Source organism: Bombyx mandarina, chromosome 07 (genome assembly GCF_030267445.1).
Source record: "Bombyx mandarina strain Sakado chromosome 07, ASM3026744v2".
In the NCBI taxonomy this organism is placed as follows: Eukaryota; Metazoa; Arthropoda; class Insecta; order Lepidoptera; family Bombycidae; genus Bombyx; species Bombyx mandarina.
In genome coordinates, this window is record NC_143214.1 from 8,132,928 (window position 1) to 8,709,643 (window position 576,716).

Consider the following 576,716-nt stretch of genomic DNA (forward strand, 5'->3'; position numbering starts at 1 on the left):
CTCTCTCCTACTTGAGTGAGCGATGCATCCGCGTGGACAGCTGCTATACAATAATACATTTACATGTTTTCGTCAAGTACGAAGTTCAGTGAAAAGTGAATGGTGGTATCAATTGTTTATAGCAACGATAATTGCGATAATTGAAAAATGAAACCATTCCATCAGTATTTTCTTATGCCGTTGTCACATTCAACTATCGTCAGTAAACCGACTTTACAGACAACCGATTTTTTTTCTATTCACTGGCCTAGGGGGCTATTCCAGCTACGTGCGGTTGGGTAAGTTCGCGGAGCTCACAGGCTCAGCGTGAAGGAATTTATTAACACTGGTTCTAGCAAGAGCAGTGCTCCGCAGAATCTAACTTCGGATCGGAAACACGACTGAGAAGGTTCGGCGAGAAACTCAATGGGCTGTGTCTGCGGGAAGATCACCGCTCGACAGAAATTCGTAGACGGATATTTCCATGAATATTCTAGAATAAAATTACGAAGTCTTTATAATAGAGACAATCACTTTTTAAATTCTCAAGCCAGGAATGTAATTCCGTTGTTGTTCCTAAATAAAGTTGGAAGTAATTTACTTACCTAAACCCGAAGTTCTGCGTGACTACCAAAACTGTAGTGTCCGAAACGTCGGTATCAATAAGATAACAATATAAAAAATTGGTTGTCTGTAAAGTCGGTTTACTAACGATAGTTGAACGTGACAACGTCATAAGAAAATAATGATTGAATGGTTTCATTTTTCAAAAGAAAATTTTAATTTTATTTGTTTGATAGATATTTTGTATGGACAATTGACACCACATTCACTTTTCACTGAACTTCATGCTTGACGAAAACATGTAAATGTATTATTGTATAGCAGCTGTCCACGCGGATGCATCGCTCACTCAAGTAGGAGAGAGACAGATGTCGAACGCTGCCGAACGCGGAGGCCGATTGTGCCCCTTTGTCGCTCGTTGCGCGCTCTCGCTTGCACTTCAAGCCTTAAATGGAACGCCTCAATGAGTCATCTTTTTTCGTGCGTGCAGCCGGCTCCATCGAATTATAAAACGTCACGTAAAAAATGTAATATACACCATTGAAGCATTTTTAATTATTACCGGAATAAATAAATAAAATATCATTTGCCTACGTAAGAGATCGTGTAAATGGAAACGAAAGTCATTTGACCACTGCGAATAGGCCGCACATGGTTGGCATTTCTCCAAGCAAATACGGATTGTAGGCAATGTGTGACAGTTGGCACTTCATGACCACCACCGCCATTCTGGTATTACAACGCGTACTAGCCGTTGAAATTTGTGTCCTATGTTAACTTAAAACCTTTCAATTATTTATAATTTCCGCTAATTTAGTACAGATAGCCCTTCTATACACAGCACAGTATTTTACAACACGGTTCCACTCTAACACGACAAGAAAAATATCAAAAAGCCTTCTTATAACACACTATTTCTACAACACGATAACGAGATTTTTGTTTAAAATTATTTAAAAAATTACCGTATATGCACTATGAACACACAATTTAAGGGAATAACCAAAATTTAACTGTTTATTTTTTGTATATGTCGGCGCAAATATGACTATTCACCTACTGATCATCAACTAATTACTCTGTGATAAGAAATTGATGTTAAACAGTTCCTTTTATTGTAATTTCAATACTTTAAAACGTGTTTGAAAAACGTGTAAACCCGCTCACGTGTTTGAAAAACGTGTAAACACGCTCACGTGTTTAAAACGTGTCAACACGCTCACGGGTACGAAGCCCCATAAATACGGCCGTGCTGTCTAGCACTGACTGATTCGTGTCCGAGCCGTTGTACTGTACGGATATCTCTGTAACGTTGTTATGCTTCTCGTGCAATATACGAAGTTCTCGTGAAGTTTTGTTTCGGAAACCCAAACATGAGTCATTCGTCAAGAAAGTGATGACCGTGACGTCAGCGGTGCTGACGTCACACTTTTTACAAACATTACGGACGTCCCTACTCCGTCATCAGAAGCGGGATCACACGCCGCCTCCGCTCAGCAACAACCTGGTGACCAGATAACCGTATCGGCGGATAATGACTACCCTCCAGCATCAGCCGATAAGCCTGTACCGTCTGCTTCACAAATCGGCATGGTCGAGCGACGGAATCACCAATCAACTGATCAATGAATACAAAAGATAAGTTTTTATTTTTGATTACTAAAATTTCACCACAAAATTCATCTGAAGACCATGATATCCTTACACAACGAACAACACCTTACACATTCTTATCCCACCTTCAATAAATCTACGAGAACCTCCGAGAAATCTACGAGAACCTCCGAGAAATCTACGAAAACCTCCGAGAACCCTACAATAAAATCGCATTAATAGTCTCAAACTTACATAGTTACAAGTAACGCAAGTATAACAGATGCGCTACTCAGAGAAACTTTTTATTCCTGCAGATCAATGGGAATCAAAGAAAACCTACGAGAATCAACGAGGCTGGTGCACAGCGCGCACCGCCCAAGTGGGATCACATGCCGCCTCCGCTGAGCAACAACCTGGAGACCAGATAACCGTATCGGCGGAAGAAGACTACCCACCAGCATCAGCCGATGAACCTGTACCATCTGCTTCACAAACCAGGATGGTCGAACAACAAAATCAACAATCGGCATAAGGATAAGTTTTTATTTTTGATTAATAAAATTACGCCACCACATGAGTACCACAGTGTACGCCACCACATGAGTACCACAGTGTACGCCCACTACATAAGTACCACAGTGTACGCCCACTACATAAGTACCACAGTGTACGCCCACTGCATAAGTACCACAGTGTACGTCCACTACATAAGTACCACAGTGTACGTCCACTACATAAGTACCACAGTGTACGTCCACTATATAAGTACCACAGTGTACGTCCACTATATAAGTACCACAGTGTACGTCCACTACATAAGTACCACAGTGTGCGTCCACTACATAAGTACCACAGTGTACGTCCACTACATAGTACCACAGTGTACGTCCACTACATAGTACCACAGTGTACGTTCACTACATAAGTACCACAGTGTACGTCACAATATAAAACTACACAAAATAAGTTACTTTCAAAGTAACATAAAAAGGTACACAGATACCAATCTCAGAAACAGACATTTCATTGTTTCAGATGGACTCCAAGAACTCTCTGGTGATACACCATACATGGGCGGCTGGTGCAGAGCGCGCACCGCCTGTCAGTATGGCCGTGTCGGCGCAAATATGACTATTCACCTACTGATCATCAACTAATTACTCTGTGATAAGAAATTGATGTTAAACAGTTCCTTTTATTGTAATTTCAATACTTTAAAACGTGTTTGAAAAACGTGTAAACCCGCTCACGTGTTTGAAAAACGTGTAAACACGCTCACGTGTTTAAAACGTGTCAACACGCTCACGGGTACGAAGCCCCATAAATACGGCCGTGCTGTCTAGCACTGACTGATTCGTGTCCGAGCCGTTGTACTGTACGGATATCTCTGTAACGTTGTTATGCTTCTCGTGCAATATACGAAGTTCTCGTGAAGTTTTGTTTCGGAAACCCAAACATGAGTCATTCGTCAAGAAAGTGATGACCGTGACGTCAGCGGTGCTGACGTCACACTTTTTACAAACATTACGGACGTCCCTACTCCGTCATATATAATAAGCAAAAAATACATACAGGAATAATAGAGATGTTTGATACAGAAAAAAAATATTCTCGGTTTTGTACTGACTAGTCTCTTTTAACACGGTTTCGCACAACGCGAGACTTTGTAGGAAGGTGTCTACCGTGTTATAGGAAGGTAAGATGTATTTGTATAAACAACAATTAAACATTTTACCAGACAGTAGCTAGCTCAGCTAAGCTTATAAGTAGTCACCTTTTGGGTTGGTATTCAATAACACTGAAAGGTAATCTATGTCCGAGCTGAAAACTTACTTACGGTATCGTCTTTTTTTTTTCTAAAATATAAATGCGCCACCCACCTTGAGATATAAGTTCTAAGGTCTCAAGTATAGTTACTATAATAATAATAATATGATATATTTTCGCAAAGTACAATGTAGTGAAACTGAGCTCTCTAGAGTTGTCCTTCATTGTTCACGAACACTACACATAAATCCGTATTTTTTTTGTATTTATTTATTTACTTATTTGTATTTATTGAGGATACGTTAGTGACGACGTATGTATGGAGATCAAAAGGAGGATTACAAATACGTCCACTTTCCGCGAAATTCTTAAGATAGTTTCGGATGTAATATCAGTTTGTTTGTTGCTCCCATACCTGGTTCTAGGAAAAGACTTGAGCGATCATATCTGCCCAATATGTTGTTATATTTCATAGTAAATACTCTTATTGTTACAGTTTGTACTGTCATCTACATTATTTACTTACTAGTTTGTCTAGTATTTAATTAGTACGAGAAGATAAATTTCCGAGCCCAGGTCTCTTTATGTTCCTACTACTTAATTATTTATTTGGAAATGCCTTAATTTATAATCCTGCAACTCGCATTTTTTGCTTTATTTTTGAATACTGACTAAATCTTCAAACAAATAGCCACGCTGAGGTACCACGCGTAGTTACCAATTATAGGACTCAAAGGGATAAACCAACTTCTTTGCACTTTTGTCGTAGCGTAGACATAGATCTTCTCACAGACTTCCCGAACTCGACGAATCGTCCTCTTCTAACACTCGCTATGGGAGAGATCAATGAGAGACACCGGAATACAGACACATTTGTTTAGTACGTATTTCATTACAAAAATTGAGAGCCTGAGATTCGAACACCGGTGCATCGCTCAACACGAGGGCACCGGACATCTTATCCAAATCAAATCAATTCAAATCTCTGACACATCTGACAATATGCGGCCAGATTGAAATATTTGCAATACATGACGAAATATCAAAGCTGTCCTAAGTCATCGTGGCTGTTTACGTTTTATAAGCCGCAGTTTGATTTCCCCCGAACCTTTCGAGCCTTCAGATTTAGCTCATTTAAAACAAAAAAAATCTTAATAAATAGTATTTTATTGGTGAATTCGGTAAAGTATTGTACCGAAACGCATTACTGCTTCACGGCAGAAATAGGCAGGTGGGGGTACCTACCCGTGCGGACTCATAAGAGGTCCTACCACCAGTAACATGATGCTAGTAAAAACTTTGGTTGAATTTTAGAGAGCGCCTTAGGCATTAATTCCGCCACTGTACTCTTGTGTAGAGGGCTATATAAATAAACTAGCTATACTCGCCCGCTTCGCTGCGCATTTAAAATTAACATTATTATTTATTGTCATTATTATTAGGGAGTACAACACTCATATAAATATTAGCCTATCCATTAAGTACATGTACTTTCTACATGGATACCAAGTTGACTTGAGTCAATCGGATGCATGGTTGAGTAGTTATAACGGAACATCCGTAAAAACCACTGTAGATTTATATATTAGTATAGATAAATAAGGTTTTTTTATGTCAGCATAGACACGGCAAAGCATCCGATCTTTAAGACGGGTCAGCTTGGTGGTGTATCCGAACTAGTGGCAGTGTGGGGCGGAAGCGGAAATATCTCCCCTCTCGTGGTGCTCGCCAAAAAGATGATACAGTTGTATAATATATCGTCTGTAATTTAATATTTTTAAAATAGTCTAACAATTAATAAACCAATATCTGTGTGAGTAAAATTTGGGTTTTAATTAACCACTACTCCGCAGGTATACATGAAAATATCAATTAGTTTTATAATTACAATTCATTAATACCTACATACTGTTCTACGGGTTATAATGTTCTAAGGTTCGTCTATAAACGAAGATTCCTTCTATTAGAACGTTTTCTTTATGTTTATAAAGTATAAACTTAGTATACGGGGTTGGGGGGTTCTTAAATCGTAAAGTTCACGGTGTTGCCACATCTCTCACTAGGGTGACCATGTTCACAAGCAGAATCTAAATTACGAATATTTATAATTCCCAAAACGAACTTCAACTAGCAATCAAGCGGGGCTTTCTCGTTCAATTTTTAAAATATTTGAAATTAAATCTTAATTAGTTTAATAAATGAAAATTAAAATACAGAAATAATTTTGCTTTTTCGTATGTAGACGCGTCAGCAACAACAAGCGTGTATTACATTGAATTATTGTTGAATGCAGCGGGAGAGAGTGAGAAAGAGCTAAAAGTCTCTCTTATCGACCGTAAAAAATACAAGAATTGCTACAATTTAACTTCATAATGTACTCATTATCGAATGCTATGCGTAATGTGACCATCAGAAGAAGGGATAACCTTAAAAACATATAGTCTCTACCTAATGTAGCTATTTGCAGCAAATTGTACATTTTATTATTGCATTAACATATGAATCCGTCTGGTCTCACAAGTAGTGTTTTACATAACGATCTTCCTAATTCTTAACTTAAGGGGCGGTGGAATCATATTATGCTTTTTTCGGTAGAATAGTAAGATGACCTAACCCACGCATCAGCCCGCTGAGTTTCTCGCCGGATCTTCTCAGTGGGTCGCGATTCCGATCCGGTAGTAGATTCATTCGTGAAGCAATTGCTCTTGAGTTGTTGGGTCTCCTTCGGAGGCGCTCGGGCAGTTGTTAGCAAATCCCACCCCTCTTGTCTGAGCCTTTGCTCGCCCACCTGTCCTAGTAAAACTGGAAAGGCCTCCGGGCCACCAGTAATCTTTCAATCATAAAAAAAAAGATTAGTAAGAACTTCGGATGTAAATGACAAAGTGATGACTTTGACAATTTTGTCTATTAGTTATATTAACTCAACTGATCATTTTCGCTTTGGGGCCATCCATAAAGTACGTCACACGTTAATGGGGAGGGAGGGTATCACCGAAGTGTGACATCGTGTGACAAGGGGCATGGGGGGGTCAATACTTTTGTGACGTCACATGTTAAAATTTAACAAGTTCCATACGATAGTTATTGCCCTAGTGTCGAGTCATACATATTTAAAAGATCGTGTAGCGTATGTGGTTTATATTTTTCCTCATATAAAGCCGCTAATCAACACAAACAATCGCATAAATGATGAAATGATAAATGAATGATGATTTTATTAGATTATTATTTAATAAAAATAAGTAAAAAATGAAAATAGCTGTTTTCTCTCGATTATTTTTAAATACATACATAAATTTAAAAAATGTGTGACGTCACATCAGGAGGGGGGGGGGGTTATAAAAATGTGACAACCTGTGACAAGGAGGGGGGAGGGGTTCAAAAGTCCTAAAATTCGTGTGACGTACTTTATGGATGGCCCCTTTGGACAAAATCAAATAACGCCAGTGACGCACGGATATAAATATACTTACATAGAAAGAAAAAAAAAACATAACAAAAATACATCCATACACTTTGACTTCCCAGAAGACACGCTTCAATAAATATCCGATTCCGTGAAAAGTTTCGAGCGTTGCCACATTTATGAAGTCACATGTAACCACGTTTCCGGGCATCCCTCCCGGGAGTCGGGGAGGTACGGCGAGAGGAGTGCAGCGTGGTCCCAGCACTCGTCTTGAACACTACATCCTGTAGCTTGACGAAGATTGCACATCGATACACAAGTTTATAAGCTGAACCCGTGAGCGCCAATTTAAAATAGAAAAGGTTTGATGCTACACTGTAAGTTTAATTTGATAAAGTTTATATTTTAAGTTATATTTAAGGTTTATATAAATAAGTAGTATTTAATATATTAACAAATTTTGGAAAATAGAGATTTTCTTTATAATTACTAGAGTTATAACCTCTCCCGGCCGGTCTTGGCCCCGGAAAACACCTAAAACGAGCTCTAATACTAATACTGTAATAGTAATAAGAAGACGAATGGATTAATCTTCCTACGGATTTAATGTTTAACCAATAATATTAGGACATACTTGAAATTGCCTGATCTAATCTAATTTTGCTACGAATTAATCATGTTGAAGGTTACAATTGTAAGATTTGTTGTAAAATAACTATATTATAAAGTTTTACATGTTGAAATTAAGATATTATTCGGATTGCCATGTGGCAACATTGTTCGTAGGAGTAATGGCGGTAGTGGGGTCAAGGCGTATTAAAAATGGCGGACAACGAAGTAAAGCGGGTAGTCTAGAAAAAAAACGTACAAGGCTGTGTACTTTGTAGTGAGCACGAATCTAAATTTTTGTAAAAGTGAATTGCAAATAAATCAGTGTATTTAGTGAGAGTTTTTTTAACGTTCTCGATAGCGTAAAAGTTAACTCAAAGTTGTATACGTTTGCCGCTAGGGGCGCTGTTCCAACTGCATACAAATTTGAGTTAACTTTTACGTTATCGAGAACGTTAAGAAAACTCGCACTAAGCACACAGTACGGAATTAAGTAAAGTACTGCGGTCTGTGTATTATATTATTGCCTGTCTAGTGGAAGCGTAGTTTACCTAATAGTAATACTTTCATTTGAATCAACACTTCGAAAGTTTCAAAGTTGGCGACACCGCGGCGTTCATACGGCGATGTCTATGTGTAACCTGTTTCCACCAAGCAGATCGTAAGCTTGTCTAGCCAAATTTTTTTTTTATTGCCTTGTAGCCAGACGTGCATACGGCCCACCTGATGGTGAGTGGTTACCGGTTACCGGTAAATCGGACCAGTAGTTCCTGAGATTAGCGCGTTCAAACAAACAAACTCTTCAGCTTTATAATATTAGTATAGATTCATAGTATCGAAAGTTCTGGTTATTGTATCCCCTATCGTACGTAGTGCAGAGACGACACTGATTTGGCATCGCTCCGATAAAACTGAATTTACGCTACTTCCATAAACATAATGATGTTGCTCGCGTATTCCGTGAATCGAAACATACGTGCTCCAGATCTACTGCTGATTCCTTGGAACCAAAACTATCTTGTTTATATCCATGTTTTAAGTAAGTTTTTTTTTTGTATAAAATCGAATCTACAACTAAAGTTGTATACAGACAACTCACTAGCAGTTATTTTTGTAAAACAATTACCTCGTGTTACGTGTGTGTTTTTTTTCAGCTCACGGATGTCCACTGCTGGACATAGACCTCTTTCATGGTTCGCCATAATAACAGGACTTGTGTGGTCTTAAATTATCTATTAATTTATTTGCAGGAAATTTAATTTTTTTATACGCTCTGGTAACGCCATTTAGTTTTAAATCTACAAAAGGCTACCAACCAATGAACTCTTTGCGACAGCTGCATTATAACATATTATATAATCTATGGCATTAATGAAATTACCACCAAAATAGACTTTTTGGTGGGAACGCGAGCAGTGAAGTTGTGTGATTTGTTTTATTTTGTCTATTTAGTGTTTCTTCAGGTTTAAATGTGTAATAACGGTGGTTTATTAACTGTTTAATATCTGTGAAAGTGCACAAATGTGGGAAAATGAAACAAAGCTGCTGGACGTAACTTCTCGGGTTCCTCCAAAAAGTCCATTGAAAAAATCTCAGTAAATGACCACCATTTTACTGCGATTATATTTCATCCCATATCATCTCATTTCATTAAATTTCATCCCAGTTGATTAATGGCTCAAATTAATCATCTTCATTTCATTTCACTCCATATTATCATTTTTCATAAAATTAAGAATATAAAGTAAAAGAAGACATGACTTAAAGGTCTTAGTTACCAGGTCATAAAATCTCTTAAAAAAAAAAAAAAGAAACCGCCAAAATAGTGAAAAAAGTATGGTTATATAAACCGCTGTAAAATAAACTAAATTAATCCGCAAAATTTGTAACCTCGCCATCTTTGAAAGCGAGCTATTTAATCGATATCAGCAACAGTGGTTACCATAATAAAATTAATAAACAGTATGAATGCATTCCGAGAAATGAGTTCTAATTCTCAATTACAATTAATAATAACAGTCCCACTCTTGAAACCCCAAATACTGTATACCATTTTTGACGTGACAACGTCTTATAATTCGATGGAACCGGCTGCACGCACGAAAAAACATGACTAATACGGCGTTACCTCGCTCTGAGGCGTACACGTTTTCGTCAAGTATGAAGTTCAGTGAAAAGTAAATGTGGTGTCAATTGTTTATAGCCACGATAATTGCGATAATTGAAAAATGAAACTATTCCATCAGTATTTTCTTATGACGTTCTCACGTTCAACTATCGTCAGTAAGCCGACTTTACAGACAACCGATTTTTTTTAAATGTTTTCTTAACGTATACGAGTAGTTAGAGATGGCGTTCACAAAAATGTATGCACGTATATTCTGAAAGTCTTCTCGCAGTTGCACTTCTCAAGTTTCGAAGTTAGTATGTGCAGTGCGGAGCACGGTCTTCGTACCGGGAAATATTGATTTTATTACAAAGTTAAGGAGTCTTGAACAGCTTTCCACTTATGAAATTGCTTTTAGTTTTGCAGTTTCATGAGGTCAGTTCCTTTTTGTGGATTACATTATAAATTAAAGGGAAAACTTTCCGATCGCGAGCTCAGTACGTTCCAAGACAATGTACACATGTATGTTTTGTTTGATTTCAAGGTTATACTTTTTTTTTTATTGTTTAGGTGGGTGGACGAGCTCACAGCCCACCTGGTGTTAAGTGGTTACTGGAGCCCATAGATATCTACAACGTAAATGCACCACCCACCTTTATATGAGTTCTAAGATCTCAGTATAGTTACAACGGCTGCCCTACCCTTCAGACCGAAACGCATTACTGCTTCACGGCAGAAATAGGCAGGGCGGTAGTACCTACCCGTGCGGACTTACATGAGGTCCTATGATTGTTATTAAGCAATGTTATTCCTTCACCGTGGAAGCCGGTCGTGAATATTTGTTAAGTACATGTTTCATTAGAAAAATTTGTACCCCAATGTACATTTGTATGTTTTGTTTGGTTTCAAGGTTTATTTAAGGCGAAGTTTTTACTAAAATATTTTAATATATCTACAAGCCACATTGAAATCAATTTAGTAAATCGTTCTTTTGTAATAATGGAAATTTAAATGCAATCAAATGGGATGTTATTAACGTTTTGCTTATGAATATTCTATTTGTTTAATTACAACATTTTAAATGTTCGTAAATGTTTGTTCTGTGTCGCTCGCAATGGAATTTTGGTATTTGCGTTATCAACTATGATGTCGAAAGTATGATATATGATTTGAAAATACATTTCATTGAAATGATATTTAATTCAGATGTTGTTTCTGCAAATAGCCTTTTTTTTGTAACAACAGTCACGGCAAAGACTGATCGAAGTTTAATACTTACAAATGAAGAAATAAAAATAATAAAATTATTACGGGTGAAAATATGAAACTACCGTTTTATTTTCTAATAGGTATGTATTTCGAATTGACATAGAACCTTCATGGTTTGTGATTTTTGAGTGTTTATTTGGTACCTACCAATGGTACCTATGAGGTTCTTCTTTTAAAAGCGTTAAAGAGCGTAATAAAGAAAAACACGTCCTTACGGATCCATCAGATCCAATAACCTTTGCATTAGACGCCTTCAGCTCTAATACTAGGAGCAGGCTTAGGGACCCCAGTAACCGTACTCGTCGAACTCGACAAAGAGGTCGACGTGCAACCTAGCCCATGCATCAGCCCGCTGAGTTTCTCGCCGGATCTTCTCAGCGGGTCGCGATTCCGATCCGGTAATAGATTCATTCGCGAAGCAATTGCTCTTGAGTTGTTAGGTCTCCTTCGGAGGCGCTCGGGCAGCTGTTAGCAAACCCCACCCCTCCTGGCTGAGCCTTTGCTCGCCCACCTGTCCTGGTGAAACTGGAAAGGCCTTCGGGCCACCAGTAATCTCTCAATCATAAAAAAAAAAAAAAATATATATATATAAAACCTTTGTGTTATCAGACAAACCATAGTTTTAATTGAAAACTCTTTGCCGTGCATTTCGCTAATCATTGAAAACGCCTGTGCTTTAGCTCGCCCGAATAAAGAAAACATAAACACACAAGGGATGCACAAAAACAATGAATTTGCATCACAAAACCCGCGCTCAGTGCGCATCCTAACGAACATTAATTGTTTAAATCCACAAGAAAGAGAGGCGAGCTCAGAATACGCAAGAACCTACAAATAACTAATTACTTTAAGTACATTATATGACTCGTTTTATTCGCCTCGAGGAAGATTTCATTGTGTCTTTCATGTGAATAAGCAACGTGTTTTTTTCTTGTTGTTGTTAATGTATGTAATCGCATTGTTTCAGCGCAACGCGGAGAGTATAATTTTCGTGTGAATGAATTGTTCTTCGGCGTAATGCAGTCTCAGTGAATGTGATATGAATGGAAATACTTTTGTGTGAAATAATAAATTTTCTAAAAATTAGTATATATATTTTATTAGTCCATAAACATTATAACGCGTTGTATCTTTCAATTACGAAATGCGTCAGGAAGAAACTGGTCGATGATAATATATTATTATCTATTTAAAATTAATCTAATAATATCTATTAATGTCTATTTGCGGTAGGCAGTTTTTTGGCTCTGCCCCTGGCATTGCTGAAACCCATGGGCGACGGTAACCACTCACCATCAGGCGGGCCGTATGCTCGTCTGCCTACAAGGGCAATAAAAAAAACAATATTTCAAGTCACTTGGATGAATCTAATTGAAAATTAGGCTTATAATTTAAACGGGTTATTGTATGGGAATCCTAAGCAAAAATTAAGAAATACTTCTACATACACGACGAATATTGAAATATCCATAGTGACTTCTGAAAAAAAACAAACATTTAAAAATTGTTTCAAACTTTCAACGGCCTTAAGTTAACTTATGTAGTGAATGAAAAATATAGATATGTTTCGTAATTATTCAAGGAGTTTTCGCTTGCACGAAATTTAATTATTGAATAGATTTGATTTACTTTCATATTCACTATATCACTATGTTCTTCACTATACTTTATTTTTATTTATTTTATATATTTATTTACTTTCATAATCACTATATCATATACTTTCTCTTACTATTACTACTACTACCACTATTTCATATGGTATATATAGTAATTACCATCATCCTGTCTATTTCTGCCGTGAAGCCGTAATGCGATTCGTTTTGAAGGATGGGGTAGCTGTTGTACTATAAAACCGATACTTAGAACTCATGTCTCAAGGTGGGTGGCGGTATTGCTGATGTCCGTGGGCCCCAGTAACCAGTGGACCGTGAGTTCATTCACCCATGTAACAAAAACAAAAATAAAATAGGAGAGTGTAATCTCTGGTCATACCTTGTTGGTAATGGAACAGAGAGACACAAGTAAATCTTTAACCGGGAAAATGCAACTTATTTCATTATTTCCGAATCACAAATATAATACGAACGATACCTACGTATAATTAATTATACTCTAAAGACCCAAATTAAATGACCCGTTTCCGTTTTATTCCTTTACAGCGAGATTCTCGTGAAACAAAACCAGCGGTTACAATGAATTTAAAAGTAATACTTTGCTACCCAGATATTTTCGAAATACGCTTCCAGTGAGCTTCGAACAAAGAAACTCAATTACGAATTCTAACAGTTCGGTTCTTGAATTAAAACTCGTTAACGAGAGTCGCATTGAGTTAGTGGAGATTGCCACCAGCTAAACAGGTATCCGCCGCCACAGATGCACTAAAGAATTCTAAGGTTTTAATGAAATTAAATTTTCTAAAATTGCCAACAAAGCTTATAATTATACATGCAGTAAACGATTTAAAGAAGAATGTTGGTTAGACCAAAAAGCTGGTAACCGAAGAACTTAAAACGCTAATGCCTCATGCTGTTTCTTATCAGGCCGAAGATCGCAGTAAGGGTAGGAGTTAGCTACAGCGTTTCCGTCGAAGCCACGATACTCATTAACTGAAGAACGACTTGGAAGGAAACGACTTAAAACATTAGAATAGACTTAAATGATGCCCGAATGCTATTCAAATATTTCTTATTCGAAATTAATGAAATTACTACCTACATCTTGTAATAATTGAAGATTATAGAGTAAGTTTTAAAAAGATTCAAAGCCTCAAAAGTGGGAAAAACTAAGTGTAATTACTGATAAATGAACATCGAGTTTAGTGATTTTTTTTATTGCGTAGATGTTTGAACGAGTTCACGGCACTCAATGGAAGTTAATCGTGAGCATTTGTTAAGTGCATATTACATCAGACAAATTGGTTCGCGCTTACGCTCCATCGAGGCACTGTCAGAACTCGACTCGGACCACCGACCTGTCGTTATGCAGCTTGGTCGCCCCCACAACTCAGACCCGGTCACGAGAACCATGGTGGACTGGAAGCACGTGCTTAGCCGATGCCGCTCCACCAATCCTTCCCTGTGGCCCGGATTCAAACATGTCCGAGAACACCGTTGAATCCATAAACGTCCTGACCGAACACGTATCTTGCGCGATCATAAGATCTAAACAAGTCGATGCGGAGGACTGCTTCCACCGTATAGGACTCTCTCCCGAGCTTAGGAATCTCTTAAGAGTTAGGAACGCGGTAATCCGGGCTTACAATCGATATCCCACGGAATCAAATCGGATTCGGATGCGTCGTCTATAGCGGGAAGTCAAATCCTGCCTAAACGACGCCCGCAATGAAAAATAGGATAGTTACTTAGAAGAACTGGCGCCCACTCACCAAGCATACTGGCGACTAGCTAGAAGCTTCAAGTCCGAAACTATCGTCACTACGCCTTCCCTCGTACGCCCTTCAGGCCAACCACCAGCTTACGATGACGATGCAGAGCTGCTGGCCGATGCACTTCAAGAGCAGTGCACCACCAGCACTCAATTCGCGGACCCCGAACACACCGAGTTAGGCGACAGGGAGGTCGAGCGCAGAGCTTCCCTGCCGCCCTCGGACGCGTTACCCCTCATCACCACTTCCGAGGTCAAGGAGGCGATCGAGAACCTACGGCCACGGAAAACTTCCGGCTTTTTTTTTTGTTGCTTAGATCGGTGGTCGAGCTCACAGCCCACCTGGAGTTAAGTGGTTACCGGAGCCCATAGACATCTACAACGTAAACGCGCCACCCACCTCGAGATATAAGTTCTAAGTCTCAGTATAGTTACAACGGCTACCTCACCCTTCGAACCGAACGACGGCATCCGCAATCGCGCTTTAAAAATGTTACCAGCCCAACTAATAGCAATGTTGTCCACCATCTTAAATGCTGCTATGACGAACTGCCATTTTCCATGAGCTACGTTGGAGTTGACGCAGTGAGCTGTGTCAGTAACGTTTACTCGTTTTCTGGATAAAATTTAACTTACTCTACAGACTTGTGTTGCACCGGAAATTTGAGAACGCTGTGGCGTATTCATGGCGTGGTCATAGAATATTGAATGATAGACTCGAAAAAAAAAGCTGGTCTTCTTCCAGGGTGGAAGGGTTTCGGAATTCTACTGTTTGTTAGTTTTTATATATGAAACTACTAAGAAATATCACTTGATTAAATGTAAACAAACGTAAAAGTATAATTCCACTGATGATTCTTGATTGATTTGCCACGTACCATCCGGCTATGGAATGAGCTCCCCTCCACGGTGTTTCCCGAGCGCTTTGACATGTCCTTCTTCAAACGAGGCTTGTGGAGATTATTAAGCGGTAGGCAGCGGCTTGGCTCTGCCCCTGGCATTACTGAAGTCCATGGGCGACGGTAACCACTCACCATCAGGTGGGCCGTATGCTCGTCTGCCTACAAGGGCAATAAAAAAAAATATCACTGAGGTCAAATGATAACTATTTGTTGAACTTCTCTGTATCTTTGTGTAGTGTTTTTGTCATTAATATTGTATTGGCAGATTGAACTGACGGCGCTGAATACAAGAGCATGGCTATGTCATGTCTGTTTTATCAATTCTATGCCCTGTTTTCGTTAAATAAGGAAATTCCGCAGTACACGTGACTTCGACTGAACTCGGGGAAAATCATTTTTATTCTGCCCTCAACATTCACCTGCTATTAAAATTTATATTTCAGCGCCCCTAGCGGCAAACGTAGGCAAACGTTCCAACTTCATACAAATTTGAGTTAACTTTTACGCTATCGCAAACGTTAAAAAACTAGCACTAAGCAGCACGTTTTTTAAGAATGACAAAATGTAATGACAAGAAGGATAAAATATGCCTTTATTGCACTGGATTGGTTTAGAACGAAATTTTTGTAGATTAATAGGCTATTCTTAAGACTGATCTAATTTTTTGGTTGTCTTATTGCACAAAATGGATCAATTGTAGCTGGTAACCTTCTATCAGAAAATAAGAATAGCAAAAAGTAAGTTTTCAGCTCTACCACGTATCTCAATTTTAAGGAGCTGTTCCAATACGGGGTGTGTAGACATTGACAGCTCGGTTGGCATCGGCTTGGCTGTGGTCTTGGCATTATTGATGTCCATGAGTGACAATGACCATTTCTTACTCAGCCGATTTAACGAGCTCACGGCCTCACAACTCACCCTAAGACTTGAGGTCTATGTCTCAATTATCTAGTAATTACGGTTATATGTTATCACTTCATTGTGGAAGCTATTCGTGAAAGCTAAGTACGTAATTATTATAATATTATAGGTATAAAGATTGGTACCTGCGTGCAGGATTTGAAAACCAGTGTACTCCCATGTTTACAGTAGTAGTACAGTAGAGAATAGTAACAATTGTATTAAAGCAAAATATATGTTATACACATATATACTACAGATGTGTAGGATTGGTAAGAACGGAACGTATGAAAAGAGTGTGAACCGGAGCGTTGAGATGTGAGTGAGAGAAAACGGAAAGAAAGGGAGAAGAGAATGACAGTCAGAATGACAGAGTATTGGAAGATGACGAAGACGGTTGAAAAATGAGCAAGACGTAATAAGTGTTAATTATTAATTATTATTATAAAAGAAGATTTTGGAATAGTGGAAGTTTTATTTTATGCGCTGCGATCCCCTTTTCTACAGATGTATAATATGTTTGTCTCTTTTTAGTGTTGCTCTTCGAGTGTCATTTCCGTTTCATGGAATTTAAAAATCCAATTTTTTTTTTAACGATAAGCAAAAGTACATAAATAGCAAATGCACGCTTTGTTCGAAAGCAAGCCTGACGCTGACGTAAGTAATAATAGGTACGTACAGTTACTTAAGATTTAAAAAGGAAAAAGGGAGTTACATTATCACCTAAGGTAGCGGAAAAACATACTGACTCCCGAAAAAAGGTTCAAAACTGTTGCTCTCGTGTCGCCGTAAAAACCACTTCCAACGAAATTATCATCGTTTAGCCTAAAGAGCTGCAATAAACCAAGCAGGGTTGCCGCGCACTCCAACTTTACGCGGAAAAAGAGAGAAAAATCCGTTTCCCGCTCAAAATTGGGTAATGCGCGCCCAGTAGACGCTTTATTATTTTTAATATCCTTTCCCTCGGAACGAACACCCGTCAACCTTGCATTAGTTTGATCGTAGCAATTCTTGTAGGCATTAACTGGATTGTTACAGTGATTGGTAAATAAAAGGTTTCAGGGGTAAAATGAAATGCGATCTTGAATGTAATATGATTTATTTACGCGAAATATTTCCAGAAATTTCTCTGAACGTTCTTAAGTGAATGAAGTTTGATAAGGTTTGGTTTTTCACGTTTTTTTTTGTGATCATAAACAGAGATTTATCTTTTCAATCTCTGTTTAAAATTCGTCACTTGGTTTAATTAATTGAAGTTCTGTCTGGTAGTAAGTAAGTGATATATATACGAAGTCTATTGAGATTAAGATATTGTTGTTGTAATTCTGAACTCTGGAAAATCTAGCAAGTTCGATGGTGATATTTCGAAACAAAAGTATTTTTTGTTATATAGGTACATGTCGCGGAATGTAGGAAACGACCTTTTTGTGTTGTAACGCTGCGTCCTGCATTTCTGGGCGAGTTGAAACGTGAGCTGTTATTGGTTACGGAGGTCGCGCGATTTAAGGAATTCGCGACAAGGCGTGTGACTGGCCTCCTCGCGAGCCGCTTTATTTCCGCGTTAATACTTCTGCCCAAGTACCGACAACAGAATACAAAGCGCGTGCAACTTCCGCTTAAAAAAACTTAAAAAAGCGATAGGCATTGGTTCCACGCATCACTATTTTTTTTAACGCTGGGGCATCTGTTTATGGATACGGTCGAGGAGGGTAACAGACCGGGTCATGTCGGACTCCGGCGCCTCCAGAGAATAAGAGGGAGAAGAGGAGGACCAAAGTCCTCTTCTTCCAATTCCTGCCGGGAGACTAGGCCTTGAAAAAGGCGCGTGAGGCGTTCCGCGGTATTAGCCACGTAAGACCCGTCCCGGAAAACCGACTACCGACTAAATCCCATCGAGCTCCACCACTCCGACTCCACGAAGCCCACGGTACCGCATAGTGAGCGCCGAAAGATGCGATAAACTATTTGTGAACATTATATTCAAAGTCAAAGCATACGTTATCAGTGATGCTAACTCTGCAAAATGGCAACAATCAACGCCCGCGAAGGAGCCCATCATACGAGGTAGTAATCTCTAAGGACCGTGAGTCCCACAGCAACACGAGGTTGTTACTCTTGGAGTATACGGTAGGTCCTCGTATATGTACTGGTACTGAAACTGGCAAGACCCTAAGTACTTGCTCATGTCATTAACTACGTACCTCGATTACTAACACTCTTTCAATACATCATTGTGGGTGGAGGCATCTATATTAAAATGTGCTTTGGCCAACGCTTGTCAATTGGAAGACCGTGACCTCATTTGATCTCATAGTCTATTGGCTACCGCAGTATGCTGGCTTAGCCGTCAGAGACTGTTGCTTCTCCTTCTAGAGCGAAACCCTCGGTCGCCGTTTTCGGTAATCCCAGTCAACCACACAATCAACATCTTTATCTATAATAATATACATTACATACATCAAAGATTAGAATTAAAGATTATGCCGCGCGTGTTTTTTTTTTACGAACGAAAGATTACTAGCCCGATGGCCTTCCCAGTTTCTCCAGGACAGGCGGCGAGCAAATGCTCAGTCAAGAGGGGTGGGATTTGCTAACAGCTGCCCGAGCGCCTCCAAAGGAGACCTAACAGCTCAAGGGCAGCTGCTTCGCGAATGCATCTATTACTGTATCAGAATCGCGAGCCGCCGAATAGATCCAGCAAGAAAATCAGCAGGGCTCAACAGCGCGAGCTACATTAGAGTGATTACATCATGAGATTATGTATGTATTTAAAAATTAATATAATTATAAAATTCGTTGTTTGTATTGATGACATCAATGGCGGCTGTAACGCCACTCCCTATCGCTAACTTCTCCACTAATAGGCCTGTCAATCAATCATGGATATATTTATAGTAGACAGTAAAATGTACTAAAACTGTATTATACATTGTAGTACCTATAATACATACAGACTGTATACAGACTCGCTTGTCTGATTGATTTTTTTTTCTACATTCAAGACACTTGTGATTATAGTCCATATGATTGGTGATAAGTGGCTCTCTGATTGTCAGAAATAAAGGTATTTTGAATTTGAATTTAATGTGGTTTTCGTCGCTCATTGTGATCAGCAATGTAAATGCTATTTATTGTTAAGATAGCAAGGGCTCACTCCATTGATATGCCAATAATAATAACTAGAAACGTGCTGCAAGATAAAATCTATTTCGGGGGCACATGAAAGAAAATCTAGCATATGGTGACGAGCATACGGTCCACCTGATGGTGAGAGGTTATCGTTGCTCATTCTTATTTTTTTATTGCTTAGATAGGTGGACAAGCTCACAGCCCACCTGGTGTTAAGTGGTTACTGGAGCCCATAGACATCTACAACTAAATGCGCCACCCACCTTGAGATATAAGTTCTAAGGTCTCAGTATAGTTACAATGGTTGCCCCACCCTTCAACTCGAAACTCATTACTGCTTCACGGCAGAAATAGGCAGAGGTTATTATGATGAGAGATTATCGTTGCTCATGGACGTCAGCAATGCTAGGAATACAGACAAGTCGCTGTCTACAGCTGAGTACTCTACGCAAGCCTTGTCTGATGAAGCATATATCATAGCGCTCGGGAAACACTTTGAAGGGAAGTTCATTGCAGAGTTCATTGCATTGTACACGGCAAAAAAGATCTCTGAAAACCCACTTTTTATAAACGCAGTTCTTCCTGATAATATGGATTTATTCTTTTCCGGTGTCGGAAGATGGGAGTGATGTGACGGGTAGACATACAACATAAGATATTTGATAGATGTCTGAATCTCGCTTACGACAATTTCAAGATAGGCTTAACTATATACAAGTTCCGAACAACAACAATCGGACCGTCGGTCTACCGAGCTATGTCACAAACTTGGTGGAAGATCTTCCCTTCGTCGTTATTTCCACACTGGTGATCTACGACAGAACAATTGCAGCCTTCACACATCAGCGTATCAAGAACTTCGACTTCCACAGTTCCCACACTCTCGAAGTTAAAAACAAGTAATCAACAGTCGCCCCACAGCAAGCCAGCGTCGCAGCCTCAACAAGTCCATAGCAGCCCACGACCGGATCATCAACGCTTGGGTTCACACATTTCCGGCGTGGCAGCTCTGCATACATGGAATACTCACGGGACTCACGTAACATTCAAGCTCAGTTTCAACTCGCCGCAGACTTCAAGCAGCACTGGCGGCACTCACGCAGCATTCAAGTTCAGTCTCGACTCACCGCAGATTTCCAGCAAAACTGGCACTTAAAAGCTAATGTCAGCACGGACAACGCTAACTTAATGACACGACCTCCGGTCTCGGATGGCGAGTAGACATCATACAACATAAGATATTTGACATGTGCCTGAATCTCGCTTATGACATTTTCAAGCTAAGCTTGCTTATATACAAGTTCCGAACAACAACATTCGGATCATCGGTCTACCGAGCAATTTCACCCGCTCGGTGGAAGATCTTCCCTTTGTCGTATGTCTCCAGGAATGATAAAAAGTAGATTGAGAATTGAGGGGTCACCGTGAACTCCTCAGAGCAGTATTATGTCTGGCGAGTTTCCACATGCGACTGATATTACACGCATCCTCACATTTTATTTTACTATCAAATAATAATGTTTTATTTCCTAATATCCCGTGTACCCACAAATACTCGTAAAACGTTAATGACCGCATTAAGCGTAATTACAAACAGTATTTGGGTCACGTTGTAAATCATGGCGGCTGTTTCGCGTGTCATCGTCCCGCGCGGCATGTCAAGATTATCTGCGTGACGTCACATCAGACGTGACACGACGTGACAAGGCCCATCGAGACGATAGCTTGTGTGTATGATATGTTAAATGTGTGAAGGTTTATTCAGATATATTTTTTTCATATACGATATTGGGAAGAATTGTCTATAAGTGTATTTTTTTGATAGCCAACAGATGTCCACTACTGCTAAACCTCCCCTAAGGTTCGTCACAATATCCAGTCCTGTGCAGTCAGCATTGACCAGATTCTAAAGACCTCTATTAGGTCCGTCGGTCTACCTCGTAGGAGGCCTACCTAAGCTGCGTTTTCCGATGCGCAGTCGCCACTCAAGAACTTATAGGCCCCAGCGCCCGCAAGCAGCGAGCAATGTAACCTGGCTGCTGCCACTTCTTGCAATCCTTCGGGCTATATCAGCTAACCTGGTTACTGATTAGATTTTTCAGGGAAGCTCCTCTAGCCGATCCAGTAACGGTGATTTTAGGTACCTCAAGCACCAGTCATCGTCCTCGTCGAACCCGGCACTTGCGACGAAGCGCTCGGCGAGTAAATTAACCTACAGTACAGACACAGCCCACTTAGTTTCTCGCTGGATCTTCTCAGTGGGTCGCGTTGCCGATCCGGTGGTAGATTCTGCGAAGCACTGCTCTTGCTAGAGTTAGTATTAGCAACGTCGTCAGGTTTGAACCCCGTGAGCTCACCTATTAGTTAACGTTACGCTGATATAGCCTCTCAAGAGCTTAGGTACGGAAAAAAAGAAAAGAAGAGAAACTCTGAACATGGCTCTTTCCGTTGTTCTTTGAGTGACTTTGAGCCTTCTGATAAGGCCTATTATAAGTTAAATATTTACAAATCGATGTTTGAATACACATTTATACTGTGTTTTTATATGAATTGAAGTAGTTTAGAAATTATTAGAATATAGGTATCTTATACATGGTACATAGGTATGTATCAATATTATTCTTACCCTTTTAATTGATCCAGTGTACTGTAAATAAATATATTGATACTTGATTTCGGGTATAGTCACTCAACTACACTCAACAGCTACCTTATTATTCAAATGTGACGAATGACTAGTCGTCCGTGAGCATGAAAGATTTTAAATATATAATCGAACGAAACCTCCTTAGAAATAATTAAATAAAAAATTTAAACGTTGTGTTAATGCTATGTGATGCATTTTCATTTCTTTCCAGCAGAATCTTCTTCGTAAGCCAGGCACATTGTGATGTTTGTAAACCTCAGTAATAATAGAACCCTGGACTTGGGCTAATCTACTCATTATGCTAAAAAATGTCTCAGTCTACAAAGTCAATCTCAAATACAGACGTACTTAAAGCTCGACAATTATTCAAAGCTATTATTCAAAGCTCCTCTTTAGCGTCTCTTATAATAATTTAATGTACTTTTTTTCGTCAATATAAAGTACTCTACAAAGGCACGAATAGATTCCCCAGATTTTCTGTGTATCAAGAACGAATTCCAACTTAATTAGATAACAATTAGATTTTTAACGAAGCCAAAGAAGTCGTTTTTTACATCGCCAATTATGGGATCCGAAAGCTGTCAAGCACTACAAAAGCTTCTTTTGACATTTTTTTTTCTTGGCGGAACAAGATATCTTGAGACTAAATATAAATGATTGTGTTCGGTGCTCGCGTTTCAGTCAATTAAAACTATGTTTACAGCTTAATTACGCTTTTTAATACGCTTTTATTAGCTTCAGACGTATGTATGTTAGTATGTAACGGAATCTTTGAACATGATTTTGACCCCCTTCAAAACGTCGGATCAACTCGAAATTTGGCATACTTATTAAGGACCGATGACAATTCAATATTAAAATAAATAATAATTGAAAAAAGTGAAATTCAACTAAAAAATGAAAAATAAACAATAGTTTAAAAAAAACTAACAAAATACGCTTTTATAGAATATCCAACTAAAAAAAAAACAATATACAATATAATAATAAACAACAATAAAATCATTTTTTCTTACATTATTTTTGATTCAAATTTATTAAAATTTATTTTCTATTTTTTAATTGGATTTTCTATAAAAGCGTATTTTTTTTCGTTTTTTTTTATACTATTATTTATTTTTATTTATTCTCATTATATTATTTCGGATGCTTTATAGTTTTCGTGGTCACGACTATAAAATTATTCGAAACATTCCTTCTTTTTTCTCAGTATCTAGCAAACCTGTTTCTAGATTCTACCTCTGGTTCTGTTTACAAAGACATCTTTTGAACCGCATTCTATGAAAATTCTATAACATAGCAGTTGTTTATATTTCCCTTTAATTTGTATACATCAACATTCCAAGTCAATCTTTTAATAATTTTACGAAGGCTGATTTTGTTGACCAATGTCACTTCAGACTATCTATGACCATATAACTTAGAATTACAATTACAAATAAATAATAAAGTAGACGGGAAGAAATAATTTTTGTGACATAATGGCGAAAGCATTGCGAATATAGCTCTGAAATTTTCCCAAAACCATTTTATAATCTTACTAATACATATTATAAACGCGAAAGTTTGTAAGAATGTATGGATGTATGTTTGTTACACTTTCATGCAAAAACTACTGGATGGATTTTGATGAAACTTTACAATAATATAGCTTACACATCAGAATAAAACAAGCTATAATTTATAAATATATAGTGTGAATTACGTAGAAATATAACGATACGTGTCAAGCAAGTAGGGAAAAATTGCCATCTACAAGCTATTTTGGAGTGCGTCCGAAAAACCGTTCGAGTTACACTTATATAATGTATAACGAAAATGTTTATCATAAATAGTCCTACAAAAAAGCCCGGGAGAGCACATATCTGTCTTTTATGTGTAAGCTATATAGCCAAGGTAGTGAACTATAAATACAATAAAAATTTATAATTTATTTCTAACGCACATTTGGTAGTAACAAATTGATCATTATATCGAAATGAATAGTTTTATTGCATCTGGTATTTAAATTAGATAAATTTTGTCTTCTACACTACGTCACCTAGACAAACGACTGACAGAGCCAAAGCGATTGCTCGGAAAAAGTGGAAGTAGGCCGGGCACATATGCCGTCGCACTGACAGTCGGTGGGGCACAAAAATACTGGAGTGGAGACCTCGTGCTGGACGTCGTAACGTGGGCAGACAGCCAACGAGGTGGACCGATGACCCGGTCAAAGTGGTTGGTAGAGACTGGATGAGAAAGGCAGGAGACCGAAGAGAACGGCGTGTATTCGAAGTGACGTCGTCTGAAGTCGTCGTGGCCTAAAGGATAAGACGTCCGGTGCATTCGTGTTGAGCGATGCACCGGTGTTCGAATCTCAGGCGGATACGATTTTTTCTAATGAAATACGTACTCAACAAATGTTCACGATTGATTTCCACGGTGAAGGAATAGCATCGTGTAATAAAAATGAAACCCGCAAAATTATAATTTGCGTAATTACTGGTGGTAGGACCTCTTGTGAGTCCGCGCGGGTGGATACCACCACCCTGCCTATTTCTGCCGTGAAGCAGTAATGCGTTTCGGTTTGAAGGGTGGGATGGCCGTTGTAACTATACTGAGACCTTAGAACTGATATCTCAAGGTGTGTGGCGCATTTACGTTGTAGATGTCTATGGGTTCCAGTAACCACTTAATACCAGGTGGGCTGTGAGCTCGTCCACACATCTAGGCAATAAATATAAAAAAAAACCTACACTCAGCATTGTTGTTGACGAAGTTGAAGAAGAGACCTAGAGAAAAATTTGAACAGTTATGACTATAAACAAGCGTGTGCGCGATACTATGAAAGATGAAGATAGGAAATTCAATAAAATCATTAATAAATTACGGTTTCCGAAGCGAAGCGAGAGCGGGTCGCTAGCATTATATAAATAATTATTATTACTAGAGGTCCCGCGGTAGTCGAAATTCGACTATAATTAATTGGAATTGTAAGTTTGTACACTATTATGATTGTATTTTATACTTCTACTAGCTGACCCGGCAAAAGTTGTGTTGCCTTAAATAAGATTTCTAGGGAAATTCTACTGTAGAAATAAAAACCTCATTTAACCACATAATACCTCATTATAAACAAAAAAATATATCCAAAAAATTAAAATAAAAAATAAATGTTTGGGGTGGACAACCCTTTTCACTTAGGGGTATGAAAAATAGATAGTAGCCGATTCTCAGACCTACTGAACATACTATTGATATACAAATAAAACCAACAAAACATGGCTGAAAAATGTATAGTATTATATAGCTCTCAAATATATTAAGTGTATAATCTATGATGTATAGTGAGTAAGTAAGACAGGAGACCGGCTTCGTCCCCATCCCTACTACGTGATGTTTGCTGGATCAGTGGTGACACCTGGTGGGGATAGCTAATCGATTGATAGTTGATCAGTAGTCGACCGGCGAGCGCGGGAGATCAAATTCAATTTAAAAAAAATCATAATTAAAGGAACTTGAAATTATAAACTCTGAATAAGAATTTATCGTACTACAATAAAATTATAATATTTGATTGCCATCTTGCAACCTTATTGCGGATGGAAAAATAGGGGTTGATCGTATAAGAGTGAAAATTGAGAGTAATATGATTTTTTTTATTTTAATTCATGACAAAATAAAAATAAAAATGAAAATCTTGCCAAAAAAATTAAAGTTTATAATTAACAAATAAAAAATAAGGGTTGATCGTAGAAGGGTGAAAATTGAGGATTGTATGTATTTTTGTATGTTGTATCATAAAAAAATAGAAATTAAAAAATTTGTCTAAAAAATAAAAAATAAATTTAGGGGTGGACTACCCCTAACATTTAGGGGGATGAAAAATAGATGTTGGCCGATTCTCATAGATACCGGATAAGCACAAAAAAATTCATCAAAATCGGTCAAGCCGTTTCGGAGGAGTATGGCAACGAAAACTGTGACACGAGAATTTTATATATTAGATAATCACAAATTTCGCCAAGACTATAAAAAATATTAATAAAGACAAACAATATTTAATCTATTCTCAATTTGACAACAGACGTCAAGAACAAAAGTTTGACAATAAATAGTATGCATGCGTGTGTGCGTCAAATACATGTTAGTGTGTGTAATGTTTTCTTTATTGATGTAATGTATCTTTTAAGCATTATTTAAAAAAAAATTAGCATTGTGCACTTCTTCTCTATTTTCTCTATAAGTGTGGAAAATTTCATACTCCTCCGTCCGCGCAATTTTCGTAAAAAGGGATACAAAGTTTTTGCTTCACGTATTAATATATAGATAAAATTTTAAAAACTTTAGTAGGCTATTCATCGTTGCTCTTATAAAACTTGAAATTTAACTTCATCACTAGGTGGTTATAATCACTTTGTGAAGTTTAAGAGCTACAGTAACTATTTAATGTCATATGAGCTGAGAGCTTGTGCATTCGTCTATTCAATATAAATAAAATAAAAACATAATGAACTAATCAAAGTATTTCAAGGGTGCACGTATAACATTACACGGTTGTGAAAACACTCAGCTATATTAGCATTGTGAGTACCAGATGAGCGGTCTTTGTGCCCGAGACAGGCTCACGCTAAAACGAAATAACGGCGCAGAAACCATTGTCCGCGGTTTTGTAAAAAACCTCTCAGAAATATTCGATAAGACTTGTCTTGGAGGGACGTACTTGGGACCTGTAAAGTATGTCTCTTTTATTTTAACGGTACGCAGCGGCTTAGCTATACCTCTGGCATTGCTGACGTCCATGGGTGACGGTAACCACTCACCATTAGATGGGCCATATCCAGGCCTGTCCATCAGTGCAATAAGAAAACTTATAAGTGAGCTAAGTAACTTAATTTGACAATCTAATTTTGATTTTTTTCTGAAAGTGCGTACACTTTCAGAAAAAAATTTCGCGGCATGAAAAACACTTTTAAGTTTAAATAATAAGAGTGGAATATGCGAGTGCCCACAACTTTCACGTTGCCGATATATTTGGTTATCTTTATCTCTTATATCTGTATCTCTAATATCTATCCATCTAGCATTGGGAACTTTATATCGTGTGTCTTACATGCTCTATGGAAATGTCCATCAAGGAATATTTTTATCAAATAATAGTACAGCTAAACAGGGTTTTTTCTAAGGACAATGAACAAGCTCGTCGTCCATTTGATGTTAGGTGGATAACGGAATCCATAGATATCGACAACGTGAATGGCATTATCTACCTTGAGACATAAGTTCTAAGTCTCAGTTTTATGGTAACCCGTTTGGCTGCTGCACTCTTCAAACCGAAACGCATTACTGCTTTAAGGCACGGTACCTAAACGTGCGAACTCAAAATACGCCCTACCAACAATCAAAAGTATTCGAAAAAAAAAAAATTAAGTTTTCATAGCTATCGACCAATGGATGACACAGTTAAACATATTGACAACGCATAAATGATGCTGTCAATGTTTCTGCAAATAAATGGTATGGTAATCTAGAGTTTTTTATTTTACATTATTTTTATTGTATAGATAGGTGGTCGAGCTCACAGCCCACCTGGTGTTAAGTGGTTACCGGAGCCCATAGACATCTACAACGTAAATGCGCCACCCACCCTGAGAAAAGTTCTAAGGTCTCAAAGTATAGTTACAACGGCTGCCCCACCCTTCAAATCGAAACGCATTACTGCTTCACGGCAAAATTAGGCAGGGTGATGATCCTACCCGTGCGAACAGTGAAGGCCCCAATAAAAAGTCCTAGAATCGGTCATAAACAATGTCGAATACGCCAAAGATACACACCTCACTAAAAATGCTAAATTGGTTAGATTTTCAGTACATACCTGTAACACACACAATAAAGTAGAAGGACGACCTTTAGCTGTTTTAGTACAAAAGATCCCGGTCCGGGTAGGGCTCAATATCAGTATTTTGAGCCACTAGACTCGCATGGCATTGATCGATCGTGTGGGTGTCCACGTGGAAATGTCATTCACGAAAATTGTAATTGAATCGTATTGGGAACGAGACGGTTCTTATTTTTAAACACATTTAAATCGGTTTTAGGACTATTTTGAAATTATATTAGTGTTTTAATGATGGTTTTAATCGTGCTCAATGGCGTGCAACTGAAGAGGCCTGTGTCCAACAGTGGACTGCTATAGGCTGATGATGATGATGATTCAATGAGAAATTAGAAGATCATTCTTTTCTTATCACCTCTGTCTGAAACTCTGAGAAAGCTGTTGACCTTTCCGCATTAAGCCCCTTAGTCTCTTTTTACGACCCACGGAAGGATTCCGTTTTCAGCTTAATTTTTAGTTCACAGAGCTTAGCTCACATGCAGACTTGGTGAACGACGAGGTAAACGCAAGAAGACCACGTGTGTTTGTGTTCCATATACGGGTATCAGTAGTTTGGCTTCGGATTCGTAGAAAGAATTGCACTAAATGCCTCACCTTCGTTGCCTTAATTGAGTTTGGTGGCTGTCAGAAACAAATCAACGCTATGCGAATGCTAAGTAAAGAAATCAAGATTTAAAAATGAATCAGAAATACAGCACCTAGATTGAAACTAATCGAAATTAGTTGTAAATCACATTGAACTTAATATATTGTGGTTGTAGATTCACAAGGTAGACCGATGACTTATTAATTGTCGCGGGAAAGCGCTGGATACAAACAGCGCAGAGCTGGTTGTTGTGGCGAGTCCTGGGTAGGTCTATGCCCAGTAATGGATTTCATTGAGCTGAATCGTAAATTTTTTGAAGGCGCTTTAACGCTTTTCTTTCCCTAACTTATGATATCGATTGGATAAATGAAAATCAAATACATAATTCATTTAGCTGTTTCTAAAATGACACATTAATGTATTCAAAACATCACGCCAAAGCGAAGTTATCGCAATTGAGAATGCAACTGAACTGGACCAAAATAATACGGTCGGATCCCGCAGCAAGTGAAAACCGGGTTATATTCCGTAATAAATAACAACTAGTATTGCAGTGAAGAGCCACGGGAATAGAACGGCAAATTAGAACGAACTGGATGGACTACACATCTGTGGATCGTGCATAATTAGCTGCTTGTCGAAACATTTGGACATTATGTATTTGTTTTGTTATTGAATGTCGATTGTTTATTTTGGCTCTCCTAGTTAATTAAATTTTTCCGAACCTCAAGTCGGATTTCATTGACTTATTGCAACTGCTTACTAATCGTCTATCTATCTTTTTTTATGTTTGAAAGATTACTGGTAGCCCGGAGGCCTTTCCATTTCACCAGGACAGGTGGGCGAGCAAAGGCTCAGCCAGGAGGGGTGGGATTTGCTAACAACTGCCCGAGTGCCTCTGAAGGAGACCTAACAACTCATGAGCAATTGGTTCGCGAATGAATCTACTACCGGATCGGAATCGCGACCCGCTGAGAAGATCCGGCGAGAAACAGCGGTTAGGTTGGGTTGCACGTCGACGTCTTTGTCGAGTTCGACGAGTACGGTTACCGGGGTCCCTAAGCCCGCTCCTAGTGTTAGACCTGAAGACGCCAGAGAGCTCGCGGCGTGATCGGCCTTAAAGGCCAAAAACTCGGAACTATCTATCTATTCATGTACCGTCTCCTGCAAATTAACGCGCGGTGGTCGCGGCGGTCCTTGGACAACACGAACGTCGCTATTCCCATTGAGGTATAATGTGGAAGTGTAAATTGTATGGCATTACTGCAATGCCCTTTCAAAATTTGCGGCCTAAATAGGTAGGTTTATAGTCGTAACCGGGCAGACTTATATTATGTCTTATCTATATTAATAATATAAGACTGAACCGATTCTGGTCTAAGCTAATATTCAGAACTGCGGTACTAATCTGTAAAGGATCAATAATTACGCAAAAAGACATATTTTCATGACACTATCTACTATTATTACTTACTACATATTTATTTATTTATAACTTCATATACTAGAAAGTATAAAGGCGGACTTAATGCCATAGGCACTCTAACAGTCTACCTTAGGGGTGTGCAGAGATGAACCTTGCTTGGTGTAGTGTGGTGATATTACTTAAACATATGTGTATATATAACATACATAATATTTATAGATACAAATACTCGTACTTAAATATATATAATACTTATTTACTATGTATGCATGCGTTTAAAAATACATCTATTCAGAAATCAGTCGATCAAGATTACTTCCGGTTATATAACTTGCCAATACAAAAATTACCACACCTGTAACTGCATAATGGATTCTCTGAGAAACTTATCCTATTCGAAGATGGTTAAAAAACGATAAATAACTTATACAACAATCAAGTTTGTATCGAATAAGCTTTTGTAACAAAAAACCCGTATGGAACTTACCCGATACTAATAAAAGTTTTCGAACAAGCTTTACGGAGGGTTCCGCTGTTTACATAGAACCGCCAGTTTGCTGTAATCTTCTGTACATCATAGTCGATATACAGTGGGTGTAAAGAGATAGGTCCCGAAACCAAAGCGGTGCTAAATTACTTTTGTTTATGTACTAGCTATTACTTTCGGCTTCGCCCGCGTCGTCAAACAAATATGTCAATGTAGTTTCTCGTGGGAATTAGACGTTTTGTCGGGATAAAAGGTAGCATTATATACCTCTTTGTTCATTTTCTACATATAATGTGATTTTGATTGTGGAAACATATTTGGTTATTGTTTTAGCTAATTTTTTTTAAATATTATATGTTTGTATTGTACTGTTTGTTTCGCACACATAAAAAATAATCGATTTAAATTTTTTTAATAATATTTTTTGGAATTCCGTTGAAACTTTTAGGTACGATCGCATTCCCTATGACGCTTCTAAACATTGCGTCAAAACGTCCATCAGGCGATCGGCCACGAGAGTTATGTTAACTGCGTCCGCCATAATTGTATTGAATGCATTCGAACGCGTTCAATTTGCTGCCTCCATCATTTGCATCGCATCGGTAATCATAATTGATGAGATGATTCTCAAATGGCATTATATCCGTGGTATGTGACTTTGTACTGGATTAATAGTGCACAACACAAATGTGTGTCAAGTCGTCTACGACATCGTATCGATATCGTACGACATCGTATCGGATTCATACGACATCGTATCGAAATCGTATGACATCGTATCGAAATCGTACGATATCGTATCGAAATCGTACGACATTGTATCGATATCGTACGACATCGTCTACATTCTAATGTAAAGGGGTTTTATCCGCAATCGAACATCTGCGAACTGCGCATTTTTGCGTGTCTTCATTATTGTCTAAATAAATTAGTACCTACTATGTGCATATGAAATCTATCGGATCAGATAACGTCGGATCGGATACAAAATAAATATCAAAATATGAAAAGTTAAGAGTCCTGAAATTATTATCTAGTTTAGTTTATATCAAGCCTTACAAAAGGAATAATAGATAATGTTAAAAAAATCATAAAAATACGCCTTTAGAGCTAGCTGAACTAAAATGTAGACACATAATTTGCAAACTTATTTCATAGTATTTGGAATCGTTTCTTAATAAGTATACCGAAATTCAATTTAATACAACGTCCTGAAGTAATGAAAATTACGTTACAAATTTTACACATTTGTGACACAACAAAGGTAATAAAAGTGTTTTTATAATAATAAATGCTAAAAAAACTGCAATAAACAATTAACCGAACTAACATTTCTTTCCTCCTTTTTTGTAACTTGTTGATACTGGACAGTATATTTTCAATCCATTCAAACATTTTGTGATATAATAAAGATAATAAATGCGTGTTATTAATAAAAGCGTATTGAAAAGAATATGAATGTCTGATTTAATGAAAACGAACTTATCGAGGTAGCTGTTCAAGATTCAAGATCTTTACTAAACGATTTTCACCTACAAAGCTGTATGAAATACTGCTTACATCAGGTTAGTTTTAAGCGTCAGAATTGAAGCATTTTCCTTTCGCTTCAAGAGACTAATATAACTAGATCATGACCGAGCTTTGTTCGTTATTTCTTTCTTTTGTTTTGATAACGCCATCTTGTTGTGTCTTTAAAGCAGTTAGTTGCTCTGAATTAAGAAAAATAGTATTATTATTCGCCAATAGATGTCGGGAAGAATCATAAAGTTGATTATGGATAAAGTTGATTATTGAAAACACGAATAAAACAACATTTTCTGAAAATAAATCGTAGCTAGATTTATCGCCCCCGAAATCCGTCCTGTATACTAAATTTTATGAAAATCGTTGGAGCCATTTCCGATATTCAGATTATACCTATATATATGAGTCGTCTATTATCAAAGGCGGCAATCTGTGCATTTGGACAAAAAAAAAAAAAAAATTATTGATATGTCAATACAGATTGATTTGAATATAATCGTCTCCTTCAAAAAATACGGTTCAAAACCTGCATTAAATAAAGGTTAATAGTTAACCTGTTATTTATCTAAGATGTCGTTCCTAAGAGTTTTGTGACTGCCAATGGAATACAAAGTCAATAATTCGTTTTTCTGATTTACCAATCATTGTCCAAAAGTCAAATTGCCGGCTTTGATAATAGTCGACTCATATACAAGAATTGCTCGATTAAAGGTATAAGATAAATTCGTTGAATGTGATAATAATATGTCTTCATACGATCGATTCTAAAATTACAATCTTGATCAAACAAGGAAACGTTCTTGTTAAAAAGTTTTTGGTTAAAGGATGTCGCATTCGTTTTTGGTAATGACCTTTCGTGAACTATTAGCAAAGCAAATTTAAGAATGAACAATGCAAATTGTTTTAATGTTCTTTCACGTCGTGAGAGATACATTGCTGTTATTAATTCAGTCTCGGCCGCAATGTACCCGGGGGAATCTACGGTTTCGCTGTCAAGACACTTTGGGAATTCACGGAAATTAATGCAGAGTAAAAAGTGAACAGCAATAATGAAAATATAAGAACTGCTTGTGTCTTTTTTAATAAAAGGTCAATATATTAATTTACATGCAATCCGATTATAAACGATTACGGGAATTTATATTCATATACTAGCTGACCCGGCAGACTTCGTAGTGCCTCAGTCGATAAATGAAAGGCCTAAACTTTTGTATAAAATAAACCTAAAACAAACAAAAGGAATCGGTCCGACGGGGGACACATCAAAGGAAAAACAAAATTGTTATTTTTATTTAATTCCGAGGATTTTCATATTTATTTAACCTTTTAAACCTTCTCTGAACTTCCACAAATCATTCAAGACCAAAATTAGTCAAATCGGTCCAGCCGTTCTCGAGTTTTAGCGAGACTAACGAACAGCAATTTATTTTTATATATATTAGGTATAGATAGATCAGGGGGATATATGAGCAATAAACAAGGGAACAGTCAAGTCAAGCCCCACATTTGAGGAGGTTTTACATATTTTGTTTTAAGATGAACATGGCATAGCGGTGGGGAAGTACCAACCAGAGTTTCAGTTAAGTGGTTATTGGAGTTGATAGGTATCTAAATGGTAATGTTCATTGTCCACCCACCTTTACGTAGTCCAAATTTAAATTGGTATTTAAAAGTACAGTCCCCACCTACCTTCAAAACTGGAGTACATGATCGTTGTAAACAAGAAATACGAGGGCCTGCGATAGTCATTTGAACAATGGCATGACTCATCACGATAATTTATTTTTTTATCAATGCCCTACTTCACCAAATTACTTGCCCATAGGTCGATTTTTATTTTATTTTATTATATTGCTTCGATTGGTGGACGAATTCACGGCCCACTTGAGGACATTTACAACGTAAATGCCGCCACTTGCCATGAGATATGAGTTCTAAGGTCTCGTTTTTTAAAGTACAACGGCTTTTTTTTTTTTTTTTTTTTTTTTTTTTTTCGGGTAGAGGGCCGAACCTCCTACGAGGTCCCCGCGCCTAGGGGGCGCGCGGGGTATGTGAGACTCAACGATCTGCAGGTGTTGAGAGCAGATCGCGGGCCCAAGGATTTTAGGGCCCACCCACTAAACGACTCCCCTGCACTCGAACACCCGACGTCCGATCTCCGTCCGGGGTCAGAACCCGTTCAGAGTAGGGGGGTTCCCGCGGTCAACACTACAACCAGACACGCGGCGCCACCCCGAGGACGCCCGACCGACGGGTCGTCGAGGCGATAGTCGACGACCGACGACGTCAGTCTCCGCGGTACGGCGGCCCTACCAGGCCGCCCGGGCGGTGCCGCTGGTGTTCCGGGATACCCCGCTGGGCCAGAACCAGCCTGGAGGGTCGGAATGCGATACACCGGGTTGCTCTTCAACAGTATGTTCGGCGACGACAGCGACGACGAAAATGCGGACCGCATCGCAGTCCGCAGCCGCCGACGCGCCATCCCGTCCTCCTGGTGCCAGCGCGCTAGAGCGACGGTAGCGTGCGGCGCAGCCTCAACCCCCTTAGGTCACCCCGTGACCATCACCGGGAGGAGGCTCATAGGGGCTGGAGCTGGACAAACGCCCTCGTCCGACCCCCGGCTCGACGGCGGCGGCACGGCGCCGAGAGGGAAGAAGAGCTCTCCCACTCCCGTTCCGCCGCCTCCTTCTGCGAGATGGTGGACTCGCAGAAGTCGAGCATCGCCTGCCAGGAAAGTACAACGGCTGCCCCATCCTTCACACCGAAACGCATTACTGCTTCACAGCAGAAATAGGCAGGGTGGTGGTACCTACCCCTGCGGACTCACAAGAGGTCCTACCACCACTAAATCTTTATGTATAAAAATAAATTGCTGTTCATTAGTCTCGCTAAAACTCGAGAACGGCTGGACCGATTTGGCTAATTTTGGTCTTGAATTATTTATGGAAGTCCAGAGAAGGTTTAAAAGGTAAAAAGTAAAAAAAATGTTTTTCCTTTGATATGTCCTCCGTCAGACGGATTCCTTTTGTTTGATTTATGTTTATTTTATACAAACGTTTAGGTCTTTTATTTATCGATTGAGGCACTACGAAGTCTGCCGGGCCAGCTAGTACGCTAATAAATTCCTCATGTTGTTCAGACACGAATGCAATAACCAGTCAATAGTCTAGATATCTCAAGGCGTACGTTTATTCTGTACATCAATATGTATGGTATCGATAAGCTCCATTATGGTCTCGTGCATTAAACGTCAAGACCACTTAAAGCTTGTTCAGCCAGCCGTTGCAGTCGAGACCCGGTGTCGGAGCCGGCGGGGCGATAAGTCGAGGAAGACATTTTCTAAAGTCTACATTAGCTAAGGATATCTTATCTGATCTATATGTTTCTATTTTTTTTAAAGGACCTAGGGATTTTTAGTGTTTGTCTTCATCATGTGAAACGCTTTTAAAAACCTTTATCAGATTTCTTCACGGATTTATTTTTTTATAGCGTATGTGTTGAAATTAGCTCTCGGTGCCTATCATGTAAGTAGTTACCGGAACCCATTGGCGACATAGACATGAGTTAGAAATCACAATTATATTGTACACATAACGGTTGCACTACTTCTGATAACGTCTAAGTATTTTCTTAATTCCATATTGGTTTCTGGGCGTAATAATATACTTAGGCGCATCTTCGGAATAGTCATGGAAGGAGAAGGATGACAAACGCCTTACAATCCTGAGCTAAACCAAATGTACGATGAGCCGAATGTCATGAAGACCACAAAGATTAGATGCCTGCGATGGGAAGGCGTGCTCTGCGCGAATTGACGAGGCTAGAGTACTCAAACGCCTCCTGGAAGGCTGGCTGGAGAGCCGCAGTAGGAATGCTTGTTTTTTCCTACCTAAGCTGAGAGTCTTGAGAAGCTATATCAGCGTAACTTTAACTAGTAGGTGAGCTCACGGGGCTCAAACCTGACGACGTTGCTAACACGAACGTCGCAAGCAACGGGTTCGACGAGAACGATGACCGGTGCTTGAGGTACCTAAAAGCACCGTTAGTGAATCGGGAGGATCCGAAATGAATAGGAAGGCAGGCCCAAGCTCAGATGGTTATATGGCGTCGATCAGGACACAAATAACTTAGGGGTGATAATTTAGAGAAGGAAAATCACGAATAAATCGCAATGGAGAACTTTACTGGACCAAGCTAAGGCCTACCCGCGGCTGTAAGAAATTTACAAAAAGAAAAGTCCTTACTAATTATCCATTCTCAAACGCCCGCAGGAAAACCGAGCCTTGAACAAGCTGTGATTTGAAGCATACGTCCTGTATCTTGCATCTGGTACTTATTTTCGTAGGCAGCTTCTGTATCTGACGTTTCAAACGTTGAAGTATCATTGCGGTTTGCACGTTGAGAATTGCTGTTTTGTGTTAAGCTAAATAAAATAAAAGGAATCGTTTCAAAGTGAATGATTTACGGAAAATCATACACGACATTATTCAATTACACCTTACTGGTGGTAGGACCTCTTGTGAGTCCGCGCGGGTAGGTACCACCACCCTGCCTATTTCTGCCGTGAAGCAGTAATGCGTTTCGGTCTGAAGGGTAGGGCAGCCATTGTAACTATACTATGGCGCTTTTACGTTGTAGATGTCGATGGGCTCCAGTGACCACTTAACACTAGGTGGGCTGTGAGCTAGTCCACCCATCTAAGCAATAAAAAAAAATTGGCATCTATTTATTTGTCAAACGCAGATACTTCAACTTACGATAAAAACTGTTCTCACACCTACAAGAATACGTTTTTTATTCGGTTGGCTTTGTTATCTACGTCTAAAGGCTACATCATTTGGATTACACTAATTGGATTCCTCACCTTGAAATGCGTTCGACATCTCATTTACATTGTAATATCTATATCACTCTTGAATCCGGCACATGACTCGTTCTGTATAAAAATAATCTGGGACTTCTGCGTGACTCAAACACGTCATAAGCTATCTAAATTATGGAGGTCCGATGTTGTTATTCCTTATGAAATCATCACTCAGATAAAGAAACACAACTGGTGGTGGGACCTTTTGTGGGTCCGCACGGGTAGGTACCACCGCCCTGTCTATTTCTGCCGTGAAGCAGTAATGCGTTTCGGTTTGAAGGGCGGGGCAGCCCTTGAAACTAGACATTAGAACTTATATCGCAGGGTGGGTGGTGCATTTACGTTGTAGATGTTTATGGACTCTAGTAATCACTTAACTGGTGGTGGAACAGGTGGATTGTGAGCTCGTCCACCCATCTAAGCAATAAAATAAAAAAAGACTAGATTAACCTAGGGAACTTTCTAAAAATATATTAATTTAATACTAACAGTACTCAAAACAAACTCACAGCTTATGTACTACGGCCTTGTTATTATTTTGTTGTCGTCGAAGATCTCCGTGAGGGATATTTATGAATTTACTAACAAAATATCTCCCCATGGATTAGAATAATGCATCTCCAGCTCTACCAGGACGAGCACGGGCTTATCCAGGTAGCCTTGTAGATTTGCTAACATCCAGTTCGGAATAATAATTCTGTCTGAACTGGTCGTGAGTCTGATTCACGTATTTATTATTATAGTGTATTAAACACTGCCACGCCTGGGAAGACGGCAGGACACACTCCGGCGAGGTGGGCAACAATCGTTCGGAGCGTTAGGGACTATTGGGAGAGAAACCGGCGAACTATACGGGCATTGTCGAGCAAGACTGCTTTTTGCATTTGGGCCACCACCGACTTTTTGTTGAGACCAAGCCTCTCGAGATGTTTTGAGAGGCTTTTAGGGGCCAAACCATTCACCGACACAACTACCGGGATTATTTCTGTAGATACCACCCTCCACATGTCGGTCACCTCGTGCGCCAGGTTATTATTATTATTATTATTATATTATTAAAACGGCCGATGTTCTGCAATTGAGTGTGCTACTATACCATCATTCTAGCGCTTCTAGCTCTAATGCTGAGTTTAGGCACAATACAGGTACCGTACTCGTCAAGCTCGTCGAAGAGTGACGTGCAACATACCCCATATTGACAGCCCGCTGAGTTTCTCACCGGATATTGTCAGCGGGTCGCAAATACGATACGGTAGTAGATGCATTCGCGAAGCAGCCTTCCTTGGACTATCAGATTTCCTTCGGCAGCTATTAATAAACCTCAATCCTGGTTGGGACCACGTTCGCTCAACTGTCCCGGTAGAACTGGGAAGGTGTCTGAGGCACGTGAAATTCCTCCACTAACAAAAAACAATCGCAATTATAATTGAAATAAATCTTGATATCATGTAAAACCCTTTTAACATACATTGTAAGAATTGCTCTATACCCGGTATAATTCAATTCTTCAAATAAGAATTTCAATATGTTTTTGACAGTTCATGTAATCATAATAAGATAATAATTTCGTAGCTTCGCAAGTGATGTCTGAAGCGAAAACCATAGTACAAACTAAATTTTAATTTCGCAAACAAATGTGATTACAATTTCGATATTGTTTGATTGTAGGCTCTATTAATTTCCACGAATAATAAATATTTGTTAAGTAAACAATCGAAGTAATTAAATTTCAAAGTGCGTGGGTATATTACACAAACAATGTTTAGACAAATCTACGCGAAAACATATTGTTGTTTAAAATTATTACTTTTTGCAGTACGCGCGTCGCTGTGTTCACCAGGTCTGCTGGTGATGTCGAAGTCTAAGTTGCATTGTATGACACATTCCAGCCGTTAAGCCGAGGACTGCTTTATAATAGAAATATCCGACATGTTGTTACACACCTGTGCTGACTAATACCACCAGCTACTTAAATTACGGGTTTGATTTTATGATACAATATCGCGAAAGTCATACGGATACATATGAATACATATTATCTTAGTAAAATTTGTTGCCTTTTTTTCGGTCAGGAGGAAATCGCAGGGCTCCCACCCTCCACTGGGCCGGTTAGAGTGTGTTATTCTACGGAAAACCCCGCTGCGTCAGAACCAGCGTGGGTCGAGGACAGCCGGCCTTCCATCACCCGGATACTCTTGCGTAAAACGCGTGCAGAGCAGCTTGCTCGTCGTCTTCTTAGACCCCCTTCGCCGGTCCCCAGACCGACATATGAGAGGGACTAGAAACACTCGACGGTGGCGGGCTTGTGCGTGTCTCGCGCGCCCCGCCGCCTCCTTCTGCGAGATGGTGCACTCGCAGAAGTCGAGCATCGCCTTTCACGACTCGTCGCCGCCGAGCATCGATGCCACAACACTCGGCAACGACAATTCGTTAAAATTTGTTGCCTGAGAGATTTTGATCGAGGCTTAGTCGTGTCGCTCGATACGAGAAACCTTTCGTGTTTTTTTATCACGATGACTTATAAACACTATAATTTTTTTGCAGTATACAATAATTTTTCGTAATAAGACAATCAGGCTGTATCGAAACATAAACATAAACTTTAAATTTCGATGCCAAGCACTAACGAACATGTTAAATCGTGCATTGTTTTTATTACACTATCTTCTTACGAATTACACCAAGCGAATTACCACGTTTACGTTTATACATTTAATATAAATATAAATATTTACTAACAATCACGCCACGTTAACTGGTCCCGTGCTAAGTTCGTAAAGAACTTGTGTTACAAGTACCAGATAACGGAAATAAATATAATATTTTTATTATAAACATACATATATTTAATATACACCCATAACCCTGGAAAGACATTTATATTTATCATACAAATATCTTCCCTTGGCGGGATTCGAACCCGTTTAAAAGAACAGAAGATTGTCCGTGTTCTAGAATACGTAATTAATTTATTTTATTCGCTGCCGTAGCTCCAGAGCAGCCGGGAAACGTAGTTTTTGTCTGCGCAGATCAAAACGCTCTTCCTTAAGTTAAAGCAAGTCAGTGAAACCGAATTGTTATTTCTTTAAAGTCGGATCTATATTTTTAAAGACTGTCATCCTTTGCGATGGTAAACAGCTAATAAATAAATTTGTGGTCGTCGTGGCCTAACGGATAAGACGTCCGGTGCTTTCGTGTTGAAGCGATGCACCGGTGTTCGAATCCCGCAGGCGGGTACCAATTTTTCTAATGAAATACGTACTCAACAAATGTTCACGATTGACTTCCACGGTGAAGGAATAACATCGTGTAAATGAAACCCGCAAAATTATAATTTGCGTAATTACTGGTGGTAGGACCTCTTGTGAGTCCGCACGGGTAGGTACCACCGCCCCGCCTATTTCTGCCGTGAAGCAGTAATGCGTTTCGGTTTGAAGGGTGGGGTAGCCGTTGTGACTATACTGAGACCTTAGAACTATATCTCAAGGTGTGTGGCGCATTTACGTTGTAGATGTCTATGGGCTCCAGTAACCACTTAACATCAGGTGGGCTGTGAGCTCGTCCACACAGCTAAGCAATAAAAAAAAAAAAAAAAAAAAAAAAATTTGTTACTTTTATCAGCGTGTTTTATTCAAGCGAATTTGGAATATAATAATTTGGAATTTGTTCACGGAACGTAATGATTAAATGAGTACTTAGAAAATTGTAACTAACTGATTGTGGTTTTGATGTTGGTCTTTAAACATAGTTTTTATGCGAGAATAACTATGTAGCAGCCTCCAGTTGCACTGAAGCGTCCACATTTCTTGCAAGGCAGGTGTATTTGTTTATTGATTGCTAAGAGAGATGTCGAACTCACGGCTCATCTGTTCAATGGTGGTCGAAGCTACTGCGGGTTTACCACCACTCATCTCGAGATATGAGAGCGAACCATCAATTATATAACAAAAGTTTCCACCCTTCAAGCCGAAACGCATCGCTTAGTTATAGTTACGATCAGCTAACTTTACGTATCAGCACCATTTAGTTAGACGATAGCCAATTTTGAACGGTTAGCAACTTCAAGGACTTCTTTAGGGATTGACTCTTGACTGTATTTTTTGGGTACCTCAGATTTTTTTTTTGTAAGTGAACCGATCTCTATGATTCCCTTTGTATTTGAAATCTGGTGTCATCTAAATTATTACAAGGTCTAGTAATTGAGTTGTCCTTAATAATGCATATTTAATTTACTTCGACTGCATTGGTGATGGATGGACATTTTATTTCGTCGAAGTAGGCTATCTTTTTTGCTACTCTGTTACCTTGCTTTTTTTTTTTTTTTTTTTTCCTACCTATGCTGATAGCCTTGAGAGGCTATTTCAGCTTACCCTAGCTTGTGTAGGTGAGCTCCCGGGGCTCAAACCGGAGAATTGCTAACACCGCCCTAGCAAGAGCAGTGCTTCGCAGAATCTACCACCGGATCGGAAGCGCGACCCACTGAGAAGATCCGGCGAGAAACTCAGTGGGCTGTGTCTGTGGGTTAATTCGCTCGTCGAGCCCTTCGTCGCAAGCGACGGGTTCGACGAGGACGGTGACCGGTGCTTGTATTGCCTAAAAGCACCGTTAATGGATCAGGAGGATCCGTGATGACGTGCTTTGGGCGACCTCGACGGTTTACCAATCGGTCTACAGGATCGGGTATGTAGTTTCCGGCGGCCACGACAAGAGGGTTCTCATGTCGTGCCGTCTTCTCAAAGTTGCGCAGCGATGCCGACTGTAGATACTTACTGACGGGGTCGAGCTCCAGGTCATCGTGGAGGTCCACGTTCCTCTGGAACCATGGTGCTCCGACGGCTATCCTGCAGAATCGGGATTGTATAACCTGAAGGGGTTTCAAGTTGGTGCGGGCCGCGTGAGCGAACACTACGCTTGCATACGTCATGATGGGGCGTATGCAAGTTTTGTAGAGGGTTACCTTGTTACGGAGGGACAGTTTGCTTCGTCTACAAAGCATTGGGTAGAGTCGTCCTAGTATAAACGCGGCGCGATCGCGTACCGTTTTTACGTGGGGACGGAATGTCATCCCTCTGTCGAGGGTGACGCCTAGGTATTTGACCTTCGAGGCCCACGGTATGGGCTGGTCAAAGAGAGTGATGGGGCTAACGGCGGAGGTGTTTACGCGCCTATTGGGGAGTGGGGTGCTCGAAGTGGTATTCGGAGGGCGACCCCTTTTGAATAGCACCGCTGTGCTTTTCGTGGGGTTGATGTCTATTCGCCACTTCCGGAACCACTGTCCCATGGTGGTTACTGCGATCTGGAGTCGCCGATGAAGCAACGACATCTTCCTTGCGGGACTCCGGCAGTCAGATGACGGGGACGAGAACGAGTTCCCTGTACTCGATATCGAAGCGAACGGTTCGACAAGAAGTCTCGTATGATGAGCATACTACTCGTGTAGGAAGATGTCGTTGCTTCATCGGCGACTCCAGATCGCAGTAACCACCATGGGACAGTGGTTCCGGAAGTGGCGAATAGACATCAACGCCACGAAAAGCACAGCGGTGTTATTCAAAAGGGGTCGCCCTCCGAATACCACTTCGAGCACCCCACTCCCCAATAGGCGCGCAAACACCTCCGCCGTTAGCCCCATCACTCTCTTTGACCAGCCCATACCGTGGGCCTCGAAGGTCAAATACCTAGGCGTCACCCTCGACAGAGGGATGACATTCCGTCCCCACGTAAAAACGGTACGCGATCGCGCTGCGTTTATACTAGGACGACTCTACCCAATGCTTTGTAGACGAAGCAAACTGTCCCTCCGTAACAAGGTAACCCTCTACAAAACTTGCATACGCCCCGTCATGACGTATGCAAGCGTAGTATTCGCTCACGCGGCCCGCACCAACCTGAGACTCCTTCAGGTTATACAATCCCGATTCTGCAGGATAGCCGTCGGAGCACCATGGTTTCAGAGGAACGTGGACCTCCACGATGACCTGGAGCTCGACCCCGTCAGTAAGTATCTACAGTCGGCATCGCTGCGCCACTTTGAGAAGACGGCACGACATGAGAACCCTCTTGTCGTGGCCGCCGGAAACTACATACCCGATCCTGTAGACCGATTGGTAAACCGTCGACGTCGCCCAAAACACGTCATCACGGATCCTCCTGATCCATTAACGGTGCTTTTAGGCAATACAAGCACCGGTCACCGTCCTCGTCGAACCCGTCGCTTGCGACGAAGGGCCCGACGAGCGAATTAACCCACAGACACAGCCCACTGAGTTTCTCGCCGGATCTTCTCAGTGGGTCGCGCTTCCGACCCGGTGGTAGATTCTGCGAAGCACTGCTCTTGCTAGGGCGGTGTTAGCAATTCTCCGGTTTGAGCCCCGTGAGGTCACCTACACAAGCTAGGGTAAGCTGAAGTAGCCTCTCAAGGCTATCAGCACAGGTAGGAAAAAAAAAAAAATGCTGAGGGCTTATGAAAGTTTAAAGTTTCAACATTTATCGTACAGTAGTAAATAAAAAGCTATCGGAACATACAAGCTTATAGCACCTTTCCATTATTTCATTCGCGTGATGCAAATCAACGCAAACTTTAATTGGGGCTTTTGGAAGCCTGTGACAGATCTGGGGTTCAGTTTTATAAGTTCATAACGTTCAATTATTATTACACGCGATGTTAATGGCTCCTACTGGATTTTCAAATTAACTTCAAAAGTAAGGGTACTTAAATAAACAAAAAAAAACGTTTGCAATTCACATGGGATGGAAATGAAATCTACAGATTTGTTGTATCTCATTCTATGACAAGCCTACATGTCTTTTTCAGCGTCGTTTTCATTTCATTATAATTTTAAATGACAACGGCATTTAAGAAGTTTTCACTTCAAAAATATAACATTGAAGAAAAGTACTAACTGTTTTATCATGAAAGTCACATACACTTTTGTGATTCAAGTTGAACCGTATTATCCCGTCGAAGACAGTCCAGTAGATAAGCAAAATTATTGATTTTCATAATTTTGTGTGTAAATCCTGTTTTAGCTTTCATGTCTTGTTAGCATTCGGTGGCCAGAAAAGCTCGGTTAAGCGATTACCGTAGTGCAATATCAGCAGGAATATTAGGGGAATCTAAGCATTAGTCTGTTGAGGCACAGCACTAGCTGCGTGTCTCCGCACTAGTAATGTTGACTGGTTACTATGGTTACATAAATAAATAACAGAAGCTGCTTATTCTTCCACATAAAATCTTAAAATAACCTAACGGCATTAGAAAGAAACGAATTGGGAGCTGGCGCTACAGATGAGCTTGCAGTAGCTAAAAAACCGAGTCTCATACATGTGCTCGTTCATATATGGACAGAAATTATCATTATAATTCTCAGACCTAACGTTCTTAAATTTTTTGCAATCGGTGCAGTTTTTAAGCTTGTGAAAAATCCTTAAAATGTTACTTTCAATTTTATACAAGCTACTAGGAATAATTCGGAGCCACTCTGAATACGTCCTTGGATAGACACAATTCATCGTCGTCACAAATTTTTAAAAAACACGAAACGTTAACGCTTTCACAAAGTCAACGTGTTTTCGAAGCACGACCGGAACACTCTTTGTGCAATTAAAATTATTTCGACCGTAATATTTGTTACGTACCTTTGAAATATATTGCAATTTATTTAAAAACATATGGTTTTTTACGCGCATAGAATATCTGTGTTGATCTTGCCGGTTACTGCACTGAGTTTTTCGCCGGATTTTCCCAGTGGGTTTCCGATCCGATGGTAGATTCTGCGAAGCAATGCTTTTGCTAGGGCCAGTGCTAGCAACACTTCCTGATTTGAGCCCGAAGAGCTCACCTACAAGCTAGGGTAACGCTGATATAGCCTCTCAATGCTATCAGAATAAGTAGGGGAAAAAAAACTTGTCGGCTACTGGTCACTATTTTTTTTTTTTTTACCACAGGAGAAAATCGCCGGATCCCCACCTGCACGGATGATGGGGTATGTGGGAGTCGAACCTCACTAAAAACTCCTGCCGCTCACGGCCAGCGCCCTACCCCGGACCGGGCGGAAACTCAGTCGGAGCTATTGAGACGGCGGGACAGGGTTTACGCGAAGCACATTACATCCATCCCGCCGTCCCCCAGACGCCGGACCGGCGGCCGCCAGCAACATGACCGCCGGTTCCCTCGGTCGACGGGCCAAGAGCCCGATTGATAGTGCCGCGTTACACCTTCCCCCAGAGCGGTCGGGGGAACGCGACCTACCACACCGCCCCACGCCTAGGCTCCTCCCCGCACAAAGCGGGTGGAGCCCGAAGCTCTTAGGGGGCCGGGTTACGGACGGGACCCCGGTCCCGACCCCCTGCTCGGTGGCGGCGGGTTTCTGCATAGTGAGGAGAGCTTTGCCCCATTCGCCCCGCCGCCTCCTTCTGCGAGATGGTGCACTCGCAGAAGTCAAGTATAGCCTTCCAAGACTCGTCGCCGCCAAGCATCGACGCCACGACACTAGGCAGCGACAAGTCTGGTCCTATCTTTGCAACAAGGACACGGCGCTGCACCTCCCAAGCGGAGCAGACAGCGAGCGTATGCTCCGCCGTGTCCAGGTCGTGTCCACAATGGTGGCACCTCGTCGTCGGCTCAGCTCCTATCCGATACTGGTACTTCCCGAAGCATCCGTGCCCAGTCAGCACCTGCAACAGACGGAAGGTGAGGCGTCCTCGGCCACGATTCACCCAGTCATAAAAGACTGGGTAAACCGCCTCGACAGTCCGTAGACCCCACGTGGGGTTGGCTAACCGCCTCGACCACGATTCGAGCACGGACCGCCGAGAATGGACCTTCCTGCGGAACACCACGCACGACCGGAAAACGGTGAATGGTCCCACCGTACCCGGTACATTCGACTGACTTGGCCTCCAAATAGGAGCCAACTAGCCGGCGGAGGTAAAGGGGCACCCCATGCCTCTCCAGTGCCCCCCCCTATCACGGATCAGGGCAGGGTGTTAAATGCGTTGGCGATGTCAAGAGACACCGCCAGCGCCACCCGACCCCGTGAGACAGCCTCGTCCGAGAGGGCCCGCACGCGAAGTATTGCATCCACGGTCGAACGGCCCTCCCGGAAGCCGAACTGCTCCGCCGACAGGTCAGGTCCAACCCCGACCAGGTGCTGAACGATGCGGGCAGCCAGAATACGCTCCAGCAATTTTTCCGCCTCGTCCAGCAGTACGATAGGACGATACCCGGCGGCTGTATCCACCGGGCGCCCCTCCTTTTTCAACAACACAAGTCTGCCCGTCCGCCAGAGCAACGGAAACCGTCCCGACTCCAGGCAACCATTAAATAGCTCCAGGAGCCCCCAGGGCATCGAGGGCCAAGGCCAGCACCCGACCATGGACTCCGTCCGGGCCGGGGGCCGTGTCCTTTGCAGTCATCCTGACAACGGCCACACGGAGCTCTGCCCCAGTAATATGGGGCACCTCAGCAGGGGCTTCGCCGTCGATGGCGTCCGACGGCTTACCCATAGCGGGGGGAACAAAACCCTCCCGCTCCTGCGGGAACAACGCCGAAACGATGTCCCGCAGCTGTTGAGGCTGAAGTAGCTCAGTCAAAGGGGGGGCCCACGGGCGCAGTTTGCCGCGCACCAGCCTGTACGGGCTCCCCCATGGATCCGCTTCGAGCGCCTCCAAGAGTCTCTCCACGTTCTGCTCCTTGGCCCGCCTGATGGCCAGCCGCAGGGCGTCCTTCGCAGCGCGATATTCACCGTGCAGCCGGGTCTCCTCCTCTGCGAACGCGACGGGGTCGTCGCGCCGCAGGTGACGGCGACGGCGGTGTCTAGCACACTGGCGGCTCGCCCGAATGGAGACTGCACGCAGTCTCGCAATTTCAGGCGACCACCAGGGCGACCGCCGTCCGCAATGCCGAGGTCCGACCCGGGGCATCGAGGCATCGCATATGCGGTGCATCGCGCCGCGGAACCATTCGGCCTCAGCCTCCACATCGAAAGGGTGTGGGCGCATGGGCGTCCACGCCGCCACCATAGAGGCCTCCACCAGGAGCTTCAATGCCCACCTAGGGAATGATCGGGACGCACTCCGCGGGGGGTAGGCTACTGGTTACTAAGGTTGATTAGGAATAATTTGACGTGGTTTGAACAAATCGGGTTGGTGCAACATCAACATGTCGTATCTATCGTAACTTTTCCGCTTTTCTCAGATTTATTCTCGATGTGTCTAGTTTTTTTTTGTATTTGGCAACCCCATCTGCGTAGCGTGTTCTTTGAGAACGTCGGATTCCCAAATTATAGGTACCTACCTAATTAATTTGTGGAGATGCCACTCGGAAAGGCAAAGGGCTGTATTGCGTTGCTACGAATCGGTAGGCCTAATTACGAGTGTCGACTTCTGTCGGTACCAGGCACAAAAGCCGCGTAAATTACTCTTTGAACTTAAATACACATACGGAAATGTATTTATATGGTATTGTTTCTCAAGAATCACGAGTATATTGAGATGTCTCTTTTCTATGTGAATTTGTAATATTTTGATCGTCTAATTTTGTTTGAATTTAAATTGACTTTTAGTCGTGGTGTTTAAACTACGTAGCGAATTTAATTTTTTTTACTAGCGTAAGTATTTATTGGCAACGAGCTGTCGGCCTGTGCGGTGTTAAGAGGTATTCCGAATTGAGCATGAATCTCTAATTAAGTCTTTAATCTCACTGTACGGGGCAGATATTCCACCACTATTGTATTAACTGTATTAACTGGTTATTCATATTTTCAAACTAAATACCTATACCCACAGTCTTACTACCCGCAAACAAAACAAAACTGAAAATTAAATTTTACTCTGTTACAACGGTGTTACCAGAAAACAATTTCAAAAAAACCAGTATTACTCTCACCGCCCTAACTTAGTTAACTCATAGTGCTTTCCCGTTACATGTAGTTGCAAAAGAAAGTGCAAAAACAACAAACTTGCTCTTGCAACACAGTGTAATTGCGACTAAATTGAACGAAATGATAAAAAGTGGGAAGTTCTCAACGCGAGCTGGGAGCGAACATTAAATTAAATTCCCCGACTTTTTCTTTGCGGCAAAACTTGTGTTTTGTTATTATTGTTTATTATTGATAACAAATTATATCGTATTTCGTTGCATTTTTACCTTTTTAGTAGTAAAATTTTAAAATGTATCGAATTTCTTCATTAAATTCACTCGTCTTGACAGTACGAAAAATAAATAAAAATCAAATACCTAATTTGAAATTGGAATTAACTTCTTTAAAATTTAAACTTTTAATAATACCAAAACCAGCCAGATACAAATAGTATAGCCAAAGAGATTTTATTACAAGTTCATACGTACTATAATAGGAAAAGACTTTTTCGCCAACCTATTACCAGCGCTATCTCGTGAGCTTACTTTTTATTTTATTTTTATTGCTTAGTTGTGCGTACGAGCTCACAGCCCACCTTATGTTAATTGGTTACCGGAGCCCATAGAAATCTACAACGTAAATGCCGCCACCCACCTTGAGACATGAGTTCTAAGGTCTCACTTTTAACTACGGCTGCCTGGCCCATGAGACCGAAACGCATTACTGCTTCACGGCAGAAATAGGCAGCGTCGTGGTACCTACCCGTGCGGACTCGCAAGACGTCCCACCATCAGTAAAAACTGTCACTGTGATTAAAGCGCACTGAGTTTCTCACGGGATCTCCTCAGTGGGCCGCGATTCCGATCCGGTAGTAGATTCAGCGAAGCACCCTTGCCGTTCGCTCGTCTGCTTACAAGGGCACTAAAAAAAAAAAGACTGAAACCGACTGATACTGAAATTCAATTGAAACTCCCACCTCACCTCTCAGTTAGAGATTCACGTTGGAATGTCCATGGACTTGCGTTATACCCAATTGGCCACGTGATTACTCATTCATAAATAAAAAAGTAAGCTTAATATTTGATCTGTAATGCTCAGAAAAATAGTAAAAGTAAATGCTTAATTTCCTCCACCGGTAATCTCATTCGGCGAGCACTTAAATGCATTTGTACCTGTTTTATGTTTAGTTCCACAGTAACGGGTTCCTTTAGAAAACTTTATAGTTTCCAGTCTTAAAGAAAACGCAGCTATCAAGATCGGGGAAAATAAAATTCTCAAAACGTTCGAGAATTTCATTACGAGCTTGCAACGTAACAATCGGCACTCAAATGAGCTTAACAACGCATGTGTAACATAACAATAAACATGGCCATATTGTTATACCACAATCACCTTAAATTTCACTATGGGCGTTTAATGCTGATGTTTCTTTAAATAGAATAAAAACTTTTATTGCTTAAATACGTGGAGGAGCGGATACGGCTCACCTGGCATTAATATTACCGGAGCCCATGATATCATGACGTGGAGACAGTAGTAAAACAGCTGCTCCACCTTTCAAATCGAAAGGCATTGCTGCTTCACGGCCGAAATAGGCAGAGTGGTGGTACCTACCAGGGCAGACTCACGAGACTTTCTACCACCAGTAAATGGTGGTTATAATAATTTCATGGTTTAATCTCGCTCTCATTATGCACGACTAAAGCGTTCGGTTTTAATTTGAAGATTGTGTTAACTGCCGTCTATCGTGAAAATAGGTTTAATTTTTTTCGACGACACGAAGATTGATATGCTAGACAGATTTAAAGGTTGTTTTTTAATTACAATCTCAATACAATTACAGTCTCCAAAGCTTGGATAGTAATCGACAATCGTGATAGTTGACTCCGGTCACCGTCCTCGTCGAACCCGTAGCTTGCGACGAAGGGCTTGACGAGCGAATTAATCCATAGGCACAGCCCACTGAGTTTCTCGCTGGATCTTCTCAGTGGATCGCGTTTCAGATCCGGTGGTAGATTTTGCGAAGCACTGCTCTTGCTGGGGTCAGTGTTAGCATCACTCCGGTTTGAGCCCCGTGAGCTCACCTACTAGTTAAGGTTACGCTGAAATAGCCTCTCAAGGCTATCAGCTTAGGTAGGAAAAAAAAATTGTTGTCTCAAACGTAACTAATCAGTTTCCGCACGACTAGGAGCTTGCTACCAAACGCGGTCGTGAATAAAACATACAATCTTAGTACTTTTAGAACGTTTTACGATAACAGTAAAGCAGGAGGGAGATACCGCAGTTTTCACGCACTTGTTTACGTCGCTGTAAAATTTGACGAAACCATCCGAAATAAAGGCGTTACATAAAATTTTGGGTTGCCAGTTCTGCGACATGGCATTTATTTTTTAAGAATTTTACAAAATATACTACGATTCCCGCCCATAAATGTTACACATCGACCATTCGAAAGAGACAATAGGCTAATTTCGACTTCGTAGAGCGTTATCTCTGTCGCACAAGACTATCGCATTTCAACAGCTGCGGATAAACATCACATGGATAGTGTGCGATAGAGACAACATTATACGAAGCCGAGGTTAGCCGATTGATTCTTTCTAAAGGCCGATGTGCAATATTAATCGTTAGGTACTGTACGTTAAATACATAATTTTACCTTGTAATATTATTTTTAAATTAATGTAAATATTTATTGATCAATTTATTTAGGTTTAAGTTGACAAACGAGCTAGACAAGCGACTTCGCCTGGGTGTATTCTTATATCATCAAATGTGAATTACCATAATCAAAGATTTCGACAATATATGTTCACGATATATTTATATTATATTATCGTTACAAGAACTTATTGATTCTTTACTTTTCTTTACGTTTCATTAGTTGACAACACAGATGTAAAACTTACGCAGTGATAACAATACAGTACCGATAAAATATTTTGACGGCACTGTAAAAGTTTTATTCGTACCTGATCTTGTGTCACTAAATGTTTATCGTGTTTGAAAATAATAAAATATGTCACTAAAATATGTTGTCTTACTTCTGCTCTGAAGCGGTAATGCGTTTTAGTTTGAATTTCCTTCCCTAATCGCTGGTAGCTTAAAGGGGCTATTTTAGATATTCACGTGATCACAGACTGGTAAGTGAGTTAACGGACTCAACCTGAGAGAGCTTTCTGACACTGGCTTTGATGAAGTGTCTCCTGACAACACTCACGTTGTGAAATCTATGGAATTCTCTAACTACTCAGCTTAAAATGGGCCGTGAATTCATCGGCCCATTTAGTGTGATGATTTTTTTTATTGCTTAACCTGGTGTTAAGTGGTTACTGGAGCCCATAGACATCTACGACGTAAATGCGCCACCCACCTTGAGATATAAGTTCTAAGGTCTCAAGTATAGTTACAACGGCTGCCCCACCTTTCAAACCGAAACGCATTACTGCTTCACGGCAGAAATAGGCGGGATGGTGGTACCTACTCGCGCAGACTTACAATAGGTCCTACCACTAGTAAAACAGAAAAAATAAATAAATTTTGAAAAGTACCAAAAACCGCTATAGACAAGCAGAATTACACATTGAAATGATTTTTTCTGATGTTCCTGGTTGGAATATTAGTTATGTAGTAAAATTATTGTTTTGTTATTGACTCATGATCATTTTTTTTTCTATCTTGCAACTTGCAATCTGTTTCTTCAAAAACAATAATGTAAATTGATGTCAGATTTTCATCAGGAAAAGTTGAGTTAGCTGAGTTGTGTCCCCAGTGGTACCATTCTCATCTCCTATCTGCTAATCTTTTTGCTTTGATATACATTAACGTTTTTAAGTCAATTAAAAGTCCTGAGTTTGGTGAAATATATGTTGAAACGTGTAATGTATAGATAAAGCTAGAAGCTAATAAAGGCTTACATTATAAACTGTTAAGTTTTAAGGAATTTGTTTGCCATTTGTCTGGGCCTCTAGAACAGTAAAAAGAGAAAAAATCGTAGTTCTAAGTGGTAAGCAACTTCCAAATCCATGTCATAAGCTTCGTCTGCATTAAATAGCCAATAAAAATGTGCAGTATTTTCTGAAACTTAAGAGCTGAAGTTTAAATTAATATCAGGCAACGTTAACTGTGTTACACGCTGTAACTTCATGCTATACTAGACGACTAATCGGCCAATTTATCAACACACACACACACTACGTCCAACAATCAGAATGACATGTTTGTTTGTATCGCGCTGGGTGTATGCAATTCTCTCCTATTTAATTAATCATGTGCGAACGTTATGCATACGCTTCTCTCGGTATAATTTTTTTTTGTCACGAGGAAATCGTCGGACTTCCGCTCTTTTTTTTGGCCTTGCGGGCAGATGGGCTTACGACCCACCCGATAGTGGGTGGTTACCGTCGCCCATGGACTTCAGCAATGCCAGGGGCAGAACCAAGCCGCTGCCTACCGTTAAACTCCACTGGGGATGGCGGGCGGGGCATGTCGGAGTCGAACCGACTAAAAACTTCCTGTCGCTCAACAAGCCACATCCGAACCTCGCATGACACAGAACTCATGAAAAGGTAAAGGGGTGAAAGTGAAGCGCTTAGTGCGGAGCACACCTCTCCCATCACCCTTCCCCTCGGGACACTGGACTGGCGGTCGTCGGCGTCACGATCACCAGCCCTCTCGGTCGGCAGACTATCCAAAGCCCGCCTAGATGGCGCCGGCTAGAATGGATTATCCCACGGACTACCCCGCTAGATCAGAAACAGCGTGGGTCGAGGATAGCCGGCCTGCCATCACCCGGATGCTCTTGCGTAAAACGCATGCAGAGCAGCTTGCACGTCGTCTTCTTAGGCCCCCCTCGCCGGTCTCCAGACCGACATGTGAGGTAACGTGTAGTTTTTTCGGATAACTCAATTCAATTTTGCATTTAGATCAAAATGATTATAGCCTAAAATATAGCTTAACCTATTATGCCACGTACATGCTTTTTTTTAAATCTGCTTGAACTGTAAAATGTCTATTGTACATTTCAGTTTTTTTTAGAGAAAGTTACCGACTGCCGAATTACCGAAGCGATTGTCGGAGTCGAAAAACGGATAGTGATTTCTGCTATCTATCTTAAAATATTCGGTTGAAGTCTCAATAGCATTGGGAAAGGGTTGGCCTTTAATATAGGTAATGCTAACATGCGTTCTTCCCGATACTAGCAAAATTGCAGATTTATCCGGCCAATTATCTAGAAGACTGATTCTAACCGGTGGCAATTGAGACAGGCCTCATGACTCAAGGTGAGTAATATCTACGTAGCCGTGAGCTCGTTCACGTATCTAAGCGACATATTTATCAGTCTATATTACAAAGCAATACATCGCTTGATATCATATCCTACATTGAAAAATATATTCACTTTGTACGTCGTACGTGTAAGCAATACCGCCCCTTGCGTTTACAATATTGCCGTTTGTGACCCTGCACTGCGGTCGTGTCCCCGCAGACAACTGACCGCACGCCTCCCGCGCTGTGTGCCCATTGTAGCCAACTTGTCACGGATGTTACAAATTATTGGCAATAACACACGTATACTCCACAAGCTGTCCGTCTAGTTAATAGTTGTTTGTTCTTGTGCTTCGATTGAGGCCGGTTCGCGTTCGACATCGTTTCTTGTATTATTTTCTTTTTGCTATTTAAATGTTGGATGGAATTGGATTAGTTCGTTTCCTTAGTTTTTTTTTTTTGTCTTATTAGTTATTTAGAAAATACGCTTTGGTGTTGATACGACTAAATGTATTCCTCCCCTCTTGGTTTAGCCTTTGCTCGCCCACCTGTCCCGATGCCTCTAAGACGCCGGTAATACTTGAAACATAAAAAAAGTAATCAAGTAATCAAGTAAGTATATCAAGTAATCTTTTTAGAGCACGCGCACCAAGCTTGGCGTGACATGAGCGGGTGATGTTGCTCGAAGATCAAGTTCGGATTGTGTATTAAATAATAATATAATCGCTTTTTTACAATAAAATCCTTTTTTCTTACACTATTATTAATTCAAATTTATTAAAATTTGTTTTCTATTTTTTAGTTGGATTTGCTATAAAATCGTATTTTGTTAGTTTTTTTAAACTATTATTTAATTTTAATTTTTTCGTTCAATTTAATTTTTTTTTTGTTTATTTTTCATATTTTTTTTAATAATGTATTCTCATCGGTCCTTAATAAGTATACCAAATTTCGAGTTAATCCGACGTTTTGAAGGGGGTCAAAATCATGTTTAAATATTTCGTTACAAACATACATACGTCTGAAGCTAATAATCTCACGGATCGTCTGGAACCTCTGGGTCTGCGGAGGGACTTCGGTTCCCTCTTGTACCATATGTTCCATGTGAAGTGCTCTGAGGAATTGTTCGAGATGATACCGGCATCTCGTTTTTACCATCGCACCGCCCGCCACCGGAGTAGAGTTCATCCATACTACCTGGAGCCACTGCGGTCATCCACAGTGCGTTTCCAGAGGTCTTTTAGTCACGTACCATCCGGCTATGGAATGAGCTCCCCTCCACGGTGTTTCCCGAGCGCTATGACATGTCCTTCTTCAAACGAGGCTTGTGGAGAGTATTAAGCGGTAGGCAGCGGCTTGGCTCTGCCCCTAGCATTGCTGAAGTCCATGGGCGACGGTAACCACTCACCATCAGGTGGGCCGTATGCTCGTCTGCCGACAAGGGCAATAAAAAAAGCGGATTAAAATGAATAGTAAGCATCGACACAAGAGAGGAAAATAAATATCATTGATGCCCACTTAATTGCCTCTGTCAAGATTTAAAAATGATACTTCTTTTGCAGATAACTTCGTAATAATCTAAAAAAAATTTCACCAAAAACGAACTTATTGACTAAAGCGAAGGGACGTATTTAGAAAAATGTAACATAAAGATTCGATTTTCCTTATTATATTTGTCCGGTAACTCATAAAACTTGACTTAGAGTAGTCAGCCTCTCAGACATATTGCCTCAGTGGATATTGAAAAGCTCAATTGAATGCAACCCTGTATTTGTGGATCACTCCATAGCGTGCGCGGAACCGAAATTGGAAGGTGCTGCAAGGGAAGATTTCAACTGTACGAGTGTTTGTTTGTGTAAGGAATATTGTTTGCCTTTTCATTTTAGATGAAATTCGTGTCATCGTGTGTTTCATAAACCGCCAAATAATCTCTCTCACACGCTCAAACTCTAAACTCCTTGGAGCAGCGGAGAGGTTCATATGGCGCTAAGCGTTTACGTTATAATACTCATTGTAAAAATGAACATTTAAAAAAAAATCTAATAATTTAAAAAAATAAGCTAATATTTAAAAAAAAAGACATACCCGCTGAGTTTCTTGCCGATTCTTCTCAGGACGGAGGCTAGTTTTTGTGAATTGACGGTAGTTCTTTTGACGTTCAACAAGTATGTACTTACATTTATGTTGAATAACAAAAAAAAATGATTTTGATTTGATTTGAAAACCTTTAGCCATAAGGTACTAACTACAGTGCGAATTTTACGTGCATTATGAAGAAAAGAAGCTAGTTACCAGTCTTTGTTTTGAGCTTTTCCTTAGACCGTATTTTAATATTTCTGGTTTATTTCGCTATTATGTTTTTCTATTGATGACAATAAATACGGTCTTATTTCTAATTATTTATCGTTACTAATTTTTTATTTACCTACTTGTGCAAGTCGTCGTAGCCTAATAGATAAGATGTCCGATGTAGTAACCAAATAATGGTGGTTAGATAAATGAATAACATTCATTCGGGTTTGTGCTAGATAAAACTAAGATTAGGCAATATCATTAAATAACTCTCAAAACGATATCGAGGGGTGTAAACACTATTTGTTTTAGCGACATTTATCTTTGTAATTAAAAGTCCGTTTTATTTGGTATCAGCATCAACAGTTCGATCTTTTTAATTGAACTTCAATTAAGTTTACTCCAAATCAGTTAAGTTTACTCAAATAGCTGAAGAAGTTATTTTAATTATGATATTTTTTTTCCAAATTTTAAACTAAAAATGGCTCTCCTGTAAAATTGCAAAAATGTCACTTGAACCAGCCTTTCATCCCAAAATATCTATCTATCATCAAAATATCTAATTTTAGTCTTAAAAATCCATAAACACCACTCTCTGCAAGTGGATCGCTAGCTTTTTGGATGGGCGGAGCATCACGGTCGTTGTAGACGGTGACTGTTCTGATACCATGACCATTAACGCTGGCGTTCCACAAGGTTCGGTGCTCTCCCCCACGCTTTTCATCCTGTATATCAATGACATGTTGTCTATTTATGGCATGCATTGCTATGCGAATGACAGCACGGGGGATGCGCGATATATCGGCCATCAGAGTCTCTCTCGGAGCGTGGTGCAAGAGAGACGGTCAAAACTTGTGTCTGAAGTGGAGAACTGTCTGGGGCGAGTCTCCAAATATCGTGTTTTTTTTTTTACTAACAATCACGCCACGTTAACTGGTCCCGTGATAAGTTCGTATAGAACTTGTGTTACAAGTACCAGATAACGGATATAAATGTAAGATTTTTATTATACACATACATATATTTAATATACATCCATAACCCTGGAAAAGACATTTATATTTATCATACAAATATCTTCCCTTAGCGGGATTCCAACCCGCGACCTCCTTGTGTAGTGACCATGTCACTTACCACTACACCAGACGGCCGTTTTATTGAACTTGGTTCAATTCAACCCGTTAATGACACATGTTTGCGCGTTCACTGCGAAGAAGGACCCCTTTGTCATGGCGCCGCAATTCCAAGGAGTATCCCTGCAACCTTCCGAGAGTATCGGGATACTTGGGGTCGACATTTCGAGCGATGTCCAGTTTCGGAGTCATTTGGAAGGCAAAGCCAAGTTGGCGTCCAAAATGCTGGGAGTCCTCAATATAGCGAAGCGGTACTTCACGCCTGGACAAAGGCTTTTGCTTTATAAAGCACAAGTCCGGCCTCGCGTGGAGTACTGCTCCCATCTCTGGGCCGGGGCTCCCAAATACCAGCTTCTTCCATTTGACTCCATACAGAGGAGGGCCGTTCGGATTGTCGATAATCCCATTCTCACGGATCGTTTGGAACCTCTGGGTCTGCGGAGGGACTTCGGTTCCCTCTGTATTTTGTACCGTATGTTCCATGGGAGTGATCTGAGGAATTGTTCGAGATTATACTGGCATCTCGTTTTTACCATCGCACCGCCCGCCACCGGAGTAGAGTTCATTCATACTACCTGGAGCCACTGCGGTCATCCACAGTGCGTTTCCAGAGATCTTTTTTGCCACGTACCATCCGGCTATGGAATGAGCTCCCCTCCACGGTGTTTCTCGAGCGCTATGACATGTCTTTCTTCAAACGAGGCTTGTGGAGAGTATTAAGCGGTAGGCAGCGGCTTGGCTCTGCCCCTGGCATTGCTGAAGTCCATGGGCGACGGTAACCACTAACCATCAGGTGGGCCGTATGCTCGTCTGCCTACAAGGGCAATAAAAAAAAAAGAGTGGATTCTTCGAGCTATTATCTCTCTATGCTCTGCATTTAACAACAAAATAAAATTATCGCATCGATGTTTATTAACTATTTATACTATTGTGTGGCGCGGTAAACAAACAAAAATACACCGTCAGATCCCAGTCCACGATACGTAACTCACAAAAATCAAATTCATGAATATTTGAGGCATAACTTGCACTTCTATTTCCTGGTAATCACGTTATTTTTGATTACGTCCCCGTAAATCGTACACGAAAAGGTAATCAGGAAGCTTGAAATGAACGAATACAAATTTCCAATTTTTGTTAAATTATGCATAATATCTATTTATTTGTTTTTATTTCGCACATAATGTTGTTATGTCGTGCCGTTTGGGTATAACATGATGAAAATCGTATTTTTCGTATTAATACTGTCAATATTACCCAATATTGACAACTTTCACTGGTGGTAGGACCTCTTGGGAGTCCGCACGGGTAGGTACCGCCACCCCGCCTATTTCCGCCGTGAAGCAGTAATGCGTTTCGGTTCGAAGGGTGGGGTAGCCGTTGTAACTATACTGAGACCTTACAACTTATATCTCGAGGTGGGTGGCGTATTTACGTTGTAGATGTCTATGGGCTCCAGTAACCACTTAACACCAGGTGGGCTGTGAGCTCGTCCATCCATCAAAGCAATAAAAAAAAAAAAAACTTATTTGAACTAGTGTTCCCCCGGTAGTCGAAATTCGACTATAATTAATTGAAATTGTAAGTTTGTACACTATTATGATCCTATTTTCAAACACTATTAATACTTCTAATATCTATACTATACTTCTGTAGTATATCTAATACTTTTATTCTATTCTATTATATTCTATATCTAATACTTCTAGAATCACAAATTTCGCCAAGACTACACTATAGAACAATATTAATAAAGACAAACAATATTTAATCTATTCTCAATTTGACAACAGACGTCAAGAACAAAAGCTTGACAATAAATAAATAGTATGCATGCGTGCGTCAAATACATGGTAGTGTGTGTAATGTTTTTTTTTATTGATTTAATGTATTTTTTATGCATAATTAAAACAAATATTAGCATTATGCACTCCTTCTCTATATTTTCTATAAGTATGGGAAATTTTATACTTCTCCGTCCGCGCAATTTTCGTAAAAAGGGATACAAAGCTTTTCCTTCAGGTATTAATATATAGGTATAGATTCTAACGTCTCAATAGTTTACCAAACATGTTTTACTTCGTCTTGCAAGTTGAAAATACGCTTCATTCTCATTAAAACTCACTCAAGCGTTCTTCGACTTAATTAAAAACTGTTGCAAGCTCCGAAGCGTCATATAATATCGTACGTGTTAAATTTATAACAACACTTCGCGCGGCTGATGTTTATTTCAGTTCAGACAACGTAAACAATGTGTTTAATTCGTTTTGGAAACTGTTTGGATGTTAAATGTTTTCCAGTGAATATAATATGTACAAAACTATAGTTAAGTTCCTTGGTCGTACTAAATTTTTGAATAGTCGCTAGTGTCTGTTGGAAACGGTTCAGAGAATGAGTTTTAGGAAATAAAAATAAGAAATTATAATTATTTCATTGTCCTTCACCTCAACATTACATTAAAATTACATACCTAGGTAATTAATTAGACAGTAACATCCAGTTACAAAATCTCGCTTGATATATTTCAGAAACTCCAAATAACTCTTTAGTTTTATTCTGCATTCTCTTCTCAATCTTTCGAATGATAATGCTCGATTTAGGCCTTAGGGTTGAAAGGTCAAAAATTGAACGAAATACCAAACGAATAAATGTGTTGTCTTGTACAAAAGCTAATTTAATAATTTTAAGTCGTCGTGGCCTAACGGATAGGACGACGATGTTCGAATCTCAGGCGGGTACCAATTTTTCTAATGAAATACGTACTCAACAAATGTTCACGATTGATTTCCACGGTGAAGGAATAAATAACATCGTGTAATAAAAATGAAACCCGCAAAATTATAATTTGCGTAATTACTGATGGTAGGACCTCTTGTGAGTCCGCGCGGGTGGGTACCACCACTCTGCCTATTTCTGCCGTGAAGCAGTAATGCGTTTCGGTTTGAAGGGTGGGGCAGCCGTTGTAACTATACGTGAGACCTCAGAACTTATATCTCATGGTGGGTGGCGCATTTACGTTGTGGATGTCTATGGGCTCCAGTAACCACTTAACACCAGGTGGGGTGTGAGCTCGTCCACCCACCCAAGCAATAAAAAAAAAATATATTTCCTTGAAATGAGAGCTGAGCTTATACGAGGGATATATTGAGATCGCTTCTGAAAACTGAGCCTTATATGATAAGAACAAAATGCCAAAATGTCAAATTCTAAAAGTTATTTTGACTAATGCTGTTTGTTTTGCACGTCATGTAATGCAAACAGAAATCAAATGACGCACGGGGTCAACAGCGTGGAGGGAACGCGAGCGACATCTACCTTGCTACTTTACATTACATTGATGGTTCATTAATTATGAAGGATGAAGGTACTAACATCACACGCTTTTTGTTTCCTGTTTAAATAAGGGTATCAGTTTACTGTTGTTTCAGTTTTTTTTATTACCCTTGTCGGCAGACGAGCATATAGCCTACCTGATGGTGAGTGGTTACGGTCGCCCATGGACTTCAGCAATGCCAGGGGCAGAATCAAGCCGCCGCCTGTCTGTCAGCTTCGAGAGTAATTTGTTTACGTCTTGTATTGATTACCTACCTGAAGTAAAAATATACTAAAATATACACTAAATATTAATATATTTTGGTTTCTTTCCACCCTCTAGAGAACATGTTTACATGAACCGTTTTGTTGTCGCGTATAGAAAAGCTCGGTGCGTCTTCAAACTCGTTCAATCAAAATTTAAGTTGGTATTGGAAAAGTTTTCCGTTCAAGATTGACGCGTGGAGCGCATTGACGTAATATAAATAACGGAACACCGTATACATGTGACTGTTTAAAGGTTAATCGGATCGATTGTTGGAATGGACTCTTATGATAACAGTCCATCTGCAGATGTTGAGTTGCGGGAGAACATAGAAATTAGCAAGTTAAAATCGTCATATCGTACTGCGTTCACAGTTTATTCTTACGTCCCATATTTTCTCGAATTCGTTACATTTTATATTAGCTTAAGTTTTATACGGTTTAAAAATTTGATACTGATGTTTACGTTTCTTCTGATATAGAAAGACCTAATAGTATTACAAAATCTGCACAAATCATAAAAATAAAAATATTTAGAGAGTGACCCGGGGGGTGAGAGCTCTAGCACGATGTATGACAGCGGTTCTATGGGACTACAGTTGTGGAAGTGCCATAGCAGTACCACCTAGGACCGCCTGATCAACTCCCATACCGTGACGGTTGACGTAAAGTCGATGACTGCGCAGGACTTCGCCGACCGGGGGTCCTTGAGGTGAGCTCCGCCTCTGGTTGCAATGTTCATCGTGGTATCGCCCCCATATTGCCTAGGTTCTGTCTCGGACGAGAATCGGACGTCGGGTGAAATTTCAAGGGAATCGCTTAGTGGGTAGTAGCGAAGAGACTTAGAGGGAAAAGTGTCTCCTACCATAGACAGATCTGCACTACCTTCAACATCAACATCGCCGACGCGATACATACTGAGAAACGGAACTGATGAAGAAAGATCATATGGAAGAAACTGTAGCCCTCACTGATCACGATCCGCACAGTGGGGAATCGTCGAGAGCAGGAAGGCTTTTTTTTAAATCTTGTAACGTAAAATATAAAAACTTATCAGAAGTCTCCAACCGCCCGTGGGAGAGGCTACACGTGATGCTAAGGCTGGCTGGTACTTTGCACAGAGAGTGAGTATGGCTGTCCAACGAGGTATCCAGTATCTTGAGAACTGTGCCTCTTTCAGGCGCATTGGAAGATTTATTCTACTGTATGAATTGATTTATGTTAAATTATTGGAATATATTACTTGTTTGTTCAAATATAAAAACTGCAATGAATCTCAAAATATCTAAACAATTTAGATAAACAGATACTGATATCAAAGCAAGTCCCCAATATTAAATGTAAAATCCATACAAGATTGTTTTAGAAACGACTTACTTGTAAGAAATTGTCCAAGATAAGCGTCCGGGCGCTTTGAGACTGCCTAACTTTATTTGAAGAGGACTGGATTCGTTTTCAGTGTGTTTTCTGGAAAACTTAAATCGCACGCAGAATTTGGCGGCTGATCAATATGACAATAAAGTTCTAATACATTGTGTTAAGAAATATTTAATCCAATTCAATCTTTGGTAAATGGATTTTGTGGCAGTAACACCACAATTCTGCCAATGTCAACTTGACATGTGACATCGTGTATCGGAACGCGCTATAACTTGACATCTGTCAAAAGCCCCGCATTTTTGGTCTCTTCCGGTTGCGTCATTACATTCGTCTGTCGTGTACACAATTAATTTTGCAATAAGGGAGTTTTGTGTGGATTATTTAGTTTGATTCACTATCACATTTGCCTGTTTAATATATCAACTTTTGTGTTCAAGATAAGCAAACGAGCTCACGATCCATTTGATAGTCCATTAGAATGGTTATCGGAACCCATGGACTTCGCCGTTTAATATCAATTTTCGTTCCGTGTTTTTTAAAATATTGTTAGTAATTAAAAAAAGTTTCATTGAATAATTTATAGTCAATGTTATTAATTGGGGTTAAATATATGATAATACAAAAATGCCGTTTATTTGAAAAATGATCAATATTCATCACCAGCCTTACACTGTTGAAGATAGGCCTCCCTCAGGGCTCGCCTTGATGATTTATCCTACGCAGCCTTACTTATCAATATCTAGTCTAGCATCGGCTGGATTGTTAGATTTGCTAATCAGATCTGCTATCCAAAATGGTAATAACCAATCTCATTTTTGAATGAATACTCTCATTTGTCACATAATAGCATTTAAATATGTATTGCACGTAAAAGAATAATTAATTGTTTTATCGCGAATGTATGTATGTATGTAATGTATGATCGCGAATTCACAATTGAAACGGATTAACCAATTCATATTGAACGAATATGTAATTTCCTGTGTATACTATTTGAGAATAGCACAGAGTAGCAAAGATGAGTCAGCCAGTAGCTAGTGTTTCCAAACAACAAAAGCACTGTTTCCAATTGATCTTTTGCAGCTACTGGGCTTATAAATACTAATTATCAATACCGCAAGCCAAATGTCGCTGTCAGTCTTGAGAAACGTACCTGAATTCAACGACGATCGAATCAAAAGTCCCCGATCGCCAAAAAAAAAGTAAGAAATACCAACTTATGCGTATTCACAACTCAGCCTTACCGCTCCCTTTTCTGCCAACCCCATATTAGGGATTAACAGAGCTTACATACAACAACACTGTAATAATTCCGTTCTCAAGGCGACCTCAACACCCCTACCTCATTTTCGTCCTTTAATAAGACAAGTTTTTTGACACTTCTCGGAATGACTACAAAGACACTCACAATCACAAAAGAAATCACCCAATACTGAGCATAAGACCTTTCGTGTATGCCACTTATCTAACATAGATTCTGAGCCAATCGTATTCAGTTGTAGCCCGCGATCGCACAAATTCCTTGACCCATCGAGCTGACGTCCTATATTTAATGGGACAGTTCATAATTATTACCCTTAACTAATACTTATATTCTTCTTATTTGGGGTCGGCGTAACATGTCCTCTTATCACGCTGCATACAGATTTGGCACCAGTTTTACGTATGGCCTGACATCAATAATCCCTGACTTATATCTCCATATTCCATGCAACATGGAATAAGGTTTAGGTAACTTTTATGTTTTTTTCTGATTATTTGATTTGCATTTAATTTCTAAAATTATTTACACAAAAATTTGGATTTACAAATATATTCGAATCTGTGAATTTAACAAAATACAGAAATTCAATTCACGCACTATAAAATATTGTATTGGTGAATGTTCCAAAATTTACGGTCAAACGACTCCGGTAGCGCAGCAAAGCAAACTCGACAGCCCTGGAACTGAATGAACTACAAAAGTTGCACGCCCATTAACGTTTATTTCACAACGAAGGTCGGCGGATTCGTGAAAAAACATTATGAATTGAGTTTCAACGTTCGAATATGCAGCTCAAAATCAACTGGTCTACCGTGCTGAATGGCGAGTCGAACATATTTTCACAAGCGTCAGCGATTTTCTCGGTGTGCGTTTGTTATTTTTAAAAGTCCGTTCCGTAAAATGCCTGATTCCGAACAGGGCATGTAGCACCACATTGGATGAGTGGCGTCATCCTGTCTATATCTACTGCGAATCATCACTACGTGCAGTATCATCCTGTCGCACAGTCTACAGATTCTAGTAACTGTTTGTATATAGAGTAGACAATGACTTTGCAATGACTTTCCGGTCACCGTCCTCGCCGAACCCGTCGCTTGCGACGAAGGGCTCGACGAGTCAATTAAACCATAGACGCAGCCCACTGAGTTTCTCGAGGGATCTTCTCAGTGGGTAGCGTTTACGATCCGGTGGTAGATCCTGCGTAGCAGTGCCTTGCTAGGGCCAGTGTTAGCAACACTCCCGGTTGTTCGTTCCAACAGTCTTCGACGCGTAAAGCTTTCATGGGAAGTTCATACAAGTTCACGGAAGCTTGTGCAAGTTCATGGGAATGACTTGCATCAGATCAAACAAAACTCTTAAGAATTTAGCAATGCGCTAATATTTTCAACATTTAAGCCATAGAATTTCAATGGGCTAACACCATAATCACTGGTGTTTGGTGGTTAATGAAATATGTATACATGAGGTTAATGGGCCGTGCATTTTACTTCATAAAATTCATTTTGTCTAGTATATTTGAGGATTATCAAAGTTGAACAATATTTTTCCGGTACCATATAATTGCAGCGCTCATCCAAATAATTCAGAAGCAAATAAAGAATAACGTGAAATAAACTAATCGGAGTGCTAAAATAGTAGAGGCCTGTTAGACATGATAAGACACATCAGAATAAGGAATTCATGACGTGTATAAGTTAGTGAGGGAATATTTGATCCTCTTGCTCCACTTGGTGTTAAGTGGTTACTGGAACCCATAGACATCTACAACCAAATGCGCCACCCACCTTGAGATATAAGTTCTAAGGTCTCAGTATATATTAGTTACAACGGCTGCCCCGCATTACTGCTTCACGGCAGAAATAGACAGGGTGGTGGTACCTACCCTTGCGATCTCACAGCGGGTCCTACCATCAGTAAAATGATGGAATATATTTACTGGTGGTATGGTGGTACGTCACATCACGAGGGAGGGGGTTCTAAAAAATGTGACAACCTGTGACAACGACACAAGGGTGGGTTAGAAAGTTCTAAAGTTCGTGTGACGAAATTTATAGACGAACGTCATCTCAAATTGTTTTGCATTGATATGAATATACAGTAAATTAAAAAATTAAAAACAACTATAATATTTTTTTGGAAGGGCATCGGAAAAATTCAAATTTTGCCAAATAATAATCTTAATGAAATTTACGTAAAAACGTTATCATGACCTCAGAGAAGAAAACGAAGTGCTCTAAGATGAAAAGGAACCTTTTGGCAAATTTTCCGGTTGCTAACAAAGATGAAATAATTCATTAAATTATTTATAACTCATTCATTGGTTAATAAAGAGGCCAAATGTTTACAAAGCACCCGTCAGTGCCCCATATTTTACATTAAGCTATTAATTAATAAAATACTAACTTCTCGAAAAACAGCTAACTTTCTTATTTTCCATCACGGGCCAATGGAACGTTTAATTAAGACGGTCTGTAGGCCATTTTCGCACCGAGCTTTTTATTTTATCTTTTGTAACAATAATTACAGGTTTCAACCTCTTTGATCTAATTTTTCGTTCTTAGCAAGGGTAATTAATCGTTATTAAAGATAAAAACGTAGTAACTTCAGTTTAAAGGTTTACTCCAAGTTTGATATATTAAGACAATTTGGACGTATACTTTGATAATTATTTATTTGGTAAATATTATCTATTTGTTGCTATAAATTCCACTAACTAAATTTGTTTGTTGTTTCAAGTTTCGTTGGGGTTGTTCAATTTTAAACTCAACTATTGAAGTCGCGTATTGAAATGGACGTGATCGATATACTAAATCCATAGATAATACACATAAATTAGTTAACTAAATACACATTTAAAAAAAAAATAAGCATGTGTGTGAATGTTGTAAGATGACATTGATTTTATGGCTTTTATGGATTATCTCTATCTCTATAGATGGCGTTGAACCATTGAAATCCGATTTTAAAATTAAAACAAAGCATCACCGTAAGACCGCAGTGTTGTAAGACATGCTAAATTCTAATTCCAAAGACGAATGTCACTTATTCTGGACCAAGCATTTGCTTGAGTTAATTTAACAGAGCTTCGACTTTTAGCGATTGGCAATAAACCTAATGGTGACAATTGACAGCTGACGTCGTTGTCAATCTTACAAAACTCCCGGCCCTAGTGAGTACTACGCGCTCGAGACGAATCTGACTGTACCGCACTTGTATGTAATGACGTCGGTGAAGTCTCAGAGAGACATTAATAAGTGAATTAAGAAGTGAATTTATTTCGAGAAATAAATCAGTTAACTGTTCAGTCGTATTATTTCATAGTAAACTCTCCTTGTGCGCGTACTCATAATTATTTACAACAATAAATATTGAAGAATCAACCCAGATGATAGTGTTCTACTTAGCTTCTAGTAGCATAAATATTCATGTAATATTATAATTTAAGTAATTATTTACGTAGCTCCAATTCGTCTGTGATATTTAAGCTATGTTGAAGATCAAATTAGCTAATTAAGCAGTCGACCACCATCATCTATTGTTTGCAAAAAGAGTTTAAGCTTTCAATAACTTGTCTTTGTTCGTAACGAAATTACTAACGTTTTAAATACCGAACCTTAAATGTCAGAACAATTGACGCAAAAGTACAAAACTCCCGACAATGGTTAAATTAAGTTTTATCGAAAACGAACCATTTTTGTTCGAGGAAAACAATTTTGGCGTATTATTATATTTTTTTGCCTTTCTCGTACAAAAGACATTCTGATCGGCTCCGTCATTTGTCCGCTGCGGAAGTTACTTTCCTTTAAAATTTTGATGGAGAATTCTTGTGTTTGAATGTTACTTAAAACGATCAGTCGCGCGGAAAAAGTTCAGTCGAAAACGTTTTCGAAGTTATTTTTGAGGAGTTTCAATTGTTTTTAATCGATCCCTTTGTGGATTTAATTTGGAATTCTATTGAGAGGCCGTAATGAATTCTTTATTTTATCCAGCACTGTTCATGAAAGAATCATGTACCAAATACCGTCCATCGTGATTCTCATTTCCATTGTTATTTAGATATTTAATTATTTCGATTCCACAGGCCAGGACCATTCTTTCAGGTAATATTTACTTAAAACATGTTCACAAACGATTTTAATGATTCAGGAATAGCGTCATTGGTTTTCTTTGAAGAACTATTGACAGTAGGAGGCATTATGAGTCCAATCGAGTAGGTAACACCACTGTGCGGGCTTCCGCTGTGGATCAGTCAAGCATTCCATTTTCACGGGCGTGATAGCCCCTATACAATACAATAAGATTTCGATCTCAGAGTCCGAAGATAAATGATCGAATTCACGTTGCGATGTCTATGGACTCCATTAAGCATTACATTACGAGCCACGTGCTCATCATCATTATCCTGCCCTTCTCCCAGTTACCTGGGGTCGGCGCAACATGTTTTCTCCTTCCATACTCTTCTATCATATACTATTTCTTCGCTCACTCCCCTCGTACCCGTATCGTCTTTCACGCAATCCATCCATTTCTTCTTAGGTTTACCTCTTCCTCTATATCCTTCCACATTCATAGTTAACATTTTGAAGTCGTCATGGCCTAAAGGATAAGACGTCCGGTGCATTCGGATCTAGCAATGCACCGATGTTCGAATCCCGCAGGCGGGTACCAATTTTTCTACTGAAATACGTACTTAACAATTGTTCACGATTGACTTCCTCGGTGAAGGAATAACATCGTGTAATAAAAATTAAACCCGCGAAATTATAATTTGCGTAATTACTGGTGGTAGGACCTCTTGTGACTACGCACGGGTAGGTACCACCGCCCCGCCTATTTCTGCCGTGAAGCAGTAATGCGTTTCGGTTTGAAGGGTGGGGCAGCCGTTGTAACTATACTGAGACCTTAGAACTTATATCTCAAGGTGGGTGACGCATTTACGTTGTAGATGTCTATGGGCTCCAGTAACCACTTAATATCAGGTGGGCTGTGAGCTCGTCCACCCATCTAAGCAATAAAAAAAAAACATTTTCTTACAAACTCGTTTACGTAAATAAAATCCGTATTAGAAAAACAAATGGTTCTTTATCGTGTACCCAGCTCCTCTGCCCTGTTAACGAAGTTACCCGGCCACAGTGGAACTGCGTAATTATTGGTAACACGAGTCTAGAGAGTGCAAATTGGCTTTGACCCGCTCCTTCAAAGGGTACACCGGACAGCGGTGTAGCGACAATACATTGTTTACTATGCTAATTCGACTCGTAGCGTTAAATTTGCAGCTATTTATTGTAATATAATAATATAACTCTTTATTTAACGCCACATGTACAGAGTAAGCAAATAAAACAAATAATAGACGGTGACATAAATTGGCGGCTTTATCGCTAAAAGCGATCTCTTCCACGCAACCTTGCAGGGAGAGGAATAAATAAACTGGACGGTGCTATATCTTAATAATGTTACATAAAAATATATACATATATACACATGTGAAAAATAAATACAATATAAGATAGACTTACATACGATTAAATACAAATAAATACTAAAAACATGCAAGTAAATACAAAATAAGTAGCAACTTGTACAGTTATAATATGCAGGGTAGTGCGATTTTAATCTGAACTTGAAAATTTTCGGCGAGGACGATTGTTTGATGCTTAAGGGTAGTAGTGCATTCCGAAAAACGGACTGCTTCAACCGTAAAGGAATGGTCATAAAATGACGTCCCGTGAGCCGGAAACTTCAGCATTAAATTCATATTATTAAATTAATATTTTATTTATTTCGATGAAAATCATTGAGGGTTAGCGAGAATACAACTTTAAATGCGATTTCTTGTATGTATGTACTTAAATGTAGAATTGGGATAGTGGCATATAAAAATAAAATTATTCCACTGTTGCACCTTTACTGTTCTTTTCCAAAATCTTTTATTATTATAATAATTAAAATTAATTGACAATTTTTATGCCTTGCTCATTTCAATCGTCTTTGCCATCTTTCTTTTTCTCTCATTGTATCTGTCATCTTTTCCCTTTCTTACTCACACTCTTCTTCACACTTTCTCTTACTCACATTTCAACGCTCCGTTCCACACTCTTTTCATACGTTCCGTTCTTACCCATCCTACATATGTGTATATCTCTCTAATGGGAATGATTTCGGCTTAAAATCGTAGAAATTCCTGCGTGGAACATGAATATGGCCACACTTTTTTTTTATTGCTTGATGGGTGGACGAGCTCACAGCCCACCTGGTGTTAAGTGGGCATGAGGTTGAAGTCTCAATGCTACTGAACTAGGCTTGTCCCACCCTTCAGCCCTTACGCGGGCCTACTTGGTAGCCAAAATAGACAGAATAGTGGTACCTACCTCTGCGAGCTTACAATTCGCCTTACGAATCCAGACACACACAAATAACAACACACAATACCAATACAATACGCTCGCAATAGAACGCTGCTACCAGTTTCCCGGTAAATCCCTTAGTGGCCTTTTACGACACGAAGAGATGGGGTGTTTCTGTTCTAGGCCAAAAGCATTTTGTAATTGAGATTTTTTTAGCAAGAATAACACAAGGACCCCATACCCTAGATCCCTTTGAGATTTTTTCCACTCCTTTTGTTTTCCCGCCTCATTAGTCGGAGAAACAATCTTCTCGCTAATTGTACAATAATTACAAAGCGCAAAAAGTCGAGTAGTGTTGGGAAAGTGTGGAGCGAATGAAATGGATTCAGGGAATATTAATACTGCAAATATGTATTTTTAGATAAAAATTACATAATATCTTTTTTCAGTTATTGTTTGTATTGAAAATAGGTCATATTATGTGACTGCGAGTTTTGACGGCCTGAAGAAGCTTACGGATTTTTTCATTGATTAAACACCTTCATAAATAGATTTGACGAATAATTTGAAATATCCAAAATTAGAAAGCCCGAACTAAAGAAGGCCTAGTGTCTAGTAAGATAAGATTAACTGAGCAACAGCGATCTTACAATAGCGTGTAAGGCAGATTACTCTAGTTTCGATTACAATAAAACTGTCATTTTCATTGTCACAGAAGACGACAAACAAATTATTAATGGCAACAGATAAGACCTTGTCTATGACATTACTAATATCCATGAATGACGTAGCTTTTTGGTTTGGTCATGTGCACGCCAATCTTCGAAGGCATCAATTAGACTTTGCTTAAGTTTTAAATCAAGTGATGTTAAAGTTCTATGATATTTTTATGCAGATTTTTTCACCTCTATTTCGAATGATCACTAAAGGTGCAACACTAGTGCCTCTTGTTCCCTGTAATCAGTGTCGTGTGTCCTGTAGGAAGCTAATTTGTACTTAACTGACACTTTTTTGTTTCAACGTCGGCTTCGATTCTGTTAGCTTCTAGCTGAATCGACAGAGACTCGGTGGAGAGTTGTTCGAGGCGTTTTTGTGGATATTCTATTTTTGGTTTGTTAATCTTTGGCTTTTATTCATTTTGCTAAGCATTCCACATCGAACGGCCTTGTGCCAGGATTTTATTGATTGCTATGGGTATTGGATACGAAACTCCGAACATCCATATGACTTACGGCTACCCCACCCTTCGAACCGAAACGCATTACTGCTTCACGGCGGTAATAGGTGTAGTGGTACCTACCCGTGCGGACTCCCAAGAGGTCCTACCACCAGTGATTACGCAAATTATAATTTTGCGGGTTTGATTTTTATTACACGATGTTATTCCTTCACCGTGGAAGTCAATCTTGAAGATTTGTTGAGTACGTATTTCATTAGAAAAATTGGTACCCGCCTGCGGGATTCGAACACCGGTGCATCGCTACATACGAATGCACCGGACGTCTTATCCTTTAGGCCACAACGACTCAAATGATTAAAAAAACTTAAAAAAAAAAACAAATTGGCACTGATAGGTGCTTTCAAATCGCCACGCCTTATGTTATGGATACTCTATTGAAATCAGTATCTGTCTCGTATGTATGAAATAAATTGATATCAGACATACAAAATTCTATCTTGGCGCTATATTTTGCGATGTGAAATAGATATTCATTTGTTTATTCTTATGCTTATTTTCATATTTCATTCTTTTTTTTTTTATTGCTCAGATGGCTGGACGAGCTTACAGTCCAACTGGAGTTAATTGGTTACTGGAGCCCATAGATATCTACGACGTAAATTCACCACTCACTTTGAGATATCAGTTCTCAGGACTCAGTATAGTTACAACGGCTGCCCCGCCCTTCAAGCCGAAGCGCATTACTGCTTCACGGCAGAAATAGGCAGGGTGGTGGTACCCGCGCGGAAACTCCAGAGGACCTACCACCAGTAATAATTCTTCATAAAGTCTACGCTATGTGGCGGTTGTTGACTTTCAAATTCGATTCCTAGAAATGTAATCAGTTAGTAATTACCACGTATGTTCATTAGACCTATCATGGTTTGATATCACAGCCCTCGGGAACGGAGACCCTTTAATTAACAATATCCACACTAGAATAACTATACGGGACTATAGTAAATATCTCAGACTCGTTATGTTTATGTAAGATCCTGAAATGGATACGATGTGTTTGGACTTGGACAGTGTAGAGCTTGGGCAAGGAAGTGCGTATGTAGCAACATATTTGTATCACGACTTTGCTTATATTTGATTATATTTACCTTCCTAGTTGATGGGTAGGACATTGACAGGTATATTGGGATTGAAACCTCAGAACTCAAGTTGGGTGGTTGTATTCAGGTATAGTAACGTCTATGGGCTAACCTATTATTCAGCAAAGCCGGTCGCCGTGACTAAAATCGTCAATCATTATAATAACAACAAAAAAATTTGACAGTTGACCTTAAAATTATGAGTCCAGATTTGAGTGTGAAGGTATTTTAAAAACAAAACCACAATTGACCAAAAATTTTTGCTTAAAAAATTATCGTTTGCGCTATCCCAAAGTAACGCAGCCTAGTTAAGTGCCTAGATCTATTGTCAAGCTAGGTTCATATGTCAAGTGGGTATGTATCCTCACTGACTGACTGCATAAACATAGGATATTAACATATTAAACAGTACGTAAATTTATAATTGAAACCACTTTTACGGTTATAGAATAATGCACGGTAGTTAAGAAAACGAATTTTTAATAGAAATATCTGATGGTAGGTTTTTTTTAGTCAGGAGGAATTTCGGTAGGCAGCGGCTTGACTCTGCCCCTGGCATTGCTGAAGTCCATGTGCGACGGTAACCACTCACCATCAGGTGGGCCGTATGCTCGTCTGCCTACAAGGGCAATAAAAAAAAAATCGCCGGATTTCCGCCCTTCACTCGGGATGGCGGGCGGGGTATGTCAGAGTCGAACTGACGACGACCACCAGCCCTCTCGGTCGGCAGGCTGTCCGAAGCCCGCCTAGATGGCGCTGGTTAGAGTGAGCTATCCTACGGAATACCCCGCTGGGCCAGAACCAGCGTGGGTCGAGGATAGCCGGCCTTCCATCACCCGGGTGCTCTTGCGTAAAACGCGTGCAGAGCAGCTTGCACGTCGTCTTCTTAGGCCCCCCTCGCCTGTCCCTAAACCGACATGTGAGGGGACCCGAAACACTTAGAGGGCCAGGGCTTTCGCGCGATCCGCCTCCATGGCCAAATATTAAAATCTCGACAAAAAAACACCTAAGTCATCCGTGAGCACGAATATTGTAAATTATTCGAATTATATTAAACCGTAAAACTAGCTTTAATTACGTCTGCGATTCACGAAAACCGAAGAAAACACTTTAATTAAGATTCCCATTGAATTAAAAAACTTTAAAATAAGACAGATTGTTTACTAACTTGTGCTATTTATTACCAAGGATAAAAAACAATGATTATTCTAATTCAACTACAATTCAATGACAATCACAATATTTAGTATTATCTTTAATATGATTTTCACGAGTCGTTGACATAAATTAACAATACTTTCACAGTCTATAATTGAGATCTTAGAACTTATATCTCAAGGTGGATGGCGCATTTACGTTGTAGATGCCTATGTGCTCCAGTAACCACTTAACACCAGGCGGGCTGTGATCTCGTCCACCCATCTAAGCAATAAAAAAAGTCTTCCGTGACCAGGAAAAAAAGGTGTATAAGCCGTGAAAGCAATTTTGAATGACACTAGGTACAATATTTATTTTAGAGTTGAGGTGGAGACGAAAGACCTCATGTACGTTATTGTACCTACGTTATGTCACCGGTATCGGAAAGCTAATTGCTCTTAATGGACGGCTGCCCTTGAGGCTATTTGATACCGTAACATATAGGCTAATACTGTTAAATGAACACTGATGATCGATAGTATTCGACTCTGGTCCGACAGATAAGACTTCTTTAATAATATAATGGCTGATTTTTTTTTAATGCTTAGATGGGTGGACGAGCTCACAGCCCACCTGTTGTTAAGTGGTTACTGGAGTCCATAGACAACTACAACGTAAATGCGCCACCCACCTTGAGATATAAGTTCTAAGGTCTCTCTAGGTTCTAGGTTCTAAGGAACTCTTGTGAGTTACTAGTGGTAGGATCTCTTGTGAGTCCACACGGGTAGGTACCACCGCCCTGCCTATTTCTGCCGTGAGGCAGTAATGCGTTTCGGGTTGAAGCGTGCGGCAGCCCTTGTAACTATACTTGAGACCTTAGAACTTATATCTCAAAGTGGGTGGCGGCATTTACGTTGTAGTTGTCTATGGGCTCCGGTAACCACTTCACACCAGGTGGTCCGTGAGCTCGTCCATCCGTCTAAGCAATAAAAAAGATACTGCTTATTACTGCACTTTTGCTTAATTTGTATGTAGGCATTATCGATTAGTACCTACTGAAAAAAATTTGAAGTCCTCACACACATGTACCGAGTGTAATGTTACCACTACGTAAAATCAATTTCGCTCAATGCTTATATTCTTTAATAAATCTACGATTTCACGGTTCCAGAAGTCTACGAGTCCACTGTTAGCGTGGTATGGACATGTGATGCGTAGATCGATGATGCATGTGACTAGAAGATATATGGAAATGGTAGTGCAAGGTAGAGGGGAAGAGGTCGACCGAAAAAGACATGGATGGATTGTGTAAGTGACGATATGAGAGAGAGAGGAGTGAGTGTTGAGATGACGGCTAATAGAAGAGAATGGAAGAGAAAAAATAGCTGTGCCGACCCCACCTAGTGGGATAAGGTGGAGAAAAAGAAGAAGTCGACGAAAAACCTTCTGTGTAGCGATGTCGTTTGTAAATTTGCACATTTTAAACAACAATCAAAAACTTATAATTAAAACCAACTCCGTTGTATCGAACTCGCAAACTTAAAGCCAAATTAAACAATCAGGAGGACTAATTTTAAAAATGATTTTCCTTTGCACAATACGGAATTCCCCTGGGAGATTCGGTCGACATATTTTAATATTAATATCTCATTCACGGCGCCCCTTTGTGGATTTGTAAAGCTTAATATTGACACGGTCTCCGGTTTTGCAACAATAAGCCGGTTATTCCAACTATTCGACCCGGTTGAATGCTACGAAACGAATTCTTGTTTCATCTTTATGAAGTTTTAAGAAATTCTGCAGCTATGAGTTACGCTGTTGCTTGGAGTTTGTTGTTTAAAAACTGCCGGTTGAGGTTATATTGTTTTATTTACCCGGAAACCCGGTCGCTGTAACTGAATCTAACTGAAAAGTTCGTATTTGCTGAAAACTGTTAGGTATACGATTTTTTAAAACATTGTAAACTACAACCGACAAATGAATAAAGTCTCGAGTGAATCAGTTAGGAATGCGTGATTAACATATTCGTGACAAACCAACACGCCATTCTAGGGCCCACCTGTGTCAGTGAAGTTGGTACTGTCTCCAGACCAGCACCCCCTAACCCAAAAAAATAAATTCAATGTTGTTAGTTAACAATGTTAAGTCTATTTATTGGTTGTTGACGACAGAAAACCACGGCACGCTTAAATTACTTTTTTCTTATCCTACCTATGCTGATAGCTTTGAGAAGCTATTTCAGCTTCACCCTAACGTGTAGGTGAGCTCATAGGGCTCAAACCGGAAGTGTTGCTAACATTGGCCATAGCAAGAGCAGTGCTTCGCAGATTCTACCACCGGATCGGAAACGCGACCCACTGAGAAGATCCGGCGAAAAACTCAGTGGGCTGTGTCTATGGGTTAATTTACTCGTCGAGCCCTTCGTCGCAATCGACGGGTTCGGCGAGGACGGTGACGGGTGCTTGAGCTACCTAAAAGCACCGTTAATGGATCAGGAGGATCCGTATTGACGTGTTTAGGGCGACGTCGACTGTTTACCATTCGGTCCACAGGATCGGGTATGTAATTTCCGGCAGCCATGACAAGAGGGTTTTCGTGTCGTGCCCCCTTTTCAAAGTGGCGCAATGATGCCGACTGTCGTGCCGTATATATGCGTATATACTTACTGACTGAGTCAAGCTCCAGGTCATCATGGGGATCCACATTCCTTAGGAACCATGGTGCTCCGACGGCTATCCTGCAAAAAACGGGATAGAATGACTTGAAGGGGTTTCAAGTTAGTGCGGGCCGCATGAGCGAACACTACACTTGCATTTGTAGGTCATTACGGGGCGTATGCAAGTTTTGTAGTGTTATCTTGTTACGAAGGGGTAATTTACTGAGATTACTGTTATGCTTTGTACATCACGTTGTTAAAATTTACTCTTTCCCGTTCGTGAATTCAGTGTCAAATTGCATTGCAGTGGACGTTTTGTTTTTTGGTGTCGAAGCTACACAACACTGCTGCTACGCAATTGTGACAGTACCTATCTGCAAAATTAGATGCCGATTCTTTTCAAACATCGCTTGAGGAAGAACTCGTCATTGCGCTCAACTACCATCAGCTTCTCTAAGTTATCGGGGTATTAATTTAATGCAATAAAAAAAAAAGCTATTTTTCACCTAAATTCGTATTTCTATATTCATGCGTAATTTAAATGATTGTGAAGCACATAACACGTAGTGAGTGAGGCGCCACATCGTTATCACGAGAGAAAAAGATGAGATCCCGGATATATCTCGTTAAGAAAGTGTTCGTAACAGGAAAAACCGCAACCTGTGATCACACTGGCGCGAGTCGGTTAAACGTTCGCGACGAACCCTGAAGATTACTATCTCTTAGGTTTATAGCGTTCCCTTTTAGATTTCGCCAATGTCAAGTGTCAAGTGTATATAATACTCTGCTTTCTATAGCGGGCTTCGTGAACGAGCAAGGTCACAGATTGTAACTAAGAATTAAGTGAGTAGCTAAGAATATTTGATGACAGGATCGCTGTTGATGTACCTAAAACAAATAAGACGCACACAATATACCTATATATACAGGGGTTAGTTCGTTAAAAGACAGACAAACTACAGCTTAATATTATTATGGTTAATAACCCTGAAGATTAATTCATAATACGGAGACCACGAATATTGAAATACCCACGTGAAATAATCGAATTCGATTTTGAACACTATCAAGACCAAAAACGCATAAGGTATAAAAAAACATCTGCGACCGCCAATGTAAGGATTCGTAATGCCAGTTTTAAAGTGTATCAGCCCACTGAGTTTCTCTTGCCGGATCTTCTCAGTGTGTGAAAAATTATGAAAAATATGAGGCTTCTTTAAAAAAATATATTTTTGCCTCGTATTTTTTTCGACCACCCGAATGAGAGCATTATGTGGTCGGATTCAAATTTTTATGTATTTATTAATTTGGCCTATGGTGTCTGTACCTAAATGTATTTATATTTTAATGTAATTTAATTTATCAATAAAACTGATTGAATGTCTCAAATTTCAGAAATAATATGGTTTTTAGAAGATTCGTTGTAGTTATAGATAGATTACAGAAATGTTATTAGCCCTTACTTCTGCACTATAGTGATGTATGACTACATTTGATAGCACTTCTACGACGGAAAAATCTAACTATCATTAGAAAAGATTAAATATAGTGTTATTTCCTCATTATAGAAGGCTTGTGAACCAAAGATACATCGAATAATTTGTTTTTAACGATATAAGGATACAATAAATAATAGTTTAAAAAAACTAACAAAATACGCTTTTATAGAAAATCCAACTAAAAAATAGAAAATAAATAGAAAAAAAACGTGGAGTGCTTTTCAGAATATTATCAAAATAACCCTTCTGCTCATATCTGTTCATATAATATTTATAACTACTGATACCATGCCCCTCACGCTTTTTTTAACAATAAAATCATTTTTCTTACACTATTTTTAATTCAAATTTATTAAAATTTATTTTCTATTTTTTAGTTGGATTTTCTATAAAAGTGTATTTTGTTAGTTATTTTAAATTATTATTTATTTAAATTTTTTAGTTGAATTTCAATTTTTTCAAATTTTTTTCAAATATTTATTGAATTGTCATCGGTCCTTAATAAGTATACCAAATTTCGAGTTAATCCGAAGTTTTTAAGGGAGTCAAAGTCATGTCAAAGATTCCGTTACAAACATACGTACGTCTGAAGCTAATAAAGGCGTATTCAAAAAAAATGTGAAATGTTACAGAACAGTGTCACAGCCGCAAGTGGCGTTAATCGCTCCGCGGTGAGAATCGAGGGCTTTGCCAACTTCGTCATTTACGAGTTATTTAGGGAGTAAATTAACATTTGTTCATTAATTCTTGTGAGTTATTCGTTTAATACGTCCTCGGGTTGTACGAGACGGAATGTCGCTTATAACAATATTTATCTGTTAATATACACTTTGAACGTTCAAGAGATATTATTATATTCCACAAAGGATTTATAGGTAGCGATAATTAAAGATAATGCTTTTGTCAATTTCTACGGATTAAGAATCTTGATTCATGAATCACATGATTATTTCGGAAATTATCATGTGAGATTCCTACCTAATTCCAGTTCGGAAATTATCCGGACAATAAAAAACATAGCATACACGAGATTTTTTTTTAATTTTTTTTTTATTGCTTAGATGGATGGACGAGTTCACAGCTCACCTGGTGTTAAGTGGTTACTGGAGCCCATAGACATCTACAACGTAAATGCGCCACCCACCTCGAGATATAAGTTCTAAGGTCTCAAGTATAGTTACGACGGCTGCCCCCCCCTCCCGACCGAACGTGGTCTCGCCTTGTCGCGGCGGTGGGGCTTAAGCGTGCACCCCGATACCGTTTAGCAGCGTTGTCTGCACATGGGTGCCGTGAACAAAGAAGACTGCACACCGTGTTCCCGTTTCCCACCTTTGCTGGACAAAGGGTGCGTGAAGCGGGAGATGGCTCCCTTCTGGAGCCCTCTTGGATGCTAGGCCATGTCCCCGGCAGCTCTTTGGCTGCTAAAGGGGAAGGCCCTCCAGAGGAGGGTACCGGTACGCCGGCGTGGCCACACCGTGGTCAGACGTGTGGGTCTGTCAGTAATGGTAGACCCCACGTGGAAGAGAAATGAACCGGAGGGCACTCCCTTCCGGTCGCTGGTTGCCATGTCCCCGGCTGCCTCTTGGCGGCTACAGGGGAATGCCCCCCAAAGGGGGGTACCGGTCTACCGGCGTGGCTTCGAAGAAGCACACCGCAATCCCTACCGAGTAGGGGACGGGGGCTGCTGCCTAGCAGGGGCCGTGAGGATGCGAACCTCTATAAAAAATGCCCCAATTCCAAGTTTTTGACACCTGACGATGGGATGAATGGCTGGAGGGAGTCTAGTCCCAAGGGTTGTCCCATACCGTAATCCCCACTTGGTGGGGGGCGGGGGCCGCTGCCTAGTAGGGGCCGCGAGGATGCAAACCTCTATAAAAAATGCCCTAATCCTAAGCCTGTGACGTGCCCGGTGATGGAATGAGTGGCTGGAGGGTGTCCAGTCGTGAGGGCCGTCCCAGGGGACCGACCCCTGGTTAAATAACGAAGGAACGAAATCAATGATGGCAGACTTAAAGAAAAAATTACCCCAGGAGGGTACCACTCTAAGTGGAGAATCCCTCCGTGCTGTCACCTCGGTGGGAGCATGCTGCCCCACGTATTCTGGGGGGGGCAAAGCATGCCACGATGAAGGGGGCTGTGCGACGGGCAGCGGAAAACCCGTCGAACCGAGGTGTGCCAGCGCTGGCTCGACGCGCTCTGCGCTCGTCAGCGACTGCGAGGCGGCTGGCCCGAAAGGGAAAGTTAGGCGGAAGAGAAAGTCGAGGGGAGTTTCTTCCCGCGAAGGGGAGGGGGGGCAAACGTCGTCCTCTGACACGGATGCCCCACCGGAGAAAGTGGTGGTAGTCTCCGATGCGGCCTCTGCCGCGGAGGAGATGCCGCCTCCTAAAGGGAGACCCGCCCGGGGGAAGGGCGCACCGTCACCGGCGCCGTCATCGGCGTCGATGTCTGTCGCCTCACTGGACGGGCGGACGTCAGAGGAGGAGGAGGGCGGTCTTCAGGACCCTGCCTTGGTCATAGGCAGGGCCATGAAGACCGTCAAGTCGTATGCGGCGACCAGTACTAAAACCAAAGCCGCTGGCCGCAGGCTGCGAGAAGTGGTCTCGCGAGTCTCGAAGGTTCTGCCTTCGGTTGCTTCCGCCAATGACCAGGTGGTGCAGCTGATGGCGGAGAATTCGAGGCTCCGAGCACAGCTACAGGCACAGCAGCTTCCCGATGACAGGGTTGCTGCTACCAGGCGGGTAGCCGCGACGAGGTCGTCGCCCGCGTTGCCGCGTGCCGCTGGATCGCGGACTCCTCCGGCGTCTGTACCGGCGGTGTCGCCGCTGGTCTCCGGGGTCCCTCGGGGTCCCTGTCCCTCAGCGACGGCTGGCGACCCGTGGCCTGTGCTGCCACCATCGCGCGCGGTACAGCGGCGTTCGCGTCTCCCGTCGCCGCGGTCTAGGGAGGCGACGGCCGTCGAGCGGCAGCAGGGATCCGCGGGGCCACGGATCTTGGGCCTGCCGGAACCGAATTGCTACAGCTTGGACGAGATTATCGACCGCACCGTCCAGGCTGTAATGGAAAGGCTGGGTGGCGGGCTGGCGGCTCTCGAGGCGAAGCGTGTTGTCTCTGGTGACGCTGAGCGGCCTGCGTCTACACCTGCCGCAGTGTCGGGTGCTGCGGTGACCCGCTCCACCCCCGTACAGGCTCCAGCCACTAGGGCGGGCCCGGGGCGAGACAGAGCCAAGCCGGGGGGCGGCGCTAATGCGAAGTACACATCGCAGGCGCCTCAACCCCGTCCGCTGCCTCCGCCCCCGTCTAACATGGACGAGGGGTGGAATGTGGTGGCCCGGCGGGGTGCCAAGAGGGCCGTACCGACAGCTCCACAAGTGGACGGAGCACCGGCCACCGCGGCGTCTCAGGCTGCTCCCCAACAGGGTCGAGCGCCTGTGGCCGCCAAGAAAAAGAAGACGAAGAAGAAGTCGTCGCGCGCGCTGCGGTCGGCGGCAGTGGTCTTAACGCTGCTGCCGGCCGCCGAGGCCAAGGGCATGTCATACGGAGATGTAGTCTCCCGGGCGCGCGCGACTATTGATCTGGATGAGATCGGGGCGGGGGAGGGCCTCCGCTGTAGGCTAACGGCCAATGGGGCCAAGCTACTAGAGTGTCCCGGTGCCGATAGTTCCGGCATCGCAGAGCGTCTGGCGGTGAAGCTCCGTACGGTTTTGCCTGAGGAGGAGGTTCGAGTGCACAGGCCGGTCAAAATGGCTGAATTGAGAGTGACCGGCCTGGACGACTGCACCACTAAGGATGAGGTGGCGGCGGCTATTGCTGCCCGGGGCAACTGCGCCCTGGAGAATATAACTGTAGGCGAGCTGCGCCTCGGTTATACCGGGGCTGGCTCTGTTTGGGTGCGTTGCCCGGTAGAGGCGGCCACCTCCTTGGCTGCTCCTCCGCCCGGGAGATCGTCGGGGGAACCGGGCAGGTTGCGCGTGGGCTGGATAGCGGCCCGCGTGCGCCTTCTCGAACCACGCGCCTGGCGGTGCCTCAGATGCTTCAGCACTGGGCACTGCCTCGCTAAATGCGTGAGTGCGGTTGACCGCAGCGGATTGTGCTTTCGCTGTGGTCAGCCTGGACACAAGGCGGCCGTGTGCTCGGCTGCGCCGCATTGCTTATTATGTGCGGCGGCCGGGCGCAAGGCTGACCACCGGGCCGGGGGCAAGGCCTGCCCTCCGGCCAGCAAGAACACAGAAAGAAATCGGCGCCGTCAAGCTAAGCGGCGTCAAAAGAAGCGGTTGGCCGGAGGAGCACCGGCCGGCACTTTGTCCCCGCTGAGGCGTTCGCGCCCGATAGCGGGGGCAATGGAGTAGGGGAGGGAGCGATGGATGTGGGCCAGCCTTAATGGATCACACCTATCGCTTCCTCCAAGGAAACTTGAACCACTCCGCTGGGGCTCAGGACATGTTGCTCCAGACCATGGCGGAGTGGTCAATTGACGTGGCTGTGGTCGCCGAGCCATACTTCGTTCCCCCAGCGGATGACTGTTGGTTTGGGGACGTTGATGGCGTGGCGGCCATACATATCAAAAGATCCGCGATGGAGCTCCTGGTGGAGGCCTCTATGGTGGCGGCGTGGACGCCCACGCGCCCACAACCTGTCGATGTAGAAACCGAGGCCGAATGGTTCCGGGGCGCGATGCACCGCATATGTGATGCCTCGATGCCCCGGGTCGGCTCTCGGCACTCTGGACGGCGACAGTCGCCCTGGTGGTCGCCCGAAATTGCAAGACTGCGTGCGGTCTCCATTCGGGCGAGCCGCCAGTGCACTAGACACCGCCGTCGCCGCCGCCTGCGGCGCGACGAGCCCGTCGCGTTCGCGGAGGAGGAAGCTCGGCTGCACCGCGAATATCGCGCTGCGAAGGACGCCCTGCGGCTGGCCATCAGGCGGGCCAAGGAGCAGAACATGGAGAGACTCTTGGAGGCGCTCGAAGCGGATCCGTGGGGGAGCCCATACAAATTGGTACGCGGCAAGTTACGCCCGTGGGCCCCCTCTATGACTGAGCGTCTCCAGCCCCAGCGGCTGCGGGACATCGTTTCGGCGTTGTTCCCGCAGGAGCGGGAGGGTTTTGTCCCTCCCGCTATGGGCGGGCCGTCTGACACCGTCGACGGACAAGCTCCTGCTGAGGTGCCCCGTATTACCGAGGCAGAGCTCCGGGTGGCCGTTGTCAAGATGACTGCGAAAGACACGGCCCCCGGCCCGGACGGAGTCCACGGCCGGGTATTGGCCTTGGCCCTCGGTGCCCTGGGGGACCGGCTCCTTGAGCTATATAATGGCTGCTTGGAGTCGGGACGGTTTCCGTCGCTCTGGCGGACGGGTAGACTTGTGTTGTTGGGGAAGGAGGGGCGCCCGGTGGATACAGCCGCCGGGTATCGTCCTATCGTGCTGCTGGACGAGGCGGGAAAATTGCTGGAACGTATTCTGGCTGCCCGCATCGTTCGGCACCTGGTTGGGGTGGGGCCTGACCTGTCGGCGGAGCAGTACGGCTTCCGGGAGGGCCGTTCGACCGTGGATGCAATTCTTCGCGTGCGGTCCCTCTCGGACGAGGCCGTTTCTCGGGGTGGGGTGGCGCTGGCGGTGTCTCTTGACATCGCCAACGCATTTAACACTCTGCCCTGGACCGTGATAGGGGGGGCACTGGAGAGGCATGGAGTGCCCCGCTACCTCCGCCGGCTGGTTGGGTCCTATTTGGGGGCCAGGTCGGTCGTATGTACCGGGTACGGTGGGACCCTTCATCGTTTTCCGGTCGTGCGTGGTGTTCCGCAGGGGTCGGTTCTCGGCCCCCTCTTGTGGAATATCGGGTACGACTGGGTGCTGAGGGGCGCCCTCCTCCCGGGCCTCCGCGTTATTTGTTACGCGGACGACACGTTGGTCGTGGCCCGGGGGATGATTATAGGGAGTCTGCCCATCTCGCCACAGCGGGTGTGGCCCTCGTCGTCGGAAGGATAAGGAGGCTGGGTTTCGACGTGGCGCTCAGTAAATCCGAGGCTCTGGCTCAGTAAATCCGAGGCCGTTTCACGGGCCGCGGAGGGCGCCACCCGTTGACACCCACATCGTGGTTGGAGGCGTCCGGATAGGGGTCGGGGTGCAGTTGAAGTACCTCGGCCTCGTGTTGGACAGCCGGTGGGCTTTTCGTGCTCACTTTGCGGAGCTGGTCCCCCGATTGATGAGGACGGCCGGTTCTTTGAGCCGGCTGCTCCCGAATATTGGGGGACCGGATCAGGTTGTGCGCCGCCTCTACACGGGGGTGGTGCGATCGATGGCCCTGTACGGTGCACCTGTGTGGGCTGAGCCGCGCAACCGGGCCACTATGGCTCGGTTCCTGCGCCGGCCGCAGCGCACCGTTGCCATCAGGGTCATCCGCGGATATCGCACCGTCTCCTTCGAGGCGGCGTGTGTTTTGGCGGGGACGCCGCCATGGGAGCTGGAGGCGGAGTCGCTCGCTGCCGACTATCGGTGGCGCAGCGAGCTTCGTGCTCGGGGCGTGGCGCGTCTCCCCGAAAGTGAGCTGCGGGCGCGGAAGGCCCATTCTCGGCGGTCCGTGCTCGAGTCGTGGTCGAGGCGATTGGCCAACCCCACGTGGGGGCTACGGACCGTCGAGGCGGTTTACCCGGTCTTTGATGACTGGGTGAATCGTGGCGAAGGACGTCTCACCTTTCGTCTGGTGCAGGTGCTGACCGGGCACGGATGCTTCGGGAAGTACCTGCGCCGGATAGGGGCTGAGCCGACGACGAGGTGTCACCATTGTGGACACGACCTGGACACGGCGGAGCATACGCTCGCTGTCTGTCCCGCGTGGGAGGTGCAGCGCCGTGTCCTGGTCGCAAAGATAGGACCTGACTTGTCGCTGCCTGGCGTCGTGGCGTCGATGCTTGGCAGCGATGAGTCATGGAAGACTATGCTCGACTTCTGCGAGTGCACCATCTCGCAGAAGGAGGCGGCGGGGCGAGTGAGGGAAAGCTCTCCTCACTACGCAGAAACCCGCCGCCGCCGAGCAGGGGGTCGGGACCGGGGTCGTATCCGTGACCTGGCCCCCTAAGAGCTAGGGGTCCCACCCGTTTTGTGCGGGGAGAGACCCAGACGTGGGGTGGCGTGCTTGGCACGCTCACCCGCAATAGGAAGCCGGGTGATGGTAGACCGCGTTCCCCCGACCGCTCTGGGGGAAGGTGTAACGCGGCGCCATCAAAGCGGGCTCTCGGCCCGCTGAACGAGGGAACCGGTGGTCGTGTCGCTGGCGGCCACCGGTCTGGCGTCCGTGGGACGGTGGGATGGATGTAATGTGCTCTGCGTCAACCCTGTCCCGCCGTTTCAATAGCCCCGACTGGGCTCCGGCCCGGTCCGAGGTAGGGCGCCGGTTGTGAGCGGCAGGAGTTTTTAGTGGGTTCAACTCCCACATACCCCACCTGCCGCGCGGGTGGGGATCCGGCGATTTTCTCCTGTGGAAAAAAAAAAAAAAAAAAAAAAACGACGGCTGCCCCGCCCTTCAAACCGAAACGCATTACTGCTTCACGGCAGAAATAGGCAGGGCGGTGGTACCTACCCGTGCGGACTCACAAGAGGTCCTACCACCAGTGATTACGCAAACTATAATTTTGCGGGTTTGATTTTTATTACACGATGTTATTCCTTCATCGTGGAAGTCAATCGTGAACATTTGTTGAGTATGTATTTCATCAGAAAAATTGGTACCCGCCTGCGGGAATCGAACACCGGTGCATCGCTACATACGAATGCACCGGACGTCTTATCCTTTAGGCCACACGACTTCAATTTCCAATTTCCTTATCATCGCCATGATATTATTGATGTCCTCTCGTATTAGGATCTCTCTACTTGAGTGTCTACTTTCAAAAGTTAGCGACATCTTTTCGACATACCGTTTTAGATCAATCGGGGAATACTTTTTGTCTATTGACCTCTGTGGTTAAAAGAAATTTGCTGTTTCAATAAAATTATACACAGGCATGGGTAAAAATGGGTTACTAAGCAGCCATTGGTAATTATTTTTCTCTTCTCACTCACTTTTATATAGATAAGTTTACTGGTGGTAGAACCTCTTGTGAGTCCGCGCGGATGGGTACCAACCACCACCCCGCCTATTTCTGCCGTGAAGCAGTAATGCGTTTCGGTTTGAAGGGTGGGGCAGCCGTTGTAACTATACTTGAGACCTTAGAACTTATATCTCAAGGTGGGTGGCGCATTTACGTTGTGGATGTCTATGGGCTCCAGTAACCACTTAACACCAGGTAAGCTGTGAGCTCGTCCACCCATCTAACCAATAATAAAAAATAAAAAACTGATATTAAGTTTTTATTTTTATTGCCCTTTTAGGCAATTCAACACACGCCCTACCTGATGGTGAATGGTTACCGGGGTCCATAATCATCAACAATATAAATGCCCCCATTCATCTTAAGATGCAACTTTTATGTCTCAATTTTATAGGGCAATGGCCGCCCCGCCCTTCAAACCGATACGAAATCCTGCTTGATGGCAGAAATCGACAAGGCGGTAGTTCTTACCCAAGCTGCGAGACTGTATCCCTACTATATATTGTACCAATAATGATATAAGTAATCAAAAGTAATAGAGGAGTTAAAATGTTTTTATTTGCCTTATAGCTATTGTTACGCCGGTAAGAGTAAGGTCATCGATCGTCGAATAGCCGAAACGAATATCAAAGGATCTAGTAACGTCTAGAAAGCTCGAGCAGTACAACGCCATCTATTGTCAGATAGCGGAGACACACATCGAAAATACTCGACTTGTGAGGAATGTTCTCGACAATTCTAGAGATGTGGTATCAGCAATAAAAGCGTTGCAGAGAGGGCACGCAGTCAGTAATCAGAACTACTCGAAGCGAAACAGCGAATAGATCACATAGAAGTGAATTGAGAATTTTAAAATGTTCTAAGTGTTAATACAGTTTTGATTTATAATTCGGTAGATTTTTTGTTTTTCCCGGACCCCAGCGCGTAACACTATTACTACACTAACGTTTATGAAGTACATACCATATGAAGGCATACATATGAAGGCAATACGTCCTTTCAACTCGTTGGTGTTAGGGAATATAAATAAAATTCAGTTGAGTTTTCAGAGTGGTATGCGCTGTCCTCGGTTGGAACAGTTTCAATATGATACGTGACCAGTAACGTAATGCATTGTGTATGCACTGGAATGCGCACTCAGTGTTATTTATAAATTTATTTACAGATATATTTTGAGTTGAAATTTTTCATGTAGCCTTATGGTTTGCGCTCTTGGTTTTATTATTAGCGCAGATCACATCAAAAGTTGGGTGGCGCATTTACGTTGTAGATGTCTATGGGCTCCAGTAACCATTTATCAGAGGCCGCTCTCGTTTATCGATTTGCGCAATAACTAAAATTCACATTTCGTCTTAGACGCGCGACCGTTAAACCTTAAGCATTTTCCTTTTTCACCTAAACAATACTGTTTGACCTTCCAAGTTAATTAAGTATTCATAAGCCGAACTAAATTAGCGATGAAAACATTAAACTTTCAACGAATCTAAATGTAACAACTCCCAACGATCTCTTTAATAAAGTGACCCACAATTTAAATACGTCCAGGCGTATTACGAAACGACCGAATTACCACTGTACACGTAGCGTTGTCGCTACAAGCGGACGGTTTAACTGCCACATGAATTCCGGTTGTTAACGTTTCCACTAAAACGTATAATGGTAGCTTGTCTTCTTTCTGGTGCTTCCGTTTTCAACGATACGCTTTTAGAGAAGTTTTTAGTTTCGTTTTTACTTTCGGGAGATGTTTTATTACAAAAATCGTTAGTATTGGACGAAATTAATAATCAAAGCCAAATCACACTCTATTCCCCGTGCTATTGGAGGCAGAGATTGATACACACAGGTCTTTCCTCAAACGAGGCTTGGAATTGCTGACGTCTGTGAGCAAAGGTAACCACTCACTATGACGTGGACCGTATACTCGTCTGCATATAAGGGCCAAAAAAAATTGCTTCAAACTTCGGTTTCCTCTGCATTTTGTACCGTATGTTCCACGAAGAGAGCTCGGAGGAATTGTTTGAGATGATCCCAATATCACGTTTTTTATCATCGCGCCATCAGCGCAGAGCTCATCTATTCTACCTAGAACCACCGCGTTCATCCACAGTGCGTATCCAGAGATCTTTTTTGCCACCTACCGTCCGGCTTTGGAATGAACTGCCTACCACGGTGTATCCTTCAAATGAGGCTTGCGGAAAGTATTTAGTGTTCGCTGCTTAACACTAAATGATTTACTGTACCCCTGGCATTATTACTGGTATTGCTGACGATGGTCACCGACAAAAATATACTTAAACACGTTCGAATATAGAGGGTGTTCCAAAACGGGTATGTGAAGGTTAAATTCTACCCGATGATATGTAGGCGAAGTAAAATGTCCCTTAGAAATAAGGTGACACTCTACAAAACTTGCATACGCCCCGTCATGACCTATGCAAGTGTAGTGTTCGCTCACGCGGCCCGCATACACTTGAAATCATTCCAAATTATTCAATCCCGTTTTTGCAGGATAGCCGTCGGAGCCCCGTGGTTCGTCAGGAACGTCGACCTCCATGACGACCTGGACTTAGAGTCCATCAGTAAGTATCTGCAGTCGGCGTCCATGCGCCACTTCGATAAAGCGGCACGACACGAGAACCCTCTCATCGTGGCCGCCGGTAACTACATTCCCGATCCTGCGGACAGAATGGAAAGCAGTCGACGTCGCCCAAAACACGTCATCTCGGATCCGCCCGATCCACTAACGGTGCTTCTAGGTACTTCAAGCACCGGTCACCGTTCTCGTCGAACCCGTCGCTTGCGACGAAGGGCTCGACGAGTAAATTAACTCTCAGACACAGCCCACTGAGTTTCTCGCCGGATCTTCTCAGTGGGTCGCGTTTCCGATCCGGTGGTAGATTCTGCGAAGCACGACTCTTGCTAGGGTTCGTGTTAGCAACATCGTCAGGTTTGAGCCCCGTGAGCTCACCTACTAAAGTTAGGGTTACGCTGACATAGCCTCTCAAGGCTCTCAGCTTAGGTAGGAAAAAAAAAAAAAAAAAAAAAAAAAAAAAAAAAAAAAAAAAAAAAGAAGGTTAAAGGACAATGCCCATTTGTGTCCCGGAAATGTCCAGATAAAGTATAGGTATTACAGGATTGCTCTAATACATAAAAATTAGAATTACTTATGTTGTTAATTTTAAATCATATGAAGCACTGGATAAAAAAAATTAAATAATAAGACTTCTTGTTGACATTGCAGTACGTATCATCGTTTTAATCATTAATTCATGCTTTATTTATTAAGTTCTTAGTGAAAAACTAATAGCAATGCTGTCTGTAAACGATAAAATATATAAAAAACCAGTAGGAAGTTATCATGTTTAATGTCCAATGTCTTTTGGACCTGTGCTTTATATGACATGAAATCTAGATATCATATAAATACTGTTGAAAAGTTATCATATGACATAGGCTGCAATTTGAGCATTGCTGACTTTCAGCTCCATACTAATATGGGCATGGTACTTTGACTGTGAGTTGGTATGTTTCAATCAGTGGACATGACGTGCACTTTTTTGGGTTCGGAAAACCCGCACGGTCTCGGACCACACGCTGTACATAATGGCTTTCGAAAAACCAGAAGATTGAAAATGTTCATACAGCTTTCTTGTAAGCGTTAAATAATAAATAAATAAAAGTGGACCCATTCGATAAAACCGGCAAGTCTGAATTAGAATTCGCTGCATTAAAACCGGTTCGTTTCGGAAAATAAAAGAGCTACTGCTTCAGCTTTTCTAAAATTAAACTCTTATACGTAGCGCGTTATCAGAAGCTAATAAAGCTTCATAGTTTTCTATTTTCACGAGCAAACGGACAGAGCTGAAAAAAGTCCGAGCGTATTTTGAAAATAACGTTTGTAAATTACTTGTATCGTGCGATGCGACAATCTTCAAATACCGGATACGGGTAGTGATTTACCTAATGAAATACGTGCTCACGTATGTCGCGGTGAATAAATAACTCTGCGAAATTGAAATCAAACCTTTGGAATGTATGTAAATTGGGTGAAGGTGGTATTGTGGCCCGCGCGGTAGGTACCACCATATTGCATATTTCAGTGCAACATACAGTCTTCTTTAAGACTTCAATCTCATGTCTGTAAGCAGATGGCTTTCACATTATGATTAGTATGGGTATGAGTACAAGGTCTACTCGTAGCCATTTAACTACGGGTAGACTCATTCACCTAAAGGGTAAAACTCATTCACCTTTTATGAAATACGTTATAATTTTAAAGGAAGAAGTTTATTGAGAAACCGCGACGATCGAACGTTAATAATTCAATAAAGAAATCAATTGAGGGTACAGACACAAAACAGATGACATTGCAGAAGTACTGTCAGTATTTTGTGTCTATATTATTTATGTATTTACTTTTTAATTTTTTTTTTATGATTTCATCTATACTAATCTATACTAATATTATATCTATACTAATATTATAAGGAGGAAAGATTTGTTTGTTTGTTTGTATTGAATAGGCTCCGAAAATACTGAACCGATTTGAAAAATTCTTTCGCTGTTTGGAAGCTACACTATTCCCAAGTGACATAGGCTGTAATTTCTTTGAAAAAAATTAGGGATCCTTACTAAACTCCAATAATGTAACCCAAGGTGTAAAAAAATTACCTAACATATTCTTTACATCGCATGCCCTGCGAAAAATATTGATGATAGAATAAAATAATGTACTACGACTTTGTAGAACACATTATTATTTACAAAAATTGTCGGGACAGCATATGTCTAAGTATTATAGTTATGCCGCGATAAGTGTTCTTTTATTTAAGAAAATAATTAACGTCAAATATCGTTGAATTTTTTGTTAAAGACCCGAGCGGAGCCGGAGCGGGCCGCTAGTATTTTATATTTACGTTTGATGGTCGCGCTAGGTCTGCCTAATCAGTCTTATGAAAGCATATGTGCAGAAAAATAAAAGGTATAATGTTATAGACAGAATGTACCACAGTGGGGATACTCACTTTCAGATGTAAAATGGTTTGTTGCGAATGATACAGAAGGAAGAGAACGATTTTTTTTTTAAATTGTTGCCGAAATTAGTGACCATTTTTCGTTACTCCATTTCTGAACGAAAAACATGGTAAAATATGTTTCTTCGGTGAGTGGTCTTCATATTTTAACAGTTCCACCTTGTCTCGAAAATTCGTGTCCATGAGTGATGTTCATAGCGCATGTATGAAGCTTGTCTTCTGTACTCACGGTTTTTTGTGGTACGGCGTAGTATGAAGCAAAGTAAGTACTCTTTACATTATTGGATTTTTAAGGGCCATTAAATTCAGTGATTGTTTTTTTTTTTATTACTTCTCTTGGTACACAACAGTACAATTAGCGTGGTTTTCCATCACGCAGTTGCTCTTGCACTAGGCGTGTAGGGGACAGCTCTATCGTCGGAGGACCAACCAGTGTAAACCTTGGCATATTATTATTATACATACAAGAAAACAAAGAAAACCAAGAATGTTAATTTGACTGAATCAATGATGCAGTAATTAGCTGATGACCGTGCACCACTTGTTCCCAGTTATTATTACTATTCATTTCAGATACCTATGATGACATGTGATGATATGTTATCAACCGATCTGTTTAAAAGTCATAGCTGCGTTTTCGTTGAGGCTGACTCCATCGTACAGTCCCTGTATAGTACAAAATAGTGGACTACACACAAATTAGCCGGTGCAATCGGATCATCACTCATCAATATTCCATTTGCGAAAACCGCTTTTGTATTACCATCAGCTGAATGAATTAACTGTGTACTCCGAACAGATGCGGAGTATTTGGTGGTATTCCGTAATATTGTTTATGTTCATGAAATTCTATTGGAAATTGCCCCAAGAGGAAACAAAAGTGCCCGTAGTTGGAACTTTTTTAATGAAGAAATGATTACTGATAGCGGCCTTTCCAATTTCACCATGACAGGTGAAACTAACCGGATGGTCACCTTTTTCGTTAGTGGAGAGACTGATAAGTTGCCTTGCTCAAATATCAGATTTTAATACATACCATAACTGACCTTAACAAGCATATTTGATTAATACTGTGTGGATGGTGGCAGTGGTGTGGCGGTAGCCATTATATAACACAAGATATTTAACAGATGCCTAGTGTTGGTTACGACAAAAGGGAATATCTTCCACCGAACCTTTTATATATTATAGGAACTTGTACGAGTATTTAAGCAAGCTTATTTTGATAATGTCGTAAGCGAGATTCAGGCATCTGTCAAATATCTTGTATTGTATGATGGCTACCGCCACACCACTCCCCTCCGAGACCGGAGGTCATGCCATTATGTTAGCGTTGTCCGTGCTGAGATTAGCTTGCAAGTGCCAGTGCTGGTTAAAGTCTGGGGTGAGTCGAGACTGAGCTTGAATGCTGCGTCAGTACTGTGAGTAGTCCAGTCCATGTAATGCGGAGTTGCCACGCCGGAGATGTGTGACCCCAAGCGTTGATGATCCGGTCGCGGGCTGCGATGGACTGTGGCGACGTGATGAGGCAGTGAAGGTGCGTGCCGTAGGACCAGGTACCACGATGAGTCGGCTGCGTTAGTCCTGTTGAAGCTGCGATGTATGATGGCTACCGCCACAATAGCTTTATTTATTACTAGCGACCCGCCCTCGCTTCGTTTCGGAAACATTAAATTTTATTATTGATATTTGAGTCCCGCGATGTTACCCGCAGTTATTGTCGTACCGCGGTGACGCCGCGAAGCAAAACTAGTCTAAATAGTAGCATAAGTTACTCCTTATATAATCAACTACCCATCAGTGAAAGTCTCGTCAAAATCGGTCCAGCCGTTCCAGAGATTAGCCGGAACAAACAGACAGACAGACAATCAAAAATTAAAAAATAATAATTTTGGTATATGTCCTGCGGTATACGTACTTACGCATTTAGTAAAAAGTGGTTATTTTATTAATACAAAACAGACTCTAATCTTATTTATTTGTATAGACTTAACATTATCATACGACGCCCTGTCATAAGTGATCACGCTAATTGTATTTTTTGCGTTTTTTTATTATTTTATTGTTATTACGCGATATTGTCGTGAAATTCACTCGTGAACGTGTGTTAATTACGTATTTCAATAAATAAAAAATGTTACCTATCTGCGGTATATGAAATCAAGATAAAAACCATTAGAGTAAGCCTTTTTTTTTTGTTTTTTTTTTCATACCTAAGCTGATAGCCTTGAGAGGCTATATCAGCGTCGCCTTAACTAGTAGATGAGCTCACGGGGCTCAAACCTGATGACGTTGCTAACACGTGAACCCTAGCAAGAGCCGTGCTTCGCAGAATCTACTACCGGATCGGAAACGCGACCCACTGAGAAGATCCGGCGAGAAACTCAGTGGGCTGTGTCTAAGGGTTAATTTACTCATCAAGCCCTGCGTCGCAAGCGACGGGTTCGACAATGACGAAGACCAGTGCTTGAGGTACCTAAAAGCACTGTTAGTGGATCGGGAGGTTCCGAAATGACGTGTTTGGAGCGACGTCGACTGCTTTCCATTCTTTTCGCAGGATCGGGAATCTTTAAAATCATTTACTATAAACAAAATACTCAAATCCATCTTAACAAAAGACAAAGATTGGTCATAACACAACAATCCAATTTAGGAAATACACAATAATCAAAAACCTTTGAGAATGGAAAGCTCAGATTTCATTGTCAAGCTGATTCAGTATTCAGTAGCGCATCCAACGGTATTATGCGGCGAAGTGCACTTGGATTTCTGTACAGAGCTATATTTTGACTGTGAATAGTAGACGACACTTGAGAATTATATTAAAAAGACCTCTCAGTCTGAGTTTTATGTAAAAATCGGGGTACTAATAACGTACTTACCCCTACGTATTTCACTTATCTGTTGTTTTTAGTGTTATCAAAGTAATTAGGCGACATGTTTCTTCAAACGAGGCTTGTGGAGAGTATTAAGCGGTAGGTAGCGGCTTGGCTCTGCCCCTGGCATTGCTGAAGTCCGTGGGCGACGGTAACCACTCACCATCAGGTGGGCCGTATGCTCGTCTGTCTACAAGGGCAATCAAAAAAAAATGCTTAAGCGACATTTCACTTAATACGCGACATTTATCTTTGTAATTAAAAGTGCCTTTTATTTGGCATTAGCATCAGCAGTTCGAAGTTTTTATTTGTTTGTTTTTAGAAGTTACCCAATTCAAATAGCTGATGAACGTTTTTTATGACATGTTTTCCAAATTTTAGAGTTTAAATGGCTCTTATGTAAAGTCGCAAAAGTGTCGCTTAAACCAAATAGCCTTTGAACCTTCGATATCTGAATTATATAAATACATAATTCCTTTTGCTTACAATGAAAAAACTAAAAGTGTGAAATGAAAGATATATTAATAAATGAAACGAAAAATCCGATTGGATGTATAATTAAATTAAATTTAAACATGATTTATACAAACAATGGTATTATAACAGGCAAATAAATAAAATACCTTTCTGTGTCATTCAAATGTCCCCGTCTGCAATACTCATAGCACTCAACTTATATTTAATATATTAGAGAACCCGTTTTCAGCTTTTCAGTTAACTTAGTATATTTAATGCATCCGGAGTTTTATTTATTTCATTTATATTCAGGTGCAGCTTTTACGAATACTTATATTATGGACTTAATATTTGTCAATGATTTTTCTGGATACTTGTTGGAATAGAAGATACCAATGCTCACGTTGTGTTGAACAGTTTTGGGAGATAGATGTCACCTTAAACCAAGTTTCCTATTGCATTCGTATCATGGTAGTGCAATTGCTATTAAGCTTAAAGTTTTTTTTTTTTTTTGCTTAGATGGGTGGACGTGCTCACAGCCCACCTAATGTTAAGTAGTTACTGGAGCCCATAGTCATCTACAACGTAAATGTGCCACCCACCTTGAGATATAAGTTCTAGGGTCTCAAGTATAGTTACAACGGCTGCCCCACCCTTCAAACCGAATGTTGAATGTCCGTGAGCTGATGAGGTCTCCCGAAATTTGAAGCGTAATTATATGACGGGAACAAATAAAACGATTGTTACGCCGGTAAGAGTAATCTATCGCCGTATAGCCGAAACGAATATCAAAGGAACTCGTCGAGAACGCTCGAGATGTACAACGCCATCTATTGTCAGATAGCGAAAATACACATCGAAGCTACTCGACTTGCCCAGAATGTTCTCGATAAAACTAGCGATGTCGTATCGACTATAAAAGCGTTGCAGGGATGGCACGGATTTAGTTAGTAATCGGAACTACTCGAAGCGAAACAGCGAACGGATCACCTGAAGCGAAGCGAAAGAAGTTAATTAAGAATTTTAAAGTGTTCGTTAATACAGTTTAAATTTATACTTCGGTACAATTTTTATTTATCCCGAACCCCAGCGCGTAACACTATGACATAGCATGCTCTATTAGAAAACTATTGTGGCACAAGACGATCTGTCCTATTATTATCATTAAATTAACGGCCGTCCGGTGTAGTGGTAAGTGACATGGTCACTACACAAGGGGGTCGCGGGTTCGAATCCCGCCAAGGGGAGATAAATATAAATGTCTTTTCCAGGGTTATGGATGTATATTAAATATATGTATGTGTATAATAAAAATCTTACATTTATTTCCGTTATCTGGTACCTGTAACACAAGCTCTTTACGAACTTATCACGGGACAAGTTAACGTGCCTTTTTGTTAAAAAAAAAAAAAAAGGAAAAAAAAAAAAAAAAAAATTCTTTATTTCAAATAATGATCCATATAAATGTTAGTAACAGTTATTTCTTAAAAATAAGTTAGTAAGGACACAGTAATAAAAGAAAACAACAACATAGATACTACATACGATTGCAATAGCTGCATTACGAGAAAATTTTGTGGACCTCTCTGCAATGATTCAGAAAAGGTCCATCTAATCTAGAGAATATCATTGAAAATAGATTTTTGAATCTGGGATCGAATTTTAATTTACTAACGTCTTTAGAAAAGTTCACGGCAACAACATTTTCAATTTGAATGCGCCTTTAAAATCACTTAGCAATACTCGTATAGTCACAATCAACAACATAATTGAAACATTTCAGGCGTTACGTAAAATTTGTTTCATTGAATGTTCAACAATTTATTTTAGATTTATTTTTATACAAAGCACCACAATTATAAAGGGCACTGTATTACGTCAATTATATAAGATATAAATTGTTTCAAGACAAAAACGATCATCATCAAAATCTAATTTTGTAAAATCTCATTATTGATCATCAGAAAAACTATTAGTTTAAATTTCTGATTTAGTTCATTTATTGTTTGCCCATAAAATAGCATCTTCTCAACCATAAAGAGAATGAGCGTCAACAACAATTACCGCACAATAATTGCAAATTCACTATTTTTCCTACCTAATCGTTGGTAGTCTAAGATGCTATTTCAACTACGCGTGGATTAGTAAATGAGCTTACGGGTATTAAAGGAGGACTTGCTAACGGGAGCCCTAGCAAAGCAGTGCGATACCACCGAATCGGAATCGCGATCCACTGAGAAGATCCGGCGAGGAACTCGGTGGGTTGCAAGTCTTTTGCATTTAAATCTAGTTATATCTACTAGCAGTAATTAAAGGAGGGGCCATTGAAGGCATCGTGAATACAGGCACATAAAAACGTGCGCTTTATTTTCAATCGAACAGGGTATAATCTAAATTAGATTTTATTATATTTAGCTTTTGACTACATCAATAGCAAAGTGAACTGTTGTGGATTGTTCTTGCATAAGTCAATAGCCCAAGAGCCCGCGACAGCCAGACCTTCGTTATTTTATAAAAGCTGAAAGTTTCTCTGTGTATGTCTCCAACACAGGTAAGAACGACCCGCGATTATAGAGTTTCGATTGTGGTTACTTGGGCAGGTAACAGGCAGTAAAGGTATATAAAATAGTACCTTAAATTCGTTAAAGTATAAAGGTTTTTTTTTTTAATATTTACTCCAGAATATCTTTAGAAATCATGATATCCGTTGCCGGACACTTTTTCCAGTTGCTACCCCCTGCCAGACACCCCTAAACTTTAATAAATTTTAATTATACTTTCGTTATACTATAAAAGCTAAATTTTATGTATGTTACTTAGGAACTTATAAAAATATGTTACCCCAATAGCCGGACAGTTTTAATGGTTCTTACATCTTGCCAGACACATTGAAAGCCCGCTGTAGGTGCGAGCGCGAGGTAGCAACTGTTCAAGCGGGTGTGAGCGAGATAGAGTGCTTAGTCTATTGTGATCTTTTAAGATATCCAATAAAAAAAATATTTTATTACGTTCATAGCAATATTATAGAAAATAAAAAATGTTATTTTAATATTATAAAGTACAAACAAAATATTACATGTCAAAGAAAAATATTTAATCGTTCTTATAATTTTCCTCATTGTCGTTGATATTGAACTGATGAATAAGGCGATATCAATATCGCCTTATTCATCAGTTTCTGTAAAAAATTAAGAAAAATTATACAATTTGAATAATAAAAAAAAATTGTACAATAATTTGTCATAATAATTACATACCTGATTGAGTTTTGAGCGAATTTCTAACATAACTCGGTAGTAGATCTTGGTGTTTGTCATCTTTCAATACCCTGTCATCATTATCCGGTTCCATATGAGGTTGGATTTTTTAGATGAGCATTATTCCAAATGGTATATACAGAATTTGATCGCAAAAATTGCTGCAATAGCTCGCTTTTACAAGGTGGTAGATTGCTAACGTCAAAATTTCGCAATTTCTTTCGGTCAAAAGCTTCGTTTACATTAGAGACTGTATAGGAGTCGATGAATAATTGAAGTCGAGCAGCATCAATATCAATTACATTACGGACATTGTAAGCATTGCATATAGACCTCTATTATAGATGTTTTGTTGTTGATCTAAATTTTCAATTGATTCGCTGTTACGGAAATTTTTGAAAGCTTCCTGGTACTCTGGATATTTTTTAAATGTTTTGTATGGTTTTAATTTTCCTTTCCTGAAGAACGCAGGATAAATCCTTTTTTTTTATGATTGAAAGATTACTGGTGGCCCGGAGGCCTTTCCAGCTTCACCAGGACAGTTGTTGAGTGAGTTCCACCTGATGTGTTTACAATTTAGGTCGCCCGCCAGAATGACAGAGCTTCCCATGCCGGGTAGCGCCTCGATATCACTGCTTAGAACGGATAAATCCTATAAACGACAGCTGATGTGCAGTAAAAGATCACAATAGACTAAGCATTCTATCTCGCTCACACCCGCTTGAACAGTTGCTACCTCGCGCTCGCACCTACAGCGGGCTCTCAATGTGTCTGGCAAGATGTAAGAACCATTAAAACTGTCCGGCTATTGGGGTAACATATTTTTATAAGTCCCTAAGTAACATATATAAAATTTAGCTTTTATAGTATAACGAAAGTATAATTAAAATTTATTAAAGTTTAGGGGTGTCTGGCAGGGGGTAACAACTGGAAAAAGTGTCCGGCAACGGATATGGTGATTTCTAAAGATATTCTGGAGTAAATATTAAAAAAAAAACCTTTATACTTTAACGAATTTAAGGTACTATTTTATATACCTTTACTGCCTGTTACCTGCCCAAGTAACCACAATCGAAACTCTATAATCGCGGGTCGTTCTTACCTGTGTTGGAGACATATACAGAGAAATTTTCAGCTTTTATAAAATAACGAAGGTCTGGCTGTCGTGGGCTCTTGCTCTACAATTGTAACATTACAGTGATTATGTTAGTAGACTTAATGTAAAAACGCCATCATTTGGATCCATTAGAAACTCTAATTTATTTACAAGTAAACTTGGTGCATCAAGAGTTCATTAAGGACTCACCCGACGATGGAATATCATGAATCATGAATCATGATCGTGAAATCTTTGGATCGAACCCGAAAAGAGTTGACTATATTTAAAAGTGGCTATTTCTCATTCTATGTGATATTAAGGAGTTCCGGTAACCACTAAAGATCAGATGAAAATGAAACGTATCTATGTTCCCATGCACAATAGTAAAAAATATCCTCTGAATCAAAACAAAATGAAGTCTTACGATCAATAAATACCTACCGCTAGTTCGCATATTCGTTATATTAAATAATCACAATCCAAGTAAAAAGCGCATGCAAAAATTAAATATACATACAAACAAAATGAATTTCTGTTTGTTTGTATCGCCGCAAACATTACGAGATATCGATGCTGCGGTGAATGCAACGCAACGGTTTTAAACGTTTTATTTTTATCTCCGCATTTAACTCGAGCTTTTTACTGTGCGTATCAATGAAATTGTACACTTTAAAGAAAAATAACGTTCAACGATTTGCAATTTACATTCGGTAAAACTCAAATAACATTCTTCAGTACAGATACAGATTTCACTGGTGGTGGGACCTCTTATGAGTCCGCACGAGTAGGTACCACCGCCCTGCCTATTTCTACCGTGAAGCAGCAATGCGTTTCGGTTTGAAGGGTGAGGTAGCCGTTGTAACTATACTGAGACCTTAGAACTATATCTCAATATGGGTGGCGCATTTATGTTGTTGATGTCTAAGGGGTCCAGTGATCACTTAGCACCGGGTTTTTTTTTATTGCTTAGATGGGTGGACGAGGTCACAGTCCATCTGGTGTTAAATGGTTACTGGATCCCATAGACATTTACAACGTAAATGCGCCACCCACCTTGAGATATAAGCTGTAAGGCCTCAGTATAGTTCCAACGACTGCCCCACCCTTCAAGCTGAAACGCATTACTGCTTCACGGCAGAAATAGGCAGGGTGGTGATACCTACCCGTGTGGACTCACAAGAGGTCCTACCACCAGTGTGGGCTGTGAGCACGTCCAACCATCTAAGCAAGAATAAAAAGATAGTGCGTAATCTTAAGAGAATTTAATCTACATACGGAACGCTTGGTATAAAAACATTTGCTCGAATCAAGGTATTCGGAGAGGAAGTTGGGAAATATGTTTGTTTAGACAAATTGCAGCCCGCGTTTCCTATTCGAAGAAATTATTTGTTTTTGTGTTGCCTCTCTGTCATGTCTGTAGCATAGAGTTGCTATTCTGGCTTCATCGTGACTGGTGGACGGGGCACATTCTGAGAGAGTTTCCTAATATCTGCCCTAGCAAGAGCAGGAGCTTTCCGGATCTACCACTAGATCGAAATTACGATCCACTGAGAAATAATGAGCGTTAATATTGCAAGGGCGTAGGTTTTGCCTTAGGATTTAATACTCAAATTTAAGCCTTATTTGTATAATATCATTAATATTTCTCCGTTGAATAAGTCCGTTGACAGTAAATTCTAAATTGAACTGAATTTTATTTTAAAAATATAGAATGCTATTAATTTTCTAATTCAGTCGTCTGATATAAAAAATGAACGTCGTGGTCGCCCTAAAAGCAAACTTAACAAGGACAAACGTGATAGTGGAAACTGGTCATACTCAACTTATCGCTGAGCTAGGAGCGTCTTTCAACGCTAGTTTCAATACAATATTGGTCCATTTGCGTCAAATTGACAAGGTAAGAATACTTAATGAGCGTATGAAATGCGTTGCTTAACAGACACAGAAACTATGAACCGTATTGTCACTTGCGCTGAAAAATACACAATGTTGCAAACGAAAACTTACCACTAAAAAGGCCATGGTCACTATTTGGTGGCCTAGTGGCGGTATAATTCATCACAACTTCTTACCAAATGGCACCAGAATTACTGCGGATTTGTACTTTTTGAATTTTTTATTGCCCTTGTAGGCAGACGAGCATACGGCCCACCTGATGGTGAGTGGTTACCGTCGCCCATGGCTTCAGCAATGCCAGGGGCAGAGCCAAACCGCTGCCTACCGCTTAATACTCTCCACAAGCCTCGTTTGAAGAAGGACATGTCATAGCGCTCGGGAAACACCGTGGAGGGGAGCTCATTCCATAGCCGAATGGTACGTGGCAAAAAGACCTCTGGAAACGCACTGTCGATGAACGCAGCGGTTCCAGATAATATGGATGAACTCTGCTCCGATGGCGGGAGGTGCGGTGATAAAAAGGAGATGAGGGAATCATCTCAAACAATTCCTCAGAGCATTCCCCATGGAACATACGGTACAAAATAAAGAGGGAACCGAAGTCCCTCCGCAGACCCAGAGGTTCCAAACGAACCGTGAGAATGGGATTATCGACAACCCGAACGGCCCTCTTCTGTATGGAGTCAAATGGAAGAAGCTGATATTTGGGAACTGTGAGTAAAAGCCTAAAATGAATATTAATATATAACGGGTTGTTACAACGATTATTTATGATAATGATAATCCCGAAATTAAAATAATTCGTAAAATAGATATGACAAAACTCTCGAAATTATCAAGTGCTCCGTGTTTCTGGCATTTAACAACGAAACTCAAAAAGTCGATATTTATTCGGAAACCCAGATAATAAGTAGACGAATAGACAACCCCATTTATTATATACTAGCGGCCGGCTCCGGCTCCGCTCGGGTCTTTAACAAAAATTTCAACGATATTTGACGTTGTTTTATTTTTTTCAATAAAAGAACACTTATTGCGGCATAACTATAATAGTTAGACATATGCTGTCGCGACACTTTTTGTAAATAATAATGTGTTCTACAAAGTCGTAGTACATTATTTTATTCTATCATCAATAGTTTTCGCAGGGCACGCGATGTAAAGAATATTTTAGGTATTTTTTTACACCTTGAGTTACATTATTGGAGACTAGCGACCCGCCCTCGCTTCGCTTCGGAAACATTAAAACAAACATGAAACCAAAAAAATAAAATAAAATAAAAGTAGCCTATGTTCATCAGGGACAATGTCGGCTTCTAATGGAAAAAGAATTTTTCAAATCGGTCCAGTAGTTTCGGAGCCTATTCGAAACAAACAAACAAACAAATCTTTCCTCTTTATAATATTAGTATAGATTTAGTAAGGATCCCTAATTTTTTTCAAAAAAAGGTTATAGCCTATGGCACTCGGGAATAATGTAGCTTCCAAACAGTGAAAGAATTTTTCAAATCGGTTCAGTAGTTTCGGAGCCTATTCAATACAAACAAACAAACAAATCTTTCCTCTTTATAATATTAGTATAGATCAATCGGGAAATGTGTGCCTAAATCATCGATTCGTGAATGCCAATGCAAGCATTTCTCGAATTTATTATTTTCGATAGAAGAATGTAGATCTAAAACAAAAAATAAATAAAACCCGAATCGTCTTGAGTAATGGCCAACGATATTTCCTTATTCAATTACTGGTAGATAGGAAACAAAGCACAAAAACGTGGTCGATCTTGAACGCATCCGTAAGAAATGAACCGTATTTGTGGAGTAAAGTTTGGCTATGATCCAAATAGGCGTTTATTCTCGGGATATTTCGTTCAGTTGACGCCGCGACTGCCTAGCTGACGAATTGAATATAACTATTATAATAGTGGTTTATTGTGAGGAATCGGAAAAAAATATACGTGATTACCAGGGAAAAACGGATCGATAGTATGTGAGTGTTTGCGTTCAAACAGCATTTGATAATTAAGTTCGTAATTAGCTAAATCGAACAATAAAGTTGATGTGCGTGATTTCGTAATTAATCACAATTATTTTGGTGGAAACTTGTAATCAATTTGTCACTTCGAACAAACTTACCAACTGAATATACATTTTTTAGTTTTTATTGCTTAGATGGATGGACGAGCTCACAGCCCACCTTGTGTTAAGTGGTTACTGGAGCCCATAGACATCTACAACGTAAATGCACCACCCACCTTGAGATATAAGTTCTAAGGTCTCAGTATACTCAGTCAAAGGTGGTACCTACCCGTGCGGACTCCTAAGAGGTCCTACCACCAGTGATTACGCAAATTATAATTTTTGTGGGTTGGTTTTTATTACACTATGTTATTCCTTCACCGCGGAAGTCAATCGTGAACATTTGTTAAGCACGTATTTCATTAGAAAAATTGGTACCCGCCTGCGGGATTCGAACACCGGTGCATCGCTACATACGAATGCACCGGACGTCTTATCCTTTAGGCCACGACGACAATACATACATATAACTCAATATTTTAACAAATTGATAGTTTGGTTCAATTTAAACGCGCGGAAAATTCTCTTGTTGTTGTGATTTCATATGTGTCTCAGCTAGTTATAAATCTACTCGGGAAATTGTTACCGCGCGATTTAGTTTACTACCGGAATTATTCCACTGTCAACCTGAAGACACGTAATCAGTGATGGTAGAGCCTATTCTGATACGATACAATCAGGCGCGGGACACCCTGTATATACGATATAATCGAGATTCGGGCTTCATGTCTGACACTGATTAGCATCGTTAATAGTACAACAGCTCCTATGGTAACTTAGATAAGGAGACACTGATCTCCTCTAGTTATTTAAAAAAAGTTAGCAACTATTATTACACTATATTAGATACTAGCTTTTGTCCGCGACTCCGTCCGCGTAGAATAATTACTTTGGCATAGTGCTAAATTTTACCCCCACTTCATTTACGTAGAAAGTGAAAATATTTTTGAATTATAGAATGTTAAGGAGCTATTTAAACCCCTATTTTGAAACATTCTTTATTGGTGCTCCACTTATATTAGCCTTACCGTGATGTTATATACCTACCCTATAGTCTCCCTCAATAAATGGGTTATCTAACACTGAAAGAATTTTTCAAATCGGACCAGTAGTTCCTGAGATTAGCGCGTTCAAACAAACAAACTCTTCAGCTTTATAATATTAGTATAGATAAATTATTTTATCATTGTATTTCAAGAGTTGATATATTTATTGGGTTTTTATTGTGTTGGTATGTAAGTTAGTAACGGAATATTTGAACGTCAGTTCAAGACGTTATGGTAAAAAGTCCGAAAGTCCGAACCTATCTGTATTTTTGAAAAACACAAACTTCACTTATTTTATATAAAAGTTTTTAATGTAGGTACATTAAATTTATTTTATTTATTTATTAAACTTCATGTAAAATTCACATTGGCGGACTTAATGCCTAAGGCATTCTCTATCAATCAACCAAAGGCAGTGCAGAGTAAATAGTGGTAGGTGCAATGAAATTTATATTAAGTTACGAATACATATAAAAAATTTATATATACATATATACACAATCACATATACATATACATACATACACACATACATACATACATATAATAGTTAAATTTCTGCACTGATTGACTCTCGAATTCCCAGTTGGATAACTATGCTGCGCGCCGCGCTGTCTGTATATTGACTGACATTTTAAGCTTGGAATATAAAATGGACTAAGTAACAATGTTAAAACTGCAAGATATCGAATAAGACTAATGAAATGACGATCGCGAATAAGACAAAACATCGTTTTACTGAATGCACCATAAGTATATATAAATAAGAGTTATAACAGTTTATTTAACTTGAAAATTTGCGCACGCATCAAGGTCCGACGTTATTACAATCTAATATATAAAATTCTCGTGTCACAATGTTCGTTCCCATACTCCTCCGAAACCGCTTGACCGATTCTCATGAAATTTTTTATGCATATTCAGTAAGACTGAGAATCGGCTACTATCTATTTTTCATACCCCTAAGTGATTAAGGTTGTCCACTCCTTTTTTTTTTTTTTTGGTCAGGAGGAAATCGCCGGACTTCCGCCCTCCACTGGGGACGGCGGGCGGAGCATGTCGGAGTCGAACCGACTAAAACCTCCTGTCGCTTAACAACCAACGTCCAAACCTCACATGAGACAGAACTCATGAAAAGGCAAAGGGGGGAAAGTGAAGTGTTTAGTGCGGAGCACATCTCTCCCATCACCCTCCCTCTCGGGACGCCGGACTGGCGGTCGTCGGCGCCACGACCACCAGCCCTCTCGGTCGGCAGGCTATCCGGAGCCCGCCTAGATGGCGCCGGTTAGAGTGAGCTATCCTACGGAATACCCCGCTGGGTCAGAACCAGCGTGGGTCGAGGATAGCCGGCCTTCCATCACCCGGATGCTCTTGCGTAAAACGCGTGCAGAGCAGCTTGCACGACGTCTTCTTAGGTCCACCTCGCCGGTCCCCAGACCGACATATGAGGGGGACCCGAAACACTTAGAGGGCCAGGGCTTGGGCGATATCCGCCTCCCTGGCCCCCGCTCGACGGCGGCGGGCTTGCGCGTCTCTAACGCGCCCCGCCGCCTCCTTCTGCGAGATGGTGCACTCGCAGAAGTCTAGCATCGCCTTCCACGACTCGTCGTCGCCGAGCATCGATGCCACAACACTCGGCAACGACAAGTCGTTTCCTATTTTTGCGACGAGGACATGGCGCCACCCCTCCCATGCGGGGCAGGCGACGAGCGTATGCTCTGCCGTGTCCAAGTCGCAATCACAATGGTGGCACTCTGCCGTCGGCTCGGCTCTGATCCGGTGCAGGAACTCACCGAAGCAACCATGCCCAGTGAGAACCTGCGTGAAGGTTGTCCACCCCTAACATGTTTTTTTTTATTTGGACTTTTTTTTTGTTATAATTAGGTATTATGTGGTTGAATGAGGTTTTTATATTTTTTTTATATATTCCCTCATCGTTCACAGCACTACATACCTCTTTCACTCATTTATCACATCCTTACACACTTACAATAAGTTAGTTTTTTTTTCTACACTAGAAATTCCCTAGAAATCTTATATATGGCAAAACAATGTTTGCCGGGTCAGCTAGTAATCTTATAATATCGCTTTAATGTAACCAGTATCAAGAATGTCAGGTTTGAGCCCCGTGAGCTCACCTACTAGTTCGGTGAATCTAGAATAACCCCTCGATGTTACTAGTATAGGTAGGAATAATTAAAAAAAAAACAGCGTCAAGAAGATTACAAAAAAAATAAGAAATTAATTTCTAGTTTAGTTTGCTATCTAAGCTTTTTTTTATCAGTTCAGAGACCTTAGAACTTATATCTTAAGGTGGGTGGCACATTTACGCTGTAGATGTCTATGGGCTCCAGTAACCACTTAACACCAGGTGGGCTGTGAGTCGACCACCGAACTAAGCAATAAAAAAAATTTACACCGATATATTTTATTTTAGGTTGTTGAAATGTCTACTGCTGTTATCACTCGCAGTATCACAGGCGTTTGGGTTAATGGGAAAGTGCGATCACACACCTCCCCTAGCAACTGTTAACACTCCATTAGAAAATCGCGGCTACTACGTATTCAATATTGAGAATGCCGTTCAGAAAGAAGGAAACCTCTATTATACACCGGACCAGACTTATGTTTGTGAGTTTTTCAAAAGTTATCGACAAATTATATTAATGTTATTTTTATTTGCTTAAAGGGCTATTCCAGCTACGCCCGGACGGGCAGGTGAGCTCACGGGCTCAACCTGAGAGAATTTGCTAACACTAGTCCTAGCAAAAGCAGCGCTTCGCAGAATCTACCACCGGATCGGAATCGCGACACACTGAGAAGATCCGGTGGCAAAATTGACAAAACTTAATCGAAAATCATAGCATTCTAACCTTTAAGAATATTGCTAACTGTTTTCTTTCAGGAATCTCTTTTTAGCTTTGGTAAGCTGTATCGCTAATCTTATAACGATCAATTTCTCCTTAATAATATTAACTTGTATGTATTTCGTGCGCCCCGGAAACGGCTCTAATGATTTGCATAAAGTTCTTTTTTTTAGATAAGCTTTTAGTTTTTATCGGTTAAAGGTCCTTCACCAAAAAAATATGGAATTTTCTAAAAAATGTTTTACAGAAAAGCGATTTTACGCAAACAATTATTTAGTAGTCCGAGCAGAGGGAATCCTCCCGAGACCCGAATCGTGGTACTTAAAAGGATACCAGGACTTAGCAAGCAAATATCCAACACAAGTATCTTTGCAGTAACTGTTACCTCAAGAGAAAACAGCCGTCCGTTTCGTTGGTTCATGATAACTGCCGAAGATCCGGCTGTGGACAACAATATATACGATTTCGGACGAAAGTTCGCTGACGTGGGCAGCTTGAAGACCTTGGACACGGACTGGAGGTCCAGGTATAGCGAGCGCTGTCAAAACACAGTCGAAAATGCGGATAATTCAGCCAAAACGCAGGTTGAGGTGAAGTTCGTTTTTTTTTTTTCCTACCTATGCTGATAGCCTTGAGAGGCTATTTCAACTTGCCCTAGCTTGTGTAGGTGAGCTCACGGGGCTCAACCGGAGAATTGCTAACAACGCCCTAGCAAGAGCAGTGCTTCGCAGAATCTACCACCGGGTCGGAAGCGCGACCCACTGAGAAGATCCGGCGAGAAACTCAGTGGGCTGTGTCTGTGGGTTAATTTGCTCGTCGGGCCCTTTGTGGCAAGCGACGGGTTCGACGAGGACGGTGACCGGTGCTTGTATTGCCTAAAAGCACCGTTAATGGATCAGGAGGATCCGTGATGACGTGCTTTGGGCGACGTCGACGGTTTACCATTCGGTCTACAGGATCGAGTATGTAGTTTCCAGCGGCCACGACAAGAGGGTTCTCATGTCGTGCCGTCTTCTCAAAGTGGCGCAGCGATGCCGACTGTAGATACTTACTGACGGGGTCGAGCTCCAGGTCATCGTGGAGGTCCACGTTCCTCTGGAACCATGGTGCTCCGACGGCTATCCTGCAGAATCGGGATTGTATAACCTGAAGGGGTCTCAAGTTGATGCGGGCCGCGTGAGCGAACACTACGCTTGCATACGTCATGACGGGGCATATGCAAGTTTTGTAGAGGGTTACCTTGTTACGGAGGGACAGTTTAAGTTCGTTGGTTTTGTTGTTGGCTTTTATTAGTTGTGCGTTTCGAACGGCAGGACGACCTCAACGACCTCATGTATCAAGGTGTGTAATGGAATTCGCGGTGTCCTCGGTAGACATTTAATAACAAGTTGCTACTGACCTACAGTTAAATGAGTAAAAATTTAACTGAAACGCATTTTAAAGAACGCACTGTATGCTGCAGAATTGTGTATAATGCGAATCCTATAATCCGATTAGCACTAGATTCCAATTTAATAAACTAGATGGCGCTGATCGTAAAATATATTACTCGATACATTGTACGCCCAGAATAAATCTAAATAAACTTTCATCAGGTACATTGGGTATCGCCAAAGCATTCTGAGAACCAACAGCAAGTGCGGATAAGAGCGATGGTCGCAGAGAATAAGGAAGCCTGGTATACCGGCAATAACCTCACAATTTTACTGCATATGGACGATCAGCGTCCACGAGACAGCCCGCCGTTGCCAATCAGAGACGAATGTAACTTATGCAGCGAAGCAAGATACGAGGTATCTTACTATTTATATTATCCATCATCATCATAGTCGGTTGCTCTTGGCAGAGCGGTCGTGGTCATGTGGAATTCTTGCTTATTAAAGCCTTGACAGATGTTTTCCATAGTTTGTGAACCGAGACGTGACGCACACATTCCGATAGAGGCACCCGTCACGTGCGGACGTGCTCATCGTCCACTCGATCGCCCGGTCTTTGTTCGCCCGGCTTTTGTTAGCCCGGCCATTGTTCGCGCGGCCTGTGTTTGTGGTACATCTGCCGACTAAGTGCTCTTTCTGGAAGTTTTTATTTGTTTTGTTTCCTTTTGTTGTTTCTGTGTTCGTGGTACATCTGCCGACAAAGTGGTTTCCTGCAAGTATTTATTTGTTTTGTTTCTTTTCGTAATTTCTGTTTTGTTGTGCTTTTTCTTTGTCCTGTAGTAATCGCGCCGCATTGCCACCTGTGTTCAATAGAACCGCTCAGGTCCGAGAAGTTGGGGCCTCGCCGCAAGGCGAGTGTTTTCAAGACCCGGGGCCGCCCCACCTGGGTACTCAGCGATCATGGACGCTGTATTCGCGGAATTCCTCCGACTTCGCCACCCACAGCTCGCCTCGGAGTTTTTGGCCTTCAAGGCCAATCACACTGCGAGCCCTCTCGAGGACTCCGCCGCGCTCGCTGCTCCTGCGTCGCCTGTACCTGCGGGCAGAGCTTCTGCATTGAGCACCGCAGCCTCTGTCGTGCCTGCCGCTCCCGTGTCGCCTATACTGGCGAGAAAAGCTGCTGCATCGTCCGCCGTGACCATCGTTTCAGCTGAGCGATCATCCGCGGCCTCCGTCGCGCCCTCTAAAACACCCACACTTGCTCGTAGGTCGCCTGCACCCGCCTCCTCGTGCTCCGACTCTGACTCGGACATGGAGGTCGACCTCGCCCCCGTCTCATCGACGGATGGATTCACCCTGGTACAGAAGGGTAAGAAGCGTGCCGCGGAGTCTCGAGCTCCCGCGGCCGCTAAAATTAGCAAAGCCGTGAACGCGTCGCGCCCCCGCCCTCAGACTCCCGTTGCGCCCCCAGCCCATGCCACTCCGTCGCCGCGTCCGGTGGCACAAAATAAAACCCAGACCCCTCCCCCGGTTATCCTTCAGGAGAAGGCAGCTTGGGATCGAGTTTGCCTGGCCCTTAAGGCCAAAAATATAAATTTCACGAATGCCCGTAACCTCGCGAACGGCATTCAAATTAAGGTTCAAACACCCGACGACCATAGGGCCCTCTCTTCTTACCTCCGTAAGGAGCGTATAAGTTTCCATACGTATACGCTCCAGGAGGAGCGCGAACTCCGCGTTGTAATACGCGGAATCCCTAAAGAGTTAGATGTAGAGCTCGTAAAAGCCGACCTGTTAGAACAAGGCCTACCAGTGAATTCTGTGCACCGTATGCACACCGGTCGCGGTAGGGAGCCATATAATATGGTTCTAGTCGCTCTCCAGCCTACCCCCGAGGGTAAGAAAATCTTTAACACACAGACCGTCTGTAGGCTCTCTGGTATCGCTGTCGAAGCCCCCCATAAAAAAGGCACTCCTAGCCAGTGCCATAACTGTCAATTGTACGGGCACTCTTCCCGTAACTGTCACGCGCGCCCCCGATGTGTTAAGTGTTTGGGCGATCACGCCACGGCCCTCTGCGCTCGCGACCAAAAAACCGCGACGGAACCGCCTAGCTGCGTCCTATGTCGAACACAGGGTCACCCCGCGAATTACCGTGGTTGCCCCCGAGCCCCTAAAATAAATCGCCGCGTCGCCCGCCAAAACCGCCTCCGAGCTTCCGGCCCAGACATCAAAGCCTCGGCACCCTCTGCGTCGCAGGCTAAGCCAGCGTTCGTTCCGGCGGCGGTGCCCAGTGTCTCGGCCTGGGCGAAACCGCTGCCGTACACGAACACGGCTACAACTCCCTCCTCCGCGATTCGTCCCGCCCCCGCGACTCGTCCCTCTCCCGCGACTTGCCCTCCGACCGCGTCCGACAATCTCGCTTTAGCGATCGACTTCTTTCAGTCGATCAACTTTGAGCGCGTTAACGCTTTGGGCGACGCCATTCGCGCTGCCTCCACTGCACAACACTTTATCGCCGTTGTGCAGGAATACGCCGACGTATACGCGTCATTAAATACGTACGTCCTCCCCTCACTCCGCCGGTAATCAATGGCGTATATAAGTAGAATAAAGCCCCTATCCGTAACGATAGGATTTTTTAACGCTTACGGTCTCGCAAATCAACGTGATCAGGTTTCTGACTTTTTGCGTGACCACCAAATTGATATCTTTTTAGTGCAGGAGACCCTACTTAAGCCCGCGCGCCGTGACCCTAAAATCGCGAACTATAACATGGTCAGGAACGACAGGCTCTCTGCCCGTGGTGGTGGTACCGTCATTTACTATAGAAGAGCCCTGCATTGCGTCCCGCTCGATCCTCCCGCGCTCGCTAATATCGAAGCATCAGTGTGCCGAATCTCACTGACGGGACACGCGCCGATCGTTATCGCGTCCGTTTATCTTCCACCGGATAAGATCGTTCTAAGCAGTGATATCGAGGCGCTGCTCGGTATGGGGAGCTCTGTCATTCTGGCGGGCGACCTAAATTGTAAACACATCAGGTGGAACTCACACACCACAACCCCGAATGGCAGGCGGCTTGACGCGTTAGTCGATGATCTCGCCTTCGATATCGTCGCTCCGCTAACCCCGACTCACTACCCGCTAAATATCGCGCATCGCCCGGATATACTCGACATAGCGTTATTAAAAAACGTAACTCTGCGCTTACACTCGATCGAAGTAGTTTCAGAGTTAGATTCAGACCACCGTCCCGTCGTTATGAAGCTCGGTCGCGCTCCCGATTCCGTTCCCGTCACGAGGACTGTGGTGGATTGGCACACGCTGGGCATCAGCCTGGCTGAATCTGATCCACCATCACTCCCGTTTAACCCGGACTCTATCCCGTCTCCTCAGGATACCGCTGAAGCCATAGACATCTTAACGTCACACATCACCTCGACATTAGATAGGTCATCGAAACAAGTTGTAGCGGAGGACTTCCTTCACCGCTTCAAATTGTCCGACGATATTAGGGAACTCCTTAGAGCTAAGAACGCCTCGATACGCGCCTACGACAGGTATCCTACCGCGGAAAATCGTATTCGAATGCGTGCCCTACAACGCGACGTAAAGTCTCGCATCGCCGAAGTCCGAGATGCCAGATGGTCTGATTTCTTAGAAGGACTCGCGCCCTCCCAAAGGTCTTACTACCGCTTAGCTCGTACTCTCAAATCGGATACGGTAGTAACTATGCCCCCCCTCGTAGGCCCCTCAGGCCGACTCGCGGCGTTCGATGATGACGAAAAAGCAGAGCTGCTGGCCGATACATTGCAAACCCAGTGCACGCCCAGCACTCAATCCGTGGACCCTGTTCATGTAGAATTAGTAGACAGTGAGGTAGAACGCAGAGCCTCCTTGCCACCCTCTGATGCGTTACCACCCGTCACCCCGATGGAAGTTAAAGACTTGATCAAAGACCTACGTCCTCGCAAGGCTCCCGGTTCCGACGGTATATCCAACCGCGTTATTAAACTTCTACCCGTCCAACTCATCGTGATGTTGGCATCTATTTTCAATGCCGCTATGGCGAACTGTATCTTTCCCGCGGTGTGGAAAGAAGCGGACGTTATCGGCATACATAAACCCGGTAAACCAAAAAATCATCCGACGAGCTACCGCCCGATTAGCCTCCTCATGTCTCTAGGCAAACTGTATGAGCGTCTGCTCTACAAACGCCTCAGAGACTTCGTCTCATCCAAGGGCATTCTTATCGATGAACAATTCGGATTCCGTACAAATCACTCATGCGTTCAACAGGTGCACCGCCTCACGGAGCACATTCTTGTGGGGCTTAATCGACCAAAACCGTTATACACGGGAGCTCTCTTCTTCGACGTCGCAAAAGCGTTCGACAAAGTCTGGCACAACGGTTTGATTTTCAAACTATTCAACATGGGCGTGCCGGATAGTCTCGTGCTCATCATACGGGACTTCTTGTCGAACCGCTCTTTTCGATATCGAGTCGAGGGAACCCGCTCCTCCCCACGACCTCTCACAGCTGGAGTCCCGCAAGGCTCTGTCCTCTCACCCCTCCTATTTAGCTTATTCGTCAACGATATTCCCCGGTCGCCGCCGACCCATTTAGCTTTATTCGCCGACGACACGACTGTTTACTATTCTAGTAGAAATAAGTCCCTAATCGCGAAGAAGCTTCAGAGCGCAGCCCTAGCCCTAGGACAGTGGTTCCGAAAATGGCGCATAGACATCAACCCAGCGAAAAGTACTGCGGTGCTATTTCAGAGGGGAAGCTCGACACGGATTTCCTCCCGGATTAGGAGGAGGAATCTCACACCCCCGATTATTCTCTTTAGACAACCCATACCCTGGGCCAGGAAGGTCAAGTACCTGGGCGTTACCCTGGATGCATCGATGACATTCCGCCCGCATATAAAATCAGTCCGTGACCGTGCCGCGTTTATTCTCGGTAGACTCTACCCCATGATCTGTAAGCGGAGTAAAATGTCCCTTCGGAACAAGGTGACACTTTACAAAACTTGCATAAGGCCCGTCATGACTTACGCGAGTGTGGTGTTCGCTCACGCGGCCCGCACACACATAGACACCCTCCAATCCCTACAATCCCGCTTTTGCAGGTTAGCTGTCGGGGCTCCGTGGTTCGTGAGGAACGTTGACCTACACGACGACCTGGGCCTCGAATCAATTCGGAAATACATGAAGTCAGCGTCGGAACGATACTTCGATAAGGCTATGCGTCATGATAATCGCCTTATCGTTGCCGCCGCTGACTACTCCCCGAATCCTGATCATGCAGGAGCCAGTCACCGTCGACGCCCTAGACACGTCCTTACGGATCCATCAGATCCAATAACCTTTGCATTAGATGCCTTCAGCTCTAATACTAGGGGCAGGCTTAGGGACCCCGGTAACCGTACTCGTCGAACTCGACAAAGAGGTCGACGTGCAACCTAACCCATGCATCAGCCCGCTGAGTTTCTCGCCGGATCTTCTCAGCGGGTCGCGATTCCGATCCGGTAGTAGATTCATTCGCGAAACAATTGCTCTTGAGTTGTTAGGTCTCCTTCGGAGGCGCTCGGGCAGTTGTTAGCAAATCCCACCCCTCTTGGCTGAGCCTTTGCTCGCCCACCTGTCCTGGTGAAACTGGAAAGGCCTTCGGGCCACCAGTAAACTTTCAATCATAAAAAAAAAAAAAAAAGTGACGCACACACTCGTTAAGTGGGGTTTCAGTAAGGTCTTTCTCCTGATCAGTCCAGCGCATGGGGATTTATTATCCAATCTTCCTTAAAAGTGTCGTGTACAGTCTCCTTGCGTCGTTCTCCTCATTACCGAGGGTCGTGACTCCCCCACTGCATCAATCTCTCTTGTACGATTGTTCTCCAGCTTTTTTTATTTTATTTTTATTGGTTAGGTGGATGGACGAGCTCACAGCCCACCTGGTATTAAGTGGTTACTGAAGCCTATAGACATCTACAACATAAATGCACCACCCACCTTGAGATATAAGTTCTAAGATCTCAGTATAGTTACAATATAGCCGCTGGGATCCTTGGCCTCGTGGAGGACATCGTGGAGCTTGATGTCCAGACAAGACCGAATTTGCTCCTACCATCTCGTGGGACTGCGTCCTCTGGGACGTTTGTCCCCTATCTTGCCCGTCACCATCAGCTGCTCAAGGTTGTGACCCTCCTTTCGAGCAATGTGTCCAAAGAATTCCAATACTCTACGAATGTATATTGTGGAGAGTCTAATTTTAACATTAAGCTCCTTTAGTATTGACACATTGGTGCGAAAGGCAGTCCATGGAATCTGCAGCAATTTACTCCAGCACCACATTTCGAAGGCATCTACGCGCTCTCTGTCGGTCTTTTTCAGTGTCCAGGTCTCCCCTTCGTAACTGAATATAGAGAAAACTAGCGAAATTCACGTGTACAGTAGGTACCGGCGTTAAATATGGCACATTACACTACCACAATTGATCAACGACTGTTAAATGCATAATAAGATTAATAAGCGTTTTTTCTGTAGATAAATGCCACAAAGGTAGTGTGCGAGAGAGAAAACGCTCTACGAAATCGAAATTAGCCGATTATCTCTCTCTAAATGTCGATGTGCAGTATTTAGCGCCGAGTATTTTAATTGTTTGGGGAGAACAGATTTTTAGTAAATTCAGAATAGTAATCATAGACGTACAGTTTTTCATATTAGTAATAATAATAATTTATGTCGATTTCGGCTACTACTGGCTTCTGACTCTTAATTAGTGAAAATTTATAGGCACACAGTAATCTGACCAATTTAGCCAATTGTGGCTGTGTTTATATACATACATAATAATATGTACGTGTGCGTGTGAGTATTTAAACAATATTTGCGAATCGTTTACCTTATGCAAATTACTTTAATGGTTTTATCTAATGTTTATTTTTTTTATTTATGATTTCCATCGTCTGTGCCTACGAAAACTGTAAAGTAGTTATTTGAAATCTCGAAATTAGTAAAATGAAAAAAAAAGTATTCGCTTGATTAAACTCTAAGTAATTTTGATTGATATGTGCAAATGTTTTGCGTTTTACCTGTTGTATATCCAAGTAGATTCTTGTTTTTTTTTCAAAACACGTTGTGCCCGTTTTATTGGACCCCGGATCGGTTTATGGCCAGTAACTCCTAACGAGAAGGCTTAATCAAGCATCTAAGAGCTTCCCTTTATTTTACGGCTTAGTACTCAATGCCTTCCTCAACGTTTTTTTAGGTAATATTCAATGGGCGATGGTCTCGATTAGCGCATCCCCGACATTATCCCAGCAAGCCTGATGAGAATGGCTACACCCACATGATTGGGGCGTCGCACGGGAACAACTTCACCCTATGGCTGCAAGGTACCAATGCCGGTCCGGGCCTGGTCGATTTAGTAGTGAAACCGACACCGACCACTCTCGAAAGAGAAATCATTGATGCGGTAAGTAAACAAGACAACGTTCTGTGGAATGAAGCTCGAGTTGTCGTGGCCTAAAGGATATAAGTCGTCCGGCGTACTAATTTCGAGCGATGCCACTTTGTCAGCGTCCAAATCCCACCCCCAAAAAAAAAAAACAAGGTATCTATTTTTCTAATGACTTCACGCTGAAGGGATAACGTTGTGTGATAAAATCCAAACCCGTAAATTACTGGTAGTGGTATTCTAACCCAATAAGGACAGATACCACCATCCGCCGACTTTAAGTCGCTAGTGATTAAGATCGATTTTCGTTGGACAAACACTGCTGTGTGATACAGTGTGAAAAATATAAAACTTAATATTAAACGCATTCATTTGCTTGTTGAGTTCTTAGTAATTTCTGCGAATGTTTCAGATGGTCTTAGACGGCGGTACCCGTACTTTAATAAGAGGGAAAAAGCACGATCATCCATTGATGTCGAAACCGTCCCATTCTTTATTCAGGGTTGATAGAACGCACCATATGTTCTCGATAATAGTAGGAATGACACCATCACCGGACTGGTTTTTGGGCACGTCCAAATTTGAGCTCTGCGATGAGGACGGATGGCTTGAAAAATTCGATCTACCGCTGTATCCGTGGGATGCTGGAATCGTGGACGGAGTTTCTTATGAGGTGGACTTTATTTTTCGGAATGCAAAAAATTATTTTAGTTGAATTTGTTTTCATTATGATCGTTCTGCGTTCCAGTCACCAAAATCCATGAGTCAACCTGTGGACAATATAGAGCGCGTCGAAATCGGATCGTTCGATAGAGATTCGCCCTTTTATCAGATGAACCTCAATGATTTGGCTCCATTTGCTATTTTACAAGTGCGAAGGCTGGATGTGTATCCTCTTATTGGCATAGACTGTAGTGAAGGTAATCACCTTTTTGTTCTTTATATTTTATGCACCTCTAGTCTAAGATTCAGATAATCACTAGTGATGAGGCAAACTCATATCACCAATCCCACAAACAGCGGAGTCATGACTTTTTTTTATTCTTTATTAGAGCCATACACCTATTAGGTTAAGTCGGCTTGGAGTCATGACTTTACGATTCCAAAATCTCCGACTTCCCAAATCTATTGCGAAATTGGTAACGATTTGAAGGAAATCATTCTGTGTAAAGGTGGGCAGTTCGGTTTTCGTTTTCGTTTTCACCTTATTGTCTGCGTTAATCACACTGTGATCTCATCTCTAATCTACGTCCGGCAAAATTCATATTCTTTTAACCATGTACTTTAATAAGTAAAATTTATTTTTTTAGGTCAAAATGCTGAAGAAGAATTGCAACAAGAGTAAGCAACTATTCATTTTTGCGCTTCACAGCAACAAAAGTTATTTTCGAACATTTTTGTATTTTATTCATTATTCAGTGCCCCAGTGTTAGAACCGGTGTTGGCGGAATCGCGACAGAGCCTTCTCGGTGAATCGTGCGCCGGGGAGTGGGGTGAATGGACGCCGTGTACGCCCCACGCTGGCGTCTGTGGCCCTGGCCTGAGGACTAGAACTAGATACATACAGAACATTGACTTGTACGTGAATTACAAGGTCGGTAATTCTAGCTATAATCTGATTTACTTTAAATTAATTAAATGTCCGATTTTTTTGTATTTATTTTTCTACTACAGGTATCCAAGAGTGGGAAAGGTGAACAAGAATTTAGTAGTTGTAAAAATAACAAAGATTCAAAAGCAACTGAGCGTAAAGAATGTTTTGTGAGATGTTAGAAAACAAAAATAAACGTTAAGCATCCTAGAAAGTAGACTTTAATTTTATTTCTGTACGTTGAATAACTAGATGCAGACTTAAAACAAGTTCGTGAGCTGTAAGCGGCGAGATCTTGGTTTTTGCGCGAAAAACAACCAGTTTACTAGTTTCAGTGGTTGGCCGTAAGGGCGCGCAAATCGCGGCGGAAGCGTCGTGTCAACATTGTGCTAGTCGAGTGTGAACACAGAAACGGATGGCGCATGCTCCAAGCGTCTGATACAACGGCCCGCCGAAACACGCTTTGCAACTTGTTGATTGTTCGCTCACTTCACATCAGTCTGCCGCGAACGATGCGACGGGTGGTCGTGTCTCGCGTCACGCCCGATCTCGCTCTGAACTTCGAAATTATTCTACGAAATAATATGAAGTTTTCAAACATAAAATTGGGCAGAACTACCGTTTCCTTCGCATCTATTAGTGTTTAATTCATGTAAAACATTGAGAAACGAATAGTTTTAAGTCACTTGAAACTTAATAGGCTTACTCGTTTACCTGCATAGGTACTTCGTCCCACGAGCGAGTTGGTTGGTTACCTACCTTATCGGATAAACGAACATTTTTTCAAATGGATGTGCGTTTGAGTTCTGTGATAGTGTGCGTGTATAGTGTGATTACGAGACTCTGTGAGAGCGTCTTCAGAGTTGGTGACAAGTTTTTGCTATAGTGACGTGATAGAAATTATTAATTGTAAGAAACATGCACACGCGCAAGAGTGAGATGGGCTTGCTTACAGCTCTACTGCTGTACTCTCTGACGGTGACGGCCGCACAGTATACAAAAGGTAAAAAAATAACTGCTATTTTACCTGCTCTTGTGCCGATATTACGGCCCACGTTGGCACATTGATCTTTGTTCCGTGGTCTTTGTTACAACTTACTTTCGAAAATTAAATATTCTTTGTTAATATCATGTACAGACTCAACTACGTGATTTTTTCGTTTAAAGTATCTTTTAATTCAATATTAATAGCCAAAAAAAAACAGGCTGTTTTAAGACCGGAACAAAAGCGGATTCAAAATTTCTTACAGAAAAATAAGTGTTGGTTTCCTGTTATACCGGTTTCTCTGTAAATTGAATGACTAAGTTCTCAAGCAATCCTACCATTGCGATATCTTTAGCTTCGTAATGTGAGTCAATACTGATAACACGCTATCAGATATTAATAAAATAATATTACTCTAAATGTACTAAGTAAATGTACTACTAGTGAATAAAAATTAAGAGAAAAAACACCGCGTAAAAACAGACCATTTCACAGAACTTAAAGTATTTAAATATGAGATTTTTTTTTGTTTGGGATTTGTACCTACCTAGACGGAAATTTCTCATGGCCACCTGGTGTTCGGAGGTTTCTGAACCCAATAAGCTTCGACTATAAGACATGAGATAGATGTCCCATTTTTATTCTATGGTCTATCTATCTGTCAAAAGTTCCCTGAAGACCTAAAAATCGGATTAGTTCTGATTCGCTTTTATTATAATTGGGATTGACAAATTTATCAGGATAGTAAAACTAAATAAAAAATATCACTTTTCAACCAGAAGTGATAATAAAAATTGGATAGTACCTAGATATATGGGATATAGGCGGATGTTAACTGATGACTGGAACATCTAAGTCGTCGTGGATTAAAGGTTAAGTAAGACACCCGGTGCATTCGTACCAAGCGATATGAATATGCCTGCGTTTTTATCCAATACGTTTTTTTCTACGGTGAAGGAACGACATCGTGTAATAAAAATGAAAAGCGAAAAAAAATTATAATTCGCGTAATTACTGGTGGTATGGCGTGTTGTGAGTTTTGACCCGCACGGGTAGGTAACACGACCCTGCCTATTTCTGCCGTTAAGATGTAACGCGTTTGAGTTTAAAGGGTGGGGCAGCCTTTGTACTATAAAACTGACACTTAGAACTCATGTGTCAAGGCCCTAAACACGTCATTACGGATCCCCCGATCCATTAGCGGTGCTTTTAGGTACCCCAAGCACCTGTCACCGTCCTTATCAAACCCGTCGCTTGCGACGAAGGGCTCGACGAGTAAATTAACCCATAGACACAGCTCACTGTTTCTCGCCGGATCATGTCAGTGGGTCGCGTTTCCGATCCGGTGGTAGATTCTGCACTGCTCTTGCTAGGGCCAGTGTTAGCAACACTCCCGGTTTGAGCCCCGTGAGCTCACCTACACGTTAGCTGAAATAGCCTCTCAAAGCTATCAGCATAGGTAGGAAAAAAAATGGCTCGAGGTCAGTGGCGGTATTTACTGCGAACCGAGACCTACCTGAGCTAGGAATGAACAATATATGTAGGATACCTATAATTGCTTTTGCGTTTATTGCACTTGGTGTCAGGTAACCGAAGTCCATAGACATTAACAACGTAAATCTCCGTTTTACAGAACAACGGCTGACCCACCCTTTAAACCAAAACACCATTACTGCTAATCGAGAGAAATACGCTTGATGTGAGCCGATATCGTAAAAGCAAAAGTTTCAATCACATTTTTACAAGTCTTCACACTACAAAACATTCCATAAGACGGCACGTGAACTAACATTACCGTTGAGAAAGGAGCTGTCAATCAAATCAGAGTTTTATTCATAAAAAAAAATTGTATAGCATCTCTTTTCACGTAAATAGGCGCAACTGTAATTCTTTTATGAAACATTGAAGTAATAGAAAATTTAACTATTTGACGCGTCTTAATAACTTATGACCCAAATGTCATCAATCATCTGACCCAAGTACACTGTCACTTGCCCACTTAAATACTTTACAAAATTCCCGACCCAGAAACTTGCGTAAGACGAATAATCGATCCTACACTTCGGTATCCACAATTTCAAGTAACATAACCTCAAACAAGTGAGAAAAATAATGGAACAAAAAATCCTAAAATTTCGTGCACGGAAGACGCTAGACAAGCAGAGGTTTTAATTTATAACACTTCATATCTGCTCCGGTGCGTAACAATAAAATTGAAATAACAACTTCATTGTTAAAAACTCTACGAGTAATCTCCCAAATAACAAATGACAAACGTTAATATTGTATTTGTACTGAAAGTACTCATTGTACTCAAAGAGGAATTATTGAAATCATATTAATGTTCATTAGTCAAATCACTATCAAAGAAAACATTATTTAAAAATTTGTTAATAAAACGGTGATTATAATAATAAAAGAACTCTTCATTAAAATTCTTAATGAAAACAAAGAATATAGAAATCTAACGATTACTTTATATGTAAGACATTCTTGTGACAGTCACTGACAAATTTGTATAATTAAAAATCTGAGTCATCAATATATGTACGAGTAGTAAGAATAATAATAATGTAATTTATAATAAACATTGCATATAATTTTGACTTCAAGTTGAAAGTGGCGGGAGGATTCAAATTGTAGTATCTTTGGCCTTTGGTTACTTCTTAGCATTGTTTTTTTTTTCTACCTACTGTCCGTAGCCATGCTCACGGGGTTCATCCTGAGACACTGCTAAAATCTCTCCGAGCAAGAGAAGTGGTTCGCTGAATCTACCATCGGAATCGCGACCCACTGAGAAGATCCGGCGAGAAACCCATTGAGTGTGGGTTAAGTTACATGTCGAACCCTTCCACGTATGACGCTGAGCTTATAGCCACCTTGAATCGTAAATAAGGTAGTAAAATACAAGCTCAATATTATTTTATACCAAATAATAATAATAATATAAAAAGATGTGTGGTGTCGTGGGACACCGGATACGAACGAAGTTCTTTATTATAAAAATAATTAAGTTGTATTCGAGGTATAAAGAAAATAAAACTGGAGGTTTCGCAACAACCCGCGGTCATTCGGTAACGTGCGAACTTATTGTGGTACACTTCATTCACGGTTGTTTGCATAAGAGTTAGTGTATTGCGCGCAAACGAACGGTCTGAGATCGTGGTCAATGAATGATAAAAAAAAAATGTTATTTTTTGTACGTTATTACAAAGTTAAGTCGTACACTGTGTGGATTACTAATAAAAATCTTACGTTACGGACGTTTTTTCCGGTTAGGGTATCCGCATCGTCCCATAAGGACCTTCGTTCCAAAAATCATTTAAATAAAATATTTAAATACATCACCAACCCAGGACTTCCATAACTTCCCTAAAATACTTAATGTCATATTAAATTAGATACAATTTCTTAGCTAATTTAAAAACAAAGAAAATATTCATCATAAGTTTTAGGTCGGGTCGTTCGAAGTTGAAAACACATTAGCTACAAACTCCGAGGAGAACAACACCTCAGTCATACTCAAGTTTTGACCTTCTTTCAGTTTTCTAACTAACAACGAACCGTATTCTATAAAATAAACGTATTTCATTCAACGTATTCGCTGAAAATTTTCTTATTAAATGAAACTCTATAACGAAGTAACAAAGTCGTTTCTTGTATGGCGCTTTTGTTACGTTAACTTCTTTCGAACGCAATTGCTTGTATAAAGCTGAAATAGTTAATTAATTTTCGAACACAATACATGCATGATTGTCAGCTTGTGCTACTCGTATTAAGGACGATACGATTTTTGTTATCCAAAATAATTTGCACCTTTAGAATTGAAGTAGCTTAACTAATTTTTTTAAGAAAATGAGTTTTACACTTTTTTTGTTGCTTACCGAAGCCCATAGACTTCTACAACGTAAATGCCACCACCTACTTTGAGACATGAGTTCTAAGGTCTCAGTTTTTACAGTGGCTGTCCCACTTTTCAGACCGAAACGCATTACTACTTCACGGCAGAAATAGGCAGGGTGGTGGTACCTACCCGCCCGGAGGTACTACTACTGTTGGTGGGACCTCTTGTGAGTTCGGTTTGAAGGGTGGGGCAGCCGTTGTAACTATAATTGAAACCTTAGAACTTATATCTCAAGGTGGGTGGCGCATTTACGTTGTAGATGTCTATGGGTTCCAGTAACCACTTAACACCAGGTGGGCTGTGAGCTCGTCCACTCATCTAAGCAATAAAAAAAAAAACTCACAAGACGTCCTACCACCAGTATAACGTTTGAACGACTTATAAAAATTTATTCTATCGGTTTATAAAATTAAAAATTTAATTTAAATTTTAATCTTGGGACAAAGTACACTGAAAGAGGCGGACTTTTAAATCAAGCGCATACTTCAAGTTTTAAAGTATTTTAAGAGATTTTGAAGTATGCGCTTTAAGGCTTAAAGTATTAAAATCGAAACTGAACAACAACAATTCTTCAATTATATTTTTGGTGTTTACCAAAAAACAAAAATTTTGGATTTAGCCACTTCAATTGTAAAGGTTATGTTATGTAGAAATGGATTTTTACATATTTTTAATTCTCATTTTGCGTGCTAGGCACAGCTGTTGATATTTTCTTACAAATAATACTTTTACGCGTTGAAACGGAAATTGTATGATATATACAATATACACACGTATATAACTCAGATTCACTCCCCGAGTCCTGATCACGCTGGAGCCAGTCACCGTCAACGCCCTAGACACGTCCTTACGGATCCATCAGATTCAATAACCTTTGCATTAGACCCCCTCAGCTCGAACACTAGGAGCAGGGTTAGGGACCCCGGTAATCGTACTCGTCGAACTCGACAAAGAGTTCGACGTGCAACCTAACCCATGCATCAGCTCGCTGAGTTTCTCGCCGGATCTTCTCAGCGGGTCGCGATTCCGATCCGGTAGTAGATTCATTCGCGAAGCAGCTGCTCTTGAGTTGTTAGGTCTCCTTCGGAGGCGCTCGGGCAGCTGTTAGCAAATCCCATCCCTCCTGGCTGAGCCTTTGCTCGCCCACCTGTTCTGGTGAAACAGAAAAAGCCTCCGGGCCACTGGTAATCCTTCAATGATAAAAAAATAAAACTAAAAACTCAGATCCCTTCTTCCTAAAAAATATAAATGGTGATTCAATATCGTATTCATATGATAGACATATAAGAATATCAGTCAATATGGGAAATAATGTTCTTAAAAATAACATGTTTTGAAATAATAATAAATGAAACGAAAATCGACTCAATTAACTAGTTGGCCTTAGAATGCGGTTACATCAAATTACTTAACAAATTAGACCACGTTAATGGTCGTCTGAGATACTAGCTCACTCGAGCTCATGCAACTCGACCGGCCCAATAATAATTTCCTGTCGCTCAAACAATAAGTCATTCATTAGCCTTAATTTATGCTCCTTGCGCTCACCTCAGTCACAAAATTTAAAGTAACCCGATCTTTCCATAATGTTATTCATACATGACCGCGCACGCATGGACGGATACGAATAGGGGAGAAGTGAGGTGTCGGTGTATAGGCAAGTTTTTGAGTGGTCGACCGCGCGTGACTCGGTTTCCACATGTTTGCACGATGACGTCACTAGTCAACAATTTACCGACCGTTACCGTTGGTATGCAGGCGGCTATCCGAGCTAACCGTTTTGGATAGCAACTACATTACGTTACTAATGTTCATGTCGCCAGAGATCCATGATATCGAACACAATATAGCCGTTGTGCATAAACGATAAAGAACAATCAATAAACGAATTTAAAAGGAATTATTTAAGTAAAAATTATGATCATAAAAGTGTTATCTTTAAAACAAACAACTTCTATTACATTATAAATAACGAACGGTATTGTATAAGAATCGACAATCGAACAGTCTAGAAAAATCCATTATTATTCGTTAAAATTCGATACATCGTTCAAGATGTCGATACATTTCAAAGAATATAAGTAATTAAATGACTATTGTACGCACACGAATTATCGGTCGTTCAAATATATCTAAAGTCAATACTGCATATGACTGTAAAATAACTATGGTGTAAGTAAAGATGCTGATAATGTATCGATACAAACAATTCTTCTACCAATGGCGACGATAATCAGTCGAAGGGTGCGGCCAAAACTGGACTTTATTTCACCCTGGTTCACGCCTTTAAGTTGAATTAAAATCGATAACGATAAAAAATCGAATTGTTATCGATTCGTTGATAAGGAACCGGATCGTCCCGATTGTGCATAACACCGTCAAGTTACGTGATAACGGTCACGCGAAGATCGCTTCCATGATCGAATGATTTAGAATTTTGTTGGCTTAAATTGCGGCAATTAAGCCTGTTTTCAAATTTTGATTGGTTTGGAGAACCGACGTTATTATATTGTTTGAAGTGGGTACCTGGTATTCTAATCTACTCGATAGGGAAAGCATTGCAAAAAAAGTTTTTATCAAAGTTATTGATTCAGGTATATCAGAATCTGTTGTATACTGGCCACATAATTATTGTATTAGCATTATTTTTATAACTTTGTGTGAGTGACAATGGAGCGGTGGAAATCTTTCAGTATCAGTAGATTCGTCACTGGATTGGGCTATAGCCACCAATAAGTTTCTGAGCTATTTAATAAGGTAAATGTAATAATATTGTATTGACACTGACATGTGATTACCAATTCCCGTAGATAACGCATCGCGATTCCGCCACCCACTTCGAAACTTAAAGATTGAAGTCTCAAATGTATTGGGTCCTAAATGTTTCTCCCAGCAAACCAGAACTCATGACTAAGTAAGCTCCAACTAAATGGGTGCGCACTATTCGAAGTCTGGCGACAGTAAAAATACGAATTGAATTTGCAAATAAAACTCGATTCATTGGCGTATCACAAAGATAATAACATGACGATTCCTAGAAGGACTTGGAATTTAATATGCTTTCAAAACAAGGGTACTCTCGTTATGACAACCACGTTTAGCTGGAGGTTCCGGAGTAATTCGATCATGCCGATGTCAGCAGCCGCCGTCAAGATAAGTAGGTATCTAATGGAAATCCTGTGTTCTACTCTTTAAGTAGATACATTGCTTTCTCATACAGGTTACGTATTTAGATAGCGCAGTTGAAGGTTCTTGGCGCATGAATCCCGTATTAACACTATACTCGATATGTTTTAGGCCTCACCATGGAAACGTCTTGTATAAACATTATTTACACTCGAATATTTATTAATTTCAATCTTATTTATTTATTTTATTTATTTATGTACACACAGAAAAGAAGACATAGTACAGAGTAATAGGAAAATTATGTACAAAGGCACTGCTTATTTCTTTAAGAAATCTCTTTCAGCAGACCTGCGAGAGGATTATGAGAATGATAATTAAAAGTAATGAGTGTGTGTAGAACAGCTAAAATAACAAATACAACATGAGAATTATAGTAATGCACATACACATAGCAAATATTGTTAAACTTGAATACAAAAAGCATAAACCATTGTATAACGGAAAAATATCTGTTTTACAGCTGAAAGTCTTTGTTGGTACCGCCTTTCTTTGGGCTCCTCATCGTCAAGTCGCAGTCCTCATATTTAAGGGTCCTGGCCACCACCTTTCTTTCTTACTGATTACTTTCCTAAAAAAAAACCACTGGCGGCAGTGTATGTTGCAATGCTGCACGCCATTTTGTCAACTTCGGTGGCAAGATATCAATCGTCTTAATTTCAATAGTGGAACAGCCACTGTATAAATTGAGACCTTTTTTTTATTGCTTAGATGGGTGGACGAGCTCACTGGCCACCTGGTGTTGAGTGGTTACCGAAGGCCATAGACATCTACAACGTAAATGCCGTCATTCACCTTGAGATATCAGTTCTAAGGTCTCAGTATAGTTAAAACGGCTGCTCCGCCCTTCACACCGAAACGAATTACTGCTTCACCTCATGCTTCACTTCGACCTCATGTCTCAAAAAGGGAGGCGGTATTCGCGTTCTGATGAAACACCAGGTGGATAAGACTGCCTGTCTTGTGAAATAAAGTTTAAATAGCATCACTTAGAGCAGGCCTGACTAGGCATGCGGCCTGCGGCTTGTTTTCATAAGGCCCGCGACGCTTGTTTTAATCAGAAAATAGTTTTGGATATAAATAGCTCGGCTAGAATTATTTGTCAAAATATAATCAATATTGGGTATAATTTATCTTTATTCTTATAACATTCCATTTCCATGATGACGTCATTTAAAAGTGAAGCATAAGTGAAGCTATCTTTAACTGTTATTGGGAGAATTCCCGGAAAGTATTTTATTTTTGAATTTATCATTTTCTGCAGCCCTCCAGTTTTTTTAGTCAATTTAATTAGTCCGCAAAGTCAAGTTTGGACAGACCTGACTTAGAGGAACAGGCATGTTAGTATTATTAAGTTTCGCATCAAATTTATGCCAATCCAATGACCAATAGATCCAATAGTTTATTCAGATAGCGTCTTAAATTAGTAATCCATGCTAAATTACTCTTAATCCAGTTCGTTGGTAAGCGGTATATTTGAATACGCTGATTTTTCTAATTATTTCGTAAATGTTCTTCGTAGATCGATTAAAGTTTCAAGGAAAGAAAAATTTGGTGAAGACATCCGGAAAATTCACAAAATTCCGACTGTTCAATAAACCCACTATTGAAATTTAGACAGGAGAATGACGGTGTCGAGTCAGATACTTTATTAAATTGCAAAGACGCTTTTGAAATTTATATAAAAACTCTTGGGTTCGCACGTATTGAAATAATCTCAATTTTTTTCCTCTGGTGTGAAATATTTTTACGAGTGCTAAAGCTTTGTTAACGATATACGAAACTGTATTTTATGCTTTGCATTCTGGCTAACCGTTTGCTCGTAGAAAATAAGATAAAAACAAAGACTTGTACGTATAAAATTCCACTCATAAATTCGCGAAGAGGAAACAAATTAAAATGTCCTAAAGCATTTATGTATTGCGCGCTGTAATGTCACAGTTAATCTTGCTGTCTCTTGGCACTAGATAGTGAGAAGAAATAGTGGAGCCGCACTTTTAACTGCTACAACGTTTAAAGCCGTATTATTGCATCTACGTCTATTCATTTTCGAACTCTAAAAGGACGACACTATAATGACTTTACAAACAATTAAAACTGTATTCACAAATCTTCTATCTTCTTCTTCTATATATATAAAAATGAATTGCTATTCGTTAGTCTCGCTAAAACTCGAGAACGGCTGGACCGATTTGGCTAATTTTGGTCTTGAATTATTTGTGGAAGTCCAGAGAAGGCTTAACATGTAGATAAATATGAAAATGCTCGGAATTAAATAAAACATAACAATTTTGTTTTCCCTTTGATGTGTCCCCCGTCGGACGGATTCCTTTTGTTTGTTTCAAGTTTATTTTATACAAAAAGGTATTTTATTTATCGATTGAGGCACTACGAAATCTGCCGGGTCAGCTAGTAAGTTATAAATTATACGTCGTTAATTAGACTTCAAATTTATTATATTAAACTGCTAAATATAGACTTCCTTCATAGATAGAAGTCTAGGACGTCCGGTTTGAAGCAGCCTTTGTCCGGAGTACTCCGGTGAAATCCATGAAACAAGATAAGGCACTAGTCGCATTATGTTGCCTGCTTTTTATGTCATACAATCGTAATTATTGTATCCAACATATCGCGTGACTTAGAAAAGAGATTTAACAATCCAACAATCCAATTTCTTATATTATTACCAGGTCTTTTGTTCGAGTTTTGAAACGATAGCTGAGTTCAAAGACATCCCGTAATTAAGCTAGTGGGAGAGCACAATAGATACTTATTAGAGGAACATTGTCGAAATGCGCCTCAAGGGTACTGTAGTTGCTTACAAATCTTCCGAGGGCCGATATTAAGGAAGCCAAAGAAGGATTATGTCGATGGGACAGAATATGTCTTATTGCATCCGATAAAATTAGATTTAAATGCGACATGGGCACAATTGATTCAGGATTTCTTGTGGGGGGCTTGTTTAATGATAGGGCTGTCAGCGTTGAAGCCACGTGAGAGGCCAAATGTGAGTGTTTAGTCTATTATGGTAAATGAACTTGGGAGGGAAGAAGTTATTCGTTCATAGTACAGAACTTTAGTATCTAGCGCAGGTAATAAAAAAATATCCGGACAAAGAATCTGTTTGAGGTATGTATGTATGATGGGTTTTTTTTTGTTGCATAGAGGGATGAACGAGTTCTCTGCCCTCAATGGTGTTGAGTAGTTACTAAAGCCCAAAATGTGAATTCTACCATTCATAAGACTTCAATGTGTATGAATCTACGAAGATTATGTATCAGTTATACTTAATATAGTAACTGCGCAAATTATATTTTTTATCATCTCTTGTCTCAATTCTTTTAATGAATACCCACGAAATCATTTTGTGGATGCCAAACTAATCCATTATTAGGTAGCAACATATTTCCTCTAGTAAACAATCGTAATTAAACGCTTCAAATACAATGGTAGCCCTATTAAAGGAACATCGGATATGTGCCCCCGGGGTGTCGTTTCCCACAATACGAATAAACATTACCCGATTCCAAAATAAAACCGTAAAACGGCTCGATTGCCTTCAGTGACAGAATTTTAATTGATTCCTGAGAGCAATCTGCTCTGTCTCCCCTCAAAACGACCGAAATTGGCCATTATTTACAACGGTCACGTTCCAAGGGACCGAAATCACCAAAATAAACTTCTAATATTAAATAAATAGAGTCGTAACAATCAAGAAAAATTTCGGACGTGTCTCTGTTTAGGACGAACCTGTAATTAAATTGGTTTTTGCAACGTACAAAGTTAGAGGTTAATAAAGAGCCGTCTCCGTATGAATTGAATGCCAATAAAACAGTACGGTCTTTGCGGGAGAATGGATCAACTCGGAAAACTGCATTGTAAACCTGGACAAATAGAAGATACGGAATTTCAATTTGAACACGGTCTGACGTTGAAGTGAACTGGCATCGATGACTTCCGATGCCTTTTCATTTCCACAATAGACGGTAAGGATGAACGGAAACGGCTTTTTAAAGTAATTGATAGCGATAGGCCAACGGTTTGATAGCGATCCCGGAGATAAAATAATGTCGTAATCTTTTTTTATTTTTAATGCTTAGATGGGTGGACGAGCTCACAGCCCACCTGGTGTTAAGTGGCTACTTGAGCCCATAGACATCTACAACGTAACTGCGCCACCCACCTTGAGATATAAGTTCTTAGACCTCAGTATAGTTACAACGGTTGCCCCGCCCTTCAAAACCGAAACGCATTACTGCTTCACGGCAGAAATAGGCAGGGTGGTGGTACCCACCCGCGCGAACTCACAAGAGCTCCTACCACCAGTAATTACGCATATTATAATTTTGCGGGTTTGATTTTTATTACACGATGTTATTATTCCTTCACCGTGGAAGTCAATCTTGAACATTTGTTGAGTACGTATTTCATTAGAAAAATTGGTACCCGCCTGAGAATCGAACACCGGTGCATCGCTCAACACGAATGCACCGGACGTATTATTCTTTAGGCCACGACGACCTTATTTACATACAAGTTTACAAGTATTTTAATTACAAGGCTTGTTGTATTTTCATAGCCATTACGATCGAGTGACGTGTAGTACCGTAACGAGCTGTGAAATAAAGAGTTTTTCGCGTGAAACTGCCACCATTAGCAGTAGACTCTGATGATTGCTTATTGTTGACCGCCACAATGGCCAATCAGTGTCCGTCTGTGTACAACAGAGATATTCTGCCTTCGAATTTAGATGAATCATTACTTTTACGTTTTTTTAAAATCTTTGCAGTCATATGAATCTTGAATTAACAAATTTAACTGTATCTAACTATGAGATACTTTTACTGATGGTAGGCCCTCTTGTGAGTCCGCGCGGGTAGGTACCACCACCCTGCCTATTTTTGCCGTGAAGAAGTAATGCGTTTCGGTTTGAAGGGCGGGGCAGCCGTTATAACTATACTTGAGACTTTAGAACTGATATCTCCAGGTGGGTGACGCATTTACGTCGTAAATGTCTATGAGCTCCAGTAACCACTTAACACCAGGTGGGCTGTGAGCTCGTCCACCCATCTAAGCAATAAATAAATAAAAGGTACTATTGCTTTCTTTTTTTTTCTACCTAAACTGATAGCCTTGAGAGGCTATTTCAGCGTAACCTTAACTAGTAGGTGAGCTCATGGGGCTCAAACCTGACGACGTTGCTAACATGAACCCTTGCAAGAGCCGTGCTTCGCAGAATCTACCACCGGATCGGAAACGCGACCCACTGAAAAGATCCGTCGAGAAACTCAGTGGGCTGTGTCGGTACTATTGCAACTATTGTATGCGAATTATATAAGATAATCTGCTTATTCAGTTCACGATGTGTTTCATCATGCGAATTCTTCATTCGTCTTCCTTTACACGAACGTTTTATTCCCGTCTCCATAAATGGTACCATTAAAAAGCTAAAGCCGGGAAGGGACCGGCTACTTAAATATACTTTGCACGAATGCGCAAATTGATATAAAATACTTCATCTTTTGATATCCGCCTCAAGTCGGGTGAAGTACCGAATGGCGGAAATATTTTTGTTTCATACCGCCTAGGCGTTTCTGCTTTGATTTTATTAATTATGAAAATTTTATATTAATAAAGACGTTCTAATTAATCAGAATTATTTAAATGCTCATCTCATTTAAAGGGGCTGCTTATTGAAATGTCGATTCTATTTTGCTAAATCACTTACTAATTTTTAATGATTGACAAAGCCCTTCCCTAAGATACCAGTGTGCTTAGTGCGAGTTTTTTAACGTTCTCGATAGCGTAAAAGTTAACTCAAATTAGTATGGAATTGGAACGTTTACCTACGTTTGCCGCTAGGGGCGCTGTTCCAACTGCGTACAAATTTGAGTTAACTTTTACGTTATCGAGAACGTTAAAAAACTCGCACTAAGTACGCAGATCGTATTTCTTACAAAAAATCTATATGACATTCCTTTTTTTTCCTACCTAAGCTGAGAGCCTTGAGAGGCTATATCAGCGTAGCCTTAACTAGTAGGTGAGCTCACGGGGCTCAAACCTGATGACGTTGCTAACACGAACCCTAGCAAGAGCCGTGCTTCGCAGAATCTACCACCGGATCGGAAACGCGACCCACTGAGAAGATCCGGCGAGAAACTCAATGTTTACGGAGTGCTCGTACTCTTTCCAAACTATCTTTTAAAAAGAAGGGTGTTTTTTTTATTATTGCTTAGATGGATGGACGAGCTCACCGCCCACCTGGTGTTAAGTGGTTACTGGAGCCCATAGACATCTACAACGTAAATGCGCCACGCACCTTGAGATATGAGTTCTAAGGTCTCAGTATAGTTACAACGGCTACCCCACCCATCGAACCGAAACGCATTAGTAGGTAGCTACTTATTAACTTTACAAAAAATCGTTGCTTAAATGGTTTGACATTATGAAGAGCGGATACCATCGAAACGTACTTTCTACATAGTGATTTAATTATATAGGCTTTTTAGTATTCAAAATATGTAATGTTTAATCAAAGAGGTCATTTTACATTTGTTTTTTTTTTATTGCTTAGATGTGCCACACACCTTGAGATATATTGAGACCTTAGAACTATATCTCAAGGTGTGTGGCGCATTTACGTTGTAGATGTCTATGGGCTCCAGTAACCACTTAACATCAGGTGGACTGTGAGCTCGTCCACACAGCTAAGCTATAAAAAAAAAAAAAAAAGATATAAGTTCTAAGGTTTCAGTATAGTTACAACGGCTGCCCCGTCCTTCAAACCGAAACGCTTCACGGCAGAAATAGGCGGGGCGGTGGTACCTACCCGTGCGGACTTACAAGAGGTCCTGCCACCAACTTAATGTGATTCTTTATTAATTGCGATCTCGTAACAAAAAATCCATGACCCTTCTCGAGTACCGAGGTATGCTGACGAGGTTTTTATAATACAATAGCATTTGATTCCACCGGCTTTCACCTAAATATCCCCGAGGATCAAGTGTCTATTACGCGCGTTCCGCTTCGCTATTTTGTTTTTTATAGCTTCCCGTTGTTACTGTGGACAAAATATACTTAAACAACTGTAATGAGAAAAAAAAACAGAAGCCGTGACTTGACGAAAACATTACGTTATACTTTTAATGTTTCTGATGTAATCAAGCACAATTAATCTTCGTGTTTTCTTGAGAACGTCAGAGACATCCCAAAACAGTTCGTACTAAATTATCAATCACTCTTGAAACTTCTGTAATTATTGATGTACATTACGCGGAGGCTGGAAGTCTGTCGTAAACAGTCATTACGTTGTGACGACCAAATCTAATGTCTCCTTAATTGGTTCAGTGAATGATATCCACGATTAAACCAACATATGGCGCTAAATTGTCGACTCGTTTATTTGGGGGTCGGTTTTTTATTTCGACACGCGTTCACTCGTGTATGACACATGTTCTCCGTGAAAATGTAACATATAATGGAAGAGAAATATCACCATAAGGTTGCCAACCGTCCAGACATCCCTACCCGCTGCGCAACGACAAGTTTTCCTGTTTTTGACATCCCTGTTCGTAAACAATATTGTTTTCGTTTATATGTTATTTACTAGCTTATTTAAAGCTAGTTTAAGCTTTAACGCTTTTAATTCAAATTTACTCTTGTAAGTCCGCACGGGTAGGTACCACCACCCCACCTATTTTCTGCCGTGAAGCAGTAATGCGTTTCGGTTTGAAGGGTGGGGCAGCCGTCGTAACTATACTGAGACCTTAGAACTTATATCTCAAGGTGTGTGGCGCATTTACGTTGTAGATGTCTATGGGTTCCGGTAACCACTTAACACCAGGTGGGCTGTGAGCTCGTCCACATACGTAGGCAATAAAAAATAAAAAATTGTTACTGTTGAAATTGTATTTGTAATAATTTACTGTAATTCTGTGTTAGTTTAATGTCTTTATTGCCTTTGATCTCTACGTTTTCATTATTTCTGTGTCAGATACAGATTCAATTATTATAAACTGACATCCCGCCAATGTTTCGGTAGGTACATATGTACATACTTTATGTATGTATGTATATTGTACGTAATACAACCATTTGTAGAATTGTTTAATTTTCATTGATTTACTATTTCATTAATTTTTCATTAATTTTAATGGCCGTCTAGTGTAGTGGTAAGTGACATGGTCACTACACAAGGGGGTCGCGGGTTCGAATCCCGCCAAGGGAAGATATTTGTATGATAAATATAAATGTCTTTTCCAGGGTTATGGATGTATATATTAAATATATGTATGTGTATAATAAAAATCTTACATTTATTTCCGTTATCTGGTACCTGTAACACAAGTTCTTTACGAACTTATCACGGGACCAGTTAACGTGGCGTGATTGTTAGTAAATATTTATTGTTTATTTATTGATATTTACTTGTTTCTATTAAACTTCTCTCTCTAAGTTGCTACGACGATACGATAAACTGTTCTAAATTTGCAAATTAATCATTCGTATATATAAAACACTCTGTGCCTCAATAAAAACGTGGCAAAACTGAAAATGGGCTAATTAAGATCCTTGTCTTGTAGCCTCTCTTTATTCGGCTATGTCATCATAGATCGCCCGCACTGTCTATTCTTTGGTCGACCTCTAGATGCCTGCCCTCGAGGTCTGGTGCCTTCTACCTTTTATAGAATTCAAACTTGCAAAAAATATAATTTGTGTTATTATTGGTGGTATCACGTATTGTGAGTCCGCACGGGTAGATCCACCAGCCTGCCTATTAAAGCCGTGAAGCAGTAATGCGTTACGGTTTGAAGGGTGGGGCAGCCGTTGTACTGTGAAAAAGGAAACTTAGAACTCATATCTCAAAGGTAGGTGGCATTCACGTTGTAGATGTCTATGGGCTCCGGTAACCACTTAACACCAAGTGGGCTGTGAGCTCGTCCACCTATCTATGAAATAAAAATAAAATAAAAAAATTCATTGAATGTGCTATTACTAACTTAAAATACTCTGATTTGAACGTTAATGCAAAACATACATCAATCTGAATAAACAATTTACATTCTTCGGTTAATTTTGATTTGTCTCCAAACAATTTGCATAATTACGTGTTTCTAATTGTTGGCTAATACCTTATTTAAGGTTTCACTATTACTTGTATGTAGTTGTTTTTTCTTTCAAATAGTAGGTCCGTTTGACAGTTGCTTTAATCTTAATTACGAGTATAAGGTAAAGGTAATTTTCTGAGGCATGAAAATTTTAGTTCTATTTTACTTCCAACTTATTTTAGCTTATAGATCACAAAGTATCCGAGGTTGTGGCAGTCCACTGGAGTTTCCTCTGGAATTCTATTAAAGTGCTCCCGAAGTTTTGAGGCGTCTTAACAACTTTGAAGCATCCACTGCCCAATAAGAAGAGGCGTTCTGCATTCTGTAAGACATAGTTTTGTACGTATTGTACCATTTCTTGCTGACGATTTTTTTTAATGAAAATCTCACAGAACGTATCCACGCGTTACGATGTGTAAGCAAGAAACGAAGTATATTTCCCTTTTGAGGATGCAAAATCAGCTAGAACGTTTCGAACTAGTTCATTTCGTATTTCGATACCCACTAACAAACGCTGACCTGAGTTTTTTGCACACGAAACGATCGAGAACCGCCTTCGAATACAACCTCTAAGCACGATCAGACGAAATAAAGCAACAATGAGGTGTTATTCTTCGAAATTGAGCCGGCTCAATAGTGGTGAAGGTGAGTTCATTTCGCAAGTCGTTGCCCGAACCCTTGTGATGATGAATCGAAGTCTATTGAGCTGCGGCGTGCCAACTCTTGGCCTTTATAACGTTACAGTCAGGCGAAGCCTTATGACTGCAATATACCTACATACTTATAAGGACTGTAATTTTTTTATTTTTTTTATTGCTTAGACGGGTGGACGAGCTCACAGCCCACCTGGTGTTAAGTGGTTACTAGACCCCATAGACATCTACAACGTAAATGCGCCAACCACCTTGAGATATAAGTTCTAAGGTCTCAGTATAGTCACAACGGCTGCCCCACCCTTCAAACCGAAACGCATTACTGCTTCACGGCAGAAATAGGCGGGTTGGTGGTACCTACCCGTGCGGACTCACAAGAGGTCCTGCCACCAGTGAAGTGTAAGTAAGTAAGTAAAGTGTAAGTAAATTTCTCCCTTTTAAAGACGAGGCAAATTTGCAAACGACAACTTAAAATTAAGTGACTATGGTTAGTTCAAATATAAGTTACCATAAACGTAATATCTGTGTTGGATATAAGAGATAGATGAACCCACCACATGTTACGGTTACATCAGAGCTCGTCAAACCTAAAAGTTTTTTGCCGCATCTTCTCAGTGGGTCGCGATTCCGATCCGGTACTTTTAGTGGAGCACTTCACTTGCTAGGGCAGATGTTAGCAAATTATCTTAGACTAGCGATCCGCCCTCGCTTCGCTTCGGAAACATTAAAACACACATGAAACCAAAAAATAAAAATAAAAATAAAATAAAATAAAGTAGCCTATGTTCATCAGGGACAATGTCGGCTTCTAATGGAAAAATAATTTTTCAAATCGGTCCAGTAGTTTCGGAGCCTATTCGAAACAAACAAACAAACAAATCTGTCCTCTTTATAATATTAGTATAGAAGTATAGACTACTTAAAGTCTGTGCGCTGGCCAACCAACTACACTGAACCCAGAATAGCCCCTCGAGCCTACTGGCAGATGTGTAGGATAAAGATTTAAGTCAAAGCGTTGGGACCTTGCAAACCGAAACCTAACTGTTCTTATCTTGGTTTAATAAGCTGGCTTGTGGTGTCGAATGCAGGTTTTTTTTATTGTTAGATGGGTGGACGAGCTCACAGCCCACCTGGTATTAAGTGGTTACTGAAGCCCATAGACATCTACAACGTAAATGCGCCACTCACCTTGAGATATCAGTTCTAAGGTCTCAGTATAGTTACAACGGCTGCCCCACCCTTCAAGCCGAAACGCATTACTGCTTCATGGCAGAAATAGGCGAGGTGGTGGTACCTACCCGAGCGGACTCACAAGAGGTCCTACCACCAGTAAAAAAGGCTCTAATCGTTTTAAAAAAAAATTAAACGAAAATAAGTAAGAAGACCACTATTACGCATAGGAGTCTCAAGTCCGTTACCAAGAATTAAAAAAAAAACCACCATAAATCTAATCACAAGACACATAGAACAAGTTCTATAGAAACAATCGAATCATGCATTATCATTAAAAGTTATTCCACGTCAACTTTGGGCCGGGAGTCCTTGAAAACTTTCGACCAATCCTGGCTTGTTTTGGGACACCTGCTCCGGTATCAAGGCAAAAAATATTCCTTGTACCTGAACGAAGCCGTTTTTTATTGTTACGTTTTTTTGCATGGCCTATTCAGAACAAAGCTCTGAATTTTATTTATTCTAGAGTTTTTCAATGTATCTGCACAATAGGGAAGGCTCGCTTATTTTGATCAAAAATTGTATTGAAAGGATGAGTAAATTAAAAGATATGTGGTTCATGATTGATAGTGTATTAATGCGGAATGTAATCTTAAATGACATCACCACCATTATGGTGCGGGCGTACGTGAGTGATTCCGATCCGGTAGTAGATTCAGCGCACCTTTCTTTTTTTCCTACCTAAGCTGATAACCTTGAGAGGTTATTTCAGCGTAACCTTAACTAGTAGGTGATCTCACGGGGCTCAAACCTGACGACGTTGCTAACGCGAACCCTAGCAAGAGCCGTGCTTCACAGAATCTACCGCCGGATCGGAAACGCGACCCACTGAGAAGATCCGGCGAAAAATTTAGTGGGCTGTGTCTGTAGGTTAATTTACTCGTCGAGCCCTTCGTCGCAAGCGACGGGTTCGACGAGAATGAGGACCGGTGCTTGAGGTACCTAAAAGCACCGTTAGTGGATCGGGAGGATCCGAAATAACGTGTTTTGGGCGACGTCAACTGCTTTCTATTCTGTTCAGCGCAGCACTGCCCTTGCTAGGACTATTGTTAGCAAATTCGGCAGGCTGAACCCCTCGCCTGCACGTTCGGTGAATCTGGTATAACCCCTCGAGGCTACTAGAATAGGCAGGCAAATACAGAAAACAATCTGAAAAGCATAACTGATTCACGGCAGCAATAGACAAGGCGGTACTACCTACCCCGTACCGGCTACGCATTGACAGTTATTACGCGATAGTCTACTGAGTTTCTCGCCGGATCTTTCAGTAGGTCGCGTTTCCAGTCCGGTGCTAGATTCTGCGAAGTAGTGCTTTGGCTAGGGCTAGTGTCAGCAACATCCACAGGTTAAAGCCCCGTGAGTTCACCTACTCGTTACGTTACTCTGGCATAGCCTCTCAAGGCTACCAGCTTAGGTAGGGCTAAAAAGAAATCCGCTATCTTCATGAACTTTATGATGAAAAGAAACCTTTATGCGAATACTATAGAAGTTATAGACAATAAAATTTATTAAAACTACCCACAGTTAAAATGTAATTTATATTTCTGATACTCGCACATGCTCAGAACGAATATACAGTTTCACATAAAAAAATGCCAATAAAACCAAGAGTCACTTGGATAGAAAATCTCCAGTCAATCTCCACCTGCCGCAGGGACCTAATATCACCTATTTATACACTTTTATTGCGTCTACGTTGAGACTAGACGTTATAAAACTAAAAGGAACAGAACTATAATAAATCGTGCTTATGAATACATAACAACCATGTTTTTTTATTTTATTTTTTATTGCTTAGATGGGTGGACGAGCTCACAGCCCACCTGTTGTTAAGTGGTTACTGGAGCCCATAGACATCTACAACGTAAATGCGCCACCCACCTTGAGATATAAGTTGTAAGGTCTCAGTATAGTTACAACGGCTGCCCCACCCTTCAAACCGAAACGCATTACTGCTTCACGGCAGAAATAGGCAGGGCGGTGGTACCTACCCGTGCGGACTCACAAGAGGTCCTACCACCAGTAATTCCAGTAAACCAGTAGTTCGGAAGTGTCTGTGGGCTCGTAACATAGGGCGCAGATTTACTAATTTGCTTGTACGTACCTTTAGGCTGAGGTTTCGTGCGAGCGATCAGGGGAGCAAAGCCCTCGAGTACACTAGAATAGATAGAAAAAAAAGATATTACGCAAATTAAAAAAATCTCGAATTTATTGTTATTACACAATTGTTAGTTCATCGTGAAATATTTACATAATAGTTTACAACTAATTGTAATTCGAAACATTTAAATTGTCGGTGTTCAAGTTTGTGCCACTAAATTCGAGAAATAAAAGTTGCAAATGCCAATTCTCGTAAACTGTAATAGGTAAAATAAATCATAAGATCGTCTATGTAAAAATAACATTCGCTTCATTGAATGCAAAGCTGCTAACAAATAAGTTTACCATTCCGACGGTTTTACGAAAGAGGTACAGATGTACTTAGACCGGATAAGAACAATTTGTGCAATGATAATAATAAGTGGAAGGAACACGCAAGGGTGCAACACGCAATGTACACAAACCAGTTATTCTTAACATGTCGCTTAGAATTCTATAATTGCTTAAAGCTGTCTTTAAATGCTAATAGGTAAAGTAACCTATCAATTCGTAGGCTCACATCAACTAATAGTTTATTAGTTACTAACTGACCCGGCAGACTTCATAGTGCCTCAATCGATAAATAAGACCTAAACTTTTATATCAAACTAGCGACCCGCCCTCGCTTCGCTTCGGAAACATTAAAAGACACATGAAACCAAAAAAAAAAAAATAATAATAAATAAATAAAGTAGCCTATGTTCATCAGGAACAATGTCGGCTTCTAATGGAAAAAGAATTTTTCAAATCGGTCCAGTAGTTTCGGAGCCTATTCGAAACAAACAAACAAACAAATCTTTCCTCTTTATAATATTAGTTATTAGTATAGATAAAATTAAAACAAACAAAAGGAATCCGTCCGAGGGGGACACATCAAAGGAAAAACAAAATTGTTATTTTTATTTCATTCCGAGTATTATCATATTTATTTACCTTTTAAACCTTCTCTGGACTTCCACAAATAATTCAAGACCAAAATTAGCCAAATCGGTCCGGCCGTTCTCGAGTTTTAGCGGGACTAACGAACAGCAATTCATTTTTATATATATATAGATAGATTAATGCAAAACTTTCTATAAACAATTTCGTCGGACCTCAACGACCAAAACGATGGTTTCGCTACAAGATCGACAATACAAATCCGCGTGTAAACCACCAGAACAGAATTAGTTGTTGTAACTATGATAACATAAAAACTTTCTTGGATATCATAACTTATTAACATACTCAGATTTGTAGTTCCACGTACATATAAAACTTCTCTAGAAAGCATCTGTGAACAAGAGCTGAGTCATTATTTTCTTGGAATCTCGTGTCTTTATCGTGTCTCTGTAGATTATGTTAAAAAAAAACACGGAAAATCATTCTCAGTAATTTCAATTCGAATGAGAAATCGATTATCCTATATTCGAGTAGGCGTTACCTGCGTGAAGTTCACATGGAGCGGTAATGCAGACAAAGAAAGACAATACTGTTTCTCATGCTCTGAAATGCTTTGTTTCGCATCGATTGAGGTTCGCGCCAGATATTTCTCTTAGAACTGCGATGACATTTCTGCCGTGAAGCAGTAGTGCATTTCGGTTCGAAGGGTGGGGCAGCCGTTGTACTGTAAACACTGAGATCTTAGAACTCCTGTCATAAAGTAGGTGGCGGCATTTGCGTTGCAGATGTCTATGGACTCTAACACCACCTGAGTCGTGAATTCGTCCACCAACGTAAGCAATAAAAAAATAGACAAAAAAAAATACTAATAAAACGTTTCCTTTGCATTACTTCAACTAACGAACAAAAAATATTAAATGTTGTCTTTGAAATCGGTAGCCACGCTATAAGTGACAGTTCAATTGGCGCGTAAACACAAGTAGCGACATCTACACTGAGATATGACGTGTTCAACGGACTTTAAATTGTGCGTTTGTCGAATAAAATCGTACGTTACATAACCTTGTGACATAGCCACGCGTCGAACCGGAAAAGTTCAATGTACTCATTCGAATCGGCACAGTGATGTGTAGTTTATTTGAATCAATAAAGATTCAAAAGAAACGCACACAAAAAAAAACTACAAAGCTGTAATCAGTATACGGTAAAGTAGCGGACGGAGTTGTCTCAGCAAGTGAAACCGGTTTGAGGCCGGAAAGTGGAGCGTTGCCCCCATTTCTGAACGAACGTATTCCGTTTTGATTTCTTGTATTCGTGTTCATTGGAATACTGTTATAAAACTCAATCAATCCGCTTCCTAGATTTTAATAACGACTTCAGAATGCTCACTCAACTCGACGCCCTGATTCGTAAAACGTGTGAAATCGAACAATCGCTAAGCGAATGAATTGTAACTTATACCTTGACTGACTCGGTAGTGCAGTAGTTAGCGGCCTTGACTGTTGCGCCGAGGGTCGTGGGTTCGATTCCCACATCGGCCAAACATTCGTGTGATCAACAGGTTTTTTTTTTTTGCTTTTCGTTTGGGCGTGTATTATCTACGAGATATTTAAACGTATATAAGACGTCAATCTCTGGTACCCATAACAAAGAATTCTAATTTGAGGCCGTCCGTGCGTAATTTGTTCCCAATTATTTATTATTTATTTCTTTATAATACCTAATAATTTTAATAAACATTAACATTTCACTTTATTAATTAAATGAGTTCAACGTCTTATTATATTTGCGAACGTTGCTTTTGTCTTAAAAATTCACACGTCAAAGTTTTCGTCAGCGGGGTCCTTAATTAAGGGAAAGGCTGTTGTTATCTTGATGAGGTGATAATGAGCAGAAATGTGAGACCATGTTATTTCTAAGTTTGAATACGTTGCCGTTTACTAAGTTATTTTCCATTTGCATATTCCATTAGAAGATGACTCTTTTAAATCTTAGAATCTTATCCTAAAAATCAGTGTTTAAGCGCGAGAAAGTTGAAATATCAATGACTCATTAAATTACTAAAAATAACCTAGATTCAAAAATTGGTTTCTTTTTAAAATGGAGGATTTATGTTTGGCCACATTGATAAGATCTTGGTTTTGTAAAATGCAATTCGTTCACACAGTTTTAAGATTTTAAATTACGACCGGTTTGTCGAAACGACTTTACGATAAGATTTTAGCGGCTTCTATTTCCACATGTGATAATCCGGCGATCCAAAATCCAGGCCAGTTTACTTGGAGCCTCTTTCTCTCCGCATTTTGCATAACGTGCTCCATTAGGAATTATATGAATATTTATTTAAGATATAGCCCCTTCTTTTGGTCACTGTGCCTCCGGAGCAAAGTTCATGTGTCACCGTCCTTTCTTCTTGGATTTTCTGGTTCATCTACAGCGCTATCCAGACTCCATAGACTACCCGATATTAATTCATCCACCTACTTTGAGACGTACCCAAGCTTCTCTTGTGTTGTGCCTAATGCAATAAGGTCTATCTTACCGTTGAAACTAGAATTCGTGAGTTTCCACGCGAAATCGGGCAGAAACCACGATTATTTAACTTACAAGATTTTATTATTTCATCGCGGTACTTAGCTGTAAATAAGTGTAACGAAATTATTTAGGCGAATTGGTGATGCTTCGTTACTAGGTATGATGAAGTTTAACAGTTTTTTATTTATTTTCCTACATCCTTCATTTCCTTTTCACTGGTGGTAGGACCTCTTGTGAGTCCGCACGGGTAGGTACCACCGCCCCGCCTATTTCTGCAGTGAAGCAGTAATGCGTTTCGGTTTGAAGGGTGAGGCAGCCGTTGTGACCATACTAAGACCTTAGAACTATATCTCAAGGTGTGTGGCGCATTTTACATTGTAGATGTCTATGGGCTCCAGTAACCACTTACCACCAGGTGGGCTGTGAGCTCGTCCACACATCTAAGCAATAAAAAAAAATGTTCTAGTAACCTCGAGGGGTTATACTAGAATCGCAGAATTAGTACTTAGGTGAGTTCACAGGACTCAAACCTGACGACGAAACACTAACCCTACCAAGAGCAGTGCTTCGCAGAATCGTAACACCGGATCGGAAGCGCGAGAAGATCCGGCGAGAGACTCAGTGGACTGTGTCTGTGGGTTAATTTACTCGCCGAGCCCTTCGTCGCAAGTGACGGGTTCGCCGAGAACGATGATCGGTGCTTGAGTTACCTAAAAGCACCGTTAGTGGATCGGGAGGATCCGAAATGACGTGTTAACAGTAACACAACTAAATGACACCGGTGTTGATGTACTCGACTATACGTGATGTATGTGGAAATAGCATGTGCTAAGATATGCATCGATCGGCACCAATCGCCCTAATACTGCGGAGTAGGACATTTTTTCGCACTTTCCCTGCTCATATTTTACCAAGGCCCTCAGTTCAATATCGAAGCTTACCGAGGCGAGAGGTTCATAAAAACAGTTTTAGTGTCACTTAAAATAAGCATTTAAGGCAGAGTTTTCGGGGAAACGACAGACGACTAGTCACTTTTTTTTTAAATTAATAGTTTACTGTAAATCACAACAGCAACAACAACTTCACAGCCTAACCTAGTGTTAAATGACTACCACAATACAGCGTGAAAGCCACCATCCACCAAGAGATATAAGGTCTAAATCTTAATAATATAACAGCTTTCTTAATCTTCGAAACCAAACAAATTACTATCTCTTGACCGAATTAGGCAGGTTGGTAGTATTTAGTAATTAGGAAACTGAATTTTCGTGTTTGATAGTGTCACACACGTATCATTTATATTATATTTATTACACGATGCTATTCCTTCTTTGTTTTTTTTTTATTGCTTAGATGGGTGGACGAGCTCACAGCCCACCTGGTGTTAAGTGGTTACTGGAGTCCATAGACATCCACAACGTAAATGCGCCACTCACCTTGAGATATAAGTTCTAAGGTCTCCAGTATAGTTGCAACGGCTGCCCCACCCTTCAAACCGAAACGCATTACTGCTTCACGGCAGAAATAGGCAGGGTGGTATCATATACATCAATCAAACGATTTGGAGCTCTGTTAAATTTGACTCATTAAGTCTGTGAAAACAGAAAATTTGCTAAATACAGAACTCCAAAAATTTTTTTATTGCGTTTTATTTAATATTACAAAAGAAAAATTATCTACCGTCGCAACATCGAAACGACATCTTAACTCAATTAACTACTCATTTAATACAATGATAAGAACAGCGAAAGCGCAGATAAATAAATGAAGCCAGTAAAATAGGTGTAAAGTGTAGGTAGGTATCTTTATCTCTAGCTCTAAAAAAGAAATTTTATTAAGCTACCCCCTTATAACTGGAAATCATTTTCTGTTTTATGTTTGTCTGTGATCTGTGTCTACAATGTATTTAGTAACTTTCTTTGAGTGTGAAGAAAAGTTTAACTATCATACAATAATGTTAGTGTATGCCGAAAACTTCTTGGTGGTAGGACCTCTTGTGAGTTCGCACGGGTAGATACCACCACACCGCTTATTTCTGCCGCGAAACCGTAATGCGTTTCGGTTTGAAGGTTGGGGCGGCCGTTGTCACTATACTGAGACACTATTCTAAGAACTTATATCTCAAGGTGGGTGGCGCATTTACGTTGTAAATGTCTATGGGCTCCGGTAACCACTTAACACCAGGTGGGCTGTGAGCTCGTCCATCCATCAAAACAATAAAAAAACGGTTTGCTTACTTCGGAAGTAATAAATTAAAAAAAAAAACAAGACTACTGTTTGTTCGGTATTATGAGTTAAAATGATAATCGTGGCCAGAAATTACTGGTGCACAATAAAATTTTGATGGCTAAGTTTATATTGAACAATATAAAAACCTATAAACCATTCACCGTATAAAAATAATTAGCAACGTCCGTCTCTGCGAGAAATTTATCGTCCGGGAATATCGTGTCGTATACGTCAACGGAGTCGTGTCACAAATGGTTATAAAACCGAGGCGGTGTTATCTACGGTTTTATGGTGCAATGCGTAAGGTCAATCACGTCAGCGATTTCGATGTAGTAAAAACAATGAGACATGATCTGTATGACAATGTTGACAGTTGACAACCGCGTCGATTTTGGGTCTTGCATCATACTCAATCTAAACGTCACTTGTGTAATTTTTGAAGTGAAACTTCTTTAGGCGCATATGGGTAAAATTTTTACAGAACGTCACGCAGGTATGCAACGGAAGTGACATCAAACTACTATTGAAATTAAGTACTTGTCAAATGTCAGTAGTAGTAGTTGTATTTTTCCAACTGGAAAGGCAAAAGTTTCATACCATACAGCCTAATATTTTATAATTTTTTTGTGAAATGTTAATAGGAATTGAAATGAAATGAAAAGAATTTGGAACATTAATCGAATAGCATGAAATTAAATTAGTCAATTCAATTGGCAAAATATTAGTCATTTACAATTTAGAAATCTAAACATAATGTGACTGTCAACACTGAGGTTTGAGATTGACATTTGGCGGGAACATAATATCTTCCTTTTTCCCTTCCTCAAGTCTTGGAAATCTAAAGTTTTAGATTTGTATAAATATAAGCAAGACTTATAAATTAGTTCGCCAAAAAAGTTTCACTTGTGACATGTGTACTTTGTACGCACGCACTTTATTTTTTTCGTCACGACGTACGCGATACCAAAAGCCTAAGGTTCTGTCTAATAAAAATCGCAAACGCCATCTTGGAAATGTTCGCAATACGAAAATTATCAGGGTGTTCATTTAAAAAAAAAAAGTGTTCGCGTAAAACTTTTATGTCAAAAGTACTTCTAAAATAATGAGGCCAAGTTTTTATCAGTAGCAACGCGGAGATTGAAAAGAAATAAAGTTACTGGACATATCAAAATATAGGTTTAATTAAAATCATATTCCTGGGTTGAAGCTGTAACGCAATTCGTAGGCTTTAGAAGTATAAAATTTTCATTAGATTTAATGAAACGAACGTAATGGGAATAATAATTGGATAATGCAATGACACGAAAGTAATTTCCTCAGTTATTCCACAATACTCTTACTCTGGAATAATTTCCTTTAACGCTTCAGATGGTAACTATGCGTTTCGGTTTGAAGGGTGGGGCAGCCGTTGTAACTATACTTGAGACCTTAGAACTTATATCTCAAGGTGGGTGGCGCATTTACGTTGTAGATGTCTATGGGCTCCAGTAACCACTTAACATCAGGTGGGCTGTGAGATCGTCCACCCATCTAAGCAATAAAAAAAAAATTGCGTTTATTTCGAAGCACTGATTTCAATAGGTATTCGGAAAATCGAAGTACCAAACTAAAACATAACACTCTATATACAACTTTTTAATAATTTGAAATCGTTAGCACAATATATACGAGTCATTTGACAAGTTTCCTTTTCTGACATCACCATGTTTCGCATTACGGAGTAGTCAGGATCGTAAATTAAAATAAAATGTATGTAGAATAATCTGACCTATAAATAGAGGGTCAGGATTTTTTGGCGAGAGCACGACGCGTTAATATAATTTCTCCCCCGAGTTTGTTTCTCCATATGTAATAACCGTGGTTTATAAAAGTGCACAAGTGCGGAAAATGAAAGGAAAACTGCCGGAAATCGCTTCTCGGGCTCTTCCAAAAGCTCCATTGAAAAGTTTTGAGGGTTGAGATCATTTACATTCAATTAAGGCTTAAACGTTATATCTCAATGGTCGGTTAGTGTCATTCATATTGTGCTGTATATTAATTCCGGTAGCCACTTAACACCAGGTGAACCGTGAGCTCAATCAGACCGGAACGCATGACTCGACATGTCCGTCAACATTGTTCGCGTAGAAAACATTATGGCCCGGATATTTCAAGTAAATTCAGCTTCAAATATACGCTCTACTTGTAAAAGCTCTATGTCAAACCAAGTACTATTTTTATGCGAGTAACTATGATGGATTACATAATTACGTTATCAAGGTGAGGCTTAACGTGACGGGGTCGTTGACTCGGCTTCAGACAATTAGCTATGTGATATAATAAAGTTGAAACGTGCTGTGACTGCTTGTCATGTCGAATTAAGATATTAAAAATGTGGTATTACTCTCAAAAAAATTTATATCTGTATTTGCTATGTACGACTCAATTGACAATGCGGCTGTTTTAAATTGGCAACCCTTAGCGTTTAGACTAAAACGCGAAACAAAAAAGAAATATACAGGTCCACCTGTAATTTGTTAGGAAGTAGTTACTTCGCAACTATAAGAAGCATTACAAACTGTCCCTTATTAATTAATTACTCTCAACAAACTGACATAAGTCTCGCTATAGCCCCACAGACCGGCACCCACTGAGTTTCTCGCCGTATCGTCTCAGTGGGTCACGATTCCGATCCGGTGGTAGATTCAGCGAAGCACTGCTCTTGCTAGGGCTAGTGTTACCGAAACCTCACAGGTAGATTCCGCGAAGCACTGTTCTTGCTAGGGCCAGTGTTAGCAACACTCCCGGCTTGAGCCCCGTGAACTCACCTCTGAAGGCTATCATCATAGGTAGGAAATAAAAATGTTGGGCCCTATAAGCTCGCCTACTAGACAAGGTGAAGTGAGAATTGCCTGTTGCGGCAACTGTTTTTATTTTATTGTTATATCTATCTATCTATCTCTCTTCTCTCTATATATATAAAAATTAATTGCTGTTCGTTAGTCTCGCTAAAACTCGAGAACGGCTGGACCGATTTGGCTAATTTTGGTCTTGAATTATTTGTGGAAGTCCAGAGAAGGTCTAAAAGGTAGATAAATATGAAAATGCTCGGAATTAAATAAAAATAACAATTTTGTTTTTTCTTTGATGTGTCCCCCGTCGAACGGATTCCTTTTGTTTGTTTTAAGTTTATTTTATACAAAAGTTTAATTATTACATATACACACACATTATACAAAAATTATTTTATAAAAAGTTAAATACACTACGAAGTCTGCCGGGTCAGCTAGTTTCTAATATAAATGACCCATTTTTATAAGTACCATGTTTTAAAACAGCGGACATTCGTTAGTATAAAAAAAGTTATTTGGTTTAGTGAATTTAAGTCAATACAAAAAAAAAAGAGAAACAATGATGACACTTAAGATTTTTCTCCGCAACGTGAGAAATATCACGATCATTACTTATTAAAAAAAATACTTGTTTTGGGTCGTTCAATTCGTTACTTTCCCATTTAGAAATTAATAATCTCAACATTTTTCAAGTCTTTAAAATATTAGCATATTTTGTACGTTATTCAGAAGCAAATCGCTTTCGTCAAAATGAACACGATCTGCAGAATCGGAGCAAGACCACGTTGGCAAAAATAAAACTTAAGAGTAGTTGAAGGGCTAAGTAATGAAGATTTTAAATTCTATACCGAAGATGGTACAGAATTTAAAAGCTCATCATGTTTACATTTTTATTTATTTATTGCTTAGATGGTTGGACGAGCTCACAGCCCACCCGGTGTTAAGTGGTTACTGGAGCCCATAGACATCTACAACGCAAATGCGCCACCCACCTTGAGACATCAGTTCTAAGGTCTCAGTATAGTTACAACGGCTGCCCCACCCTTCAAACCGAAACGCATCACTGCTTCACGGCAGAAATAGGCAGGGCGGTGGTACCTACCCGTGCGAGGTAACAGGTGCGTCACAAGAGGTCTTACCACCAGTAAAAATACATAGGGCCCAACGTCTGTTAATAGCGAACACATTTCGGAATTTGCCCCAAATAACACAGAAAATATACTAATAGCAATTATCAAATTATCCGTATAACATAAAATAATTCCGTTCTCAAGAATTATATACATAATGGAAGAAATATAGTAATATGTACGTAATGAATTCGACACGATATTGCAACGTAAACCATAAACTAAATTTTATTTAGTAGCAAATCGAATCCGGATGTCGGTAGAATGTATTGCATATTAATTACAATTCAACGCATTTATTTGGCGTCCAAAAGTCTTCAACATATTATCACGTAGCTAATATTATTTTCAAGGTTGTCTGCGAGTTATTGTCTCTCTTATTCATAACTTGTCACCTTTGTGAAAAGGTAAATATGATATGAAGATAGAATACATGACAAGTTTCAGCCACACGTTAATCATATGCTTACAAATTTCGAAATTTATAATATGAAGGCACGTTTAAATCGTGTCTGTTTTAATCAAAAACATCAATACATTCTCGTGATAAATAGAAAATAATATCAATTTTCAATGTGTTTTTACATAAATTTGTCTAATGTTCTTGATAAGTCATAATGCTGTATTATAACAATAATGTAAATTAGCGTTACCTGACCGTAAAAAAGGCACGGAGTTTGTACAACTGTAAAATTGAATTGTGAGATATGTAGACCTAATTGTCCTCTTGTAACCTTGTCAGCTCCACCTAGAATTAATTAGAACGAGGCTCCCGCTGCGTCCCACTACCCTACGCTCGTCGAGAGTTTAAAAACCCTTTTCAGTCATTTCCTGCCCTTGCCTCTTTTCACGTCATCCCCTCATCATGTAAAACCAACTGTAAAAGGGTTAACAGCGACCTTTAATTATATTTCGAGTACCTTCGTTAGAGTATAAATCACGATTCTTAAACACGAAAATCTCATCGCGCGAGCATTTATTACTTAACAGCGTCGGAATGCGCCGCGCAGCACCGCCGTAATGTTTCCCCTGTCAATTAGCAAAATTAAATAAAACGAACCGGGTTGGTCTGTGAAAATTAATATCACTTTCACAACGTCGATTTGGCCGAAAACAAGGCGAGCTTGGGCGTACAAAATCGAAAATAAAAGGTCTTGTTGATGCAATACAGACCAGTTCAGGTTGAATAACCGAATTTTTTTTTTCCAATTAAAACTATACTAGAGGTCCCGCAGTAGTCGAAATTCGACTATAATTAATTGGAATTGTTAGTTTGTACACTATTATGATTGTATTTTGTACTTCTATAATCACAAATTTCGCCAAGGCTAGGCTATAAAAAATATTAATAAAGACAAACAATATTTAATCTATTCTCAATTTGACAACAGACGTCAAGAACAAAAGTTTGACAATAAATAGTATGCATGCATGTGTGCGTCAAATACATGGTATGTAGTGTGTGTAATGGTTTCTTTATTGATTTAATGGATCTTTTATGCATTATTTAAAAAAAATATTAGCATTGTGCACTTCTTCTCTGTATTCTCTATAAGTGTGGAAAATTTCATACTCCTCCGTCCGCGCAATTTTCGTAAAAAGGGATACAAAGTTTTTGCTTCACGTATTAATATATAGATTTACGTCTTACGGTGCTTCGTTTCTTGTTTTCTATAATCATTAGACGGTAGCTAACACAATATACTCGTGTAAATGTCGACAAATGTAGAGCTTAATCGCCCGTAACTGTTAAAGTATTCCAAACGCCAGATATAATAAACGCTAGATGGAAATCAAAAAAGTAATTTTAGTTATGTTTATTGCTCGCGAAAACAGAAGTAAATACAGAAACAAATCTCAATATAAAAAGTATGTTTCCAATAAAGATTTTTGTTGATGGTAAATATGCTTTTTTTTTTTTTTTTGGTCAGGAGGAAATCGCCTGACTTCCGCCCTCCACTGGGGATAGAGGGCGGAGCATGTCAGAGTCGAACTGACTAAAACCTCCTGTCGCTCAACAACCAACGTCCAAACCTCGCATGAGACAGAACTCATGAAGAGGCAAAGGGGGGAAAGTGAAGCGTTTAGTGCGGAGCACATCTCTCCCATCACCCTCCCCCTCGGGACGCCGGACCGACGGTCGTCGGCGCCACGACCACCAGCCCTCTCGGTCGGCAGGCTATCCGAAGCCCGCCTAGATGGCGCCGGTTAGAGTGAGCTATCCTACGGAATACCCCGCTGGACCAGAACCAGCGTGGGTCGAGGATAGCCGGCCTTCCATCACCCGGATGCTCTTGCGTAAAACGCGTGCAGAGCAGCTCGCACGTCGTCTTCTTAGGCCCCCCTCGCCGGTCCCCAGACCGACATGTGAGGGGGGACCCGAAACACTTAGAGGGCCAGGGCTTGGGCGAGATCCGCCTCCCTGGCCCCCGCTCGACGGCGGCGGGATTGTGCGTCTCTCACGCGCCCCGCCGCCTCCTTCTGCGAGATGGTGCACTCGCAGAAGTCGAGCATCGCCTTCCACGACTCGTCGTCGCCGAGCATCGATGCCACAACACTCGGCAACGACAAGTCGTTTCCTACTTTTGCGACGAGGACACGGCGCCACCCCTCCCATGCGGGGCAGGCGACGAGCGTATGCTCTGCCGTGTCCAAGTCGCAATCACTGGTAAATATGCTAAAGAACTTTATATTGTACGTAATGTTTCGCCTCAAAAATCTAAGTAAATTAAAAAGGGATTTTTGTAAGATTTTGATGTTATGTTCTAACAGTAATAATAATTAAATATCGGCTTGAATTAGCGGATCTTCATGAGTGAATTAGCGGATCTTCGGTAACTATCTACTATCACAAGAAGTGTGAATTTAATTAAAAGCCACTAGTAGATTTGATCTAGATCTCATTTTGTCGTATCTTTAAAGAGTCCACAGTTAAGATAATATATTTTCCCACTATCCAGAATCCGGCCGGAGCATAGACAAAGCATTTCATTCTAGACTGTAGCCTAGATGGCTACTAATTTAGCGAAATATACAGCTGTACGTACAGATATCTTGGTTGAATTGTTAAGGATGAACAATAAAGGCTTCATAATTTCGGCCCAGCGGTACCTGCGTACTTTAGTGACGCTGTGGATATAATAATTCATTACTTGACAAGTACATGTTATTCTTTAATAAATGTTAATTTCATTCTTAATATTTTATGAATAATTAATGTCAATAGACTGTAATCTATGTATTTTAATTCCTATACAATATAACACGCCATCTTAAATAGAAATCTTTCCCGAATATGGTACACGCGTGTAATTACGTAGTTGCGTGTAATTGTTGTGCCAATATAACAGTCCTATTTTCAGGTACTATATACGTAAATTATTTAGTAGTTTACAATAAACATATCACGATACGCGTTCTAGGTGAATTATGTTTAGTGCCTGTGAAAATAAATTGTACCAAGTCTAGATTAAACTGCTACAAGCAATGAGGCTGTCGTCAAGGTAAAATCATTTAAGTTTAAATTTTCGGTCCCTTGGAATGTACAAGATATCCATGAAATTGCTTACTTGTACTAATTGCTTACTACTTGCTACTGTTGTTGTAATTGAAACAGAAACAGAATTTGAAAAATGTTTGGTGCTTTTTTACGTATTACACTATTTTATGGTATCATGGTATTATGCACGCATTAATTCTACCGTCATGTTTGTCTGCCCCGATGAAATCCTCGATAGGATATGGAATGCTTTAAAGTGGTTTTGATAAGCTGGTGTTAATTCGCTTCTATAACCGCTGTCGTATAGTATTTGCTATCAATCAGATTCATCAATAAAAAAAGTGAAATTCGCAAGCTCTATCAAAATAAAACAAGAATATTCTCGTGCATAACCAACCCCGAAACAAAGCCTATAAATTTCCCCGACGGCTACCTTCATGTTACAGGAACTCGACCACACGATACGGATCGCGTAACATTATTACGTTGGAAGACGTTCTAAAATTATCGACCACTTATTAGAGATGGTAACTTAATACCCCGGAGCAAGTTCTGGCTAGTCGAGTGGGCTTTCAAACGTCCGATATCGACACTGCCGCTGTTATATATGTTGCAATAATAGAGTGGCGCCCGGTATGAAGATTGCGATCAGCGAATAAGGGATCGTTGTTTTAATATTTTACATTGTTAAATTTTGCTAGTTTTAGCTGATTTATGTACAGTGTGTAATACATTTTTCCGTGCAAACAGAATTGTGCTGTAAATTATCCAATTTTATTAGGCACCTGAATATTTGTAATTGAAGCTTACACAATTTTTTTAATACATTACTGAAGATTTATGTTGCGTTCATGACGGATATTGGAATGCTTTGTGTGTTTGTAACGTTGAATCGTTTTCAGTTAATGGATATAAATTACGAACAAACACGCATGTAATAAACTGATTATTGTTATAAATTAGTTTTTTTTTTAAATCACATTTTACAGTTTTTGTTAAACAGTAATAAGAACGACTGCTATTGGATAAGGGTTCTGTTGGTTTCCAATCCAATTTGCCGGATATTCCCTCGCGTGTCTTGGCGGGAAGCGATTTGTTTTGATTATAGCTGTTCCAACGGTAGAAAACAACCTATAAATTAACAGCGACGACTTAATTAGCCCCGTGTTTCCAATACCATTAACGGTTTGTGATGACAGCACCCCTGATTTGAAGAAATTGATGTAATATTTGGTTGGGCGTTGCCGAAATTAATGTCCCTACAAATCGGAGGGGTGCGTACAAGATTGCAAATGTACGACGTAAAGCCACTTTTAAAATCGTAATTATGGAGGTAGTGATGAAATGGCGATTTGAAATCATATTCGTTTGAGATAAAAATAACCCATCGTTTGTACTGGTGAGTGATCTTGATAGCTGCACCACGAGCTTTGGGTTCATTTGCTGATGGTAAATGTAAATAAATAAATCTTGGATAAACGTTAATATATTAAATTCCAGTTGTATAGTTATTCTTGTAGGCGTATTTTGTCATCGTTTAAGACAGGAGAAAATACTTAAGGGCCGTTAAGTGTGAATTTATTTAATATTTATTTTAATTCCAAGCTTCCGCCTTATAACGGAATCAGACGTTAATTATACTATACGTTTTATTTCAATTACGAAAAGGAAATAAGGAGAAAAAATTGCCGCATAAATTCCACTGCCAATGAGACTCTATTACGGCACTTGGAAAGGCCTAGGAGTACTTAAAACGTTTACGGAATTTTAAGCACGCACGCACCCGAAGAATGTTTATTTAGGACGTATCAAGTCGAGTTTTAAAAGCGCAGATTTAAATGGATATCTCTCGAGAAATAATCATCGAGATTTGCGTTTGAAATTGCCTAAATTGTTCAGTAAACTTGGTTAATAAATTTTAACGCAAAATATCCAAAGTAAGGTCTTGATTCAGTACGGATTTAAAAATATCTGTATTGAAAGCGAAAAGCTTTTATTTTTCCGTGCTTTCATCTTCATAATCATTGATTTTATTGTGATGTACCACTTTGCGTGGGCAGAAAAGTGACATGTATGTCTTGTTTCATTGTTTTCTCAGGCGTTGAATGTTTTGCGGGCGTGCTTTGGATGATGATAAAATTTAAAACTCTTAGCTATGCACCATTAATACGACCGATTTTTTTGTAGTTTTGCCGTTTTCCACACACTAAAAAACACTGCGAATTCAGTATAGAATATTCTTTCAAAATATTCAGGTCTTTCAGATCCGGCTGTAAAAGTATTTTTTCTTCTAGAGTCATCTCATGTCCCGATATCCAAACTAACGTCTTCGTCTCCAAAGACAAACGTTACTCTGCATCACCGAATATCGGTCCTGAACAACGATTATTAATTTATTATCAAAACCAATATAATTGTTTGTTCATTTAGTCATATTTTTTAAATTCGTCTCAGCGTGTAAGTACAAAACTTGTTGCTTTAGCACCTTCAACGGCTTGCAGGCATCGCGACCGTGAATGGCCTCCGTGAAACGGGTCGCAAGCACGCGAGATTTTATTACCAATACCTATAATTAGGTCTCCAAAACCACAGGAGTTTATTTTAAATGCCTCAGTAAAAATCAATTAAATTTCAAGAAATGAAACTTCGACAAATTTAAATTATTCTGATGTAATATATGTAAAATAGTGTATTGGCTATGCTGACTGTAGCTACGAACTCGTTAGTAAATAAAAGTAAAACTCTAAAGTAGGATTTGTGTATTCCACAATCGGCGTATTTTATCAAATTGTTTTGATTTTTTTTCCATTTCTTACTCATCGTCACCTCCATCTCATCAATACCTTTTAGCATTAATTGTATGTATGTCACTGTTTTTGTGTTTTAGTTTAGCAGAGTTAGCGTCAGTGTAGTATTATCTAATTCGGTACCTTTGATGAACTCATCTCGAACAATCCTCAATTCAATCACTATTTTAATAGTGAAACAAATAGTAAATCCTTTGAACTTCTTAATAGCTACACTCTCTGTTAAAGTGTTTGCTTTATTTACATCCAAAATTGTTTGCGGGTCCATTCCGGACCATTACCAGATTGCGTTACTCCATTACCCAGTTTTTTAATAAAATTTAGGAGACCGTATTCTATAACTACAGTTATTTGTTACGGCCACGTGCAGCACGCACGCAATGTTTAGCATATCATGTGCCACTTAACGGCCAACTAATTTTCTACCACATTTAAATCCAATTTGCTTGGGAACACGAGTGGAAATAAGATTTGTTGCAAATGGGAAAAAAGGTCCGACACTTAACTGAAACTTTGCAAGTTTTCGCACAACTCTGGCACAAGGCGACGCTTGTAGGATAAAAGGAATAGGGGATAAAACGTAAATTCCAAAGGTCAACAGTAAATAGTGAAGTAGCGAGGCAAAAAGTTTTAATGCGCTTAGAAATAAATCGGACTATTTATCTTTATAACCCTTCTGCCGTGTGTGTTGATGTCCTAACCTAAACACCCAATAGGGCAAAGAATATTTAGACGTGAATATACAAAGTTTGGTATACTTACTTTTGAAGCAATATTAATGTTATTTATGTTAGCATTCCCTGAAATTCTGTAACCTATGCACATAAATATCGCCTAGATTTAAAAAGGTTTACGTTAAAGAAAAAAAAAATTCAAATCAATAAGCAGCAAACACGTTTCGGTAACTAGTTTTCAAACAGAAACGTCTAGCTTGTTCACGAATCTAATTTTAAATTCAAATACAGAAACGGCGAAAACTGTTCCGAATCCCACGACATTTGAGTTTTAACGAAATCACATTGAACAACGTAATGTGTGGGAGTTATGACGAACCGCTTTCAAGCTATGGTGACCTACACCTACTTGCTTTGTTGAATCAGACACAGCCTCAAAATGAATAGTCGATGACGTTACACCTGTTTCGAAAAACACTTGGTTCACGCCTGTAAATTACAGAGATAAGGTATTTCGAGGAATAGAGTACAGCTTACTGGTATTTTATTTTAAGACTATTGGTTGCGGATTTCATGTTAGTTTGGTCGGGAACATATAGAATAGACTTTGGGCTTTGGTTAGGTGAGCAAATGTTTCTATGTGTTATTAATTTTGTTATAACTAGTGCTTACTAACGTGGTAACTACCGGGGAGTCGAATTTTGACTAAGATTAATTGAAATTATAAGTTTGTACACTGTAATGATTCTGTTGTCAATACTAATTATACTTCTATAATCACAGATTTCGCCAAGACTACACTTTAGACTTAATCAGAAATTTAGAGTGTACTGTGTTTTTATGTTGATTTAATATATTTTTATGCATAATTTTTAAAAGATATTTATATTCTGCACTCCTTCTCTATAATTACTATAAGTGTGGAAAATTTCATACTCCTCCGTCGGCGCAATTTTCGTAAAAAGAACTACAACGTTTTTGCTTTACTTATTAATGAGCTGCCCGATTTACATATTAAATTTGACATAGTTTGGAAAGCTCTGAAATCCTTACCATAAAGTATAAATTCTTAAAAACGATTTTAAAGTCAAATCCAGGACACCATACGTCTGTGGAAGTCGGTCACTGCACGTAACTTGACGCCTCTCCCATTAAAGTGTTTCAACAAACTCTTCAATGCCCAAAACTTCAAGGCAACTCCGTGACTCGCCCTCACCCAAGTTATTATCTTTACGAGGGGTTGAAAGCTCTCACTTTTTTTATTATTGCCCTTTATATTGTGCTGTGGCACTTAAACACAGCGAAGGTCAAATGAAAGGGTCCGGTGTGAAACAAAGCAGTAATTTTTCTTTACGTTTATGCCCGAAAATTTTATTGGAGGCAATGAAATTTCTTTAAAATTAATGTTCCATAAATAACGGCTCACTTCTTCGCTCTGGATTAGTGGGGTTGATTACGTTTCGTGTTATTGAGGGCCGGAACGAAAGGATCTCGGTTGAGACGCTCAAAATTAGGGAGAGATGAAAAACTACCATTTCGTCTAAAAAAACGTTACTCTCAAGGCGAAACAAATTTTTAAGGAAAGCTTAAATGAGATTCGGCCCTGCTATATTTTCTAAGCAGTAACTAAATCGAATCAAAAGCGATCAAAGTTCAGTAACAAAAACGTTCAAAAATCTCTTGGTTGTAAACCTAAATTGATCAATAGATGATTCAGAATTCAGGCAAAACTAGACCAATCTAATTTTTTTAAATTAAATTTTTTTACTGGCGATAGGACCTCTTGTGAGTCTGCGCGGGTAGGTACCACCACGATGCCTATTTCTGCCGTGAAGCAGTAATGCGTTTCGGTTTGAAGGGTGGGGCAGTCGTTGCAACTGTACTGAGACCTTAGAACTTATCTCAAGGTGGGTGGCGCATTTACGTCATAGATGTCTATGGGCTCCAATAACATTTAACACCAGGTGGGCCGTCTACCTATCTGAGTCATCAAAATCATAAGATAAACATCAATCAAAACATCATTTTAAATCGCACTTTTAAACCTTTCAGTTTCCAACTGTGATCGTGTAATTCTATTCGGCAAGTCGCCGAGGACCTGTACTAAGTAAAACTTAGTCTAGTTTTATTATATTTAACATTCCAGTGCTCATAAAGTATGTATGTTTAATTTAGGCAATCTCGTTTATGAGTTGTGTTTAGAATTCTGAAAATGTTTAGTCCATTGTAGGGAACCGTTTTCATTTACTTCGACATAATTCTTCTTCGTCATTGTAGACTTCGTGTTATATACTGTTGAAATGATAGCTCTGAACGCTGCTGCTCATTCTACGTTGATTTCCTTAATTGTCGTTTACCACACCAACTGGAGAAAATGGGGTGATAATCTAGGCCGGCATCACACAGCCAAAAGCCAAGCGATGCTATAAAGTTGATTATATTCGGATCATATTAGTGATCGTATGATGATCATATGGTGGAGTGGTGATCTAATAAGAATAAGAATTTACTACTAGTGGTAGGACCTCTTGTGAGTCCGCACGGGTAGGTACCACCACCCCGCCTATTTCCGCCGTGAAGCAGTAATGCGTTTCGGTTGGGTCAGCCGTTGTAACTATACTGAGATCTTAGAACTTATATCTCGAGATGGGTGGCGCATTTACGTTGTAGATGTCTATGGGCTCCAGTAACCACTTAACACCAGGTGGCCTGTGAGCTCGTCCATCCATCTAAGCAATAAAAAAATAAAAAATTCAATTTAGTACTCGCGTATTAATTAATCGTTTTTTTTTTTAATTTGTCATATAAATGATTTTACATTAAAATGAGAACAAACTTCTCCAAAGCGGGTAATTTTAATCTGCAATCTGCTGTGAAGGCACACTGAAAGTCGCCTCGTCCTTTGTTCCTTGTAATACCTATCTCCAGAGTCCGGACGCTTTATGAGTGCAAATAAACCTTTACCGCACCTCTAAAATTTTGCTTATAACATTTATCCTCTTACTCTATGGAATTAAAGTCCTGTTTACATTGATATATTTCGCGCAATGCGTTTAAATAAAATTTCATTATCTTTACGGAGTTTCTCGTCAGTTTCACGGTTATATCTGGATTACTCTAAATTTTTGTTGTGGAAATTCAATTGTGAAAATAGCCTTAGATATTCAGAGCTATACATTTTCTTGAAAACGATGGAAACATTCTTCAACTTTAGCCTGGTGTAGTAGTAGTAAGTAATACTATATAGATTTTTGAATACGATCATGAAAGTTGACGCTGTACTTAATATTATACCGAATTCCGTGTACTTTGTTCATTTGATAAGAACATTCCTTCAAACCCAATGTGTACTTAAAATTCCGTAGGTACACATATTTTAAAACATGTCGTTGCAGTGTCATACGTATTAATTAAATCGATACTGAATGGCTACCAACGTATTTTTAACCTGATGGTAGTGGTTACCGGGGCATAGGGATCATGTGGTCTCAGTAAGATATCGGCTGCCTCACCCTTCAATCCGAAAGGCACAACTGCTTCCCCCCTGAAATAGTGAATACATACCGATCTATTTGTTCGGGCTTGTCGTGCCGTGCTTCGCAGAATCTACCACTCGATCGGAAACGCGACCCACTGAGAAGATCCGGCGAGAAAAATTAATGTATGTGGGCTAATTTACTCGCCGAACCCTTCGTCGCAAGCGACGGGCTCGACGAGAATGATGACCGGTCCTTGGGGTACCTAAAAGCACAGGAATCCGAAATGACGTGTTTTGGGTGACGTTGACTGTTTACCATTTAGTCCGCAGGATCAGCTATGTAGTTTCCGGCGGCCACGATGAGAGGATTCTTGCCGCTTTATCGAAGTTGCGCCTTGCTAAAGCCCTACAACCACTAAATGACTTTTATACCCATCTGCCAGTGGCCTGGATAAGCCGTTTCTTTTCACGAGCGGACGAGCTCATGGGGCTCGACCTGAGAGAATTTGCCAACATATGCCTTAGCAAGCGCAGTACTTCGCTGAATCTGCCACTGGATCGGAATCGAGACCCAATGAGAAGATCCAGCGAGAAACTCAGTGAGTTAGCCCGTAAAGGATCGCTTAATTAATAGTCAGAGAACGCTGCTGTCCATCCCATCAATCCCTCAGTTGCTTTTTCGGTATCCACGGGTAGAGATGGGGTGGAGCTATTCTGAACCTAAATCTATATATACAAAAATTAAACCCGTTTTCCGTTGTCACGACATAACATGAAACCGGCTTGACCGATTTGGCTAATTTTGGTCTTGAATTATTTGTGGAAGTCCAGAGAAGGTTTAAAAGGTAGATAAATATGAAAATGCTCGGAATTAAATAAAAATAACAATTTTGTTTTTCCTTTGATGTGTCCTCCGTCGGACGGATTCCTTTTGTTTGTTTTAAGTTTATTTTATACATAAGTCTTTTATTTATCGATTGAGGCACTACGAAGTCTGCCGGGTCAGCTAGTAGTACAATAAAAAAATAATATTATTATTACTTACAAGGCTAAGAAATCAGTAAGGCAAGAAATCAGTATCGAGTGATATCTCAAGAACTCTGGACGTTCCCCAATGTAAACCCAGCCTAACTCCCGTGATGAGTAATTATACAATTAATTCAACAAGGCACCTTATATTAAGGCGGACGAGAAACTTTGTTTTTGTTCGAAATAAGAAACAATGTGAGTTGTTTTGTTTTGTATGAAAATTTTCTTTTGCTCTTTTAAGCATCTGTTGTGCGTAATTAACGTTTTGTTCGAGGGTGCCGGAAAAAGTCGATTTTGTGTGAAAGTTTTTTTTTTTAAATGTCAACTGCGTATATTTTGCAATATTTTTTTTTACTGTGATTTAAAAAAGTAAAATTGTAATGCATACATAGCAGCGTATGTAAATGCATAAATATCTGTTAGTATTTGTTTTCACAGTATTCAAATTTGTCCATGGAAAGCCTTGCTTGTGAAAAACGACCTCCAAACTGGTTTCACTAATTAATCTTACTTATAAGTTCTCTTTTATTTGGGTCGGTGTCAAACCTTCTTCGTGGTTCCCGCGTCTAGTTGCCCGCGGGAGTACTGGTCGATCCTGCCTGATACTGGGGTCAAGCAATCATGCGGGCACGTCATAAGAGGGGAGGGGGGGAGGGGTCATTTAAAGTGTCCATGGACTCTAGTGACCACTTAGTAATTCGTAAGCCCTGAGTTCGGCGGATGTGCTACAGCTATCCGACTGGATTGAAACTTAAAATCAAATCGTGGTACAAAAATGCGCGTGTCATTTCAGCAGTAATAATAACTTTAACATAACATAACTTTAATAATAACATAGCACAGCTGTTTTAATACAAAAATCTCGACATGACTCACAGATATTATCAGGATACGCTGAGAATTTCATAAAACTTTTGCGGAGTACAGTATTATTTTCTTCGGTTTTCGCGAGACTTAGACAGAATTAAAACTACTTTCAGCACGTCTGTTGTCACAAAAACTGTGAAGAAATGTAATAATGACATTAAAAAATGTTGTAAAGTCGTTTTAATTTTACAGAACAATTCTTTATTCAGCTTATAGAGAGCAGGAGCCGTCTATCTATAGCACCTACTATCGTTGCACTCATACACTGTGCCGTTGCAGGCATCTTCATTACTGGTGCTAGGACCTTTTGTGAGTCCGCACGGGTAGGTACCACCACTCTGCCTATTTCTGCTGTGAAACAGTAATGTATTTCGGTTTGAAGGGTGGTGCAGCCGTTGTAACTATACTGAGACCTTAGAACTTACATCTCAAGGTGGGTGGCGCATTTACGTTGTAGATGTCTATGGGCTCCAGTAACCACTTAACACCAGGTGGACTGTGAGCTCGTCCACCCATCTAAGCAATAAAAAAATTAAAACCTTTCCGAATATTATTTCCATACGTGACCACCGGGCTGTGTCATATACCATTCTGTTGAAAATGCCTTGTTTTAACTGCCTTCCAAAGCAGACGTCACGTTTTCAATATGAAAACCTTATCAGGTACATCAAGAACATACGCCGATTTGAAGTCCACTTGTAATATTGTGCTTGTAGTATTGACAATTACAATCGTATTTCGATTTGCAATCATAATGTTTGAACACGTTTGGTCTATTGATTTCAATACACAACCCAGCAGTGTTACAAAACTATTGCAAAACAGTCTGATGGATATTTGAATCGTGAGTTCTCAACGACACAATACCTCAAATCTTTCATCTCTGTCTCGCAAATCACGAATCCCTATTATCGTTCTCTGTCTCACTGCGCTCAAACAACATTCCGATGCACTTTGCATGCATAATTGCATTATTTTCCGTGTCACGGTCATACAAATTGTGGCGGTACATTGAAAATCAAGAATTACTAAGTGGAACTGTAGCTATGTCAATATAGTATCTGAAACCAGAGGTTGGGGCATTGGTTTTCTTGTTGGAAATCTCAACACTCTTGACGTAAATAATACAAACTATGTATTAACAAAAAAGAAAGCCTACCTACTTTAATAATAGAGAGAGAGAACACACTTTATTGCACACCAAAACACAATTTACATCAATCAAAAAAAGCAGATACATTTGTACAATAGGCGGTCTTATCGCTAAAAGCGATCTCTTCCAGATAACCGTTTAATTTATAGAACTTCTGGAAAATATAAATAATATAGCAGGTATATTGCGTAATATTATTTATTGTTAAGCACTTAAGGATAACTAAAACTACTGGTCAGATTTTTTTATACATTTCTAAATGGGACTAAGCGAAAAGCAACCAATTTACAAAAAATATCAAAATCGGTTCATCTAGAAAAATAATTCAACGAAACATAAAAAATGTCGTCGTGGCCTAAGGGATAAGACGTCCGGTGCATTCGTGTTGAGCGATGCGCCGGTGTTCGAATCTCAGGCGGGTACCAATTTTTCTAATGAAATATGTACTCGGCAAATGTTCACGATTGACTTCCACGGTGAAGGAATAACATCGTGTAATAAAATTGAAACCCGCAAAATTATAATTTGCGTAATTACTGGTGGTAGGACCTCTTGTGAGTCCGCACGGGTAGGTACCACCGCCCTGCCTATTTCTGCCGTGAAGCAGTAATGCGTTTCGGTTTGAAGGGTGGGGTAGCCGTTGTAACTATACTGAGACCTTACAACTTATATCTCAAGGTGGGTGGCGCATTTACGTTGTAGATGTCTATGGGCTCCAGTAACCACTTAACAACAGGTGGGCTGTGAGCTCGTCCACCCATCTAAGCAATAAAAAAAAAAAAAAAAAATGTAATCTGACTAAGAAATTCTCATTTTTCGAATTCCGCTGACAAAATGGAATGTATAAATAAATGTCTTTGAGCTAAATATGTTCGTAGTTACTTGACAGTTTAACATACTCCGAATTTTTTGGGTCCACTGAGAATTATTTCATATAGCCGAGCCGACCCACAATTGAAATCTGTTCCTAAACAAAAAAGTAAATAGCATTTATTCATGCGACACAGTGAGCTCAGTAAAGAGATCGCCGATAAGTGTGAGCTCTGGTAACCCTTAACACCAGATGGACCGTGAATTCATACAACCAACTAGATTCTAAACTATACCAAACCATCTTAAATCAGACTAAACGCATACAGGGGCGAGCACGGGCTCAACCAGAAGCGATGGGGTTTACTAATAGCTGCCCAAGCGCTTCCGAAGATCTGACAGGTCAAGGGCAGCTGCTTCGCAAACGCATCTACTACCGGATCGGACTCGCCGAGAAGATTCGGCGAGAAGCTCCGCAGACTGCTGTTCATTTATTTGGGAAATCAACAGTAGGTTTCCGTAGGCAGCGGCCTGGCTCTGCCCCTGGCATTGCTGAGGTCCATGGGCGACGGTAAGCACTCACCATCAGGTGGGCCGTATGCTCGTCTGCCTACAAGGGCAATAAAAAATAAAAAAATAATAAACAAAACAATTATACAAATATGTAAAATTTTTATCTAAAACGACGAGAGGTCTACATTGAGTCTATTGAGCAAGGTCAATGAGCTTTTTCAATTCAGTAATTGTATTTGGTACATGTATAAGTGTATTTAGTAAATGTATAATTTGTTTTTTTTTTATACGAGCGAACCGCTTTTTTTTTTCAAGGCATGCAGTCGGTACCTGTAATGTTCTGTCCTGATGTATAAACATGTCGGTACCCAATAAATAAAACAACAACCAAACATGTTTCCACTGTCTAAATCACATATAAGTAGAAAGTGAATAAAGGATAAGAAGAGAAATTTAGAAATTTAAATTTACCCAAAACAAAAAAGCAACACAATACGCACATTTGCTATGGGTTAGGTTACGCGAACACTGTTACTAGGGACCCTATGCCTTCTCCTAGTGCTAGAGCTGTAGACATGACAATGTTAGCGAATCGGATGGATCTGTAATGACGTATTTAGGGCACATTTAATTCCTATTTAGGAATAGGAATGTACTGTAATCAGTAATCATCGGGGGACTGCCCATATTACCTATGTCCTTGAGAGTCGGTTAGCATTAGGGTGCTGGTGGTGCTGCCCCGCTTTTGTAGCGCGTCAGGGATGTTTGCAGACGCGCACATAGATTGTTTTTACGCTACCATGCGTAAGAGGCGTGCATCTCTGGTAAGCAGAGTGAGGGTCAGCTCCAACAGTATCCTGAGCATGATCGCAAGCAGACTGGACTGTGTATACATGGGTCGCTGTGGTGCCATCTCCCATGGGATGTTACGACAGTAATTCATTGTGATGTAAATATAACTACTAACATAGGTCTAAGTCTTATTAACAATTTATATGAGTCATGGTTACTTGCAATAAAAACATTATTATTAATATTATTATTATTTTCGTGTGTTCAAACATGAATCACCTACGTATTCTACTAATTACACACACCGCTATCTGCCTAGAAACCGTATTAAACAAACTATAAACACTAGCTCAAGTTTGTGTTAATGCATCGCTGAAAACGAAAAGCAAATAATCTAAACGGCCACATTTATTTACTATAAGTTAATTATGTGTTCGCAAATGAAACCTGACAATAATTATGACAACGTAACCCGAATCTGATTGTTCTCACCTTGTAACCCGATAATTCCTTTCTCTTTGTTGCGCAATCGGTGACCACAATGACTTGTCGACTGCACGGTTTTAGACAAAGAGATGGCGGTTCTAAGAAATCGGACAAATACTGTCCTTTTATTTGGTAAATGCACCTCCGATCAGGTGATTCAGTTCGGTGCTTTTTCAATTTTAAGGAGACTTTTGTGCGAGAGCGTACTTTATCTTTGTCGATTCAGTGATTCACGGAGCTCTCAAAAGACTTAAGGTGAGAAAGTAGACTATATTAAGCGGCAAGGAATTGCAACTTATGTTGAAACTATGAATGCCTGAAGATAATTTGTGTATTATCGTGACAAGTGTACTTCCAATGACACAAATGCTGGCCATAGAAAGTACATTAGTGATGTAACATTCACAACGAAATAATTACTTTTTTTTATTGCCCTTGTAGGCAGACGAGCATACGGCCCACCTGATGGTGAGTGCTTACTGTTGCCCATGCACTCCAGTAATGCCAGGGGCAGAGCCAAGCCGCTGCCTACCGTTAAGTACTTTCCACAAGCCTTGTTTGAAGAACGATATGTCATAGCGCTCGGGAAACACCGGCGGTGGTACGTGGCAATAAATATCTGGAGACGCACTGTGGATGACCGCAGGGGCTCCAGGTAGTATGGATGAACTCTGCTCCGGTGGCGGGCGGTTCAATTGTAAAAACGAGATGATGGTATCATCTCAAACAATTCAAAGCACCTTACATAGTTTGTCATAATGTTCTGTAAAACACGTGCTCTACATTGAGAACTGTAACGCGATTAGTTATAGTACAAACTTGTACAAACGTTTCCTTGCAATCAACTACAGTAATCTGTTTACAGACCGGACCGTAATAACCTAATAATGCCGTAATGCCGTTTACGACAATCTTCGCCGTCTGGCTGACATATCGCGGGGCTGTCTGTGGCTGCCTTCGGCAATATGCGTTATTTTTTTCTTTTATTATACACATTTTTGGTTGCTCCGAGCAATATTTTCATAAGGATTCCGTGTGTTTCGTAACGTTTTTTTTAATATATTTTTATTTTTTTTTATTTCGTCGGGAAAATTGGAGACATTTTCACGTAATAGCTGGCCGTGTTTTGGATTGATGGAGCTGATATAGAAGTCAGTTTGTACAAAGGAATATTGTATGATTTTTGAAAATTTTGGTTTTGTGGATTTTTTATTGTCACTGTTAACCGGTCATCGTCGAACCCATCGCTTGCGACGAAGGGCTCAATTAACCCACAGACAACACAGCCCACTGAGTTTCTCGTCGGATCTTCTCAGTGGGTCGCGTTTCCGATCCGTTGGTAGATTCTGCGTAACACGGCTCTTGCTAGGGTTCGTGTTAGCAACGTCATCAGTTTTGAGTCCCGTGAGCTCACCTACTAGCTCGGTGATGCTGATATGGTCTCTCTAGACCTTTAGGTAGGAAAGAAAAGTCACTGTTAATAAACAAGCATGCTCACTGGATGGTATCTAAATGGTCACTGAACACGAAATCAATTTAAATACAATTCAACTAAAACATAAATATTTTGTATTAAAATATAACACAGACACAGTAGCGTACGCTGTCGGGAAAGCAAAGCAACAATTGTTCTGTGAAATTTGAAGACAACGTAATATTACATTTTAAAACTTACAAAACATTGTTATGTGTCCACCATTATTTAAACATGATGAATTAATTATTTATGAATGGAATTCCTTGAGTATGACGAGTCAATCTTGCGGTCACGAAGGACAGTGTATCGACATTCATGACAGTCATTAGCAAACCGCTTGTGGAATCAGTAAAAGATTTTTTTATTTATTGTTCAGATTGTTAGCTCACCCTCATGTTAAGTGGTTACTGGAGCCCATAGACATCTACGACGTAAATGCACCACCCACCTTGAGATATAAGTTCTAAGGTCTCAAGTATAGTTACAACGGCTGCCCCACCCTTCGAACCGAAACGCATTACTGCTTCACGGCAGAAATAGGCAGGACTCACGAGAGGTCCTACCACCAGTATCTATTCTCAATATGATCACAGACTATAAACAATAACAAAAGTTTGACAATAAACACAGAATACATGTATGCATGTATATGTGTTGTGTTAAATACATGGTAGTGTGTAATGTTTTTTATTGACTTAAATATTTTTATTTTTATTTTATGCTTAATTAAAAAAATATAACTTTCTGCACTCCCTCTCTATTTCTCTATAAGTGTGAGAAATTTCATAGGTACTTCTCCGTCCGCGCAATTTTCGTAGGGTTACAAAGTTTTTGCTTCACGTATTCACACATAGATAAACGGTAGGCAACGTCTGGGCTCTGCCCTTGACATCGCTCACGTCTATGGGCGACGGTAACCAATCACCATCAAATGGACCGTACGATCGTCTGCCTACAAAAGCAATAAAGATAAATAGAATAGACACTAGAATAGAAATAGGAATGAGTGAAACGAAAGACATAATTTACAGTTCTTTGCTTAAACACTAAAAAGAAAAAAAAACAAGAGTACGACTTACGTAATTCAACCGGCGTATCGAAAATTAGTTGCCCAATGTTAAACAATTTTACGTTTATCAGAAATAGACATTTGTAACCTGAATCAGAAATACGTGGGCCATTAAGTGCCCACCGTCGAAATTAGATTTGTATTGCTTCAAGATCCGACCTACTAAATACTTTCGGGTACTCAACATCTACGCTCTTCAAACGTCATAATGTTTCACAATTTATTCTCTGTCTTTATCTTACAAACAGAAATTGTATTCGCTAGAACAGGATAAAAACGATTGAGTCATATTGTCCACTTTGAGTCACGAGATCTGTAACGGTCACTGAGTCATGTACAGCTTATTCATTGGCGCCATGATAGATTATACTGTCAGTAAATCATTTTGCTATTTAATTTATTTACTACGAGTATAAATCATTTTAAATGTTGTTTATTGATAGACGCAAAAAAATATTGTTGCTTTGATTCATAATTAATAAATGTGATTTAGAAACATTACAATAAATCTTCTTTTTTTCTCTCTACCGTATCCCACTAAGTGGGGTCGGCACAGCTAATTTTTCTCTTCCATCCGTCTATCTTTCTTTTATCAGCCGTCATCTCAACACTCGCTCCTCTCTCTCTCATATCGTCATTCACACACTCCATCCATGTCTTCTTCGGTCGACCTCTTCCCCCTCTACTTTGCACTACCATTTCCATACATCTCCTAGTCACATGCATCTTCTCTCTACGCATGACATATTCATACCACGCTAACCGTCCGCTCTTAACATACATTTAATACACAATATTAAACATTACAATAAATACAATTGTAAACTGAATTCAAAACTATTCGTAATCATCACGATATAGTACACAGTTTTCTTAAAAAATTACCAAAGAAATTATTTTGATACAATTACATCACAAAGAGTAAGAAGTATGTATTAAGATTGCAGACGAAAATAACAAAAATAAAACTAGAACATGCGTTTCCCATTCCGCCTATTCTCTGCTACGAAGCATCGATTATCAAACTAAAGTGTAAGGCGGCCGTTATACTATGTAATGGAGACTTTAAGTTTCAATTATCTACGAAAAATAAAACAGTTTTTTTTTTTGAGAACAGCTGCTAGTAATATACGTCTTTACAAGTGACCACAACAATATTGGCCACTTCATTTACTTCAATTAGTTAGTACGAGTTCTATACACAATAACGGCAATATTGAAACATGAAAGAAAAACTTATCGCTTTCACGGCTTAAGGGAATCCCGTTAACGTTATTGGGGGCGCCACTGATTCTAATTCAATTACCACGTACAATGTACAGGACTAGTTCTGTGTGCTCGTTGCGAGCTTTCATAATGTTTAGGATTAACAAAGCTTTATTTTGTACGGGTTGTCTAGAATGGTACCACCCCGTCTTGTTCCGTGGGTGTCGGGGAAGACAAGACCGAAAGGGGATAATTAACGCATTTTTCCACAGTTATATTCTGAAATGGTGTATATTTTAAAATAAAATAACTACAATAATTTAACAATTATACTGTTGGATTAGACGTGGAATTTTAATAAATTTTGAACAATTATCCTCTAAAGCGGGACCTTAATATAACAATCTTTAATTATGAATTTTAGTTACCGTTATGTTACCGATAGATCTTACTTTCCGAATTAAATTTATAATAATGCTACTTAAATAAAATTCAAGGAATACATCAAACAAATGGAAAACCTATACGTAGATATAAAAAAAATCTTAACCAGAACAATTTACTCTAATAAATTGATCAACAAACAAAGCGTCATTGTTATAAAAATAATGCAAAACAAAAAACAATTAGCTATCATTCGATCGAGAGTGTTTTGCCGTTTCAATAGACCCCGTACATAAATACAATATATATCGTCAAAAACAATGAGAAAATTCAAACAATAAATAAAACAAAATCCATATTCATGTGTCTTATAATGCACGCAATAGAGGACGATTAAGTATCAGATGACGCGTGAGGACGATGACCTGGGAGACGCCAGATCACCGCTTACCTTCTAGATTCTATATACCTACCTATCTATCTATCTATCTATTTATATATCTATCTATCTATCTATCTATATTTCAGTCCACAGACGTCTACTGCTGAACATAAGCGTCCCCGAGCCTCGCCACAACGACCGATATATGCATACATATGTATATAGGTACGATGTACAAATGAATGGCGGTTTTCTGTTTGTGATTATAATTTTAGTAAAGACGGTACCTTTATTTAATTTTTTTCAATTCTCCTACATACTTTTCCACGAAACATCTCAGGCGTCGTTTTTCTGCCTAAGCGCTCAAATAACTTTGAAAGGTGTGTGATAATATTGTATGCTTCAATTAGTAGGTATTCATAAGTATGTGTAGTATACTAGCAACCTGCCACGGCTTTGCATGGGTGAATCGCTATTATTTACAACATTATTTTCCTAAATTTTATTTATGAAGCTTAGGTATTGAATTTCATGCTAATTCCTTTAAAAAAGAAGAACTTTCATACAACACTAATCCTTTAGAGGCGCTCTCAAGGGTCACATTTTCTTAGTTCATACTTTTAACATAAAGTCCATACATAAAAGCTATGAACTGCCAAACTTTTCACTATATAACCCCAGTGCTTAAGGCAGCGCTTTGATAAATCAGTCGGTCAGAATTATACATTACGAGATCACGTCTGTTTTGAGTTTTGGAAACACATTAACGTAACTCACATGACCCTTTTAAGAAAGATATTAACTTCAACTTAAAATCGGGACCACTGGGAACATTAGCTGAGATCCAGCGAGGCGATGAAAATCATCATCCTTTTGCAACGATAATTCCTTTCCGCGCAAGGTTACCAGAATGAGATCACTTCAAGCGATAGGGGTCTTATTACCTATTGTAATAAACTTGTTCTTTGTTAAGTTAACTTTTGTAATTATGGCGATGGTTGTGGTGTTTTATGTAAATAATTTCTTATCAACTCGATGGTATTATCTAGCTGAATCATTCTTCTCTATATACTAATATAAAAATCTACAGTGGTTTTTACGGATGTTCCGTTATAACTACTGAACCATGCATCCGATTGACTTGAAACTTGGTATCCATGTAGAAAATACATGTGCTTAATGGATAGGCTTATATTTATATGAGTGTTGGACTCCCTACACCAGTTGCGGGGGCGTTAATGATGAGAATCTTTGTGGGGGTGAGAAATAATAATGTTAATTTTAAATGACCAGCGAAGCGGACGGGTACAGCTAGTCATATATTAATTTCGCCTAGAAGTTCTAAACGAAGGAATTTTTTTTGTTGCAGGTAAATTACAGAATATATTATGTACGATGATCGAATATGGCGATGGTGAGGTAAGCATTGTGGTATTCAGAAAAACTTTTTTATTTCAAAACTAACGAGAGCGTTAAGTGTTAACCTACTTGTACGAAATTCTGAAAATGTGTTAGGCAAATAAGATATGTGAGTCGACTATTATCAAAGCCGGCAATGTGACTTTTGGACAATTATTGGTAAATCAGAAAAACGAATTATTGATTTTGTATTCCATTGGCAGTCAAAAAACTCTTCTGAACGACATCTTAGATAAATAACAGGTTAAGTATTAACCTTTATTTAATGCAAGTTTTGAACCGTATTCTTTGAAGGAGACGATTATATTCAAATCAATCTGTATTGACATATCAATAACATTTTTTTGTCCAAATGCACAGATTGCCACCTTTGATAATAGACGACTCATGTGTGTTAGTGAATTGACATGAAATAATCTATATTTCTTCTCAGTCGTGTCACTCTTGACAGAGTGGTCGTGATCGTCATGTAGTGTTGGAAGGGGCAGACTTGATGCGTCTCACGATGTCGCGCCATCTATAAATATATAAATATTTGAAAACCTTCAGATGCTACGTGTAGTTTTCAAAAAACGTCACATACGCGAAAATCAATTCGATATTAGTTTAATTCTAAATCGGAAGACGAATGCAACGCTCATTTAGTTATTACTGGACACCAATAAATAGGTCCTACGTTAATCCCGTCTCCTATCTCGCGAGATTTAGATCGAAGTTACAATAGACAAAAGTTTGTCCGTATCGGGTTAAACCACATTCTATAGGTGGAATTTGAAATGTTTTACAGTACATACATTTAGGTATCTCCAAAGACCTTGACACATACACGAGTGCGAGCTATACACCACCACATTACACATTTGAGACAACGTATGTACAGTCATTCTATTGTATTGTGTAATGTTATTTAATCAACGCAGTTCTGCTGTCTGTTGTCATTCACAACACATTGTCATGTGGTCGGTTTTAGCATTACGTGTTTTGGGGAAGGCTGAATAAATGAGCCATTGAATTAAAATATTGGTTTTCTTAGTCATCGGTGTCAGACGAGATAAGTAGTTATCTTCGATTATATAGCCAATCCGCTACTTTTGTCGATAAACTTCTAGCAATCATTTTCTATTCTTCTTCGCCTTAAAGATATGGTCTCTTTCTACAACAGTTTGAGAAAAGTCATTTCTAAAAGAAAACAGCGCAAAATTGAATGTATTTTTTTATTGCTTCGTGGGTGAACGATCTCACGGCCCACCTGGTTTTAAGTGGTTACTGGAGCCCATAGACATCTACGACGTAAAAGTGCCACCCACCTTGAAATAGGAGTTCTAAGGTCTCAGTATAGTTAGAACAGCTGCCCCACCCTTCAAACCGAAACGCATTACTGCTTCACGGCAGAAATAGGGTGGTGGTACCTACCCGCGCGGGCCCTCAAGAGGTCCTGCCACCAGTAAATTGCTTATTGCCTTGTAGGCAAATGATAACAGGTCACTTAGTAGTCAGCGTCGCTGGTTATGGACATCAACAATGCCATAACCGAGTCACTGCCTACTGCTGAAGACAAAAAAAAATTTGATCTTAAATCTCGCTTTTTTTTTCAACATACAGCGTCTGATTCATCTTTCTTCCGGTCCGTCAATATATCTTTTCGTTGCCTCCAATGAACACTACTCTAACTCAAAATTTTGAAATTTTCGTTTTTCACGCAAATCGCTTCACCATGTTAAAAGTATTACAATTAATCATTATTAATGGGATTCGAAGCAAGAGTAAATCAGCTAGTTACACAAAAAAAACATAAATATATCTGCAATAATAAAGATTTTATCAACTTTTTTCGTTTAAACTCTCCTCCTGTAAACCTACGAATTTGGAGTTAGCGTAGTGTTCATTGGAGGCATCGTTTTGTTACTTACATTTAGCTCTTTCTTAACGATCTTATGTGTACAGGGCCATCCTGATTACAACATAAAATTATAATTTGTGCCTATTTAAGCAAGTCTTCGTCCACGCAACCTCTCTTCAGATGTTAATGCGATTATCAAGACCCTCCTCCTAATCCGAAAATCCAGCTGGCTCTTATTTTATTACACCCACATCAGCGTTATGCAGATAATGAGGGTGGTGGCATAGGGCCAAATGCTACCTGAAAGTTCTTTAACCTAAAATAAAGTAGACGGATACTGAAAATGTATTGTGAAATTGGGTCTGCCAGAATAATTTTAAATGTTTAATTGCTTAATGTTTCTGTGATAACGGCTTTAATCTACAGGCATATGAGATTAGATATGTTTGTTCACTTTAATGTGACGATCGTAAAATTGTTACTTTTTATATTATTTCACGTCGAACTCTGCCGAGTTTGATGAGTACTGCGAAGGGTTATTAGTAATGCAGACAGTGTACGACTTAATAACGTACAAAAAATAACAAATTTTTTTATCATTCATTGACCACGATCTCAGAGCGTTCGTTTGCGCAATACACTTACTCCTAAACAAACAACCGTGAATGAAGTGTACCACAATAAGTTCGCACGTTACCGAATGACCGTGGGTTGTTGCGAAACCATCAGTTTAATTATTTTTCTTTATACCTCGAATAGAACTTAAAATTAATATTTTTGTAATAAGGAACTTCGTTTCTATCCGGTGTCCACGACACCACACACCTTTTTTTTTATTGCTTAGATGGGTGGTCGAGCTCACAGCCCACCTGGTGTTAAGTGGTTACTAGAGCCCATAGACATCTACGACATAAATGCGCCATCCACCTTTAGATATAAGTTCTAAAGTCTCAAGTGAGTCGACTATTATCAAAGCCGGCAATGTGACTTTTAGACAATTATTGGTAAATCAGAAAAACGAATTATTGACTTTGTATTCCATTGGCAGTCACAAAACTCTTCTGAACGACATCTTAGATAAACAACAGGTTAAGTATTAACCTTTATTTAATGCAGGTTTTGAACCATATTCTTTGAAGGAGACGATTATATTCAAATCAATCTGTATTGACATATCAATAACATTTTTTTGTCCCAATGCACAGATTGCCACCTTTGATAATAGACGACTCAAGTATAGTTACCGGGGTCCCTAGGCCAGCTCTTAGTGTTAGAGCTGAAGGCGTCTAATGCAAGCGTTATTGGATCTGAGGGATCCGTAAGGGCGTGTCTAGGGCAATTATTACTACTACTTACTACTTCTAATAAGTGGAGATAATAAAAAAAAAAGATCACATTTAAAACCGCTGTTCTGAAATGTTAAAATCAAAACGCCGTTTGGTAACCACAGAGTATTTTCACTAGACAATAGCGAGTCGTGCAAAGAGAACACGACCGAAACCGGTTCCGAGGCTAGTATTGCCCGGTCGCCATTGTTGTCACAGTGCACGTGAACTCAGTACATCAGCATACAAATGATTCGGTCGTGACATTAAATGTTATTAACTGTCACGGAACTATATGATTGATGGCTTCTATGGTCAATGATCATTATAGTCGTTAGAAGTTTTAGTTTAGTGGTTACTGTACCCCGGGTTCTGAGTTCGATTACCGATCAGCCATCGGTGTCTGTATCTTTGCTAAATGTATTCAGTGATCGTATCTCGGTCTGCTTGTACACTCAAATATGAATTTCTGTACGGACGAAATATGGTCTGAAATTAAAAAAAAATGGGTAAAATTTTTAGTAATGACTTATCTCGTTCTCTTTCTTCTAATCTGTCAAAAGAGATTCATAGAAAAATGCGATTTACCAATAAAATTGTTTTGGAAACAGTTTCTTTGTCAACTAGTTGTTCCTTTGTAAAAAAAAAACACAATAAATTTAAATAAAATCTCGAAACTCCAGTGATCATTGTTGAATTTTGGCAACAAGACGATTAAGTATACGCCTTTGTTGATATGATTCGACCGCCATCTATCGTATAATACTTAACGGTAAAGTATCTGAAACCTTCACTGAAGTTCCAATGACAAAGTTCAAGTTTCAATCTATTTTTATCTATACTAATATTATAAAGCTGAAGAGTTTGTTTGTTTGAGCGCGCTAATCTCAGGAACTACTGGTCCGATTCGAAAAAATCTTTCTGTGTGAGATAGCCCATTTATCGATGAAGGCTATAGGCTGTATAACATCACGCTAAGACCAATGCAGGTGGAGCATCAAAAAATAATATTTCAAAATCGGGGTTTTTGGAGTTTACTCCTTTAGAATCGATTTACATATATAGGCCCGGGGTATGAAAATTATGGGGACCAAAATCGTACTAGCATGTCACACGAAATGCGTTATGCGCCTGATTGGCTCCTGATTGCGTGATGCGTGCGCGCGCCAATCAAAATCGTACTAGCATGTCACACGAAATGCGTTATGCGCCTGATTGGCTCCTGATTGCGTGATGCGTGCGCGCGCCAATCAAAATCGTACTAGCATGTCACACGAAATGCGTCATGCGCCTGATTGGCTCCTGATTGCGTGATGCGTGCGCGCGCCAATCAAAATCGTACTAGCATGTCACACGAAATGCGTTATGCGCCTGATTGGCTCCTGATTGCGTGATGCGTGCGCGCGCCAATCAGGAGCCAACGCGCGGCCGCGTTATCGCAGGTGACGCCGGGCTGCTGCGCCGGCAGTCCGCCACAAAGCCTCGTACTGATCGCGCGTTTCTCTCATTATTGTATTTTCATATATTTGTTAGTCGTTTGTTTTGTGTCTCGTTAATTTGTTAATAATCTGTAGTGTATCGTGTTGTCGTAATATAGAACTATTTCTCGTATTGTTTCGTTTAATTTTTTATATCCAGTAAACTCCAGTCGTGCGTCGGAGCGGACACACACACTTTTTTTAAGTTATTTTCACTTTCTAAATGAAGAGACGGGTAAAACTTAGCGTTATGCCAAAGTAACTATTCCACGCGGACGAAGTCGCGGGCATAAGCTAGTTTAGTTCATAAAATCACGAACAAAGCACGTAAACTTAAAAAAATCCTTGTCAACGTTTCACCAGTAAAAACCGAAAACATTTTGCATGTATAAGGAGCACCCAATTCCTAAAACTACTCATCTTTGTAGAGTTTAAATAATTAATAAAAAAAATCATAAATCACCAATAATGGAACATTACTTTTATACTTTTGAAACGAAACACAAAAAGCTATCTAGAACGATTTATTAGTAAATACCCATTTTTTTTTTGGCTTTTCCTATGCTGATAGCCTTGAGAGGCTATTTCAGCTTCGCCCTAACATGTAGTTGAGCTCACGGGGCTCAAACCGGAGTGTTGCTAACACTGGCCGTAGCAAGAGCAGTGCTTCACAGAATCTACCACCGGATCGGAAACGCGACCCACTGAGAAGATCCAGCGAGAAACTCAGTGGGCTAATTACGCCAAATATGTACGTTTCTTACCGCGAAATATCTCCCGTTTTTAGAATCGAAAATAAAAATTTCTCATAAATCAATCTTAAGATTGTTAAGAAGATTATTCTCTCCTGCGGGCTTACTTAGCTTCAATCAGTAATAACATTTCTGTTAATTGTTCTGCCTTTCGGCTAGTTTACTGTGAAATCAACAAATACAATATTTTTTTTCTGTAAAAATTGATCATAATATTGGTCACATAATGGTGTCATATTACCATATTATTATGTATTATACCTATAATCAAATAACTGTAAATAAATTGTAAAATATATACGATTTTTTAAATAAATAGCTTTGACATGCGTAAAAACGGAACCAATGCATAACGAATTTGTATAAACCAGATATGGATAATATTAATTTATTGTGCACTTAACCTACTAAACTAATCTAATCACTGTGGTACTATTTAACACGCCCGTGGCGATCGGATAAACTGTAATAAGAACCAGTTTGGCGTGCGCTCGGCTGCAGTGTTGCCCTTTAGAATTTATGAAACAACATTTTCATTGTTCAAGCCATAATGACCGTAACGGTCGTTGTTGTTATTCCATGCTCCATTTCTAAGTTTCAAGCTGGTTTAGTCCATTTCGAAGTGTTTTTAGCGCCAAAGTTTCGATGGCTTATCAGAAATATAACGATTTCAGTATCTGTTACAGCCAATGAATTCTACAGTGTATTTTGTATATATTTGACTTATTCACGCCTCAGTTAAAACAGTATTTGTTTTTAGAATACTCATAACGTAACTTACTTCTGTACCTCTGCTTCCTACCTATAAAATACCCCTATAAAATACTATTTAATTTTTAAGTGTTATTAAAGAATTTTTAAGGACTGCTACCTCGAAAAGGTATGTTTTGTAACTTCTTTATTATTAGCGTAGATCGCTCATTTGGTATCTAGCGCCAAAAGGACTTAAAAGGTATCTTAATACGAATGTGGTCTCCGCCTGAAACCACCTAAACTTAAGGTCTCGATTGCATTGAAATAGATGAGTATCCTACGTTTTAATATTGGAAAACATGACTGATCCCTCGATTAGTTTTTTTCTGACTCAAGATCATGCCGCATCAAATCGGATGAGAACGAGGGCGCTTCTGGCGTTTGGCCCATAATGCCTTTGACGCTTCGATGTGAATATGTTCTAAATCGCGTTAACACCACGTACTCCGCGCAGACCACGTTCAAACTAGGTTAACGACAAGGAGTATCAGTGTTGGGTTATAGGTCCTGGTCGGATGAAAGTCATCTCACAAAATGAAGATGTTATCTAACAATCTACGTGACTTCAGAAGTATAGTTAAATATGAGCAACGTAAAAAAATATTAAACAATAAAGTACATTGTATATACAATATGGTATAATAACTGAAGATCATATATTGATATCTACTAGATGATGACCGAGCTTTGCTCGGTTTTTTTTTTGATAACGCCATCTTGTTGTGTCTTTAAAGCGGTTAGTTGCCCTCAATTAAGAAAAATAGTATTATTATTCGCCAATAGATGTCGGGAAGAGTTGATTATTGAAAACACGAATAAAACAACATTTTCTGAAAATAAATCGCAGCTACATCGATTTATCGCCCCCGAAATCCCCTGTATACTAAATTTTATGAAAATTGTTGGAGCCGTTTCCGAGATTCAGATTATATACATATATATTAATTAATATACAAGAATTGCTCGTTTAAAGGTATAAGAATAATAATTAGATCACTATTCTATTATGTTTCATCGTTATCTTGAGCTATTCAATAAGATTTTTCATTCACGTAGCTAGAAATATGAGATCACTTGGTGAGTGGCTAATGGACCTATTATTGAGTTTGTATAATATATTTCATCAGTATAATCTGTGTCATTGCATTTTCCCTCCATTACTACTGCAAAATTTTTACCGATTGCTTGTGTCTCAATATCTCTATCCAATTTATTATTTAAATACGACAGATGGGTGAAAAAACAGGACCCATGACTTACACGATGAAAGGACTATAAAGTATTAAAAATGAATCCTTAATGCATAAATAGAGCATGTTTATTGGTGGAACCGCGAATTATGGGCTGTCACTTGTATAAACTTCAAGGTTTGTTTCATGACAGAAATGGTTTCTTTTTTCTCGCCAAAACAATCAATATACGTAAATCTTGTTAATTTCATTATTCATTGATATGCAATGGAACGGAAAATGAAACAACTTCTAGATATTCTTTACAAATCGCTTATAAACTACATAATTTATATACCTATATATAAAAATGAATTGCTGTTCGTTAGTCTCGCTAAAACTCGAGAACGGCTAGACCGATTTGGCTAATTTTGGTCCTAAATTATTTGTGGAAGTCCAGAGAAGGTTTAAAAGGTAGATAAATATGAGAATGCTCGGAATTAAATGAAAATAACAATTTTGTTTTTCCTTTGTTGTGTCCCCCGTCGGACGGATTCCTTTTGTTTTATTTTAAGTTTAGTTAAGTAAGTTAAGTTAAGTTTATTCGATACAAAAGTTTATGTCTTTTATTTATAGATTGAGGCACTGCGAAGTCTGCCGCGTCAGCTAATTTTAGATAAATATGAAGAAAAAAAAAAGCGTAATAGTTGATCGAGAAATCATTCAAACGTTAACTCACGCCCGGCCGAGCACTAATAAATACCAAGTTGAAAACATTTCTCATTTATAATGAAGTTTTCCTTTGTTATACGACCTGACCATTGATCTGTTCTGTCAAAACAAATAGGGACATAACTTCGGAATTGGTATATCGACGCTAATTTAGGAACTGCCGTTGTATCAGTCAGAGCACTGGTGGTAGGACCTCTTGTGAGTCCGCACGGATAGGTATGACCACCCCGCCTATTTCTGCCGTGAAGCAGTAATGCGTTTCGGTTTGAAGTAGGGCAGTCGTTGTAACTATACTGAGACCTTAGAACTTATATATTTGGTGGGCAGCGGCTTGGCTCTGCCCCTGGCATTGCTGAAGCCCATGGGCGACGGTAACCACTCACCATCAGGTGGACCTTGTGTTCGTCTGCCTACAAGGGCAATAAAAAAAAATATCTCAAGGTGAGTGGCACATTTACGTTGTAGATGTCTATGGGTACTACACCAGGTGGGCTGTGAGCTCGTCCACCCATCTAAGCAATAAAAAAAACACCCTCCTTCATCTCAATCTGATACTCACGCACCATTCATGAGCATTACATCACCATAACTCATTCCATCAAAGAAGGTTATTATAACCTGAACTGTTTGTTTAATTTATAAATACTTTAATAAACTAAAACCAACGCTACAATAAAACATTAAACAACTTTTTATTACACGCGTCGCCATTTCGTAGTCAAAATAATTAGTATTTTCTGTAAGTATACCGAGGGGAGACGTAAAATTATTTTGAAATTAACTGACAATGAGCTTTTGTTATCAAAGCTATTTAATATACACGTATTTTGACAAATACTGTGTAGGTAAAATTGTGTGGGTAGGACTTAGTGGTTCGTCCTGCTCGTATTCCCGATTTTGTTAGAATATAAATAGAATAAGATATAAAAAATTGCGGAATTAGATTGTGACATTTTTAGAATAGAATTATAACAACAATGTTCCTTTAAATATGAAAGTGTAATGACGTAATACTATTAGTCAGTCCGCATAGGTAGTTTTTACTGGTGGTAGGACCTCTTGTGAGTCCGCGCGGGTGGGTGGGTACCACCACCCTGCCTATTTCTGCCGTAAAGCAGTAATGCGTTTCGTTTGAAGGGTGGGGCAGCCGTTGTAACTATACTTGAGACCTTAGAAGTTTTATCTCAAGGTAGGTGGCGCATTTACGTTGTGGATGTCCATGGTCTCCAGTAACCACTTAACACCAGGTGGGTTGTGAGCTCATCCATCCATCTAACCAATAAAAAAAAAACGATGCTATTCCGATTTCTGTGCGACATCCGCTATGCAATAGAATTGATTCCTCGACCTCATGTCTGAAGATCGATGATGGTATTCACGTTATGTTGATGCTGAATATCTATGGGTTCCGGCAATCACATAACAACAAGTGGGCCTTTGACAAGTTCACAATGCTAAACAATAAAACGTGTTTAATCTGGATACAAAACTCCCGAAATTAAACTTTAAAATCAATAAATTAAAATATTTTTTAGCAATCAGTAAGCAATAAGGAATCACATATTTTTTACTAGCACCACAGATTACTTTTATTGTAATCGAATCGTTTTCTGTGTTTAGCGCATCTAACGTAATAAAAAGGTCGCGTTTCCGTTTTATTTTACTTATTTATTTATGTACACACAAAAAAGAAGACGTAGTACAGAGTAATAGGAAAATTACGTACAAAGGCACTGCTTATTTCTGAAATCTCTTCCAGCAGACCTGCGAGAGGGTTATGAGAATAATAATTAAAATCCTTCAACCCCGTAGTAGATTCTACGAAGCACTGCTCTTGCTAGGGTTAGTGTTAGCAAAGTGTGGACAAAGGCTAGAGTCCCGAGAGCTCACCTACTCGTTTGGTGAATATAGTATGACCCCTCGAGGTCACTAGAATAGGTAAGGGAAAATAGTAATAATAACGCGTTTACATTATGACTCATCGCGTTCGAATTCGTTTGATGCTCCAAAATAAATGTTATATTCGGAAATATTAATTAGTTTACGTTCGACTTGATTTCATGTTAAATAACGTTATGGCCGGTATTACCCGACCGACAATCTGATGGATTCATTGAAATGCCTACCCCCACATTTCGCAGCTTAAAATATCTATTTGAAACGTTACGAAACAAAAACACAACTTATGAAACAAATGTATGTACATATTATAACAAAGATCATATATTCAACGAGGTTTTTAAATCTACTTATATATATTAATACATGAAGCAAAAACTTTGTACCCCTCTTTACGAAAATTGCGCGGACGGAGGAGTATGAAATTTCTTACACTTATAGAGAACATAGAGAAGAAGTGCAGAATGCTAATATTTTTTTTTAAATTATGCATTAAAAATACATTAAATCAATAAAGAAAACATTACACACACTACCATGTATTTGTCACAACACATACGTATAAATATACTCTTTGTGTATTGTCAATTGTGAAACTTTTGTTATTGCTTAAAGTCTGTGGTAAAATTGAGAACAGATTAATATTGTTTGTCTATAATATTATTTATTTATAGTGTAATTTTGGCGAAATCTGTATTATTATAGAAATATAATAAAAGTTTAAACATTATTATATAACCATAATAATGTTTATACTTTTAATTTCGATTAATTATAGTCGAATTTTGACTACCGCGAGGACCACTAGTAAGTATAAATCTATTATTTACTGGTTGAAATCCGTGCCGGTCGTAAGCTCTGGGTCGATGGAGAAGCTTGGTGTTCTTTGTGTTTTGTATAGAATATACGAAATGTGTTGTGAGGAATTGTTTGAGATGATTCCATTATGCATATATGTCTAGTGAGAATATACCACTAGGAACCCAATTTTGAAGTGTTGGTAATTAACGTGGTTTACTTGTATCGAGTGATACGATTTTTATTTTGTAGGCGAGTGTACCTTCGCATAGCCCACCTATCTTTAAATGGTTACCGCAGCACCATGAATACGAATGCATCAGGCGTCCTTTAGGCCACGATGACTTCAACCTTCACAACGGTTCATTTTCAGTCTTATTTCTACTACAATGTACCACTGCTACAATATTATTAAGATTTTGACGTCTTAACTCAAGATTAATGGCCATAGCCACATTGATATTCCTAAATGCCACGGTGAGCGCTCGGTTATTTGAGATTTCAAACAAACACAATTTTAGAAGCACAATGGTATGATGCCAATGAAATTCCTGTCGTCAGTTTGACGGAGTTCTGAATTGAATAGACGAGTCAACAAATCTGGACACGTGTCGTAATAAAAAAAAAATTGGACCACGTACAAATTTGTAGAACGATTCATAACAATAACCAATTGTAGTGTTGTATTTATTTTGTCGTCGACTGTACTATCCGTGTGTTGCGTCAACGCTACGATGATTTCTCGTTTACAACATAAAGTGATATATTTAACTGCGTTATATTTAATTTTAAATGTGATATATGTGACGGCATTGACATTTTTAACGACACGTTTTTTTTTATTTTTTATTGCCCTTGTAGGCAGACGAGCATACGGCCCACCTGATGGTGAGTGGTTACCGTTGCCCATGGACTTCAGCAATGCCAGGGGCAGAGCCAAGCCGCTGCCTACACGTGTCCTGGTCTCAAAAACAAACTAGTATCCAAGTTCCTTTGTTCATAATTGATGAGAGAATGTTAAGTAGTCAACTCTTGTTTTCATGTTATTTTCAAATATACTCTTTTTGTCGCACTGTTAACATTTAAATTTAGCCTATTTTTCCGCTGTTTGTAAAATTGCTGTAACATGTCATAGTTTGTTATAAGAGATTGCTGTACATGCCTGTAACTGGCTTACATACCAGTACTTAATTTTATACATGTTAATTTTAAGCTTGAATGTTTTGTGTGTATTGCTGTTGGTGTATCTAAATAAATAAATAAATAAGTAACATTGAGATTACTGCGATTTTCGTAGTGGAATACATATAAAATTATTAATTCGAAAATAAAGTTAGGTAAATCTTCGGAAACTAATCTCACTTTCTACTTTACAAAGCAATAAAAGTTTCCTTTTTTGTTGGTAATCACTTACCGATAACTTCCAATATATGAATAACTTAAGTATAACTTCAACTTGGGTCTTGGCAGACTACTTCAAGTAAGCCCCAACGTAATCTTCATACCAAAATAGATTATTTTTTTATGAAGGAAGGATTACTGGTGGCCCGGTGGCCTTTCTAGTTTCACCAAGACAGGTGGGCGAGCAAGGGCTCAGCCAGGAGGGGTGGGATTTGCTAACAGCTGCCCGAGCGCCTTCGAAGGAGATTTTAACAGCTCAAGAGCAGCTGCTTCGCGAATAATGTATTACTGCATCGGAATCGCGACCTTTTTTATGTTAAGTGGTTACTGGAGCTCATAGACGTCTACAACGTAGTTACAACGGCTGCCCCGCCCTTCAAACCGAAACGCATTACTGCTTCACAGCTAATATAGGCAGGGCGGTGGTACCTAGCCGCGCGGACTCACAAGAGGTTCTACTTGCCCAGAAGATCCGGCGAGAAACTCAGCGGGCGGATGAATGTGTTTGATTGCACGTCGAATTCTTTGCCGAGCTTGACGAGTACGGTTACCAAGGACAAATTTTTCTTTTGTGAAAAAAAAACAAAAAAAAACTGACAAAATCCCTTACATATATTTTAAAAAATGAGACGCTTATAAATCTAAGCTCAAAAAGGTTTTTGTCACACAATATTTTCTTTGATACTGTATGTAACTTTATATGACTGACACATACGACAAAAGCCTCGTTTTTAGGTTAACCTAACCTTTAAGTAAAAACGCGGTCTAGTTGCGCGGGCGTCGGTCAGCAGAGGTCAACGACCGGAGGCCCCTAGACAACCTTTGTAGTTGCCTCGCACCCGTCTCCTTACACACCCACGACACGGCAATAAGGATTAATCTGACGAGAACTTAATTCATTAAAAACATTTAATTTAGGGAATTGAGTAATCAAGTGTATTATAATATAAACTATGCCATTCACGTCATTTTCGTGTGGCACATCATATACTATAGATAAAACGTTGAAAATACAGCGAAACTATAATTGAAATTTGATTTTTTTCTGGTAATTTTTCTCCTACTTTCAAACGATGTCATTGCCCTTGTAGGCAGACGAGCATACGGCCCACCTGATGATGAGTGGTTACAGTCTCCCATGGACTACAGCAATGCTAGGCGCAGAGCCAAGCCGCTGCCTACCGTTAAATACTCTCCACAAGCTTCGTTTGAAGAAGGATATGTCATAGCTCTTGGGAAACACCCCACGCTTTTTTTACAATAAAATCATTTTTCTTACACTATTTTTAATTCAAATTTATTAAAATTTATTTTAAATTTTTTAGTTGGATTTTCTATAGAAGCGTATTTTGTTTTTTTAAACTATTATTTATTTTGAATTTTTCAGTTGAATTTCAATTTTTAAATATTGAATTGTCATCGGTCCTTAATAAGTATACCATTTGAGTAGTAGTATACCATATTTAATATTATATTAGTATACCATATTTCGAGTTAATCCGACGTTTTGAAGGGGGAAGGGTCAAAATCATGTTCAATGATTCCGTTACAAACATACGTACGTCTGAAGCTAATAAAAGCGTTTTAAAAAATTGTTTTACTTATGTCTACGGAGTCGCGAAAACCCAAAGAAAGTATCATTAGAATGACAGCTACATTATGAATGCTTAATTCCAATTAGCTCTATCTATACAAATCAATTGAATCCGTATAATGAGACGACATATAATGACCCTACTTGTCTATACTCTCTATACTAATATTATAAAGAGGAAATATCTGTTCGTTTGTTTGTATTGAATAGGCTCCGAAACTACTGAACCGATTTGAAAAATTCTTTCACTGTTTGGAAGCTACACTATTCCCGAGTGACATAGGCTATAATATTTTTTTAAAAGATTAAAGATCATTACTAAAACTCCAATAATGTAACCCAAGATGTAAAAAAATTACCTAAAATATTCTTTACATTACGTGCCCTGCGAAAGCTACTGATGATAGAATAAAATAATGTACTACGACTTTGTAGAACACATTATTATTTATAAAAAGTGTCGCGACAGCATATTTCTAACTATTATAGTTATTCCGCATTAAGTGTTATTTTATATAAAAAAATAAAACAACATCAAATATCGTTGAAATTTTTGTTAAAGACCCGAGCGAAGCCGGAGCGGGCCGCTTGTAATACATCATTGGATTTGTTCATTTTGTTATATGGCCTTTGAATATTTAAACTTTATAAATATACAAACAACTAATTAAATTTAAATTAATCTTTTGTAATCTTAATTGACACAATGGACACGAAACCCGCAGAGTGCCAGGGTCATACGATAAATTTATATGTATAGAAACACTTGTAACGGACTTACCCATATAGCAAAGAACGATTGTAATAACGTGATAATTTTGTCAAACAGTAAATGGGTCTATGAAAAAAAAAATCCGTGTGCCAACAATTAACAAGAATTATACAAGATTATACTTACTTACTACAAGATTATACAATAAATATTTAGGCGAATACTATAGAAGCTATAAACAATAATTATTTATTAAAACTACCCTCAGATAAAATGTAATTCATATATATTCTATACACTTGCACATGCTCAGAATGAATGTACAGTTAGGTACACATAAAAAAATGCCGATAAATCCAAGAGTCACTTGGAAAGTAAATCTCCAGTCAATCTCCACCTACCGCAGGGACCTAATATTACCTATTTATATACTTTTATTGCGTCTACGGTGAGACTAGACGTTATAAAACTAAAAGGAACAGAACTATAATAAATCGTGCTTATGAATACATAACAACCGTGTTCGGAAGTGTCTGTGGGCTCGTAACATAGGGCGAAGATTACTAATTTGGTTGTACGTACCTTTGGGCTGAGGTTTCATGCGAGCGACGAGGGGGAAAAAGCGTTTTGCCGGGAATTAGATTTTAATGTCAGTGTTCCTACGTCAGACTGTATGCGAAGATTATATGTACATACTAGCGACCCGCCCTCGCTTCGCTTCGGAAACATGAAATATACTTCTTCAGCTATTTTTGAATGGTGTAAACATAATTCAGGTTCGACTAAAAACATCGAATTTTTGATGCTAATACCAAATAAACTTTTAATTACAAAGTTAAATATATCGCGTATTAAGCGAAATGTCCCTTAAACCAAACAGCCTTTCATCCCTATATATCTATACTAATATTATAAAGAGGAAAGATTTGTTTGTTTGTTTGTTTCGAATAGGCTCCGAAACTACTGGACCGATTTGAAAAATTCTTTTTCCATTAGAAGCCGACATTGTCCCTGATGAACATAGGCTACTTTTTTTTATTTTTTTTTATTTATTTTTTTGGTTTCATATGTGTTTTAATGTTTCCGAAGCGAAGCGAGGGCGGGTCGCTAGTAATATATAAATTTAGAATCAATTAGGAAGTGCCTGCATCGACGGTCTCCTGACAAGTTCTAAGTAAACCAATAATCACAGTTTCCGCTACTATAAAACTGTTACTCACTATTCAGAATTAATTATAGACTGGGCTAGCGCCCTCTTGCGGTGAGAGGCGGCAGGAAGTGCCTGACCCGGGGGTTCGTGACAAGCCCAGTGAATGCGTTTTTCAGTTGGAAATATAGTATCTGCTTAGGGAATTTAAACACCGACATGGTCCCGTCGCTTGAGTACAACGGGAGTCTTATCCTTTAGGACGACTTCTACAATATGACTATTAACAATGGAATCATTAGTCGTGGGTCATCTTCGTTTATTTGCAATCACAGCAGCTCACCGCAGACCACTGTTCTGTATTTGTGTGCGGCAGTTTCCCTCATGTCACTGTAATATTGTGGTTGTTTAAACTAATTCTCAGAGATAACGACGTGCACAATCGAGTTATTTGGATGAAGTTTATATTTGAACGTTAATAATAGTAATTTGTCTGTCGCAACTTAGACTTGGCGAGGTTCAAGGGCGAATATTATCTACTCGCTATTAGATAGGCCATGCGAAAATCATCCTTCCAAAGAAAGAAATAGAAAAAAATATGCAATTCAGACAGTAGAAGAAACCTTAATAAGTATCAGTCTATCTCAGTTTCTCACAGGAAAAATCCAATAGAATGCTTATCCCTTTTTTGTATTACTTTTCAGTTTCATTGAGTTTCAAATCACAATGCCAATGCTGTTCTAAATAAGCTTCCACTTCAAGAATACGAATCGGATACGACTAGATTTGGGATGCCAATCTATGTTTGCAGTAATGAACTTATCGAAAAATCGATTTACTAAGTTTGTTTCTTAGTATAAGCGAGAAGTACAGCCAGGGTATAGAATTAATAATTTACAAAAAAAAAGTTGAGCTATTATAGGCGATGTGAAAATGTTTGTATGAAATAAACGTTTCCTTATAATGTAATGAATTTAATGCTAATAGGCAGATTGAAAGAGAGAGAGGGAGAGAAAGAGAGCGGTGTCCTAAAAAAATTTTGGATGAACTGTGTGAAAGAGAAGGGTGAGTCTGATGTCGTATAAAAAGCCAGAATTTATAAAGAGGATATGTAACGCCGACCTCACGTAGGGGGATAATGGCAAGAAGCAGAATGTGAATAGGCAGGCAAAATATAATCTGTCTTTGTCTCCACTTTATCCCACTAGGTGAGGTCGGCACAGCGAGTTGTTCTATTCCATTACTCTTCTATCAGCCGTCATCTCAACACTCCTCTCTCTCTCGTATCGTCATTCACACACTCTATCCACGTCTTTTTCGGTCGAGCTCTTCCTCTTCTACCCTGCCTCTACCTTATTTCCATACATCACCTAGTCACATGCATCTCCTCTCTACGCATCACAGGTCCATTATAAAATATAATGAAGCGTTTTAATTTATATCTCAAGAGTGGTCGCATGGCTCTATTACCCTTTAGCAATAGACGGAGCGTCTTCCTCAACTAGAGAAATAAAATAATCGCCTATGAACTAGCAAATGTATTAAATTGCGTGTTCGTGTCAAAAAAAAGCCTCACAATATTCATTCCATAACAATACCTTTAGTTACGTAAAAAATGTTGTTTAACATATTCCCACCGTAACCGGAGTTTTACTAGCTCGGCGGTCACATAAACCAGAATATGTGGTTTACGAGATGAATATAAGGTGCAACCCTGAGCAGCCCTCAAATATGAAATGTAAAAATTATGACGCACTATGTAACAAGCAACCGTTTTAATATAGAATTTTTGAGAGCATTGCTTGTTTATTAGAATTTTTAAACGCAAGCATAAAGTTATTGTACCACCACCCTGCCTATTTCTGCCGTGAAGCAGTAATGCGTTTCGGTTTGAGGGGCGGGGCAGCCGTTGTAACTATACTTGAGACCTTAGAACTTATATCTCAAGGTGGGTGGTGCATTTACGTTCTGGATGTCTATGGACTCCAGTAACCACTTAACACCAGGTGGGCTGTGAGCTCGTCCACCCATCTAAGCAACAAAAAAAACAAAACTAAAAAAAAGTAGTTTATTTAATTTCGTGCTGATTTATTCGCAATTACACTTTTACAAATATTTAGGTTCGTGTTCACTAATAAAGTACGCAGCCTTCAACTACCCGCTTTACTTCCATTTCTGCCGTTTTTCATATGCCTCGTCCCCACTATCGCCATTGCTCGCAACAACAATGTAGCCAAATGGAAATCCGAAAACTGTCTTAATTTTAACATGTTCAATTTTATATTATAGTTGTTTTATAACTAACCAAAGTCCGCGCATAGTTTTTATAGCCCCTTAGGCTACCAGCGATTAGGGGGGCAAAAACGATCATTTTAGGCGACCTTAATCTCTCTTACTCAACATACATCTTAACCAATCGATGCCAAATTAACTCTTAAAAATGCAATCATAAGAACCATCTCGATTTAGATCCTGCAATGACATTTCTGAGTGCGTAAAAACCCGTCAAAATACCGTAATTAAGTTTTGTTAGATTAGCCCTTTGATTAAACGTTCAATAAGTTTAGGGAGTAATAGTCCCTTCGGATATAAATTTTACCAAGATAGGTACTTTCGATTAATTGCATAAATTGGCGAATCTCATTTGAACATCAAAGGGTTCGTCGTGTAATTAAAACCATCTTTGATAATTACTATTAAAATAGAAATTGCGAGTTCTTTTTTTTTTGGCAGAGAAAAGAATTTTTTAATGAAAGCATAACGTAAAGGAAGTGAGTTTTGAATTGTTGTTTTTTTTAATTTTAATTAATTATCGAAGAAAAGATGTGGCTCAGCCCAAATTTATTAAAAGATATGTAGTAATTATTTCCTTCAGTTTTCTCGAGTCCTAAACCTAATTAAAACGACTTTAAAAATTATTTGAATTGTAGGAAGTAGTATAACGACGATAAAAAACGGGAGATTAAACTCTTAAAATCGTTTTAATTTGTTAATTTATTCTTAATCTATGCTATTGGCAATGGGTAGACGAAGCTAACGAACATCGCAACAGTGTAAAGCTCCGCAAAAGCCCGTAAATACACAGAAACAAGAGACAAAATAATTCGCAGCCATCTTTCGATGGGTAATCTGAAAGGCTGTCCGATTTTTCCGTCATAGCCACGACAGGTCTGCCAACAAAACAGCCTAAAAGCAATTACAGAGAAGACATCTTGTTCTGATCGTTACAAACCTTAATTAATTTACAAGGGCCATTTTATCGAGTTACCCAATATTTTCGGTCCCTGGAAACGTTGGTGGCAGTTCATTTTACTTATAATTTCGTTATCAAAGGGTTTCGGGGCAATCGAACGTTTGACAGAACGTTAAAATAGGCACTTGATTCTCTGTTTTATCGAGTGGAAGTTTCTTTCGGTCGCGATAATTGAACCGTTTATTTTGTGATCTGTAACGAGATTACACAAAAGCGGTTTCAGGTATTCATAACATTTAAACAAAATTTAAACGTTTTTTAACGAAATTGAAAGACACTGTCGGCTTTTGATACTGAAAAAAAAAAAAAAAAAACTTTGTCGACTTTTTTTTCTTACGAGATAATTTTATTTTGGATGTTCATCACCACATGAAACCAACACGGCATGTCAACTTATCTCAACATAGTGGCCGATTTATACAAAAGTGAACATAAATATTCCAAAACAAAGTACGGGGGCGTGTCCTAAAGTTGAAACGCTTGTTTGTACAAACTAAACTTGGAAATGTAAGTCAACGACTGACTCCTGACATTTGGGAGGCAATGCTATAATCTAATTTTCACGCGAATCCTTAAATTGACGGTAAATAACCAGCGGTTTGATCGTGGAAACGTTTTGGACTGTTCGCGAGTAAACAGTTTGTTTTCTGTTTTGAAACTTTAGGAATTACTGGTTGTAGTCTGTGGCTGTCCTCCCGTTCAAATTCTAACTAATTAAATAAAAAAATAATGGACGCATAATTTTTTTATTTCAAATAAACCCTTAATTTAATTTTTCCTACCTTTACTTTTATTTATTAATTAATTTATTTATTTAGTTGCACCAACAAAGTGATCATCAATACAAAACTGACAAACCCACAAAAGCTCATGGCAGTTGTCGTCACCTCAATTATAGGTGCAATCGACAGTGCATTAGCAACAAAAATAAAAATAAAAATTATATAACTAAGATTTGATTACATGATTTTAATAAAAAAATCCTAGATCCTTTTTCAAACGTAGATTAGTGTAGGTATGTCTCAGTACTACTCTTTGTGAATATAAAATTGAATAAGTGGCTATGCGAAGACTCCGTGCTACCCTCCTTTGAGTTTCAATATCAGCCCAGATTGAGTTTGCTAAATTGCTGTATACTCATCAAAAAAATACATAAATTTTCCCAGTTTTGTGATAACATATCTTTTAGTGGACGAAAGTGTAATAGGAGCCTTTCAACTTTTAAAAAGAAATTACAAATAACGTGTCTGTATCGAAATGTATTTCGGTATTGTTACAAGTATTCGTTCTAAGTCAATCGTGCGGCCCACAAGAGGGGTCTTAGGAATATGACACAAGCCTATGTACATGACTAATGCTCCTTCTGCCATGACTTCGCAGTTCGCTTTGTGCTGTTTCATCCGACCGGCTCAGTCGAATACTCCGCTGTAATTTACGATCGTACCTCGACTAATACATATAACAGTTAAACTATTGTTGCTCTAATAGACTTACGAGCACCATTGTCGGATTGTACAGTTTTGGATCGAAAGCGTTATCCATGAAAGTTAGAGAACCTATCAGTTTTCCGACACAAAGAAGAAAAAAATCATTAAAATAATATTTCCTTGTATACTATGAAGTATGTAGACACGAAGTAATAAAAATAATCGCGTGCAGTTCACACGTAGTAGAACTCAAGCTTTTATTCTTAGTCTAGGTGTCTTTTTCGTGATCATTTCCGTTACATTAAGTCTCAAATGACAACAGTGCTACAAAAAGTTTTGATTTCCATAACTGGTTCACATTCAACAACACAACTGAAGAATTTTCTCCTGTGTTATGGGTGCCGGAACGACCGTTTGAAAAACAAAAACCAGGACAAGCTAGACCCCAAACACCAAATATACTTCATAAAGATACGTATAAAGACCCAACTCTGACCACGCGGTACAGTTGTCAGGGTGACTCCAATAGAGCAACAAAGCATTGCTTAGTTAAAATTCAGCGCTGCAGTCCTCCAAGCTTCAGCATGTATCAAAACTTTTCGCATTTTCATTGCCAGTCTTTTTATGATTTACAAATGCGTAATACGAATTAATTTAGCATTAAGTATTCTTCTGTCCAAAACGCATTTTTTGTCGGAAACATTAATTTGCCACGACTACGTTATTTTAAAATTTTTTAGAATCTAGAGACCATAATAGTTGAATCCGGTAAACAGAGACGTAAAAAACAAAACTATGGAGTCCTTGATGTACTTACAAAACCCCAGACGGCTCGCGCTCTATTTAAATCAAATAAAAAAATCTCCGTAAAAGAAGAACAAAGAATTTCTCGCTTTCGAACATAAAGGCATAATGAAATTCATCCCCCAAGTGTGCTGTGGACTATTATTCAACCACATACAATATGTAATGCGGTAACAAACGCTACCAGGGAACAAGGATTAAATTAAGCTCCTAGAAATGACGCGTGATCTTTCGCGAATAATTTCCGTCGTAAAACTTTCTAGGTAATAATTTTATGTGCAATATAAATAAATCAATCCAATACAATTATTTACAATTGGAATAAAGGCCAGAAAAAAATTATTCCAAAAAGTTACAATTAATTTGGGACTCATATGTGAATGGCATTGGTTATATTTGACGGAACAACAACAACAGGCTGAACTCCAGCGAAACTTTGTTTCGAAAAATAAATCATCTTTGTGGAAACTTTCCCGCCGAAACCGTCGCTTGCGTCCTTGACAGAGGTCCGTCGCAGACACAGCCCACTAGTTTCTTGCCGGATCTTCTCAGTGGGTCGCGTTTCCGATCCGGTGATAAATTCTGCGAAGCACTGCTCTTGCTAGGGTTAGTGTTAGCAACGTCGTCAGATTAGAGCCCCGTGAGCTCACCTACTCATTTTTTTTTTATTGCCTTTGTAGGCAGACGTGCATACGGCCCACCTGATGGTGAGTGGTTACCGTCGCCCATGGACTTCAGCAATACCAGGGGCAGAGTCAAGCCGCTGCCTACCGCCAGCCAAGCCGCTGCCTACCGCAGCCAAGCCGCTGCCTACCGCAGCCAAGCCGCTGCCTACCGCAGCCAAGCCGCTGCCTACCGCCTATAATCTAAATATAAAAAATCTAGTATAACCCGTCAAAGTTGCTAGAATAAGTAGGAAAAACCGTGGAAAAACTTGACGCGAATTGAATAAACAGACGCGAATTCATACAACTGCTACTAAAAAGCAATTAAAGGCACAAATATTCGTTTTTATAACACATTTTTATTAACTCGAACTGTATCCACCTCTCTTTCTGTGTAATAGGTACTTTCAACGAAATTTTTATCAACTACAAGATGTCAGATTAAATTTGAAAATCTGCACACATATCGGGGATAATATGATGACAATAACATAAAATATACTTTGGTCATTAGGCCAATTGCATAAAACTATCCTGATCAGAACAACCTGCCAATAAATGATAATTTTACTTTAATTTTTAGTTCGTTTGGTTATTAAAGCGTGTTTTTAATTTTCAAACTAGACATATTATTGTTTTAAATTCAAAGTAACAAAATCAAAACGGAATTCAATTGATAGTTGCATGAAAGGACAAAACAAAAAATGCATCGTCCGTTTTATTTAAATAATAACGTGTCCTATAGAAATGTAGACGTGTAGACTACAGACAAAAATAGTCTACTTGTAGCAAATTTGTCACGCCATTTATATTGAAAGAGGTTTAAAAAAAAAACTAAAAACAAACAACTTTTTTACTGTATACTAAAAATAATTCGGATTTAAAGTCAAAAGCGAACCAAGAACTCATAAATTAAGCTATCCAGCGCATTCGCTTTTTCGTTAAAAAAATCTAAACTTCAAGTACCGTTTCAGCTATAATTAATCCTTGTATCCTGACATTCGGGGGTAAAAATTTCGAAGCTATATTGCACTTGCCCAGCTTAATCCACGCCGATTTACTAACAATTACTGTGACTCTGTAAGGCTCTGTTCACACACGCGCTTTCTACACCTATGTTTTGTTGATGGAATTATAACACTATAATGTTTTAAAGTGAATAAGTTTGTTTTTTCGGACGAAGTGCTCGCGCAAGCCCGCTTAATCGTTTATACATATTTTTTAACCAAGCCTGTCTCATCTCAGGTGGTGCCTTTGTAGGTTGTACAAACAGACAGAAAGTCTGAATTGAACTGGAATTCCATGAGATGGTATTCATAAACCTATGTCAATTGTTTCAGCAGACTTAAATGCAATCGTTACCCATGTCATTAACAATAACTTAGAAGTTTCGAACACGTACCACAGGCTGAGAGATTGAGTGCGGGCCTAGAATAGCATAGCCCCGTCTCTTCCAGAGGTTGTCATAAAAGTCGACTAAAGGATACAGTGGAGACTAGACAGCAACGTTCTCCACAGGATCGTAATAAAAAAAGACAAGAGAACATTCACACAAAACATCGTTTTGTTTTTGATGTCGCTCAACTCTGCGAATTCCTAGGAACAATGGTTACATTCTTCCTAAAGGCTAAACAAAGAACTGTACGTGACATAACATTACACCGGCGGCCCGTGAGACATCGCTTTGAACTCCCCGCATTGTCCTTTTATATTTTCACATTTAAATAAGACAGGAATTTCCCTGACAACTCCCAACTTTCCCCTTATCACAAACTAATAGTACAACTTTACGAGACTGCAAGTGATTTTGACCTTTGTAAACGGTTTGGCTGTGACCTATATCAGATAACTTTGACTTATCCCATGAAACGTACGTACTTCTAGTTTGGGCAACTTTTGCGTGAAGTTCTCAACGAAGGGGTGCCTTATCGGTCCTTGAATGAAACACTTCATCGTAATTTATGTCTCCACTGCTTTTTCTATTTCGTTCTAACATTCCGAGTATCTGTATTTTTTCCTGACTTAAAATTTTCTTATCTCAGAGGCAAACGTCGTTACGCGGTTGTTGGCCGAGTTATTTATTGTCTCTCTATACGCTTAGTTTTGTGGTTTCAGTTTTTTGCTTGTGCTTAATTTCTTGTTTGTGACTTACTTCCAATATCTATACGCCGATAAAAAACGGAGTCGTTGGGTAATTTGTAATTCCACGTCATGCTTGAGCACTTTGGTACTTGCTGTTAAAAGATTTATATGAGAATACAAGGAGCTAATTTTTTGTGTAAAACCCTCTTGGCCACCCACTGGGTTCATTTCAATAATAAGAAAGCTAATTCATTATTTATTTCATAGTACTGGAATGGCCGCACCGCGTATGTGAAGTTCTACGACTAGCTGGTGATGTTTTGCGGTCGTAAATTTTTTTTTATATTCTAAATGCTAAATGTGAGCCCGAGACTGCATGTCACAAAAATGTATAATTGCGTTATTGCATCCAAATGGAAGCTATGCAAAATTACCAAAAAAGTGTGGTTAATTGTCATTGTTGTTGACGCCATAATTGTAATGTTAATTGTAATGTTGAAAATAAATTACAAAGAGTACTAAGTCTTTGTAATCGCCGCAGGAAATTGGCAAAATGTCATATTAGTTTTATATACTGTTAAATATCTCAAAAGAGAAGGCTTGAATAACACATTATATTATTGATATAAATCTCGGCAGGGGTCTAGTAAAATAGAATTTGATAGTTTGGAAGGATAAAGTGTAGGTCAAAGGTCTGACCGGTCGCGCGGAGATGTGCCCTGCAGTATTTTATGCTGTGAAAATAGGACACCTCACATATATTTTCTGGACATGCCAATAGATTGTTAACCAATTTAAACTTTATTTTACTCGCAAATAAGAACTGAAGGCGAGAAATCGAGTAAGTAATTGAATTTAAAAAAAAACAGTTATTCAAATAATTTTCATCAAAAACCCTTTGCGTATTCGATAAAACATTTACCGAAGCATTGTAAAGGTTAAATGACACAACCTTTTAACTGATCCGATAAAAGTTTGTGGCCCTCCGGCAATCGAAGTTGTTGTCCATTTTCATTTGAATTAGGTTAAGTTTACAAAACCAGATAAGCAATATTTTGATTAAAATACTTCTTTGCTACGCAGAAGTTTACTTTTGTGATTTTCCTGAAATGCTCAAGAAAATCTCAGAGAGCCACGCAATTTTTGTAATACCTGTTACTTATCAGTTCCCGCGCGAAAGAATAATCGCGAAACGGACACGAAATCGCCCGAGGCGTTTGGCAAACATCAATCTTGGCCGAGATTGCCAAGTTTACCAACTCGGCCGAATTCGTCATTCGGCACTAACTTGTCGGTCGGCTTTGGGAAACAATTTGATTTCCCCTAATGCCCTCACTGAATACTAAATCCACGAAACATTCTGTCGAAATTCCCAAGTTTTAATGTCGAAAGATAATTTTGTACGGTTACGATTCTTTGGATAAACTTGGGGTCCAAAATCAAGCTGTTCGGAGGAATCGAGATATTAGAATGTTCAGAAACGATTCAACTAATGCCTGGCTCTCGAATGTTTTCAGTTTAAATGGTTTTTCTTTGACTTCATTCAGTTCTATTGCAACATTTAGCTACCAAACTAATTCTCCCATAAGAGATTGCAGATTTAAAATTTTATTTTTAATGTCTATTACATCAATTTTATCTTACCTGAAGTATTCTCTGGACGTTTTTGCTGGCACTGTTGACAGTTTTAGACGAGAAGTCTACAACCTTGCTCAATGAGTTTTTTCAATTAAGTAATAGCGTATTTGGTAGTAAATGTGTAATAATGTAAAGTCTTCATGTAATGTTATATATAGTTTTTTTATTTTTATATAATGAACCGCTTTTTTTTCAAAGCATGCAGTCGGTACCTGTAATTGTGGTAGCATTTAGTGTGAAATCAATGTACATGATACCTGTAATGTTCTGTGCTGATGTATAATATGTTGGTACCCGATAAATAAAATAAATAAATAAATTAAGATAAAGGAGCTTAACGTGTGAAAACAAGAAATGACGGTTCTGCGAAATATATTTATAATCAAAATACCAATAACTGTGTTCTTTATTACGCACGCGTGGAACCCCTGCCGAGTGTCAATTTCAGTTGCCGTTCGCAGGCAGCAGACACGTTCAATTTCTACGGAAATATTTAGTTTCGAATACTCGAACCTATCACTGATTCGGTTTTCATCGTTTCCAATCGTACAGATTGCTCGATTGCGTCTATTCGATCACCCGGCACTCGATTGAACATCATTCGCGAATAACTATTGAAGGCTCTCAAACTCAGTTTGCTACGTGTTTGCGTTAAAATGGTTAGCTGCATGACTTACGATGAAAATTTTGCAGTTTTTTACTGTTAACTTACTGAATGATTCATTGCCAAATATCGAATAGTGATGTGGATCTTAAATTTATCTTGCATTCCTACAGGATTAAAAATTATCATGTATTTTTTTGGTTGCAGTTAGGACTGGGCTAAATTCTGAATGAGCTTTATGTCCCGTTATTGTTTGTTAATACGCATAGGCCAGTTTGGTTGCACGAAGTTCACGCGAATCTAAGTACAAATATGTACACCTTGAATCCGACTGCATTCGAAACACTGCCAAAGGGGTCAATTGCATAATATCCATTGTAATTGTTTCCTCATACGTGTTAGACTGCTGGATCTGTTTAGTATGCATGCACAGCATGCACTTATTGAACTATTTTAGAATTCCAAATTAGGGTAGTTGATACATATCGATAATGCAGCTTACTTAGTTGCATAACTTCGCTTGCCTGATTCACTAGTTCAGCTATACTACATCAGGTAATGGGGAAGAAGTCAAACTTCAACTTGTGACTGCTTCACATCTAGATGTCGATCGATCTTGAGATATTAAGCAGTGAAAATTGTAAGACATTGAATAAAAGACATTGCTGCGTTACTAATAAAGTAATGCTTAGCTTATTGTTGACCGTGAAATTTGGTAATACTATTCAAAGCTCAATGATGTTTTAATTAAATTTAGTTGATAATTTTTTAGATAGATGTAGGGTTGTGAAAATCAAATTCTAATGATAATTAAATGTTACTAAATATTAAAGTGTTTTGAAGGGAACATTTTAGGAGCGTCTTTGAATAAAACATAATTTAAAAAAGTAATTTTAAGAATACATATTTAAATTTAATAAAAATAAAAATAAACACGATGTCTTTTCCTGGTAGGTTAAAAAACGGTTCTGGAGATTTCATAACGGTGATCCTGCCAACTTTAATGAAATATGACGTCAACGTTTCTATTAGAATATCGGGTTGCAAATTTTTAAAATAGAATGTGCTATTTTACGTCAAAATTAGGAAGAGCGTTGTTGCCAAATCGCAACTGCTCGTGCGCCACAACAGTAAGAGAAACATTAAGTCAAATAACCAATTTAAAATTTTGTTCATCATCTAACTGACCTAATCAGCTTGTACGCATATAAAAGTTCAATTTGTTCTATAAATTTACAGAGTGTCTAAGGTCAACCTTTCTTGGAAACTGTAGATCATCGTTTGCGAATCAGGTTACTTTTTACAATATGATCCTTATCAAATATATATATTGGTAGATATTAGTATCAAAAACAATTGGCAATGAATTTATTAGTCACATCTTTCAAAATTCGACTTATGTATAAAGGTCAATTAATTTTGAAGAATCAACAAAATGATAATAAAAATATCGTGTACTCTGACTGCGATCATGCTTTCAACGTATCGACGTGGAAGGGAATGTAAACCAAATGTGGTCGAGTATGCATAAACATATCTACAGCTTAACAACCAAAGAAATATCAAGTGAAATCCTCTAACCAAAATAAACCATAATAATGTTCGTATTAGCTGACATGATTAAATAGCTTAACGGTATTATGTGCAGCAAATACTATATTATGTATAAAATTAACAGGGTCCCAACGGAAGTGCATGTTGCCTTAATGAACTTGGGCTCGGCATACCATCAGGTTAATGTCACAAGCTACTACCTATACTATGAATACTAAGTTTATGCACTAAGACCTGTGGTTGGTTCTAATTTATTCATTGGAACCTCACTCTAGGTTTCATATCCGTAATACGTGGTACTTAATTTGCATATGATGTTAAAGTTTGAATTTCTAACAGTAGTTTTTCAATTACTTTGGGCGAATACAAGCCTTCTGACCGTTAAACAGAATTTAGTGGCTCATGTCAGATTTAAACGGGAGTCTGGTACTTAATCCTAAAACGCAAGACCTGAAGACGATTTTAGTTCCCATAATTAAAATATTAGAAAATCTTAACGTTACTATCGTTTCTAATCGCAATAAGACAAGTGTCCCGAAGGGAGATAGCGACCTGGAATTGCTGATACTCATGAGGGATTGTAACTATTTATCATCAGATGGCCTGCGAGCTTGTCGGCTTCCGATAACAATATAAAAAAAAAATTGCCAAAAACTGTTTCGAATCTGATGTCCACTTTCCACATCGACCCTCCCGAATCACGAAAATAATGAATCATCATAATCTTCTTTAAGAAGCAAATCCATTGAATTTAATTGTTACTATTGAATCTTCTTGAACACGAAACTAGTATCGTTTCACATCACTACACGTAACTCAATAACGCAGCACTGGCTTTATTAGGTTACTCAATTTTTATGTAAGAATATTCTTTAAGGCGTCTATTTTACTTATTGTTCGGTTGAGGCGTGAGAATATCAGTATCACATTTATTATTCATCGTCTAATCTTCCTCAACGTGAAAACATAAATAAATTTGAATTTCTTATCGACTGAGGTAATCACCTGTGGGCTTCAGACGTTTGTTCTTTTATGTTTCCGGTTTAGAATTTTCGCTGTATTTGTGTATCAAAAAGAAATTACGCACGTTAAATTGAATAAATTTCATCGTAAATGAGCATCTGTTGTTAGCAGAATTCATGGACGTCAGCATAGCGTTGTCTTGAGAAGTCTAATCGAAGTCTCGGTTATATTAGAATATTCGGCTTTCCGAACTAACCTACGAATACCACGTGGCAGAATTTGGAATTCAGTCAGTACCCAATAAATGAAAAAAATCGATTGTCTGTAAAGTCGGTTTACTATAGTTGAACGTGACAACGTCATAAGAAAATACGGATGGAATGGTTTAATTTTTCGAAAGAAAATTTTAATTTATTTATAGGCTGTATTACGAACAGAACGCTGCCGAATGCGGAGGCCGATTGTGTCTCTTTGTCGCTCGTTGCGCGCTCTCGCTTGCACTTCAAGCCTTAAATGGAACGCCTCAGAGCGAGGTAACGCCGCATGAGTCATGTTTTTTCGTGCGTGCAGCCGGCTCCATCGAATTATAAGACGTTGTCACGTCGAAAAAAAAAAACTTGAAACGCTATTTAAGCCTAAGGACAGAAATTCAAATTTGAAGGTAGTCAGTGACTGTGATGTACTGATAGTAGTAGAAGTAATAGCTTTTATATATGCAGATTAACAAAATAACTAGACGGATTGTAGATCATGTAGGACTAATTTATATTAGGCCTTAGTAAACAGTACATTTACGTAAAATATCCGCCAAAAAGAGCCACATACTTTGAAAGCATGCAGATTCAATATGTTTAAATGAAATGTTTTTGTTTTCTCGGTCTTAAATCGAGCGTGGCTTGAACTCGGAAGTTTTAAGCACGCGTTAATTTCCCAACGTAACTTTACTCAAATTAAGCTCTAAGCAACTTCGTGCCGTTGTCTTGAAGTTCTACTTAAGGTTAATTAATTGTATACGATTACGTTCCTTATATGCTGCAGCATAGACTAATGTACATTTCTGGTTATTATGTTCATTATTATGAAATGCAAAGCTGGCAGCTACCTTGGACAAAGAATTAGTCTAGCTATTCAAAGGGGGAACGCTGCCAGTATCTTCGGAACCATGCCTAAAGGAACTCCTTTTAATAATATATTTTAGTTATTAAATTATTATTTTTATTATTTATTATTAGAAATATATTAAGAACTAGCTGACCCGGCAGACTTCGTAGTGCCTCAATCAATAAATAAAAGACCTAAACTTTTATATAAAATAAACTTAAAACAAACAAAAGGAATCCGTCTGACGGGGGACACAACAAAGGAAAAACAAAATTGTTTTATTTTTATTTAATTCCGAGCATTTCATATTTATCTACCTTTTAAACCGTCTCTGGACTTCCACAAATAATTCAAGACCAAAATTAGCCAAATCGGTCCAGCCGCTCTCGAGTTTTAGCGAGACTAACGAACCGCATTTCATTTTTATATATATAAGTATAGACTATATTTGGAATTATCTTCTTTAAAATATAAACTTTTAATGATAACAAAACCAGCCAAATACTACATATTTCAAAGCCAAATGGATATAAAACTGGTCGATTCCTGAACATAGACTTTAAACAAACAACTGCCAACTGTGCAACTAGGACGAGTAGTGGCAAGTGCATGTTTGCGCGGGTCAGTAGTTATAAAACTTTTTTCCTTAATTTTGAACCTTCTACATTAAACTCATTTAATTATCATAAATTATAGCCAATCAATAAATATATTTAATAACAAAGCGATTGTTTTTGTCAATTGTTACTGGCCAAAAAAAGGCAAGTGTTTTATTTTAGTGAACAAATCTTTTAAATCGTGTTGGTTTTATTAATAGATATTTTAACGGTAAGTGCATTCACATTCTTATATTCTTAATATTCATACAACGGATGACCCCGGTCACCGTCCTCGTCGAACCCGTCGCTTGCGACGAAGGGCTCGACGAGCGAACTAACCCATAGACACAGCCCACTGAGTTTCTCGCCGGATCTTCTCAGTGGGTCGCGTTTCCGATCCGGCGGTAGATTCTGCGAAGCACTGCTCTTGCTAGAGTCAGTGTTAGCAACTCTCCGGTTGAGCCCCGTGAGCTCACCTACAAACGTTAGGGCGAAGCTGAAATAGCCTCTCAAGGCTATCAGCATAGGAAAAAAAAAAGCGAATGTCTGAAGGAAATCGCTTTAAGCTATAAGATCGCCCAACGTACTTTGACTGTATTTTTTAGCATACTAATCTATATATTTAAATGTACATACATAAAGTATATATACCAATTAAAACGTTCAATTATAAATTCTAAGCCGTGGATTATCCACGAGTCCCTTATGCCTCTAATCTTTTGATAAAAATTTACTATCATACGATCAATAATTTCAATTACATAAACCTACCAGCTCTGTCGCTTCCAACCATTAAATAGACAAGCATCATATAGAAATGAATATGGTGTATCCAATAATACAATTAAAAAACAAACAATTTTTTTTTTATTCAATGCTAGAATAAAAACTGCTAATTTCACTGAGACTATTTCTAATGTTTAATCTCACGTTTTTTTTTGGTCATTATATTATTTCTGCTGTTTCGAATACAGTTGTCGTGGTGAAGGACGATTAAGGTGTTTTATTCATCGACATTCTGACTGATGTCCATTTTGCTATTAAAATATCTCGTGTATCCTTTTACGTTTCATTTCAAAATCTTAAACAGCACAAAGACGTCAGCTACCGGTCTTACTCTGCCTGTATATACATCCAATTTTCGCGACCACACAAAAGAAACTAATAGTATCTGAGTAATAGAGATCTAGCAGCTTAGACAGCAGTTTATTCGGCTTGGGCTTTCATATTCACAAGGATCGTAGGTGTTAGATGTGTACGACAGATGAATACGAAAACTGCAAAGAATTCCAAACGATGACAGCCAAAATTGCAATATTAAACCGTAAAAGAAGTTATAATGATGTTATACGACTCGTTAAAACCATAGAAAACAATGTGTTTAGTTTAACAAGAAAAGCATAAGCACAAAATACTTCTTCTTCTTCTTGCTTCGGTTTCCTCAATACTGAGGGTCGTGACCACCTCCTCGCAACAAGAGCCAATTCGGGATCATTCCACGCCATTTGCCTCTATCTGCCGCCCAGTGTAGAGCATCGTGAACTGTTGTGTCGAGGGTAATACGAATCTGGTCAGTCCAACGTGTCGGGCCTCTACCTCGTGGTCTTCTTCCTTGCCAGTCACCATTAGCTTCTCTAAGCAGCCGTGATCCTTTTCCACAAAATACAGAGAGCATTAAATACATTACTAAATCATGAAGAAAAAACGATAATAAACGAAATTACTTTCCGAACTATGGTTTTGGATAAACACATACATTTATGTTACCTATATAGGGAAAATCTGGGCGATACTGGAACGTGTAAGGTGAGGTGAGTGTAATTAATGTTAACATGTTTGTGTTTGTCGCGTTAACACATTGTGATCGGTCGCAAAATAACCCGCGGCAGGAATTGCCCGACTATTGCCACATCAAAGAACAGATTTACGTTGTAATTTAGATGTATAATTGAGATTCCTTTTCCATTTGCTGTGTACAATATTGCATTAATTTTCGAAATACGGAGTTCTTTGTTAGCAAGAACATGTAGTGGATTCGATTTTGCATTTGTTCCACGAATTCTAACATGCTGATTTATATTTAGAATAAACCGAACGAACACATACTTACACTTTTCAAATTATTCTAACACTCATCTTTTATTGGGTTACTTTAAACTTATCTTTCCACTAATATTTTATTATTGGACTACGGAATTTCATCGCCCACTTTGTAACCATAAGACGTTTGCATTCAATTTACAACTAACTCGGGGATTTAGTATTTTTTTTAAAATCTCCATATGGAAAATCGATAAAATTAATATCTGAAAAAAATACCCGAAATATTGTCAGCCATAATTTTAACAGCCCGAAATTTCGCATCAAACTCCATTGCACATAACAACCGCATATAACGTTTAGTTTATTGACGCAACAAAAATTCATACGTTCATAACGCGTTGCTAGGTAAACTTGAAACATTATTTTGTTATGATTCCGATAAATATTCAATTCATGATGTACTTAAGTGTACCGTAATGTTTTACGGTGCCTCCACCGGTTTAGTTCCGTCCTATTGTGCACCTGTTCCGTGCCATTTGGAATTATTCTTCCGCAAATTTCGCGTTTAATTCTTTGTTACATCTCGACTAGAATGTTTTGTATGTAGGGCCGTATTCAGAGGATATTGTAACCTGAAGATGTTTCTGACGTTGTCAATTGTTTATGTTTCGTTCGTATTACTCGTTCATTTAATATGACCTTAAAAGAAGGTTTGACTTGGTTCGCTACTTCTCATCATCATCATCTCAGCCTGTCCATTGTCCACTGCTGAACATAGGCCTCTCCAAAGTGATCTCCAGTGCGGCCGGTCCGTTGCCACCTGCATCCAACGTGACCCAGCGGTTCTTACCAGGTCGTCGGTCCATCTCGCAACTTCTAATCTCTATTATTTATAATGATACTGAGTTATTTAGTTCAAAAATTAAGATATTTTTATAAAGCTAATAATTCCACAAGCCATTTTGATGCGCATCAGAAGACTAAATGCTATATCTAGAGCGTTATCTACCGGCTTATCCTGAGAGCTTACCTTAGAAGTGCTAGATATACTGATCAAACATACTAAAACGGGACTCAAATCGAAAAAATAATAATATTCTTACCTGCAGGGTAGCAAAAAATTATAATCTGAAGCTTTATAGTTCGGGTTACTGAAAATTGAAATTTGTTACAAGTTAGTTTGTAGGTCTTCACGCTCTGAGAACAATTAGTAAAAACAATTTATAGTTTACAAACAAAAAGAAACAGTATTTGCCACTAAAAGAAACAGTATTTGCCACTGCCAAGTGTAGATAGTTAACTCTTCTGTAAGTTTAAGGCTTTCTGTGGAGAACAGTTTTCAAACTTTTTCCAATTAAAGCTTTTTTTAATTTAAGTCTTTTTGAGGGCAATTAGTAATACCGATTGTTATAAACCCTAACCAACCTCTGTCAATCTTCTTTCTGTTAGTATTTGCTCACAAATTCAAATGCACTTAATTGGTTTACAAAAATATTAGTCGACCTATTTTAAAAAGGTATATCGGGGGGTCAAAATACACATAAAACTGCACCCAAATCTGACTGCGTTACTTTATGAATAGAATTCATAAATTAGGGGTGTTCATAAAGTTAGGGATTACAAAATATGGCAGTCAATCGTCCAGATAGCGGGTTTTTGTCAGTGATTTAACGAACCATGATTGTGTTAAAGCTCCCCAATAAAGCAAATCGTCGACGAAAGGGGATCGTTACAGTATGTTCAAAAAGGAATCTTAGCCATGTGGCATTTAAAAAATTAGAAATGTATTATATAAATCGATTTTTGAATTTAGATACAGAAATAAAGGGCTTTGTTTAAAATAAATCAAAAGATTCGGATTAAATTCATTTGGCAAAGGGAGTGTAAAAGTGTAATAAGCAAAAGTTGTAAGCCCTCTTGTGAGTCCGCAGGGGTAGGTGTCTATTTCTGTGTCCACCCCGTCTATTTCTGCCGTGAAGCAGTAATGCGTTTCGGTTTGAAGGGTGGGGCAGCCGTTGTAACTATACTGAGACCTTAGAACTTATATCTCAAGGTGGATCGCGCATTTACGTTGTAGATGTCTATGGGCTCCAGTAACCAGTTAACACCAGGTGGGCTGTGAGCTCGTCCACCCATCTAAGCAACAAAAAAACACCGAAACTTATCAATCCTTTATTTTAACACCATACAAGTATATAAATAAATGAATGCACCAAATTTAAGGTAACGTTGGAATATTTTTATGTGTTCCCGAAAAACGCGGTAAAAGCAAGAAGAACGCTTCATGACAGGTGATTGTTTGACAGTTGATGTTAAGATCCATTCTGGTGCGCTCATTTTAACATAGTGGATAAACAGTAGGTTCTTAACTGTGTTATCTATGCTTATTTGTAAATAGATTAACAAAAAAACTTCAAAATAAGAATTCATTTACAAATGTATACAAACATGCAAAAACCAGAATCGAATTACGGCCACATGTTCAAAATCAACAGTACAATAACACGAGCTCACTAAGCTGACGCTGTATAATAGCAACAATAATACAATGGATCCTTTTTTATTAAATTTATTTTATTCAAACTAATCATATTTACTATTTTCTACTTACTAAAATAATACATAATACTGACGCCATGCGCCATCTAGAAGAACGTGTCAAAGTCTTTTTAATGCTTTTTATTGCCTTTGTAGACAGTCGTTCTTACGGTCCATCTGATGGAGACCGATCACCATCGCTTATGGTGCCAAGAGTTGTCAACTGTGTTCTAAAAATCAAAATTCACAGTATTTGTGTTTTAGCTGAGCTGAGTTTGCTGAGTTAGCTGAGTTTGTTTCGCCGGTTCTTCTCAGGACTGTGGCTTTTTTTGGAACCGGTGGTAGAGTTAACATTGTTATTTATATTTTGACATTCAACAAGTGTTTTATACTGACATCTAAGTTGAAATAAATGATTTTGAATTTGAATTAGAAACATGCCTCAATAATAATTTATAATCTCTGGATATTTTAATATGAGTATATGATTGTTGTAGCTTTCCTTGCTTTCCTTTACTGTCACCATTCATTCTTCTCTCTTCTTTTTCGTCATTTCTTTTCTGGCTTCCTCCAAATAGATCGAAGTCGTTCTAGCTGGTGGTGGACTTTATAGCCGCTATAATATACCTATTAGACATTTCTCGAACTGTAGCCTTTAATCTCAATTATCGAAAAGTAAATAATCATAATTTAGACTTAGTATCATAATTTATTAAGATTTCACTTTCAATTTTAGCTCATTATTACAGTATATAAAGTACGAAATTCCAAACTAACAATCGTTTCAGTAATGGCCTTAGACCAAAACAAATAGCCCAAGATATTAATCCAGCTGTAATGAAAAATCGGTCGTGCAAAAAAATAATTGGTTCTCCGACAAAGAGCTCTATTTCCGATAGCTATAAAAAAATAAAAATGTATATTGTTATCTGACTTCTGAAAAGTGACTTTTTTTCTTGTATTAAACCAGAACTGTACTAAAGTAATCCAAAACGCTAGATAATGTTTGTAGGATACTAATACAAAACTAAGAAAATGATATGCGATCGTTGGTGGAACTCTGTGGGATTATCTTACAGACATAAGAATCTAAAGCAGCCGGAAATCTCAGAATATTCATAAATCACATTTACACTTGAGCACTTCGGTACAGTTAAAGACTTGGGAGCTTTTAATTTCACGAACGTTACTTGGATGAACTGGGGCTGTATGCGAATAGCAGACTATACAGAAGTTTTCCCGGCATTCTCAAATTGCAAAGTCAAATGGGAATGCACAAGTTAGTTTTGGAGCAGAAAGGAATTCGGGCAAGTTTCAGTGGTTTTAGCACGGCGGCACCGTTTCTTGATTTCATCCAAGGAAATTTCGGATGCATCTAGCGCTCGATGCATGAATTGAATTGAATAGAGACACTCATAATTGTTTTATTTTATATCGATAAGTCAACTCGGATGTCCATGACATTGATATGCCAAGTTGTATCCAATTTTAAAGTATTGATATCTTTGAGATTAATTCTAGGATAAGTCTTCTGCAAACAATGGATTTTTCTAAAAATGGATAGAAATAGTTCTGATGTCAAAAATCCTTTTTGAGTAATATCGCTCACGAAAATATTTATGTACTTACTCGTATGTATTTTTTTTATTTCCTTTGTAGGCAGACGAGCGTACGGCCCACCTGATGGTAAGTGGTTACCGTCGCCCATGGACTTCAGCAATGCCAGGAGCAGAGCCAAGCCGCTGCCTATTGACCCAAGCCACGGCCTACTGAGCCAACCTTGTTACTAATGTTACTTAAATTCTCAATTAGCTCTCTGGTTGGCACGAAATACGACAATACGTTAAATTTACCATGCAATAAAAATTCACCTAGCACGAATTGCGATATTTTTTAAGAGTCTGTGGATTCTTTGCACAAAGCAGAACATCAGTTTTAACTATTCTACACAATAACATTACAAGACATACCAATGCAAATTTGTTAAATAAAAATATTTCTGACTGATTGTTGTTCATTGTTCTTCACGTATTATCTTTGTTTACGTTTTACTGTTCATTGTTTTTCGAAGATGAACGTCTAGCTTCTAGGCGATTTGAATGATTTTCAACCAGCCATTGTACATTTGCGAGAGCGCAGAAAATGTTTTTTTTATTTTTTTTATTGCTTAGGTGGGTGGACGAGCTCACAGCCCACTTCGTGTAAAGTGGTTACTGCAGCCCATGGACATCCACAACGTAAATGCGCCACCCACCTTGAGATATAAGTTCTAAGATCTCAGTATAGTTACAACGGCTGCCCCACCCTTCAAACCGAAACGCATTACTGCTTCACGGCAGAAATAGGCAGGGTGGTGGTACCTACCCGCGTGGACTCACAAGAGGTCCTACCACCAGTAAAAAACCTGTACCCTCAGTTGTAGGCTTTTACATGCGTCATCTAGCTTCCGAATTAACCATGAAGCCGCGTATATTATTTTAACTTCCAGTTGTTCGTGTAGTACCCTGAACAATTTTGCTTACGATTATGTTGTGAGTACTGATTTAGTGGCTCTGAATTCTGGAATACAATCAAAATAATTTTAGAGTTTAAATGTAAATTGCCTAGTCTTAACTAACTAACTGAAACTTTTTTAGCAATGCTTTCATTGGTGTAGTCGAACTTCTCAGTCTTCTTTAGCGTGAATGTCACCACCGACCTGGATATTTGTGATCGAAGTCTCTATGGTATTTAAATTTTGAATTACCAAACGTTGACTGTTTCACTGCAGAAATATTATGGCATTATTCGAGCGGGTTTTCTGTATCTCCTATCAAAAGTAAAAACAAAATTGCCTAGTCCTAATCTAAATTAATTGAAACTTTCTTAGCAATGCTTTCATTGGTGTAGTCGAATTTCTCAGTCTTCTTTAGCGTAAATGTCACCACCGACCTAGATATTTGTGATCGAAGTCTCTATGGTATTTAAATTTTGAATTACCAAACGTTGACTCTTTCACTGCAGAAAGATTATGGCATTATTCGTGCAGGTTTCCTGTACCTCCTATCAAAAGTAAAAACAATCTTATAAGACAGACTTATAGTACAAACTAAGAAAAATTAAATGGCGATCCAAAAAATAAGCAAAAATCGATAGGGACATGGAACCGTAAAAACACTATATAAATGTTTTGTGTATAAAAAAATTTGAATATCACACGAATCTTAAATTAACTTTTGAAGTGACTCTCCGTCTACAATTCCCGGAAAAGAAAAGTCGAACAACTGAGAAATTTAATAAAACAGAGATGTTTACCGAAACGACGTTATGTGATTATTGTAAAATTTCAAGAATTATTTTGTAAATTAAGCGTAATTTCACTGAGCATCGTTATTGTGAAAATGCTAAGAGCTATTCACGTTAATATCTATTTATTTAATAAACATTCTTACAACATATTAACGGCCGTCTGGTGTAGTGGTAAGTGACATGGTCACTACACAAGGGGGTCGCGGGTTCGAATCCCGCCAAGGGAAGATATTTGTATGATAAATATAAATGTATTTTCCAGGGTTATGGATGTATATTAAATATATGTATGTGTATAATAAAAATCTTACATTTATATCCGTTATCTGCTACCTGTAACACAAGTTCTTTACGAACTTATCACGGGACCAGTTAACGTGGCGTTATTGTTAGTAAATATTTATATTTATTTTTTATATTTATATTTATTATAAGAGATAGGCAGTCAGGCGCTAACTATGTACTTAGTCTAGTTAGGAGTTAGTCTTGTATATATATTAAAAGCACCGATGTTGCGCGTCTTATAAATCGACCGATTTCAAGTTTTTTAATACATAAGTATAAGTAAGTAAATAATTTCTACGTAGTTTTAGAAGATACCTAATTATTACTGGTGGTAGGACGTCTTGTGAGTCCGCACGGGTAGGTACCACCACCCTGCCTATTTCTGTCGTGAAGCAGTAATGCGTTTCGGTCGGAAGGGCGGGGCAGCCGTTGTACTGTAAACACGGAGACTTAGAACTCATGTTTCAAGGTGGGTGGCGGCATTTACGTTCTAGATGTCTACGGGCTCCGGTAACCACTTAACACCAGGTGGGCCGTGTACTCGTCCACACATTGAAGAATTAAAAAAATCTTATAATGATGAATTTGTGAAAAATGAACATGGTAGAGGGATATGATCTAGAAAGGATCGGCTAAACATATATTGCTGTATCTCCTATGATTTGGCATTTTTACCCCAGCACACTTCTGAATGAAGCGTAAACTGTTGGAATGTATGAGCATTTGTTTGCGCCCGCTTTGCATATAGATTGTTCATGCCGCTATGAATTCTAATACGTTTAAATTACCGGCGCGTATCAAATTTCGACTTTTGGAAGTAAACTGCACGAGTTTTCGGAACTTTGTACATAATTGTTTAACAGCAAAGCAATGCTTTAAGTTATTTTAGTTCGCGTTTCCGTTGTAACCCCACCGCATAGCTTGTTCCGAGCTATTTACAAAGTGGGCAATAAATAGTTTGATTTTGAACAAACAGAAATATACATTTACTAGCTGTACCCGTCCGCATCACTGGGCATTTAATATTAACAATTTCTCACCCCCACAAAGATTCTCATCATTAACGCCCCCGCAACTAGTGTGGGGAGTCCAACACTCATATAAATATTAGCATATCCATTAAGTACATGTATTTTCTACATGGATACTAAGTTTTAAGGCAATCGGATGCATGGTTCAGTAGTTATAACGGAACATCCGTAAAAACCACTGTAGATTTATATATTAGTATAGATAATATGTATTGTAGTTATAGATGATTCCGATGCACCAAAATATTTCGTTCATTGCTTAAAAAAAAACCTGATTGTTACTAAGCTTAAAGTTAATTTTAAAGTTAAATAAACCCAGTGTTCTCTAAGCACAATGACATGTATATCTTCAAACAAACTGGTGGTGGGACCTCTTGTGAGTCCGCACGGGTAGGTACCACCACCTCGCCTATTTCTGCCGTGAAGCAGTAATGCGTTTCGGCTTAAAGGGTGGGGTAGCCGTTGTAACTATACTTTAGAACTTACATCTCAAGGTGAGTGGCGCATTTACGTTGTAGACGTCTATGGGCTCCAGTAACCACTTAACACCAAGTAGGCTGTGAGCTCGTCCACCCATCTAAGCAATGCGGTGAGTATTCAGCGCGTTCCGCGGTATGGCGTGGTATTCGTGGCTTTGCTATACCCCTGGGATTTGAACGTTTATGAGCGACGCCTGAGTGACGTATGAGTAATGCCTACGCACCATCAGGAAGGCCGTATGTTCGTATATCTAGGAGGACAATAAAAAAACATACATTTATTTAGAATCAAGTATGAAAAACCTAGTGTTGAAATCGGTATCGTGATATCACTAACATTAAACCTTCCCACAGACACAGCCCACTGAGTTTCTCGCCGGATGTTCTCAGTGGGTCGCGTTTCCGATCCGGTGGTAGATTCTGCGAAGCACTGCTCTTGCTAGGGTTAATGTTAGCTGCGTCGTCAGGTTTGAGAATCGTGAGCTCACCTAATTGTTAGGTTACGCTGACAAGGCCTTTCAAGGCAAGGTAGGAGAAAAAATTAAACCTTATATAAAACAACATCCTAACAATATCTATACTCTATACTAATATTATAAAGAGGAAAGATTGGTTTGTTTGTTTGTTTCGAATAGGCTCCGAAACTACTGGACCGATTTGAAAAATTCTTTTTCCATTAGAAGCCGACATTGTCCCTGATGAACATAGGCTACTTTTAAAAAAAAAAAAATATTTTATTTTTTGGTTTCATGTGTGTTTTAATGTTTCCGAAGCGAAGCGAGATAAAGCTAAAGCTAATATGATATGATATAGGAGATAAAGCTAATATGTAAATTACGCGTTTTTCTAGTAACACGTCTGTTCGGTAAATTTATCTGAAACTTTTTTGGATCAGATATCTCAAAAGTAGTAAAGAGTAAAGTAAACGCGAAGCGAACTCGAACCTTATGCACGCAAATGTCTGTTTGATATCGAAACGGAAACCTCTATAAAGTCACGTTTTGTATGCGGATTCAGTTTGCCTCATTCGTTCTTAGTTCTAAGGGAGAAAACCTGAAATTCAAAATGGCCCCTCAGGCTTTCTAATTTTCGCGATATAAATTATAAACTATAAAATATATATTATAAAATATAAACCTTTAGGATTGGGTTAAGATAGTTTTGATGTTAATTTTGAGTTTGGTATTATTGTTATTATTATTAGTTTTTTTTGTTTTTATTATAATGTTGTTATTATTGCTTTTATTTTATTCCGAGATTGTGATTATTATTTTTATTTAATTCTGGTATACTATATGAAATCTTATGAATGTAATATGGATGCAAAATCTGAAGTAAATGAAATAAATAAATAAATAAAATAAACGATCAGAAGATGTTTTTTTTTTTGTGTGAATAAATTATACAGTAAAATTATCTCTCACAGATATAATCAAATAGAGTTAACGAACACAATCTTTCCATGTTTTACTAATACTAATTCCTTCGAGAGAAGCCAGAGCGTTTTGCTGCATGTTTGTGAGTAATATTCTGCTACTCGACTTGCCTTAAATATGTTGAGTCTCTATATCGGGCAAGGATTAATAAGACACGTGTTCAGTTAAGTGACTAACGTATATTGGGATTACAAACTAACGTGCTATCGACAGCACGACAATCCCGAGACTAACGTAGTATCATTGCAATATAATTATCGCTAACACATACATATAATTGAGTCGTCTATTATCAAAGGTGGCAATCTGTGCATTTGGACAAAAAAATGTTATTGATATGTCAATACAGATTGATTTGAATATAATCGTCTCCTTCAAAGAATACGTTTCAAAACCTGCATTAAATAAAGGTCAATACTTAACCTGTTATTTATCTAAGATGTCGTTCAGAAGAGTTTTGTGACTGCCAATGGAATACAAAGTCAATAATTCGTTTTTCTGATTTACCAATAATTGTCCAAAAGTCACATTGCCGGCTTTGATAATAGTCGACTCAATTATTAGTTACTACGGGGACATTTGTGGTCCCTACAAACACATATATCGCAGATAGAATAAAAATAATGAGAAAATTCTTAGTAATAGAACCGCAGGGTAGCCAAGATCTGAAACAGATAAAAGAAGACTGTTTCGGAATCCACTCGAATTAGTATCTCGAAACTGCAGAAAAATATATTTTTTCGTGTGAATAAATTATACAGTAAAATTATCTCTCACAGATATAATCAAATAAAGTTAACGAACACAATATTTCTGTATTTTACTAATACTAATTCCTTCGATAGAAGCTAGAGCGTTCAGCTGTATGTTTGTGAAGTAATGCTGCTACTCCACTTGCCTTAAATCGCAGATAAAATAAAAATAATGAGAAAATTCTAAGTAATAAAACCGCAGGGTAGCCAAGATCTGAATCAGATAAAAAAGACTTTCGGAATCCACTCGAATTAGTGTCTCCAAACTAGAGCTGCAGAAAAACTTCACAGATAGCAGAAACAACGTAAAGTCTTTGATCGAAATCTTAGTATCAACGGAAACACAACAAAAATTCATGTATACGATGCGGTTGGTTCGTTCGACAAAAATCTTTACGCCATATCATTTCCATTACATTATGCAGACAGCTTCGACTCCCCATAAATAAACCCGAAACCCTCAACTTTCATTTACTTAGGTTCGAAGTAAACACTGGTTTGAAGATGGCCCGTTTACAAGTCAACGGTAAATAACCGTGAAATCATCTCCAGCTGAAACAAACTGAAAACAATTTGTAAATAAGTTTAAAACAATTAGGCTAAGATTTTACATCGAATTGAATTTAATTTTTAATTGAGCGCTTGTTACGTCCTCAGAATCGGGATGGCTTCATTTGTTTACTAAATCGGTCACCAATGAAGGTAGCTATTCATTACTAGAGTGACAATTGGTTGTAGCATTTTTGGAAACGATGACTATTCTCATGCAGAGAATAGTCCATGGTGGGTACCACCGCCCTGCCTATTTCTGCCGTGAATCAGCAATGCGTTTCGGTTTGAAGGGTGGGGCAGCCGTTGTAACTAAACTTGAGACCTTAGAACTTATATCTCAAGGTGGGTGGCGCATTTACGTTGTGGATGTCTATGGGCTCCAGTAACCACTTAACACCAGGTGGGCTGTGAGCTCGTCCACTCACAAATGCAATAAAAAAATATATGCAGGGTTTTGTAAACAAAGCATCCTACTTTGATTTATAATAGATACTTTAAAGTTCGGTAATCCAGCAAGGGCGAACCGTCCGACCCTGCGTCTACGAGATTAGCGCTCCTCATTACGTTAAACTTCGTCGCCTACACAGTGAAGGCGACAAGATATATAACTTTTTACTCGGGATTGCGTTACCTACTTAATTATACTGCTCTGATAATTTATTTAAAGGAAAACCTCATGTGCTAACAAATGGGAGGGATATGTGTTCAAATATTTAGTAGAATATTATAGATGAAGTATTAGGTAAAGCTCATTAAGCAGTTAAAATCTAACTAACGAAAAGAAGCACTAATTCTGTTTGCATTGTCGGTAATTGTTGCTTTAAAAATGTCCTAGTGAGTTGTGTAAGAAAAAATGATTTTATTGTAAAAAAAAGCGTGGGGTGCATAGTATCAGTAGTTATAAATATTTTATGAACAGATATTGAGTAGAAGGGTTATTTTGATAATATGCTGAAAAGCACCCCAGGCTTTTTTTAAATCATTTTTTTCTTACACTATTTTTAATTCAAATTTATTAAAATTTATTTTCAATTTTTTGGTTGGATTTTCTATAAAAGCGTATTTTGTTAGTTTTTTTAAATTCTTATTTTTTTGTTGAGCAAAATTCAGTATAGGGCTATAAAATGTAAGAGTTCTCATGTTCCGTTTTGTTTCTAAATAATCTATTAATCTATCATAGCTTATGTAATGCGTTGTTTTGTAATAATAACATCGCTTATTTGAATTCATGCATAGTAGAAAATATAGACAAAAAACAAAATGTGTGCAATTCACACGTGGTAGAAGTGAAACCTTCCAAAATTAAAATACAATTATCCTAAAGGTCTTAAGTATATGTAAAATTTTGTCATTAGTAAATAATTGTAAGATAGCGCCCTCTGTGAATTGATATTTTAATTTCACGTATAAATTAAAATTCACTACAAGAGCTTTCATACACACGTTAGTATTAAAAAATCTCACAGATGGCGCTGTATTAAATAGTATGTATATTTCTGTCTCATTCTTTGTATTTGTGTCTCTTACCTGTCGTTTTTTCCGTTGCATCCGGTTTTAAATCACAACGATTCTAAAGAAGTTTTCACTTCAAAAATGCACACCGAGCAATCTTAAATTGAAAAGACCACGAACCACGTCCCTCAAATCCTTTGTTACACGAGGCTTCATATTACAAAGTTTATTACAAAATAGTCTGTTTAATACGTAATAACGGGGTTATCTTCCAAAGGGACGTAAATTGCTCAAACCGAGGCGGTTTTGCGTCCTGCTTCGCGTTCTCGGGCCGTTGTAAATCATTGTAATTTCATTTCTCGCGTAGTACCTTTTTCATTTACACGCGTCGCTTCAGACCCTTCGTGAGGGGTTTATTAAGACTTGTATTTACATTCAAGCTGTAGTCATAATTTAGAAGGCTTATTCTTTCTTAATATGATCATCATCATTAGAATTCTTTTGTCTGTATCCACTTGTTTGAAAGTCCAGGTAACATTTTTATGCTATTGCATTATCTTTCAATTTGTTGAGTAACATTTAAATGGTGCAGTAAAATACTACAGGAATAGGTAATGATTAACTTCGTCTATAATTAAAACGCAATAATACGCCACCGTTAGACACTTGATCTGAAATCGCGAAGGCTCATAATGCAAAAGCATTAAAGTTTCGAGTTACTGCTTTGTTCCCACTAAAATACATGATACATAGATGTGTAGGCAATCGAGTCCGTGTGTATACTGGGTGCGTTGCCAAGATCAAGCAAACATTTATTAGTCATTATTCAGTGTAACTACAACGCACACACGTTTCTCATGGAGGCATTTAAATTTTCTTGTCCACGTTATAAATGAGGGATATTTTAGGCACATTGTAAACGTTATGCGCTAAGCAAATGAAACAAATATTTGCGTAACACCCCTTTTTGTCAATTTCTTTGTTTGCTTGTTGAATTTTGTAAATATGAAAATGTTGGGTGCGTGCTTTGGCATCAAATTTGAGGAATGAACCTAATATTTATTTGGACTGGTTGACAGTCCGGATATAAATGTATGTTCTGAATACCCATGAGAAATTGGAGGCGGATTTTTAAAATTGAATAATCCAAAGTTCTTGCAAGTTCTGGTTTTTTATTACTATTAATGTCATGGACATCTTTACAACGTTTTATCTTACGTGTTTGGTATCCTAAATTTCCTCTTTTTTTCTTTGGCCAATAATGATTATAGTTGGGAGATTTGAAAGATTGTAAACTGTTTGAAAAATTTATCAAAACTTGATACACATGTTTCAAGCTGCGCGGTAGCATGTCTAACAGTGACATAACAAAAAAAATCTGTGTTATGTTAGCCAAAATGTTGGTATGAAAATCTTAAAATATTACAACCAAAAATATTTCAAACCGAAATGATGCCCAATCAAAAAAAAAAAAAAAAAACTACCGGGAAAGATGGCAGGAAAATATCGTTAATTCCGAAATTTACTGCGCGTTACTTGTCCTAAATAAATATTGACCGAAATCTTATGTAATACCTACACAAAGCTGCTTGTAATCTTACGTATTACTTTTAACAGTAGCTTTCCAAAAGTGAGTCAATGTTCATAATATTGAATTTCCAAACAGTAATAGAAAGAAACAATCCAAAGCCTTTTGAATTTTACGTCACTTAAAATATTATGTAATCTTCATGAAAAGTTAGTTCACTTCAAGAAATCGAGACAAACCATGGATCGATTGACTGTTCTATTGCTTACCAAATATGTCCTTAAATGAACTTTTTGTTGTAATGTTTGAATGCACTAACCACCATTTTGTTATTACGACTACAATTATAATTTAAAATATCTTCACTAATTAAAAATACTAATTAAATTACGTCTCAATCTCGCCTCTTCTAAAATGACTATGTACGACTTTTCGCGAAAACCTCATAAAATACTTTACCATCAACAAGTGAAGCAGTTCTTTCAATTGTTTAGCGTATAGCTACGTGTATTCTGGAAGAAAAAGTTTTAAATACCTAGAAATTAGCATGGAAGATATCAAGAAAGCATCTTATAAAATTTACGGTACAACACAGTACTTTTCAATATGACCTTTAAAATGAATTCGGTGAACTGCGTGGGTATTGATTTAATTTTACTAATTAAAGGAACAAAATTATGTAACTTCAAAAAGGCTGTGCCCGGGGTGAAATATAATGTATTTGCACCATAAAATTATAAAGCTGTTTTAAAAGGAAAAAAGTCTTAACCCAATACAAGCAGGTTAGGAGTTGATTTGATTGCCGCCCGTCAGTCTTCATTGAATCATTTGATCACGACGTTCGTTCAATTAAAATCAAATTTATGGGCCCTTGTTTCAGAATTGACAGCCCTTTTCGAGGAAATTTTTTCACGAGCGGAATCTTAATTGATTGTTCATTCATTGCATTAAGTGTTGTCTAAATTTATCTCCCCATTTCGTATTAAGATGATAGGCAAAAGTCGATTATGGACTTAATTCCAGATGCTACAAGCATTGACAGCTGAATCACAATCTCTCAAGTTCTATATTTCTATGAACGCATGATCTAATTTAATCGAGAAGGGGAAAGAGGTCGACCGAAGAAGACATGGATGGAGTGTGTGAATGACGATATGAGAGAGAGGAGTGAGTGTTGAGATGACGGCTGATAGAAGAGAGTGGAAGAGAAAAATTAGCTGGGCCGACCCCACCTAGTGGGATAAGGTGGAGAAAAAGAAGAGAAGCATGATCTAATTTAATAGAAATGTACTGAATGGCGTTGACCCAATGAATTGAATACAAAAATAAAAGGAATCTAGTTGTGTTTTTCATCTTAATTGAAGTTGCCTTAGCAACAGTGTAACTTACCATCTGATAATGTACCAATTAGTTACAGCGATATTTTATTACGACTAAAATTATAATATATAATTAATGCTAATTTTCTAAGCTTAAAAAGCTTGTAACAGAAAATCTGTTTCTGTAATTATAATGTCTGCGATTGATGTTGAAAAAAGTTACCACGTTTGAGTAATTAATTTCTCAAAGCAAGTTTTATTATCAAACTAAATGATGTAGTAAGATCATAAAGTGGGTCTTCGTCGTGGCTTAAAGCATAAGATGGGCTCTGTACTCGATATCGTACTAGCAAATTTGCATATTTATATCTATGTATATATACATATACATGTCGCAAAATGGGCCGATATCTTCATTATATCTCTTATATTGCCAAGAGATTGCAAGCCCGCTGAGTTTAAAAAGAGTCGGTGTCTAATTTTGCCGATACTGTCACAATTGCGTAGGAGCAGTGTTCTGTAGCTTCGACACCAAAATAAAACCTCCACCTCGATGCAATTTGAGACTGAATTCACGAACTGGAACGAGTAAGTAAATTTAAACAGCGTACTTACTGTACGTAAAAAAAGTGGTAATTTACTGAGGTTACTGTTATGCTTTGTACAGTAGCACACAGAGTTTCTCGCCGGATTTTCTTAATGGGTCGCGTTTCCGATCAGGTGGTAGATTCTGCGAAGCACTGCTCTTGCAAGGGCCAGTGTTATTATTAACACTGCCCGCTTGAGCCCCGAGAGCCCACTTACACGCTAGGGTAAAGCTGAAATAGCCTCTCAAGGCTATCAGCATAGGTCGATGACATTTCCGAGACGTCTTTACTCTTCGTAAAGGCAAGAATGTGTTTCGATTCAACCTGAGCGATGACACCTCGACTCTGCCGAAGTACACCCGAAGTGAGCCGATGTTTGACGTGTAGTTGCGGTTCGGATGATGTTTGACGAGTAGTTGCGGTGCGGATATAGCCGCTAGACAATTGAGATTATGCACAACATTACAACAACAACTTATTGTCTTGTACACAAGAATAACATTACCAAAATGAAAACTAACATCTAATGCCAAAACAATAATAATAATAAATTGATGCAATAAGTAACAATTTCATAACGAATTAAAATTAAAAATAATGAATTAAAAAATATGAACACGCTAAATTTTTTTAATTAAGGTATAATATTGACGTTTACTTTAATTTTGTTCGCAGGTAAGGAAAGCCAGAGTCACCTGGGCTTGAATGTTATCAGCCATCGCCATCTGTTAACACAGTTTGTATATTTTTTAACTTTACTCCTAATTGTTACGCATTTTGGACACGCAATGATGATCAGCTTAAGGAACTGAATGTGAAACATTATTTTTTATTTGTTGTGCTACATTGTTTCTTTATTTAATTGGTGTTTGTTGCAACAGACGTACACGAAATAGGCAGATTCGCAAACTGGGTATTCTGACCATACTATTAATTTCTTAAAATTTTATTAGTATCATAAAATCAGTTCTGGGCCTACAAAGTTCGGTGTTATCATCCTGCCTCTTGTTGCGTATGAGCATTGCTGAGTTAAACTTTGAACCGCAGGACAGCAGGGTTCAAAACAAATTGAGTCCTACGAACGTAGTAGATAGTGTGTTTGGGTTCAAGTCTAACACCATCTAGTTTATGAAATATTTTCTATTCAAGCCAACGTAATGATAACACTCAAAGCTCAGACACAGAATCGATATTAAAACTCGGTAAACTGACGGCCTTCCATGTTTATTGCATTTCGTTCTGATGTTCACACAAGATCCGCAAAGCAAAAAAAGAAATCAAAATACCAGCATATTGAAATCGATCACTGGTCAAACATAAATATCGAAAACCAACTAAACCTTTTATAGCGTGATAAATTGCTACTCTCATTCACATGCAGAAGTGTGGCAAACCTTACTAGACATTTTTTTGTTAATAGTGGTATAGCTTTTTTGTGAACACACTCGGAGTACTACCTAGCCTATATAGATACATATATCGCGAAGCAATCACGTGCCCCAGTTTAAAGGGTGAAACAGACGTATCAAAATTGAAATTTCGGCCTCGTTTCTCAAGGTGAGTGGCGTCTTGATTTTTTCATGTTAAGGTTACCTATTGAAATAAAATGAATCTTAATAATACATTATAGATTTTAGATCGAATAAGTACTGATTATTTTTGTTATATTTGTGCTTAGTCTTGGCTGCTCAGACTTCGAACATATTATTGGAAGTAGTAATAATATCGCATATATTGTGTGTGTGTTTGGTATTCAAAAAATAATTTCCTATAATTTACATCAAAAGTCACTTGAATCATCCATCAATAAATTGTATGTAGTCCACCATTTATATTCACTTGACATTTTTGAAGTTGAACAAATTGGTTAGCTCTCGCATAACGATGACCATTTATCGTCAGTGCCGCTCGATGCTTAAAAGGTAAACAACTGTGTTTTTTCTAACGTTCTGACCCAGTAAAGATTGTTGGATCGAAACGTCAGCGCCGATGTTCGTGTTATTTCAACCTTAATCTGATTTAAGCGTTGGCCATTGGTGTTAGGAATGTGGAGCAGATGATACATTTGTAGACCGTTTATATTAGTTTAACTTCGTTGTTCTTCATGCAATATATTTAGTACTAGCGACCCGCCCTCGCTTCGCTTCGGAAACTGTAATTTATTATTGATTTCTCCACTATTTAATGGATGTTATTATACATATAAACCTTCCTCTTCAATCACTCTATCTATTAAAAAAAACCGCATCAAAATCCGGTGCGTAGTTTTAAAGATTTAAGCATACATAGGGATATAGGATAGGGACAGAGAAACAGACTTTGTTTTATACTATGTAGTGATTCTGCGGATTTATCAATTGCATAATCTTAACTATAATCGTGGTATCAAAAAATATGAGTATCCCAACATACATGTACGTAGGTAGAAATAAAATAAACATGAAGTTCGGTTGATAATTATTAAAAAGCTCACGTCTATATGATTCACTAGAAAGCTCTCCACGGAGGTGAATAGTGAATATTAGCACATCTTTATAAGTTAGCCGAAGGCGGAGCCATCGATCCATTTTGGCCACTGTATTTTGGATGTATAGTAAATGAAGATTCATATGATTTCAAGATCACAATAACATAGTGATAAATAAAGCAATGTTCATATTTTCCATACATAATCATATAAACGTGAAAGTGTATTTTTTTGTCTTCCTTTCGTGTTTAAATAGACTGAGATGATTTTTAAAGTGATAGCATTGCGTCAGGAGATTACCTTTTATCCCGAAATAACATCTTATTCCTACAAGAAACTACATTGACAATTTTCTTTGACCGCGCGGGTGAAGCCGCGGGTTATAATAGCTTGCAAAAATATTTGACATTACATTGTATCGCTTAATATGGATGGTCTACCTTCAACCACGTGCTAGAACACTTTTGTATAATGACTGTTGCATTCATTATTATTTTTTGCTTCTTAGATGTCTGGACGAGCTCACAGCCCACCTGGTGTTCAGTGGTTCAGTTAGTGGAGCCCATAGACATCTACAACGTAAATGCGCCACCCACCTCGACATATAAGTTCTAGGGTCTCAAGTATAGTTACAACGGCTGCCCCACCCTTCAAACCGAAACGCATTACTGCTCCATGGCTGAAATAGGCAGGGTGGTGGTACCACCAGTACTACCATTCCCGTAGTATTTAGTTCGTTTAATACCCCAATATTTTTAACATCGATGTATCACCCATCACAGGACGAGCAGGTCTTTTAATTCTCATGTCACCCTAAAAATTTGAGCACCAGTGCACTCAAACAACTTTTTACTGTTTATGTTAATGAAATCTGCAATGAAAGTTTTAGTATGCAAAGTCCCATAAAGAGCGAGCGTAACATTTTCCGAGTTAACTGTTCATTGCGTGTAATCTGTGTCGGGACGAATTCCTTTCTGTAATGTTCGCTTGTGTAACCTTTTTTCTTAATCAATATAAAATGCATTTTATTCCGGAATTGCATTTAGTCTTTTAATAGCCAAATCTAACGGAAAGCCATTTGAGGTTAATGAATTAACATATCATAGTTTTTACGATTTTAAAGAAGTTTCACCAAAAATTGGAAAAAACTTTTCCAAGAATGAATCCGTAAAAATGAATGATATTAGTATTATTTACGCCTCTAAATCTGAAACTGGAACATTTTTTATAAAACATCTTACTCCCACACCTACTATAAGGAAATAAAAGTATCAGGATCAACCAGAAGCACTCATAACGATCTATACAGAGAGGATTAAAATTACTTACTAAACTTAACTACTTGTAATTGTGTTTCGCTAAGAATTTTGTTGTCGACCAACTTCTAAGCCACTATAATCGTTGGAAGCGCGAGATATAATGTTTTGACACAAAAAAATTGCTATTGACCATTGACTATAAATCACCGTAACGCGACATATTGACGTGTAATATGATGTTTCTATCTAAGCTGACCCGTGGGAGCTGCATCTCTGGGGTACATGTGGGGTAAATATGTGATTTTTTAGGTGTGAACTGTACCTACAACAACGTTTAATAGATTAATGATTTATAATTTGAGTAAATGTACCTTCACTTCAAATTTCAATTGTTGTATGTAGGGTACCTACCTATGTTAGTGCGTCGCTGAGTAAAAAAGGTTGAGAACCGCTGGTATACGCACATTCCGTAAGAGTGTGTGAGTTTACTATGCCGGAATTCTTTGTTAATTTTTCTTAAATCCATACTATATATACCTAATAAGCATTATAAACGTGAAAGTGTGTATGTTTAGATCAGGGGCTCCCAAACTTTTTTGTCTACTGCCCACTTTGAGAATAAATAATTTTTTAGCACCCTCATTTTTTCACTTAAAAACCACTATAACGAGAGCTCAGTCGTCAGTCTAAGTCAGTCTAACAGCCTGGCCACGGGACATTCGCGGATACGAATATTCGCGCGGTGCGAACGGCGAAGCGTCTAGCGACTAAAACAAGCGCATAGAAATGTACCTAACAAGCCACGCGCACCGGCGACCGGCGAAGCGACCGGCGGAATGTACCGAGCGAATCGCGCGGGCGACTTACGATGCGGCGGGCGAGCAAAACAAATGCATGAATAAGGACGGCGCAAGCCACGGAGTCGAGCGGTAGTCGCGGCGAATAGTGCAAATGAGTTTAGTTGTTTTCGCCGCGAAAAATGAACGCCGAAATTTTTTTATTTTATATTTTTTATTAATTTTTTTTTTTATATTTTTAAACTCGTCGTGGCCGAACGGATAAGACGTCCGGTGTTGAGCGATGCACCGGTAGTCGAATATCAGGCGGGTACCAATTTTTGTAATGAAATACGTACTCAACAAATTTTAATGTTCACGATTGATTTCCACGGTGAAGGAATAACATCGTGTAATAAAAATGAAACCCTCAAAATTATAATTTGCGTAATTACTGGGGGTATGACCTCTTGTGAGTCCGCGCGGGTGGGTACCACCACCCTGTCTGTTTCTGCCGTGAAGTAGTAATGCGTTTCGGTTTGAAGGGTGGGGCAGCCATTGTAACTATACTTGAGACCTTAGAACTTATATCTCAAGGTGGGTGGCGCATTTACGTTGTGGATGTCTATGGGCTTCAGTAACCACTTAACACAAGGTGGACTGTGAGCTCATCCACCCATCTAAGCAATAAAAAAAATATATAGCTGAAATACTAGCTAGACCAGCTATTTGGAAGTCTAGCCACTCAAAGTATTTCTCGTACTTCTTGTGGAATTCTCCATCTATAGGTATACTCCGATTCTTATTCAAATCATGTACTTCACAATCTTTTCCAAATAATAGGTCCTGAACCAAAAAAATATTAATTTGTAAGCAATATCGAGATAATTTCAATATAGACATTTCGCTGTCGGACTTCCTTACTAGTCGCGGCGGCGAACGTGAGTACCCGTGGCCTGCAAACGGTGCTGCGCGAATGGTCGCCTCGCCCACCGCTTCGCTGTTCGCACCGCCGATCCCCGTGGCCAGGCCGTAAGAGTCGTTCGAGATGAAATTACAAATCGCCTCCCAAGCCCCTACACAGCGCCCACATTTTTTTCTGTGTCTCTTAACGCCCCCCTTATAGAAAGACTGATTTATTTAGATCTTCAAAAAACGCAAAAAAAGCGTAACGGATTTGGATCAAACTTACACAAACACGAACAAAGATAGTTTATAACCTATGAGGTAATTAAAATGACGCGAGCAATGCTCGGTATTTCTGCTATAGTAAATATTTTTATGAAAGTTTGCTGTTTTTTTTATATTAGATCAGACAGCAATTATTTATTTCAGAAAATCGGTTCGTTATTTTTAAAACAAAATTATCGAACGATGACTACGGCGAAGGAATCAACGTACCTATAGATAAAATTAAATATTGCGCAGACATAAAATTGCGCGATTTAGTAGGGTGAAAGGGCGCACTGTGAGCACATACGGATATATAATAATAATAAGCCTTTTATTTCCTACTAAATATTTTAACAGCTATTAACAAGTATGATCACTTAACTAATTTAATATACTTTGGTAGTTTTATGTATAAACCTCGTATTGTGTAAAGGCCTCTTCCAAAGATACCCAATTGTCTCTGTCCTGTATAGTCTCTTTTCAGTTTGGACCGCCTGTCCTTATAATCTCGTCTTCCCAACGAGTCAATGGTCTACCCTTGTTCCTTTTACCTAGTGGGCCTTTCCAAAATGTTACTTTTATGGTCCATCTCTCATTCTTAAGCCTCGCGATGTGACTAGCCCATTTCCACTTGAGTTTTTGTGCATAATTTAATGCGTTGGTGGCTTTAGTTATTGACCTTTTTTTATGCATATGGATATTTACCTTGCTCTGTTTCTACCGCGAAGCTGTCATGTGTACTGTATTGAAGAGTGGGGCAGCCGTAAGTCCGATAACCGTGGAAACGAAAACTAAGTCTCCGGTCAATACTTTATGCACGCTTTGATATACACAAAAATAAAGTATCATTAAAATTATCATTACATATATATTATAAATTAAGATAAAAAATTCATCACACTAGTTACATTACAGTCAATAGAATTTAAGAAAATTATATTAGTACTACCGTTACATTTCGTTTAAGTATTGTAATTGGTAAACAGCCACGTAGCCACGAGTAATTAGTTTTTTTTCCAGTTCATGTATGAACTGAGCCCTATTAACTTTACTTTTAGATTTTAGTTAAGACATATAGGTAAATAGCATTGCCCGAACTTGGCAGGCTATTGAATTGTAACGCTAATTATAAAAAATAAAGTTGTATCTATTCTAATTAATCTTTAAGTACACTCGTGTAAGACTTTGTTATTGACATAAATATCTTTGTCCTTGTAGTTTTTAGGCTCCGCTCTATTCCCATTTTTATTGCGGATTGCGGTGGACATAACGTTGAGTGTACATTAGAAATATACAATACATCACAATGTAAATGGCGCCACCTGCCTTTAGACGTGAGATCGAAATTACAAGTAATGTGATATTAAGAAGGGTAAAGCATTCCAAAACCCTTACGAATAGTAACATAATCTACTACAGTATGGACGGAGTTACCGCCCAGACAAGGCTTGCTGAGGCCAACTGAAAAATATCAGGCGAGCAAAGTCACATGTCTGATAAAGCATATTGATAACAACTATTTCTAATACAAGACATCGTATATGCGGGGCTAAAAAATATTATCAGTTTTATTTCTGAAATTCACAAATAACACATTATATGTATGTTTTTTTTTAATGCTTAGATAGGTCGACAAGCTTACAGCCCACCTGGTGGTGTTAAGTGGTTACTGGGACCCATAGAAATCTACAACGTAAATGCGCCACCCACCTTTAGATATAAGTTCTAAGGTCTCAAGTATAGTTACAACGGCTGCTCCACCCTTCAAACCGAAACGCATTTCTGCTTCACGGCAGAAATAGGCAGGGTGGTGGTATCTACCCGCGCGGACTCACAAGAGGTCCTACCACATATAATGTAACTTAAATTGAAAAGTGCCTACAGTCAGCAATCTGTAAAATACGAATGGGTTTATATAGTTTATGACATATATAAAATACAAAGATAAATTTCGCTTAAACCAGATAGACTTTCACCCCTCGATATAACGATTGCATTGAATCCTATAGTTGATATCCTGCGGAAAAAAAAGGTTAACGACCTGCCCGACCTGGCTGCGAATGAGTACATTGTAATATTACTTATAGTCACTTTAAGTAATAAATAATTATTTCATCGGTCTACAATAAAATAAATAAATATAATAAAAATTTACTAACAATCACGGCGCGTTAGCTGGTCCCGTGCTAAGTTCGTAGAGAACTTGTGTTACAGGTACCAGTAACCCTGGAAAATACATTTTATATTTATCATACAAATATCTTCCCTTAGCGGATTCGAACCCGCGACCCCCTTGTGTAGTGACCATGTCACTTACCACCACACCAGGGGGCGCTTAATGACGTAGCTAGGAAAATCGTTTCACTTCCGTCCGTGACTGTACGTAGTTCTAGTTTACGGAAAGTCGACGAGACATTCACCCGACTGAATGCTTTTCTCGCCAGGAACGAAACAAGCGCATTACTACAGGATTAACACCGGATTTACGCTTCCCTCTGATAATTCTAAATTTTCATTTGGAAATGTACACTTCAAATACGGGGTTTTAAAAAACCTAAAAGAGTAGTTTAGTAGTTTTTAAGATTTTAATTAAAAAACTCTTTTACAGATTTATCTGGCCAGTGTTTAGTTCATTCATGTACCACCTAGACCTTCTAGCCCTTCAATATGAATAGTTCGAAATGTCGAATATTTTGTATAAAATACGCCGAAACTGCCTAAAATAAACATGAGCGTCAATCATTAAATAAAATATTTAAGTAAAGAGATTGTTTCTTTTTGAAAATATAGTCAATTTTACGATCTAATTAACGAAAGATGCAGTATAAAAAGAACAACGAAACTATACTAAAATAAATTCACAAACATCAGTCATCATCAGTGTCGTCCGTTTTAAATGATTTAATCACGTTTTTTTAATTGTTTGGGTGAATTTAACTTTGATAAGCGCATTCTGAGTTTCATGCTGTGACGTCTCAGTGGTGAAACCGCATTCTAAATCGGTTGTATAATTATAACTATTTTTTACAAACTGCTTTTATATTACTTTAATACTGTAGATAGAGTACAAAATGAATAGTTACACGAACCGTTAAAGGTTATCACAATGTGTTATCTTAAAAAATAATACACGATAGGTAAAGAACATTAGACGTCGGTCTATATACTGCAGTTATGCGAGCAACTTATTTAAAGATTTAAATTGGCAAACTGAGTAATGTCTGCGCTAATATTTTTGAATGTATTTTTAATTGGACTGCTACTTGGGGCGCACGATCAAATGTGGCCATTTCAACTTTACGTTGAAGGCTTAGAGCGGATGCGAAACTCTTTACAAATCGCGATAAGAAAACGCCTTAACGATTTAAATTTGATTGCAAGCACCTCGTTTTTAAAGGACATTAAACCACAAAAGTAGCATCGGCTATTTTCAGACCACAAGATGCTTAATGTAACACAATCATCCTTCCCATTACCGCTGCGAGGTGCTAAAAACTTAACACCTGAGAATCAGATATCGAGATGTTGTAGTTAATTCAAATTGCGGCATCTACGTGCTTCAGTAATACTAACTCAGCCGTGAAAATGCCATGAATAGCAAAGATAAGTCACGCTTACCCAAATTTATTCATTCATTTAATACGACTTACTGGGAACAACTGCAACGGAATAAGGTAGGCAGAGGCTTGATGGGTAGGCAGCGGCTTGGCTCTGTCCCTGGCATTGCTGAAGTCCATGGGTGACGGTAACCACTCACCATCGGATGGGCCGCATGCTCGTCTGTCCATAAGGGCAATAAAAAATTATAATGAAATGCCTCGTCAAATATAATGATCGGTATAAATGGGTTGTATTACTAAAAGATCAAAGGTCAGAGATGAAGGGGTACGGTGACAAATGAGGGTAATCACAGAAACAGCCCGTATAGGTTATCTACCTACATCCAATTTATAGCGGACGGCTTGTGAGCCATTTTTAACGAAATGTAAATTATGAGTCTACGATGTAGCGTAGTAGCCATGAGTCGTCACAGCTCTCGTTTTTTTTAATCCTTTTTTTTTGCAATAAATATGAGGCTTTTTTCTTTGTCGTATCATTCTTGTCAGAGCGGTCGTGGTCGACATTCAGTATCATTGCTGTGGGCAGATGTTATGGGCCTCACGAGCAATCGAAGTCGTCGTGGCCTAAAGGATAAGACGTCCGGTGCATTCGTATGTAGCGATGCAACGGTGTTCGAATCCCGCAGCCGGGTAACAATTTTTCTAGTAAAATACGTACTTAGCATATGTTCACGATTGATTTCTACGGTGAAGGAATAAAATCGTGTAAAAAAATCAAACCCGCAAAATTATAATTTGCGTAATTACTGGTGGTAGGACCTCTTGTGAGTCCGCAGGGGTAGGTACCACCACCCCGCTTATTTCTGCCATGAAGCAGTAATGCGTTTCGGATTGAAGGGTGGGGCAGCCGTTGTAACTAACTATACTGAGACCTTAGAACTTATATCTCAAGGTAGGTGACGCATTTACGTTGTAGATGTCTATTTTTTCGGTAACCACTTAACACCAGATGGGCCGTGAGATTGTTAATCCGTCGAAACATTAAAAAAATACTATAATAAATTTTATAAAAAAATGCCATCTTTGATGAAAAACATGTAATCTATTTTGTAAAGCTATCACGCTTTTTTAAACTTTTGAAACAGCGAACTGCGATATGCATGTGCATGCCATACATATGTATAGCTTCTAACAAATAAGCTTTTATTCGTGCATACAAAAAGTTCTATTGATAGAGATCTAGATCAGTCACGAACAGTATTTATATATCGTCTGAGGGTATTTGGTAGATTTTTATTTGTTTTCGAAAATAAACCGGCAAACGATCCGAACGCTCTTGACCTAACCGTCATTGAAACATACCAACACGGTACACAACGGCTGTCAATTAAATACGCACGCATGAACGAAGTCACGCTAAATTTTTAAGGAACTATAAATATTGATTGTATTGTGGCGATAGCCATCACAGAACACAAGATATTTAACAGAGGCCTGAATCTCGCTTACGACATTTTCAAGATAAGCTTGTATATATACAAGTTCCGAACAACAACATTCGACTATAACAACGAATAGATATAGATAAATAAATATACCATGTGTAGCAGACGACTTTGGTAGTCATAGAAATGCCTCAGGGGCATCCGAATTCAGTTGCGGTGGCCTATGGGCTTTAGCAAGCACTAAAAACACGTGGAACGTGAGCTCATTCGCCCAACTAACACAAAACTATAGTCATTAAGATCCTCCAAGACCACCAAACAGCACAGCTGTTTTTTGCCTACTTTGACTCTGAGTAGGCTCGAAGGGCCATTCTGGCTTAAATTTGATTGGTGGGCGACCTTACGGTATTCATTCTGAGATAACTTGCTAATATTTGCCCTAGCAAGAGCAGTGCTACGCTGAATCTACCACCGGACCGAAATCGCGACTCTTTGAGAAAATCTGGCGCGAAACTGAGTGGGCTCTGAGTCACAAACTCCCATACCAAAGTCTCAATACTAAAAGCTGCTATCAAACTCGATCTGTGTTTGCATCTTTAATATGTTGCGTGGGTTTGATGTTTGTTGTTCGCTGTTTGAACTTAAAAGTCACACTGGAAATAAACCTTACTGATAGTACCATAAAAATTGCTTCGTGTGAGAAGAAAGTCGTATTTGTTTTTCCGTGTTTTTACTGTCTTATTTCTGAAAATGATGAAACAACTATGGATAGGTACTATTTGTTGACACACTTCTACGATGAAGGGGTAAGACCGTAATGAAATGGACCTACTTGATGCCAAGCGGGGTGCGCTCATTTATACCCATTTAAAGCAAATGATCCACTGAGATTCCCGCCGGATCTTCCCAGTGGGTCGCGATTCCGATTCGGTAGTAGATTCAGCGAAGCACTGCTCTTGCTAGGGCTAGTGTTGAGGGGGAGGGTGATGGGAGAGATGTGCTCCGCACTAAACGGTTCACTCTCCTCCCCTTGCCTTTTCATGAGTTCTGTCTCATGCGAGGGTTGGACGTTGGTTGTTGAGCGACCGGAGGTTTTAGTCGGTTCGACTCCGACATGCCCCACCTTCCATCCCCAGTGGAGTCCGGCGATTTCCTCCTGACCAAAAAAAAAAAAGGGCTAGTGTTAGCAATTCTGTCAGGTTGAGCCCGTGAGCTCACCTATCGGTCCGCGCGAAGTTGGAATAGCCCCTTAGGCTACCAACGATTAGGTAGGGGAAAAAAACACTTCACGAGAAAGGCAAATATATTTGAATTAGAAGAAAAGTCTATAGTACAAAATCTAAATCCATTAAGTGACTTGCTACATAAATCCGTGAAGAAACGGAACTACTTAAACAATATGATTAAATGTACAGTGAATGCAGTCTATATCTGAAGTCTGCGTACAAATGGCCGTGGAGTTTTGAGACGTCGGATTTAAATTGAAATGAACACAAAGATATCGTGATTTATAATATTCGTGGAGTAGGATGTCTCGGATAAATGTGATTTTGTCGTGCCCTGACTAATGCGATGCACTCACTGCAATGTGGCGACTGACTGCCGACGAAATGGCTAGTGTAATAAATACAACGAACAAATAAAAGTTGTAAACGAATGCTACTTTTGAGGTATGTTTAAATTTTGGTTTCTGTTCGATTTAAACTAATATTGTTTAAGTCTTTTAAAAGTTGCGTAAACTTCTATAGCTTCACATACATAGTTAACGTTTAAAAGTTTCAGTCTTGAAGTAGTGGTACCTAATACAAAAAACTTCAATAATAAAAAAATCATACTCGTACCTACGAGTAGTTTATCTCTCAGTAAATCCCACAGAACATTAAATTAAAACTACAAACTCAGCAGTTTCTCGATCGTAAATCGCTACAAGAGAAACAAAAACCAACCCCGTCCAATTGTTCAAAGACTACTGGTGAAATATAGAGGTCTTTATTTTTTATTGGTTAAATTTATCAGTTCTTATTGCAAAACAACACGGAAACATGACAAATGCCCCTAATAAATCGTGCGGGATGGGCCTCATAATTAAACGTAAGTAGCTTTATTACTTTAATTGTAATTCACTCTAATGTATGTTTGAAATTTGTTCGGTATGTGTTCAATTGTTTATAATAATTTTATATGCACGCGATGTGCTTCGCCAATTGATTTGCAACAGTAAATATGATTTCAACATTCGACCCGTCTAGGTTTGTCGTTTGTTGTAAATTTAATTGTGCTTGAATTTATTTATGTTACATTAAATTATTGTGTAGTTGTATATTTTATAATGAATGCTTTAATTACTGAATACAATATCTGTTATGTGTAGTATAATTATCCTATCTATTTGAGACTTCTCTCTGGAAATACAGTTAAGACTTCGAACTTCTGTGTCAAGGCAGTTGGTCGCGATGTCTTTGCGATTCGGTAATTAGAAAAAAAAAAGAATCTCCAACGCCTCGTCCCTTGTCAATCCGGCCACAATTAAAATAAATCACTTTCATATTTGAACAGTGAGAGTAACGATTTACGGCATCGATTTCGTTCATTCCGACCGTTCGAGTTCTCGTTTTCATCTGATAATCGTTTGAATTGGTTCTTTCAAGCACTCTCACCAGAGGGCAATGTGGAATTTGATAAAATAGTCTGGAGATACGATGTAGATAATTTGGGTTGAGGTCAGTCGATCTTTCGCTTAGCGTATAAGAGTTGAAGAGTGGTTATAAGCGAAACCGAATCGCAGATTGTGAAAATGCCTGTCGGAGAAACTGTTCTGGACCTTTTGTTAAGTGATGAACATAGACCTATTCCATTGACTAATATTCCTATATAGGAACTACATACATACAAGAGGATTTAACGGAATAATGATTCAGTTGATCATGCCGAGGCAAACTAATAATCTTAGACCAGACTAAATCCTTAAGTGGCGCTTTCAATTTTCATGTACTGGTTCAATACGAATTTTGGTAATTACTTAATGACAAGTAGGGTTTGATCTTGTCTAGTTTCCACGTTACAAATAGCTGCCGAGATTAAGTTTGCGTCACAATAATAAACTCTTATATATAAAGGAATCTTCGTCTTCTAAGTCCCTCTCTTCATTGCTGATGGACGCGTCTAGCTTGAAGTGTTGATAACTCGATGCACTATGCTTATCCACTTCTTCCCGTCCCCGGCGATCTTTATAGCCTCTGTTAGTGGCAGGAATAATCGCTGAATAAATTCGAACCCAATTCCCGAAACAGACACCAAAATCGACTGCAGAATAAACGGGCATTTAAAAAACAATTTCTGCAGTCAACTCAGGTTGTGCGGTGTCGAAAAAATCCCCTCATTCGCCGTCGTCCCGGGATAAATTCCTAAAACAAGGTACTTCGCTTAATGGCCGGCTCGGCGTGTTAATGGGCAAGTCTTTTAACGGATGAATACATTCATCATTCGTCAGTAATGAGGTCATTGACATCGTGACAGCTGAGCCCGGCTTGTCCTCGTTAAGGCACTATGACACTACGTTTTAGTAGACTTCAATTAAAAATTCCCTTTTTGTCATTAATTAGTTCCGGTATGAATATAGCGCGAGACGTCATCGAACTGAAGATAATTGATAGTTGTAGTCATTAAAACGAAATATCTAAGTAGCCTTTTATTAAATAGTCAATTCTGGTTATGCATTGCTGTGAATACCCTGAAATGTATGAAATATATCTATTTGTCGAGCGACACCATTACCACCCCACGTTAACTAGACCCTGAAGCGGCATTAGGCTTTTTTGAGTTACATTGCTATCAGATTGACGGAAGCAATCTATACTAATATTATAACGAGGAAAGATTTGTTTGTTTGTTTGTTTGTTTCGAATAGGCTCCGAAACTACTGGACCGATTTGAAAAATTCTTTTTCCATTAGAAGCCGACATTGTCCCTGATGAACATAGGCTACTTTTTTTTGTTTTTTTGTTTTCATGTGTGTTTTAATGTTTCCGAAGCGAAGCGAGGGCGGGTCGCTAGTACATTATAAACAGGCAGATATTAAATAAACCAACTTAATTGTTGTGGTGGTAGCTATTATAGAACACAAGATATTTGACAGATGCCCGAATCTCGCAAGCGACGTTCGGACCCTCTAACCGTACTCGTCGAACTCATCAAGGAGTTCAATGTGAAATCTATCCCAGAACATCATCCCTCTGAGTTTCTTGCCGCATTTCCTCAGAAAAGTAGCCCTCGAGAAGTCAGGCCTTCTTTGGAGGCGCTTGGACAGCTCTTAGAAAATCCTACCTCTCATGGCTGGGCCCGAGCTCGCCCACCTGTCCTGGTGAAAGTGAAAGGCCTTCAGGTCGTAATCCTTCTAACCTAAAAATATATATAAAAATACGGACTGTTGTTCTACTGAGCAATTTCACCAGTTCGGTAGAAGATCTCTTTGTCGTTTCCTCTAAACAGTCATGCGTTGCGGTTTGAAAAATTGAATAGCCATTTTACAATGCAAATCAAAAATTCAATTTCATGTCTCAAGGTACATGGCGGCACTAAACACAAATATAGACTATGCGATAAAAAAAACCTATATTTTACAGGTACCATTAACGACTTAAACATTGAACTTGTTACCTTAATAACGACGTATCCCTATAATTGGTATTTAAACGAAAACCTCGTTACCAAATTACTTCAGAGATAGTAAACTAGCTCAACTAACCAGCAGCCAAGAAATAGGACAATTTCAAATTATCATTATTAACGTGTTCACGACACGAGTGAGATCATTCTTGTTTTAAATTGACCGTAAAGACACAGCTCGTCTTTTATAACGGGCTGTCACACGTTTTTAACACTGCATTCTTTTGCTTACGTGTAAAAATAATAAGAAAAAACAAAGGTTGTGCCCGCGCATTTCTGATGCACAGATAAGGTTACGACGCGTCCCGACCGGCTACGACTTTACCCGAGGCGTCCCGAGCGCGCGAACGAGGTCATTCAACGTGACTTTTATTATCGCCGTCTTCTATCAACTCACGTACCCCGCATACATCCATCCCCTTTTCTCATTTGAATATTTAACTTTGTAAGGAATAGAAAATGCAGTCCGACAATGATTTAGAAAAGCGGTGCGGCCACTATATCATTTATGCGGGAGGAGGGAGAGCTGAACGACATAAATTGAATTAATGTGAGCATCCAATTTGTTGGAGAATTATAGACGGCTCACGGTCTCCATATTTGGCCGGCTGTTCAATTATTTGGTAAGATATCAAGCTCGGAATACATTAAAGTGTTTCGGACTTATAAAATCCTAATGAATAAAGAGCGGTCCCGCGATGAGGAAATCCCTGAAGCGTGAAAATTGAGATAGCGGTACTAGTTAGGATAATAGGCTTTTAATCGGTTCCCCTTGCGGTGTTTAATATAAATTTTCCGACCTAAAACAACAACGCGCAGCACGATCATTATTATTAACTACGAAAGCAAAATATCCGTAAACAGTCGTAAGCCTTTACGTCTGAAAATAATCTCAAGTACGAAAGCGGGGGAGTCATTTGAACGGTTTCTAGGTTCGCATTTCACGAGCTCCCAGTTACGGGGGTCGGTTTGAATTAGTTCTTCGTTTAATTGGCTCGAGATTCACTCATACGCGTAGGTGACGTAACGCTTCGATTGATTGAATGCAATCTAGAACTTACCAGCATATCAGACCTAGTGAATTCTACGCGGCAGCAAATGAAATTATTTAAAAGGAGATTAAAAAGAAAACATACGTTTTGGTGAGGTTTTTTTTCTTTTTTTTTCATTGCCCTGTGGGCAGACGAGCATACGGCCCACCTGATGGTGAGTTGTTACCGTCGCCCATGGACTTCAGCAATGCCAGGGGCAGAGCCAAGCCGCTGCCTACCGTAATAAAGTTCAACCATGACGTAATAAAGTTCAACCAAAACGCAATGCACGAATTCAAATATTTTTATCTGCCAAGTTTAATAGAATGCGCGCTCACGTGTCCCGGTGAAATTGCCTGTTTCCCTTTTATCGACGGAGGTTCAATTTCGTAATTTTAATCCCAAATACCAAGTACAAATGGGTCACGGCGAAATTACATTATAACGTTCCGGCTTAAACGGTAAAAGTCGGATTTAAGTTATTAGAACTCAATGCTATAATGAAACCAAATATATTTCGTCAAGTGTACCATAATTAGGACAGCACGCCAAAAAGTAGTAGATTCTGCGAAGAACTGCTCTTGATCGATATGGATATGCCAATTTCGATTAAAAAAAACAATGGAAGAGATTGTCTATATTATATCTATCTATCGTTCCCTCACTACTGAAGATCGCGACCACATGTGAGTTTCTTCCACTGTCTATATTACCGAAAGCATATTTATGTAGCAATCGCATTATTAAATGTTGAACATTCGATAGCTCCTACCAATGTTCTTATCTGGAGTTAAGACAAGAAAAAGATAATTCCAAACTTCTTTGCAAGGCTTACGAGAGCGAAGCGAACCCGGAAATCCACTAACCGCTAGACCAACGAAGATTAAATTACCATTGGTTTGTTATCGAGAAACAAGAGTTATTTGTTTTTTTTTAACTTATGTTTATTGCGCAAATCTGAAATATGCACCGAGATTATAGACATGAGACAGGATGCATAACGGTTGTCTCTCTTTTCAAACCGGCACGCGTGATTGGTTCGCGACAGAAATAGACATGGTGGTATTTCCTTACTGTGCATGCCTACAATACCATCAGATAATGTCATTTGGTGATCGCATTACGCTGTTATTATATACGGAGTACACCACCCAGTCGTGTCGTGACACGTACGGATCCGAAATAAATAAAAACATATTTTTTAAATATAACGTAAAAGACTAGAATAGTTTTTATACAAAAAATAGAGGGTAGTTAGCACAAAGTTCAAATGTCGAAGAATAGCACCTTACTCGTTTGCGACCACGGAAACTGCGAAGTATTCGCAGCTTGGGAATATCTATCTTTATATATAAAAATGAATTGCTGTTCGTCAATCTCGCTAAAATTCGAGAACGGCTGGACCGATTTGGCTAATTTTGGTCTTAAATTCTTTGTGGAAGTCCAGAAAAGGTTTGAACGGTAGATAAATATGAAATTGCTCGGAATTAAATAAAAATAACAATTTTGTTTTCCCTTTGATGTGCCCCCCATCGGACGGATTCCTTTTGTTTGTTTTAAGTTTATTTTATACAAAAGCTTTTTATTTATCGATTGAGGCACTACGAAGTCTGCCGGGTCAGCTAGTATATTGATAAAATACGCGCGATGATAAAACCGTAAAAGTAGTTTCAAATTATGCACACGACTCACGAAAACCGACGAAAAATACCGTTACCAGTGACATCTGACTAACAAATAATTTCGATTTGATTCAACTTAACTCGACTTTACTAAGTCGTATTATATATAACCTTTTTTTTCCTAACTATGCTGATAGCCTTGAGAGGCTATTTCAGCTTCGCCGTAACATGTAGGTGAGCTCACGGGGCTCAAACCTGACGCCGTTGCTAACACGAACCCCAGCAAGAGCCGTGCTTCGCAGAATCTGCCACCGGATCGGAAACGCGACTCACTGAGAAGATCCGGCAAGAAACTTAGTGGGCTGCGTCTGTGGGTTAAGTTACTCGGCGAGCCCTTCGTCGCAAGCGACGGGTTCGACGAGAACGATGGCCGGATATATAACAGTCGACGAAGTCATATTTCGTGGAAAAGGACGTATAAATATTATTTAACTATAATGAAAATTTTACGCACGTTCATTCCTATACATTGTAAAATAACAATTGTTCACACATTCAAGCTCGTGTTTCTGAGTAAATACAGGTACACAAGCTGACATCTGTTCTTGGTATGCGTATAATATACGACGTTCCAAGCCATTATTTTAATTAAATAAGTCATTCGCCAAACATTCTAAAAACTAAAAGGTCGGATACCCGAATGCGTTGCTATGGCCGTCTTAATGCCATCTCTATGACAACAAGCATAGAGTTGATTCTGCTATAAGACACAAGTCAATGTCGTGTGACTACTATAATTCGTAACGAAACATACGGGCAGATTTTAATGCCTTTTCCCGTAGAATATATTCGGTTTTAATGTCGCTTTATGGAGCTGAAAAGTGCAGTATCATTAAAGAATATCAATCTCGAACAATATTATAGCCCAGGCGAGAATAAAAGCCACAATAGAGATGTGTTCCCTCTACGACGAACATATTATCTTTTTAATCTTGAAATCACATACCAGACGAAATAATGTAATTACATTACAAGAATTGGGGACATCATTTCATATAGAGTATTTATTGTCCACAATAAATGGAAAGATTAAGTTTATATCCGCAGTGCGTCTCCCGAGATCTTTTCTGTCACGGCTTTGGCATGAATTTCCTTCCCACTTCGGTGCTTACTGATCGTCATGACGTGTCTTTCTTCAAACGAGGTTTGTGAAAAGCACTTATTAGTGGACGGTGGCCTAGCTGTGCTTCTGGCCCTAACGATCAGGTGGACTGATGTCTGGTCGTGGGGTCGTCGCGTCCCCTTGCGGGGGTGCGGAGCGGGCCTCGGGGAAACCCCTCTGCCCGGACATGTAGCTCCCTGCCTAATAAGGCAGGGGTGATGCGCTGCTGGATGGAGTATCAGGCAGGCTTGAAGATGTGTGTGGGGTCGACTTCTTTCTTCGTCTCCTTCTTCACTCTTCTCTTCTCTTCTTTCTTCCTCTTCATTCTTCCCTTCTTCCGGGGGCGGCTGCTGCTCTCCTCCATATATATAATTTTTTTTTTTTTTTTTTTTTTTTCTTGTTTTTTTTTTTTTTTTGTTTTTTTTTTTGTTTTTACAATTTCATCTTAACCTAACTTAGCCGAGAGTAAACCTAACTTAATCTAACTTACATCTAAGTGACGGCAGCGCGCCGTTCCTGCACTCCGTGGAGTGCCGGGACAGCGCGCGCCGTCACACCTAAACTAATCCTAATCTAACTTAACCTAACATAACCTAGCTAACCTAATATGGGGGAGAGAGCGAATCCGCACTCCACGCTACAGTCCTCTCCCCCTCTCCCCATCGTTATACAATATTGATGGGGGGGAGGACTGTAGCGGGTAAGAACACCCCATCCCAAAAGGGGGTGGGGGGTGGGGTCAAAGCCCCTCATGGAAATGAGGCTGCACCTACGGGGTGCAGCCGCGGTCCCCATACGGGGGACCCGCCAAACGGGCAAGAGGCGTGGGGCTAGAGGCTGATGAAACTCAGCTCCGAGAGGGGCGCTCATAGGTCCTCCCCGGCCTCACAGCCGGCGAGGAGCTTTATCTCCGAACGATCGTCGGGGGTACCAATAGCTCCCGCGGCAACGCCGTACCATCCGGTGGTCTGGCGTGCAGCGGGGCTATGTTGTGGAGATGCTCATGGGGCCCGTTTTCGGCTTGCTCGTACATATTACGGGCGAGCCTAGTCACAAACTCCACGAGCGACTCCACACCTAGGTCCCGGGCAATAACGTCATTTCTGACGTACTGCCCGGCCCCGACGATAATGCGGAGGGAAAGACTCTGCTGGGCCTGCAACCTAGATCGCTGGGACGGCGACAACAGGTGATACCAAGCCACAGCAGCGTATGTGAGGCGGGAACGGACGTATGTCTTGTAAATGGCGAGTTTGGTCCTGGTCGGAAGCCCGGACGCAAACACCGGCCGCAACAAGAACCTGGCCGCGCGAGTCTGACCGATGACTCGGTTGACGTGCGCGACCATGCTCAAGGAGCGGTCGATGTCGCATCCGAGATACCGGACCGTGGTCCTAAACTCGACATTCACACCTCGGAGGCTGAGTTTCTTTGGGACGACTCTGATACGGACCGGACCGTAGAGTAAGGCCGCGGTCTTTCCCACATTGACCGCGACTCTCCAACGGTCCAGCCACTGGGGCAGTAAATCCAAAAGCCTCTGCATCCTCATAATGGCTGCAGAGGGGAACGGAGAGGACGAGAAGTAGGCCGAGTCGTCAGCGAACAAGGCCAACTTCACGTCCTCCTCCCACGCCCGAAGGTGACCCTCCAGGGTGGGGATGTCGTTGGTGTAGAGGGCGTATAGGATAGGTGATAGGACACTACCCTGGGGAACCCCGGCCGTAATGGGACGCACGGAAGACCGTGCGCCCTCGACCGCGACAAAGAAGGTTCTGCCCTCCAGATACGACCCGAGCAGTCGCACGTGAGCGTGCGGTAGGCCCGCGTCCCGCAGCTTGTGGACCAGCCCCTCGTGCCACACACGGTCGAAGGCCTTCTCGATATCGAGAAGGACCGCGACCGTATATTGGCCCGAGTTTCGCCGGTCTGCCAAGTGATGCAGGACACGGGTCAGTTGCAGAGTCGTCGAGTGGCCGCTTCTAAAGCCGAATTGCTCCGGCCTGAGGAGAATATACGGCGATATTCTCCTCACGAGCAGCCGCTCGAACAACTTGCCCACGTGCGAGAGCAAGGTAATCGGTCGGTAAGTGGAGGGCTTTCTCCTGTCCTTGCCGGGTTTGGGCAAGACGATGATCTTGCCCAGTTTCCAAGTTCCAGGGAAGTGTCCTACCCGGAGAATGGAATTAAACAATCGTGTCATTGCTGACACGATTGAGGGAGGGAGGTTTTGCAAGGCGAGGGGAGGAATACCGTCCTCACCGGGGGCTTTGCGCCTCTTCATCAACTTGATGAGGAGGCGCACCTCGCTGGGAGTGACTAAGTCATCATCTCCCAGCTCGACTCCCGGCGATTCCGGTTTGAGGAATTGGATTACACCCTCTGACACCTCACGATGGAATGCAACCATCGAGGGTGCAGAGACATTCGGAGTGAACTGCCGCTCCAGCGAGTTGGCCAGGACTTCGGCACGAGCCAACGGTGTAAAACACCGTCTTCCCCCCTCGTCCTCCAAGGGGCAAGTGGGGGAAGGCTTGTTGGTGAGCCGGCGACAGATGCGGTGAAGGGGGGCCATCGTACGGTCGTCGGACGCGTCCAACAGTCCCCCCTCCCAGGAATCACCCCGGTAAGTCCGCATCTTAGTCGCCAGCTCACCCTCAAGTCGGTTGAGCTCGCGCTTAATCCTGGGACACCTAGATGTCGCCCAGAGCCTCCTCAGTGCCCTCTTCCGACGAATTAACGTCTTGAGGTGCACCGGGAGTTCCGCTCTGGGCCCCCCGCTGGGTACCAGAGTCGTCACTTGGTCCAGTGCTCCCCTGATGGTGTCGACGAGACGGGAAGCCGCCGTGTCGACCTCATCAGGGGTAGACGGGTCTTGAAACAAGGATTGGTCGGCCAGCAGTCCCGTAAAGGACTGCCAGTCGACCCTAGGCCTGAGAGGGGATGTCGCGACCCGAGTGAGCCCCAAACCCACCGTGACCAAGATCGGTAGGTGAGGGGTACTCAGGTCGTACAGTGCCTCTATCGCTAGAGGGCACCGTAGCCCCTTGTGAACACACACGTCCAATACGTCCGGTTGGTACCGGACCAACGTTGGAACGTGGGTGGGTTCGTTGGGGCCGACCACGCAGTAGTCCCCCCTTTCGGCATCCTCGTACAATCGCCTTCCGGGCGGCGTGATGATTCGGGAGCCCCAAGCGACATGTTTCGCATTGAGGTCCCCGACCACCAAGGCCGGATGGCGATCATGGTTCAAGGCCCGTCTAATATCGGCCTCGACAAGATCAGGACCCGGGGGTCGATACGCGGCATAAATCCGCAATTCGGCCCCCGGTACGTGGACCCTCACCCCGACCGTTCTGGTAGAGGCGAAGGTCAGTAGCTCAAGCTCCTCGTGCACCACGTCCCTCCTGACGAGCGCCGCAGTGCCCCTGAACGGGCGCCCGTTGGAGGTCAGTTCGTCCCGTCGGTACACGAAGTAGTTGGGCATCCTAAAATCTTGTCGAGGTTTGAGCTTGGTCTCGCCCAGGAGGATAACCTGCGGGTCATACTCCTGGGCGAGTCGGATTAACTCCGACCTTCGGGACCCTATCCCGTCGGGGTTCCAATAGATGATGCGCAGCTCCTGGCTAGCCATTGAGCTGCGCGATCATCCGGTAGAACCCCGCGAGCAAGGCCCCGAAGGGACTGGCTCCCGAGGCGATCTCTCGGATTACTCCGGAGATCACCTCGGACAGTTTCTCCCACAGGGAGAGGAGCCAGGCAGCGAAGCCGGCAGGCTGCGTGTCCTGTCGGCTACTGCGCCGCTCTCTCTGCGGGCGGGGTGGTAATGGGGGCTGTGAGTCGCCCAGAGTGATGTTAACGTTCTGGGGCGGGTCGCTAGCTGTCGTCTCCATTGGGCATGGAGGTTCGGTAGCTGGCTCAACTTGGCCTTCTCTCAGGGCAACTGCTTCTTCCCTTGCTTTTTTTTTCTTTTCTTTGGCTTTTAATTTTTTTTTCTTATTTTTTTTTTGAGTTTTAGTTATTGTTTTTGTACTAGTTAGGGCAGCTTGTAGATTGGGTGCTGCTCTGGAACGAGGGGCAGGTCGCGGCTTTATAGCCTGTCGCTGCGGGTTTGCTTCTGCCATCAGGGTGGCCGCTGTTGGGTTGGCCTCCACAGTGGCAGGTTGCTCTATAACCGGAGGGAGAGTAGGGGGTTGAGAGGTCTTCCCCTTGCCCTTACCCTTCAGAGATGGGCGTGGACCGAGACGTGGAGCGGGGGTAGGGGCTTGACTGGCACGCGTCGCTGCTTGCGGTACGGGGGGAGGAATAGCGACCCCCATCATCCGCGCCCTCCTGCGGTAGACCACACACCGCTTGTCAGTAGCGGCGTGGCCCTTCCCGCAGTTGGCGCAGGTGAGGGGTCCCTCCCTTGGCCTCGGGCAGTCCGCCACGATGTGCTCGCCCGCACATCGCACACAGCGGACCGCTCGGTGGCAGTTGGTGGAGGCGTGTCCGAAGGCCTGGCAGCGATGGCACTGCGCCGGTCCTCGGTTCGGACGCCATCCCTCAACTGACACCCCCGGCAGGTACATCAGTTCTTCAACCGCGTACAAGCGGGCGAGGTCATCCTTCGAGAGGTGGTCCAAAGTTACATAAAAGACGCAACCTGGCCGCCCTCTCTTGGCCCGTATGCACCGCGCGTAGCGAGCCGGAAACCCTAGCTCCTTCAGGGAGTTTGTGATTTCCGCCGCGTCGGTATCGGCAGGCAGTCCACGAACAGCCACCCTCGCCGGGATCTCCTCCTCCAACGCGTAACAATACCATTTAATGGCATTGTCAGTGGAAGAGACCTCGGCGAGATAGGCCTGGACAACCCTATATTCCTCTCCCGACGCGGGGATGTCTGGTCTGCCTATAAGGGCAATAAATACACCTAAATGGCTACCTGAGTCCATAAATAGCACTGCGTAAAAAACGCCACTCTTACTAAGAAATAAGATAGAAGTCCTTTTTTTATTTTATCGGCTGCCTATGATAAAAACGTGACAAGGACCCTGTACAGAATAGTGTTCTTAAACAAATATCAATTTTAACTAATAACCTTATCATTATCTCCTATTAAATTCTAATTAAATGTAGGTATCTACTTAAAATATCGACATGAACAAGAACAATATGAATTTCTCACTGAACTAATACATCAAAGTTCAAAGACCTGTCTAAGTTTTGTGCAGGCGCCCTGTAATCGATTAATTACGGCCTATTGTATATCAAACTGGTGTCCAACCACGGAACTCCAATTCAAAACGACCTCTATCCATGCGGAGATGAAGTCTAATGCCCGTATCTTTAGACGTTTCGTAAAATAGTCCTCCACTCTTAACTCATCCGATGATGCTCGAGCATTCCCTCCAAACTTACTCGAGTTTTAGTCGACCATTACAATATTGCTCAACTGTCCTCGAGTGAGGTAATATTGATGAAAATTTGATCAAGCTAGCATCAAACCCATAGAGTTCTGTAGTCTATGGTCATTGTTTAATCTCAAAGTCAAGCTGCCGCTGTCTGTTTGACACTAGATGAACTTGTTTGATGTTTTGGTTGCTGAGTTATTCGTAAATATGTGTGCGTGCGGTAAATCTGAAAGTGTATTATTTATTTTCTAACCTATTATTATTTTAGATTTCGGATCCGGCTTTGTATTTTTTATTCGCCGCTTTTGTGTGATTTTGCATTGCATCGTGTTGTTGAAGTGCTTTTCCACAACCACCAGTTTATTATTATATAAATAAAACTTATAATCGCATTGACTTTATTTATCAGGTACTAAGCAAAATATGACTCTTATGTAGGTAAATAAAATAAAGAGTTTCAAATGTCTAACTTCGAACTATTTACTTTAATAATAAATATTATCAAAATTAAATTATCAAAATATGCGGGAATCATGCACAGATCCAGGCCATTGCACAACAATATCATATATTTCCATTTGCGGTCCACATACTATTTGGACATTGATAGAAAACCAGCCTTGAGGAACGTTCAAGGTACGTCGCGACGTACCTTGACTTGACAGTTCGTTTCCTTCACTCCGGTTAGGAAAATTTTCCAAGGACGTTTGAGTGCAGTTTATTTTTACGACTAATCATACCAAAACGTGCGTTGGAGGTTGAATCGAGTCGAGTTAAGCTCGTGTAAACGACTAAAGATACGGGTGTAAGGATCAAAATATTAAGTAAGCATTTTACTTTCGCCAAAAAAAAGGACCCACAAAGGCTAATCAAGAAATACCAAATTTAAATCCTCTCAGAAACAATAACGGCATGTTAGATATAGTTTTTTAAAGAGAGCGTACTGTTTCGTACACTGTGACGTCAACATTCACGATTCCGATGCAAGTTTCATACTATTTATATCTGACCTTAAACCTACCACTACCATTCCATTGTCTCTTAATAGTATTTGTAATGATGACTATATTCACTTCAACCAGGAACGCACAAAATCTCCACGACAAGAGTAGACTATGATACGGAAAACGATTCCTTAAAACAAATATTAATGTTATTCACAAGATATTGATGGTAGGACGCCTTGCGAGTCCGCACGGGTAGATACCACCCTGCCTATTTCTGCCGTGAAGCAGTAATGCGTTTCGATTTAAAGGATGAGGCAGCCGTTGTACTGTAAAAACGAAGACCTTAGAACTCCTATCTCAAGGCGGGTAGCAGCATTTACGTTGTAATTGTCTATGGGCTCCGATAACTACTTAACACCAGTTGGCCGTCAGCTCGTCCACCAATCTCAGCAATAAAAAAAATATACAATAAAAATATCAAACTAATATTCGTCGAACAAAATCGGCATCCTTAAACAAATTACGCGAGGTTCCTTAGAAAATCTCTGCATCCAGCAATCTGTTTTGTGATGCATCGTGAATACAAATTACGTGTTTATTCTTGGCAGACAGTACAATTGGATGACGGATAGGAGAACTGGGTTAACAGCGTAAAGGGAATAGGGAAAATTAGCATTATATGGCTGAGCGGTATGTTAGCTGTCTTACAAACGACAAGTCACCGTTTTGAGAACGTATTTGTGTTTTTATGATTTTGACAGTTCTAGTATTTTCTACGGTATTCGTTAGCCGTGTGTGTATATAATAATGTTACGCGCTGGGATTTGGGATACATTAAAAACTGCATTAGCACTTAGAACGCTTAAAACACTTCACAAACACTTTAAAATTCTCAGTTAGCTTCTTCCGCTTCGCTTCAGGTGATCCGTTCGCTGTTTCGCTTCGAGTAGTTCCGATTACGGACTGACTGCTTGCCATCTCTTCAACGCTTTGATAGTCGAGACGAAATCCTTAGAATCGTCGAGAATATTCCACAAAAGTCTAGTATTGTGTGTTTCCACTATCTGACAATAGATGGCGTTACTACTAGGGATACTACTAGATCCTTCGGTATTCGTTCGACTATTCGGCCATAGATGGCTTTAAAAAATCTAATATTAAAAAAAAAAAAAAAATTACATATTTAAAAAAAAAAGACATGTCCGCTGAGTTTCTTGCCAATTCTTCTCAGGACGGAGGCTAGTTCTTGTGAATTGGCGGTAGTTCTTTTGACGTTCAACAAGTATGTACTTTCATTTAAGTTGAATAAAAAAGACAAAAAAAATATTTTTTTATTTGATTTGATTTATTCATACCGGCGTAACAATAAGTTAATTAGCAATTATTGGTGGGCTGTGAGCTCGTCTACCCATCTAAGCAATAAAAAAAAACTGGTCAGTCGCAAATCGATCGAGGCCTGATAATATACGAACCAGACAAGCAAAAAAAATCTCCAAACATTATTATACTGATTAGATTATAAGGAAAACTCAATGTATATACATATGTACCTACCTAGTTTTTTTCAGAATACGAGCATGTTTGTTAACAATAATGCTGGCTCGTCGAATATCCGTCTCTCTAGACCATAAAAAATATACTTCAGATGTATAGTATTTTTCCGAGCTTATTTCAGTTACCCGGACGGCCAATCAATTTTCGGGCAGCCTTATAAATCATCCTCGCGTCAATCGCGGTCGTGAAAATAAAGCGCCTTCGGACACTAAGTAATGGACATTTTCCTATCAATATTAAAACTAATATGAACAATGAGCTTATTTTGACTTGTGCTTAGTGTTTGAGCTTGCGAGGCTCGAGGAAGGCGTATGTGCAGCGGTGGGCGTCTGATCGTTAGAGACAGAGAGAGCGTTTGAGCGGTTTGACGACAAAGACTGTAAATTTTTCGAAGCGTTCCATATAATTCAAATAATAATGAAAAATTCTAATAATGAAAAATTATAAAGCTGAAGAGTTTATTTGTTTTGAACGTGCTAATCTCAGGAACTACTGGTTCGATTTGAAAAATTATTTCAGTGCTAGATAGCTCATTTATCGAGAAAGGCTATAGACTATATAACATCACGCTAAAACCAATACAAGCGGAGCACCAATAAAGAATGTTTCAAAATCGGGTTATGCCAAAGTAACTATTCCACGCGTACGAAGTCGCGGGCAAAAGCTCGTTTATTAATATTTCATTCTTGGTTCCACTATCTAACATCAGAGAGTGTGTAAATTATTCCAATAACTTAAAATAAAACTGTTTCATATTTTACAGCTGTGTTCGGAAAAAATATGTAGAACAAAAAAGGAGTATTAAATATATTTTTATATATTTTAATTAACGTTAGTGATAGAACTATACAATCTTAACAAAAAAAGTATTACACATATTTATTATTTAACTACGAAGTTGCCATATTAAAAACCTTTTAAATTTCCACACCGGTGTTTTCTTTTGTCACATATAAACAATAGCCTGAAAATGCTACCGAATTCATAACATGTTCGTGAATACATATGATTTGCCTGTTCCCAACGTTACCATGGCGTGTGTGGACAGTGTAAATGGTATGCACTTACGTGAAATATGCAGAAATTTGCATTACTACTGCGGCGGTATTCAAATGCACTCTCGACCTAATGACTGGCCCGCACAGTATGTTAACGGAACAAAAAAAAATGCAATTTGTTATATATTTTACCGTGAACTTTTTATTTTATAACAACAATACAAAATACGCGTTCATTTAAAATTAAATATGTATTCGACTAATGATCGAAATACAAGCATAATTACTGACTGGCACTTGAAGATTTAGATTCAATTTAGATATTACGTTTTCTGTTTTGCTTTGTAATTATAAATAAATAAATAAATATTTACTAACAATCACGCCACGTTAACTGGTCCCGTGATAAGTTCGTAAAGAACTTGTGTTACAGGTACCAGATAACGGAAATAAATGTAAGATTTTTATTATACACATACATATATTTAATATACATCCATAACCCTGGAAAAGACATTTATATTTTTCATACAAATATCTTCCCTTGGCGGGATTCGAACCCGCGACCCCCTTGTGTAGTGACTATGTCACTTACCACTACACCAGACGGCCGTTAAATTGATTTATTAAAGAAGAAAAATAACACTATTTTTGGAACGAAGTTCCTTATGGGACGATGCGGAGGGGTATCCTAACCGTGGAAAAACGTCCGTAACGTAAGATTTTTATTATTTATGTATAGTCTTAGTATGATGGCTATACATTGTCTAATGTTTAGTCTACGTGATGACTGTTATTATTATCATTCATATAAATAGCTGTTTCTTTGTATATTATTATTATATATTTATTATAAATCATTATGAATAAAATAACGTTGATAATTTGGGAGATTAGAAAGAAATTTGAAAGATTTTTTTTCAAGACCACAATCGTTTTTATTTTGTTAATTAGTAAACACTATAGCTCGAAAATTAAACTACGAAAAAACTAAGAAAAAAATCAGTTGACAAACGCCACAAAATTCATTAACTGTTTTTTATCTTTGCCTCTTTGTAGACAACGTTTCAAAATCTCCACGTCTCGCCTATTTCACTTGGGACGCCAACTACATATTAGAATTGACAAAAAGCTAATGTTTCAACCGAGTGTAATATTAATTCCTTAAGTAAACGTCATAGCCGTGTTGTTCCTCCATTTACTTAATGAGTACCATCATTATTGATGAGGCTTTTATATCTCTTCATTTATCACCAGAATTTACTGCCTAGAAAATTTGGCAGTTTGTCTATTTATTACTTACGTTTTTTTCGTTTCTCCTTCAATATTAGACGGCGGCGGCAGGAATCCGAAAGGAACTTGAATATTACGCTGAAATTTCGCTCCAGTCATGCGGTACGAATTTTTCTCCGATGACAATGTAAATTAAATCGTCGACGATTTATTTTCTGAGAGTGGGTTTTTTTTTGTCGCCCGCCCTGGGAATCCGGAAGCTTGTTATGTTCGAGGGCATGTTATGAGTTTGTTGTGACGTCGAATAGAAAATTAGCTTTCACTCACCAATAAGTCATCAGACATTTATCTGTTGGGTTCGCGCATCATAATTTGAACATTGACTGGAAACACTCGAATGTTTTTTTTATTGCTTAAATGGGTGGACGAGCTTACAGCCCACCTAGTGTTAAGTGGTTACTGGAACCCATAGATATCTACAACGTAAATGCGCCACCCACCTTGAGATATAAGTTCTAAGGTCTCAGTATAGTTACAACGGCTGCCCCAGCCTTCAAACCGAAACGCATTTCTGCTTCACGACAGAAATAGGCGGGGTGGTGGTACCTACCCGTGTGGACTCACAAGAGGGGAGAGGGACTCACAAACATTCGAATGTGGTTAACAGATGTATATAGTATTGTTAAAAGAGACGACTGTGACAAATTCTCGTTGCGAATACAATTCGCAAGTAACATCTTATTCAAGCTTGTTCCCAAAATGTAAGAGTAATATATGCATATCCAGTCGGCGTTTCTTGTACCGGCGAATTCATGTTTTTGCAAAGCCTAAGGCGTGGGTTTTCGAACCGGGGTTATCCGTGGATTTGCTAGGGATTTCTCTGTCCTTGTAACAGTGGATAAATTGTTGAAAAAAGTAAGATCTCCAAGCGAAGGTCTTGATAATGACGGCTCTCGACCCGTAACGCGGCTCAAAGGGGACCGACAGCTTAACCCGGATACATTTCCAAAAATATGCATTATATCTTTTATTGAAAGATATCGGATCCATTATGTACGTCTATAAGCTACCTGTGTAAGTATGAATGACTTAAACAAACCGTGTATAAGTACCCTAATTTATTAAACACAGTTTTGAATTTATGGTTTTGATACCGCCTTTTTAAACTTTCCTTTGAATCCCTCTAGAAGGCGTAGGAATTTCAAAAAGGCATTTCTAAAAACACATTTTTTTAATTTCATAATAAGCTATTTCCGAAATGGAAATAATTGTCTTTTTATAGATCGTGAACTGGCATTTCGAACATATGTATCTACATTTTATTTTGTTCTCTTCTCATATTTTGTCGTAGATATGGAAAAAAACAATTACAAAGATGGTAAGATGAAATTAAGGTAACGGCGGAGAAAATATGAACAAAGACAGCGCTTAATAATAGAATGGAAAGAAATAGAGAAGCCTTTTGCTAGGCAAACAAATTACTTACTGACCTTTACAATTGAGAGAATGTAATTTATCTTTACCAGTTTTTTATCGTAGCAATGCTGTCACTGAATTGTTCAATCGAAGGTTTGTTTGCGCGCAGATTTGAACTGAAACGATATTCAACAACACAAATATTTCTCTTCATTCGCACAGGTACATTTGGGTGTTAAAACCAGTTGACTTGAAAACTACGCTTCACGGTCCAGTACATCAAAAACTCTAAAATTATGTTTGGTTTGCAGCAACAAAATGCTTCCATGAATTGCTATAAAAGGGGTATTCGGTCTCATGGTCAACTTGCTGTAAAGTAATCACTGAAAGGGCCACTATAACGTAAATACATCGTCCTTAAACCTCTCAACCCTATTTCTCAATCGTATAGTTACACCGGCTGGCTGCCTTTTTTTTTTTTTTATGATAGATAGATTTCTGGTGGCCCGGAGGCATTTCCAGTTTCACCAGGACATGTGGGCGCAAAGGCTCAGCCAGGAGGGGTGGGATTTGCTAACAACTGTCCGAGCGCCTCCGAAGGAGACCTAACAACTCAAGAGCAATTGCTTCGCGAATGAACCTACTACCGGATCGGAATCGCGACCCACTGAGAAGATCCGGCGAGAAACTCAGCGGGCTGATGCATGGATTAGGTTGTACGTCGACCTCTTTGTCGATTTCGACGAGTACGGTTACCGGGGTTCCTAAGCCTACTCCTAGTGTTAGCGCTAAAGACGTCTAATGCAAAGGTTATTGGATCTGATGGATCCGTAAGGACGTGTCTAGGGCGTCGACGGTGACTGGCTCCTGCATGATCAGGATTCGGAGAGTAGTCAGCGGCGGCAACGATAAGGCGATTATCATGACGCAAAGGCTGCCTTTCTATGAATTTGGCTGGGATTAATGCTGCAGAAAAAGGCAGGCCAGTGATGATCATTTGGGTTTACAAGGTGTGAGGCCACAAAATATTACTATATAAATTTTGCTGTATTTATTTTATCTCTTGTCATCGTAAAAGTCCTTCTCCAAGAAAGAATCTCCAGTGACACATTTCACGTATCTCACATTATTTATTAGGCTTAGGTTACACAACGAGCACAATGGTGTCTACACTGACATCTAAAACATATTGTAGAAGTGTACCCAAGGCGGTTTAGGTAGGCGTTGTCAAGACACTGAGAAAACTACAAGAAAGTAAATAAGCGATCTTGAAAGTTTGATCAGATTTAAAAGGCACGCTCTAGGATTTCGTTGTACTCAATTTATTCCGTAAATGGCCGAAAGTTTAAAATCTGTTTTTATTGTATATTCGCAGTTTAGGTATTCGTGCAATAGGTTCTGTTTAAAGTATTGCCCATTTAAAACCTGAAACGGTATTGAAGAAGTTATAAAAGTTTTAAATTGCTTTTGATTTTGTATACCAACAGTCGTGACGAGTGCCTTGGTTTTCAAAGCAAGTGTTTGCTCATTAAACCTCTAAACAAGAACCTTGTTGTAGTTTTTTGGATCGCGTAGTTCGAATCACTTTTGTAGAAATTAAAGTACTTTCATAAAAACATGTTGAAAGTTCATGAGCCTTTGAATCTATGCGGTCTCAAAGTCCTACAGACTGTCCACACCTAACTAACATATGTTCAAAATTGACTTCTGCGTTGAAGAATTAAGATCGTTTAATTAGCTGATCCCCTATACCAATAATATTGTCTATTTTGCCTGTTTCTTTCGCGAAGTCTGTCACGCGTTTCGGTTTGAAAGGTTTCCACTTTCCCGCCTGATAATTTCCAAATTTTAAGTCACGTATTCAAATTGCTACTATTTTACCAGGATATAACCGTATGCCTTTAAAAGTTTTATGGTTATCGGTGTTTCGAAATTGTATCCGATTTACTTTATGGGTCCCACTTTAATAGCTGCGATGTAAGATAACAATGTGTGTGGTCATAGTTAATATTCACAGTAAATTACGAAGGATATACGAACCTATTAAGATTGAATCGATTTTATTGTTTTATTGATCAGTGATTGTCGTAAACTATTCACTGAGTAAGCCTATTTGTGATTCAAGAATTAGAAGTCTCGAAGATATGGTCAATTATCTTATAAATTGCAAATTAAAGGGTTTTCTTTTCTGTAGGAAGAGGTTCGTTCAGTCATGGTTTAAGCCGGTCGCAAAGGTAATGCCACGCGGCGTGCTACCATCACTGTAGCGTGCCGAAGAAATGTTATTAAAGTGCTATGGATTGGAGATGTATATGTCTTTTGGCTCTGGTAAGCGCTAGTTCCAGTCCTACAAAAAAATCAAACCAAAGTTAGATCGGACATGTGCTTTTTATGTATACATTCTACTGGTGGTAGGACCTCTTGAGAGTTCAGGCGGGTGGGTACCACTACCCTGCCTATTTCTGCCGTGAAGCAGTAATGCGTTTCGGTTTGAAGGGTGGGGCAGCCATTGTAACTATACTTGAGACCTTAGAACTTATATCTCAAGGTGGGTAGCGCATTTACGTTGGATGTCTATGGGCCACTTAACACCAGGTGGGCTTTGAGCTCGTCCACACATCTAAGCAATAAAAAAAAAACATGGTTGCATATAATTTTTGATGCTGATGTCGTGAACCACAAATTAAAGCACACCCTTAAAATTAAGCACGATCCACAAACACATCCTCTAAATATAGTCAGTAAAACACAAAAATGGGACGTTTTGTTCGCAAAATCAATGCTATCATGAGTTACCATTTTTCATAAAACGCCCGTGACTGTGGACCGTAAAAATCATATTGTGAGATTACTACACAGTCGTGTGAAGTGAAAATTGTGTCAGTCACGGCCCTGCCACTGGGAAATGGAGAATATAAATTGATGAAGGATTTATTGAGTCTAGAATATATCGAGTCGACGCTTGAATTTGCCATTCTAGATATTCGTGGAATGTATACATTATATGTACCTACGCTGTGATTGGATTGGATTTTTTTAATACGCTTTTATTAGCTTCAGACGTATGTATGCTAGTATGTAACGGAATCTTTGAACATGATTTTGACCTCCTTCAAAACGTCGGATTAACTCGAAATTAGATATACTTATTAAGGATCGATTAAAATTAAACATTAAAAAAATTGAAATCCAACTAAATAATAGTTAAAAAAAACTAAAAAAATGCGCTTTTTTTACAATAAAATCATTTATTCTTATACTATTTTTAATTCGAATTTATTAAGATTTATTTTCAATTTTTTACTGGGATTTTCCATAAAAGTGTGTTTTTTTAGTTTTTTTAAACTATTATTTATTTTGTTTTGGCCGAAGAGTATACGGCCGACAACAGTAATGTTCGAAGATGCCGCTGAATATTTAGAGACCTCGTTTGAAGAGTGATATGTCGCGTTCGGGAACTCAGAGGGGGGGTTCAGTTCAGAGCCAAGTGGAGTGGAGTGCATTAGTTCTGGAGGGGATATGGAGTCAGATCTAGGTATCTGGTCAAATACGTTGCGATATTTAACAAACTTATTTCGTTACAGTTTTTATAGAAATTATATATAGGAACATCCAAGTCAATGGCGGTCATTCAGCCTCATGCTGAGATGTCATATCAGTTTTTAATTGCTATGCACTCTGACCTACCCGCGTTATTACTGTAGTTCTTCGCGATAATATATCTGTAACAGTATTATCTACATTACCTTATCATCCTATCCTCGTAACATTCGCCATCTTGAATACCGGAGGTAGGGTAAATTTTGAGTCCGTTTCCGTTGCTAACATCGTCCTGTTATTTCTGCCGCGAGTAGAACCTTGACCTTAGCGGTATTCATTGCCACTTAAGTTGGACCGTGGCATCGTGTGTCCACGCCAATAAAAAAGGTACATAGTTTATAAGTACTCATAGAGGAGAACGTTCCCGGAATCAGGTTAACTATGCCATAACCCCACACTAACACTTACAAGGGGTTTGGTCGCGACCCTACGTCTCCCCGGGGAGGTACGCCATCCATTTTGAAAATTGCATCGCCATAAAGGTCTGTTGAGAATTGGAGACCTCGGTTACGTTAATGTTGTCGAAATATGTTTTGGGTTATCGTATTATAACTGTTACAGCTCATATTATGGTCTTGACTAATGATAACAGTTATTTTTGATAGTCGTTTTGCTTTTAAAACGTTTGAAATGTTAGCGGATGAGGGTAATATGCCACTAAGTAAAAGTGTTTATGATCAATTAACGTGAGTGAACGTTTGGCGTTATGTGAATACTTATATTTTAAGATAATAAAGGAAACAGTTTATTTTTGTTGGATAATTAAATTACTATCTTTTATCTAACATTTTATAATAAAGGCACAATAGTATCGAAATATCGGAAATAACATAATGATATTTAAAAAAATAATACGTGAAATGAATCCGTTAAAGTAATTTCTTACTGGTGGTAGGACCTCTTGTGAGTCCGCACGAGCTGGTACCACCATCCCGCCTATGTTTGCCGTGAAGCAGCAATGCGTTTCGGTTTGAAGGGTGGGGCAGCCGTTGTAACTATACTGAGACCTTAGAACTCATATCTCAAGGTGGGTGGCGCATTTACGTTGTAGATGTCTATGGGCTCCAGTGACCAACTTAACACCAGGCGGGCTGTGAGCTCGTCCACCCAAATAACCAATAAAAAAAAAGTTTTAATTATGTCTAAGACTCACAACCATTAGAATTTTTTTTTAAATATAATTTACCGCTGGATAAACCGTTATCGTACTTTAAGGAATGACCTCATATTTGCGTCTGTCCGTTCATAATAAACGAGTTGCTCTTATCATTGGTCGGAGTATAGCTTGCGTTCCACTACCGTCTTTCATCCCGCGGGCGCTCCACGACTGATGCAGTTCAGACGCCAATTATTTTCTCTTCGAATGCCGTCGATTTCACCAGCTAATGGTGTGGTACTACAGCTCAATTATATCACAACCTTCAGACACAACAACGATGCCGTAATGCGTACTGTTCTGGAGGATGGGTCTTGCCCTTAGACCAGCGGTGAGGGAACTTTTTGAAGTGAAACTTCTTTAGGCGCATGAGTGTAAATTTTTTACAGATGTAACGTCACGCAGGTATGCAACGGAAGTGTCGAAAATTTTTAATATAGCGCCATCTATGAGATTTTTTAATACTAAAGTGCGTATGAAGAAACCTCTTGTAGTGAATTTCAATTTAGGATTATACTTTACGTTAAAATATCGATTCACCTCATACTATAAAAGATGATTTACATTACATATTTACTAATGACAAAATTTTACATATACTTAGACATTTAGGATAATTGTATTTTAATTTTTGAAGGTTTCACTTCTAACACGTGTGAATTGCACACATGTTTCTTTTGTTAATTATAACCCCAAAATATTTTTGTGTAAATTGATATTACCCCATGGCGAAGAACAAAAAAAATAACGAAATCGCTTCTTTTTAGCATCTTTCATATTATAGCCCCCATGATAATTTTGAATTAAAAAAAAAAAAGTATTTTTTCGTTTCCTTTCATTTCGTTTCATCGAGTTTGAAATCGCAACGATTCTAAAGAAGTTTCACTTCAATATATACTTTTTACTCACAAAAGTTTCATTTTTACCACCTCCCCCCCCAAATTTCATTTTATACCCCGGTTCCCAGACCGCTGCTTTAGACGAAACAATTAGGACTTGGCTTGACTTTGTCGCATTTTTTATATTCACCTTGTGATCTCCACACGTGCCGGTAGCCTATAGCATAAAAAAAACACTATCGCAGTTCTTTTAAATCCATTTCTGTATATTCGGTGCGATATAAATTCTGAAACGTTGGATCGCTTGCGGTTTTGCCCGGTTCCACAGTTAGATTTGTTTTCCCCGGGGAAATTCCTGTGAACGACCATGATATCTACATAAAATACTCGGTGCTACTGGATAGAATTGTAGTTGGCTACCGATGTGCATGTTTAATAGACAATGGAAAGGAAACAGACAAACATTTATAGCAACGGATAGGGACTTACTATATTCTCGCCGCTTTTCCACTTTCCAGAGGTATTTTTTGCCACGTACCATCCGGCTATGGAATGAGCTCCACTCCACGGTGTTTCCCGAGTGCTATGACATGTCCTTCTTCAAACGAGGCTTGTGGAGAGTATTAAGCGGAAGGCAGCGACTTGGCTCTGCCCCTGGCATTGCTGAAGTCTATGGGCGACTGTGACCATTCACCATCAGGTGGGCCGTGTCCACGTCTGCCTACAAAGGCAATAAAAAAAAAACTTTTCTCACCAAATTTCTCACCAATCATCCTATTTGTACTTATTTGATTTGAATAATAAAACTATCACTTAATTTTGTCCACTTATTTATAACTAGCGACCCGCCCTCGCTTCGCTTTTATTTTTTATTTTTTTATTGTCTTTGTAGGCAGACGAGCATACGGGCCACCTGATGGTGAGTGGTTACCGTCGCCCATGGACTTCAGCAATGCCAAGGGCAGAGCCAAGCCGCTGCCTACCGCTTAATACTTCGGAACATTAAATTTTATTATTAATAGCTGAGTCTCGCGATGTTAGTCGCGGTTATTGCCGTACTGCGGGTGACGCCGCGGGGCGAAGCTAGTCTAAAAAAAGTACGCCTAAGTTACTCCTTATATCATCAGCTACCTATCGGTGAAAGTCCCGTAAAAATCGGTCCAGCCGTTCCAGAGATTAGCCGGAACAAACAAGCAGACAGACAGACAAAAATTGTAAAAAATGTTATTTTGGTGTAGGGATATATATTCATATGCAGGTAGTAAAACGGTTATTTCAATATTACAAACAGACACTCCAATTTTATTTCTATGTATAGATTAATATATTAAAATTATTACAGGGACTTCTAGGAGGATGCGATGGTGAGGTGAACGACTGTTCGAATGTTTTACCTCCTCACTCCGTCTTATGGAGATGACAGGATCTAACATCTTAACTATGTTACCTATCTCGCACGCATCTTGTTAATTATAACAGTCAAAGTTTGGCGTAGCATTGAGATGACAGAGTGAATCGTTCCAATTCCGCACTATACATTAGCTATAATATGCAATAATATAAAACTCGAGAAAATATATCTACGTCGTACTATAAATTTTATATTAGACAGTTTGTTAAAATATTGACTTGAAAACTAAATTGGAAACTTCAGAAAATGAAGCCTTTTTAAAATTCCGTTCGTCTTTTCATGAAATCGTTCCATGCCACATTCGTCTTTACGGTTCGGACTTTTCAATTTATTAATCACTAATAACAATAAAAATTCTCGAGTATACCTCGTTGTCTTCATAGCGGCTTCAGTCAACTGTCAGTCGCAGCGTTATCGAGATATATTAATAAACGAAGCACGTATTGAATTCCCACAGCATCCGTACATGATACATATTAAATATAAATAATACGTTTACTTTAAAAATGAAAATTATTACGATTCGAATATTCTTTTGTCGTCTTAATTTATTTTTAGACTACATTAGAGCTTGGCGTTTCTGTGAAATTTTCTATTAGAATGCCAGCAATGTACGTCACTGCAAAGTTAAGCTTTAAGTTAACAAGAAAGGATGTTGTGACTTTGTTTTTGCTTAATTGTGACCGGGGACCACATATCACATTATTGGTGGTAGGACCTCTTGAGAGTCTGCACCGGTAGGTACCACCACTCTGCCTATTTCTGCCGTGAAGCAGTAATGAGTTTCGGATTGAAGGGTGGGGCAGCCGTTGTGACTATACTGAGACTTTAGAAGTCATGTCTCAAGGTGGGGGGCGGCATGTACATTCTAGATGCTGCAATTAACTGCAATAACAAAAGAAAGGATGCAAAATGCAATTGCGGGCTTGCAATAAGTCAATAATAACGCAAATTTATAAATATGGCTGTTCTATTTTTAGTGCTTTAGAATGAAATGCCTCAGAGTGAAAATCGTCTGTGGCCACGAAGACTGTAAAAGAAGTATTCGAAAAGTCGCAAAATAATATAATGACAATTAAAAAAAAACACGAAATTAAAATCGTGAACGTACTTCTAACTATATTCCTTACTAGCGACCCGCCCTCGCTTCGCTTCGGAAACATTAAAACACACATGAAACAAAAAAAATAATAATTAAAAAGTAAGTGAGTTCATCAGGGACAATGTCGGCTTCTAATGGAAAAATAATTTTTCAAATCGGTCCAGTAGTTTCGGAGCCTATTCGAAACAAACAAACAAACAAATCTTTCCTCTTTATAATATTAGTATAGATTCCTATAGAAAAACAATTAGTTTTACGAGTGTGCTGTAAAAACCAGAATTATTTTATTTACGCTTCGCAATTCAATTGAAAAAGAGATATAGCGTTGCGAACCCTATTGTTGTCGCGACTCCGCCGTTACTCCACGGGTTCACAGTTGCCCAAGGGCAATCAGTGCATGGCGAAAACAAAACACGACCACCGACAAAGCTTTCTGGGTTTCCCGAAATGAAATTCTAGGCAGTGCGGCTCTTTTCGCGAATTGTCTTTGATACGGCCCGCGTTTTTGAATTCCATTTTCGGTATTGATTCGAATTCGGGCAGATTTCGACACATAGTTGCAATAGTGAATGTCGAACGATAAAGGCCAATTGTGAATTTTGATTGGTAGATTTGAAGAAGATTTTAGCGTTCCATATCGATATGTCAAACATCATTCACGTTTTACTGATAACTAGAGGTCCCGCAGTAGTCGAAATTCGACTATAATTAATTGGAATTGTAAGTTTGTGCACTATTATGATTGTATTTTATACTTCTATAATCACAAATTTCGCCAAGAACGACGTCGAACGAACGAACGACGTCAAGAACAAAAGTTTGACAATAAATAGCATGCATGCGTGTGTGCGTCAAATACATGGTATGTAGTGTGTTTAATGTTTTCTTTATTGATTTAATGTATCTGTTATGCATTATTTAAAAAAAATATTAGCATTGTGTACTTCTTCTCTATATTCTCTATAAGTATGGAAAATTTCATATTCCTCCGTCCGCGCAATTTTCGTAAAAAGGAATACAAAGTTTTTGCTTTACGTATTAATATATAGATATTTAAAACGATAAGAACAATGGAATAAAAAAATTTTTGGCTTGTCTATTTCCCAGTAGTCTTGAGGGGCTATTCTGACTTCGCCCTGACTGGTGGAAGACTGGAAGAAATCCAATGTATTGACGAAACAACGATATTTCGCGAGCAATACATATGCTTACAATTCGCCTTGTGCTACCAATTATAGTAGTCCATAGAAATCAAATAAGAATGTCGCCATTTCAAACTTAAAATACAACTATTCATAGTTTACATAACAGCTTACAAACAAACGGTACATAATTGTTTAACGGTAGGCAGCGGCTTGGCTCTGCTCTTGGCATTGCTGAAGTCCAAGGGCGACGGTAACCACTTAGCATCAGGTGGGCCGTACGTCTGTCTGCCTACAAGGGCAATAAAAAAAAAGTAAAAATCGACAGACCAATTAGACCACATAAACATTGAGCGTCTTAACTATAAGGTTAAAAAGTAAGGCTAGCAACGTACCCAACCAGAGCAAAGGCAGATAAATAAACACATTATTCACGTTTATAAAATCGCTGCTCGCTAACAAAACTGTTAATTGTATCTCATCGTATTAACGTGCAATTGTTAACAGTTCCATAAACAAGTTTCGCGCTGCCAAAGGAATCCAGTAATTGCTGTGCACGAGAGAAACTGACCTATTTGAGTTTCAAAAGAACAATATGTACGTCGCGATTGAATTAGTCTGATAACATTTTCATATGAAGAACCACGTCCGTGCTTCATCATGTTATTAACATTTAAAGTTTCTTATAAATCATTTTTGTTAGGTATTACTTGTTTTGAAATTATTTTAATGTCACACATATTTTTTTTACTTAGATGTGTGGACGAGCTCACAGCCCACCTGGTGTTCAGTGGTTACTGGAGCCCATAGACATCTACAACGTAAATGCATTACACACCTTGAGATATAAGTTCTAAGGTCTCAAGTATAGTTACAATGGCTGCCCCACCCTTCAAACCGAAACGCATTACTACTTCACGGCAGAAATAGGCGGGGCGGTGGTACCTACCCGTACGGACTCACAAGAGGTCCTACTACCACATAGAAGTTCTTATTTGTTTTTATTCAATAGCAGAGGCCTCTAGTGATAAATTGAAATCCATTAAAACGTGCTCGTAAACTATCTTTGATGTTTAAAAATATATTATACAAAGAATCCATAGTCTTATAGAATACGAAAGCAAATACATCGCTTTTACATGATAATCGTTGCGTTTGAAGATAAAATGCACAAACTTCTTAATTAAGTAAATTAATTTTGTTTTCAATTTAATTTACTGGTATATATTGTGGCGGGTAGCTATCATACAACGCAAGATAATTGACAGATGCCTGAATCTCGCTTACGACATTTTCAAGATAAGCTCGCATATATACAAGTTCCGAACAGCAACATTCGGACCTACCCCGGTAACCGTACTCGTCGAACTCGACAAAGAGTTCGCCGTGCAAAACCCAACCCATACATCAGCCCGCTGAGTTTCTCGCCGGATCTTCTCAGTGGGTCACGATTCCGATCCGGTAGTAGATTAATTCGCGAAGCAATTGCTCTTGAGTTGTTAGGTCTCCTTCGTAGGCGCTCGAGCAGTTGTTAGCAAATCCCACCCCTCCTGGCTAAGCCTTTGCTCGCCCACCTGTCCTGGTGAAGCTGGAAAGGCCTCTCCGGGCCACCAGTAATCTTTCAATCATAAAAAAAAACATTCGTACCGTCGGTCTACCGAGCAAATATCACCCGCTCGGTGGAAGATTTTCCCTTTGTCGTTAAGCCTCCAAAATATAACCTTTTCAGAAAGGATTAGCCTGAAAAATAAACTGTTATTTTGATTCAATTAAATGATAATTAACGTCTAAATAAATCTCTTAAAACATTTGCGGAATGAGTTAAATAAATACGATTTACTAATTCCCCTATTTGCTCCGAGTTAAATAGTAAATTAACGGCAAATAGCAAATGCGAAACAATTTAACGAATTCCCATCGGAATCTTGCTTAGGCGTTTCACGGAATTAATGTCCAAGGAACAGTACTCAGTAAATTAGTGAGGCAATAAGAGGCCTGTTCTAAAATATATTTCTCTTAAAAGCTGGTTTGGGGGAGTGGAAAAAAAAACGAACTATTTTCTGTGCTCCTAACGGTCTGGCTCTTGGCCAGACGGCACCCGAATTAAATCGGTGCTCATATTAAGAATTTAATTTAGATGTTGAATAAAAAAAAAAAAAACATTTCGTGCTTTCATTTTGGTCCCTAGAAAATACACGAATAGCGCATTCGCGTAATTGTGAAGTTATGAAGCTCTTAATTATATTTTTATGTGAGGATTTCGCGTTTAATACACTTTAATGGAATACACTCACTCGTGTGTTATTTAGATGCATATAAAATTTTTGACCATAACTAGCGACCGGTTCCGAATCCCGATGCAAATCGTCGTGCTTTTTAAAGATATTTGAGGCCGTCTGCGCAAAAGTGGCCCAAGCCACAATTTTTATATTCAAGCTTATATGTATGTTTGATGGAATTTATTTAAAATATAATAAATTTTGATGCAAAACCGGCCTATCCATAGTTTCAGCCACAGATAACAGATGCTTTTTTTTTTCGGGCCGGGGGCCGAACCTCCTACGAGGTCCCCGCGCCTAGGGGGCGCACGGGGTATGTGAGACTTGACGATCTGCAAGGTGTTGGGAGCAGACCGCAGGCCCAAGGAATTTTAGGGCCCTAGCCACTAAACGACTCCGCTGCACTCTTCGCCCAAGCGTTCGATCCCCTCCAAGGTCAGAACCTGGATGAGGTAGGGGGGTTACCGCGGTATAGATAACAGATGCTTTGTAAACATTATTTTTGCGCGTATTCTTTTTTGCCTACTCAAATTCAAATTCATTGAAATTCAAACCTAATTGACTCTATACTGACTATGGTAAGCTTAGGCCACTTTTGCGCTGACGGCCTCATTTAGCATCTTGGTCTGCTAGTAAAAACTTCTTTTCGTCTCATGTGTTTCCCGTAAGGAAGGCTTGGAGCTTACGAATGTAACGTTAGTCGTTTTTTTTTAAATTATTACATTAAAACTCTGGATTTAATACTAACATTTGTTTTTTTTTGTCATTCCAGGTAACTTAACTTAGTGGCGGTGAATTAGTACGCAAGTCGTGTACCTACCTCATTTTACGGCCTCTTTCCTTCAGTAATAAAACTAGTAAGTATTAAAAGCGGCCAGTTACTTAAAGTAACGTATATATATATCTTGTTTGTTCTCGAAACTTGGGGGTGAATGCGAAAGATAAAAGTTTACAGCTGTTTGTCATTTTACGATCTTTGTATACACTGAACGACAATATAAGACGGTATTATAGTCAATTTTTTTTTAAAGATTATTTTATGCCTGTACTTCTGCTAGCGATATTTTGTAATGAGATTTAAAAACGCGAGATAAGTCCGTAAAAGTAACTATAATTAACTAGCGAACCCGGCGAACTTTGTTCCGCCTTAGAGGCAATAAATGAGCAGACTTTTGATCAAGGTCAATTTTTTATTTGGATAATTATAATGTAAATTAAAAAAGCAAGTATTTTAATGATTCTTTATTGGCCATGTATTTTAGTTATTATTATTATATTTTCTTGTTCTTCTTCAGTCCTTTCACTCCCAAAGTTTCGAATCCTAGTTACATTACGGTTTCGTCGGGAAAGATTTGATCGTGTTGGTCGCGGGATGGCTTTGTTAATGATAACCTATCTCGGCACAATAAGCTAATAGATACTCGAAATAAACACATCAACCGGTTAACTTCAAAATTCTACTATAATAATAAACCATAAACTACATTACGTTTAGCTGTCAGTTGCGTTTTGTTATTCCATATCTGTTGCGTTTTGTTATACCACATTTTATGTCACATCCCACAGAAACGTGATAAAAAGTATCCTGTGTCCTTCTCCTGATCCTAAGCTACCTCCTCACCAATTTTCAGCCAAATCAGTTCAGCCGTTCTTGAGTTATAAATAGTGTAACTAACACGACTTTCTTTTATATATAATTAATATAAGTCTACGAATCACTGTAATACATAAAGGTAACGTTCCTTGTGAACTATAAATAACGCTAGTGAAACAGTGAAGTCCTTAACCCACAGACACAGCCCTCTGAGTTTCTCGCCGGATCTTCTCAGTGGGTCGCGTTTCCGATCCGGTGGTAGATTCTGCGAAGCACGGCTCTCGCTAGGGTTCGTGTTAGCAACCTCGTCAGGTTTGAGCCCCGCGAGCTCACCAACTAGTTCGGCGAATCTAGAATAACCCCTCGAGGTTACTAGAATAGGTAGGGAAAAAAAGTGAACTGAGTCTAGTGAGTTTTTACTGGTGGTAGGACCTCTTGTGAGTCCGCACGGGTAGGCCATCACCTTACCTATTTCTGCCGTGAAGCAGTAATGTGTTTCGGTTTGAAGGGTGGGGCAGCCGTTATAACTATACTTGAGACCCTAGAACTTATATCTCAAGGTGGGTGGCGCATTTACGTTGTAGATGTCTATGGGCTCCAGTAACCACTTAACACCAGGTGGGCCGTGAGCTCGTCCACCCATAAAAGAAAAGTAGTCTAAATTAAATAAAATTGAAAAATATTAATTTAGTTATATTCGAACAATTTGAAGCAATGAAATACAAATTTTCCCGTTTAACGTTTTAATGTAAAACACACTCGTTACCTCAACGATGGGTGATTAATTGCGGCTTTTTCTGAATACCCACAACAATTAAACAAAAACGGATGCGGTCCGTTCGTTACACACGATTGTTTTCAATAAAATTCATTATATTTACATACGTCAATTTAACTTTTACTATCAAAAATTATAAGTTAATATTTTGGCGTAAATACATTACTTACATAGTACTTAAGGGTTATATTTTCGAGTCGAATAGAACAGTGGATATTTTATTCTACATCCATAATCTAGGACAAAAGCACTGTGGTCGATAATATCAGATTTCTGTAAAAAAATATTTCCTTGGTATCACGACAGAGAAAAAAATATTTGCAGCCCATCAATTTGAAACATTCTAGTTAGTAAATCTCTAGTAAGCCTCAGCTCACAATTATAATTAGTTGCTTCGAATATCGGTTCTGTTTTACACGACACATACAAATGTTGAAGTTGTGTGCTCAAATCAGGCATCGAGTATGCAAGTCGGTGCCAAAGTTTTCTAAGTTACGTGATTAATATGTTTACAAACAACATCATCATTTCATCATTATCCTGCTCTTCTCCCAGTCACCTGGAGTCGGCGCAAGATGTTTTCTCCTGCCATACTCTTTTATCATATACCATATCTTCGCTCACTCCCTTCTTACCCATATCGTCTTTCACGTAATCCATCCATTTCTTCTTAGGTCTAACTCTTCCTCTATGTCCTTCCAGATTCATAGTTAACATTCTTTTACCAACCTCATTTTCATTTTCATGTTCACAAACAACAATAGAATAATATAATGTAATAAAAATCAAAGCATATCAAAGCAGCAAAAAAACTCGTAAAGCGTAGAACCACTGATGGTGTAGCGTATTACAAACCTATTTCTGCCACGAAATAAACATACGCTTCTATTTAAAGTTAATCAATACAATCCTGCTTAGGCTTTGACTTTGTATCTCAATTTGGCTCGTAAAATTCACGTCGTGATGTCTATGGACTCCTCTAACCAATGAACACTGGGTTTGCCATGAGTTCGTTCACCCATCTATTCAATAGAAAATTAAAGTTCCCCATTAAAATAATAGCCAATTTGCGTCACATTCTGCGCAGTAGGATAATAAGAGATTTAATGCTGTAATGAATGTTATTTTTCAATAGCTATATTCATGTTGTCAATTTAATTTGAAACTATTCGAATGTAGCTCATTGTGAGCGCCCAGGGGCATTATTTCAATTGAAGTAATATAGAAGCAGGGGACTGATATAATAAAAAATCGTTGTTTTTATTCATAGACGGGCAAAGAAGATTGTTAACTTTGGTGTTAGGTCTATATCAGAGCTTATGTATACCCGAATGCCTATTACTGTGAGTTTCTGTGTGACATTAAACGTAATGTCCAATTATTATCTCTTAATTTGACGGTAGTCAACCCAACATTCAAATGTCGGCAAATAAAATAGTCCATAAACAGGGAAAAGGCGAAGCATTCGAAAAGTCTGAAATAAAAAATAATAACATAATAATAAAAGCAAGGTTAAACCGTAAAAGTAGCTTTAATTATGTGCACGTCTCGCGAAAACCGGTGAAATACCGAAATTTAATCTGCTAATAAACTTGTGGCTTATAATATGGCCACCACATCTAGGTAGAAAGACTTCAACCTATTTGATGGAAGTTGAAACAGAGGAGGAGGAATGTCAAACAACATTTCCAAAAAGAAGGATGAAGAAAACTTACATGTAAAATATTATAATAAAAACTGATTAAGACAAATAAAAGATGCTACATGTATCTTAAAGCATGTTTCATTAAAGAGCCCCATATGAAAGATCTCTAAACTTATTCCGATCGGTATAATGTACTACAGTAGCGAATTTGAAGAATAATAACATTATTCTTAAATACAGTGTAATAATACTCTCTTTTCAGTACGAAATTATAACTTCACTTCCTTCCTCATTTTCGAACAGATTTTAATTAAATTAATTGGGCCCTATTTATGGTCAGCTTTGTAATGAGACGTTAAAATTATTTATCAACATGTCGAGTCAATTATGAATAATGGTTTTCACATTAAAATTGAATTGATTTTATTAACGGTGAGTATTAACATTTATAGTATCTAATTGATTTCGGCAATTTTATAATATTCTGATTTATTTAAAAGACGTATGTTCTAGAATCGTAAATTTTCAAATAAGACATCGTGAAGGAGGGTCGGTCAATATTTATCATAAAATGCAATTACGTACCAATGTTGCCAATTTCATATAGATTCATATTGTCGGAACCCCGCGACGAGTTCACACCCTAAAATTAGGGAGCCTGGAATCCCCTTTGTAACACCGAAACTTGAGTTCCTATTTGCATTGCAAACAATAGTGTTATATACTCATGAATGGTTCTCAAGATTGATACACACGTAATTTGATATAAGCTAATTTAAGTTCAATTGTTCTTGATTAATATTTGAATTTGGACTGAAATATAATTGGTATTACTTAAGTTTTGATATCAATTTTAAAATATTCGATTTAGCCAGCCTTTAGCTTTATTTCAACATAAATATCAAAGCAAAATAACATAGGTTCGTACAATATTGTCTTTACGACTACAAGTTCTCATCGAGCCGACTGCAGAGAAACGGAAAGAACAATCATTGTCATCTGTCAGGCCTACAAGGCTATCTGTAAGCCGCGCTTTATCTTCAGTCCTATGTTTGTTCGTTTAATATGAATACACATCCTATTTACGATCTAGTTTTAGTTTAACATATTATACTATATCTATTTTTGAAATTAGAAGCTAAATATCACCTGCGACAACAAAAATAAAAGTGTTTGCAATAAAATACGCGTTGTATACTGTTTATTTCCAATATCCTCACAATAACGCCCCACTGTCGAATGTCAATTATATTTTTGCGCTAAGGTTATTACAAGGGTCCGTATAGCGCATATGTTGTTTAATGACGTCACGCTTCTGATTCTTGCTATTAGCTCCCGGGTTGTAAGGGCGTGAAATGTCGGAGAGGGTCTGATGAACGTCGGATATAATTGCTCGATTTGCACCTGAAGCGTCCGCAGCTTAATGCAAGTAGTAGAGTCTACTAAAGGCTGATCCGGCTTTGTCAAATTTTGTTTACGCAATAAACACATTTACTAAAAGGTACGTTTCGGTTTGAAGGGTGGGGCAGCCGTTGTAACTATACTTGAGACCTTAGAACTTGTCTCTCAAGGTGGGTGGCGCATTTACGTTGTGGATGTCTATGGGATGGGCTCCAGTAACCACTTAACACCAGGTGGGCTGTGAGCTCGTCCACCCATATAAGCAATAAAAAAAAAAAAAACTTAAATATTGTACTGATTATTTTAACTACGCCCAGTCTGAAGTCCGGATATATTCATTACAATGCCGCCTCCCACTTTGAGACGCTAGATCGTTGTCGCGAAATTGGAACAATGGTTAACGTAATCTCCATTAGCCAATTACTAATCGATAAACAGTATAAAATGAGTTCGCTGTTTTATCTGCCTGTGTGTCCGCTTAGTTCTTATGAACCACGTTACCGATTTCGATTCGGCTTTCGTTATAAATTAGATATAATAACTAATCCCATAATTAAATTTACTAATTTTGTTTCATTGCCCTTATAGGCAGACGAGTATACGGCCCACCTGATGGTGAGTGGTTACCGTTGCCCATGGATTTCAGCATTGTCAGGGGCAGAGCCAAGTTGCCTACCGTACTAGCGTATAGAATGATGTTTTTCTTGAGATCATATAAATTAGATAAAATATTACACGAAAAGAAGGTTAGCCCATAAGAAACGAGTCGCGGGCTTCTTATAATATCATTTATGAGGCATAATAATTATGATATAATAATCGAAAATAAAATTTCAAAGCCCAATTCAAACCTGCACTAGAAGGTACCTCTACTTTGCCTGTTTCCGCGAAGAAGTATTGCGTTCCAGTTCGAGACCTAGACTTTATGTCTCATGTCTTAAGTATCCATTTAAAACAAGGTGGGATCGTGCACACGTTAATGTAAACTAGGAAAGTAGAATCATTAGAAGAAGATTGCGTTAGTGCTTAGTCGAGGCCTTTGTTTAGCTTGCAAACAATAAATTGAAAAATAGTGTACAAAATTAACGTGACTAACTTAACATTGCCCAAAATGAAATTCCCGTCGTGATATAAACAAAGATTCGTTGAGACCGACAAATAAATCAAATTTAGGAAAATGCATTTAATACCCCAATAAAAGTGAGTCAGCCCATCGGCCTAATCAAATAGTTGCCAACGCGTAGTTATTTATGTAAAAGTAAAAGGGAAGGGGAACGTTCTCCCTATGTCGTTAAGGGCTCTCAATTGTAGATAAAGTTAATAAGACTTTCATAAGAAGAGAAGCTATTACTCTTTAGGGCCGTTAGATGTCTCTGCATGCTGTGTGTAACAGTAATCTGTTCCTCTGATATCTGTTGTTTAATTAATTAAAAAATAACAGGCTTTAGAGCGTAGAATTTCGTTTCTTCTTCTTAGTCGAATACTTCATTGCTGAAGGTCGTGTCTTTGAAAGCCCTTCGTGGCTCTATGTACCCTCAGCTTCCATCTGCTTCGGTTTTCGACTTCTCTCAGGGCGTCCGCAACAGAGAGTCCAGTGAGCGCAGTTATCTGATCCGACCAACGGTTTTGTGGCCGGCCGGCGGGTCTTTTCCCTTCTACCTTGCCCACCACAATCAATCTTTCAAGGTTGATTAGAGAATTTCGTTTAGGTAACTATAATTTTATTCATCTTTGTTATATTCCTTTACACTCATAAACCAGCGATGACGCTATGAATGATAATCTTGGTTTTATCAATAACATTAACAATATCATTAAATATTTTCTTAGTTTTCGTAAACGTGATTGAAACTACATTGACTGTTTATTCTCTGTTAAATAATCGGAAATTTACGATTTCTGATAGTTTTATTTTTATGGTTACTAATCAGTTAGATGTTAATGAGATGTATTGCTTAAAAACGGTGATCGCTCACCTTTCGGTGGGCAGTACGCTCGTGAGACTTCGAAGACAAAAAACACGTATTATTTCTTGCGTATTCTAAAACCATTTGACATCGACTTAGGTTTGTAAATGTCCTACGAGATAACAAAATGGTGATTTAAATCGAATACCTAAATTATCCATCTACTATATTATATACAGTGTGTATTCGGAACATTTAAAAACAGAACGGTACTGTTGCTAATTTTTGTCTCCTGACGCAATCATTTATAAAAAAAAAACATACTATGTGTTTTGGATGAAATACATATATGTCAAAACAAATCAACAAAGGTACATATGTCCTCCAGAGTTGAATGAGTTACAGCATTAAAAAATAAATATGAATTAAAAAAAAAAAATTGAGCTAGTAATTTATTGTCTTTTCGGCTTAGGCCAAAACTATTTTTATCACCATCTAGTTATGCTATTACAAAAAGCAAAAGAAGGTAAACACGTTTTGTTCATTGATATATAAAAAAAATGGGATGTTTCGGTAATTATTTTAAATATTTTATTTGTTCATCCGGTTCTTACACAAAAACATTCTTGATCGGTTTCAATGGCACTTTTGTGTTTTAAATAGCACATAGACACCTTACAAAGGGAACCCGAGACCTTAGATACAATTTTAACTAAACTAAGATTTGTATACAGTCATTCCAAATTAAATTCCGGTGGAATCATGAATCAGACCTAACATACAATAAAAATCGTATGTACCCGTTAATATTGCTGCCTCGCCTCGGATAAAATATATGGCACACAATGCGTGTTAACTCCAAATCAATTTCCTCGTAAAAATGTTACTAATCTAATACAGGAGTGCGAGCACGTACGTGAATAACGCGAGAATCATCGAGGTACGTTCACACTTAACGACGTCACAGATGAATAATAAAATACATTTTAATGGGAAACCGTTAATGAATAAGAATCACACACATTTTTTTTTAAAAGGTATAGAATTTTTTATTGGCTACTAAGTAAGACCTTTTGTGAGTCTGCATGGGTAGGTACCACCACCCTGCCTGTTTCTACCGTGAAGCAGTAATGCGTTTCGGTTTGAAGGGTGGGGCAGCCGTTGTAACTATACTGAGACCTTAGAACTTATATCTCAAGGTGGGTGACGCAATTACGTTGTAAATGTCTATGGGCTCAAGTACCACTTAACACCAGGTGGGCTGTGAGCTCGCCCACCCATCAAAGCAATAAAAAAATAATTATTATTAGTTCATGCGAGGCTAATTTCATGGATATATAGATAGATAACTCTTTATGAAAACATCAGATACCATACATGATAGTCGCAACAAATCATATCTAAGTTTTGCGGGTTTCGGTAGTGAAAAATCCTAAACTAAAATTTGTAGCAAAAGTTTATTTTATTCGTAGAATGGAGTTAGTCGTTTTTGAAATTGCAAGTCAAGAAAAGTTGCAGTTTTATCGTCAAAGTTACAAAATTGATTTAATAAAAAAGTAGGTACGTGTTCGGTAGCCAAATTTTTCTTATAACTCTCAAGCATTCTACGGGTCACTTACTTTATTTTGCTGATAGGCTTGAGAGGCTATTTCAGCTTCGCCCTAACATGTAGGTGAGGCAAGAGCAGTGCTTCGCAGAATCTACCACCGGATCGGAAACGCGACCCACTGAGAAGATCCGGCGAGAAACTCAGTGGGCTAAATTTTGTAATTGTCGTAGCATATAAACGGACCTAAGAGCTAACTTCGCGGGACACGTTCCTTAACAGTACCAAGAATAAGCGCGAATACCCGAGATTTCTCTATTCGGCGAATGCGTTTTGAAATTCGGATTCGGGACGCCACTTCATCGCCGTTCGCATAAGTGCATTCTGCGGATGTCATGTCGAGAGAGAGAGAAAAAGTAATAAAATAATTTTTAGTGCAGCGGAAAGTGTTTCACGACTTGAATTTAAGGAACGTCCAAATAAAACGCGTTTTGTTGCCAAGTTTTTTTTTTACGTTAAATGTAGAATTGGTCATTCTTTTTGCTGTTACGTTAGTGCTATATCTAACATCTACATTCATTTAGGTTTTCATTTAACCTATATACATATAAATAAAATTCAAGTGTCCATTTGTAATATTAAAATAAACGATTTTTATTACATGCATATGAATGTATATACGGTATATATACCAAAATAACCTTTTCTACAATTATTGTCTCTCTATTTGTTGCGGCTAATCTCTGGAACGGCTGGACCGATTTTGACGGAGCTTTTACTGGCAGATAGCTGATGTAATAATGAGTAACTTAGCCTAAGTTACTCATTATTACTTTATATTTTAGGAAAATTCAATTTTTTTTTATAAAATAAAGTAATGTATTGCTTAATTTCATGCAGTCGAAGTTGCGGGCAGAGCTGCTTACAAATAAAAACCGTGCGAATACCAGAATCATTGGCATAATATATTGTATTTAAATTTTTAGAATCGAAGTCCGATAGTAATAATATAAGGAAAGCAATAAATACAAGACCGTGTTTCGAGATCGACTTTGCCCCTGCGGTTTTTATCCGTCATATCATTAATCAGAGGGTCCTGCCCGTCCGGAACGCGCCACTGAGTATTACCAAATGTGTATGTACCTACAATGGTACTTATAGTTACGTTGCATACAGAAGAGACTTAACATATTAAATTTAAATATAATGAATTCAGTTAAGCATCACCAAAACCATTACGGTGACGTTCGTCCTAAAAAGCAGATGTTAATCTTTTGACCGAAATCGTTCGCCAAATGGCCGAAATTGTACCTTAATCACTGGTATCTCAAGATTTTGATTACATTTTATTTACTTATAAAGATAAGTATGCACTTGTAAAGATGAGATTTAGGTTATGTATGCAAATAGAACAATACATCGTATGTGCTATATTTGCGACAGAATGAGATTAACGCATCATTGTACTCTGAAATTTACTATACATTGGGAGGATCCAAAAATAAGGATATTTTTAGAGCTTTGGGTGTATGGTATTTGCGTAAAATACCTCCATCTCATCTGTGGGACCACTCCCATCTTCCATCGAATAGACCTAGATGGCGACAATATGTGCATTATGGTGTCTACGGGCTTTGATAGTTAAAGACTATATGGGCCGTGAATTTCGTCTACAAGTCTACTACTAAAAATGACAACTAACAGAAAACTAAAAATGGCCTCTTCTATATCACGCATTGAAAATATTCTACGAGCCAAACTCTTATCTTTACGGGTCGGTCGCATGTGCATTTCATATAACCTGTCCCCAATAATGTGATGGGGATTGAACCCCGACAAACACCCTCGCGTGATCTGTAAACAGAAAATGCGTGGTCTCCGATAGCAGCCCTAAAACTAAACAAATGAAATAAACAATAATAAATTCATACTACCGCCGAATCTAATCGTGAGTATGTGAACTGCACGTATGGTTCAGTGTTACTTAAATATTTATTGTTTTCATAAATATAATTATATTTGTTGCACACGGTGTAGTCAGTATAGGGTCAGTTTTCGATGTTATGTGTTTAAGTTGTGTTTAGTACAATGTGTTTTTTAGGTTTTGCATTGTTTCTTTTAAATGTTCCCCAATTCACAGCCAAAGTAAGATTTGGTCCTGTGAAATCAGGGGTTCCCAAACTTATTTTTTCTAATGCCCACTTTGAGAATAAATTAATTTTTATCGCCCCCATTTTTTCACCTACTTAAAAACCACTATAGCAAGAGCTCAATCGGTGTCTAAGAGTCCTCCCAGATGGAATTACAAATTGGCTCTCAAGCTTCTATACAGCGCCCCCATTTTTTCTGGGTGTCTTATCGCCCCCCTTTAGGCCTGCAACGTCCACAAGGGGGCGTTATCGCCCACTTTGGGAAAGACTGTGTTAAATGGATGCTGGAAACGCACAGACAAAGGTAAGCGTAATATCTGGGTTTCTATTAAATCTTTATTAAATATAATTCCGATCGAGAATCGAACCTAGGCTTGTGCAGGCAAGCTTGCTTGCTTGCTTCTGATAATGAAGGTTAGTTAGTATTCTAAAAACGAGAATCTGTGTACCTTCACACAAGTTAATTGATTTCAATATCTTCACAATCAATATTGTACAGATATAATTAAAGCTTAAAGTTTTTTTTATCGCCCTTGTAGGTCCACAGGCATACGGCCCACCTGATGGTGAGTGGTTACCGTCGCTCATGAACGTCAGCAATGGCAGGAACACAGCTAAGCCACTGCCTGCAAACTAAATTAAGTTCGTTACTAAAACTAGCTCATTTTAGCTTCATCTTCTTCAGTTCTGCAAGATATTTAATTATGGAATAATCATATTTATTGTTATATTAAAACACATCAGTAATATGTACACTACTGGTGGTAGGACCTCTTGTGAGTCCGCGCGGGTGGGTACCTCCACCCTGCCTATTTCTGCCGTGAAGCATGCGTTTCGGTTTGAAGGGCGGGGCAACCGTTGTAACTATACGGAGATCTAAAAACTTATCTCAAGGTGGGTAGCGCATTTACATTGTAGATGTCTATGGGCTCTAGTAACCACTTAACACCAGGTGGGCTGTGAGCTTGTCCACTTATCTAAGCAATAAAAAAATACATTAATAAATAAAGAAACATTATGATCTAAACGACGCGACGGCGTGAAAAAACCTATATAGTACAAAAATAAAAATTCACACATAATTTGCACATCAAAAAAATCTGATACGGCACTCGCATTAAAACACGGACGTTATTCACGAAAAGATACGAAAGAAATATCCGTACGAGAAACAAATTAACAGAAAACGTGACTGCGTCGTATCGCGGCTCGTTACAGCCGGTCGATGGTGGAGCTACACATTCGCGAACCTTCGAGAATATGCTTGGCTAAATTCGTTCCAATAGAAGACAATGTGAAGTATTCCAGATGGCCTATATCACAATTACGGCACAATCGTATTTATAGTAAAAATGAAAACTTACAGTTATATTATTATAGTCAATAATTATTATTTTGCGCAGGAGTTGCCTTTCAACATGTCCTCCACCTGAAGAACAACAGATCAAAGCGTGGCCATCCTGCCGTGAAGCAGTAATGCGTTTCGGTTTGAAGGGTGGGGCAGCCGTTGTAACTATACTTGAGACCTTAGAACTTTTATCTCAAGGTGGGTGGCGCATTTACGTCGTAGATGTCTATGGGCTCCAGTAACCACTTAACACCAGGTGGGCTGCGAGCTCGTCCACCCATCTAAGTTATAAAAAATTAAAAAGGTGGAGAAGAAGAAGAACAAGATACAACTGGTTTTTCTTCCAAGATTCATTTTAGTTAAATTTATCATAATTAATATGTGACTAAACAATACATACAGCCGGTTACGATATCTTGTAATGTGTGATTATACATAGTTCGCGAACGTTCTCTCATATGTACTACCGTAATGTGGAGTGTTATCTATCCATCGCGTGAAGTGAGAGCGAAAAGGGCACTCACACGCGATTAATGCCATATCAACCGGGCTTATGCATCGTGTTTGTCCAAGAATTATAAACGCTAAATGCTGCAGTTTCGTAGCCGGATGTTCGCAGCTGTCTGCTTAAATATAATGCTACCCTTGGAACGATTGTCCGTTGGCTGTTACAATTGAGTGACGGTAGAAATTTAAATACTTTATATATAACTAGCTGACCCGGCAGAATTCGTAGTGCCTCAATCGATAAATAAAAGACCTAAACTTTTGTGTAAAATAAACTTAAAACAAACAAAAGGAATCCGTCCGACGGGGGACACATCAAAGGAAAAACAAAATTGTTATTTTTATTTAATTCTGAGCATTTTTATATTTATCTACCTTTTAAACCTTCTCTGGACTTTAACAAATAATTCAAGACCAAAATTAGCCAAATCGGTCCAGCCGTTCTCGAGTTTCAGCGAGACTAACGAACAGCAATTCATTTTTATATGTATAGATTATTATTTAATTTTGTATTATTGATATTGTACTAAAGTATAGCTTTACAGTAGACATATTTAAGAGCATTTTTGGTGAGTAAATACCGTGGCGGACAAAAATCTATTTCGGGCTCTTGGTATACTGTCATTTTTTATTGCTTAGCTGAGTGGTCGAGCTCACGAACTATCTGGTATTTAGTGGTTATCGGAGCCCATAGACATTAACAACGTCAATGCTGCCATCCACCCTAAGACATGAGTTCTAAGTCTCAGTTTTACAGTTCAGCGTTGCTGCACTCTTCAAACTGAAACGCATTACTGTGTCTCGATGGAAATAGGCAGGTTCGTAGTAACTATCCGTATGGCATTTATTACGCGATGTTATTCCTTCTAGAAGTAATTTAGGAACATTTGTTAAGTACCTTATGAAATAAGAAAAAATTGTACCTGCCTGCGGGATTCGAACACTGGAACAGTTGCATCGCTCAATACGAATTAAAGGCTTCGTCAAACAGAACGCGTAATTAGCGCGCGTCAGAGCGCTAAACTGACGGCGCGCTATGACGCCGAGATGTGTTGTACTACTCTGGTAACATACCGTCAAACAGAGCCCCAGCGCTAAAAGTACGCAACACTCTGTCGCGGCGTTATGACGCTTTGACGTCAGCGTTGTAATTTTTTACAAATTTTATTTTAGCGCCCGAGTGAATGTGTATTAAAATACTGGATAATGCTCGAACAATTGATAGAAATAGTTAGAAAATATCCATGCTTATACAATGCCATATCTGAATCACTCAACATCTTAATACTTTTAAATTTTCACACTGCTATCGAAAGGTACTATGATTTGGCGAACGCGTTGCGTCAAGGAGCGTTGGGCCTCATCTAGTCTATTTGTGTGATATGAAAAGAGCGCGACGTTAAAACGCAGCGCTAAGTACGCGTTCTGTTTGACGAAGCCTTAAGGTTTAAACTAATTAATTGTTCCTCATCTTCGTGCCCACGATCAAATAGCACGCAATATTTTAATTGCAGACATGGCCTTCTCCGAAACAAATCGTTATCTAAATAGCTTTCCTTTAAATATCTGATGTTCATTTTATCCAAGTGCAATCAATTCAAAGGGAGTTTTCGTGTTAAGTATTTCCTAACCGTTGGCTGTTATATTACGTAGGTATGGGGTACGACCGACCCTAACGGTCCACGCTCCATTTGCCTTACAAGTTGAAGTGCGTGCAGATGATAAGTTGCCGCGGTCCGGACCGAGAACTTGTTGTTTTAGTTTACTATAGAACCCCTAAATATTTTGAAGTTTCTAAATGAGTAGCAAATTAAAATTCTTAAATGTTCTAGTTGATGAACACGGACGAATCAAGACAGGGTATTCCTTTTTATCTCAAAATGATATTACACGATCGAATTTAAAATGTATTATGTATATTATTAAATTGTATTAAATTGTAATTTTTTTTTTTTTATTGCCGTATAGGCAGACGAGCATACGGCCCACCTGATGGTGAGTGGTTACCATCGCTCATGGACGTCAGCAATGTCAGGGGCAGAGCCAAGCTGCTGCCTACCGTTTAATACTCTCCACAATATGCAATTTATAAGAGGTTTTAAGACGTATTTATAAGACGTTGTCCTGTGAATGCATACACAAAAATTCATTTTAGTCGATCCAGCCGTTTAGTTGCAGTATAGATAAATAACCTAGATACCGACTGCAGCGCTGATTTGTGAATATAAACCATCCAGGGCGATACCCAAACGCATACATTAAAATTCATTCAAATCGGGCCAGCCGTTTAGGAGGAGTTCAGTGGCATACACACGTGCAGATAAAGATGTGAAAATAACTTTTTTTTTACCTACAGATGCTGATAGTCTTGAGAGGCTATTTCAGCTTCTCCTTGACGTGTAGGTGAGCTCACGGGGCTCAAACCAGGAGTGTTGCTAACACTGGCCCTAGCAAGAGCAGTGCTTCGTAGAATCTGCCACCGGATCGGAAACGCGACCCACTGAGAAGATCCGGCGAGAAACTCAGTGGGCTGAATATAAAAAAAAGCTGAACTGTAACCAGTATTAAAGCAGCTAGCTACAAGTTTCAATGTCGACAGCAGTCGTATCGATAATCCATATAAGAAATATATACAAAAATGAATTGCTGTTCGTTAGTCTCGTTAAAACTCGAGAACGGCTGAACCGATTTGACTAATTTTGGTCTTGAATTACTTGTGGAAGTCCAGAGAAGGTTTAAAAGGTAGCTAAATATAAAAATGCTCAGAATTAAATAAAAATAACAATTTTGTTTTACCTTTGATGTGTCCCCCGTCGGACGAATTCCTTTTGTTTGTTTTAAGTTTATTTTATACAAAGTTTAGGTCTTTTATTTATCGATTGAAGCACTACGAAGTCTGCCGGGTCAGCTCTCTCTCTCTCTCTTCGGTCGGTCCCTCACTGCTGAGGATCAATGACTCCGTTCGATTCCGTCAACCAGCTGTCTCCATCCATCCCGTTTTGTAGCTTGGTGGAGTGCGTCGCTGACAGGTATCCCCAGCTACTCCACTATTTGTTCCGACCATCGTTTGGGACCTCTACCCCTAGGCCTTTTTCCCTCTATTTTACCGGTCACCACAAGGCGTTCCAAATTGCTGGTGTCCCTGCGTGCAACATGACCAAAATACCGCAATATTCTTTGTAGGCAGGTTGTGGATAGACGTTGAGTCTTTTCTATTTTTAACTGCCAGTTTTGTCAGCTAGTAAGGAATAAATAAACAAAAGGACAACTGTAACATAATTCAGTGCGTAAACATTAGTTATTCACATGTCGTTTTGTGTATTTGGATAATATTTGTTGTGTCAATCCGCATCTCCGCGATCCCGCCTCGGCATTACAGAAACCGTTATGTAGATTAACTGCTTTCTGTGCGACATCCAAATAAAACGGGTCAGTTTCATGCAACATTACTTTTTGCGGAGGGTTCCGTACTTGAAGACAGCGCGAACTTCGGTTTTTCGTCAAGCGAATAGGCTTACGTCTCATTTAACTAAATAGTAACATTGGAATATCAATTTCTGTTTGAAGATATTCAGAATTCAGATTCGAATTCTTTGAGACTACAAGATCTTATTCCCTCAATGATCTAAATTCGATCGTACCACTGACACCTCAAGAATTTTATATTAATTTACTAATTATATTTTTCCTTATGTAATGGCATTGAAAAAAAATCGTTTCACAAATATAAATGAAAATTGTACTAAACAGTTTTGTCCTGCCTGTCTGTCTGTCATAATGTCTGCTATTCGCAAAATACGGGAGACGGTACTAAGGCGTAAACAAAATCATTTTTTCTTGTTACATGAGTGGACGAGTTCACGACCCTCCTTGTGTTCAGTATTCACATGAGTCCATCGACATCAACATGTCGAGACGAATGAATGAAAACAGAATGTCTGGACAAATCCATTAATACCATAGTTCTTGTACTACGACTTTAATTAGAGGTAATCAATTTCTGTCCCTATTTTTTCTTACGTGTCTATTCGAACCGAAACATATAATGAAAAAAGGGTGCGTACTATCGTAATTCTCGGTACAGTTCGGAAAGTTCACCTGCGGCTATATTCAGACTTGCCAAGTTACGTCGATCGTATTGTAATGAGCGATTTAGTGGGCAACTTCGTTCTGTTAATTTTGTGTCGCACGCGTTGCTATGCGCGCGCATCATAAAATTTCACTCTCATCAATTTTTCATAACGCGCTTAAAGAAATATAACTTCAATATCCACTAATATACGGAGAGCTTCACAATTCCGAGAGTGGATCCCTAACAGAATGCGAGCGACCGACGGAGATAGTCGAACGATAAAGAAAGATTTACCGCCTCCCTATATATCTCATGTATGTATATATAACGCTTAAATACTATTTTATTTTCGCTCGCTATAAGCCGGGCAGCGATTGTTTGTTCTTAAAAGCAGGGAAATGTGTACTGCGAAAAAAAATTGGCAATACAATACAATTAAGCATGCACTATTCGTATGGTTTGTGTAGTTTCAAAAGCAAATCTTAATGTTATATTTCAATTTAGTATGTTTGTGTGAGAACTTGTAATAAAACGGTACTTATCAGAGATCTTTTCTGCCAAGTCCCATCCAGCTTTGGAATGAACTCTAGGTTTGTCGTATGCTGCTCGTCTGCCTACCTATGTAGGCCTTAAAGCCTATGCTTTAAGAATAAAAAAATCAAATTCAAAATAGTTTTTATTAAATTTTCAATCTAATCAATTTGTGCAGTTTAAACCATTTACGATTTATTTTATTTCTTAGATGTGTAGACGAGCTCACAGCCCACCTGGTTTAAGTGGTTACTGGAACCCATATCCACACATCTAAGCAATAAAAAAAAATATTTACGAGCTGCGCGGATATTACATTATGTGAGAAATCGACATCAGCATGTTGACACGAATTGACTTCATCACCTTAGGCGGCCTGAAAAGGGGACTATTCGATGGAGTCCATTTAATGTTTTATTTAGACTTCCCGCGCACTAGGCAGCCTGGCTGCGGCAACCGAAATATTTGAGCAGCCAGTTATAGAAGCCAATCGACGCCCATTTATGATCTTTTCATCGAGCGATTTGGACAAAATCAAAGAAAAGACACTGGATTCATCCTCTTTTAGAACGGCACTTAAAAGGCTTATTGCGCGGGGAGCCTTAAGACGATGTCATGCGCATTCAGTATCTTCGATAACTGCTCCATTATGATGTTCATAAGATTATCTTCCCATCAAAGTTTACTGGTGGTAGGACCACTTGTGAGTCCGCGCGGGTAGGTACCACCACCCCCGCTTATTTCTGCCGTGAAGCAGAAATGCGTTTCGGTTTGAAGGGTGGGGCAGCCGTTGTAACTATATTTGAGACCCTAGAACTTATATCTCAAGGTGGGTGGCTTATTTACGCTGTAGATGTCTATGGGCTCCAGTAACCACTTAACACCAGGTGGGCTCGTCCACTCATCTAAGAAATAAAAAAAAAATATATAATAATAATAAAAAAGCACCAGAATAAAATATGACAAGGCAGTCTCAGCTAACACCGGCTCACGGTTTTTGTGAAACACTATACATGTGTAAGCTAGCAAACGCATCAGACGTCACCTTAATTTGATTGGAAACCGCCTTAAATTTACGAAGTATGATAAAACAGATATCCACGTCCCTCCTTTTTTCGCGTTAGGACTATGACGCAAAAAATAAATTCTCATAAAACCAACTTAACATCCAAGACCTTTCACAAAGCTTCTTACAGAAGTATCATAACCCATTTCCCATAGGCTTTTAGTTCGCTAATGTTATGATGGCCATAGCCATAGTGATCCATCGTCCATTTGTATGGGCGACTAATGGATTTACTTTGTAGTCCACTTGACTGTCCAGTAATGTCCGAAAGGCGAGGATAACATGAAAATAAATGTGTATTTTTTTTTATTGCTTAGATGTGTGGATGAGCTCACAGCTCACCTGGCTTTAAGTGGTTACTGGAGCCCATAGACATCTACAACGTAAATGCGCCACACACCTTGAGATATAAGTTCTAAGGTCTCACTACCAGTAGTGTATAAAAAATACGAAGTGCACGGTCTCCTTGACCGGTCAAATTGTATTTTTTTTTACTATTTAAAACCGATAGACCAATTCACAATTCTAATATTAAGTAGTTTCTTTAGCAGATAGACGTCACAAACTCGAGATCCAAGTCCGAAGCGTATACGGACGTCTAACCTATATCGTCTTCTCGCATTAAAACCTTATAATCTCAAAACTTAGTAAATTTTACAGGAGAGCGTTTTAAAGGTTTAACATATGATATTTTTAATATTAATCATCTTTGCAACATTAATTTTTTAGTTTTTACCAGTTACACTATCTGACTTTTAAAGTAAGATAAAATTATGTATTAATTTTGTTAATAGTAGTCAAAATATAGGTAATAAACTAAAAAATAAATCTAAACCTAAACTACGCTCTTTTGACAGTATTTATGAGAAAAATACTGGTGGATACCAAATGATTCCGCATATTAACTCGATTTCGGATATTTTTGGAAATTTTACACTTTTAATACGAAAAGATTATACGTCAAAAAGGAAATGAAATATGTCAAAAGATCTGATTCGCGGCAGAAATAGGCAGTATAGCTCAACCAGTTCGTGCGGGCTCACAATTCTTTATATTACCAGTAAAACTTACCCAAGAGTTTAAAAAAAACGTAAATTTTGACCCTATTTAAAGTAAATGTAATAAAACTCGTGAAGACAATTTATCTACCAGCTTATATGAGTTAAGATATTTCATTTCGACCAAGCTTTCTTCTCATGTCATACATCAATCACATGGGACGGTTTCATACGTACAGAGACGCAGTGAGAGTTTTCATAAATGAAGTAATGGATGTAGAAAGACCTGAGTACATCGTAATACAGCAGGCATTAGCTAATGTTTGGATTCAGAACGAACAAATTTTATCTCTTATGTTAACTCAATAAATGAATTTATGTAGTTAACTTACTAACCTAAACTAGAATCTGGGTAAAAAATTAGGCTGTCGTCTCTCCATGCTGCGTCTTTCGATGCGTTTAATCAGATCTCTTTAACCCTCGCAGCCATTTGTTCCACGAGCAACTGGCATTGCTGACGTCCATGTGCGACGGTGATCACTTAAGATCAGGTGGGCCGTATGCTCATCTGCCTACGAGGGCAATAAAAAAATTTCAAAAAACTGCAACTTCAACCTTGCAATACTTCTGTCTTTCTTTATTATTTTATTGCATAGGTGGGTGGACGAGCTCACGGTCCACCTGATGTTAAGTGGTTACCGGAGCCCATAGATCTACAACGTAAATGCCGTCACCTACCTTCAGATATGAGTTCTAAGGTTTCATTATAGTACAACGACTGCCCCAACCTTAAATTGCATTACTGCTTCACGGCAGAAATAGGCACGGTTGTGGTACCTACCTGTGCCGACTTACAACACGCCCTTAATGATTTCATTAGACTTACTTTATCAATAAACCAAAAAAAGGAAGTTAATATATCTGTAATTTAGATATATTAATACGTAATTTTAACGGTAGGCAGCGGCTTGGCTCTGCCCTGCTCTGGCATTGCTGAAGTCCATGGGCGACGGTAACCACTCACTATCAGGTGGGCCGTATGCTCGTCTGCCTACAAGGGCAATAAAAAAAAAAAAAAAAAACGTGAAGCTTTGTATCCCTTTTTACGAAAATTGTGCGAATGGAGGAGTATGAAATTTCTCACACTACCATGTATTTAACGCAAACAAACATATATACACTCTTTTGTTATAGATTAAATATTATTTGTGTATCGAAGTCAAAATCTGTGATTAAAGAAATTTAATAGTCTTCGACAATAGAATCATAATAGTGTACAAACTTGTAATTTCAATTAATTATAGTCGTATTTCGACTATTGAGGGACCACTAGTCAATATTAATATCTATGTGTCTGATGCACTTTCAACGAATGCATTTTTAATATAAAAAAAACTCTATATTAATGACCGGTTCGTGTCGTTTGCGTGCGTAATCCGATTATGTCATTCACCTTAATTATAATTGATAACATTTCGTGTTTTAATGAAAAGCTTAATTAATCTTACATATCATTATTTATTCGGTTACGTGCGGAACAATTGATGTTACTTTAAATTGAAATCATCCTTATGATACAGCTGTTTACAATTAGATCGACAATACCCATTCTTGTTACTTCCTAATCGTGAACCCAATTGATGAGTAAACTGGTTACAAAAATGTTTAAAACATTCTTAATCTAAAACAATTTGGATTCTCTGTTGTGGCGACCGTAAGATTGTACATTGCTCAATAGTTTTATTTATTGATTAGTATTTCTTTAAGAAGCTTATATATATGTATGTGTGTATCTTTAATTCCATTGCCATATCCTTTTCGAACAGGTTTAACGCTGACTGTCAATGACACAACGCAGTGGGATTATTCCTGAATTAGTCTTATATTTAAATTTAATATTTGCATGTTTGTAATATACCGTTTGGTTAAAACTTTGGCTTCTAAAAGAATATTAATAAAATTTTGGGATGCTTAAATTTGCTTAAGTTATGCTTAAGTGTGGAGATGCTTAAATGACGGAAGGAAAGTTCTTCCACCGAGCGGGTGATATTTGCTCGGTAGACCGACGGTCCGAATGTTGGTGTTCGGAACTAGTATATATGCAAGCTTATCTTGAAAATGTCGTAAGCGAGATTCAGGCATCTGTTAAATATCTTGCGTTGTATGATGGCTACCCGCCACAAAATTCTGCGAAGCTCATATCGCCTGTATCTATGCAATACCCGCATGTGTTTCTCAAAAAGCTTACCTTTCCGAATGTGAAGTCCCCGCCATCACAACGGGTATATCAATTACGCCAACCCTTCAATGTACTCGGAATTCGAATATGCTGAGAGTGAGTATTCATTACAATTTGCCTTTTTTTTCCTACGTTCGTAGCTAAAGAGGCTAATCTAACTATGCCAGGATGAGTAGGTGAGTTCACGGGCTCAACCTGAGAGAGTTTCTTAACGCTAGCCCTAGCAAGAGCAGTGCTTCACAGAATCTACCACCGTATCGGAATCGCGACCCACTGAGAAGATCCGGCGACTACAATTTACCCCCAATAAGAGGATAAATGAATAACATTGCTTTTCCAAACACAAGACAAGATATTGTTCACTGCATTCCAATTATACGATGCTTCGTAATTACATTTAAATCCATACTTATTTCGCTAAGCCCCAACAAAAAATCTCGTATATCACATCCTTGGAAATTCCTTTGATCTTAATTGTAGAGGCCTAACAGATCAGCTACTGACGTACGATAAAAATTATATTAACCCAATAAGAGCGTGAACAGTACCTACCCGAGAGTGGTTCTTAATTTTCATTTCGGCCCCGATCTCCTCAGCACGATATTACGTTTCCTTTATTAAATTCCCCGCGCCATACAGGGCCCACTTATTTTTCACGACAAAATTGAAAACACCTTGACTCCGAAGGGTTTACGTTTCCACGATATATAAAGATCCGGTTTATAGGGTATCGAGGAGTCCAGAGCAAGGTAGACGCCTACACAATCGAGTCGCACTCGTAAATTTCTTTATGAGGAATAAAATACGCCTTTCGATGTAAGCCGCCTCGCACTCCCGGGGAATAAATCATTCAATCTCGTGAAATATCACGTCCAAGTTTCGTGTTCGATGAAAAAGTTGTTAAAATGTGCGCCTGAATACTTTTACTTAAAGGCGATAATGGTTATGTTGTGCCGAACTTACGACACGTTTTCGTTGTTCGAAAGAATACGGGCGATCGATTCGTTTTTCATATATACAATATGTTTTAGTATTGTTTTTAAGCTATTGCATAGATTTTATCGCGGGCCTTGAGCCCGGCGACCGATTCAAGAAATTCCGTAACGAAAAAAACCTTACACCCCTCTCACTCCGCCTAGCTCGCGTTCAACACATTCACACGTTGCCCTTGTGTAGTGTTTGTGAATAAGCGCCAGCGTGACGTCACACTGCATGCGCATCATGAAATTACTGATTTCTTTTTTTTTTTGCTGTAAACACTCGTAACGGAACCTTTGAATGAGCTAAAAAACGCTAAGTTTCAACCGTTTGAAATATATATATATATGTATAAACAAATAAATAAACCTTTTTCAATTGTAACTTGTTGAAATAAAACCAAACATTTCCACGCTCCGTTTGTTTCACACGAATTCATTCGAAATGCCTGAAAAAGTGTCTTTTGAATTATAGATTTGACAACAAAAAGTTTGATTCGCGTATTCCCGTAGATTTATGCTCTCTGCGTTTCGCGAATTGAATATATAATGGAGGAGGTCTCACCACTCCTCGTAATCTCGAATGATCTATGTTCCCCAAAACAATAAGGCATCGTTTTCATGAAATTTTAAATCTGACAAATTGTTAAAGTCGCCGTCTCCTCTACAACGTCCATATAGACAATGCTTTGTGAATTTTCATCGAAATTCAAATTCAAAATTATTTATTTCAACTTCGATGTCAGTATAACAGACTTGTTGAATATCAAAATATAAATAGCAATGTTAACTCTACCACCGGTTCCAAAAAAAGCCACAGTCCTGAGAAGAACCGGCGAAACAAACTCAGCGGGCTTTTTTAGTTTTTTGTTTTTTCTTCGATATTTTCTTTTTTTTTAAATAAGTAAAGATATTTACAACAGCGTCACGCTCCAACTTCGCTCGGGTCTTTAATAAAAAAATCCAAATTAACAACACACACATCAACCCTTCTATTTGCGTCAGTTTACTAAAAAAAGAAAATTATAAAGATAATTTTGAATAATCTTGGGTTACGTTATCGTAGTTTTAGCAAGGATTACTATTTAAAAAAAAAAAGAATATAGCCTATGTCACTCGGGGATAGTGTAGCTTCCAAACAGTGAAAGATTTTTTCAAATCGGTTCAGTAGTTTCAAGGCCTATTCAATACAAACAAACAAATCTTTCATCTTTATAATCTATATATATATAAAAGAAAGTCGTGTTAGTTACACTATTTATAACTCAAGAACGGCTGAACTGATTTGGCTGAAAATTGGTGGGGAGGTAGCTTAGGATCAGGAGAAGGACATAGGATACTTTTTATCACGTTTCTGTGGGATGTGACATAAAATGTGGTATAACAAAACGCAACAGATATGGAATAACAAAACGCAACTGACAGCTAAACGTAATGTAGTTTATGGTTAATTATAGTAGAATTTTGAAGTTGACCGGTTGATGTGTTTAGTTCGAGTTTCGATTAGCTTAGTGTGCCGAGATAGGTAATCATTAACGGCCGTTTTCAATAACGTATCTGAGTTTTCGGATAGATAGCTATCTCCGAATATCAGCAAGAGCGTATCTATCCTTAGTTTGCGTTTCACAATCACGGATAAGTGCTATCTCTCTTTAACCAACAGTAGATAGCTTCTTCCCTCCGATTTATCCGAGCCTGTTGATACGTTTCGTTCTACTACAAATACGAAACAACATCAGGATCAAGACTTATTTTATTTTATTCTAAATTATAACTATAATTTAACCAGCATATTGTAGACTATCATAAACACATTTGTTTATAACAAAAAGTAATAAAAACATATGTAGATTTTTTTAAATTGGACGTATTGCTATTTTTATCCTAGTCGAAATTATGAAACGAAACGTTTTGACAGTCCGTTTGCCAATAAGCAGTGATCAGTTTCTTTTGTTTGTTTTTCTATTGTTTACCTACTATATTAGATGATGACTTACCTCCAAAACGCTTTAAAACTTTCGTTTATAGTTCTAAGTGTGTTTATAATTAAAGAGCTACAGTGAAATAAATAGAATTCTGTAAGTATCTATGAACTACATTGATAATAATAATTTTACTTTGAAAACTTTGAGTTCAAGTTTAGAAAATATATCTTTTTCAGTCAAGAAAGGCAGCACCCATGACAAAAGATGAGACGATGATTCTAGCAGAACTTGTGGCGGCGAAAAAACATTTCAATAATAAGGCAACAAATGCCACAAACAATAAATTGAAGGAGCAGGCTTGGCAAACCCTTGTAAATGATTTTAATTCGTCGATTCGTCGTTTCCCACGAACTCCATCGCAGCTTCGACTAAAATGGGAAAACTTGAAGAACGCTACGGCAACATAAGAAACAACCTTAGTAAGGTTAGTATAATTAGTTGATTGTTTGTCTCTAATAACACATTGATAAACATGATTTTTTCTTCAGGTTGCCGTAGTATTTGAAATAATTATGCTCTTTGTTACAGGCTGGAGGTGGTAAGGATTGCAGATGAAATTTTGGATAAAGCATGCACATTGTTGTAGGTCACATATAATATTTTTAACACTTTTACAGCCAAGCGGAAACAAGATGGAAGAAAAGAAATGCAAGGCTAGCATAGGGACAATGCATTAGCAGAATATCTAATAGCAAAAAAGAGACTTGACTTGGAAAATAAAGAAAAGGAGATTGTTGTAGCAAAAGTTAAGTTAGATTTAGATAATTTAAAAAATTTAAAATTTCTTAAAAGGAATATTAAATTTCATAAATTAAGTAGGCAATAATAATTTTATGTTAGATAGTTTTTTAAGCATATGTACAAATTCTAAATTAAATATCTTGGATGTACTAACTACCATGTAATTATCATTTTGGAAAATAAAAAATAGTCAAATTATCTTTGGAGTTTATTTTATAAATTATGTTTGGAAGCTATTATTTATAAGTACATAGTTGTATTTCAGATGTAAGTTTTCAAAAATTGTTACGAACAATTATATTATTTTCCTGTAATGTATCTGCGACTGAAATTTCTGATTCTAATTCTTCTAAATTCATACTTCTGACGATATTATGCAGCATGGCAGCTATAATAACAGCTTGCATATTTTCTAGTTTTAATCTACTTTTCAATGATATACAGGGAGTCTTCTTTTACAAACATCAATGCATCTGAAAATTATACATTATTCGCTTAAATTATTTTACAATACAGTATAACAAGCTCTTAACTAAAAAAAAAGATTACCTCTCTATAGTATTTCTTGTTTTAATATGCGATTCATTTTAAATCGTTCCGATTGAGTATGTGGGTTAATTAATCACGTTAAAAGATAGGGTTGTGGGGATAGCCTCTATCGGCAAGCAAATAGCAATTTCCAAGTCCACCTTGTTATCAATGTTCTCTTGATATGTAGATAATTTATTATAATAGTGTCATATTAAATTAATATAAACACCTAAATATATAATATAAATAAAAAAATATATAATAATAATAATAATATAAATAAGGTAATATAAATAAGAAATACCTTTTCAATCGGAATGGTTAATTATAGTTGTATCATGAGTAGACCCAGGCCATCAAGCAACAACATTTTGAAACATCAATGATGCATTGCACACAAATTACACATTCAAAATACTCTTTTTCTATTTCTAAATTCCTCTCCCTATATTTGAATCTGTAACACAAATATAAAATGTAGAGGTATCAGTGTGTAATAAGAATGAAGGTAAATAGCCTACCAGGTTATTGTATTAGTATATGAATGTCATTTAGGGCACCATGGGAATCCAGCAGTATTATAGAATTCCTGTTGAGTGTGATTTTGTAACACAACAAAAATTAGGTATAATTTTGCTATTGCTATAAACAAATATAAGTTGTAATAACGAGTACTTTTATGGTTAAAATTTATCTTACCTTTTTGACGTTACACTCAAATATGGTCTCATTAAATTAATCAATTCATTCACAACACCTTTGCTCAGAAATCTATAGTCAAATTCGTAATTATTGATCTTCGCCATGTAATTCAGACGATCTTTATTTTCCTAACCATATGATATCGGCCTCACTATCACTATCTGCATCACAATCCATTATCATTTGAAATAATTCCAGATCACTATCATCACTGCTACAATATGCCAATATGAAGAGAAACAATTATTAAATTATAGCGATTTACTTTCGAAAGATAAACATGTAACCGGCCGATTTTGACAGATAAGCGAATGCCCATACTAGAGATAGCGCCGCCTACCGGAGAGTTACTTAAAACTCATATTGAAACGGAAGTAAGCACGATTTGTATGAGCGTTCTATCTTTAGCAGACTATCCGTCCTCCCGACGATGGATAGATAAATCCGATAGGAACTGCTGCCCGTCGATAGGTTATTGGAACGTAAGTAAGGACAAAAATATAGATTTGTCTATCTTTAGTAACCGAAACTAGGGATAGATAGGTTATTGAAAACGGCCGTAAGAAAGCCATGCCGCAATCATCACGATCAAATCTTTCCCGACGAAACCGTAATGCAACTAGGATTTGAAACTTTGCGAGTGAAAAGACTGAAGAAGAAAAAGAAAATATAATAATAATAACTAAAATACATGGCCAATAAAGAATCATTAAAATACTTGCTTTTTTAATTTACATTAATTATCCAAATAAAAAATTTACCTTGATCAAAAGTCTGCTCATTTATTGCCTCTAAGGCGGAACAAAGTTCGCCGGGTTCGCTAGTATAACTATAGATAAACGAAAGAACAAGTTAAAATAATATTCCTAAAATTTTCGTCGGAAACTGTCATTTGTAATTCGAAACATGTAACGCGCTCGGTGCCGTGCGTAATAAAGTTTAATCACACGTTTTAATATCGTCAAATTGTGAACGTACACTCGCGATGACTTTAATAAGGCGATTCGATCTCAGATTACGGAAGTTTGGAGCTCCGAATCGACTATGGAGCTTGCCGAAGGTGGAATTGTAAGCTGAACACGAAAGGCGGTCTGATAAATTTACAGATCGAACGGTGTAAAAGCAAAATATCATTAACCCGGAATCGTGGCGTGACTCATTGATGATCGCGCAATCGGATATAAAAAGTTACTGAGTTTGAGACGGCCTTTAGGTGTTTGGATTTTTCGGTCTCTTATTTATATCAAACTAGCTGACCTGGCAGACTTCGTAGTGCCAGCTTTTGTACTTTTGTCAACTTTAAAACAAACAAAAGGAACCCGTCCGACGGGGGACACATCAAAGGAAAAACAAAATTATTATTTTTATTTAATTCCGAACATGTTCATAGTTATTTAAATTATGTATAATACCTATAGCTTTTAAACCTTCTCTGGACTTCCACAAATAATTCAAGACCAAAATTAGCCAAACCGGTCCAGCCGTTCTCGAGTTTTAGCGAGACCAACGGACAGCAATTCCTTTTTATATTTCACTAGACGATGACCGGGCTTTGCTCGGTTTTTTTTTTGATAACGCCATCTTGGTTAGTTGCCCTCGATTAAGAAAAATAGTATTATTATTCGCCAATAGATGTCGGGAAGAGTTGGTTATTGAAAACACGAATAAAACAACATTTTCTGAAAATAAATCGTAGCTAGATCAATTTATCGCCCCCAAATCCCCTGTACACTAAATTTTATGAAAATCGTTGGAGCCGTTTCCGAGATTCAGATTATATATATATATATTAATATACAAGAGTTGCTCGTTTAAAGGTATAAGATTTGTACACAGAATTGAACCCTTGAAAATATCCTTCAGTTCCATCAACCGTGGACTAGAGAATCATAATTTATTTAATTTTATCGCTAATGGCCCAATGACTTGAGAAAATCGCTTAATGCTAACTTCATTATACTCTACTCGTATATAAGGAAATCTTTGTGTGTTACACGTGATCTGGCTTTAATTTATCTTAATGAGCCCCAGGGCGCCTCCGCGCACGTCACTCAACAAACGCCTTCATTGTATGTCGCGGGTAAAGGGTTGGGTAATTTTGAATGGATCTGATGTTTGGGTAATAAATTGTGTTATGTAAACTTGTCTTGTTGAATAGCTTCAGAAATTAAACATAATTGTTTTGCTGATTTGCTTCATATTATTGTATTGTTTTTAATGTCACTCCTAAATTAATTTTGTATTTGTTTGCTGTTGATGTTTAGAAGTAAGTGTAACCTAACCAAAGACTGTACAAACAGTTTTAATATATATGGGACGTTTTTATATAACGGCTTAACCCACAGACACAGCCCACTAAGTTTCTCGCCGGATCTTCTCAGTGGGTCGCGATTCCGATCTGGTGGTAGACTCTGCGAAGCGCTGCTCTTGCTAGGGTTATTGTTAGCAACACCTCCGGTTTGTGTCCCGAGAGCTCACCTACACGCTAGGGCAACGCTGATATAGCCTCTCAAGGCTATCAGCATAAGTAGCAAAAACAAATTTGGCCTTTTAAAATGGAATAGTACGTTGAAATGCCGCAAAAATAGTCCATATGGTCTTATTTATTCGTACGTTTGTATTTTGACACAATATTGCTCTAATTGTAAGATTTATATCAAAACTTCGAGTGCTTGGCTGAAGGTGCTTAGTTGCAAACAGATTTGATGTGCCTATTAGTTCTTTCCTATTAGCCGTATCAGGTAAGAAGGCAACCGTCATTCTCATAAAAAGTGGTCATATGACTCACTGTATATACCATCACTATTTAAACCTAGTTGTCAAAAGTTGCACCATAATTCATGTGTAGTACATACATAACGCAAACTTGGAGTTTATCGTGATAATAATTCCATAACAAAGTTCCAAGTTATGTACACGTTCGACCGCATATTTGCATAACGCTGATAACGATTCTCTAGGGTTATTGAATCTTTATCGGCGGGGTCCGTGACCTCTGCTTGAGCTGCGATAGATAATATTACTTATTCAATATTGAGGGGGGCCGTTAATAGGTCTGCGGGAAGATTTGTTTAATAACTAGAATATGTAAAGTTATACATATGTTAGAACAATGGTTACAATTCAATGTGATTCAGTGTTTAAAACTTGTACGAGTATGATGGTTAGATTGAGCTTACCTATAAATACGGTTACTGTCTCTGTTCGGTCGGTCCCTCACTGCTGAGGATCGTGACTCCGTTCGATTCCATCAACCAGCTGTCTCCATCGATCCCGTTTTGTAGCTTGGAGTGCGTCGCTGACAGGTAGCCCCAGTTCCTCTACTATTTGGTCCGACCATCGTTTGGGACCTCTACCCCTAGGCCTTTTACCCTCTATTTTACCGGTCACCACAAGGCGTTCCAAATCGCTGGTGTCCCTGCGTGCAACATGACCAAAATACCGCAATATTCTTTGTAGGCAGGTTGTGGATAGACGTTGAGTCTTTTCTATTTTTAATATAATATAACAATAATATAAATACGGTTACAGGCCTTTTGCAAGTTCATTCTCATCCGAATAGCCACATTGAATTGTAATTCAAAATGGTCAGTTGATAGTGACGACAACACTGTTAATTAATACAACCATCATACCAAAATCTAATCTTCATCTGTCGCGATTGGTAAAGCAGAGCCCGAATTATTGGTTGGTATAAACTTAATAACTTTTTAAATATTATGAAAGTTACAAGACGCCGAAGAAGTACAAATTATTGCTATCAATTTCGATCAAAGCCCAGATCATGTTGTAACAAAAGACGGTACAACAGGTACAAGTGAATCTAAAAAATGTACCAATATGCGGTAGATATCAGGTTAGGCCGTAAGAAGAATAAAACACTTATCAGATTCCGTAAGGAACACAGCAGAGAGTATGGCCGGGCTGAGCATTTTAAGAGGAATCGATGAGTGACTTTATCCGTGACTTTATGCTATCTTTTTCATTAGTTTGATATCGCTCCTTTGAGAACACTCAACAATTATACGGTTAAAACATACTTTTTTCGTTTTGCTAAATGCTTATCTCCGTATCAATTACGGTAGTAAAGATCATTGTTGGAATTTCTGTATTGACATTAGATAAATAGCAAGATTTCTCGTGTACATGCTATTAAGGCTTCTAATGAACCCTCATTCACAATGTTTCTGTAGCACCATTCTTGGCTTTTAGGTTACAGTAGGTAAGGTGCGTGAGCAACAGTAAATTGTATGTAAACTTATGTACTTTCCATGGCTATATATATATTTTTTTTTTATTGCTCAGGTGGGTGGATGAGCTCACAGCCCACCTGGTGTTAAGTGGTTACTGGAGTCCGTGGACATCTACAACGTAAATGCGCCACCCACCTTGAGATATAAGTTCTAAGATCTCAGTATAGTTACAACGGCTGCTCCACCCTTCAAACCGAAACGCATTACTGCTTCACGGCAGAAATAGGCAGGGCGGTGGTACCTACCCGCACGGACTAACAAGAGATCCTACCACCAGTAGTGAAATATAAAATATTGCTTGTAAACTAAGTGTAAGGATTGGTCGTTTTGGTAAGTTCATGTTTCGTGAACACCCGCAATCTCCACGCTCCTTAGAGACCGTTGATCCCAGACGTGTCAGTTGATTTATTTTTGTTACACTGCTTGCCGGGACAAAAATGTCAGGTCCATGATTTTCGGTAATAGCTTCAATAAACCCCGCATAGTTAGCTCGAATTTGCTGCGAATTCTAATAATGCGTAAAATAAGTTTATCAGGAAAGCGAATTTTAACAATGAACCCTTTACGGTGTTATAAAATCACGGTTCTCTATATTTCATGCTAGGAATCTAAACGAAGCCCTATAAATATGGCCTTACAACGCAATTTGCATAGGGCATAAACTTTTTGCGCGTGCTCGATAAAGTTGAGATTTAAAAGCTTTGATCGGAAAACCCGCGCTGTGGTATGGTTTTGCGATTTTATTGTGGTAACTAACGTATGAATAGCAGAAACGTTCATGTGAAGATTTTTTGTGACCATTAATCATGAGGCAAGAGTTCCTTCCTTCCTGCAAAAATTATACCCCACGCATGCCACTATTTGTTCATTTGTAAGAGTATGAATAAAATGTAGCTTTTTACACACCAGCTCATAATGAACCAATTGAAAAACAAGTCGATACATTGTAACATAAATAAATGTATAATATATACAAAAATAGAATTTATAGTTATTGTTCAACGTTGTTACAAGACAGTGTAAGTACAGTTTTTATTTACATCATATCGATCGAATGCTCTCGGAGTCCAAGATTAACTTCCAATTCACAAATAATCCTGTAACCCCGTAACAATAACAATATTCAATGATGTACAATCATCATAAAAATTCCGAAAAGTAAAGTTAACAATGAAATTTCCTAATGAAATGTAAAATGTAAATGATACTGAAAAAACTTTACAACAAAACATTCAAACAAAGTTAATTGATTTTTGTGATCAAGCTGAGCTACAGTCATGATGGAATCGGTTAGCCTTTTAGTTAGAGTCTTCATCTACAGAAGTATTTTATTTGAAAAATGCAATAAACGTTGAAAAGAAACCATTTCAATACAAATGCCTATCACAGCCCAACGCTCGAAGTTAGTACGAAACTTCAATAAGAACAGCCTTCTGGATTGCCTGGACTACTCTTGGGAATCGATTTACCTTATTCCGAAGGTAACTTGAGTTTTGGCTTGAAATTGGATTTAGGATTTTGGATAGGTCAATTGGCGGACATTCGTTCGAATGGTATAGTAATCCTTCGGTAGATATGTTCGGTATTAAATTGATTTTGTGACTTCTGTCAACTAACAACTTATAAGTGGAATATTTCAACGCAGTTTTCAGTAACTTCAAGAAGCCCAAAGCTCACATTGAAATTTTAAAAAGTCGTCGTGGCCTAAGAGATGCATTCGTGTTGCATTCGTGTTGAGCGATGCACTTGTGTTCGAATCCCAGGCGGGTACCAATTTTTCTAATGAATTACGTACTCAACAAATGTTCACGATTGACTTCCACGGTGAAGGAATAACATCGTATAATAAAAGTGAAACCCGCAAAATTATAATTTGCGTAATTACTGGTGGTAGGACCTCTAGTGAGTCCGCGCGGATAGGTACCACCGCCTAGCCTATTTCTGCCGTGAAGCAGTAATGCGTTTCGGAGCCGTTGTAACTATATGGAGAACTTAGAACTTATATCTCAAGGTGGGTGGCGCATTTACGTTGTAGATGTACATGGGCTCCAGTAACAATTTAACACCAGGTGGGCTGTGAGCTCGTCCACCCATTTAAGCAATAAAACAAAAAATTGGCGTCTGGACCAAGCATTGATTACAATATAACAACTTAATTACATTGGTCTAATATCCGCCCAGAATAACCATGATTGAGAATTACTAGTTTTTATTTTTTAAACTGGCTTACTTATTTTATTCGTGTCTACATCTCCTCTGTTATTATCTGTCTCGTCATGGTCAGGATTCGAAAGCTCAGAGTTCTAATCTAGTTTGTTCTGTGATTTATTTCAATTTTTATGAGCGAGCAATTCGTATAAGGCGGTGTTCAAATTCCGCAGATAGATACGTACCGTTATTTCTAGTGAAATAAGAACTTAATACATGTTCACGAATGACTTCCACGATGAAAGAAAACATCGTCTAATATATAGGTAGATCAAACCGGCAAATATTACGATTGTGAGCCCGCACGAGTAGGTACAACTATCCTGCCTATTTCTGCCGCGAAGAAACATTGCGTTCCGGGCTTAAGGATGGAATATACGCTCTATAAGTGAGACTATGGGGATAACGACGAACGGAATGTGATGGATACCCGCCACAGAGACTTATGTAGGCCTTATATCTCAAGATGAGTGGCTACATTTACGTAATGCTCCGGGAAGAAAGTAACAGCAAGAAAGCCGTGTGGTTCGTCCACACTTTATTTAATAAATAAATCGATTGACATTCATACTAATAAATAAATTTCAATTTCGTTAAAGTATTCCAAACATTGGAAATGAAAAATGACAATTAAAAACGCGAAATTAAACCCTTATGGTAGTTTTAATTATCTAAGTTTCAAAATTTTTATATTGAATTTCACACTCCTAAACAATACCAGTTGGTATAAATGTTACATGTTTTTTTTTTCTTTCTGAGAACTGTCGTCCGCGGTTCTAAGTGTGTATGTTATCAGAATCGTTCACGATACACGTAGGTAACTGTTAATTCTTATAGTTCGTTGACGTATCGACTCCGACCTCTGATTAGGGTTGTCGAGATCACGAAAAAATGGATTTTAAGATTTTGTTAATTGTGTTGCAATATTTAAATTGATTAATAAAACTGAGTCCTTGGAAAGGATTGTCGTGGTCCATGTATAGAAATAGCGAGTACCATGAGTTTCGAAACATTGTTTTGCGTAAAATAATAACAATGGTGACTTGTGTCGTAGACAGCGCCACTAACGGCTATTTATTAAATAAAGATTATACTAAATAAAACATTGTTAAATACATCGTAAACAATAATAGTAATTCCTAAATATTGCGAATCACAACGCCCTAATACCATAATTGGTACATATTTAAAAAAAAACTTAATATGTAGTTTTTATAGTCACGGGTGTTGGACCTCAACAGTTAAAATTGATGCTAATTAAAATCATAAATCAATAAACAATAGGACTTAAGGAAACAATATGCATATTTATCACCTGTCTCCGTTCTCGTTTCTTGGCCTTTTTCCATTATCCATAAGACATACGATCAAATTCAATATCGTATTCTATATATATAAAAGAAAGTCGTGTTAGTTATACTCAGGAACGGCTGAACTGATTTGGCTGAAAATTGGTGAGGAGGTAGCTTAAAACCAGGAGAAGGACATAGGATACTTTTTATCACGTTCCCATGGGACGCGACATAAAACGTGGTATAACAAAACGCAACTGATATGGAATAACAAAACGCAACTGACAGCTAAACGCAAATATATTCTATGGTTAATTATTGTAGAATTTTGAAGTTGACCGGTTGATGTGTTTGAAACAAACCGTGTGGCGGAACAAAGTTCGCCGGGTCCACTAGTAAATAATAAGCATTGCATTTTCATACTAACATTTAAATATCGTCATTACATCTTACTGAATTACTATAATTTTTAAAATGAATTAAAATTTCAAAATAGACTAAATGACTAAATCAAAGCATCGATTTATGTTTTCGTATCAACCCTATTCCTAACCCACTTTATAAGGCAAACATACGATGTTTACATTTCACATTTACACCGCTGCTTGTTTAATTGATATATAGATTGTGTATGTATGCGTGAATAAAGACTAGCGGGATAGTGTGTCTCTTTCTTTCTGCCTTCAAAAATGTTACAGATTTAAAATATGTTTTGCTCGATATAATTTCGATGCCTCCAATGAACACTACCTAATTCCAAATTCGTAGGTTTACAGGAGGAGCGTTTAAACGAAAAAAGTTGATAAAATCTTTATTATTGCAGATATATTTATGGTTTTTTCTTGTGTAACTAGCTGATTTACTCATGCTTCGAACCCCATCAATAATGAATTTTTAATACTTTTAAAACAGTGAAGCGATTTGCGTGAAAAACGAAAGTTTCAAAATTTTGAGTTAGAGTAGTGTTCATTGGAGGCATCGATTTTATTACCAGCAGGATAGGATGTATCTTGTCTCCCCGCTGATAAGTGTGTATGCACCAAAGCCGTCAGACTTCCGGTTCCTACATTATATCCTTGTATAGGCGACAAAGTCGTCGTGGCCTAAAGGATAAGACGTCCGGTGCATTCGTATTGAGCGATGCACTGGTGTTCGAATCTCGCTGGCGGGTACCAATTTTTCTAAGGAAATACGTACTCAACAAATGTTCACGATTGACTTCCACGGTGAAGGAATAACATCGTGCAATAGAAATCAAACCCGCAAAATTATAATTTGCGTAATTACTGGTGGTAGGACCTCTTGTGAGTCCGTACGGGTAGGTACCACCGCCCCGCCTATTTCTGCCGTGAAGCAGTAATGCGTTTCGGTTTGAAGGGCGGGGCAGCCGTTGTGACTATACTGAGACCTTAGAACTATATCTCAAGGTGTGTGGCGCATTTACGTTGTAGATGTCTATGGGCTCCAGTAACCACTTAACACCAGGTGGGCTGTGAGCTCGTCCACACATCTAAGCAATAAAAAAAAAAAATAAAAAAAAAACTGTTTCAATTTATTTATTTGTAAACAAAACTCAGCATTCGGTTTTATACAATAAAGAATTTTTTTGAAAAATTCTGGCACGGAACTGTTTAACCTTATTACACAGATATACAAAACCATAAAATTGTCAATTTTGTTCGAAATCGTAGCAATACGAGTTTAAGCGACTGAATATTCATAAAAAAAAAAACTTGAAAAGTTTTCGATAAAATCGACCACAAAAACTGCAGTGGCCCTTACTAAGCGACAACATCTGCTCCTCTTAACGTAGGCCTGACACAAAATCATTAATACAGAAGGTTCACTTGGTTACCTTATTTACTCTTGTAGGTGGATTGAGATTTCGAGAGAACTTAGCATTGCTGTACTTGCATACTGTATACTACTAAACTAAATGAGGAGAAAAAAGTATGTTTGTGATGTAGAATAAAGAACAACCAACATTAATCCAAATGTGATATGATAATAAATATGATAAAAAAAGTTTTATCAGTGCTTAGTAATGTTAACCTCGTCTAATTCTAATTATGCTTATTATATGCGATTTAATATCTATATACAGTCAAACCTGGGTAAGTGAGAACTGGATAAGTGAGAAAACTCTATAAGTGAGAGTAATACCCAGGACCCGTCATTTTAAGCTCTCAATACCTCTATTAGCGAGAAACAGAAACCTCTGTAAGAGAGAGTCGTTTTTCCCTCATGGACCTCCATAAGTGAGACTGCTACTTATCTATACCTCTATAAGCGACAGTCGAGCTTTATTTATTTATTTATTTAGGAGGAACAAATGAAAAAACAAATTACAAATTTAACATCTGCGATTTTATGACTCATTCTTAACTTTTGTGGAACTTCCTTCCATTATTTTTGAATTGTTTTCTTGTCAATATTGAACATATTCTATTTCGTGGAACTAAATAACATTGTTATTTTATCGCATTCTTTTCGAATGGACACTTGTGCCTGTGTACCGATCTGTTTGTCGGAGTTACTCAGTTTATCGTTAATCAATTGCGAAGGAAAGTTCTGTTCTGCATCATGTCAAAACGGAAAATTAAAGTACTGTCATTAAGTGATAAATTTAAAATAGTGAATGCGTTTAAATCCGGAAAATCGCGAAATGAAACTCAGAGAGAGCATTAGCGTGAAACTCGGGTTAGTGAGAAACCTCTATAAGCGAGAATGAAATTGTGCTCCCTTGAACTCTCGCTTATCCAGGTTTGACTGTATTTAAATTTTATTGTAGGGATGTACAAGTATGTATCCATTTTGGAAGAGAGCAAGCCTTCGATTTTTGCCGATTGTTCTCAGTGATAAACTTTTTTTACCACCGCCCTGCCTATTTCTGCCGTGAAGCAGTAATGCGTTTCGGTTTGAAGGGTGGGGCAGCCGTTGTAACTATACTTGAGACCTTAAAACTTATATCTCAAGGTGGATGGCGCATTTACGTTGTGGATGTCTATGGGCTCCAGTAACCACTTATCACCAGGTGGGCTGTGAGATCGTCCACCCATCTAAGCAATAAAAAAATAAAAATATTTGACAGTATTTAAAGGCATACTAGAATAAAAAACCTGAGACCAATTGAGAAATCAAGAATACTCTAAAATAAAGAAAAGTGTACCTGCTGTAACATATTGGTCCTAATAAATGCTTTGTAATACACCACTGACAAACACCTGCCGTTTTCGATCAGGTTTAAACCAAGCACACCTGGTGTTCAAAACTTTTTTCTTCTGCATATGGTGCAGAAACTTGTGTTACCAAAATTAGCCTTCGTTAAATTGGGCGGCCTTATTCGGATATTTAGGAATTTGTTATCAAGTAACTGAGTGAAACAAACCGACGCCCGTAAACATTTTTGTTGAGTGCTTGAGTTGCTTATCTATAACTAATTTATATGTAATATCTATGATCCTTACTCTCTGGGTTCAGCGTATGCTCTGCCACTAGTGTCGTATAATGACTTGTTTAATGTTAATTTTTATTCTGAGATAGGTTTTTTTTATAGCGGAAGTGGTACACCAATTTATTTTAAAGAAATTAATACCTGCCCCCAGTTAGGCATGTGTATGGATTTGGAGGCGATCTATTGAGAGAAGTTGTTCTTTCCCTAAATGCGTACATGTTTGAATGAATGAAATGTATACACGAGAAAATCTTTTTTCAATTATCTCACAACAAACTGACAGACCGATATGAACTATGTAGTTCAGAATGTTCCTCAGACTCCAAAATACATTTGAAGATTCAGGTTAAGCTAAAATATTTTCGATAAAATACAAAAATCATAATCGAAAATTCGAAATTACCAATTTTCTCACACAAAGAATTCGTTCCTTTGAATAGGACAGTATTTGTGAATGAATACACAAAAAATATTTCTTTGTAAAAAAAAAAATATCTAATTTATTCGTTCGATATTCATAAAAGAAGGTAGTACGCGGCTTGATTTAAATTTGAAATTAGATGTCTCGTTTGCACTCGTCAATAAGGTATTTAAGCATCAGTTAGAGAAACGCTGCGCGGTATAGGTACCTTACAGTTTTGTTGTGATTATCAATTTGACGTTGTAAGGATTATTTTTAAATTCAGATGTAGCGATTTTTCATATGCCCCAACAAATTCCACGATCCCTTGTATCTTTTTTTAATTGCTTAGATGGGTGGACGAGCTCACAGCCCGCATGGTCTTGAGAGGCTACCGGAGCCCATAGACATCTACTGCGTAAATGCGTCACTCACCTTGAGATATAAGTTCTAAGGCCTCAGTATAGTTACAGCGGCTGCCCCCACCCTTCAAACCGAAACGCATTACTGCTTCACGGCAGAAATAGGCAGGGCGGTGGTACCTACCCGTGCGGACTTACAAGAGGTCATACCACCAGTAATTAATTGTATTCAGATGTTTTAAATAAAAAAATTGAGATAAGGTGTAAAACATTTCCTTATAGTTATTGTATTTTTTTTGTGTTTTCGTTATAAATGAATAAAGTTTTAAGCTTAATGAGTTAGTAAATAATGCTTTTAAAAAGTAATAGGTAACAATAAAGGAATTATTTAAATATTATTACTACCTATTATTGTTTTAGTCTATATTCATACTCATTTTTCCCTAAATTCCCTATATTTCCCAAAAAAAAAAAAAAACCTTGAAAGCATCTTCGTCTTAAACAATTATTATTAATTGGAATTATGCAAATCGGGCCCGTCAAAGTTATGTTTTGCCGTTGACATTTCCGCGACGTTTTAATTAAATTGATTAGAACTATGGCGTGATTAGATTCCGGATTTGTCGAGAGGAATTAAAATTACAGACAGTATTGTGCACGGTCTACGGAGTGTCTATAATGGAGCGAGAGTTCACGAGTGTGAATTGTCAGGTGTCTATTAGAAGTGCATTGTTAATGAAATGGTCGACGGTAGCACTTAAAAGCAAATGAGAAGCTTGAAGTGACATTTATCGGTCTCTTTTTAACACGCTTTTATTGGCTTGGTATTCATAACGTTTTTATGTAATGGCATTTTTTCACTGTCTCGGAATCTATACTAATACATAAATCTACAGTGGTTTTTACGGATGTTCCGTTATAACTGCAGAACCATGCATCCGATTGACTTGAAACTTGGTATCCATGTAGAAAATACATGTACTTAATGGATAGGCTAATATTTATATGAGTATTGGCCTCCCCAATTATAATAATGACAATAAATAATTATGTTAATTTTAAATGCCCAGCGATGCGGTAGAGTACGGCTAGTCGTCTGATAAACTTGAAATTTCGCACACGCATCAACAGGGAATGACGATAACATAATGTTATGTGTGCCCCACCCTTCAAACTGAAACGCATTACTGCTTCACGGCAGAAATAGGCGGGGCGGTGGTAGCTACCCGTGCGGACTCACAAGAGGTTCTACCACCAGTAAAACTTCACATTAATACGACCAGATCGGTATCAACAGGATAAAAAACAGAATTAAATTGTTAATTCAGTGTGCTGTTAAAGCGTGTTATTTAAACACACTTGTAACTCATGTATATACATATTTTTACGCGTTGGGGTTCGGGATAAATAAAACTTCCACCGAAGTACAAACTAAAGCTCTATTTAACAGTTTCGCCTCGAGTAGTTCCGATTAATAACTGCCTCCGTGTCATCTTTTCACGCTTTTATAGTCGACACGACATCCCTAGAATTATCGAGAACATTCCTGACAAGTCGAGTAGTTTTTATATGTGTTTCCGCTATTTGACAATAGATGACGTTGTACTTCTCGAGAGTTTTCGATTTTACGACTTCTTTTGATATTCGCTTCTGCTATTCGACGATAGATGGCGTTGCTTTTTCCGGCGTAACAATATACACATGATTTTACAAAGTTTCCAACCATAGTTTCCTTATTGACATATCGGGCAATTATCAGTTTACGTTCAATATTTGTTGTACTAGGTCGCATCGTATGGCCGCATAGACATGTATGTATCATTATCCTACATATTTTTGTAGGGTTACATTTACACGTATCGGTCTTCCACCTAAGACTATAAGGGGAGATGTAGTTTTTTTAGGAGGCAAGGATTACAGGTGGCGCTATACTAATATTATACTAATATTACAATTGCGGATGTTTTGATGTTTGGATGTTCGTTATTCAGTCATGTAAGACTGAAATGATTTGGGTAAAATTTCGCAATAGTTTATAACCTCGATTAACATATAGATACTTTTTATCATGGTGAAAACGGCAAAGAAACGTGAAAATCGAATCAATTCGAATCGAAACAAGATTTTAATTTTGATATGATTAATGTCTACGAAACATATTCTGATAAATACACCTTTATTATCTCAGCTTTCAAATCAAATCATACATGAAAACTATTACTCGATTTTTCAGGCTTGTAATTTTAACATATTGAAATCCAATTCTTTAACTTGTCGATACTATTTCCCCATCTTTTAATAATAGTGTTATGCAGAGTTTGTTTCTTGAGTACTGTTAGTAGAAGAACTTCTTATGAGCTCCCAGGCATATTAGTTCCCTTCCGTTTATTTCGATAGTAAGGCAATCATGAATTCCAGTTTGATGTGTCTTTTACCTCTGATACCTCGTGTCTGCTGGCCGGTAACCCTTAAGACGCGTAAGGTCGCGTGAACTCATCAATTCCAACTATGAATGCTATTAGAAAACAAACTAAAGAATTTGTCTGCGTATCTCAGCGCACTAATGTAAGAATTCTTGGTTCCAGGTAACTATGAGTCATGGTGATGCATCAAGATGGAATGCAGTATCGACCGGTCCGGCGTCAGATCCTTTTACTTCTGCAGTACTTTTATATAAGGTCATCTTAATGAGCATGAAAACGTTTCTTAAACATCAATTACATTGTAGTGCACATGGTATTGCGACGGTTATTTTTTTGTCGGAGACTGATATGTATTTATTGATTAATGTACTTAATTAGTGTCAACATTTTGAATGCAAAAAGTAGTTTTTTAATATATTAATTATCACAAAAAAAGTAATTTCGGATCCTCCCGATCCACTAACGGTGCTTTTAGTTACCTCAAGCACCGGTCATCGTTCTGGTCGAAGCCGTCGCTTGCGACGAAGGGCTCGATTAGTAAATTAACCCTCAGACACAGCCCACTGAGTTTCTCGCCGGATATTCTCAGTGGGTTGCGTTTCCGATCCGGTGGTAGATTCTGCGAAGCACGGTATTTAAGGCTACGCTGATATAGCCTCTCAAGGCTCTCAGCTTAGGTAGAAAAAAAAAACAATTTTAAAAATAATTTCCGCGTAATTTCAACTTAAAACCACTTTACAGAAGTCTTCTGATCTGATCTTCACTAAGTCTTACGCAGACGTGAAATCTGCTTTGGGTAATGCAAAGGCAAAACAAACAATAATATGTATAATACATCTTAAAGTGCAGTACGTCATTAGTTCATTAACCTTCAAAACATTCGGGTCCTATCTCGCATCTGGCGATGTCCTACTTTTTATTCTAAATTCGTTTAACCAGCCACCAAACTTCCACGATTAAGATTTGCGGTAAGGCTTTTTTTTTTTTTTTTTTTTTATTGCCTTTGTAGGCAGACGGGCATACGGCCCACCTGATGGTGAGTGGTTACCGTCGCCCATGGACTTCAGCAATGCCAGGGGCAGAGCCAAGCCGCTGCCTACCGAAAAACGGCTTCGAAGCAGTCGTGCTTTCCGGTTGAAAGACGGTCGAGACTTCGACTTTGTGTTTGATAGCGAGTGGCGACATTTAGCGCCAGTTGAGCGGTGAGAACGTTTACTCGGCTATTGCGATATAAATAAAATAGAAGTCCACTTTAAGTTACTTTTTTTTTTAAAGCAAGCTGGTAGCCTTGAGAGGCTATGCCAGCGTAAGCGAGCGAGTAGGTGAGCTCACGGGGCTCTATCCTGAGGCTAATTAACTTACCTCGAACTATCGTAACTATTAAATAGTTTGGTAGGATGTCTAATTATCGGATTCAATTCAATAGGTACTATTGATCCTCGACAGTAGCTAATCGAACCGACTCAACAATTACCTACTTCTGATGAAGCTTGGATTATATTTAATAATCTAGGTTGAGTATAAGTTCCGAATCGTTCAAAAAAAATCTTTAAATTAAAACACTAAAGCGTCATACTAGAATGAAAACAGCATTCGCCGAATGTATACCTATTATCGGACTCAACTCAATAGTATGGTACCATCGATAGTCTGATGATATTCGACAGCGGCTAAAGGAACCGACTCAACAATTACCTACTTCTGATGAAGCTTGGATTATATTTAATAATCTAGGTTGAGCATAAGTTCCGAGTCGTTCAAAAAAAATCTTTAAATGAAAACACTAAAGCGTCATACTAGAATGAAAACAGCATTCGCCGAATGTATACCTATTATCGGACTCAACTCAATAGTATGGTACCATCGATAGTCTGATGATATTCGACAGCGGCTAAAGGAACCGACTCAACAATTACCTACTTCTGATGAAGCTTGGATTATATTTAATAATCTAGGTTGAGCATAAGTTCCGAGTCGTTCAAAAAAAATCTTTAAATTAAAACACTAAAGCGTCATACTAGAATGAAAACAGCATTCGCCGAATGTATACCTATTATTGGACTCAACTCAATAGTATGGTACCATCGATAGTCTGATGATATTCGACAGCGGCTAAAGGAACCGACTCAACAATTACCTACTTCTGATGAAGCTTGTATTATATTTAATAATCTAGGTTGAGCAAAAGTTCCGATTCGTTCAAAAAAAAACTTTAAATTAAAACACAGAAGCGCCATACTCGAATGAAAACAGCTTTCGCTTCACTCCGACACTCTTATCAACTTTATAATTATAATACAACACTGGTTTTGTTCGTGTTTTCGACAATGCATACTTCGTGTGTACGTAATATTTTCTTTTGCATACATAATGTATCAAACTTGGAGCATCGCGTGGCAATCTCTTTATTGACGCCAGCTGACGTCTTTCGGAGTTTAAACTTTCCTTTTTTACATATTTAGAATATTTTCGGCGCGACCCACTTGGCACGGAACGATAACTTCACTGCTGTTTTATTAGCCACGCTATTGACTGTGTTATTGTACTTGTTCGCAAGGGATTTTTGTTTCTTCATTTGTTTTGAGGCTCAAAGCGATAAATTGCAGGGCTTGAATTAGCATTTATCTAAGCTGTATCCAAGCGATAATACGATAGGAGAAAATAAGATGATGTTTAGGCTCTCAGAGCGTATTTAAGAATACGGTCTTTATTTTTTTTCTCCCTATTTTAGTGACCTCGAGAGGTCATGCTAGAATCACAGAATGAGTAGGTGAGTTCAGGAGTCTCAAATTGATGGAATACTGTTCAATCTTTCAATCGCTAGTAGTATGATTGGGTTAATTGAGAAGCATACGAATAGATTACATATTACAGCTTGCTGTTCATGACAACTATTATAGTGCAGGATGTTATTGATGCGTTGTCTATAACCTCTTAGGTGGAAGCAAAGTTCAAATAAGGTAGGTGACCCCATTAATAAAGATACAATATGTTACAAGAATCTAACGGCACACATGTGGTTTACTGGTTATTGAAGCCCATAGATATGACAATATGAATACTGCCACTTACCTTTAGGCTTGAGGTCTTACTTTGAGTTATATAGTATAACGGCTTTCCATTATCCAAATAGGAAAGCATATCGGCTTGGGGGCAGAAGCAGGCAGGGTAGTGGTGTCAGGAGAGGCCTACTATACATATGCCAAAATCTAATGATATATTATGTGATTTCGGTGAAGGCAGTGACCCTTTTCCGAGAAAATGATACATTTTCCATTCAATATACAGTTGTCCTTAATTATTGTAGCTCTGTTCAATTTATCGGTATTGATAGTTGAGAATATCTGAACAGAAACAGCGAGGAGACTACAGAAGAATCACGATTCTCAACGATTAGGGAATGGGTGAGAAAAAGAAATGCTCTATTTGAAAAAAAAAAACGATCTATTTCGTATTTGTAAACAATGGTTTTTATTTGTGCCGCTTTCGCCACCATCGAAATTTGACTCCGGAGACGTTAATTCCGATGTGAAACTGAAAGTTAAAAAATTTAAAGACGTCCATTAATCATTGGAGTATTATGAGACGTCAATGAGGTCTGATGTAGGTCGCCGCGATGAGGTGTCGAGTGAAAAGGAACACAGAAATGTATCCCGGGCGTGCGATCACGAAACGTCACGTTTTAACATATCAATTTCGGAATCCAAGGATGAGGTCGAAACATTAAAAGCGATTATAAGGGCCAGACTCTTCAAAGATTCTGCGGTCCACTGGTTTTGTACGATGGAAAAGCGAAATTACAAAAGATCATGTGGCTAGTTCTATTGTTTCTATTTTAAGATTTTTTACTAGCGCCCCTAGGATTTTCTACTTTGTTATTATTTACTGGCGACCCGCCCTCGCTGCGCTTCGGAAACTGTAATTTATTATTGATTTCTCCACTATTTAAGAGATGTTATTATACATATAAACGTTCCTCTTCAATCACTCTATCTAATAAAAAAAACCGCAGCAAAATCCGTTGCGTAGTTTTAAAGATTTAAGCATACATAGGGGTATAGGGACAGAGACCGACTTTGTTTTATATTACGTAGTGATGTCATCCGAAAACTGACATAAGACAAGTGAGTCGACTAGTATCAAAGCCGGCAATGTGACTTTTGGATAATTACTGGTAAATCAGAAAAACGAATTATTGACTTTGTATTCCATTGGCAGTCACAAAACTCTTCTGAACGACATCTTAGATAAATAACAGGTTAAGTATTAACCTTTATTTAATGCAGGATTTGAACCGTATTCTTTGAAGGAGACAATTATATTCAAATCAATCTGTATTGACATATCAATAACATTTTTTTGTCCAAATGCACAGATTGCCACCTTTGTTAATAGACGACTCAAGTACATTCTCTGATGCCTAAACCTCTTCAACGGATGTACTAAAAATAAAAAATAAAAAACTCCGTCTTTTTATCCCAAATTAACGTGTAATAAATGAACATTTAAACGAGCTTCCTTTGAAGTACATTAAAAATTAAAATGTAAATAAACTAATAAAAATATTAACTTTGTAAATTTGTTCGGTGTGCGACTGAAAGAAAATTACGCACAATAATTCTAACGCGTTACGTTAAATGAATATAATTGAACTACATTGGAAAAGTGGCTTTAGCAGTGTCATTGCCAATGTCCATGACCGACCATAACCGCTTGCGTTCAGCTCGTCCACTTTCGATTTGAATGAATAATAGAATTTATATCTTAACAGCAAATCAGCCAACTTCCAAATAGATATCGTGGAGTTCAAGAAACAAAGGCCCGTCCAAATTAGGATTGAAGGTATCCTATTGTAATCCATTTGATTCGAATGCAATATGAGTCATCGATTAACCAGTTTGATAGCCGTTTATCCTCAGACTTTGTTTTTTAAAGAAGTAGTCTTTTTATGAGACAAGTATTTAACGAAACAAATGGTATAAAGAGCTGCAAATTACCCAGTTTTTTACTGAAATTCATTTATGTTTACAAGTTTCAATAACTCTCAGGTGAACAGAGTTCAACTATGCTACTTTTCAAATTACAACACGCTACGGCATTTATGTATAGTTGTCTCACTTCTAAATCGCTATTGCTACATACTATCAGATTGGAATGACCAATCATCACAAAATTTTCTTGGGCACTACATGTTTTGGCGAAATTTTGGACATCACATCTTCACCGTTATCATTTCTAAGGTTAGAAGCTTTAAGCTGTCTCTGAAAATGTTGTCCTAGTTTGACTTATCTCTAGTTGAATTATCTCTAGTTATAATATATTCGGGAAAAACGATCTTATATTCAACTCTTCAGAGGCAATGCGTTAATCCAAAACGTATTATAAAGTTCTCACTTAACTATTATAATATTTTTCAAGTCTTTTTGTATTTGTCGGCAGCTTAATATAAGATTTTTTTATTGCACATCCATAAAAGAACAAATAAACGTTAAGTTATAAACAAAAGACAATGTACAGATATTCTTAACACGCTCCAACAAATACATCTCAAGTTTTTGCTTCCTTCATTTATTATGACATCGTCCAGCGCGATGCCAAGAAAAAGTCAATTTGGACTTCTCAATTTCCGTCTATGCTCTTACTCGTTTTTGTGCCCAAGATAAGTGCGTCTTAATGTACGGGATACGCACATCTTTCGTCTGCCTACATTTGTTTTATATAAAATAGGCATAATCACATGGCATTTAAAAAAGTCATTTTTTCTTACACTATTTGTAATTCAAATTTAATAAAATTTAATTTCTATTTTTTAGTTGGATATTCTATAAAAGCGTATTTCGTTAGTTTTTTTAAACTATTATTTATTTTTCATTTTTTAGTTGCATTTCAATTTTTCCAATATATTTTTATTTTATTTTTTTTAATATTGAATTGTCATCGGTCCTTAATAAGTAATATATACCAAATTTCGGGTTAATCCGACGTTTTGAAGGGGGTCAAAATCATGTTCAAAGATTCCGTTACAAACATACATACATACGTCTGAAGCTAATAAAAGCGTATTAAAAAAGTAAACAATATACAGTTTGCTTTTTTGACTCTCACGGTGATAAATAATACACATACAAAAACGTAACAAATCAAAGAAATGATCATAAAAATTTTGATCAAAGAATATTCACGTGGAATGATGGGCGCGTGAAATTTTACGGCCCATTACTAGGTGTTTATTCGCATCGTAAAACCATCTGTTATAGGTAAAACCGTAAGGTTTCTATGTACACGGCAGATGGTATTTAGGTTGATGCTTCCGAACATCTGGCATACGATGGCATGTATCCATACCACCAGTTTAGTTAACATTAACTTCTCAAATTGATTATGTGAACATATTCTTTTAATTGAAGAATACAATACTTTGAATACAAATATCAGTCGTGGCTCAAATAAACAAAACGCTATGATATTAGTCTAGAACGAAAAACATTTGCTTCGACAGAACGAGGAAGATCGCCATCACCCTTTAATACAAGAATTTGTCCAATATCGATAACAATGGTAGTGTATCATCAAAAATAGAGGGACTCAATTTAAAATATTGAAACAAACTGAGTCTAAAGGAGCAGCCTCATACGTATTGCTTAGTCTACTCTTTATTCCTACCGTTTTCTGGATCTAATGTCAGGATTCACTTTCCCACTTAAACTCCTCTACTTTGGCATCCTTCTGGGTGAGGTTATTCTCATTTATATCGGCCTTTACCGCGTTTTCAATTTTTTATCGTTATTTATTTTACTTTTGTTTAGTATTGTAATCAATAAAATACTTAGTCAGTATCATCTCTATTAAATCGATATCACTAACTCGTGAGTGTAGCGTTAAAAATTATTTTTGTGAAACATCACTATTAAAATAGTGGTATTGCCTCTTAGTTTATACAAAGAACGGCTTAAACAATCGTATAGTAAAATTAGAATCGAGCCATAAAAAAAGCGAACATACGACGTTTATAGCCCACTCTAACTTTTGAAATAAGAATAAAAAAACTAATCCAATTACAGCCCACCTGCAAAGCCTTTTCAAGCTACCAAAAAGTTTTCATTCTATCGCACCCCTCAAACCCCTTTATTATTACAAGAGTAGATTTTAACATTTCATTTACGATCTCTGCAAGCGAATTTTGCTTACGAAAGGACTTATTAATTTTATTCATAACTAGCTGACCCGGCAGACTTCGTAGTGCCTCAATCGATAAATAAAAGACCTAAACTTTTATATAGAATAAACTTAAAACAAACAAAAGGAATCCGTCCGACGGGGGACACGTCAAAGGGAAAACAAAATTGTTATTTTTATTTAATTCCGAGAATTTTCATAATTTTATACCTTTTAAACCTTCTCTGGACTTCCACAAATAATTCAAGACCAAATTTAGCCAAATCGGTCAAGCCGTTTTCATGTTATGTCGTGACAACGGAAAACGGGTTTCATTTTTATATAATTATATAGATAATTAAATATAGATACAAACTATCTTAAAATACGGACGAATTAAAATGTAATCACCCGTAGTATGACCACGAAATTTGCAAAGTATTCTAAATGCACTATAGTAGAAATCAAAATCGCAAGATAAAACTATGAAAGTAGTTTTAATTATGTCTTATGTGTAAGATTATTTCTTTAATATGTAACAAACAACTGGAAAATTTATGTAATTATATAATTACTGGTGTAAGGCCGTGATAATACCATCATCCTCAATATTTATTCTGCCCGATATTGACTTTCAATTCCGTGTAGGGGATAGAAGAAATTTGTGACCAAAATGTTTTCACTATCAAATCAGAAAGCATGTCTTTTAACTTGTATTTATATTCGGATAAGTTTTTCTTAAAGCACAAATACAAACAAACAAAGACAGCGGACCCTGGTCAGCTTGGATTAATATTAATAGCTCAACAGTATATGTGTAACCTTTTGACAAGTTGAACATAAATATTACATCTAGATACGCGATGTATTTTTCTAAGGAAGTGGTTCATGCTCGTGTTTACTTATGTTACGTCAATTTTATCGCAAAAAAAGAAAACAATACTTTATCTCGGTTCTATAGACGTATACTGAAATTGTGATCTGTTTAAGAATCGTTGTTATTGCCTTGAAGGCAGACGTCGGTCTGTTCTCATTTTTATATACACTCAAGGAACTCTCCTCTCTATCTACCTCTACGTCGCCTCATGTCTCCTTATGAGTGATTCTATGTGTGTGTGGGTTCAGTCCTTTTTTTTTCCTACCTATGCTGATAGCCTTGAGAGGCTATTTCAGCGTAACCGTGGCTAGTAGGTGAGCTCACGGGGCTCAAACCTGATGACAATGCTAACACGAACCCTAGCAAGAGCAGTGCTTCGCAGAATCTTCCACCGGATCGGAAACGCGACCCACTGAGAAGATCCGACAAGGACGGTGACCGAAGTTCAGTCCTGGTGTATCTTTTACGGGCTTGACAAGAGGCCTTTAGCGGTTAACTGCAGCCATGATTTACCAAAAAAAAGCAATAACACCCGTAGTCTAGGCAAATTCATTCTACGTCTTAATATAAGGGTCGTAGCGTGAGTTATTTTTGTTATTTTGCAGCCGCCCTGAACTGTCACGTACGCTCGTGAAAATAGGTTTACTTCGCTGACAATAAAATGAAAAACATGGAATAAATTATATACGGAAAGCTTTCACCGGATTCGTTAGAAGAAAATAATGTATAGTTTCCGTCGAAAAAGGACTTCAGTGACAATATAAAGATTTTGTTTGTGGTCGTTTTGTTTCCACGCTTTTAAACATGAAAGCGAGAATATTGTCACAGTCTTGTGATTATATTGACTGTCTACGCTGAGTCTTCATTCTGTATTAAAATTGTCGCTGGCATTTAGCATTTTGAGAGAACTAAAAAACGAAATAGCTTTTACTGAAAAAGTTTCATGTTTGAGCATGTCCAATCCGAAATTTATATGGTGAAAGCAATGCGCCGAGTACACCATTCTGTACGGTACAGTTTTTTACTCGAATGTAAATTTGTATGTCAAACAAGATTTACATCGCGAATTTACCAACTTTTTTTTATTTTTTTTTTATTGCTTCGATGTGTGGACGAGCTCACAGCCCACCTGGTGTTAAGTGGTTACTGGAGCCCATAGACATCTACAACGTAAATGCGCCACACACCTTGAGATATAGTTCTAAGGTCTCAGTATAGTCACTACGGCTGCCCCGCCCTTCAAACCGAAACGCATTACTGCTTCACGGCAGAAATAGGCGGGGCGGTGGTACCTACCCGTGCGGACTCACAAGAGGTCCTACCACCAGTAATTACGCAAATTATAATTTTGCGGGTTTGATTTTTATTGCACGATGTTATTCCTTCACCGTGGAAGTCAATCGTGAACATTTGTTGAGTACGTATTTCATTAGAAAAATTGAGTAGGCTTGAGGCTAGGGGGACAAGTTTAGGAATAGACTTTTTTATTCTATCTGTCGTATAGAAATTAAACATATTTTTTTAGCATGTCGTATTCCTCACGTCTTACAGAAAGTAGTCTAGTCTAGAAGACTTATTTTTGCTATCCTCTCTAATATCTCACTTATTAGCTTCTGTCCACATTATCTGTACGAGTGAAAAGAGAGCTAATTGCGGAGAAAATTTCCAATTCCTCTACTAACAAATCAAACAAATTGAGTAAAGGATTAAGATTAAAAAGAATCTAAGTACAACCTCAAAATAACAAAATTAAATGCTTGAAACCTTTTGTGGATATATTGGGAATTAACTCAATTACATAACTAAATTTTTTTTATTAAATCCTTGGTGAATTTGCAAACAAAAATATTGCACAAAAAAGGTTTATAAACTTTTACAACCTAATTGAATTAATTTATTTTAACCGTTTGTGAGTGCAACAAAGATTATTTCATGGTGTTTTTGGATTGTACATTATCGTGGAAGCTACATATACCCTGTTATTAATCGATTGAGCTTTCGAAGCTTTCTGTTAGTTATTTAAACGAAATTGTTTGCCAAAATAATCGAGAATCCTATAAAGCAGGAGCTCCCAAACTTATTTCATCTACTGCCCACTTTGAGAATAAATTATTTTGAAGCGCCCCCATTTTTTCACCTACTTAAAAATTGCTATAGCGAGAGCTCAGTCGGTGTCTAGGAGTCCTCCTAGATGAAATCACAAATCGCCTGACAAGCCTCTACACAACGCCCCCTTTTTTTTTCTCTCTCTTACCGCCCCCCTTTAGGCCTGCAGCGCCACAAGGGGGCGTTATCGCCCACTTTGAAAAAGGCTGCTATAAAGCAATGGCGACAGAATTTAATAGACTTTACATTTGAAGTGCGTAAATCCGCCAATGTCGGGAAGATAAGTAAATTTCGGTGATCTTTTGGAACGTGCACCCTCGACCTAATTGTTTACGTGTGTACTGGGGCCCTTAGCTTAATAGGCTTTGGGAGAATCCATTAACGGGCCACGGATTAGCTCTCGGACCTTCGGACCGTCAGAGATGACACACTTGGAATTTGTAAGAAATTTTCTAGAGATTACACTATAGACTGTAAGTTTTTAATAAAAGGCATTAGAAAATAGAGTTGCAAAAAAGAAAAAATTGTCCTGAATTCAATTTTATTTACTTCGCTTTACTTACTGGTATTTACTTGACTAATTCCGTTAACTGCGAAAAAACATTTCACTAGTACTAGCAATACTTGTATTTATTTGTGCAGCAGAATAAAACCAGTAAAACTCATTGAAAAACAAACTTCGAAATATTACATCTGCTTAAATCAAATCAGCAAAGCCTTTGTGAATAGTATGGTCGACACTTTTTCATAACTTCAATAAATATAGCATAAAGTAGTCACCCATGACTCATCCCCTGCAAATCAAACAATATGCTGTATGCATACTCATAGGTAACTAGAGGTCCCGCAGTAGTCGAAATTAGACTATAATTAATTGGAATTGTAAGTTTGTACACTATTATGATTGTATTTTATACTTCTATAATCACAAATTTCGCCAAGACTACACTATAAAAAATATTAACAAAGACAAGCAATATTTAATCTCAATTTGACAACAGACGTCAAGAACAAAACTTTGACAATAAATAGTACGCTTGCGTGCGTGCGTCAAATACATGGTATGTAGTGTGTGTAATGTTTTCTTTAATGATTTAATGTATCTTTTATGTATTATTTAAAAAAAAATATTAGCATTGTGCACTTCTTCTCTATATTCTCTATAAGTGTGGAAAATTTCATACTCCTCCGTCCGCAATTTTCGTAAAAAGGGTATTTTTTTCGTGTTTTTGCTTCACGTATATAGATATATGCATACTAATAGGTAATGTATAATTGGGATTGGCTGAAAGCGTCTAAAATTAAGATAGGTTCATACGCTATAACTGATTCCAGCAGTCTTGTACTAAGCCGTAAATCCATAAACAATTTTAATCACCTCACCGGAAGCCCCCTTTTTAATTAAAACAATTCGCAGCGTATTCCGAGTTCCGTCGAAGTCGTAGCCGGTTTCATTATCATCCAACCAGAGTCGATTCATCTTCGTTAATACTGAAATGTTTTGTAACTGCATAGCGGTGATGAACGTTTGTAAATATCCTCGGTAATTTGACAGCAACAGTGACGTATATAGATATTTGTGACGTTAGATATGACAATTCTAGTTATTGTCTGTAGCTTTTTTTTTAAAGGGATTTTATGACCTGGTAACTGAGACCTTTAAGTCATGTCTTATTTTAATTTATATTCATATTTTTATGAAAAATTATATTATGGAGTGAAATGAAATGATTAATTTGAAACATTAATCAACTGGGATGAAATTAAATGAAATGAAATGGGATGAAATTAATCTCAGTAAAATGGTGGTCATTTACTAAGATTTTTTCAGTGGACTTTTTGGAGGATCCCGAGAAGTTACGTCCAGCGGCTTTGTTTCATTTTCCCACATTTGTGTACTTTTACAGATATTAAACGGTTAATGAACCACCATTATTACACATTTAAACCCGAAGAAACACTAAATAGACAAAATAAAACAAATCACACAACTTCACTCCTCGCGTTCAGGCCAAAAAGTCCTTGTCTGTAGCTAATGTCGACTGTGACATAGAGTACATTTTAGATGTACATTAAATATGATTATCTGTTAATTTAACAGAATAGGCTTGCAATTGAACAGTTCCAATCCGAAAATAATATTGACAGCTCGTAATTAGGATGTTATTTTCATCAAATTCAGTTCTCCGTTAGATAGATAAAAGCAGTTTTAGGTCTAGACGCTATGTGACACGTTCGAAAATGCTCAGAATTAGTTTTCGACAAACAATCGAGTTGTTGATAATTTTAATAATTAACTAATAATTTTGTAAGTATATTCTTAGTCGATTACTATTATTATTGAGTATTTCGGTAGACTTATTGCTACTATTATAACCGTAATTAAACAATTTTTTTATTGACATATTCAAAAAGCATCGCCTTAATAAATAAAAATTTCGAATCCGTTTTGAGTTTATCAATTTCAAAACCTAATCTAAGAACTTACAAGATAAATAAAATACTTTTCAAAGCAACAAATCACTTAGCACAGTGTCAAAGCTCAAAATATTACAAAAAAAAAAAAAAAACATAACTTAGAACCAGCTCTGTATGCCAGAAATTATATTCTTTAAGTGCTTCTCAGTGATTCCACATAAATGAATGTACATGTCTTTGTTCTTTAATCTATGCATTCATGCATACTTTATTCGACTGAGTCTAGACTTTTACGTAATATTGTTTACACTTTGGGGTGGTAGCTCGAATCGATTTATCCGAAATGATCTTTCACTCACTTCTGAATAATCAATTTATTTTGCAAACGTACCGATGACAAAACAATAAATGCCTACCTTCAAAAAGGAAGCGTGGGATTGCATTATATCCCACGGTTTCCAATTCGATTGATTATTTGATTAGAGTTCCCAAAATTGCAGCGCTGTTTCTATAATAATTATCATGGGCTATTAGCAAGGTTAAGGATTTAGTTTTTGGGCGTTACCATTTTAATTCGATTTTAATATGGAAGAGTTAGTCAAAAATCACCGAATACAAAACTCACATTTGCTTACACGGATGATGACCAGCGGTAAACAAATAATTGTAAATTTTCGTTCATATGTATATTAGCGTAATATAACTTAAGGTTTCGTTAATTCTCCCCTGACCTGTACGAGGGCAGCGGAGCGTGGTACCTGTGGGAACCACCAGGCCATGTTAGCTCGGACCCGTGTGGTAAATTCCAAACTCTAACATTAGATTATTAATACGCTTTTATTAGCTTCAGACGTATGTATGTATGTTTGTAACGGAATCTTTGAACATGATTTTGACCCCCTTCAAAACGTCAGATTAACTCGAAATTTGATACACTTATTAAGGACCGATGACAATTCAATATTTAAAAAAAATATTTAAAAAATTGAAATGCAACTAAAAAATTAAAAATAAATAATAGTTTAAAAAAACTAACAAAATACTTACGCTTTTATAGAAAATCCAACTAAAAAATAGAAAATAAATTTTAATAAATTTGAATTAAAAAATAGTGTAAGAAAAAATGATTTTATTGTAAAAAAGCGTGGTTTGCTTTTCAGGAATTATCAAAATTACCCTTATACTCATATCTGTTCATAAAATATTTATAACTACTTATACCATGCAACCCACGCTTTTTTTACAATAATATCATTTTATTTACACTATTTTTAATTCAAAATTATTAAAAAAAATCTATTTTTTAGTTGTATTTTCTATAAAAGCATATTCTGTTAGTTTTTTTAAACTATTCTTTATTTATCAAATGCTTGAACGTCTTGTTGGCGTTCGGAATATCAATGAATGTCAAATTTTGTTCGTTGATTTTATTTAAAGTTCTTCCCAATAAGGCACCGTTACGAAATTATGTATCGCACCTTTAGAATTGAAGTGGCTTAACTAAAAATTTTAAGAAATTGAGCCACCTATAAACATGTGTTCTACCAGTTTATAAAATTAAATTGAAATCTTAACTTAGTAAAGGACAAAGTACACTTTCAGCTTTTTTAATTCAAGCGCATACCTTAAACTTTAAAGTTAAAGGCTGAAACTATTAAAATCGAAAAACTAAAAAATTACAATTCTCCAATTACATTTTTGCCGTTTAATAAATAGATAACATTTTTGGATTAAGCCACTTTAATTGTAAATATGCGATATAATAAGTCATATATACATCGTGCATTTCGCTTTAAAACCGATGACTGTCATCGTAATAAAATTGAGGTTTCGACCTCATGCTGTCTCAATGTATCTTTACGAAATTTCTAAATTTGCGCAATCATTCATAGAAGATATTGTGATCTCCAATTGGCAGGTAGTCTATGTTACAAACTCGTGACTTTATCTATTCTATATCTATACAAATAAATAAAATTGTTGTGTCTGTATGTAATAATTTTTTGTATTGTTTTAGTGGGTGGACGAGCTCACGGCCCACCTGATGTTAAGTCTTTACCGGAGCCCATAGACATCTACAACGTAAATGCAGCCACCTGCCTTGGGATATGAGTTCTAAGGTCTCAGTATAGTTACAACGGCTGCCCCACCCTTCAAACCGAAACACGGATTACTGCTTCACGGCATAAATAACGGCTTTTTACTACATGCATAAAAATGTATATACGGTACATATACCAAAATGTCATTTTTTTAAATTTTTGTCTGTCCATCTATTTATTCCGACTAATATCTGGAACGGGACTTTCACTGGCATATACCTGATTTAATGAGGGGTAACTTAGGCTACGTTTATTTAGTTGTATTCGACGCGGACCAAGTCACCGGCCCACTTAGTATAGAATAAAATTCTAATAAAAATTAAAAAAGGAGAGTGAACTAAAAACACGCAAAATTCGTCGCAGTCTAAGGGATAAGGTGCCCGGTACGTATAGAGTGATGCTACTACTTCGGTGTTCAAACTATCTGGCAGGTGGTGAATATTCAAAGGAAATACGCACTTAAAACCGGTTCACGGCTTATCTACACGATGCTGAAATAACTTCGTGTAATAAACATTAAATTTCGACCTCATATCTCAAGGCGACTCACGGCGTTCTCATGAGGTCGAGAGTTCATTCAACCAGCTAAACAGTAAAGAATAAAAACAACACTAAGAGTACTTGTGAAAGCATAAATAGCATTTAAATAGCCCTTTAAATAGCATTTTAATTCAAAGGTATATTTTTTTTTCGCATCATATAAAAAGGCAATCTTGATTATTAAAAATAAAATCCGTTGTTAATTTCAAATCCGGAACGGAACAATAAACCGACAACTTTGTAAACGGCACGGAAAAAATTATAAAAGCATAAATCAGTTTAATCTTGATAAATTTTGCGTGTCAACCCTACCGGATGTACACGGCAAATTAAATTTTAGTCTACCTGTAATAAAGCTTAACTTTTCTAATAAAAACCGGTACAACGCGCTTACGCGAATATCATATGGCGCTTGTCACTGTACATTAAAACTTCTGTTACGCTGTGTACGTGTAAAATACGTGTTTGGGATTCTTAGTAAAAAGGAATTTAATTAAAATCTAGTTCTTAAGGCTTCTGTTAACATTTTAATCCGATTGTTCAAAGGCATAGAGGGTACATATGTACCGAGTCATTCTGCGGTTGTTTGATGCTTACAAACGACATCCATCCATACCTTTGTGCTTTAAAAAGTAAATGCGCGCATTTATTAAACCGTGGAATTACCTACTTTTTTTTCTCCTACTTATGCTGATAGCCTTGAGAGGCTATTTCAGCTTCACCCTAACGTGTAGGTGAGCTCACGGGGCTCAAACAGGAAGTGTTGCTAACACTGGCCCTAGCAAGAGCAGTGCTTCGCGGATTCTACCATCGGATCGGAAACGCGACCCTCTGAGAAGATCCGGCGAGAAACTCAGTGGGCTGTGTCTATGGGTTAATTCGCTCGTCGAGCCCTGCGTCGCAAGCGTTCGGTTCGACGAGGACGGTGACCGGTGCTTGTGGTACCAAAAGCACCGTTAATAGATCGGGAGGATCCGTAATGACGTGTATTATCTACTAATAGCAACAGTACGTCATAGCGAGGGCAAACAGTCAATGAGGTGAATTAACGATCTGGTCAAAATAGCTGGGAATATAATCCCATACGTGAAGCCAATATATTTTCGGTGCGAAGAAGCTCGCGTTACAGCTTGGTAGATAGGCAACCGTCGCACACTATGAAGGTAGGTGAGCTCACGGGCTCAACCTGAGAGAATTTGCTAACTTTAGTCCTAGCTAGGGTAGTGCTTCGTAGAATCTACCACCCGATCAGAATCTCGTTCCACTGAGAAGATCCGGCGAGAAACTCAGTGAGCTGTATCTATGGGTTAGAACAATCCATCTTAATCACGTCTAGAACGAGAGAAACCTTCATTATTAAATTATCTATATATCATCTTAAAATAAACAAACAACAGACGCAATTTTCTTTAAATAAAACCAGCACGCTTTGCCACGTGCATGTTGAAAAAAGTAATTACTTTTACACTCTGCTTAAGGTAGCCGATAAAAAAAAAATTCTCTGTCCGCATTGACATCGTTTACACAACGTGCATATTCTTGAATATTCAGATTAGCTCCACACAATGGGAGGTTCTGACTTCTTTTTGGATTAGGAACTGATTCCGCCTGAAAAATGTGTACGTAACTTATTCACCTCAATACGTTAAAATGCTTATTAAACTACTAATCTTAGGTTTACTTGATAAATTATCTGTCGATTCATTGAATTGTTCAAATCATTTTAACGTTTACCTATTACTTATATACATATTAACAATTTGTATATAAGCCCACTGAGTTTCTCGCCGGATCTTCTCAGTGGGTCGCGTTTCCGATCCGCTGGTAGATTCTGCGAAGCACTGCTCTTGCTAGGGTCAGTGTTAGCATCACTCCGGCTTGAACCCCGTGAGCTCACCTACTAGTTAAGGTTACGCTGAAATAGCCTGTCAAGGCTATCAACTTAGGTAGGAAAAAAAAAGGAAAAAGAACTACCGCCCATATAAGAAGTGCCCATGGATTCTGCCGTAAATTCCGGTTCGAAGGGTTAAATAGCCATCGTTCCAATGTAATTGAGATTTCTTAGAAGCTCGGGTCGGAAGCATGGGAAGGAATTCTTTTTATATTGTAACTCTTTAGCAGCAGGTAGAACTGTGAGCAATGAGATTAATTGTCCATCTAAATAAACATAATTGGTATACAACACAATTCTAGTTTTTAATTTACCGTGCGCATAAAATTCGCGAATAAAAGTTTGCCAACCCTGCTGTAGATTTTACATAAGACTGTATGACCCCTCGACCGAAGGAAGCCAACAAAGACTCCCCGAGAAAAAAGCAAGGTTCCGGTGTCAGACGCACGCGATGTACCGTCGCGCTTAAAATGCAATAGAAAATTTAAATTTCTTTTTATTCAACTTTCAACCGTTTTTGTTTTGTTTTTCAAAGCGTACTTTGAACGCGTTTGCTTAATACCGAAGTCACAAAGTTCTGACTAATCACAAAGTCATAATTTATAAATATATTATCGAATTTAACCTTTTTTTGTATTTTTTTTTATTGCCCTTGTAGGTAGACGAGCATTCGGCCCACCTGATAGTGAGTGGTTACCATCCCCCATGGACTTCAGCAATGCCAGGGGCAGAGCCAAGCCGCTGCCTACCGCATTATTGTATTGAGTATACAATGCATTTATTAATAGTCTTTTTCATGATACGTTACAGAGGTATAGTTACGGTACGAGGATAATATGATCATTCTCAAAAACCGAAGCTGTCATTGGTAATAAAGTACAGGGAAATCGATAAGATCACATCTTCGGGAAAGCTGTTGTTAGACATACCTACCATAGCCGGTAGTAGTCAATGTATTTATCAAATATTTATCAATAGCTATTATCAAAACGAGACCAACCAGGAACAATACGTCTAATAGTTTCTTCCGGACCGTCACTTGCTGTATATAATTCTGGTCTATATTTTAATAATCTGGTATCAAAATAACTTCGTAAATAATTGCAAATGGGAACAGTTTTCATCTGATCGGTCTACATAAGGCCCATTTAGATCCTGGTATAAGATTTATTACGTCACTATTTACTAAAAATACCCATAGGAAAAGCTCTTGTTCATTCAAGGCCTTCAATCGCCGGCTAACACTACTACTATAAGCTTCACTGTTGATGCCTCAACGAACTTGAATGAACGTTATTCCGCTCACCGTAGCTCCATACAATTGCAAATTACGTCAGATTGGATATCTACAGCTTAAAGGGGGGAGGGGAAGGGGGAGATGTGATGCGTTTTGATTTAGTTCCCTGCAGAAGACTATACAAATTATCGGTTGCATCTCTATGATACCGGCATGATAAGAGTCGTAGATTTTAAATATCTTTTTTATAAGTAGACAATAGCGTTTAGTTATCCCGTCCGAATAAAATAGTTCTCAAGTTTTAAGTCTGTTAAAAAAGACCTCAGTATAACTGTGTAGTCTAATTACTTTGCTGTTGGATTTATAGCACTTTACTTGCCATGTACGAAATTGGGAGGAAATTTTGTATCGATCAAAGTAAATTTAACTAAAACGCGAAATAATTATACCAGTAATAAAACCATATTTCTACGTGGATTTAGTTCTCGTGTTTTGTACTCGACTGTACTTAATTACTACATTTTGTAACATAAGTTCTTTGTTCGTGAAAGTCCTTTACAATTTTATGTTTTACGTATTATTATGATGATGAAATTAATTTTATTTTGTAGGTATCTCAGTATACAGAATTTGGAATTCACAAAAAATATCTTCATAACTTTTTATTTCAGAACGACAAGAACGATTTCGTAGTATAAACAGAAATTAACAAATAACAGGTACTAAGTTAATTCTACATGTCGAATGATTAAACTCTTAAGATATAAAGACGTTGTGATTATTGTATACGTACTAATCTTATACCTTTAAACGAGCAATTCTTGTATATATATATATATATATATATATATATAATATGAATCTCGGAAACGGCTCCAACGATTTTCATAAAATTTAGTGTACAGGGGAATTTCGGGGGCGATAAATCGATCTAGCTACGATTTATTTTCAGAAAATGTTGTTTTATTCGTGTTTTCAATCATCAACTTTATCGATAATCAACTTTATGCCTCTTCCCGACATCTATTGGCGAATAATAATACTATTTTTACTGCTTTAAAGACACACAAGATGGCGTTATAACAAAAAAAAAACGAGCAAAGCTCGGTCATCATCTAGTACTATCTTAATTCGTCAGCTGGTTCGTATGACATCATACACATAAGCGAGATGCTGAAGCTAAATATATATTAGGTCTTATTTAATAAACGTTAGGGTCTCAATTCATTTGAATTTAGAATTGATTGCTAGCCATATATAATTACGTATCAAATAGCTAGTATTGTGAAACGGCAACTTCATAGATCAAGAGATGTTATAATTAAAACTGCTTTTAAGACTTAGCATTACGTTATTTTCATCGTAATATTTCTGACATTTCGATTAATTTACGCTTTTCATGGTCACTTTATAATTGTCCGTTTTTTAATTATGTCTACGACTTGTCAAAACGATAAAGAGGGAAGAGATAAACGGGGAGAAGAGGACAGATGACAACACAGTCCTCACGGCTTAATTGGCTATCGATACTGATTATCTAAAAACCGAAAAAGTCTTCAAAACGCAAACTGGCAAACAAAAAACCACATACAAACATTCGCAGCACGTAAACATTATTTTGTATTTAATCTACCGTCTAAAGATCCTCCAAGATACCTGCTTCGGCATATCAAAGCGCCCTATCCCTTTGAGTTAAACCTTGCGTGCTATTCCCCATTTATACGATAATTCTGGTACGGGAGCCGCAACTAAAGGACCGATGGATTTTCCCTTAAACGGATAACGCTACCTGGAAAACTTTTAATAAATACAGCGTGTATTGGAAGCGTATCCGAAAACGAATACTATAGCACTAAAATAAATCGCGTTTATTTTCCCTGATTCGAAAATTAAATAGCTCGCCGGGTCAATGACCTTTTTTTTTCGGGCCGGGGGCCGAACCTCCTACGAGGTCCACGCGCTTAGGGGCGCGCGAGGTATGTGGGACTCAACGATATGCAAGGTGTTGGAAGCAGACCGCGGGCCCAAGGAATTTTTTGGGCCCACCTACTAAACGACTTCCCTGCACTCTTACACACGACGTCCGATCCCCTCCGAGACCAGAACCCGGATGAGGTAGGGGGGTTACCGCGGTCAACACTACCAATGACCTGCGGTTATTTTCGCCTTCCACTGAATTTGTGTTGCAGTTCGTGAAATTTGAACTTAATAAAAGCATCTAAATTTTCTTTAGTAAATTAATGTTCATAGTTTACTTTAAGCTGGTAGTTTCCTATCATATCGGCTTCGAAAACTATTTCGAAACACCCTGTATTTTACTGTACATTGCTTTTTCGTATGTAACATGCTGCTCTGTGTCTAATTAACATTACAACATAATAAAATAACAAAGCTTGCGTTAGGAAGATACGTTTAGAAGTGTCTGTGGCGTTACATTGGTGGATAGGCATATTGTAAGCCCGCGCGGGTAGGTGCCATTTTTATTTACTGCATAGATGGATGGGTGGACGAGCTCACAGCCCACCTGGTGTTAAGTGGTTACCGGAGCCCATAGGCATCTACAGCGTAAATGCCGCCACCCGCCTTGAGATATGAGTTCTAAGGTCTCAGTATAGTTAGAACGGCTGCCCCACCCTTCTGACCGCTCCGACCGCGAGTTAAGCTATTCGATTTGTAGGGTAGGACAGTCCTTATAAAACTCAATTCAGATCTAAACCTCATATATGAAAGTGGACAGTGGTGTTGTTGTTAATTGTCCGTGTGCTGCAAAACAAAAGGATCATATGTCAAGGTATTTCTTGGTCAATCGTCCCAGTGAAATGCCCATTGATGCAAAAAAAAAAGGTTATTTTTTTTATTGCTTAGACGGGTGGACGTGCGCACAGCCCACCGGGTGCTAAGTGGTTACTGGAGCCCATAGACATTTACGACGCAAATACGCCACCCACCTTGAGATATAAGTTCTAAGGTCTCAGTATGCTTACAACGGCTGCCCCACCCTTCATACCGAAACGCATTACTGCTTCACGGTAGAAATAGACGGAGTGGTGGTACCTACCCTTGCGGACTCACAAGAGGTCCTACCACCAATACATCTAATACTTTTAACCTGCGGTCTTATTACGAACGGCAACATTAAATTAAGCTACTGCATCCACATGAGTACCTTCTATTATTATTCCTTAAACAGCATTTGCTTTCAATAACTCAAAATACACTACGAATTCATTTAGAGAGAACCCCTATTTCTATAATAATCAACGTTTGATTCGACAAAACCTTTATATTCAAGGGCGTAAGCACGAAATTCTTAATTACAGGCCGATAAAACTGGGTTGTCAAATTTCAAGCGTAATAACAGGGAGTGTTAAGGTTACCTAATGAAAGGATTTAGGTTACAAAGGGCTCCTTTATAGGAAATTGTTCGGATAGTTTTGCATGCGGCAGTGAGGTTTAGTGAATTATTACATTTCGATCATGAACAAGTCAATGGCACGAGGAAATAATGCTGATCGGAATTTGATTGGACTATGTCATTAGCGGCAAAGATTTTGGCATTATATAAGAAACAAGTGATACCAGGCAATTTTTGGAACGAAGTTCCTTATGAGACGATGCGGAGGGTAAAAATGTCCGTAACGTAAGATTTTATTTATTTATGTATAGTCTTAGTATGATGGCTATACAGTGTCTAATATACAGTCTACGTAATGACGGTTATTATTATTATTCATATAAATAGCTGTCTCTTTGTATATTATCATTATTATATATTTTTTATAAAACATTGTGAATAAAATAAAGTTGATAACTTCGTAAAGTAGTTTTTTTTTATCAAAAAAAAATCATAATAAAAAATGTATACCCGATAAATTATTTTCTTTATAATACTATAATTGAATCGAATAGAGCTTAAAATTAATATTTTGATAATAAGGAACTTCGTTCCTATCCGGTGTCCGACGACACGACACATCTTTTTTTTAATTGTTTCTTTTTTAGGAAGAAAGGATTACTAGTAGCATGGAGGTCTTTCCAGTTTCACCCGAACAGATTGGCGAGCAAGGGCTCAGACATGCTTCTCTGTAGCTATCGCGATTATGTGACGCACATTTGTTGAAACTCACACGCCATCTGTCGTACGTTGACGGTACCATGACATAAACCTATCTTAAGCGCTAACAACAATGTACAGAGGTTCTTCGTAATCGGATGAGCGGATCGCGAACGCTACAAAGAAAATTTATAAAGAAAGAAATACATAATACACCTTGAAGCAAAACGATCTTAGCGCCTCCAGTAGAATTTATACGTTCGTGTTCGAAAGACAGAGACAAAGTATGTTGTATCACGTTTACTCAAATGAATTAATAACTAGTAACTGTAAGAAAACTGGTTGAGGCGATTAATCCTCCAAAGATTCTTAAAACATCGTCCTCAATTTTCAATGTTGACAATTGCGGCAGTACTTAATAATTAGGGACGTAAGTACATATATTCTAAAAGTATATTCTGATCACGCCCGGCTGAAGTCACCGTTATATTGTGAGACTTCGAACTCATATTTCTAGGTGACATTCAATAATCATCTATAGTAATCTATACCAATGAAATTTAAGATGCGAAATTCGATAAAAATGTAAAATATCACTTCATTCAAAAACTAAATCTTAAGTTTTTATTTTTATTTTTTATTGCTTAATTGGGTGGACGAGCTCACAGCCCACCTGGTGTTAAGTGGTTACTGGAGCCCATAGACATCCACAACGTAAATGCGCCACCCACCTTGAGATATAAGTTCTAAGGTCTCAGTTACAACGGCTGCCCCGTTCTTCAAACCGAAACGCATTACTGCTTCACGGCAGAAATAGGCATTGTGGTGGTACCTACCCGTGCGGACTCACAAGAGGTCCTATCACCAGTACAGGCATTACAATACTGTATATATATACTAATGTCTACGTAATTTGCATAATTATTATTAAAAATATATAGTTTTGAACAAAAGTTTGAATCGTATATCGATGTATATACATAATAATCTATTATACATATATGATCCAATAATATTTGATCCGATCGATCGGATGAATCCGACATGTATAGTTTACCTTTGATACGTTAGTTAACTATTCAGCTGCTTTCCATTGTCCAAAGCGGAGACGTCTCAACTAAATTGAATACATGGCATCGTCTTAATACAAATGGGAATATTCTGAATAAGCGGACAAAGGAGATGAGCACGTGTGGCTTGAGCGCACAAAGCTACCAACAAACACCCGACCAACTCAACGGATTCCGCTTGGAGTACAAAACCTTTAAGGGCCGACTTTAGAACCTGGTATGTGGCCCAAACGCGCGGGTTTCTTTGGAATTCGTATCAATGGTTTCGTCGATAGCCCTTGACTATCCGACTTTTTTTAGGCACTAGTATTGAACAAAAGTAAAATCTCCCATAGCCACCCGCGCGGACTCACACGAGGTCCTACCACCAGTAAAAAAATCCTCAGAAACCCCTACCGCCGTAGCATTAATCAGAGATGAGCCCTCCCTCAACACCTAGAACAAACCCCAGAATAAACGTCGTCTACCAGCATATTGAATTGTTCGTTTTGACCCTGCCAGGTCGACTCGTTCCTGTTTCTCTGAGTTTTCTATAACACAGGAGAAAATCCTAGCACAGATCAATTGAATGAAACGAAACCCGCAAAATTATAATTTGCGTAATTACTGGTGGTAGGACCTCTTGTGAGTCCGCACGGGTAGGTACCACCATCCTAACTGTTTCTGGCGTAAAGCAGTAATGCGTTTCAGTTTGAAGGGTGGGGCAGCCGTTGTAGCTATACTGAGACCTTAGAACTGATATCTCAAGATGGGTGGCGTAACCACTTAGACCAGGCAGGATGTAAACTCGTCCAACCATCTTAGCAATAAAAAAATTGAATTGTATCGACCCTGCAAGGTCGACTTGTTCCTGTTTCTTTGAGTTTTCTATAACACAGGAGAAAATCCTGGCACAGATCAATTGAATATTCAGTGGTGTTATTAATTAAAAAAGAACATCTTAATAAAGTGTTCATAGTCATTTACAGTTCGTTATAGCGTTCGAGATAAAAAATAAAAAGGCATCTCGTATAAAATCTCTATATATAAAAATGAATTGCTGTTCGTTAGTCTCGCTAAAACTCGAGAACGGCTGGACCGACTTGGCTAATTTTGGTCTTGAATTATTTGTGGAAGTCCAGAGGAGGTTTAAAAGGTAGATAAATATGAAAATGCTCTGAATCAAATAAAACATAACAATTTTGTTTTTCCTTTGATGTGTCCCCCGTCGGGCAGGGATTCCTTTTCTTTGTTTTAAGTTTATTTTATACAAAAGCTTTGGTCTTTTATTTACGATTGAGACACTGCGAAGTCTGCCGGGTCAGTTAGTAATCAATAATTTGTTTTCTTTTTTGTTCACAGTACGTGATTACAAACACCACGTGACCAGATTAAGGCATTCAAGACACCTAGAGGGCTACATGCCAATACACACAGCCGTGAGTAAAACAAAGTCTAACGCCTACCATCCACTATCACTCCCAACTGAGCTTCGTTCCTATAGAGTTTCATGTTTATTTATCGCTTTTTACTTTTTACAATAGTTAACTATGCACGAATTTATTTATTTTATATTCGAATTTAGAAAAATCGGTTACCGTGCTGACGTTTTTTGTTAATATCCACTAAAAGCAGTTTATTGTAAATGGATTATAATTATAGAAAAAAAGAACTTTCCAAACTAATATTAATAGTCCGCGTAATGCGTTGTATGGGTGTCTTTATAAATACACAGTTCATGAAATAGTCAGTACGGCAACAGTTTTTACAAACAGTGAATTGACTTACATAACACCTTAAAATGAAGCTTGGAAATTTCTCAACATGAAGCTTTTCGCATAGACGTTTATTAGTTTTAACGGAAATGCAAAGTTAATTGACTGTTTACAAATACACTGTGTAGGTAGTCTAAACTAACATATATTTTTGAAGCCACCCAGGAATGTAGTAAGTATATGTTTGTATAAATATCTATTTGTTATTCACTTGTCAATTTTTATTACAACAAGCACAGCCAGGATTAAGGTATTAAAATCATTTTTAATGTAACGACATATTGATTTTGATACTTAATCGATTTTAACCAAGCACTAACCAGGATTATCTAATAGGTAATGGCTTAAAAATCACCTTTGTTTGAAATGCGAATCAAAATTCGAACTACTTAAAAGAAATACTTGAAAACCTACCGTTTAAAAATCAAATTAATTCGAAAAGATTTTTGTACAAGAGATATTAGATATTACAAGGAAATAAAATAAGCTCGAGTAATATAACAAGGTTTTTAGCTTTATACATCAGGAAGCTCATTTTTTTTTCTATTACAAAAGTTAATGGAAAATAAAAATGTCTCAACGGGCTTTTATCAATAAATTTATTATTATATTTATCCAATGACTTTTTTGATAAAAATCAATGTCAAATATCAAAGTTTTTTTTTTCAAAAGTCTTGTACGAAAATCGGTCAGGATTGATTTTGTTCAATGATAATATGTTTGCACAATCTAACGCGGTTTCAGTACGTACCAGCCTCATCACCCAAGCTGGCCGTAAAGGACAACCACAAGCCACTGTTCACAAACTGCTTGAACTACAGGCCCACGGTAAAAGAAGAGGCACCTGTGGGCACATTCGTATTCCAGGTAAGAAACTATTTTTATTTATTTATTTTTATTTATGCACAAAGGTGCAATGGTAGACTTAATGGCTGAGGCAATCTCTACCAGTCAACCAAGCTGGAGTATTCCTTTTTGCGAAAATAAGAAGATTAATAATAAAATTATATACAACACACACACACACGGTATACATATATCAACATAACATACACAACGTACACAATAACGTTTAACGGCCGTCTGGTGTAGTGGTAAGTGACATGGTCACTACACAAGGGGGTCGCGGGTTCGAACCCCGCCAAGGGAAGATATTTGTATGATAAATATAAATTGTCTTTTCCAGGGTTATGGATGTTTCTTAAATATATGTATCTGTATAATAAAAATCTTACATTTATTTCCGTTATCTGGTACCCGTAATACAAGTTCTTTACGAACTTAGCACGGCACCAGTTAACGTGGCGTGATTGTTACATCATATACATGTAAACATTAATATTATATCATGATAATAATATAAAATTTACACGTATATCTGTCGCAATGAACACGTGATTGCTGCAGCCAATACGTGATACTGGACGCAAGCGCCGTCTGTCGGATCCGATGGGTCAACTATTCACCGACCGACACACGACCAACACTTATCGTGGGGCAGTCGGCTAGAGCGGTCGAATTTGAACCGTTCCGTGTTCCTATATACGTACCTACCTAAGTTGTGAATCATTAGACATTATAATCTGACCGACTAAATTAATAGTGTGTTTCGTTTCTCCAACATTACCTAATGACGCCCACAGTTCGAATAATAAGCATTATGGACTCAGCCCTGCCAACGTTATATCTATATACAAATTCTCATACATATGAAATCATATACACATTTATACATAACATAAAAACATAACACATATATCAGAGAAAAAGAAAAATAAAATGTAAGAATATAGAAAATTGCATAGAATAATACGAGTGATTGTGAACACACTATTTTTCTATAATATTTCACGATTCCTTAGCGAACTACTTAGGAGGTGGACTGATTTCTTTTCTCCCTATTCTTGCCTATCCCTAAAAATCAATAATAACAAAATGTAGTTATAAATCCTTTATTTAATTCTTACAATAAAATCAACCCCTTCTTGCTTCTTCTTCTTCGTGAATTTTAATTTGAAAGGTATAATGAATTTTGAAGATTTATCACTATCTGCGTAGGCAGCGGTTTGGGTCTGCCCCTGGTATTGCTGAAGTCCATGGGCGATAGTAACCACTCACCATCAGGTGGGCCGTATGCTCGTTTGCCTACAAGGGCAATAAAACAAAATATATCTAAGCGAACAAAAATCTCGCAACAAATAAAAGCAAATTTTCATTGAATATCAACTAATAATGCATAGTTATCCTTTTCAAAACTAAAAACACTATGCTCTAATTTTTTAAGTGATAAAGAACCCATAGACACAACGTGCCATCATCTCTAGACATGAGAACGATGACCCGAATGAGTTGTATATAATAGCACGTGAGGGAAAAATATTTATTAAAATATTATGATTCTAGCAATACTAATCGAATTACATATACATATTTATGAATCTGCATATCCCATTCAATCGTTTTTATAGGAAATCTATGACGAGTATTTTGCTGTGACCAATCAATTCATGAAAACTTTTGTATTCTAAATGATTTTTCATCCAAAATTTGTTCAAAACAAAGTTTCAATGAAATGGTGAAATTACACGTTCCACTCTGAAATGGTCTTTCTAAAACTAATAAGCTTGAAATATTCTGACACAGATAACCATTTGTGGCGATGTTTGGCAAACAGAACTGACAAAGTTCAGACTAAAACTAAACTGAATTATCTTTAGAATTTAAAATAATTTAATACGCGATACGTGCGCACTACGAATATTGCTTAATATAATTTTAATATCTCCGCTCTACGTTTTGCTAGTCTTAGAAATTCTCTTGGCTTTCCTTATTTCGATCTTAATAAAATCTTTAAAGCCTGTAGAAGATCTATTGTTGCAGTTTTTAAAATGTCATTCAAAATTAGATTTACATTCGGCATTTTCCACAATACCTTTAGATACAACGGTAAATCTATTTATCGAAAATTTTGGGGCAACATCGCGTGAACAGTCTGACATGATATGTAATAATTCACAAGCACGTGTGTATTTCGGTAGACACGATATCAATCAATGTTACATTTACCGAACCGAATGTGTTTAATAAATTGACCTGATTTTGGTCACAAGAAATAGATCCAGTTGTGTAACTCACAAATAAACTGTTGGAAGGGCCCAGTAATAATAAATGAAGACTGTAGTGTGTTTTCCTGCAACTGGGGCATACTTTAGTGACTTCTTTTGTTTTTTTTTTGCTATTTTAAATTCGGTATTGATGGAAAAACGGTTCATTAAAAATTTAAAAAATCTCTTCGTTAATGCGTTGGAATATAATCACTATGTTTTAAAATTTTACGACTACTATTTAGTAATAATGAAAATGACCTTTTCTCAAATCATGTTGATTTTATAAATACATAACATAGTCAGGATAAAAGAATAACACCTTTACTATTACATATGTTAAATAAAAGTGATTGATGATCCATGTCGAGGCCTTTCTCTTTATTTACGAATCAACAAAAGATAATTGCCATCCACCTTGAGACATGAGTTCTAAGTCAAGGTTTTAACAAATAGCGGCTATCCCAACCTTCCAACCGAAACGCATTCATACTTCTACACAAGCCCACAATACTATTCCCAGTAAAGTTTCTCGATTAATTTCTCCAAATAAAACCAACTCGGACGAAAATCCTGACTGCGGTCAATGATAGCTAAATGATTTAACATCCAGGTACATGCCGAAGATCGGGATCCGCCGGAAATGGGCGGAACGGTCACGTACAAATTCGTCTCCACTCCCGGTGAAAAGGAAAGATTTCACGTCGATCCCGCAAGTGGGAATATCACCACAGCGGACGTGAGTATACTTAACACCCCTTCGAGCTATAGAGTAGTCAATAATTATCTTACCTGGTAATTTTTTGTATATACTGTTCGAAATTTGTTTGGATAATTCAAAGGAAGTAGCGTAATTATCAAGGTAGGTCTTAATTTGGAAACAAGGTAGGTGAAATTACCTTGGACCTTTAAAAGTTATTAGTTTAATGAACGTTATGAAAATACAGATTTTTGATCACGACGAGCCGTCCAGAGAGAAAGAAGCATACATCACAGTGAGAGCGAGTGACAACGGTCAACCTCAACTTGACGATGCGTGCACGATTAAAATCATCATTGAGGACATTAATGACAATCCACCTGTTTTCGATAAAGTTGTAAGTATCTAACATATTAGAGTATTCATTTAATAAATGAATCATCAATTGAAAGATCCGCCGCGTCTAAATTTAATAATTTAGCCATGAAACATCATTCCTTAACATGACAAATATAGTTCTCTCGTATATATATTTTTATATGCATACAATTGAATGTGACTAACAGTATATTCGTTCATTAGCCTCAAAACGTGGCGCAGACTATATTAACGCTTGCCTGTTTTTCAAAGGTCTTCCGTGGAGACGTATGGAAGGTTTGTCCAAAAACAAAAAGCCAATTTCACGAATACGAACCAAAGAGTTCCGCACAAACACTAAACTATCACTAACTTGTTTCTTTATTGGTAACACTGCTTTAAATTTATTGATATTAATTTTCTTATGTAGAACAGTGTGAAGCAGTGGTACCAAATGTGTTTTAATAACGATTTGAAATATTAAAGTGTTCCTTTTACTTGCATGTTGCTGTATGTTTTAGGATCATAAGCCGCCACTCAAGGCGTTATCGGTAATTTTTGAATGAGTTTAATGTGTTTTTTCAATCCACTTTCTTTGCACATTAAGTAGTCGGTGTGTTTTGTTTAGCTAGGCCGCTCTTTTCCCCTGAAGCGCATTTTATCACACTGCACGATTATTATTATTTCGGAAGTAATACTATCTTTAAGCTTCGGGCATGCTTTGCGTAGATCATGTCTGTTTAACAATGTATCGACTGAAATCATCACTACAAGCTAATTAAAAAAAAAAATTGTGACAACAATCAAAGCCTACAAGCTATTGTAATCAATTATTTAATTAAACACTAATAATATTTAATTATACAGTCGTATTCGGAGTCAGTCCCTCAAGATCTGCCGAGCGGAAGAGAGGTGATGAGGATATCAGCAACAGATATAGACGATGGAAACAATTCAATAGTGAATTACAAATTAGACCCCAATTCTCCGGATGGAGCATATTTTATTATTGATCCAGACAACGGAGTCATATTTTTAAATAAGACAATTGATGTAAGTATGCTATCAATATTTATAGTTATGATATCATTCTGAATTATTTATTCACATATTAAATTGATGTAATGTTTGTGTCCATACAATATAAACTAAATAAAGGTTATTAATAAATACAAAAAACAAAATGCTATTCAAATATGTTTGTGCTACTAAAAGTGCATTAGGTAAATTCAATGTTTACTATAAATAAAATATCGTTTGGTCTTTCAGAAACCGCCCGGGTATAAATTTAAACTGAGCGCTATAGTCACAGACAAAGGCGTTGAGCAACAACAAAGTTCTATAAGTTTAGACATACAAGTTGTCGAATCCAACAAGAAGAGCCCATCATTCATAGAAGTTCCAGACGGACCCATCAGATTAAAAGAAAATTACGCAGATTTCAACACACCAATAGCTACAATAAGGGCGGTGTAAGTAAAATTTTCGAAACTTGCTACTGAATTTGGATGAGTTTATAATCTTTTAGACGGAGTTCGAACTAACAATTTAATTATGAAAACATTTGTTCGAAACTTCGGGAGTACATTTTATTGTAATTATAATATTAAACTGAGGTTAGTTCTTGATGAAATTCAGAACGATCCATCTTGTGGAGTTCGTAAACAAGCGCTCGTGTTTATTTATAAAATGAATAAACATTGAAGTTACGAGGCTTCGAGTTTACGGTATTACGTAAATCGATTGTACTTTCAGTTTTTTGTTGAAACATGATCATATTTTCTTTTTACCATAGTTCCAACATACCGGACGAGAACAAGCTGCAGTTCGAATTAGTTCAAGGCCAAACAGAACAAACAAATAAATGGCATACATTCGTTCTGGAACCCGAAGCCGATACAGCTTACGTTAAATTAGGGAATCACTTGGACTATGAGAAGATAACTGATTACACCCTCACTGTGAGAATACAGGTCGGTTAAATTCTCTTATATTTAATTTTTATTTTATTGTTCACTTTAATTAATTCTTACTTTACTGGTGGTAGGACGTCTTGTGAGTCCGTACGGGTAGGTACCACCGCCCTGCCTATTTCTGCCGTGAATCAGTAATGCGTTTCGGTTTGAAGGGTGGGGCAGACGTTGTAACTATACTGAGACCTTAGAACTTACATCTCAAGGTGGGTGGGCATTTACGTTGTAGATGTCTATGGGCTCCAGTAACCACTTAACATCAGGTGGACTGTGAGTTCGTCCACCTATCTAAGCAATAAAAAATAAAAAATCTTGTTGCGTTCGTTATGAGTTCTGTTATCTTTTGCAAAACCCTCAAGTTTCATACCAATCTTTATTTCACAGAATAATTATAAATTAGCAGCCGAAACAATAATCCAGATCGAAGTGGAAGATGTCAACGACAACATACCAATATTCAGCGAAATCCGTTCCGGTAGTGTATTAGAAAACGAGAATCCTGGCACGCCTGTGATGCAGGTGCGAGCATTCGACGCAGATGGGACCGCAGCCAACAACCAAGTCACTTACGAACTGGGAGACCCCTCAGACCCTTTCGCTATAGACAGCATCACCGGGAACATCACAACCTTAAAGATGTTTGACCGGGAAGAACGAAGCTTTTATAATATTAAGATCATAGCCACCGATAATTCCGAATCAGCCCTTATACCGGGGAAACACAATGCAGGACAGCAAGTTTTCTTGATCGAGATCGCTGATAAGAATGACAATCCGCCACATTTCACGCAGCAAACCTATGTTGCGGAGTCGATTGCTGAGAATGCTAATATAAATGAACTCGTCACTGTGGTGAACGCTAGAGACATTGATACAGGTAAGAAAAGTTCAGATGAATAATTTTATCATATAGATCAGATGCTCGGATGTGGTCAACAACGTCGAGAGCGTTAAATATGAATTAATTTTATAAAATTAAATTGATTTTGAATGTATTTTTGTCACTAAAGTCGATTATAAGTCTTTTTGAAACTAAAATGTGGATCTCAATGTGAATTAAAATCACTAAATCTGCCAAAAAGGAACAGTTTCATCTCCTTTTGATTTTGGAAAAATTACAATTTCCGATATTTCGAATTACCGTTCTACAAGTTACGATCATCAGTCAATACAAACGATTATGTTTACTGAAAAAAAAAACGAAGTCAAGATTGTAATATCTTAGAACAGTTTCTTAATAATTAGCAATCGGACACAAATAACTAAACAATCTGGAAATCAGTTGCATGAAATTTATTTTCGTGAAATAGGTATAGATTTGTATTTTCTGATACACCTGATGAAAATCTAATTATTCTAACTATTTAACACCAATCTTAAATCATGACGTCATTTGTGGCTAACGATTAATTGATTAGTGTATTTGCTCGTATATTTTTAGTCTCTGTAGTGAAACTTCTTTAGGTGCGTTGAAAGTACAATTTAACTCGCATAGATTCGTTACGGCTAGAGAGAAAATATATAGATTAGGAAGAGCGAGAGTGAGAAAATAGACAGAACGTTTCGCGAACCACCCAACCGTGGAGAGAGGGAAAGGAGAAAGCGAGCTAGATCGTTTCTCTTATACATAACATTCCCAATTACTAGAGAAATTTGATTTAAGGATGAAAGATGAAGAAAACCACAATACTACACACCGCAAAAGAATTTTCACTTCTTTCACGTGTACCAAGTTGCACGTGCACCATTTTTCTTTAAGAAAACTAAGGTGGGCAATTTTGAAAAGTAAAAGCCACCTTGTTTTCTTTTATCAGCTCCGATTTAATTCTATCCGCGGCCAATGGACATATATTTTAATCACTGAAAGTTTGACAGTTAATAAACTAGTTTCTAATCTTGAATACTTTTTCAGCTTCCATAGTATCTTACAGCATCGTAGCGGGAAACACTTACGACGCCTTCTTGATAAGAAATTTCACAGGCGAAATCAGAGTGAACAACGAATTGGATTACGAAAATATAACGAGCTATAGACTCGATGTTCGAGCCTGCGACGGCATATACGAAGACAATGCTGTCGTCATTATAAACATTGAGAATTTGAACGACAATCCTCCAGTTTTTGTTACAAATTACACGAAAACCATTGAAGAGGAACGGCTTTACGAAGGGTGTATAGTTAAGGTGAGAATTAGGCATACAATCTGCTGGAAACTGGAATCGTTGTTCAACATGAGATTCCTTTTTGCCTATGTCATTAAGTCATAAGTATTCAACTGCCGAAAGCCAAGAACGAAGATAAGGCCCAATTGTTATTTTAAGAATTTGAAGGCCCATTCAAAGACCTCCAGGGGCTCCAAATCTAAACTGAAATTGTGTGAACCCAAATTGGTCAATATTTTTTTACGGGATAGAACTTTATCTTCTTTTCCAAATTTTGTACTACGATTAGATCCAAATCTCGTTAACATTAGCATCCCAGTTCAGAGCTGTCGAATGTTTTGAAAATAACACATCAGCTGATATCTTACAGCGTGTACACAGTACAACATATTCGTGATCATATTAAATCATGTTGCATTACATAATCTAATGGTACTAATCACTTTTTAGGTTGAAGCCTACGACCCAGACATAAAAGATAGAAACGCTCCACAAAACATAATCTATTCCCTTGTGAAGCACGAACAGAAGGAATTCTTGCAAATTGACAATAACGGCTGCCTACGTTTGACCAAACCACTGGACCGGGACCAACCCTCAGGATTCACCAGATGGCAGTTCTTGATTATGGCTGCTGATCACGGAGGAAGATTAGGTTCAGACAGCTTGAGATCCACAACTGAAGTCATCTTGGAACTGACCGATATAAACGATAACGCGCCTTTCCTGACGAATGTAAGTACAATAATTAAAATATTCATTTTAGGATCGTATTTTGTGGATTTTTTATTATTTTTTATTGCTTGGATGGGTGGACGAGCTCACAGCCCACCTGATGTTAAGTGGTTACTGGAGCCCATAGACATCAACAACGTAAATGCGCCACCCACCTTGAGATATAAGTTCTAAGGTCTCAGTATAGTTACAACGGCTGCCCCACCCTTCAAACCGAAACGCATTGCTGCTTCACGGCAGAAATAGGCAGGGCGGTGGTACCTACTCGTGCGGACTCACAAGACGTCCTACCACCAGTAAATAAAAAGGTAATTTAAAGGTAGCTTCAAATTGTGGTTGTCATAGAAATCTTAAATGAGTGTTGCACAGCAACGTAGAGAGGTCCAGAAAGTTGCTGGACAGCAAATTCGCATTAGAATGATCTTGTCATCACAAGACATCAATCTATTATGAGAATTCATACATTCGACTTAAGTGAAAACATTGTTTTAAAACAATCGACCGCTTTCTATAAATCAACACACATTACGTAAACCCATCACATAATACAGGTAAGGTGTTTGTCTGTGCGTCACAAGAAATCCCTTTGACGAGGGTACAGCGGGAGGCACTATTATTTTTTATTTAGTGCCAAAATTGTTTGCGTCGTATACATCATCCATGACAATGTTGGTTATATTGAATTTATTGGTCGACCCTCGCGAAATCCCTGCGAAATAACGATAGTTACGTACGTAACACAAACTACGTGTGGCGTTTTGAATAAATAACGGACTTATTGATTTTCAACGTGGATTTATCGAGATAGCTCTCCTGGGATGGGATCAAATATTGTCAATGTCATTCGTAGTTAAAATGGTGCTAGCATATAGTAAATTACTAGAGATATCATCCTAGAAAATTATTTTAAGCTTGGTTGATAGCCACCAATATCAAAACTGACTGCGAATCTGGAACATATTGAGCATTGTGTCTTCGATTACGAGACATCCCATACTATACCCACATTATTATTTAACGGGTTCTAGTGACGTTTTATTGAGTAATAATTTTAATTTACTTTTAATGATGACTTTTAATGATTTCTGAATATTTCGGTGATGTCGCAAGCGCCATGATAACGAATAGACTGAAGATTGAATATCTAAATGCTGCTCCTGGCATTGCTGAAGTCCATGGGCGACGGTAACCACTTACCATCAGGTGGGCCGTACGCTCGTCTGCCTACAAAGGCAATAAAAAAAAAAAAAAAAACTGGTAAAAATTATGGGAAGTTAAATAACAGTATGTGTGTGTAAGCTGCGAAGTTTAAAGCAATACCATATTTTCTGCATTAATCTTTAAATTGTCTTGTTTTCTTTTTTAAATTTGTTGAATGTCAAAAACTAATAATTCTACTATCAGCTCCAAAAAGAGCCAAGTCTCGAAAAGAGCATCTGAGAAAAACTCACTGGGGATTGTTTAATTTTTGATCACTTACTTTACTATACTTTACTTTTGTTACTTTCGTTTTAGATGTAACTTAAAAATTACGCATTAAACGTAAACAAAAGAAAATACAATAGCAACAATAAAATGAAACGATCTGGAGCGAACTGTTCATTCTCTTTTTTTTTTTTTTTATTGGTTCTCACAGCTGGATGAAATCTGCACACATAAACATTGAACTTATAGACATAAAATAATACATTATAGAATTCACCCTTTTGGGTGTGAACACATCTTGCTTAAGAGTGTTTGTGCTGAAGATAAAAATATCGTTAACTAATATTAAATTAAGACAAAGAAAACAAAAAACTGTATATACAAACTTACAAAAAAAAAAAAAAGCCTTAGCATCATCATCTGTTAATTAATTGTTAACTTTATGATATGCCTTATTGCTCAAACTTTCTTTGATATTTATTAAACCTATGTTTGGGTAATGATTAAACGTTGTAGAATTACACACACTATTATTTAGCGGGGGAAGGGACTGCCTCGACTTCGGGGTCCAGGGGTAACACCAAAAAACGATCTAAAAAAAGTTAGGCAGATTTGTATACTCCTAACATCCTACCCGCAATCTTTAAACAGTGTTCGTAGCGCTTGCAATGCGTCCAAATATCGGGTACTCCTTAAATGTGAAAACGTGGTAAGAACCCGTTATGTAATAGTTTGTAAAGTTTGAAACCATTTTGTGTAATGCTATCGTAAAGGCCAAAATCCTCTTAGAATGTCACTGATTTTATATCTTCGATCTATCGCCACTGACTGAGGCCGACAATAAATTGTTTCTTGAAAGATTACCTGACACCGCTATTAAAACAAATCATTATTTATACTATTCATCTACAGCCTACACCGTCGTATGGTATAAGGCTTCATCGTTCTTCATAACGTGTTAAGTTATACCAGTTAATCTGTCATTCTTCTTAATCGGGCACTCTTGGCAGAGTGGTTATAGTTGCGCTGATGATGTTACACGCAGATGCATTATTTATGTCTCAAATATTTTAGAGGATGGCTTAGGAGTAGAATTTATTAGGTCAGTCCATTAGATTGGTGAGCGGCTGCGTGATCTCTTGCCTTCCACCTGGTCTTGAATCATTAATCTTTCCATCGAGTCCTCTTTTCTGGATATGTGACCAGAGAACTTTCAAATCCGTAATTGTGCAATTAACGAAATTCGGTCTTTGATACCGAGTTCTTTGGAGGAAGGATGTATTGGTGCGGAATTCTGTCCACCGGATTGTTCGGAAGCGTCTCCAGCATTACACATCCAGTATGTCGATTTTTCAGGGTTTTTGCAGTCTAAGGTACCAACCAGATTTCAAAGTTCACAAAGAAACAAAAGGCATTTCATCAATCTGACCTTAGTCTTCCTGGTAATCCCCCTGTCCTGCCAAATCTTTCCCAACCGTTCCACCGCCGACCTGGTGATGGTGCACCGTTGTCTGATCTCGTCATCACAATACATCACTACATAGTCTCAGCCACAGAATTACATTTCATAATTCGGATCTCTTAAAACTGCTTCTAGGGCTAAATCTCGCACTAATTTATTCAATTAGTTTATCGTCGTCTGCTATCCGAAGGATTCCCGGAGGGATATTATACATAAGAAAGTATCACATTCGCATTTCTGCAAAGATAATCGTTGATTGTATAAATGTCTGTATAAAATCACAAATTGTCGTCGAATAATTATAATATATTATTGCTTCGGCCACCTACGGCTGTTTCCTATTAAAGATAACTGTGTTCTCGGTATCAATGTGAGCATTCCACGTGCAAGATCTCGATAGAACAATTTCAACTTTATTCCGAAAGCGTTCAAGTCGATTTCAACTTACGTTTACGTGAGTGAATTTCCATACGGACTCGCTTATGGTTTTCAATTTCTTATTTTTTGTTTGTACGTTGCGAAATATCTTTTGTAGGAGTGAAATAATAATCTCTTTAAATATACATTGTTTCTTTTCAAAGTTGACTAGGTGCTTAAATTTTTTTTATTGCTTAGATAGGTGGACGAGCTCACAGCCCACCTAGTGTTAAGTGGTTACTGGAGCCCATAGACGTCTACAACGTAAATGCGCCACCCACCTTGAGATATGATTTCTAAGGTCTTAGTATATAGTTACAACGGCTGCCCCGCCGTTCAAACCGAAACGCATTACTGCTTCACGGCAGTAATAGGCAGGGTAGTGGTACTAACCCGTCCGGACTCACAAGAGGTCCTACTACCAGTAAAAAATGATTTTAAAATTACTATTCTTTGCTTAATAAAGATTTCAATTCGAAATTGTAGGCACTCCATTGATTCGAAATTAAAGTATTTTTTCATTGCCAAGACGAGTGAACGAGCTGACGGTTCAATTGGTATTAAGTGGTTACGTTTAAACAGGATTAGACGCATCGATCGATACGAGTGCACTGGGCTTTTTATCATATAGGCCACGTCGACTTCGTAGTTTCGAGAATCTCCATCTGGATCTGGTACCATTGTCACACATTACATATACTGCTGCCATGATATATTTCTTCGGTGGTAGGACGTCTTGTGAGCCCGCACGAGTAGGTACCACCACCTTAACTATTTCTGCCGTAAAGCAGTAATGCGTTTCGGTGTGAAGGGTGGGGCAGCCGTTGTACTATAAACTAAGACTTAGAACTTATGCCTCAAGTTGGGTGGCGGCATTTACGTCATAGATGTCAATGGGCTCAAGTAACCACATAACTCGTCCACTCATAGAAGCAATAAATGATAATAAAAAGTTTAATACTTCTAGGAGCCTAATGGATTGCCATTCGGATATGTTACTTTTATTAAAACAATCGACGAGAGCTGCTTTTAAAATAGCTTATTAAATTAAAAAAAAATATTTTTATTTTTTATTTTTAATAATTATTATTATATTATAATACTTTGTATTAATTGTATGTATATTTACGGAGATATGTATGTGTATATGTATGTGTATTTCACTGGAATGGTACACCGCGCGTAGTTCGTTTCCTAATGATTCTTGTCCACCTGATGGTTGTCTGGAAGAGATCGCTCTTAGCGATAAGACCGCCAATTGTACTTTTTTGTTTTTAATGTATCGCACTGTTTATTTGTTTTTTGGTGTACAATAAAGAATACTCTCTCTCTCTCTCTCTCTTATTCGTTCGCGGCGTCTGTTAAAACAATAAGACCATTTGGTATTTAAAACTAAAAAAAAAAATATCCTCTATTTGTATAAAGTTATTTTGAGAATTGTATTTTCTTGGTCGTTTAAACAGTAGTTTTCAGTAATTACATTATCCCACATCCCTTGCTTCCGGAAGACCACTTCATTTAAATACTTTTCTTAGGGGATGCTTTTGCGTAATACTGATGTAAATCGCAACTGGAAGGAGCAATTTGATAATCTCGTATCTATACACTACTATACTGTAACATAGTTATTATAGATTTTTCCAAATATTATAAGTACTTGCTAAACGTGGTAATGTCTATTATATGTGCGGACTTACAATATTTTGTATATTGTTATTTGCACAACCAATACCGTCTTTACCATAAGGGCACACGGGGCCCGTGCCCAGGGCCCCCATTCTGAGGGGGCCCCGAAGGACCGACAATTTCTCTTACACATTTATTCTCAAAACATTTTTGTCGGGCGTATTACACTTTTTTCACAAATCAGTAATCTTATCAGAAAGTATTTACAAGGCATATACTACGCCATTATATCGATGACTGCGCCTATTTCAACTGTACCATTTAATAATATTTCCGAACGCATCCTACCTAATTTACTAAGTACACTATCTAACGATCATGATAACGGTTTCCGTTATCGTAATCGTAACCAATAAACCAGCAGCATTCTAATATCATTAATAACACATTATACCATACTGTATTTGATTACCTGTAATAAATAGTCATACTCAGTAAAAAAATGTTATTATAATTCGCTTTTTTTACTTTCCAAAAGGACCTCAAATTCTTGTGTGCCCAAGGGCCCCAGCCTGATTTAAGACGTCCCTGTGCACAGCACAGATAGCGTTGCACAATAATGTCTTTAGAAAACACCAAGTCCTCTAAGTTTCTATGTTTCTTGGCAATTATTATTGAATGTTGAAACTGTACTACAGATCTGTGCCAAAGTCACGCCGATACAAACCTAAAGGTTCACTTTAAATAATAATACCTAAGCCTTTACGTGTGATATCGAAGGGTGAAAGACTAGTAACTGGTGGTAGGACCTCTTGTGAGTCCGCACGGGTAGGTACAACCATCCCGCTTATATCTGCCGTGGAGCAGTAATGCGTTTCGGTTGGAGAGTGGGGCAGTGGTTTTAACTATATTTGAGACCTTAGAACTTATATCTCAAGGTGGGTGGCGTATTCACGTTGTAGATGTCTATGGGCTCCAGTAACCACTTAACACTAGGTGGACTGTGAGCTCGTCCACTCATCTAAGCAATAAAAAAAATGCCATCAATATTAGTTGACATCGGTTGAGGTGGTACCTACCCGCGCGGACTCACAAGACGTCCTACCACAAGTAAACTTATGTTATTTATTCAAAAATTAATACGCCCGGAACTTATAAAGCAAATTATGAACTCTGAACACTGTTGAATTCGATTTTATTATTTAAATAATATTTTTCCAATCCCGACTCGTAGACGATCGGCGTATTTCAATATTGCAGGAGCAGAATCGGGACTGAAAAAATACGAATGTTATTTCAGAAGTCCCAATATTGTCATGGTGAGCAAGCAGCGCACTAGCTTTCGCAATTCGGCAATGTTAATGACATAATCCTTAACTTAATAAGCATGTTTGTAGTTTAACCGCAATTATCTTAGGTGATGACTTTAGTTACAAAAAATAAAAAAGGTGCGTGTACTCATGTACGCGCGTAAGAAGTTATACTTTAATTTTATTAAATTTATTTCTTTTTTTTTAAATATTAAATAATTAATAATAAATATTTAACGTTAAAAATGTAATAATATTTAGTATGAATTATATTAAATAATAATTTTGACATTTAATTTACTAAAAAATGAATGCTAATAACACTTTTTTTTACGAGTGTACATGCGCGAAATTTCACCTGCGGCTATATTCAGACTCGCCAAGTTACGTCGGTCGTATTGTAATGAGCGATTTAGTGGGCAACTTCATTTCTGTTAATTTTGTGTCCCGGTGCGCGCGCATCGTAAAATTTCACTCTCATCAAATTTTCATAACGCGCCTAAAGAAGTATAACTTCAAAAGAATATTACAGCGAAATCAGGTATTAACCATAACAGCACCTAAAGCAAATAATTCTTATGGTTATCCATCGGCAGTCGCAGAGAGATGCCCGTCAATATAATTGAACGAATCGCGAATCCTATCGGTTTTTTGTACCTTTATCGCGATTTGTTTGAAGTTAGACCTATGGTTGTGGGTTTTTATTTTATTTGAAGTCGTCCTGGCCTAAAGGATAAGACGTCCGGTGCATTCGTATCTAGCGATGCAACCGTGTTCGAATCCCACAGGCGGGTACTAATTCTTCTAATGAAATACGTACTTAACAAATATTCACGATTGACTTCCACGGTGTAATAAGAATCAAACCCGCAAAAATTATAATTTGCGTAATTACTGGTGGTAGAACCTCTTGTGAGCTACATGGGTAGGTACCACCGCCCTGCCTATTTCTGCCGTGAAGCAGTAATGCGTTTCGCTTTGAAGGGTGGGGCAGCCGTTGTAACTATACTGAGACCTTAGAACTTATGTCTCAAGGTGGGTGGCGCAATTACATTGTAGATGTCTATGGGCTCCGGTAACCACTTAACATCAGGTGAAATGTGAGCTCGTCCAGCCATCTATGCAAAAAAAAAGTTGCTTTAGTTTCAGGTTATATTCTTCTACAAAACTTATGGCTCATTTAAAATTAAAATCACGTGTTCTTAATACTAAATGCACCTACGATCTCCCTTCAATTGCTTAAAAGCACGCGTGAACTTAACCGCATAATCTCATCTCCGGACATGACCATACCAACGTTACCTGTATTAAAATTAAAACAGATAAAATTATAATAGTATTTCCAGTGTAACATATAGCAATGAATTACATAGAATATTAGATTAAACCACAAGACGTACCCTCTTTAGGACGGCCACAACTTAGATAAAGATTTCTATTGTGGACTACGTCTTTTAGCTGGGCCATCGGTTAGAACAATGCTCTCCAGTATATGTATATAGGATTTATATAATATTTATAAGTGCCTATTCTAATAAAACCAGTTACGATACATGGCGCCTAAATTAGACGCGCGTGGCGATATTAGCCATGAAACATTTCAAATGATACGTCCGCCATGACATGACATACTTTATCGTTTAGTCGACAGTGGCATTAACCGTGTCCAAGAAGTTCAATATTGTTCTTTTGTAACACATAAATTTTAGGTTTTTTTTTCATTGCCATAATCCCGAATTCTGAGTATTTTATTGAAAACTCAAATATTTTCATTTCAGTATGTTACGTTTGAAAAAGTCCTCATCAATATATAATAGGGATTATTGTTTACTAGAGACCCGTCCTCGCTTCGCTTCGGAAACATTAAATTTTATTATTGATAGCTGAGTCCCGCGATGTAACCCGCGGTCATTGTCGTACTGCGGGTGACGCCGCGAGGCGAAGATAGTCTAAAAAAAGTTAGCCTAAGTTACTCCTTATATCATCAGCTACGTATCAGTGAAAGTCCCGTCAAAATCGGTCCAGCCGTTCCAGAGATTAGCCGGAACAAACAGACAGACAGACAGACAAAAATTGTAAAAAATGTTATTTTGGTGTACGTGCCGTATATATATTCATATGCATGTAGTAGAAAGCGGCTATTTCAAAATTACAAACAGACACTCCAATTTTATTTATTTGTATACATAATTCACTTTCGAATCCTTCCAAGCTATAAATACAATAGTCAGTTTTTTTTATCAGACTTTCACATCTTATTGTACTAATCATCGGAAAGTTTTGAATCCAAAAAGAAATATAAATACTGTGATAAACCTGATAGTTCTTTTCTACATTAAAGCGAAGAAAACCGCGTGTAAAAAAGCTAATGAATTAATATAAAAAAAGTCAACAATCTCAGCAATCGTTACCGAGAAAAAATTTAATAAACTCCATGAATTGAAACTCAAGCTATTAATAACAAGCAAATGTACTAAGGTTTCGTTGAAAAAACTCATTAAGGTCAAGTCGATATCCAAGAAAAAATGATGGATAGATTTTTTAATAGCCTTAATCGAGCTGTATAGAAAAAACATTACTTTCAATGGTAAATCTTTTAAATTGAAAGTTTTTCATTGAAATGAAAGTAGAAAAGGATTGCTATTTCAAAATTGAAGATATTAATGCAAAGGTCATCGACATCAATCACTATATTCTCATACTCGTTTAACATATTTAAGAAAACCTGTCAAAGAACGCTTGGCAAGTCAGTCATATTCTATTTCATTTATATTTACCAGACGTGAGAATGAAGCGTTATCTCTCTCAGCCATTTCATATTGATATTGTTCGCTCGATGACTGAAATTCGACGCTGACAACCTAAGATACATCCACTTTATTCATTATAAATTTTGTTTTGATTGAACAAAATTTTTATTCATAACAAGATTTTGTTTGAACAAACAAAGAAACACGAAATCGCTTGACAGGCAGAAGAAAAATGCTTAGTATGCTACCTATTTTGTTTTTGCCATCTATAAATTAAAGGTATTTGAAAAAACCAAATTTTATGTACTTTTCATTTGGCGATAAAAAGGATAATACACGAATATGCAAAAGATTTTCCCGGTGAAGGTCATGGGACGACCGTAGGGGATTAAGAATGCGTGCGCCTGTCGAGTATATTATATCGATGTACATCGAATCATTTTGTTTTCTCTTACCTGTGTAAGCTGACAAAAAAGTTTTGGATTAATATATTTTCCGAGTATCTTTAATTATTGTTGGAGTTAGATAATGGTCGTAAAAGCTTGTATCAAGAATACGCACACACACACATTCAAACAATGATATATTTTCTGGTGGTAGGACGCCTTGTGAGCCCGCACGGGTAGGTACCACCACTCTGCCTATTTCTGCCGTGAAGCAGTTGTATTATAAAAACGGAGACCTTAAAACGCATTTCTCAAGGTGGGTGACGGCATTTACGCTGTAGATGCCTATGGGCTCCGGTAAGCACTTAACACCAGGTGGGTCATGAGCTCGTCCACCCGTTTAACCAATAAAAAAAAAGTTTGTAGTGACGACGAATAATTAAGCTTGCAATGTTTACGTTTTCATTTGGGGGTTTTACCATGTAAAGATTAGAACTTATAGTGTTGATTAACAATCCACAGACTCAGCCGGTCATTTGGTACGAGAATGAGCCACCAGGCCAGGTTGTGGTGCTGACTGCGAAGGATTACGACTCCAACGAGAATGGCCCGCCATTCACATTCGCTTTGAACGAATCTGCGTCTTTTGACATCCGATCCAAATTCCAAATACAAGGTGAGTGTAATTAATATTCAATTGAAATCCCTTTTTTTTCTTTTTATTCCCCTAGATCAGTAGAAGAGCTCATTGGTTTCTGGAATTCATAGATATCGCAAACAGAATTTGATTGTCACGGCGGAGTTTCCACTGTAGATTCAGATACGATTTCATGTCGCAAAACTCGCAAGACGTTAGACACTTCTGATGAGTTGTCGTCGTTTCGGGGCTGCTGTAACCGCCACGATCATCGGTAGACTGAAGATTGCGGGTAGATGTTAGGAACAGACACATCTGCCTTACCTTCTTTTCTAGTGTTTTGTTTTTTGGAGTTACCACTGGAACTCGATGACTCGCCGCGATAATATACACTCCGACATCGACACCTTTTTCCGAATACTTAAATAATAGTGTTTGTGATCTAACACATATCTATATTACATATATCACACATCGTTATCTATAAAACGACGAAAACACCTAGACACTTCCGCTTATCTAAAGGAATAAGAAAAAAATTGATGTTATTATAAATTGACGATAATCCATGTCAATTTCGTCATCATATTGAAACCACTCGTGTTTCACCTATCGTACGAAACCGAAAAAGTTACAAATCAATTGTACAAACCAAGCATAGAATACGTAACAGGCTACAAATTTAATATTAAGTTTAAATATTTAGTTATGTAAATGGAAGTTATATGCGAAACCCAATATTGGACGTAAGGTCGGGATTACTGTGATCTCAAATTATCAATTTGAATAGTTTAAATTGTTTCAATTTTTTTTTTATGACCTGACTAGGTATAATAATATGTTTCGTATCTCCAAGAAAAAGGTTAAAATCCAAATAGAATACTCAACTCGTTCATTCAAATCACGCTGTTACCAGACCAATTGAAACGCGAGTTCCATTGGAGCTTAAACTTATTATCGCAGCTCTGCAGATTCCCGCCGATCAAAGCCGCGCCACACAAAATTCTCGCAGAAGCCCTCAAAATCGAGTTTCGATCAATTAGTGTAGTTAACATGCATTAAATGACGTCGTAGCGAAGCTGTAATTCGATTAGGAAAGTGTCGATTCGATTCAAAGCCAGCGTTCGGGGTTATGGAGTTGCTAACGTTAGTAAGCCTCGCGAAGTTTACTGATTCTTATCTTCTGTCTAAGTTCTTATTTTCGTTAATAACTACAAAAGAAAGAGAAAAAAGAATCGGTTGATTGAAAAAGGAGAAAAGACTTGATTGTTTCTTTGCCCATCTATATAGATCTACATCCTGAGAAGGTGAGGGATCTCGTTCAGTTTGTACTTCCAAGGGTTTTTGAAAATGACAAAACCGATGAGCCTTGTGCCGATAGGCAATAAAACAAGGCAGCATCAAGGCAATTACATCCTAGAATCGAAAGACCTAATATAAAACAAATGTACGTAATATTATTGAACTAGAACGGCGACTTTTAATAATATCCGAGTGTCACTTCATCAAATGCTGTTCTCGAAATAATTCTAGGACAACTACCCAATAAAAATTCCGCTCATATCTTTCCAGTGGGAACGATAATTCTTCAAGAAGAGAAAGGAAAAATTATATTTGCCAAATTTGTTTTGGTCTCTAATATCCCATTATCCTGCCTAAACATAAATCGTTTATACGACGTAACCGCTAGAACGATTGCTCTGCGATTTATTAATGAAATCCCAAAAAAAAAACGTATGCGTATTTTACTTGAGTCGTCGAAAATGACGACGACGAAAAAATAAGCACATGAATTGAGGGTAAAGGTAAAATGTCTTCAACCCAAATTATCCATTGTGTTGTTAGTTTCTGGTGCGAAAAATTTGGGATTCTACTCTTAAGAACGGTATTTGAATGTGACTGACACTATTTCGACGTGTCTAAAGGTTGCAGTAACGTTCTCACCACCAGACTTTGGTGGCATAGCAGCTTCCTCGTGAACGATCCAACGCAACCGTGCCAAAAAACTGGGCATAAAAATGTCATTAACGCCACTTTAAATTTTCAGGGAACATCCTTTCTACATTAGTATCGTTTGATAGAGAACAAAGAAAAGAATACAAGATACCTGTAGCTATAACCGACTCTGGCACTCCGAGGTTGACGGGTGTTTCGGTGCTACATGTCGTCATAGGTGACAGGAATGATAATCCAATGGGACCAGGGCATAGTGACATCTTCGTATATAACTATAAGGTACGTATTTTGCAGGTTACAATATAAAATAACTCCTAAAATCCTCCTTGATTGATGAAAAGTTAATCAAAAACTCGATTCTTTAAGATCTGCTTACCGATTTAACACATCAATCGATTCTTGTTTTGTAATATAATTGTCAATAACAGCTTCTTTTGTTGAACAATTGAGGTATACTATATTTGATTTGCACGGGTTTTCTTTAGTGTCCTTGTTATTATTATTATTTGGTGATTATTTCTACGTTTGTTTGATTTACAAGCTTACTTTATCAACGACATTGTTGTTAATGTTAACTTCCACGAATAATCAAATATCGTATTCAATTATGGAATTGAGTATCGTAAAATGAAATATATGAGTTAATAAAACGTAATTTACAGCGCTCATTAATTTAGGTCATTTAACGTCTTAAAGAATATTAATATTCTTTATTCGCCTCGCACAATTTCTTTATGACCTTTAAGCGCTTTTAGTACATTGGTGTTTTTGATTGCATTTTATGATTCGACTATAATTTTGCGGAAATGTATTATTATTCGGAAAATTTGCCTGCCTGATTACGCTTGAAACTGAACGAATTAATGGCCTAATAAAAATATGAATACAACTTAATTAAATACAACCCATGGCCACCTAATAATTTTTTATGCGAAATTTCTCTACTACGCAGATACGAGTACAAAGATAGGAAAGAAAAATCATCTATCGATTTGTATTAGTAGTACAAAATTTCTGTAAATATAATAGAAATTCTTCGACCACGGAATTGATAGATAAATCGTTCTAATCATTACAAAGACTTATTGACTACAATATAAAATATACGTTACCTACCTGAAAAAAAACTCAGATAAAAATCTTCACAAAACGTGTTTGTCCTTAAAGGGCCAATTACCTGAAATGTAGATAAATGGGCTCTGAGGATGCTGGAAAAAATCTTCTCATCTCTTAAAGAGCACACATCGCATATTTTCTTTGTGTAGGGAGATATTATGATTTCGTTCGTCTTATCTTAAATATATTGCATATATTCAATTCTGCCTTTTTTGATCTCATTTCAGAGTGGTTGTTAATAATTATTTTCAAAGCCTTCAATATTATCTTAGTTTGCGATTGACTATTGTATAATTTCTAACATAAAACAGACGGTCTGTCGCTGGGATAAGGCGCCATCTAAGATAGTATGGTTTGAACATTCTCAACCTTTTTTCGCTATTTATTATTTTCATAATTATGTGGTGTGTTATTTATAGCCTTAGTGAGAAATTTGCACTCAGAAACAAGTTAATCACACAATATATTGTTTTGGGAGATAGTAATTATATTATATTCCGAAGATATTACTTTTAAGTTAAACATTAAATCGGCGCGCGAACGGTTGTCGACTGACATCTAGTGACATCTGCGTATTCGGGAACTCCGATTTCGCCCGATGTCGCCCGAATGTGACTTTTTTTAAGGGATTTTATGACCTGGTAACTAAGACCTTTAGGTCAAGTCTTATTTTAATTTTAATGATAACTTTTTTATATGAAAAATGATATTATGTAATAAAATGAAGTTGATTATTATGAAGCATGGCATAAAATGAAATGAAATGAAATGAGATGAGATATTAAGGGATGAAGTATAATCTCAGTAAAATGGTGGTCATTTACTGAGACTTTTTCAATAGACTTTTTGGAAAATCCCGAGAAGTTACGTTCAGGGGCTTTGTTTCATTTTCCCAGTGTGCCAATGTTGCAAGCTACAATTAAAACTACTGCTACTGTATAAACTATCGTTTAGGGATAATACACGCGAGATTAAACCGTGAAAGTAGTTATGATTATAGCTTTGACTCGCAAGAACCGAAGGCAATATGTTATAGCTAGTTAATTAAAATAGATTTTAGCAAATAGTATCCCAAATATAATTAGGGTCTAAAATTCTAGTCTGTTTTTTGTTTTTGTTTAATATGCATATGACTACCGTCGTGCGACTTTTGTGACACAAATCATTTCCGATTTAATACATATGCTACAACAACTACTACGGCGAAGGAATATGACCGTATAATAAAATTAAGATGTAATTAAACAATTAAGCCTTCGCTTGTGGTGGTGTGTCGTATTGTGGTCATTTTTATCGGTAGTACACTTAGTTCTCTTTACGATACAATACTGAAATTCCAATCGAATCGCTGAAGGATGAATTCATGTTGATTATATTTACTGCGATAACATTTGAACACCAAGTGGACCTTGAGTTCGTTAGCTCCACAGCCCACATCCTAATTGGGACAATAACAATATTTGGGAAATTACAAAATATCGGCATCAGGTTTTCATATCTCGAGATATATCTTGGGATAACTGCCTACAGTTAAATTTGTAACGAGTAATAAATTAAATGTATCATACAGTAAAAAGGCTTTGAGGATTTTTTGTATTTGTTAAACCGCTATTTTAGAATGAATACAAATATTAGTAGCACGTAAGTCATCGTTGTTAAGTACCGTCATTCTGCCTGTTTCCACCGCGAAGTATCCAATAAATACGTTTTGTAGTTTGGGAAAACCCTTATACATTTGATACTTAGACCTTATGATTCGAGATGGGTGGAGACATTCACATTGTGATGTATAGACATCAAAAACCACTTAAAATCAGGCGGGCCGCGAACTCGTTTTTTTTTATTGCTTAGACGGGTGGACGGTCCCACAGCCCACCTGGTATTAAGTGGTCACAAGACTCGCTCCTACCACCAGTAATCATTTACTCAATACAATAAAAAAACTTTGGCTCTATTTAATTATCTTTAGCAGCAATACTTACGTAGCTTGTCCCTAAGTAAACCTAATTAAAATATCTAAAGAAACTTGGGCGCTAACATTTGTATAGCCTTGCCTATATCAATAAAGCGGTACTAAATTATTTAGTGTGAAAATTTTCGCAATATGAATAATTATTATTATAATTTCTTAGAGCAGCTTGATCAGAGTAAGCTGTTAAGTTGTCGAACCCATTTTCACTAGGTGCTTTCGACTATTTTTTTCCCACCTAATCGCTGGTACCCTAAAAGCTATGCCAGCTACGTTCAGACTGGTAGTTGAACTCATAGGCTCAACCTGAGAATTTCTAACAGTAGCCCTAATAAGAATAGTGCTTCGTTGAATCTACCACCGGATCGGAACCGCGACCCACTGAGAAGATCCGGCGACAAACTCAGTGTGATCGTTCTATCGCTAAATTAACAAGGCATTAAACTTTTGTTTTGTATAAGTTTTTGTCGGCCAAACGATGCAGTTAGTTTTAATTTACCGCTTCAACGCTTTCGTATTTCTGTTTTAGAACATTGGGTTCGTCAAAACTAAATCAGAGTTTAATTCACTTTTATTGTCATCAGTTTTGGTTAAATACACTCTTTTTTTTTCATTTATCTACTCCCAATCCTAAGAGTTCGAGTGACGTCGAAAAAACACCGAAGCCTTTTAAAAAAACTGGTTCTTTTAATTACTTTATTAATATCTAAGTAAGCCCGTTATATTATAGTTAAAACGCTATTTTTGATATTATTTAAAACAAAACATAAAATTTTTGTAGGTACTGTCACGTGCGAAAGACTTTTGAAATTATTTTAAATATTTACGTAAAAAAAAAACGTAATTATCTATCTACAATATATGGTATCAAAATATTCGTGACTAATATGTCTGTGTTTTATTTAACGCTAACAGATGGAAACGTACTTCAGCGAAATGTACAGTTGGCGATTTTATGTGAGTATGAAAAACTTAGTCTACATTCGCGATGGCGTCAAGTGATCTGGCAACCTGGCTTCGGGATTGCCATTCCTGTTCCGCTTCGTACCTGTGTCAAATCGTTGTTTTGTGGCCGACTGTACTGGTCGATGGTTTTCACTGGAATGTTTTTTATTCTTTCTTTTTCGTCAGTTTCTTTGATGTATCTTTCTTTCTTTCTTTTTTTATGGTTTTTGCTGACGACTTCTGTTTGAATGTTTTGTGTAAAGCTGAACTTGAAATCCTTCTGAGTCTATTCATCTGATCTGTATATCAAAATTATAAAAATTAATAGGAATGAAAATTTTTGAATTAATTAGTTCATCCAATAGAGATAAGTAACAATCAATGAATGATTCAATTAATAATAATAAGCTTTATGTGAAATATATGAAATTAATAATCGATTCCGAGCGAATTGTATTTCATTGTATTCGAATAGATCAATAATCCCTTTCTTTTGCCAATCAATCGAACTATATTAGCTAAGACAATACCACTAGTCAATAGTCAACGTCAATAATCAACACAAAACGTTAGTATCTAATCAATTATCGTTATTATACCTTTTAGTAGTCAATACCTTCCCGTAACTGACAATTTATTCAAATTAAAATAATTGACTTTCGATTTACTACTAACTCTGAATGATTTTTCAGCTAGTAATTATTGAAATCAATCGTTGGGCCGATTATTCGTTGTTTATACGATTGTGTAATTAACGTACAATTAATTTGCAAATTTTGTTCATATTGTTTTGCGCTATGACGTATCCATGTTAATTAATTCGGTTTGAAGGGTGGGGCAGCCGCTGTAACTATACTTGAGACCATGGAACTTGTATCTCTAGGTGGGTGACGCATTTACGTTGTAGATGTCTATGGACTCCAGTAACCACTTAACACCAGGTGAGCTGTGAGCTCGTTCACCCATCCAAGCAATAAAAAAAATAAATTTGTTGGGAAGAAACGTTTGCCTAATAAATAATTCAAATTCGATGTTGAATTTAAATCACTAATACCATTAACAACACCCGGGATGTTGGTTTGTTGTCGTAATTCGCCGGAAGCCATCGCGAACTAGTCGTGAAAATAAAGTACCCGAAATACAACAAACACGATGAAGTAAACACCTATCGCAGACATATTCATAAAATACTATTTTTTTTATTGCTTAGATGGGTGGACAAGCTCACAGCCCACCTGGTGTTAAGTGGTTACTGGGGCCCATAGACATCTACAACGTAAATGCGCCACCTACCTTGAGATATAAGTTCTAAGGTCTCAAGTATAGTTACCATGGCTGCCCCACCCTGCAAAACCGAAACGCATTACTGCTTCACGGTACAAATTTTCAGGGTGGTGGTACCTACTATGATATTAACAGTAAAGACTATAACTTATTATTGACCTGACCCATTCTATTTTCAAGCAGTCGTGCCTTCCGATTGACGAGCATGACAGCTGTGACAAACACGACATAGTTATTGGCCAGCTCTTAATTCACAAAAATCCGCTGAACTTTATTACGTGTTACGTCATTTGTGGCGAAAATAAACTACGAGCTTATCACACAAGATACACTTACAACCATTAGGCATATAAAATGGCATTCGTTGATTGTTGTTTAATTGGACATGAAAAAATAAAACAATTTATTTAGTACACTGACATAGCAACCCAAAAAAGGTCTTGAATTAGTATTGAAAAAATTAGAATTATCTTAATTAATATTAAAAAATAATAATTAAGAAAATGTTTAAAGGCATTTAATAAATCACAAAAATAATGATAGAATGATCGTTTCAATTTATTGAAATTCTTATTCGTAATTTTAAAAATTAACAACTCATCATTTGTTTTGGACACATAACTATTATCAAATTCGCTAACCCTTCTTACGGAAGCAATTACTACAGATTTGATAATTAATATTTTTCTATATCAACACACTTCTATAAGTCCGTAATCCGAAAAGCCTCAAAGGCTATGTTTCTATTTTATTATATTCAATTCTGCTCGTAAACTCCAAAAGGCAAATGTACATTCGTGCAAAATGAAATATTAACAAAACCCATTTATGTCTTAAGTAATTTCATGAAACGCATGCAGTGTTTTAATAACGTTAAAAGGATCAAGTTTATTTGTTAAATAATTCGTAAAGTTTCATTTGATTACGGTTTTCGCGTTCCCCCCGACGCGACCGCCTGAAAGCGTATGAAATATGATAATGTCTCGTCGCTCAAGCCGAGGATTCATTGGTCTTTACGACGAAAATCGTAAACAGTTTTACGATTTTTCATTGTAGCAGACTACATTATTACCGATTAGACGGTTTACTGTCGGTTTCGGAGTTATTCCCATTGTAAACGCTGCGTATAGCGCGACTTGATCACATGATACTTGAAAAAGACAAGTTTTGAACAGTGCTTTATCGCGTACTATGAAATTGAGAGATAATTATGCGAGATAATCGTCCATTTAGTTACCTCGGTGTAGTCTTACGTTCCTTGGAGAAATCTGTAAGGAACAGATTTTTATTTTTGATTTAGTTTACAATCGAGAATCGAAAATAAAAACTAAAATCTGTTCAGAATAAAGAATATCGGTATTTGCTTATAGTTTAAAGAATCTCATTAGCGGAACAGAATTGTCTTTCCTTGAATTCAATGCGTTCAAATGTTTCCTTCAAGTTATGTTTAGAAACTAATAATTTCATGGTAGATACTCAAAGAAACTACCGATAATCCAAAATATTTTCTTATTTATTCAAGAGGTATCTATAGATTTCTAATTGAACTTTGTTAAGTTACCGGGAGTTACCTTTAAAATTAAAAGTGTTAAATTTCGTTGTAAAATGATATATAAATTGTTTTAAAATTATCAAACTTCTAAAGTGTTTGTTCCTGTTATCTTGATTGATGAATTGAACCTATTAAGAATGTATTCACACTTTCGACTTCGTGGATCTTGGCTACATCCAAATATTTATCGAGAGTGCCACTGTGAAAACTTAAAGTAACGAAAAAATAATTCACAGATGAAGTTTCCATTTTTTCCCTCTGCAAAATATATAAATTCAATTTTAACCCTATGTAGCCAATATCGATCTGTCGTCGCGAAGTTCTAAGTAAATTATTAGTACCTTATTTGATTGGATTTCTGTTAAAAACGCGAAATGGATTTTAATTGTTAGATTAATAAATAATACCAAGAATACATCCCTCGTAACTAACGTTAACGGAAGAAATCAACAGTAATCGAAAGAAATTCGCGCAATTCATTTTGATCCAAATTAAATTTATTTTATGGCATCGAATGATTTCGATCGTTCCTAGAAAGAAAACTGTTTGGAAACTTGAAAACCGTCATTATGAATAACTTGTGCCCTTTACCGAGAATGGTCCGAAATTTTCCAATTCCCTACTGATTTGCATTCTTAAATAACGATCCCCAATAAGCATTCGTAAATATTTAAGCGGCAACCTAAAGTTCTTTACACAGCGAGGATCCAACAAAATGAAAAAATGAAGAAGAAAGAAATTCAAAGGTTTTTAAACAGAATCGTTTTTGCCTATATGCGAAGAAATTCACATTGCATGTAAATACTAGTGCCTATATAGAGCAACCTCCAATTTAAATCGCGCCAGTAATTATATCCCATTACCTTTGTCTTTGTGTAAATGATATTCCCCAACGGTATTAAAAATGGGGGCTAATCGAAAAATCAAATCTAATAATTGTCTCCTATTTTGGTTTTGGTATTATGACTTGATCTATGTACTCTATCCCGCCAATTTTTGATATAAGGAAGTCATATAAGTTTGAAAGTGACATAGATGTTGGAAATTTCACAACTAATTTTGATGTTATTCACCCAAAAAGAATTCATGCAACTAAGCCATGTTCAGTTCAGACTTCGACTTAATGCAAAGCGCCGATTATATTTGTGTTGTCCGTAGGCCCCGACAGCCATTCATTACTTATCTATATATCTATATATATATAAAAATGAATTGCTGTTCGTTAGTCTCGCTGAAACTCGAGAACGGCTGGACCGATTTGGCTAATTTTGGTCTTGAATTATTTGTGGAAGAACAGAGAAGGTTTAAAAGGTAGATAAATATGAAAATGCTGGAATTATTTAAATAAAAATAACAATTTTGTTTTTCCTTTGATGTGTCCCCCGTCAGACGAATTCCTTTTGTTTGATCTATACAAAAGTTTAGGTCTTTTATTTATCGATTAAGGCACTACGAAGTCTGCCGGGTCAGCTAGTGTGTAATAAAAAGAACGTGTTATTCTAGTGCATTTTTGTCACGCGAAAGAAAATGGATTCGCTGGTTAGTTCCCTTATCTAAATCATACGTTCGATAGTAATATATGGCCATTAAAATGTTAATTCTGTTTTAATGAAAGCAGTTTAGTGCGTGAATATAAACAAGGATTACGCGGCGTGGCGGTTTTTACGGTCTCCGCCCTGATTTCTAAGTTACGACCCGGTTTTGTACTTCTTACTTAGCGGATTGGTTTTTGTACAGAGTGTGGGAAAAGTGTATTGCTCGTTTGAGTGTAACGGTTGATTTCGTTATACGCTTGATGAGGCCTTAAAGGTTTTCAATGACTTTATTTTAAAACCGGTGTTAAGAAGTTAGTGGAGTTCATAAATATCACATGGTCGAAGTCTCTGTTATGTTTCTGTTAGAGCGTTTTTTTTTTATTGCTTAGATGGGTGGACGAGCTCACAGCCTGCCTGGTGTTAAGTAGTTACTGGACCCCATAGACATCTACGACGTAAATGCGCCACCCACCTTGAGATATCAGTTCTGGTGCCCCGCATTAGTGCTTCGCGGCAGAAATAGGGAGGGTGGTGGTACCTACCCGCGCAGACTCACAAGATGTCCTACCACCAGTAGCGTGTTAAGTAATGTTTGTTTTTAGCGCAAACCACATTACTTTCGGTTGATATTTTAATCACTTTTGACATTGCGGAGTTGCATCGACTTTCGACTTGCAAAACGGGAACCACAGCGCGTCCTAACGCCAATAAAAATACAATAGTTCTCTGTTTGTTCTGCCAACGGTCCACAACTACAGTTCGTTCGTACTAAAATCTCGTACAATTAAAACTTTTGCGAATCTCGAATTACCAATGAACGTAATCGATGTTCGCTCTGTGATTTCATTCGATTAGTTATGTTATAGTTATTGTTCGATAGTTTTAATAACTCGTGAACGATCCTTACATTTCATTCGTAGCTCTATAGAGTGATAATATGTCCACGAAGAAAATTTAACTAAGATATTTAATAGTAGTCGAAATATGTTAGGTTTTTTTTTTATTGTTTATGTATTTTATACTTTCGATGATAGAACACGATCAGTGTAGTTGGAAATGTGATTTTAAAACAGCGGAATATATGAGAGCATATCTCGATTGAGTTGTGTACGTAGGTAACTTAATGAAAAAATCTCTTTGATGCGGATCCGCGTGAAACAATTTTAGACAGCTTATTTAAAAAAGCCTTATTCTAAAAATGGTAGGATCTTTATTGGAATAACAATAAAGTACAAAATCTTTCATTATCTATACAAGGCCAGCATTAATTGTTTTTTTACGTAACCTAAACACGTTCTGGATATAAAATATTGCTGATTTAACAAACTTGTCATGTACAAGTATATTTAAAATAAAAACAATCTCGTGAGTTTTCTGCCGATTCTCTCAACGGCAAAATTGCATACAAAATTTGTAATAATACCGCCACGTTTTAAAACACGCTGTGAGAAGGTACATTTAAAAAAAATTTTTTTGATTTCGTTCAAAAATTATGATCTGACTAAAAATCGATAATTAATATAATTATTCGATTAAGTGATAATTGTTGAAGTTTCGAATAGTTTTTCTCAGCGTTAATTGAGACGAGTACAGGAATAACATTGAAGCAAGCCTGCCCTTTAAAATTACAACACGCTAGCCGTCAAAGGGCGTCGTATTTCCCTTGTTCCGGTTTAATTACTAAATGAATTGGAAAATTAACACGGAGAATATCCGAGCCGGATAAAATTGCTTTAATTAGCTATTCGAGATTTTATGTGTGTAAAAGTTTCGAACCCAATCCCGATTTCTCGATTGCGGGAAATCGAATAATTATCAATTTAATGCATAGTTTGATTTTTTTTGTTTTTTAAATTTTTTTCTTTTTTTTTTTCTTTTCTGTTGTTCTTGTGTTTGACTTCACTTTGTTGTAATCTGTGCCGCCTTTCAAATCTTCGAAATCAAAAACGTACCATTGATTATGTCTGATCTGGTATAACATAAGTTGATACTGCAGGGCGAGGCACCAGACACGGAGATCGGTAGGGTGTTTGTCGACGACCCCGACGACTGGGATCTACCGGACAAGAGATTCATGTGGCTGCCTTCATACGAGCAGAGGAGCCCCTACTTCGACGTCCACAGCAACACGGGCATGATAACAATGAAAGAGGGAACCCCTAACGGCACCTATTTGTTGAGATTCAATGTGAGTATTAAATTTTTTCTTTATTATTATTATGGTTTAGTTGTGTGGACGAGCTCACAGCCCACCTGGTGTTAAGTGGTTACTGGAGCCCATAGACATCTACAACATAAATAAGCGCCACTCATCTTGAGATATAAGTTCTAAGATCTCAGTATAGTTTCAACGACTGCCCCACCCTTCAAACCGAAACTTCTTTTTTATCTGCATCTTCTAAAATCAAAGCTGTACCAAACTTCTCTAGAATGGAAATGCCAATAGGATATTACATTTGTAACACGTGTTATAATTATCAACAATCAAATTTTTTTAGCATCATGAATGTGTCTCATAATAATTAGTTAAATTTCTCGTCTACAAAACTAATTAATAAAAATAAAATGCATTTTTTTACTGTATATATGTAACATTAAACAAACAGATTGCTTCGAACCGAAAACCAAACATTAAAGCAGGAACATACCAGCTAAAAACGCCATCCATAATCCAAGTGTCAACTTTAGAATTTTTAAGCTGCGAAAGCTTTTAATCCCTGGCACACAGAAAAGCTGTTTCCACACAAGCTGCTGCCAGCTGTACTGACGCGATATAAACGCAATATAATCCCTAATAACTTGTTCGAATACACACATAAAATAGGTACTTAATACCCCCTGCCTTCGATGCAGAGATTATGTCATTTCATTAACTCAAGAGGTGGTTACCTGCCATGGAGCGCTGTAGATAGATTTAGAATTAAAAAGCCTCGAGGAAGATATTTGCAAAATAATTGAAATATTAAACTTTTGTCATTCAATTCGATGAGAACATTACTAATACACTTTCTAGTATAAGATTTATTGAAATTAAGGACCGGTAGGAAGTGATCGTCTGGACACATTGTCATGAGCTCGTCCCTTAGATCGATAGATATGTACCAATATATAACATAGACAGATCTAGTCCATAGACTGGTGGTATGACCTTTTGTGAGTCCGCACGCAGCCGTTGTAACTGTACTGAGACCTTAGAACTCATATCTCAAGGTGGGTGGCGGCATTTACGTTGTAGATGTCTATGGGCTCCACTTACCACTTAACACCAGGTGGGCTGTGAGCTCGTCTACTAATCTAAGCAATAAAAAAAAGACAACCCACTGAGTTTCTCGCCGCATCTTCTCTTGCTGCTCTTGCTAAGGTCAGTGTTAGCAATTCTGTCAGGTTGAGCCTGGGAGCACTCTTAGGCTACCAACGATTGTAGGAAAAAAAGATTTATAAGCAAAATTGCGTTACCAAGTCGTGTGAATAACTTCTTAATACATAATATTAAGGAACGAATTACGCAAAGTTAGGCAAAGATGTCACTGATATAGACGGTTGATGAAGAATAATCAGATGGTGTACGAGAGGGCGAGCATAACGTCTCTTCTGATAAATAGAACAAAGAAAACAAATCGCAAATAACTTTAATTTTATTTATTTATTTATGTACACACAAAAAAGAAGACATAGTACAGAGTAATAGGAAAATTATGTACAAAGGCACTGCTTATTTCTTTGAGAAATCTCTTCCCGCAGACCTGCGAGAGGATTATGAGAATAATAATTAAAAGTGATGAGTGTGTGTAGAACAGCTAAAATAACTAATACAACATGAGAATTATAGTAATACACATACAGATAGCAAATATTGTTAAACTTGAATACAAAATATAAGTAAATACAGTACAGTTTTTACAAATGTAATGACTTTTGTTTTCTTACAGGTAACAGAGGAGAACGAACCCATAGTCGCCTTCCATTGGGTCGAGGCTACAGTCAATGTGACGATCAAGGAAATACCAGAAGAAGCCGTCGACAAATCTGGGTCGATTCGTTTCGTTAACGTCACCGCTGAAGACTTCATCATACCTGAGGAGGATGTAAGCATATATTATTATTAGCACCAGCCCTTCTGACTTCTTCTCTTATCTGAGCTACTGTAACTATAGGAGTTTATATACACTTACTTTACTGGTGATAGGACCTCTTGTGATTACTGGTGGTAGGACCTCTTGTGAGTCCGTGCGGGTAGGTACCACCACTCTGCCTATTTCTGTCGTGAAGCCGTAATGCGTTTCGGTTTGAAGGGCGGGGCAGCCGTTGTAACTATACTTGAGACCTTAGAACTTATATCCCACGGTGGGTGGCGCATTTACGTTTTGGATGACTATGGGCTCCAGTAACCACTTAACTCCAGGTGGGCTGTGAGCTCGTCCACCCATCAAAGCAATAAAAATAAAAAAACGCTTCTTCGTTCGTTGGATCCGTATGTCAAAATTATCGCATGCTATGTTACATATTATATTATCTCAATATTTTATATGATAATCAATGTTTATTCGAACGTATTTTGATTGCTCTTTTATTAGCTAGGTATGTATGTTTGTTTGTAAGTAACAGAGTTTTTTGAACGTCATTTTCAACGACTTTAAGACGTCCTATTAACTTAAAAATTGGCACACGCATCAAGGACCGATAACTATACAATAATGCCATAACTTATTTTTATGATAAAAATATTAAATTAATAATTAGTTAGAAAAATTTCCTTCTAATTAAAACTAGCATTCATTTGAGGATTTTAGTACCATTATTTGACGAATTTCGGTTAATAACTCTAATATTTTCATACCGTTATGGGTTTATTATGGTTGGTATTACAGCCAGACGTGTGAGGGAATAGTTTAAAATAGAAAAATCATTACCTATACAACGTCCCCAAAGTACATACTCTCTACAATAGTAGTAGTATATAAGTACCTTACATCTGATATGTACAATAAAATGCTAACACATAATAAATAACCCAGAATAACGTTTGCCGGAAATTTCTAAAATTATATCCTAACTTTACAGTCGTTGTATAAATTCTATGCATAAAATTTACATGCTAATTTTTTTTTCATAAATGTGTAACATGGAAATAGCGTCGAGTTTTAGTTTCAAAAAGATAAAGCAATTATTATTAAATTATTTAAAATGTTATGGGAATTTAACCTCTCACGCCCTACATATTAAATGTATGGTCGCCTAAAAGATTGAATGGGATAACTTAAGTGCTATAATTGCTATAATCCGGCGACCAAACAAATCGAGATGGCGCAGATCATTTTACTAACTACATACGTACAGTAAATATATTTTGTGTTTTTTAATTCAACCGTTTCAATTCAAATCCAATATAAAATTATATTGCCAAATTTTTACATTAAAATGAAGACAACCTAACAAATTTAAAACCCGAAACTAAAACAATAATTAGAACATACCGTTCAATAATTTTCGGGATAAAAATGTAAATATATCGTCCTTCTAAGAATACAGAGAATACAAATAGACAACTCCGATGATCGTATCGTCAGAAGCTAATAATAATGAATCGCGGCATATAATGTATATACTGGTGGTAGGACCTCTTGTGAGTCCGCACGGGTAGGTACCACCGCCCCGCCTATTTCTGCCGTGAAGCAGTAATGCGTTTCGGTTTGAAGGGTGGGACAGCCGTTGTGACTATACTGAGACCTTAGAACTATATCTCAAGGTGTGTGGCGCATTTATGTTGTAGATGGGCTGTGAGCCGTGTACCAGGTGGGCTGTGAGCTCGTCCACACATCTAAGCAATAAAAATATATATCACAATTTAATTTGCTGATTAAACAAGTCGAACATCTACTTTTGTTCATAAATTTTGAAACTCAATGCTTGTAACGAGTCATTCATGATCCGAACAATTAAGACGGCTAACTAGACTTTAATTCAGACCAAACATAAAGAGGGCTGTACCCGAGCGACCTTGGCCCAAATTAAGCTGACACTACATCCAGAGATCCATTCAACTGCTAACGAGGGAACGTGATGTGATTGGTCATACCAAAACTGTGAAGGGGGTAAATGAAGCTTCACTTTTGGTGTGAGAACCTTTCGTGTAGGAATAAATTATATTGGGTATAGAAGAGATTTGAAAAGGAATGGCAGTTATTGGAATTAACTCCCCTTTACGGTGTTTCCTGAGCGCTATGACATGTCCTTCTTGAAACGTGGCTTATGGAGAGGATACGGCGGTAGATAGCAGCTTGGCTGTATTCCTGGCATTGCTGACGTCAATAAGCGACCACTCACCACCAGGCGGGCCTTATGCTCGTTTGCGTACTGGGGCGATAAAAAAAAAAGATTGTTATTCCGTGTCCAAATTTGATAAACTGAACTGCTAGCGCTCTCTTAGTTTGTCGCGAGTCCTTGGTATAATTAAAACTACTTTTTCGCTCGAATCTCGCGTTTGGTATTTTTATTATATTACTTTTGGTCGCTTAGAATTCTTAAAATCTTTCGTGATTACAGTGGACTAAGCTGTTATTCGTCGACATTTTAATATTGTGCTAACAACCGTCTATTTTTTTTTCTTTTGGTTTACTGTTAATCGTAGAAATCTATATATTAATACGTGAAGCAAAAACTTTGTATCCCTTTTTACGAAAATTGCGCGGACGGAGGAGTATGAATTTTTCCACACTTATAGAGAATATAGAGAGGAAGTGCACAATGCTAATATTTTTTTTAAATAATGCATAAAAGATACATTAAATCAATAAAGAAAACATTACACACACTACATACCATGTATTTGACGCACACACGCATGCATACTATTTATTGTCAAACTTTTGTTCTTGACGTCTGTGGTCAAATTGAGAATAGATTAAATATTGTTTGTCTTTATTAATATTTTTTTATAGACTAGCCTTGGCGAAATTTGTGAAAAAGTATAAAATACAATCATAATAGTGTACAAACTTACAATTCCAATTAATTATAGTCGAATTTCGACTACTGCGGGACCTCTAGTAGAGACAAATAAGGAATTAAACTGAAAAAGACAATTCAAGTATGAATGATTAGATAGATTCACTTAGAAATATGAATTAACGTACAAAAGCCGGTACATGCTATCTTTAAAATTTGTACGCAATGTAATGCTTATGTTTAGCAACCTGTCGCCAAAACATTGAGGGGTGAAAGCATTAATGTATTTTATTCGTTTTGTAGGGTACCAGTAAAAAGGATAAGCTCCATCGTCGTCTAGCCCAGCTGTACAACACTTCCTTGGACAACGTAGACGTCTTCACGGTATTCAGCAAGCCGACTGTGAAAGACATGTTTTTGGATGTGAGGTTCTCGGCTCACGGCTCGCCTTACTACTCACCAGAGAAACTTGACAGCATGGCGGTTGGGATACAGGAGAAGGTACGCTGACTTCGTCGACGCAGTTAAAAAGATTCGCAAGTCTTTTAGAGATTTTTGAGCTGCGAACGATGGTCAAAATAAATTCTATGACGCTTTTGTTTTGGGAAGGGGATTTTGAACGAATAAATTTTGGGCCAAAACCAGTTCAAATTTAAGTAATTTGGTAACATTATTCTGTAATACAGCTTGTTGTCTTAATTAACGCTCTTGTTAGGTCCGTACCTAACCATGTAACGGAATTTATTAACCTGATTTGCATTGACTTCAAAGCGTTAGATTAACATGAAAATTTGTCGATGACGATACAATGATTTTATAACTTCGGCCTGATACCCTGATACTTTTTTTTATTTTTCTTTGCTTTTTCTATTAAATTTAATTTTTACCGATAGGGCTATTAAGTTGGGAAAGCTGGAGATCATACCTGCTGCATAGTTATATAAACTATTATCATTAGGATCCTGGTGACAGGGTATATTGTGTTTCCGTACGGGTAGGTACCACAATCCTGCCTATTTCTGCCGCGAAACTGGTTCGATGGCTGACACAGTTATAACACAATATAATTGAGACCCATCTATCACAGTAGATGACGCGTGGGTTCCTATAACCCCATAATATTAAATTGGTCGTAGGATTAATGAAACATAATCTACTATACGAAAACTATATCCATTGAAGTCGTCGTGGCCTAAAGGATAAGACGTCCGGTGCATTCGTATGTAGCGATGCACCGGTGTTCGAATCCCGCAGGCGGGTACCAATTTTTCATGAAATACGTACTCAACAAATGTTCACGATTGACTTCCACGATGAAGGAATAACACCGTGCAATAAAAATGAAACCCGCAAAATTATAATTTGCGTAATTACTGGTGGTAGGACCTCTTGTGAGTCCGCACGGGTAGGTACCACCGCCCCGCCTATTTCTGCCGTGAAGCAGTAATGCGTTTCGGTTTGAAGGGTGGGGCAGCCGTTGTGACTATACTGAGACCATAGAACTATATCTCAAGGTGTGTGGCGCATTTACGTTGTAGATGTCTATGGGCTCCAGTAACCACTTAACACCAGGTGGGCTGTGAGCTCGTCCACACATCTAAGCAATAAAAAAAAAAATTTAAAAAAAAAAAAAAAAAAAAACAAACCAACCGTGATGTTTTCATAGGACAGTGCAATACTAATAATTTTTTTTAGCTGGAAGAAGAACTCCAATCAAGAATATACATGGTGCACATCGATGAGTGTCTGATTGAGAAGGAGCAATGCGAGGACTCATGCCGTAATGTGCTCATAAAGAATAACGTACCTCTTTCCGTGTATACCAACACAACTAGCTTCGTAGGAGTCTCCGCGAGGGTCGAATCCGAGTGCACGTGTGATGTACAGGAGCCACTGATTTGCTTGAACGGAGGTAAGTTTAATAATGTAGTATTTGAACAGCTAGCTCATCTAAATCAACCCATACGCGGTTAGACATAAAATTGAAAATTTGTTGCAAAAAATACTGCACTACTGACTGAATTAGCTAAGTTGCAATTCGAGATACATACCATGAATATTAGGGGCGTGTAAAACAAATTCAAATCTACTATAATATTAAAAAAGACCTTCACGCGGCCAATGACCACAAATACTGGAAAGATATAACAAAAAATATAATCCTGTTTAAACATGATGGTCACGACCCTCAGCAATAAGGGAACAATGCGAGAAAGAGGCAATATTAAATAATAATATTGAATATAAATGAGGAGCAATTTAAGATCAATCATATTATCAATCATTCAATCACATTATTAATCAGATATATACACATTCACACACACAAACACACACACACACAAACACACACACACAAACACACACACACGCGCACGTATAATGACCATCTTAAATGATAACACCTAATGATCTCTCAACACTAGTCCGCAGTATCTGTTCACGACTTAACCTAACCTAATGTACCTTAAGAAGGAGGGAGCCTGGAGATCAGTAATACAGGTCTTTGAACCTAGTACAGATTTCAGCTCTTTCAAAGGCTTACAAAATAAATTATAAGGTTAATTTCCATTTGTATTTGTACTATACCTTTAAGAGAGAAATAAATAAATAATTATTATTATTATTTAATCGTTCCCAGGTACTGCTTTTGCGGACAAGTGCGAGTGCCCCGAAGGTCTGAACGGACCTCATTGTGAGCAGACATCGATCGGTTTCCATGGCGACGGGTGGGCCATGTATGCACCGCCTCCCGCGTGCCACGAGGGCAGGGTCACCCTGACCGTGACCTCACATTCCAAAAATAGTCTTGTCTTTTACATGGGGCCTCTGAAGCACAATCCGTTGTTGAACGTTCAAGGTGAGTAAAGAAAGTTCTAGAATATGAAATTTAATCCAATTCGAGCAGGGATTTTGCAGTGAGCAACAATATCTACAGAAGTTGATATCTACAGAATCCACGTGATACATCGAGAAATAACAAATAAAAAATGTATATATAAATACTATAATATAAAAGTACACGCTTTTGATAGGTTTGTTGAATCATTATATTTTATTATAATATTAAACTTTTAGTCATGGAGCTAATAAAGTTGCTATGTTTGCCCGATGTGGAATCGATCATATGACCCACGGCCCCGTAATCAGGAGCGCTTACTATTGACCCTCCGAGAGTCAATGTTTTCTTCGTGAAATGTGTATATCTAAATATATAATACAACTTAGTTATAATCAATGAACGATATTTATATAAACTATGAAACTTCGAATTTTCCAAATTAGAACCGAAAGTATGTTGTCTTGTCCATAAACTAGGACTAGACTATAAAACTAGCAGTAAAACAAGTGAAGGTTGTAAAAATCTCTTCAAATTATCTCAACTGTATTTTTGTTGGCTTAGCCAATATTGCTTTGGGCACTGCCAAATTGCCAATCCGGATAAGTAGACTTATATATACTGTGGAATTTCGCAGTCTCACTGTTGACTTTTTGATTTTTTTATTTACTTTGCTCTTGGCTTGGCTTTGTATCTGTAGAGAAAATACTTCGAGTGTCAAATTTTCGATTAGCCTCCAATATATTTTATTGTTGATTTTATGTTCAATAACTATGGCTCTATTGGTGTTTTTTATAGAATACTTCACCTATGAGATAGTAATAGATAGTAATAAATGTGAGATATAATGCTTATAACGTAAGAATCAAACCAGAATATTATTTATTATTTCAGTATTGTAAAGAATATAAACAGCGAATGTTTTCCCGATTTTTTCCTCAACGCATCTCCTCAGATGCAGTTGTGTGCAAAACATTTGAACATTTTCCATTCAAAATACTCCTCTTTTTGTTATTACATCACGACTTAAGTTCGTTTGAGGTAGGTTCATTAAACGAACAGTGTTGCCAGCTAACTAGTATTCGACTTCCCGGCAACGTCAATGTTGCCAGCAATGAATATGTCACTGTGAATTGGCGTAACAACTTGAATAATGATTTCCTGACGAAACTCACAATAGACCCTTATTCCGAGCGGGGAACGTCGTTTTTACTTTTATTTGGGTCGAACGAAGAATAAAAATGTTGCAATATTTTGTTTCACTACGTGGACTTTTACGCAACTGGTCATAATTAATTTATTATGAACATCGTGATGTATGAGGATTCGGAACAGTTTTCAATGACAATCATTAAAATTACACACGGATTAAAATAAGTGGTATTCTTTAGTATTTGTGATAATTTCATTCGTTTTAAGCAATATCGTTTCAACAGGGCTGAGATAACCCTACGAATCGGAACTATTAGAAATTTCAATTTTAGACTAACTAGTCTTTTTTAGTCTAACTAATCCTTCAAAACAAGATGTACGTCTGCTTCATGGTAGAAATACACGGGATATTGATACGAATCTTGAATTTTTACTTCCATTAAAATAGTTACAATACACACATCTGAATATTAATACGTGAAGCTAAAACCTTGTATCTCTTTTTACGAAAATTGCGCGGACGGAGGAGCATAAAATTGGCTACAGTTATTGAGAATACAGAGAAGGGGTGCAGAATGCTAATATTTTTTTAAGTCAATATTCGTAAAAATATTATAAATCAATTTAAAAAACGTTACACACACTACTTTAGTGTGTGTTACTATCTATACACACTACCATGTATTTGACACAAGACATTTATTCTTTGTTTATTGTCAAACTTTTGTTATTTGGTTTTGTTTAAAGTCTGTGGTTAAATTGAGAATAGATTATATTGTTTGTCTTTAATATTATAAAATATGTCTACAGTGTAGTCTTGATGAAATCTGTTTTTATTGAAGCATAATAGTCTTTGACAATAGAACCATAATAATGTTTAAATATAAATTTTCAATTAATTATAGTCGAGTTTCGACTACTGGGAGATCACTAGTTAGTAATTATTATGAAGTTGCTTGGAAAATATTATACTTAACACTAGGCAGCAGCTTGGCTCTGCCCCTTGCATTGCTAATATCCATGAGCTACGATACGATTTATTTTTAGAAAATGTTTTATTCGTGTTTTCAATAATCAACTCTTCCCGACATCTATTGGCGAATAATAATACTATTTTTCTTAATTGAGGGCAACTAACCGCTTTAAAGACACAACAAGATGGCGTTATCAAAAAAAAAACCCATCATCTAGTAAAATTTAAGTGTCGTTTTGTCAGTCTACTGGTGCTGTAAAATTTCTTACTATAAAATCGTAATCGAAATACGTTTGTGCGTTGAAAAACTTGTTTTATTGTTATTACTAATTGGGTGTTGCTGTAGATGTCCGCACTGGCGCACTGAGGGTTGTGGATTCGATTCCCACATCGGACAAACATTCGTGATGAACAATCTTCGTTTGTGTATTTATTATCTATACATGTATTTATTTAAACATATATTAAATATATATGCCAGCCTTTTAGTGCCCATAACACAGGGAATCTTAATTTGGAGTCGGATAAGCGTGCGGGATTTGTTCCATGTTATTATTATTTCTTCGAGAATCACGCAAAACTGATATAACAATCAAATAACGTTACCACTGAAGTAGGAAACCTATGGAAATGAAACGTCAACAAAAAATTCGTGCCACTGTGACGTCATCTGGCCACAAAACATGGCGGTTTTAGTGCTGCCCAGAAGATTTTAATGTTAGTAGGTTTTATCGATAAACGTTCTTGGCTTATTTTATTTTAAATATTGTTGAGTATGAATGTATTTGTAGAATTTACTTTAATAGGAAGTAAGTATATTGTTATGTGCAAAGGTGATGTGATTTAGATATTATGTGAAATCTAAGACGAGTTCGTGCTTCAAATTTTCCAAGTAAACGATATGACAATTTTTAAAATTTGCTACACTGATTTTATAAAGTTGTCGTTTGCCGCAAAACATAAAGATATGGCATAGTACAGTGCCATCAGCCCATTTCTAGCATGCTGAATGTTATCGTATTTTGAGTACGTGTTTTTCTTAGACTATTACAATCTATTTTAATTGTTTTGCTGACTCTAAAGTCCGTAACACACTACCGCAGCGCACCTCAAGGAAGGTACACCGCACTACCGCACCGCATGCAAATTTTAAACTTATCAAGGGACCGCCTGATAAAAAAAAACACCTCCAGAACATTTATTCGTTAATGAAATTACAAACGTCATTCCTTCCTCTCTAAAATCACTTAATTAATAAATATTTAACGAATTTACAATAGTGTTTTACTCACTGCGGAATAAAACTATTTTATTTAAATAGTTCCGAAGAGATTTTGTCGGTAGCCTTTTTCCCGAAATATCTAAACAGAATGTCTAAATATGTTTTGATGACATATTTTAAAGAGGTATTTATGATTAGTGTCATGATGAATAGATTCCGACCGAAAAAAGGTGTCCGATATTTCGGATTCAAATATATTATTAAGTGTATAACCTATGTTTCGGATGAGGGCTCCATAATGAATTTAAATATATATATAGATAATAGTTTTGGGGCATCGACCTTCTTGAGATCCTATAAAATATGTTTTAATTATTATTTTTGTATGTTTTAAGCATGATAAAATTAGAAATTTCATATAAGCAATCATATTAAATCGATATCAAAGTCAATAAATAATGTACAACCCAAAACAGATAGCCGAACTGACGTGACAATGACATTTGGCGCGCTAAACATGGCGGATTTTCGGCCTCATTAGACGGAGACGGAGACATTTACGTATATTCATGTTTCATTTTATGTACGCACTGAAATACTGTTATATTGTTTTCCTGCGAGTTAAAGTGCTGAGTAAGAACGAGATAGATATATGTTTATGTGTGTGCCTTCAAAATGGGTGCTATTTATATAAGCAATTGTACGTATAGAACAATATGTCGTGTCCCTACTATATAGGTCTATGAACGTTACATATGTAATCACATCTAATATAAATTGTACACGGACTGAGGGCAGATGTTTTTTTTTTAAATACCCGTCACATAAATTCTCTCTACGAGTTACTAAACTCGCCGTCACTAATTTCACTAAGCCGTGTAATGATTTTTTAATGGTACCATTAATGAGTGACGTGCCTGAAGTGTGATTTATGTATCACCATCGCGTGATAGGTAACCCCCTGTACAACATGGAACGTCATTTTCCGATATTACGTAATTATTTCGGCTGACAAGCTTTAGGTCGCGACACGCACGGCTAACGTGACGTCATTTGTTAGGAGTTTACCTGATCATTTTTCTACGTATTCCCAAGACGAGGACTTAATTTGGTTGCGTGATCTTTGTTACCGCGAGCCGAAAATGTGTTTATCCAAATTAATTTCGAATACATTGAGTTAAATTGAGTTTTGATGTATAGTGAATTTAGCGTGTTTATATTGGATTAATCTATTTATAGTACTTTAAGATACATGTTGAATTTTGAGATATGTTCAAAAAAAACCAGGATACTTGCGGCTCGGCGACGCCCCATGCAATGCCAACCCGTAAGCAACATTAACCACTTACCATCAATAATAGCCTTTTTTTTAGCTTATCTGATGGTCTAGAGAGACTATGTCAGCGTAACCTTAACTAGTAGGTGAGCTCACGGGGCTCAAACCTGACAATGTTGCTAACACGAACCCTAGCAAGAGTGGTGCTTCGAAGAATCAACCACAGGATCGGAATCGAGACCCACTGAGAAATCCGGCGAGAAACTCAGTGGGCTGTGTCTGTGGGTTAATTCCCTCGCCGGGCCCTTCGTCGCAAGCGACGGGTTCAACGAGAGCGATGACCGGTGCTTGGGGTACCTAAAAGCACCGTTAGTGGATCGGGAGTATCCGAAATGACGTGTTTTGGGCGACGTCGACTGTTTACCATTTGGTCCGCAGGATCGGCTGTTTTTTTTTTTTACCGGCCGCCGAACCTCCTACGAGGTCCCCGCGTCTAGGGGGCGCGCGGGGTATGTGGGACGCAAAGTCTGCAAGGAGTAAAAAAAAAAACATGAAAACATGAGAGAGAGAGGGTTCTCATGTCGTGCCGCTTTATCGAATCTTCGACCACGAGCAATGTAAAAAACGACTAACACTGAAAGCTTCTGAGACTAAGTTCAATTAAAATTACTTATAACATGCACGTTAATAACATATCGCAGCTTAAGAATGGAAATGGCATAATTCAAAATTCTTGTTTTTTGGTAAACGCCAAACATGTAATGGATGCTATCTGAAATACAATTTCTGTTGGTGAACTTGCGTGTTTTTTCGTATGTTTAGTACGGGGCATCGATGTATTACCACTAGATAACGCATCACATACAAAAACCAAACACAAATATGGCTTCGACTAACTGATCTGACTACACCATCAAGTGGAGAAAAACGATGTATAATATAATAATTGTAACCTAAACTATGCCTTTTCCCTAAGCAATAAAGTGCAGTTTAGATTATTTTAACATTCACTTACGACCTTACGCCATGAATGACAGAAAAAGATAGTTTTTTACAATAACTTTTATTCCAAATTTAACCTTATCTCCTTAAAAATAAAGCAAAAATTTACACGCATAGCATTTTACTTACGCCCTTTTAAACTTACGATATTAAGACTTTACTGCTCCGAACAGAGTATTACGGAGTCGCACTTTATACTTTTTTTGTAAGAATATTTTGAGTAATTTATTTTTTATTATGTTTTTTTAATTCATATTCATTCAATTTTTTCAATTTAATTCCTTATGATTAACAACAAATATTGTATAACTATAGATAATTATACCTGAGTTAGCTATATTGTACCTTGCACATCGGTGGGGAAAATGGATAAGAGCTTTTTAAATCACAACAACATAATCCCCATCAAATTGTTTTATTTATTAAATACATGTCAGATTCGGTAAAATGGTCTGTACAAACCACACTGGAGCAATTAGGTTTGAAATAATTGTCGCTTCTTTTTTCTTTTATTATTACTCTTTTATTTATTACTCTGTTATTAAATCTGTAAAAATGTAAAAACAAATTCCAGTTTACAGATTTCACTTCGCCGTCCGTTGTACAGACGTCTGTTGCATCGTATCTGATCTAGCGATACACGGGGTGTTCGAATCCCAGGCGGGTACCAATTTTTCTAATGAAATACGTACTTAACAAATGTTCACAATTGACTTCCACGGTGAACGAATAACATCGTGTAATAAAAATCAAACCCGCAAAATAATTTGCGTAATTACTGGTTGTAGGACCTCTTGTAAGTCCGCACGAGTAGGTACCACCACCCCACCTATTTCTGCCGTGAAGCAGTAATGTGTTTCGGTTTGAAGGGTGGGGCAGCCGTTGTAACTATACTTGAGACCTTAGAAGTTATATCTCAAGGTGGGTGGCGCAAATGTGCAAATGGCAGCGTAAATACGCTGTAGATGTCTATGGGCTCCAGTATAACCACTTAACTCCAGGTGGGCTGTGAGCTCGTCCACCCATGTAAGCAATAAAAAATAAAAAAATAATAAAAAAATATGTAACTCCACTACACTTGTTCTGAAATAGCCCTATTTCATCCTTGTCTTGCATGTAACCGTTATTATGTGTGCGAAAGAAATAACTGCGAAGTAAAATAATAGGATTTAATTTCTTGAAGTACTAATTTGGTAAGAATAACTGATTTATTTCAAATATTTATCACTATCTGTTAATAAAAATTATAAAACTTACCAAAAATACTAAATTTCATGTTGTTTTCTCTTTATAAGCGTGTTTTTTACATCTTTTTACAGCGCATTTTAGGATCGTTCCCCTCGACGGTCGGCGTGACACTGCCGGCAAAACAGTGCTTAATATGAATCTAAGCACTGTTTTGTTTGGTTACTTTTATATTAACATTAAATTACTCATATCGGCTCGTCACTCAAAATTAATTTCCATAACTCATAGCAATCTATACATACGTGAAGCAAAAACTTTGTACCCTTTTTACGAAAATTGTGCGGACGGAAAATTACGAAATTTCCCACACTTATAGAGAATATAGAGAAGGAGTGCAGAATGTTAATATTTTTTTAGTTATGTATAAAAATACATTAAATCAATAAATAAAAACATTACACACACTACCATGTATTTGACACACCACACATACATACTATTTGTTTATTGTCAAACTTTTCTTATTGGTTATTGTCTGTGCTCAAATTGAGAATAGATTAAATATTGTTTGTCTTTATTAATATTTGTCTAAAGTGCAGTTTTGACAAAATCTGTGATTATAGTGACTCTTGTGAGTACGCACGGGTAGGTACCACCACTCTGCCTATTTCTGCCATGAAGCAGTAATGCGTTTCGGCTTGAAACTAGGGGCAGCCGTTGTAACAATACTTGAGACCTTAGAACTTATATCTCAAGGTGGATGGCGCATTTACGTTGTAGATGTCTATGGGGTCCAGTAACCACTTAACACCAGGTGGGCTGTGGTCTCGTCCACTCATCTAAGCAATAAAAAAAAAAAGAAGTAATAGTCTTGTTGTCAAAGTACTAGTCTTTGACAATAGAATCATCATAGTGTACAAACTTATAATTTAAATTAATTATAGTCAAATTTCGACTACTGCGGGACCACTAGCACAAATAAAATCACCGAGCAGTCTCCTATGTTTACAGCGAATCCCTAAATATTTAATGTAAACAAATTCTCATTTACTTTGGGCGCTTAGTTTCGATTCCTAGAAATTAATATTCGTTGAACCTTTTAATAATAACAAACAAATATTTAACGAAGCCTTCGCTTTTATTCGCTAAAACTTTTAATAATTGAATATTTGGCTGAACGAACTTACAGTTCATTTGGTGTTAAGTAGTTTTCGGAGGCCATAGCTATCACGACATGAAGCCCGTCAAAACTTTGAGGTTTATGTTTTGTGTCTCACTTGTAATTATAGTAGGTAATCACGCAATTAAAATTTTTGCGGGAGTGATTTTTATTATACGACGTTATTCCTTCACCGTGGAAATCTTTCGTGAAATGCGTCAAGTACGTATTTGATTAGAAAAATTGATTGAAATTGACCACTTGTGAGTCCGCGCGGATAGGTACCACCGCCCTGCCTATTTCTGCCGTGAAGCAGTAATGCGTTTCGGTTTGAAAGGTCGGGCAGCCGTTGTAACTATACTGAGACTTTAGAACTTGTATCTCAAGGTGGGTGGCGCGTCTACGTTGTAGATGTCTATGGGCTCCAGTAACCACTTAACACCAGGTGGGCTGTGAGCTCGTCCACCCATATAAGCAATAAAAAAAAAAAACGCCCTCAATTTACGTATTCAGAAAACATCAATTGAATTTAAGCAATAAAAAATGACGACAATAAACCAATTCACCAATTAAATTTCTATTTTGCGAAACGTTTAAGGCAATGTTAATAAATATCATAATCAAATAATTTTATCAATTAAACAAAAGTAAATAATCGATCTAAAAAAAAACAGATTTGAACTTGAAAAGGCGATCTTATGCCCTTAATATTCAGATTGACTTTAAAAACTGCTTAAATACTGAATGTATTTTTTTAATACGCTTTTATTAGCTTCAGACATACGTATTATTGTAACGGAATCTTTGAACATGATTTTGACCCCCTTCAAAACGTCGGATTAATTCGAAATTTGGTATACTTATAAAGGACCGATGACAATTCAATATTTAAAAATTGAAATTCAACTAAAAAATGAAAAATAAATAATAGTTAAAAAAAATTAAGTGGGGTGCATGGTATCAGTAGTTATAAATATTTTATGAACAGATATAAGTAGAAGATAGAAGGGTTATCTTGATAATATCCAGAAAAGCACCCCACGCATTTTTACAATAAAATCATTTTTTCTTACACAAATTTTAATTCAAATTTATTTTCTATTTTTTAGTTGGATTCTCTATAAAAGCGTATTTTGTTACCTAGTTTTTTTTATTTAAACTATTATGTATTATAAACTATTAATGTTGTTGACAGACTTCATGTCTTTGGAGCTGAAGGATGGTCATCTGCTGCTGCTCGTGAACTACGGCTCGGGTATAACGCGACTTAACAACACTGTCGTGGAGGTGGCCGACGGAAAACCTCATTTAATAGAAATAGTGCTCACAAGGAACTCGATCGAGATGTTTGTGGATCGTTGCAAGCTGTCCACCTGTATGAGTCTGTCGGCTCCTATAAGGCCCAACGAAATACTTAATGGTGAGTTGAAAATCTTATTTAAACCGATACTAATGACCCCTCTACCCTTCAAGCTGACGCTACTACTGGTGGTAGGACCTCTTGTGAGTCGACGCGGGTAGATACCACTACCCTGTCTATTTCTGGCGCTAAGCAGTAATGCGTTTCGGTGCCGTTGTAACTATACCTGCGACCTTAGAACTTACATCTCAAGGTGGGTGGCGCATTTACGCTCTAGATGTCTATGGGCTCCAGTAACCACTTAACACCAGGTGGTCTATGAGCTCGTCCACCCATATAAGCAACAAAAAAATAACACTTTTGTTTGAAGTAATCGACGAGACATCGGTGGTGATTTTCTGTTTGTCCTCTTCGGGTATTAAAGTGTGTGGACCCTATTCGCTTAAAATCTTTTAAAGTGTAGGTACAAGTGTGGAATAAACAAAATCGCTGACTCGTCGGGTTCCTTTAAAAACTCCACTAAAGTCTCAGTAAATTCACATAATTTTCCTGGGACTTTATTTTTGGAACGAAGTTCCTTACGGCAGGCTTGGAGGGGATAGGGATTTTGCTGCGCGACCGAACTGAAAGAAATGTGATCGTAAACCGTAAGAAAAAATCCGTGGTAAAAAGTGCGTGGAATAAAACCGTAAAATGAGACGTGCGCAGGCGCGACAGTCGCATACACAAGCGAGTAGTGTATAATACCTTTCTCTTTCTCCCTCTTTCTTTTCGTTCTCTCATCCATTCTCTTTCTATTTTACGTAATTTATTATTTCCTAAAATACTGAATTTACTAAATACTTTCCTATACTTAAATAAAAACTAATCAGCAAAATTTAAGAGAAAAATCAAGAAAACCTACATAAAATTGAGCACGATTTTTTTTTTGCAAATTGTGTCGATTCTACATTAGCCGAAGGAACTTCGTTCCTACCTGGTGTCCCAGGACACCACATTCGTATCATCATTCCAATTGATAACGATTTTAATCAAATACATTTTAACACAGTAGTGTATATAGTACAGCTAGTACGTAAATAATAATCGTCTGGTGTTGTGGTAAGTGACATGGTCACTACACAAGGGGGTCGCGGGTTCGAATCCCGCCAAGGAAAGATATTTGTTTGATAAATATAAAATGTCTCTTCCAGGATTATGGATGTATATTAAATATATGTTTGTGTATAATAAAAATCTTCCGTTATCTGGTACCTGTAACACAAGTTCTTTACGAACTAAGTTGGAGACCAATTAACGTGATGTGTTGTTAAATAAAAAAAAATAAAAAAAAAAAATATGAAAGATTTTTAAAAACTCGACGCTGGCAATAGTGGCATCACAAAAACAAAAAACGATTGCTAATCTAAAAAAAAATACAAAAATTATACTTTCATCATCTCTTGTTACAATCACGTTCGAATTTGCTCCGCTATTAGCGCGAACAATCGTAATGGCATACGGACAAGAAGTCCTTGGGCTTATTTGGGTAAGACCCTCTATAGCTTCAGTTCGTTCAGAGATTACAAGTCCTTCTTTCTTCTTCTTCATACCTTGAACTCCTTATGTGGGGACCTCGTTTTCCTTTCAGGCTTATCATACGTCATCTCTGCATTCACATCATTCTCTCCCATATACACAGTCCATCCAAGTCTTTTACAAGGCCCTCCAGTTCTTACGATGTTTTTCTCAACAAATTGGTTTTAATGAATCGTGTTTTTTTTTCTAACAGTCAACGGTCCCTTACAACTCGGCGGGGCTAGCATCGATCTGGAAGCTTTGGCTCAATCGTTCGGCTGGTCCATGGTCCCGACTAACCAGAACTTCATCGGATGCATAAGCAATTTCACGTACAATGATTTTGTAAGTGTGATTTAAATACTGTTCGTCGTGTAGTACCGAATCATTACACAAGTAATCTTTACTGTATTTTTTATTTATGTCTTACTGGTGGTAGGACCTCTTGTGAGTCCGCACGGGTGGGTGCCACCGCCCTGCCTGTTTCTGCCGTGAAGCAGTAATGCGTTTCGGTTTGAAGGGTGGGGCAGCCGTTGTAACTATACTGAGATCTTAGAACTTATATCTTAAGGTGGTTGGCGCATTTACGTTGTAGATGTCTATGGGCTCCAGTAACCACTTAACACCAGGTGGGCTGTGAGCTCGTCCACCCATCTAAGCAATAAAAAAAAATTTACTTGTAAGGACCCAAGACCAAATCTGGGATCTTTACATGTATAGCGTATATTAGAGTATGGGCTACTTAATAACCAATAAATTGTCTTTGAGCTCATTAACTAAATTTAGTTGTGTAAGTTTGCAGATAGTTAAAGATTGTCTATGTCGATTGACAACGTCATTGCCTTTTAAGTACGGGCGATCGATAAGGATGCGTGCACCTCTAAAATATTAATTCCTTACTTCTACATAGGTTACTTATAAAAAAAAAACAAATAATTAAAAACCGTTAAATGTTTTTCATTTGCACTAATAATGTTTCTTATATATTTTGTCTTTCTCTTAGCAAATTCAATATTTGAATAGCCGATTTGTACAATGACGTTTTTATAAATTATGTATTTATGTATTCGTTTTCTACCATTAAATTAAAGGCTTTTTTGGAACGAACACTTAATTTTTGTTTATTTTTTTTATCGTCTTTATTGTCTCTTATGCAATGCATAACAGATTAGGCAATATTTAGCCATTATGTTGATAGTAAGTTCAATCAACCTAGCTCATGGGTCATATTGATTTTTCAAACACAGATGTACAATCTTGGCCAGCCGTCTATGCACAAGAACGCCGACCCAAGCTGTCAGAGAAGCATGTTCACGGCTGTCACATTCGGAATAGATGCCAACTTCCTAGTAGCCATATTGGTGTGCATCGCTATTTTAGTTAGTAAGTATGAAAACGTGTTTGCTTAAAAAAATATCTCGGTAAAAGACTTTAAATACCAGTCCACCATATTCGCGTTTCATTCACAGTATGTTTTAGTTATATTTTTGTCACGTAACATTGGGGTATGGATCGAAAACTCCTCCATGGTGTTACTTTATTTAATGTTTTGGCACCAAGAGCCTTAACGATATATCTAAGCAATGGGCATTAACAATTATCTTTGAGTGTAACGTGGAAACTTATGACCTTGTCGTCTTCCTTTGTATTTCAGCTGGCGTCAAAAATTACCGTGTTTAATCTTCTTCGTTCTGTTATAGCGGGTTTGGCCACTTAGGTTTCAAAAAAATTAATACTAAGTTATGAAGGTCCAATGATAGTAACGCGCATTGATTCAGAGTTGTGAGTCGACCGCTCAGGTCGGATGATAGGAGAAGACTGCCCATTAGCAGGGCGGACGGAACAAGAGGACTCGGCAATCCTGATCGTGCAGCTTAGTTAGGGTTGTCAGGCAAATCGCCTTCATAATAGGGTTGTAACAGTTTGCAGCGATCTGGAAACATATTTCCTTCAACCGCCTCATCCAAACACCAGTATAAATTTGCAAATCTAATCACATTTCGTCATACAGTTTTGCTGTTAGCGGTTGTGGTACACCGGCGTCGCGCCGACGCGTGGGCGGAGAAAGAGCTGGACGATATAAGGGAGAACATCATCGCCTATGAAGACGAGGGCGGCGGTGAAGGAGACGCCGGATACGACCTGCATGTCCTCAGACAAATGTACGACGGACCGCCCCCAGATACTGGCGCTTACCAACAAAGAAGTAAGTGGAATAAAACCTTCTTTTTTTTAAATCATAATATAGGACAGCGTTAGAGCATCCAGAATCTTCCTTCACTAATATGCATCAGCACACTCAATTACATGAATAAACGAATTTTCCAAATCTTCTATAGTGGAATCTATACTAATATATATAAATCTACAGTGGTTTTTACGGATGTTCCGTTATAACTGCTGAACCATGCATCCGATTGACTTGAAACTTGGTATCCATGTAGAAAATACATGTACTTAATGGATAGGCTAATATTTATATGAGGGTTGGACTTCCTACACCAATTGCGGAGGGCTTAATGATGAGAATCTTTGTGGGGATGAGAAATAATAATGTTAATTTTAAATACTCACGGGTACAGCTAGTTATTGATAAATCTCTCATATAGAACCGAAATCGCGGCTTGCGACTTTTGGAGGAAGGAGGGAGACTCCTAAAAAACAGTGGGGCTACGATTTCGCATTACTTTCGCGAAATGATGCGCAGCTTTTGAAATTAATCATTTGAGAAATAACAAATAAACTAGTATGTGCTTTGTTGATTTTTTTATATTTCCGTATAGATCATAGAACCTCCCATAGAGTGTGGTGTAAGTGTTATCGGAAACGATGTGAGATCTGGTGATCTTCAACACTTAAAGCATTAGAATATTTTCGCAGTTCATATATCGATGTTTAGTTTTTTATTTGGTACATAGACTAACGTGATCGTAGACCATCTGGTGTGAAGTGGTTACCGAATCTAATAGACAACACAGCGTGACTGCCAACTTAAGGCCACCCTTAAACCACAATTGTTTAGCAGATACACACATAATAGTGGTATACCATTAGTAAATGCCAGTTGTCGATCGTTCTTCCCGATTCTCCATTTAATCCCCTTGTCGTCTTTTACAATATCCACGGAAAAAGTGAGATGGAGCTATTCCAGTGCTGCTAACCAATAATGCACCATATTCCCGGTGATTTAGAACTAACACCAAACATTTCTCAGGGCTACTATTAGAGACGACACCGGACATATCAGGGTTCCTGGACGATAAGAAGTCGGTGTTGGATCGCGATCCGGACATCATTCCTTACGATGACGTCAGACACTACGCGTACGAAGGCGACGGCAACACCAGCGGGTCCTTGTCTTCGTTGGCCAGCTGTGAGTATGGATGTACTGAAACCATCATCAGACACAGCCTACTAAGTTTCCAGCCGGATCTTCTCAGTGGGTCGCGTTTCCGATCCGGTGGTAGATTCTGCGAGGGCTCTTGCTAGGGCTAGTGTTTGCAAATTCGTTAAGTTAGAGTCCTATGACCTTATCTACTCGCTCGATGAATCTAGTATAACTCCCCGAGGATACTAGAATAGGTAAGCAAAAGACAACATCATTCATCATCAACAACGCCATCCACACTGCCAGAAAGAGAAACACATGGAGAAAGATCGTGCGAGAGAAAGTGATAGAGAAAAGTGGTCACGGTCCTCAGCATTGAGGAATATGACGCAAGGAGTAGGAAACCGGAAAACATTATTTGTCGATGGACATCTAGCATATGGAAGCCATACGTTTCCACTCATCAGTGTGCTTAGTGCGAGTTTTTTAACGTTCTCGATAGCGTAAAAGTTAACTCAAACTTGTATGGAGTGGGATCGTTTGCGTACGTTTGCCGCTAGGGGCGCTGTTCCAACTGCATACAAAATCAGGTTAACTTTTACGCTATCGAGAATGTTAAGAAACTCGCACTAATTACACTGAAGTCGAAATCTAATTGTATCGCTTTTAATTCTCAAACTGGAACGCAAGATTTGTTCGCGCCATAAATCGGTAGGGTGGTGGGAATTACCCACAATATCCTTCACCGCTAGTGAGATCTTCTGCGTTTACCCTACCGAGGTATAGCGACGGGACATGACAACCCTGACGATTATACCTGAAGAGTAGGTTTGGTGTTTCCAATTAGTGATTAGTGAAATTATTGAGGTGTCATGATATTGTTTGGACATAGGCTATGAACATAGGCTTTTGATGAGATAGGTTATAACAAAATTTCGGTTATTAAAATTAGGTTAGGTACCCCTCCTGGCAGAGCCTTTGCTCGGCCACCTGTCCTGATGAAACTGGAAAGGCCTTCGGGCCACCAGTAATTTTTCAATAAATAAAAAAAAGCATCGATTGAAAAGAAACCTCACTAGAGTTTTACTTCTGTTATTTTATGCTTCTACTGATTCCACTATTCTTTTACAGGGTTTTATTTAAGACCTCTAATATTTCCAATTCTAATCTAGGTACCGACGACGAAGATCTGAAATTCAACTACCTATCGACATTCGGTCCTCGATTCCGCAAGCTGGCCGACATGTACGGCGACTCCGACGACGAGAGACAACCGCACGAGGAGTCGTGGTGCTAGCGCCACGCTTGGCTCGTGTAGCCAGACAAACATCACCCTTATGTGACTTGGATTTAAGGGCGAAAACGCCCAGTGTCAGTACTTGGTGGACGCGAAAACGCGACTAAATTGCGATTTAATGCCAAGCTTCAAGATGCCTTACCGCTTAACCGCGTTTCGATTTCGACGGGTCGTGTTCCTCGTCGATGCTCGTGTGACATTATGGACCCCACCGTTTGAATTTTTGAATAGGAATTGTTTAAAGGGCCTGTGATAGTTGTTCAAATGATTTTAAACATTCGTGGTTCGCTTTAAGCCACTGATGCATTCCGTGTAGTCAGTCTCTCTCGTTTTGTTTCTTTTTCGAAAATAACCGCATTGAACTGTGCGCTTTAGTGACGTTGTGAGTGTTTGAAATGTTCCGTGCGCGACATGAACTTGTCCAATAATTCGAGAGTTTTCTCTCTAATTTAGACCATAAAGCAGACGTAAAATTTCTCGTGTGAACCATTATAGATATTTCTCACATTAATTAATTATGAACACAAGGCAAACTTAAAAAAAATTGAGTCAGATAACGCATTTACTGAGATTTTTGTCTTAAGTTAAACTTTGAGGGTAGGCGAAAAAAAAACATTAATTAATGCGAGAACTATCTATGAAAGGACAAGTAAATAAATATCTGATGTACTTAGTTGAGTTTACGTGCTTTTTTTAATATATAATATTTTGAAAATCATTCTGCTACCCGTCCAAATTATATTTTGGCCTAAACGTTCGAGAAATATGTATGCGATGATAAGTTTGTACATTTTACGTGTGATTGAGAATGATTTGCAAATTACAAATCAAAAGGAATTTGTTAAGAAACTTGCATTTTTTACTATGGACTTTTTTAAGGGTTGAATTGACACTGTCAAACATGGATTGTTCACGGCCCTCGATAAACTTTGATCCGATTTAGTATTACTTTACCTACTACGTGTGTAGTGTATGATTAGGAATTAGATTGACGAAGCTTTTACTGGTGGTAGGGCGCCTTGTGAGTCCGCACGGATAGGCACTACTGCCCTATCTATTTCTGCCAAGCAGTAAAGCGTTTCGGTTTGACAGATGAGGCACTCTTAAAAACCCAGACTTAAGTTTCAAGGTGGATGGCGGCATTTACGTTGCCGATGTCTATGGGCTATACCACTTAATTCTAGATAAGCCTTAAGATCGTCCTCCCATATAAGAAAGGAAAAAAAAACAAATATTTCATTCCACTTTCGACAATTTAAACACGGTATAAGTTTATCGATAGTTGTCGACAATTATCTTTCCCAACTCTAAGTCCATTAATAAGCGGGGTGTCACTAAACCTGTGGTACCGCACTACGTTTGTAAAGTCGTAGCTGATTTAAATAAGTTTTTTTAAGAAACAAAAAAAAACGACTGATTCGAAAACGTTGTTTTAGGCATCGTTTTAGATACGCCTAAATTATTTCTTGTACGTAAATTTTTATAATAATAAATGTAAGGTATGTCGACAAGTTTAATGCTAATTTCGTGTTTAAAATATATAAATATATTATTTTTGTACTGTGACAGCTAAATGATTTTATTTATGAAACGTAATAATTCAAATCGGAGTTGTTTAGTGCAACAGCGCTTAGTATGTTTAGTGCCATTTATGTTATTTAAGTGTCTAACACCGTTCGATGGATGCCTCTCATATTTTCTGTATTTAACGAAATTAAGCCGTAAGTTCAAGTCATAACAATGGAAATTAAATGAACATATTTTTTTTTATATTTTCTCTTCCTTAACTTTAGTGACATTAAAGAAGTGTTATTTCTTATTGAATAATTGCTTAAATTCACTAACGCTCATACTTGGAAATTTCTTTTGGAAAACTAACAATAAGTGCTAATATAAAAGACCTCAGTTCAACTTACTCGTAATATAAAAATAAGTGTCACTAATGTCAACATTAACAGACATTAATCTTGACATTAGTGACATATAATTTCGCATCGATTTCCATTTGAAAACTTTGATATTTGCGGTTCGTTTAAGTGCGACAATACGAAAAGATCTCCGTGAACAATAAAACAAAAGTAATCGGAAGCAAGCCGAAATATCTTAAAAATAAAACCTTTATCCTGATTCCTTTCAAAAGTGATTATTTCAAAAGTAAATCTGAGCTTGTCTAATGAATGACTTGAAATACTAGACGATGACCGATTTTTTTTTGATAACGCCATCTTGTTGTGTCTTTAAAGCGATTAGTTGCCCTCAATTAAGAAAAATAGTATTATTATTCGAAAATAAATCGTAGCTAGATCGATTTGTCGCCCCCGAAATCCCCTGTATACTAAATTTTATGAAAATCGTTGGAGCCGTTTCCGAGATTCAGATTATATACATATATATTAATATACAAGAATTGCTCGTTTAAAGGTCTAAGATTAAGAATGAAAAGTAACAAATCATATTTCGATAGGCATACGAAAATTGAAGAGGCATCTCATCGTTACGAGTATATGACGTCGCAGCTTTTTCATTATAAGGACATTAAATTTTTTTTATATTAATCTTTTTTTTTTGTTTATTACCCTTATTGACTATTTTAATGTAAATACAAACAAACGAATGTTTGTATCATTATTTTTTTGTACAACGTCCACTTTCCGAATTTGCGAATAAAGGAAATTTTATAAGATAAAACGTGAAATGATTTTTTTGGTTTTCTGCCAACATTTTTAATACTATTTACCCTATTAACGTCTTTTGTGTAATCTAAGCGCGAATACTTAATATTCCTCTCTTTGATTGATTAAATTTTGATTTAGATTCCGTGAACTGACACTAACACTTAAAAAGAAGTATATCTAAAGCAATCGATTTATCTGAATGAATTAATTAATCGATTAAAACAAGAATCGGTACAAAGTCTAAGACTTCAATTCTTGCTTCGATGATTTAAAAAATCTTTCACGTGACTTTACGCCATCAGATTTGGAACGTCAACATAATTACATATTACAAATAAAATTTGCATTTTAAGTGTAGATTTCAAGGTATATTATCGATAATCAAACGAGAACGTTCTAGAAGCATCTAGATCTTTCTATTACATCCGACATGCAAATATTTGCGTAAGGTAATATTTGTGTTTTAACTAAAAATTATACCTGTTAAGTAAACCTAAACATAACCAGGTATATTTAAGTATAAAGATGTGAATATGTACAGATTTTATTATAACATGAGTATTAGTGTAATTTTGTATCGTCTTATGGTAAGGAAAAAAAATATATACAAGGTGTCTTAAAATTATGCATATCAACGAATTTTGAATAATAATCTGTAAACTGTTCGGAATTATCCATTATAACTGTATAAAAGTTTTTTCACATTCACTTGTAAAATAGCTTTTACTACTGTCACTTTAGGAATTGCTTCATTTTTTCGAATCTGCTTTTGTTCCTTAATTTTTTCGATATATTGGGGTTGTGAATATGAATAATCGATTACATGACAACATTTTAACGCAAAAAAATTTCTTAAATAACTGAATGAAACTTACGTTGATAAAAAATAACAATTCGTTCATTACACATTAAATGTTAGCAAAATACTACATAGTGCTCACGTGAACTTAAATTACAGACACTAAAAATATCAACAAAATCGATTGATTCAATACAAAATTAACGTAACCCAATAAAAAAATGTCCTACAAAAATCCACAGATAATATAAAAGTTTGACACAAATTCAATTTTAGCGTCTGCACTATCAAGTGAGGGAGGGTGGAACACACAACTATCAATCTTTATGATTTATTAACAAAGTATATTATACCCGTAAACCTTTTTGGAGCGAAACACCTGAGATATCAATTATAAACTTCATTGATGGGCTTATTTTGATTCTCTTTTGACTGAACCATCGTTTTGAAACTGAATCTATGACAAATAAATAAGACCTTTTCGGGTTTGACCATGCGAGTATTGAATTTTCAAAGACAAATAGTCCTTGTATATATCCTATAAATTCATTTGAGGTTACATCGTGTTGTTTCTTTCGATCGTTTTGAAAGCTAATTGTCATTTTAAACGACATAATGTAATAAGACCTTTTTAGGCTTTAGAACTGGGACAAAAAATCCTCATATTTCGATCCTGAGGATGTTTTGTGTAATTTTCCAGTACACTGTACCAAATCACAGTTTTCGCACCAATGTTGTATCGTTTTGGAGAGAAGGGTATAAACATCTCTGTCTGCCCTTAATATTCCACTCAAGATATACATAGATAGAATGCATACTTTATATTTCTATCATGCTGAATTTGCAGATTGCGTCTTATTCACGTTAATTTTATTTAGGTCCAGTGCGGAAATATTCTGGAAAAGCTCCAAGCAAAATCAGTGTTACCAAGTAAAAGGTTAATAGGAATTTAAAAAAAATTAGAAAGGGCCACTCCTAACACCGACAACACAGCAATAACCTTTTGCAAACTACGCAATGGAGGCGTGGAAAACATGGGGTCAACAACCGTACTCAGTAAACTTCACACGACACGCATTAGTTTGATTACCGTCATACTTCATCCTAAAAATACAGTGAAACAATCCGTTGAAATTTCTTTAGTTTTATCTGGCCCAGGAGTCTTATAGCATAACTACCCAACACAATAGTGAATTATAGGAATGTTTAAAAAAAAAAAAAACAATTGGAACGGGTAAGTTCAATTTGCAATAAACAAAGATACGACATAGCTTATTCCAACCCCGATTTGCCAATCGAAATAAAGATAGCCATTTTTTTCCCTTAATTTTACGTTAACTCAATACCTAATTTTATAAACTCAATTTAACTTTTTTTTCTTTTCTTAACTTTTTTCGTACGTAGCTTTGGCGTATAACTATTTTATGTAATTTGCTGATTTGTTTCATCAATAGACGTAGGCGACAATTTGTATTTTTGCAGACAAAGGTTCCGTGCATGAGTTCGCTTAGAATAAATGTAGGTAGGTATTTATTGTTGTTGAAGTATATACAACCTTGATGTTTCTATCGCGAACTATAATCACTTTCGGCTTTGTCCTTTGCCGTATTGAATCAAATCAGCGAACGCGCTCTCGAACATTCCAATTTCCATTTAATATTATTATATTGTTGTATTCAAATTATATAAAAGCTATCAGATCAATTAATCGTACTTATATAAATGTTGGGTGTTTAATTAAATGTCTATATACACTGCCATTAAAATTTAAAATTAGAATAAGCATTGACTGAGATCTATAGACAATACTTTCATTTTTAATTTACGAACCACAGACACTGCTCGACTCGCACACGTTTTCACATTTGATTTGTAGTATTATAAATTTAGGGATTATTTCGTATTTTAAAAGTATTTCTTTCATGCCAATAGACTAGTAGGAAGAACATATATTCATATTGTAGTTTGATTTATCTTGCAGTTTTACTAAGTAACAACTAACTTTATGCCTTGAATTAAGCATCCTTGGATTCGATAGTCATCAAAGTATTAATGGACTACAGACAGGGGAAGTATCTAAATTCCATATAGAATTTATTAAGTTAGTAAAATTTCAAATAAATTATATTTGATTTTGGCAAATTCGTTTTATCACGAGAACTGTTAATTGTACATTAAATACAACAGATTATTTTTAGAATATAAATAACCTTATCGTGTGTGAGCGGTAATGTAAATTAATATACTTTTATCTTGTTTTATAATTAACTTTCATTTCACTTTTATAAAGAAGCTCTCAAGTTCAGGGAAAATGGAAAGAATGAAACCATTGAAATACATAAAAAAATAACTCCTATGATTTATTTTTATTTGACGTTCGTCTTGGCAAAACCACTATAGATCTCATAAATAGATTCCATTTACGGTCTCATACTTTTTTTTTTTGTAATATCTAGATTTATTCTGTTGTCACATGTCGAATATTGTAGTGATATTGCAAATGGAATTTTGTTATTAAGGTTTGAAGAAATATCCAATTCTCTTCGTATTGTGTAATAGACAGTTTTGATGTTTTGAGGTTTGGGGATGCTTGAGGGTGACATTTAGTTATCTACGTTAGTAAAAATTAAAGCAGAATTCATAATTATTTCCTTAATTTTTCAAAAAGTTAAAATTTCATGATTTTGGCAACACCGATATAAATTGAATTAAAACTAATTTTTAAATCGAACTGAAGTGGTTTAACTCAATGTCACCCAAATAATTTAATTATTTATCATTTCAGTAAAGTGTAAAAAAATGCGTATTAAGATTTATAAAGTCGAAGTTTTAGGAGATGAAAGGTAAATATTCTGTCAAAAAAACTCAGTTTACGATATGAAATATATATTTTGATTCTGAAAAAGACGTAAAATCCAATGCAATTTTACATATTTTTAATAAAATATTGTATTCGTTCTTTTTCTTGCAAAGTTTATTTCTAAATTGACAGGTGTCATTTTTGACACCTGTCATTTTTTGTTATTCAGAGTTTACAGAACTGTGTGTATGATATCGTAAACCGAAATTTTGAATTGAATAAGTAATTAGAATGATCGTGTTATTATTGTAATATCGAGAAAAGAATTCGACTGAAGTATGTCATATTAGTATCTAAACATAGTTCGTAAGGGCATAATTTTTAAAACTGTTTATATAGAAATTAAAATATTCAATTCAGCATTGAAATAAAGTGATGAAATTGAATCAGTGTTTTATTTCAATTTTTTTTTTATAAACATTTGAGAATCCACTTACGGCTCACTCACTATTAAGTACCATATCCTTTAGGCATCACAAACTTAAGGCCGCCACACAGTTTGAGAAAAAAGATCTAGCCTCAATCGCTGTTTCGCGGCAGAAATAGGTGTAGTGACGATACCCATGCAAGGTTACATACACGAGCAAAATGGCGCATGCAAAATTTACGGGTTTTATACACCAACTTTTCCATCATCGTTGTAAAGGGCAAGAATTAGGTTTAAATAATTAGACGCATAACTCTACTCCACATACTGTGACAGTCACATTTATACTTTCAAAAATATTGTACCACGGATCAAAGGCTTCATTAGGCGTCGGAAGCCCACATTTGACGACTCACACAATTGCTATTCACAGATTGCACGCGAAATGAGCTGCTTGGACATGTAAAATTTTGCGGTATCACTGATTTGCGTTTGAAAACAAAGTTCTGGTTGAATTACAGAGTTTCTTTTTGAGCCAATGCAATGTGTATCTAATACGCTTTTATTAGCTTCAGACGTATGTATGTTTGTAACGGAATCTTTGAACATGATTTTGACCCCCTTCAAAACGTCGAATTAACTCGAAATTTGGTATAGTTATTAAAGACCGATGACAATTTAATATTAAAAAATATATATAAAAAAAATAATGAAAAAATTGAAATTCAATTAAAAATGAAAAACAAATAATAGTTTAAAAAAACGAACAAAATACGCTTTTATAGAAAATCCAACTAAAAAGTAGAAAATAAATTTTAATAAATTTGAATTAAAAATAGTGTAAGTAAAAATGATTTTATTGTAAAAAAAAGCGTGGACTGAATGATATCAGTAGTTATTATATAATTTTATGAACAGATATGAGTACAAGGGTTGTTTTGATAATATGCTGAAAAGCACAGCCTGAAAAACAAAGCAAAACTATTATTTATTTAGAATACTATTTTTGTTTGTATTTAAGAGATCATCATGTGACGCAAAACGTGTCCATAAATGAAATGTATAGTTATTAATATGTTGTAAAGTTGGTGGGATAGGCGATATAATCGTATAGCCGACGTTCTTTTGTGGTTTATTAGCGTTATTACATGTCCTCCTTCAAACGAAGGCAGAAGTTAGTCCACAGAAGGCAGCGACTTCGTATTAACATTTTCATAGTAAACTTGTGTATGCAGTAATTTTTCTTCTTTTGTTATATATTGCGAATCATTGAGACCAAAAGTGTTTTCTTCGCAGAAAGTACTTTTGTCTCCTCCTCCTCCTTGCGTCGGTTTCCTCATTACTGAGGGTCGTGGTCATGGCCTTGAAACAGATTGTTTTTTATAGTGCACCGCCATCTGTTCCTATCTGCAGCTGAGTGCAGAGCATCGTGCACTGTGGTATCCAGGGCTGCACGAATCTGGTCCGTCCAACGGGTCGGGTTCCTGCCTCTTGGTCGCTTGCCCTCGACCTTTCCAGTGACCATCAATTTCTCTAAGTTGACACTGTCTTTCCTTGCAATGTGGCCAAAGTATTCAAGAATCCTTCGCATACAAATGGTGGAGAGTCTAGTCCGGATCTTCAGAGTCCATCAGTAAGTATCTGCAGTCGGCGTCCATGCGCCACTTCGATAAAGCGGCACGACACGAGAACCCTCTCATCGTGGCCGCCGGTAACTACATTCCCGATCCTGCGGACAGAATGGAAAGCAGTCGACGTCGCCCAAAACACGTCATCTCGGATCCTCCCGATCCACTAACGGTGCTTTTAGGTAATTCAAGCACCGGTCACCGTTCTCGTCGAACCCGTCGCTTGCGACGAAGGGCTCGACGAGTAAACTAACTCTCAGACACAGCCCACTGAGTTTCTCGCCGGATCTTCTCAGTGGGTCGCGTTTCCGATCCGGTGGTAGATTCTGCGAAGCACGGCTCTTGCTAGGGTTCGTGTTAGCAACATCGTCAGGTTGAGCCCCGTGAGCTCACCTACTAAAGTTAGGGTTACGCTGACATAGCCTCTTAAGGCTATCAGCTTAGGTAGGAAAAAAAAAAAAAAACCGGATCTTCAACTGAGCTAGGATGGATACATTGGTGCTGCGTGCGGTCCAGGGAATACCCAACATCCTCCTCCAGCAACACATTTCGAAGGCATCAATCCGATATCAAATTTATCAATATCAAAATTAGCCAAATCGGTCCAGCCGTTCTCGAGTTTCAGCGAGACTAACGAACAGCAATTCATTTATATATATATGTATATATAGATTATGCTGTCATCGTTGCTTGATACGTATGAAAACTAAAATTTTTTTTTGGAAATCTTGAAATTGGTGCAAGTGGCGTGCAAAGATTCCATTACAAATAAACAAAAAATAATAAATACCAATCTAATAGCAATAACATCATTTTAAAAAGATCGAATTAGTCCTAAAGATATCTAAAACAAACTTAGATTCTCCTATAGAATTTTGCTGTTACACGTTTTCGCCATATTTCCCGGAGCCGGCACCCCAGGTCATCGCGTGACGCATTATTTTAATCCCGGATCAGTACGTATGTGAAATGTCGGCCGTAATCAGGTCGGCTTCGTATGATTGACGGCCATATGGGCTTTCACGTTTTATTTCTGCTTCAGATTTAAAATTGAAAAATTACGATTTGCCGTCGCACGTTAGGTTAACTGTATTTAGGTAATCTATCATTAGTGATGGGACTTAATCGTAATGTTTTTTTTTTATTGCCCTATAGGTATATGCAGATGAGCATACGGCCCACCTGATTGTGAGTGGTTACCGTCGCCCATGGACTTCAGCAATGCCAGGGGCAGAGCCAAGCCGCCTAGCGCTTAATACTCTCCACAAGCCTCTTTTGAAGAAGGACATGTCATAGCGCTCGGAAAACACCTTGGAGGGGAGCTCATTCCATAGCCGGATGGTGCGTGGCAAAAAAGACCTCTGGAAACGCACTGTGGATGACCGCAGTGGCTCCAGGTAATATGGATGAACTCTGCTCCGACGGCGGGAGGTGCGATGATAAAAAGGAGATGAAGGGAGGATCTCAAACAATTCCTCATTCCCCATGGAACATACATACGGTACAAAATACAGAGGGAACCGAAGTCCCTCCGCAGACCCAGAGGTTCCAAACGATCCGTGAGAATGGGATTATCGACAATCCGAACGGCCCTCCTCTGTATGGAGTCAAATGGAAGAAGCTGGTATTTGGGAGCCCCGGCCCAGAGATGGGAGCAATACAATAATAATTATTTCGTGGATGTGTGTGTTTTATTTCGTTTTTCGTAAAGTTGCAAAAATGTTGCTTAAACTAAATAACCTAACACCCCTGGATATAATAGATCCCAAAACTTGAAGTGTCAGTTAATATTTGTTTAGTCGCCCAAATGAGCAACTCTAAAATACTATTTATGTTATTATATAATCCTACTATGATAAGGTTCTTCTTTAGACTGTAAATTATTGCAAAAAAAACCAGTTCAATCGAAGAACAGAAACAGAGAATAAACAACCAAAACAAATTAGTTTTTTTATGTAGTTTGTGTATTAAAAGATATGCTTCATTAATGAAGTACATCTTTTAATATAGGTATACGTATGATATTTATTTTATTCTTATTTTATTTATTTTATTAGGCTCACAATACACATCACAAGCTAAAGATACATAAAATACATAAATAAAAAGAAACAAAATCTCGCTTGCAACATAAGTTATGTGCGCACGATAAAACAAGACATATGGTGCTGAATTTGTATAATAACGTTCCTTACAATTACGACAAAACAACACGATAACGAAAACTAATCTTACGTATAATGTAAGGAAAAAAAATATATTCACAATATAATACATTAAACAATATTATAATTAATATAAATCAATTATGTCGTCGTGGCCTAAGGGATAAGACGTCCGGTGGATTCGTATCTAGCGATGCAACGGTGTACGAATCCCGCAGGCGGGTACCAATTTTTCTAATGAAATACGTACTCAACAAATATTAATGTTCACGATTGATTTGCACGGTGAAGGAATAACATCGTGTAATAAAAATCAAACCCGCAAAATTATCATTTGCGTAATTACTGGTGGTAGGACCTCTTGTGACCCGTCGGCTGTCGGTCGGTGGAGGCGTGCTGCACGTCATCTGGCGTACGCCAAGTGGAGGGAGCGGTCCCTGTGGAAGGTCTGCAGGAGAGAGCCACATCCGGGTTGCCACCAGTGCGGGCATCCGGACGATGACGCTCAGCACGCACTCGAAACGCCCGCGTTGGGAGCGCTCGCGGCGGGACCTCATCGCGGTGCTAGGGAGAGACCTCACCTTGCGGGCTGTCATCGCCCGCATGCTAGAGGACCTGAATTCGTGGGAGGCAATGACCAGGCTTAGCGACCGGTGGTGAGGCGGCGCAAGGTGGCTCCTGTGCACCGCTCAGTGTGTCTCACAAGACGACGTCCTGCGGGATCTTCTCGGGGATGGAATCCCGTTCTATTATCTGGACGGGTAACGGCGACGGCGAGCCTTCGGCGCGCACTGTGCGGTATCGTGGGTTTCGTGGAGTCGGGGTGGTGGGACTCGATGGGGTTTAGTCGGTAGCTGGTTTTGAGGGGTAGCTCTTTCGTGACTGACGCCGTGCAGTGCCTCGCGCGCCTTTCTCAAGGCGTAGTCTCCCGGCAGGAATTGGAAGAAGAGGAGGATCCCGGTCTTCCTCTTCTCCCTCTTCTTCTCTGGAGGCGCCGGAGTCCGACATAATCCGGTCTGTTACTCCCCTCGACCGGGAATCCGTAAATGGATTCCACAGCGTTAAAAAAAAAGGACCTCTTGCGAGTTCGCACGGGTAGGTACCACCACCCTGCCTATTTCTGCCGTGAAGCAGTAATGCGTTTCGGCTTGAAGGGTGGGGCAGCCGTTGTAACCATACTGAGACCTTAGAACTTATATCTCAAGGTGGGTGACGTATTTACGGGCTCCAGTAATCACTTAACACCAGGTGGGCTTTGAGTTCGTCCACACATCTAAGCAATAAAAAAAAACATCATCACTCTATAGCAGTCCACTGCTGGGCACAGGTCTCTGCAATTGCACGCCACTGACCCTCGAAGACCCTCGACATCCAACTATTGCCAACAACATAGCCTTCTGCTGATTATGATTAATATGAGTATTTGAATCCGAAACTACTGCTAATACGTCGACGGATGTCCTTAGCTACCGACATAGCCCACGGCTACGTGAACTAGAGCAAAACATTTTAACGAGGAACCCAGGTACGTAATAAGGCGACAATCAACTGAAATTCAGCTCTGAAAGAACTGTCCCGTGAACACTTTGATTTCGCAACGTAATCACATTGGAATATTTAAAAATATTTTTAGGAAGAGAGGCCGCCCCAAAACAACTTGGGGTCGCTCGGTGGAGCAGGAGCCAGGTGTCTTGGGCCTGATGTGTTAGGAGCTAGAACAGACAGCTCTAGACCGATGTAAATGGAAGGATTTGATTCGAGCCCTACACCCCAGCAGAGGGTTTCAAATTACGTTTTTGAAAAACACACATAAAATCATCATTATCATCATAATCTGATGAAAATTTATGTTTTTAAATGTGTCGTTCGAAAGATTTCCTCTGATGTCTCATAGCTTTACACCCGAAGTGGGGTGGCTTTGGCGGTGTCACTCGATATCGCCAATGCTTTTAACACCCTGCCCTGGTCCGTGATAGGGGGAGCGCTGGAACGACACGGAGTGCCCCCCTACCTTCGCCGGCTGGTGGGTTCCTACTTGGAGGACAGATCGGTCACGTGTACCGGACACGGTGGGATCGTGCACCGGTTCCCGGTCGTGCGCGGTGTTCCACAGGGGTCGGTGCTCAGCCCTCTTTTGTGGAATATCGGGTATGACTGGGTACTGAGGGGTGCCCTCCTCCCGGGCCTAAGCGTAATCTGTTACGCAGACGACACGTTGGTCGTGGCCCGGGGGGGGAGTTTTGCTGAGTCTGCCCGTCTTGCTACGGCTGGGGTGGCACATGTCGTCGGCAAAATCAGGAGATTGGGCCTCGACGTGGCGCTCAGTAAATCCGAGGCCATGTGGTTCCACAGGCCCCGGAGAGTGCCACCTGTCGATGCCCATATCGTGGTTGGAGGCGTCCGTATCGGGGTCGGGGTGCAGTTGAAGTACCTCGGCCTCATTCTGGACAGTCGTTGGACCTTCCGTGCTCACTTTCAAAATCTGGTCCCTCGTCTGTTGGGGGTGGCCGGCGCGTTAAGCCGGCTTCTTCCCAACGTTGGGGGGCCTGACCAGGTGACGCGCCGTCTCTATACAGGGGTGGTGCGATCAATGGCCCTATACGGGGCGCCCGTGTGGGGCCAGTCCCTGGCCGTGGGGGTAGCGAAGCTGCTGCAACGGCCGCAACGCACCATCGCGGTCAGGGTCATCCGCGGCTATCGCACCATCTCCTTCGAGGCGGCGTGTGTACTGGCTGGGACGCCGCCTTGGGTTCTGGAAGCGGAGGCGCTCGCCGCTGACTATCAGTGGCGGGCTGACCTTCGTGCACGGGGCGTGGCACGTCCCAGCCCCAGTGTGGTCAGAGCGCGGAGGGCCCAATCTCGGCGGTCCGTGCTGGAGTCATGGTCCAGACGGCTGGCCGATCCTTCGGCTGGTCGTAGGACCGTCGAGGCGATTCGCCCGGTTCTTGTGAATTGGGTGAATCGTGACAGAGGACGCCTCACTTTCCGGCTCACGCAGGTGCTCACTGGGCATGGTTGCTTCGGTGAGTTCCTGCACCGGATCGGAGCCCAGCTGACGGCAGAGTGCCACCATTGTGGTTGCGACTTGGACACGGCGGAGCACACGCTCATCGCCTGCCCCGCATGGGAGGGGTGGCGCCGTGTCCTTGTCGCAAAAATAGGAAACGACTTGTCGTTGCCGGGTGTTGTGGCATCAATGCTCGGTGACGACGAGTCGTGGAAGGCGATGCTCGACTTCTGCGAGTGTACCATCTCGCAGAAGGAGGCGGCGGGGCGCGTGCGAGACGCGCAGGCCCGCCGCCGTCGAGCGGGGGCCAGGGAGGCGGATTTCGCCCAAGCCCTGGCCCTCTAAGTGTTTCGGGTCTCTCTCACATGTCGGCCTGGGGACCGACGAAGGGGACCTAAGAAGATGACGTGCAAGCTGCTCTGCACGCGTTTTATGCAAGAGCGTCCGGGTGATGGAAGGCCGGCTATCCTCAACCCACGCTGGTTCTGACCCAGCGGGGTATTCCGAGGGTAGACCATTCTAACCGGCGCCATCTAGGCGGGCTTCGGATAGCCTGCCGACCGAGAGGACTGGTGGTCGTGGCGCCGACGACCGCCAGTCCGGCGTCCCAAGGGGGAGGGTGATGGGAGAGATGTGCTCCGCACTAAGCGCTTCACTTTCCCCCCTTTGCCTTTTCATGAGTTCTGTCTCATGCGAGGTTTGGACGTTGGTTGGACGACAGGAGGTTTTAGTCGGTTCAACTCCGACATGCCCCGCCCTCCATCCCCAGTGGAGGGCGGAAGTCCGGTGATTTCCTCCTGACAAAAAAAAAAAAAAAGCTTTACACCCGAAAAACAACTGCCAAAATGAAGTCTGAAGATTTCTTATGGCATAACTATTAAAAGGCCGTTATTTATTTATTTAATTAATTAAACGCATCGTAAACTTGAAGAACGTTGTTGAAAACTTGAAGATTTGCACGGAGACAAGGGTGTCTGAGGGCAATAGAGGCCCCCAGCAGCTAATTCACTTTAGATTACGGTTTCACGAAAGTTTTGACCTTACAATAGGACTTATCAGCTCTAACTAAGATCTACTCTTATTCGACTTCGAAAGCTTATACTTACGTACTAATTTCATACCGACATTTTGATATATGTCCAGTTACGGAGTGCGCTTATTAAAATTCAAGTTCAACTCAAATATTTTGATATAAGACGTCAACGATTTTCATAAGATAAAGTAAAGACACGAACTATTATTACTGAATAAAATAGTTTAGATTATTATGAAGAAGAGACATTTGGTTCGAGCGAAATTTTTACAACTTTACAGTAGAGACATTTACAGCTATTTAAATGGAGTAAAACCTAATTGAAGTTCAATTAAAAACATCGAAATGTTGATACAAAACAAAACGCACCTTTAATTACGAAGATAAATGATGCGTATTAAGAGAAATGTTAAGCGGCTTAAACCGAATACCCTTTCACCTCCCGATATGTATTTTAGGGCCGTATATCTATACTAATACATAATATTCTACAGTGGTTTTTACGGTTCGGTTATAACTACTGTACCATGCATCCGAATGACTTGATACTTGGCATCCATGTAGAAAATATATGTATTTAATTGATAGGCTAATATTTATATGAGTGTTGGACTACCTACACCGGTTGCGGGGGCGTTAATGATGAGAATCTTTGTGGGGGTGAGAAATAATAATGTTAATTTTAAATGCCCAGCGAAGCGGACGGATACAGCTAGTTAGTTATACCTATAAGCTCACGATCAATCTGACGTATCCAGTACGAGGAAGTTTCAATTTTATCGCATAAGCTGTTTTGTTCCGTCTTTCAAATTGAAACTCACAACTGCATCTACAAAAATGCACTCTACCAGAAGCTATTACGATATTTTCAAATATAAACTTTGAAGGAATAAAACGAAATATTCGTAACTTGAAAAACCCAACTTTACACCAGAAGCATAAAACTATTACATAAATTCATAACTCATATTATGTTTTTAGAGATAGAAAGTTAAAAATTAGTATAATTTGACGGAAAAAAGACTTTTGAGACTTTTAATCGTAAGAAAACGAGAACCGGACCATTCGTAGCTGTATTTTTTTTTATACAAAATTATGGCAAAAAGTGATTTAGCCCAAAATGCTAGCTCCGACATTTCCGCTTTCTCCCGTCAATATGTATGAACGTATTCAAATTTCGAGGTCAACACGATATTCCAATGTCGACGAATAAAACACGATAACTGTGGAGCATTCGGTAATAATGTAATATTAAAACAAAAACTAACTATTTGGACTAAATGTGACCAAAACCCCATCGCGCAAGACATTGCCCATCGGAAATGGCGTTGGATAGGACACACTTTACGGCGCAGCGGAGTCAACGCAGCATCAATCGTGGGTGGCAACCGCTTGGCAGGAAAAGACCTGATCGACCTGTACACACTTGGAGACACACTGTGGAGAGTGAGATGAGGACTGCCAACGTGACATCTCAAGGAGCAAGCGCAAGACAGGGTCAAGTGGAGACAACTTGTGAGGACCCTATGTACCGGCGGGGTACCCTAAGACTATAACAAAACAGAAACGCGATATCAAACCTTAATTATGTCTATACACTCGCGAACATCTATACATATAAATAAAAATTGGAGTGTCTGTTTGTAATATTGAAATAGCCTCTTTTTACTACATACATATGAATATATATACGGTACATATACCAAAATAATATTTTTTACAATTTTTGTCTGTTTGTCTGTTTGTTCCGGCTAAGCTCTGGAACGGCTGAACCGATTTTGACGGGACTATCACTGATAGGTAGCTGATGATATAAGGAGTAACTTAAGCTACTTTTTTAGACTAGCTTCGCCCCGCGGCTTCACCCGCGTTACGACAATAACCGCGGGTAACATCGTCGGACCCAGCTATCAATAATAAATGTTTCCGAAGCGAAGCGAGGGCGGGTCGCTAGTCGAGAATAAACGTATACGACGTAAACGTATACGAAATATACGTATTATAGACGCCAATAGACAATCAAAAAATCCACAAGCACTGGTAAAATGGTATGATCAAGTTATTAGGGCAAAAATTATATTTGAAAGAATACTGAGTACGTGCCCAGGAACCATAGTGCTCTCAGATTTTGACGCGGGATTAACAATCCACGTCGTACGGGCACTTGACTGCGAAAGTACGTTTTTGTTTGATTCCCTGACCCTTCTACACTTTTAGCTCTTGTGTATGTTCGGTTTTGAGTGCCTGTAATCAAAGTGGATATTTGTTTTGGGTAGCCCACTGATTTTTGATTCGGTGGTAGATTCTGCGAAGCGCTGCTCTTGCTAGGGCCAAAGTGTTAGCAAATTCGTCAGGTTAGGGCCTCGTGAGCTTATCTACTCGCTCGGTTAATCTAGTATAACCCGTGAGGTTACTAGTGCTAACTAGAATAGGTAGGGCAAAAAAAGTATTTTGTTTTTTTGATTATTGTGAATTCCGGCCACGCTTCGGTGTTTTGATTTTTTTCTATTTTTTTATTGCTTAGATGGTTGGACGAGCTCACAGCCCACCTGGTGTTAAGTGGTTACCGGAGCCCGTAGACATCTACAACGTAAATGCCGCCACCCACCTCGAGATATGAGTTCTAAGATCTCAAGTATAGTTACAACGGCTGCCCCACTCTTCAAACCGAACTGTTTGTTACACGGCAGTAGGCAATAGGCAGGGTGGTGGCACCTACCCGTGCGGACTTGCAACAGGTCCTACCACCAGTAATTACGCAAATTATAATTTTGCGGGTTTGATTTTTATTACACGATGTAATTCCTTCCCCGTGTAAGTCAATCGTGAACATTTGTTAAGTACGTATTTCATTAGAAAAATTGGTACTCGTCTGCGGGATTCGAACACCGGTGCATCGCTAGATACGAATGTATCGGACGTCTTATCCTTTAGGCCACGACGACTTGATGTGTGGGGCTCGTTTTGATTTGCACCGTTTTGATCGATCTATGCAACAAAACATAAAAAGTGTGTGTGTCCGCTCCGACGCACGACTGGAGTTTACTCCTCAAGAACGATTATAAAAAATATTCGTGCTATTCCATGGTCGTCAATATCCAAATAAAATAATGAGAGAAACGCGCGATCAGTACGAGGCTTTGTGGCGGACTGCCGGCGCAGCAGCCCGGCGTCACCTGCGATAACGCGGCCGCGCGTTGGCTCCTGATTGGCGCGCGCACGCATCACGCAATCAGGAGCCAATCAGGCGCATAACGCATTTCGTGTGACATGCTAGTACGATTTTGATTGGCGCGCGCACGCATCACGCAATCAGGAGCCAATCAGGCGCATAACGCATTTCGTGTGACATGCTAGTACGATTTTGATTGGCGCGCGCACGCATCACGCAATCAGGAGCCAATCAGGCGCATAACGCATTTCGTGTGACATGCTAGTACGATTTTGGTCCCCATAATTTTCATACCCCGGGCCTATATATGTAAATCGATTCTAAAGGAGTAAACTCCAAAAAGAAAAACAACTTTTCAAACTAATTCTCATTTATGTTTAGAAATTTTCATCTATTTTTGTAATTTAGAAAATTTGCACCTACCGTTTGAGCATTATTGGCAATATTCATAGTTTTCGATATCGTCTGGCGTTACAAATAAATCAAATACAATAATTAGAATGGTGATTGATTCCGTGAATTAACAAGTTTATTTAATCCGCCCGAAAATAGTTTTGTTTCAATTTACAAGCGCGCTGGAGGGTCCAAACGTTGATTACTATTAAAATAAATGAATTTAATTGAAAAGTTTAATTCGGGGACGAATAAATTGATCGCGTTCACCGCAAAATGTTTGTGTACCTTTGTAATCCGTTTATTGGACGGCTTATAGGAGTTTATATGGGAAGTCGTTACGTAGTTTCAATATTAAATACGATTACCAAAATTACTGTCGGATATATTTAGATATTATTACTATATTATATAGTCGATTTAATTCAAATATTTTTAGTTAATAAATTGTTATTTGTGCAGCAAGAGGGCAAAGTTGTTTTTTGTTTCGTGTGATGATTTTGAGCCCTGAGCGTAGTGAGGGACTCAACAGCAGCACAGCACACATAGCTTTCCCCTCCGCAGTCAGAACACATATTACTTAGGAGACATAGAAATGACAAAAATAAATTGAAATAACTATTAAAAAACCGTAATTACATTATTACAAATATCTTTAAATTTTAGGGTATTACGCGTTTCCGAACGTGTTTTCTTTGAGGTCGAATTCCAAAATGGAATTTCGAAGGGGTTTGTTTTTTCACTCGTTTTTTTATTTGCATGTGAAAGAGACAGAGCACAGTAAAATTAGAATATTTCAAATTTATGGCTGACCAATGTCAATTCGTGGCACTGAAGATTGAAAAAGTAAAAAGCTACTTTGCTCCACGCTCGAATCAAAATCGCGTTTTGTTCGCTGTTGTCTCGCAGCAAAAGCGGCATGTTTGAGCTGTTGAGGTGAAAAATATTTTTTATGTGGTACATATTATAAAAAATATTTATAAGAAATATTAAGTATATTATAGATATTCACAATTTATAAAAAACCTTTGCTTTAGTTTTTTTTTTCCCTACCTATTCTAGTAACCTCGAGGGGTTTTTATAGATTCGCCGAGCTAGTAGGTGAGCTCACGGGGCTCAAACCTGACGACGTTGCTAACATTAGCCCTAGCAAGAGCAGCGGTTCGCAGAATCTACCATCGGATCGGAAACGCGACCCACTGAGAAGATCGGGCGAGAAACTCAATGGGCTGCGGTTTAGTAGCAGTCTCTTTCTTATTTAACGTTGATAAAGTCGCCTTTTAAGTAACTTCGTTTACAAAACTCATTTACGGCTGTCATCTCTGCCTCAAAATTCTATCATTCAACAAGATGAATTTTTAAAAATACCAATAATTTATTATTAGAATGCGTTTTTGTAATTTCTCAATGTATTTTTTTTTGGTTTCTCTCACCTATGACTTTTATCTTGCTGAAACATTTCTGACAACTCAGTTACTTAGGTTTATTTTCTCCCAAAGTAATTACAGGAAATATTGGTCATTTATGTGTTTAAAACAATTTAATTTATGAAAAAGTTAAGACTTTTTTAGGTCGTTTTCCAAATGTAACCAAATTCTCACTGAATCTTCGTGACATTTTCTTTAGTGACGAAGGTCGATAGCCGAGAAGAATGAGGGTCGTCTCCACATCTTATTCATTGTAATTTAGCAATCGTATTATGCATACGTACCACTCTTTCCATCATTTCTGAGTTTTTTTGGCAGTAGGAAATCTTCTTTAGGATAGGATCTTTAGGATATAGGAAATTTTCTTTCTTTTTTTTATTGCCCCTGTAGGCAGACGAGCATACGGCCCACCTGTTGGTGAGTGGTTACCGTCGCCCATGGACTTCAGCAATGCCAGGGGCAGAGCTAAGCCGCTGCCTACAAAATCTGTATGTGTATGTAAATATATACATCTGTTATTTTGTAAAAGTATTTAAGTTAGCAACTAGAGGATCATGAATTAAACTATTAAATAGGGAATCAATTGATATTAATGCTGCTGCGAATCCCATAATATAAAAGTTACAAGATATAGTAGTCAATTCAAAAAATACCTCACCAGTTCATATTCAGAAGATATATAGTCATTTAATTCAGGTAAATTCTTTAAATCTTGAATTTTACAGTACTAGGCTAGACTATAGACTATAGATAATATAAATCTATTCTCAATTAGACCACAGACTTGAACTGACAATAAAGAAAAGAGTATGGTAGTGTGTGTAATGTTTTATTTATTGATTTAATGAATTTTTATGCATAATTTAAAAAATATATTAACTTTATGCACTCCTTCTCTATATTCTCTATAAGTGTGGGAAATTTCATACTCCTTCGTCAGTGCAATTTTCATAAAAAGGGGTACAACGTTTTATGTAGATATTGGTTTACTGCGCATCTGTTAGTAATCCACAGAGTTCCTCGCCGTATCTTCTTAAGTGAATCGCGATTCTGATCTGGTGGTAGATCCAGCGAAGCACTGTTTTTGCCAGGGTTAGTGTTAGCAATTCTCTCAGGTTGAGCCAGTGAGCTCACTTACCCGTCGATGCGTAGCTGGAATAGCCCTTTAGGCTACCAACGATTAGATTTTTTTTTATTGCTTAGATGGGCGGACAAGCTCACAGCCCACCTTGAGATATAAGTTCTAAGGTCTCAAGTATAGTTACAACGGCTGCCCCACCCTTCAAACCGAAACGCATTACTGCTTCACGGCAGAAATAGGCAGGGTCGTTGTACCTACCTGCGCGGACTCACAAGAGGCCCTACCACCAGTAAACACCAGTGCTCACAAGAAGTCCTACCACCAGTACTCACAAGAGGTCCTACCACCAGGTAGGGTAAAAACCATTATTTTCTGTGTCTATCAACTTATTTACGTGGTATATGAAGTGAAAAATTCATATTATATCATAAGGTTCGAAAATGTTTTAAAACAGACTTCTAAAGCTTGAACGAATGAAATAATAAAAGAATCGACAGTAAAATTACAACGAAACTCAGCTTTAACTAATCAAATTAAACTTCTAAAAGCTGTAAATTATGAAGGCAAATCCTTAGACTAGCAACATTGAGCTTAGCAAATGAAAGTTTTAACAAAATTTCTATTATCATGAATATTTGAATTTTCATGCTTCATCCCTTTTGTATACGTGGCTTAGTTTAATAATTCGTGGTGTAATCTCATTATATATTGTTTGTTACATTTTAATAGTTTAAATTTTTATTTATTGCTTATATGAATGGACGAGCTCACCGCCCTTCTGGTGTTATGTGGTTACCGGAGCCCATAGACATCTATAACGTAAATGCCGCCACCCACCTTGAGATATGAGTTCTAAAGTCTCAGTATAGTTACAACGGTTGCCCCACCCTTAAAACCGAAACGCATTACTGCATCATGGCAGAAATAGACGGGGTGGTACCTACCCGTGCGGACTCACAAAAGGTCCTACCACCAGTAATTACATAAAACAATAAACATCACCACATTTCTTTGTAAAGACAAAATTATAGATATGACGGCGTTAACGATATTTATGTTATATAGCACGTGCAATAGGAGTGACTCACACAAGCAAGGTGCGCCGGCCGTGTCGTTCCACTCGTAAACAACAGCTGCAACAGAAGTGACTCATAAGCCAGCTGCGCCGGCTAGTATAAAAAGGCGGAACGTGCCTTGAAATGAACCTCATCATACGAGACTACTTGTCGAACCGTTCGTTCCGATATCGAGTCGAGGGAACGCGTTCCCGGCCCCGTCACGTCACAGCCGGAGTCCCGCAAGGCTCCGCCCTCTCCCCGTTACTATTCAGTTTGTATATCAATGATATACCCCGGTCTCCGGAGACCCATCTGGCGCTCTTCGCCGATGACACCGCCATCTACTACTCGTGTAGGAAGAAGGCGTTGCTTCATCGACGACTTCAGACCGCAGCTACCACCATGGGACAGTGGTTCCGGAAGTGGCGCATCGACATTAACCCCACGAAAAGCACAGCGGTGCTCTTCAAAAGGGGTCGCCCTCCGAACACCACGCTGAGCATCCCTCTCCCGACTAGGCGCGTCAACACCCCCGCCCCCGCCGTTCGCCCAATCACGATGTTCGACCAGCCCATACCGTGGGCCCCGAAGGTCAAATATTTAGGCGTCACCCTCGACAGTAGGATGACATTCCGCCCCCACATCAAGACGGTACGCGATCGTGCCGCCTTCATCCTAGGACGTCTCTACCCGATGATATGTAGGCGAAGTAAAATGTCCCTTAGAAATAAGGTGACACTCTACAAAACTTGCATACGCCCCGTCATGACCTATGCAAGTGTAGTGTTCGCCCACGCGGCCCGCATACACTTAAAATCCTTTCAAATCATTCAATCCCGTTTTTGCAGGATAGCCGTCGGAGCCCCGTGGTTCGTCAGGAATGTCGACCTCCATGACGACCTGGACTTAGAGTCCATCAGTAAGTATCTGCAGTCGGCGTCCATGCGCCACTTCGATAAAGCGGCACGACACGAGAACCCTCTCATCGTGGCCGCCGGTAACTACATTCCCGATCCTGCGGACAGAATGGAAAGCAGTCGACGTCGCCCAAAACACGTCATCTCGGATCCTCCCGATCCACTAACGGTGCTTTTAGGTACTTCAAGCACCGGTCACCGTTCTCGTCGAACCCGTCGCTTGCGACGAAGGGCTCGACGAGTAAATTAACTCTCAGACACAGCCCACTGAGTTTCTCGCCGGATCTTCTCAGTGGGTCGCGTTTCCGATCCGGTGGTAGATTCTGCGAAGCACGACTCTTGCTAGGGTTCGTGTTAGCAACATCGTCAGGTTTGAGCCCCGTGAGCTCACCTACTAAAGTTAGGGTTACGCTGACATAGCCGCTAGGGCTATCAGCTTAGGTAGGAAAAAAAAAAAAAAAAAATGAAATGAACATTCGTTCGACTGCGTTTGCCCGGTGCACTTACTACGTTGTTACGTTGTGTGATTCAGTGACTATTGTACGTACTGGTTAAAGATTGGATAAGTGAAAGTGAATTAAGTTATCATATTGTTGATTAAATCAGGAATCAAAAAGTGACCTCCTTTTACTTGGTGTTTAACAAAATAATGTCTACCCTCAAGCTTACAGATATGACTTTTAGAGAGAAGGGTATGAAAGGCAGCAATTTAGGTATTCAGTATTTCTTTCGGCTTTTCTAAGTCATTGCACATTATTAAAACTACTTTGATTGCTTAATTTCGCGTTTTTATTGTCAACATATCGGGGGGTAAGGCTATTTAGTTTAAGCAGCATTACGTTTAACACGCGACATTTATTTTTCTAATTATAGGTGCATTTTATTTGGTATTAGCATCAACGGTTCGATGTTTTTAATTGAACTTCAATGAAGCTTACTCCATTCAAATGGCTTAAGAAGTTTTTCTGTTATGATTTTTTTTCCAAATTTTAAATCACTTTCCTGTAAAGTTTCAATAATATCGTTTTTTTTTCCTACCTATGCTGATAGATTTGAGAGGCTATTTCAGCGTAACCTTAACTAGTAGGTGAGCTCACGGGCGTCAAACCTAACGACGTTGCTAACACGAACCCTAGCAAGAGCCGTGCTTCGCGGAATCTACCACCGGATCGGAAACGCGACCGAGAAGATCCGGCGAGAAATTCAGTGGGATGTATCTGTGGGTTAATTTACTCGTCGAGCCCTTCGTTGCAAGCGACGGGTTCGCCGAGAACGATGACCAGACGCTTATACCAAATAGCCTTTTACCTCTCGATATTATTTCCGAGATTCCAAATTCATTTCACGATTTCCGTATAAAAAAAGTTAAGTAGTGTTCATTGTGTTTAGAATTTGTTAATGATAACAAGCACTCGTTGTTCATATGACCAAAAGAGTAAATCAAAATTAGCACAATATTCTTTAATAACAAACAAAAGAAAAAACAGTATAAAAACCTCGGCGACTGCAGAAACCAATCTGCCAGATGATTAAAGTGGAGCAGCCACTTCAGTAATTGAACCCAGCGCGGTTAGATCATAAAAACATTGAGGATAAATCGTGAAAGATGTTTCAGGGTAAGGCGGATATTTCAAGACGTCACCGTACAAACTATCGCTTCAATTTTTTCCTTTTGAGACTATAAAAGAAATTCATTTCGTTGTGTACACAACTCCAACTAAGGTATTTCGATTTGATCTTGTTTTAAAACATGATCTATATAAAAATATATAACTAGTCAGGTCATAGGTATTGTCACACAGTAAAAACTTTTCTTTTAGAATGCTGGCCACAAAAAAGTTTATTGAATTCGAATTTCGAATTGTTCATGAAAATAAAAATGTATACTTTTAGAATTTTACTCATTTTTAAATATGGAGTGGACGCTTAAAGAAGACCGTGTTGCAGTTATTGCGTCGCATCGTTGCGGTTAAGCGCCAATTCAAAATTTTTAACATACTGAAAATTTTGAATATAACCAAAAGATTCGTTTATCGTACCATCAAACGATACAATGAAGACTCTAGTGTAGATGACAGGTCAAGAAGTGGTCGCCCTCGGTCTGTTAGGACTCCAGCAGTGATAAAAGCTGTGAAGGCGCGAATTCAAAGAAATCCCAAACGTAAGCAGAAACTGTTGGCCCTTCAGATGGGGTTAAGAAGAACCACGGTGAAAAGGGTGTTAAATGAAGACTTAGGGCTTCGGGCATATCGAAGAAAAACAGGACATCGTTTGAATGCTCGTCTAATGGACCTGAGACTGAAGAGATGCCGCGCTTTGTTGAAGCGGTACGCGGGAAAAAAGTATCGGGAAATTCTTTTTTCGGATGAAAATATTTTTACCGTAGAAGAGAGCTACAACAAACAAAATGATAAGGTGTACGCACACAGTAGTGAAGAAGCGAGCAACCGTATTCCGCGTGTCCAACGAGGTCATTTTCCATCCTCGCTCATGGTATGGTTGGGAGTTTCTTATTGGGGCTTAACAGAGGTACATTTTTGTGAGAAAGGTGTAAAAACGAATGTAGTTGTGTATCAAAATACAGTCCTGACGAACCTTGTGGAACCTGTTTCTCATACCATGTTCAATAACAGGCACTGGGTATTCCAACAAGATTCGGCGCCAGCTCATAGAGCGAAGAGCACACAAGACTGGCTGGCGGCGCGTGAAATCGACTTCATCCGGCACGAAGACTGGCCCTCCTCCAGTCCAGATTTGAATCCGTTAGATTACAAGATATGGCAACACTTGGAAGAAAAGGCGTGCTCAAAGCCTCATCCCAATTTGGAGTCACTCAAAAAATATATTTCTAGGTCTATTAAAATCATTTCAATCCTACAGCTAGATTCGTTAAAATAGATTTTTTTTCAGGTATTTCTCATGTATATTTTAAATTAATTTCAACTTTAGTCTACTGTGAAGTTCAGGCATTGTCGCAACTGAAATCACCATAATCAAAATACCAGTTTCGATAACATCAAAAATATTGACTAGTATTTCTTGTATCGTGATATTGAATAGCCACATCATACTTAGTACTACTAGTTTAATCACTTTTGCCTTTCAAGCGTCGATATAATACAGTAACTCAAGTAAGACACAGCGTGAACATTAAGACTTCAGGTCGTATTTTGTTGCTATTGTAAAAAGAAACACCTCACAACCTATCACTATGTTCTATTGAAATCCAACTTTTTTTTCCTACCTATGCTAATAGCCTTGAGAGGCTATTTCAGCTTCTCCTTGACGTGTAGGTGAGTTCACGGGGCTCAAACCGGAAGTATTGCTAACACTGGTCCTAGCAAGAGCAGTGCTTCGCGGAATCTACCATCGGATCGGAAACGCAACCCACTGACGAGAAACACAGTGGGCTGTGTCTATGGGTTAATTTATTCGTCGAGCCCTTCGTCGCAAGTGACGGCTTCGGCGAGGATGGTGACCGGTGCTTGAGGTACCTAAAAGCACCGTTAATGGATCGGGAGGATCCGTAATGACGTGTTTAGGGCTTGGCTTAATATAATAAGGCTGTTGGTAAGCATAGAGTAATTCCACATGGTTATCACACATAAGATCTATTACAATGCAAATACAAACAATTCTATGAAACGCTAACATTGCTTGTTTATTACAAAAAGCCGCGTCTTAGTTTTTACACTATTAGCCATTTTGTAACGGATATAGCAACTATAACTTCTTTTCAATAAACAAATGGAATTGGAATGGCAGAAGCTCCCGGCCACACAGGGCAGGGGCAAAGTGGATGCAGGAATGAGATGAGGGCGGGGCGGGTGGGAGGTCTGTTCGCAGCGTGCTCATACAGCCAGTTCGTAAAACAAGTGAGTTTCGCTACAGTAGTAAGGCTAGCTCTCTCCACTAATTAAATGCTTCTGAAACGCAGCTCTCGTTGTCACGGTTTTTATACACTTTCATCGGATTTTTTTTTACTCGTAGACACGAACGAGTTTAATATTTTCAATTTTAATCATAATGCATATTTTGTTATTAGAAATGTGGAGCCAAAAATATGTTTTGTATACTTCATTCATTCTTCATTACCTCTCCCGCTAAGTAATGGAGTCCGATTTATGTATGGGTCTATTATTCTGCAATTTAGATTAGACAGCAGAATTACTATTACTCTAGCGAGATAGTCTACATTTTATTTTTTATTGCTTAGATGGGTGGACGAGCTCACAGCCCGCTCACGAGCACATAGACATCTACGATGTAAATGGGCCTTGAGATATAAGTTCTAAGGTCGCAGTATAGTTACAACGGCTGCCCCACTCTTCAAACCGAAACGCACTACTACTTCACGGCAGAAATAGGCGGGGTGGTGGTACCTACCCGTGCGGACTCACAAGAGGTCCTACCACCAGTTGGCGGTTGGCGAAGCGTTGTCATGTTAACGTACTCCGATAGATTCGTAAATACTAAAGCTGAGTTTGTCTCACATTACCAAATCGTGAACGATCATATTAATTTAGACTGTGGACGTAATCAGCAAGATTAAGGGCGGAATGATTTACTAATATTAATTTACCTAAAAAACCTACAAAACGAGCCGATAAAACCGAAGGTATAATACAAATAGTGGAGACAGTGTGAACATTGACAAACACCTAACATCGGGCGGTGAGCTTGCGCGAAAATGAAACAATATCTTCACAGCTATATTACTAGTTCTAGTATTAACACACCTCAGTATAAGTGCTCTAAAATTTAGGAGTCCTCCTTACGTCGTTTTCCTCACTGTTAAGCATCGTGACCACCCTTCTGTATCACCTTCTCAAGCACCATCTTTCTCCATCTGTCCCTGTCTCTGGCGGTGTGTAGGGCGTTGTGAAACGTGGAATCAAGAGCGATGCGGATCTGGTCGGACCAACGTACTGGACTGCGGCTCCGAGGCCTTTCCCATCCACTTTACCAGTCACGATGAGCCTCTCTAGGTTATTGCCTTCCTTTCTTGCAACGTGACCGAAGTATTTAAGGACTCTGGAAATTTAGGAGTAAAACTTAAGAAATTTGACTTGAAAAATGAATATTATATTTGAACACAAAACCACGTCAACCGCGGAGCATTTCTATAACGAAACAGCAAAATGTGGATCGAATGAGAGAGAAAAAAAAATAGTAATATTTTCGGGAGATCGAAATATAATTTAGACGTATTGAAAACATGTCTTTTTGTATATTGAATAATAAAAGAATTCTTTTCGATATCCAACGTCGAGATGGCGCACACCAATTTCATTTTCGCGTGTAGACGTTATGTAAATTTTATATACAAGAGACTGTTTTTTTTTTGTTTTGTTACACGGCTATTTTTCCGGCAGGTGGTGCTTCGCTGCAATTGGATTTAGATTAGAGAATACAATGTGGGTATTGGCTTTTTGACGTAACCGGAAAGAAATGTGAACGGAAAATATTCGGATACCAATATACATATACGAAGGCAAAGAAGAGGGGTTCACCGTATCATCGTTTTCCATATTTGATCACAGACATATGTGGGTAATCGGGCGAGGCGAATACGAAGAGGTAACTTTAGGTTTTGCGTTATAATTACAAGTTAAAAACAATAAGTGACAAAAAAATAATTGGTTGGACGATAATTTTACGTGATAACGCCAGTAGACATATTCGAACACACACAACTGACGTCACGCGAGAAGAGAGCTAAATATGTTACAAGCCAACGCTTGGACAACGATCGTGCCTCTCTATCGCTTGTACCGCGCTCTCGCTCGCACGCTCAGGCTCAGACGGAACGTGACACTTTTTCGTGCGTGCAGCCGGTGTTCATGTATTTATAAGATGTTATATTGTCATATGATATCACAATCAGATCTAAAAACAGAAGACACTCCATCAAATATGTAGTACAAGTTTTTCGTGTCAAAATATTGCCTAAAAGTGGGTATTGCGTCAGACCCCAAAATCCCACTGTCAGTATTTACACACGATAGTTCAAGGAGCTGCATTTTTGTTGTTTTGTTGAAAAATTCGTTTTTGAATATTCATTTTTTTATGGCACTGCTGGTAAGGCGCATCCTGTTCCATATCCGTTTTTGAAGGTTTCTTAAGTGTAATTGAGACTTGCGACCTCATGTTTCGTGATGAATCCTAAAGATCCTGGTTCTTTTAAGCCTAGCATTTAAAACTACACAATAACAAGTCATGTGAGGCTCTTAGCTTTGTTTCTTGCAAAAAAAAATGTGCAGCCAAACAACATGACTTCACAGACGATGAACAATAGTTTCAAGGAGTAACTCTTTTACTTACCGGTCAGATAGCGGTCACTACTTCCTATCAGATGGATCATAAGCCCGTTTGTCGATAAGTATTAAAAATGTTCTTATATTGTACGGTCTGTAACATACCTAACTCAAAGCGCGCCGTGCGTCGGCGTTGTGGTGTCAAATTATTTTATTATATTCTTGTTTAGTAACGCTTCCATCCTCAACGAGCTAAAAGTTGACCAGAGGCTATCCACCAAATGCCTATATAGAGTGCTCCAATATTTTGGTCATATAGCAAGAAAACCCTCTGACAACCTGGAGAGACTCATAGTGACGGGTAAAATAGATAGAAGATGATCCAGAGGTCGGAGCCGAAAAAGATGGAGTGACCAAGTGTCTGAGTGTCTGGACATGAGACTGAGCCACGCACTATGCCATTGACCGACAAAAGTGGCTACAAATTACAAAAAAAGATCACAAGCGGGCGTATCACGATGCTCAGCAATGAGTGATCGACTGAAGGAGGAGGATAGCAGTGCACTTAGCAACACGTACTCGTTAACACGCTACCATTTGTACTTAATTATCATAATAAAGGTGCTCAAACAACATACTCTTTTGGAACTCTACAAACTTCCCCTTGGAACATATATAAATATATTACACATAATTAATATAAGTACACTTTGATTATTTCTCTATTTCGTTGGTTGTATGACTTCATTTCCCAGAAGCTAGAACAGGATCCATTAGACGAGGCGTTGGCAGTAATTAGCATTCAGAATCGGCATTGTTCCAGCTTCGCTAGCCCTCCCCTCCCTGATGAGAGAGCCGTCTTTTGCAGCATAATGATTAACTGAGGAGTGTACAAGAGTGAAAAACAAGAGTGAGAGGCTATGATTTTATCAATTATTCTGAAAATACAAAAAAAAACCGAATAAAATGTCATATTTTCGTCACTTTGTTTTCATTTGAAAATCTAAATTTTAGTGGGAGTGCTTACAATATGTGAAACGCAAATCAGAGAAACAAAAATGGATTAAGTAAAATAAACTTTACTGGTGGTAGGACTTCTTGTGAGTCCGCACGGATAGGTACCACCGCCCTGCCTTTTTCAGCCGTGTAGCAATGATGCGTTTCGATTTGAAGAGTGGGGCGGCCGTTGTAACTATTTTTTTTTTTTTTTTTTTTTATTGCTTAGATGGGTGGACGAGCTCACAGCCCACCTGGTGTTAAGTGGTTACTAGAGCCCATAGACATCCACAACGTAAATGCGCCACCCACCTTGAGATACAAGTTCTAAAGTTTCCCGTATAGTTACAACGGCTGCCCCACCCTTCAAACCGAAACGCATTACTGCTTCACGGCAGAAATAGGCAGGGTGGTGGTACCCACCCGCGCGGACTCACAAGAGGTCCTACCACCAGTAATTACGCAAATTATAATTTTGCGGGTTTCATTTTTATTACACGATGTTATTCCTTCACCGTGGAAGTCAATCGTGAACATTTGTTGAGTACGTATTTCATTAGAAAAATTGGTACCCGCCTGCGGGATTCGAACGCCGGTGCATCGCTCAACACGAATGCACCGGACGTCTTATCCGTTAGGCCACGACGACTTCAAACTATACTGAGACCTTAGAGCTCATATCTCAAGGTGGGTGGCGGCATTTACGTTGGTATCCAACCTAACCTAAACATCAGCCCGCTGAGTTTCTCGTCTGATATTCTCAGCGGGTCGCGATTCCGATCCAGTAGTAGATTCATTCGCGAAGCAGCTGCTCCTGAATTGTTAGGTCTCCTTTGGAGGCGCTCGGCAACTGTTAGTAAATCCTATCCTTCCTGACTGAGCCCTTGGTCGCCCATATGCCCTGGTAAAACAGGAAAGGCCTTCGGGCCACCACTAATCTCTAAAACATAAAAAAAAACACAGTCCATGATGCTCTACACTCGACGGCAGATAGGAACATATGGCGTAAAGTGATACAATAAACTGTTATTGCGAGGAGGTGGTCAAGACTAACAGCATTGAGAAAACTGAAGCGAGGAGGAAGAGGAGAAAAACAAACCAATGTCAATATCATATATTCGACCGATAAGAGGTTTTATCTCACTTCGAATAATAATAAAATAGCTCTTTAACCTAAATTCACGGCTTCTATACAAAATATGTACCTATAAATTTATAAAATACCACTCCTTTATTTGCTTTTCAAAGAAAACGCATCACAAAAGAACGCGTTCCTGTAAAATAATTAACGATATAACAGACTTAGTAGTAGCCGGCTTGCAATTAATGCAAGTGGCAGCTTCCATAATTGAATTCTGTATATTTAAAATAAATATTAGTTTTAGTTAGTAATTTTCTAAGCTGCCTCGCTAATGGTTTAAGTGTTTTATTATTGAAATTCAATTAATTAGTTTCACGAAGCTATTTTAATTATTCAAATTTATTTATGTCTCTTCTTAATATAAACATGAAGATTAATCTGTCTTTGGAATTTGGTTTTAATTTTCTTTTGTGAATGCCAATATTATAGCGTAATACTTCGTATATATGTATATATTTTTTACTGGTGGTAGGACCTCTTGTGAGTCCGCGCGGGTGGGTACCACCACCCTGCCTATTTCTTCCGTGAAGCAGTAATGCGTTTCGGTTTGAAGGGTGGGGCAATCGTTGTAACTATACTTGAGACCTTAGAACTTGTATCTCAAGGTGTGTCACCCATTTACGTTGTGGATGTCTATGGGCTCCAGTAACCACTTAACACCAGGTGGGCTGTGAGCTCGTCCACCCATCTAAGCAAGAAAAAAAAAAGTATACATTTTAGTATAGTGTTTTTACAATACAACATCTCAGTTATTTAGTTCTATTTTATCACATAATCATATGTTGACTTTGATATTTATATTATTGTTTTAGAATTCTTTTTTTTGCTCATATTAAATCATAAATAGTCATAAATGTCGGATTGGTATGAACGGAACATTTAGGGTACTATTTTTTTCCATTAGAAAAACCGAATTAAAAAAATCTTAGTTTCAAGAATTAATCAAAAATTTAATTTTAACTAAAGCTTATTTGATACTAAGTAACCTATCAGACTGTTTGCGAGTGTCCATTTATAACACGCGGCGTCCCGTGAGTGAAGATATTAAATTCCGCTTGTCTTCAGTGAAAAATGAATTAGATAATTGCTCGTTGCCAGAATCGGGTGGCTTGCAGCAAATTCCATTTGAAATGGATTTAGTTAAAACTGATTTACTATCTATCTGATATATATAAAAACAGGCAAAACAAAACATTTCAGTGCCATTTTCACTTCTTTTTTATGCTCTGGGTGAGGTTGAGTAATAAATGTTTTTGGCACTTTTTCACTAGCACTTTTTTTTGGTAAATTTTCACATAGCAGGCTTTTTTTGGAAAAATCAACAAAGAAATAAAAAAAATGTTTAGGTAGTGAAGATTATATAAAATTTATCTTAATTTTTTTATAGTTATGGTCGAATTTTATTCGCAGAACGATCACCTAACTGTTTATTATTTTGCTTTTAAATATCAACAAGCAAAAATTAGTATAAAAGTATAAAATTTTATTTATTTATTTCAAAGACCAAAAAATCTAACTCACGGCCTAGTGTTTAGTAGTTTCTGGAGCCCATAGACATCATCATTTTGAAGTCGTCGTGGCCTAAAGGATAAGACGTCCAGTGCATTCGTGTTGAGCGATGCAACGGTGTTCGAATCTGAGGCGGGTACCAATTTTTCTAATGAAATTCGTACTCGACAAATGTTCACGATTGACTTCCACGGTGAAGGAATAACATCGGGTAATAAAAATCAATCCCGCAAAATGATAATTTGCGTAATTACTGGTGGTAGGACCTCTTGTGAGTCCGCGCGGGTAGGTACCACCATCCTGCCTATATCTGCCGTGAAGCAGTAATGCGTTTCGGCTTGAGGGGTGTAGCAGCCATTGTAACTACTTGAGACCTTAGAACTTATATCTCAAGGTGGGTGGATCATTTACGCCGTAGATGTCTATGGACTCAGTAACCACTTAACACCAGGTGGGCTGTGAGCTCGTCCACCCATCAAAGCAATAAAAAAAAACTGTACGTTATATTTCGCAATAATTATTTTACATATTACGTGCATTAATATTTCCGTAATTATCTTCAACTTTTTATGCTGACGACCGTTGTTAACAGGTAATTCATGTAAGTGCAAGACCTGCAGACTCTTTCAACTAAAATACTTAATACCTACATTCAATGTACCATAATGTTCTAAAAGCAAATACGCTGTACAATGATTAACGAACCTTTCTGTGATGAATTTATAACGTAACGTGAAATCTAACACTTTTTAATTAAAAATTAAAGGGCGTGATCACAAGAAACGGCTTTATTTATTTGTGTTTAATACATTAAAACTTAAGAAGCGGTTATTTTAATGCAAGGCGCACGGGAAATGAAGTCTCTATTAGCCGGAGGGGTTGCAAGGCGCCCCGTCACCTTTGTGCACGAGATAATTTGCATTTTGGCAAAGATTATGCATATTTTACAGAATTCATTTCACAATTGATTCGATGAATAGCCAGTCATGATGAAGTAAATGTTATTATATAGTATAATTAATTGTATTGTATAATCTATATTGTATTGTATAGTATAAAAATAGTACCTAAATGTTTACTGGTGGTAGGACCCCATTTGAGTCCGCACCGGTAGGTACCACCGCCTCGCCTATTTCTGCCGTGAAGCAGTAATGCGTTTCGGCTTGAAGGGCGGGGCAGCCGTTTTAACTATACTGAGACCTTAGAACTTATATCTCAAGGTGGGTGGCGCATTTACGTTATAAATTTCTATGGGTTCCAGTGACCACTTAACACAAAGTGGGCTGTGAGCTCGTTCACCCATCTAAGCAACTTAAATAAAAATATATTTTTTTATGTACTTCACGATTGCATCTTATTATTTTAAGCCGCCTCGTCACTCATATGACAAATGCAATTGAAACTTCTAGATTAATGGTTCTGTTAATATAGCATGGGATTAATATTATATCGAGAGGGAGAGCTATTTCGTTTAAGTAACATTTCCCTCAATACACGACATTTATCTTTGTAATTAAAGGTCCGTTTTATTTGGTATTAGCATCAACAATTCGATGAAAAGTGACCTAACCTACAATTTTCCATATTCGTGCTTATATAATACTAGCTGTCCCGGCAAACATTGTTTTGCCATATATAAGATTTCTAGGGAATTTCTAGTGTAGAAAAAAAAACTAACTTATTGTAAGTGTGTAAGGATGTGGTAAATGAGTGAAAGAGGCATGTAGCGCTGTGAACGTTGAGGGAATATATAATAAAAATAACAAAACCTCATTCAACCACATAATACCTCATTATAACAAAAAAAAAGTCCAAATAAAAAAAAAAATGTTAGGGGTGGACAACCTAAAAAAAAAAAAAAAAATGGACAACCTTAATCACTTAGGGGTATGAAAAATAAATAGTAGCCGATTCTCAGGCTTACTGAATATGCATAAAAAATTTCATGAGAATCGGTCAAGCGGTTTCGGAGGAGTATGGGAACGAACATTGTGACACGAGAATTTTATATATTAGATATTGCAATTTATTTAAAACATTATAAATTTTCAAAGCAAAACCCCTAGATAACAGATGGCTTTGTGAACATTATTTTGCGCGTATTGTTTTTTTTGCCTACGAAACAGTGTATAAGTAAATTCGAACCTCATTATCTCCATACTATGGTAAGATTAGGCCAGTTTTGCGCCGACAGCCTCAATTGAACTTCAATTAAATTTATCCTATTCAAATACCTGAAGTAGTTTTTTGTTATGATTTTTTTTTTTTTAATTTTTAAATTTAAATGGCTCTCTTGCAAAGTTGCAAAGACATGTCGTTAAAACCAAATAGCCTATCACCGCTCGATGTTTTTCTCTATGGGCTTTCTTTTAGAAAGATTGAAATATTGTGCTGACAACCGTCTAACATTTAACAAAAACTACTTATAGAAGCTATTATGTGAATGAATTCGTCTAAATGCGGCACAATAAAAGCAAGATCAAACCGTAAAGGTATTTCGAATTAATAAAGACTTGTTAATGATTTTGCCCAATACAATTTCCTATAACTTTATTCAGTGACATTTGTTCTTATTAATATTTTAAAAAAATTTTTTTATTGCTTAGATGGGTGGACGAGCTCACAGCCCACCTGGTGTTAAGTGGTTACTGGAGCCCATAGACATCTACAACGTAAATGCGCCCCCCACCTTGAGATATAAGTTCTAAGATATCAGTATAGTTAAAACGGCTGCCTCACCCTTCAAACCGAAACGCATTACTGCTTCACGGGAGAGATAGGCAGGGTGGTGATACCTACTCGTGCGGACTCACAAGAGGTCCTACCACCAGTAAATAACATATAGTAATACATAAAATTTCAGTATAATTTCAATACAGCAATACATCTCTTCTTAGTCGCGTACTTCATTGCTGAAGGTCGTGTTCCTGAGAGCCCTTCGTGGCTCTTTGGCACCATCAGTTTCTATTTCCTTCGGTTTTCGGCTTCGCTCAGGGCGGTCGCAACAGAGAGTCCAGTGAGCGCAGTTACCTGATCTGACCAACGGTTTGGTGGCCGGCCGGCGGGTCTTTTCCCTTCTACCTTGCCCACCACAGTTAATTTTTCAAGGTTGTGTGGTGGCCGCCGAGCAATGTGACCAAAGTAACCAAGAACCTTCTGGTAGCAAATCGTCGACAGTCTTGTTTCTATGCGAAGTTGCTCGAGGACAGATTTGTTACAATTTCCTATATCATATAATTCAGTGACATTTGACAAATGACATTTAAATTCATATTTTATTCAAAATCGTATACGCAATAAGCAAACTCTAAAGCTGATTGAGTTTTATTAACAAATTTCTGAATGAATTCAGAATTAGCGCGTCTTGAAATTTGCCAACTTCTAAATTATTATTTACGCTCAATACCTTCTATAAAATACCTACTCTATGCAATCTAACGGGGCACTTAATTAAATGTTCAGGGCAAGTGCTCATTTCGTTATATTAAATCACGTGATAGCTAAAACGTGTCGCTACTAAATCATTATTCTTGATATACGAATGGGTGTTACAATTTAAAAAAAAAACTGTAGTTAAAGTTTCTGCTTTTTAAAATAAAGCGCACAAAATAACCACGAAATACTTTCTTTTCAATAAATAGTTTTAGATTGGAGAAGCTAATGATGACTGGCAAGGTGAACGGAAGAAGACCACGAGGTAGAGGCCCGACATGTTGGACTGACCAGATTCGCACTACCCTCGACACCACAGTTCACGATGCTCTACTCTCGGCGGCAGATAGAGGCAAATGGCGTGGAATGGTCCGTAATAAACTCTTGTTGCGAGGAGGTGGTCACGTCCCTCAGTATTGAGGAAACCGAAGCAAGAAGAAGAAGGCGCTATTGCTAACGAAATAAATAGCTTAGCTTAAATAGTTTTATAACGTTATAATCTCTAAATTGACATTTTGGTAGAGTAATTTAGAGTAATTACCACCGTCTCGTATGTTCGGCGCGAAGCCATCTTGTATTTAATTTAAGCGGTAGGGCAGCCGTTATGGAATACAAACGAGGTTTCGACCTCACGTTACAAGTTGAATGGTGAATTTCACGTTATGATCTCTATGGGTTACGATACCAACTTACTATGGTCATAAATCTAGAAAAAAAGCGGTTTAAATGTTCAGTGTACAGCGCGCTGCATGACGCCGTGGACAAGGGAAAGTGGAAAAAGATCTTAAGATTGAAGCTCATGGATGATGGTGGTCAGGACCCTCAGACATGAGGAACACGACTCGAGGAGGAGGAAATGTTCAGTAAGATCACGAATGGATACTAATAATCGTACCATAGGTGTGTATGCACGTTTTATGCATAGTGTGAGATATTTTATGAAACTAGTGGTCCCGCAGTAGTGAAATTCGACTATAATTATTTGTAATTATAATTTTGAACATTATTATGGTTCTATTATTAAATACTTTACTTCTATAATCCCAGATTTCATCAAGACTACACTATAGACAGATAATATTAAATACAAACTACATTTAATCAATTCTCAATTTGATCCTTTTTTTTTTTTCCTACCTAAGCTGGTAGCCTGGAGCGGCTATTCCAGCGTAACCGCAACTAGTAGGTGAGCTCACGGGGCTCAAACCTGACGACGATGCTAACACGAACCCTAGCAAGAGTCGTGCTTCGCAGAATCTACCACCGGATCGGAAGCGCGACCCACTGAGAAGATCCGGCGAGAAACTCAGTGGGCTGTGTCTGAGAGTTAATTTACTCGTCGAGCCCTTCGTCGCAAGCGACGGGTTCGACGAGAACGGTGACCGGTGCTTGAAGTACCTAGAAGCACCATTAGTGGATCTGGAGGATCCGAGATGACGTGTTTTGGGCGACGTCGACTGCTTTCCACTCTGTCCGCAGGATTGGGAATGAATTTGACCACAGACTTTAAGCAATAAGAAAAGTTTGACCATAAACAAATAGTATTTATCTGTGAGTGCCTGGGTGTGTCAAATACACGGTTTATTGATTTAATGTATTATTAATGCATAATTTAAAAAAAAAATTAGCATTCTGCACTCCTTCTCTATATTCTCTATAAGTGTGGGAAATTTCATACTCCTCCGTCCGCGCAATTTTCGTAAAAATGGGTACAAAGTTTTTGCTTCACGTATTAATACATAGATAAGCCAGCTTCGGTCATTAATAATATAACGTATTATTTATAACTGTAACTAAGAAATCAACCCTTTATGTTTATCATTATACTCTGTCCCAATTACGAAGACCTGTTTGACGGATGTTATTATTATGTTATTGTTTGTGTGAATTAATTGTATGATTTAAATTGATGGTGTAATTTTTAAATGATGATTTACGACTATGAACAAAAAATTATTATTATTTCAAAATATGCGAAACGTGAAGAATTACGTTCTAAGAAGTGTTTCAAAGGGACTTCGTAATTGGAATAGAGTATAGTGATGTAGAGGTAAAATTTAACAATTTTTGTGTTACATTTCGATTGACTTTAACTTTTGAATCATAATTTTTTTAACACCATACACTTTTTTAAACATAGCTAAGATAAGGCCATTAATTAGCACTAAGATACACAAGTTTAAAAAATATTTTTATTCTTACCACTGTAGACAGACGATCGTAGGGCTCCTTCCTGATGGTAACTGGTTACTGTGGCACATGACCACTAGTCAATACTGAACATAAACGCTTAAACATTCATGCTTAAGTTTGCACATGAAGATAGTCTTTATGGTTATCTTAACACGTGGACTGCCATATTGTAGGTAAACTTTTTTTTCTACCTATACTGATAACCTTGAGAGGCTATTTCAGCTTCTCCTTCATTTGTAGGTGAGCTCACGGGGCTCAAACCGGGAGGGTTACTAACACTGGCCCTAGCAAGAGTGCTTCGCAGAATCTGCCACCAGATTGGAAACGCGGCTTACTGAAAAGATTCGGCGAGAAACTCAGTGGACTATGTCTATGGGTTAATTCATTCGTCGAGCCCTTCGTCGCAAGCGACGGGTTCGACGAGGACGGTGACCGGTGCTTATGGTACCTAAAAGCACCGTTAATGGATCGGTAGCATCCGTAATTACGTGCTTAGTGCGACGCCAGATGGGCTGAGAGCTCGTCCACCCATCTCAGCAATAAAAAATATAAAATAAAAGGGTGAGATTGAATCTATTTCTAAGAGACCTAAAATATTAAAATATATTAACAAACAAAAGAAGGCAAAGTTAGCCAATCCAGGCGCTTAGTAACAGAAATCGACATAATTACTTCAGTGCGCCGCGTAGGACACGGGCGACCTGCGTAGCAGTCAACATAACTAACTACATCATTTTCTTTGCAACCTCTGTAATAGTTTGTATTTTTAATGTGTTTCTATTACCTTACATTTCCGAAGCATAAAAGCTTTTGCTTCAAAAGTAGTAAAAAAAAAAAAAACATGTCATACAGACTTAATATAGGACACAAATTTTATTAAAACATTACGTGACTCGCTTCTAAATGGATTTCTTTGAAATATTTCAGGCAGTTACAAGTGATATTTCTATTACGTTTTCGAGTGTTAGGTACTTAGAGAATTTGGGGATGATCTAAGAGGGTCCTTAAGGGGGAGACAGTAACCTTTGTTACTTTAATGGAATAGAATAAAAATGTTTTTTTTTAATCGGCGTCCTTTTTTGACTGAAGGTTGACATTTTAAAATTCTCCAGTGACGGGGTGCACACAGGGTTGCTATCATCAGATACAACATCATCTTCATACATTTTGTTCAGACCCCAAATAGCACGACCGATAGCTAATGAATATTTTTAACGATTTTATGATTGTTAAAATCATAACCAATAATAGATGAATCGTATCGGAACCGATGTCTTTTATGAGATGACTGGTACGTTTCTATGTATTATCTATGTAAGTAGTAATAGTAGTTTTATTTTTCCAATTGGAAAGGCAAAGGTATCATACCATATAGCCTAATATATTTTTTTATATGACAAATGATTTTATGAAATGAAATGAAGTTGATTAATATGAAACATGGCATGAAATGAAATGAACTGAAATGAATTGAAATGATATGGGATGAAATGTAATCTCAGTAAAATGGTGGCCATCTACTGAGATTTTTTCAGTAGATTTTTTGGAGGATTCCGAGAAGTTACGTTCAGCGGCTTTGTTTGATTTTCCCACATTTGTGCACTTTCACAGATACTAAACAGTTAATAAATCACCATTATTACACATTTAAACCTGAAGAAACACTAAATAGATTTTTACTGGTGGTAGGACCTCTTCCGAGTCCGCGCGGGTGGGTACCACCACCCTGCCTATTTCTGCCGTGAAGCAGTAATGCGTTTCGGTTTGAAGGGTAGGGCAGCCGTTGTAACTGTACTGAGATCTTAGAACTTATATCTCAAGGTGGCTGGCGCATTTGCGTTGTAAATGTCTATGGGCTCCAGTAACCACTTAACACCAGGTGAGCTGTGAGCTCGTCCAACAATCTATGCTATAAAAAAAAAGACAAAATAAAACAAATCACAGAACTTCACTCCTCGTGTTCCCGCCAATAAGTCTTATATGTATATGTAAGTAACAATGAGGACCATCGACAAGCAGCCTGTATTGACATTGACATTTTATAAGTTTGACAACTGACAGGCTGAGTGTTCTCACGAGTGACACATTCGGTTCATGTAATATCTCGCTATGTAGTAGGTTACCTGTTGCGACATACATATTAGCTCCATTATGGCACAGAGTATCCATATCCGTTCTGAAGAAGAATTGTTTAAATGAACACCTCCGTGACGCCTATTCAATCCCGATTCTGCAGGATAGCCGTCGGAGCATCATGGTTCCTGAGGAACGAGGATCTCTACGATGACCTGGAGTTCGACTCTGTCAGTAAGTATCTGCAGTCGGCGTCGATGCGCCACTTCGATAAAGCGGCACGACACGAGAACCCTCTCATCGTGGCCGCCGGTAACTACGTTCCTGATCCTGCGGACAGAATGGAAAGCAGTCGACGTCGCCCCAAACACGTCATTTCGGATCCTCCCGATCCACTAACGGTGGTTTAAGGTACCTCAAGCACCGGTCATGGTTTTCGCTTGCGACGAAGGGCTCGAGTAAATTAACCCTCAGACACAGACTACTGAATCTCTCGCCGGATCTTCTCAGTGGGTCGCGTTTCCGGTCCGGTGGTATATTCTGCAAAGCACTGCTCTTGCTAGGGCCAGTGTTAGCAACATTTCCCGTTTTAACCCCGTTTTAACCCCGTGAACTCACCTACATGTTAGGGTGAAGCTGAAATAGCTTCTCAAGGCTATCAGCATAAGTAAAAAAAAAGAGCGTAATACAAAAACAATTTAGATAAATTCCTTAATACCCTGTACATTCACTTGTTTCAGTTTCCGACTCAATATTAACAACCAAGACATTTGAAAATTTCAAATATTATGCATTAAAATAGCTCGCCCCACCAGATATAGCTTGAGGAGGGAAATTAATAAGTGCTTATTATCATCTGCTTACCGCGACGGTGGTTCTTGGACGAGTTCCAGCAAGTAAGGTAATAACATAAACGGCTTTTATAACTTATACTATGCGATAATACTGTCTCATGTTAGCTAGTTTCCAGTAGCATTGTAGTAGGCAATCTAGTTTCCAAATGTATAAATGATTTATTTAATTCGTGGCCTAAAGGATAAGACGTCCGGTGCATTCGTATATAGCGATGCACCGGTGTTCGAATCCCGCAGGCAGGTACAATTTTTCTAATGAAATACGTACTTGACAAATGTTCACGATTGACTTCCACGGTCAAGGTTCAAGGAATAGCATCGTTTAATAAAAATCAAAACCACAAAATTATAATTTGCGTAATTATTGGTGGTAGGATCTCTTATCTCTCCTGTGAGTCCGCACGGGTAGGTACTACCACCCTGCCTATTTCTGCCGTGAAGCACTAATGCGTTTCGGTTTTTAGGGTGGGGCAGCCGTCGTAACTATACTGAGACTTATATTTCAATGTGCGTGGCGCATTTACGTTATAGATGTCTATGGGCTCCAGTAACCACTTAAAACCAGTTTGGCTGTGAGATCGTCCACCCATCTAAGCAATAAAAAAATAAAAATAAACCTGCTACCAGTATAATAGTTACAGCATTGGGTAAACAAGCTCGCTTAGTTTAGTTGAATCCGTTGGAATCCTACACTGCAGAGCCGTAACATTGAACAAACAATAGCATTTCAGCGGAGAATTGAAAACGTCTGCATAGAAATTGCTATTTTATATGAAGGAAGTTTACGATAGAGAAATCAACTGAAGGTTTCAACGAAGAAATTTCTACGGACCTCAATTTATGAATTTGGCATATTCCATACATACATATAAATGCGAAATACCGTCCGTTTGACGAAATATCCGAAATTATTTATGTAACGCAGCGTTCCGTTTCGCGGGGCAACAGTAGCCAAAGGGATTCAGGTCCGTGCCGCGACGACCCGCCCCGCGCTACCCGCGCCCGCGCATCTATTGCATCAATTGCACCCCCAATTAGTGCGCGCCAGACTTTGAAGTGGAATACACGCGTCCCCGGTCGATACCGGAACTGACAACCCAAGAGTCTCATGCCAGTCGGGCACCTAACATTAAATTTAGTTATTGCAGTCACGGACCTTGAGATATCTGTCTGAACTGTTGTATATTTTGGGAATGACTGCCTCTCACATTTCAACATGAACAATCAATAATTTTCTACCAAAAACAGATTGTACGACAAAACACGGACCTATTTAATAACGGTTTTTTAACCTATTTTATAACAATTACAGTAGCTATCTGTTAAAAACGTCGATATTTCAATTACTTTTAAGAATATAACATATTATTCAGATGCTTTAAGGTCACGAGCATTGGAACTAACGACTCTCCTGAAAACAAATAAATATTACAGCGCGTGACATTTTTAATGAAAACCAATTAATTTTGAGAGTTGTAGTTTATTCTGTTATTTTGATAACTATTAATCTTTTGTATTCTACTAAATGGTGATTTTAATTAAGAGTGGGTAGCACCGAACGGAGTTGCGTCTGTCATGGCGGACGAACGTCAAGACATTCCATTCTCCTGTTGACAGCGGTCGCGCGTGGCTCTAATTATTATTGTAATCCCTGACTGTTTAAGCAATTTAACCGCCTGTATAATTAATATAGTGATTAGTCAAGACTACGGTCTATATATTTCAGCGTTTCCTGAAGTTTAACACCCACCAAGCATTCCTGTACTGACGAGATCACGAATCAAAATTCATTTGGCACAGTCCGGCCACCCGAAGCCTGATACATATAATAAATGAAATTAAAATCACCCCTGCAATATATGAAATCATCGTTTATATAGTTTTATAGTAGCTATACATTCGCTTTCAAATCGTTTCTGTTCTAATGTAATTTTACTGAAAGCATTTGGCGGTGATTTGAATTCACGAATGTCTTATAAATTCTCCGAATGTCTTAGTGCTTAATTACAAGTCTTAGAAGTGATCGCGTCAAGCTTAAGCATTAAGTAATTTTTTGAAATAAATGAAAAAAATATTTATTGAATTCTGGTAACAACATTAAATTTAATAATTTATACATAGAATACATTAATAAACTAGCTTATGCCTGCGACTTCGTCAGCGCGGAATTACTTTGGCATAAGGCAAAAATTTACCCGTGACTTCATTTACGTAGTAAATGAAAATATTTTTGAATAATAGAATGTTAAGGAGCGATTTAAAGTACCAAAATCATCTTCATAAAAACACCTTCACAAATAATCACATTTATTTTAGAACAAATTTGGTTAGCATAAAAACGTTATAGTGAGCCAACCTTAAAATATACACATATGCTGTCGCGGACTTTTTTTTAGAACTTTTAAAGGGGAACAATTATGTCATACCTTATTTTAGAGAAACTTTAACCGTTTCCGCAGCGCACGCAGCGGAAGCCCTCAAAAGGGAAAAAACCCCGATTTTGAAAAATTCTTTACTAGTGTTTCGCTTGTATTTATTGGTCTTCGCGTGATGTTATATAGCCTATATATAGCCTTCCTGAATAAATGAGGTATCTAACACTGAAAGAATTGTTCAAATCAGACCAGTAGTTCCGGGATTAGCGCGTTCAACCAAACAAACAAACTTTTCAGCTTTATAATATTAGTATAGATACAAAGTTTCGTCACAATAGGACGACTGATTTGGTTGGATGACGCATAGGCGCCATGGAGGACAAACTTATAAAGACAAGATATTTTGTATTTATACAGAAAATTAAACCACACTTTGCGTGGGTAATTAAATTTAAAAAAAATATTTATGCTTTATTCAAATTATATAAAATGGGTTTTGTCAAATTCGAAAAATAAAACAACTTTAGTAATTTTCAGTAGTACATTCATTATGTAATTTGTACACACTCTAGATTATCATAAAAAATAGAATACAACATTTTATTTCTACTAAACATTGTCAGTTCGCGACATACAAGTAATAATTTGTTTCAGTCGTCTAATTTATAATTATCTATATATTCTTTTTGTAAATTTAATTTGTTTTTCAAAAATAATAATAATCATCTCAATACCGTGAAAAATAAATTCTAGAATAATAATAACATTATATCGAAATAGCTAATTATAAATTTATCGATTACCACGATGACGTTTTAGAAATCGATTTTTTTTAATCGGGTTTATTGCGTGACACAGAGTGACGTATATAAATAGAGTGGATCGGCAAATGAGTCCTTACCTGATGCGATATGTTAATGTACCCGGTAATCGTTGAGGTCGTCAGTTCCGCGACGTATAGACAAAAGGTTAAAGTGTACATTTTTTTTGTATCAGTTGTTTAGCGCCCTTGAAATAGCAACGCTTGATTGACGCAGTTGACGCCGAGCAGAATTGGAACTCGTCGGAGTTTATATCAATCGAAACTAATCAAAACTATTAAAATCTCGGACTGAGTATTTTAATTTAATGATTACGACGGTAGTCAGAATAATTTTGAAATTTCAACGAATAACATTTCAGTGGTGCGTAACTGAAATAAATATATATTCGAATTTAGATAATAATCGAATGGAAACAATAAACGTGAGATTAAATCGTAAAAGTACTTTTAATTGTGTCCACGCGAAAATCGAAGGAAATGAAGTTGGATTAACGAAGTTAATTAAATCGATTTTATTAAAATCGAATAAAATAATCGTAGGTGATATTAATGATTCCCGATTGCAAAATTGAGGAGATTCATTCTGCCACGTCATTTTTATGTGAAATTTAGAGGGTTGTGTTTTTTGGTTGAGACAGTTGTGAAAACAGACTAAAATATCCTGAACACGCCTTCATTAGCTTGGCAAGTGTGTTCGAATGTAATGGGATCTGAGAAGGTTATTGTCACGGGCTTTAAGACGTCCGCATTTAAAAATTGTAGGTAAATTAAATAGTGATGACGTTACGTTAACCCCTGGAATAGCCTCATAGGGTACCAACGAATAGGTAAGGAAAAAAGATACATTAATTTTATAAATTCGCGCCAATATCCTGACCAGGATGTTAGGGCGAACATAATATCTAATTAACAGGATAATTAAAAAAAAAAAACTCCTTTTTAATTCGGTTGTTTCAGTATGTTTTTTAAGGTTTTAAATTACATAAAAAATATATTTTTTTAGAATTATTACAAAAGCCCTGCTTTAGTTGTGGGTACGCGGAGTTACAATAGCTTTTTCATTCGAATATGGAAGCTTTTGTTTAACCGTCAACTCTTCATGTATTGTATCGATTCATTAATTAGCTTTTATCTAGGATAGCTCCGTAATACGAGTACATACCGGCTTTGAGCAAGATTTAAATCAAATTCAAATTTAAATTCTCCGAGACGAGATATTGATATTTTAACGTCACATTTTCACTTTTTTTACTAAATTAAATATAAACATTTGAATTTGACACCTAATTTTAATTACCAATTAAAAAGTCTGTAACAAAATAAATAAATTATGTATCTAATAATCAAATTTCCAGATCCGAGGTTCTGTTCTAGTATTTCTTATTCATTTATCAAAAAAAAAAAAAAAACAAACAAACAAAAATCCCAAACATTTCCTTATTAATTTCCCTTATCTTATTATCTATATAAAAAAAAAAAACTTGAAAATTAAATTATAGGAATACATTGAAGTTTATGGTTTGGATATTAATAATCTAATACGGGCAAACGGGCTTGCGGTTCCCATGGGCATCAACGTGTGAGCTGCTACCAAAAGACAGGTTCGAAGTCTTATTTTTATTGTATAACGGCTGTCCGACCCACCCCAGTAACAACATCCATTCTAAGCAGGACTCTCTACTTTCGGTTCCTCTACAGTTTTCTTCTCATCGATGTCGATGACCTGTTCTTTCTTCGGTGGACTCCTTTGGAAACCTTGGAGGCTTGCGTTGATCAGGCATTCGACGTAAGAAGGGGGCTTCTCTGAGATACCAGTGGCCCTTTCCAAGCGCAGTGCTTTTGTGTATTTCTGAATGATTGTAATGAAGACAATGGCGATGACTGAAAATAAAAGAAAAAAACATTTTCTACGGTTGAAGAAAATATGAAATCAGCGGGTAGTTAATATATGCTTTTTTTTTGCTTAGATGTGTGGACAAGCTCACAGCCCACCTGATGTTACAACGTAAATGCGTCACACACCTTGAGATATAAGTTCCAAGGTTTCAGTATAGTTACAACGGCTGCCCCACCCTTCAAACCGAAACGCATTACTGTTTCACGGCAGAAATAGGCGGGACGGTGGTACCTACCTGACTCACAAGATGTCAATTATAATTTTTGCGGGTTTGATTTTTATTACACGATGTTGTTCCTTCACCGTGGAAGTCAATCGTGAACATTTGTTAAGTACGAAATTGTTCGACAATTAGATAAATATTTGTAGCGGTAAAAGTATTCAATAAACAGTTTATGTAAACGTAGGTATCCGAATCTATTTGTATATTTTTAAATTTTATCCTCAAAATTTCCGATACGGTTTTCCTTTTAGATATCTAAGAATTGAAAGAAACGTGATGACTGTATGATAGGAACACGATTTCGCTATTTGGTTTTATTCCTAAATATAGAACGTGTGTCTCTGTCATGATATTTTAATATTAGTTTTGAAGGAAACAGTGTGAGCTCTCCTGGCTTCGTGCTATAATAGGAACGCCTCGAACAAACGGTGAGAATTTTCTAAATTAATCTGGTTTGAATTTGGAAATCATTAATATAAATAATTCCTCAATGGATTCGTTTGTCATTTGCTTATTGCTTAGTAAACATTTTTTTTTATTGCTTAGATGAGTGGACGATCTCACAGCCCACCTGGTGTGTTAAGTGGTAACTGGAGCCCACAGACATATACAACGTAAATGCGCCACCCACCTTGAGATATAAGTTCTAACGTCTCAAGTATAGTTACAACGGCTGCCCCACCCTTCAAACCGAAACGCATTACTGCTTCACGGCGGAAATAGGCAGAGTGGTGGTACCCACCCATGCGGGCTCACAAGAGGTCCTACCACCAGTGAAAACCGGTGATTGTTTGTGTGCTACTAGTAAAATCTGTTACTATAGATATTGCAGGGTTAATGAGACTACCTACCTACAACTACGAGTAAGGAGGATCATCTGAGTGTAATAAAAATATCCGCTGAAAGAGGGCAAACTTTTTTATTGCCCTTGTTGGCAGACGAGCATACGGTCCAGCTGATGGTGTGTGGTTACCGTCGCCCATGAACTTCAGCGATGCCAGAGACAGAGCCAAGCCCCTGCCTAACGTTAAGGTGGCGCCATTGTAGCAAGTGGAAAGATTTAAAAAACAGCACCATAGACTATTAAAGTACCATACTAGATTAAGGAACGAAATGCTTCCTACGTAAATAGTAATAAAAATAAATAATTGAGATACTGCATATTTTTTAACTACACAACTAACAAAAATATCGATTTTTTCAACCCAGCACACTTTACTCTGTTTAAAACTGGTATACTCATATCATTTCCATTTCCTACACTAGCACCATTTCGGTGAGTCTTCCAAAAATGACTTGCTGTTTATAGATGGACAGTATTTCAACTTGTCCCTTATACCAGATGATCCTCCTTACTTACTACCCTCCATAATTAGAAGTAAGGCTGAGGTGACCGTTCCAAATGTTTGCCCCAGCAATCTGTTCTAGGTATAAAAGTGGAGTTGGCTTTTGAACTTGCAGAGTTGCAAATTGCGGCATCAGCTATCGACATTTAGGCCCGTCAGCGCAAAAGTGGTCTAAGCTTACCATAGTTAGTATGGAGGCAATTAGGTTTAAATTTTCATGAATTTGAATTTGAGTAGGCAAAAAAATAATACGCGCAAAAATAATGTTTAAAAAGCTATCTGTTATCTACTGGTGAAACTATGGATAGGCCGGTTTTGCATCCAAATTTATTATATTTTAAATAAATTCCAATATACCAATTATATCCAATAATATAAGCTTGAATATAGAAATTGGTGGGTTACGCCACTTTTGCGCTGATGGCCTCATTTATAATCCTACTTAAATCTTTATAGTTTAAAAACTAATTCGTACTTACATATGTCAAGGAGTTTCAGGAACCAGTAAGTTTCATTTCCGAATATATCGAAGAAATGCGGTTGGTATCCGAAATAAATGATTTGCATCACGACCTTTACTATGGAGAGGCTGAGGAACATTCGCATCGGTTCGGGATTTCTCTGGAAAAAATGTATTTTGATCAGGTACCGATTCTACTCTGGATGGGTTTAAATTAAATGTACTATTCACAGACAAACAGTTAATTGGCACTATGTCCGCTGTTCCTTTGCCGACTTTTGTTTTTTGTAAACTTTCTAGGCTTTTTTTTTTAATTTATTGACGAGTTTTGGTGTTCTCATTGTTTAGTTTTAGAATAACCGCTTTTTCTTTCTTTCAAAATCTAATCATTCACTGAATAGATTTAAAACTTGGGGTGTCAGTGCATACGTATATCATGGCCAAAACACTTGGGATATCCAAATTAAACCTGTCGTATTTATAAGCGTCAGATTCCAATTGAGGACCCAAATTAGGGAAAGAAGGTGGACGGAGTTAGACAGGCCGTCTTTCTCATTCAGCAACATGCAGTCCAGAATGTTTGGCTGAGGCCAGAACCAGGAACTAGGACGGTCACTTGTCTCTTCAATTGACATCACACTAAATATGGGAGAATTTACGCTTCCTACTTAGAACACCCGGTTGATGTTTTGATGCCACCCTATTTCAAAGTGCATGCATTTCATATCCTGTGGAAAAACTTTACTTATTCCGTTGCGGATAAAAGATATATTTTAAATTACTAACCTTATATAATGCTCCCAAATAGGACACGACAATCCTCAACCAAATCAGATTAATGAGAAAATTGAGGATGTCAACCAGGTATACGTGGAGAATACCGGGATAGCATCTGGGCTCTGCGATAATCGATGTGTACTCAACATACATATTGTACTGACGCCTAAATGTCCCCGGGAATGGGTAGAAGCCGTGGGTTCCGAGGTTTAGAACCAGGAGTAAAGGCTCCACAACCGCCCAGGGTATAGCGCTGAACTGTAAAAACAGAAGGTTCTTTATTTCAAATCCAAACCTCATCCATCTTAAGCCGTAATTTATGGCTGGCGCATCGAAATATGAAGGATCTTAAACACTATCCTGTTTTGTTCTGTAATAGAAAAAGGTGCTGCCAATTTTCCATCACACTGTCTACGGTATACCTTTTTAGAAAATCTTATTAGTCCCCTAAATTATCTTCCTTATTTCCTAATTAGATCTTTTCTAGGTAGCCTTATAAAGAGAGAAATTATTTCGTATAAAGAATTCGAATATTAGACAAATTGCCTAATCATACTACCAGAGGATGATATAATGTCAAACTGCATGTATGATAAGAAGAAGCATTCGAAGTCTATTGATTTTCAAGCAATCTTCTATTTGAGATAGAGCGTCAATCTTTCCTTCGAAGAATCTATCAACCTGAACATCTTTTGTTCCTAATCTAATATATCAAAGCGAATGTTTATAGGTTTGTTTGTTCGTGTTCTGTGAACGTTGTTATTCTTGTCAAATTTTGGTCTTTATATGGCTGTCCGTCGACATTTCTAGAAGCATTTCGTAGCTCGGTAGTATAGTCAAAGACATTGATATCATTAAGAATAGTGAAGTGATAGTGAATTGTGAAGTGATTGACGGACTATACTTAAAAAATGACAATAGCGTAATTAAATCACAAAATGAATCTCTCTTCCGAGGTTGCAATTTCTCTCGTACAAAAATGAGACTTTCAACGCTGGTGGTAAGGTTTAAACTACGATGTACAGACTTGCATGTGTACCAGTATCCAATTCTGCCGTGAGGCATTCGTGGTTTCAACAGCCGTTATAGAATAAAATTGATAATGCCCACTGAGTTTCTCGTCGGATCTTCTCTGTGGGTCGTGTTCGATCCGGTGGTAGATTCTGCGAAGCACTGCTCTTGCTAGGGCCAGTTTTAGCAACACCTCCTGGTTTAAGCCCCGAGAGCTTACCTACACGCTAGGGTATCGCTGATATAGCCTCTCAAAACTATCACTATAAGAGGTAAGGTTAAAAATGTATCTCTAGTTATACTACCGTAATGCCTAACCTACCTAATAAACTTGAGCTTATAGCAATAAGGAGGATAACTCCAAAAAAAATTCTTTAAAGTACCGTAATTAATTTCATGGAAAAACATACCTTATCGTAATTAACGTCGCACTGGAAGCCATCAGTGACAATAGCAACTGTCAGCAAATGAAACGCTATATCCAAGACACAAGACACCTGGAAGCAAAACAATCATGCGTTTCCGTTTATTGTTTGATACTAAGAACATTGTGAATTGACACCGTTTGTTCATGTTTCTATGAATTTTTGTGTTCACAAGAAACGCGACTTGGAGTAGCGGTAAAATAAAATTTATTTCAGTAACGTACCCGCTAGTTAATTGTATGTATGTATGTAATATATTTACACTTTCATTTAAACCATGCCCCGCTTTATATAAACATAGCTCATACATTATTAAATTAGGATATATTAATCGAATTCATTTACGTAAATGGTTACAACGTATTTAACAAGTGTTTTTTTTAATAAACTTTTAAATTTAGTACGTGTAGGCTCACGTCTTATGTACTCGGGTAAACTATTGAGTAAGTATGGAACTCGTTTTTTTAACGTTCTATCTCCATAGTAATGTACCATGTACGATGTACTCCATTGTACCATGGATATTTCAAATTTACTTTTGGACATTGACTTGTACCAGTTTTATGTTGCACCAAATTAGTGCTGATACAGCTAATGTCTAGAATGGAGTCTTAACCAGAACTATAGCCATCGCCATATGATCAGATTAAGACGACTTTGGACTCCAGCATCAATGTCGCTATCCACTGCGCGGAGGACAGGCAGGAATGGAGGTGTGCTAACAAAAGTGCTCCGTAAAGATCACGACCCTCAGCACTGGGGAACACGACGCACGGAGGCGGGTGGCCATCGAATTAGGATTTAACAATTACTATAAATACAGTATAGACGCATTACTGGGTTTCGGTTTGAAGGGCTGGGCAACAGTTGTAACTATACTGAGATCTTAGAACTCATATCTCAAGAGTGGCGTATTTACGTTGTAGATGTCTATGGGCTCTGGTAACCATTTAGCACCAGGTGGGCTGTGAGCTCGTCCACCCATCTAAGCAATAAAAAAAGAAGAAAAAAAGCGAAATGTTTCCACAACCGGGTCTAGAGTGTTAAGACACCTGCTCTAGCAATTGGTGTACTGTTTTTGTACTCCTTGTGGTTATACGGAATTGCTATGGAGTTATTACTGCCCATTTAGTGTAATCTTGTCTATATTGTGGAGATAAAGCCCAGTAGTTTGACTCTTGCGATTTTTTGTGTGGTAAATTTTATTTTACACTTTTTTTTAAAATATAGAATAGGGATAAAACATTGAGTACAGAAGTACAATGCGCAATCGTATAGCTAAGAGCGATCACTTCCAAACAACCATTAGGTGGTCAAGAATTATCTCAGGAAATAAATTTATCGTGGCATACGTATCGGTACTACGGTAATGAATAAACAATTTGTATATGTAAATATATCAAATTTTACATAAGTACTTATGATAAATGCAATATTATTATATTGTATTCAGAAATAAATTCGATTTAATAGTTTGTAAACAGCGTACCTGCGTGCTATCAGTTCTAACCTATGGCTGCGAAACCTGGGCTCTCACCAAAGCGCAAAGCAAAAAATTAGAATCATGCCAGACAGCTATGGAGAGAAGCATGCTGGATTTAAGAAAATCAGACAGAGTAGGTACGAAACAAAGTCATTAGAGGTCGCACTAATATACAAAATGTTTCGACTAGAATTCGGAAACTAAAATGGCAATGGACAGGCCATACAATAAGAGGCATCGAAAAATGTAACAAAAGCATAGTGTTTTGGTACCCTAGAGATAGAAAAAGGAAACGAGGCAGACAGATTCGGAGGTGGGAAGACGAGATAAAGACGGTAGCAGGAAAACTATGGACAAGGAAAGCTCTAAGCCGAGTAGAGTGGAAAGAAATGGAGGAGGCCTTTGCCAAAGTTGGGCAAACAGACCAAGTTGTTGATGTCATCGACTCGGCAGAGTCGTTAATTTAAGTTTATATAACGGCCGTCTGGTGTAGTGGTAAGTGACATGGTCACTACACAAGGGGGTCGCGGGTTCGAATCCCGCCAAGGGAAGATATTTGTATGATAAATATAAAAATGTCTTTTCCAGGGCTATGGATGTATATTAAATATATGTATGTGTATAATAAAAATATTACATTTATTTTCGTTATCTGGTACCTGTAACACAAGTTCTTTACGAACTTACCACGGGACCAGTTAACGTGGCGTGATTGTTAGTAAATATTTATTATTATTATTATTGTTTGTAAATATCCTTTGCGTCTGAATAAAGGTTTTTATTATTATTATTTAAACAGCATATTACATTACTCTCGTAACAAAATTAGTGACATTAGATTCATTTATAAAATTAATTCCATGAACTCACCAAATGCAGATAAGCGATGACGAAACATATAGTGCGTAATTTAATTCCACAGCACATGTTAGTGACGTGTAGAACCATTGTGAGACTGAAACGAAATAAAATTATCTTTTAGTCTAGTTTTTTTTTTTTATTGCTTAGATGGGTGGACGAGCTCACAGCCCGCCTGGTGTTAATAGGTTACTGGAGCCCATAGACATCCACAACGTAAATACGCTACACACCTTGAGATATAAGTTCTAAGGTCTCATCAGTATAGTGGTACCGGCTGCCCCACCCTTCAAACCGAAACGTATTACTGCTTGACGGCAGAAATAGGCGGGGCCAAGAAATTGCCATGCAAATGTGTCATTGCAATTCTAATATAGACTGCACATGTAGATTTAGAGTAGAGAAGAACATTAAGTCGTTGTAACACGGTGCACTTGTGCAAATCCACAGTAATTGATTTAAGTACGGATGACGCAGCAATTGATCGAATTTACGAACGCCCACAAAAATAAAAGTCATATGTCGCTCAGTGCACTCTGCTTTTGACCCAACAACCAATTAAAAATTCCTTCATTAAAATTCATCAATTCTAAAGGCCAAAGGTAATGGTCAAGTCGGATATCTGTTATCCGAAAATTGCACCCACATAAGTGTGTATTTTTTTTTTTTTGGAGTTTACTCCTTTAGAATCGATTTACATATATAGGCCCGGGGTATGAAAATTATGGGGACCAAAATCGTACTAGCATGTCACACGAAATGCGTTATGCGCCTGATTGGCTCCTGATTGCGTGATGCGTGCGCGCGCCAATCAAAATCGTACTAGCATGTCACACGAAATGCGTTATGCGCCTGATTGGCTCCTGATTGCGTGATGCGTGCGCGCGCCAATCAAAATCGTACTAGCATGTCACACGAAATGCGTTATGCGCCTGATTGGCTCCTGATTGCGTGATGCGTGCGCGCGCCAATCAGGAGCCAACGCGCGGCCGCGTTATCGCAGGTGACGCCGGGCTGCTGCGCCGGCAGTCCGCCACAAAGCCTCGTACTGATCGCGCGTTTCTCTCATTATTGTATTTTCATATATTTGTTAGTCGTTTGTTTTGTGTCTCGTTAATTTGTTAATAATCTGTAGTGTATCGTGTTGTCGTAATATAGAACTATTTCTCGTATTGTTTCGTTTAATTTTTTATATCCAGTAAACTCCAGTCGTGCGTCGGAGCGGACACACACACTTTTTTTTTTCATGTATACTCGGTCTGTAATTTGGGATATTTAGATCCGTTATTCAAAGCAATCTCTATGATCACGAGTCTGTAATATTCTCGTTAAGTTTGGTCAATTCATTGTGCTTAGTCGTATTGTTGAAACTATTCACGGACCATCTCTCGTAAGATCATGGTACTGTGACCGAAATATTCCCTGATTTGGCCGTAACAACTGCACCAAATTTCGTCCCAACAAATTGAAGCACAGAGGAAAAACATACTTATAATTTTTTGTTTCCAAGTTTGTTAAGTCCAAATTCTTGAGAGCTCTGTTTTGGTAGTTTGCTTAAACTGTCTGAAACTATCTTTGACTGGCCGTTTGACGTTCACAGGGTTCATTACTATAAAATTTTCCCTTAGTAATAATGAGAAAAATGCCGCAAAGGATGAGTTTTTTTAATGTAAACTTGATCGGGATTCCGCTAAATGTCACGGATGACATAATGCCATTACCAGCATCGTATTGTGGTTTTACCAAAGAGCTCGACCGTTCACGGACAGTCCCATTTCCTACAAAAAATGATAGCAATGAAAAACAATAAATTATTTATCAACGCGATAATAGTCCAGACTGTACGTGGTCCTCGTAATTAATAAAACCGCGGAGCCCGTCTCGTTTAGTACATAGTTACTCAGTGGGTCGCGTTTCCGATCCGGTGGTAGATTCTGCGAAGCGTGGCTCTTGCTAGGGTTCGTGTTAGCAACGTCGTCAGGTTTGAGCCCCGTGAGCTCACCTACTAGTTAAGGTTACGCTGAAATAGCCTCTCAAGGCTATCGGTTCAGATGCGACAAAAAAAAACACAGTTAATTTTATCGCATTCTAAAAATTTAGATAATTTGATAATAAAAAAAATAAAGAAAAAAAAATAACCGTTTTGTACAAATAAAAATGAGAATTTCATCAATGTAGTCGAATTTAGTTAATATGCATTATTCAGGACAACTCAATAACTACTGGTAAGATCTTGATAAAATTTAAATCGGAAGTACGGCTCTCGTAGAAAAAGGTTCTGAGGTAAAACACACATAGAAAATATAATCAAATTGATAAGACTTCTTTTTTGAAGACGGTTAAAAAGACTAGACACTTCAGTTCTTTTCCGAGTCAAGAGAGGGCTATGATTTTTCCCCTCCGGTTTAATGTGCAGGGGACCGGTTCTCGGTTGGGGTCAGGGTCTTAGTGTAATTGATGCCGGTGACTGTGTTGACGAGTGTTGATGACCATGCGAGAATGCGGGAATTGTAGTAGCCGAAGTTCTTGATTGTTCCGTCGCAGGTCCCCAGTGTGGGAAGATATACGACAAAGGGAAGATCTTCCACCGATCGGATGATATTTGCTCGGTAGACCGACGGTCTGAATGTTGTTGTTCGGAACTTGTATATATGCTTGCCTATCTTGGAAATGTCGTAAGCGAGATTCAGGCATATCTGTTCTGTGATGGCTACCGCCACAACGTCTTAATTCCTAATGTTTCGAAAGTGCATCGGGAAAGAGTGGATGCACGTTGACTCAAATCGTTAGAGAATATGCGCAGAAGAGATCTAGCAGATTTGAAGAAGAAGCAGAGACATCGTTTGTAACCTTACCAGTGATGGCTAGTAAACATGAATACGACAGACTCAACAGGATTTAGAATATGAATAGGTAATATGTACTATTTCCTGGTTTAATGAGTTGTATATTTATTAGAACGTTATCATTGTAAATTGACGGTATAAAGGTATATATGTATAAGAATGCGTGACTCAATGCGCGTCGCACTCCGTGTAGTTACATTAAAGTTTCTTGGCTGATTCAATTATCATCCATTCGATCCCACATCTGGCAAAAATTCGTGTGACCAATAGTTTGTTTGCTTTTAGTCTGGGCGCTTGGTATCTATAGGTTCAACCGTTTATAAATATGGCTCTAGTTCCCATAGTACAGATTACTGCGTGATTGGTGCGACTTTTTATTACTTATTTATCTTGGGGCCAATAATGTGTGTGAGTAGGAACAACTGATCAGTATTCTTGTGTATAAAAGTTGTGCCACGGCCTCCTAGATTCCGCGCTGGAGTTGCTTTTTTTCCTACTTATGCTGGAATAGCTTTGAAAAGCAGTTTGAAGCTGTAAACAATTAGCAAGCAATTGTTTAATCATAAAATATATCAAAAGTTTGTGAGGTAGTAAGTTTATTTTGTCCTAAATTAATATTCGTGCTTCTTAAAATTGTTTTTGCATATTATGCTATTCTAATTGAACATTTCAGGATACAGGACTATTCAGATATATTGAAGACTTTCTTGCTGATTTGAAATCTTCTTCCGTTTCTTGCCTTTATCCCACATCCTATAGGGATGCTATAATGTAGTATGTTCTCATGTCATGCTGCCTAGGTATTTGACATTTGAGTTTTACGACCGGCTTGCCTGACGTCACTCTCTTTGGTTGGTTAGTTTTCCTCGTATCCATTACGACATGCCTTTAGGAGATATTTTTTCTGTTTCTTCCTTTGGTGTTCCTTTTATTTCATCGGCTTTGGGTTCTATTGTAATGCATTATTATTAGAAAAAAGATACCAAATAATAAAAATATTACATTCAGCCGTTTTTTCTGCATTTAAACAATAATATAGAGCTTATTTGAAATATTTTAAGAACGTTTATTTTGGTCTTATATTGCTCTATTAAATTTCGGTCCAAATCTAGCTAGGAATATTAATTAATCTCTGGCTCAAGAAGTTACAAACGAAATTTATTAAGAGCACAACGTTGCTGTTTCAAATCAACGTTGGAGCACATTAAAATGCCTTGGTTAATCTGTGTACATTACTGCTTCAGCATCAGTACTGGACTTTTTTGCGGGAACGCGAGAAGTGAAGTTGCGTGTTTTGTTTTATTTAGTGTTTCTTCAGGCTTAAATGTGTAATAACGGTGGTTTTATTAACTGTTTAATATCTGTGAAACTGCATAAATGTGAGAAAATGAATCAGATGCTGGACGTAACTTCTCGGGATCCTCCAAAAAGTTCACTGAAACAATCTCAGTAAATAAATAACCACCATTTTACTGAGATTATATTTCATCCCATATCATCTTATCTTTATTTCATTTCATTTCACTCCATAATGGCATTTTTCATAAAAATAAGAATATAAATTAAAATAAGACATGACTTAAAGGTCTTAGTTACCAGGTCATAAAATCCCTAAAAAAAGTATCGGTACTATGGTTTAATTTTAGTTTTACACTGCAATTCTCGTCGTATGGTATTTTTACTACTTCTAAAACATTTATAATTTGACCACACCAATATATTTCCATTGGACGTTCTGTGGTTTGCTGGTTTCCGTTCATTAATGCCATTGGGTTAAGAGCCGACACGCATTGATTAATATAATTTCTAATTAAAACTTATTTATATAAAAAAACAACCGACTTCAACTAATTAAAGTGTGAATATCATTGATGCTATGATGAAGTTAGTAAAATCTGTATTATTAAGGATTTACTCAAAAACAACTGGTTAGATTTCATTACAAATGACACAACATGGGAATACAAGCATTCGAATAAATAAAAATAAAAAAATCATCAAAATTGATTCAAAATACCTACCCAAAAAAAAAACAGAGTCGAATTGAGATCAACTTCCGTTTTTTTTTTATATTTATTGCTTAGGTGAGTGGACGAGCTCACAGCCCACCCAGTTTTAAGATGTTACTGGAGCCCATTGACATCTACAACGTAAATGCGCCACCCACCATGAGATATAAGTTCTAAGGTCTCAGTACAGTTACAACGGCTGCCAACAGTATAGTTACAGTTGCTCAGTATAGTTACAACGGTTTCCTAGAATTCTGTTAAATATAAAAAAAGACTTCATTAAAAACACAACAAACAAAATACGCACCTTTGTTAACTTTAATGTCGTATTTTTTGTAGTGTATTTAATACAAAACTCCTATAGAAGTAATTTTGATGTAATATCTATTTAATAACACAGATATAAAAGTATACGGAAAAAATATAGCTCCCTCTTTGTTCTGAAGTCAGTAAAGGATTATAATTAGGTACTATTGCGTCATCGAAGTATGGATGGGACACCTTTTTGTATGAATGAGGGATTACTGGTGGCCCAGAGACCTTTGCCAACAGGATAGGTAGGCGAGCAAAGGCTCAGCCAGATTTTGAAACCAGTGAAAGGATACCGCAAATACATACAACTGAGAAATCAAAACAAAGTCAAGGACTAACTGTGACAGACAAAGATATGCCAAAATTTTTGAAAACGGTACGACGCTAATGTTTCTTGAAAAGACATACCAACACCCTGAATTACATTTCGTGTGCTGCGATACTAAGTGCATTAAATATTGCACACATCGTATTTTTAGAACTACCTTCAACATTTATTTATTATTTGAGTGTCTTAGCGCCTGCCTACCAAATAGCTAAAGTTTTAAATTAAACCGTCGTAGTGACATTGCCAATGTTATTGATCATCTGTCTTAGTAACTCCAACAAAACAATCAACATCACGTCGGTCAGTGTACTTTCACCGAGCCATTGCATGATGCAAGAACATTTTATTAAATTTGTCAAATGAAATGATTCACCGACACATGTATCGTATTTAAGGTTGCGAATTTGTTTGCACTAGAATATGGATGATCGATATTCATCGATGTTGAATAAACATCGATGTTTAGGTGCAAAAAATCGATGTTTTAACATATGAAGAAAATGTAAATTGTGAAGTGTGATGTTGGAGTAAAGTCCAATAATTAAACGCCCGCTTGTAATCCGTAAAACGTAGTTTTAACTAGTAAACACGTATAAGAAATAAAATAGACAGTTTTATTTCCTACCAAAAACATCAATGTTTTTAGACATCAATGTTTTGCTGTCCATGTTTATCGTACATCGATACTTTTAAATCGATGTTTTTATCGATACCAATTTCGATCATCCCTACTCTAGAATAAGATAATGTTTCTCTACAGATACTTAAATTGAATAATTTCTTAAGTATTCTTGTTAATGTAATTTTGATGAATTTATATTCTGGGTAATTTCAAATGTAAGGTACCTACGTAGGTACATACGTATACACGTTGTTATTGATATAATGGCACCAAAATATATTGCCATTATAAATACATCGAAAAATTAACGAATTGTCAATACAAACATGGTTTTAGCTACATGAACCCAGTTATAAAGTGGTCACTGAAATCCACATACCTATACAAACTTCACTTTAGATAACACTACCAAGTTTGAGTCTCAACCATTTCCAAACCGGACTGACTGACTGCTTTTAGGCAATATAAGAAGCATGGGTCTGTCAATCTTAGAGAGCATAAACTAGAACCATAAATATACTAATAATAATACCTACTTATAGCGCATTGTGGTCCACAGAAATCCACCAGAATTCCACTTATTTCTATCACGAAGCAGTTATGTGTCTTCGGTTTGAATGTTGGAACAGCAGTTATAAGAAGCCATTGACTTTGAATTCATCTTTCAAAGCGATAATCATTTTGTGTCTGTGTTATTAAGTGGTTATTATTCACTTTTACAAAGAGTATATAATCACTACGTTATCACTTATATACCCGCAGGAGGGGAGAGCTCGTTCGCCCGTAGAGACAAAAATGATAAATGTTTTATGCAATAATAAATAAGTATTTTGAATGAAACGATTGCTTCTGATTATTCTTTTGAGTTTCACCAAGAATGTTGGCGAACTCACGGCTCAGCCGTGAGAGGGTAGGAGACGTTCCTAGGAACTATTCGAGCGCCGCCCAGGTTGAAGTGTTTCTGTTCTAAATTTACATAACAAAAAAACCATAGTTAGTTTTTGTATGATTCATTACGCGATCTGTCAGTACGCTGACTCATTCTAAGTTTGTTAATAAACATATTTTATAGAGTTAAATTTTCATTTATTCGGATGTTTTTTCTGCCTGCTTGTGACGCACTCGATCGTAATGTGACAAAAAAGATTTGATACTACTAGTACCGGTACAATAAGGTTGTGGAGTTCATTTCAGTGTACTAGAATGGAAGAAATTGTTTCTGAACATACCTACCTAATACTAACACGAACTATAATAACATTAGATTTTGAGCTCGTCCACCTACCTATGTAATAAAAATAAAAAAGATAAAATACTAATGTTTTTTCTGATTGATATTACTTAATGTATTTAAATGGCATTCCAATGACCACAAGTATTTAGTACAAAGAGCGTAAACTTACCGTCACGAATGAAATAAAAGAAAACAAAAAGGCAATAAAACAACATGCACGACCAATCGCTATAGATTTTCTAGATAGAATTTGTAAAATACCTACACGTTTCCAATTGAAAGAACTGCACGCAATTCACCACACACACACCACAATAATAGTTTTATTGTTAATTGGATATACAAATCTAAGCACACAGAAATTTAGCTAGCCAAATTATTTATTTTCGTAAATTTTTAACAGGAAGTTTGCGTTGTTCGACACCACCACACGAGAAACCGGTTCGCGTAATAACTAACGAACGAATGCCGCCACGATATGCGCGTGAGCACAGCTGCAGTGTACAACGTTTGCGTGTGTAACTTGCGCTACAAGCACTGTGCTTCTGTGTGCGTGTATGTCGCAGTCAAACAGACAAATTAGCTAATTTACAACAAATACAAATTAATTATCCTTAGTGCGCAGTGTTTTAAGAGTTCGTTTTTATTCTTTTATTCTATTGGTAATTTGATTCCTTCCATTGATTCCTTCTTGCTATTTTGAATAATCTAGGGCGTGTAATTCGTTTCCAAATTATTCTTTTTCACCTGATGATTGTCTGGAAGAGATCGCTCTTAGCAATAAGTCCACCAATTGTACTTTTTTGTATTTAATATTTCGCATTGTTTATTTTTTTGGAGCATAATAAAGAATACTTTCTCTCTCCCTCTCTCTCTCTCTCTAGGGTGGCATTTCGTATTGACATTTTTAATGTCTGTCAAAAGGGTGCAATATTCTTATTCATTAATAATCACGCTTTATTTGTGTCTGAGGATGTGTAAGGGCAGTCGCTTAAGGCCAAATGTACTTTAATGAACTCGTCTGGAGATATAGAACAATAAATTACTAATATTGATACTTTTTCGAGCAAAATATTTCAATAAACAATTTTTGTCTAACTAGTATTTTCTCAAAATATCTAACTATAATTATTACATGTAACATAACCTTCTTGGAAAGCCCCGCTCGCCAATTCACTAACATACACCAAGTACAAGGAAGTCTGTATAAATCGTTTTATTTACAATACATTGCCGATTTACAGATGATTAACTGTCACCCTCAAAATATAATGGATCCTTTACTTATGAAGTTACTGTTTTACAACATTAGCCATTGGGAATTTAATTTAAATATGGCTGGCATTAAATTTGATATTCAAATAAAATTTATGAAGAAAATGGAATTTAATTTTAAAATTCAGTAATTTGTTTTAGTGGTTAATTTTTTGTTTTCACTACATTTGGATCCTTTTCATCAATCAATATGGTCACTATAAAAATACGTGTAATTATGGAATACCAGTTCCTTTTTTTATGATTGAAAGATTACTGGTGGCCCGGAGGCCTTTCCAGTTTCACCAGGACAGGTGGGCGAGCAAAGGCTCAGCCAGGAGGGGTGGGATTTGCTAATAACAGCCCGAGTGCCTCCGAAGGAGACCTAACAACTCAAGAGCAATTGCTTCCTGAATGAATCTACTACAGGATCGGAATCGCGACCCGCTGAGAAGATTCGGCGAGAAACTAAGCGGGCTGATGCATGGGTCAGCTTGCACGTCGACCTCTTTGTCAAGTTCGACGAGTACGGTTACCGGGGTCCCTAAGCCTGCTCCTAGTATTAGAGCTGAAGGCGTCTAATGCAAAGGTTATTGGATCTGATGGATCCGTAAGGACGTGAATATCAGTTCCGTCGTGGTAGCAATGCAACGTGGTAGCAGCATTAATGACGTGTACATAGTGAACACTACAAACGACTCATTATTGGTTTGAACGCTTCCAGCAACGGAATTTTTATCTAAAAAAGGAAATCCTGGGTCGTCCGAAAGCGATAAAGTCAACAGCGACGGCTTAAACAAAGGGATTTTAGAATACTGGCCATGATAACTTTTGGACCATTTAATTTAGAACCTATATAATTCCCCAAGCAAAAACTTACCCCCAAAGTTTGAGATCGTCGTGGCCTAAAGGACGCACGTCCGGTGCGTTCGCATGTAACCATGCAGCGGTGTTCGAATCCCGCAGGCGGGTACCAATTTTTCCAACGAAATAAGTGACTTAAGAAATGTCATGACTTCCACGGTGATTACGGTGAAGGAATAACATCGTGTAGTAAAAATCAAACACTCAAAATTATAATTTGCGTAATTACTGGTGGTAGGACCTCTTGTGAGTCCGCACGGGTAGGTATCACTACCCTGCCTATTGCGATGAAGCAGTAATGACTGTGTTTCGGTTTGAAGTAGGGCAGTCGTTGTGCTGTAAAAACTAAGACCTAGAACTCATATCTGAAGGTAGGTGGCGGCATTTACGATCTAGATAGATGTCTATGAGCTCTGGTATACACTTAACACTAGGTGGGCCGTGAGCTCGTCCGCTCATCTAAGCAATAATAAAAAAGTCATGTTCACTGTTTGGTGATTTAGTGCCGATATTATTCATCACAGCTTCTTACTAAATGGCACTAGCATTACTACGCATGTGTGTGTGTATTGTGAGGAACTGTGTGCTTAATGCGAGTTTTCTAGCTTGTAGATCGCGTAAAAGTTAACTCAAATTTGTGTGCAGTTGGAACAGCGTCCCTAGCGGCAAACGAAGGGAAGCTGTTGCATTTCCATACAAATTTGAGCCAAGTGAAAAAACTCTCACTAAGCACACTAGACACAATGACGAAGAATCTCGCGAATCCCCAGCCAGCGTTGGTTATTCGCTCGTCTCCACTGTTCCCGCAATTTTTTTTTCCCTACCCCAGCTGATAACCTTGAGAGCCTATTTTAGCGTAACCTTAACTAGTAAGTGAGCTCACAGGGCTCAAACCGGAGTGATGTTAGCACTGGCCCTAGCAAGAGCAGTGTTTCGCAGAATCTACCACCGGATCGGAAACGCGACCCACTGAGAAGATCCGGCGAGAAACTCAGCGGGCTGTTCCTGCAAGAAAACGCTCGACCTCATACGAAACAACAGACGGTCTCTAAGCTACAAGGGTTGCAATTTTACACCATATACATTCCCGATCCTGTGGAAAGTATGGAAAGCAGTCGACGTCGCCCCAAACACGTCATTTCGGATCCTCTCGGTCCACTAACGGTGCTTTTAAGGACCTCAAGCACCGGTCACCGTTCTCGTCGAACCCGTCGCTTGCGACGAAGGGCTCGACGAGTAAATTAACTCAGACACAGCCAACTGAGTTTCTCGCCGGATCTTCTCAGTGGGTCGCGTTTCCGATCCGGTGGTAGATTCTGCGAAGCACTACTCTTGCTAGGGTCAGTGTTAGCAACTCTCCGGTTTGAGCCCCGTGAGCTCACCTACAAACGTTAGGGCGAAGCTGAAATAGCCTCTCAAGGCCATCAGCTTAGGTAGGAAAAAAAAAACACCATATATCTCCACCATCCAACACCATATACTCGGCAGACTTTGCGCCGACACACTTCTACTTTTTTTAATGTTTGGTCAACTTCTTGGCATGGAAAAAAATCAATACCCAATAGACAGTACGAAATGCTTTTGAAGAGTTTGTTGGCACCCGTAAACCTGATTTCTTCAAGAAAGGAATTGACTGCGCTAGCAGAGATGCGTCGATAGCGAAATATTTATTTTCAAAATACTTTAACTTTCTGTATACTAAACGGTAATTAAATTAAAGATCTAAAGGCAAACAAGAGCTGATATTAGCCAACGAGCAAATACCAATAGAATTTTCATTAACAACAATTATAAACCAAATATTATATAAATCTGCAATCAAAATGTAAGTTAGACTTTTCGAAAATAGAATTTTAAAATCAAATTTCCATGTTTCGATATATTGTAAATTTGAAGTAGCTCTGTTAAACTCTTATTTACAATATACACTTATTCATAAATATACTGACATTATAAAAAGTCAAAGACATGGTCTATTTTGCTAGATCAATTTGAATTTTGTTAATGTAGTATCGCAACATAGCCACTGTATCTTTTCAGATTTTTTCTGAACAACAACGGTTGTTTGGACGGGATCGCTTTTAGTGGTAATACCGCCTGTTGCTATACGCTATAGGGTTCCACAGCACCAGTGAACTGTTAATACTATAACTAATTAATATTAGTATACATGCTGAACTGATTGCTTAGTGCGAGCTTTCTAACTTCTCGATCGCGTTAAAGTTAACTGAAATTTGTATGGAATTGGAACAACGAAGGGAAGCTATTCCAACTTTATACAAATTTGAATAAACTTTTTAGCGATCGAGAAGTTAAAAAACTCGCACTAAGGACACAGCTTCTTGCAGGGCAGAGTTAAAACTGTGGTGTTTTTGAACCACTAGCGTTTATTTAGTCCAAAAAAAAAAACAGCAATGAATTATAAATATTATTTTGCAATCGTAGCACGTGTCTAGACCACGTTCGAAGCGAATCCAGTTTCCAATCATAAACATCGCTGTGCGGTTAATGCTATAAACTACTTAACAATAGAAGTAATACTTCGGCCTTGTAATAAGCGATATGATTAAAAATGTGAGGTTGATTTAAAAATGGGCTTACTAAGATATTTAATATAGAAGGTACGGTCGTACTACGGCGTCATTTGGTCGAATAAAAAATGCAATCAAGAAAAGTGACTGACAAATAAATAAATAAAGATAGCTAAATGTTGAAAAAAAGGAAACGAAATTCACTAAAATCTATTAATGCTAGTATTTTGTTGTTGAATGAAATTAAACGAACCATAAGCCGTCAGAAAAATTAGCAGAAAATCTAAAAGTCCGCATTTAACATAGCGGTTAGCTAAAAAGAGCACTTTTTATTTCTTTCCTACTTATTCTAGTAGCCTAGAGGGGTTATTCGAGATTCACCGAATTATTAGGTGAACTCACGGGACTTAAACCTGACCAACTGAACCTTGTTAACAGTAGCTCTAGCAAGAGCAACGCCTCTCAGAATCTACCACCGGATCGGAAACGCGACCCATTGAGAAGATCCGGCGAGAAATTCAGTGGGCTTTGTCTGTTCTGGGTTAATTTACTCGCCCAGCACTTCGTCGCAAGCGACGGGTTCGACGACAACGATAGCCGGAAAGATCACTAAACTATTTAAAATTTGAATTTTCCTTATTTATGCAACGGAGAGAAACAAAAGTTAAAAATATAAAAGGAAGGATAGTATAAGTTTTTAATAAGTTTGTTGTCTATATCTTTCATATAAATAATCAAAAGCAAACAATATTAAAATGAAATCGTATCTGTCAGCAGAATTATTATGGACACAATACCCAAGCATAACTTTTAATTATAAAGATAATTAAGTCGCAATTTGTCTGAAGGTATTGTAAAACCGGCTATACTACAATAGTTAGGAATGTCACAAATCAGAAATAAAAGATGTCTTCAGGAACTATGACCTAGAATGTTACGAGTATTTAAAATTGTATGGTGAATTTAGATGTCAAAATGGCTTAAAACCCGATAATAGAGACAATTTTATTAATGTACTAATAAAAATTTTCTTGTTGGTGGAAAATGTATCTGATAATATAAGCTCTTCCTTTTTTTTTGTTTCCTACCTAAGCTGATGGCCTTGAGAGGCTATTTCAGCTTCGCCCTAACGTTTGTAGGTGAGCTCACGGGGCTCAAACCGGAGAGTTGCTAACACTGACCCTAGCAAGAGTAGTGCTTCGCAGAATCTACCACCGGATCGGAAACGCGACCCACTGAGAAGATCCGGCGAGAAACTCAGTGGGCTGTGTCTATGGGTTAATTCGCTCGTCGAGCCCTTTGTCGCAAGCGACGGGTTCGACGAGGACGGTGACCGGCTCCTCCTGGGACTTTATTGTCTTACGTTTCTTTAATTTAGGGTACTGATTTTGTATTGATTTGATATTACGATCATCATCATCATCACGTGAGGCAATATAGCCACTGGTGGGGTTTAACCTGATACAGTAAATACCTGCAGTACTATCTATTCTCAAGTACTCTGGTCTCGTCCATTCGCACCACATACCCTGCCCATAGCAAGCTCTCTATGGTCTTAATAACTTTTGAATCATCATTATTTTAGTTATTAAGAGCATAGGTGTAAAAAAAATCTACATAAAAATACAATACACCCGTTGTGGCCAATTATATTAACCGTGCAAATTTTAGTAAAAATATAGTTTGTGTATGTAGTGTATTCCTCAAAGGTTAAATGTGTCTTTAATTTAAATAAATTCAGTATCCGTATGACGCCAATGTGTTGAAAAAATAAACATTATTTAATTTACTCGAAAATAAATCTCCTTTTTTTTTTTTTTTTTTTTTTCTCCACTTTATCCCACTAGGTGGGGTCTACCCGGTCTTTTATGACTGGGTGAATCGTGGCCGAGGACGCCTCACCTTCCGTCTGGTGCAGGTGCTGACTGGGCACGGATGCTTCGGAAAGTACCTGCACCGGATAGGAGCTGAGCCGACGACGAGGTGCCACCATTGTGGACACGACCTGGACACGGCGGAGCATACGCTCGCTGTCTGCCCCGCTTGGGAGGTGCAGCGCCGTGTCCTTGTCGCAAAGATAGGACCAGACTTGTCGCTGCCTGGCGTCGTGGCGTCGATGCTTGGCGGCGACGAGTCTTGGAAGGCTATGCTCGACTTCTGCGAGTGCACCATCTCGCAGAAGGAGGCGGCGGGGCGAGTGAGGCAAAGCTCTCCTCACTACGCAGAAACCCGCCGCCGCCGAGCAGGGGGTCGGGACCGGGGTCCCGTCCGTAACCCGGCCCCCTAAGAGCTTCGGGCTCCACCCGCTTTGTGCGGGGAGGAGCTTAGGCGTGGGGCAGCGTGGTAGGTCGCGTTCCCCCGACCGCTCCGGGGGAAGGTGTAGCGCGGCGCTATCAATCGGGCTCTTGGCCCGTCGACCGAGGGAACCGGCGGTCATGTTGCTGGCGGCCGCCGGTCCGGCGTCTGGGGTACGGCGGGATGGATGTAATGTGCTCTGCGTAAACCCTGTCCCGCCGTCTCAATAACTCCGACTGGGTTCCCACCCGGTCCGGGGTAGGGCGCTGGCTGTGAGCGGCAGGAGTTTTTAGTGAGGTTCGACTCCCACATACCCCACCTGCCGTGCGGGTGGGGATCCGGCGATTTTCTCCTGTGGAAAAAAAAAAGAAAAAAAAAAAAAAAAAAAAAAACTAGGTGGGGTCGGCACAGCTAATTTTTCTCTTCCATTCTCTTCTATCAGCCGTCATCTCAACACTCGCTCCTCTCCCTCTCTCATATCGTCATTAACACACTCCATCCATGTCTTCTTCGGTCGACCTCTTCCTCCTCTACCTTGCACTACCATTTCCATACATTACTCGAAAATAAATAAATTCTAATTAAATTAAGACGGTCATTAGTTTGGGAGCTAAACGAAACGCAGCACGATTGCGGTATCTTCGGAGCTCGGCTAACTTCGTGCTACGACAGAGCCTAGCCGATGGAGGGGCGTAGACGTCATAACCATCCTTCTTGAAGAGCGGTGCCTCCATCCTAAGAACTGTCATTCGTTTTCGTTTGCTAACGTCAAGAGAAGATTTCTAAATTGTTCTAAGACAACAAACGCGATTGGTGTACTCAATATTTCTCTTAGCTCGATCACCCTATTCGCCCCACGATGCTGACGATGGTGTTAATAATTGTTGCTTCTCCGACATATATATTCTGTGAACATTAAGCCATTTGGTTGTGATTATTAAAAAGTATATATCAACATCTAAATAAATGACCCGCTTCTTTCTATATTTTCCTGTTCTGTTTTTTTTTTTCAAACTAGATAGTTTTATTTTATTTTATAGATATTAGTAGTTTATTAATATAGCAATTATTTTTTTAAATATTTAAAAGAATATACCTACATAATACTGTTTTAAAAATAGCAATTAAATATCAATAAAATAGCTATATTAAATGTAGCAATTAAATTGCTTGTGACTACAGGACATACAAGTTGAATCAAAAATCAAATAAAAGTGGTTGTGTTATTCCTTTGCATTTGAATCATCAATTATATTTCTCTCTCTCTCTCTCTGTCTCTATATTTGAGTATTAAAATTGTGAAGTTATCTAACATATTATACCTACTCGTGCATGCTTAGCGGTTACGAAAATGTTCCATGTAATAAACTAATTAATTCTATCGGATAATAATGTTGGATGTTTCGAAGTTATAATTGAAAACATTCAAGGGAAACCGCAAATACTGGGTTCTCGGTTTCGCCTTTAGATTCTTGGAAAACATGATTGCAATCTTACGACATCACAGATATCTTTGTGGAATATATTTCTAGGTTTTGATTGATATTTCTAGTGAGGTCGTAGGGAGAACGTGGGTTTATGACTGATTCATACTATTTGAAGGAAATACCAGATTGTGTCATTCCTTGAAATATTATTTTTCATATTGATAAATTGAAATACCTTGAAATACCATTATTTTTTAACGAAGCTAAGATGGTTTTTTTTTACGGTCTTTGGTGAAATATGTCATTGTATTGTTGTTCTAATTAATTTGATATTTAACGAAACTTGGTAATGCAGTATATGTGTTAGAGAGGAAGTCTGTAAGTGGCACCTGTGACAGAGAAGTCGAGAAGCGGGCGTTAGGGATGGTAGGGACATATGATGAGACGAAATGATAATGAGGTTGTTAAGAGAGTTTTAACTATGAATGTGGAAGGTTTTAGAGGAAGAGATAGACCTAAGAAAAAATGGACGGATTGCGTGAAAGACAATATGCTTAAGAAAGGAGTGAGCGAGGAGATGGATATATATGATAGAGGATATTGGAAAGGGGAACTCCACTGGTGGTAGGACCTCTTGTGAGTCCGCGCGAGTAGGTACCACCGCCCTGCCTATTTCTGCCGTGAAGCTGTAATGCGTTTCGGCTTGAAGGATGGAGCAGCTGTTGTAATTCTACTGAGATCTTATAACTTATATCTCAAGGTGGGTGGCGCATTTACGTTGTAGATGTCCATGGGCTCCAGTTACCACTTAACATCAGGTGGGCTGTGGGCTCATCCATCCATCTAAGCAATAAAAATAAAAAACACCAGGTGGGCTGTGAACTCGTCTACCCATCTAGCAATAAAAAAAAAAGAAGAAAACATGTTGCAATAAAACTGAAAAACTGGGAGAAGGGCAGGAGAATGATGACTTGGCCATACCGTTCTGCCACTACCAGTCAGTGGGAATGTATGAAAAATATCCAACTTTTATAACGACATGCGTATCGTTTAAGCTACGTTGGTGCAATGACCTATCGGTGGTCATTTAGTAGTTCGTTTTAGCAATACTATAAACATAAGCTTTTTCTCTAAATACCGGTAATTTTTTTTATATTGTGACTTTGGCAAAATCAATGCCAAAGGCGTTGAAGCCATTTATATATATAAAAAAATTAGCTTTGTCTTAAGAATTCTAGATGTTACAGAGTATTGGCTATGTTGTATTGACCTATAAATATCAACACTGCATCTCATTCCGTGGGCGTGCAACTTCTGCTACAGGCAACTATTAAATAAGGCAACTTTGACGTCTGAATTATTTTCTTGTCACCCATTTTTTATTACGCTACTGGCTCACTCACTGGCACTATTTTAAATTGGAATAATTTATTCCTATACTTCTTTATTCTATTAGAGTCAGGTGGCGCAACTTAACGTAATGCGTAATGGATGCGGCAAATTATAATACGTGATATGTAATCACGGAATCGTCGTCACCAATACTCTTGAAGAGAATTTATCGTGACTCACAAACAGAACCAAACGTGTTCTTGTATAAGGAAAGTGTGTGGTCGTCACCGTTGAGGATACTCGCTAACCTTGAGCAACCCGGTCGGCAGTGTATCGCGCTCCGACCCGGCAGGCTGGTTCTGGCCCAGCTGGGTAGCCCGCGGAATACCAGCGGCATCGCCTGGGCGGCCTGGTAGGGCCGCCGTACCGCGGAGACCGACGTCGTTGGTCGTCGACTATCGTCTCGACGACCCGTCAGTCGGGCGTCCTCGGGGTGGCGCCGCGTGTCTGGTAGTGTTGACCGCGGGAACCCCCCTACTATGACCGGGTTTTGACCCCGGACGGAGATCGGACGTCGGCTGTAAGAGTGCAGGGGAATCGTTTAGTGGGTGGGCTCTAAAATTCCTTGGGCCCGCGGTCTGCTCTCAACACCTGCAGATCGCTGAGTCCCACATTCCTCACACCTCGTAGGAGGTTCGGCCCCCGGCCCGAAAAAAAAAAGGTGGCGCATTTACGTCGTAGATGTCTATGGGCTCCAGTAACCACTTAACACCAGGTGGGCTGTGAGCTCGTCCACCCATCTAAGCAATAAAAAATAAATAGTAACGAACTTTTTTGGAAACAAACAAATTTTGGACGATTTTGGAATGGTGTGCGTATTAATCAATTTTAGTTGACAGCTATCATAATGACTGTTAAACATTCGAAACATCGGCAATTATGAAAACGAGAGATTAAATGAAGAACATTTTTTTGTTGAATGGTTTGATTTATGAAGGTCGCCGTCGAGCGTCGTTGATCCAGTGGTCAATGACCACACGGGTTTCGCTCGGATTCAGCATATTTGTTAAAGACATATGATAGTGTTCAAGCTCTAAGTGTAATTAAAGTTCTTTAGTTAGTTTGACATAATATATACCTATCTGAGTATGTAATGAAATATATATATATATATTTTTTTATTGCTTAGTTTATTATTGTTTTTTTATTGAAATATATATATATATATATATTTATTGCTAGGTGGTAGGGCACTCTTGTGAGCCCGTGCGGATAGGTACCACCACCTTGCCTATTTCTGCCGTGAAGCAGTAATGCATTTCGGTTTGAAGGGTGGGCTAGCCATTGTAACTATACTTGAGACCTTAGAACTTATATCTCAAGGTTGGTGGCGCATTTATGTTGTAGATGTTTACGGGCTCCAATAACCACTTAACACCAGGTGGGCTGTCAGCTCGTCCACCCATCTAGGCAACAAAAATATATTTAAATCCATCACTTTAGACCAACAGTAAAAATAAAACATTAACTTCCTTTTGCGGTTATCGGTAAAGAGGGCTAAGTCACAAAAACAAAAAAACAAAAAGTCGCACTTCTCAACAACAAAAACGTTCACAGAACCCAAAAAACGTTAACTTGTTGAGTCATAATGTTACAGAAACGTGTTTCGATTTCAAATATCGAGAGCTTTTTGTTGAGGAAAAAGCTTGCTAAAAGACGACCACAAGTCAAAACTTGACGTTTTGTTGTTAAATGATTAGAAATGGATAACAAATATTAAGGTTACCATTTTTTTTGTTGGTATGTTGGGATTGCTATTGGCCCAGAGGTCTTACTAGTTTCACCAACAGAGGTAGGCGAGCACGGATTTCAGCTAGAGTAGTGGGATGTGCTAACCACTGACCGTGGTAGCTTCTCCTACCTCTGCCGAGTTCTATCTCGGGCGGGGATTAGACGTCCGCGCGCGAGAGAGAGATAGAGAGAGAGAGAGAGAGAATACACTTTATTGCACACCAAAACACAATTTACATTCAAAAAACAATCAAAAAAGCAGATACATTTGTACAATAGGCGGTTTTATCGCTAAAAGCGATCTCTTCCAGACAACCGTTTAATTTATAGAAATTCTGGAAAATATAAAAAATATAGCAGGTATGTTGCGGTGTACTATAGATAATAAATACATTATTATAGAAAATATATACATACTAGCGACCCGCCCTCGCTTCGCTTCGGAAACATTAAAACATACATGAAACAAAACAAAAAAAATTTTTTTTAAAAAAAAGTAGCCTATGTTCATCAGGGACAATGTCGGCTTCTAATGGAAAAAAAATTTTCAAATCGGTCCAGTAGTTTCGGAGCCTATCCGAAACAAACAAACAAACAAATCTTTCCTCTTTATAATATTAGTATAGACAATAAACGCGAGAGTGCAGACGAGTCCAAAAAATACTACAATTTCGAAAATTCACACTCCTAGTAACCTCACTAGTGACGTCATTGAACGATGTAATTATTTAAATTAATTACCCATTTAATTATTTAACCGCGAAGTAATTATAGATTGTACTTTAATTTACGTACAACGATTAGTCATCTACTTCATCGTATGTTACGTTACTGTGCTGTTTAACTTCAAGTCAAAAGTTAGAATAATTTAATATATATTTTTATTAATATATGATTGTCATATTGCTAGACATATGAATGGTAAACCGTCGACGTCGCCCAAAGCACGTCATTACGGATCCTCCTGATCCATTAACGGTGCTTTTAGGCACCACAAGCACCGGTCGCCGTCCTCGTCGAACCCGTCGCTTGCGACGAAGAGCTCCACGAGCGAATTAACCCATAGACACAGCCCTCTGAGTTTCTCGCCGGATCTTCTCAGTGGGTCGCGTTTCCGATCCGGTGGTAGATTCTGCGAAGCACTGCTCTTGCTAGGGTCAGTGTTAGCAACTCTCCAGTTTAGCCCCGCGAGCTCACCTACAAACGTTAGGGTGAAGCTGAAATAGCCTCTCAAGGCTATCAGCATAGGTAGGAAAAGGTAGGTGCTAGACATAGACATTAACAATGTAAATGCGGCGACTCACTCAGTTCTATAGTACCACGAATTCTAACCGGAACGCGTTTCTGAATCTGCAGAAATATGCATAAGTAGGAGGTAACTACACGTGCGGGCTCACAATACGCCTCTCCACCAAGATCTAAAACAAACCTTTGTCTAAACAGTCCATTGAGATACCACGTGTTTGTCCGACTTAATGAAATGATGATTTATTAAAAAAATGAATAATTGTGTTGCATTAAACTTGCTTGCATTAAAGCTACCTATATCAATTATATTTCAAAATCGTTGACAGACGGCAAGTGGCAAGCCCCTGGTGTTGCTGATGCCCATTAGTGACGGTGACTACTTACCGTCAGATGAACCGTGTACTCGTCCGCCTGCAATAAATTAACAAAAACCTGCAACTAATCTGTTTCATCACTTACACACGAGATATGAGTCGTCTATTATCAAAGGTGGCAATCTGTGCATTTGGACAAAAATTTTTTATTGATATGTCAATTCAGATTGATTTGAATATAATTGTCTCCTTCAAAGAATACGGTTCAAAACCTGTATTAAATAAAGGTTAATAGTTAACCTGTTATTTATCTAAGATGTCGTTCCGAAGAGTTTTGTGACTGCCAATGGAATACAAAGTCAATAATTCGTTTTTCTGATTTACCAATCATTGTCCAAAAGTAATATTGCCGGCTTTGATAATAGTCGTCGACTCATATGAAAGTTTATTTCCATTAACATTTCATAAGACAAAACAATATCCAAAGCCCATTAAAAATGAAAGATTGGACAAAATAAAACGACAACAAACTAATTTACATATTATACGACTGTTTATAATTATCATTAAAAAGTACACAAACAGTTTTTAATGTTTTATTCAAACTTCGCTCTACCAATACTTTGTCGGTACAAGCGATAAGGAAAACAAATACTGTAATTATTTCACTAACTAAGTAGGTACACGCTTCTGCACTGTTTTCAATTGTATATACAAAAGAAAAATGAAACGCGACTGCGTCATTTCTAAGAATTTGACACTTAAAATGTAATTAGAGAACAAGCAAACGAAGCAATTAAATCAGTTTTATATTCACCTAAATTTGTTAATGTTTTTATGAATTCACTTCTTCTACCCGGAACTCATTGAGATTGTTCAAAAGATAAGTTCGAGTATCATCTAGTCTAAAAGTAGGAAAGTTTATTTTTTGCCTGCCTATTTTTTTATTTTTTTCTTAGATGGGTGGACGAGCTCACAGCCTACCTGGTATTAAGCGGTTACTAGAGCCCATACACATCTACGATGTAAATGCGCCACCCATCTTGAGATATAAGTTCTAAGGTCTCAAGTATAGTTACAACGGGTGCCTCACCCTTCAAACCGAAACGCATTACTGCTTCATCCATTCGTCTAATCATTTGTTTTTAATACATTATCATTGTTACCGTTCCGCCAAGTTATTAAAGTCGATAAATAGGTATTTTTTTGAGACGTGAGCTCTGTGTTTCAATCGGTAAGTAATTACGCAGATTATAATTTTTGCGAGTTTAATTTCTAATACACGAAGTTATTTTTTCAACGTTGAGAGGTGCGTTAAGTATGCGTTTTATTAGAAAAAAAAAATGATTTTTCATCTTATTACCACGACTAGCGACCCGCCCTCGCTTCGCTTCGGAAACTGTAATTTATTATTGATTTCTCCACTATTTAATGAATGTTATTATACATATAAACCTTCCTCTTCAATCACTCTATCCATTAAAAAAATCGTATCAAAATCCGTTGCGTAGTTTTAAAGATTTAAGCATACGTAAGGATATAGAGACAGAGAAAGCGACTTTATTTTATACTATGTAGTGATAACAGCCCACGATGACTTTTACAGGTATTTCCAGAGACCTAACGCGGGTATGCTTCTGTCATTGTTCATACCATTCGCCTTTAAGTGAACTCGGTGCACTTAAAAAACTTATGCCTTTAGAAACAATAAAAAAAAAACGAGCATTGACAGAGTTTTGTACTGTTTCATTAAATTGTGTTTATTAGTAGCTGACCCGGCAGACTTCGTAGTGCCTCAATCGATGAATAAAAGACCTAAACTTTTGTATAAAATAAACTTAAAACAAACAAAAGGAATCCGTCCGACGGGGGACACATCAAAGGAATTATTATTAATATAATATTTATTTTTTATTTAATTCCGAGCATTTTCATAAACATTCTCTGGACTTCCACAAATAATTTAAGACCAAAATTAGCCAAATCGGTCCAGCCGTTCTCGAGTTTTAGCGAGACTAACGAACAGCAATTCATTTATATATATATATACAGATTCCTATCGACAGAACGCGATCGATAGATGGCCAGGTGTTCTGCACGTATTGCATTATACACCGAGTCTTGACCACAGATGGCAAAGGCCTTTGAATTTTTTATGCCCAGCAAACCGGCTAGCCCTTTCGATCGCAAAGAAATTCAATCGTTAAATATCCGATTATTTTATTTGCCGTTGTAGAATCGTGTGGTATTTTCTTTTGCTGCGATGCGATATTTTCATATTACGCAGCCGTTTTTGTAGTTAATAAATACGATCAGGCGCAAGATGTGCTGAATTACAATTTTTAAATAACAACAACTGGCCGAAAACCGAAGGAAATGGAAGCTGAAATGGTACAAAGAGTCACGAAGGGCTCTTACGACATGACCTTTAGCAATGAAGCATGCGACTAAGAAGCAGAAGAAGGCTGTACTAGTGTTTGTTCAATGATCGAATTTCTAACGTAAACACTACAAGATTACGATTCGTTTTATGGTAAGCATTACATTTCATTTTCTATTTTAATTTAAATCTCTCACTTGACGAAAAATATATTCCTTGGTACATAATAATACTTGAAGGATCTTTAACTTGGCGATTACGACGAAGACATCGACGGGCGAATTAGCCCACAGACACAGCCCACTGAGTTCCTCGCCGAATCTTCTTAATGGGTCGCGATTGCGTTGCGGTGGTAGATTCAGCAAAGCACTGCTCTTGTTAGGGCCAGTGTTAGCAAACACTATCAGATTTAGCCCGTGAACTTACCTACCGAATGGTGAGCTACTGGACTAACCTCTTAGGCTGCGGCGATTAGGTAGGGGAAAAAAGAAAGATCTTAATTAAAAACTTTAATAGAGAATATATTACAATTTGTCCCGTCATGAGTTTGAAAGCTTGCATTAACATGCTGTTCGTAACAACACTGTGATAAACACCAAAATACAGAACATTTTCATAATTATTCACGTAATACGCTTATATCGAAGCACGGTAGGTCTGGATAATCACAGCGCTGCAGCAGCGGAAGCGAGAATCTTCGCTAATTCCCCGTAAATCGACGTGTTTACCACCGTCATACAAATTCTAACGACTAATCCCTAGATTCATTCGTTCGTTCATTTTTATCGATAAAAAAAGTATCGATATATTGAAATCCCTAATGTAAATATCTTATATTAACGTCTATAGGATTATGGTAAAATATATACTGGATTTTCTTCATGTGAGTGACTAATAGCTAGAATGTTAAGACTCAATTTCTGATTTCATCCGAGACACTTTAACCTCACAAGAGTAAAAAAAAGACCGACCAGTGTGCTACGTTTTTTACGTTCTCGATAGCGTAAAAGTTAACTCAATTTTGTATGGAGTTGGAACGTTTGCTGACGTTTGCCGCTAGGGGCGCTGTTTCAACTGCATAGAAATTTGAGTTAACTCTTACGCTATCGAGAACGTTAAAAAACTCGCACTAAGCACACTGCTTGTACTTCATCTTGACGTATTCTGAGACCCCGTTAGACCCACATGCAGTAGCAATATTGCATTCTAGTTTGAAGAATAGGGCAAGAATTATACAATACAGATATCCGATCTCATGTCTCGAGGTGGATGACTGAATTCATGTTTTGATATCGATTGATTTCGTGAACCATTGAATGGCATATGACCAGACCAGACAGTCCAGTTAAAAAAAAGTATAATCTTGATTGGTCATATATAAGCCACGGCACCATGATAAAAATTCTAAGTAAGCGTAGCAACTGTAAATACCTATAGAAAGTTTCAAGTCTAACCCGTGTGCAATATGCGAACGGAGAGAACGCGATCAAACAAACAAAGCAAGAAACTCGCATTCTGATACTCTATTAAAACAAACATATTCAAAGTATGATGATGTTAGAATAGTTAGATGAGGTCGGACTTTAAAGGCTATGCGGTGCGTCTATTTGCGTGGGAACCGTATAGGAAACTAATGGGTTTACCGGAAAATGGACGACAGCATTTTATTTCCTGACTTGGATAAACGGACCCATAGAGTTAGAGCGGAAAATAGAAATAGAACAATTTTTATAGTATCTTTTTTTTTTACCATTTTTTTTTATTAAAAATTAACCCGAGATTTCGAAACCTGGTGTTAAATTGTACCAGAGCCCATTGGCAGGCCACATAGCGCAAAGATCGGACCGCCGATGGGGTAGACAGATCCTCGAGTGGACACCACATACATACTGGCAAGCGCAGCGTGGGATGGTAGCCTATCAAATGGACCGAGGACCTAATGAAAATGGCTGGGTCACGTTGGATGCAGATGGCAACGGACAGACCACACTGGACATTAATTGGATAGGCTTATGTTCAGCAGTGGACTTGGAAAGGCTGAGGTGATGATGATGAAATGCCGCCGCGTACCTTGAGACATGAGTTCTAAGTCTCAGTTCTATAGTACAGCTGCCCTACTTTTAAAACCGGAACGTATTACTGATTCGCGACATAAAAGGGCAGGGTGATAGAAATAGGTTGCTGGAGTAAGCAACTTACCCGTGTGGGCTCACAATACGGCCCCCGATCAATGTAAACTGATAGTTGTACAAAGCAATAGCTTTCTATTATTGCTACTAAGCTCATCGAGTTTGCCAGGATTAGTTCGTTGAGTAGTGACGCCTTCTATAACAAACATAATACACAAAGTGTGTTTTTCTTAAGGCAACTTTACAGTCCTCGTAATTTTCATTTGACTATTAATCTAGCCCAGAGGTTCCCAAACTTTTTTTCTCATAGACTACTTTCAAAATTTAGCTGGTTCCGGTGGACCCCCTGTAGCTGCTAAATTTTCACCGTATTCCCAAAACTCGACTAAAAATGTGAAGATTAGATTTAACTATGGAAATTTGCGGTGCGGCTGAGTTACACTGGATATGTTATGTGCGAGTGTTTAGAAGGAACAGTCGCTGAGTTTCTTAAAATTTTATCTGCATTGATAGGTGAAGTCAAGCCAATAGTTTAGCTCTTAACTATTGAAAGCAAATATGATTTCTTGGAACCGCCCGCTTACGAATTGTGAACCCCTATTTTTTTGTCACGCCAACGCAGACCTCCGTCGAGTCTCCCGTGGATCCCTGGTGGTCGATAATAAACTTATTTTATTTTAAAATCATTATTTAGTTTCTCTATTAAGGGTTTTCAGTGACAATATTTACACAGCTCGTAAATTTTTGAATGGATCTCCGGGGATATGATTTTAATTAGATCGCCTGCGATCTATGCGATTATTACACGATTTATGCAATATAGTTTATGATTACTTTAGGTTGGGTGTCGAGTTAAAGCGGAAAATAGAAATAGAACAATTTTTATAAAAATTTTTTTTCAATTGAATTTGTTTTTATTAAAAATTAAACCGAGACTTCGAAACAAATTCGTAATTTGTGGCGGGCGTTGACGTTCACTTTTGTTATGTTCACCTACTCCGGTAACCATTTAATAACAGGTGGACCGTTCACCTAGAGTAGTAGGTATTCACTAAGTGACCGATATCAGTTATAGTAACCGGCAAACATCGTGAGCAAATGACCTTGACTGCGCAGAACCGAATTTTAGATCACTTTGGTGGTGAGGGTGAGGCGCGACGGCAGGGGAAATCGTATCGAGCGCGTTATTGGTAGATCAGTCGAACCTTGCGTCCCGCACCGCATTCCGCATTCCGCTTGCTCCCAAAAGTACGCTTGCGTACAGTGAAAAGTCTATCGTTATTAATCGTTAAGTTATATTTTGTTATAATTGCTTGTTGACTTTGTTGCCATTGCTATTTGTTGAGTGTTTGTTGATTTTTTATAAAAAATACACTATGCCGCGACAAACTGGTGTAGGATTCAAAAGAAAGGGTAGAAAAATTGTGTACGACGTATATTGCTTCATTATAAAACAGGGGAAGAATGATATTATGGAAAAAGTAAAACAGACTTCGGAAGCAACAAAAACATCAGTGAGTACTGTTAGGTGCATTATTAACGAAGCTAAAGACTCTGGCTTGCTCATCGTGCTTGGGACTCCGGGTAAGAAAAGATCAGGGAAGAAGAAAGTTACCGGAATGGATAGTTTCGTTCAATCTGTTATAAAAAGATGTAATCATAATAACTACATAACAAGCAGCGAAACTCCGTACCGTAGAAAGGCTTCGAAAATTTTAAAGAAGATATACATTTTAATGGCTCGGAATGAAGTTTACGACGAATTATGAAAGAGCTAGGCTTCAGATGGAAAAAAAAAACAGAAAATAATCGGAAGCTGGTAATTGAAAAAAGTAACATTCGATTACTACGAATCGAATATCTTCAAAAAATAATTAATTATAGACAAAAAAGAAGATCGAACCGACCGAGTCGTAAACTACACCGATGAGCCCTATGTCGACTTATCACGATGATGGCGACTCGGGTGATGAAAACAGTGATGATGATAATGGTCAAGATTATGATAACGAAAAAAAATTACAAATACCAGCTTCGCTTCAACTGAACGAAGACCTGGCAACAGCTCTAGTTTTGACTTAATAGAAGGAATATCTATTTTACACCAAGATTAAATTATTATAATTATTAACCTATATTTTTTGTTGATGTTCTAATAAATATATAAATAAATACATATGTTGATTTTAATAATTTAATTGCATTATGACGCAGAGTAAATAATGTTTTTGCACGTGAGTATACCATGCGCAAACTTACCCCCACTACGTCAACAAATGCTCAAGAAGTTTGCCGGCTATTATACCGAGGGGTCAACATGAACGAAAGCTCATTTTGGACTCAACTAGATCTTAAAACCTAACCCTATTATTATTAGCAGTTTATAAATTCTAAATTTAAGCAGTTTATAATTATATAAGTTCTAAATTGAAACTGTCAAATCATTTTATAACTGTTCGTGTACTAAGTTGTTCCAAGAATTGATTTATATTTTACTTATTTACATTATAAGAGTGAGATTATATAATATCATTAGTTAATGTCTTTGGTTTAGTGTCATATAAAAATCATTTTCATTTTTCTCTAAATATCGAATTTTCACTTACATAATATTCACTCTACAATCAAATTAAATATTATTTCGTATAATATAAGAGATTGGTATGAACTTAAATCGACAATAATCGAATCGAGGAGAATCGATCCAAGAAAAATCGTTATATTGGACAGTTACGATTTTAAAAGATAAATCGCTTGAATTGAAGCCACTCCCTGCGGACCTTATAGAGAGTTCTGATTAATAGACATATGTATATCAATGGAGGACTTGATGTGTAATCAACTTGTTTATATTGCACGCTATGTATTATACATTGTACGTGCATTTAAATAATTTTACTTACATAATAATTCTCGATAATTCCATTCTCACGGATCGTTTGGAACCTTTGGATCTGCGGAGGGTTGTCGGTTCCCTCTGTATTTTTTAGCGTATGTTTTATGGAGAGTGCTCTGAGGAATTGTTTGAGATGATACCATCATCTCGTTTTTACCATCGCACCGCCCGCCACCGGAGTAGAGTTCATCCATACTAGCTGGAGCCACTACGGTCATCCACAGTGCGCTTCCAGAGATCTTTTTTGCCACGTACCATCCGGCTTTGGAATGAGCTCCCCTCCACGGTGTTTCCCGAGCGCTATGACGTGTTCTTCTTCAAACGAGGCTTGTGGAGAGTATTAAGCGGTAGGCAGCGGCTTGGCTCTGCCCCTGGCATTGCTGACGTCTATGAGCGACGGTAACCACTCACCATCAGATAGGCCGTAAGCTCGTCTGCCTATATGGTAATTAAAAAAATACATTATGGATGGATAAAAACAATGGATGCAATGTTAAGTCTATTCGAAAACGATATTTCCAGATTCGTATACAAACGCTTTGATTAGTGGACGAGCTCACAGCCCACCTGGTGTTAAGTGGTTACTGGAGCCCATTGATATCTACAAGGTAAATGCCTCACCCACCTTGAGATATAAGTTCTAAGGTCTCAGTATAGTTTCAACGGCTACCCCCACCCTTCAAACCGAAACGCATTACTGCTTCACGGCAGAAATAGGCGGGGTGGTGGTACCCGTGCGGACTCACAAGAGGTTCTACAACCAGTAATAAAATCGCGCTGACTCCGGCCGGTTGATTCTGGTGTATTCTTCAGTTGAAAGCGACGTGATTACAAGTTGAATAATAAATATTGAACACTATCAATATGGTTTATATACTCACTTAAATGACAGATTAAAAACAAAAGCAAAATCAAATGCAGTAACTTCGTAGTTCCATCTTCGAAAGTCTTCCTTTATAAAAATTTTTTTTTAGACATAACCTTGCAGTAAGTAAGTTTTAATACCTTAGTTTAAGGAGTATTTAATTGTCTACTAAACACAATTTATTTCATTAAGCTAGCATTCTTAGTTTCCGAGATTTATAGGGTTTTTTTGAGTGACCCGGATTCATTGCTCTCGAGTGTATAAATAAAAAACTATGAAACGAATTGACGCAGTTAACAGACTAAATTCAGTAGTATTACAATTACAGCATTACCGGTATTTATTTTCAATGAAAACATGAATATGACGGCGTTAACGATATTTATGTTATATAGCACGTGCAATAGGAGTGACTCACACAAGCCAGGTGCGCCGGCCGTGTCGTTCCACTCGTAAACAACAGCTGCAACAGAAGTGACTCATAAGCCAGCTGCGCCGGCTAGTATAAAAAGGCGGAACGTGCCTTGAAATGAACATTCGTTGGACTGCGTTTGCCTGGTGCACTTACTATATCCTTGTTACGTTGTGTGATTCAGTGACTGTTGTACGTACTGGTTAAAGTTGGACAAGTGTTAAAGTGAATTGTTAAGATAACATATTGTTGATTAAATCAGGAACCAAAAAGTGACATCGTTTTACTTGGTGTTCAACAAGATAATATCTACCCTCAAGCTTACATCAGAAGTGAGATCAGGACTCTACTCTCACTGGCGTGACGTGTTTGAACATGTTCGAAGTACAGCAAAAAAAAACATGATGCAGATCAGAATACTAGTATTGGTACGCCACAAGAGCGTGAATGCAGCATACGTAAGTCGTGTAATAACGTCTCTGTTACCTCGATGGAAGATCTGAGCCACGAAGAAATCGTCACATCTTACATTCTGGCTCATGTTGCCCAGTTTGACTGTCGACTTCATCACATGGCATTTACTAACGGAAATACAACACGTAACAAGCTATTGCAAGAAATTAAGGCAAGTGCAAATCTCAAGTGAAACTTCGATCGCAATAATGGATCTGTCATGACGAGTGGGTAGTTCCGACACGAATCGTTTTTAAGCCAATGACTACTGCTAGAGTTACATGGCACTAGTACAGTAAACCAGGACATGAGACTGTGAATTGTCGCTGAAATTTTAGAATCTACTCGATTCAATACCAATAACACTACACGTTCGATGACTTCGGGCTCCAGCAAGCAAGCAAACAAGAAAGCAAGCAAGTTTCCGTGGGGAAGAAAAATTGACACATCTGAAGTCGTCGTGACCTGTAAGATAAGACGTCCGGTGCGTTCGTGTCTGGCGATGCGGCGGTGTTCGGGTTCCGCTGGCGGATGCAGGTTTTTCCGGTGAAGTGCGTGCTTGTGCGTGCTTGACATGTGTTCGCGGTTGGCTTCCTCAGTGTGGGAGTAACATCGTGTAAGAGAGGTGGAACCCGTAAAATTGTAGTTTGCGTGGTGGCTGGTAAGATTTGTTGCGATAAGAAGTTTGCATGGTGGTAAAATGTCTTGTGAGTCTGCACAGGTAGCCGGAGGTGAGACTTCCGCGGTCGTGGCCCACCCAGTCCGCGAGAACCGGGCAGATCGCCTCGACGGTACGGAGGCCGGCCGACGGGTCCGCCAAACGACGAGACCACGCCTCCAGCACGGACTGCCGATATTGGAGCCCCCGCGCTCCGGCTGCACTTGCGCTAGGGCGCGCCGCCTCGTAGGAGACTGTGAGGTATCATTGAATAACTCTGACTGCGATCGCGCGCTGCCGGCGTCGCAGCGCGGCGACGTTCTCGTGGGTAAGGACGTGGCACCAGACGGGTGCTCCGTATAGTGCCATCGACCGCACGGGTACCATCACCCTGCCTATTTCTGTCGTGAAGCAGTGGTGTATTTCGGTTTGAAGGGTGGGGCAGCGGTTGTAACTATACTGAGACCTTAGAACTTCTATCTCAAGGTGTGTGGTGCGTTTACGCTGTGGATGTCTATAGGTTCCAGTAACCACTTAACACAAGGTGGGCTATGAGGTCGTCCACACATTAATACGAAGAGCATAATCAAACGAAATTAGATACGAAGTTTAAAGGGCCGTTTAAAGTAGTTGAAGTATTGGATGGTGTCGATTTAATTTTGACTCTCACACATTCGCTTAAGGCTCGAGCTGCTACTTGCCTCGCAAAAATACAGCCTGGTAAGATATCCTGGCCTACTATTAAAGAGATGCTGACAAAATTATCTAATGATGCAAGACCACTTCGACCTGGTTATTAAATTTGAAATGGAAAGCAAAAAGGGACCAGCTGAAGCCGGTATCCGGCTATGGCAACTTATAAAGAAGATTCCCGACGCTAATGTGCCAGAACAAATAGCCACCGGATTTGTTATATCAATACTGTCGCAGTGTGATGAAAGAATCCGTCGGGAATTGAACTCTGATTTCACACATTACGTGGCTTTACCCTCAAAAGAAAAAAGAAAAAACGAAGATCCTGATAAAGAACTAAAACGCTCTCGAAGTTTTTTTCCGTGGAAGCTGCCATTTCTGCGGAAAACCTGGGCATCGTGCCGAAGGGTGTTGCGACAGATACTGCTCTCAAACTTTTTTCGATATTCCAGCAAAACCTGAACAACCTCCTCATCCGTGGGCGCCCGGCTCTCGCCTGCAAGTCAGCTGTTACGTGTGCGGTGATGCGAGTCATGTAGCTTCTGGGTGTTCCATGCGCTACAAGAAGAAAAACTACACTGCTCCAGGTGCTGTGGCAGGTGCAACCAGAGACGTCAACGTGTGTTCCAGAGCTTCAGTGTGTTACAGATAAGTGGTTTTGGCTTCCCCTTTATGTTCCATTCAGGGTCAGAATTTAGTCTTATAAAACAAAGTCATAGTAATTTATTCAATGGTAAGCGGTTTCATGAACAAGTCACTCTTTGATCTGAAAGTAACTTAGACCAATCATGATAGTAAGAGCACTTAGGGGATATTCAATTCGCCCTTAATAGTGCACGTTGTCGAGTTTACTCCAATAGAATAGACGTTTGCCGTTCAGGGTAGTTCACTTGAAATATCTTAAAGTTTCAACAGAGTGATAATCCCTCTAGATTAGATCTTGATTTAGCACGGTCGAAGACCGGCGAAAACATAAAAAAAAGGGCACAAACAGAAGCTTGGTTTAGTCGAGGCAAAGCTAAAGTCAACCTCTTTTCCGCTGGGGATTTTGTTTTCGTAAATTGACCGAAAATGTAAAGGTCCCTTCAACATTACTGCTACAAATTTCCCCATGAAAACTTACGTGAAATACCTCGAGGCCCGTCAGGCCTACTAGAAATTTCTGAAAATTATAGTGACGATGACGTGACGGCGTACACAGATGGGTTAATTAATCTTGTTCATGAAACTGATCTTAATGATGACGACTCTATCACTGACAATAGAAGCGACATTTTTGTCCGCAAATAGCGATACAGCAAACATAGTCTGTGGGTAGTGATACAATGTCTGTAAGCTCAGGCACCTCAGGTGCAGGTGTTGGAAATGTAGAAAACGATGGTCGGTCTCGCACTATTTCTGAAGAAATTCCGTATAAATGTTCTGGTTTAAGAAATGTTTTAACAAACGCTACCGTACACGCAGATTAAAAAAAAAAAAAAAAAAAAAAAAGAGAATTGTATGTGGCTAGAGAGATGTTAATCCGGACTAGCAAAAAAAAAAAAAGAAAAAAAAAAAAAAGAAAGTGTGAAGTCATTGAAGGGTCTGTCCGGTCCAATGGCTTGGCTATAGGGATTTTCATCCAGATTAGCCACAACAATTAGCTACAGGGATTGCGATTCGGTCTAGCATTATCCGGTCCAGTTCGAAAAACTGAAGGGATAACAATTCCGGTCTAAGTTAAAAGGGACATACTTACATACCTGAAGAGTTTTAAATGAACTGGCCCAGGTATGTAAGCAGTCTGAAGGTTATTTATAGCCAGTATAGGATTTTCTGAAGAATTATGCGAACCGAACCGTACTAGATTGTTAATATCATAGACCACGTTTTAAGTTGCATCCGTTAATGTCAGGATGAACGAACACGTTTGTTGTTCACAGACATACCATAAGAATGCGCGCACGAGGACGAGCGCACGTCAGTATGGCCGTGACGGCGTTAACGATATTTATGTTATATAGCACGTGCAATAGGAGTGACTCACACAAGCCAGGTGCGCCGGCCGTGTCGTTCCACTCGTAAACAACAGCTGCAACAGAAGTGACTCATAAGCCAGCTGCGCCGGCTAGTATAAAAAGGCGGAACGTGCCTTGAAATGAACATTCGTTGGACTGCGTTTGCCTGGTGCACTTACTATATCCTTGTTACGTTGTGTGATTCAGTGACTGTTGTACGTACTGGTTAAAGTTGGACAAGTGTTAAAGTGAATTGTTAAGATAACATATTGTTGATTAAATCAGGAACCAAAAAGTGACATCGTTTTACTTGGTGTTCAACAAGATAATATCTACCCTCAAGCTTACAAATACTTGTAATTTAATTTAGGGTAAAATGTTTGATTAATGTTGGGTGTTTAGTGTTTTATGTACATTGCATTAAACATTGATTATGATTTGAAATATAATCATATTATTTATAAATTGTTTATTTGTTTTTAATATGTAAAAAAAATATTATAGTAATTGTTATAAACGCCGTAAAATTCTTTCCTTAGATAATTCTACCTGACGGTACCACATCGGTTTTAGGGATAAATCCATCCATTTTAAGTACTTTTTGTATTTAAACTTTTAAATAAAAAAAATTTAATTTGTTTTGATTTTATATTGGTGCACAATAAAGTTCATTCCACTTTTCTAAATTAACATTCTGGCGTTACTAATCTTGAAAGTGCCACGTGTAGTGACCAATTTTGAATCCAGTTGCGTCCTAGTATCTAATCTCACAAGAAGCCGGTCTCCGGAAGTGCTAATCTCTCAGGGAATGTGTTCGTAATGCAATTAAGCTGTAACTAATTACCCGGTCTCTCTTTGTATCGCATACAAAGAGAGTTATATTACGAAGCGACAATTACAAAACACATTTCCCGTAAATGGACACGGATGTTAGATCTACCTAAAAGCTAGAGGTGGTTTTTAAAGCGGTAAACGTATTCAAACGGCAAACTTACGTGAAACGTATGGCAAATTTGAAATGTAATGTAATGTACATGTTCTTCTTCTTCTTTTTCCAGTGCCTCTTCATTCCTAAAGATTGGCCGTTAGCTTCTTGTATTCATCTTTATCAGCAGCCAGCCGGAACAGCTGTTCGACGGAGGCAATACCGGTCCACTCCCGGAATGTACATGTAATGTACTTTATAAAATACTACTACAGCTTATACGAACGCGCAGCAATGGGGGGTGAAGGTCTATACTCTTTCTCAGCGCTCCAGCTATTTCTATACCGAATTTCGAGACCGACGACATGCTAAAGGTTGCCAGAATCCGTTGGATGCAGGCTGCGCAAGATTGGTTATTGTAGTGGACCTTGGGGGAGGCCTATATCCACCTTTTTTTTACTACCTATACTGATAGCCTTGAGAGGCTATATCAGCGTTACCCTAGCGTGTAGGTTAACTCTCGGGGCTCAAACCGGAAGTGTTGCTAACACTGGCCCTAGCAAGAGCAGTGCTTCGCAGAATCTACCACCGGATCGTAAACACGACCCACTGAGAAGAACCGGCGAGAAACTCAGTGGGCTTTGTCTGTGGGTTAATTTACTGGTCAAGCCCTTCGTCGCAAGCGACGGGTTCGGCGGGGACGGTGACCGTTGCTTGTGGTAACTAAAAGCACCGTTCATGGATCGGGAAGATCCGTAATGACGTGCTTACGGCAACTTCGACTGTTTACCATTTGGCTCACAGAATCGGATATGATATCCAGCAGTGGACGTGGGTGGGCTTAATAAAATAATGAAATTCGAGTAATCTTTGAACGAAGCTTGTTTTCTTCTCCAAATTAATCTTTGTGTATGAAAAGAGCAAGAAAATTCAATGAGTTCCGAAGAAACTAATTCTAAAAATAGCTTGTTTACGTTCTGCTACACGTCTTTAGATTTTTTCTTCTCTTTCGGATAATAATCTCTTTTTATTATTATTCTTCAATATACGGACACACAGGATTCTACTGTTTTATTTTATATGTTGGTATTTTAAGATTACGCATTAGCTTTTATTGAAAACTGCTCATTCTATAATTACCTATTTTTTCGAACAAGAGTATGACAATAATAATCGTTCCAATATTAAGGAACGTTATTTTTGTTAATCAAACCACGCTTTTCCGCGACTAGTAATACTCCTTGTCGTTTTATCTGTTTGGTGAGTGAAATGCAAACTGGATAATCCAATAGAGCTTTCTCTGTCTGAGAACACTAACTAACAATAATAATCAATTAAACATTACAGTAATTAAAATTATACAAAACTATTTTTTAATATGCGTTGCAATCGCGGACCGATGTTATCAACGGTTTCCATGGAATTATGAAGAGCCGTCACAGCTAGCAGGAAAACTGCGTTTTAAATAAATCCATTCATGAAAGACCTCTCGATTGTAGAATCGAAAGCTTAAAACCAGTGCCTTATAATTTGGACGTTGCGTTCTTTCCGTTTTAATGTTCTTAGCGCGTTAGGGCAAGCGCATCGCTCATAACTATCTGTAAACAAGGATAATGGTATTGTTTATTTATTCAGTTAGAGAAAGACCGAGAAAGAAATGTAAGTTGTTCGTGTTGCAGTGAAAGTTAAAAACGCAACAAAGTAAGTGCGATTGATCTGTGAACGACTCTTAAAACAATATTGTGATTTTGCGCGGAAAATTGAAATGCCTAGTTTAAGTAATACTCGGTAGGATACTCCAGAAAAATAGACAATTCTATATGAAAAACAGAAGGAAAGCAACTATTATACAAAAATTTTGAAAAATCTTTTTATTTTATTTTTTATTAGATTTTTTTATTGTTTAAATGGGTGGAGAAGTTCACGGCCCCCATGGTGTTAAATTATTTTCTGAGCCCATAGATATTAACACCGTAAATGCGGCTACCCTACTGGAGACATGAGTTCTCAGTTTTAAATAACAGTACAACGGCTGCCCATTGAAACCGAAACGCTCTCTTCACAGCAGAAATGGCGGTGGTACTTACACGTATTGGCTGAAAATACGCCCTAATAACAGTAGACGAGTAGACTATTTGAGTAGTCTTTGTACTCGTATTCAAATAGGATCACTCTACAAAACTTGCATACGCCCCGTCATGACCTATGCAAGTGTAGTGTTCGCTCACGCGGCCCGCACCGACTTGAAACCCCTTCAAGTTATTCAATCCCGTTTTTGCAGGATAGCCGTCGGAGCACTATGGTTCATAAGGAACGTGGATCTCCATGATGACCTGGAGCTTGACTCAGTCAATAGGTATCTACAGTGGGCATCATTGCGCCACTTTGAAAAGGCGGCACGACATGGAAACCCTCTTGTCGTGGCCGCCGGGAATTACATACCCGATCCTGTAGACCGAATGGTCGACGTCGCCCTAAACGCGTCATTACGGATCCTCCTGATCCTTAACGGTGCTTTTAGGTGCCGCAAGCACCGGTCACCGTCCTCGTCGAACCCGTCGCTTGCGACGAAGGGCTCGACGAGTGAATTAACCCACAGACACAGCCCATTGAGTTTCTCGCCAGATCTTCTCAGTGGGTCGCGTTTCCAGGGCCAGTGTTAGCAACACTTGAGTTGAGGTTTGAGCCCCGTGAGCTCACCCACATGTTAGAGTGAAGCTGAAATAGCCTCTCAAGGCTATCAGCATAGGTAGAAAAAAAAGGTTAATATTAGATGCAGTGAGACGGAAACCTTTCCTCGCGATTGAGTGCGGTCAGTGGTCGTAGTTAGGCGTTAGTGCGGTAAGCACAACTATATCTACCTGTTCACGTGCTGTAGCAGCGATACTGTTTGCGTGTGATGTTCGTATTTCGTTGCAGTATACAGAAATACCGGCAACAGGTCGTTTCGGGGATGTGTTAACTACAACACAGTGATGTTTATAGCCATTAATTTTACGCTCGCTGCTCGGCGGTTGTATGCGTCTTTTATTCAAGAAGCCGTGGGTATTTTAAAATAATCGATTGGATCCCGTATTTGTAGATTACTGTTCGCCTTTTTATTGCTCAGATAGACGGACCAGCTCATAACCCACCTGGTGTTAGTTACTGGAGCCCATAGATATCTATGACGTAAATACGCCACCCACCTTGAGATATAAGTTCTAAGATCTCAATATAGTAACAACGGCTGCCCCACTCTTCAAAACGAAACGCATTACTGCTTCACAGCAGAAATAGGCAGGGTGGTGGTACCTACCCGTGCGGACTCACAAGAGGTCCTACCACCAGTAATTACGCAAATTATAATCGTAAATATTTGTTAAGTATGTATTTCATTAGAAAAATCGGTACCCGCCTACGTGACTCGAACACCGGTGCATCGCTAGATATGAATGCACGGGGCATCTTATCCTTTAGGCCAAGACGACTTCATTCTATGACGATTGACTTCGATTAAAATTTTGCACACGGCCTGTCATCAGCAAGCCTAGATACGGCCAAGATGCTAATGCAATTTAAGAAAGCATTTGAATCTCGTATGAAGAAGGATAAGCCATTAAAGACATTCCAACGTTAGTTCTAGTTTAATTAGTAAATACTATTCTTTCTCATGTAGATAATTATTATTATTATTATTATTAATACTTTATTTCAGTTTTTTTTTTATAACCATAACATTTTGTTAGTAGTAATTACTTATATCTATGTTAGTGACTTAAAAAATCTAACACATAACTCTCATTATATATATATACATTTTATACCATTACATTTTTTATTTTATTTTTTTCTCCTTCCAAGTGCCTACTGCAAAGGCTATTGATCAGCAGTCCCTCGATCTTGCTCGATATGATTCTCAAAAGACTGTTGCCACTGTCACGAACACGACGCAATAACGATGCACTTCTCTTCCGCATTATTGCAAAGAAGTCATCGGTGTGAGATGTCGCAAACATTGTGGATGCACTACAAAAGCGCGGCAGTGACAACATCATCCTAAACGCATTATTATATTATATAGATAAGAAATTGATTTCTAAAAATAGACGAGAACAATAAACGGGAAACATATTAGGTATACCAAGCCAAATATAAATTGGTAATTTTATATTTCGCGAAACCGCTGTGTATAGCGTACCTATAAAACTTTTGGGTCCACAACCTTACACGGTAGCTTGTGGACTCGTTATTTAACATCTTTCCCACACACGTCATCTGATAAATAGGCTACACTGGCTTGACTCATTGAAAAAGATCTACTCTGACTTCGAGGAAAAATAATCTAAATATTTTCTGGCAGCCACCCGCCGTAATTTTACCCACACCATAAATTCCGCGCTTACCTTGAGTTTCACGTGTGATACGTAAATTGAATATATAGCTATCCGTTGTGCATTGATTTTAGGTTATATCCCTTAAATGCATGATTTTATGCATGATTTTATTTTTAGACCGAGAAAAAATATATTTTGGAGCCATGAATATGCTGATTTAGGGAAAAATAATAAAAAAAATATTTTTTTTATTTTCATAGCTATTTTTATTAAAAACCATTTGTTGCAGAACTACAACACTATGTACTCACTGGACAATAACTACATATGAAAATTTTTAAAACAATTTTTGGTTGTGGTAAGACAAAGAGCTACTCCACACTTCTCACACCTGTTTTGCGTGTATCCCTTGCATCCAGGCATTTTGCATCTGCTGCGAACACAATTACCAGGCCAGTGACCAACATTATCAGTCCTTATGTCCTTAGGAGGAATATGTTGAGCTGGTCCTCTCCTTTTTTTTGCTTGTATTTCCATTTCAACACTGTTGCTGGTACTTGGCCTTCCTCTTTTGTTGCAGAGTTCAAATGAGTTATTTACTTTGGCTAATACCTCAGCTAGTTCCAGTCTATAGTTACATAGGTTTAGAACTGATGAATTGGCTTCAGTTATCCACAATCCTTTGAACTATTTCTGATGTAATAAAATGTGAAAAAATACTATAGGGAGTACCAGTAGTAGCCTCATCCTTCAGTTCAGGTGGGTATGTAGTGTCTCCATGAAAAGCTGTCTGGTCAGAATTCAAAACAATTTTTTTTACCTTCCATACGAGTCCTCTCATAGTTGCTCGGCGACTAGCTTGACTTGTTGAGGGGAATGGAACCTGTGGCACTTGATCATTTGCTGTAGCTTCATTTATCAATGGCGGGTCTCCTGCCATGAATGGATCATTATCGGGGTCATCACTTTCCTCTTCTAATGGACTCTCAAGATCGTGAAGCAAATCGTCTCCATTTTCATAAAAATTCTCATTACCTTCTGTATCCGAGTCCTCAAGATCATCTTCCGAAATCTCTCCATCATTTATTAGAGCTAAATACTCTTCTATTTGCTTTTGATTCAAGTATGGCATCTGAAAACCAATAAAAGTGATAGTTAGTAACTAAACAGGGACATTTTCTAGTAAATGCATATTGTTGCAGATTTACAACAACAAAATAAACAAAATTTCCGAACACACCAAAAGTTTTTTTTATAACTTATAAATTGTACTGAAAAGAAGATGAATTATTACGTAAAATAACTAATTTTGTTTGAACGTACCTTCGAAAACCAAATAATTACACTGCAAAGCAAATACACAATTTTCATCCGCTCCAAAATTACGATCGGCTTTGATTTGTCAATTTCAATTTAAATTTGACAGTCGTGAAGAAAAAAAGTGTGTTGCCACTCGATTAAATATATCACCATGATAGTAATAATCCTGCAACAGCATGCATTGAACTCATACTAATAATTTTATGGTCGTTTGAATGGTATGTTGCAGTTTTACTACTTTATGCATTTAAGGGATATACGTTTGCTGCACATACGAGATTCGTATATAATAATAATAAATAAATAAAAATATAATAATGAAGGTGTAGGAGAATGATACCCGGATCTGCTTAGCTTACTAGGCAGTTTTAATAATGTTACGCGGGTAAGAGTAACGCCATCTATCGCCGAATAGCCGAAACGAATATTAAAGGAACTCATAACGCCGAGAAAGCTCGAGAAATACAACGCCATCTATTTTCAGATAGCGGAAACACACATCGAAGCTATTCAACTTGCCCAGAATGTTCTGGATAAATCTAGGGATGTCGTCTGGACTATAAAACCGTTGCAGTGATGGCACGAAGGCAGTTAGTAATCGGAACTACTCGAAGCGAAACAGCGAACGGATCACCTGAAGCGAAGCGGAAGAAATGAATTAAGAATTTTAAAGTGTTCTGTGAGAGTTCCAAGTGCTAATACGTTTTTAATTTATACTTCGGTAGAATTTTTATTTATCCCGAATCCCAGCGCGTAACAATAATAAGCCATATACGATAGTCAGTGGTTAACATGCAGCGATCCACCGCGGTCGCCGACGCGAATAAACATGTAATTATATTTATTGTTTTATTGACTACCCCGATGAGGTTTTCGGAGGACAGTACACACCAACCATAAATGACCTCACCAGAAACCTCACAAGTTTATCACTGGTGGTAGGACCTCTAGGGAGTCCGCACGGGTAGGTACCACCACCCCGCCTATTTCGGCCGTGAAGCAGTAATACGTTTTGGTTCTAAGGGGAGGGCAGCCGTTGTAACTATAGTGAGACCGTGGAACTTATATCTCGAGGTGGGTGGCGCATTTACGTTGTAGATGTCTATGGGCTAAACATTAGAATGATTGCTCAACATTACTTAGGTATTGAAGAATTTGATGTAAATACAATTCCTTGTCTTGTTATGTAGATATGATGACTAAGTATGCAAATGAAAGAACCAGCAAAAATATTATATTGGTTTCTAAATTGAGCTCGGGTCGTAGTTGAATATTCTTCAATCAAGGAAGAATGTTTAACAAATGATGGCAAAGGATGACTTTTTTTTGTATAATAGCTTATACAACATGTGATGGGTGAAGTGGTTCGTCTGCTCGTTGTGTCGAGAGTTAAAAAAAATGAAATAAAAAAGGAAGCCTATCAGCATTCCTTGACAACTACGTCTCATTTTCAGTACAAAAAGTCAAAGAACGACTTTTCCTCGTTTATACGATATTTTCAGATACTTTCATAATAATGCGCAGTTTCCTACTAAAATATATGGTTAAGTGTTATGCAAAACGCATATAACGTAAGAGTGCCAAGTAGTATTCTGACATAAGTACTGATAGCAACTAAAGTATTTGCTACTTTTTTTAGAAAATTATTATTTAAATTACTTTTTATATTATTTTTAAATAATCGAAAAGCTTATTTGATATTTAAATGCTTTAAGCATTTCAAAACTTACATTTACTTTTACTCTAATGTAACGATACAACTGTCGTTACGTAAGTGCCAATGTATAAATTACCGTAAACGTATTAGGCTCATAAATTCAGAAAAAAATCAGACTTTTTTCGAGTACACTTTTTTGCTTGACTGTACAATGACACTGCATATGTTCTGAGTACCAAGTTGCGGCGACAATGTCGCCGAGAGCATCGCCTCACACAGTCTTCGAGTCCTGAAAAATGTAATTATGCTACGGCTGGTTTTATTACTTTGGAACTTTATACGCGAGTGTACTCCGTTGTAGAGCTTCCAGCGTGAAAAGTAGGATTTAGTATTTTTTTTGCTTGAGTTTACTTAGTCAATAACACAATCGGAATTTTAGTTTAACTAACAAGCTACCCGCCCTTGCTTCGCTTCGGAAACATTAAATTTTATTATTGATAGTTGAGTCCCGCAATGTTACCCGCGGTTATTGTCGTACCGCGGGTGACACCGCGGGGCGAAGCTAGTCTAAAAAAAGTAGCCTGAGTTACTACTTATATCATCAGCTACCTGTCAGTGAAAGTCCCGTCAAAATCGGTCCAGCCGTTCCAGAAATTAGCCGGAACAAACAGACAGACAGACAGACAGACAAAAATTGTAGAAAATGTTATTTTGGTATAATGAAATTGGTATAATTTGGTATAATGGAAAATGGTATATGGAGAAGAATGCTCCGGATACCTTGGACAGCGAAGAGAAGCAATCAGTCTATCTTAGATCAACTGCAGATCAAGACTAGACTGTCCACACTCTGCCTTCGCCGCGCACTCGAGTACTTCGGTCATATTGCTCGGAAAACACCGGATAGCTTAGAAAGACTATTCGTGACAGGGAAGATCGAGGGAAAGAGACCGCGCGGGCGCAGTCCGACAAGGTGGTTCGACCAAATCCGCACCACACTAGAGATCCCATTCCACGACGCCCTTCATGCGGCCAATGATCGGAGGCGCTGGCGGGACATCACAAGGAGTAAAATCATGTCGAATTATAATGGTCACGACCCTCAGCAGTGAGGAAACGACGCGAGGAGGAGGACCGTATATACATATATTCTTATGCATGTAGTAAAAAGAGGCTCCTGGCATTGCTGAAGTCCATGGGCGACGGTAACCACTTACCATCAGGTGGGCCGTACGCTCGTCTGCCTACAAAGGTAATAAAAAAAAAGGCTATTTCAATATTACAAACAGACACTTCAATTTTATTTATATGTATAGATTATAATAAACGCTCTAAAATATCTCCTAGTTTACGTTGTGTCTTTCTTAATTTCGGTTATAAATGAACTACCATTCGATAACGTTCACGGCCACATTTGTTTCTGAGCTCATAAATAAATAGATAAAACGCGGAAGGAGCGTGCAAATACACCAATGCGACATCCCAAGACGGGCTATCATTATTACCAAAATTATATTTTTTGAGATTTTGATTTTATCACACGAAGTCGTGGAAGTCATTTCGTTTTAATCCTATTTCTATTATAGCCTATTTAATAATTATCATAGGCGCATCACACAAGCTCAGGCATCTTAAGCCTTCAGGCCACGACGACGAAATCAATATTCTATACTAATACTAATCTATACTAATATTATAAAGAGGAAAGATTTGTTTGTTTGTTTGTTTCGAATAGGCTCCGAAACTACTGGACCGATTTGAAAAATTCTTTTTCCATTAGAAGCCGACATTGTCCCTGATGAACATAGGCTACTTTTTTTTATTTTTTATTTTTTTGGTTTATGTGTGTTTTAATGTTTCCGAAGCGAAGCGAGGGCGGGTCGCTAGTAATATACTTATACTTATACTTATACTTATACTTATACTTATACTTATACTTATACTTATACTTATACTTATACTTATACTTATACTTATACTTATACTTATACTTATACTTATACTTATAATATTATAAAGAGGAAAGATTTGTTTGTTTGTTTGTTTCGAATAGGCTCCGAAACTACTGGACCGATTTGAAAAATTCTTTTTCCATTAGAAGCGGACATTGTCCCTGATGAACATAGGCTACTTTTTTTTAATTTTTTTTTATTTTATTTTTTTGGTTTCATGTGTGTTTTAATGTTTCCGAAGCGAAGCGAGGGCGGGTCGCTAGTTAATTAATATTTTTCATTAATCACACAATTCCGTCACGGCCGCTGTTAAAAAATTAAACTTTACCTACAAAATCTAATTCAGACAAATAAATAAAATGGGTGTCTGTTTGTAATAATAAAATAACCACTTTTTAATAAATGCGTAAGTATGTATACCACAGTACATATACCATTTTTTTTGTCTGTCTGTTTGTTCTGGCTAATCTCTGGAACGGCTGGACCGATTGTGACGAGAGTTTCACTGATAGGTAGCTGATGATATGAGGAGTAACTTAGGCTTTTTTAGACTAGTTTTGCCCCGCGGCGTCACCCGCGGTACGACAATAACCGCGGATAACATCGCCGGATTCAGCTATCGATAATAAAATTTAATGTTTCCGAAGCGAAGCGAGGGCAGGTCGCTAATTAGAACTAAAATACATAATTAAAAATAGTGGAGACACTCATAAGGAAAACAAATCTGAGTTCGCGCTTGGAGTTCATAGTTTGAGCACCATTATAAACAAGTGCGAACTAAGTTTGAACTAGTAACTTTGTTTACATGTTTGTTATGTAACTTAATGCGCTGCATCCACACTGTGTAACACAGAAAAAGTAATTAGAACGATTGTAACGTCGCCTTAACAATTTGCTTGGCGTTTTGATCGAGTTAATCTTGAATTTATCTTAACTTCTATTGATTGTGTGATTTAATGTATGAATAATTTAATGTTGATTCTGCTAATTGTAAATTTTATTTTTTATTGCTTAGATGTGCGGACGAGCTCACAGCCCACCTTGTGTGAAGTGGTTACTGGAGCCCATAGACATCTATGACGTAAATGCACAACCCGCCTTGAGATATAAGTTCTAAGGTCTCAAGTATAGTTACAACGGCTACCCTACTCTTCAAACCGAAACGCATTACTGCTTCACGGCAGAAATAGGCAGGGTGTTGGTACCTACCCGCGCGGACTCACAAGAGGTCCTACCACCAGTAAATATCCCAATAATATTTTTTTTTTTTTTTTTATTGCTTAGCTGTGTGGACGAGCTCACAGCCCACCTGATGTTAAGTGGTTACTGGAGCCCATAGACATCTACAACGTAAATGCGCCACACACCTTGAGATATAGTTCTAAGGTCTCAGTATAGTCACAACGGCTGCCCCACCCTTCAAACCGAAACGCATTACTGCTTCACGGCAGAAATAGGCGGGGCGGTGGTACCTACCCGTGCGGACTCACAAGAGGTCCTACCACCAGTAACAGAATTCCAATATAATATAAAAATAGAAGGCTATGCAAGAGATAAAAGTTCGATGAGCCGACAATTTGAAGAGTGAGATGATAGCCTTCTACAATTCATTTAAAACTTCCATCTTCTCAAGATTAGTAGCGAAACTCACGTTGTCAATTCTATGGATACTGTACCCATTTACTACCATATGGAGAGTGAGGGAATGTTGATATTCAGTAATACTGATACTAAATTCGAAACTGAGTCACCGTCGGCCGCTGTGGATGTCCATGGGCCACAGTCCGTCAGGAACAATGACGTTTGAAGATGCCCTTACACACAATTAAACATTTTTTTTAAAACAGTCGCATTGAGAACCTCCTCCTTTTTTCAAATCGGCCAAAAACCAAGCTCATTAAACCGTGTTAAAAATATTATAATAAAATAATTTTAATCGATGGGGATTTCCATTACATTGTAAGCGAATGCAGTGATGTAGCTGAACGTAAATTATGTATTATTTATTGGACGGGTAAAATGAAATGATAAAATAAAAACAACAACTTTGTTTTTCGTTTCTATTTAATATCAAATACCTAACAATACTTTATTTTTTGTTCTGGCCGGGGGTCTAACCTCCTACGAGGTCCCCGCGCCTAGGGGGCCCACGGGGTATGTGGGACTGGTCCGCGACTGTGAGACCGCGGGCCCAAGAATGTTTTCAGGGCCCTGCCCACTCAATGACTCCCATGCACTCTTCACCCAAGCGTCGGATCCCTTCCGAGGTCAGAACCCGGATGAAGTAAGGGGGTTACCGCGGTCAACACTACAACCAGACGGCGCAGCTCACCCCAAGGACGTCCGGCTGACGTTTCAGAGCCTTTGATTCGTCTCGGTACGGCAGCCCGTCACCCAAACGGTGCCGCTGGTGTCCCGGAATACCCCGCTGGAAATAACAATATCTAAATTAAGCTTTGTAGTTAATAAGTACAGCTTACATTGTATACGCGGTATATTTCTATGTATACACAAACCTGGAATTAAACGCTTACAAAGCTCTATTCGATAGACCCACGATAAAATCGAAGATTTGTCTCAAGGCGGGTAGTGAAATTTTCAGTTGTATTTTTGAAATTGTGCTTTCGGGAACAGACTGAACGCTTACCGCGATTCTTCATTCAGGCGATCTTAGGCCTCGGGTTTGACTTTGGTCCTTGCCTCTCTGATGGGTCAAAGAAGCACATATGCGCCATTTTTACTGGTGGTAGGACCTCTTGGAGTCCGCAAGGGTAGGTACCACCTCCCTGCCTATTTCAGCCGTGAAGCAGTAATGCGTTTCGGTTTGAAGGGTGGGGCAGCCGTTGTAACTATACTGAGACCTTAGAACTTATATCTCAAGGTGCGTGGCGCATTTGCGTTGTATATGTCTATGGGCTCCAGTAACCACTAAACACCAGGTAGGCTGTGAGCTCGTCCACTCATCTAAGCAATAAAAAAAAATGGTTGTCTACGCAATAATTTAATTCCAATTTCGACGCCGTATTTGGAGACTGATCAAATATCAAAATCTATTATAAGTCCACTACGTTCAATGTAAATATAACGTGAAACACACAATAAATTTCCGTAATTAGACGCGAATAATTGTTTAAGCCTCTGGTTTTCAACAAATAATCAAACTCAGTACGTTGTTTGTTTAGAGGGTTGGCGCGAAAATGATAAAACACACTGATTTTCATAGGAGACTACGAGACTGATAGGTTCTAAATTCAAATGTAATATTGTTTTTATTTTTATTATCGGAATTTAGTATTTGTGGTTGAGGAATACACGTGCCATATGAAAATTAAAAAAAAAATCGTACGTAATTTTTTGTTGATGCCAGATTACAAGGCATTTAATTACGAAAACGATTTGGCGACACAATGTCTACTAAAAACTATCAGTTGAGCGGAAAAAGGTTTTCTGTAATTAAAATATCTCTTTTTTTATTGTAATATATTGTTACGCGCTGGGGTTCGGGATAAATAAAATTCCACTGAAGTATAAATTAACACTGTATTAACATTTAAAACACTTAAAACGTTTCACAAACACCTTAAAAATGTAAATTCGTTTCTTTCGCTTCGCTTCAGGTGATCCGTCCGCTGTTTCGCTTCGAGTAGTTCCGATTACTAACTGACTGCGTGCCATCTCTGCAACGCTTTTATAGCCGATACCACATCCCTAGATTTATCGAGAATATTCCACACAAGTCGAGTACTATGTTTCCGCTATCTGACAATAGATGACGTTGTACTTCTCGAGAGTTCTAGATGCTTCAATATTCGTTCAGCTATTCGGCGATAGATGGCTTTACTCTTACCGGCGTAACAATATAAACACATTTTTGTTAATCTTTTTTTTTATTTTTTTTTTATTGCTTAGATGTGTGGACGAGCTCACAGCCCACCTGGTGTTAAGTGGTTACTGGAGCCCATAGACATCTACAACGTAAATGCCCCACCCACCTTGAGATATTAGTTCTAAGATCTCAGTATAGTTACAACGGCTGCCCCACCCTTCAAACCGAAACGCATTACTACTTCATGGCAGAAATAGGCAGGGTGGTGGTAACCTACCCGCGCGGACTCACAAGAGGTCCTGCCACCAGTAATTATAAATTTTGCGGGTTTCATTTTTATTACACGATGTTATTCCTTCACCGTGGAAGTCAATCGTGAACATTTGTTGAGTACGTATTTCATTAGAAAAATTGGTACCCGCCAGCGAGATTCGAACACCAGTGCATCGCTCGATACGAATGCACCGGACGTCTTATCCTTTAGGCCACGACGACTTCAAAATCGATTTGTTATCGATCGATCGATTTGTTAATCGAGTTACATTAACTCAAATTAATTTATTACGGAACAATTCATGGGCGGGTCCTATTTTATTTCCTCATGTGCTCTGCGTCAACAATAGTCTTATTTATCGTAAATTAATTTACAAAAAAGCCTAGTTTTGTGGGAAGTCCCGTTCGTTCGTTATTTATGAAGCAAATTTTCCCTGAGCCGTTCGAGAAGGAAAAAATCACAACAAATAATACTAACGACATGTTTATTATGTAGAGAATATGTAAAATATTTTTTCTTCAATACCATCACAATTTCTCGCACTGAAATTTATTTTACGTTCGTCAGTAACAACGTTAAGCTCCGTTTTTATATTACCGTTATGAAGTGTGCTATTACTGAAAAAATTACTTGGCTGTGACTATCACTAATTGCTTGAAAAACATCGATTTCTTCCATCTTGTTTCCGCAGCTTAATGACCACACGACCATGCCCACTCCTTCAGGAAACCGTCTGATACCTGACCAGCGACCACGAGTAGTGATTGTAGTTCAGATACTTTACAGGTAGTCTATCTATCATGAGGATGCGCAAACTATGTGAGTTTCGGCTTAAGATCAACCCACCTCTTCACGTAGGCCGTGAGCTTGACCTACGCAATAAGAATAAATCTATACTTAATATTATAAAGAGGAAAGATTTGTTTGTTTGTTTGTTTCGAATAGGCTCCGAAACTACTGGACCGATTTGAAAAATTCTTTTTCCATTAGAAGCCGACATTGTCCCTGATGAACATAGGCTACTTTTTTTTACTTTTTATTTTATTTTATTTTTTTGGTTTCATGTGTGTTTTAATGTTTCCGAAGCGAAGCGAGGGCGGGTCGCTAGTGCTACATAAAGTAGACACGAGTACATTGACCCCGAGTTCATTGACCCCTGAACCGTGGCTGTAATAGATTGCGGGCTTACTTATGGGGTCCACAAATATTCGAAAACGAATGTAATGTAATGTATAAGGAAGTTTTTTTTACCTTAATATTTGATGAAATACTCGAAATTAATTGACGATCGAAATTTAATTGACTAATGACGTGGTTATTAAAATCGTATTACCGAATCATTGATCAAACAGCTTAATGAAAAACGTAATTAAATGTAGAATCTGTATTGAATAAGTAATTTTAATCGGCTTACAAAATTCTTAGTTGAAATCGCGTAAATATTTTGCGAGGAATTGAGAATAAAACGCTTCGTCCGTTTCCCGCAAAACGAATATTGATAAAGAAGGTGATTTTTCAATATGACGTTGGTCTAAGTTGTTTATTACAAGGATTTTTTTGGAGTGTAGCCATTATCCAACTAGTTATAAGTACTAGAAGGCTTGAAATTGATTTTAAAGAAAATCGAAACACGTAAACGACTCAGAGTTAGTGAGCGATCAGATACGAAAAGATATACACACTATTGATAGTAAAGATATAGACACTATTGATAGTAAAGATATAGACACTATTGATAGTAAAGATATAGACACTATTGATAGTAAAGATAACAGTGAAAGATTTAGTTATACATTGCCGATGCTAGAAATGTTATTAACGTCGCGTTCTTCGTACAAAAAAACGTTGTAGGTTTTAAAACCAAAAGAAAAAGTATGTGTCATCTTTTGACATTGACATAAATCTGTTTATTTTTTATGTGGGCACGTAGGTCTCTCTTTCCTCGTCCATTTCTTCGGCTACGGCTCTCGAGGAGGGAGAAGAAAGGACTGTAATTGATAATCAAACACCTAATGTAATGGAACAATTAAAAAATAAGTAATAAACAATCCAGAGATTGGTAAACTGGTGCAGACGAGATTTTTAACTTCTCGACCGCGTAAAAGTTAACTCAAATTTGTATGGAAATGTAACGTTTGCTTGCGTTTGCCGCTAGGGGCGTTGTTCCAACTCCATAAAAATTTGAGTCAACTTGTACGCGATCGAGGAGTTAAAAAGCTCGCACTAAGCACCCAGTATTAAACTAGGTATCGAATGAGCCAGGCGTTTTATTTACTTGCAGACAATTCTGAGTAACATAATTTTAGTTCATCGAATGTATTAATTTACAAGCTTTAGCTTTTATAAAGAACAAATCAAAACACAGGCCGGATCGATTGATACAATTTACAGCATCGTCTACAAAGTTATGGATGCAGATTTATTACTAGTGGTCGAATTAGAACTAGTGGTCGCCTAGTAATCGAAATTCGACCATAATTAATTTAAGTTATAAGTTTGAACATTATTAAGTTTCTATTGTCAAAGACTTTAATTCTATATTCACAACTTTCGCCAAGACTACACTATAGACAAATAATATTAATCTATTCTCAATTTGACCACAGACTAACAATAAACAAAAGAGTATATATGCGTGTGTGTCAAATACGTAGTGGTGTGTGTAATGTTTTTCTTATTGTTTTAATGTATTTTTTTTGCATAATTTAATAAAAAGCATTCTCTACTCCTTCTCGACATAAACTATAAGCGTGGAAAATTTCATACTCCTCCGTCCGCGCAATTTTCGTAAAAAGGAGTATAAAGTTTTTGCGTATTAATATATAGATGACGTCTAATGTTTCTTCACAGTGGAATATAAACAGCAGCATCAATGTTCACTAGCCCTCCAATTCTAGGATCTACTAGAATGACCTAAATTGGTTGGTATATGGTGACTAAAATACTAGATTTTGAATGTATCATGAAACTTGTACACATCTACCCTTCCTTACATCGGAGAGTGATGAATATTCATACGAAAGCGTGTCCAAAACACAGGGGACATCGATTAGATAATGCGTTTCCATTTGGCGTAAGTCACATCTGCAGGCGCTTAGTATAAAACTAAAAGTAAATTACCTGACGAATCTAAATTTTAATAGGATTGCGGATGCACAATATACTCAAAGGGGTATTTTGGTTTCAAAAAGGAAAATAAACTATGTACTAGCCTAACGTCGACGGATAATATTTACTAAGCTTTTATTAAGAGAGCTCAACATTTGGATGCGCCTCAGCACTATATGCGCAAGGTGGAGTTTCGAGTACTTTGGAAACATTGCCAGAAAGAGTGGTGACAATTTAGAGAAGCTGCTAGTAACAGGCGACGTTCACGTTACTATCCAAACAGCCAAGGATGGTCAAGAGTGGCGCAGAATAATTCAAGAGAAAGTTGTTAGAGGGGGCCACAATCCTCAGCATTGAGGGTTTATCGACGCAAGGAGGATCAAGAGGGCAAGCAATGTAACTCGAAGTTGGCATGTTTCCTCTCATTTACTTATTACGTTAGAAGTCGGGTGAGATAACCTAAACTTGTGATGAATTACGTACAATCCAAAATGTGTTAATTTTGTTTTTGAATATGCATTCGAGATATTTGCTTTTTATTTTATTTATGTATTGTAGTACAATTAAAAACACACCCTGTATGTAATTTTAATTGCAATTCAGCTAAAGCGAGTTCCGAACTTTTTGAAATTCCTTTGATTGCAGACTGCATGTGGTCATTCAGTGACTTTAGCAATGACAGGGCTCAGCTAAACCATTATCTACCACTAAGGACCCTTCCTCTAACCTCGCTTTAAGAAGGTCATTTCAATGTACTCAGGAAACATAACAGAACCCTGACCCGGTCCACGTGTAGTAGGAATTACGTAAGGAAAAAAAGAAACTTAAAAAGCAAAAGTGGAACTATACATGATACAATAAAACCAATACAAATGCTTAATTAAACTAAACAAAAATCTTTCGACGTGCTTCAGTCTGTGGCCACGAAAACTATAAGCTATATTCGAAACGTTGCAAACAATTTAAAAACAATAAAAGACCATAAAAGGGATTTTAATTGATAATGAATCTTAATATATCCATCTAAGCAATAAAAAAAAAAAAAAAATAATAATAATATATCCGCTTGTAGCTTGGACCGTTTCTAAGTTGAAAAGAGTACGCGTGTTAGGGGATTTTCAACGTCGAATTTGGAGCATTTCGTGACAGACAGGCCCGTAAATTGTGATTGATTGTTGCAAACGAGGAAGTGAAGCACAACGTTAGCGACTTCCAAAAGACCGTGCATGTTCTATTTTCATGGTTTATGTGTGTTAAGCACTGAAAACAGTCGTATTTTAGAGCACGCTTTTATACATTTATTGCGAAAAATAGTCCTTAATACTGTATCAGGTATTGATCAGAGATTCCCAAACTATTTTGGTCAAGAGACCCCTTTTCCAAAATGATTTTTTATTTATTTATTTTTATTGCTTAGATGGGTGGACGAGCTCACAGCCCACCTGGTGTTAAGTGGTTACTGGAGCCGATAGACATCTACGACGTAAATGCGCCACCCCCCTTGAGATATAAGTTCTAAGGTCTCAAGTATAGTTACAGTTACAACGGCTGCCCCACCCTTCAAACCGAAACGCATTACTGCTTCACGGCAGAAATAGGCGGGGTGGTGGACATAGACATCCCCACCATGAGATTTTCGGTTTAAGTCTCAAATGTATTGGGTGACGACCCTTCAAACTAAAACGAATGATTGCTTCACTAAATAAATATGCAGGCAGCATTTAAATCCTAATTCTTTAGTCGCCTTTACGACACCCACGAGAAAAGATGGATCACCCCATTCTAGGCAACCATACAGTCTTTGTAATGGCAACACCAACACCCGCCTATTTCTGCCGCGAGCTTTCATGTGTTCTAATTTTCAGATACACATTTTTAACTATACAAATGAGATTTCGAACCTATATCGATTCGGTGTGAGTCTTAAAAATAAGAAAAAAAAAACGTTCAACTCTATTTTATAAAATCGATAATATACTTCAATAAATAAAAGGTAAACCTTTCTAGAATTTCTGCAAATTAAACGGTTGTCTGGAAGAGATCGCTATTAGCGATAAGACCGCCTATTATGCAAATGTATCTAATTTTTTTGATTGTTTTTTGAATGTAAATTGTGTTTTGGTGTGCAATAAAGTGTATTCTCTCTCTCTCTCTCTCTCTCTCTCTAAACCTGTTATTGAAGGATTAAAACAAAACAAAAAAACGAAAACAATTCGCACGCGTTCCACAGTATCCAAACGTTTTATTTGTTACTAAACTTTAAGTGAAACAAATAGAAAAATGAACTACTATATTTATTTCCTGTTCACTGACGTCCAAGATGTTTTGCGAAAATCAATCACAACGCGGAAATTACGGAGATGGAAAGATTTGCCCCTTATCTACTAGAGGCGGGGGAAATGTCGACACTTCTTCAACTTAAGAGATCGTCTTTTATATTTTTTATATTGTGATACAACAGTTTGTTTATTATTAATGCATATTGGACTATCTTGATTGTCGATGCGGCATTTCGTTCAATCTATATTACAATAAAATTTAGAGTTGGTACGAAGTCTTGTGAGCCCGCACGGGTCTGTATCACCACTTTTTCGCTCGACCTTGTTTTCAATATGACACCTGTAATAATTTTCAGGATTATTATAAACTATTATTACGGCTTGGTTCGTGTGACAAATAAATATTTGAAAACAAACAAAAATAGTGAGAGCTGAGTTCTACGAACAAGGTTATATGGCAGCATTTTTTTTTTTTTATGATTGAATGATTACTGTTGGCCCGGAGGCCTTTCCAGTTTCACCTGTCATTCTTTCTATTATTCACTCATACCACGTTTGGATCGTGGAATGACTATAATATAATAAAAACATAGTGGTGATAATTAAATAACTACCGGTGGTAGGACGTCTATGAGTCCGCAAGGGTAGGTACCACCACTCTGCTTTTTTTTACCTTGAAGCAGTAATGCGTGTCAGTTTGAAGGGCAGGGCAGCCGTTGTACTATTAAACTGAGATTTACAAATCATGTCTCAAGATGGGTGGCGGCATTTACATACGTTGCCAATTTCCTCCAATAATCACTTAACACCAGATCCGTAGACCTAAGCAATAACAATATCTATTTCTTCTAAAGATACTAGAACTCGTTTGAGCGCATTAGACCAATTGACTTACTCATTCTGTTTTTCGGTATATTAACAATTATCTTTTAGATTTGATTGAGTGAAACAATCTTATATCTGATATCTGCTCAGCTATAAACAAGAAAACACGTGCATGATACATTAGTCTTATTCATTATATTTCGCACTTTTTCAGACATTGGTAATTCCTTCATATTTCTTTCGAAAGTTATATTAGTCATTCAAGATATTTAGGACAAAACTGAGAAAACCATTCATTCATCTCATGCCCCCCCCCCCCCCCCCCCCTTACCTATTCGCTGGTAGCCTAAGGGGCTATACCAGCTACGCCCGGACGGGTACGTGAGCTCACGGGCTCAACCTAAGAGAATTTGCTAACAATAGCCCTAGCAAGAGCAGTGGTTCTCAGGGTTCTACCGCCGGATCGGAATCGCGACCCACTGAAAAGATCCACCGAGAAATGCAGTGGGCTGTATCTATGGGTTAGTTCGCTCGTCGAACTCTTCGTCGTAATCGATGAGCTCCACGAGGACGGCGACTGGTGCTTGAGGAGCCTAAAAGCACCGAAAGTGGATCCGGGGGATCCGACCAGACATGTTTCGTTTCGGGCGACGGTGACTTTGCGTTGCCCTGTCGCCTGGGTCGGATAAGTAATTAGCGGCTGCCACGATAGGAGGATTATCGTGTCTCGCCGCTTGTTCAAAGTAGCATTCTGACGCTTCCTTCAGATACTTACGTATCGGTACTAGATTTAGATCGTCGTGAAGATCTACATTCCTCACATACCACAGTGCTCCAACGGCTATCCTGTAGAAACGGAATTGGAGGACCTGGAGAGAATTAATGTGTGTACCGGACGCCTGAGCGAACACTACACTTGCATAGGTCCTGACAGAACTTATGCAAATTTTGTAAAGTGTCACCTTGTTATGAAGGGACAATTTACTTCGTTTGCAGACCATGGGGTAGAGTCGACAGAGTAGGAACGGGGCTCGGTCGCGTACTGACTTGATCTCATTTAATCCATCGTCAACAGTTTGAGAGTTGTGCACATGCAATATTTGAATATCTCTACACAAACACGTGTGCAGTTTTAATCCCTCTTTAAGCCTCGAGATAGAACTGAGTGTTCTGCGAGTAGCACAACGATCTTAATTTGTGTTTCAATAATGAGAAGTGATCGCCCTGCAATTCTTACAATTTCAGACTTTAAATAATATGAATAAGTAGAAATTAAAAAATAGAAATTGCATCATTACACATTTGAACATATTAATTTAATATATTTTTTAGATTACTTTAAGGTGAGAACGCTTCTATTTTATGGTATATCTGTATGAAAAAGCTGACTGCACACCTAGATTAGGTAGTTACAAAAGCCTAAAGGTGTCATATGTGATTGTTGCCATTCACATTGAAACAACGTCAGACAACGGAGCAAAAGGAGAGTTAACGACTCTCCGACCCTAAAATTCGACCTCTAAAATTTGAACGGATGACGGCTTTGTGGCAAACATGGGCCTTAGCTACTTTGCATCAGTAATATTGTTACGCCGGTAAGAGTAACGCCATCTGTCATCAGACAGCAGAAACGAATATCAAAAAAACTAGTAATATCGAGAACGCTCGAGAAGTAGGCAGAAGCTTGGCTCTGCCCCTGGCATCGCTGAGGTCCATGGGTGACGGTAACCATTCACCATGAGGTGGACCGGGCTCGTCCTACAAGGGCAATAAAAAAGAACATAGAAAGTATCGGAATACCACGCGAGCTTACAATTACTAGTAACTATTATCATCTGAGTACTAAAAATAAAAATAAGTACAATTTTATGGATTTATCAACTCTATTTAAAACTGACCTTTTATAGTTTGTATCACAGAAGTTATATTGACCCGTTGAGGTACAGTAAAAGCTCTCGATAAGCCCATGATATTCAATGGAGTAAGTACGATCATTACACTGCAACAATTGCCCACAATGGGATAAGCATTTTCTTTTAGTATTTTATCCTTTCTTACAGAAATAAGTTTTGAATGGATTCTTGAAGATTTTATTTGAAAGTTCTGAAACTATATTAAATTGCAGACATTCAGAGTTTAAACGTGTTTAGAGGTGAAAATTTAAAGAAAAAATTGGATATAATATTCTGAATATTTTCATAGAATTCATTTCGGTTTTCGCGATGAGACAAATAAAACTATTTTTACGCTATAATCTATCGTCTCATTCACTTTTTTATGTTAAATAAACAGCAGTTAGTACAATATTTAAATGTATGAGGCCCTAGTCGTCCGTGTCTACGAAAACTGTAAAGTAATCGAAACGTATGAAAAACTCGATTTAAAATGGCGATTTAACCGTGAAAGTAATTTTAAATTATGCGATAAAATAGTTATGTTGGTTCAAAATTATTGAGCATAAATATTATCGATGCTTTTGACGTGATAAAAAAAAAGTAAGCTATATGCTGCCTATATAGGGAGCCTATATAGGCAGTATACGATTACGTATGTTTTGATCGACATTAACCCCACGAAAAGCACAGCGGTGCTCTTCAAAAGGGGTCGCCCTCCGAACACCACGCTGAGCATCCCCCTCCCGACTAGGCGCGTCAATACCCCCGCCCCCGCCGTTCGCCCGATCACGATGTTCGACCAGCCCATACCGTGGGCCCCGAAGGTCAAATATTTAGGCGTCACCCTCGACAGTAGGATGACATTCCGCCCCCACATCAAGACGGTACGCGATCGTGCCGCCTTCATTCTAGGACGTCTCTACCCGATGATATGTAGGCGAAGTAAAATGTCCCTTAGAAATAAGGTGACACTCTACAAAACTTGCATACGCCCCGTCATGACCTATGCAAGTGTAGTGTTCGCTCACGCGGCCCGCACTCACTTAAAGTCATTCCAAATTATTCAATCCCGTTTTTGCAGGATAGCCGTCGGAGCCCCGTGGTTCGTCAGGAACGTCGACCTCCATGACGACCTGGACTTAGAGTCCATCAGTAAGTATCTGCAGTCGGCGTCCATGCGCCACTTCGATAAAACGGCACGACACGAGAATCCTCTCATCGTGGCCGCCGGTAACTACATTCCCGATCCTGCGGACAGAATGGAAAGCAGTCGACGTCGCCCAAAACACGTTATCTCGGATCCTCCCGATCCACTAACGGTGCTTTTAGGTAATTCAAGCACCGGTCACCGTTCTCGTCGAACCCGTCGCTTGCGACGAAGGGCTCGACGAGTAAATTAACTCTCAGACACAGCCCACTGAGTTTCTCGCCGGATCTTCTCAGTGGGTCGCGTTTCCGATCCGGTGGTAGATTCTGCGAAGCACGACTCTTGCTAGGGTTCGTGTTAGCAACATCGTCAGGTTTGAGCCCCGTGAGCTCACCTACTAAAGTTAGGGTTACGCTGACATAGCCTCTCAAGGCTCTCAGCTTAGGTAGGAAAAAAAAAAAAAAAAAAAAAGTATGTTTTGTAGCCAACATTAAGATGTTCCGGATAAATTTTACCTAAGTGAAATGAACAAACTAAATCAATCTCTGTAAAATGATAAACGATGAAACAAGTTGAGAATGAGTATCTATACTAATATTATAAAGAGGAAAGATTTGATTGTTTGTTTGTTTCGAATAGGCTCCGAAACTACTGGACCGATTTGAAAAATTCTTTTTCCATTAGAAGCCGACACTGTCCCTGATGAACATAGGCTACTTTTTTTTTATTTTTTATTCTTTTTTTTTGGTTTCATGTGTGTTTTAATGTTTCCGAAGCGAAGCGAGGGCGGGTCGCTAGTTTTAAATAAAAAAAGAAAGAAAATTAAGTAAACAACATGAAATGGGTAATATGAATAGGCAATGTCAAAAATGAAGAATAAAAAACTAAATTAGCTATCAAAATAGCAAAGAGGTTCGCAACACTAAGAATATAACTTCATTGCGCATGTAGACTTGGAACTAAAGTACGCTGGTGATAGGAGGTCTTCTGAATTCGCACGGGTAGGTACCACCACCCTGCCTATTTCTGCCGTGAAGCTGTAATGCGTTTGGTTGAGGGCAGGGCAGTCGTTGTACTGTTACAAGTGAGACCTTAGAAATCATGTCTCAAGGTGGGTGGCGGCTTTTCGTTGTAGATGTCTATGGGCTCCGGTAACCACTCAACACCAGGTGGGGGGTGAGCTCGTCCACACATCTAAGAAAAAAAATTATCTTAAAATCTTCTAATATATAAACAAAATAAAGTACACAAAACCTTATAACTTAGTTTATAACTCGGATTGGTTACATACAAATTCGCGTTTATTCACTTAACTTAAGCGTATTACGAGTATAATTTAAAAATCTCAATAATTTATTTCACCATAAAATAACAAGATTGTTTTTAAACGGTTTTATTTAGCTCGACCCGTACGGAATTTGTTTTTTATTTATTTGGGTCAAAATTAGAAATTGAAATTTAAGCACCTTCCCGTTGTCAGATTGATCTGAAATTTGGTACACATATTTAATTTAGATGACAATACAATATAATAAAATCAATGACATTATAAATCTAAGATGGCCGCCGATACAAAATGGCGGATTACATATTTTTCCTTAAACCCCTCAATATGGGTATCAAATGAAAGGGCTACACTAGTAAAACACGATGATTATGTCAAAATTTAAAATTCAAGATGGACGCTGTTCCAATATGGCGGACTAAGTACATATTTTTCCACAACCACCACAATATGGGTATCAAATAATAGGACTACACTAGCAGAATACTGTCATTATGTCAAAATTTCAAACTCAAGATCGACGCTGTTACAAAATGGCGTATTAGGTGGGGGCATGATTAGTCGTGTCGAGAACAGTTGCGTCCAAGATTGTGTGACGTTAGAGGGGCAGATAAAAAAAAATAGGTAATTAGATACCTCGTTAGTAAGCGGTAGCTATACCACCCAAGTTAAAGTAATAGGTTAAAACGTGCCGAGGACTGTATGGCATTAGGGTGGATAAAAATGTAATGTCGTCAACGCTTCCCCCTCAAGATTGGGCGCATCTTGTTGTATATTAAGCCTTGCCCCTTTACTGGACCTCTGGGGGGTTCGACCGTCAAAATGCCCCTTAATCGTGGGAACAGCATGGTAACAATAAATAAAAAAGCAAACAATAATAAAAACGAAACTGCTACACAACGAAAAAGAAGGCTCGAAAAGGCAAAAGAAAAGTATAGAACGAAACGTGCAAAGGAAAGTGAAAATGAAACCCATAGTCGACTATAGAAACGAAGAGAACGGTTAGCAACAGAAACACCTGAACAACATGATACCAGGTTAATAGCACAACGTGAGAGACAAAGGCAGCTGGTAGAGTCAGAAACACCTGAGCGTCATGAGTGCAGGCTAGCATCACAACGTAACAGACGAAGAGAGCTAATAGCGTTAGAAACACCTGAGCGCCATGAGTGCAGGCTAGCATCACAACGTGACAGACGAAGAGAGCTAATAGCGTCAGAAACACCCTAGCGTCATGAGTCTAGGCTAGCATCACAACGTGACAGACGAAGAGAGCTAATAGCGTCAGAAACACCCGAGCGTCATGAGTCCAGGCTAGCATCATAACGTGACAGACAAAGAGAGTTGTTAGCATCAGAAACATCTGAGCGTCATGAATCTAGGCTAGCATCACAATGTGACAGACGAAGAGAGCTAATAGCGTCAGAAACACTTGAGCGTCATGAGTCCAGGCTAAGATTACAACGTAACAGACAAAGAGAGCTATTAGCGTCAGAAGCACCTGAGCAACATGAAGCCAGGTTAACAGGACGGCGTGAGAGACGAAAGGAGTTAGAAGCTTCAGAAACACCTGAGCAATGCCACGACAGGTGCAACGCAGAGCTGAAAATCATGTACAAGCGTTTGAAAATGCTATTAACACATCGTGTATACACATTTGTGACATTTGCACGAAGCATTGTTATCCTAACCAAATTCATACTGTACGTTACAACACAGCTGCATTAGGATATCTACCTGCAGAACTGTCTTCAAAAACAACATTACTTTTATGTTCGCGCTGCCAAACACATGTGACCAGTAATAAAACAATAGCACCATCAAAGGCGTACTGGAATAATCTGAATCCAGGTTCAATACCAGATGAGATTCAAGCGCTGACGCAAGCAGAGCAGCGATTGCTGTGTAGAATCATCCCGTTTGTTAAAATCGTAAAATTTACTGGGCTATACGGGCAGTACGGTTTCCGCGGACAAGCAGTGTTGTTTGCCCAAGATATCTTTGTGGTCAGTGAAAGATTACCTAATATGCTTCCAAGATCTTCCAGCCAGGTGGGTATCGTTGTAGTTACAGAACGTTTGGAGAATTTGAACATCACAAAAGAATTCACAATATCTCGCGAAAAAGTCTACAGCGCTTTAAGATGGTTAACTAGAAATAACCCGCTTTATAGAGATGTACGCATTGACGAAAATGTCCAGATTAGTTAATAAGACTTAATACGACTTATACCTGAAAACGGTGAACCTGAAAGAATTGAAATTCCAAATGTATTCATTAGTATTAATGACGTTGCTAGAATTATTCGGGCTTCATGGCATCAAGGTGACTACAGCGTTTTCACTTCGGGATTTGCCGGCGTGCAATGTAACGGCATGCACGTTATTGACCCTAAAGCCATACAGTTTCCAGCAAAATTCAATTATGGTACGGCTGAAAGAAAGATGTTGCCCTTAGTTTTGTCATGGGCATCCACCGTCCATAAAATGCAGGGCAGCACCGTCGACCACGCAGTAGTATATTTGGGCTCAAAATTGTTTGAGGAAGGACAAGCATACGTGGCTCTAAGTCGAGTCAAGTCTCTGGAAGGGCTATGTGTTGAGGAATTAGATTGTACTAAATTATCAGGTAAGAAACCATGTAATAATGATGCACTGAATGAATTAAATAGAATGAGGAATATTCGGTAGACAATTTCACTAAATACTAAAAACAAGAAAATAAAAATCGGTAAAAAAACTTTTAAGTTAAACGGTTTTATTTTATGTGCACTGAAAACTACAAAATAAATAAATAGTTACTTACCTTTCAACCTACGTAGGTGATCTCGGTCATTAATGTCTCTGATGGTAGTGGTTGGCATAACATGAACCATGTCAGTGGCCGAAAGGCAGTTCATGAAAGAACACTAACACCAGGGTTTACTTGGTAGGTAAACTAAGCAGCCCACACTATAATAAGTAGGTATTTTGACCTTCTAGTTCAGAAATATTTTAGTACTAGGCAGAATAGCTTTTAGGCATATTAGACTAAAATAAAAACGTGGGGCCCATTATTATTTCTGTATTACTTTCTACTATACTAAGTGTGGATTGCATCGACTTATTATAATCGTCATCATCGTCATCCTAGCGGTTTATCCCGGTCGCATCCGAAACCTCATAGCTCCGGAGTCCAGGGTCCGCTGAATCGACTTACTATCGTAACTGGAGGTTTTGACCATCACCCACGTTTTTATTTTAGTCTAATATGCCTAAAAGCTATTCGGCCTAGTACTAAAATATTTCTGAACTAGAAGGTCAAAATACCTACTTATTATAGTGTGGGCTGCTTAGTTTACCTACCAAGCAAACCCTGGTGTTAGTGTTCTTTCTTGAACTGCCTTTCGGCCGCTGACATGGTTCATGTTATGACAACCACTACCATCAGAGACATTAATGACCGAGATCACCTACGTAGGTTGAAAGGTAAGTAACTATTTATTTATTTTGTAGTTTTCAGTGCACATAAAATAAAACCGTTTAACTTAAAAGTTTTTTTACCGATTTTTTTTGATAATAAAAAAAATGCAAATCGAACATAAAGCTAGAATCGCATTTTTTTCATGCATCTGAACCTAGCAGACCTGAAAATCAGGCTGAGTTATAAATTGAGTTGACTGAGTAACAAATTGTCATCTATCCTTGGTGACTATACAAATTGTCGAGTAAATCGGACATAAAAAAAAGTTGGTGAATCAATCAAAATGATTGGTTGTTTGGTCTAAATCATCTTACAGGATTTATTTAGATAGATAAAGCAGACTCAGGTCTGATGAAAGATACACACAAAATAAACGAAGGAAATCGTTTCTTAAAAATATTTTGTTCTCAATAACGTTAATCTCGGAAGTTTCCCGCAAAAACAATTCATAAATCACGGTATTTCTTACTAAATCCCTCAAAAATTACCATTATCAAAAAGGATTTAGCCAATTTAAATGGGAGAACAGAATTGTTTTGAGAAGACGGCAAAACTGAGCAGGGCTTTTCTGAATTTTAATTTGAACAATCTTACAATCTTATAAGAAGATTAAAGGAACAAAAAACGACTTGGCTAATTAAAAAGTCAAATTAAAATTCACGAAAAACAAACGATTCCTAAGCTGCTTTGTTTAATCTTATTATTTTCATGATATTTTTACGAGTTCTCCGGGTTAAGTATTTATCGTAATATAATTTGGACATAAGTATGATTTTGGCATAAACCAGGTGCATTATTAGGTTTGTTTGTAAAGCATCAATAACATTCGATCTTTAATTGAATATGCAATTTCGAAAAGGGCACATCTCTGAAAATGTAAAATGTTCAGCAAATGAAAAAAAACTGATTATTTTCTAAAGCAGTGTAAAGTTTAAAATATTAACTTTTGAGATATATTTTAGTGTTAATTAGCAATTGAAAATTACTGGAATTATTATAAAATGGGTGTAGCCATGTAGGTGGCCTCAAAACTACATGTATATGAAAAAACGTATTTGACAAAATATGAGACATGTGCCGTTTTCGAAATTGCATATTCAATTATAATTGAAGAATATGATGATCTGTACTCGATCTTGGACAAAATAAGGATGAGGATGATAGACCTTATAGAAAAAAAACACGTGTGGCACTCGGGACCGCCACGGTAAAGCTATTGCGTAGCATATTTGATCAACTTATGCAATTATAATTAGACAATAATAATTTAATATTAAAACTATAATAAAATAAGACTATGCTATATTTATAAACATTAACAGAAGCAAAACATTAACTGTCCCCTTCACACTCGTAAGCTAGACCGCGCGAGAGAGAGATGGGCAGACGTCACGCCGCGCGCTTATTCACAAACCCTACACAAGCGCAACGTGTGAATGTGTTGAACGCGAGCTACATACTAGGCGGAGTGGGGGTGTTAGGTTTTATTTTCGTTACGAAATTTCTTGGTTCGGTCGCCGCGCTCAAAGCCCGCGATAAAAGCTATGCAATAGCTTAAAAATACATATTAACATTGATTTCAATCTTCTACTCCAACCTACAAACTGAAGCGCGTCGACTTTGTGCTTTCGTCATGTTTCCATTGATGCTGGACACGTTTTCAATTTTCATAATCGCAAAAGACGATATTTCGAACGACAAAAATACGCAAATTAAGTCCCAGTAACAAGTCGGATTCGGGTTACTTTTGACAATTTGAACCCGTCGCTCTGAAAATCTGTAGATGTAACTAACATTCAGCAGACAAGTGGAGCTCGTGCGATAGTAAAAATTGTCTTAAAAATTTAATTCGTTTTTACATCGGCTTAATGTAAACCCCGTTTACTTATCCTTTGTGTGGCGGGTAGCCATCATATAACACAAGACATTTGTCGGTTTCCTGAATCTCGTTTACGACATATTCAAGACTAGCTTTTGCCCGCGACTTCGTCCGCGTAGACTAGTTAGTTTGGCATAACACTAAATTTTACGTCTTTATTTACGGAGAAAGAAAAAAAACCCCGAGTTTGGTCTGTTGGTTATATTGGTCTTAGCGTGATGTTACATAGCCTATAGCCTTCCTCAATAAATGAGTTATCTAACACTGAAAGATTTTTTCAAATCGGACCAGTAGTTCCTCAGATTAGCGCGTTCAAACAAACAAACTCTTCAGCTGTATAATATTATATAAGTATAGATGAGCTTGCATATAGTTATAGTTATATACCTATGGTTATACGTGTTCCGAACAACAGCATTCGGACTGTCGGTCTACCGAGCAATATCACCGACCCGGTGGAAGATATTCCCTTCCTCGTCAAATCTACACTTTTAATATTTACTTTCTATAAATCAGGGTCGCAACACTGTGATTTTTGAAGACATCAAAGTAACCTCACAATTGAAGCAATTTTGCAATTTCTCAATCTAAGGCATACCGTTTTCGTAAATAAATTGATTCTAAAACCTAGCAAAACGAATTTGTGTGAGCCATTCGGTTTCAACCATTCAGTCAAACCGATTTCCAGCCATTGACCGCCAATAGTTCTAAAACTATCCATTAAACTGCGAAATTGCAGAGTTGCTAAGCGCCGAGCTGCGGAGTTCCTCATCACAGGACGGACACATTGTTCTTTGACATTCGAGAAGCTCCATTTAAAATATATTTTCAATTTTTATATGTTTGTTGGCAGAAATTAAATCAATAAACTAGAACAGATTTAAAAGGGCTACTGTTTTATTAAATTTCAATCTATCTTCTATCTATATTTATAAAAATGAATTGCTGTTCGTTAGTCTCGCTAAAACTCGAGAACGGCTGGACCGATTTGGCTAATTTCGGTCTTGAATTATTCGTGGAAGTCCAGAGAAAGTTTAAAAGATAGATAAATAAATGCACGGAATTAAATAAAAATAACAATTTTGTTTTTCCTTTGATGTCCTCCGTCGGACGGATTTCTTTTGTTTGTTTTAAGCTTATCTTATACAAAAGTTTAGGTCTTTTATTTATCGATTGAGGCACTATGAAGTCTGCCGGGTCAGCTATCTTATCTTATACCTTTAAACGAGCAATTATTGTATATATATATAATCTGATACTCGGAAACGGCTCCAACGATTTTCATAAAATTTAGTATTTCGGGGGCGATAAATCGATCTAGCTACGATTTATTTTCAGAAAATGTTGTCTTGTTCGTGTTTTCAATAATCAACTCTTCTCGACATCTATTGGCGAATAATATTACTATTTTTCTTAATTGAGGGCAACTAACCGCTTTGAAGACACAACAAGATGGCGTAATAAAAAAAAACCGAGCAAAGAAAGAAACATCACATTTTCAAGCGGTTGTGATTTCTTGAAGTTGAAATAAAATTAAAAGCCTAGTCATTTTGTTTTTGTAAATAAACTTTACGTTAGATACGTATACGTCTACGACATACGTCTATACATACATACGTATGTATATTTATGTCTTTAGCTACAAATGGCGTTGTTATAGCAATGGTCTTAGCTTAGCAAAGGACATCTTGTGGACAATATTGCTGGCTTATAGAAAAATTAAGTGCTAGGAATTGTTTTCTCGGTGTATTTTCGTGAAGTTAGGAAATAATGAAAAAATTTACTGAGAATTGATAAGATGACTTGTTTCGTTATTTTTTCAATTCGACCATATTTTTCGTCTAGGCTTTAGAAGTGAGCCTCCTGGACCGGGGTTCCTTATTCAATTCCCGGTCATAGTCACTATCTTTTCTGATTGACAACTGTTTTTTTGTTATTGTTTAGTTAATAGCTATCACCGAGTTTTAATGTCATCAGTAATTGCTTTAAAAAAAACACCCGTACAAAAAAAGCGAATAACAAAAAAAAAAAACTCAGAAAATGTGATAAATCACATTTAAATTGCTATATAAATATAAACATATTTTTTTGTATTGCCCTTGTAGGCAGACGTGACGTGAATTATTGATAAATATACGTTTACATAAAATATGTCGGTGTTAAGGTTTTTCTTGAATATGACGTTTATAAATTAAGTTACAATAGATGTTTTTTTTTTTTTTCTTCAACAGGAGAAAATCGCCGGATCCCCACCCGCGCGGCAGGTGGGGTATGTGGGAGTTGAACCTCACTAAAACTCCTGCCGCTCACAACCGGCGCCCTACCTCGGACCGGGCCGGAGCCCAGTCGGGGCTATTGAAACGGCGGGACAGGGTTGACGCAGAGCACATTACATCCATCCCACCGTCCCACGGACGCCGGACCGGTGGCCGCCAGCGACACGACCACCGGTTCCCTCGTTCAACGGGCCGAGAGCCCGCTTTGATGGCGCCGCGTTACACCTTCCCCCAGAGCGGTCGCGGGAACGCGGTCTACCATCACCTGGCTTCCTATTGCGGGTGGGCGTGCAAAGCACGCCACCCCACGTCTGGGTCTCTCCCCGCACAAAACGGGTGGGACCCCTAGCTCTTAGGGGGCCAGGTCACGGATACGACCCCGGTCCCGACCCCCTGCTCGGCGGCGGCGGGTTTCTGCGTAGTGAGGAGAGCTTTCCCTCACTCGCCCCGCCGCCTCCTTCTGCGAGATGGTGCACTCGCAGAAGTCAAGCATAGCCTTCCATGACTCATCGCTGCCAAGCATCGACGCCACGATGCCAGGCAGCGACAAGTCAGGTCCTATCTTTGCGACCAGGACACGGCGCTGCACCTCCCAAGCGGGGCAGACAGCGAGCGTATGCTCCGCCGTGTCCAGGTCGTGTCCACAATGGTGACACCTTGTCGTCGGCTCAGCCCCTATCCGGCGCAGGTACTTCCCGAAGCATCCGTGCCCGGTCAGCACCTGCACCAGACGAAAGGTGAGACGTCCCTCGCCACGATTCACCCAGTCATCAAAGACCGGGTAAACCGCCTCGACGGTCCGTAGCCCCCACGTGGGGTTGGCCAATCGCCTCGACTCCATACAAATCTTAGTTAACTTTTACGCTATCGAGAACATTTAAAAACTCGCACTAAGCACACAGTACCTATGTAGCAACATTCTGTTTCTGCCACAAAGCAGTTGTTGGTCTGAAGGACGCGACACGTACTCTTGAGACTTCGACCACATCTTTTAATGACGGACCCACGTTATGATATCAATGGGCTCCGTAACTTTTTATTTATTTATTTTTTTATTGCTCTGATGTGTGGACGAGCTCACAGCCCACCTGGTGTTAAGTGGTTATTGAAGCCCATAGACATCTACAACGTAAATGCCCCATCCACCTTGAGATATTAGTTGTAAGATCTCAGTATAGTACAACGGTTGCCCCACCCTTGAAACCGAAATGAATTACTACTTCACGGCAGAAATAGGCAGGGTGGTGGTACCTACCCGCGCGGACTCACAAGAGGTCCTACCACCAGTAATTACAAATTTTGCGGGTTTCATTTTTATTATACGATGTTATTCCTTCACCGTGGAAGTCAATCGTGAACATTTGTTGAGTAGGTACGTAATTCATTAGAAAAGTTGGTACCCGCCTAGGATTCGAACACCGGTGCATCGCTCAACACGAATGCACCGGACGTCTTATCCCTTAGGCCACGACGACTTCAACTACATTAACTACATTAACCCGAGTAGGGCTGTGAGCTCCATTTATCTGCAGTCTTTAAAAATAATACACAACATCAGTTCTCTTGGAATTAAGATAATAAAAACAGTAGTGTTCTTAATAAAACCGATATTGCTGGATGGTGAACGCCATTAATCGTGGTTATAGCGCGACGGCACGTGCTGCCGCTGACGCCGGACCGGATTTACTCCGAACAGTCATAGGCTAATCCTGGACCCGAGTACTGAGTTAGAGAATGCTTACTACCTACAAAGCATTTGATACTGAATCAAAACAATTCTTCCTCACGCATTAAAACTATATAATCTCAAAATTGACTAATTTTACTGGAGAGTGTTTTAAAAGGTTGAACATGTGATTGACATTATTAATATTAATCATCTTTGTAACATTTATTTTTTATTTTTTATCTGTTACATTATCTGTCTTTTAAAGTAATAGTAGTCAAAATATAGCTAAACTAAAAAAAAAACTAAATCTAAACTACGCTCTTTATGAGAAAAATACTGGTGATACCAAATGATTCCGCATTAGCTCAATTTCGAATATTTTTGGAAATTGTACACTTTTAATGCGAAAAGACGAATTGTCACGAGTAAACGTGTAGTAAGCACGTGATAGCTTATGCCTATGTATAGGTATAGATATATAACACAAATAATGTTAGTAAATTAAGTAATAATATATTGATAGTTTATGCCTATGTATAGGTATAGAGATATATAACACAAATAATGTTAGTAAATTAAGTAATAATATATTTATAAATAATTGCTGTAAATATAATTTTAAATTAAAGCCAACGTTCGAGCGATGACAAACAAGTATGACGCATAGTTGTTTGTCACCGCCTACAAAAGCCCCTGCGCCGACCAATCTGGGGTCATTCTCGGTTGAGACGTCGGGCGGTGCGGAGCTCTCTCCCTGGCTTGATACTGTGTATAGTGTGGACATTGTGAATTAAAAGATAAGTATAATTATTACGTTATTAAATAAATATTATTATGTATGTAAAATGTTTCTATTTGCCATTTATCATAAATAAATGAATATACAATGATTATTACATAATGGTATTATTATTACTCAATAGATAGATGTTCCTGATGAAGTAACTGTTTTGAACTATGCTTCAATATTCAATTCAACAAATATATAGTGTAGAATTGATAAATTGCTGATTTATAGGTTGTTGTCAGCTTAGGTTGCTATTATCAGAAGTGGGATACGATAATCCATGCTTGTTAACTGATATTTTCCTTTTAAAGTTTCCAGATGGATTTACCTAAGCGCTTCTGAAGGCCATCAAAGACGCAGTTTCCGGTTCCCGCCAGAACGACAGCGAGGTCGCTCTGCCAGTATTTGATCCAGCTAAAAGTGACCTTGGTGCTGAATCATGGTGCAACAATATTGAAACCCTCATCCAAAGAGTTTGGATGGAGTAACGCCGCAACAGTCGCCAAAGCTGGTAAGGCCCGTAAGGGATCCGCCTTATTGTGGTTTGAAACATGGGACCCGGCTGAGGGTCGTTCGTGGGACAATTTACGTTTAGAGCTGGTAACTTTATTCCCTGAGAAAAAGAATCTAGCAGAAAAACTTCAAAAGGCAGTACTATACACGTCTGAAACTGCAGATTCTTATTGCGAGTACGCAAGAAAAAAAAAAAAAAAAAAATAGGTTACTAAAGAATACAAAGATTACATTTACGGAATTATAATTGACTGAATTAGTCTGTGGCAGTATATGCGATGTTAATGTAAAAATGGCTTCGTTTAACAGCAATGTTAAAACTACTTCAGAATTAATTGCCCTATTTACTTCTTACGCGAAAACAAAAAACAAAAAAACAAAAAAACAAAAAAAAAAGGGCCAATAGATCGCAACCCCCGTAAGCGCTTTAAGACTGATTCTAAACCCGATGACATAAAGTGTTTTAACTGTGGTAAAATCGGTCACACCAAACAACAATGTTACAGTAAAAAAAAAAAAAAAAAGTGCCCAAGAACAAGGATCAAATAATGATAAAATAAAATTTTGTACTTATTGCAAAAAACCCGGGCATTAAGATTCTTACTGTAGATATAAACCCAAAACGGACCCTTCTAAAATTGACTAGAAACACCGAAAAATGGGAATGGGGCATTGAACAAGATAGAGCACGAAAGTATGTAATTGATCATCTTACCTCCAAACCTCTTTTGACAATATTTGACCCACAGCGTCTAACAGTTACACACCGATGCTAGTGCTATGGGTTATGGAACAATATTATTACAAGTTAGGTAACGTGAATAAGTTGGTCGCTTATTATAGTGAACGGACAAATCCAGCAGAATCCATGTACTGCTCTTATGACCTAGAAGCACTTGCCATTTTACTGATTGCAATGCAATAAAATCAACCATGCCGAAAAAAGATTTGTCACCTAGGGTAGCACGTTGGTGGACCTTTATGCAGGATTTTCAATATGTTGATTTTCTAAATCGCAATCCTGTTTCCGCTCCTTCAGAACGGCAGCATTATCTTAAAGTAAATTTTATTGAAGCCGATAATATAAGTCGCGAGTCTTGGTTAAAAATCGCGCAAACAAACGACCCCGAAACCCAGACCCTAATGTCGCAATTGCAAGTCGGTAACTTAGACACTAACCAATATGTAAATAAAAATAATTTATTGCATTATAAAACTAGTCCTGATTATGAGCCGAGGTTGTTTGCGCCGAAGGGATGTAGATTAAAAATCTTAAAACTATTTCTTAATGAAAATTGTCATGTGGGGTTCGATAAGGTTTTACATAAAATCCGACAATATTTTTGGTTCCCAGGGATAACATCTTTTATCAAAAAATATATTAACCATTGTCTTACTTGGGTTAAAAAGAAGGGATTCTCTGGTCCTAAACAAGGGTTATTACATCCGATCGATAAAATTGCTGTACCTTTCCATACCATACATTTAGATTGCACAGGGCCTTTTCCAACAACCACGGAAGGCTTTAAACACATTCTATTATTAGTTGATGGTTTCACAAAATTTTGTCTCTTAAAACCCCTTAAAACAGTAAGGGTCGATTCGACCAAACAAGAGTAAATCTTATTCTTGGAATAACTCGTTAGTTAATCGAGAGTAAATCAATTTTACGTTTTACCATCTACAATTCTAAGGATAGTGGGCCTATTCGGAAATTGTTGCTATACCGCCGTTTCTCACGGAATAACGGAGCTATTCCTAGAATGGCGTCAGTCAGTCCATCTGATTTCTGTCATTTCATAAATATTTATTCTGTTTTAATTTCAAGTCAACGCAATGCACAAAATTATTATTATTAGTCTGGCATTGTATAATGCAACGTTTAAACGGAAAAAAAAGATAAAACTACGCGACAAAACTTGACGATTCCCTCAAACAAACAACAAATAAAATTTGACAGCTAGATATCTTGATAATGTTTGTTTGTTTTTTGGTGTACATTAAAGAATTCTCTCTCTCTTACACTACAGCTAGTTTTTCACACAAAAATACGGCAAAATCGAGTTGACACTATGTATGCTTTTACACTATGCCGTTGTACAACATTTATTTGCCGGATTTTATTTTCGTTCACCATTCACTCTGCTATTCACGTTTTGCTATTCGTAGCGCAAGTGTACTATCGTTTACGTGGAAAAACTACTATGGATTTACTCGAGATTAAAATTATGGAAAAGGTTATTCTTCGTATAGTTACTATCATTGGTAATAACTGATCGTAGTACGAATTTTAGCTCTAATCAAATCCAAGACCTTTTTAGAGAACTGAATATCGAACACTACATGATAGCTACTGGTACACCTAGAGGCAATGGTCAGGTTGAGCGTTCTACTGTAGTCAATATGTTAAATACTATGTGCGAGGAGCCGTCAGAGTGGCCGAACGTATTGCTAAAAGTACAGCAGTAAAACAAAAATCGACTGGCTTCACCCCCATACGTTTACTAACCGGTATAGAAGCAAATATACCTATAGTACAATCTCATCTAAACGGAATTATTAATGATGAGGATTTACACCCCAATATTGACGTCCAAGCTGATCGTGAAATAGCCAAACAGAGGTTACAAAAAAATAGCAGAAACATTTAAGCAACGATTTGATCATGTTAGGCGGAATACTAAACAATACAATATAGGTGATCTGGTCTATGTTAGCCAGGATCATACCTTACGAAATTCAGTGTATCCCTCCCAAATGATTGCTATACTCTGAAAGGCAACGGGAAAAATTATGGTTTTGGCCAGGAGAATGGGTTGATCATAATTTGTGATTGCTTAGATTTCAAGATTATAATTGTTTGATGATTATATTTATTTTTCAACTATATAATGTTTTGTACTAACTAGATTGGTTTAAATTAAAGTTTTTTTTTTAGGAACATAGGTTACCTACATAAAATGTTACTAAAAATATATACATGGTACAAAAAGAAATTCAGAAAATCACGTCATATTGTGAATGAGTAAAAATATTTGGCTTTAAATTTTATCTGTCTGAGTACCGCTGGTCGGCCTACTATTTGGTGTCAATTATCTCACAGGCAGCGGGTGAATGTGATTGACATGTCTATGTAGTTGGCATTACTCAATAATTTTTCAATCCGAGTACCGCTGGTCGGCCTTCTATTTGGTGTCAATTATCTCACAGGCAGCGGGTGAATGTGATTGACATGTCTATGTAGTTGGCATTACTCAATAATTTTTCAATCCGAGTACCGCTGGTCGGCCTACTATTTGGTGTCAATTATCTCACAAGCAGCGGGTGAATGTGATTGACATGTCTATGTAGTTGGCATTACTCGAAGTCAGAGTACCGCTGGTCGGCCTTCTATTTGGTGTCGATTATCTCACAAGCAGCGGGTGAATGTGATCGACATGTCTATGTAGTTGGCAAGAATACTCTGTTACTTATTTAAAGGGGACCATCGTGTCTATGCAAATGGTTCATTCGACTTGTTTGAAATGTTTTGACTACTTTCTTTTTTTTTCTGTGCCATGTATATTATGTTGATTAATGAATCGAATATACCTACTCATATATTATAAATAAAATAGTAACACAATACTTCGAGGACGAAGTACTGTCAGTATGGCCGTGATAGCTTATGCCTATGTATAGGTATAGATATATAACACAAATAATGTTAGTAAATTAAGTAATAATATATTGATAGTTTATGCCTATGTATAGGTATAGAGATATATAACACAAATAATGTTAGTAAATTAAGTAATAATATATTTATAAATAATTGCTGTAAATATAATTTTAAATTAAAGCCAACGTTCGAGCGATGACAAACAAGTATGACGCATAGTTGTTTGTCACCGCCTACAAAAGCCCCTGCGCCGACCAATCTGGGGTCATTCTCGGTTGAGACGTCGGGCGGTGCGGAGCTCTCTCCCTGGCTTGATACTGTGTATAGTGTGGACATTGTGAATTAAAAGATAAGTATAATTATTACGTTATTAAATAAATATTATTATGTATGTAAAATGTTTCTATTTGCCATTTATCATAAATAAATGAATATACAATGATTATTACATAATGGTATTATTATTACTCAATAGATAGATGTTCCTGATGAAGTAACTGTTTTGAACTATGCTTCAATATTCAATTCAACAAATATATAGTGTAGAATTGATAAATTGCTGATTTATAGGTTGTTGTCAGCTTAGGTTGCTATTACACGCAACATATCAATCCTCTATTTGAACACAATACAAGTATCTAACGTCGGAACGGTTTTAGGTGTTCCCGAAAACGCGATAAAAGAAGGATGCTTCATTTTTTTAATGGGTATTTGTGGCCTGGTAACTAAGACCTTTAAGTCAAGTCTTATTTTAATTTATATTCTTATTTTTATTCTTGATGATAATATGGAGTGACACGAAATGAAATGAAATGAAGATGATTAATTTGAGACATTAATTAACTGGGATGAAATTAAATGAAATGAGAAGTAGGGTGATGGGATGAAATATAATCTCAGTAAAACAGTGGTCATTAACCGAGATTTTTTTCAGTGGACTTTTTGGAGGATCCAGAGAAGTTACGTCCAGCGGCTTTGTTTTGTTTTCCTACATTTGTGCACTTTCACAGATATTAAAAAGTTAATAAACCATCGTTATTACACATTCAAACCTGATGAAATACTAAATAGACAAAATAAAACAAATCACACAACTTCACTCCTCACGTTCTCGCCAAAAAGTCCGAATGATGCTTCATGACTTTGACAGGTGATTGTTTGACAGTTGTCGTTAAGCTACATTCCGACGCGTTCATTATAACATCATGTCAAATAGATAATCGAAATGTGATTTGAACACGCTTTGAATTCGCGGTGATTATTTTAAAATTGCTTCAACAGATCTTTAATGAGATTTGGAGATTGAGGATTTGAGAAGAAGATAGTTGAGTATATTTCTTAGAATACTTCTTGATGATTTAGTGACTCTAGTGATTTTAACTCCTGCAGAACAATGTTCCGGTGAGATTCCCAAAGGACGACAATATTTTTGTTTTAGACATTTGGTAAACAAGATCTGCGTATGGTTTTTCTTCGCTGTATCTCGTGTAAGTATGTGCATGTGTTTGTGAGCCCCACAAGAAAAATCTTTACTTGAGTTAAATGCGGAAAGTTTTTTACAATAATATATTTTACTTATCGAGCCAACTGTCTAGACCTCAGATAAATTTAAATAGTCCACAGTAAACACAATTATCGATCGCTACGGCAATTATAGCAAGAAATCTCAGCCACCACAAAATTAGAAATGAATATTAAAAAGGCGTCACATTCAGAAAGATTTACGAGAATCTAACAAGCTTTCGTCATTTTATCAGATATCATACGATAGCTTACGGACAGGGGCAGGCTTCAAAACCAGAAGTCCCGGTATTGATGAATATTGTAGCAATGGACGCTACGAAATGCACAAGGAAAGGAAATAAAGAAAAATGCCTACGTCATATGTAGGTATTTTCTAATGATTTTTTTCTCTCTTGTATTCTTTTTTATAACCAAGTGTTTTAAAAAAACGTGTGGCACTCGGGAACTGCCGCGGTAAAGCTATTGCATGGCATTTTTTATCAACTTATGCAATTATAATTAGACAATGATAATATAATATTAAAACAATAATAAAAGAAGACCACGCTATATTAAACATTAATAAAAGCAAAACCTTAACTGTCCCCTTCACACTCATAAGCTAGACCGCGCGAGAGAGAGATGGGCAGACTTTTCATGATGCGCATGCAGTGTGACGTCACGCCACGCGCTTATTCACAAACACTACACAAGTGCAACGTGTGAATGTGTTGAACGCGAGCTACATGGTAGGCGGAGTGAGGGGTGTAAGGTTTTTTTTGTTACGGAATTTCATGATTCGGTCACAGCGCTCAAGGCCCGCGATAAAAGCTATACAATAGCTTAAAAATCTTATGTAGTTACTTGTATCTATTTAAATATGAATGTGGGCCTTTTGGAAGATATCATTTAAGCGTCGATAAGGCTGTCGACAAAGCCATTTAAGGTAACAATCTTGTTCATTATCAGATATTTAACATTCGATTTTTGTCAGTAGCCTTCAATTAAGTTTTCCGATAAATATCTGATTTTATTTAAACGTTACTTACGTCTTTAAGAATTCTCTAAATTAAAGTCGCCGTTATCAGTGAAATGTGAATTTCAATTGAATTATTTTTTTTAAATATTTTTTAAAGAATTTTCTTTTAAAATACTAATCTTGTACGACGAAAACCTAACAGGAATATTTTGCACTAACACAAAAACAATATAAGCGAAGAAAATGTAAAATGCAATTTGATCTGAAACGACATAGTTCCAAGCACTGAGCTGTCGAGAACAAGGTAACTTACAAGATGTAGAGTAAAATATGATTTACTGTACACAAAAACAAATAGAAATGCGAAACATTAAATATAAAAGCACAATGGGCGTTACGCTGACATAGCCTCTCAAGGCTATCAGCTCAGGTAGGAAAAATATATCAGGTAAACAAGAATGATTTCAGGAAAGAAAAAAATATAGACATATGAGGAGTACATCTCCGGTGTTTCTTCCCCGCGCAGCTGGTATAGCCTTTTAGGATACCTCGCTGGTAAGTATAAAATATATAAGTAAGGAAACTTATAAAAAAAAACAACTTAGGTGTAACAAATAACGCGAGATCGAACTAAAAATCACTCGTTATATTAAAAAAAAAGTACGGCTGAGGATCTTTTTATTTTATTTTTTTATTACTTAGATGGGTGGACGAGCTTACAGCCCACCTGGTTGTTAAGTGTTACTGGGCCCATAGACATCTACAACGGCTGCCCCACCCTTCAAACCGAAACGCATTACTGCTTCACGGCAGAAATAGGCAGGGTGGTGGTACCTACCCGTGCGGACTCACAAGAGGTCCTACCACCAGTAATTACGCAAATTATAATTTTGCGGGTTTGATTTTTATTACATGATGTTATTCCTTGACCGTGGAAGTCAATTGTGAACATTTGTTAAGTACGTATTTCATAAAAAAAAAAGCACTCGCCTGCGGGATTCGAACACCGTTGCATACGAATCACTAGATCCGAATGCACCGGACGTTTTATAGGCCACGACGACTTCAAATCTATTAAATAATGCTAACTGGAGTGATTTTCCAACTCGTATTGAATGAGATGCCATCTAGAAGACGCAAGTAAATTCGCAAAACACAATCTAGAATGGTTATTCGTATCTGAAAATGAATGGCACGTCCCCTTGCACTTCCCACTAATGATTTGTCATCAAACTAGACGGCTTTAGTTCGGGGGGCTCGAACTGAAATCGAGGTCGCACCATTAAACGTATTAACATCTAATTACCTCTTCGTTAACTTTATACGAAGCTATTGTTGAAAGGTTGTTTTGATGTTCTATGGCTTTATGTAATATTCCGTGATCAGATCAGCGGATGTGAACGGCGACCCTTTAAGTCGAATTCCGAGTATTGATTAGAGTCTACCCGTGCTCATGATACTTGAATTTTTAATATAGTAATGTGAACTATTATCATCTATCTATCTATCTATATAATATACTAGCGGCCCGCTCCGGCTTCGCTCGGGTCTTTGTCAAAAATTTCAACGATATTTGACGTTGTTTCATTTTTTTTAAATAAAAGAGCTCTTATTGCGGCATAACTATAACAGTTAGACATATGCTGTCCCGACACTTTTTGTAAATAATAATGTGTTCTACAAAGTCGTAGTACATTATTTTATTCTATCATTAATAGTTTTCGCAGGGCACGTGATGTAAAGAATATTGTAGGTAATTTTTTTACACCTTGGGTTATGTAACCATGTAATAATGTTATTGGAATTTTGGTAAGGATCCCTAATTAAAAAAAAAAAGATTATAGTCTATGTCACTTGGGAATAGTGTAGCTTCCAAACAGTAAAAGAATTTTGGAAATCGGTTCAGTAGTTTCGGAGCCTATTCAATATAAACAAACAAACAAATTTTTCCTCTTTATAATATTATTATAATTATAATTATAATAATATTATAAAGTATAAAAATGAATTGCTGTTTGTTAGGCTCGCTAAAACTTGAGAACGGCTGGACCGATTTGGCAAATTTTGGTCTTGAATTACTTGTGGAAGTCCAGAGAAGGTTTAAAAGGTAGATAAATATGAAAATGCTCGGAATTAAATAAAAATAACAATTTTGTTTTTCCTTTGATGTGTCCCCCTTCGGACGGATTCCATTTGTTTGTTTTAAGCTTATCTTATACAAAAGGTCTTTTATTTATCGATTTAGGCACTACGAAGTCTGCCGGGTCAGCTAGTATTTAATAACTATGCGAATGATTATTAATTTTGATATTGATTAGTAACGCTTTATAATCGATTTAAAAAAAGCGATCTTTTAATTCGACCGTAATTTTTTTACGGTGTGTTTACCTAAGAAACTTTTTCTGAGTTAACCGATTTCAAACTCGATTCTCTCATCAGTTTTAATTTTGAATATCAGATACCTGCGTTGCAACAGTATACGTTTGCACGTCGATGAACCAGAGAGTTGAAATTTCACAGGGTCGTTTTACGACTATGAACGATAGGTGATAGGTGTCACACGATTTTTTTGATGGAAGGTTTACTGGTGGCCCGGAATCCTTTCTAGTTTAACTAGGACAAGTCGACCAGCACGGGTTTAGCCAGGGGGGATAGGATTTGCTAACAGCCGAGCACCTCCAAAGGAGACCTAACAACTCAAGAGCAACTGCTTTGCGGATGAATCTGCCGGGTCGGGATCGCGATCCGCTGAGAAGACCCGGCTAGAAACTCAGCGGGCTGATGTATGAATTAGGTTGCACGTCGAATTCTTTGAGTTCGATGAGTACAGTTATCAGATTCCTTAAGCCTGCTTCTAGTGTTAGAGCTGAAGGCGTTTAATGCAAAGGTTATTGTATCTGATGGATCCGTAACGATGTATCTAGGGCGTCGACGATGACTGGACCCGGCGTGAGCAGGAGTCGAGGAATAGTCAGCGGCGGCAACGATATCATATCAGGACGCATAGCCTTATCGAAGTACCGTTCCGACGCTGACAGATTTTATGCGCGGGCGGAATGTCATCGTTGCATCCAGGGGGACTCCCAGGTACTTGACCTTCCTAACCTATCCTAATATAGTTCTCTTCTAGTATTAGGTTATATAGGTTGGCCGAAGATGACGATAGAGGAGTCGGGCCAATTAGCTACAAGAAATCGGCTTATTTGAAGTTTTTATCGATTATCAGAACGAAGCACGGCCAGCTTTCGCTCTTAGCAAATAAAACAGACCCGTAAAAACAACGCTGGAAAACATTCAAGTGGAAACTCGAATAAACAGCTGTATATCTCAATCTTAGGTTCCCACGGGACGAACTTATCGCATTGAAAGCGTTTTCAGCACTTAATTAAAGGTATCTAGATCCATTTTATTTGTCACGATTCGTCTGAACGAATCAAATTAGCTGGCAGTCAACTGGGGAGCAATCGTATTAGTTGGAAAATTATTTTTGGTAGTACGTACACGATAATAAAAACAATAAAATTTCTACAAACGACTTAACAACTCTTCATAGATTAAACAAACATATTGTTATGCCGGCACGAAGAATGCCATCTGTCTTAAAATACCAAAATCAGATATGGAAACCACTGGAACATTCTAGAATGTTTTGTAACCTGGTAGACTTCATCGAAACGACTATAACCTCACCGAGTTTCTCCCAGGATATTCTCAGTGGGTCGCGATTACGATGCGGTGGTAGATTCTGCGAAGCACTGCTCTTGCTAATGCAAGTGTTAGCAAGCTCTTTCAGATTGAGTCCGTGAAGTCACCTACCGGTCTATGAGTAGCTTTAATAGCCTATTCGGCTATCAGCTATAAGATAGGGAAAAATAAGGATATTTCTATTTGTTGAAGAATTTGTAATACGAGTGAATTATAATAGTGAAGTCTACCCCTAAATATCATCATTATTTTGCCCTTCTCCCAGTCACCTGGGATCGGCGCAACATGTTTTCTCCTTCCATACTCCTCTATCATATACCATTTCTTCGCTCACTCCCCTCTTTCACATATCGTCTTTCACGCAATCCATCCATTTCTTCTTAGGTCTATCTCTTCCTCTACCTTCAGTTCTTCTACCCCTAAATATCGCAATAATGGAATAGAGCTTTAATTCCTATTTCAGTGAATAGTTTTGTGTGAATAGTCTGTCTGTTTGTTCCGGCTAATCTCGGGAACGGCTGGACCGATTTTGATGAGACTTTCACTGATAGGTAGCTAATGATATAAGGAGTAACTTAGGCTACTTTTTTTAGACTAGCTTCGCCCCGCGGCATCACCCGTAATTATTGTCGTACCGCGCGCAATTTGGCGGGCTTCGCCTATCAATAATAAAATTTAATGTTTTCGAAGCGAAGCGAGGGCGGGTCGCTAGTCAATAATAAAATTGTATGTTTCCGAAGCGAAGTGAGGGCGGGTCGCTAGTAATAAAATAAATAAACAAAAGAAAAGTAAACGAAATTACAGTATCGCCTCCTTAATGATTAGTGTATCTTAATTACATCTGTGACTAGCTTAAACTTAAAACAATACACAGTTAGAATCCTTTGAAAGTTGGCTGTGCGCGGAGTGCCCGTACCGGTCTCCTCTTTACGGGCGTCTTCCATTAGCAAGAGTCTCGGGTGTTCCGACAATGGACACAATATAATGGAAGTCTCGCATAATGGGTAGGCTCCACATAAACTTGCCCTGAGCCGATTAAGTTCAAAAGGTCCGAGCTTTAAGCGTGTTAGTTGGTGACGTAATTGTTCGGTACTAATGTTATTAATAAATAGGCATTAGAGGCATTAGGATTAGAATTTTCAAATCGTAATGGATTGTTTTTGTGTATTTATATACTGCTAACCACCTACCTTGAGACATTTTTATTGCTGATATGAGTGGGCGAGGTCATTACCTACCTAGTGATAAGTGGTCACCGGAGCCCACGGACATCAACAACGTAAATGCCGCCACCCATGTTGAGACATGAGTGAAAGACAAAACTAAGACTTTGACTCTTTAACTTCTGTTTTTTTACAGTACCCTTCAAACCGAAACGTGGGGCCGTGGGGGGACCGAATGTCATCCCTCAGTCGAGAGTGAAGTCCAGGTACTTAGTCTTTGAAGCCCACGGTATGGCATGACCAAAAATTTTGACAGCGGGAATGACATATATAATCGTGACGAGATACTAGCAATGGGCATCGAGAGGACGAATCTTCTATTCTATTAGCTACTATTTCACTGTCATTGAATTACTAGTTAGAAATAGTCCATAAGCGTCATCAGTGCTAATCACTCAGGCCAGAGAGTACGGACGCGCGGTATGCCGACCAAAGCTGCTCCGATGATTCTTCCTCAGACGGTACCATGCGATCTCTCTCTCTCTTTCTCATTACCTCTCTCTTCTATATTCGCTTTCTGAATCGGATAAGACGATAGAGAGTGACGAGGGAAAATGCTTATCGTCGTTGTCAAACCAAAATCGGCTATGTGCACTTTTTGAGATTTTTACTTTTTGACCTTTTCGTATATTTCACAGCCCTATATCTACCGTATAAAAAAACTTTTATGTGTCTATAGCTTTCATTTGATTAGTTCTAAAAATTCCCCTTCATATAATATTTTATATAATATTTTATACGAAAATATTTTTACTCGTTAATTCAAAATAGAGTTTTTACACATAGTAGATTTTGCTTTGACAGTCACGTTATGATAGTTCGCTCCGAAGGTCACAAAACGGGTCCGGCATTTTTCTATTAACCAAATAATTTCACGATTTCTTAGAATGCATCACTATTACGAGAAACGTAGACAATGAGAGAAAAATGTGTCTCCGGCGGTCTTTAGTAGGTACACTGTCAGTTTCTTGTAAACAAAAAAATGCTTAGGTGCATTTGTTTATTTGCTATGAATATTAATTATATTATTGTAGTACCATTGCATGCTAAATTCTGTATTGCATCTCGCTAACGTCCATACCACGTTGAAAACACCGGTACTCGTCCGATCACCGAAGTCAAGCAACGTCGGGCGTGGTCAGTACTTGGATGGGTGACCGCCTGGGAACACCACGTGATGTTGGCTTTTTGCAATTTCTTGGAAAAAAAACGACATGTAATTGAAATTATTGCGGCGCTCATTTGTGAATTTTTTTTAATGATTATATGCTACACACACTTAACGTGAGTTTTTATCTCTACCTGGTACTAATATAACCCAACTATCGTAAAAAAATCGTACTATTAAAATGAAATTATTCGATGTTTCTAAACGCATATTTTTAAGCCCTGTGTTAAGAAAGTCTTAGCACATTTTGATTCAGAAAATGAGCCTTTTATCATATCCTTCCGATTCCTTGAAATCCCCAGAGCCCAGGATCACATTAAGAATGCAGGGCGGCGATATCCGGCCCTCAATGAAGACTAATTGCCGGTATCCAAAGCTGGAGCCATGAATTAGGTATCGGATTGTGATTTCTCTCCTTAGGTATTCGCACAGGAAATATACATACATATATTACCGAGGCGATAGCTTTACGTGTTATTTGTCTTTGAAGATGAAGATTTTTATACAACTAAAAAACCGATCAAAACTACACCGAGGGGTAAGATTTAAGCTACATTTCGCGGCAGTTATCTTTGTAAATAATAGTGCGTTTTATTTGGTACTAGTGGTCCCGCAGTAGTCGAAATTCGACTATAATTAATTGAAATTATAAATTTGAACCATAGATATCATACTTCATTTATTTGAACATTATTATGGTTATATTGTCAAAGACTATACTTCTATAATGACAGATTTCACCAAGACTACTCTATAGACAAATAATATTAAACAATATTAACCTATTTTCAATTTGACCACAGACTTTAAGCATTAAATAAAGTTTGACAATAAACAAAGGGTATATACCTACCTATATAACTAGTCAGGTCATAAGTATTGTCACACAGTAAAAACTTTTCTTTTAGAATGCTGGCCACAAAAAAGTTTATTGAATTGGAATTTCGAATTGTTCATGAAAATAAAAAATGAATACTTTTAGAATTTTACTCATTTTTAAATATGGAGTGGACGCTTAAAGAAGACTGTGTTGCAGTTATTGCGTTGCATCGTTGCGGTTACGCGCTAATTCAAATTTTTAACATACTGAAAAATTTGAATATAACCAAAAGATTCGTTTATCGTACCATCAAACGATACAATGAAGACTCTAGTGTAGATGACAGGTCAAGAAGTGGTCGCCCTCGGTCTGTTAGGACTCCAGCAGTGATAAAAGCTGTGAAGGCGCGAATTCAAAGAAATCCCAAACGTAAGCAGAAACTGTTGGCCCTTCAGATGGGGTTAAGCAGAACCACGGTGAAAAGGGTGTTAAATGAAGACTTAGGGCTTCGGGAATATCGAAGAAAAACAGGACATCGTTTGAATGCTCGTCTAATGGACCTGAGACTGAAGAGATGCCGCGCTTTGTTGAAGCGGTACGCGGGAAAAAAATATCGGGAAATCCTTTTTTCAGATGAAAAAATTTTTACCGTAGAAGAGAGCTACAACAAACAAAATGATAAGGTGTACGCACACAGTAGTGAAGAAGCGAGCAACCGTATTCCGCGTGTCCAACGAGGTCATTTTCCATCCTCGCTCATGGTATGGTTGGGAGTTTCTTATTGGGGCTTAACAGAGGTACATTTTTGTGAGAAAGGTGTAAAAACGAATGCAGCTATATATCAAAATACAGTCCTGACGAACCTTGTGGAACCTGTTTCTCATACCATGTTCAATAACAGGCACTGAGTATTCCAACAAGATTCGGCGCCAGCTCATAGAGCGAAGAGCACACAAGACTGGCTGGCGGCTTGAAATCGACTTCATCCGGCACGAAGACTGGCCCTCCTCCAGTCCCGATTTGAATCCGTTAGATTACAAGATATGGCAACACTTGGAGGAAAAGGCGTGCTCAAAGCCTCATCCCAATTTGGAGTCACTCAAGACATCCTTGATTAAGGCAGCCGCCGATATTGACATGGACCTCGTTCGTGCTGCAATAGACGACTGGCCGCGCAGATTGAAGGCCTGTATTCAAAATCACGGAGGTCATTTTGAATAAACTTTAGTGTCATAAGAATCTATGTTTTGTTAAGTTCATTTTGGTATATGAATGGTTCCATAATGAATAAACTTGTTTCAATTATTTTACATTAAACATGTGACAGAATTTATGACCTGACTAGGTACATATGTGTGGGTGTCAAATACAGGCAGTGTGTATAATGTTTTCTTTATTGATTTAATGTATCTTTTATGCATTATTTAAAAAAAAAATATTAGCATTGTGCACTCCTTCTCTATATTTTCTATAAGTGTGGGAAATTTCAAACCCCTCCGTCCGCGCAATTGTCGTAAAAAGGGGTACAAAGTTTTTGCCTCACGTATTAATATATAGATTAGCATCAACAATTCGAGGTTTTTATTTGAACTTCAATGCTTCAATGAAGCTTACTTCATCAAATAGCTGAAGAAGTTTTTTGTTATGATGTTTTTTAATAATAATAAATTTTAAACTTTTAATGACTCTTCTGTAAAGTAACAAAAAGGTCGCTTGAACAATATGGCCTTTCATCCCTCCATATTATTATGATCCTTTAAGAAATTCAATGAATAAAAACATCGAAACCCCGAAGGGACATTAAAGTTTTTATGTTTTAAAAGAATCACGTAGGTACTATATTTTTATTGTAAGATTTATGGACCGTCTTCGCCCGAAGGTACAGACTGGCAAAAGTAAGTGCACACGTTGAAGTATTGACTCGTTACGAACGTTTAAAATACCACTATTAGTCACAGGAAATCGATAAATTTAATATGTTTTAAAAGGAATATTCATTTTTCGACTCTGATGGTTACTAATAGCGTAATACGAATTCTCTCTTGTAATGTAAATTCTCCAATGAATCATTAAGTCGAATTTTATATTTTTTTGCCTACTTATTGCCAGTAGCTTTGAGGGGCTATTCTGGCTTCATCTATCCATTAACGGTGATTTTAGGTACCTCAAGCACTTTCATCGTCGTCGCCGAACCCGTCGCTTGCGACGAAGGGCGCGGCGAGCAAATTAACCCATAGACACAGGCCACTGAGTTTCTCGCCGAATCTTTTCTGTGGGTCGCTTTTTCGATCCGGTGCTAGATTCTGCGAAGCACTGCTCCTGCTAGGGCTAATGTTAGCAACACTCCCGTTTTGAGCCCCGTGAGCTCACTTACACGTCAAGGAGAAGCTGAAATAGCCTCTCAAGGTTATCAGCATAGGTAGGGAGAAAAAAAAACTGGCTTCACCTCAATTATTGGACGGTGCTTCACTGAATCCACCATAAGATTAGATCGCAGATAACAGTATTTTCAGTCTGTAAAGCCAAACAAACCTCTGCATTATACAGCTCTTCAATTGAATTATGACGTAATATTATCCTTTCTTTATTCATTCCGATGAAACGGATACTGTTTTAAAACATCAAAAGGATTCATGTTGATTTCATTTGGTTTTTTTTATTAAGCCGCCATATTCCGATATCGTGTTAATAAAACCAAATTAACTGTCTCCTGTCCATTTGGTAATTAGGTTTTGCAATTCAGCCGTCGATGTATATAGTTAGTTTACAATTAAAACAAAATATCAAAGTATTTTAAAACAAATTGAATTCGTTTTGAATAGTTTTATTTGTAAAATTTAAATTACAATGGTAAACAATGTCGGCATTGAGACCGGCGCGCTTTTAAGTATACTTTTAAAAGCTTCTGATTAATAAAATCTTTTAAATTGGTTGATTATTCGATTTAATATATCTATCTATCTTTTAGTCCACAGCCGTCCACTGCTGGACATAGGCCTCCCCAAATCTTGCCATAACGACCCGGCTTGCGCTGGTTGCATCCAGACTTTGAATAGGGCGTCCGTCCACCTTTTGAGAGACTTATCCACGCTACATCTTCCGTTCCGTGGTTACCACTCGAGTGCATTCCGGCCCGTGATCTAGTAAATTGCTGACATAAAAATGATATTAACCGTCAAAAAAAAAAGATACTTCTCAATTCGACATTTTTTTATGATGTGTTTGTGAACGTTTTTGACTGAACCGATTTTGATGATGAATCGTATGTTATGGCGAAAGCTGGCGCTTTTCATGTGGTCCCGTTTAAATTTTATTAAGCTCTGAAGATGACTCCGGATCATCTTTAATAATGCATATTTAATTGACTTGATGATATTTTCATTGTATGTAATTGAAATTGGTAATAGTTTTTTGTTAAAATATTGTATTATTATCATTATGAAGATGAGCGTTTGCAAACAAGCATATAACGGACAAAGGTTTATTTATGATTTTACTCTTTATGATTTGTTTAAATATTGATGCTTTCAAAATAGTGTGACATCATCGAGTGATGTAATGGTTATGATTATGGTTAGACGTAGAAGGAATGTAACATACGAAATTCTCCAAGCTAACAACTTTGATTTAATAATTATTGTGTGTTGTATATATAGAATTGCCTTCTTAGAAATGACGGTTCGAAGAAGAATTAACATTGAGCAGTATAATAATATGTTGGCACAGCTGCCACATTCATAGTAAAAACTTAGATTCGCCACAAATAAATATTGAACATGGATCAATTAGTTATTTTTGTGGATTTTTTAAATAGGCTCGTTTATTTAAATCTAATGAAATTCTCACTTCACACAAGCAATATTGATGAGTCGAAAACCAAAAAAAATTTAGACATATACATATAATTAAATGTTTAAATGTTTTAATTGCTAATTTTAATTTTAATTTTACTAACATAGTTCTAAGTATTATTCTACTTACAACATATGGACTTAAGAGGGTCTGAATTAAATGAATTTTAATTTATTTTATTTTTTATTTTATATACAACGTAATTGCCGCCACCCAACTTGAGACATGAGTTGTAAGGTCTCACTTTTAACAACGGCTGCCCCATCCTTCAAACCGAAACGCATTACTGCTTCACAGCAGAAATAGGCAGGGTGGTGGTACCTGGGTAGGTACCACCGCACGGGTGTGCGGCCTAACAAGACGTCCTACCCCCAGTAATTACACAAACTATAATTTTGCTGGTTTGAATTTTATCACACGATGTTATTTCTTTACCGTGGAAGTCAATCGTGAACGTTTGTTAAGTACGTATTTCATTAGAAAAATTGGTACCCGCCTGCGGGATTCGAACACCGGTGCATCGCTACATACGAATACACCGAACGTCTTATCCTTTAGGCCACGACGAATTTAGAAGTATTCGAAAGTATTAGAATAGATATATTCGAAATTACGAAAATAATTGTTTAATTAATGTTAATGTTTAATAAATTATTATTAAGGTTAAGCAACATACATATTCGGTCCACTTGATGATGGTGAGTGGTCACCGTCGCCCATGGACGTCAGGAATGCCATGAGCGAAGCTAAGCCGCTGCCTATCTATTGTTTTTTTTTTTTGTAAGCCGTAAAAATAATTTTATCAATCTTTGGAATCTTGAGAGAAAGTTTCAGTTGCATTGGAATAATGGCTATTACGGCATTTTGATCGGAGTACGTGCTTGCACTACGACAGTAGTCAATGACGCATGGCCAATTCAAACATCAGGGATTAAAAAAATAATTATGGAGTGTAGCAGTATAGGCTACTAATATTTTGGGACTAGTATCTGATCGAACCATAGCTAAGGGACTTTTATTGACCATTACAAATAAACTATTGAACTTGTCACATTAACATTTTAATAAAAGAAGGCAATTGTTTTTGACAAAAATATAAGATTTAAGATATTACATTATATGATACTATAAATATTAAAGTATTTCAACATTCACGTATGAAAATCACTTACGCGAATAAACTGATATGAATAATTCATCAATAATTCTCAGAAAAAAACTCGTATTCATGTTCAATACAAAAATAAGTAAATCTGAGATAAAAATGAAACTTATTGAATATTGTATGTGTTTTTTTTTGTTCACTTGAAAATTTATGTTACTTTGACATAAAATATACGCATTATGTTGTGCATATTTATGATAATTTGAGAAAAGTCGAAATATTATGATATATTATTATTATATTATATGTATTAGTCGAACTATCGATAACACAAGATATAAAGTAATATATTAATTGTATTTTATTTTAATATAAAAAAATACCCTAACTTTCAAATAGAAACTCTGAAATACCAAGAAGTGTTAGAAATAGAAATAGATATGTTTGATCGTATCAAACTTTGAATGAGCTAGATACCTACTTATTATGGGCAAATAATCTCATGGCCCACTAGGCGTTACGGCCTTACAGGAGCCCATGGACATCACAGCCTTAATCTCACCAGCCGCCTTGAGACATGAGGTCGAAATCTCAAATGTATTGTTTTAAAACTGTCCCACCCTCCAAACGGGAATGCATCAAAGCTGTGTGTCAAAAGATGGTAGGTAGGTGGTATCTACCAGCCCGGGAGTACAAATCACGTATTTTAGTAATAAATACCTGTTGGCGATAGCAGTACACTTTTTTTTTTTATTGCCCTTGTAGGCAGACGAGCATACAGCCCACCTGATGGTGAGTGGTTACCGTAGTCCATAGACTTCAGCAATGCCAGGGACAGAGCCAAGCCGCTGCCTATCGCTTAATACTCTCCAAGCCCACTGAGTTTCTCGCCGGATCTTCTCAGTGGGTCGCGTTTCCGATCCGGTGGTAGATTCTGCGAAGCACGGCTCTTGCTAGGGTTCGTGTTAGCAACATCGTCAGGTTGAGCCCCGTGAGCTCACCTACTAAAGTTAGGGTTACGCTGACATAGCCTCTCAAGGCTATCAGCTTAGGTAGGAAAAAAAAAAAAAAAAAATACTCTCCACAAGCCTCGTTTGAAGAAAGATATGTCATAACGCTCGGGAAACACCATGGAGGGGAGCTCATTCCATAGCCGGATGGTACGTGGCAAAAAAGATCTCTGGAAACGCACTGTGGATGACCGCAGTGGCTCCAGGTAGTATGGATGAACTCTACTCCGGTGGCGGGCGGTGCGATGGTAAAAACGAGATGCCGGTATCATCTCGAACAATTCCTCAGAGCACTCCCCATGGAACATACGGTACAAAATACAGAGGAAACCGAAGTCCCTCCGCAGCCCTAGAGGTTCCAGTACAGTACAGTAGTCATACAACGTTGCTGTCCATTCTCCCTTGAAACCCCTGATCCGCTTTCTAGAGTACCTACCCACGAAAAGATATGGATAATGCTATTCTAAGCCAGCTAAATACTTCTTTGTTCAGGATCGGTTTGGTTATAGCTTATATAGAACAAAAAACATTCTCTAAATGTCAATAATATAATAGCCTATATCAATTAAGTAAATGGATGCAATAATTTACTTGGTATCCCAATATCGGGTCAGAGGAGAGCGACAAAACTATTTATAACTGTCCGTTAGTATATTAATCATTCTATCATACATGTATGTACCAAGTCTCTAATGGATTCATTTTCATATTGGACTTTTTGGCGGCAACGCGAGGAGTGTAATTGCGTGAATTGTTAGTGCATGCTTAGACGTATAATGATCATCATAGTTGGTAACTCTTGGCAGAGCAGTAGTAGTCATGTGGAATCCGTGTCTATTATATCCTTGACAGCTATTCTCCACAATACGCGAACTGAGGCTTGACACACACACTTGTTAAATAAGGTTTTGGTAAGGTTTTTCACTTGATCAGTCCAGCGCACGAAGCCTCGTCCACGAGGTCTTTTACCGTTCATCCTACCCTACTTTCTCAATGTACGCACAATAATGGTGGCTTATTAACAGTTTAGCAGATGTGAAGTACACAGGTGTGTGAAAAAGAAATTAAGTCGCTAGACTTGACTTCTCCAATGTCTCCAGAAAGCCCACTGAACTCTTAGTAAATAACCACCACTTGTTTCAGACTTTATTTTATCCCATTTTATTTAATTTCATTCCGATTGATTAAAGTCTTAAATTAATCAACTTCAGTTTATTTCGCTTCATCTTATTTCTAATATCACACAATATTAATGTCTCTATTGCTTACCTACTGACAGTAGCTTCGAGGACTATTCTGTCTTCACTAGGTGCTCATGAGGCTCAACCTGAGAGACTGCTAACATCTGCCCTAGCAAGAGCGTTTATATGCATTTTCAACTAAAGATTTTTATAAACTTGGCACTAGCAAACAATGGCATCGCAAGAAGTCAGTTGCCATACTTAAAAAAAGAGGGTATTCGTGTCAGTGTGACGTTAAATTTGACCACATACTAAGCAATAACAAAAGTTTGACAATAAACAAAGAGTATGTGTGTGTGTCAAATACATGCTAATGTGTGTAGTGTTTTTCAAAGTTGTGAGTACAATTGAGGCTTACATTACATATATCACTAATCTAAGCTTAAGTCGGGTGTATGAACTTTGGACATGAATAGTATTATCAAACCTACTACTGTAATAACTGCTTACAGTAAAACTAAGGACCGTATAAAAACTAAAAGACGAGTTTAATTTGCACAAAATCGAATAAAGTACAGAATTTATGGCTTGGTCTCTAATTAGCTTCCTGGTTAGGACAATCTAGCGAAAGTTAAAATCGTCGAGAGAACAATTACAGAGGATAAAGTTAGGTGTTTAATGTTGCGCCGGGAAATTGAACACTTTCGTCGTTTTGCTATATATTTCTAGGCTTCAATTTAGAACTTGGGTTTGGAATTACAGTTTAGAATATAACATATACAGTTTATTTTGTACTGGTGGTAGGACCTCTTAAAGTTAAAAGAAACATGTGAGTCCGCGCGGGTGGGTACCACCGCCCTGCCTATTTCTGCCGTGAAGCAGTGATGCGTTTCGGCTTGAAGGGTGGGGTAGCCGTTGTAACCATACTGAGATCTTAGAACTTATATCTCAAGGTGGGTGGCGCATTTACGTTGTAGATGTCTATGGGCTCCAATAACCACTTAACACCAGGTGGGCTGTGAGCTCGTCCAACCATCTAAGCAATAAAAAAAAATAAAAAAAATCAAGAATAATTTTGCGTATTCATTACAACTTACTTGCCTATATATATATCGCACATAAATATATTTTATACACAAACAGCATGAAAATTTCCAAGAGTAAAAGCCGAAATAAACTTATTTTGGTAAATTAATTACTTAACTTTAAATGGAGTGTTTTAATGCGACCGCTCAAAATATTCAACTTCGACCTTTCGTGACCTCGAGTAAAGGTCACTGTAATTTCGTTACGGCATTTCACGTTGACATCCTAAAAACATTATTGAAAAGTGCCAGATGAAGATTCTAAGAATTACTTCTACTGTGAAAGTTGAAACTATTGTGAAGCATTCAAATTTAATAAAATCCAACCATTAATGTAAAAAATCTTTCTATCAGCCAACAGACTTCCACTGCTGGACATAGCCCCCGAGTCTCGCCAAAGCGATAATCCTACACTGCTTGCATCGAGCAAATTTTTCTACCGTGAAGCAGTAATGCGTTTCGGTTTGAAGGGCGAGGCAGCCGTTGTAACTATACTGAGACCTTAGAACTTATATCTCAAGGTGGGTGGCGAATTTACGTTGTAGATGTCTATGGGCTCCATCCAGTAACCACTTAATCTAAGCAAACCACATCGAAGCAATAAAAAAATAAAAAAAAGGAATTCCCGTGATCTGCAACAGTATATTACCAATATATGGTAAACACATCTATACATGCGGCAGGTAGTGGCTTGGCTCTGCCCTTGGCATTGCTGAAGTCAATGGGCGACGGTAACCACTCACCATCAGATGGGCGGTATGCTTGTCTGTCTGGAATGATTCCCTGTGTTATTGGTACCATACACTGACGTCCATGCGTTTAAATACATATACACATATATAGATAATAGACACACATATAAAGAGAAAACAAACCTGTTCATCACACAATGTTTGCTCAATGTTTTTTTTTTTTTTTTTTTTGTTTATGATTGAAAGTTTACTGGTGGCCCGGAGGCCTTTCCAGTTTCACCAGGACAGGTGGGCGAGCAAAGGCTTAGCCAAGAGGGGTGGGATTTGCTAACAACTGCCCGAGCGCCTCCGAAGGAGACCTAACAACTCAAGAGCAATTGTTTCGCGAATGAATCTACTACCGGATCGGAATCGCGACCCGCTGAGAAGATCCGGCGAGAAACTCAGCGGGCTGATGCATGGGTTAGGTTGCACGTCGACCTCTTTGTCGAGTTCGACGAGTACGGTTACCGGGGTCCCTAAGCCTGCCCCTAGTATTAGAGCTGAAGGCATCTAATGCAAAGGTTATTGGATCTGATGGATCCGTAAGGACGTGTCTAGGGCGTCGACGGTGACTGGCTCCTGCATGATCAGGATTCGGGGAGTAGTCAGCGGCGGCAACGATAAGGCGATTATCATGACGCATAGCCTTATCGAAGTATCGTTCCGACGCTGACTTCATGTATTTCCGAATTGGTTCGAGGCCCAGGTCGTCGTGTAGGTCAACGTTCCTCACGAACCACGGAGCCCCGACAGCTAACCTGCAAAAGCGGGATTGTAGGGATTGGAGGGTGTCTATGTGTGTGCGGGCCGCGTGAGCGAACACCACACTCGCGTAAGTCATGACGGGCCTTATGCAAGTTTTGTAAAGTGTCACCTTGTTCCGAAGGGACATTTTACTCCGCTTACAGATCATGGGGTAGAGTCTACCGAGAATAAACGCGGCACGGTCACGGACTGATTTTATATGCGGGCGGAATGTCATCGATGCATCCAGGGTAACGCCCAGGTACTTCACCTTCCTGGCCCAGGGTATGGGTTGTCTAAAGAGAGTAATCGGGGGTGTGAGATTCCTCCTCCTAATCCGGGAGGAAATCCGTGTGGAGCTTCCCCTCTGAAATAGCACCGCAGTACTTTTCGCTGGGTTGATGTCTATGCGCCATTTTCGGAACCACTGTCCTAGGGCTAGGGCTGCGCTCTGAAGCTTCTTCGCGATTAGGGACTTATTTCTACTAGAATAGTAAACAGTCGTGTCATCGGCGAATAAAGCTAAATGGGTCGGCGGCGACCGGGGAATATCGTTGACGAATAAGCTAAATAGGAGGGGTGAGAGGACAGAGCCTTGCGGGACTCCAGCTGTGAGAGGTCGTGGGGAGGAGCGGGTTCCCTCGACTCGATATCGAAAAGAGCGGTTCGACAAGAAGTCCCGTATGATGAGCACGAGACTATCCGGCACGCCCATGTTGAATAGTTTGAAAATCAAACCGTTGTGCCAGACTTTGTCGAACGCTTTTGCGACATCGAAGAAGAGAGCTCCCGTGTATAACGGTTTTGGTCGATTAAGCCCCACAAGAATGTGCTCCGTGAGGCGGTGCACCTGTTGAACGCATGAGTGATTTGTACGGAATCCGAATTGTTCATCGATGAGAATGCGCTTGGATGAGACGAAGTCTCTGAGGCGTTTGTAGAGCAGACGCTCATACAGTTTGCCTAGAGACATGAGGAGGCTAATCGGGCGGTAGCTCGTCGGATGATTTTTTGGTTTACCGGGTTTATGTATGCCGATAACGTCCGCTTCTTTCCACACCGCGGGAAAGATACAGTTCGCCATAGCGGCATTGAAAATAGATGCCAACATCACGATGAGTTGGACGGGTAGAAGTTTAATAACGCGGTTAGATATACCGTCGGAACCGGGAGCCTTGCGAGGACGTAGGTCTTTGCTCAATGTGGGAATCGAACCCACGGCCCTCAGCACACGGTCAAGGGCGTTAGCTACTGCCCCACCGAGTCAGTGAATATTGACTGATTGATATAGAATATATTATTAATGGTGTTATTTCGTTGTTCAACAAACTTTATTTAACACTTAAAGAACCCTTTACAAATCTCAATTCACTTGTTCCGCTTCAGGTGATCCGTTCGCTGTTTCACTTTGAGTAAAACCGATTACTAACTGCCTTCGTGTCATCTCTGCAACGATTTTATAGTCGACACGACAAGTCTAGACTTATCGAGAACATTCCCGATAGGACGAGTCGTTTCCGTTATTTGATAATAGAGCGGGCTACACTTCTCGAGCCTTCTCGATATTACTAGTTCTTTTCATATTCGTTTCTGCTATCTAATGATAGATGGCGCTACTCTTACCGGCGTAACAATATTACTGATACAAAGCAGCTATGTAATTTGATTCAAATAGTGGGTACAACCCCTACATTATATCTACCAGCGGTTCTCAATCGTGTCGCGGCACATTGATGTCTCACTAGCCCCTGTCGAGTGTGTTCCCAGATTTACTAATACGATATTTTTATCTGACCCAGGGTAATTGCATCTTTGGGACATACCAGATAAACATAGAACTATTATTCTCTAGACTGCTCACTATACAACTACATACAAAAGACTAAAAATGAGACACTTATCGAGTTTTTTTTAGCTTGTCAATTTGACGTATAGGGACCAATATTGTTTTGAACTAAATCTTGAAAGGTGCTACTTTTTTTTTTTTATTCCTTAGATGAGTGGACGAGCTCACATCCCACCTGGTGTTAAGTGGTTACTGGAGCCCATAGACATCTACAACGTAAGTGCGCCACCCACCTTGAGATATAAGATCTAAGGTCTCAGTATAGTTACAACGGTTGCCCCACCCTTCAAACCGAAACGCATTACTACTTCACGGCAGAAATAGGCAGGGCGGTGGTACCTACCCGTGCGGACTCACAAGAGGTTCTACCACCAGTAAAGGTTGAGTATCGTCGGCTTCCATTATGGCTTTTAATTCCTCGTTGTTGACTTTAGTTTTCGGGCGACTACGAGGTTCATTTTTGGATAAAATATTTCCTTGTCGGAAGCGTTCAACCCAATAACGAGTCGTGCATTCGTTTGTAATGATTCTTCTGTATATGACATTAATGTTGTCAGCTGTTTGAGTGGCATTGCTACAGCAACATATCTTGTATTTTATAATTAATTACTCGAATTTGTATCGTGTTCATTTTTTTGTTGCTTTAGTGGATGGACTAGCTCACGGAACACCTGATGTTAAATGGTTACCGGAGCTCATAGACTTTTACAACCTAAATGCCGCCGCGTACCTTGAGATATGAGTTCTAAGTAATAATAAAATCTAATAAAAATAAAAAAATTCCGAGCGCTATGACAATGACATGTCCTTCTTTAAGCGAAGCTTGTTGAGAGTACTCAATGATAGGCAGCGGCTTGGCTCTGCCCCTGGCATTGCTGACGTCCATGAACGCCGGTAGCCGCTTACTATCAGGTGGTACCGTATGCTCGTCTCCCTACAAAGACAATAAAAAAAATGGCGACTTCATAGGTAAAAATGTACTCTAATAATAATATTATGTACTATTGTTACGCCGGTAAGAGTAGCGCCATCTATCGCCGAATAGCCGAACGAATATAGAAGGATCTAGTAGCATTTAGAACGCTCGAGAAGTACAACGCCATCTATTGTCAGATAGTGGAAACATACAATACTCGACTTATCTGGAATATAGCAGTCAGTCAGTAATCGGAACTACTCAGCGAAACAGCAAACGGATCACCTGAAGCGAAGCGGAAGTAGCGAATTGAGAATTTTAAAGTGTTTGTGAAGTGTTTTAAGTTTAAGTTTGATTATTTTTTAAATATTGTTACGCACTGGTGATCGGGTTAAATAAAATTCCACCAAAGTACAACTACAAACTGCATTCAACATTTAGAACACTTAAAACACTCGACAAAACCTTTAAAATTCTCAAATCGCTTTTTCCGCTTCGCTTCAGGTGATCCGTTCGCTGCTTCGCTTCGAGTAGTTCCGATTACTAACTGACTGCATGCCATCTCTGCAACGCTTTTATAGCCGAGACGAAATCCCTAGAATCGTCGAGAATATTCTACAAAAGTCTAGTATTGTGAGTTTCCGCTATCTGACAATAGATGGCGTTTTAGTTCTCGAGCGTTCTACGTGCTACTAGATCCTTCGATATTTGTTCGACTATTCGGCGATAGATGGCGTTACTGTTACTGGCGTAACAATATGATTTCTCTTTAACTAGTTGCCTATCAACTTTACTGTCCATTTATTCTAGTTACACAACGTTGGAGCACCCCGCTCACGACCTTAATTCCCATCAGCGATTCGTTGCTGCAGGCGTCGAGAGGTCATTAATATCCTAGCGATCGAGCACAACAAAACAGTGTATAATTCTGAAAAGAGTCTGAACTGAAAAGAGTTATTATAATAATAACACCCTGAGTATAATTTACGCGGAATTAGAATATCTCCACTGACGACCTCACAAACATTTCGTAAGAAGAAAATTAATCTTTTCTCGGAACGACTCGTCTGACGCATAAGTAAATACCGGAAAATTTTAGACAATACAACATGATTGGGCACCCTATTAAAATCCAAGTCGCGATTAAAGTGATGCTACCACGAATCGGCGATACAGAAAGAGTTGCACGAATAAGCTGGATTCGCTAATGTGTGTCTTCTGATTAATAGAAACAAATACCATTATCGCGTAATGCCGTCATTGATTTTCTTCTAAGTACAAGGTAATACGATAGTACCTACTAGCCGGCACGGTCATAAGATACCCGACTAAATTTGGAAGCAAAAAAGAACATTTCATAGTGAATTAATACGTATTATTCTATGTTAAAATAATCATAGTGAAATCGCGCATAGTTGCGTTTGCATTCATACTGTTTATTAGAATAACAAGCGGTCGAAAAGGAGTGAACCATAAAACAGTTGTTATTATGAGAAGTTGCATCTGATTCGTCCGACCGTTGAGTCAAACGCATTTCCAATATACAGCGTCATATTTAGTCAAAAAAGAAGACGACAAACATTTTTTAGCGCAAATATAACTAGATTTTATTGGAAAACTAGCTGTACCCGTCCACTTCGCTGGGCATTTGACATTAACATTATTATTTCTCACCCCCACAAAGATTCTCATCAATAACGCCCCCGCAACTGATGTAGGGAGGCAAACACTCATATAAATATTAGCCTATCCATTAAGTACATGTATTTTCTACATGGATACCAAGTTTCAAGTCAATCGAATGCATGGTTCAGTAATTATAACGGAACATCCGTAAAAACACTGTAGATTTATATATTAGTATATAGATAAGAAAATAATTTTTTTTTTAATGATTTCATGACCTGGTTACTAAGACCTTTAGGTCAAGACTTATTTTAATTTTAATGATACGTAACTTTTTTATATGAAAATGATATTATGAAATGAAATGAAGTTGATTATTATGAAACATGGCATGAAGTGAAATGAAAACGAAATGAAATGACATGAAATGAGATGATATGGGATGAAATATAATCTCAGTAAAATGGTGGTCATTTACTAAGATTTTTTCAGTGGACTTTTTGAAGGATCTCGAGAAGCTACGTCCAGCGGCTTTGTTTCATTTTCCTACATTTGTGCACTTTCACAGATATTAAACAGTTAATAAACCACCATTATTATACATTTAAACCCGAAGAAACACTAAATAGACAAAATAAAACAAATCACACAACTTCACTCCTCGCGTTCCCGCCAAAAAGTCCATAATAAAATAAATGTGACAACGATCACATAGTTACAATTAGTTTGCACGCAACGTAGTGCACGATAATTGTTGAGTGTTAACGCTATGGCATTAAAGTTAAATAAAAATTAGAAGAATTGCAGCGAGATTTTGAAAACATTTTTCTAAATCCACGACCATTATGTGATAGTGCATTACAGTTTCTTTTTCTCAGTTATCCGAAAAACTCTCAGAAGTGTAATGGTATTGAAACTAAGAAAAATAAAACATAATAAATATAAGAATCTTCCATACGAAGAACTGAGGTGCATTGTTTTCTTATCACCTAAAATGTTTTTCTTTAAATTGTATATGTTTTTTTGAATTTATACTCTAGTCTATTACTTATTTTTATAAGATACTAACTGACCCGGCAGACTTCGTAGTGCCTCAATCGATAAATAAAAGACCTAAACTTCTGTATAAACTTAAAACAAACAAAAGAAATCCGTCCGACGGTGGACACATCAAAGGAAAAACAAAATTGTTATTTTTATTTAATTTCGAGCATTTTCATATTTATCTACCTTCTAAAACTTCTCTGGACTTCCACAAATATAATAATTCAAGACCAAAATTAGCCAAATCAGTCCAGCCGTTCTCGAGTTTTAGCGAGACTAACAAACAGCAATTCATTTTTCTATATTATATATAGATAAGTAATTGCGACGGTAATGGTAGAGCTAGATACATGTGTATACAATCACGATACAACATAAACTTTGATAAGGTCTGTGTTTTTTTACACACACTTTAATAACCACTTTTGGGAGTGAAGCAGTAATGCGTTTCGGTTTGAAGGGTGGGACAGTCGTTGTAACTATACTGAGACTTAGGACTCATATCTCAAGGCGGGTGGCGCCGTTTACATTATAGATGTCTATGGGCTCCGGTAACCACTTACTGGGCTGTGAGCTCGCTCCCTTAATGCAATAATAAATAAAAAGGGAGACACACCGAATAGTCTAAACATTCGTATCGAACGATAAGCTTAAGTTGAAAATCGTGTGTCCTTGGAAACGGTGTTAATGCAAACAGTTTACCCATTACAAAGGTTTCACGTTGGGAGGAGCAGCGGTTGAGGTTTCCGTGAAATTTCCCTCAATTCAACATTCGGGCTGGTGATGGAAATTTCGACTTTAGTAATTTTAGCTGTTCACGTTATTGTTTCCAATTAAATCCTTTGGAGTGTTTCTCCTTCAGCAAATAAAGCTCCACGATGCTCATTAGCTTTGTCTGATTTAAAGACTTGAGTCGACGGCATAATTTTATCATTACCTAGTGGTCCCGCAGTAGCCGAAATTCGACTATAATTAATTGATATTATAATTTTTGAGATTATTATGGTTCTATAGTCAAAGACTATTATTATACTTCTTTAATCACAGATTTCGCCAAGACTACACTAAAGACAAAATATAATATTAAAGATAAACAATTGATATAAATAAATAATAATTGTACGTAAATAACCAACAGAATAATTAAGATAAACAATGTTTAATATTAACTACTAAGTTTGTATTAAAATAAGTCAAGATGATTGTATAAATACCGGCGGTTAGCATATTTCTGTTGCATTCGTAATCTACCCGTCGCAACGTGTAATAAAGAGAATATATTATTTCATGTGGATTTAAAGTGTCTCGATTGTCGCCGCCACCCTGAGGATCCTTTAATACAATATTAACCTATTCTCAATTCGACCACAGACTAAGCAATAACAAAAGTTTGACAATAAACAAAGAGTAAATGTATATGTGTGTGTCAAATGCATGGGAGTGTGTATAATATATATTTTATTTATTTAATGTATGATTCATCCATAATTTTAAAAAAATAGCATTTTGCAGTCCTTCTCTATAAGTGTGGGAAATATCATACTCCTCCGTCCGCGCAATTTTCGTAAAAAGGGGTACAAAGTTTTTGCTTCATGTATTAATATATAGATTATCATTGAAGACTTATGTCTATAGCTAACGCTTTGTTACGTTTTCAGAAGTAGCTTTCAACAAATGTGTACCGGCTGTGGATTGAATTCTTCTGAGTACTATAATAATAATTCTATAAGAATTAAAAACAATTTACACATGGTTATCCGGCCCCCATTTTGGATTCCTTGTGTAATGGGTACCAGAGACTGACAAACATACCTGTTTATAAGACAATGTTAGCTCGATGTGAGAATCAAACGACCCTCGGCGTAAATGTCAGGGGCGCTAATTATTGCACTACCAAGTCAGTCTACTATGATAAGTATTTCTGAGTTTTGGAAACATGCTTATATTTCGCGACTTCTCGTCCTTGAGTCGCATTCCACAGGTTTGAGGGTCGTGACCATATCCTCCCATTATTTTTCTCTGGATGATGTGTGATCGCCATCTTCCTCTGTTCTCGGCGGTGTATATGGCATCGTGGATTATGGTATCCAGAGTGGTGTATCTCAGCGGGTCGCGTTTCCAATCCGGTAGTAGATTCATTCGCAAAGCAGCTACTCTTGAGTTGTTAGGTCTCCTTTGGAGGCGCTCGAATAGCTGTTAACAAATCGCATCCCTCCTGGCTAAGCTCTTGCTTGTCCACCTGCCCTGGTAAAACTGGAAAGGGTAATCACTCAAACCAGTCAGATCAGTGCATTGGGTTGCGGCCACGAGATCTTTTACCTGCAATCTTGCCAGCTATTATCAATTTTACAAGATTGTCACCACTCTTTCTGGCAATCTCTTTCTCGCGACTACTCAGCATGAAATAGAGCGTAGATTTGTCTACCTACACAGGCAATAGTGTTTTCCACTCGTATATACACAGATAGGGAGAAATTACCAGCGAGCATGGAAAAAATCAGAAATCAACTGAAACAAAAGCCAAGATCAATATCTTTGAGTTACCAGTTACAGCACAACAAGTATAAATTCAAAAGGAACTCTCTTAGCTAAGATTTTAATTTAACTTGAACCATTCTTCTTAATTTGTTAGTGGAGTTTTTAAAGCTGAAGTTAAAGTGAGACGCATTAAATATTCAGTATGGTAACTTTCCTCTGATTAATGTCAGATGTTTTAACCTTACTTCTTTTGTTTTTTTTTCGGTTAGAACTTCATAACAAACACGATCTTTTTTTTTAATAGGCGCCATTTTGAAAATATTCCGGTGACGTACGCATTCTGTCGCCAAGTCAAATTTTGCTTGGGCTAGATAATTTTAATTCCAATTTCGAACTTTATTTTCAGTGAGTATGTGTTCGAAATGCAATTATTGCTCTGGAATTTTATTTTAACCCAAACATTTTGTCTAAATATTCGAATTTAATTTTTATACCCAAACGATGTAATATAGAGAAATATAATATGTACCTACTCTTAAATTGTAATTCAATTATAGACCTCCTACTACCACCAACAATAACCGTAATTATACAATATTGAAGATAACCAGTTCTCAATATAATAAAAAAAGATGTGTGGTATCGTGGGACACCAGATAGGAACGAAGTCCCTTATTGTAAAAATATTAATTTTAAGTTCTATTATATAGGTATAAAAAAAATAATTATTCGGGTATACATTTTTTATTATGATTTTTTTATTGATAAAAAAAACTGCTTTACAAAGTTATCAACTTTATGTTATTCACAATGATTTATAAAAAATATTTAATAATAATATACAAAGAAACAGCTATTTATATGAATAATAATAATAACCGTCATCACGTAGACACTGTGTAGCCATCACACTAAGACTATAACATCGTGAGTGATAGGACACACTACGGTCTTCTTCTGTCACGCGGCTGTCACTCAAACGCGATTGATGCTGCATTGACTCCGCTGCGCCGTAGTGTGTCCTATCTCTCCGACATACAGTTCAAAATTACTTATATTAATAAAATAAATTAAAAAAGTGTCGTGACAACTTTTCGTAAGAATTTTTTCCGTCTAGCCCCCTTTCACAACGCGCGATAAGGAACTTCGTTCCAATAACAATACACAATTCGAGACAGTTTAAGTGTCAAACAATCATTGCATGTAAGATCCCACAGAGTACTAAACATAAAATAATTCAGTTACAACATAAACGGGAAACTCCGAATCCATTTGTAACATAGATTCAGCGGTGATCTATTCTCGTTGCGCACGCAAATAAATCATTTGCCAATTTAATATACGCATATCTGTTGCCAGCATAGAGATTAATGTCTCTCGCGCTTTGTCATTGATTAACGTTTTTATCGCACGGTTAGGTAATCGACTACGAGGAATATAGAATTGTATTAAAATAGAGTACTTTTTATTGTTTATTGTTGTTTTTTTTTTTCACAATGGCTTCTAGAAATCGGCATTGCTCGTGACAGAGAAAATGATTGTAGTCAAAATTAGTTGCCGTTTTTGTAGCTAATAATCGAATTATTCGATAAAATAAAAACAGCTCTGCGTTGTTAAGTGAAGGAAAAACATGTTATGCCACTATCTCACTCACTCTCGACTGGTGAGTTATTTAATTAAAAATTTTAAAGAAAATTTTAAACGACCTTTTTTTTCCAAATAACGTTTCTCGATTCACTATTCACACTAATATAATACATTTCGTTCAATTTCATTCACTACCTCGAGCGGAAAATGAGAAATGTGTGTGTTGAGAACATTAATTGTTATAAAGAAGGGGATGTGGTAATTTCGATTTGTATTGTAGTTCCATGAACATTTGTAAATTAATTGATATATTTTTTTTTTCTTAAGCTAGCAGACTAACAATTGTCATACAAAGTAAGGTATTTAATTTGTGTAAAATTTGTAAATTTTGTTACGATGCCCAAAACAAGGGAAAATTAGAACCGGAACTATGTATGTATGTTTACGTTGTGGACGGAATTATTCGCAAAACTATCTAAGGTATTTGGTAGAGTTATCACAGAATACATTCATGAACGATGGTGACCATTCAAAAATGGTTACATTTTTATTATGTACTTTTTTATTGTCATTGTAGACAAAATATGAATGAATAATAAAATAGAAATATCCAAGTTTCAAATTAACTGATGCCATTCAGTTACGAAAGCCGGTTATGACGGTATGGGATTTTAACGACATGGATTGCCTAATTGCTGGTGGTTTGAGTACTTAATGTGTTTATCAAACATGTTGTACCAACTCTGACGAAAATACATTAGCCGTTTCACAAACCTCAAAAATAATAGTAAAGCAGCATTTAATTATTACGTCTTTATTATTCAAGTTAGTTAATAACAAAATAATCTGCAAGTAAACTACCGTTTACATAACTTTGGTACCTTCCTGTCCGAGTCTTAGCATCATGTGATAGTAACCCTTATATTTCTGTTGCGAAGCATTTTTGTTCTCCGGTTTTAAGGAGTTGGAAATTTCGACCTTTTTACTAGTGGCGCGGAGGCTGTTCCAGGTTCACCAGGATAGATGGGCGAGCAAAGGCTCAGCCAGGAGGGGTGGGATTTGCTAACAACTACCCGAGCGCCTCCAAAGGTGACCTAACAACTCAAATGTAGCTGCTTCGCGAATGAATTTACTACAGAATCGGAACCGCGACCAGCTAAGAAGATCTGGCGAGAAACTCAACGGGCTAATATTTAGATTAGGTTGCACGTCGAATTCTTTGTCGAGCTCAACGAGTACGGATGCCAGGGTCCCTACTCCTAGTGTTAGAGCTGAAGGCGTCTAATGCAAAGGCTATTGGATCTGATGGATCCGTAAGAACGTGTCTAGGGCGTCGACGGTGACTAGCTCCTGTGTGATCATAATTCGGGGAGTAGTCAGCGGCTCCAAAGATAATTTCGACCCGATATCCTAAAATGGGTGCCGGCATTAATGTGTCCATGTCAGTGGACTGCAATAACCATTCAAAAACAGATAGGTTGCGATGTCGTTTCCAGCAATTCACAACATCAAATAAAAAAACACGCACCTCCATAATTTCTATACTCTGGGCGAAAAAAACCTAAAGTCCTTTTTTACTGTTCGTTTAAACTAGCAAAGGATTCGTTAAATGAGTTTTCCGTTGGCACACTCAAATGTTTTCTTTTGTCTACGACACGTGGTTAAGGACGAGTATAATTAAATTTGATTTAAATACAATCCTTTACAATTACTTCGTTTTTTATTTATTTAACTGTCTAGGAATTAAGCGGATTTGAGAATATCAAAGTATTTTTTATTTTTATTGCTTAGATGGGTGGACGAGCTCACAGTCCACTTGGTGTAAAGTGGTTACTGGAGTCCATGGACATCTACAACGTAAATGCGCCACCCACCTTGAGATATAAGTTCTAAGATCTCAAGTATAGTTACAACGGCTGCCCCACCCTTTAAACCGAAACGTATTACTGCTTCACGGCAGAAATAGGCAGGGCGGTGCTACCCGCGCGGACTCACAAGAGGTCCCACCACCAGTAATTACGCAAATTATAATTTTGTGGGTTTCACTTTTATTACACGATGTTATTCCTTCATCGTGGAAGTCAATCGTGAACATTTGTTGAGTACGTAATTCATTAGAAAATTGGTACCCGGCTGGGATTCGAACACCGGTGCATCGCTCAACGTCTTAGCCTTTAGGCCACGACGACGTCGAAAGAACAGACTTCGACTGAAAAGAGGTCATGAAATCGCTGTACCTAAAGAAGACAAACTGTTCATATAAAAGTGAATTTAATGATGATAGGGCGCTTAGACGCGCGTGAATAGACATCACGTCTTACCTAATGCTATCGCACGGGAAACATATTTGTTTCTGTTTGTATTTCCGTAGTAAATTATTCTGATGTAATTATTGTTATTGAATATGTAGCCATATCAAACGGGCACCCGCTGTACTCAAATCAAGGGATGCGACTATGGGTACTTGCAAATGTTGTAAACCATTACCAATTACAAATTACATATGTATACATATATATATTATGTATACTTAACAAGTATTCACGCACGACTTCAAAATTGAATAATAGCATCGTAACAAAAAAATCAAATATTCAAAAATTTATGTAATTACTGATACTAGAGGTCGAGAGTAGTCGAAATTCGACTAAAATTTAATGGAATTGTAAGTTTGTACACTATTATGATTGTATTTTATACTTATATAATCACAAACTTCGCCAAGACTACACCATAAAAAATATTAACAAACAATATTTAATCTATTCTCAATTTGACAACAGACGTCAAGAACAAAAATTTGACAATAAATAGTATGCATGCGCGTGTGCGTCAAATACATGGTATGTAGTGTCTGTAATGTTTTCTTTATTGATTTAATGTATCTTTTATGCATTATTTAAAAAAAAATTAGCATTGTGCACTTCTCTATATTCTCTATAAGTGTGAAAAATTTCATACTCCTCCGTCCGCGCAATTTTCGTAAAAAGGGATACAAAGTTTTTGCTTCACGTATTAATATATAGATTTTCCGTAAAAAAAGTTATCATCGACCTGTCTATTTAAAGCGGTAATGTATTCCTCCAGTATCAGGGTGAGACAAATGGCTTACAATAAAAGTAACACTTCATCTTGAGCTCTCAAAATAATGGCTGCATTCTGGTTTCCTTGTAAATCGTCTTCAATAACTTAACACTTGGCCGGAAGCTTGTTCGAACTACAGCAAAAAATTAATAAGCCTAAGAAAATAAGTTTTTTTTTCAATTTAAAGTGTCCTCCAGTACGATAGATCGATGTTCATTCCCTTAAATTTCGGCATCTCTCGAGCAAGCCTCTTGTAAATTCATCCACCAAAAACCAATAAATTCAAAAAATCCCTCCGAAATATATGACAAACATTGTAAAGGTCAGCCGGTGGCAATATTTTATTCATCCCCATAAAATATTTATTGTAAAAACATTCTGAAAAAACGACACAAAACGCAATAATAACTAATGCGTAGGTACCCGCAATTTTTATTCCGATATACGGTTATAAAATCGAAATTTACATATAACAGCCGCCGTGCCGTTTGGATTCTTAAAAAAACGTCTCGTTTGAAGGATATATCAAGTGTTGTACTAACTAGACAGTTATATTAACCAATCTAATTCTACCACGAATTAGTCAATTAGTCAGTCAATCTGTGAATGGTGGGACAATGTAACATGATTGATGCTTCTTCCTCAACTCTCAAAGTGGGAGACTCCGATAATGACTTAGCATTGCCCTAAACACGCCATTTTGAGCCCTCCCGATCCATTAACAGTGCTTTTAGGTACCTCAAGCCCGGTCAACCGATCATCGTTCTTGCCGAACTCGTCGCTTTCGACGAAGGGTTCGGCGAGTAAACTAACCCATAGATAGACACAGCCCACTGAGTTTCTCGCCGGATCTTCTCTCTTTCCGATCCGTTGGTAGATTCTGCGAAGCACTACTCTTGTTAGGGGTAGTATAAGCAACGCCCTCAGGTTAGAGCCCTGAGAGCTCACTTACTCGTTAGGTTACGCTGGCATAGCCTCTCAAGTCTACCAGCTAAAGAAGGAGAAAAAAAACTTGGCATTAACAGGGCCGCACCGTCAAGACTCCTCTTTTGTCCCATCAACAGTTAAACCGATTTGAATAAACGTATGGATGCTTATTAGTTCACTGTGAGGCAATAGTACAAAATAACCTTTGGAACGTAGATAGAATCAACAATGAATCTCTCTAAAGCCAATAATATAAATCTATTTGAATTGAAGGCATTAAAGTTATTAATCCGAGTTCGAATGGATCAGATTTTGAGTTAGTTCGGTCGGTAGGTCTCCCGCATAACCGATCCGTTTGTAATAGAGACAAAACGTGAACGAATTATGTAGTAGGTCTTGGATTGTATCGCACTGGATGGAACAATTTGGTATTTTTTTTTAGCTCGTGCGTATTGGTCGTTAGGTTAAAAAGTATGATAATTAATTTAATAGGTATTTACGTAAAATCTGAGATTTATATATTATGAATTAATTATTGTTTTTATATGAATTAATTATATTAAGTTATTGTTTTATGTATGTTTATTTATATGTATTTTTAATTTTATATTAGTTTTTTTCTTAAAGCTTAATTTAAAAATCATGCTTTAATAGCTTTTATATTGTACACTATTCCCCCCTTATACATCGTATTTCTCTCTGTTAATGGTTTGCTGGAAGAAAACTCATGAATGAGTTAAGCTCGCCTTTGTACATAGTATTTAGACATTCTTTAAATCTATTTTTATTGTATTTTCTTTTTGTGTACAATAAGTATAAATAAATAAATGATTTTTTTTTATGTTTTCAATCTGGTTCAATTTTCATATTGGTCTACAATAAGGTATACTCTAACCTCACCATTATTTTTGGACTTCATATGCATACCAGCATACGTGTAACTGGTGGTGAGTGATTCTCGTCGCCCATGGACGTCAGCAATACTAAAGGTACAGCTAAGGCGCTGCCTACCTTAATTAAATGTTCATTAAATTAGCAAAAGACTGCGAATCGTAATTACTTTGGTAATGGCATTCCTTAAATATATCGGTATGGTATTTTCTTCGATTTCTGCTAATGTCTAAATATAATTAAAATGATTTTTACTGTTTTTTAAGCGTTTTTTAATGTCACGAAATTTTTTCCGACATTTAGAACACAAAACCTTTTTCTTGTGACGGACAATTTCTCTGACCACTCAAAATTGTAAAATAGTTTTAATTCTATTATAAATTTGTATAAGGAGGTTTTTTAACTCATGTGCGTGTATGATCTCTCGACTCATCTGATCAGGAGATGTTAATAGCAGACTCACATACGTTGCAACTTGAATCCAACACTCGTGAGACTATAGGCGCTCTGTTTGCTCTGCTTTCTAGCCCGAAAATAAGTTACTTACTTTCGCTAATTAGTTTTCGGCTGTATCTTCGCTGTTCTCCGCTGTATCTTACTGGTGGTAGGATCTCTTGTGAGTCCGCGCGGGTAGGTACCACCACCCTACCTATTTCTGCCGTGAAGCAGTAATGCGTTTCGGTTTGAAGGGTGGGGCAGCCGTTATAACGATACTTGAGACCTTAGAACTTATATCTCAAGGTGCGTGGCGCATTTACGTTGTAGATGTATACGGGCTGCAGTAACTACTTAACACCAGGTGGACTGTGAGCTCGTCCACACATCTAAGCAATAAAAAAAAACTGTTTGGAAAATACAACACTAATATACTATACTAATATACTAATATAATATACTATATATAAATAAATAAATAAATTAATTAATTAATAAATAAATGAAAATAAATATACTCACTCGTACTACTAATACATTTAGTTGTTTAATAATAGATTAAAAACGCTTGCTTGAAATTATTTTTCCAATAGTCAGATCCAAAGTACATCTACGTAACTGAACCTCAATCTAGAACAATGGTATAACCTGATCAATGGGGCACTGTTTAAGCTCGCCCGTAACTCGATTTACCTGCTATTAGTTGGATAAGATTATTGCGTCATGAACTTTCAAATCGTTGAAGTTAAGCTTTCGTATTGTATCAAAAATTTTACCTCAAACATCTCAGTAATAATTTTTACCTATGATGTTTCTATTTTACAATACCGGCCATTGAAACGTGATTTATGCGTATGCGTGAGAAGAAATTCTAAATTCAATTGTATTTAATTGTATTCAAGTGTACTCAAGGTAGGTATATAAAATTTTAGCGCATTTTATATTGAAAAGTGCGTCCTATTCCATATCACCATTCTACCCTTACTTTTCCTCTTTGCTGGATGCTAACTTATGAGATATTAACTGGCAATATTTTTTTTATTTATTACTAAGATGAGTGGACGAGCTCACAGCCCACCTGGTGTTAAGTGGTTACTGAAGCCCATGGACATCTACAACGTAAATGCGCCACCCACCTTGAGATATAAGTTCTAAGGTCTCAGTATAGTTACAACGGCTGCCCCACCCTTCAAACCGAAACGCATTACTGCTTCACGGCAGAAATAGGCAGGGTGGTGGTACCTACCGGCGCGGACTCACAAGAGGTCCTACCACGAGTAAGCACTGCAGGCAGGCACCAGGCAATATTTCAAGTTTAGAAAGATTTGTAAAGTCGTTGCGGCTTGGGCTCTTCACTGCTGAATCCGTCAGTCAACGCAAGTAATTTTATTATATAATAGTTTAGATTACAAGATTACATTACAGTTTACAGTATATGTGGATATTGTCCAAATTAACGCACGCTAACCATAAGCAAGGTGTTCACTTGTTAGACAAACAAAATAAAGTAAATGATTAATGTCAGTCAGTCAACGTGTTTATTTTAAAACTCTGACCCGCTAACTGAACGATGCCGTGTTTAAGGATTCACGCTCATCGATCGACTCAGTTGAGGATTCCCTGAGTCGAGTATTTACTGCAAATTTATTTACTTGAAAGGAGAATGTTGACAGACGATGTTTGCAAACGCATTCCTACTAACAGTGAGTTCGAATGCTACAGAGAAACATTTTGTACCATCCATTGCCGGTTTCATCGTAGAAGGTTTGATCTGCAAAGTTTAACTACATTCTTAATATGCATGATTCCCTTTTTTTATTTATTGCATAGATGTGTGGACGAGCTCACAGCCCACCTGGTATTAAGTGGTTACTGGAGCCCATAGACATCTACAACGTAAATGCGCCACACACCTTGAGATATAAGTTCTAAGGTCTCAAGTATAGTTACAACGGCTGCCCCACCCTTCAAACCGAAACGCATTACTGCTTCACGGCAGAAATAGGCGGGGCGGTGGTACCTACCCGTGCGGACTCACAAGAGGTCCTACCACCAGTAAAAAATTATTCATCTTCTATCACGGTAGTGTTATCTTTTCGGGTAGTTATCTTTTGTGGTTTACCATTTACATAGAAGTAATTAATACCTTATTAAATAACTTCGACTATTAAACATAGAATTAAACATTCAAGTTGAAATAAAGTTTCATTAACAAAACAGAAGAAAAAATGTGGAGCATTATGTGAATCTAAATTTAAAGTTCTTCTGAGTACAGAACGTGATTCTTACTCAAGATTGCTCACGGTTAGCATTCCGTTATCAATGATAGGGTTCCATTCCAGTTGCATATAACCTATAAGGTTATTAAACTAAAAAAAAAAAAAATTGGTTTCTGTGAGTTAATCTCACTCATGTCTCCATGAATTCCTTGTAATTTGTGATTCCTTTACCTGCTTCCTTATACCTGAAAATGTCGCTCGTGTTGATTTTATCAAGATCAGCAACTGGGGAATTGACTTAAGATTGGATAATTTATTAGTTTTATATCGAATAAATCCTAATAGCTCCTCTCTAGAAGTTTTTAAGAGTCAAACGAAGAAACATTTCCTGTCAACACACAAAACGAAACAACTTTAATTGTACTAGAGGTCCCGCAGTAGTCGAAATTCGACTATAATTAATTGGAATTGTAAGTTTGTACACTATTATGATTGTATTTTATACTTCTATAATCACAAATTTCGCCAAGACTACACTATAAAAAATATTAACAAAGGCAAACAATATTTAATCTATTCTCAATTTGACAACAGACGCCAAGAACAAAAGTTTGACAATAAATAGATTGCATGCTTGTGTGCGTCAAATACATGGTATGTAGTGTGTGTAATGTTTTCTTTATTGATTTAATGTATCTTTTATGCATTATTTAAAAAAAATATTAGCATTGTGCACTTCTTCTCTATATTCTCTATAAGTGTGGAAAATTTCATACTCCTCCGTCCGCGCAATTTTCGTAAAAAGGGATACAAAGGTTTTGCTTCACGTATTAATATATAGATTTAAGTTATTGTTTTATGTATGTTTATTTATATGTATTCTTCATTTTAAATTAGATATATTACGCATTTATTTGTGTCATAATGGTTGTGTATTTTTTTTTAAACCTTAGTTTAACTGTCATGCTTTAATGCCTTTTATATTGTACACTTTTCCCCTCTTATACATCGTATTCCTCTCTGCTAATGGTTTGCTGGAAGAAAACTCATGAATGATTTAAGCTCGCCTTTGTACATAGTATTTAGACATTCTTTTAAATTTGTTTTTATTTTATTTCCTTTTTTGTGTACAATAAGTATATAAAGTAAATTATATGTATCTTTTCATGTTTTCACAATGTTAGACATGCTTTCTTTTTTGCTTTGCTAAAACCGAATCACCAAGTTTATTTGTAAAAAAATGAATTTGAAGAAGGAAAAAGTACATTCGTAGAATTTAGAATTTAGAATTTGGTACAATATACGTATAATAGATATTCTAATAATAGGTAACAAATCTAAGTAAAGGCCACATGGACTTAATTCAAATATGTCATAACGCCTGTCCAAAAATAAAAACAGAATGCACTACTTCTTCACGGTGGAAATAGATAGCTTGAGGGCATTGTCATCATAGCCTCAAAGACTTCCCTACCACCAGTAATTAACTAACGGAACAAAAGAACCGAAAAAAATATAAAATCAACACGACATTTCAATATTTTTTTCAATGAATATGTTTTTTTTCTATGACGATTCATTCGCCTTCTGAACTGCAATAACGTCAGCGGAATTTACGAGTATTTTCGCTTCGCTGTAAAGTCTAGATTCACAATTATATTGAAAACAACCTAAATTCCAAAGATTTTTTTTTTTATTGCTTAGATGGGTGGACGAGCTCACAACCCACATGATTTTAAGTGGTCACTGGAGCCCATAGACATCTACAACGTAAATGTGCCACCCACCTTGAGATATAAGTTTTAAGGTCTCAGTATATTTACAACGGCTGCCCCGCCCTTCAAACCGAAAGGCATTACTGCTTCACGGCAGAAATAGACAAGGCGGTAGTACCTACCCGTGCGGATTCACAAGAGGTTCTACCACCAGTATTTACGCAAATTATAAATTTGCGGGTTTGATTTTTATTACACGATGTTATTCCTTCACCGTGGAAGTCAATCGTGAACATTTGTTAAGTACGTATTTCATTAGAAAAATTGGTACTCGCCTGCGGGATTCGAACACCGGTGCATCGCTATATACGAATGCACCGGTCGTCTTATCCTTTAGGCCACGACGACTTCATGAAACATATAACATGATGCTAACATAAATTAAAATAAATCCTACCGTTTAAGTATTAGGCTATGTATAATAAAGATTACAGCGTACTTATGCCGCAAGCTACTAAGAACCTTCTTTGATGGCCGCCGCCAGCTTACCGGATCTACAGAAACAGTTATAATGGAACTAAATTGTATGGTGGAGCCTTAACAATGGGCATATAATTTCCTTATGGCTGTTTCGATTCAGCCTAGCCTCTGATTTCTGCTTCCTTAATGTATTTCGGGTCTGTTTTTTGTTACAAGACTGTTATGACAAATTTTCCTCAGATTTCCAGTTTAAATTTCCTTGGCGATTTTTTTTAATCGAACGCACTCTAAGTACAAGGTGAAGCATTAGCTCGTACAAAAAAAATATAAACACAACCTATAGTTTTCATTAATTCTTCAAAAAAAAAAATATATAAGAAGAGTCGTTTTCAAATTCGGGGCCAAAAGCGAGTTATTAGATTTAATTCTCATAATCTTAATATTACCGTAATTATGAGTACAGTAAGTTTATTGTCATGACAACAAGCACGTGGTCCTATAACTAAATATTCGTAAAAACTCTTAAATTAGGAGTTATACATTAAAAAATTCTCCCAAATCTCATTCGTATCACTGGTTCGAAATTCAAATTCTAACTTGTTTGCTATTTTTCCAGTAATGCGTGTTGAAATTCGACAATTTTATTTAATCAGTATATAATACAATAATAAAGGAAAACCAACTGGATATTAGAACATTATTAAAAACAAAAGAAGTACGATTTCTAAGCTTTTTAAAAAAAGTCAAAATAAAAATTGTTATCCGTGTTGGCGTTATGAAAAGCGAAAAATGAAAAATATGTATGAATATTTTATAATATTGTCAATAAATTAGTTATCGACTTTATTGTAATGACGCATTTTTTATTCTGAACACGCCTAAGTACAAAAAAATGGAAAATTAGAGAAAGTTTAAATTCATGAAATCGTTACCTTTTTGGGCCGCAAAATTGACAACGACCCAGAAATGACTTTTGAACTTTTTTGCCATAAAAAGCGTGAGGTTTGTTTTTATGTTCAGGACCATCTATAATACTTAATACTCATACAATTTATAATAAATACAGTTTTATTCTTGATGCTATTAATTTTTAGCATGATTTGAAAAAAAAAACAGATTTGCCTCTAATGAGATTGTACTAAAAATAATCAAAATACAGTTGTTAAAGAGGATAATATCTGTAATAGTCCCTTCTGTGAGCCTGAATACCCATTGTTGGGAAAACCTTTTAGCCAATGGAGTTCTCTGTTGCAATGGGCTTACATTGTGCCTATGATTCGTTACGTATCTATGGGATAAGTAAATGGTCCACCAAAGTACAACTTAAAACTGTATTTATAACTTAGAACTCACATAGACACTTTAAAATTCTCAATACGCATCTTCCGCTTCGCTTCAGGTGATCCGTTCGCTGTTTCGCTTCGAGTAGTTCCGATTACAAACTAACTCTGGGCCATCTCTGCAACACTTTTATAGTCGAGACGAAATCCCTAGAATCGTCGAGAATATTCCACACTAGATCCTTCGATATTCGTTCGGCTATTCGGCAATAGATGGCATTACTCTTACCGGCGTAACAATACATAACCAAGAAATAGTGTTAGGCAGATAATTTTTCGGTGAATTATTTTAAACATTTCCTCATTGGTGAATCAGATGCGTTCTACTTTGAAAACCGTTGTAAATTATTGAAACATTGACCTCAAATTTCAAGGTGGGTGCTGTTTACTTGTATAACTTTGTTTATTACGTTTACTAACACAATCAGTGCAATTAAAATATTGCAATGCAAGGATTGCCTTTTTTTTTTTTTTAACGCTGGGGAATCCATTTACGGATACACGGTCGAGGAGGGTAACGGACCGGGTTATGTCGGACTCCGGCGCCTCCTGAGAGGAAGAAGGGGAGAAGAGAAGAGCCGAGGTCCTTCACCTCCCCCAATTTCTCACAGGAGACTACGCCTTGAAAAAGGCGCGCGAAGCACTTGCCCCGCAGAACGACTACCGACTAAACCCCATCGAGCCCCACCACTCCGACTCCACGAAACCCACGGTACCGCACAGTGCGCGCCGAAGGCTCGCCGTCGCCGGTACACATCCTGTTAATAGGACGGCACTCCATCCCTGGGAAAATCCCGCAGGACGTCGTCTCGGAGACACACCGTGAGCGGTGCACAGGAGCCACCTTGCGCCGCCTCACCACCGGACCAACAGCCGAGTACCGGGCACCCCCGCACCCGTCACCCGACAGCCCCTACGGGAGATGAACGGCAGCTTCGCGCCCGTGCCGCCCACTCCGCCTTCTTCGAATGCAAGGATTGCCTATCTTTCAAATTTGAAGAAAAAGAAAGAAACGTCAATATCTGGGCGGTAGTATTCATGTTGTGATTTTATGGGCTCTGATATCCAACCTATTCAGATAATAAGACATCTGCATCAATCTGCCATTTAAATTAAGAGGAAAAAAAAATAGATATATTCAACTAACTCGACAAATTTTAGATATTTTTTCCTCCTTTCACTATATTTCTACACATTCTTACACATATCTTAAGAGTTAAATATACTAATGGTAGCTTCAATTCCGATATAACGATGTCTGCGGTGGGCATGTATTTATATTGAAAGGTTTGTTGGGTATCTAAAAGAGGCGGGCCTCTCGGACCGGCGGCGTGCGGACGAATTTATCTAACAAATAACATATATTTTCAAAGCATTCGTAAATATTTCAATTTATCAATATTTTTTATTTATTGGCTAGATAGATGGACGAGTTCACAGCCCACCCGGTGTTAAGTGGTTATTGGAACCCATAGACATCTACGACGCAAATGCGCCACCCACCTTGAGATATAAGTTCTAAGGTCTCAGTATAGTTACGACGGCTGCCCCACCCTTCAAACCGAAACGCATTACTGCTTCACGGCAGTAATAGGCAGGGCGGTGGTACCTACCCCTGCGGACTCACACGAGGTCTACTACCAGTAAACTTCGACCACAGGTAGCGGGGCGCTGATAGTCTCTCTGTATAGTCTATGCGAAAAGGTATTTTATTACTGGTCTAGTCGTGTGTCGTCGTTGCGCCGTTCTTGTCGTGGCCGCAGGTACATACCCGATCCTGTGGACCTCGGAGGGCTCGACGAGTGAATTAATCCCTAGACACAGCCCCCCCTGAGTTTTTCGCCGGATCATTTTAGTGGGTCGCGTTTCCGATCAGGTGGTAGATTCTGCGAAGCACTGCTCTTGCTAGGGCCAGTGCTAGCAACACTCCGGCTTGAGCCCCGTGCTCACCTACACGTCAATGAGAAGCTGAAATAGGCACAGGTAGGTAGACAAGAAAAAAAGTTGCGCTGACAAACATACAATTAATTTAAACAATAATTTGATGATCTGTATATGTTACTACATAGGTTCCATACTTTAGCATAAGTACCAGTAATGCGAGAGCCCATATCCCAATTACTATAAAGAGATTATCGCGTTTAGACATTACAAAATAAGTGTTACCGTCCTTGACATAAAGTCAAAGTTTCAAAGTAACCTAAAGGCTACCCAATTCTTCGTGACAGAAATAATCTGGTTCCAAATACACGTATCAATAAAGGTAACCTGAAATATGATCACGAGTGCTCAGCTCGCAGGCTGTGAGACATTAAGGCAATCGCAATCAGCTTCAACCATGAAAAAAATTATTAAAAATCATGTGAACGAAGCTTAACAATAATGAGTGGAGTCATACAGAGGGCTTTCAATGTCTTGATTTCTTTATGTTTCTCCGACGCTTTTAAGACGGTAGTTTGAAGAGAAGAGTTAGATGTACTCTATAATGGCTTTCGGTACAAAACGAGCGAAACTTTTCTTTTTTCTTGTCGAGTTGGATAAGAGGTTCCAAGACGTTTCATATTGGTTCATTCGAACTATAATATTAGATTTTCCTTGTAATTCTTAAGAAGTGTATTAGCGGTAAATGGATTTAGTATTTTTTCTCTCGGCTTATTATTTAGTGTTTTTTTATTTATTTTTTTATTGCTTAGATGGGTGGACGAGCTCACAGCCCACCTGGTGTTAAGTAGATACTGGAGCCCATAGACATCCACAACGTAAATGCGCCACCCACCTTGAGATATAAGTTCTAAGGTCTCAGTTAGTTATAATGGCTACCCCACCCTTCAAACCGAAACGCATTACTGCTTCACGGCAGAAATAGGCAGGGTGGTGGTACCTACCCGCGCGGACTCACAAGAGGTCCTACCACCAGTAATTACGCAAATTATAATTTTGCGGTTTTAATTTTTTATTACACGATGTTATTCCTTCACCGTGGAAGTCAATCGTCAACATTTGTTGAGTACGTATTTCATTAGAAAATTACTTAATATTTAATTATAAAAATTATAAAAATTAATTAATAAAATTAAATTAGTACCCGCCTGAGATTCGAACACCGTTGCATCGCTCAACACGAATTTACTGGACGTCTTATCCGTTAGGCCACGACGACTTCAAATTTATTTAGGTTTAATTATAACAAATTTTATTGTTGAAAATTTAAATCTCGACTTAATCTCGAAGACTGGTTGTGGTCTGACGGACGACTGACCTCCGTGACCACCACGAAAATTGTTACCTCTCAATATTCGAAGCGTCGAATAAGAATGTAATAAAATGCGAAATTAAACTTTAAAAGTAGCTTTAATTAGATTAAGTTCTCTTTGGAGCATCAAGATCTGAATGAAAAAATTATAATTAAAAATACAAAAGAGTAACCAAAGTTTTTACATTACTTTCGTAACCAGTAAGTATTTTAATTGTACAAAACTGTACAGCGTATTTATTGGCAACGTTTAATAGTTGTTTTTCCAAATAGATTTAATATTCCTCTTAACTCCCTTTTCTATATGACGATTGTAATAATTTTCAGGATAATTACGAAAACGACTTGGTTCATGTGACAAATAAATAACTGAAAAAAAAACCAAAAATACTGGTTATAGACCTCTTCAAAAAAGGTTATGTGGCAGCATTCTGTCTATTTTTCACTTATATCACGTTTAAATCGTGGAATGACCATAATATAAAAAAAATTACTGGTCGTAATTAATTACTTATTAATTGTTAGTAATTATTTAATTACTGGTGGTAGGACGTCTTGTGAGTCGCACGGGTAGATACCACCACCCTGCTTTTTTCTACCGTGAAGCAGTAACGCGTTTCGGTTCGAAGAGTGGGGCAGGCATTCTACTGTAAAAACGGAGACCTTAGAACTCATGTCTCGTGGTGGGCGGCGGCATTTGCTTTGTAGATGTCTATGGGCTTTGGTAATCAAACCCAGGTGGGTCGTAAGCCCGTCCACACATCTAAGGAATAAATAAAGCGTATTGGCACTAATTAAAGTCTCGGCCATTAGCTGCTATGCTTATAGATAAAATTGAAAACGAATTATTCAATTAACTTAACCTAAAAATCCTACAGACTTGTACAAGCCCGCCATCAATTCCGGCAATACACGCTGAGCTACGATTACAATTCGTCCCTCGCGCGTATCTGTATTCACACAACACAAGTAGTCCGCAATTAGTCTTAATTAAAGAGAACAAAACAAAGGTATTTGTTATGCAAACAGGGAAACACCCATGCGTCTTCATTGTGGAACGTAGTGGTCACGTAAACTCCTTAATGGCATGAGATTCAGGATTTTCTTAGTTTTTTTTTTAATGCTAATCTCTTTTTATACGTCCACAATCATTGATCTTACTGGTGGTACTTTCATTACTGGTGATAGGACCTCTTGTGAGTCCGCGCGGGTAGGTACCACCGACCTGCCTATTTCTGCCGTGAAGCAGTAATGCGTTTCGGTCTGAAGGGTAGGGTAGCCGTTGTAACTATACTGAGACCTTAGAACTTATATCTCAAGGTGGGTGGCGCATTTACGTTGTAAATGTCTATGGGCTCCAGTAACCTCTTAACACCAGGTGGGCTGTGAGTTCGTCCATCTATCTAAGCAATAAAAAAAAACTTATTATATATTTAGAACACACGTTTCTTATTTGATTACCAGTGATTTACCCGCTATCGCCCGAGTGAATCTGTTTGTTGGACTGAAAATACATTATATACAATGTATCCGTGCATCAATGTCGGAGACTTAAGGGAGGAAAAATATGGGGATTTTTATCGACAAATCACTGTTCCAATTTTCTCTTGGCCCCCCCTCCATACTAGAATGGCAGCCATTTTGTTTTTTTTTACTTCGCAGCTCAGGCGCCTGCACTGATTTAGTCATTGCTATCGATGTTAGACGCCTTAGGAAGATGAAAGACGTATCATTTGAAAGCTAACAATGTAGAAAATCAATTTATGATTTAATTCAACACATTTTATTCAATATTTGTTTCACAAAATAACAAAGGAAGTATTAATAAAACAATTTTTTTTGGTATTTTTTTTTTCATGAAAACGAACCCTGTCAAGTAATTTTTTTATTGTTTCTCGTAATACAGGGTATTCTCATTAAAATAATATTTATGTCAAGGTCCTAAGTAAAATAGTTTCGCAGCTATGATGATTGAAAAAAGGTAGTGTATCCAACTATAGGGTGGGAAAAGACAAATAAAGTAAAACCATTAATTATTATAATTTATTCATTTGACATTACTTAAGCTATTACAGCCACGATTCAAAATGTCTTCCATTATGTTGCAGAAAAGCAGTTTCCCTAATCGACACATGTTTTTGAAGTTATACTTCTTTAGGCGCGTTATGAAAAATTTATGAGAGTGAAACTTTACGACGCGCGCGCACCGTGACACAAAATTAACAGAATGAAGTTGCCCACTAAATCGCTCATTACAATACGACCAACGTAACCAACCTGGCGAGTCTGAATATAGCCGTAGGTGAACTTTCGCGCATGTACACTCGTAAAAAAAGTGTTATTAGCATTCATTTTTTAGTAATATAAATGACAAAATTATTGTTTAAAATAATGCATACTAAATATTATTAAATTATTAACCTTAAATATTTATTATTAATTATTTAATATTTAAAAAAAAAACAGAAATAAATTTAATAAAAATAAAGTATAACTTCTTACGCGCGTACATAAGTACAACGGCTTGTCCGCCCTCATTTTATCCACGACTTGTACTAATTGTAAATATATGTATTTAATATGTAATTGAAATTTAAATCTGCGTTTTCATATCACGATCAAATGACGAACTCCTTACAAAACGATTTAAGTAAACAATTGGGCTCTTTCATTTCCGCCGTGAACGAAATAGAGCATCGCGTTCGATAGTACCGTTGACAAAACAAGCATCGGACCGATGTATGTATCGGAGCGAGCGGCTTATCGGCCACGTGCTTGCGGGTGAAATACGATTTTCCGAAACGTGACTCACAACCGAGAAAACATCGAGAAACAGAATTGTCTCATATCGGATTTATTTATGAAATGAACAAATTCAAATGATTTATTCCGACATAAAAATGTCATAAAAGAAATTAAGGTTTTCCTGGTGGTAGGACCTCTTGTGAGTCCGCGCGGGTGGGTACTACCACCTTGCCTATTTCTGCCGTGAAGCAGTAATACGTTCGGTTTGAAGGGTGGGGCAGCCGTTGTAACTATACTTGAGACCTTAGAACTTATATCTCAAGGTGGATGGCGCATTTACGTCGTAGATGTCTATGGGCTGCAGTAACCACTTAACACCAGGTGGGCTGTGAGCTCGTCCACCCGACTAAGCAATAAAAAAAAACAACAACAACAAAAAAAGTCATGATAAACGATTTGAAAGGACAGCCACTAACACCGGCTGAGTCGTGAGTTTGATCACCGAACTATTTCACTAATAAAACTTGCTTGTGCGAATCTAAAAAATGCTCTACAACCCAAAAGCGTCTCATAAAACAAATTATTATAATCCTTTGTAAACAAAATATTGTATTAAGTTTATCTACGAGTTTATTATTAGAATTTGAACAATCTTGATTTTTACGGCAACCCGTTTTTATGTACTGCGTTCATAAAACTTAAAAATTAATAACAAAGTTTTTCGTTTTAAAGTTTCTCACTAAAACGAAGCCAGCCGAGTTCAATGGACGCTTACAGCAGTCCGTGATCGAGGCTGAATGAAAATTAAGTCTTGTGAGACAAGTTAATTTAATACCGTTCACTTTTGAATAGCTTTTACTGTCTTATTTAGAATGTCGGAGCACAGGGAAAACGTTTCCATGGAATTCTTTTCGGTTTTATCGATGTTATTGCGAGAGCGCTTTGTTCTAGGGGTGATTTTATTATTTCCAAACCCTGGTTTTACCTGTAAACATCTAAGAAAAACACGTTGGAGACAACAGCTCGTTTGGCGTTTTATAAGCTGTTGCTAAATATTACCATAAAGCTATAGTGCAGTACCCAAGAAATAAAAGGATTTGTGAGACCGACAGGAAGACGATTTCTCACAGTAGGCAAATTATTACAGCTCTGCTCTGAAAGTAATTGGGGTAACTCAAAAAGACATGATGTAAGACAGTCGGACCTAGCAGAATATACAAAAGTTAATATCTATATATTAATACGTGAAGCAAAAACTTTGTATCCCTTTTTACGAAAATTGTGCGGGCGGAGGAGTATGAAATTTTCCACTCTTATAGAGATTTTTTTTATTTATTGCTTAGATGGGTGGACGAGCTCACAGCCCACCTGGTGTTAAGTGGTTAATGGAGCCCATAGACATCTACAACGTAAATGCGCCACCCACCTTGAGATATAAGTTCTAAGGGTCTCAGTATAGTTACAACGGCTGCCCCATCCTCCAAACCGAAACGCATTACTGCTTCACGGCAGAAATAGGCAGGGTGGTGGTACCTACCCGCACGGACTCACAAGAGGTCCTACCACCAGTAATTACGCAAATTATAACTTTGCGGGTTTGATTTTTAATACACGATGTTATTCCTTCACCGTGGAAGTCAATCGTGAACATTTGTTGAGTACGTATTTCATTAGAAAAATTGGTACCCGCCTGAGATTCGAACACCGGTGCATCGCTAGATACGAATGCACCGGACGTCTTATCGCTTAGGCCACGATGATTTCAAATATAGAGAAGAAGTGCACAATGCTAATATTTTTTTTAAATAATGCATAAAAGATACATTAAATCAATAAAGAAAACATTACACACACTACATACCATGTATTTGACGCACACACGCATGCATACTATTTATTGTCAAACTTTTGTTCTTGACGTCTGTGGTCAAATTGAGAATAGATTAAATATTGTTTTTCTTTATTCATATTTTTTTATAGTGTAGCCTTGGCAAAATGTGTGATTATAAAAGTATAAAATACAATCATAATAGTGTACAAACTTACAATTCCAATTAATTATAGTCGAATTTCGACTACTGCGGGACCTCTAGTACAAATAAATTTGTAATGTTTAGTTTTTTTAGTGTATAATCATGTAATCATAGATTCAAAATAATGCTGCCTGTAAATTAGTTTTCACTATCTCCCTATCCAAGTAACTCAGGCTATTACCCCGAATTTGCAAAGTTGGCGAACTGAAATATTCAATAGTGCGGAAGTCGATGGTAGCCTGGATGAACTTACGAAGCGCTAACTGCTGTGTTTGCCACCATCCATAGGTATTGGTACAAACTGTGGACTTTAGCGGAAACAACATTACGTTAAGTCAAAATAAAAATAAAATATTTTTTTATGGTTGAAGGATTACTGGTGGCCCGGAGGCCTTTCTAGTTTCACCAGGACAGGTGGGCGAGCAAAGACTCAACCAGAGGGGTGGTATGGGGTGGGGTGCTAATAGCTGCCCGAGCGCCTCCGAAGGAGACCTAACAACCGCTGGTGATCCTAGAAACGGTTGAGGTACAGTTGTAATTATAACCTTTCCTTGAAGAACATGACGCCCGATCAACACATCGCTCGATCGCTACAAGTGCCTTATCGCCCTTATCGGAGTTTATCTATTACAGATGCTTTTGACAGTTGACATAAAGATGTCAAAGTGACGTCTGATACTTTGACATCTTTATGTCAACTGTCAAAAGCACTTTAATAGCGTTATTACGTTTACAATTGGTTTAAGTTTCGAAAAACAATTAGCAGATTAATGGGAACCGATGGGAACCGCGACCCGCTGAGAATATCCGGCGAGAAACACAGCGGGCCGATGCATGGGTTAGGTTGCACGTCGATCTCTTTGTCGAGTTCGACGAGTAAGGTTACCGGGGTCCCTAAGCCTACTCCTAATGTCAAGAGTTGAAAAATTGATTAGTCGATCTAATATATCTATCTATCTTTCAGCCCACTGCTGGACATAGGTCTCCCCCAAGGATCGCCACGATAACCGGTCCTGCGCAGCCTGCATCCAGCGGATTCCTGTGACTTTTAGCAGGTCTTCGGTCCTTTAGCAGGCCGTAGGTCTTCACCTCAAGCAACCCATCGTTTGCGACGAAGGGCTCGACGAGTAAATTAACCCATAAATACAGCCCACAGAGTTTGGTTTGGTGGTAGATTCTGCGAAGCACTGCTCTTGCTAGAGCCAGTGTTAGCAAAACTCCCGGTTTGAGTCCCGTAAGCTCACCTACTAGCTCGGTGAATCTAGGATAACCCCTTGAAGTTACTAGAATAGGTACCAAAAAAAAAGGCCGTGGGTCCACCTCATGGGAGGCCTACCCACTCTGCGCTGTTCTACGATCAATATGCCCTGTGTTACCCTGGTTCTTCTGCTTCTGTTCCTCATCCCTGATTCGATTTCGCAGGGAAACAAACTCTGTGCGTAGTCCTCTTTATTCCTCGTTAAATGACTTTGATAAAACGATTCGAAGTTGAATAAAATCGCTTCCTCTCATACCCTGTGTCAGAGTAACACTGTTCTCGTGTGTGTCATTTGTTTCAACAACGTCCACACTACACGGTGTTTAGACAGTAAAACCTGCTAATGAGGTTAAACTTGTGCGCTACAGTGCTAAATCTCCTATGAAAGCGCTTGTTTCGTGCTAATTATCGTTCTAGAACGTTCTGCTTTAGATAATACAGGCTGGCTTATAATGAGATTTATTTACCAGTTCCTACAACTTGAACTTTGCATTGTAAATGGTATGGACCTGTGCTCCGATGTACGCATCAGTTATTACGTCATGTCTTTTGTTCAGACTTCGACTTCATGAGGTTGGCGAATTCACGTTATGGTGTCTATGGACTCTCGTGACTGGTTCATAAGTAGTATAATAAACGCTACAGCAAGTACCCCCAAAAATATAATTGGGTTGAACTTTTTTCTCTACCTATGCTGATAGCCTTCAGAGGCTATTTCAGCTTCGGGCTAACGTGTAGGTTAGCTCACGGGCTCAAACCGGGAGTGTTGCTAGCACTGGCCCTAACGAAAGCAGTGCTTCGCAGAATCTACCACCGGATCGGAAACGCGACTCACTGAGAAGATCCGGTGAGAAACTCAGTAGGCTGTGTCTATGGGTTAATCTACTCGTTGAACCCTTCGTCGCAAGCGACGGGTTCGGTGAGAACGGTGACCGGTGCTTGAGGTACCTAAAAGCACCGTTTGAGGAAGAACGGTTGCCTGATCTCTTATTTGCGTATCTTATGTCCTCCAGTGGAACTAACCACTTACCTAAAATATGCGAAAAAAAAAAGACATGGCTATAACAAAAAGCGGCTACCATTAATTTTTACCGTTATACTAAATGTTTATTTCTATGAATATTCAAAGGTTATCTACGCTCGCCCCAAATCCCTGTTCTACATTTGAAGCGAATAAATTTGAATTATTTAATATTTGTATTAAATGTATTGAATTATATTCATACACCACGAAACTGCGGGCAGCATGTTTATTTCATGGAATTTTCAATCATTAACTTCGATTGGATATGACAATAGCTGTTGAATAAAAACATAAAAACATTGCATTTTTTATTTTATTTATTGCTTAGTTGTGTAGACGACCCCTTAGCCCGTCTACAACGTAAATGCGCCACCCACCTTGAGATGTAAGTTCTAAGGTCTCAGTATAGTTAGTTACAACGGCTGCCCCACCCCTTCAAACCGAAACGCATTACTGCTTCACGGCAAAAATAGGCTGGGTGGTAGTACCTACCCGTGCACACTCACAAGAGGTCCTACCACCAGTAGTATAATCTTCCAGCTGATACAGATTCTGACTGGGCATTGATCGTGAAGTCCAGCGAGTTTTTCTTATACCCCTAAAAAGCCTATTCTATCAACCCACAGAAGTCCAGTGCTGGACAAAGGCCTTCCCCAAGCCTCGCCCCAAAGATCGGTCTTATCCGCATAAAAAGCATAGCAGAACAATAATTATGCCAGGGTCGTAACTGGGACGGTATCTACCGATAGGCGTCACAGAGCTACTAACACAGGCCAAGTCAAAATCCTTCAGTATATTGTATATGGTTCCAGACCATTCTATACTAGAGGAGACCTGAATTCGTATTCGGACTTGAATGCTTATAAATAATTTAACGCATGATGCTACTCACCACGTCACTAGAGTTACGGCACAATGTTTTAAAAATGTATGTACACACATGAAAACAACTCTTTATCATCATTACTCCCGACACTTAACAAGCATTTGAACTCATAAAAAGTTACAAAGACGTTGAGTGTGCCATTCGCGAAACCCAAGTTTATAAGCGAACCGAACGACAAGTTATTAAAATACTTAATAGACCAAATAATATGGTAATGCCTCCTCGTAAAATAACATTGTAGCAGCTTCATGCTACATATACTCGCGTACTGAACTTATTTTAAGACGGAAAACACGTTAACTTTCATATTGGATCGTAAACTTCGAAATAATTTTCAGTTGCCAATATTGTCATCAATAATAAAACTATAAGATTATATAATGCGATATAGCGCTCCGTTGGGGTACCGCTCGTATTTGTAGTTACTTTTAACCAGTGCATCTATTGGATTTGGCATTGAAAGTCTGGGTTCATATATATCACAAAAGAAACATTGAATTGACAGAATTTGCGTAATTACTGGTGGTAGGACCTCTTGTGAGTCCGCACGGGTAGGTACCACCACACCGCCTATTTCTGCCGTGAAGCAGCAATGCGTTTCAGCTTGAAGGGTGGGGCAGCCGTTGTAACTATACTGAGACCTTGAACTTATATCTCAAAGTGGGTGGCGCATTTGCGTGGTAGATGTCAATGGGCTCCGGTAACCATTCAACATCGGGTGGGCTGTGAGCTCGTCCACCCATCTAAGCAATAAAAAAGAAGACTGTCCTGAGTACTGTTGTATTTACGTAGGCTCATCTTGTAAAAGCGCGATAGTGGCATTTAGGCTATGCCAGATTACTTCTACTCTATGCATGCCATTAGATGTTAGATACTTATTTATTAATTTATTATTTCTGTGTCCTCTGAAACCTAAATGCCAAAGTGGACAGTGCGCATTCGTACCAATACAGCTAGGTTTGCCGTATTTCTCAGATGCGAGCATTATCAATTGTGGTTGATCTGTCATATTTCCAGCAGTCAGTTTGTAGTGCAAAATATTATACGCGGAGTCCAAGAGTCCAAAAAATGATAGATATGTTAGACTCATTTCAATAAAACCCGCATTCAATAAAGGCCGCATCTTCGTCCGCCTTGGAGTAACGAAACCGCATATATTATTATATTAGACATACATACAAACACAGAATTCTAATTTACAACCACCGCGCCTTTTTAAAATGACACCGTTTTCGATACAGCGTAATTTAATTAAAAAAAAAGTCACAATATGCCATCAAGATTTTAGAGAGTAATTAATCCTCGACTGGTTGACTGCACGGGGAAAAAAGACTGTCAAATATAGGTGCATATGCCGCAACGCTAAATCGACTTGCAACGGTTAGACCTTTCTCGATTTAATCACGACTATTTTCAGCTCTGACATGCAAACGATTGAAAAGTAACCGATGATCGAGCTATCAAAAATCTGAAGGCATTAGTAACAAACCAATACACGAGCACTGCAGTCAAATTAGGTTCATTCAAGCATTTTTTTTTTCCAAAATCCTTTTACTTGTGATAAAGAAATAGTTAAACATTCACCAATAGTTAAATGATATAGATTGCTTTGCGGTGCTCAGTTCGCCATTTACACTGATTTTAGCAATAAATTTTCTATGTTAATCAAAATAACCAATAACCTATATGTATGGCGCGACATCGTGAGACGCATCAAGTCTGCCCCCTCCAACACTACATGACGATCACGACCACTCTGTCAAGAGTGACACGATTGAGAAGAAGAAGAAGAAGAATCGCGATTCATTTATGGTTATCACTGATCTAGTTAAAGTGCTTTCGGATTTAGTTTTAACCAATCACAGAAATTAGCTATTTAATGCTTAACAATTAAAAAAACCATGAATTTTTTCTGAGTTCGTCTTCAGACGAGATTTAGGAAGAGCTTACAGTGGACAAATACATGGATTGGCTGTATCCATGGTTTCTTGGAATATCCGTGAACAACAATGATCACTGACCATTTGTAGCTTTTTAGGCTGAGTCGTCTGTCTTTTTCATTCATAAAATACCGATGGAATAGGAGACCAATACAGACGTATAAACCCAGCTTAAGATCATAAAGCACGCGACGCAGAAGCTGCAAATTGAAAAACTGCACCGCAACAGTGCCGTTAAACTAACTTCTTATTGTCGTCGTAAATTATAAAAACTGATAGACGAACGATACAAGGGCAGTAAAATAAATTAATTTGACGTTACGGTCTAGAATTGCATGACAAAAATTAATTGGTATGTGACGCCGGCGCTATCTATAAAATAGACTCGTAAAATGCTCGTAACGATTTAATTGGAACCGAAATAATTAAAATGCGAACCGCCTGCAGGTCATGTGGTCCTACTCAATGACAGCTTAAAGATTGGAGATTTTGGGCACTTTTATTCCTTCGATTACATCTGATAAATCAAACCCGCAAAATTATAACTTGCGTAATTACTGGTGGTAGGACCTCTTGTGAGTCCGCGCGGGTAGGTACCACCACCCTGCCTATTTCAGCCGTGAAGCAGTACTGCGTTTCGGTTAGAAGGGTGGGGCAGCCGTTGTAACTAATTATACTTGAGACCTTAGAACTTATATCTCAAGGTGGATGGCGCATTTACGTTGAAGATATCTATGGGCTCCAGTAACCACTTAACACCAGGTGGGCTGTGAGCTCGTCCACCTATCTAAGCAGTAAAAAATAAAAAGGGAGACACGCCGAATAGTCTAAGCATTCGTATCGAACGATAAGCTTAAGTTAAAAAAAGAGACTACATCTGATATTCGATTCCTTTCATGCAAGCCCATAGCCATAGTCGACGAATGAGATAAAGATTTAATTTTCAGCGTATGTGGCCTGATGAACAAGGCTTGGTATCGATTATTTCCGAAGTTCAAATAAATAAAAAGGGATAATAATCATCAGCGGAAAAGACGACCAATTGTTGGCATCAGGAAAGGCGTGTCATCAGATATTGCAAGCAGACTTAAAAGGTTGCTTACAAACATTTTTGCTTAATGATATATCAGAATTGGGATAATACTGTTACGCGCTGGGGTTCGGGATAAATAAAAATTCCGCCAAAGTACAACTAAAAATTGTATTCAACACTTAAAACACTTATAACACACAACAAACACTTTAAGACTCTCAATTCGCTTCTTCCGCTTCGCTTCAGGTGATCCGTTCGCTGTTTCGCTTCAAGTAGATCCGATTACTGACTGCCTACGTGCCATCTCTACAACACTTTTATAGCCGATACCTCATCCCTGGAATTATCGAGAATATTCCACACGCCTCTAGTAATAGTTTCCGCTATCTGACAATAGATGGCGTTGTACTTCTCGAGCGTTCTAGGTCCTTCGATATTCGTTCAACTATTCGGCGATAGATGGCGTTACTCTTATCGGCGTAACAATACAATATAAATTCAATTTAATAGAAACGATGAGTAGTGACGCGAACCTTTGCCTTATAAAGCGCGTAATGTTCAAACACTGAGTTCAGAGTGAATTAGAACTGGTACCCGAATTACTGCGCCTTCAAAAAAAACTCTTCGCGCAAAAAGTAACAAGCTTAATTGAAGTTCTAAAGTAATTAAACAGAACGGCTTTCTTCAAAGGCGTTTTAATAAGGTATAATTTTGTTGCTACACGCGCAAGTGGATTTCTTTATTACATATACTAACGTTCGTGCAACTTTAAATATATTTACCTTGTTTTCTTTTAATGAAAATGACACGTCGGTGTTTTAGAAAAATTTAAATTAATGCACCTAGAATTAACTAAGGTAAACAAATGTGTTTGATTAAAAAATTTTAAAAACAAACACGATTGAGGCAAATGGAGTGTAATTATAATTATTATATTGGACTACTATATAATTATAATTAATAATACTATATAATTATAATTATAATTATTATATTCACTAGGGATCTTTTTAGAAGGCTCAAAGTCGCGCAGCGAGCTATGGAAAGGGCTATGCTCGGCATTTCTCTACGTGACCGAAATGAGGAGATCCGTAGAAGAACGAAGGTTGCTGACATAGCCCGTAGAATTAGTGAACTGAAGTGGCAATGGGCCGGCCACATAGCACGAAGAGAGGACGGTCGATGGGGCAGAAAGATCCTGGAGTGGCGACCACGTACTGGCAAGCGCAGTGTAGGACGGCCACCTACTAGATGGACCGACGACCTAGTAAAAAGCGCTGGGTCTCGTTGGATGCAGGTGGCAATGGACCGGTCACACTGGAAATCTATTGGAGAGGCCTATGTTCAGCAGTGGACGGCGATAGGCTGAAATGATGATGATATTGGACTAATAGTCAAGACGGTGTTGTCGTATGTGTGACACAGCTAAGAGACAGGATAGGCATTCAAATATATAATATATATAATTATAATAATATATATAATATAATTTGTTCAAGGTCGTTTGCCGTGATTCTGTAAAATCTTCTTGCTTACGTCTACCACTAATCTGTCATGCATTTCTATCTGAGAGGAAAGAAAGTCTTTAATCCAACATCTGGTGGTCCTACAACACTGGTGGTAGGACCTCTTGTCCGCACGGGTAGGTACCACCACCCCGCCTGTTTCTGCCGTGAAGCAGCAATGCGTTTCGGTTTGAAGGGTGGGGCAGCCGTTGTAACTATACTGACAGGTGACATGTGCGTCCTTAGAACATATATCTCAAGGTGGGTGGCGCATTTACGTTGTAGATGTCCATGGGCTCCAATGACCAGGTGGGCTGTGAGCTCGTCCACCCAACTAAGCAATAAAAAAAAATCTAACTAAGACATCGATACCATGTTACAGTACTAGAAAGATGAACTTCTGTCCTAGATAAAATATCCTCACCAAATATCTCGCTCTATGTAACAAAAAATAATATTTTGCAGTGTCATCTCTATAAAACGCCCGCATCATTCACGCGATCCGCAGAATAGGATAAATTCAGGTGAATAGTAAATAATACAACCACAGGTTATCCTCAACGAAACCAATGAACTCAAATACAGATTACCTTCTGAAGGAATACTTTTATCTATATGGAAACGTGTGCAAAGTAAGGGTTTTCTAAGAAATGCTAACAAATTTATAAAAATTTATGGGAAGTTATTTATATTAGTAATATTAGTAAACTGGTAGACATTACTGATGGTAGGACCTTTTGTGAGTCGCCACGGGTAGGTACCACCACCCTGCCTATTTCTGCGTGAAGCAGTAATGCGTTTCGGTTTGAAGGGCGGGGCAGCCGTTCTAACTGTACTGAGACCTTACTAGGCTGCACTAAAAGTATCGGGAATGGAATATTTCCACTGTTCCTGTCATATTAAAATCTTTTTAATTGAAAACTCCTTGGTTTTAAAAATCGAATACCATTTATTTATTTAAAAAAAGATTCTCGGTCTTGTCACGAGGTTTTGTCAAACTTGTTTAATCGTTGAGAAAATGGAATTGACTCGAGAAAATTCAAGAGCGATGATTTATTATGACTTTCGAAGTGGTTTAACACAAAAACAGTGTATTGACCGGATGATTTCTGCATTTGGTGATGAAGCCCCATCCAAAACCACAATTTATCGCTGATTTGCTGAGTTTCAACGTGGACGTGTCAAGCTCAGTGATGATCCCCGTCAAGGTCGTCCAAAAACTACAGTCACCCAAGAAAACGTTGATGCTGTGCGCAAGCTGATTGAAGAAGATCGACATGTGACATACCGCGAAATTCAGGCAACTTTAGACATTGGCATGAGTCAAATACAAATAATCTTGCATGAACAATTAGGTGTAAAAAAGTTGTTTTCCCGATGGATACCGCATTCGCTCTGTGAAGAGCAAAAAGCGGCTCGCGTTACTTGGTACGTCAGAACTCTCGAAAGATTCCACGCAGACTCCTCAAATGCTGTATACAACATTGTATCAGGTGACGAATCCTGGATATACGCGTACGAACCCGAAACAAAAAACCAGTCACGAGTTTGGGTGTTCGAAAATGAGTTAAAGCCAACCAAAATTGTTCGTTCACGGAGTGTTGCAAAAAAAATGGTGGCCACGTTTATCTCCAAAACCGGCTATGTTACGACTATTCCTCTTCAGGGACAAAGAACGGTTAATGCAGAATGGTATGCTAGCATTTGTTTGCCACAGGTCGTTTCTGAACTCCGTAAAGAGAACTGCAACCGCCGCATCATCCTCCATCACGACAATGCGAGTTCTCACACCGCGCACAGAACAAAAGAGTTTTTAGAGCAAGAAAACATAGAATTATTAGACCATCCGCCGTACAGCCCCGACCTAAGCCCTAATGATTTCTATACTTTCCCTAAAATAAAGAATAAATTGCGTGGACAGAGATTTTCATCACCTGAAGAAGCTGTGGACGCCTACAAAACGGCCATTTTGGAGACCCCAACTTCAACGAATGGAATGGTTGCTTCAATGATTGGTTCCATCGTATGGAAAAATGTGTCAAATTTCGCGGATAATACTTCGAAAAGCAATAAATACATTTTTAAATAGTAATGTTGTGTCACTTCGTTAATTCCCGAAATTTTCAGTGCCGCCCTCGTAGAACTCATATCTCAAGGTTGGTGACGGCATTTACGTTGTAAATGTCTATGGGCTCCGGTAACCACTTAAAATCAGGTAGCCTGTGATCTCGTCCACCCACCTATGCAATAAAAATAAAATAAAAACCAAGAACAGAAATCTATTCGTCGTTTGGTATATCACATTGTGCATAGATTTATTGCGCCCTCCTATCTATTGTGGAAAATATGTTTGATGTACCTACTTATATCTACCATGTCAAGTGAACCTTCTGAGTTCTCACGAGACCCTCTAATTGTCTTCGAACGAAAAACAGGATTCTGTTTTTTTAAATAAAAACTATAGAAACTGACAAATGAACAACAATTTTAAAATGAATTCTGTAATTTGCAATTGGTTTGAAATGAAGTACTTAGAAAAATATATTCTTTCTGTATACATCTTTCTGAAATGCGGTTAAAGGATTTATATATGTTTGTATACATGTTCATAAAGAAAATATATATCGCATAGAAATATATCCGTAATCTTTTATAAATGGCGCTTAAAATCACAAGAAATCATCTGAAACTCAACTCAGCAACGTTCCCCTAAAAGGCATTCTTTCGAAAATATTCCTTCCGTACAGGATCGAGTATGTCCTATAAATTTCATCTAAATTTTATCCTCGAATATTTTAAAGCTGTCTAGTTTCCAAATGACTTTAGTTTCTTATTCTAAACCAGTTTTTGCCCGCGAATTCATCCGTGTGGGATAGTTACATTGGCGTAGTATACCTACATATAGCGTAAGCTCTCAAAAGGGAAAAACACCCCGATTTTGTAACATTCTTTATTGGTGCTCCGCTTAGTCTTATTAGTCTTAGCGTGATGTTATATAGCCTATAGCCATCCTCAATAAATGAGCTATCTGACACTGAAAGAATTGTTCAAATCGGACCAGTAGTTCCTGAGATTAGCGCGTTCAAACAAACAAACTCTTCAGCTTTATAATATTAGTATAGATTCAGCGAACAAAACCGCGGTTCGTCTAATACACGCAAACACAAAGCAAATGCGATCTGCTGATGTGTGGGCATTACTTCCACAACATTAACGACAGTGAAGGACCGTATCGGATCTTTATCCTGTTTACCTTTCCCTAACTTATATGCTTTGAGGTATTACATATTACCGAGGGCTTTTAGAATTCAATTCGTGACGCGACATAGGCCGCTATAAGCGCCATATTGACGCATTTATCGGCCTTGCGGGGGTGGGTTTCGGGGAAGTGTGGCTTTGAGAAGACACGGGTTTTTACAACAAAAACCTACGGAAACCTAAAGGAAAGGTCCTTTGACTCTTCTGTGTCCTCTGATTGCTATCGAAACTGACATTATAAGACAAAATTAATTTTGATCGGTTTGGAAGATTAGTGAAGTTTATACCGATTTACACGACGATGTGAAACTTGGTTAGCATGCTACTAATATTTTGATTGTGAAATTAAAGAAGTTCAGCAAATAAATACCATTTCTGAGCAAATACATACATATTCTCTACTTTTGCTAGGGCCAGTGTTAGAAAATTCTTTTATGTTGAGCCCGTGAGCTCAACTATCCATCCGAGAGAAGCTGGAATAGCCCCTTAGGCGATCAGGCTACCAGTGAAAAGGCAAGAAAAAATAACAATACCATATGGGTGTGAAAAAAAATTTTAGTAATGATAAGTTCAATAACCAATAAAATATTACGGTTACATGCAATTTTATTATTAATTGCTATTGCTTTTAATTTATCTTCGTTGTTTAACACAAGACCACTCGTATTGTTTTGATCGGACTTATTCACGACACGATACTTTTGGGTGTCAGACATATAAATTACACAGACTAACTTTATTCACACTCTGATTTAATCTACCAATTTTACATTGATGCGTCTTATTCAACTACTGTGCTCTGACCGCCTGCATTCTCTTTTAAATATGTCTCAGCCGGCTATCCTCTCTTGACTGGTCACGTGGCTTAGTCACGTGACTTTAAAAGCAGTCAATTGAGCAACTAATAAACAATAATATTTAAATGTTTTGCAATACAAACCTCATATTTAATAATAATTCTTAATATCTATAGGACTTTATATAATCATATTAATATAAATAATCATAAACCTTACAATACAATGTAACTAATGTTGATTAAAAAAATCAATATTCGTTCTTTATTCATTCAATTATGATATTCTCGGCTATGTTAATGATTGATACTCTAGGAAAGCGTCTGTCATAGTACTATAAAAGTTCTCGAGGAGGCGCGCAAGTAATATTTCTCAGAAATCGAAACATACAATTAGCCATAGCGGCAGCGATACGTGACCTGATTCGACTAGTAATTGTATAGTACTTTTACAGCAAGCATTACTAGTTTAATGGTATTATAAAGTAACAAATCACGCTAGGATAATTTTTCGTGATTTAGTTTAATGATTCGGTTATGCTCACCGAAAGCAGCTGCTGGCAATTACAACGGTTCTCAAGCCCTTCATTGGAGAAATAAGTAGGATTGTCCGACCTTGATATCTATAGAACCCGGTCACGAAATGAACTGTCTAGAACAATACGTAAATAAAACAATAAATTAGCGATTTACAGTTAATGAAATGAGATAATACCGCCCAAAAGGATCCATATTCGGATACAATTAATTGTGGCAGTTAACGCGGTTCTCAACAGGATATTCGAGCCCTAAAGTTGTGGAGACCCCTCCTAACCGCTTTGTTGTGGCTTCATCTATACTCGCTGTCACGCCTAAGTATGACACGGTACTAAACCTCAAATTGGAACATTGGAATCGTGGAGATAACAAATATTTTGCATAAAAATAAGCATCTTAAGGCCATTGGTGAAACCAAAACGGTTACTTTAGAAGTCGCGGAAAGTGAAATTTGTCATTCGGTGTTTTGTTCATAACTTATTAACAGTGTTAATAAATAGAATAGATGGTATCATCCAAGGTTCAAAGATGACAAGCCAACTAAAAAAAAGGAAAAATAAATCGAAAAGAAACAAATTAAACATGAAAACCAAAAAAAAATCCAAGTAATAAATGTTCCAAGATAAAATTTATATTAGTATACCAGAATGAGGATTCCTGAACAGTTACACCCTTCAAACTGGAAGGAATGACTACTTCGCAGCATAAATAGGATGGTTAAAGGTACCTCTACAAAAATGGCTTGATAACTCGCCCTACCCCCACCGGTGTTCTGTAATTCGGTTGTAAATTCGTTTAAAAGTCATTTCTTTCATCAATGTAAGCGAAAAAACTGAATAAATAATGATGTAAGTTCCTAAGTCGTTTTTTGATACTACTACCACATTTAACTTCCCACATGATCCTTTCTCAACGCTATTACATGTCATCCTCCAAGCGAGGTTTGAGGAGAGTCCTCGGTGAGAGACAGTCTCTTGGCTTTACTCGCTAGCATTAGGCGGGTCTTTTGTTTGTTGTATATATAAACCTAGGTAATAAAAAAACTTTGGTTTTGACCGTTTCTGAGGATAATGCATCGAATGATCCATGTAAAGAAGCTTTTTTTCCATCTAAGACATGAAAGTTTTATAGAAGCTTAGGATACCGGTGAAACATAAGGGATCAGCGACTAATTCAAGTGTTGCAGGATTGATCTCCAAAATTTTTTTTTTTTTTTTATTGCTTAGCTAGGTGGACAATCTCAGCCCACCTGGTTTTAAGTGGTTAATGGAGCTCATAGACATCTGGAACTTAAATGCCACCACCTTTAGATATGAGTTCTAAGGTCTCAGTATAGTTACAACGGCTACCCTGCCCTTCAAACCGAAACGCATTACGGCAGAAATAGACAGGGTGGTGGTATCTACACGTGCGGATTCACATTGCGACTTAATCTACGAACCGACGCTAATACAATTTACTGTCACCGATCTAAGCATTGTAATTAATCATTGACAAAAACATTTACTTAAATTAAGACGGTAAAAAAAACGAAAATGAGATTTCTCACAAAGCATCCGACTTGAAATTCCTATCCGTAGAAATTAAGAGGATAAAAAAAGGAGTTTAACAGAAAAACCCTTCCCCTCGGGTCTGTTCGCAGACATTCATTTCCGTGACCCAGTTCTTATTGTTTATCATAGCTTTTTGACTGGGTCCCGTCAATGGTCATTAAATATTTACGAGACCTTTCATCAACCTGGTACTGTTGTCGCAGCGCTGACGAAGTTTTTAATTTTAGTAAATTCCTCTGTTTAATTGTTTGATTTCTGTATATATTAGTACTCGCAGACTTTTTTTTAAATCTTTTAAAGGAGAACAATTCTCTCATACATTATTTTCGCGAAACTTTAACCGTTTCCGCAGCACACGCAGTGGAAGCTCTCAAATTGAAAAAAAAAACGATTTTTAAGCATTATTTATTGATGCTCCGCGTGATGTTATATAGCCTATAGCCATCCTCGATAAATGGGCTATCTAACACTGAAATAATTTTTCAAATAGGACCAGTAGTTCCCGAGATTACTGCGTTCAAACAAACAAACTCTTCAGCTTTATAATATTAGTATAGATTCGTTTTAATGGTAAGCATTTGTAAAGTCACTGGCCAACAATTAGGTGAACAAAGAGACCATCGTCTTGATCCTCAATGATGACCTCTTGAAAAATAAATGTAATGAAGATAATTCTACCATCAACTTCATGGTTTTAACACAACTCCACTCAGCAACGCTTTTATCAAATCAGATCAATTATCTGGCCCATATTCATTATCCCCAAAAGATCTATCTGTACCACAACATTTCCAGAGGTCATTACGAACTTTCTAAATTGGTGGTTGAGTAGGTAGTCATAATTAAATCCCGAGTTATTAGGAAATTGCTAAGTACCCAATGTCTGAAATCTTAGGTTTTACTCTAAGGCCGTGTTGTTATAACACTTAGACGGTTAACTCTCTGTAGTTTTATTCTTTTCTTGTTTTGATAAACAACGAAAACTTAAATTACCGTAATGGTTTTAAGACGATGGGTCTTTATTTTTAATACGCTTTTATTAGTTTCAGACGTATGTATGTATGTTTATAACGGAATCTTTGAACATGATTTTGACCCCCTTCAAAACGTCGGACTAACTCGAAATTTAGTATACTTATTAAGGACCAATGACAATTCAATATTAAAAAAATAATTGAAAAAAATTTCTTGAAAAAATTGAAATTCAACTAAAAAATAGAAAATAAATTTTAATAAATTTGAATTAAAAATAGTGTAAGAAAATATGATTTTATTGTAAAAAAGCTGGGGTGCTTTTCAGGATATTACCTATATCAAAATAACCCTTCTACTCGTATCTGTTCATAAAATATTTATAACAGCTTATACCATGCACCCCACGCTTTTTTTACAATAATATCATTTTTTCTTACACTATTAATTCAAATTTATTGAAATTTATTTTGCTACTTTTTAGTAGGATTTTCTATAAAAGAGTATTTTGTTAGTTTTTTTAAACTGTTATATTATTTATTTATGTTTATTCTATAATATTTAAGCTCGAGTACATTGACAAAACAAATTTTATAATTAATAATTTAGCATGCGAATTCTATCATAGCATGTCTGCTGTAATATATTTAGAAGATCCCTGAAATGTTAGGGACTTTTAACTCTGGGACGTGCGGTTGCCCACGGGCTGTTTTTGGAACTTTTGAAACTTTTAAAAGCCCAATGTTGGAAAAGGATGTAATTATAAGTAGAAATTGTTAATACAATTGAGTTTTTTATATCGAGACCTAAATATTTATAATAGTCTGGGATAAATAATAGTGTTACGCGCTGGGGCTAGGGATAAATAAAACTTTTACCGAATTACAAATTAAAACTTTACTTAAACACTTAGAACACTTATGGCACACTTCACGATTCGCAATTCACTTCTTCGCTTCGCCTCATGTGATCCGTTCGCTGTTTCGCTTCGAGTGGAGCCGATTACTAAATGCCTTCGTGTCATCTCTGCAACGCTTTTATGGTTGATATGACATAAAGGACTCCATGCCAATAAACGTACCGATCATGTATGGCTTACGGTTTTGATGTTATGACTTACATTCCAATACATTTCTGTATCTTCTTCTTTGTCGGTATCACTCTTGACAGAGTGGTCGTGGTCATCACTTCCGGTGCTCGTGGCATGCTTCACAATACGCTGCCACTCTTTCTACACGCTTTCTTCCACAATAGCTTTTAAAGATTTTTATGCATTTTAATTTAACTTTAAACCAGGTCATCTCCGTGTGTCAGCGAGTTACACTTTCACTCCGTGTGCTTTACCGCCTGAAGAACTTCCTTCCGCCCGAGACCAAGACAATGCTCGTTCAAGCTTTGGTCTTCCCCGTGATCGACTATGGTAATGTGTGCTACTTTGACCTGAATGCAGATCTACTCGATAAACTTAACCGATTTCTCAATAACTGCATTCGATTTATTTATAATCTTCGGAAATACGATCACGTATCTTCTCATCGCTCCCAAATCAAATTACTCCCCATTCGACAACTCCGTAGCCTGCGTGCTCTCAGTACTCTTTACTCTTTGTTGCACTCTCCAAATCCACATGCTTGTTTAACTACTTCCTGGGCCTGACCACAGCCGAAATCTTCGTCCATCTCACAATCTTCTTCTTCGCTGTCCTCCACATAGTTCTGACTTTTTCATTCTTCCTTCACCATTCTATTCTTCTATGGAATGCACTCCCACTCAAAATAAGGTTGGCCACTACACGTGAAGCGTTTAGACGAGGGTTCCAGAACTGTTTCTCAGAGAGTTAGCAGAGTCATCTAATTGATAATATTTATTTACATATTTTTTATATGTATATATTTATGTATATGTATTTATTTAAGTACAGGTATTTCTATCTATAAATATTATGTATGTTATATATACACATATGTTAAAGTAATATCACTATCATACTACACCTACCACGGTTCATCATCTGCACCCCCCTAAAGTAGACTGTCTGAGAATGCCTGTGGCATTAAGTCCGCCTTTATACTGTCTAGTATATAAATTTATAAATAAATGAGTCGACGCTCCTGTTCCGTTGTTCTATAAAAGGCGTTTTGAATGTATTACGTTCTTCTTCTTCTTAGGCGGTCTCTTCATGGGTGAAGTTAGTGTCTAGCTTGAAGTGTCCATCACTCGATGCACTATGCTTCTCCACGTTTTCTAGTCATTGGCGGTCTTATAGCCTCGGTTATTGGCATGTCAGTGAGCGTTATGACCAAATCTGACCAGCGAGTAGGTGAGCATCCGCGTGATCTTCTCCAGTCAACCTGACCATCTATCATCAGGTTCTCTGGGTTATTATGGTCTCTATGGGCGATGTGACCGAAGTACTTGAGAATACGCTAGAAGCAATTAGCGGACAACCTTGAGGTAATACCGAGCTCCTTCAGAATGGACAACGCATTCTATACCGAACCTATTCTACGTTTTTTCACATCACTCAGATACACGAAAGATTTAATGCTCTCCACGAAAAAGGTTCAGAAGGAAAAACGGGTCAAAATGACTGTAATCGATATGAAGCGGAAACACTAAATTACACGTCCATTCGCCCATATTAAGATTGATTTCTCTCAATCATTTAGAGCCGGAGCTCATGAACATCTTCAACATAAATGCCGACACCCACATTGAGACATCTAATCATCTATGATATCAGTTTTTAGCAGTGCAACGTCTGTCTCACCCTTCAAACCAAAACGCATTGCTGCTTCAGGGCAAAAATAGGCAGGGCGGTGGTACCTACCCATGCGGACGCACAAGACAACCTATCACCTGTAAAAGTGGTTTAGATTTGAAGGCTCTTCAATATTAGTGCTTAAGACTTTTAACAAATTTAAAACATGCTTCTGAAAATTTCAAGGACTAAATTCGATGAAAGACACACATGACTTTGGTTACTTTGTTATTCTTTTAGCTAAAATAATCTGACAATGTCATGACCTACTCGATGATAAGTACTCGCAGATCCAACAAAGTGGATTCAGCGGTGTTTAAGACATAAAATTGAAGACTCAAACGTACTGCCGGCTATTTAATACAATTCATTAGATATAAATTCAAAATCTCCATCGTCCACAACATAATCTAGCTTAATCCAATAAACCGCAGTTGGAGGTTTATTTGCGTCACACATCCCAAGGTGATCGAACGTGAGTCGTCGAGAAACTAATTCATATCACTTGATTGCGAGCCACTGGGAATATTCCATTACCGGCCTGTATTTAGTTTGAATCGATTCTGGCCCCGGCCAGGAATAAGGTTACCGAATTCTTGATTAATATGTGCCTTTGTGCGAGAGATACGTGTAGATCCCGGAGTGTTTAATGGACTTGCTCTTAATTGAAAGTACAACGCGATTTCTTAATGAGCTGTGGGTTCTGTTGGCTGAAAAAAATGATATATTTTAGTAAAGATTGTTTTATATCTCGTTTTCAAAAGCAATTTTTTATGTCACTTTAACACTGTCTAACATTTTATGGAATTGATCGAAATGATCACGTCATCTCCATTTCCTATCAAATTGCTCCTCTACCAGACCTCTACTCTCTAGATAGCACTATTTTCTCCGGGAACCACTTTGATGACTCTTCAACTATCAATTCTGTGGCGTACTATTTTCGCTTTCGACTTCAACCACATAATATTTACAGTAATTTTTCTATCCTATTATCTCTCCAAACTCATTTTTCACAGTTGGAAAATAAGTTGTCAGATGGAGGCAGTGATTACTGCAGGCCAAGCACCGTCGGATGATCGTATCTTGTTTCGCCAAACAAAAGCAACGAGCAAATCTATACTAATATATAAATCTACAGTGGGTTTTACGGATGTTCCGTTATAACTACTGAATCGTGCATCCGATTGACTTGAAACTTGGTATCCATGTAGAAAATACATGTACTTAATGGAGAGGTTAATATTTATATGAGTGTTGGACTCCCTACACCAGTTGCGGGGGCATTAATGATGAGAATCTTTGTAGGGGTGAGAAATAATAATGTTAATTTTAAATGCCCAGCGAAGCGGACGGGTGTAGCCAGTTATTCTATACGATTCGTTTAACAACTACAATAAATTTTGTTGATTCATATATCTAAGGTAAAAAATATTTTAAAATGAATTCAAAATAAAAATAAAAAAGTTTACACGAACATACCTGTCATGATTAGACAATACAAAATTTAACAAACCTGACGTGTTTAGGGTATTTGCATGTGACACGTGCAGAGTTTCTGTTTGTACTGACAGAAGCTGACACGGGTCGGGATCTCACGGTCCAACAATATCTATACACACACTTACTTTCTATTCGAACAGGTCAGAGTCGTGTTTAGTATCTCACAAAATTCCTCACTTTAAATGCATAGAACTAAAATTTTACACACGATGTGTACACGTCGATAATAGACGCTTGTGCCTCCAAATACCTGTTACAGACATCTAGTAATTAAAAGATGATACGAATTAGAAAGCAGAGACTTGTTTGGTAGCATATGGTACTATTTGGAGCTCTGTTGAGCTGTGTATGAAAGATAGCCTTCTTTCCCAAAGTTTGGATTACTTCATAGGAAATACCGTTCCGTGATCTGAACGTTAAGATGTAATACAATGTAAATGACATGAAAATAGAAGACGGAGTTACTTTCATTATAATAATATTGTATGGTATTTCAACTAGTGCGTCGGTTATGACTTACGTGGTACTTATTCCGTGAGCTCTAGGACGCTCAATGAACCATGAGTCTCGGAGTTTCTCTGAAGGATAAAATCAGGAAAAGAGACTATTCGACAGAAATGTGAAGTCATCGACATACCTCAACGAGTTGGCAAGCTAAATTGGCTGGAGGCTGGCCATATATGTACATATGCCGTAGAACCGAGGATCGCTGGAGTAGACGAGTTGTTGAGTGGAGATCGCGGGCAACGTAACATGGGACGACCCTAGGATCCACCTAGGTGGTGCAATGACCTTCGAAGAGTGGCCGGCAAGAGGTGTAGATTTGGTAGAGGCCTAGGTCCAGCAGTGGACGACTGTGTGCTAATGATGATGATGATGATGCAGATGATATGTAACTTCTCACAAAAAAAATTTTAGATGACAAGCCCATATTGTGCTCCAAACTAATCTCTGTCGACATACAAAAATTACATGAAAATCCAGTAACTAGTTCCGGAGAGGAGCACATACAAAAAAACAGACCGAAAAAACAACTATAAATCGCTGGTTTCCGATATTTTTCTTCGATGTTGAACTACACTGAATTCTACAAATTTATTATATACATTCATTTTAGTATTTGTAACTCTCAATATATTACATAATTTATGTCGGAAGCTATTATATAATATGATTATATATACCTGATTTTTCATTAAATCTAAAAATTTTAATCTAGAACTTCTTCGATGTTATCATGGCGGAATTTAATTTTGAATCAGGATCTACAAAATTTAATCTAAAATCGTAAGCAAAGCAAACCCAATCGACATTACAAATAACGAAGCGTTAACAAAATCTGCAAAAGCATACGATAAATAACAAATACTGGAGCGACGCCAAACCGAACATCGTGTTTTAAAGCCAAAAATTCTGATACAAGTCAATACGTAAACTCAAATACGCAAAAATTCAACAATCCGGATTTACGAACAGAGCCAATGAAGCGAGAGGAATGGATAACGAAAAAATAATAATTTTAAATCCACTCATACAATTTTAACGTGTGTATCAAGGTCTTTAAAAAATTTGTACGCCCGTTTTCAGTATTAATTAGTGTTCAATTTTATATCTATATTTTGATATTAATACTCTTTATGGTAAATACGAGTATTAGTCACTGTCACTGTCAAATTTTTCGTTAATTTCAATATATTTGTTAATGTCACTAAAAGTGCTACAGAAACCACACGTCTTTCTTTTTTTTTAATATCAAGTCATTCAAAACTGAACCTTCACTTCGACTATTAACATTTTTATAGGATAGGAGGTCCAGCAAAAGCTGAGGTTATACTTCTAAGAGCAAAATAGTGTTATATTTTTTTTAATTGCAATAATTATATTTTATGTATTTGATTTAAGAATAAATAAGCCACTAAACTCGTTTTTTTTTATTTAGACGAGCTCACAGTCCCACCTGGTGTTAAGTGGTTACTGGAGCCCAGAGACATCTACAACGTAAAAGCGCCACCCATCTTGAGATATAAGTTCTAAGGTCTCAGTATAGTTACAACAGCTGCCCCACCCTTCAAACCGAAACGCATTACTGCTTCACGGCAGAAACAGATAGATTACGATCGAAATAAGCAGGTCGATAGGTTTACGATTTTTAACAATACTAAATTTGTAATGAAAAAATATTTATATCATAATATACCGAGATGTATATATTTAAAAATATTTCATTTTGTAACGAGTACGGCCGCAGATTTTTATTAGTACAGATACGATTGAAGTACTCAAGTTTATTTGTAATTCAAATTGCGATGAGCGAGCAATCAGCGGGAATAAACAAATCCCGAGAACATACTCGTATGCGAAGGGATTACGACTTATACAAGATACACTGAAAGTATATTCTTCTGGATAAATTATATTTTCTTGGTAACACTCATTTGTTCGTTACCTTTAAATTAATGCGTGAAGCAAAAACTGTTTTACCCATTTTGCGACGATAATTGTGCGGACGGGGGGGTACCTACATAATTTCCCACACTTAAGTTTTTGTTGTTGTTGTCTAGATGAGTGGACGAGCTCACAGCCCACCTGGTGTTAAGTGGTTACTGGAGCCCATAGACATCTACGACGTAAAGCGCCACGCACCTTGAGATATAAGTTCTAAGGTCTCAGTACAGTTACAACGGCTGCCCCACCCTCCAAACCGAAACGCATTACTGCTTCACGGCTGAAATAGGCAGGAAGGTGGAACCTACCCGTGCGGACTCACAAGAGGTCCTACCACCAGTAAAAAGTATAGAGAATTTAGCGAAGGAGTACAGAATGGTATTGTTTTTTTTAATTATACGTAAAAAACACATTAAATTTAAAAAAACACAATACACCCTACCATGTTTTTAACACACACGCACACGCATGTATACTCTTTTGTTTATTTCTAAAGTCTGTGGTCAAATTGAGAATAGATTAACATGGTTTGTTTTTACTATTATTTATCTATAGTGTAGCCTTTGCGAAATCTGTGATTATAGGTGTGATTATGGTAGGCAGCGGCTTGGCTCTGCCCCTGGCATTGCCGTCCATGAGCGACGGTGGCCACTTACCATCAGGTGGGCCGTATGCTCGTCTGCCTACAAAGGCAATAAAAAAAAGTAAAGTATTTGACAATAGAACCATAATAATGTTCAAATTTATAATTTAAATCAATCATTATAGTCGAATTTCGACTACTGGGCGGCCACTAGTGTTTATAAAAAGGATAGTATTATCACTTCATAACTCATAATCATCATTCTCCTGCTCTTCTCCCAGTCACCGGGGTCGGCGCAACATGTTTTCTCCTTCCCTACCCCTCTATCATATATTATATTTTCGCTCACTCCCCTCTTACGCATATCGTCTTTCACGCAATCCATCCATTTCTTCTTAAGTCTACCTCTTTTACTATATCCTTCCACATTCATACTTAACACTCTCTTACCAACATCACTTTAATTTCTTCTCCTCACGTGTCCATACCATCCCAAATGTCACTTCATAACTACCAAGTCCTAATCCGATTTCTTGGCCGAAATCTTCAATAGCCTAAGGGAGTTTATATTAAATTTTGATTAAGCCAAAGCATGAACACTAAACGCATATACCAACTTAAACAAGTAGGATAAATTTATGTTTTTTATTTATTGCTTAGATGGATGGACGAGCTCACAGCCCACCTGGTGTTAAGTGGTTATTGGAGGCCATAAAAATCTACAACGTAAATGCGCCACCCACCTTGAGATATAAGCTCTAAGGTCTCATTATGGCTACAACAGATGCCCCATCCTTCAAACCGAAACGCATTACTGCTTCACAGCAGAAATAGGCAGGGCGGTGGTACCTACCTATCATCCGCGCGGACTCACAAGAGGTCCTACCACCAGTAATGAACAAACAACATATATTTTTGTATTCGATTTTGGCATAGCCCTATCTCGATGCACACCACAACACAACGCATGTTATATAACCTTTTGAAATCTGATCTACGATAATAATATAATATAAAAGGGTAAACAGAAAAATCCACTAACAGGTAATAGTGACCTTTTCTTCGGAGTGACTACGATAAAAGCTCACATCGTGCAACTCATAGTACCTGTTATCTAACAGAGTTAGTCTCCGGAGACGTTCACAAACCCCAGACGTTCAGGCGGGTGGAACTATGATTTTATTTTAAATCTGACGACTAGAGGTCGACACGGAAAATATTGAAAATTCAATTTCTGTGAATCGACGGAACATGGACGTTTTGTCAATGGAAACGCCAACACATTTTTGTCATTATGTATTGTTATTTTATTGTTATTATTATATATTATTACTTATTTGACTTTTATTTTTATTAAATTAAATATGCAGAAAAATATTGCCTTTCAAAATTTGCTGGTAAAAAGAATAGCACCTGATAAAGGTCAGAATTATGAATAAAGGTCAAATTGCTTTTTAATTTATTTCGTACCAAATCATAGTCCATTCCTTAGTACATAGCCCATTCCCGATCCTGCGGACAGAATGGAAAGCAGTCGAAGTCGCCCAAAACACGTCATCTCGGATCCTCCCGATCCACTAACGGTGCTTCTAGGTACTTCAAGCACCGGTCACCGTCCTCGTCGAACCCGTCGCTTGCGACGAAGGGCTCGACGAGTAAATTAACTCCCAGACACAGCCCACTGAGTTTCTCGCCGGATCTTCTCAGTGGGTCGCGTTTCCGATCCGGTGGTAGATTCTGCGAAGCACGGCTCTTGCTAGGGTTCGTGTTAGCAACGTCATCAGGTTTGATCCCCGTGAGCTCACCTACTAGCCACGGTTACGCTAAAATAGCCTCTCAAGGCTATCAGGTTAGATAGGAAAAAAAAAAAAAAAAAAAATTACATAGCTCAAACGTTGACTTCCATCTGAATTTTAAAACATTTGTCGGAAAAAAAATTTAACTATAAAAATGTAAAATATTAAATATAAAAATATATTTTAAAGTCGGAACATACATACATTACTGATTTTTTTTAATTGATTTCAAGATTAGTACAAAATAATTTTGCGATTTGCTATCGTCATTATTGTTGTAAATAAAGTTTGAGAAACAATTTCCTCGTTAATTGAATCATAGCGTTCAAGGGGCATCTTCTTCATATTTGCAAGAACCCAATAATAATACATATACTTATAATCAATCTGACATGATCGACCACTCTTGTATCGTTTTTCAGAAGCTTTTTTTTTTAAATATTATAACACACACTTATTTGGCTCAAGCCAAATAAGTGTGTGTTATAAATTATTTTATATGTTATAAATCTACGAAATGCTCTTGAAACCAATTTGGACATACGGGATTCAACTATGGCGTTCGGCGTGTGACTCTAACATAAATATCATACAGAGGGTTCAAAATTACATCCTGAAACAAATATCGAACTGTCCGTGGTTTATAAAAACATCGGAGATTCATGAACACCTCAAAATCAGGACTGCTAAACAGGAAATCAAGACCTGGAGTATGAAATACAGAAAAAGGCTAGAAATGCATCCTAATAAGCTTGCCACGCAACTAACCACACCGGACCTAATAAATAGGCTTACAAGGCGACAAATCCTAAGTCTTGATAGACACGGTTGACAGAGTGGAGCAGTCTCGATGGAGATTTTGCTCTGACCGTCTAACAGCTCTCAACACATCTGCTCAAGCCAAATAAGTGTGCCT

The 576,716-nt window shown here is 38.4% G+C and overlaps 4 protein-coding genes, 3 long non-coding RNA genes, 1 other non-coding gene and 2 pseudogenes across 11 annotated transcripts; 6 read left to right on the plus strand and 4 right to left on the minus strand.

The window, feature by feature from the left end:
• Positions 1 to 78,398: 78,398 nt before the first annotated feature.
• LOC149502652 (uncharacterized) lies at positions 78,399 to 79,443 on the minus strand (annotated as a pseudogene).
• A 21,883-nt stretch (positions 79,444 to 101,326) lies between these two features.
• LOC114250583 (spondin-2) lies at positions 101,327 to 116,092 on the plus strand. 2 transcript variants are annotated; one of them, XM_028184510.2, is made up of 10 exons: positions 101,327 to 101,447; positions 105,020 to 105,213; positions 105,825 to 106,039; positions 107,045 to 107,242; positions 114,099 to 114,305; positions 114,700 to 114,960; positions 115,036 to 115,207; positions 115,598 to 115,628; positions 115,707 to 115,881; positions 115,962 to 116,092. In XM_028184510.2, coding segments are annotated over exons 1-10 (1,554 nt in total). In that variant the 5' UTR covers positions 101,327 to 101,445; the 3' UTR covers positions 116,061 to 116,092. The 2 variants fall into 2 exon arrangements, with proteins under 2 accessions (XP_028040311.2, XP_089584810.1); XM_089728684.1 differs by having other exon boundaries at positions 115,707 to 116,092.
• A 219-nt stretch (positions 116,093 to 116,311) lies between these two features.
• Positions 116,312 to 386,281, plus strand: shg (DE-cadherin). 2 transcript variants are annotated; one of them, XM_089728683.1, is made up of 25 exons: positions 116,312 to 116,881; positions 324,449 to 324,525; positions 325,606 to 325,728; positions 328,579 to 328,704; positions 328,913 to 329,062; positions 329,296 to 329,319; positions 329,890 to 330,075; positions 330,292 to 330,494; positions 330,818 to 330,995; positions 331,380 to 331,872; positions 332,908 to 333,179; positions 333,609 to 333,893; positions 343,792 to 343,945; positions 345,954 to 346,141; positions 356,260 to 356,451; positions 358,193 to 358,348; positions 361,512 to 361,709; positions 362,904 to 363,120; positions 363,850 to 364,068; positions 373,215 to 373,439; positions 375,151 to 375,281; positions 376,184 to 376,319; positions 376,948 to 377,142; positions 378,151 to 378,309; positions 379,437 to 386,281. In XM_089728683.1, the coding sequence occupies exons 1-25, from the start codon at positions 116,797 to 116,799 to the stop codon at positions 379,559 to 379,561; spliced, it is 4,497 nt and encodes a 1,498-aa protein (XP_089584809.1). In that variant the 5' UTR covers positions 116,312 to 116,796; the 3' UTR covers positions 379,562 to 386,281. The 2 variants fall into 2 exon arrangements, with proteins under 2 accessions (XP_089584809.1, XP_028040283.2); XM_028184482.2 differs by lacking the exon at positions 329,296 to 329,319 and having other exon boundaries at positions 116,316 to 116,881.
• Positions 278,703 to 284,230, plus strand: LOC149502653 (uncharacterized). Its single transcript, XR_016323326.1, has 2 exons — positions 278,703 to 283,715; positions 283,820 to 284,230. It is a non-coding gene; the product is annotated as an uncharacterized LOC149502653 (long non-coding RNA).
• On the minus strand, positions 370,072 to 371,068 carry LOC149502654 (uncharacterized). The gene is made up of 2 exons (XR_016323321.1): positions 370,930 to 371,068; positions 370,072 to 370,219 (listed from the first exon to the last, which is right to left on the minus strand). It is a non-coding gene; the product is annotated as an uncharacterized LOC149502654 (long non-coding RNA).
• Positions 386,282 to 423,503: 37,222 nt separating the features above from the next.
• On the minus strand, positions 423,504 to 440,147 carry LOC114250571 (uncharacterized). Its single transcript, XM_028184485.2, has 6 exons — positions 439,893 to 440,147; positions 432,289 to 432,373; positions 429,921 to 430,007; positions 428,509 to 428,757; positions 427,742 to 427,883; positions 423,504 to 425,677 (listed from the first exon to the last, which is right to left on the minus strand). Exons 2-6 carry the CDS (start codon positions 432,364 to 432,366, stop codon positions 425,460 to 425,462), a joined length of 774 nt encoding a protein of 257 aa, XP_028040286.2. The 5' UTR covers positions 432,367 to 432,373; positions 439,893 to 440,147; the 3' UTR covers positions 423,504 to 425,459.
• Positions 440,148 to 454,698: 14,551 nt separating this feature from the next.
• LOC149502655 (uncharacterized) lies at positions 454,699 to 472,567 on the plus strand. The gene is made up of 3 exons (XR_016323322.1): positions 454,699 to 455,216; positions 466,225 to 466,337; positions 472,212 to 472,567. It is a non-coding gene; the product is annotated as an uncharacterized LOC149502655 (long non-coding RNA).
• LOC149502656 (uncharacterized) lies at positions 470,720 to 471,795 on the minus strand. Its single transcript, XM_089728673.1, has 2 exons — positions 471,731 to 471,795; positions 470,720 to 471,539 (listed from the first exon to the last, which is right to left on the minus strand). The coding sequence occupies exons 1-2, from the start codon at positions 471,776 to 471,778 to the stop codon at positions 471,072 to 471,074; spliced, it is 516 nt and encodes a 171-aa protein (XP_089584799.1). The 5' UTR covers positions 471,779 to 471,795; the 3' UTR covers positions 470,720 to 471,071.
• An 18,372-nt stretch (positions 472,568 to 490,939) lies between the features above and the next one.
• LOC149502657 (uncharacterized) lies at positions 490,940 to 506,282 on the plus strand (annotated as a pseudogene). The gene is made up of 2 exons (XR_016323359.1): positions 490,940 to 490,976; positions 500,382 to 506,282. The product of XR_016323359.1 is annotated as an uncharacterized LOC149502657 (transcript).
• A 6,417-nt stretch (positions 506,283 to 512,699) lies between these two features.
• Positions 512,700 to 512,818, plus strand: LOC114239516 (5S ribosomal RNA). Its single transcript, XR_003624445.2, has one exon. It is a non-coding gene; the product is annotated as a 5S ribosomal RNA (ribosomal RNA).
• Positions 512,819 to 576,716: the final 63,898 nt, after the last annotated feature.

Coding starts and splice junctions, on each gene's coding strand:
- LOC114250583 (XM_089728684.1), top strand. Junction 106,040..107,044: donor CAGCCAAAACGCAGGTTGAG/GTGAAGTTCGTT, acceptor AACTTTCATCAG/GTACATTGGGTATCGCCAAA. Junction 114,961..115,035: donor TGGACGGAGTTTCTTATGAG/GTGGACTTTATT, acceptor TCTGCGTTCCAG/TCACCAAAATCCATGAGTCA.
- shg (XM_089728683.1), top strand. CDS start 116,797: ATGCACACGCGCAAGAGTGAGATGGGCTTGCTTACAGCTCTACTGCTG. Junction 116,882..324,448: donor GGCCGCACAGTATACAAAAG/GTAAAAAAATAA, acceptor TTTTGTTCACAG/TACGTGATTACAAACACCAC. Junction 361,710..362,903: donor CGGTTGGGATACAGGAGAAG/GTACGCTGACTT, acceptor AATTTTTTTTAG/CTGGAAGAAGAACTCCAATC.
- LOC114250571 (XM_028184485.2), bottom strand. CDS start 432,366: ATGGTTCTACACGTCACTAACATGTGCTGTGGAATTAAATTACGCACT. Junction 430,008..432,288: donor TCATCGCTTATCTGCATTTG/GTGAGTTCATGG, acceptor TTTTGCTTCCAG/GTGTCTTGTGTCTTGGATAT. Junction 425,678..427,741: donor CCTGAAACTCCTTGACATAT/GTAAGTACGAAT, acceptor TTTTATTTTCAG/TCATCGCCATTGTCTTCATT.
- LOC149502656 (XM_089728673.1), bottom strand. CDS start 471,778: ATGAAAATTGTGTATTTGCTTTGCAGTGTAATTATTTGGTTTTCGAAG. Junction 471,540..471,730: donor TAATTATTTGGTTTTCGAAG/GTACGTTCAAAC, acceptor ATTGGTTTTCAG/ATGCCATACTTGAATCAAAA.